General features: G+C 40.3%; 2 protein-coding genes across 2 annotated transcripts; both read right to left on the minus strand.

Annotated features, from left to right (window-relative positions):
* Positions 1-175,549: 175,549 nt before the first annotated feature.
* On the minus strand, positions 175,550-182,612 carry LOC131463817 (proline-rich protein 2-like). The gene is made up of 4 exons (XM_058635867.1): positions 182,546-182,612; positions 176,655-177,382; positions 176,154-176,282; positions 175,550-175,996 (listed from the first exon to the last, which is right to left on the minus strand). Exons 1-4 carry the CDS (start codon positions 182,610-182,612, stop codon positions 175,550-175,552), a joined length of 1,371 nt encoding a protein of 456 aa, XP_058491850.1.
* A 41,951-nt stretch (positions 182,613-224,563) lies between these two features.
* si:dkey-215k6.1 (transmembrane protein 132D) lies at positions 224,564-484,691 on the minus strand. The gene is made up of 16 exons (XM_058636093.1): positions 483,945-484,691; positions 402,220-402,638; positions 401,334-401,911; positions 355,792-355,932; positions 303,199-303,394; positions 270,269-270,412; positions 242,068-242,273; positions 237,196-237,259; positions 236,941-237,072; positions 235,307-235,384; positions 231,434-231,496; positions 230,982-231,110; positions 228,524-228,652; positions 228,004-228,300; positions 227,615-227,889; positions 224,564-226,772 (listed from the first exon to the last, which is right to left on the minus strand). Exons 1-16 carry the CDS (start codon positions 484,024-484,026, stop codon positions 226,163-226,165), a joined length of 3,543 nt encoding a protein of 1,180 aa, XP_058492076.1. The 5' UTR covers positions 484,027-484,691; the 3' UTR covers positions 224,564-226,162.
* Positions 484,692-516,822: the final 32,131 nt, after the last annotated feature.

Consider the following 516,822-nt stretch of genomic DNA (forward strand, 5'->3'; position numbering starts at 1 on the left):
TGTTGACACAAGAGTTTGATTTCAGTTTTGCCATGGTCCCACCACTGCCTAAGACATGCAAAATCACATTTTCTCTGTCTAAAAGCAGTCCAAAAATGAATAAGAGACTCCCTAAAACATTTATCAAATGTTAAAACTGGATTAAAATGCCAGTATGCACTTTTGGGTGCAATATTCTTAATGAGAACATGACATAAAACCAAAGAATGATCAGTTAAACCAACTGGTGCAATTTTACAAGCCTTAAAAACATTAAAATGATGCTTAAAACAATAAAAGCGGTCAAATTTGGCTAAGGAGACCCTATTCTCTCTCAGTTGGGACCATGTATTCTGTCTGGACTCTGTGTGCATCCTTCTCCACACATCCACAAGGCCATGAGAATAGACCAGCTGCTTCAGAGTGTGTTGGGAGGCTGGATGAGGCTCTGTGTGATTACGATCTAAAAACTCATACTCAATACAGTTAAAATCCCCACCCAGGAATAAAAAATCCTCCGAGCTACAGCAATTCAGTTTGTCTTTAATTGTTTCAAAGAAGCTGTTCCTCTCCGTGCCATTAGTTGGACCATAGATGTTGATTAAAAACTACCTTAAAATCCTCAAAGTGTGCTTTGGCTATAAGACACCTCCCCTCTATAACATGCTGGACCTCCAGGGATAATAGAATAAAAGTTTTGGAGAACAGGAAGGCCACTCAGTGTGGTGTTATGACATAAAACCCACTGGCCCTCCCACTCCTTATTCCATTCTGCCTCGATGTAAGCATTGAGGCAGACTGGGCTCACATCGAGGCATCGAGGTAGTTTGTCCATCAAACTGATGGACCTAGGCATTCCACACCCCACCTGTATTTGGATTAACAGCTTCCTCACTTGTCAGACTGGGCCATCACGCATCTATGGCCCTCAGCCTCAGCACCGGCTCCCCACAGGACTGCGTGTTGAGCCCTTTGCTGTACACTCTACACGCATGACTGCACCTCCACCCACCACAACAACAACATCATAGTGAAGTTACATGCGGACGACACTACGGCGGTGGGGCTCATCTCTGGAACAGATGAGTGTGCCTACAGAGATGAGGTTGAACATCTAGCAGTGTGGTGTAGGGAGAATAACCTTCTCCTCAATACAGCAAAGACCAAAGAGCTGGTGATTGATTACAGGAGGAAAAAGACTGACATCGCACCACTCACAATCAATGGGCATCGTGTGGAGCAGGTGTCGGACTTCCGCTTCACATCGAGGGTGTTCACATCGAGGAAGGCCTGACCTGGCGTGTAAACAGCATGAAGGTGCTTTAAAAGGCCCAACAGAGACTGCACTTCCTGTGGGTCCTCAGGAGGAATGACATCACACAGAGACTGCTGGTATCCTTCTACAGGTGCTCCATAGAATCCATCTTAACATACTGTCTATGTGTGTGGTTTAGCAGCTGCACAGTAGCCCAAAAAAGGCCTTGCAACGGGTCATCAACACAGCACAGAGGATAGTCGGTTGCCCCCTCCATTTACATTTAACGTCCCCACTTGAATAGAATCCATCTTGAGGGAGATGTTAAAAGTAAAACCAGTAAAATATATAAATGAAAATAAAACCAAATACTTCATCATTAACATTATTAATATTATTATTTTTTTTATTATTATTATTATTATTATTATTATTATTATTAATAATAATAATAATAATAATAAAAACTGAGTTGTGTTCTTACGTTCATCATCTTTTTTTTTAAATCTAAAAATGTCTTGGTCAGTAAGACCTGCCACAGCTCATGTCTCACTGAGTTGTAGTATTTCAACTTGTCGGGAAAATGCTGGTTTAAATCTATTCCCTTCATGCCTTTGGTCTGCTGTAGGAAAGTTTTGCTTTCCTGACTACCAGTTGGCTTTGTGTAACTGCTGTCAGACCCACAGCCTTCACTCTCACTGCTGTGAGCTACACTCCGCCGCCCAGCTGGCCTATCAGCTTTATGGCCTAGCACAACGCCGAGCATGCTCTTCCTTTTATTGCGGCGCTCCACAGAAGCAGGCGTCCACCCAGCCTTACAGGCTTCCATATCTGCAACCTCCACTGCACCTGCACCCTCACACAACTCACCTGACACAACTCACCTGACACAACAGCAGTCTCACACACCTCACCTGACACTTCACCTGTTTCACACAACTCATCTGACACAACAGCAGTCTCACACAACTCACCTGTTTCACCTAACTAACCTGACACAAAACACACAAAAGACAAACTAAAAACTAAAATAAAGCCAACAACTACAAACCCAAACAACTAATACAACTATACAACCAGTATGATAAAGAATAAAGGACAGAAAAAGGAAATAAAAGACAGAGAAAGCTCTCAGTCACGCTCAGCTCTTCCACTCTCACTCCTCTCAGAAGAAGAAGAAGAAGAGGGGAGATTATGGACCATTTAAACCACAGCCACCAGCTCTGGGCCATTGGCAGCTATTCAAAACTTAATTTAGCATTGGCACTGATCTAAAAAAGGCAGGTAAAACAGTCACCTGTTTCTGTGTGCGTCTATGCACCAGGGTAACCATAATAATTGTTTGGATCCAGCTCCTCGGTCTGTTTCATGTTTCATTTCCTCCTCAGTGATTTTCCTCCTTTACTTCCCGGTTTGTGCTGAATGAAATGTGCTGAATTCACTGAGCTCAAATATCTGCTCTGCTACACATTATTAGGATGTCTGTGGTTACATTGCATATGCATATATGTGCTTGTGAGGCTGTGCTTTTCATGTAGGATGCTGCAACATTGTGGTCATAAACAGGTTAATGTCCTCAGTAATGGTGCATATTTCAGCTGGTTAGTTTAAATGTATCATTTCTATCTTTGTTTGTGTGTGTGTGTGTGTGTGTGTGTGTCTTTACCACTAGTTAATCAAATCTAAAGGACACAGTTGCTGCCTCACTCCAGGTGTCGGAGATGAAGGGAGGAGGAATAATTTATCTTCTCATTTATTATCTCCACTTTATTCATTACTTCCTCTTTTCTCCCACTTTATCTTTCCTGTCTCACGTCCTGTCAACCTTCCTGCATTGTAATGGCAACCTAAAAGAAAATATCCTTTTCTACTTCCTGACTCTGGGATTTGGTTAGATTAACCTCAAATTAACATCGACACACACTTTTCCTCAAATGTCGCCTTTTTCCCTGACTTCAGATTTGATCACACTGAATGAAAGGACACTCCCTGCTGTGTCATTTTGGCAACTTGGCAGCAGCACTGGCAACGAGTGACAGCTACCTATAGAATTACAGCAAAGAAACTAAGAAAATAGGTGATTTAGGCCTGAGGACACAGAACCTGCACCCTCTGTGTCGGGCTTCCCGGACAGCTGATGTCGTGGACCCGGCGGTTCCTGCCACGGTTGGCCTGGTTAATGCTAGATCTCTAGCAAACAAAACTTTTATCTTAAAGGATTTCTTCACATCCCGAGGGACGGATTTTCTCTGTGTGACTGGGACGTGGCTGAGTGTTGGTGAGTCCAGTGCTTTCACTGAACTTTTACCTCTTGATTGCTGTTATTTATAACTCCCCCTGTGTATGTCGGGCCGAGGAGGAGGAATAGCAACTCTCTATAAGAACCACTATAAATGAGCTGGGTTGTTCTCACACTGTGTTGTGTTAATAGGGAATTTATAAATATCTTTTCTGACTTCCTGGGTGAAATGATGCCTAAATATAACCATGCCCTTATTATTGATGATTTTAAAGATCCCATAGCCCGGAAGTGCCAATTAACGCTGCATTTTTGTGTGTATCTGCGTCATTACCTCGTTTATGAAGCCCTAAAAGTCCATAGCAATCAGTTCAGCCACTGCTGAGAGCGCAGGGTTTGATTGTTTTCCTGAGCTCTACAAAGTGGAACGGCACTTCCGTTGACTAGTTACGTCACTGGTGAAGTTCACCACTCTTCTAAACAGCAGCGCCTCCTCGTCCGGTGACGTACTTTCAACTGTAGAAGAAGAAGAACTACTCTCGTTGTAGCTGCTGAGCTCTGTACAACCGATACGCTCAGCAGCTACAACAAGAGTAGTTCTTCTTCTTCTTCTACGGTTAAAAGTAGCAATATAAAGCAGGACACACCACCAAACTTCACCTAAAGAAAGGAGCAGTGCCAACAATACGTATATAACTGTCTTTGTGTCCTTGTTTTGTTGTTTAGCATTAGCGATAGCCGGCTACACACTAAGCTACACGCTACGCTCGTGTTTCATTTGCATGTGTGTTTATCATCTCAGTAACCACAACGTTATCCAAGCTACAGGCGTCCGGCAGCAGTCTTTCACTTGTCACAGTGTCTTCAGACTCCAGATCAAATGCTTAAGGGATTATGCCATTACTCAATGTTTTGATAATTGCTAGCAGTGCATCTGCCTTTCCAGAGGGGGAGCTGCGGGTCTGAGAGCTAACATGCCTATTACGTCACCAATCACAAGACAGTCCGTGTTCTGCGAGTGTGGTTTTGGTCTGAAACAGCACGGCTGACGAGAGCGTCAGTGATGAGACATTTACATCGGCTCGTTTGTAGCGACTAGGACGCTTGATGTTTGTAAGTACACCTCCATATCTCACATATAAGTGAGATAGGACCATGCTATGGCTGCTTTAATGTTCATGTGTGTTGTCCAGATAAGCCAATGGCAAATCAGGACCTGGTAAATCTCAGTGACTCTTTTCATTTGTTACAGTCTGTGGACACATACTTGATATTGTTTAATTTTACATCTCTTGCATGTTTTTTTTAACATAGAGGTTGGTGACGCAGTATTCTCTGATTATATGCCTGTTTTATTTGAGGTTGCTCTTGCCTGTCAGGCAGTTGAAACTCGCGCTGCTGTCGCATTATTAACCCGTCCACTGATGTTTAGTTCTCTGCTGTTTTTTAATCAGACCTGTGTGTGATGATACAGAGGAGCTTAGCTCATGGCATCACTCCACCTGCCAAACTGTTCTTGACACTGTGGCTCCATTAAAAACAAAGCAGCCTTAAACCAAGTCTGAGTCCTGGCTGAATGACACCACTCATGCTGTCAGACGCCAGTGCTGTAGAGCTGAGTGCAAATAGAATAAGGACACACTGCAGGTGTCCTTTCACATGTTAAAAGACTGCTGGGATCATAATCAGACAACTGTGAAAGATGCTAAAAGAAAACATTTCTCTGTTATTATTGTGTCAAACTGTCACAAGCCTTGTGTCTTATTTAAGACTACTGACACAGTTCTTAATGCCCTGCAGACAGTCTGTATCAAGCACTCCCCTGCTATTTGTGAAAACTTCTTTTTTATTAATGAGGTCACTTCCACTAGGGCCCTATAATCTCACCTCCTGCTCATGACTCTCAGTGTTAGCCTTGGTGACTCTGTATCCTCCTCTGCTTCTCTCTCGTGGGGTCCCAGGGCTCAGTTTTGGGCCCTCGTCTCTCTCTACCTGCTCTATACTTAATATGCACAGGATTTCATCCCACAGTAATGCAGATGATTGTTAGATTTATATGCCTATTAAAAGAAAAAAAATGCATCTTGCATTAAACCATTGCTTAGGTATCTTGACGACATAAAGGCCTTTATTAATGAGAAGAAGACAGAAGTGAAGGTTTTTGGTGGTACCACTGGGACCCACTGGGACCACCCTGTAGCATCCGATAACGTAATAACGGCAAATAATGTAATAGCGGCCAATAACGTAATAATTTAAATGTAATAAAACCAATAACGTAATAAATCGCCAATAATGTAATAAAGTTGTTGAGCCAATAACGTAATAACTTTTTGCCAATAACGTAATATTACATTATTGGCCGTTATTACGTTATCGGTTGCTACACAGCCACGTAGATCATAAACCTGGGAGTTAAAATGGACTCTGACCTGAAGTTCAACAGCCAGATTAGGGCGTCGTAAAATCAATTTATTTTCAATTTAGGCAGCTGAACAAAATAAGGCCAACTCTCTCACAGCAGCACTTTGAAACAGTAATCCACACCTTTGACACCTCTTGGTTGGATTACTGTAAAGCACTTTATGTGGGGGTTAGTGGGTCCTCTGTCACCTGTCTTCAGATGGTGAAAAACTCAGCCGCACATCTTTTAACTGGCACATGTAATATGAGCACATTTCTCACGTTTTAGCTTTACTTTAGCTTTACCCGCCCCACCTCTCTGAGCTGCTACTTCTTCACTCCAGAGTGTGCTAAAAAGTAAGTGCAAGCTCAACTTGTATTTGCTAGTGTGGCCCCTAAACAATGGAATGATCTGCCTGTGCACATTACTCCTCCCTGTCTGTTCTGTTCTCTTCTTAAAACTCATCGCTTTGGTCTTTGACACTATTTAAGTTGTTGACGTTATTTTATTTTTGTTTTTTTTGTACATTTGTATTTCACTGCCTTGTTTGATATTTTATGTCTTTTATTAATTTTGTCTTTTATTTATTATTCTGAACAAAACTTTGGTCCACTATGTTTTTTTTTTGTGCTTTAAAAATCAAGTTGGATTGGATTAGGTTGTGTCAGTGAGCAATGATGGCCTTTAAGAATAGGCCTCGACAGCTCGACAAAAGTCATTTGTCTATGACCTTGACTTATTTCATTGGACCCTGGTTAACACACGCTAACTCACAAATGATATGCTCTGTGATCCACCAGTAGGTCAGATGGTGGCGAGTTCTGTTGTCTAGTGTGTAACTAAGTGTGACTATTGTAACCCTTTACCTTAAAGTCAGCTTCATGAATTTATCAGTATTTACTCAAAAAGAAAATGGCAGAAGATTCTAAATTTTCTTTAAACACTTAATGGTCAACTACTTTTGTAGCAATCTTGATGACTAGAAATTTAAATTCCATGCTTTTTTCCTCCTTTTTTTAAATGTTATTCTTTTCGTCCCAGAACAATGACCTTCTCATCCATTGTCTCCATGGTAACCATTTCCCATGTCTCTTCAAAAGGCCCTTGACAAAAACTGACAGCATGTGCATGTAAGTGTTATCGTTTCACATTAAGACGGCAACTTAATGAGCACAATGAGAGGAGATGTTACATCTCAAGAGCCAAGCTGGCTGAACCAGTGTAGTCGGTAATTAAACCGGTGACCTTTTTAAGTGTAATCTTAAAGGAGTCCCTTTGGTGAAGCCTTGGACTACGGCCCCTGTCCCACTCTCACTCACGGTGATGTGACCGAAGAAAAAAATCCATACAGGGCTTGGGCAATGGGTCAGGTGAAAAAGGTTACTAGGAAGGACATCTGAAAAGCTATTAAGAACTACTGAGGGAAGTTCAGCATTAACGTGACAATGAATCAAACTAAACAAGGTTCACCATCTTCACTTTCCCTTTAGTGAAACCAAATTGAATTATTAAATTGAAACTTTAGGCTTATATTTGTCATTATCATGTTAAAAGTGATCTAATCTAAAGGTGATGGAAAAATTACACTCTCCATGTCTTGTATTGACTGCCTGTAAGTCTTGCTTTCACTGTGTTATTCTCTTCACCACCAGGATGCAGTTTTAGCAGAAAATGACAGCTCAATTGACAACATAAAAGTACTGTGTTGTTCCATATCCAAAAAAATGAAGAAAATAGTGCTCACCTGGAAACTATTGTGTTTTTCACATGGGGTGTTTATCATGACACAGCACCAGTTCTGAGTAAAAATACCTGTGTTCTTAACAATGTCTTGCTATGTTGCCTTAGACATATTGATATTTTACCACTTCCACTCAGGAAAAGACTTTCAGCAGGTCAAAAACCCACATCTGAGACTGACTGTATGGATTCTGTGCTTCTGTGGAGTGGTCACTCTCTCGACGAGATGAAATATTCCATTTTTATTCTCAACATTTCGAGTTTTATTAATCCAGTTATGGCAAAACATTATTTTCTTTATGTCTAGCTCTAATAGTCCATCATATGCAGCAATGCAATACAAAATATTTTCAAAGTGAAGAAAAGTAATGACTTCATCTGTGCATCACATTCAAAGGCAACCATGTTTCATTCATTCTGAACTTCTCAGCATTGCACTGGGAGCCAGGAGAAAAGCTGATGTGATTGTAAACAACAAGAAAACTGGTCACCTGTAACGGTGAACACATGAGATTTCCCAGCAAATGTGAATACAAATGGGACAGGAAGGAAAAAAGATTCTTCTTCATGTAAAATGTTTGCATAATATGAATAAATTACTTTCTCAATAGCTTATGAAAAACAAAATGGGAAAATATTGACTTGCTGAATGTGCAAATGACACAGTACAAACTAACACTAGACACTGTTTTTGATTCTTCCCAGAGACACTTTTGTGTATTTGTCTGTGTTTGTGTGTGTGTGTGTGTGAGTGTGTGTGTGCATGACAAACACAGCAAGGTTATATCTCACACACAGATTTCAGAGGTAAAACCTGCTGTGGTTGTTTATACTTCTGCCAACTGAAGAATGCCTTCATATTCAGATTCTAGATTTGTAGCTTTATGACTATGATTAATACATATGATAAATAATGTTTTATTTAAAGGTCGGTTTATTCCGTGTAAGGGTTGAGCAGAGAAACCTGGAATTACTTTCTGGGCAAAGAATATTGCTGTTATTTGACTTTATGTCATGAGCAAAATTCTACAGTACAGTCTGTCTCTGTTTTTTACTTGGACATGTGTCACTTTTGCTGAGAATATTTGTTTTAGACTGGAATAAAATAGTTTGATTCCGATATACAGTATTATTTTTAAAGTGGCCTGAACTGAGATTTATTTATTTATTTTTGTTAGAGCGAAAAGCTTTGAACTCTCCCTGATCCCTCAGAGCAACAACAGCTCTGGTTTAAAATAGATTGGTCATATTACTTCCTATACATGCATTTACAATTCTGAACATTTACACTTAATTTTCTTTACTGCCTCCTGATATCCTGTCACTCTCCTCTGAGTAATTCTCTCCATCTGTTCTGTCTCTGATAGTATGTTGTCTTCAGTCCTCTGTCCATCTGCCGTCGTTGGTCATTCATGAACATATCGATGTCATCTGGCGGAGGCTGCGTTCATGGTGCTGCTGCACAAACATGTTCAGTTGTAGCATTGGTGGCACATTTCAGCAGGCTTGCACCCTGGCAAGCTTTCATTATTTATCTTTGAGGTGCATTGATTGCTGATATCTCTCAGCATTAAATTACAACTGTTGAATCCCTCAAAGGAAGATCCATGCAGCCTCACCAGTGCAGCACTGTACGGGACGAGCCACACCCTGCAGCTGCCGTTCAGTGGTCTCACCAAAGACTTCATGGTGGCATGCACACCAGTAGCCCTACAGTACAAGGACTAGAAGGTGTCATCAGCCAGCATTGAGGTGAGGACAGGAAGGAAATGGAGGGCAGAGACAGCAGTGGAGGTGGAGAAGTCAAGCCTGAGACAAAAGGCACTGGTTGGCAGCTTGGTGACTGGCAGAGCAGGTTTAGGCTACTACCCAAAGACCCAGTTCGGCAAGGCCCAGGACAAGGAGGGACACCATTTACTCCAGGGAGAGGTCTAAGCAAGGGTGGAGGACGAGTGAGTGAGCAGGGAGGTAGCACTCCAGCAGCAGGGCGTGTGAACAAAGTGGGAGAGCACACCACAGCACAGAATCACTTGGTTGAACATCATGTAGGTAGACAAGCCCAGCAAACCTCCATGTCTGGGGGAAGAATGAGACACTTTCCTGTCCACTTTGCACTGGAAGAGGCTCATTAGAACATCTCCTCAGTAGCTTCTCTAAGGCTCTTAGCAGATGGTCGCTATCATTGCTGCCAACCAGCAAACAACACCACACCCCAGAGAAGGCAGTCACCTTCATCAAAGCTGGAGAGACACCCTGGCCACAGGCAGAAGTAACAACAGGCCTCCTCCAGCTGCAGACATCGCCTTACCTTTTTTTTACTTTTATGACCTGCCTGCCCCTATCTGCAGGTGTGCCGCAGAATATACATCTCTAATGGAAAACATTCTATTTGTGCATTCAAAAATGTGAATGAAATGTTTGAATGTGATGTTAACTTCATTTACTGACATATTATCGAAAAAAAAAACGAAAAAATATCAACATATAAACTAACGGACTACTGTCACACATATCTGTGGTTTGCAACAGTAGCATATGATTCAGGCAACTGGGTTGTGCCACAGCTTTATTCATGTTTCCAACTGCTTTGCTACCTTTTTTACACTCTTATTATAAATGTTAAATTGTTGTGGGACTTCAAACCTCCACACTGCATTTAGAAACCTCATTAAAAACACTCTCATGGTGTTTTTGGATCATGATACAAAACAAGTGCATTTTTTGTTATTAAGTGTACAGCAGTAATCAGGCTTAAATAAGCCCGCATACACGCAGTATATTCAGTCTATAAGTAGCCTCTGGAATGTGCTTAAAGAATCACAAAGAGATGGGGATTATCAGCTGGTTCTCACAGTGGAAATACAGTGCAAGTTTCACAGCATCTCCAGTGAACTCCAGCAACCACAGCTGAAATTTAAACATTGTGCGTTCAGGTTATAAGCGTTTTATTAAATGTGACACCACAAAAAATTTGATTTCATAGGAAGGTGACTGATGCATACATGGTGAACTAACTATTCTTTTATGCTTCTGACCATATCACTGCTCACTTGACGACCATGAGGAGGAGCACACAAAGGCATTGATCACAGACTGGGACATCATGTCTTCTCTGTGGACAACTTGGACATCACAACGGAATAGAACCATATGATGCTGATCTGATATAGGTGGAATAAACCATATGTACCAAAAGGCTTTAGAGGAATGCATCAACAAAAAACAAAGAAACAACAAAACAAAACAAAGACACAACAAAACGAGATGTGCAAAAGCACCTGAAGCAAGACAAAGACCTGGGGGGTAGGAAAAAAAATGCATAACTTATGCTGGTGAACAAGTCTGCCATGGACCGGACTAACTGTCGAGCTTTGTTTAGCTTTGTCTCAAAGAATGTCTGAATGGTGGAAACAGACTCCCAAAAGATCGTTCCATCAGATGAATACCCTGCTACTCAGTCACGTCATGTAATAAAAATAATAAAGCCTATTAAAATCACATCTCAGCACTTTCATTGTCTTAAAAATAGCCAGATCTATTTAAGAGGTACAGAGTGAGACCAAAAAACCTGCATGGAGAGTCAGACAGAGACAAAGACACACAGTCATTTATTTACATGTCTCTCACTATAGAATGATACTCAATGCAATCTGTAATATAACAGAACAGTGATGTTTGCAAGACATAGTTTGCTGAAACTATATCAACTAGATTTATATAAAATCCTCTCTTGATGTCTCTTCCATCCTACTGCAGTTTCTATATATAATACCACAGGGGAGCAGTTTTACACTTACAATGGAAACCCTTTTTCTCATGTGTTTAACAGTAATAAGACAATAAATGCTGTATAGGCCAAGTCTGTCTTTAGTCAGTGGTAAAACTAAGACTTTATTGGTCAGCACTACACTAAGCTCTTTCAGTTAATGAGGTAATTAATAATAAACTGAACCTTTTATTTTGTAAAACCCTAATATTTTAGTTTTGTCAGGAAGTAAAAGTGAATCAAAACATGTTAAGACAATGCCATTATTAATGTATATGTTGTAACCAAAAGAAAGAAGATTTTGCTTTGTAATATTATCTATAGAAAAAAATTCATTCAAAAGTTTCAGTCATTTAATGCACAATGGGTTCCTCTTTTCTGGGTTGACAGTGACTACAGGTACATTATAAAGTGAAATACACATTGTGACGGCCTCCTGCCTGTGGATGTGTGTATGCGTGTATGGTGGCCTCTGCTTTGTCAAGCTGCAGGTGATGAGCTGGTGGGCGTGGCCAATTCCCAAACCTGTGTTAAGCTGGTCCTTCCTCCTGCCTCAGGCTGTTCCTGACATCGCCTGGCTCCGGAGGGAGAGCGGTGTGCCGCTCCGCCGCAGCCCCTCGTTTTCTATGGTGTTCTTTTTGTTTGCTTTGCCGTCATTTTGGTCCCTTGTGTTAGGGAAATAAATTATCATTTTGTTACTTTTACCTGCGCAGTTCCTTTTATTTGTCCGACCATGAGCCGGGTCGTGACAAATGTGGGGGCTCGTCTCGTTGTCCGTGTGCGCTAGTAAGCCAGAGTTGTGAATGAACTCACGGGAGTTTGTGAATGGAACCGTTTTGGCGGCGTTACTATTGAGTAGCGTGGGAACCCGGAAGTCGCGAGGGCTTGTGTGTGTGGTTTGTACGCCACGGTTTAGCTGTGAACTGCGAAGGTAAATTTTGGGCCATGGTTGTGTTGTTTCTCTGGGTCACTTGGCTTTTGTTGCTGCTTAAAGATAATTGTTTTGTCCGGGCATCCTGATCAGTTAGCCGCCGGGTGAGCAGATCTCGCCACTTTATTATTTTATATATATATATACATCAAGATGGCGCCGCGGATGGTTGCCTCGGTGTGTTGGTGCGCGTTGTTTTGTCTTGTTTTGTGTTTTAACTCCGTTTTTTGCGATTATACCCGGAGCTCTTTCACCAGAGAAGAGCTCATGAACATCAGGGTAACAACACCAGCGGACTTATTTCCTACTTTTCTTCTCCCCACACTGGAAATTTTGGACATTATGGTCAAAGGTGTGCTCACCTTCGTTCACGCAGTGAAACGCCGGAGGAGAGGGAAACGGGCCGGTGCGCTCGTGCGTCTTCGCCAGCGCGGATTACGCACAGCACTACCGGGTATATTTCTCTCTAATGTGCGTTCACTGGCCAATAAACTGGATGAATTACAACTGCTGTTGGGGAAAAACAGGGACTTCTACTCATCGGCTGTTTTGTGCTTCACGGAGACGTGGCTGTGTGGAATAATACCGGACTCTGCGCTGCAGCTGGCAGGCTTCCAACTCTACAGAGCGGACAGAGACACGGAACTTTCCGGCAAAACCAAAGGTGGAGGAATCTGTTTTTACATCAACAGTGGCTGGTGCAACGACGTGACAGTGATCCAGCAGAACTGTTCTCCTGACCTGGAATCTCTCATCATAAACTGCAAGCCTTTTTATTCACCCCGTGAGTTTGCTTCATTCATTCTGGTCGGTGTTTACATCCCACCGCACGCCAGCGTGCAGGAGGCACAGCGCATGCTCGCCGATCAGATACTGTGTGTGGAGCGGATCAACCCGGACTCTTTAGTTATTGTCCTAGGTGACTTTAACAAAGGAAACCTCACTCGCGAACTCCCCAAGTACAGACAATTTATTAAATGCCCGACCAGAGAGGAGAACATTCTGGATCACTGTTACACCACAGTCAGGGATGCTTATCACGCCGTCCCCCGTGCTGCACTGGGACTCTCTGACCACGTCATGGTCCACCTGATTCCTGCTTACAGACTGAAACTAAAACTCTGCAAACCTGTAGTGAGGACATCAAAGAAGTGGACCAGTGAGGCTGTGGAGGATCTACAGGCGTGTTTGGACTCTACTGACTGGGATGTATTCAGGACTGCTACCAACAGTCTGGATGAGTACACAGAGGCTGTGACGTCATACATCAGCTTCTGTGAGGACTGCTGTGTTCCATCATGCACCAGGGTGAGTTACAACAACGACAAACCCTGGTTCACAGCCAAGCTCAGAAGGTTAAGGTTGGATAAGGAAGAGGCCTTCAGGAGTGGTGACAAAGACAGACTTAAAGAGGCAAAGTACAAGTTTAGCAAGGCGGTGAAAGAAGCTAAACGACTGTACTCTGAGAAGCTCCAACACCAATTCTCAGCCAACGACTCTGCGTCTGTCTGGAAAGGGCTTAGGCAGATCACCAACTACAAGCCTAAAGCCCCCCACTCCTTTAACGACCAACGCCTAGCCAACGACCTGAACGAGTTCTACTGCCGCTTTGAAAGACAGAGGGACAGTCCTGCAACCATCCCCCATAACACCTCCCAACACCCCCTTCTCCAGTGTTTCACCTCCACCTCCCCCACCTCAGCAGGGGCCTGGGCATCCCCACCAATGCCCACCTTAAAGGTCCCCCCCCCCCACCCCACCACCCACCTCAGTGTTGACTCTTTCCATCCACGAGAGGGACGTCAACAAACTCTTCAGGAAACAGAATCCCAGGAAAGCAGCTGGTCCGGATTCTGTCTCCCCATCCAGCTTGAAGCACTGCGCTGATCAGCTGTCTCCAGTGTTCACAGACATTTTCAACACCTCATTGGAGACATGTCACGTGCCAGCCTGCTTCAAGACCTCGACAATAATCCCTGTTCCCAAAAAGCCAAGGACCACAGGACTTAATGACTACAGACCCGTCGCCCTGACCTCTGTGGTTATGAAGTCCTTTGAGCGTCTTGTGCTTTCACACCTGAAAGCCATCACCAACCCCCTCCTGGACCCACTGCAGTTTGCCTACAGAGCCAACAGGTCTGTAGACGATGCAATTAATCTGGCCCTCCACCACATCCTCCAGCACCTGGACTCTGCAGGAACCTACGCCAGGATCCTGTTTGTGGATTTCAGCTCTGCCTTCAACACCATCATCCCGGCTCTGCTTCAGGAGAAGCTCTCCCAGCTGAGCGTGCCTGACTCCATCTGCAGGTGGATCACTGACTTCCTGTCTGACAGGAAGCAGCATGTGAAGCTGGGAACACATGTCTCCGACTCACAGGTCATCAGCACCGGATCCCCCCAGGGCTGCGTTCTTTCTCCTCTGCTCTTCTCCCTGTACACAAACAGCTGCACCTCCAGTCACCAGTCCGTCAAGCTCCTGAAGTTCGCGGACGACACCACTCTCATCGGACTCATCTCTGATGGTGACGAGTCCGCCTACAGGTGGGAGGTTGAACAGCTGGTCACTTGGTGCAACCGTAACAACCTAGAGCTCAACGCTCTAAAGACAGTGGAGATGGTTGTGGACTTCAGGAAGAACTCAGCCTCACCTGCACCCATCAACCTCTGTGACTCCACAATTGACACTGTGGATTCCTTTCGCTTCCTGGGAACTATCATCTCCCAGGACCTCAAGTGGGAGCTGAACATCAGCTCTCTCATCAAAAAAGCCCAGCAGAGGATGTACTTCCTGCGGCAGCTGAAGAAATTCAACCTGCCAAAGACAATGATGGTGCACTTCTACTCCTCCATCATTGAGTCCATCCTCACCTCCTCCATCACCATCTGGTACGCTGCTGCCACGGCCAAGGACAAGGGCAGACTGCAGCGTGTCATTCGGTCTGCAGAGAAGGTGATTGGCTGCAATCTTCCATCTCTCCAGGACCTGTTCGCCTCCAGAACTCTGAGGCGTGCAGGAAAGATTATGGCTGATCCCTCCCACCCCGGTCAGAAACTTTTTGAGTCACTCCCCTCTGGCAGGAGGCTGCGGTCCATCAGGACCAGAACCTCACGCCACAAGAACAGTTTTTTCCCGTCTGCTACTAGCCTTATCAACAAGGCCCGCAGCCCCCCCCTGACACTCTGACTCCTCACACTCCTCCTCTGCCTCTACATGTCACATTATCATTACATCTTTTTTATGCGTTACATTAACGTCATTACTGTGAACTTTTGCACCTGGTGAATATTTCACTGTTACTCACTTCTGCCCAGCTGTACTGCTCTTTCTGTAGTGCTCTTTTCATCTTTTTAAAAAAAACATTTATATACTGTGTATATTAAAATTTTGTATGCTTGTTATGCACCAATGACACCAGAACAAATTCCTTGTATGTGCAAATCGTACTTGGCAATAAAGCTCTTCTGATTCTGATTCTGATTCTGATTTTGCCTTTTTTGTTTTGGTCGGTAACCCTGAGGAGGGAGTGCGCTGGCTTTGGGTTGTTGCAGCTGGCCAGTCTCGGTCAGATGTAATTTCCTGCGGTTGGTGTCACTTCGAGCTCGGCAAGCCGACGAAGACTACATGAGGTTTTGTAAGTATTGTGGTAGGTAGTTAGGGGTTGGGGTGTCTCGGCTTGTGTTTTTTCGTAGCTCCTTGTTTGGGAGTTACCTGGTAAGTAGCAGCAAAAGTAAGTGTCCTGGAGTTTTGTATTACTGTGTGTAGAGTATGGCGGATGTGGCGTTTTCTGTTCAGGCTCCGTCGGAGGAGTTGCTGGATAACTGCACGCGGGAACAATTGTTTAAAATAGCGGAGCATTATCGTATCGATATCCCAGATAGAAGAGTGAAAGACGCGACAATTCAGAATGTTTTGTTTTCTGCATTATGCGAGTTGGGTTTATTGTCGGGTGCTGCGCGTCCTCCCCAGGCCAGGGTGGAGAGTTTGGCTCCACTGGCTGCGGGCGCGAGTGACCTCACGTTTGAGCAGCAGAAAGAGTTACTGTTGTTGCAGTTGGAGCATGCTAAGACGTTGAAGTCAGTTGAAATAGAGAAGCAGATTGCAGTGGAAAAACTCCGCTACCAGACGGAGCAAGCGAAGCTGTCGGTAGAGCAGTCTCGGCTGGAGTTGCTGAGGGCTGGATTTTCGGGTGGAGCCGCCTCGGGAGCGCAGGAGAGTTCCTCCGTTCGTCCCGGGGGCGGAGGTGAGTGTTTTGATGTGCTTGGCAATCTGCGGTTACTTCCGAAGTTTAATGAGCGGGATCCAGAGTCGTTTTTTTCTTTGTTTGAACGTGTGGCTGAGTCACGGAAGTGGCCTGAGTCAGCCCGCACGGTGATGCTCCAGTGCGCACTGACTGGCCGTGCGCAGGAGGCTTATTCTGCTCTGTCGGTGGCTGATGGCCAAGATTATGAGTGTGTAAAGTCTGCCGTATTGAAAGTGTACGAGCTCGTGCCGGAGGCTTATCGTCAGCGCTTTCGTTCATGGAAGAGAGTGGAGAAGCAGACGCACCTCGAGTTTGTTCGTGACCTGACGGGTCATTTTGCGCGTTGGTGTGCCGCGTTAAAGGTGGAGACGTTTGAGGATTTGTCCGAGTTAATTGTGTTGGAGCAGTTCAAAAATTCCATACCTGAAAACATTGCACAACACATTAACGATCTCAAGGTAAGACGTGTGTCTGAAGCTGCTTCAGTGGCAGATGACTACGTGTTGACGCATAAACGCTCTTTTGGTGAGTGGCGCGCGCATAGTGGCAGCCGTGGTGGACCGTTTGCAGAGCGTGCTGAGGCAGCTCTGGGGAGTTATGTTGGTCGTTCAGGTAAATCCGACGCCAGGGAACGTAACTTGAGGGGTTTTGAAAAAACCTGCAGTTATTGTCATAAAAGAGGTCATTTCAGAGCTGATTGTTACGCACTTAAACCCAGGGTTCCCCAGGGGGGTCCCATGGCGCAGCCAAAAGGTGCTTGCTGCGCTGTCTCGTTGCCTCGCGCACCAGCGGTGAGTGAGGTGGGTGTGCCAGCTCGGGGTGAATCCGTGTCTGTGGGGTTGGCGTCTTTTCTGCCGTTCATTTCTGGTGGCCATGTTTCTCTGGTGGGGGGCAGGTTGAAGGTGCCAGTTAATATACTGCGCGACACAGCGGCCTTTGATTCCTTCATTCAGGCTTCTGTGCTGCCTTTTTCCGCTGAGACTCACACAGGTTGTTGGGTGCCTGTTGTAGGTATGGAAATGAATGTTTTGCAAGTCCCTCTGCACAAAATCATATTACACTCTGATCTCTTCCAGGGCGAGATAGCTGTGGGTGTGAAGCCGGCGCTGCCTGTTGAGGGGGTCACTCTGATCCTAGGTAACGGTGCTGCAGGTGAGCGTGTGTGGGGTGATGTGGCCCCGTCTCCAGTGGTTTCCTCAGTTCCCCTGGTGAGGAAGCAGCCTGATGAGGATGAAATAAGTTCCCCGAAGTGTTCACAGCGTGTGCGGTGACGCGGTCTATGTCCCAACATTCTCCACCAGAGCCGCCTGAGTGTGGCGTGGGTGATGGTGAGGCAGTAGATGGGTTGTGTTTCTCCCTGTCTGATGTTTCCCTTTCAGTTACGCAGGAAGAGTTGGAGAGTGAGCAGCGAGCCGACGCGTCCCTGAAGGGACTGTTTGACATGGTGTTGCCTGCGTCGGAGGTAAAGAACGACTCTCACTGTTACTTTCTGTTGAAGGGGTTGCTCATGAGAAAATGGGTGCCTCACGGGGACGATTTTGTAGGGGATCCCGTCCTCCAGATTGTCCTGCCTTCGAAGCTCCGGGAGACGGTGCTTCGCCGGGCCCATGATGACTCGGGTCACTGGGGGGTGAGAAAAACATACAAAAAACGAGTGCTGAAACACTTTTTTTGGCCTAAATTAAAGAGGGATGTGTCTGAGTATGTGAAAACCTGTCATACCTGTCAACTTGCGGGGAAGCCAAATCAGGTGATTAAACCAGCTCCTCTGTTTCCGATTCCGGCTGTGGGTCAGCCATTTGAACACCTTATTATAGACTGTGTGGGTCCGTTGCCACGTTCCAAGTCGGGTGCTGTTTATTTGCTTACTGTCATGTGTCAAACCACCCGTTATCCGGCAGCGTATCCTTTACGCACGATCACAGCGCGTTCTGTGGTGCGCGCCCTGACACAGTTCATTGCTATATTCGGTATCCCGAAGGTGATTCAAACTGACTGCGGATCAAACTTCACCTCTCACCTGTTTTCACAAGTTTTGAAACAGTTGGGGGTTAAACACAATAAAGCATCGGCATATCACGCTCAGAGTCAGGGGGCCCTGGAGCGTTTTCACCAGTCTCTGAAGTCGTTGTTACGTACATATTGTGTGAAACTGGACGGAGACTGGGAGGAGGGGTTGCCCTGGTTACTGTTAGCGGCGAGGGAGGTGTCCCAAGAGAGCACAGGGTTCAGTCCCAACGATTTGGTGTTTGGGCACACTGTGCGCGGCCCTCTGGATCTTTTGTGCGAGCAATGGAAGGATGCTGCTCCACCAGAAAATGTACTTGATTATGTAAATGGGTTCCGTCATAGGTTGTATGCTGCAGGGGTATTGGCAAAGAAAAACTTGGGTACTGCACAGAGTAAGATGAAGACACTGTATGACCGGAGGGCTGAGAAGCGTGTGTTCAGTGAGGGGGACCGGGTCTTGGCGTTACTTCCCATCATTACTTCTCCATTTCAGGCGAAGTATGGAGGTCCCTATGAAATAAAGAAAAAAACGTCTGAACATAACTACATCATTGCTACGCCTGATCGTAGACGGAGTGTCCAGATGTGTCATGTCAACTTATTGAAACCTTACTATGAACGTGTCCCTCCAGGTGAAGCTGTCTCCGCCTCCTCTGTGCCTGCGCGGCCTGTGTGTTCTGTGAGTAGAGTGTCTGTGGTTTACCCTCCACAGTCGGTGCCTGCCGGGGTGGAGGATGGTCTGCCCGACGCTGATGCTGGGGTGCAGCAAGGTCGGTTAAAAAACTCTGAGTCCTTGAACAAATTACATCTTCTGTTGGGCCATCTGTCTGAGTCACAACAAGCCGACCTAGTTGAAGTGATAAGTTCCTTCCCATCTCTGTTTGGTGACACTCCTACTCAAACAAATGTAATTGAACATGATATAGATGTAGGTGATGCACTCCCAATTCGCCAAAGGTTTTACCGCGTTAGTCCTGAAAAACGTGTGTCCCTTGATGCGGAAGTGAAGTATATGTTGGATAATTGTATTGCTGTTCCCTCCTTTTCCAGTTGGGCATCTCCCTGCATTTTAGTGCCGAAGCCAGACAAAACATTCAGGTTCTGCACTGATTTTCGCAAGCTAAATGCTGTAACGAAACCAGATTCTTTCCCGCTGCCTCGTATGGAGGATTGCGTTGACCAAGTGGGCCACGCCGCATTTGTGAGTAAATTTGACCTGTTGAAAGGATATTGGCAGATTCCGTTGTCCGAGCGTGCACGTGACCTGTCTGCATTTATTACACCAAATGGTCTCTTCTCGTATAATGTTATGCCTTTTGGTTTAAGAAACGCTCCTGCCACGTTCCAGAGGCTCATGACCAGAGTCTTGGGGGACTTAGAGGGGTGCACTGTGTATTTGGACGATGTGGTGGTGGTTTCAGACTCGTGGCCGTCTCATGTGGAGCGTGTCCGTGCGTTGTTCCTGCGCTTGGCTGAGGCGCGCCTGACCATCAACCTCGCCATGTGCGAATTTGCACGGGCCACAGTGACGTACCTGGGCCGGGTTGTGGGTCAGGGTAAAGTCCGTCCCGTTGCAGAGAAAATAAGAGCTGTCCAGTTCTATCCTCCGCCCACTACTAAGAAGGAACTGATGAGGTTCCTGGGTTTGGTGGGGTATTACAGGGGGTTTTGCCGTAATTTCTCAGAAGTCGTTGCACCATTAACTGATCTACTTAAAATGCGTGTCCCATTTGTGTGGTCTCCTCTCTGTCAGCAGGCGTTTGAGAGGATAAAGTCTCTGCTGTGTGAAGCACCGGTCCTGGCCGCTCCGAGGTTTGACCGACCTTTTGCGCTTCAAGTCGATGCTAGTCACATCGGAGTAGGTGGCGTTTTGTTGCAAGCCGATGAGTTGGGTTTGGAAAAACCAGTCTGTTTCTTTTCTAAGAAATTTAACTCATATCAATTGAACTATTCAACGATTGAAAAGGAGGCACTGGCCTTAGTTTGGGCTCTGAGAAACTTTGAAGTGTACTTGGGCTCTGGAGCGGTACCCGTAGTGGTGTACACTGACCACAACCCACTTTTGTTTTTGAACTCGCTGCAATGTCCTAACCAGCGTCTGATACGTTGGTCGTTATTTCTACAGTCACATTGGCTTGATATTAGACACATAAAGGGTGCGGAAAACGTCGTAGCCGACGCACTGTCTCGCGTTCCTCAGGATTGAGGTTTGAGCTAAGACTTTATTGCTGTTATGATGTTGTCCTGTTGCTCTCCTGTTCCCTCTTCTGTCATCCTTCCCTCTTAAATTGCTTCCCACTGGTACCAGGTTGCTGAGGTGGGGGTGTGGAAGATGCGCGTAGTGAGCTGTGTGGTTCTCAACAGCAGCTGGTGTTCCTGTCCTCGGATGTGTGTGCCCTTGTGTGTGTGCCTTAAACATCGTAAACTCTATACGTGTAAAAAAAAAAAAAAAAAAAAAGTAAGTAGAATGTATATATTTGTGAAGAAAACAAACTTTATAGTAGGTAGAATGTGTGGCCTATATATTTGCAAAGTAAAAAAAAAAAAAAATAATAATTGGTTTTGGTTTAATAATGAGGGAGCCATTGTCGAGTTCGGGGTTGGGCCCCGTTTTTCAAGGAGGGGGGTGTGACGGCCTCCTGCCTGTGGATGTGTGTATGCGTGTATGGTGGCCTCTGCTTTGTCAAGCTGCAGGTGATGAGCTGGTGGGCGTGGCCAATTCCCAAACCTGTGTTAAGCTGGTCCTTCCTCCTGCCTCAGGCTGTTCCTGACATCGCCTGGCTCCGGAGGGAGAGCGGTGTGCCGCTCCGCCGCAGCCCCTCGTTTTCTATGGTGTTCTTTTTGTTTGCTTTGCCGTCATTTTGGTCCCTTGTGTTAGGGAAATAAATTATCATTTTGTTACTTTTACCTGCGCAGTTCCTTTTATTTGTCCGACCATGAGCCGGGTCGTGACAAATGCCACAACTTTAATGCCATTATTAATGTATATGTTGTAACCAAAAGAAAGAAGATTTTGCTTTGTAATATTATCTATAGAAAAAAATTCATTCAAAAGTTTCAGTCATTTAATGCACAATGGGTTCCTCTTTTCTGGGTTGACAGTGACTACAGGTACATTATAAAGTGAAATACACATGGAACATGAAACACACACAAAAAACACTTGCAAATGACACATTAAGTCTGTCTGGAATTTTCTCCCTAGCCTTGGTAATGGCTAGAAAAAATGGCCTGGAAAAGTGCTTTATAAATACAGACCATTTACAATTGCCTTTTTCATGATAATAGGTTTGTTTTCTTCATACAGCTCCATTAGAAGTGTTTGCTCCGCTGATGAAAAAAGGAGTGATCTTGTTTTCCTTTTTGCATTACTCATTTCATCAACTTTTTGTTCAACCACTCATCTGGGCTTCTCAAATATCCCGGGTGCACTCACTAAGTGAGAATATGCAAGTCTGTTTTGAATCAGCCTCTACTAGATAAAGCTGAGCTGCGATAGTGGAATGATTTGACGATTAATTGGGAAATGGTGCTAGTTTGAGTCTGACTGTTTCACATACGTCTGTTTTTCTTTAGTGATTTTGATGGAATACACCCCTGTCCTGTCAATACATGTATGTCTGTGGCAATCAACTATCACATGTTAATACAGCTACAGTATATAGTCAAGTCAATGTAGAGAAGACTAATGCATTGGAAGGGTAATGTATAGACTATACCAAGTTAAGCGAAGTCATATTTATTTATAAATCATCATAAGAGAACACTTAATGTGGTAAAGTCCATGAGACAAAGGGACTGACAACAGGAGCTGCTGTGAAAATGAATGACGTGACCTAAAAGCAGAGATTTATAGAGAAGTTGAGACCAGTAAGACTTTTGTCTGTTTGTTTTTGTCATATTACTGTACACAAAATGTTGCTAGTTTATGTTTAAGAAACTAATTATCTATATTGTAATTCACTCTTGATGATTTTAGTCAGGGTAAATGTGAAAGGTTTCATGTTGAATCATTTCACATCATTCCATATGTGGATATGAGTAAAATGTAAATTGTCAAATTGTCATTGCAGTATCTACACATAGACAATCACATATTTAAACAGGGTTCTCACAAAATTGTTATTGCTGTGGACTAAATAATCAGCTGACTAATCCTCTAAGCTCAAGCTGTTGCTTGCTTTACACTGCTCTGTTTACGGGAAGTAGAAATGTGTCGTGACTCCTCACTGCATGCCCTTTCCAAAAAGTATTTTTGGCCTTTGGGGGTCAAACCCTTCAGGAGTCTATTACACAGCTGTTGAATAAAGTCCTTTCTGCAGAACCCATGTCAGACATTATGGAATTAATGTTCCAAGATGGACAAAAACCACCATCACTGTACATGTGAGTCTCAGTTAAGCTATTGTACATTTCTCTGAACGCTGTCAGAGATGGGCAGTATTTCTGATACATGCATTTAAAATATGTATTTCAAATACAACATATTATTTTGTAATTTTTGTTGAGATGATGAAAATGCCTTCATGTTTTGTATCACAATGTCACAGGGGTTTGTACTGATAATATTGTATGATTTCCTGACCTGGTCTGTTCAGTAACAATAGAAATACAATTTATTTATATAATGTTACATCATACTGTAAATGACAGTGTAATCTACAATATCAGTTTGATGAGTTATCTCATTATAACAGTTGTTGCCTGAGTAACTTCAGCTGAATGATTATATGAAAACCAGGAGGGAGAAAAAATTATATGTATACACAGACCAAATTATGTTTCATACTTTTATGTTATACAGTGATTATACAACACTTAACTTTAAGCTATATTTTTGTTAGAAATGTCCCCTAATAAGGTTGTGCAATTGACTGTACTGACATGGAAAAAAAAAAAAAAACATTTTAAAATTTGAATTCATCTACTGAATCTGCCAGTTTTGGCACACAGGCCACCATTTGCGGACCACTACAGTAGACTATGTGCCTCAAATTCTTTCTTTGCTTGTTATATAGTATAATGAAAGAAATGTATTTTGATACACTTATTACCTGGGTATTTGGTATTTTATTATAAAATACATTTTGATGTATTTTCTTAATTAGCCCACACATTAAATTGCTGAGCATTTCTTTCTGACAGAGCAAGAAAATACAGGATGGGAACTGTGGTGAAACAAACATCAGATAAATCAGTCACCTCGCAGGTCCAGCAAGTTTTAATGAATTAACTTTTTTTAATTGGGCTGTGTTTTGACAAGCTTACATCCTGTCTGGGCTGATACAGTTTTTACCCTTGCTCGTATGGTTCTGACACATCTACACATTCACGTACTTCTGCAAAGCTACTTAATCAGCTCGCTCAATTAGATTCAGTTTTGTACAAAAGTTTTAATTAGGGCTGTTATTCTTAATCTGTGTGCCTTTTGACAAAGGCATGAAAGAGATGAGGCAAGATACAGACAGCGAGGGAGAAAAGCTGACAATTCGCCGCTGCCCTCCACTTCCTCTTCCTCCTTGTCTCACATGTGTTTTCAGTGAGTCATCATCATATGACTTGGCCAGATTCTAATCAGCCTCCTGCACCTGCTGCTGGTTTCCACACTGTAACACTGACAAACACCAAAGATAATCAAGGTTGAAAGGTAATCGCTGCAGTGCCAAAAAAATACAACAACAATGCGGCCCAGTCCCACAGTGCATCTCTGTCGATGACATGTAGTCCTAATTAATTGTCAGTTTATTTGATCGAGTGATAACAGCTCCCAACAGATCAGCTGTCTATTTATGTTTGCATCAGCTAACTCCATTAGTAACGTTGGTTATTTAGTTTTTTTCTTATAAACAAACTCCAAATAAATGAAGGTGGATCATGGACAGAATGCTTTGCTCGTCTATGTTGAAAATAAAGAATGTATGAAATGAACAAACAAACGATAAACAACATTAAAGCACATTTTCATGATTATTGGAATTACATCACCAAAGATAATCAAGCTTGAAAGGTAATCACTGTGGTGTCCAAAATAACAACACATAACAACAACAACAACAACAACAACAATGGGGCCTAGTCCCATGGTGGATCTCTGTTGATGGCATGTAGTTCTAATTAATTATTTGTTTATTTGACTGAATGATAACAGCTCCCTACAGATCAGCTGTCTTTACCTTTGCATCAGTGAACTTCACTATCTGAAGAAGGATAAAAAACTATTTTACCAAATGCTTTAACAAACAAAGGAGTTGTCACATCAGCATGGTCTGCCACAAAAACATGACTTTTTTCTACTTTTCTGGAAACCATTGATTCCAACAATAACACACACACCATTTAGTTATGGTGAATTTGACCTCTGCATTTAAACCACCCTTATTACTCACAAGCCAGGCACAGGAGCAGTGGGAAGCACTTATCTATGCAGGGGAGTGGATGCCTTGCTCAGGGGCACACCAGCACTTGTGCTGTCCCAGGGTTTGAACTGGCAACCCTCAGATTACAAGTCCAATTCCTTTCCTCTTGAGCATGGGCTGCCACCATTGTGGAACATGATTACTTACGTGAGCACCTTTGGGGCGATGGTAGCTCCTTTGCCGGCAGTGTGTGAATGGGTATGAAAAGTATGTGTGATATAGTAGATGCACTGTATGAAAGTGAGTGAATGTGTGTGAATGGGTGAATCATTTACTATTTACTTTGTGCAGGTATACGTTATAAATAACAGACGGTACAATGTCATTGTTGACCTTCATCCCACCGCTTCACCTAACCCTAATCCTAATCCTAAAGGGTGGATTGTCCTCTCTGCGTCGGGTGCGAGGTCCTTCCACAAGTGTTGCAGTTTAAGTGTCTCGGGTTCTCTTTCATGATAGGGGGGAGGATGAAGCGGGAGATCGGGGGATCAGAACTACCAGGGATCTGGCATCTGGTCAGGTGAAAATGGAGCTGCTGAAAGGCGAAACTCTTGATTTACCAGTTGACCTATGGTCATGAGCTTTGGGTAATGACTGTACAACAATATTGCATATAAAGGTGGCCCAAAATGAGTTTCCTCCACAGGGTAGCTGCATGGGCTCAGCCTTAGAGATAGGATGAGGCGCTTGGACATCCAGGAGGGGCTGAGAATAGAACCGCTGCTCCTCCACATTGAGAGGAGCCAGCTGACGTGGTTCGGGCATCTGGTTAGCGCTCCCTGGGGAGGTGCTTTTGGCATGTCCTTCCGGGAAGAGACCTCAGGGCGGACTCAGGACATGCTGGGGGCATTATATCGCTCTGCTGGCCTAGGAACACCTTGGGATCCCCCCAGAGAATCTGGCAGAAGTGGCTGTGGAGAAAGTGGTCTGGGCTTCCTTGCTAACACTGCTGCCCCTGCGATCCAGACCCAGATAAGTCCAACAATGTCATTGTTGACCATTACGATCAAGTGTTCAATCAAGTCATGTAATAAAATTATTTCATCACCTTCCACAGTTTGACATGTTGGGTGAATATTATAGCCCAAACTCCTCAAACAGTAATAAACAAGAACAATTAAAGTGACTGAGATGTGCACATTTTTTTTGGACGGTGATGTGCAGGTCTTATCACATGCTATAGGCTGCAAGTCCCTTTCAACATCCACCACAAAGCAAAACCTTCAGCAGACAAGGGACAACTTTCATTCGGACTGAGAGACGAGTGATAATTGGAAAGCTTAATTGGAGAGATGGCATCTCGTTAATTGAATTAGCAAAAGAAAAAAGAAACTGCCAATTCAGGACAATGTCATAGCATGACATTGCGAGATGGAGATGGAAATAAAGTGAAGAGAAAGAGGCACGGGGGAGGAAGAGAGGCTGATAGATAAACGGTAATACATGGACAAGTGAAGAGATGTGGACAGGCAGATATAAGCACCACCAGCATCTGAGGGGGAAAAAAAAGATGGACAAGAGGATTCTTCTGAGCGAGTGGATGACTTATTTCAGCAGCGATAAGTGCTGAAAGAGAAATACGAGACGTTGAGTGTAAAAAATTGAAAAAAAAAAATAATGGAATGGTGAAAAAAAGGATGGAATATACCTGTGAAAAAAGATCATGTCAGAATGATTTCAAGCTTGGCACACAAACAAACACACACACACACACACACACACACACACACACACACATTTGACATTCATGACTTGAGGGGACATTGCATTGACTGATTCATTTCCTGGAGACTTACTCGAACCTTAACCACAATTAGTACTGGCCTAATCCTAACGCTAAACCTAACCCTAACCTCAACCTAACCTTAAAACATATATTCACCTTAAAATGTAGTAATTTACGTTATGGGAACTTACTTTTTTGTCCCTACAAGGACGACAGGTCCCCATAATGTGACTGTGTAAACAGGTTTAGGTCCCCACAACATTAGTAATACCTAGACACATAAACACACACACAAACATTGTTGAACAGTATCTCATGGGGCAGAATCTCAAGTGACAAAGCTCATAACTGATTATTGTTACAGCTAAGTGAACTGTGTCCTACTTTTGAGACCTCACTGTCAGTGTGTGAGAAACACAATATAACTATTGTTTTCATCTTCAAATGAGCTCTCGCTCTTACTGGCTCTTGTCTCGATTGTGTGAGGACAAAACACTGAGAAAAAAAATCAGACAAAGAGAAAGATAAATGGAAAGAGTGCGAGAGGGCTCTGATGTTAAAATAATGGCTTTGTGTTTTAGATCTGGGTTGAAACTTTCCAGGAATGGACCTACAATTTCGGGTCAGTGCCTGTCATTTGTGCAAAAAACAAAAGCACTGGTGTGGAGCTGCCAATCGAGGAACAGCAGCTCTCTCATGTTGGTGCGGAGAAGCTGAAGTGTGACCCAGGGTTAAGGATGTACTGTAAGTTTCTAAGGAAGCAACAATTACAATCATGTGTCACTGATCCACAGAGTCAACACAGGTTAATCTCCATCATGATTGTCACAGCCAAAATAATCCAGGATATTAATACAATATTATAGCAATCAAATTCCTCACTTAACTTGGATTATTGTGTTTTGTTCATTTGTTTGTTAGTAAATGAATTCCAATCAACTGCAAAACACAAGAAAGTAGTCACGGCTTCATGGCAGAAAGAAATTAGTGGTGGACATTTACGATTACAGTCAAATCACTGCTGATTATGTCATCAGCTCCACACGACTGTCTGGGTTTCTCATTGTAGTAATATTTAGATATTGTGTCACGTGGTAATATCAGTGTTCTGCACACAGGGAGTTATGTGTTTTTTGTCAAAAGAAATAGAGACAAAACTAAAAAAGATCCCGTACCCTGCACTGTCCAACTTGCATCAACAAATATAATGCTGCTACGCTGCTGCAACTTACAACGTGATTACTTGTTCAAACAATAAACTCATGTTTCTATACTGACTATGTGTCAAAGTGCTTCAAAATACCTGAACAATCCCTGTAAATAATTGCATGCTTTTCTTCAGGTGACTGGACTACTGTAACTGTGTCTCTAAAACACTGGGATGTGGTTTATATGACTCCAGTGCACCAGCTTCCTCTTTGTTAGTGAACTGACATTAAATATATTCACAGTTGGCTTATTAAGCACTGAATGATTAGGGGCCAGAAGACATTTCTGCTCTGCCGCTTGATGACAAACGTTCACACCTCTCAGCACCTCTGGGGCATCAGCTTCTGCAGCTTCCATTTCTCCTATACATTCTGTTTGTTCATTTTATTTTTTTTATTTTTTTAATTGTCATCTTATTTTTTTCATTCAAACTAAATTTGTTTTCACATTACCTCGTGTTTCCCTTTTTCATGTGTCATGTACAGCACTTTGAACTGTCTCATTGAAAGAAGCCTTATTTGTTATTAACTCCCGTATTGGCTCTGACAAACATTACTTCTTGTATATTTTATCATTGATGCACTAAATGTGTGCATTCATTATGAAAGGTTCAACTACTTCCTGACATGTTTTATAATGGAACATTCAGAAACCTCCCCCTCATCTTTTTGCATGACTTGTGTTTAACTAGCAAGGCCAGTTATTTGCTGATAATGACGGAGCAAAGGATGAAAGAAAGGTTTAACAAGGCTTCTCCAAATATTGTAAAATACAAAACCATTTGATTTGATTTGTTCATGCTGATATACTGATTTGTGTAATTGTTTTAGACAATCGTAATAATTAAGATTCGGGTCTGCGGTTTGGTTTGTAAATAATGCATTTACTTCGGTCTATTAGAATATGTATTATCAAGGGCAATATACCTCTGGAATCTCGAGTTCACCTTAAAAGCCTCAACAGTTTAAAAGATACGGTTACAGTAATCCCTATGGGGACATTTGTCCTCGTCATTTTACTCATCCACTACTGCCATGGTTCTCAAACTGTGGTACACACTGTAGTGACACTAAAATGTGGTATGTGGATTAAAAAAAACATTTTAGGACCTCAGGAAAAGAATCGACATGCTAATCAGTGATGGGAAAAAATCACTGCACTTTTCTGTTTTCTTCTTTTGAACCAGTTTGACTTGATAATGTTTGTCTGTTTGACTGAGATGAAACAAAAAATCAGTCACTCTACCACTTTAATCTGGGTTAGGGTTAGATTTGGATACATTTGAGTTTTTTTTACTTACCTGAACCCAGTCAAGTGTCAAAGAGAGAGCGGCTGTTTTGTCACAAATTCACTAATTGGAGAGAAAATATGAATAACAAAATAAAACAGTTCAGGTCATAATTCGATGACATCAACCATTTTTCCTGGACACCTTAAATCATTTTCTGGCAGCAGGAGTATATTTAGTTGATTCTTGTGCAAAAAATCTCTTCAAGTGTTTTTTTCCCCAGAAATGTAGATTAAGGAATTCTATGTGACTCCATGATTGTCACAACGACAGATGAGTCACACAAAAATAAAAATGAAATCTCTGGAGTATTTGTCTTGTTTTTATTTGTCCCCTTGTTGTGTCCTCGCACTCTTCAATCCTGTGTCTTCTCCCCCTAACTCATCACTTCCTCTTTTCCTTGTATCTGCACGTAAAAGCACCTTCTACTGTTCTCCTACTTAAATGGTTATTCATCTCCGTGAGTCAGCCTCGCAATAGACTGGCGACCTGTCCCCTCTTTTCACAGATATAAGTCGGATGGGATTGGTTCCAGCCTCTCACGAACCTTATGTGGAGTATAAAGCAGTAGACATTGACTGAGAGTGAGACGGTTTCCTCCTCCCTCCTCCTGAACTCCCACTCCTTTCCTGTCCCTGCATCCCTCCAGCTTCCTTTTGTTCCTGTCTGTCAAGAGTGCTCCAATAACAGGATGCTGCTGCATAACAGAGGCCATTATGTAAATCTAATTTTTATTCCATGTATCAAAAAAGCTTTCTTTGTCAGGGTCAGAATAAATTGGGTGATATTTATAAAAAAAAGGGATGGCACATGAGAAAAGATGTAATAGTTTTTATTAATTCATTTACATAAGTGGGACATTTTCTGTAAAATTGTTTCTATAACAGCCTATGGCATGTTTAAGTTACAGTTGGAGGACTTTATTTTTTTCAGTATTCAATCTCTTCTATTTAAAATTTTATAATGTTTTATACATGTCTGATTACATGCTGCTGTAACAATTTCTATCCATCCAACCTTTTTTCCTGAGTAGACATTTTACATACATTTTGAAACCTATAGTTTCCAAGTTTTTCCCTTTACTATTGTTTCTCTCTCTTTGCCCATCCGGTTGTTTTCCACTGTGTTTACTTTTACTGGTTGACTAAAACCTGCAGCTCTGCACCACTGACTGTGCATTTGAAGTTGCTTGTGAAAATATTTTGGTAAAAGGTGATTATGATGAGGCTGCGTAGTTAGTACATTACGTATCGCATAACAATTACACCAATGACAAAATATGTCAATTGTGTCATTTGTTTGGTCAACTCAGGAGAATGATGCTGCCCCGGAGATCTAAGAGGCTGATGCTGAATTTATAATACCACCATATAACACCCCACCACCACACACTCATACACACAAAACTACCCCACACACCCACTTGTCAGCTCTATGCTGTGTAGTATCTAAACAAATCACTCACACACAGTGTGGTTTCTATGACTTCAGAGGACATTATATTGATTTACATTAATTTTCTAGAGATTTACTCTATTTACCCATGTCTACTGGCCTAAACCTAACCTTGTCCTGACCTAACCTGATAAAAATCCAATGTCAGTCATCATGTACCACCAGAGGGTCGCAGGGGGTGATGTGCCAATCTCAGCTACATCGGGTGATAGGCGGGGTACACCCTGGACAGTTCGCCAGTCCATCGCAGGGCCACACACACACACACACAAACAACCATTCACACTCACACCTATGTTCAATTTAGGGTGTCCAATTTACCTAATCCCCACATGCATGTTTTTGGACTGTGGGAGGAAGCCGGAGAACCCGGAGAAAACCCACGCACACACGGGGAGAACATGCAAACTCCCGGGTCTTCTCGCTGCAAGGCAAGAGTGCTAACCACTACATCACCGTGTTACCCTAAAAATCCAATGTCTTTACCTTAAAATGTAGTAATTCATGTTATTGGGGCTTGCTTGTTGTCCCCATAAGAAAGACAGCCCCCATAATGTGTCCGTGTAAGCAGATTTAGGTCCAAAGGGCTGGCAAATCTTTGTGTGCTGTGTCATGAAATATTTCACACCAACAGTCGATCCCCAGCTGCTTGACCACAAGTCTTAGAATTTGTGTAATGTGTAGGCTACTAGGCTTTAGCTCTAATGCCAATATTTGATTATTCTAAAAATGCCTCAATGGGTGCATATTGTAGCGACCCAGCTGGATGCTGTGACAGACTTGTCGTCCCCGGCCAATCAGCGGGGCGCATGTTGGAATGAATGAGCCGTGTTGTTGTTGACATTCGGACTGTGTTACTGTGGCTAACGGCTACACCGCACCATAACGCCAATAAAGGCTTAAACAAAGAGTACGCGACTCCAGCCTGTTTGTGTCGGTGTTACAATATTTAGTTTATGTCTTTATAGTCTGCATGCAAGTGTGTGTGTGTGTGTGTATGATTACCCAGTTGAACTACTGGCCAGAGCTGAGCAGGTCTATCAGGGCTTCGCTGATTCAGCTCTCAACAGCACAGAAAGAGAATTACCAACTGGACACACATGCACACACACACACATTCTTCTGCCAACGCACTCTTAAGCCTGCACACCTACATGGACATTATCTTCACATATGCTGAGGCATATACAAGATTAACACACACACACACGCAGTCTAGTTTCCATGACTTCAGGGAACATTACATTGACTTAACATACAACATGTCTTCACTTTTATGAGGACTTGATTTTTGTCCACATATTGTGACTGTGTAAACAACATGAGTAACACCTGGAAAACACACACACACACACACACGCACACACACACGCACACAAACCTAATAGGATTAGATGTAGCATCAGTTATTACAACAAAGTGGTTTGTATCTCTTAGCTCACACAGGTCACACTGTCCTCATTGACATGTTTGTGTGTGTGCGTATCCTGTATATAAACAGTATGTCACTCAGTAATTTAAAGTGTAGAAGTGTATTGATGTGGAAGTGCTTCTTTAGTATACAACTAGAGGTCGTTTTGTCCCTATTGTTGCAATGATATGGAAGTTAATGAACATATTCTTTACCAATTTGATTAGGATTCAATAAATTGTACATCAGCTGAAACTAACCCTGACATTTGTGCAAGATTAAATGAGATATTATTTTATCTCAGTCCTGTCCTTTGTTTTTGTTTTTGTTTTGTTGTTTTGTGTTTGTACAGCGTCTTTGAGTGTCAAGAAAAGCGCTATAAAAATATGATGTATTATTATTATTATTATTATATTTGATTGACAGAGCAGGTGTTGTTCACCACTTTTCTAAATTTGCCAACACGCCAATTAGAGTTAAACAACTCAGCACTTTATAGGAAGAAGACATATACTGTATTAAAAAACTAACATACGATGGAGTGTCAATATTACCATATACTGTAAGTGCACGCACACAAAAGGACCTGAGGCAACAAATGCAAGCACACACACCAACACACATTGATCAAACTGGTGTAACAGCATTGCAAACACCTCATTAGGGAGTGGTAACTTTGACGTGCGTGTTTGTGTGCGTGTGTGTGTGTGTGTGTGTGTGTGTATGTGTATGTGCTACCTCTTTAGCACCTTGTCAGGACCAGCAGTCCAAATGGAGACCAAAACCAAGGCAGAGTCGAGGACTGGTTAAGTTAACCAGTTAAGTTTTAACCATTAAGATTTGAATTGTGGTTAGGTTAAGGATAGGGCTAGGGGATAACTGGTTATGGTTAGTATTAGGGTTTGAGTTAGGGCACAACTAAACCATCACAGCATTTAGTTGTGATGGTTAAGGTAAGGATAAGTTAGGTTAGGGAATGCATTACGAGGGTCCTCATTACGAATGCTGTGAACACATGTGAGTGTGTGTGTGTGTGTGTGTGTGTGTGTGTGTGTGTGTGTGTGTGTGTGTGTGTGTCCCATTGAGATAATGTGACAAAAAACTGTGGTGTGATGTGAACATGATTCATTAGCCTAGCAACAGCCCTTAGCTTTTACACAATGTCTGTCCTATGGCCTGGGAGCTGATTAACACACACACACACACACACACACACACACACACACACACACACACACACATATGCAAAGAGAAAGTAATACACAATCACTGCATATACAGTATAATTCAAAGGAAACTTACACACATTTCACATTACATATTCCATACATTCACTCCCATCTTGTTGCTTCCTCTTGTATCTTTATGGAAATTGACTGCAGGCAGGGATTGGCTTTTCATGTGAGATTTATGTTGCGGCTGTGTGTGTTTGCGAGTATGTGTGTAAATTGAAACCAGACAGGGATTGCGTTTTTATGCCTGTTTTATTGGACAGCCTCTATTCCTGTCAGGACCGAGTAAAGAGAGGAGAGGAGGTATAGAAGCATGAGAGCTAAATCAAAGAGGAGTTAATTTAGAATGAAATAATTAAATTGTAAAGAAAGGAAATCACTGTGTGAGGAGAGGGAGGGGTAGAGAAGGTAAATGAGCCAGAGCGAATGAGTGGGAGAAGGAAAGAAGGAGAAGTGAAGGGATTATGAGAGTAGTGAAGGAATCATTGAGAGGGAGGAAACTCAAGTAAGTTAAAAATAAAAGAAAAATGAGGGAGAGAGGGAGATTAATATAAAAACAATGGGTAGACACGGGGATGAAAAAAGAAAGATGAGGCAAGGAGAAGAATTAAAAGAAAGATCAAATAGGTGTTTTTTTGTGATCAATTGTCACCTGTTGGCAGGAGGGGACCACATCAGATGACCTTATTAGCATTAAACATGTCATCACGGTTATTGTTGTCATCGTTGTCACTGTTGTTACTCATTGTTATATTATTATTCTATTAAAGAATGATAATAAACACAATACCTATGTTGATGATCAATGTCATATTCCATATTCCTCCTTTCCCGCGAGTATGTTAGTCCCACAAAAGAAATGACCGTCAAGCACCCACACTTATACCTCCCACACTTTCGTTAAATATGCTTCGTCTTTTTGTCTGTTATTAAGCATGTTTCTGTCTCCAGTTAAATGTGTATGTTGTATTCTTCAAAATAAAATAATAAAAAAAAAGTGTTAAACATGTCAGATGCCACACACCCTGATAGACACAGACCTGCTGCTCATCCTGCTGCATGGTGGCAGTCTCACTCCATCCCCTCCTCCTCCTACACAGAAAAACCTGAACTATGACACTTTTGATCATATGTCAGCAAATGAACCTAATCTGCAAGAAAATATGCTTCTTACAAAACTTAATTGGAGAATTAGGTTGCGTGGGAATGGGATTTTTATGAGACAGGTTTCTGCACACACGCACACACACAAACACCAATATAATGAGATAGCAAAAAAGGAGGAGGAGGTGGTGAAAATGAAAGGTGAGCGCAGGATGGAGGAGGATGCAGTGACGAGAGCTTTTGAACAGAAGGTGAAAAGGATGTAAAGTGTTGGGTGACTGATTGGCAACCTGCACATCTGTGTCAGCCACACCATCCTCTGCAGACAGAAAACAGCTTATTTTTCTTTGCGCTCATTTCCACTCTTTGTCCCTCTATTGTATCGTTGCGTCGTCTCTCTCTCTTTCTCTCTCCAGAGAAAGCTGCATTCATTTGCTTCAGCTGATTGCTTTGAAGTGTTTCATATAGCAAACATGCCCATGACTCTCCTATTCTACTGCTCTTCCCTTCTCCCTTGACTCTTCTTTCCTTCCTCTCCCTCTTTCTCTTTCACTCTTGGCATCTTTTCCTCTTTTAGCATAATTTCCAATTTCAGTCTCTCACCTGTAAAAAAGCAACAACAGTCACTGTTTACTCATATTTATCTCTCCTCACTCTTTTTTAATTAATGTTTGAATTATTCAGTGGCATGGAGTGAACATCTTCACAAACAGTTCCTTTACTCCAGGCTGTTAAAATAACACAATTCAATAAAGCATATACTTATATAGGATAAGCTGTAATGTTACATTCAATTACATTTTGTGTTCACAGTATTTACCTTATTACCATATGTGTGTGAAAGATGTTCATGTTGAAAGTAGCATCAACATTAAATATTAGATATACCCTCACCTGCCACTTTATTAGGTGTCTTACAGTATGTACCTAATAAAGTGGCAGGAGTTTCACCTGGTGTGGCCTCCTGTGGCTGGAGCCCATCGTTGGATTTCAGAGATGGTCTTCTGCATACTTTGGATGTAATGAGTGGTTATTTGAGGTATTGCTGCCTTTATATCATTTTTGGACCAGCCTCACTTCTGACCTCTGGCATCAATAAAGCAGTTTCACTGCTGAGAAACTGCTGCTCACTAGATCATTTCTCTTTGTTGTACCATTCTCTGTAAACATTCAAGATGGTTGTGTGTGAAAAGTAGATCAGCAGTTTTTTTTTTCTTTTTTGAAATACCAGCCCATCTCGCACCAACAACCATGCCACATTCAAAGCCACTTAAATCACCTTTACTTGGTTTGAAGGTCTGAAGGTGTGTGTGTGTGTGTGTGTTTGCAGCTGCTGTGAGGTCACACTACATGAGTGATGGGACACACACAGTATTTGATCTTTCACCAGGAGGAGCACTAAAGAGTGGTTACATCTTTTGGGACTGACATATGTCTTTTTAAACACAAGTGAAGCGTAACTGAGCTGTGCAAAATGAGATGGACTCATATCAACACTGTCAGGAAGTTTAAAGGGCAGCATGCAACACCCTTTATTTTGTATACTGGTGATTCAGATTAAGGAAAGGATTAAAGGAACAAACCCTTGTGACAGCATCTTGGAGGATTCGTCCCGGCATGAAAATTAATGTAAACACTCTGTGGTAAAGAAATTCAAACTATACTTTTCATCTGACCTCACAGACCTATACACGTTCTTACACACCTCCTCAAGTATTTATCTCCTCCACAAGTGAGCAACATTGGTGTAGTCCAGTCCACTTATCTAATCAGTGTGCACACTGTTGGGTACATCAGCCAGTATGCATCTCTGCGACATGCACACTCACCTTCACAGACAATTTACTGCACATGCCTTTCACATCCTCACAGCTCCCCACTCTGTGCAACCTCTCCTTTCCCCTCTGTAGTATCAAACACAATGCTGAGCCTTTAGTGCACCACAACCCTCATTTCACTTCACACTCCCACAAGTTCAGCTCAGGTTTAGGCAGAATCAGAATCTATTTATTATGCAGTTTATTTGAAGTCATTTGCCTTGCTCCCTCTCAAGCAGTTCCTTACATAGAGCTTCACACTACAATGCAAAAAGTTTAGAGATATCTAGTATAATAGGGTTCCTGTCGTAGTGAAAGTAGTAGTGGCAGAAGTACTTCTGCCACTACTACTCACTACGACAGGGACCCTATTATACTAGTATAATAGGGTCCCTGTAATTGTGTAGATAACACTTATAAATGTGTAAAGCCAACAAAGGTAGAAACTGTGTGACATAAAACTCACTGCTGTGGCACTGGGGCATGACTTTTATTTTCAACTACAGCAAGGAATCAGGTGGGAATTAGGGTTACTGATGTACACAATCAAAGAGAGAGGGATGAAAGCTTCTCACCTCTAGCACCTTAAAGTGGTAGTTTAACATCGAAAGTTTAAGTTTAGTAATGAGACAGGAGGAGTTTCTTAAACATTAGTGAACGTATTACAGGCAGATGACTGCACTCTGCATTGCATTTTAGCCTCTTATTAAAAGACTGGAAACTGAGGTTTGTCTCTCCATGTCAACATCTCACTCCCCCACGCTAGAGGACAGGTCACCAGTCCATCACATATAGACAAACAACCATCTGGAATTACCATTGATGGGTTTGATTCTGCCACACGTTGCACGTTACACCTGAGGCTTAGACCTCTAGCGTGTACTTGCTGGTATGGCTCTAAACATTTTGTAATTGCCACTGCTCTACTTATGCTATTTATATTTTCAAACAACACTTTTCAGGCATCAAACATTTTTTAAGAAGCAAAATAAATATCTATTTAATCATTCAAAAATATTGAATTTTATAATAATAATAATTGCAAATATCTAACGTTTGTCAGTTAATAAATGTTAGATTATTATTAGATTAGATTATTTTGACGGATGTCGACGGAGAACAAGTTCCAGACAGAGAGCGACGCCAAACCAAACAACGACTTCCGGTCTACTGAGCTGTCACTACAAAACTCAGTAGCGAATCAGGAGGCAGCTTCCTAAGGCCCGTCCGCAAACAAAAAACAAACCAGGGAGTGAGAAGAACAAGTGTAATTTCAAACAATAAAATACAATGTTTTTTTTGCTTCTTTTTTTCGTCCTAACAACATTCATGTTACGTATCGCAGACTGAAAAAAAAGCCACTAGGAATGCGGCGATGGCAGCTGAGACCAACTCAATATTGCTGTATTTGGCAAGAGTCTGCAGTAAAATGCTGCTGCAGGTGAAGGCTAATTTAGTTTTTGGTGCCACCCTCAGGTGAGATGTACAGACTAAAGGGCGAACTGCTTGTGACCCTGAGATACCTAGAGATGATACAGAAGGGTTACCGACATTGTGAGAAGCCTGCAAACAAGAAATGCCCACAAGAGGAACTGGAAACTCCATATCTGTGGCAGTTGCTACAGTTTCTCCTTGTAGTTAACTATCTGTGCAGTAAATGCACCTACAATGTCACATCATGGTGACAACACTTTACAGAAACAACAACGTCGTTAGTTAGTTTGGTCAGGGTTTTGTAACAGAGAGCTAATATTATGGTAATAATAGGTATGATTATAATCAAAGTGATATTAGATTAATACCACCCTTATTTCAAATGCAATTTCCATCTTGGTAATAACAATGGCAACACTGTGTTACGTTGAGATAATATCACAAGAATACCATTTTTACTTTCAAAGTAATATCCAGGTAATTGCTTGGAAACGAGCATCACCACAGGCATCAACAGTGAATCAAAGCTGATACAAAACAGTTTTATGAAGTTTAAATTCTGCATGTTTCATTGTTAGCACCAAGCTACTATTTATTGATTACATACCTCAAATAAAATACCTCCCTTTTATAAAATGATTAACTGATGATTTTACTTCTATATTGTCACTGTGGTGTTTATCACTGTTAGACACTACAGTGAGTTAGGACACTAACATTTCCAGGAGAATATGACACAACATGTATTAAATTGTAATATTTTAGGTGAGCATATACGTTTGCAGGTGAAAAAGAAAAAATGCAGACGAAGAGGCAAAAGACAAACAATGTGACCATTATCCAAGATTTATATCTTATTTTTTTTTCTCACCACAAGGAAAAAAAAGCAAACTGTCAGATACGTACCTGCAACACATCTGAGACATTATCTGGTTTCCTGCAGAGACTCTGTGAATGTGTTATATAAGAGAGAATTTTTATGTTATCTGGTGTGTATGTGAGAATGTGTGTGTGTGTGCGTGTGTGTGTCTTCAGCCTAATTTGATGTCTAAATAAGTGGTTCCTGCCCCCAGGGGTTTCCTGGCAATATATCACCGCGGCAACAATGGAGCTGTCGTTGTCATCATCCCCAGGGACCAGCCGCTTGCCCGCTCATGCATGGCCTTGTGGGAAAAGCGAACCTGGCGAATGATGCCCTGACACTAAAGAATGCGTGTGTGCTGTAATATGTGCGCACATAGAACCCGCTCATTTATATCCCTTTTCATTTCTTGATATGTTCATCCTCTTTCTTTCTTTCTTTCTTTCAGTTTTTTCCCCATCTCCATGCTCCTACTTCATCTTCCTTTACATCCTCCTCAGTCTTTCCTTTGCTTTACTTTCTCTCTTCCCAAGGTCAGTGCTTTGACACTTGCTTTAAGTAAATTGGTTTATAGTGAAGTGCCCAAAACAGCACAAAAGGGAACGATGAGAAGACCTTGGAGGGATCCACTTAGGGTGTAGAGACAGATCATCAGAAAAAAAGGCAAGAGGGGGAAGAAGACAAAAAAACTGACGATAAGATGATGACACAAACAAAACAAACAACTGACTACCTCACCAGTTAAACCAAGCTTAGTACTAAAATGAAAGACAGGAGAAAGACCAGCTAAGATCCACAGGAAAGAAAATGTTAACGCTAATGCCTTACTTACATCCATTATATGTGCATTTATGAGAGGACTATGTTTTTTTTGGCAGGAGTGTTTTTTTGGCAAAAATTCCTATGCAAGTGACCTGCATTCTTAATTACATAAAAAACATATTTTCTTGCACAAAATTACAGTGTTTACATATACATGTAATGTAGTGTTTAACAATTTGTGGAGCTTGACGGAAATGGCACAATTAAGGGATGATGAATGTGGTCCAGTTTAGCCACAAAAAGGCATCTGATTACGTCTCGCAAAATATTTTTTACCCTAGTGCCAATATGTGTCGTAGTGTCTAAAATTCATCACCAAACCTCAGTGATGGTTTTATCACCCGAGAGAACTGTCTTCAAGACATTTTTGGAAAGAAAATCTGCTCTCTGCTCAACAGCAACTAAAGTGTGAGGGAAAGTACTGTAATGACCACATGCTGGCTTTCAAGTGCAACTTCTCAGGTTTCAGATACAGTTGGAATTTTTCAAAATTCCAAAATTACCAAAATGCACATTGGACTTTCCCAAACGTGTTGCTGGTGATACACTCGGTGTTGAAGGGTTAAGGGATAAAACATTTTATATACCTGTATGGTTTTAAACTGGGGTCTTCTGGTCCCCACTTATTCCTCCACCTCCAGACAGGGCCAGAGTGGAGAAATGTTCTCAGACTGGCACATTATATTTACAGTATACCATACAAATCATCTTCTCACCCTTTGTTGTAGGTGGTGTGTCTTCGTCAGTCTCAGCTCTTTTACCACAGGCTTGGAAGTTTAAGGGTTCTGCGCAGTATCTTAGCTGCTCCGAGGACTGCACTCTTCCGGTCTGTGGGTCACAGACCCCAGTGCTCTGATTATCAGTGGCACCACAGCTGCTTTTACTCTCCACATCTTTTCTTGCTTTTCTAGCTTCTCATGTGTTTTGTTCTTGAGGTTAACGTTACTTGGGATTGATACATCTGTCCTCACTGCCTTCTTCTGTTGACGGTCAACCAGTATGATGTTCAGTTGGTTAGCCGTCACCAGTTTGTCGGTTTCATTCTCAGATGTCTTCAACTCGGCACCAATATTTCTGTACTTCTCTTCAGCCAACTGGTTATGGCATCCCATGTCCTGCAATAATTTAAAGAAACATCTGACACACATTTGACTCTTGGTCTTAACTGACTGAATGAATCAATTGTTTCCGTCTTTTTGTAGATGCTAAACAGTCACTTCAGTTTACCTTCCAAAACAAATCTCCCCCTGGCCTTGCAATCAATCAGCACACTGGGAAATCAATGAAGGCAATTGCTTAATAAGCTATTAATAGAAAGCTGTCAACAAATAGGGCACCATACATCACAACTGGAGCTAGTGTTTTTAATTAGTGCAACATTTAACATCTGTAATTATGAAGACATAATGAAAAGATATGACAACAAAGTAGCTCTGCTCACTGTTGAGCTCTTCAGCGTGTAGGCGTTAGTGTATACTGTACAAGTATGTGTGCGTGTGTGTGTATGTGTGTGTGTGTGTTACAGCCCAATGTTCACACTATACCAGCTGTAGAGAATGTAATCAAGCGTATAACAGGCGGTGAGGAGAAATGTTTAGATATAATGGTTTCTGGGTCTTAGTAGGGAAACATAACACATGCACTTTACTTTTGATTAAATTGTATGTTAATTATGTGAAAAAGTTGATTTTATGTCTTTATGTGTGATTAAAATTTACAGTAGTTAGTAGTAGTGTACTTTATTTTGAACATGTTAAATAACTTGTGGTGTTTTAAGGTGTTTAAAAAGCTTTTGTAAAATAGTACACTTTTTACATACAGCAGTTTCCCCAACCACTGGAACCAGATCCTTTGCAAGACGTAGGCTAAAAGAAACACATTTGTGCTGGTGGTTTTTAGCAGTAGTATTCACTGATGAAACATTTTGTTGGCACTTGTATTTTCAGTCGTAACCTGTTTGCAGATGTTTTACTTATGTAATGCGACATTGCCTCCAAATGTGCAGTGCAGGAATGTGCATAAAACATCAGATCTAAACAGTGCTATAGTGAGAAATATAGAGAGAGTCGTTTGAGAGTGATTTGACAATGCTTATAAAGTAACTTTGTTCACATTAAAAGGTAACATGCTACATATTTTTGCGGGTTAAACAAAGTGTAAAAGAGCCTCTTCCGGAACAGCCGCTCTTTTTTCCACTCTGGTGGAGTTCACCCAAACAAACTGTTTGGGTTCTCAGTGCTAGCTGCTCAGTGCTAGCGGCCAACAAACAGCATGCCATCCACTCCTCACCACGATGACTCCTGTTTACATTGTGTGCCACCTCGTCTTCCTCTGTGCTCTCTTGCTCCATTAACAGTCTGACTATCACCCCCGACAGGCCAACCCTGACACTGCACCCTGTTCCAAAGCCCTCATATGTTCAGGCCAACACTGAATCCATGTTCACCTCCCCCACTGCCTTCGGCTGCTCAGATGGGCCTATTTTAACAGCTGCTCACTTTACACCAATACCCCCTTATACATTCCAACCACAATTCTAATTCTAATTAGTAATAGGCACACTTTTTCACCCACTCTCTCTTTTACTCCCACCCTCACAACAATAATTACCCAAACCGAGTGAGGAGGTCTGTTGACCATTCTGTTTTAATCCCTGTCTTGTGGACTGGGGGAAACCTTTCCACATCACTCTTAAACTCTCCCTCTTCAACATCAGGTCTCTCACAAACAAAGCCCCATTCCTCTCTGACTTCATTGCAGACTCTAAACTAGACACAAACCTGGCAGCAGCCCAATGACTTTTTTCATTTAAATTAGTCCGCCCGGGTTTGTCTATGCTGCTAATCCACTTCTGGCTTTGCGCTGATTTTCTGCAGGAGTTTGAAAATAGTCCCTATTTCCGTAAACGACTGGCCACCATTCGAAGTTCTGGCTGTGCAGCTAAATGGACCTGTGTGACTGTCTAACACCCACCCAAGACCTCTGCCACCTTCATCATTGAACTCTCATCTGTTTTAGCTGACTTATGTGCCATCACTCCAAATATATTTTTAGCTGGGGATTTTAATATTCATGTTGACAATCCTAAGGACACTTTCTCCATAGATTTTGTTTCCACCCTGGAAAGCTTTGAACTCACTCAGTGGGTTACATTTCCAACCCACAACAACGGCCATATTTTAGACCTGGTCTGCTGTTCTGGTGTCGTCGCACTCAATCTTTGCGGTATCAGAATTCCGATGTGATCCACTCCCCACCACTCTGGTCAAGGCACCACTCTCTCCTCTCATTGCACACATTCTTTACTCCTCCCTGTTAACTGTTACTGTTAACTGTTACCCCCCCCCCCCCTGCTCAAAACTGCTTCTGTCCCAACCATACTAAAGAAACCTGGACAGGACCCAAACAACTTCACTAACTATCTCAAACCTACCATTCATCTCAAAAATCATTGAATGTACAGTAACCGGCCAACTCCAAGATCATCTATCACAAAATAACCTCTTTGAGCCTTTCCAGTCTGGTTTCTGTTCCAACCACAGCACTGAAACAGCTCTTACTCAAATAATGAATGATCTTCTTTTAGCAGCAGACTCTGGCCTTCTCACCATCCTCATACTCTTAGACCTCAGTGCCACCTTCGACACTATATTGCATATTACCCTCCTTGATCGTTTGGCCGGCACTGGGGTCTCTGGCATCCCTCTCCAGTGTTCCTCAAGGTTCTGTTCTTGTTCCCCTACTCTTTATCATCTATATCCTCCCACTTGGCAATATCTTCCGTCACTTTGGTATCCACTTTCACTGTTATGCCAACGACACCCAGATCTACATCACCACCAAACCAGAAACTGCATCAGCCCCCACTGTCCTTACAGACTGCCTGCAAGCCATCACAAGCTGGATGTCCAACACAAGCTCAAACTGAGTGGCAATAAAAGTGAAGTTCTTCTCATTGGATCCAAATCCCACCCCCTCAGTATTCTCATCGATGGCTGTCTGTCCCCACTTCAGGCCAAGGCAAAAGTCTTGGCGTCACCTTGGACTGGACAATACCCTCTCACTCACATCCCATATCAACAACATCTCACATACATACTTTTTCCATCTGTGCAACATCTCCAGACTTCGCCCCTCCCTCACCCAGCACCCCCTCTACCTATTGTATCCAGTCACATTGCATTTCTCTGTAATTGTATATGTAATTTTGTATTTATTCTGGTGCCGCTGTATTTTATTTTATGTCTACTATTGCTGTTGTTTTAATCTGTAAGGTGCCAACAAATAAAATGTATTATTAATATTATTATCAATATATTATTATATATATAATAATAATATATGTGATATATATGATATAGTGATATATAATATTAATATACATCACATACTGTATGTTGTAAAATCAGTCTCAGTATAGAGACATACAGTCATGCCATATATTACATTTCCACAAGGTTTGACTACTACTACAACAGTATTAGCCTATGTGCTAATAGTAGGGCTGAACAATTAATAGAAATGTAATCAAATACAGCTGACTGCAATTTTCAAATCACAGGGCAATATTTTTTAAAGCCAAAATGTGTGTAAAAATATAATTTTAGATTAATTATTGTTTTTATCTATACAGTACACACCTTATCAGCCTGAGTGTGACAGTGATACTTCTCTTGGTGAGAGATCAATTGTCAGAATTGCTAGTTGCATTTTTTCTCTCGCACAACACTAAGACATAATACCTCTGGCCAAAGTTGTTGCCGGTCAGACACACAATGATCAGTAAAAACACTTATAGCATTATGTCAGTGTTGTCAGGAGCAGCTGTACCATCTGCTACATATCTGCAACTGATGGACTGCACTTGTTTGTTTTAAGGGGTCGCCATGAAAAACAGATTGGTAAACATTGAAATGTTACTACAGGATATTTGTATGCAAAATGCTTGTAGCTCTACTTTGCACATTTACAAGCCAAAAAGTGAACAACTAAGCAGCTTTTAATTAATTAGGTTCATTTGTCAAGGTAAAAAAAAAATAAAAAGCACATTTATTTCAAACAGATTTCATCCCTGTGCAGCTGCAGTGCTATTATGTTGCAGCCAGTGAGTGATTGAGGGAACACAGTACAGAGTAGAGATGAAGCTAGAAAGAATGACAAAATAAAAGAGAGAAAAGACACTGAGATGGGGGGGTGATAGTGGCGTAAATATGTCAGGTGCTGACCTTGGATGTAGTTTAAGACCTGTCTTGTATCGAGCCAGCTTGCAGCTCTGAGAACCATTTGTCTGCACACTGTCACGACTTGTTCTCTCTACTTTCATTGTCTCTTTCTTTCAATTTGTCTTCTTTTTATCCATCTCACTACTTTCCCCTCTTTTATTACTCAACTCATACTTCAATTCAAAATTCACATGCAGGGATTTTCCTTCTTTGACAGGATTTGATGATTTTCTTCTCAGGTCACATGCAGGTTTAAAAGCATAGTTTGGTCATCTGATAAAATTCAGCTGCTCATTACACCAGTGGAGTTGCCTTGGTAACCAAGGTCATGAAACAGACCCTAGATAGTAGAGATAAGATAAAGGTGTAATGATAGCCTTAACAAAAAGACTGTGTTGCTGGGTCTCAATCAACAGCTTTATCATACAAAAAAGTCAAAATCAAAGTCAGTTTTATTGTCAATTTCTGCAATACATACACAGACATAATTGAAATGTCTTGACTCTCGGTCGCCCTGACAACACAGTGTAACAGATAAACAACACAGAGTAGCAGATTAAAGTATTTAAATAAAAATATAAAATATACTATTTCGTGCAAAGTGGCAAACAGTAAACTATAAATATAAAATAAAAGTACAAATATCAGAGACAGTGGAATACAGTGAGTGAGGTGTGCAAATTGAGCAGTATGTAAACAATTCAGACTGATTTAGGGGAGAAGTACAGTGTTCAGTGTCTGGTGGGGTGGGGTGAGGTGTGGTTTCGGGGGTCTGGGGAAATGGGGGGAGAGCAGGGGGGTCGGCTGGTCCTGGCCCGGAGACTCCACAGTCTCCTTCAGCAGGCTGAAGAGGCTGTGTGAAGGGTGGGTGGGATCTCCTGCGATGCGGGTGGCTTTACGGGTGAGGCGGGTGTTGTACAGCCTGTGATCTTCTCCGCTGTTCTCACGAGGCGCTGAAGGGTCCTGCAGCATGATGCAGTGCAGGTGCCATACCACACGTGATGCAGCTTGACAGGACGCTCTCAATTGTACCCCTGTAGAAGGTGCACATGATGGGGGCGGGGCTCCAGCTCTTCTTAGTTTGCGGAGGAAGTGGAGGCGTTGGTGAGCCTTCCTGGCCAGTGATGAGGTGTTGGTGGTCCAGGAGAGATCCTCTGAGATGTGCACACCCAGGAACTTGGTGCTGCTCACCCTCTCCACAGCAGTGCTGTGGATGGTCAGAGGGGGGTGTTTGGTGTGCGCTCTCCTGAAGTCCACAACAATCTCTTTTGTCTCCTCCACATGCAGAGAGAGGTTGTTGTGCAATGAGCCATCTGACCACAAGGTCAGATGGCTCACCTCATTCTTGTAATTTGTCTCATCATTGTTACTGATCAGACCTACCACAGTTGTGTCGTCCACAAACTTGATGAGGAGGTTGGAGTTGTGCAGTGGTGTGCAGTCGTGGGTCAGCAGGGTGAAGAGGAGGGGGCTCAGTACACATCCCTGGGGGGGCCCCGTGTTCAAGGTGATGGGGCTGAATGTGCTGCTGCCGACCCGCACTGCCTGTGGTCTCCATGTCAAGAAGTCTCTTAGGGAGAGCTCAACATCACACTGAGGATATCAAGCTCACAGTTCAGGGCCAGACAATAGATGACAATGCCAAAATTGCCTCCATTTTTAATTCTTTATTATTGACTCTGTTCAGGACCTAGGAAATAATTTTAAGACTAGGGAACAACGCACTTACCTGAATGTTGCGTGACAGGGTTTTGACCTAGTCACAGTCACTGAAGAGAAAATGAAGAAAGTGATTTGCTCCCTAAACAACTCAAGAAGCAAAGATGTCTCTCATCAGGACACAGTGTTTATCAAAAAACATTCAACCACACTAATTCCTCCAATTACTCACTTGGCAAACCTCTCTATTATTCAAAGTTTCTTTCCCCCACACACCATTGTGACTCCTATCTTTAAATCTGGTGATTGCAACATAGTCAGTAACTACAGACCCATAAGCATCTTACCAGTAATTTCCAAAAGAAAATCGTCATAAACCAACTTACAGACTACATAAATAATAAATAGCTGTAACCCTGGTCTTGACTCACAATTTGGATTGGATTAAGAAAACACCATTCCACAGAAACAGCCATTCTCCACCTAACAGAGCAAATCAGACTAGGTCTGGACAAAGGTGGAGTTGTTGGAGCTGTGTTCTTAGACTTAAGTAAAGCATTCGACACAGTTAATCATAATGTCCTTTTGTCTAAGCTCTGCAACTTCAACCTTTCGTCCAACACACTTGCATGGATATCGTCTTACCTATCCGATAGAAGGTAATGTGTAAAAATTAAAGATGCAGGCTCCAGCTACTTAAGGTGCACAATGGGTGTACCTCAAGGATCTGTGTTAGGCCCACTATTATTCAGTTTATACATTAATGACCTCCCACAGTACTGTCATGACATAGAGGTACAACTCGATGTTGATAACACTGTCTTATACACACATGCAAAATCAGCTCAGCAAGCTGCTACTAAACGAACCAACGCCCTGATTGGAGTTGCAAAGTGGCTCGACCAATCCTGTCTCACCCTGAATGTAAGTAAAACAGAAGGCATGTTCTTCTCCAACACCAAGCTGAACATCCCAGATGTAAACATCTACATCAGAGGTGAACAGATTGAGACTGTCAGTGAGTTAAAATATCTTGATCCAAATCTGAGTTTCAAGAAACATCAAAAAGATGACAAAAACTATCAAATACAATTTGGCTAACTTCAGGCAGATTAGATCCTCCCTATCCACAGAGGTTGCAAAAATATTTCTGCATGCTCTTATTTTATCACACATCTCCTATTGTATCACTTGTTGGGGGCAGGCTAGTCAAACAAAAATAATTTGGCCCTTATAATCCCTGTATAAACAGGCGCTGAAAATATTTGACAAAAAGACACTTAGGTACCATCACTGTGACATAGTACACAGGCACAATCTTCTATCTTTTGAAAATTTCAGATTTTTTAAAACGTATGTACAGTCTACAAAATCCTAAAAGGCTTGGCTCCCACCTGTCTGCAAATGTTTGTTTGTTACAGTGGCTCTGTAATGTCCACTAGAACAGCATCTGTACACAGCTGCACTGTACCCTTTTGCTACTCAACATTTGGACAGGCAGCCTTTTCTGTTAACGCTGTCACACAATGGTACACCATTCCAGACAATATAAATAACTGTGAAAACTTGGTGGGTTTAAAGCTAAAAAAACACCTAAAACTCTCACAACAATGCACCCACTAATTTGCCATTGGCTATTTGTGTGAGTGTATGTGTGTGCGTGTGTGTGCACCTGTGAGGGGCAATTCCTACACTGCTGTATGTTCTTACTTGTTGCGTAATGTTTTATCTGTGCTGTATTTATTTGTCCTTCTACATGACATTACTTGCTGAGTGATATTTGATGTTTTATCTGTGTTGTATTTATCTTTAGGTAGGGACTGCAGATGTACTCTGGTGTAATGCATCAAATGGTGACATTTATGTTTTTAATTGCACATGGTCCCTTTCAAAATAAATCTAATCAAAAAGTCCAGCAGCCAGTTGCACAGGGAGGTGTTCAGTCCTAATTGGTCAAGTTTGTTGATCAGCTGTTGTGGGATGATTGTGTTAAATGCTGAACTGAAGTCAATGAACAGCATGTGTGAGGGCTGGGTGGAGGGCGGTGGTGATAGCATCCTCGGTCGAGCGATTTGACTGGTATGCGAACTGGAAGGGGTCTAGGGAGGGGGGGAGCACAGACTTGATGTGCTCCATGACTAGCTGTTCAAAGCACTTCATAAGAACGGAGGTGAGTGCAACCGGACAGTAGTCATTGAAGCCGGAGGGTGAGGACTTTTTCGGTACCGGGATGATGGTGGTGGCTTTGAGGCATGTGGGGACAACCGCCTGACACAGCAAGGTGTTGAAGATGTCTGTGAAGACATCTGCGAGTTCCCCTGCGCAGTCCCTCAGTATGCGGCCAGGTATGTTGTCAGGACTAGAAGCTTTGCGGGCGTTGATCCTGCTGAGTGTTCTGACACTGTCCATAGACAGTGTAATCACCTGGTCGCCTGGAGGAGGGGGGGGACTTCTGTGCAGGTCTGTAGTCCTTGCCACAGGCTGCGTGAGTCTCTGCTGCCTCTTAGCCTCTCTGATGCCATGTAAGGCCCTTACTGTCCTCAGGCCGACCTGGTCTCCTGCTTTGAAGGCAGCGTTCCGAGCCTTCAAGAGCCTGTAGACCTCCCCTGTCATCCATGGCTTCTGGTTGGCCCGGACAGTGACGGTACATGTATGAATATGATGTACTCAACATTACATAATATACAACTAGCTTATAATAAAGCTAATAAAGCTCATCTATAAAACCAGCTTGAGACCTGCTTAAAAAATATATTTGCTGCTCACTCTCCCACATCCAAGTCCACATAAGTAATCATAGTTTTTAGCTCATGGCGACATGGGAGTTGCTGGTCTCCTGCTGCCTCATGTGGTAAGTTTGTACCACTTAGTTAAATCTGGTACATCATGGTACAGTTCAGTTTGGTACAGTACAGTACGGTTTAGTAAAGTCCTGGGTCAGGCTTGCGTTTTGACTGAGAACAGTACCTTTACTTGGTAGGTGGGGTGTGCTCTATGCCTGATGTCGTAGTGTGACGTCGTACCGGTGTGACTACAATCGATGACAACAAAAGATGACTTAGAGCATGACACAACAGAGAATAACACAATAGACAACAATGGAGGACATCCAGCAGCTCTTTATTTTCCGGCTCAGTTTGTGGCTGTTTGTCTCAACTAGACGTCAAGTTTTGTATGAGAATAGACTGCAGGCATTTGCCTCAACTCCTATGGGATATTTTCACTGATCGCAAGGGAGAAACGTTTTTCTATCGCCCTGGTGCGACATCATGCTATGTGACCATCTGGCACAGCCCACACACTGCCTGCCGTGGGTGGTCTAGCATTTTACTCTAGTACCTCAAGGGAAGGGTACCAAAGAATGGAATGGTTGGGGCTGGTTATTTTGGTACTATTCCTAATGGAAACCCCCCAAAAATCTGTACTGTACTGCAACAAACCAAACCGCTCCACTCTGTGGAAACACGGCTACAGTGACTCATATTTTTTGGACAGCATAGACTCAATGTGAAGTTTTTACCAGGTGAGCCATTTGTTAAGGGGCTAAAATCTGGTGCCCCTGCTGGTAGTCCTGTATGAGGTACTAACTGTGTGTTAGTACCTCATACACAAAAAAAAAAACTGAACTATCACTTTAAATATGCCATATATATTAACCAGTGTTAGCTCAAATTTAAAAATCTCCCAATGAGCAATACATGATTCTGCCTATGACAGATTTACAAACCTATGATAGAATACAGACGGTGACCTGTAGTTTTGTGTTGTTACATACTTCTGCTTGTTCACCTCTAACAGCTAAGAGTTTGGATAAATATCAAGAATTCTATCTGCTGATCTCAGGTAAGTGGAGTGCTCTGGGTCGGCTCACGTGTCAAGCTTTCATATTACTATTAGTGGTGCTCTGTTTAAAATGCTGCTGTTTCTTCCTGCATTCCCTCTAGGGGCAAATGGCATTGATCTCTCCCTGGTCTCGCTTTTTGCCATCTTTAAATTAGCCTTCACATGAGTGATATGAAACAGAGGCTTCATGCCAATACAAAATCTATATATTCCCATTATATTGTTGCTATTCAATTACTGACTGACTTTCATCTGTTATGTCCGTTGTTATGTCAGGCTGAGATGCAACAGTAGTGTCCCTCTCTCTCTCTCCCTCTCTCTCTCCATATATGTATATATATACAGTGTATATATATATATATATACATATATATGGAGAGAGAGAGAGAGATATGTGTGTGTGTGTTTGTATACAAGTTTGAGAGCAGAGGACAGCCTGTTTAAATGGACAATGATGGAAACGTGCTTATTTCTCACCTTGATAATGACTCTGAGAGCTCAGCTTCTAATTTATTTTATCCTCGTTTCTAAAATTTCTTAAATGTCTAATACATTTAATACTAGAAATATTCACACAATGTGTCCCACAAAGTCTGTGCTGATTGTGCATGATTTCAGTTTTAATGTGTAGTGTGTCGAGCAAGGCTAAATCATTTTTTTTGTTACGACAGACAATGAAGTTTTCTGATTTCTGAATTAAGTCATTGCTTAGAGACACGGTGAGAGATGGTGTGGCTTAGTAGAGCTCTTACAAGTTAGACCACTATGCAGCTTAATACAGGTGTTCATCCTCTCATTGTTCTGCCAGCAACTGTGATTCGACCTTTATTTCAGAAACCACACTGCACTCAAAAGAGGTGTGTCTTAGCAGCTTTTGGCTTCAGTACCTGTCACTTCAATAAAACAAGACTTGTTAAAGTAGTAATTGATGTTTTTTTTTATTTGATTTTATTTATTAATATACAGTGATTTGCAAAGTCTTAGGCCACCATTACATTTGACTTAAAAGTTGCTGTAAGTGAATTGGATAACCATTGGCTAATGTGCTGTTATCATTCTCCTCCCTTCTCCCTACACACATTTGCACCAACAAACCAACTGCCTTTTTGTATAGGGATACTGAAGAAGATTCTCCTTGATTCACTGCCAGATCCCTGAGACACAGACAGCAGCTTTTAGGTGTCAATTTTATGACAGTGCATCTAAAGGGGTCTTTAAATGGATAACATTGGCTCAAGGGAGAAACATTGGCTTAGAGATGGTGAAGCCTCTTGGATGAGAGGTGAAACACCTTCAGCTAAACTCAAGCAAGCCCAGTTGCCTATATCTACACTCTTGAAGATACAATGAAGTCAATGACTGGGGACACTGTATGCTGTGCTGCACTTCTTCAGGGCAGAATAGCCATCAGGGGCTGACTCACTGGATTTTATGTCTATGAGAAACGGCTATGTGTTCATGTGCTGACTTCTCACTTGATTTAACACGTCAGTAAACATTTTCCTGTGGAGTTTATCACTCAGTCACAGTTTCAATCACAATATACTTCTTTCTGTGATTGACAGCGAGTATCATCCAATAGGTGCATGGTTGATGCTGTAGGTGGATGTGCACTGGATCAGCTCTCAGTCAGGTTACACCCTTTTGTTTTCCATAATGGTTTCTTTACACTGTTAAACTTTTCACTATAAATTTACAGTAATTTATTGGCAGCAGCTTCGCCAGCAAGCTACTGAATTTTTTACAGTATCTCACTGTATTTTTTGAATTACAGTACTGTATATTACTGGAAATAAATCTACAGTTCATTGCTGTAAATTTACAAAATGATACTGATTATATGTTTTCAGTAAATTACTGAATATTTACAGTATTTGAACTGTATTTTAATCTACAGTATGTATCCTGTATTTAATGATAATTACAGAATTTTACTGTAATACTACTACTATTATTATTATTATTATTATTATTATTATTAATAATAATAATGACAACAATAATAATAATAATAATAATAATAATAATAATAATAATGATCATAACAAAATGACAGGACAATATTCATTATGCAGTTCCTTTTCAAATATTTTTGAAAATAAAAACAGTGCAACACAAGTACAACTAGGCATGAATAAACCTTAACTCCCTGTCCATTTTATTTTCTTTGTTTCGATCTTTCGAAAGATTAACATTTTGTAATCTAAATTACAGTGCATATGATATTTGGTAACTCAGTGTGACAATTTTGTTTTTGGTGAGAAAGGAACATCAAACTGTTTTAACAAACCTGCTGCAGAACAGCAGCAGTAAAGTGAAGCATAGTGAAGTGAACAGTAAACAATTATACAACAGTTTTTGGGTGAGATAGGGGGTTGTGTGTGTGTGTGTGTGTCCCACTTGATCTTCTTGATGAGTGTGCTGACATGCAGATTCACTGATGTTGGCTTCTTTTGGACCATCATGCCGCTCTTCTTGCTTTGTACCTTCTCACGACTTGCTTTGTGCCCCTCTCAGGATTGATGTCAATGCAGCTTCTAAAAAACAATATAGAAAGACAAAAATATTTTTCTTTCAGGTGATATCGTTCTATGAATATGACGTATAAAATTAGAGCATGTTCAGTCCAATGTAGTGATGCATACTGTTGAACCTTGTTAAAAATAAGTATTTTTTGGCTATAACAATATTAAAATAAAATGAAAACCAAAATGTAAGTGAGCTGATTTGTCCAAAAAAAAAAATAATTGTAGTTTTTATTCTGTATTCATTTATTTAATAATGAGGCCGATAAAACTGCAATGAAAACACATACAATTCAATGGCTAATCTCTGCAACAGTTTGGCACAAATAACAAAAGCAGTGAATTTAGAGCAAGGTTCTAGTCTTTTTTAATTAAATAAAATTAGTAGTTAAAATATCTACCAGCAAAATCAACAGTGTTGTTTTAATGTTAATGTAAACCAATATGCAATGGTGAGAATGCTAATTTTAGCTAGCTTCAGCTGTAAAGTTTACGGTTTTCTCCCAGATTGCATTGCAGTTTACAGTATGATACTGTATGACAGTAATGCAGTACAATTATGTTCAGATTTCACTGTAAATTTACATCATAGGTTTACAGTGTAGTTTAAAAAACAACAACAAAAAACAATATGGCTTTGGCCAAAATACTAATGTGAGGCTTCAAAATAGGAGCGACATCATTGTCACTTGATCCAACATTTACACTGCACACATGTGGTGCCTGCTGTGTCTGCCATTGTGGGTGCTTTCTGTCCACCAAAAATCTTCGGAAAATAGACAATTTTTTAACTTTTGTCAAGTGGTGCGAGCAAAGTGAAGCAATGGATGAATGATGCATATTGGTAATGTATGACGTTGCACAATTTAAAGCAATTGAACAGCATCTAAGTTGTGATGCCTCCATTGCATTATGTTTCAGTGCAGAATAACAAATTGGACTGGATGATAGAAAATGGTGCAAACCATTTATTTGACCTTGTGGTAACTGTACTCACCTAGTAGTAGCTACTCTTCAAAACGTATGTACATGTTGTATGGTCTATAAGACTGCAGCACATTTGTATTCATTGTCTTACTTCCCACTGCTCTAAAGTTTGTGTAAATGTCTTTCACAACTTTTATCTCAGAATCTGTGTAGCGGAGCTGTAACATGAATATGAACAATGCTTGAAGAAGAATTGAATTGCTTTCCAGCTCTGTCATCCACACTCACATTGTGTGCTTATCCATGCAGTTGTACCAGGCAAATGTGCATACAGTGTGTTTCTGTGTGGTTGTGATTATATATAGTCTGTGGGCTTGTATGTGCACATGATGAGCAGGATAAATGTATTGCTGTCACAGGGTTTCAGATGATGAAGTAGTCAAATCTCAGGAAGATGGAAAGAAGTAAAAGAATCAGAAGGAGAGAGAAAGTGAACAGATGAGTCAAAGTGTGAAATCAGGGAGAATAATATTTTGTTCTTTTCCCACATGAAAAATATGTTTCTGATCAGTCAGTCAGTCAGTCAGTCATCATCTACCGCTTTATCCTCTGCCAGAGGGTCGCGGGGGGTGCTGTGCCAATCTCAGCTACATCGGGCGATAGGCGGGGTACACCCTGGACAGTTCGCCAGTCCATCGCAGGGCCACACACAGATAGAGACAAACAACCAGTCACTCTCACACTCACTCCTATGGTCAATTTGGAGTGTCCAATTTACCTATCCCCACATTGCATGTTTTTGGACTGTGGGAGGAAGCCGGAGTACCCGGAGAGAACCCACGCACACACGGGGAGAACATGCAAACTCCATGCAGAAAGGCCCTTGTTCCAACCGGGGCTCGAACCCGGGTCTTCTCGCTGCAAGGCGAGAGTGCTAACCACTACACCACCGTGTGGCCCTGTTTCTGATCAGGGGAATTATAATTATGGAATATGCATATTAAACAACCACGAGCAGTTCAGACAGCTGGTCCTAACTGAAGTCTGCTCACAAAGTTAAATCTGCTCACACGAGTCCACCAGACTTTCTTTTTAAGAGTATATATACATTATCATTACATCAGCAACTGTTGAAACTGTAGCAGGAGAGATGGGACGTCCCAGGTACCACATGCTATGCTAGTGCTCCTTGATTTGACTGCTGCTTTTGAAACTGTGGATCATGGATCCCCTTGGCACGACTGGAGCAGTGGTTGGGCATTACCGGCTCTGCTCTCTCATGGTTCCAGTCCAACCTGATTGTTTGCAGTTTTTCTGTTTTTTGCGTGGATGACCGCAAATTTTTTGAACCTAAACGAAACCAAGACTGAAATCATAATGTTTTGATGTGGTCCAGCAGGCTTTCTAGGTCCCCTTACACCAAACATCCGGTCTTCAGTAAAAAATCTTGGTGTTATATTTGATGACAGGCTGAAATTTGATCGCCAGGTTATTCGTGAAAAACTGCTTTTTCCATTTAAGGATTTTGTTGAAAGTAAAACGGTACCTGCCATGTATAGATATGTAAATGTTGTTCTACTCTAGATCTACTGCTACTGCTGCCTCCATAAGTTCAAATGTGTTGTATTGTAACGTCAGTGTCCAGTCAGAAAAGGCAGAGGGTGAGAAAAGCAGTGAAGATATAATTAAAATATAATATAGATTTTATTCTGTTTATTTGTCTATCTATCTATCTATCTAGTTGTTAGAAATGCTGGAAAACTGACGTCTTCACTGAAGGGATGTATACGTGCAGCTGATTTGTAGAACAGCCAATAGGAGGTGCCCTCTCTCTCTCTGATCACCACTTGTGACTGCTCAATTTTTTGCAGAACAGATTTTCACAAGGTTGAAAACAGAGCCTAGAGGAGCAGAAGTGTGGTTCTATCTCAGATCATTTGATTAAAATAAGATTACTATTACAACAATAGATTCCCTACCCCATCTTTAATCCCTGTGGTTAAGCACAAAGCAAAATACTATGAGGAAAACTAATGACGTTAACACAACTATATTAAGTTCCCATTGTTCTGCTAATGACAGTGTAACTACTTAATGTAAGTAAATAAAAGGTGGTGAAGATCCGAGTCCTTAGTGTGTCTGAGGATTTGTCAGGATCCATCACAGCTGGATTATGAGACAGAGTGAGAGTATCTGTGCATGCCTATGTACGTGACTTACAATAGTGTACACTGTTTATGTGTTACCATGTGTGTAGAGAGTGTGGAGATTTCATAGTTACAGGAAGCGTGTCATTGGTACAGCTGGTGAACCTCTGGGTTGCCGGCGGAAACTCCAATCAGACCCACTGAAGCCATCCCACTTCCTGATGTGAGTCCAGATTAAAACCCCCCAGGAGTGACCTCAGCTGTCAATGACACACACCCGCCTGGCACACACACACACACACACACACATGCATGCACACACTCCAAGGTGTTAATTAAACATTGTGACAGGTGATGTCCCTTCCCAGTGCCAAATCTGACAGACTACCCATCCCACTGCCCACTGTGTTAACCAGCTGCTATGTCTCTCTCTCTCTTTCTTTGACTCTGTCTCTCTAACAAACACACACACACACACAAAAAAAGAGTTTGGTAAATTTCAGACCCTGCATTATTGCTGTGTTTTAAATCTTAAAATAAAATTAACAGAGGTTTAATAGCAATTTTAGTCATGCATTATCATGTATATAATTTAATGTCTGTTTTAATATATTGTATTGTTGGATTTTAACACATTTCCAGGAATTTCTTGTCCACAATAAGTGCAACAATAATTCCATTTTGTTGCTAAGTAAAAATCCTCAAAAAGTATGTGAAGCATCCATTTCCAATCTTCAGAATCCACAGCCCTAACGTCTGAAAATCTTCTGCCACTGCATCCAAACCTAAATCACAACTCTGATTAACTCAGAAGACTACTTGATCAGATATTTCCCTACACAGTGTTTATTTCATAAACAGGCAGAAATTAACACCAACTTTGAATCAGGTTATTGCAATGGGTAGGTACAAAAGAAAACTTAAATGATTCCTATTACTAAAAATTATTCAAATTAATTTTTCACATAAATGTGAAATTTGCAAAGCCAATTGGCTAAATGAATCAGCAATGATGGCATATATATAACATAAAATATATACATAAAAAGGTTTTTCATTTTTGATTGATTTATCCCGACCAAGGACCTGTGGTCCACCAGGTGGCCACAGCGTACAGCTGTGAAGGACATAAACAGAATTTAGATGAGTTAGATAAATGCAACAGACACAACATATAAACACAAATGCTAACAATGTGTTCTCAGCAAGACTGAGATAAAAAACAATCACTAGACTCAGTGGCAGCAGCACCCTGGATAGTTCCACTGCTGCTGATGACTACACGATCAGGACCACGGAGAGTGCACAGTGTGAGCAGCTTGACTTCCTGAAACAGCAGGAATCAAAAGTGAAAGCTGTTTATACCAACTTCATTTAAAATTATTTGATCATGACTGCACTTTCTCTTCAGACTCCCATGTTTATGTACATGCATGTATGATTAGTTTGTTTGTATTGTCTGTCTTTTGTTTGCTTTGGAGAGCCAACAACAAGTTAGCTTGGTGCATGTGTGTTTGTCTTTGCTTGCATGTGCTTCAAAGGGTTTCTTTTAAAACATCTTTTGATGGATATAAATGATGCACCTGGATACATGATTTCACACAATTAGACATGAGTGCCAGTTCCCACCTGTGAACACACACGCACACAAACACACACACGTAATGTACTCTCTTTCTATTGGGTGTGTTTACGGTGTGTACATGTCCAGGTGTGTGTGAAAGCATGGATTTAATTCTCTCTGTGTTAATAAAGCTTACAGAATCAGCCATCAATTTTCTGTGTTGATTCAGGCTCACAGCCAAATGCTGCAATATCCTCCACAACTTGTTTTCTCCATCTATCAACATTTCTCCATCTGTCTATCTCTTTCCTCCTCATCTGGTCACTTTATTAGGTATACAGGACACCTTATATTTATACCTTTATATTTTTATTTGGCTTTTTAGTGGCTTTTCTATAATTTATATACATATACATATATTATATATATTGTTATATCTGTCTTCTGATCATTGTCCTCTGTCCTCTACCATCAACAAGGATGGATATTTTCTCTTTTTCAGACCATTTACTTTAAACACTAGACTTTCTGCACTTCTGTCAACAAAAACAATGCCAGATTCAAAGTCATTTAAGTCTTTCTTTACCATTCTGATGTTTGAGTTGAACTGGTAATTACTTATTAATTATTAATAATCCCCAGTGTTAATATTTTACATGGTTTCCCATTAAGCTGTGGTTTTGCAGTCACCTTTTTCTTTCTCATTGTGATGCTCACTTTGAGCTTCAGCATGTCATCTTGACCATGTTTTCATGCCTAAATGCACTAAGTTGCTTCTGTGATTAGTTGGTTTGTGTTAAACGAATAGCTAAAAAGGGATACCTAATAAATGGCTTGTGAGTGTATGTACACCTGTCTGTCTGTCTGTCTGTCAGACAGGTGTGTGGGGATCCATGTCCCAGGTGAAATTAATGAGAAAATCCTTCATGGATGATGCAAATAATCCACCTGCAGCTGCTCTTGCACAGTTGACAGCCCTTAGAGAAACAGGTCCAATGTTTGTGTATTTAGCTGTGGTTTTGCAAGTGTTTAGAAAGTTGTCAAAGCATGAAAGCAGCAGAAAGAAAGGAGGAGGAAAACCTTCTTTCTTTCTGCTGCTTTAGAAATTGGCTGTCTCTCTTTTGGTGATGGTGCACTCTGTGCTTGTTGGTCAGTGGACAATGGTAGAAGCCATTTCTATTTTATTCCAGGTAAAAAAACAAACATTTATCTTAGATGTCTTGTCATCTACATTTGGACAGTTATTGACAGCAACAACTAGAAAAATACGCCAACAAGCAAAACAATAGGCTTAGAACTGACAGGTACCACAGTAACAGCTGTTTTCAGTCTTTTCTGCATGGACGGTGCTTCAAGTACATCTTAAGCACAATTCAGCTCTGAGGGACAGAAGATTGAAAGTGGGCACATGAGAGGAAAGATGGTGAGTGTTTCCAGCCAGTGCTTGCCCCTTGACATTGAAACTGAGCATGTCTAACAATGTGAAGAAGAAAATATTGTTAAACCTCAAAGCAACTTGAAAGATATTTGGTATAAATCAAGTGCTCTTTGAGCACAGTTATTAAACAGTGCAGGCCTGGCCAACCCGTGGCTCCCGAGCCTTATGCGGCTCTTTGCCTAGCTTCATGCGGCTCTTGCATGTATATGTGTATGCATGTTCGCCTTAGTTCAATATCAAACATGCACATGCGCGAGGGAAAACATTGTTGAGTAAACAATTTGTGTCAAGTTCACTCAGCAAAACGAAAATACGAAGATGACCAAAGCGGGAGACTTTATATTTTTTGATGAACGAAATGACAGGCCATTCTGTCATGTCGTTGGTGTGTGACATTTACAGTAAATCTGACACAGTAGAGGTCTGTGTCTGTGTGTGTGTGTGAGGGAGAGACAGAGAGACAGAGAGAGAGTGAGAGGAAGGGATGGGGAGATGTTCATGTGTGCCCGTGTGGCTCTTTGTCGTCTCTGAGTGTTTGGCCACCCCTGGAATAGTGAATATGGTTATAAGTACTGTATGTGATTGAACAATGATTAGAAGGTGATTAAATCTAATTGTTTTGTGATGTTTGTAGAAACCTGTTGTACGCCCCTGTCAAGTATTTTTCACCATTTATCATATTTTCTATGGATCATGGTGCTGGCATTGAAGTGGTAGAAACCGCACCCAGGATGATGTGATGGGGTATACGGTGGTTCATCCCTTCCTGTAAAAACCTCACTCTGTTGACCACAGCATTTTATTAAGACTCTCAGTCTCAGACTTTAAAACCTGCAACTGGCACCAGACAGCTTCAACATCTTATTAGCTTTCAGCTCTGTGTTCAGCGTTCCTTCTTTGTGACTGACAGGCTTTGTATACATCTGTCCCTCAGTTTCCTTTCACTTTTTCCACTTGTATTTTCCATCTGTTATATTTTTCTACCATTATCCTTTTTGAGTCTCCCCCTTTGTGATTCTTTTGACTCCACTTGTCTATGTTTTCCTCTCCTCTTGTCTCACCCTGCCCACATTGTTGTATAGTCTAGTCTCTGTGTGTCTGCAGATCTGTTTTCCAATTTCACTCCCTCCTTGTTCACTTGGTGTGTAAATCCCCTGTTATTCACCACCAGCAACAACTCACCATATCTGCCCTTCTTGTTCACTCACTGTGAACATTTGTTTTCGATTAACCTCTCATGCTGTCTCTCCCTCTCCTCTACCCTCTTACCTTTTCACTCATTTCATTTTTTCTTTGCATCCCCCCACTCGTCCTCCTCCTCTTTTTTATTTTTTTGCTATTGGTGTACCATCTTCACTCACCTTCCTGTGGAGAACACAGCTTAACTGGCATCCCTGCATTGAGTTCAATGAAATATAAATGCCTGCCTCTCTCTCTTGCTCGCTCTCTCCCTCCATCTCTCCTCTATTTTCACAGAAAAAGGGAAAGACGGACCCTGATGAGCCAGTGACCACAAGTCAATTCCCAGGGATGACACACATGTTTGAGTCACACTGATTGCCGTTTGCTTTTCATCTTAGGGATATATTGAGCTCTTGACCTCTACCCCTGACTCATCTTCTCTTTTTTTCCTCCAACATCTCTCCTTCTCTGTTTGGTCCCAAAGTCTACAGATGTATTTTAGAAAGAGAAAGAAAATTGTGTTTTTCTTTTCATTTCCTCATCTGTGACTTTCTAAGATTTTCTTAGTACATGTAGAGGCTGAACAGCGGGTTAACAGTTAAAATGTGTCCCTGTGTATAGAGTAATGAATTAATCAATAAATTCAACTATGTATCAATTTACCAAACAATCAATCACTTTACTCAACAACCAACCAATAATCTTGCTCACTCATCAAACGATCAACAAGCTCACCAACCAACTGATCAATCAATCAACCAATCAAGTCTCTCTTATCAACTAACTAATTCACCAACTAAGAAATAAAGAGAAAACATATAAGATGTGCTGCATTATGGAGAGCAGTATTCACAACAGGATGCCATCTTATATATGCATTTGGTGATATATCTTCATCCTTCCTCGAGCAAATGAAACAGTCAAAATGAAAAATGAAACAGCCCCTGCCAGTTTTACTCGCTGGGAGTCGCTACTTCATGTCTCCTCATGAAGATGGAGTTTAAAGCGGGATCACGGTGGAGATGCTATGTTAAGTGATGCCCCATCCAAGTTTTCATGGACGTTTTTTTTTATCAGACAGACAGATATCAGATATCGTGATGTATCACTACATGATTGTCTTGCAATGGATTGATTATCACAGAATCATATTGTGATATTAATGGCATCATGGATCATGTGTCGCGTACCCTGTGATTCCTACCCCTATCAGACTGTATTAGATATTAGTCACATTTTAACAAAACTGACAAAAAGAGGCACATTCTGGCCATGATGATGGAGTCTATTTGTGTGTGTGTGTGCTTGTTCCTTTGGTTTACATGTGTACTTGAGTACTGTGTGTGTGCATCTAGAAATGTCATTGTGTGTATTTGCTGCACTCTGTAATTAAAGCCGAGTGTGCCAACCCAGTGACAATGTAATACCTCTCTAATCATCCCCTCGTCTACCATCTGTGTGCCCAACATGACTCTCTCGCTCCCCCTCTCTCACACACATGGAAGACAGACAGAGAAAAAGGGTGGAGAGCAGCTCAATTAGAGAGATATGGACAGCCAATTAGAGGCAGACGTAGACCAACAGTATATACGCTGTGGGTCAGTGGTATAGAAGGTTTTCATCATACAGGTCTCTGTGCCTGGGCACGACATTAACAACCAACTGCTCTCTGTTTTGACTGTGCTGGCAATGTGTGAATGGGTAGAATAGATATGTGACGGACGTAGTATATGCAGTAGATACACTCTACGAAGGCTAGAAGTTAGCAAGTGAATCATGGAAAGTAGGCGGAGTAATTGAAGGATGATGTTTTACAGGATGAGAGGGTGGGGTGTGTTAATGTGTGTGTGTTAAAGCTGTTGCTGCCACTGTCTCCCTTCAAAAACATCTTGGAACATGTTTTTTTCCTTCATGTAATTTATATTTTATATGAAAATAAATAGTAGGGAGACATGAAACCAGAGAAGTCCATTTAAAAAAAAAAACAACCTCATTTCTCTTTCTCCACTCAGGTTCCTGGCCCTTCCGTCCCTTTGTACCTTCTGTCTGCTCCCTTTGCTTCTCCTTATTTGTACCACTTAGAAATTGGTCTCATTTCTAGCCACCCACTCATCTGCTGTGTCCAACAGGCTGAACACCATACTGTCAGCCTGTTGGACACAGCCTGTCAGTAGTATGTAACATTTATAAGTGGAAAAGCCTCATTTCTAGGCCCGTCGGGAAGTTCACTTGGTTTTTACCGCCAGTAAAGTTCAGAATAAATTCTAGTGTTCCAACAATTGTCTTTGACTGCAGTGACAGATGTCGGTGGTCCATGTACAGAACATGCCACAAACCAACTACCTGTTCAAAGGAAGCTACTGAATTCCACTCATTGTTCCTGATACTGGACACAACAGAAATTGCAAGATATCAAAACAACAACTGACTACTTAAAAACAGCACTGGCACCACTGATTTAATGAAGCCATTTCCTGACAACATGCTGCTCTAAATACACAAAGTCATATGATGTCTGGAACAATTCATCATGGTGGTGATAAAGTGAGCACAAGGCTTGATATGCATGTATTGCCTCAATCACCAAAGTTGAGCTCCAAAAATGTATTTGAATGCTAAAAAAGTCATGCGACTCAATGTCACAAAAATGGCAGTTACCATTGACATGTTGTTTAAATGTCTTGTATAATTTACTGTCCTCTATTATGTGCACCAAGAAAAGAGCAAGGTTGGGCAAACAGGGGGGGAGGGCGTGTCCTAAACAGGTTGTCTGACCTGGTAAGTTCTGAAAATATGATTGTCACTTGATTCAGTTCTCTTCTCTCTTAAGTTAGAAATGGGAAAAAAAACAAATGATCCATGAAATATTGCAACTTAAGATTGCATCATGTTCAGTGTGAATGCACCATTACACCTAAATGTGTAATGTCCTTCTTACCAGGGCCTTTTGCTTAATGCGTTTTCACCTTCATCCCACACTATTTTGGAGTATTCAAGCCTTAACTTGTGAAAATACTGCTTCATTTTAATTAAAACCCCTGTGGTTGTGGTTGAGTCATGACTTGACTACCGCGGTGAATACAAAGCATTGCTAATACGTAAGGGCTCGCCATACTTTCCACATTTCATATCTGCAGAGTTGGTCAGTCCATGAACAATGAAGTCATGAAAGAAACACTCTCTCACTGGATTTCCACATTTTATCTGCTGGAGCTAAAAGAGCAACTGTACCATCATGTTTGTTATTATTGCTAGCTTTGCATTATTTTTTAAATTGTGGTTAATTTCTACCTTTTCTCCAGTCCCTTCCATTCTTGATTCAGTCACCCATCTCTCTTCTCTCTTGTTCTAGTATCTCCTTTGTATCTAATCTTTTTATTAAACTCTCCTTTCCTCCTAATCAGCTCGGGAGAGTAGAGCTCATTTAAGACTCTAATTCACAATTACATAGACAAGGGTTTAGGTCATCCCTCTAGAGTCAGAATAACACACACACATGCACACACACGCACACACACATGCACACTCCAGCCTTGCTTCTACTCCCCTGTGTGATTTTTATTGTGAAAGGTTAATTTGAGTGTAAGGAGCCGAAGGCGATGACTGGAAACAAGGGGGTAGAAAGAAAGAAAGAAAGAAAGGAAGGAAGGAAGGAAGGAAGAATGAAAGTTTTTTCTCTCTTGCCCTCTTCCTGGAAGTACTCTACGCTTTGAGGGTAAGGGACAGTAGGAGACAGTGGGGAGAGAGACTTGAACATTCAGAAGTGATATTTAATTAGCCGTGGATGACTAGCTGACTTGCTCGGAAAAGGCCACTCTTCATGTACTTCTCTCTACTGTCAAGTACCCCGTTAGTCAAACCTCCTCTGAGACTGTTTTTTTAGGGGGTGAGGCAACAGATGGAGAGAGGAATAATAAGAAACAGTGAGAAAATGATGGGATCAGATCAAGAAATAAAGAAAACATGTGGAGGAAATTATTTACTGAAAACAGATTATAGCCCACAGTCTGCTGCTGCCAAAGTAAATCAGTTGTGTACACGTGTACAGCCGTTATCCACCATTGAATATATACCTTGAACACATTATTCACACAGAGTCAGAGACAGAGACGGGTGTCAGGAACATAGACTGTAATGGACATAGTCAAAGTGTAGAATCCTGTATTATCTTGAGTCTAAACTGACTGTAAAAAGAATTCTATGCAAAACATCTCACTTGATTTAAAACATCAGTAAACATTTTCCTGTTCAGTCTCAGGTCACAGTCATGAGTTTCAATAGAGCATGATTTCCATTTTGTAAATGATGGCCCCATTTAGAATCAATTATACTGCTTAAAATGAATGGATATTATACAATTGGGCAAAATTTGACATTGACAAAAGAATACTATAACATCCATCAATGAAATATGAAATCACCGACCATTTCAGGGCTGGATTAAAAATCAAACAGTAAATCAAACATTGTGATGGTTGATTGTTCCCTTTTTTGTAGCAGCTAGTACCATCTGATAGATGGAGGTGGACATTAAGTGGACAAACTCTTATATATGCCACACCAAACTTCCAAACATGTTCACTTCTCACGTCTGGTCTCAAAAACACTGGCATAGTGCTGAACGAAATACTAAACTCTACATGAGAGCAGATTAAAAACCAGTGGGTGACCTCATGGTGGGTAGCCAAAGGCTATCACAGGGATTGTTCCTATAATCTGTGACTCTCTGTGGGTGCAGTCAGATGTTTAGAAAACCTTTCATCCCACAGGTGCCCGTCCAAATATGTTTCCTTTCTCTGTTTCTTTTCTTGGGTGGTTGAATACAGACAAAGCTCTCTAATGTATTTTCTATTCCTGTCAGTCCTCAACTGCCATGTGAGCTAAGTGATCATTTCCTGCACAGTGGGACTCAATTCAAGAACAAACTCTAAAATCCCTCTTTCTCTGACAATGTTACAAACCTTCTATAGTTTAATTATACACCAGCAAAGATATTTAAATAATCGAACCAAAAACAATCTTAAATGTGACCCTATGTACTAATCCTGATTTTTGAGAATGTATTTCATCACATTTGTCTGTAGTGTGTGGGCACTGATGTCAGGACCTATTTTGGTCTCTGATTTAATCAATTAATCAACTGTGTTGCATGCAGTAAGATTTAATTTCAAAATCCTCCCCACTGCTAAGTGGTTGTCTCTTTCTCAGACAAGGACTAATTTAGCTGCAGTGCATAATCTTGGTGATCGTGTTGGTGATGTTATTATTCTGAAACTTCTATTCTTTGAGCAGTACAATTTACTTCTGAAACTTTTTGAGGGTGCATGTTTGTGCTTTCAGTCATATCTGTTTGCAGCTACCTCACTGTACTAGTGCTGTTGCCTCCATCTGTCTTGATATAAAAGGAGCCACTTCCTGTTCGCAGCATGGAAATGTCTCTGGGCGACACAAGAGCAAGAACACCGCTACACTGAGAAATGCAGAGAAAATTGTAGGAGCTAATGGTTTGAATGGAACAGACAATTGTTTATATTCAAAGTTGTGTAGGGAACTGAAAAGTATTAACTTAACAAATTTACTAAATCAGTTTTTTAAATATTTCATTAACTGTAGAAGAAACATCCATTCATTGTCCACCGCTTTATCCTCCACATCAGGGTCACGGGGGGTGTTTTGCCAATCTCAGTTTGCCAATCTCAGGGACAAACAACCATTCACTCACACACTCCCACACTCAATTTAGAGTCACCAATTTACCTAATCCCCATATTGCATGTTTTTGGACTGTGGGAGGAAGCTGGAGAACCCAGAGAAAACCCACGCACACACAGGGAGAACATACGGTCATTTTCTGACCGGCTCTTGAACCCAGGTCTTCTTGCTGCAAAGGCAAGAGTGTGGACCACTACACCAACCGCAGCATTATCCGAGTTATCCACTGATGACAATGATGACCTGCTCGGGTCAGAATGACCTACACAAGGCAGCAGGAGGGTTAAATACCAAGCATGTAATTTCTATGATAACAATGCTTTTCACATTTTTGATATAAATAGTGCAGTGCCCGTGCAAAATCTGTTTTAATTGTTGATTTGGTGTGTTTGAGTGCTCATTGTTACTATTACACAACAAACGTTCAGTGACATTTTTATTTGTGTATAGTAGAAGGCAAATACTGATACTGACATAATAGCATCCAATAAATATGGAAAATTTAACTGCATGGTTGCATAACATTTGGTTGGTTGTCACCAGGATACAGAGCTAGAGTTCAGTAGGGTGACAGCTGCAGGAAAGAAGCTTCCTCTGAACCTGCTGATTCGGGTGAGGAGAGACCTGTAACACCTCCCGGAGGGGAGTGGGGTGAACATTCTGTGGTTGGAGGCACTGCGTTCGTTTTCTGCCTCAGCTTCACTGCGCCTTGTCAGACGTGCAGCGTTACTTGCCAGTCGAGCACTGCGTTCGTCATCTGCCTCAGCTTCACTGCGTCTTTTCTCACTCACAGTGCTGTGTGAGTGAGAGGAGGAGTGGCTACAGTATAATGGCGAAAGCCAATGTGTGCTTCTTTTACCGATATCTTTTGCATTATTTATCCAAACCACATCAAACTTGGCACTGCGCTTACTCGTGCCCGTAGCAAGAGACCTGTGAAGTTTGAATCAGTCGGATCATCGTTTCGAGAGATATGCGAGTCACACTCAGACAGACAGACAGACGTTCCTGGAATTTATAGATAGATGGAAATGGAGCAACTGGAGATCATATCCCATCTCTGTGATTTGTGACAGTAATTACAGAGAGTGGTTATCTTTAATTTTCAATTAACATTGTCCTGTGTCAGCAGTTACTTACACATTGTTCTCAAATGTGTTTCCATCAAAACAGAGTGTTTACTTTTCTCTGGCTTCCTTTATATCTGCCCTCCAGCCACACCCTCTGTCTCCCCATCTCTCTACCTTGATAAATTGCAACGGGTTGAGGATGCACATCCACAGGGAAATGATAAATATCCATAGAGGGTGGATTCACAATCTTCAAACGGCTGTCTAAAAGACAGCTCTCACTCCTGAGGAAATGCTTTATTTAACTCTTTATCTCTCCCACTTCTTAGTTTGTTGTATCATGCCGTCTCTTTTTAAAGGCCTTTTGACAATTTTTTTTACCTCTTAATCTGTCAATACATGTTCTTTACATTCACTACAGACAAGGAAACTCTTGATTGTTTCTCTCTCTTGCTCTCAGTCCTAAAAGCCAATTTGGAGGTCCTGACATATCACAAATCTGGAAATAAACAAATACACACCCCCCCCCTGCCCTCTGTATGAAAAACCTTATTTCTGCAAATGTGATTTGGCAGAATGTGGTTAGAGTAGTGTTCTCTGTCTAGATATGTATTTCCAAAACCCACAAGAACCCTGAAAGCAAAATAATAAATGCTTGAATATAGATGAACCAATATTTCATACACAACCACTGAACCTGAGTAATATTAAAGAGGTCACTTTATGGAAAACCTGCACATAGAGATACAAAACGGTTGATAGTGTCTTCATTTGGCCTTGATTATGTGTTACATTTGCTCTGAAAGCTGCAGTAGGCCCATATCACAGTTTATTCGGGAGGTTGTTAAATTAATGCTCTGTCCAGTCCACTCTGTGATAATTTTTAACCTCCGTGTGACCCCACCACTGTTGTAAACCTGTGTCCTTCAAGTCAATCCTTTGTCATTCTTATTTGTTCTTATGTTTATTTGTACTGTGGCTATGTCACTTTTATCACCTGCACAGTTGTGTTTTGTTTTACTACTCATTGCTGTGCACTTTGCATCTACAGATTTGTTCATTTTTTTTAAAGAATATAAATCACTATTACATAATAATTACATATATACATTACATAAATAACAATAATAATAATAATAATAATTATAGCTGCGAAAAGCGCTGTGCGGGCCCTCGCAGCCACCGCCTCCGCCAGCAGGCCGGATAAGACCTGGGCTCTGTGCTCTGGCCGGGTCACTTATCACGCTTGTGAAGTTTAGTGCAGATTGGTCAACGTATGGCAATGTCACTTCCTGTCTGGGAAGACCTACTTCCTTTGTGCAGGTCATGGCTTGCAGACATGTTCAGGGCAAACCCATGGTCTCACATATCGAGTTTCGATCCAATTTGTCACGGTACAGGCAAGTGACAGGTCACTTCCTGTTTCAGGTGACCTACTTCCTGTGTGCAGGTCATAATTTGCAGACATGTTCAGGGCTGGCCCTTGGTCTCACATATCAAGTTTCAGGCCGATTGGTCAATGTTTGGCAAAGTTAAAGGGCACTTCATGTTTAGGGCGACATACTTCCTGTGTGCAGGTAATGTCTTGCAGATGTGTTCAGGGTGGGCCCATGAACTCACATATCAAGTTTTGAGCCAATCGGTCAAGATATGGGTGAGTTACAGGGCACTTCCTCTTTAGCGGCTAAACGCGTAATTCAAAATGACCGAAATCACGTTGGGGTGAAGTTCGCATTTGTAGATGTGTTCAGGGGCGGGGTCTTGTGTCATGTATGACGTTTCGTGCCGATAGGCCAATGTATGGCGATGTTATAACGCACTTCCTGTTTCGTGGCGAGACGTCGAAATTCGCCAAAATTACGATGGCTGCCATGGCCACGCCCTTTTGAATCTTCAAAAGTTTTCAATAATTTTTGATCTTGGATGGGTCTAGTACAATTTGACGCAATTTTCATGTTCTTACGATAAACGCCCTCAGACAAGTTTGTTCAGTTACAAAACTTGCAAAACGCCAATATGGACGCCAAATCCAAGATGGCTGACTTCATGTTGAGTCGAGGTCATGGTGACAAAAGGATTCTTTTGTTGATTGTTTGTTTCTGATGTCTTATATGTAACAAAGAGTTTTCAAGTGGGGAAAAGAGACATTCTCTCTCTCTTTCCCACACACGCACGCACGCACACACACACATGCACACACACACACAGTAAGGGCAACCAGGGCTGTTGAAGTGTTTTCAATCATCTAAGGTAAATAGTCACCTTGTTTGGACAAGAGTAAATCAGCATATGAGTCCTTTGCACATGTACCCCCCCCCCACACACACACACACGAACACACCCACCCACACACAAGAAGCCTCCATGCACATACGCATAAATGACTAACAATACATACTTTTGCATTTGGGAATATACTGTAAAAACATGTCAGTAATATAACAGTTCTGTAATAAGAAAAGAAATAAAACTTAAAATCAGTGGGTCTGTCAGGCAGAAAAGATCAGATGAAGGGGACACACAGCCAGACAAAAAGAAGTCTGCAGTCAAGTAATTATATTTGAGCAGCCAACTGATTTCTCTCTGTAATGTGTGTTCTTTTGTGAGAATATGTGTGTTCATCAGTGATTTTTATCTCATCTATAGATATGAATATTAATGATCTTATTAGCAGACACAGATGCCAGACAGAGCTTTCATTTGAGTAACATGGGGTTACATTGAAAGTAAGTGAACTCAAGTGAAATATTGTCTTATTTTAACTGTTCTCTTCTATCTGCAGGAGTCATAAATGAGGTTCCACCATTGAGGTGGAGCTTATTACACATTCCTATCAACTTATGATAATATGAATTAGAGTGTGTCAATCAGAGTGGTACAGCTTAATCAAAGATGAAGTTAAAAAAAGAGTGGCACCATTAGAAAGGCATTTATCAACATACTGAACTAGCTGTTGAAGTTGGGTGTTACTTCAGAAAGGGTAACAGACTATTAAAAACATAAATCAAGGTCAGGAAGACTTTCACTGGAAGTAAATCTTGCCTTCAGCTGGACACTTCCTGCCCTAACTAATGAGGTGAGGCCTGAGGCTGCAGCACATGCATGCGTTTTAAACAGTTGATGACTGTGCCTCTACATTAAAGGCATTTTAATAGCTTAATAGAGAATACCTCAGGGTTCTTCTTTAACTCGGTTTCTTTGTGTTTCCCAAAGAGCACATATTACTAATGTGAGTGCAGGAAGCACTTGTATCTAATGTGTTTTCTATTGCTGTGCTCAAGTAAAACAGCAACGTGCAAAGTAATCTACAGGACACATTGACCCCTGAGCTTTTACAAACATAAAGGGGAGATGTACAATGGTTTGTGAGCGTAGCTTAAACAGAGACTGTGCCAGGTCGCTGTGTCTCCTCAATTTATAATGGATTTACTAAGCCTGCAGCTAATCAGTATAATCAGTGCATATCACTGCCCTCTAACCATAATTTGTGGCCATTGATAAGAGCAATCCAAACCATGAACCTTCCAACTGAGCCTTGCAAAAGCCAAGATCACAGACAGCTGAGTACCTCTGACAGGCTGCTCCAGCTCCACTGTTGAAGGGACAGATACAGGAAATGTAAACAACACAAACAGTAACCATGGTGACATGCTTTCTGTAAGGACAAAGAAAACAAGCTCAGTGCAACACTGACTTCTATTAACTGCACTGGATTTGATTATTGTCGTCGTCTCCTTTGACCGTATCAACAGATGAGGTTCCTGTATAAAGACATATGAGTTTTAAAAATACTTCTCTCAGTACTCTCTCCAAATCACTACAACGTTCTCTTCTGTCACGTGACTTAGTTTCTTCTTCGTCAATGGAGTTGGAACCTCAAAGCGCAATGCCTGTATAGGTTGTTCACATCAGACTCCTGTAGAAACATGCCTGTCTTGATAGTGGAGGACTTGCGCAGTGGCCTGTGATAATATTATAATAAAGGGCTTATTCTAAGGCTAATGATGAAATCATTATTACACGTGGACTATACAACATTGGTACCATTTGTATGGATAGTAAATTTGATTTCTGCTAATATAACCACAGAGATACTACACACTGTAACTTTAAAGGAAAAACAAACCAGAATTTATGTGATTAGAAAGAATGAGTGAAACCTTTATTGCCCCCAAAATGGGAATTTGTGTTGCACTGAGATCATAAAAACCTTTTAAAAAAAAAACAAAACATAAAAGACAAGACATCATTTTCCGTACATGACTGCACAAAACAGACCATTAGACATACATCATAAAGCATGGTTGCATTATGGAGCGTCAGAGCCAAGTACAATAAAGTGCCAAGTTAATGGTGGAAGATCAGAGATTGTTAAGCAGCTGAATGCTCTGTGAGACAAATTATGTAATGTTGTTTTAGTCAATATATCCGGCATCATGTACCCGAGTTTAAAAGTACATACTGAGACCCACATTGGGTGCAGTGGTGCTGTTGTCCAAACCTGATCTAAAGTATCTGATCAGAGCTGATGTGTGAAATGTGGTTAGTGTTTGAAGATAATATGTAAATCTGATAAAGGACAAATTCCACTAAACCAAATGAATTGTTTTATTTTTGCCTTTTCAGTAAAAAAAGAAAGTCTTCATACCCTTTACACTGTAATAAGCAAAATATGTAACAATAATAAATGAAATGATTCACCATAATATATGTCACAGTAAAGTTGTACGGTATCTGCAGATAGTAAACTAGGTAAAAATGCTTATTGGGACATCTGTTGTTAGGATCTTGTGAGCTAATTTTAATGTTTACTGCTGTGTCATTGATTTACTGGTTATCCTGCTACCTAGTATAGTTTCACAACACTGAATATAAGAGGATATGATGCTCTCATTAAGCGTTTGCAAAATCATTTTAACATTGTACTGTTGACATTAATCATCGTAATTAGGGTGAAAATCCTCTCAGCTCATCTACTTGGTCTATAATCTCTCCACAGGTTTCCCACAAGCAACAATACACACACCTGGATTACACCTGCTTTTGAGAGGCAGACACATTTCACTGAAAACACTCTCCATTAATACAGCAAATTCTGTACATTATCAAAAAGTTTTTGTTCCTCTATTGTGTCAAACCTTCCCTATACCATCCCATGAAAGCCACGGTATCATTACACGTCTGCAAAATATTCAAACTCTGCAGATGTGTGCTTCTTGTGAATGTGGCAGGTATAAATGTTTACCATCATCTGGCCCAGACACAGGTGCCACGTCTGTGCCGTGTGACTCCAAAGAAAAACCCCTGGCGACGCATTTTGATGTTAAGAGCAAAACGGGGGTAAAATAAAAGTCATAATGTGAGCCAGCAGAGAAGGATTGGGGGAAGGACCAGGATAGGACTGAGGTTAAGGTTAGGACCAAGAAAAGGACTATGGTATGGAATGCATGTGTATGAAAGGAAAAAGTTCTATTATATTCAGAATCAACCCATTTGTTACTAACATATTGAATAGGTAGATCCATACATACCTTCATTGTGTGGATATATATTAAAGTCACAATAATCTTTCTGTGACAACATACACAGTGTATGCTGTTTCAGCTATGTGGTATAGAAACAAGAATAAAATGCGATATATGTGACTAGCAGTCACACAAGCACTTCAAGGTTATTTTCACAGATAAACAAATAAATCACACACCTCCACAGTAACCTTGGATATGTCGGGTTCTGGTTAGATAATTACATGTAATAAAAATTGTGGCTTGCTTGGTGTGATGCCTTTGTGTGCCTCTGCAGTTACTGGATAATCTGCGGAATTCTTTGTGTATCAGTAAAAAAGAAATGTAGGTTGCACCTTCTGAAAACATATTCATCTCCCACAATCAAACGTTGCACCTTCTTGGTTCCCTGCAGAGTAAACAAAGTATCCCTGTGGTGGGATACATTTTTGCCAATGCGATGACCGCATGATTTGCCCTAAAATGCACATCTATGACATGGCTTCATCTGAAAGGTTTGTACAGTACAGCATCCTCGGAGACAAGCAGGGCTCTAAACTCCCCAGACACCCAGCTGTCTTGACCCCCTCTGAGCAGACTGGTGGTTAACCTTCACTGACACTGCATGTGGCACTGCTTCACTTTTCTTGAACTCTTCTAAACTGCAGGCTAATCACAATCTGAAGAGCTCCACTACCCCACTGCAGCAACCCATACAGCAACTGAGCCAGGACGCATTGGCGTGAGCACCTGCCGAGTCAAAAGTCACGACCTTGTGTTGATCTCGGCTTCCAATCTCACCATTTTCCAGCCTTGTGCTCCAGTGAGGTCACAGACTGTGGTGACCTCTGCCTCCTTCAGCCTGGACTGCAAGCTGGCAAGTGGACTAAGCTGGCAGGAATGGGCTGTGAGAAACAACTGTGGCAGTGTGAGAATTTGCGACAGTTTGAAAAATCCTGAATACGTTTTCATCACTGTGAATTATGTGTAATCAATTTTCTATTTTACTTTACTACTTTACTGTATATTTCAAGATTATTGCACTGTAAATACAGTGTAAATAGTACAATGTAAATACCGGTACTTGGCTTCTGTCTGTGTGAACACATTTTGTTCTCAACATTATTCATCAGATGAGCATACTGATTAGCCTCAGCTAACACTTCAGATATTATGAGTGCAAAGTTTATATCTTTTAAATCTTCATATACTTCTCCTCCATCTCACCTGTCTGTGGTACTGACATATCTAATGATGCTTTCCTATATCCTAATCCTGTCCTGGTAGGAATGTGTGCCCTTTTTGGAGTATCTTTGGATGAGATAGTGAAACCTCTGATGTAACGCTAACGCTGCACTCTGTAGTGATGGTTTGTTGTTTGGGTAAATAAACTGAACTGAATCTGCGACTCGAGTGAGACAGTGGCCAACTAATGGAAGCTGAGCCTCGTGCACCATGGTGCCACTTCAGCAATGCATGAACATTAAGAGAGGAAACACGTTTTCGATGATTCAGACGTACGTCGATCGGTAAGATAATTAGCTAATGTTTTTTTGTGCAGTTAATTATCTGACTAGTTGACAGTAGACGATGACTAGTCGACTATTGAAATAGTCATTAGTTGTAGCCCTAATATATAACATTCCAAACCAGATCATAGGAGAAAGGACGTCAACTCAACTCAGAAGGGGAGTAATTTCCCCAAACAAAGAAGCCTCTCAAGGACTCACTGGTAAGACAACTGTCGTCCCTAGCTGTTCCAGGTGTTATTATTGCTTCCTCACCTTCTCTTGTCAACAGTCTGCAGTAACAAGATGCTTCCTTAGAGCTTGTGAAAAGCAAAGCATACTCAAACGCAAAAAAAATAATTATCCCAGTTTAAATAACCTTGAGTTTTCTATCATATCCGGAGAATCTTTGCACCAAGTGCATAATACACATTTATGCATGAATGGGGAGATAGTCTCTTCACTCAGAGATCCATAGTTACACAAGTAGCCTTCTATAAACATGCAGTATCTATCAGAAAAAAAAAAATTTATTTGATTATTTCATGGTCATTTTTGAGTTCTCTCCATGGAGTGAATGAATTCATAATTTTTCTGCCCAAAATGCAACCCAGTCGTCAAAAGAACAGCAAAGTGAAAATAAGGCTAATATAACACGAATGTAAGTGTGAATGGAGTTCCACACTGTGTAATCTGAGAGCGAGCGAGAGAGAGGGAGACGAGTGTGCTTTACAAGATTAAGAAAAAATAACATTACTCAACTGTTGTGCAAGCTCAGGCACATATGTATTTGTGTATGCATGTATTTGGGTTCAGAGTACAGCTCTCTTATGCTTTTAAGAATACTGAACTCCACCAAAATACATACAGTGAGACTGTCATTTGTCACTCAGTATAACTATCGTACATCTGTGTGCAATATTTGTCATTCATGTACGATACTGTCAGTACAATTCATTTTACGTTTACATTTACATTTACCATCATGTCATATCATTCAATGTATTCATGGTTAAGTAGAATTTACTGTAATTGTGTGTTTGCATATGCACTGCACCCAATTTGTGGTAATGTGTAATACTTAAATGTAGAGATTGCTAAAACAGAGTGAGGGAGTCATGTGGAGCTGATAGGCTTTATCCGCATTGTGTGAACTCATTTGGCAATGGTTTGAATGGAACAGACTTTGGTTTACATAAACTACAGCTTTAAAATCATAGTGACAAGTGCAGGCCAAAAAGTGTGTGTTGCATAATTCACGGCCCCATTTTGCAAGGATCTGTACACAATTCCTGAAAGTTGAAAACATCCCAGTTCCTGTATGGCCGGCGTACTCACCGGACATGTCACCCACTGAGCATGTTTGGGAGGCTCTGGATCAGCATATACGTCAGTGTGTTCTAGTTCTTGCCAATATCCAGCAACTTGGCACAGCCATTGAAGAGGAGTGGACCAACATTCCACACAATCAACAACCTGATAAACTCTATGTGAAGGAGATTGCACTGCGTGAGGCAAATGTTGGTCACACCAGATATCGACTTGTTTTCTGCCTATTCCCCCCCCCCCCCAAAAAAAAAAAAAAAAAGGTGGGACGGATTATCTCGGCAAAGTAGAAGTGCTCACTAACACAGATTTAGACTGATATTTGAGAGAAGTGGTGATTGTGTGTGTATAGAAAATGTTTTAGATCTTTGAGTTCAGCTCATTAAAAGTGGGAGCAAAAACAAAAGTGTTGCATTTTTGTCCAGTGAATGAAAGTAAAAGAAGGTAAACTAAAACAGACAAAACAAATCAATAACCTTAATCCTGGAACTGAAACATGCAAAATACCCTTATGCAAATGTTAAATTACACAAGAAAAATAAACACGAACTGTTAAAGAAAACCATGATTTGAATGTCAGTCTGTGTAGTAAACCATACACATCTCTTATCATCCTCACTCTGTGCTCAGCTAACCACTCACAGGTGGCTTCACTGAGCCTGACTGCTATAGGGAGTCCGGGCAGGTGAAATGGCAGGAGGGAACCTTTTCACAAGGTGACTGGTTTTGATGAGGAAAACAATATCTTATAGGTTCTGCTCACCTCCTCCTCTGGATAAAAGAAGACATTTATAAGAACTGCAAAAAAAGTGCACTGAGCTGGAGAGCCGTTAATTATGGGAAACAACATAATGGGTATAAATTTACTGGTTTGACAGTTTTGGGATAATATATATTCAAAGGTTCAGGATTAATTGTACATTTGCATTAATTACCTCGTCTGAACAAGTATGTCGTAGAAACCACAGGCCTGTGCAATACCCCCCCACCACCCCCACCCTCATCACTGATAGCTTTGTTGATGTTGTATTTTAAAGCCAGTGCGGTGGAAAAAATGAGGCATTTACAGCACTTTCATAACTTCTAATTACTAACAACACATAATCTTATTATGTTTTTGGAGGACTACAACTCAGATAAATGATGCAATAGTTATTAGTGAACACATGCAAACACATACATGATACAGGTCTTGTCTTTATCCAAGTGTGAGTATCTGTGTGTGGGTTCACAGAGACATTCAAGGTTTAAGTTCTCTCCATACTATCTGTTTTATGTGTCCACGCACAGTTGCACATGTGTTCTGGTCAGGCATATATATGCCCGTGGTTCCATTAATAAGTGAACGTGGATGCCTGTGGTGCCTAATCAGTTGGGGGTTGTCTAAAGTCGCTGAGAAGTGACGTACTTCATGTACAGGATGCAGAAGTATTTGGCCATATAGACCCTCATTATAAACTGTACATGCACAGTTTGCTCCTCGTCTCATTACAAGAGAGCCCAAAGGTCTAGTCACATGAGACACGGAGGGTGTCAGAGATTTGGAAGAACTTTTCTTTGAGAGAAGGAGAGGGAGATGAATTGCAAAGTATAGAACAAAGACATCAAATGAGCGGTAGACACCACATCTGCTGTTTTCAGCTTCTTAAATGTAAGTTTTTGCTGGTTTCATTGTCATAATCAGTCACTCCAAGAGAGTGGGTCGGGTCCCACCAATGAGTCACTAAATGCATATTCTCATCTCCCCCCCGGCCATTTATGTAAAATGTATTGACACATGCATGGCATTAAAATGTGATTAATTTATCAAAAAAACACAAATTGATATTTAATGCAGTAATTTTGATCAATATCTGAATGATACTATAACTGAATGTTGTATATTGTACTGTATATTACTAAATATTCATAGTTTTGGGAGATGCAAGCATACTGTTGTGTCATCCCTTCCCACAGCAGTTCACCAACAACAGAGAGGTGAGGATATTGAAGAATTTTGTGGAATAGTATTTGTAAATACCTGTGGTGCATTCAAGTCTCATCTGTAAAAGCAAGACCAACTAGAGCTCATAGGGCTGCTGGGCTTGTAGCGACTTGTTTTAATACAAAATTAAAATGGTGTCCAACACTAACTTCAGTCCAGCTAAAATAATCAAACATTTCTCACTTTGCCTCACGCTGCAGGATGATAGAAATGACTCTCTGACTTTGTTTGTCTTTTGTAATTGTAGCGAAGTTATCCGACTGTGATGGAGTCCAACAGGAAACCAGGAGCCCAGTGGTGCTTTGAGAGAAGCTGTAATTACCTGTGGGCTTCGCTCTCACTTGATTAAGGAGGGGAAAAAAAAGAATCCTGGAGAGCTGAGACTGAAACACACACCAGCTGAGATGCAAGTGAACACACAAACCCATGCTCGCACACACGCTGCCTCACTTGTCTCACAGAAGCATGCACGACCATAACCACACATCACATACATATGCACTAGCACAAAAGCCCAGAGGCCTCCAGTTTAATTGAACTTTCTCACCGATCTACTGACTGTTTTCCCCTCATGCGCTTCTCTCTTTTTTTCTCACTTTCTTAATCAGCCGAGAGTTGGAGGTGGCAAAGGGAGAGACAGAGAATCCAAAAATGATGCTCAGAAAGAAAAACAAGGTAGATGAAGAGGAGGGAAGAGACAAAAAGAATCTGAGGTAAAGATCCTGAGAGAAAAAGAGAGGGGTGTATGGAGGTGTTAGATGGATAATCTAATCCTGTGGAGGAAACAGACCAAGGGGAAATGAGCTTTTACAAAGGCAACTTTATCAAAGCATAAATTGGAAAAGTGGAAAAGGAATACTTCATACTTATCGAGTAAACACCCACAGCTGTGGAGAGGAATGTAAATGAAGAAACTCATTATAACACACCGACGTGGTTCTCATCAGCAAAGGTATTAAATTATCATCTTACCGAGAAATCTTTAACTGTAAAGTGTGAGGATGTGCAGTTTGTGGGGAACTGTCATAGTTGCTTAGTAACACAAAACTATAATACATTTTTTGTTGCTGTCATTGTCAGAAACTCATTTAAAAGTGTAGGGGGAGCAACGTAGTCATATTAATTAGTGGCTCTGGTTTTGTAGACGTTGTACAAGAATTAAAACACCATACATTTAAAGAGATGTTAAACAAGTACAACTGGTAGCAGGTGAGGTGCATTTCCAGGTGACACAAATAAAGTGCCTGACCAGCTGCATTCCTTTCATTTTAGCTCATTTAAACTCACTAACCTTACCCACACTTTTCATTGTATGTTTCCTTTATTTAGTTAGTGCTATTCATTTATTTTAAAGGCGACATAGACCGGAAGCTCCAATTAACGCTGCGTTTGTGTGTGTGTATCTGCGTCATTACCTCGTTTATGAAATCCTAAAGTTTCAGAACAAACAGTTCAGCCACTGCTGAGAAAGTAGTGTTGTATTGTTTTCCTGGGCTCTGCGAAGCGGATCGGCACTTACCTATGCTGATGATGTCATCAGAAATCCTCACCACTCCTCTCACCACCGTAGCGCCTCCTGGTGCGGGCACTAGTCCGGGCACATCCGGTTGCGTACATTCAACTGCAGAAGAAGAAGAACTACTCTTGTTGTAGCTGCTAAGATGCAGAGCATCCACCGTGCCAGAGGGGGAGCTGTGTGTCTGAGAGCTGGCCTAACAATTACATCACTTCCAGGTACCTGGCCAATCACAGGACAGTGGGAAAGCTCTCGTTGGCTAGCCAATCACAACACAGTCCACGTTCTGGGGGTGTGATTTTGGTCTGAAACAGCGCGGCTAACGAGAGCGTCAGTGAGGAGATATTTTGATCGGCTTGTTTGCAGCGACTGGGAGGTTTTTAACCATGAAAACAAGTTAATATATGTAAGTAGACCTCCATAAATAACATATATGTGCTATACCAGCATTTGATGTCACCTTTAAATAGTTCCTGTGCATTTGTCTGTTTTTATTAACACTGCAGTAATTGTAATTGTACATCAAAAACAATTTTCTTCATCCCACAGGCAGTTTGGGTTAGGGCATTCATGCAATTACAAACCCACAATAACACACGATAAATGTCAGTGGTTTTGAACGTTTATTTATTGCCACAGGAATTAATAAAAAGCGATTATTTTATCCGGCAGGGTAATGTAAGAGGAAATATTCTGATCTGAGACGTTTGTCTCTCTGGTTGTGTTGCATTTGCAGGATGTTTGTTCAGTTGGTGCAGTTATATTTACAGTGTGACTGGTTTTATATTGAATATCTGTAGCATGTATACAAATACAAACACAGTGAACACACCTTTTGAATTCCCACGGTGACAGATGGCGGAGTGACTAAAAGGTCATTTGAAAAATCTCATTATATTGATTTGTGTGTATAGTTTATCACCGACTATTGTGATGTAGACCACTTTAGCAATTTTGTTTACTTTATGACAGTGATAAAGACTGAAGCATCATTGAATGTGAGCGAGCAGGAGAGAAGGAGACAAAGTGGCTCACATATCTTGCTGACAGCTGATGCTTTCTGTCTTCTTTTTCTCTCTTTCTTTCTGTAATTGCAAACGCATTATCCTGGCTTTGTAGTTGGCTTATTCACAGCTGCGTCTAGATGGCAGGAGGCAGATTCAGACATTTGCTTCTTATTCACCAAATTGAGAAACACATTTATCAATGCAAATTGAAAGAGCACTGAGAGAGGTGGAGTAGAGGGAGAAGTGAGAATGGCATTAAAAAAGTTAGAGAGAGAAAATCCTCAGTGAAACCAGACAAGACTGCAGCATGGGAGAAAGACAGAGGAACACAAATCATAGAAAGTGGCCATTTTTGTCACTTCATTAAGTTAATTCTTGTTGTGTAGTGCACTTTTCAACACAGTGTGACAGGGAGAGTGCGAGGGTAATTCAGTTAGCTGAGAGACAGCCTCGCCTCGACTCTCCTCTGCTCATAGACTAGCTATTTTGTGTGGCCGCTCTGATTGGCTGAGTGCTGACTGGGCTAAAAGCTTTTGAAGTAGAGGTGAAGAGCAATTAGAGTCACTGTCACACAGACACACAAACCACATCACACTCTTCTCTCACACACCCTCTGCTGCTCAACACCCTCTACTCACGCTTTCACACTTTAATACTGCACATACACTATAAGGACTTACACACAGCAATTGTGAATTCTTAGAACCAGTAATTACAAAATAATTCTAATATGGCTTTAATTCCACCAGCCGCAGGTAGTTAAGCTAATGGCTTGCACTGTGAGCTGGTACCACAACCACAGTGGCGTGTGGTGGGGAGGCACTGACTGCTCTGTCGGGTGTACAACCCAAAACAGAAACTTATATTTCAATTTTGACCTTAATTGAAACATTTAGTTCTTTCAAAAGCTTTTAATTATGCATTAATCAATTCCATACTGTTCAACAATAGCAAGAAAAACAAAAGAACATTTATTAAATATTCGATTTTTTAAATCTATATGGGTTTTTTTGGCTGATGTTTTTTTTATTAAAATAGAAAACGGTGTATGGTCTTACCTTTATATGTATATATACTCTAAGTCCATGTGCCTAACTTCCAAGAATATCTCCGTCACTCAGTTGACAGATGCAAGTCGCTATTGTGCCATTGGGGCTCAGCACTGCCCCCTATCAGTGCGGCACGGTACTTTCAGCCTCACCCTGTGCATTTCACTGTGCAATTACGGCAGATTGGAAAGACTAAATAGGTCACACACATTTATTAAATACATTAGACAGACTGTGGAAAGCATTTGTAGTACATGTAAAATCAAACGTGTGTATTGGCGATATAAAGAGAGGCAGCAATGGGCATGCGTCAACTACCTGCATCAGTCAGTGTGTGGCACAGAGCTGAGGCACAGCTCATCGCTGCCTCACCTCACCATTCTCCCGTGTATTTGAACAGGAAATGTGTAAATTCAGCGATTTTGAAATGTTGAAATTAGTGATGGTGAGATGAAGCCTCATGAGGCATTGAACCACTTGAGCCAATTGGTTCGAGAAAGGGTTCATTTCTCGAAGCTTCATGTGCACACGAAACCACCTACTGGCCAAGTGTATAATCACAGGCAGCTGTATCTGAACCACATAATGTGTGATGAATTTAATTTTTGTGTCTGTTAGAAATGACTATGAATTACAAAAAATGTATGACCAAATAATTTCTGTACATATGTGTTTAATACATTTTTTTAATGTATTCTGTGTGTGTAAATCTTCCCAAAATGGTAATATCATAATATGGCAGGTTGTGCAATGTTTTTCTGAAAATGGCATGGACGTAATCAGGCAGAGGACAGTGAAAGTGCTTGTGGAACTAGGAAAAGGGCACAGATTATGCTTGTGTAACTTGGACAATGATGAGCTTCGCTGGCTCCATCCTATATCACCTATCCTACTCTCCTCCCTCTCCTAAATCTCTCTCTCTCTCCCTAAACTCTCCAAACTATATAAACGCTATCCAAACTCTCCAAACTATCCAAACTCTATCCAAACTCTCAAATGACCGCAACTCTCCTTCAAAAACCCACATTTTGAATGGAGCCTGAGGTTTCTATATAGCCGTAAAACCTCGTGCTAAATCTGAACCGATTCACGAAGCAATCACGTGGTACAGCCGGGCAGCGAGGCTTCGGACGTCATCATTTTTGGCTCCTCCCCTAAATGAAGCAAGCCTCGATACGCGCATCGCGGAAACGCCCCCTCCCCTACTCGGCACACGCTTCGAAGCCTCGAAACGGAACGTCACATTTCAACTTGAAATCATACAGAAAACTATTTTATAGAACAAGCATATGGACAAATTGATTTTCTTTTATCATTGTTAGTATTTTACTTGTATTTTACTGATGACAGTCTCTGCCTCACCTGACCACACTTCACTGCTTTACTACATTTATACCAACTAGGGTTGGTATAACACCACAAATAACTACACTACAATACAGTTGCATCCATGTTAACAATGGTATGATGATACAATCTGAGAAACATAGCCACATGGATAACACATGGAAGCCTTGTTTACATCATAAATATTTGATTGACACTTCAGCCAATGATTTGTTAGACCATAGAACTCAGGGTGTTGGAAGTTATGCTGCTCCAGTGCAACCTCAAACGTAGGACAACTGACCATCCGGCTTGAGGCTGTGCTGAACAGGGTATTTAAAATCTGGATATATGGCCACCAGGGTTCTGGGCAATTGTTACGTGATAAAGTAATAGGTTTTTGAACATTACGTTGCATGAGTTACTGACACATAGAACACATGACAACAATGATTGAGCAGTGTGCATCCGCTCCTGTCCCAGAGAACCAGCTCTCTGTCACAGAAAAACCTGGCTGTCAAAGGGGACATAGGCAAAACAGATGTTAGCCATTAGACACTTAACAAAAGGACTCATCTTAACTATGTCTGCTTAGTTTACACTACTTTTAACTTATCATTAGACAGTGTTTTCTGACTTGAAACTGAAGTCTGTAAACAGCTCAGAAAATCTGTATTTTAAGCTCACAGTGACACTGGAGCTCCTGATCTACCGCTGTCTTGTTTGGTAAGTTTGTGTCACATATATTACAGACATTCTTAATATCCTTTTTTTTTTTTTTAATAACAACTACTTATTCATTGTGTTGCCTTATGCACAGAAACATGCAATCAGTCATACATGGTGTGACACTGTGTATCAGTTACTGTGTATGTCAGGCTTTTATTCTGGAGCTTTACACAGTCTGTATCTGTACATGTTACCTGTCATGCTTTGTATTTTAGAACTGAATTCAGGATTGTATTGAGTGGTTTCATGTCTTCACCTGACCTCTGGACATGCCCCTGATCTTTGAACTGGCATAGCAGAGAATGTACCTTCAGGATCAGGGTAGGTGAACCTGATTTATGTCTGAGGGAAGTCAAGCCATTGCTGTTACATATGGGACAATGTGCCCGAGGAAATGTATTATTTGATAGTTTTCTTTTACATTATTCCTGTGATGTATTTTCATCATGTATGAGGCACTCTTTCATTAAAAATAAATAACGTTTCCCTTGTCAGAACAACACTAAGATTTAAACCTGCAACTACAGGCTCCTGCTCGCCATTACAGACACATGTACTATAAATACTGATGCGTTAACCGTGACAATTCCAATATATCAGCCAATTCAATATGTTTAGGTTGACACCACAGTCGATCCAAGGCTAATAAATATTGATTTTATGAATATTGATCCGTGTGATATAAGGAGTTCGATTGAAATTTAAAAAGGTGGGTCAGAGGTTTTGTGTGTGTGTGTGTGTTACACTATTACATCATCCCTTTAAAAGGTGAACTATACAGTTCAATGGTATTAAAGGGCATTACATAATGTTTGAGTATTAGATTTTATAATGAACAGATGTTTGGATGTTTGCTTCTTATTGCCAGTTGGTGTTTTAATTCAACACTTGATTACGATACAGTCAGTGAAATGCCATATGGATATCCCATGTTTGATATAGATATGACAGAAATATTTCAGTTGAATAAAGCCAGAGAAGAGCCCATCACAAATCTGGCATGGAAAAACAATGTTATTTTACTTTTCTGCAAATCAGGAGAACATTTGTACATTCTGGAGTTTTGGGAAATTGTCTTTTATATGTCATGCCAACATATTGAAACAAAATTCAAGATACAAGACATACACATGGCTATAGCAGACCAAACAAATTGCCCCAATGCCCCAATGATTTCAGGCTGATTAAGCAAGTCCTGGATATTTTCATTTTGCAAAATACACTATAGGGAAGAAAGACATAATCCAACAACGTCAGCTTGTTTATCCAATATCATCCTAGTTATTAAGAAGACACTATTGATGCTATAAAAAAATCCTAGCCTTAGGTCCATTATGGGCGTGAACTACATTCATAACCAGGAAAGGCTCATCATCATTCTCATTTCCTCATTTTGGCCACAAGTGGTCACGATACCTTGCATTGCACTGTATCTGTACCTGTTTGCAGAAATGCCCAGAGGCAGGATATGGTCCTGTGACTGGGTTGTTAAAAATACTTCTCTGAATGTTTCAGAACCACTTCTGGTGGACTTAAGGGGTCTGTGACGAATGTCTCAACCTTCACATTTTCTTGTTCCTTATCCATTTTTCAGTTTTGCTGATGATTGATGACATCTGGCGCTATAACCGGTCTCCTTCACTGCCGGTAGACAAAAAGCTGACAGCTAAGCAATTTCCTGAACATTACCATACATTGTTTTTGAGTGAACGCCAAAATTGACTCGTGTCTCATGATGAATGAGTCTGTGGTGCCGTGGCGACAAAGGAAAGCAGTGACTTAGTATCGGAAGTGATGACTGCTGGAGAGAAATTTGCCACCACTTGTTTCATATGAGTCATGGTTTTTTGACATGAGATGAATGCAAACTTGATTATATGAGTGATGACGCATGATTGTACAACACTACTTTTATTACACACTGAAGTCTTCAAACGATCAACTGACATTTATCATTACATTTTGCAATTTTTCTTGACATTTATCTTGACACAAATATTAAAAAAACAACAACAAAAGGTTACAAAACAAAGACACACTCTCTGTGTGTATGTGTGTCTTAAATCAATTTACACTGTTACACGTGCCCACATTACACACCAGCTGTCACAAACACCCTCTTCGCCCTGTCACAATAAACTCTCATACCTATTTTCTCTTCCATTTCTACGTTTCCCTTTTACACACACGCACTCTCACACCCGCACCTTTATTCCCTCTACAGTAGGGGACATTTATTCTGATTATGTTGGGACCTGGAGATCGAAGATTGTTGTAATCAGAAAACTGGCCAGACATCTATCACTGCAGCAACCAATCAAACAGCCTGCTACAGTGGCAAGAATGGGAAAAATTACACACAGAAATGATTCCCACTGGCTAGTGTGTGTGTGTGCACGTGTCGGAGGTATACACATTTCTGTACTTCTATGTTTTTGAGGACAGATTTTAGATTCAAAGTGAAATTATATTGAACTTTACTTCAACACACATGACTAATGTAATAACTATGGGCTCCAGTTAAAGTTCAGTGAATGAATATCACTGTATTTTGGGGTTTAACGGTGAGTTAGTCATCCAGTTTGTCCTGGAAAGAATGATTTGTGGTATGGTTTGTGTGTTTATGGATTGTTTTATTATATCTGAGGTAGTGCCTGCTGTACAGGGACCACAATGCTGGAATGGGTCAAAGACTGATTGTCAAACCTTGGTTTAAGGTTTAGGCTTAGAATTGTGTTGTTAGGGTTTGGATAAGGACCTTGAGAATGCATAATTTCAATGAGGGGACACCACAAATATAGTGGGTTGGGTAACTATTCCCTGGTGACCACCAGGGAGAAAAACTGACTCAGTGAACATTTTTAGAGAAGAAAAAAAGAAAACTTCAGCATTAAAAGAATCCAAATGATACAGCAAAAGCAGAGATATGGTGGCATGATTATTGTTCCTCTTTGGTCAAAACTTTTTGATCTATATTGACCCAAACTGAAATTCAGCTGCTGACCCATAAGGCCATTGCAGTTAGATTAGTCTTGTTTCTGTTTTTGTTCCATGCACCTTAATAACATTTTGAACTCCCCAGTCAATGTAGCTTTCATATCACTGATGGAATTTCTCTGAGTGATATTGCAACAATGATCCAGTTGAAAGAATATACTGTAGTCCATAGTACAGCATAGTACTGCGATAACATTGGAACCTTTCTCTTTCTATTTGGTTGTTGGAAATTCATTTCTCGATGTGATCATAGACCATAAAATATGTTGGAAACTGCAAATTAGTTAAGCAATTCTGAAACGCCATTCTGGGGGACACGAGATACATACTGAATCAAAAATCACTGCATATTCTACATTTTACAGTATCTGAACTACTGTTTGGGGCAACATTTACAAACACACTAACATCCATTACACATACAGCAGAAGAGAGCAATGTGCACAATAAACAATCCTTATCAACCCGTTTGGAAAATTCCAAACTGCAGGTGTAGATCAATTCAAACAGAGACACAAGGGTTGATAAGGGTTTTTTGTTTCAATGTTTAATTATTAATTATTCATTCATTCACTCCTATATTCAACAAAGACGTTTGACTATGTTGACTGAGACTATGTTTGAGATCTTATTTCAGGTCAAATTAAGATTAAAATAATAGAAAGACCTCTTTTTTTTGTTTGTTATGTAATTATTATATTTTTTACTATTATTATTTAGGAAACCAGGCACAGGGGTGCAAGGTGGGGTGGAGTGGAGTGGCTTAGTGGTTAAGACCAGTACCCTGTGTGCGAAAGACATCATGGTCGCAAGTTCGATTCCACCCCTGGCTGATTGTACTCAATTCCATTGTAAGTCGCTTTGGATAAAAGCGTCTGCTAAATGACATGTAATGTAATGTAATGTATAGGTGGGTGCCCCCTGCCCAGGGACAGTACCACAGATGGAGACCAAACTACCCCACATGCAGGAGGGGCCCAGATGTCCAGGACCAGGGCAACCGCCGCCCACCAGTGAGAACAGAGTACATCCAGACCACTTACTGAGGAGTAACACCAGAGCCCACCATCTACCTAGGATCCATCTCCTAGGGGAGGCCACCATGTAGCAGATGGTTTTTAAGTTTTAGTATTCAAATTTCTTACCTTGTGATAAATAGTGTTATGTAAAAATAGAGATTTGAAAAGAGCATTCTTTGAAAGACTTGAATCTATTCTGAAGGACAGACATCTAACAGACAGCCTTCTAAGTTGTACTTAATTCAAAGCATCTTTTATTTGAATTATTTGCACCCCAATACACACCTGAGCATCACACCATTCTGTCACAACAGGAAGTGTTTCATCTCTGTGTGGTGTTTACGTGATGCTGTTATCAGACACGATGAGAAACTGAGCTGGAATCAGTTCACATATGGAGAGGCCATGGAATTTATATCATCTCATAGAAGGTGCCTTTGTGAGCAGCACGGTGACAGCTGTATGCAGATAATAAACGCTCACAAACAAACAAGATGGTGGACATTGACAAGTTTCTGAGGCAGTGTGTGTGTGTGTGTGTGCTATTCTAAGTGTGTGTGACTGAATTTGGTTTTGGAGTGACAACGTGTGAGTGCACAAATGGTGTTGTGTGTGTATGCTTGTGTATATGTAATATCGCCCTCCATCTGTTCTTCCTTCCTGTTTCAGATACCAGTTATGTTTTCCTACTGTGATCCTGCTGTTGTTGGCTGTGTTTGTGTGTGTGTGCAACATACAGTGATAGAGCTCTAAAAGGGCCAATTTGGACAAGCCAATATTATTGTGATGGGACTCCTCCTTACCCCTCCCTATCTCTCTCACATACACACACATGCACACCTCCACATTATATGGCTGGCTCCCTGGTTAAAAAAGTCTCATCAGTGCCTCCATACTGTCTTTATGAGACGCATCCACACATGTGGTACAAGTCTGCAACATCGATTGTGTTTTCTTTGCGTGTGTCATAACGCTAATATAAACTAAACCTGGAGGCCTCCATCACAGCTGGATACATCCTCAGTACTATTTTCTTCTTCCTGGTAATGGACAACTGCAGGAAACTGGACCACTTACCAGCGTAATTGTCATCAACACAAAAATGGAGTTTCCGCTCCGCAAATGCCATTGTTGAGAAAAGAGAGGAAATAATAATAAAACTCACCATGGAGGAAATGAAGGCCACAGCGAGGTTAACCTCTCAAGGTCAATTAGATGTACATTATACACATGGTAAGAAAAACTGGGTTTGATACAAAAAATAACAAATAATCTTGATAAGCTTGTTAACAACATTCATCTGATAATCGTATAACAATCATTTGATCAGTACAAGCATTTTCCTTTATTTCTAGTTTTGTGATTTCATTCCAGTGTGACGTCCATCCCATAGAGTCAAATAGAGGGTAAAGCAGGGTATGCTTTATTTTGATGACTTACTGATTGCAGAAGCAGAAATGTCCCCAGGTTTTATTTCAGAAATCCAGTCACTCTATGATATTTGACATTTGATCGTCAACAATGAGCTGGTACACCTGCTGAAAACAAGAATCAAATCCAAGGAGAAGCTAATTTAAAATTGAAAATGTTAGGTCCTTGTATTCAGTACTTTTTTTCTTGTTCTCCAGTATGGTGGTGTTCCTCCAATAGTTCTGTTACCAGTTCTGATTGTGTCTATATGTCTTCTATTGTTGCCCCCCCTGAAACTTTACTTGGTTAATTTATCCCATAAACTTTCTCGTTCCTTCCAATACCGCCTTTCCGGGTTAGGATTAGGGCCAGGGCTTGTTTTCTTTCCACTGTCAATCTTTTAGTACTGTTCATAAAATTGGCCCAGATTGCTCCATGTATTTTTACCGGCTTGAGAGAGCAAGTGTATTGGCATTTGTGTATATTAGCTACCAGGCTACAGTATAAATCTGTATTGATGATATGGCAGCCCCTGTGGGACAAGGTGGATGAGAGCCAATACCGGAGCCTATTGACTGGTGTGGAATTGCTTTTGTAATATTGTTTGGGAAGACAGACGACTATGAGGGAAAGCAAAGGAAGAAAAAAAAACTTACAGCCTAGGTGTGTTTTTTTTCAGCTTCTTTTATTGTTGTAGGTTTCTGCTCACAGGACTGAGGAGATGAGAAATAACAGGAAGAGAGGAAAGTTACCAGAACACAATCAAGCAAACAGGGGAAAGGGGAAGCATGAAAAATGGAAACACAAGAAAGACGGTGAAGATAGTGAGTAAAAAGGAAAAGATTGTGTGAGAGAACAATATAAGAAGGGCAATGTAAATGAAATCCAGAGAAAGAGAAAGAAATTGTTGGAATTATGTTTGATGATGGGTTTAGTATGATTGCAGGAAGCGAGAATTGAGTTTGGAGCAGATAACTGACTGTTTATGTGAGCGTGTTGGTGTGTTTACAATTTGTCTGTCATTTTAGTGAGCAGTTGTTGTTATTGTCTCCTACACGAGGAGAAGGGAATGTGATAATATCAGTAGTTTCGATGTTATCTGCCAGTGGATGCCAGAGTGACAAGCAGGGAATGCAGATTTGCATCAGTTCACTGAAGTCTCAGTTTAATTCCATAATTGACAATAAAAAGAAAATCCTCCACAGCTGGCTGGTGACAGCCGATTATCTGTCAAGGTTTTCTATTGTTATGAGAATTACACATAAGAAACACCTTTAAGGAATTTCTTGAAATCAAGTACAAATGTTCAGTTAGACTCAATGATGAATTCATTACTATTTGCTGGTCAAATGTCAAAAGACAAGGTCAGTGTGACCGAAAATAAATGTTATTTGCCTTGTGAATGTGATATCTCACAGGGACCTTCAGGCAATCTTTTCAAACTTGGCACAAACAAAGACTCCAAGAGAAATTTGCTTTTGGTGCTCAAAATCAAATGTGAAGGTCGTGGTAACCTGTTAATATTAACAGTTGGAAATGTCATAAATCTGGAACAAATCCAAACATTCAGTTTGACTAAAGAACAGCTTCAAAGAAGACATCCACAATTCTCACGACTCAACAATTATCTGTTTAGAAAAATGTATAGTTTATATAGTAATGTACTGCCTTGTATAAAATACCTAAAAGGGACATTTGAATTATTCAGACTTCTTGCAGTAGAAGCATTCTATTCAGGCACAATAGCGAGAGAGAGAGAGAAAGAAGCTTGAGCTTGTTCAAAGCAAAAAAGAAAACTCAACTAAATTACATTTAAACTACCTCCCTCTCGTAGTGCTGTCAACTTCCCTGTGAGTTATATGGACAAACTGCACCTATCCTTCAATGGGCATGAAGGCAATTTGTTAGCTGAAATTGTAAAGGTGTCTGTTCATTTCCAGAAGTAGTTGGTTTTCAAAGTTGCGAGAAGTCCTGCGATGCTGAAGAGCCTTTCACAGGCCGCTAAGGCAGGTAGAGGAGTGCTCAGCTTCACAGAAAGCTTGCAAACCGCTGGGATGGAACAGGCCAAGTTCCATTTCCCTATCCATTTGTTTGGCACCATCTTGAGCTTGAAGTGATTGCAGGGAGGAGAAGAAGTCCTGACTACGTCACCAGCTCTTTTTCTTCTGATTTCATTTGCTAGTGATGTTGTGGAGTAAACATTGCTAGAAATATAAATAAAGTAAACATGTGAACATGTGAATTTTGTATTCAAGTACAGTATACATAGTATTTGTACTTAAGTAGTACAACACTAGTGTGGAGTGAGAATTCAGGTCACATTGATTGAGAGGTTGAGAACTGTTAATATTCTAGGTTAGGGTATTTAAACTGTGGTTCCTGACCTTTCCATTTGGACATCCATGATCCATGTTATGATATAAAGTTGATTGATGACCAATGTGACAGGAAAGATGGAAAATAAAAATAGTTTGGTGTCTTCTTGTCTCCAAAAAATACTGAACCAAAATAGTCTGAGGAGGGAATTTTACTCTTTGGTTGGACTTCACACAGCTCATATACAAACGGTGACATGAGGTCATATATAGGCACTGCTTCAGTTTCTGAGGTAATTATAGCTGATTTCCGACATGCACAGAAGTCTGGACATTCTTTGGGGTCTGGACTGTCCAAAGGAGTCCTGCAGGCTTGCACGTCAAATATCTAGATGATGTTCAAGTGAGCTTGTGTGAGACCACAGAGGGAGAAACTCCAAGTTTCAAGTTCAAGTTTCACTTTATTTATGCGTAGAAAAGGTCATTTAGTGTGCAGCAGGATGTCTAAGACACATACACAGAAAAGCACCACCAGATACCAACAACATTGTACACGTAACACAAGACACACAACAATAGAGACACTCCTTCCCCAAAAACCAATGACAAAATCCAATTGTACAGTACACAGGTAAATATGTCATAATGAACATGGACAGGAATACATAAATAAGTAATAACATACTGTATAAAAGTGACTAAATGGGAGTGGGTAATCTTAGGTCTGGTGCCACTCTATTGCTTGAATGCTCTGGAGATTATCATACTGCAGTGATTCCTAAAGTGTGGTCTACGGCCCCCTACCGTAGACCATAGTATAAAATCTCACACACATTATCTCCCAATTCTTTTGTCATATGTGAATAGCAAACTTCGGAGAATATCTTCTTGATAATCTGACAGTATTCAAATAGAAGAGTTTACCCATTGAAATCTGACTCCTAAATAATCAGGCATATTAGCGTTGTCTCTAATGACAAGTGAACATGAGTTGAGACAGTATAAACACTAATCAGACATGATGTAACTGCAGAATTATCATAACTGACAGTTCAAACACTTGAATTTAACCATTTTTAGAGTTTTTCATTAACATTAATCACAAAACAACAAATAATTTGACCACATTTACCACACATCAGCCATTTAGTACAAAACAATCAAATACCTATTTGAGGTTTAATAAGATGCTAATCAGAAATGCCAATCATCTCCCATCCCAGCACCTAATTTCCTTGTTTGTCCCCACATCCTCCGCTCAACATGTTCACCATCTGCCCCTTTTATCTTCTGCTCTCCCTCATCTCTCCATCAGCATAATAATTTCTCATTTTGGAGCAGATTTATTCTCCCACTTTAAATTTCACATGGACACTGGATTCACATGAACTGACAGAATGTGAAGGTCAGGAAGTAATATGATGGAGCAGTAGTGCTGAGCTCTCACAACATCCGATCAAAGATTTGGTTGGATTAGGCAGGATCACAAGAAACATTGCTACCTGCTGAGTCTCATCCTTAGGGTCGTTAACATATTGACATTTCTGGATGGAAGCTCTTTGTCCAGAGCCCACCCTCCCAGAAAAGCACAGGCAGATGTGGGTGCCTTATATTTGACAAATGACCCAACGCTAAGTCCCAATCTCTTAAAGGCTCCGCCCACATTGATTTTATTGTGTTTATTGTCTGACACTCTTCCAGACTCTTGTTTTGCAGTGTAGGGATAGCAACCATTCCACTGATGATACATGTATGTGCAGCTGCCCACTGGACCAAACCCAAACCAACAGGAGGTGCAGGAGTCTAGTTTTTTTATGAACATATCCATTTTTTGACCCACTCCTCCCTTCATCCCCTTATCCTTTTATATTCCTACTGCTTCCCTCTCTCCCATCATCCCTACTCACATCCCTTTTGTCAAACCAATCAGCTTGGGTTGACAATGCTGAGACGTGACCCCCACGCCAAGTCTCTGACATCCCAACTCACAGAGCGTCCTCCCACACCAACCACCAGATGAATCTACACAGTCGAATTGAATATTTCTGCTCTTGTTGTCGTGTGGTCCTTAATATTGACATGAATTATCCAATGATGGTTTGCAGAGTGGGTTCAGAGCCGATCAGGGCATTATTTAACTAAACATAGATTCAGGGTGATTACCTTACTTTCAGCAGGGAACAAGCTGTATGAAGTTCAATCAGGAATGTTGTTTATTTTACTGATGGTGACATTTTTTAAAAGGGAGTGTGGAGCTCTGTTATCAAAGCAAACACAAGTATTGGATTGGGACTTTTTAGTAAAAAGATCAGATCTGAATCGGGGCCAAAAAAGCTGATTGGAGCAACCCTAATTTGCATAGGTCCCTTAAAAACAAATAATCTTTGTCATGGCTGCTGTCAGGTTTAACGTGTAAGTAAAAAAAAATGTTAATGAGCTTGAATCAATCAATGATATAATTGTGTCTATATGAGAAGCGCATGTGTGTGATAAAAGTCTGAGGCTTAATGAGCTTAATGGACGGCCTAAACAAAGCATAATCCCTAACATTAACTATAAGTACTTAATACTTAACCACATTTCAAATCTTATTCCTAAACTTAACAAGTTCTGAGGTTCTGCCTCAGTCAGGACACTGGCGGGTAACAAAATCAAGTACATACACACATCGGCAGAGAGAGGGAGAGAGAGAGAGAGAGAGAGAGAGAGAGAATGGTCTCAGTTCTCATGAAAAGCTTGCTGACGTGTGTGTTTGTGTACGTATGGTAAAGCATTGTTGTTGCTAACAAGCTGTCTTTAAGGCTCCCAAGTGGATTTCTAAAATCCTTCAGAGATGTTTCTCGCCTTCTATTAGGCTTCAATACGCACATACTAAAACTTGCACGTACACACGTACACACGCACACACACACACACACACACACAGACAGACAGACACAGGCATGCATTTAGAGCTTGACAGATGAGACGTGACATCTGCTCTCCAACATGACAAACGAATACAACTTTTCATTCTCAATGTGTCTGATGTGCGACTAAAAACTCTTTCGAGGACATTTCACGTTTTACTCTTCATTTCTGGAATCTGCAGTGATGGAGGCTCTACGTGCACATACCAGTCAATCTCTATTTAGTATGGATGAGACAAAGCAGTTTTAAAAGGTTTGAGCTGAAATGATGGCAATCCTGTACTGACAACTGACCAGTCAGAACAGTTTAAATAAGTGGAGTCTACCACCCAACACGATTACCATTAAACTCCATTATAATGCTAAAATTAAACTTAACATCATTAGTTTGTATAATTCCACAGAGGTTCTCAGTAAAATGCACAAGTTTTTCCTACAGTAATAAGTTAGTGTGTGGCAGTAATGGAGGTTTGGCACTTGACCCTGTTGGTGAAGTGTACATACAACTAGGACTGGTCCTATGCATTTTGGTGCCCATCGGGAGATTGGTATGGTGCCCCCTCCCGTCTCCTCCCACTATCACCACAATGGTTTAAAACTATGTTTCTCAGAAGTCATCCAGTCAAGGAACATAGTGCTGGGCGGTATGACCAAAAATCTATATCACAGCATTTTTCAAAATTAAAATCACTGTAATTTCAACAATTTCACAGTATACAACTGTATTTTTAATGCATGAGCATGAGTGAGTACTCCAGTGAAAGAGAGGCACATATGAGTGTGTGTGTGTGTGTGTGTGTGTGCTCGTCTTGCACAAGCAAGAGAGATGGAGTGGCACAGCTGAGTTTGTGAGAGTTAACGTAAGTGTATACAGTCTTGGTTCTCTCAGACATGTTTTCTGCTAAGGAGGAGGAAATTGATTATTCTTGCAGTTACTGCTACAGTTACGTCTTCAGCTAAGCCTGAAGCATGTGTGTATGTTCTGTTTTTCATCTACCGGTCTCGCGGTAAAAGGAAAATTAATATTATAAAAAACACATTTAATATTAACTGGTATGCAGCCCAGCGATATAGGAATGTCAGACAGGCCTCCTGACGACACATTAACACATTAACACAGTCTAACACATTAATACATAAGTAATAAACACTAAATAGCATGGTTGTTAAAGTGAAATTTAGAAAATAAGTATGGACACAGCAAGCAAAATTTGCAAAAAGAAAACAAAACAACAATAATCTGCAAATGAATGAATAATAGTAATAAAATATATAACTATAAAACAAGAAATAAACAAAAAACTTACATTACAGTATAATTATCATTTAAAATTGACATGTCTGGACTTCCTTGCTGGCAAGTCATCAATTGTGTCTTTAAATGGTATCTTCTGAGAAACCTCACGATAAATGCTCATGGGTACAAGTCTGTTGAAACACTCTTGAGACATGGTACACCTCAGGTAGGTCTTTATCAGCTCCAATGTAGAGACGTTCCTTTCTGCACCGGCAACTGTCACTAGAATAGTAACAGTGAATGTGATGGCCATATATTTCTTTTTGGGTCACCTGGTCCCCGAGGCGCCTATATGGCCTACGTCTAGAGCCAGCTCAATGTGATGACGTGCACACACAAGCAAGCATGAGGTGCTGCAAATAGCACTCTACAAAGATCTACAAAACACTAATTTATGATATCTTATGTAATTATGGGAACAGTTAAAGAATAATTTACGTCATGATGTAACTGTGGTCGGGAGAATTAGACTATGGCAGCTCACCACAATCTGCTCATATATTCTAATATGTCGCTCAGGCAACAGGAAATCACACAGATGGAGAAAAGGGACACACCGCTAATACAGAACAGGACAAAAGTTATCTCTTTTGGCTCTGTCAAAGATGTGGAAGTGCAGAACTGCAACAAGGGAGAAGCTTTGAGCTGTTTTTTATTAATACAGCACAGTTTTCTTGTTGTAAAGTAAACTATTTCACATTATAATGTGATCTGTACGTTCTTATTGAACAGCATCTGCAGTTGATTCACTATTAATGTATCTACCCAAAGTACAGTGATACAATGAAGTATGACACTAAGGTTTTATCTCTCTGAGTTGTTACTACTATACATACTACTTTATTTCTATACACATTTTTGGTTCATAGGGTGTGTGTGTGTGTGTGTGTGTGAGAGAGAGAGACATCTGAATGATGTTGCACAGCTTGTGGAGGATTTCTGCTGTGGCTGCAAGTGTTAGTCAAGGGTTTGCTTAGAAAGCAGCCACTGCAACCATTTCTCCGGTGTGACACAAACTGTCTGCCAGCAGCAAACACGCAGCTATTTTTCTTAGGACTTCCATTTATTTGGGCAGCCTGAACAAAAGAGTATCCTTGAATGCCAAACCCTAACCTTGTTAACCTACCCACAATTCAAATCTTAACCCCGAACCAGGACCCGGTCAGTGTTTATGCCAGAACAGGTCCTCAAGAGGTAACAAATACTCACACAGTTAACAATAGTTTTGTGTGGTAAGCAGAAGTTGATAGTAGTGATGTCACACTCATAGTTCCTGTCTGATTATCATGTGTACTATCGCTTGCCCGCACAGCCCACACACATCAATCCCATTTCAAATCTACCCCCCCACCCCCTCGAAACACACGCACACACAAAAGAAATGTCTTAGTTCCTGCAGTTGCACCCCTCAAGGGACCGATGCAGTGTAGCACAATGTAAATTGTATTCTTTTCCATTGTCTCTGTTTGCCCATTTTTCTTCTGCCCCCTACAACACACGCACACGTACCAGTCTGAGTTCTGTTGCAAAAACAGCCAGAGCTATTGTTATTGTTGTTCGCGATGGTGACTGCACTGTCAGCGAAAAATGCTGCCGCTTTCTACCTTTCTATATGCTGTGTGCATAAGACACAGGCATGGAGGGAAAGAAAGGGGAACATTGTATTACGTGTGTGTCCCTGAGTGTGTCTGTGTGTATGTGTGCGCACACTCTTAAGCAGTGGCCTTGCTCTGTCTCAACCCTGTCATGGGGATTCATAACCCAATCCCATACAAGAACATAGAATCACTGAAGAATCACTCTCTGCTTGGCCACAGCCTCGTCAGAAAAAAAAATGTTTATGTGTTCAGAAAAGTTGTTTATAAGGAAACAAGGGTTGCTGCTCTGAAGTACACACCTCACTTACCTACTGTACAATACTGCAGAGTTATTTCTCTTTTATTTGGAAAGACTGCGTCAAGATATCTAATATTTATTAGTGTTTGTTTTTGTTGTTAGGCGTCAACCCACTGTGACACCACAGGAGGACATTTACTCATTTGCCAAGAATTATCCAGAGTTTCTCCCCCATTCCATGGTCACATGTGCTTACTCAGGCATGATAACAGCGTGGTGGCAGGAGAACTTCCAGAACATTTGTCTTATCACATACACAAAAGAGCAGCTGAAGGGGAGTTGCCCGCTGTTGACCATCTATTAGAACACATCTTTCAGGCATTACCACAACCCAGATATAAAAAAGACATCCATGTTTAATGTAGTTTATGATGAGGTACCAAGAAATTAGGGTGAGCAGAGTGCAGTAGTTAAAAAAAGGGATGTGAAAAATCAGGTAATGTACAGACACGGGAAGAAAGTGTCTCAGAAGTCAGAGATGAACAGAGAAGGCAGTTAAGAAAGAAAAGAAAATGTCTGAATGTGAAGGAAATGGAAAAAGCTATAAGGTTGTAATCTGCCATTAATTTGGCTTGCGCTAAATCACAAGGGAACGCTGAAAAATCAATAAAGACTGATTGCTACTTTTACAGAACTGTAGCAAACACAGAAACTAACTGGGCTTGTGTTCTGTTCTTATATCTGCAACAATTTCTCTGCCTGCCACTGAGACACTGTTGTGCACAACCCTGCTCCAGTAACGTGTTTGAGTTATGGAGGAATATAAGACAAACGCAGCTGAACACACAATGTGCAGAGCAATGTTCAAGTTGTCACCATTTCACTGATTGTAATCTGTGTGTGAGAAAGAGAGTGAGTGAGTGAGTGAGAGAGATTATTATTACGGCGTGTTTCCACCGGCTCGCCTCGACTCGCCTCAGCACGGCACAGTTAAGCAGGGCTGCCAACTTGTGAGTAAACCATGGAGAGAGACTTTGTGGCATGCAGGTCAAATGTATGGCTGGCTCAGTCGAGGGTAACCACCACACACCTAATATATTTATTTATAGTAATATTTTATGCATTCCAAGCTTATAATGCATTATAATCTACTTGTGACACTATAATTAGTTGTAAGCACTCATTAACGCTTTATACAATATGATTTATGTATTATTAATGCTTAATACTTGTAATGCGTTATACAATAATAAAATAATACCTTAAATAATGTAAACCTAGTGGATTCCATCCTGCGACCTTTTGGACACATGTCCACTTCCTTAACCACCTCTGATACTCATTTGTCGTCTTTGTCAGAAGAAGAAAAGAAAGAAAGAGGATACAAGACGCAAAAAAAGAAGTATACTGTAATAATGCCGGTTGGTGGAATGTGGTTGGAACATCCGCGTGGTGCGTGTGGTGTATTTAGCGACAGCACTGCTAATCGCGGTCAACGACACATAGTTGATAACTGGCAAAAAAAAAGTAATATAGGCCGTTTTGCCTCAATGACTTGCTATTTGTGAAGCAGGAAACAGACAGATGCAAATATGTTATTATGCTTGACTCACAGCTTCTGCAATGATTCACAGCAAATATTTAGAGGGGCATGTTTGCATTGGTTTGCCTCGAGCGAGGAACAGTGTGATGACCAATACTGAACTTTGACAGAAGTTTAGACGTACTAATTAGAAAAACAAGAAACTTGAAGTGATGCAGGAGACATATGCAGGATACACAAGCAGACCGACATTTAACTATTGATTCATGGGTTAAACAATCTGTTGCACCTGAGACCTAATAAAAGACCTGAATAAAACGCAGGTCTGTAATTTGTCTATTAAACACTTTTGGGCACTCAAATATGCCAGCAGTAGCAAGCCAACTAAGAGATCAGCTGACAAGGGAGTCATCTATAGCCTGGTAAAAAATGTATATTGTATTTAGTCTAACATTTTGAATTTACTATATATTATTATTTGTCTGGGGCCTGCAGCAGCTGTTCAGCCAGAGTGCAGTTAAAAAAGAAAAACAACAACAACAACAACAAAGAAACAAGCAAGGGAACTTCCTCAGCTTCATCTTTGGAGTTGCTGCAATAAAAAGCAGCAGGACGCAGTGCTGTGATGGAAGACGGATATCACAGAGAGGTTTTCACACTTTTCATCAGGATACGCCTCACATGGGGTTAGCTGAGGCAGCTGGAGAAATTAGACCGAAACACATCCATCATATTTACATATATTCATAGATAGTGTTTGGTGTGCATGTCTCATCCAGTCAACCACAACACTTCTTTCCATCTTGCCTTCCTTCTTTCCCTTTCCCATTCTTTCTCTGGCCTTCTTTCCTCTCTCTTTCACTCAAAGCATATACACACACACACACACACAGTATGACTCCCCGCCCCTATCATTAATGCAGGGCAGTATAGGTAGAGCTGGCTAGCAAGCTATAATATAAGCAGATGAGATTGAGAGAGGGCCAGCTTCCTCTAACAAAGAGTCAAAAGGACAAAGCTCGGCCATTGTGAGTCAGGGCCATAATGAAAGCATTAAGATAACTGTTCAATATTTATGAAAGTGTGCTGGTCTCCGGACACACACACACACACACATACACATACAGAAAGAGAGAGAGGGAGGGTGCAGCAGTCTGTTGGGTCATTCATTATATGAATTGATTTAGTTCAGTTTTCCCTTGTGGTCCCTCTGAGACACCAAGCTTCCTCATTCCATCCAGCCTCTGTGTGTGTGTGTGCGTGTGTGTGTGTGTGATAGACATGTTGATTCAAAACTATATATCATTGCATGATGTCTGCTTGTGTGTGTAGCAAAAAAAGGTTTTTTGTTTGTTAGCCCTTCATTTAGACATTAGAAAGAGGAGATAGCGAGGGACAAAGAATGAGGGAATGAAAATGTTTTCCTTACCTCTCTTGGACAATGCCTGGTTTAAGCCACAACCTCATTTCTGAGACACTGGTTCAGTTTAAGTTTGCATGTTCTCCCCATGTGTGTATGGGTTTTCTCCGGGTTCTCGAGTTTCCTCCCACAGCAGATTTGGGGATTAGGCAAAATGGACACCCTAGGTATGAGTGTGAGACTGAATGGTTGTTTGTCTCTATGTTGCCCTGTGATGGACTGGCAACCTGTCCAGGATGTGACCCGCCTTTCACCCTATGTCAGATGGGATTGGCACCAGCGCCCCACTGCGACCCTAATGTGGAGGATAAAGTAGTAGAAGATGAGTGAGTGGTACAGTTTAGTGATGAGGACCGGGTTTGTCCAAATAAATGGAAATCAATGCAGTGTCCCAACAAAGACAGCTGTGCAGGTATTACAAGTGTAGCAAGTGTGTGTGTGTGTGTGTTACAAACCAAAATGGAAAGAAGTTCCTGTATGTATAAAGCAAAATAATATGTTTATAGGGAAGAACAATTTCTTACACAATACAATGCCTGTAAGGACCGTGTATTGTGACCTATTGTGTACCTAGGTTTTTCCTAAATGGCACTTTATGGATTGCTAATTGTGCTGCAGCAAAGTGGATTTAATCATTTGATGACGACCATATGATTTGAAAATGATTGATCATTCAGCCTTACTTTATCACACCTCAGCTCTGAGTTTTTATTTTATGGTGGTTACCACAGTGGTAGCAAAGGCTTTACCAATTTGTATGGCAAGTTAAAAATCAATATCGTGTCACTTAGTCCCAGCGTGAACTAGGTTGGAACAGGTTGATGTTAGGTGCCTCAGTGAAGGACACGGCAATGATATCGAAGTACTACTCCACATTTATGTGCATGATTTAAATATCAAGGAACAATATAGTGTTAAATTTGCAGTAAATATTATCATTACATTTATTGACTCCATCATGAAAATCAAGATTCTCCTTCATATTTATTCAGTGACATGTTCACGTCCTTCCATATTTTCTTTTTTTTTCCTTTCCTGCTGTCATTTTGTTTTTTCTTGTTCCCTCTCTTTATGTCCTCCTTTATCCTTATCAATTTATCTGTCATGCTTTTTTCTCTGACCCCCTTTTCTCAACAGCAATTTCATTCACTTTCTAACAGTTGGTTGTCACAGGAAATTATTTTCTTGTCATTCAGAAAAACGAAACATAATCATCAAACACAGAGAGCGTCTCAATATCTAAAGAAAATTTCAATTTTATGTTAAGTCACTTTGCTGTCAAAAGTTTTGCAAAATCACTTGGTCAAAATAAATACATTTACTGTCAATAATGAATAGTTTACATGGTCTACAGTAGTAGATGTTTTTTATTGGTCTTTTTCTCCATGTGTCTTACTGGGTTACGCTTTTAAACAAGATGTTCCAGATAATTAATGAAGTGACTGAATTACAGTTAATCAATAACAACTTTTGAGGAATGATGAAGAACAATTTGCAGTTTTACAGATAATTACTCCAATTGGCTACTAAAAGTTCAAAGTAGACAACACCCTATAGAGTCAGCGAGAGCGGGGGCAGAAGATGACGCGTCACAGGAACAAAAAAGACAACGAGAAAGATGCTCAGCGCTGGGTGGAAAGTTTTTAACAACCAAGAACGATCTTGAGGCTCACCTCGGGGAAGCCCTTTCAGACAGCCAACAGTGGGTGTCCATCTGACATGCCACCAATACCTCCTCCCCAAGATCAACTAGACACCATCCCAAATGGAGTGAAGCACATCTCATTGTACAAAGGGCGAGGGCTGCTTCCTCCCCTGGGCCCAGTGGAGTCCCCTATAAACTTTACAAGAATGCACTAGATGTACGCTGATTGCTCCGGAGACTGATGAAGGTGGTGTGGCAGAAACAGTTAATACCAACATCCTGGAGGAGGTAGGGGGTGTCCTTATTCCCAAGGAGAAGAACTCTGCTGCTATAAACCAGTTTTGGCAGAAGATTTTCTTCAGCATGCTGGCCCACAGGCTGACTGCCTACCTCAAGAAGAACAACTATATTGACACTTTATATTGACACAGGGTTCTCTGGACGTTGCCAGTGCCTTTGGCTCAGTCCTACACAGCCTCCTCTGGTTAGCCTCCTGCTTCAATGTCTCTGAACCGATAACGGCCCTTGTCAAATCCTATTTCCTCAAAATACAGCTGTGCATAACAACCAATGAATTCACCACAGCATCGCTGCGTCTAGAAATGGTTATAATGGCAGGGTGTACCATCTCGCCATTAACTTTTACAATGCCCACGGAGGTCATCATTTGAGCCGCAATCAATCCTGTTCTTCGTCTCCTCCTCATCAGGGCATTTATGGATGATATGACCACACTCACTGTAACCAAGGACTGCACTAGGCGTCTGCTAAACTGCTTTAAGCTGCCGCAAAACATCGAGTGGGCCTGATTCGAACTCAAGCCAAGCAAATGCAGGAGTATTTCCATCACAAAAGGCAAGCTGTCAGAACCAGTTTCTACATTGGTGACAAGCCCATACAAATGGTGGTGGAGAAACCAATTGAAAGTCTTGGATGATGGTACGACACAACCCTCAAGAACAGAGACGAAGTGGACAAGATAAGTCAATACACCATCAGTGGCTTACAATCCATCCAGAAGTCCTTACTACCTGGTAGGCTAAAACTCTGGTGCTTCCAATTTGGTCTCCTTCCTCGACTTCTGTGGCCCTTGACCATCTATGAGATTCCAGTCTTTAGGGTTGAGAAGCTGGAGAGCTTAAGTAGCTCATTTGTGAAAAAATGGGTGGGTCTTCCCAGATGCATTTCCAACACTTGACTATGTGGGAGGGGGGTTCCAATTGCCAGGACCTCTCCTACTGTGGTAACCGGAAGGAAGTGGATCCCAGCTGTCAAAGCAGGGACAATTAATGTGGTGGGAGGGGGTTGAGAAGAGGAAATTGTCTTTGTTATACGCACCACCTACGATGTCCTTCCATCTCCAACCAACCTGCAGCAGTGGTATGGAAAAGACCACACCTGCCCTCTTTGCCCTGCTCCAGCCAATCTAAAACACATCATGGCACAACCAGGTGCTGATGTGCCTTGCAGCTTCCCTGGAGTCTTGACGAACCATCAACTCCCTCTTTTTGGCACATAGAAGGGAGTCATAATGTTTTGCTAAGAAATAAGAAAGAACAGCTGAATTCAGTGGTTCAGAGTTAAGTGGTTTTCTATTGATGGTTCCATATGTACTTTTGATTATTCATGTTTTTCCTGATTCTATTTCTCATTTACTTTAGTAAACATATTTGTAACAAGGTAAAAGTTTAGTGTGTACAATTTAGGTGAAATTCTTTTTTAAATAACTTTAATGACTTGATTGTCTTATTTGTATTCCAGGAGTCTGGTCAGCACTATGGAGGCTGCAATTTTTACAATAGCCAACAATGAACAAACAAAACATTTCTTGAGTTTTGATGCACAATTAAGTCTATCATGGTTTGAATTATGGTGGAGCGAAGAGGAGCTGCCCTGAAAGCCTACTTTGAGACATTAAGAGTGAGTGCTAGAATTGTCCTTTATTGTGTCACAGGTTACAGACTTTTCTGTACACTTTTCTGAATTAAATAGCCATATCAATATGTGTTTATTCACTCAACATTTATCATTGTGTCCAGATCCCCAACTAAATTAGACAGATTGGACAAGCACAAATGTTCTTCCACATTTAAGATCCATTGTAAGCATAGTTGGCACCCATTTGCTATTTTTTATGAAAATGTTGCTGTCAACTTTACAGCTGATTCACACATACAGTAGGGGTGGCAATCACAGGGTACCTCATGGTACGATATGATAGGCAATACATGGTCCACATGGTGACCAATAATGTCATGATTCTGTGATAATCAATATACTGCAAGACAATCATATAGCGATTCATCACAATATCTAACTGAAGAAGACAAACTGTCTGTTAAATGTTGAAAGAGCAGGATTTCTTTATTTATTCACAACACAGAGAACAAAATGCATCAAATCTATGTGTTGAATGTGGATTGAGCATCTCTTAATGTAGATTTTTCCACCATTACTCCCTCTTCTTCAACCAGATAACTTCCAACCATATTTCCCTCATTCATTTAAGCAGCACCGCCATGAGGAGACATTAAGTAGCAACGCCTGGCAAGTGAAACTGGCAGGGACTGTTTACTTGACAGAGCTTAATTTGTTAATTAAAATATTGAATGACAATGATATATCATCAAATCGATAGTTTGACCCACCCCAATACACGATGGAGGCATCCCCTGAAACACCCCTGACTCACGAGCATCATAATGTGCTGAACTGAATTATGGGTTTATTGCTTCACTTGTTGTCACACGTTGCCGACGATGTTCAACTTTCCGAGCAAGCGCATCGGCCAACCAAAACAGATAATGCAAACATGCTAACAAGTGCTAGCAAACATCACATTTATGTGTTGAGCTCAAACATTTCATGGCTTAAATGGAGCTCTCAAACAAGGCTGTTCTCCCGGTAGCTGTTCTATCTGACTCTTCCGTAGTCTTCCATGACAGACACTATACTCTGCTAGACTTCCATAGCTACCTACAGTGCCGATCGTCAGGCCTGCCCACCCTGAAAGCATTAAAAACAAAGTGTATGCACAGGTGAGTCCATCTTAAATGTCCCTCAGATGATGTCTGGGGAAAAAACAGAAATAAATAATGAGAAATAAACAAGTATACCTATGGATCAGCCAAATTATAGTTATATTTCCAAATGCTTAGTCTGTTATGGTCTTGGTGCAAAGGCTAATAATTCGGTTAATAAAGGATTTTAGTGTAACAGATTTTGTGAGATCCACTGGTCAAGTTGTTCTGCAAATCCCATACCCCATAGTTCATATTTGTGGTACAGGTGTGTAAGAGAACCTATGGTGTCTGATGTAGAAAAGCTATATCAAAGGCGACTTCTTATAAAAAAATAAATTATATAAACTTTCCCACACACCACATTAGGTATCATCAAATCAAAGCCGATATAGCAGCACAATACCACACAATTCACATGCAATTCAGAGAAAAGCTGTTTTACTAATGTAAAGGAATAACAAAACAGACTGCTGTGTAATCCAATCCAATATTAGTTTAAAGTCTGGCTTCTAGCAGAAACATGTACAATAAGAATGAGTGATGTAATACAACCTAAAGGCTATCAATCATCTAAGCATTATCTTACTTTATTATCCAGTTAATTATACAAAAAAATTGGAGTAACTTATAGGTTTAGAACCACTTTATAAAGGAACTTTAATTATTTTCTTCATTGACTCCTCCACTCTGTTCATCCATCCACAGATCCATATGTGCACTCATGTGTCCATGTATTCATTCATCACTCATCCTGAAGTGTTTCCAACCATAAGTGTCTCCATCCCATTCTTCCTCTCATTAACTCCACCTTCTCCCCATGAATCCATCCATCTCTGGCCCCCAACCTCCTCCTCTCTTTCCCTCTAAGTGCCAATCATTAAGCTGTCAGTCAACCAGAGTTAACATGTTGACAGAGCCTCTGGAGCCATATTGAAATTTATGGTTTGCATATGCAAACATGCAGGTTATCTCTCCACTAATTTATCTTCACCTCAGTCTGTTTCCCCCCTGCCAAAAGGTGGAAACTTTGGTCGAGACGAGAGGTGTCCACCAACAGACAGCAGACCACAGTTTGAGACCACTGACACACTTATAAAGCTTGTGTACGTACAAAAGAAGGCATACGCCACTTCCTATGCCAGGTTTGACATTTATAAAAACAAACTTAACAGGAAATGTGTGGTCCTTCATGGAAAATATGACCCATGTCTACGCACATAAACGAGAGAGAGGAGACATTACAACTCCGATGGTAGAAGGCTGAATAACCATAAACTATTTTAAATGATACCACAGAGTAAATCTAATTCTGTGAATACTGCTCACAATACGATTATTCATCTTTTGCACACATGGACTAATTAAATCTAATTGACAAAGACAAAAAAATGTGGTTTGTGTTTCTCTTTTCCCTTCTCCCTCTTCTTTTCTCTGACAAAGTAAAATTGTATTCCTGTTTGTTTTTCAGCCATTTCACCCTGTCCTGGTGTCTGATTGGCTGGGGTGGCAGACTGATTAAATTTTAAGTATCTTAGAAACAAGAGTCGGGTCTGTGATGCATCTGGAAGTTCACTGTGTCGATTAGGGGCAATTAGCTGCAACTCGCAAACCTTGTCAGTATCCAGATTATCAGGATGGAAATGTTACGTGAACTGGGCTTTAACCTAACCACATTCATTTCCAGGAAATGATTTTCATCAAACTGATTTCTGTCAAAAGTGCTGTTAATGTACTACTAGATTTATATGTTCATCTGTAAATGTGAGTAAAATAATTTTCATTCAAAAAATATGTTCCTCAGAACATATTGCAATTAGGAATGCAATTTAGTTGTATGGGAACATGATATGTTTGGGAGATTGTGGTGCCACATTTATTTATTTATTTTGATCCAATTTACACTTTAAAACTTACTCTTTACTGATACCATTTTCCCTGTCTTTTGTCTCTCCTCCAAACTTCATCTCTGTGTGTGTCAGGTCTGCTGCTGTGTCATTTATCTATGTGTTTTTATTATTTTTATTTATTTTTACAGCCGTATCTCTTAAAGTACCCTCTGACTCTATTGCTGCTTCACAAAGTCACAGCAATTTATATCCCTATTCATGTCAGGCCAGAAGAAGTGGATGGTGGGATGCAGCTGTGGGTTTGAGATGAGCCATCAATGATCAGATTTACAGGTCTCCCTCAGACACAAAGGGTTCAAGGTTCAATTCCATTTGGAGCCCATTTAGTGAGAGCGCATCCTCTAGCTTTTGAAAAGAGGGGAGAGAAAAAAAAGGCATTTTACACACAGAGGAATGGCTGTGTATGTTTAGGCAGCTGCCAGCAGTGAGGTGGAGAGATTTACGTGTTGGCGCTTGAAGGAGCGAGAGCTCTCGATCCCTGTAGCGTAATATTTTATTGTGTCAGGGATACAACGAGATAGGCTGCTCCATCCCCTTCAAGGGAAAAAGAAAAAGCCTGACACCAGAGTTTTGGACAGGGAAGAATGAAGAGAGAGAGGGAAAACGAGATTGGAAGGGGTAGAGGAAGATGAACAGAGCATGAGTGAGCATTGTACAGCTGTCAGAGAGCTCAGAATAGAAAGCCAGAGGGCACTATAGGCATAAATCAACCCACTGATCAATGAATTGATTTGTAAATCAGGCACCATACAGTAAGTCAAGGCTGAGGCTCCATTAGGGAAGAGCTATGTCATCATTACAGACCTGAATGCAGCAGCTTTGGGTGAAAACGTGCTATCTATTTTCACAAAGGCCAAGCACAAAGGGTCAATAACACGAGAAAAGGGGCAGTGAGTTTAACTTCAGTCTCCTTCTTGTGTTGACTCATCTGCATTATGCGATGGTGTTTGTTAAGAAAAAGCAGAAATATGTCATTAATTAAATATACTGTTTAATGCTCATTTTACCCTACATACAACCTACCCCAGTGATTACTTAACAATTTGATTTTAATATTCACAAAAAAATGTGCTTCTCCCCTTTTGTTTTGTTTTGTCTTTACTTGAATAGTTTAGACCTTTAGGAAGAATATTGCTAAAGTGTATTGTGTATTGCCAAAATTCATGGCAATACACAGAACATTTAATGTTAAATTAGATATCTGGAGATTTGTTTTCACTTTTCATCAATTCCGATTTCTCTGTTATTCCATTTTATGTATTAATGCTATGTCATCTACACCAAGTATTCTATTTTAAATATTGTATATTCATATTTGCAAATACATTTCCATTTAAATATAGTGTCTATAAATATACATTATAATTGTGTCTATTTAAAGTATTATAATACAAACAACTTGTATTTTCTATTTGCTCAATTTTATTTTTTTATTTAAAGCCAGTTCAGCACTTTGAACTTTCACTCAAATATTGGATAATTCTCATTAATTTAATTGTCACTATCAGCTTCTTAACAAAAATAGCAGCATTTATAAAAGTTAGGTATTCAAAAAGACCAGAACTTGAATCACTGAAGGCAGCATTTTATGTAAACTATCCTGTTTTGTTCATGACTGGGATTTGCAAGACATAACTTTCAATGAAACCTTCACACAAGCTTCTCATTATAAATAAAACATGGAAACATGTTCATAAATGTGCCTGTCAAATATATTTCTAGTTCATAGCAGCTATGGAATTAGATAAGTAGTTTTTCCAAGCATTCATGACTTAAGAATAGAAAGAGGAAAGATCAGAGTTTTGGATAAATGTTGCTAAGAATAAATCTTAACATGAAGCAAAAGCAGAAACAGTTTATCCGATTTTCATAATTGTTCAATATCATTTGAGACAGAATTTTAAATCCAATGTAATTTCTCCTGAAATAAATACACATACTCTCACACACAAGAGACAGCTGCAGCTTCTACAGTCAGGCTATGTTTCCTCAGGGAATGCTTAGCTTAACGGTGGCCCTGTGATAATCTGCCATTTTACTTTATGCATAAAAGCTGTGCTATATAATTTACAACATTAAAACTTGCTCTGTTCTGCACTGTCAGTGCAGCTTTTATGTCACCCTGATGTTCTCTAGAAATAACTACTCAGATAAATTAGATCAAGAAACAGCTCCTGTGTATTTAGCTGCAGTGGACATTCATCCCACACACGGTAGTCTCTATGTCCTGCATGCATCCTGCTGTACATTAACTCCTGTAGGTGCCACTGCGGTAAGTTGGAATATATTATTGGTATGCCTGGTTTGCTATTTAGAGCAAGCTTGAGCTACACTGTTGTCAAAGCTTCATCTCCAAAACACAGAAGGTCATGTAGGGAGATGAAAATTATAGCGGTACTTCTTCAGCCATTTTCCTTGACTTGCTATTTCACTAATTTCTGGCATCATCTCTGCTTTAAGGGTGTATTCCTCTCTGGTGTGTGTGTGTGTCTGTGTGTGTGTAAAGCAGTGGTGGCTCTAGCTTATATGGTGCCCTGGGCAGACCTGCTGCTCTCCACCTCTTCTTTGATGCCTCTTTCACACTGAAATTATCAGGTACAGCCAGGATTTTAAAACCAGGTGCAGCCACCAAAAAAGGTGATTACACCATTCGTATTGCTAGTGGTTGGTCTGTCCAGTGGTGTCTTTTTTCACCTGTGTGTAAATTGTGATGTCAAGTTGGGGAAAGAAAAAAAACCCACCAACAACACAACACCAAAGCTGGGGTTAAGCTGTTTTTTTTTTTTTTTTAACCTGTGGGAAGAGTAGGAGTAAAAGACAGCAGGCTGTAGCTCACCCCTTCACAAATCATTTAAGATTCATGGTGCCTACTCCAACCCACATGGTGACATGGCATCGTTGACATGATCATGCAAATTAGCAACAGAAAACCAATCGCACAAATATCCTTTTTTTGCTTCCCAACAAGATGTTGACCTGGATGGCTGCCCATGTGACCCAAATCTAAACCCATACTGGATACATAAATGGTCCAGCTCTATCGTTTGTTTATTAAGTTGCAGAAGTATAGCTGGCTTGACAAATGGATGAGAAAAAAAGGAGACAGCGAAAAAATAACCTGAGGAGGATCCTTTTTCAATTGATCCTGGATGTTCAAACAAGTCTTTAACCACAGCTAATGCTTTGACTTTAACAGCTATAGGGACAGTCTGCAGTAGCTACTAACTGCTACAGTAGCTCTTAGTGACATTTTTGGCAGAAACAATTTCATTAATCTTGATGAATGACAATGGAAGCTCTTGGGTCTCAAACCAAACAATTTGTAATGACCAATGAATTATTTGCAACGCAACAAAGATTTTTTGTCAAATGTCATGGTGTCAGTCCAAAGACAGTTTGGTTTTGACCAAAAAAAAAAAAAAACAGCAAGAAATTCAGACCACAAGCTGTTTTCCAGAGGACAGGCAATTTTTTTATTTTTTTCATTGACGCTTCTGCTGTTGTAAATGGTGCAGCATCAGTATGGGTGTCCTAACAGGAGTTAACCAGCTGGGGGCCAATGCCATCACCCATTGTTCAGACTTACAATCTTCTGACTCTACCTCAGAGTCTGAGGATTCCCTGAATATATGTGATTTAAATACATTTTCAAAATTAAATAACTAATCCATTCTCTCAGCAAGCCTGTGGTTGGTTAAAAACAACTTATATAAAATAAAGCCACACAATTGAACTGTTCCATCTGTTTTCTTTGAGGGAAAATCACCAAGTGATAGTCAACTGTCTAATCTGCCACAGTCAAGCCCAACAAGATCAAGAGTAATGGTGACCTGATGATGACTTAAAAAGACTTACATCTTTGTATTATGTACTTGTTACAGCAACAGCAGTGAAGCAGCTGATCATGGGGAATATACAGCCTCCCAGTTGTTGCTGCCTTCTTGGCCAAGTCATTCATGAACTTATTAAATCATTTTATTTTATATATCAATAACACTTTAACCTGGTTAAATAAAGGATATACTGTATATGTAAACATTTTCCCATTTGGACACTTGGGCAGTCTTGTTTCTCCTCTAATCTTGGGTACTCTACCAGAGGCCTGGGAGCCTGAGAGTGTTGTGCAGTATCTTAGCTCTTCCTATGACTGAGCTTTTCTGGACAGAGACTTCAGGTGTTGTTCCTGGAATCTGTTAAAGTCCCTTTGGGGGTTACAGTAATGCATGAAACCTGCGTTTGCTTTCTGAGCCAGGAAGATCTAATTAACATTTTGACCTACTGGTACACAAAATGGCTTAGTTTTGACAGGGGTCTCAAACTGGCGGCCCTGGGGCCACATGTGGCCCTACAAACAATATCAAGTTGTAACACGTCTTTTCTATATGTTTTTATTTTTAAATTAATAGATTAGTTTTTATTTATTTTTTTGTTGCATATTAAAACAAGCACTTATATTTTGAAATTATCCAATCCAATCCAACTTTATTTGTAAAGCACAAAACAAACACAGTGGACCAAAGTGCTGTACAGAATAATGTATAAAAGACAGAAAAGCTCACACGAGGCAAGAGTACATATAAAAAAAGGAATTAATACGGCATATTGATATGTCCTTTTGAGCTCATAACCACCACAACTGTTGCTTTTCCCAAAAAAGTTGGGCTTTTTTTTTTTTTACTTGACTGGCCCCCGACTGACCAGACGAGACAGTCAGTGGCCCACAGGTCAAGCATTTGTTATGAAGACATTTCCTCTTCCAACTACTCAATTTCACATATTTTTTGAAATTCACCGCTGTTGTTTATTCAGAGATTTGATCAGTGTGTGACGACAGAATCAACATTGACTGTCAAAAACAAATGTTGCCTTTTTTTCCCCAATGCGATTTACATGACATATCGTTCCGTAGATTCATCTCCCAGCTCTGCAGCTCTCTGACTGTCTCTCTCTCTCACACACACACACACACACACAGAAACAGCTGATTCTCTCCAAACACAGCCTATATCAAACGATACCGCGAAGAAAAACTTGCACTCTCTATTGCTTAACCCAGACATCGCACTATATGCCACATATAACCAGTGGTGGGCTGTCAGGGCCAGCAGGGCCTTCTCTGCTGGACCTGACAATATCAAAAAAGTATTTTTTTTATTATTATTATTATTTTTTAATAATCAAATTGATGTGTGACTGAACGTGTCTGAATTCAATTACTTTTTCAGTATGTTATGATTATATTTCCAGAAAGAATATGGTTATTTTTTGTGAAGCTGAGCTGGATTTTCCATACGTCATTAAACGCATCATAGCTCCGTGGACCTGCTTTAGTAGTATTGTTGGCCTTTCGTTGAAGCTGCCATTTCCTGTTTGGTTATAACTTTAACTGACGTGTGTCATCAGCCAATCAAAATGTGATGCATAGTGACAGAACGCCCCAGGCCCAGCGATGTGTCTGGTGCTAGCCCCCGCTGTTGTCATCAACGACGTTTAAACCTTTGGTGGGTTTAGAAGTAAGCTATGGCCACTGCATTAACACCACCGATCTATCATGTTTCTGATCTCCTTCGTGTGCACTTTTCACGGCGATTGTTTGGAGAAAAGAAGGAAATTATTTCAAGAGGAAGACCTTCACCGAAGAGGTACATCATTTATGGTAGGTTGAGTGTTAATGATACATTGATAAAAAATTTTAGAAGTGGTGAGGACAAAACTGTTCAGTAAATAGTGCCGGGGATGTGTTCCCCGCGTAGCTGACGCCTATGCTTATGTGGAAGCTTGTTTTTGTGTCATATAGTGGCTTGTGAAATTGCAGTTGCTGAGTGACATAACGGAAGATGTGGTGGTAATGATGCAGTAGCCTATAGATGCGCAGTGGTGTGCGTGTGCGCTATGGTTGTTGCAGATCCACTGTCTCCTGAATATAGTGCATAATAGTGCGTTTTGTATGTGGTTGTGTTTGTGTATTTGGACTATCACTTTATTCAAAAGTCAAGTGTGAACAAAATATGGACCCGTAATTCATTCACATACATTCAAACACCCCACGCCCATGTTACCCCTCCCTAATACACCACAAATATCACAGTTTCATTACTTTTTTACAGTTTTATTAATTGTTACCATATAAACTGGCTAATTGTGTCTAATGGACACTGAACAGGAGATCACTGACAACAGAAGAACATTACAGCCACAATCCAGATTCTATTTTAAACTTAAGTGTTGAAGTAAGTGTCTGCCCTTATTGTCTAATGTCAATTGCAGGGAGTTTTAAATTATGAGTACCAATAACTTTGGATTTGCCCTTTTTATATTAAAAAAATCCTATCCCCACTAGCTCTAGTGATATATGTGCTCCTATGTATGTGCTCTGCAATTAGAGGCCAGAGTCAGTGATTAAATGCACAACCATCCACTCTCAATTATCAAAGATAAGATAAAAGGAAGATCCACACAATGAAGCTCAAGCTCAGTGTGCGAATATAACACCTATGCTATCTAAATGTGATCTGCGCCCTGATAAAGCTGGGTCAAGGCTTCTATTTTCAGACTAACAGGGCAACACTCTATAATGTCACTGTGGCGATAGCGAAACCTACTCTATATGATAACATTGTGCCATTGCACATTCCTCCCAACCACAGATATCATTTATTGATTATTATTGTGGTTGAGTTTAAAGATCATGTTTTTTTTCCCTGTTGCATGACGACATTCTCTACACAATGTTCTCCAATGTTTGGTATTGACCTGTTGGGCTGATGTCTCATGGACGATAGCCTACAAAAAACTGCATACTGTAGTCTTAAGGACTTCAGCAGGTTGAAATATTGTCCTGAGGCAAGTGGAGACATCTTGGGTGTGTTTTGCACATCAGCGGTGTTGACTATGTGTTGGTAACTCATACAATCACAATTCTGACAAATTCTGAACTATCTCTTTAAAAACAGGTCTGAAAGGGGCTATTATTAGAACCCCTCCCCTTGGTCAAGTAACCTGACTATTGGTGATATGTCAAAAACAAATGTAATCTGGGAGAAAGTGTGTCTCTTAAAAAATATAAAAATAATGAAGAATGCAGTAGAGTTGTGTGCAAACATTTTTCTTTTGGAGAGAGAGTTACACAGCACTCATTCACAACACTTCAGAGACAACACTGCAAAAAGACAGGCAGGATGAGTGTTTTGTGTTCCTGCAATCTGCCACATTGATACTCTTGAGTGTCGTCCTTCAGTCTGCCTTATTCGCTACGGTGATTTGGCTGATGATTTACAAAGGAAATGTAGAGGACAATGAGGAGGAGACCAGAAGAAATGGAAACCAACATGATGGTAGATAAGGATAGGGAATGTCCATGCTCTGTGCTCTTTTCCCTCTTGTCAAGCAATCCCAGTTCTATCTGCCATCTTTTTTTCCATTCACTCCCTCTCCTTTGTATCCATCTCATGTTCCTACCCATCATTTTCTTCTGTCAGCTGTTGACAAAATGTACAACAACAAAACCAGAGGAATCTTTACATGTTAAAAAAGATGTTTAGTTTGAAAACAGTGTAATTTTGTTTACTTTCTTTGGCGTCTTTCTTCTTCCTCCCAGGCACTTTATTCCCTCTTTCCCACAGACACACACAAAATTGCATAATATACACTGAACACTGTGGTCTGATGTATTTCATGAGTTAGTGTGTTTTTGTAGCAAAAATGTTTCAGGCCATCTAGCGGCGCCGCCATTACTGCGGCGGCACGTCGTCTGTCACTCTCTACTGTCCTGCTCTGTTCTGCACAGTGGTCACGGTCACTTCTCCAAACCTGTGCCTGCTGCAGCGTATTGCAGCTGAGATGTCTGGATTTGAATTCTAATTGTAGGCCTACTCAGTAGCAAATTATGATGTTTAAAGTTACTAAGCAGATGACAATGTAATGTAAAATTACAGACACCAAAAGTGATCGTGCTGTTGCTGTTGGGAACAAAGTCCCCTCTGTTAATATTTTTGGGGAACATCGTGGTCCTCTCGTGGTCCTCTGCATGCCCAGGGAATCGATTCAGACCGTACGGCTGCAGACAGGGGCACTCTTCATGAGGTAAATGTTTGTGTAGTTCGCATTCTGTTTTTATCCAATTTTGAAGCTTCCCACTGCTGTTGGAGCAGCCGAGAATTGCGCAGGTTATTCCCGACATCTTAGACACTGTTGTCAAAATTAACGCTGCATAAAAAGTACAGGTAAAAGTAGAAATGTACACTTCCATTCCCATTTGATCGCGCGTATACTGGAGGGAGACGCCACCGCAGGAATAGCAGCTTGTTTACTTCCGGTACTTTGCCGGATTTGTCTATTGCACGCTTCGGGGGGTATACAAGCTGTTTTTATTGATTACTTTTGTGAATGTCTTTTATTTCCTTTCAGTTTATGACTCAGGAAAGTGACTCAACAAGGGACCACTGTGCATCAGTTACTGTGTGTGTCACTGCTCTATATGTATGTGTACATATGTACGATATACACATACATACATGTTGATGTGTGAGTGTACAATGTGTTTCTTTATATGTGTATGTAGTACACATGCATTCACTATGGATACACACACATATGGTCCATGTATGTGTGTGTGTAATAAACAACAAAAACAGTGTTTTAATATGTATGTCTAAGGACACAGCAATGGGAAACAAATCAAATGCTTATATGTGCACACATACTTAATAAAGCTTATTCTGATTCAATTCCGCTCCTTGCACTCTTTCCCGCTTCATGTTTTCCCAGATGCACTTTTCTTTTTCTGCATCTTATAGCCACTTCTTAATTTCTCTTGACACTTTTTTTTTTTGCTTTTTCATTTTGTTTCCCCAGTTCATTCTTTCTTTCCTTCTCCCCTCCGTCCTCCTGCAATCTCCATTCGGCTCATTTGGCGTGTGCTCTTATTCAAAGTGATTTGTGGAGAGCCATCCCCCCGCTGCATACAGAGAGAAAGAGGCAGCCGCACACCTGGCTCAGTGTGGAGCACACTCACACTCTACTGAGATATTTGTCAAACAACAGATTACATGCTTGCAGCTCTTCTATGGCACAGTGGTGGCTACCGTCTGAAGAGATGGAAACAAGATACAACCTCACCTCTACAGAGGAGAACACGCATTGAGACTAAACGGCTGAGTAAATATTAAAATAGCAATCTGTACTTTTCTCATTTGAACACATGCTCCTGTTAGAACTCTAAACATCTAATGTATGGAATTAGGTTTGTGTCAATATTGCATTAACATACAAAATATCGATTAAATTTAATTGTATTTTATTTGTTTGAAAATACACTTTTTGTTTGCAGGGATTGGAAATTTGTTTGCTCCGACGTTTTTGTCTTAGCGCTCCCTGATTTGTTCTTTGCACTGGTTTTTGTTTGCGATTCTGGCCATGGGCGGGTCTTAGGAAGCTCCCTGCTGATTGGCTACTCAGTTTTGGAGGGACAGCTCAATAGACTGGAAGTAGTCATGGGCTTGGAGTCACTGTCCATCTGGAAAGTAAGTTTAATTGTAAGTATCTTACAACATCTCAATAATTCCACTAACAAACGTTAGATAAAATTATTTTGCTGGATGTTGTCAAGGAAAACTTGGCGAATGCCCATGGTGTCATGCTCCGTTTGTCCATGTCATTTTATTGTGGAAATCCCCGACTTCTGTGCTTCTGTGCCGCTGTTGAACTCTGCTAATCTATTCCAGTCAAGTGAGTCTCGCGTCGATCCCGCGCCTGCGTTCATACTCTATTTGAGGATCTTCGTTCCTGTCTGCCAGCCTTGTTTTTTCGTGTTTAAATAAAGACTGTTACTTACCACTGTCCTGCATCTGAGTCCAGTCTTATTTGTTACACATGGTCAGAATCGCAAAGAACAAATCAGGGAGCGCAAAGAACAAGTGTGGGAGTGCAAATGCAAAAGAGTCTGAGCCATCGAAATTCCAATCATTGCGAACAAAACAAATACAATATACAATACACAATACAATATTTTTAATGAATAAATCGATTAAATGTTTGTGTTGCTTGCTTCAAGAAAAGTGTTATTTGAAGATATTGACACAAATCTAATTCCATTCTAACGTCACCCAATTTCAATGTGATACACACACACACACACATATATATATAGTTGTTTTTTTTTTACATGCGACCATCTGTCATTGGTAAATACTAAACAGAAACCAGGAAACAACAGAAAGGGGATATTTCTAATTGGTCCATAGAGGATAAGGACCTGTTCTAGGAAACATTTCTTTGGAGGAGCCGATAAAACAGCAGGTGCTGGCGTTGCATCATTGCAACATGGTACTAGCTCTTGCTCAGAGGTCCAAGGCCTCCCAGTGGGCATTGAGAGGGGGGTACCCAGAAAAATATGCCAAATGATGTTGTTTAATTTTGTCATATTTTTTCCCACCATAGTGACTGCACGGAGGGATGGGAGTGTTTCCAAAATAAATAATTTATACAGTTATCAGTCTCTTTCTATCATCTGTATTGCCTCTAAAAAGGCAAGTCTTTCGTATTCAGTTGTGCATACCTGTCCATCCATCACACTTGACAATGACTGAGAGCCAGCTTTCACCATGGACATTTCACCTGTCCATGCAGGGCCAAAAAACTGAGACAAACCACCATTCACACTCACATTCATACCTACAGTCATGAATTTTGAACTACGGAAACATTAATATACTGTACGTATATTCAAATAGTCATATGATCAAATAAAGTCAGAGATGTCATGTTCAAATCTGTGCAGTCAATGCATGAGTCTTTGTCTCTGAAGAGCACGACTTGTGAGGCAGTTAACAGTGTAGCATGAAATGATCTGGTAATGCATGACTCAATCCAGAAGAAGGCAGTAATGCAACACTATGTATGCCAACTGACATAAAACACCAAAAAAGAGAAAAAAGAAGAGAACACGTCCAAGTCTTGTACCCAGGTACGACAACACAGTGTTGAATCATATACAAATGGTCTGCACCTTATAAACCTGTGGCATTTGGATTAAATGTTGAGGTCTGCCTTTAGTCAACATTATTTGAAGTGTTGTGATGTGATGGACTGGTGAGCTATCGAGGGTGTACCCTGCCTTCGCCCTATGTCAGCTGGGATTAGCACCAGCGCCCCCTGCGACTCTTATGTGGAGGATAAAATGGTAGAAATGGATGGATGGATGGAATTTCAGGTTGCTTCTATGTAGTTCCCTAGATGAATGATAACATTTCTGTCTTTCCATTTATCTACATAGGTAAATGTGTGGTAGGGAGGCCTGCCTGCATGCCAGAGAAACGTGGCAAACATTTAACCAGATAATTCCCAGCAACTTATTCCCATAAACCAGAAGCTCCTGTTTGTCCTTAGAGCCAGAAGTACTAAATGGTTACATGGATTTCTCACTAGCTGCCCCTCCATTTCTTTCACTTTAAATAGATGTTTTCATGAATAAATCATCTCAAGAAGAACATAAATCACAAGAAAGAGAAATTGCCTTATAGGACACAGATTACAGTATATGTTTTTTTTCCTTTCAGCAAAGAGAAAAAAAACTTTACTAGAAAAGCTATCAAACTTTTTTGAATTTGAATACAGGTTTTTTGTGCTGTCATGTTTTTGTATAATTTGTGAGTAGGTAGCTTGTTAAAGGCAGCATAGTTAAGTGTAGTCAAGCCAACAGTGTCACTGTGACAATATGTTCCTAGTAAAATATGCATGCTACTCAAATAAACATCAGCCTCATCAAACAAAACACATAACAAGGTTTTTGTACGCAGGGCTCAATTATCCAAAATCAAACTGTGCTTGATGAGATGGTGACTGCTATGCTTCATCCACGCATCATTATAGTTTATTTGTGATTTACTCTGTGAAAGAAACATGATGCATCACAAAGAAGGACAAATTCTGCCTTGTAAGTCCTTTGTTTCTCACGCTCGACTGAACTTCAGATTTAAGATAAACAATTAAAAAAAGCATTCAGATACATCGTTCCGCTGATAACTGAATGGTGCATGGCTCTAAATTGCTTCTCGAGCTGATGGATGCCCATGGGGGTGAGAAAGGATTGTGTTGGAGTTTTTGTTTGTTTGAGACACAAACGACTGAAGCTTTCGATCTATACAAGCTTATTACCTCTGTGAATGCATATTACAGCAGAGGTCCACAGGGAGCAATGTGGAGCACGACTTTGATCCCACTGTCTGTGATGTGTGATTACAATGAGGGAATGAAGCAAAGATTGTAGAGAAAGCTCAAATGCCAGGAACCTGTTTTCACTTGAACTGCCAAAAGAGGGTGAGTCCGCTGGTTTGTATTTAGGGCCAGGGTCAGGGCTTTTTATTAAGACGCGCATGTTCACTGATTAGAGCAGTCCACTCTCCACATGAGAGTCTCAGCTCAGGTGCGCTTCAGGAGCTGCTTTTTGGAATACATCTTGTCTATTTTTTTCCCATTTCCCTTGCAAATATCACAAACAGAACAAGTCCTGTACAAGTAAAATCAGCCTTTTCAGTTCCCTGAATCTAATCTTTTCAACAAAGGGCCGACGGATTTAAAGTGAAGAGTAATTTAGTTGAGCACAGATAAGTATTTCGCATAATTAGGAGTATGAGTTTAGAAATAATGCAATGGCTATTTTCAAAGGAGAACTCAGCGTAAAACACAGCAACAGCTCTGCAGCAGGTATGCAGCAGACATGCTCTGTTATAAAAAAAACAGAATTGTGTGACCTGCAGCAGATCAGTGACACAGTTGTCACACACAGCACGCATATCCTGCATCACCCTGGCCTGAGTCTATATGAAATCACTCTCCACTTGATTTGTAATGCCAGTAAACCAACACAGTCAGATAGATGATATGATATGATATGATATGATATGATATGATATGATATGATATGTTATGATATGTTTTAGGGCATTTCTTGTGCTCTGAGAACGTTCCAACTCTTGATTTCATTGCCAGCTCCACCCTTTCATCCAAATAATATGGTATCTTACTGCAAAACATAATGCTTTAAAATGGCTACCACTTAGTAAAGTGCTGTTTCTGCATAGAAATTCACACTGTATCACATATTACTGTAGAACAGCCTCATCCATCACTGTGCTTAAAAATCTATTAACCTTGTATTCAAATCATCAGCTATAAAAATAGAAATGTCAGTTAAGTGATTAAAATTGCACTCTATTAAAGAGGCAAAGTTAATTCTCATGTCCCTAGCAATTCCTGTTTGGACACTGTTGGAAAGATACACTGGTACTGGTCCTGTTATAATGGATAGTAGGTAATTGTGTCATGGTGTCGCAGGAAACGGGACCCAAAAAATAGAAATCAGACAGCCAGGTAAGAGTTAAAAAAAAGGTATTTATTCCCACACCAGTGGTGCTAAGCAAATAACATAAAACAGACTTACAAAAAGAAAACAAAAGGCGCCAGGGAAAAAGTCTGGGCTGAGCAGGTCTGGACACTGCAAAAACAAACTACAACCAAAACTGCAAAACTAAATCCAAAATAACCACACGGGAGACTATAGAGAATTACTACATGAGGAAACAACAACGTGGGCTCTCGCTCTCTCTCTCTGTGAACCAACGATCTGACACTGACTGAGGTAACAGCTGCACTAAAATAGTTGCAGATCTAATTAAACAAAATGCAGGTGAATCAGAGCTGACACTCCCATACATACAGTCACAACAAAGAGCTGCACGATATTTAAAAAAAACTGACATTGCGATTTTTTTTGGCCATTTAGAAAGGGTTAAAAAAAAAATACAAGAATTCTCACCAGACATGGCTCATCTGTGAACCAACAAGATCACTGGTGGAAAAATGAGAGGAGAAAACAAAAGCTATTTTTACTTGAATAAACAAAACAGATCAGACACAGTCGTCTGCACTGTTGCCCTGAGTGTGTGACTCTCTGCCCGCAGTAAATACTGTTAGATGATCTCACTCGAGCAGCAGAATTGTGCTTTTCCTTCTCAGAAAGTATTTAGGTTTATCACAGAAAGTCGTTTTTGTCACTATTCGCTTTTTTGAAGAAAAAAAGTGGCCAGGGGGGTCTGTAAAGTCACTAAATATGTACACGGAAACGGCACAAAATGTATAAACGGACATTATTTCCATTTCTTTTCCCTGGCTCAGTTCATTCTGTCTCTGTTTCTGTTATTATATCTGTAATGTTTACAACGTTATTGGTGGAGTGTTACAGCACAACTTCCAGTCCTGGCATATGTACTACAGCTGACAGAGATATTTCCTGAAACGATGCCGTGTCTATGGGGAACTTTTCGAAAACGACTAAGAAAAAGATTGTTTACGCTTCGTGCCGTTTCCGTCTGGACGTGGCCAAAGTCTCTCCCTCTGTTTATCGCTCATCTTCGGCGTGGCGTGTGAGGGACAGCGTGTGCATAAAGGGGAGGGTTATCACGATACATTGTGCAGCCCTATGTTCTGTTAATTGTTTTGAAAAGTAAACAATGCAGTTAAATTAGGATTAAATAGAATCTTTATATTTATTTTTAATGGTAAATCACCATTACACTGTGTAATCAGTTTTACCATCATAATAACAACTTTAAGGCAAAAAAACATGTTAAAAGATCATATACAAGATCAGAAGATCAAAAACCAGAACACTGCAAACACTACTGCAAAGATGTAGTCGAAGCCTTTCACTGGCTCAGGTCAAATTGACAGATGCATCAAATGAAATCTCAAATGTCCTGGATAAATTACAAGTCTAACTCCAGAAAAATGTTCATTCTTTCTCCAATTTCTCACTCCATTGCCCTTTTCTTTCTCCACTTCTTTTTTTCTTCTCCCCTCTGTATCCTGCCAGCTCCCTCCCTCCACCAGCTCCATGCAATCTGTCAGTCATGTGGAGCCTCTGACAAGTTTTCAGCTAAGACCTGGGTAATCCTGCCATCGCTTAAGCTATTAACTGGCTAATTACAAAATATATTGCCATCACAGCCCTCTAATCCTCCTCTCCTATTCACTTTTGCCTATTAACAATCCCGTGGGATTACTGTAACAATCACACCTCTTTCTCTCTTTGATGATATATGGGGATTAGAATTAAAATATACAGCATGTGTCACAGCAACGATGGCAATGCTACCAACAGAGAGGAGAAAAATGACTGCTAGACCCAGGAAGTTGTATATTGTAAAAGAAAAGGTTGTCATATATGTATTAAAGGAAGCGTTACGTTTCGGTCATAAAGCAATGTACTGCCGATCCCCTAAAAAAGTTTTATACAAGGGTAATAACTGTAAAAGTGAAAGAGTATGGAATAATCCTACAGCCATCTATCTTGTTCTGCTAGGATTTCTTAGATCTTTCAAAGGCTGAGACAAGAAGATTTCTTGCTTTTTCTTATCACATAATATTGGGTACGTACCTTTCTCTAAACCAGCTCTTACTCTTACTTATTTACATATGAACAGACACGCATAGGTTAGGTAAAAATCAAAGTTTACTGAAACAATGCAAAGTTCAGGTGACCAGGTGGTCATGTTCACTAGATAACATGAGAGAATAGCTAAACTCACAGGTTGCTGACAAGATGATCTGAAGGACAGTTGAGTGGAGACGTAAGGTGGGTTTCTAGTTTTGAGGAAGGTGGAAAAGTTGATATAGCAATAAAAGGTAGATGCAAATGAGTGAATTCAGCTTGTAAAATAGGATGTTTAAAAATCAAAGTCACAAAAACACGACCACTCTCTCTCTTTCTCGCTCACACACACACACACACACTCAGCATCCTGGTTTTTTTCCCGCTCCACACAACTGACGTACTGTTCCTCTTTGACACTAAATTGTCCACAGTGTCAGGTTGATCTGAGCCTCAGGCCATCGTACAACAGGTCGTCTCATACCTCCTCTTTCAGCTGACTGCTCTGCTCTCACTTGCAAATCACGTGACATGTGCCTCTCTCACATTACTCCAGTTTTAAAGTCTTCACACAGGCTTCCAGTCAGTTATAGAATAGACTTTAAAGTACTGCCACTAGTCTACAAATCACTAAATGGTTTAGGCCCAGAATACATTAATGGCATACAGTATTAAAAGAATATACACCTCACAGGGCTGTGAAATCTACTGAGTCCGTCGAGCCCAGAGTTCAAATCAAATATGGTGAAGCATTTAGTTGTTATGCTGCACACAAGTGGAATAAACTACCAGTGGAACTGAAATGTACCTATTTGAATTTAAAGTTGAATCTTCTGTTGTCCTTACTACAGTATTTTGATCATTTTAGAGTCATTTTTTCATCATATTTATGCTCAATTTTAACTTTTTGTTTCCTTTCATTCTATTTATTACTCTGTTTTAGTTATGTTATAATTGGGTTTTCTTGAAATTGTACATGTTAATGTTTTTAAACGTTTTTATGTAAAGCACATTGAGTTGCCCACATGTGCTGCCTTGCTTTACAATCACTTTCAAGTCACACGAGTGTAATCGCGGACTGTTCGGGTTTGAAAATCCTTGTTTCATCACACTGCAATATTATGTTTAATAAGTATGTGTTCAATTGTTTATATCCATGTTTCATGGAAGTTGTTATCAATGGAAGTCATGTTCCCTGTTCAATAAGGATGGCTGTTATCAGCAACTGTTGGAGTCTTGTTTAAAGTGCAAACAATGTGGAGACAGGGACTGAACCTGCAAACTCTGGGGCAAATTAAATGTGCATGGAATGTTTCCAAGATATGCACATTGCACAACATCACTGTTATGTTGTAGCTGAAAACTAATTTCAGGTAACTGTGAAACGACTATAATTACAATCATGCCTGAAGAGTTTTTAGCTGAAGTAACTGTGAAACACACTGAGATGAAAAAAAATAAAATAAATTAAAGTCAGACTGAAGCAAATGTCAGGAACTAAACAGACTTGTGGACAAATACAACTATGGATTAGCCTTTACTTTGTGGGCCGTTTGTTGAAGTAACAGCTACAATAATAATATTGCTGTATCGACTTTGGGAGCAAAGTTTCTAGATTAGAAATTGTAAGAAAGGTACAGTTTAAAACCGATATATAATCACTTTCAACAACTGTTGTTGTTTTCAGGGATAAAATCTTATTTATACATTAAAAACTACCTGGAAAAAATACTCTACTTCTTTTTTTTCCCTCTGTGAACGTCTTTGTGAAAGTTGGATGTACTTTTCTTCCCCATGAGTTAATATTCATTGTGACAAAGTGGGACAAGGAGATAAAAGGTAAAAAAGGACAAAGATATCTCCTCACTAACTGATAGAAGCCACATTAAAGTAACACCCCTCTGCCTCCTGGCAACACTTCGTAAGAAGAAAGGAACAAAAGGGACAAAGAGGAGGAAAAAAGAGAGGGGAAATGATAAGATAGCAAATTGTATCAGTTCACAAGTGGAAAAGTCTTCACTTCCCCCTCAACTTTTCTCATTTTCCCTCTTTGAATATTGTCACTCTCCTTCTATCATTAGCTCTCTCTTATCCACACCAGCTCGCTTTCTTCACATCCTTTTTTTAATTCTTCCTCTCGCTGCTGCATTTGAACCTACCCCTCCCTCCCTCCCTCCCTCCACTGATGTCATCCTGGCTCCGCTGCCTGTAATCACACCCCGCGTTGCGTCGTGTCGAGTTTAACAAGTGGTTGTTGTTTGATTTGTGCAACGCTGGGAGGCTGATCACAGTCTCCCTGTAGCATCATGTGTTAACCTGATTTTGCAGAGGAACACTCCTCTCCGGTCTGTTTGCCATTTTCAGGCACAGTTGCAGACTCACACACACACACAAACAGATCCTTGCCACCAAACTGCCACACCAGCCTCTGTTTTCCCTGTGGCACATAATCAACAGCGGTCACATGAAGACATTGGCAGCAGAAAAGGAAACAGGGACTCAGATAATGACAAAAAGAAAAAATAGAATGGAAGGAGAGTGGGGGTCATATTATTATTATCATTATTATTATTATTATTATTATTATTATTATTATATTAGGATAGGAAAGGAAAGTTTGGGAGGGGAGAAAAAAGAAGAAAACAGAAGTACAGAGAGCAAAAGTATATGGGAGGGAAGTAGAGGATGGGTAAGATAAAGGAATTGGAGGAGAATAAAGAAGACGAGACGACCTTAGAGGTTAGGAGGGAGTGATGGTCTCTCAGCTCTTTATAGTGTGTAAAAGAAAGAAATGCTTGTCCTCCTAATTTCCCTAAACTGTGATGTGTGACAGTGACAGTATTTAAAGTCATTAGAGAAATTGGAGTCAGAGCAGATTTCCCACAGTGCACCAGACCTCACACACACTAAACAGGTGGATGAAACCAGAAAAGTAGTGAAATAACGGGAAGAAGTGAAAGTGTAAACAAAGTGCAGAAAGTGAGGACAAGATGAGGATGAAGGAGGAGGAGAAAGAAGGAAATAGGGAAAGAGGTTGAGAAGAGGCAGAGTATGGTGACTGCAGCCTCTCTGGTGTCCTCTATCTTTGATCTAAATGTACTTTGGCATTTCTCCTCTCCTCTCCTCAGATGCAATTAGATTCCTCGCTAGCCAAGCAGACGCAGATGAAATGGCTGCTTAATGACTTCCTCGGCAACCCGCCCCAGCAACGCAAACCTTCCATCTGGAGCCTCCTGTTTCGTTCCCTCTCTCTCTCACTCACTTGCTCTCTCCCTTCCTCCCTCCTTCTTCTTTCTCACCCATTTTCTTCATATTTTTCCCTTTGATTTTCTGCCAGTTTGCCTATGTATTCTTCTTTTATTTGCTTTCCAGTATTTGTCTTCTCATATTTACTGTCACATACACTCCTGTACTTTTTTTTGAAGGTGACATAGACCGGAAGCTCCAATTAACGCTGCGTTTGTGTGTGTATCTGCGTCATTACCTCGTTTATGAAACCCTAAAGTTTCAGAACAAACAGTTCAGCCACTGCTGAGAAAATAGTGTTGTATTGTTTTCCTGGGCTCTGCGAAGCGGATCGGCACTTCCTTAATTTGATGTCGTCATCAGAAATCCTCACCACCGTAGCGCCTCCCGGTGCGGGCACTAGTCCGGGCACATCCGGTTGCGTACATTCAACCGCAGAAGAAGAAGAACTACTCTCGTTGTAGCTGCTGAGATGCAGAGCATCCACCGTGCCAGAGGGGGAGCTGTGTATCTGAGAGCTGGCCTATCTATTACGTCACTTCCAGGTACCTGGCCAATCACAGGACAGTTGTAAAGCTCTCGTTGGCTGGCCAATCACAGCAACTGTTTGGTCTGAAACAGCGCGGCTGACGAGAGCGTCAGTGAGGAGATATTTTGATCGGCTCGTTTGCAGCGATTAGGAGGTTTTTAATCATGAAAACATGTTAATATATGTAAGTAGACCTCCATAACTAACATATATGTGTGATACAAGCATTCGATGTCACCTTTAAATTTCTTTTTTCTTGTTTCACTTTTCACTTGCCCTTGTTCTGAGCTCTTCCCCCATGTTGATCTTTAAATCATACTTAAAATCACCTTTTATAACTAACATTCTCAGTTGGCCATATAAGCTTACTCAACACACATTGTCATATAATATCTTCTCTGTTTTTGTAGTTTTATATTTGTACTTTTGTTATACATTTTTTTCTTTTAACTGTTTTTTTAGGGTATTCTTTTTTAATTATACAACCATTGTGTTTTTAAGTTGCTTTTCAAATACACAGACTTAATTTTGATATTGCAGTGCAATCACTGGAACGGCTTCCCTTCATTGAGGCATTTGGACAGTATTAATTATATTCTCTGCTAATTTTCACTTGTACACACACACACACAAAGCTTGTTGTTTTTTTTGTTAATCACAGGCCGAAGAATAAATTATATTTTTTTCTTTTTTGATGTCTTTATTTTAACAGTAATTCCTTTTTTTACTCTCATTTTGATTTATTTGTTTTATTTTATTTTATTTATAGATGTCATTTGTATTCTGCAGGATAAACAGTAGTAGCAAATTTCTCATAAGAGAGAGAAAGGGGATTTTTTTTCCCCCTTTGCTCTGCAATCGGATGTTTTACAAACGCCCACATCTCACCAGGTGCTTGTCGGACCAAATATAACTTTACAAAATCTGAATTAATTATGGTACTAAACGCAATTTGTTACACGTGATAAGATGGATAATTAGGAATTTAAAGTAGTACATTAAAACCATGTAATCTGTTTTACTGCAAACATTTTTTTAAAAGTTGTAAGACTGAAGAATTATGATTAGGGTTTCTTCTCTTTAATTACAGTACATGTGTCGCTGATGCAGTGTGTGTGTGTGTGTGTGTGTGTGTGGCAGCATAGGTTTGATTGAGCTTTAAAAACAGCATATTACTTTTTTTTTGGGAATTGTCATTGTCAAAAATTGTCATATAATACAAGTAATTCTTTGCTTTTCAATGTTACTGTTTCTAAAAGTTCAGGAATATCTGGATACAAATTTGCACAATTTCATGAAAATGCCATGGCTTCTGTGTAGGTAAAGCAACTTGCAAAATAAATGTGTACGATGATACGATGATACGATGATACAGTACGAACATGATCCATCTGGTTCCATGTCTGGTAGCTTAACATTCAGGGATATGCGTCTCCATCTCTTCATCATCCATCTTTGCTTTTCTCTGTCTGGTATTTTGGAAATGTGTGGGTCTCCCTTCATCTTTTCATCTCTCCACAGGAGGAAGAACACATTTTCTAATCAGGATGAGTAATGCAATTTTAATGAATTTGGCAGTTATGTCGCATGGTGTGTACACACACACACACACACACACACTGTTAATTATGAGCAGCCAACACATTGTACAGTGGTTCCTGTATTTCTGGGGTCTCCACGGATACTGGGAGCTACTACAATGTTCAATCTGCTGTTCTATTATGATTTTGTATATTCAGTGCTTGGTGCTGACTTTTTTCCCCTAGTAACATGTGTGCAAATTTAGGGGCACAATGAAATGGTATTAAATGATGTGTTTACATTAGGGCTGTCAATCGATAAAAAAAAAATAACAAATGAATCACACAATTTTCTGTAATTAATTGCGAAAATAAACTTGAAGCTGATAACATATATTTATTTATATAACATCATGTAGATGAATGTAGAATCAACACAACAATACAAAAAACTGTTTTAATGGCTTTCTTTAAACTTTAAACACTCCTGCTCCTCACTCTGTTCTTCTACTCTAATTTATTTCCACATCTTTTGGAATTTTAGATAAAGCATGTAAGCTTTTCTGTGTTTTTACATCCAGGTAAGACATTATTGCGGGACAAACACATCTCAACTAGATAGCAAAACAAAGGCAGTAGTGTACGGGAGACCACAGTTAAAGTCACTGAGAGTTTTGATATCGACACTGTTTGAGGAGGAGTTGAGCTAACTATGGCTCCTGTGCATCATGAGGCCATATTTTTAGACACGCCCACACATTTTTGAAAGACTTCTGGAGAGAAAATATTGTCACTTTTAACTCGATAATTCTTTACACATCATTTTTTTCACATGTTCTCAGCCACTATGTTCTAACATATACTAGAAGACCAACAATCCTGAATTTGCTTTATGGGATCTTTAAGGACACTCAGCTTCTGAAAACATTTAATAATGATTGATGTTAATGCAACAGACAGCTAATCACTATTTGTCCAGTGGCAAGGTGTTTCAGGATTATAGGCATGAGAATTAGTAAGTAAGTAATGATGAATTCACAAAAGGAGGGTTAAACAGAACAAATCCAGATTTATTGAAACAGCAATTACAAAGTGAGAGGACATGTACTGTTAAATGGTCTAATAGTAATTTATAATACAGTTTTGGGGTTGAGTTCACTTTGCCTCACATCTAGTAGTGAATGTGACGTCCTACTCTTGGTTGTGTGCCGCTGCAGATGAGAAGCATTTATGGCTATGATCACAGATAGAAGCAGAATGTGTTTCTGCGTGGCTGTCGTTCGTGTCCGTGTGAAACGATGTCAGCAATATTTTTCTCACATATCAAGTCCTTTTTTTTTTCACATAAACTATAAAAGTACCTATTCAGCGTCATGAAAGAGACTCTGTTTTAACCCACATCACCATGGTAACAGGCCTTGTTTAGACTTATCATTTAATATTTGTTTAAAAAGATCGACAGTTGTCACATTAATAAGGTCAAGGTCAAGGTCAAATTTATTTATAAAGCACATTTACAACAACCATCGCTGCCCAAAGTGCTGTACACTGGCAATACAAAATGTCAACAACGTTAAAATACATAGTTAAATTAAAAACAATAGCAATAACAATAACTAAATAAAATCCTGCTCAGCTTGTGCTGAAGGCCCTTGTAAACAAACGGGTCTTCAAAAGAAATTTAAAACATTCAAAGACTGAGCTGTTTTAATGCTCAAGGGAAGAGTGTTCCAAAGTGTGGGCGCCGCAACAGCAAAAGCACGGTCACCCCTCGTTTTCATTCGTGATCTCGGTACAACTAGCAACATTTCATTTGCCGACCTCGTTGTCCTCTTTGGGACATGAACAGACAGAAGCTCTGACAGGTAAGATGGAGCCATCCCATTCAAACATTTAAAAACCAACAATAGGACCATAAAATTAATCCTGTAGCTCACTGGGAGCCAGTGCAAGGAGGCCAGAACAGGAGTTATATGCTCATATTTCCATGAGCCAGTTAGCAAGCGAGCTGCAGCATTTTGGACCAGCTGCAGGCGATGGATGTAGGCCTGGTCTAATCCGTACTATAACGAGTTACAGTAGTCCAACCGACACAAGATGAGGGCATGGATTTAGATCTCTAGAGCTCTAGATCGGCGCGTGGTAGGTAAGGCTTGACTTTACTGAGAAGGCGTAATTGGTAAAAGCCTACTTTTACGACCGAACTAATCTGCTGATCCAATTTAAAGGAGCTGTCAATAATCACACCCAGATTTCTGACTGCATGGGGGCAGTGGTGACTCAGAGGGCCTAAAATCGAAAAATCTAAAGGATTTGTTACAACCTCTGTTTTAGATTTGTTAAACTTTAAAAAGTTTAGAGCCAACCACTGCTCTACTTCCTGGAGGCAATTTACCAGGGCGTGAGCACTATCTGTATTTGGTTTTAAAGGCAAATAGACTTGAACATCATCAGCAAAACAGTGAAACGAAATAGTATGTTTTTGAAAAATGGACCCTAGGGGCAGCAAATACAGAGAAAACAATAACGGGCCTAAAATAGAGCCTTGGGGCACTCCACAGCTAAGAGAGGGCCACCCTCGAGCTAATAGGGCCCAAGTGGATAGAGAAAGAGCGGCCCTCAAGATACGAAAAACCCGAGTCAACCGATAAAAGAAGATCATTAAAAACTCTTAAAAGTGCTGTTTCAGTGCTGTGACGCATTTTAAACAGACTGAAATTTTTCCAAAAGGCTATTAGCTTCCAGGTAGTTTTGGATTTGCACATAAGCCAATTTCTCCAATATTTTGGACAGAAAGGGGAGCTTTGAAATAGGCCTATAGTTAGATCTAGATCTAGGTTGTGTCTTTTTAACAAAGGCTGCACAAAGGATGCATTTAAGCATGCTAATGCTTAAATGCATTTGGGACACAACCTGACATCAATGAGGAATTGATAATGCTCATTATATAAGGCCCAACCACATCAAAGGCATCCTTCAATATTTTAGGAGGAAGACAATCAAGTGGGCAATAGGAGGGTGTTAACTGGTGCACAATATTTGACATACCATCTAGAGACACGGGTCAAAGTGCTCAAAAACTGCAGAACACACAGGGTTAATAGAGGGGTCTGCAACAGTGCAAGGCTGTGTTGAATCTCGGATCCCAGAACTCTTGTCAACAAAAAATGTAAGGAAGCGGTCACATAATAATTCAGATGGCCTATACTGCTAGATTCACTTTGGTTTACCAGGCGATATAACACAGTAAAAAGAACCTGGGGTTTGTGCACATTCAAAGATATCATATTTGACATATACTCAGCTTTATCCAAACTATCTCTTAAGATACATGAAGATTGTCCTTTTTCCAACGCCTCTCTGTGGACCTGCACTCTCGCCTAAGCACGGGTTGTGTCATTAAGCCAAGGCTCGGATTCTTCTTAGACCATTCTTGGTCTTCCGTAACTTTAAGGGCGCAATAGAGTCAAGAATTGAACAGCACACGGAATTGAACATACAAGATAGTTCATCAACGCTTGGGTTGTGCAGTAAGTCCAGAGGAGGAGCAGAAGAAATAAATCTAACACAGAACTCCTGCGCCGTTGAAGTGTTAATTACGCGCCGCCTACGCATAAAAGCGCACGGCTCATCCAAAGAGCAGGGCAACTTTAGAGAAAACAGGACAGGAAAATGCCTGTCCTGAAAATGGAAGTAGTCATGGGCTTGGACTCGCTGTTCATCTGGAACTCATTCCCCAAGTTTTCCCCATTGACATCTGACAAAATAATTGGAAGTATCTAATTTCTAGTTTATAATCTGACAAACAATAGATACTTACGATTATAAATTCCAGACAGACTGCCTGTGACTACTTCCGGTCCATTGAGGTGTCGCTCCAAAACTCAGCAACCAATCAGCAGGCAGCTTTGTAAAGCCCGCCCTCAGAATCACAGAGAACGGTGCAAAGAACAAATCAGGGAGCGCAAAGAGCAATTGAGGGAGCGCAAACAAAATTCCGATCAGGCAAACAAAAAGTGTATTTTCAAACAAGTAAAACACAATGTTTTAGAATGATTAAATCGATATTGTATTTGCAATTTTTGTGTTTTTTGTGTTTTGTGGTTCTGTGGAAGTGCTGTCTGCTTCTTAAAAAGTGTTGTTTGGAAACACTGACACAAATCTAAGTAATCTAACCCGTTCAGCTGACAGTGTCAGACGGAACTTGTGTTTTTAATGTCTAATGATTTAGTGCACCAAAAATAATTGTTTTGCTTGTCACTAGATTATGTTTTTGTGTAGCGTTTGAAACGACCTGTGCCGTGCTACGACTATACTGTATATTGGAAAAGTGCCATAACACATTTTTAATATATCCCTCTGTTCTTTCAGTTCTCTGCCAGTTCTAGGCCATTATTCATTTCAATGTGTCTTTGTTTTGAAACAAACAAATAAGACAGAACATTTATTTGTGATCTCCACAGGGATTTCTCTGAAGTTCGGGGAAATAAGCCAGACTAACATTTTCATCTTTGGTTCCAGTCTTATGCTAAGCTAAATGCTTGCTATGGCTCCATTATCAAGGGACAAAAAGTTATAATCGGTAATTTACAAAATGTGTTGACCACTGTTTTACCTGACTGTAGGCTCCATATTCTGGCGTCATATGTTAAATATTTTTTAGGAGCACCACCTGTTTCTTGACTAAAGGTTTTATTTTGCATTTGTGTGGCAGCAAAAACAAACAACAAAGTCAACTTGTGTGAATCCATATTATCTTTAAAAATGATCAAGCTCCACTCAGCTCCAGTGATGTAAAAATCAAAAGGTTCATCTACTCTGACATTTATTTGACCTGCTTTTACAACTCCCCTCTAAAACAACAGTTGATCTTTATTACTTTGCAAATGTGGCTTGCCTGAAAAGGTCAACTTTTTTTTTGGCTTGTGCCTGAGGCAGTCCACTGATAATTGTGAATAGTAATGCAATATTTCACGTGGAATGTCAAAGCAGTTGTGGTTAGAGCAGACTACCGTTGTCATTAAAATTTATAGCCCACACCATTTATTTTCAGAAAGCCATGATTTTGTCCCAGTTATTGTTCACTGCTTTGTTTTACATAAACTCAGGTAAATCTGAACCTAACTCCTGAAACAGAGAGAATGACTATGTTTGATTTGAGAAAAAAACATTTACGATAATTCCCAGCCATTGAGACAGTACACACATCCCCAGGACGTATAAGAGTAATCACCAAGATCGCACCAAGATAATTCAAATTAAATGACACTCATCTAACCCTTTTATATTACATTATATTATATTACAATTTTTTTTAGCTGTGTTACCTCATTTAGAGATGACCTTATTCATACAATCTGGCAGTAATATGCTTATTGGGTGAACAACTGTTTTTTTTTTGCCAAGCCAGTCTTTGTGTTTGTCTGTGTGTGTGTGTGTGTGTGTGTGTGTGGGTGTGCGTGTGTGTGTGTGTGTGTGTGTGTGTGTGTGTGTGTGTCCTAACATGCAGTGGGAAACACAGAGAAATGCACTACAAACACATGCTGAAATTAAATAAAACAAGTATTGGTCCAAATGAATAGCAGAGGAAAAACTGAGCCTGCCGATGTGAATGACCTTGTGAGATTTTTGTAGTAGGAATGCATGGCTCAGCACTTTCTATCATTGCTCACCTAATACCCAGTGACTATCCACTAGCATTTCTGCTTTAAATGCCTATCCCTACTCCAGACTTGACTAAGACGCAGAGTTAAAAGGTTTTGTAGACAGGTGTCTCAGACCACTACTGGTGAGGTCTGAGATTTCTGAACCCAAATGTCCTCAAAGAATTCTGTGTGTTCACACCTATACTCAGACCTGTCCACTTGTGGTTTGATCACCTGGGGCAGTGGTTAATGTCTGGCCTCCAAATCTCCATGTCACCTGCTGTGTGTGTTAACCAATGATAATGAAACACCTTCACTGCAACAGAGCAAGCTAGAGACTCACAGCATGAACCTTATGTCAGTTCCCACTGAATGTCTCTCTCTCTCTCTCACACACACACACTGAAGTCTGACATGAGTCAAACCTTGGAATACATAAGGTATCCTCACACTGACTTGCAAATAAATATGGTTTGTTAGTGGCACATTGGGGAATAAAATGAAAAACTGAGGAGAAAGCTCATTACAAAACTTTTCAATAATGTTTGAAAACCATTGCTAAGAAATAAATTGTGTTGAGGGACTTTGCCTTTCCAGTGAATATGTAAAAGAAAAAGAGGGATATTTCAGTTTTTTTTAGTCTCTTGCCTAGGGTTAGATGAGAAGATTGATGCCACAGTATTGACTGGAGAACGAAAACCATTGTTGCTTATTACAAATACACCAGCTAGCTAATGATAACTTTTTTTGGTGAATCCAGTGGTTCCCAAATGTTTTCAGCCCCACCAACCGCCTGAGTGTATGAATGTGAGGAAAAGGTGCTATACGAAATGCCTTTATCAAGAAAAAAAACTCTTGGTAATTGCACACTTCACCTAGAGAGCAAATACATGTGGAACAGTTGTTTTACAATGACTGATTTGCTTTGAGGAACAATTCTAAAATCCACTTGATCAGCCATGATAGGAAAAGCAATTTAGGAAGAACTTGCAAGATATGTTCATAGCAGCATTTACACCAGAGTGACAAGAAAACATGACATGATCATGTTACTCTTTCCGAAAACTTGAGGCTAAATTATTGAAAGTGAAGCTGTAGGAGATACTATCAATATTGTGGTCCACTGTCAAAAAAGATTTAGCAAAAGTATGTGTTGGCCTTAAAGGGTTGAAATTCCATTTATAATCAGATCACACTTAATATCTAAGTTTGAAGCAGCTGGGATTAATTAGTAGAATCATTTCCGGAATTAAAGAGCTTGATTAGGTCATTTAAATTGATCCCATTAATTACAGGTTTGATTAGCTGTGATACAGCTTCTCAAGAGTCATTTGTTTATCACCATGTCCATCTGTGCATTTCTCCCCCAATCACTGACGTCCGATGACGTCTACACACAGAGCATACTATCTGTTTATAGTGTGTATCCTCATGTTGTTACCTAGACTTTCTTATCACTTATCATGAGCAAACTGGCGGGTGAGTACAATAGCTCTGCTTGACCTTCACCTTCTCAGTAGGCACCCTTGAGTGTGGACTCATCCACCACTAATGCAATTACTGTACATCTTAAAGAGACAGAATGAGGTCTTAGCACATAATCAGCAATGCCTGTACTGTGCATGCCACCTGCGTCAAGAACCAGCCAAGCAGGCCTACTGTCACTCACAGAGGGTTAAATTAAATCAAGATCAAATCTAGATTAAGATATCTGTTTACCAGTTTTTTCTTGCCATTAGTGGCACAGTGTGCAGGCACAGCTGACACCAACACAACTGACATTACCCAAAACACTTTACCTACATGCCACAACATGGAAACACGCACCCATGCACCAGCTGGAAATGTTGGCAATGACGCGTTTTGCTTTCACTCTTTAAACTACGCAATCACAATTTACAAAACTCTCTGTTACTTACCACTGAGGTACCAGCTGATTCTGTGCCATAATCCATTGCATGCCACTGGTCTTTACATTCTACGCTGTCCTTTTTAGTCAGGCTTCCTTCTTCTTACGAATGATAGGAGATGAGTTGATGGCGTAGAAAGAAACCCCTCTGACACAGGACTCGTACCGAACAAAGGGATTTTATCTGGTTACGAGTCAGGCATCAGACCAAGCACTTGCAGAAGCTTGGGAGAATGTGTTCCTGCCGAAGAGCAGGTCCATACATTTAAAGGTTATCTGACATCATCATCCTATACTTCACATTTGCCCATTTTAGGTATTCTATCTTCAGTCTAGAAGCCACCTAGAGAAGACCAAAAATGGTCCAACTCTGTCTCCCATTGTCTAGGTGCCATGTCTCAGTATATAAGGACAGCTGCTCAAAGCATACGTCCACTCTTCAATGTAAACATATCGCACATGTGAACTCAAACTCCATCCCATCCTGAGGAACCTTCTGCTCCTCAAAGCAATGAAGTGTACATCTTAAACATATTTGAGACAGAATGTATCTGTGTTAATGTGTTAATCTAAGTCAGATACTTCAACACACCAACACAAACAAACACTGATAGCATACACTCACTTCCTGGTCGTGCACATTTTTCCTTCCCCCAAGGAACACGAGCCCCATAAAATTGCATACTTTATTGCCTGATTGGGGTGCGGGAAAGTGACTGGTTGGTGTGGGGGCCATATTATTTCCTCTATTTTTTAAAATGATGTATTTGCATTGTAATCACAATTTAATTTGGGCCATACAATGATATTCTGAAACTGATAATCAAATGTCTGTGATCACCATGATGTTAGTGTTGTTAATGATGCACATTATGGGCTGGAAAGATCCCATGTACTAGTGGTATGCACTCATTGACTTAATTAGTGTGTTGGCTTTATTTAAGGGGAGGGTTTTCTAGCTTCTGTGTGGGAGTCTGGAGTGCACTGTGGATGTAGTGCCAATGCATTTTTGCAACTTTTTTTTCCCTCTTGTGCATTGAACAACCCATGGGTTGATTTGAGACTTTTTGTTGGCTATTTGCCAGTTCACTGGTTTGTGCTCTGTAAATAAACTTGTACTACTATTTTTCACTGGAATCACTTTTGTAAACTGCTCACTCTCCCTTACCAAAGTCCAAAGTCAGTGTTTTAATGTTTCAGGCAGAGCCGGCCCTGGGCATAGGCAGTATAGGCAAATGCTAGGGGCGCCGTCATCCGCAGGGGGCGCCGAAAACTGAGGGAAAAAAAAAAAAACTTTTATTTTTTATTATAAATACTATTTTTTTTTTTTTTTTAACCAGTGCCATTATTACTATTATTTCGAAATATTATATAAGCCCACAGCAACAAAAAGTCATAGCAAAGACTATTAAATAAGGCAGAAGCCTTTTTTCTGGGTGCAACGAGCCGTTGCTCTGTACCTGCCCTCTGTGAGGGGGGCGGGGTCAAGAGGCCAGCTGCCTGAATCTGACCCAGAGACGAAGAAAAAGATTAATGACACTGTATCGGAATTATGTCCAAAAGACTGAAGCCATCCGCTGCCCAAGGAAGGAAAAGAAGGAAAGAAGAGGAAGAAAAACGTGAAAAAGATAGAGGAACAGTAACGTCAATGTGATGAAGTGCATGAAATTAATAGTTTAATGCATCGTAGTTACCGTTGTTGGAGCAGAATGTTAGCTTGCTAGCTTACTTCGGACGATAGCAACATTGTTTAATAATCAATAAATAGCTGAGTGGACGTGTGTTAATGTTACTCCACCTTAAATTCATCAGGGACGTTTGGAAACTTAACGTTAGGCCTGTTCAGGTGTTATTTTACAGGTGTCTTTCCTGCTTATATGTCAGTTAAAATGCTTTTAGTTGTCCGTCCCCTTTGTAATAGGGTGGTTGTTAGCCTTTGGTTTTATGTGTCACAGTTTATGTTTGTTAAAGTTTACATCAGTGTTAAAGTGCAGTTAAAGTGTATTACTGTTAATATTTCATACTTTAGCTTTCCCATATCATTCATAGGCTATATATACATATATATTCATTTCACTTCACTTTACTGGTTTTTGGTTAGACTGAATTGCATTGAAATGACAATAAAGTTGAATGAATCTCATCACATTTTCATTATTAGTCTATATTAGTCTCATGTATAGCACACCAAGCATCTGTTTTTTTATTAAAATGTAACATGCAGTCGTCACATATACTTCTCTTCTCTCTTCAGATGCACTTTTAAAATATTTCAGTACCACCCCCAGTGACACAGCATCAGGTGCTGCTGTCCTTTTTAATTTTATCACTTGTTTCTTTCTTTAGTTTTTATTTGGTGTGATATTTTTTACTCAAAGAAATAAAATCTTGAATACACACATGCAGTTTCTGTGTGATTGTATGAAAGTTACATTACATTACATTACACACAAGTTGATTGTGAAATTGACTGCTGCGATGCAAGGGGGCGCCAGCTAAAATCTTGCCTAGGGCACCGAATTACTCAGGGCCGGCACTGGTTTCAGGGACTGAAGAGGTCACAAAATTTGAACATTTGAACTTGCACATGGAGAAAGCAGTGGATCAACTGTGTGCTGTGACGTAAAAGAGATTACTTTCTTTATGGACTTTGGTGCTGGGATTGAGCCATTTGAAAATGAATGTATACTTTGTATTTAAAATTAGTTTATTAAACATTAAACAAGGACGTTTTGTTCAGAGGTGATGTTCTGACCTGATATCCACATTATAAGGAGGCCAATAAAGTCATGTGTCACATCCAGGTATATTATTTTTTTAAGTTCATACACGCAGTAGACTACAATTTTTTAATATGACTCTGGGTGTGAGTGCTGGCAGCCTGAGAGCCAGAGAGACACACACAGAGGAAGAACGAGGGGAAAGAAGAGGAGAAGAAATGAAGAGAAAGGAATTAGTGACATCCATGTGAGGAGGGATCGGATGACGAGAACTACATTTCACTTGAAAGAAGCAGCTTTCATATATGTGCTTTCATAGCTCTGTGTGTGTGGGGACACTTCTACATGCATGTGTGTGTGTGCTTATTGGGAACACCGTATTGCTGAAACAGGAATATGGGCCAATATGCAGACACTTGTGTTATATATACTGTGCATTATATAATATCTAATATATATTATATATATAATAATAATTATATAATATCTTTGTCAAAAGTATTTGTGTTTTCAAGGACAATATGGGGAAACCATGTTACATCAGGGAAGAAAGTTGTTAAAACTGCAAATATTTTCAATAAAATTCAAATTCTTCTTTTCCCCTATCATCCTACCAATTCCTCCCCTTGTCCCTATTCTCCCTTCCCTCCTGCTCCCCATCTCTTCCTCCTTTCTCCTCTCCTAATCCCATCTTTATTCCTTCCTACACTTTTGCTCCATGATTCTCTTCTTCCTTGCCTCCTCCTCCCTTTTGTTCCTGCTCTCTTTTTCTCTTCCTCCCACCGTCTCTACTTCTACTACTGCCCCCTATCTGTCTTCCCTCAAGTATTTATTTTTCCCTCTGTCTCTCTTTCTCCCCGTCTCTCTAAATCAGAGGTCTCAAACTCACAGCAAACTCACTTGCGGCCCCCCAATCAATTCCATGCATCCCTCCATTTAATATCAATTTATAATGAGTTATTTCTGTATCTTTCTTTATTTACGGATTCATTTTGCATCATAAATATTTTTTTGATGTATTATCTATCCATATCAAAACAAACACTCATTTTGAAATACTACTGCCACAAATATTGTTATTGTGATTCATTGTGATTACATTTTATGTGGCTCACCCCGACTGAACAATTGTTTTATTACCAAGAAGTTGTACTTTTTTTTTTGACTAGATTCTCAGTGGCCCCAAGGTCAGTTGAGATTCAGACCCCTGCTCTAAATCCTTTCCCACCTGCACTGTGTCTCTCATTCTCCCTCCCCCTGTCTCCCTGTCTCACTCTCTCTCTCTCCCTCCTGCTCCCCCTGTCTCACTATCTCTTCCTCATATGCTTACAGTCTGATTAGGGACTTTCTGGCCTCCCGGCAATTTGAACCAATCAAGAGCTAGTTGAACTGAGAGTGCTCACACCCCTCCTGACAGGAATGATAACAACCATGTCCAATCATCACTGCTTGGTCCCGTTGCCACGGTGATCAGCCTGTTTTGGAATGCCCACGGTAGTAAATGGGGAGAGGCAATGCATTCAGATGTCAAAGTGAACTCAGAATGAGTTTGAAAAGTGGAAGATTTTCTTTAATTTCAACAGAAAGCACACTAATGTACGTGCAGTCATAGAGAACATCTTTTTTTCATGCACCATTTTGAATCTCGCTTTGAAGAAAATCCTATACTTCAACCAACATGGTTGATACTCCAGCACAGCTTGGTTCACATCATCAACACCATTTTGAGTAAAAACCCAATCCAATACACTAATCTAAGCTGCATTGAGTTATTTAATATTTTTTCATCAGAAAGCATAAAATCACAGCACAACTAGAGGTGGGCGATATGACAATATTAGATTGTGAAAGATTAGAATGTGTTGGGGATCTGCCAAAGCAGAGAGACCGTGATATAGTAAAGACACATCCCTTTTTTCCCCCTCATCCAAATCACACCATTTGCTCGTCTAAATACATGCTAAATAGCCACAAAGCCACCACTGCTATGCAATGAAATCAATATATTGGTTATTATCACAGAGGATATAAACCTTTGAAGACCTGAATTATTTAGTGTGATTTTCCAAAACAGCATATAACGTGTGCAGGCAAGTAATACACAGTTTAATTCAATAGAGGGAGAGAGAACTGGACACATCACTGAAATATTTTAATAACCTATGGCCCATGTAGTTGTCTTGTGCATAATGTGTATATTGTTTATCCAGTGTTTGAATTTTGCAAATGCAAAATATGCCGATAAAACTACAGTGGAATAAACCAAAAAAGAGAGCAGGGATGAACAAGTAGAAGGACTGTCGACTAATTCACACAGTAGCCTTTCATCAGCTCTATGTGCATATAGGCAATAGTGGCGTGTGGTGGTTTCTATTTATCTGGTACCTCTGACTTACTCTTATTGATACAGTCACACCTTTATTTATTCATTATCATGCTCATATTTTATTCATCTCTTGTTTCATTTTATTTTTATTTGCTGTAGAGCTCTCAGTTGAAAGCATCATCAACTGAACGGACTGTTTGATCAAACAGTGACAGGAAAGTGGGTGTTTGTGTGTGTGTGTGTGTGCGCGCGCGTATGTGTGTGACAAGAGTAAAAAGTTTAAAAAGAGGCAACTCCTTAATACCTTTGATGAATCAAACCTCACACATTTCAGTTCTTACATATTCTAATTCTAAACACATTTATATTTATGAATGTGTGCTAATAATCATTTTCTTTACATCTGAAACTGAAGGATCTGGTCTTATCGGACACTTATTAAGTGTTGTTAAATGATTTGGAGGCACTTCAACTGGCAAATGCACTTCAGTTGATTTTATTGAGAAATAATTGTGTGATCTTAAACAGCGCTTTGTATATTTTAAGGGGATTTGTATGTATGTTATTATTTTTTACATTGTACAGAGTATTCTCTATGATTGAATTGGATGTATCCGTGCCAAAGAAGGTAATGTTTTTATAACCACCTATGTAAATATGTTGCTTGTTACCATATTTCTTGTCATCTTAAAAGGCAGGGTAGGTGAGTTACTGTATTTTCAAAATAGTTTGTTATATCTCTTTATATCTTGATAAATAAAACAAGCTGAGACATAAAAGAAAACAAATTAGGTCACCTGCAGGAGCTAATCCAAACATTTTATTGATTACATTTGAGCTGTTTTTCTTTCTTTCTTTCTTTGCTTGTGAGCTCATTACACATAATGTCTGCCCAAACCAACAATGCTGGAGCAACTGAATCTAATGATTGAAACCATAAACTCCTTAGAAGAATGTTTAATGATGTTGTCAAACTCAATTACAGAGGGGGCCAAAATAAATAAACAAACAAATAAAAACAGTGTCCAAGTTGAGGGCTAGATGAGGTCAAATAATGTAAAATTCAAAACAAACCAAGCTCATAGAGTAAATAATTAAACAAATCAGAGATCAAATTTGAACTTTAAGATGTGTCATGTTAAGATACTGTACATTAGTGAAATCAATGGATACTTTTTTCATAGAATAAGGTTCATTGACTTCAAATAAACAGTAAACATAAATAAAGTTAATCAGTTGGGGATACTCACAAAAAAACACATTTTAAAGAGCGGTAAATATTGTTAAAATGAAATGAAACCATCTCGGCAGACGAGATGATTTAATATTAGTGATAATATTAGTCCCATGCGAATCGACATGTCTGTGATATGAAGGAATTCTTTTTGGGTTTTGATTTTTTTTAAGGTTTTTGTTGCCTTTGTGCCTTTTCTCTGCCTCTTTAATGGTCCAAAAATAAGAATGGAGGCTGTCTTGGAAGGTTTTGAAAACCTTATGGATGCTTGTTTAACTTGGTATTTGTATACCAGCATAGATACTATGCTGAAGACAATCAAATGACCAAAACCATGAAAATTATGAGATGAGACTCAAATCAAGTTAACTCCAACTTCTGGTGCTTGTTCTTAACTTTGACACATTTCTTTAAACTTTCTTCAACCTTTCTTGATAAACACTGATTTTTATCTCAGATTTTTTATTTGCATTGCTATTTTAATGTTGAGATTGATCTGCACATGCACAAGGTGAAAGTCACCATTTAAATTGCAACGCGCCAGGCACAGGCAGACTTAGCTTATAACGGGAGTGACAAGCTCTGATTGGTTTAACTGATCTTATCTTGCCTTGAGTTTCACAATTGCTTTAGAGCTTAACGAATAAAATTGAACAGTTCTTATTTCGTTTAACAATGCCAGTTAAAACTGCACTAAAGTCTGTATGTTCACATCTGCAATGAAAGGTTCCAAAACTCATCATCTGTGTCAGTCAGGTGCGTTCATCAAACGATCAATGGCATGATAAGAGAAGTGAGAGATTTTATCAATGACTATACCAGTATGATAAACTGACTCTGAAGTAGAATGTGCTGAAAGTATTTATAGATACACCATAAATCACACATTTTTGTTAAAAGGAAATCCAAACCACATGAGAGCAAACTTGCCCTAAGGCTAAACAATATACATCTCATATTGACATATGTTTAGGACAAAGTTTATTTTTTTAACTTTTTTTAACAACCAAATTGATTGGTTAAAAGCATTATCACTAAAATTAATGGGCCCCGAAAAAGCCCAACATGCAAAAACTGAACTTACACAAAAGTATACATACACATGCGTATATTTTAAAACTGAAAATAAAAACATCAGCTGAAGAGAAAATCCAATTAAGCTCAAATCAAATGTAGCTCTCTCTCTCTCTGTTTTATTGCGTTGATCCAAAGTAATATATTCTAGTAAGTTTAGTAAATAATAATTCATAACAAGGTTAAGGTTAAGGTCTGTCCATCCATCCTAAATAAAGTTTTGTTGTACGTCCATGGGTAAAAGTGTAAACATGACATACTGCTTACTTAATACAATAAAAGAATGTTGAAACCCTTTGTGTAACTCACTATATAAATAATTTGTATGAATAGAAAACAGTTTAGAGCACTGGTTCCCAAATGGAATGATGTGGCTCACTGGTGTGCAGTGGGATTTTGTGTTAAGTAAAGACCAGTAAAAATGTGCTGCCGACGGCAGTTGCAGTTTAATCTCTTGTGCATTGGCAATCCACACAAAACCATGTACCGGACGAGGTGCTGTCACTCACAGCCGAAGGATACATTTCTTCCGAAATCTGCCTGTTTTAATGGTTCACTGGATTTATATGGACAGCCAAAGTATAAATCCAGTTGTGTGTGGTTACACACACTCACAGCCCTTTGTGTGTGTCTGTGTATATCAGAGTGTATCCCTCAGGCCTTTTTGCAGATCAAGGCCTTCATGGCCACAGTTCAATGAAGAGGTCGCGGCAGCCAATTACCTCACACTAAATTGATCCACGCATCTGTGTATGCATACATACATACATGCATGCACGCGTGTGTGTGTGTGTGTGTGTGTGTGTGTGTGTGTGCACATGTTCCCCAATCAATGCTTATGTTTTATTGGCAAAGACATTACTCATTTCATTGAGTGACTGGTGTGTACAAAAAGACTCAAAACAGGAAGATGTGTGATTTGAATTGAAGTAAAAATCTATCAGCTGCATGCGGCAGTTAAAGAGTTTTTACTTTTTTCTCATTAACTCTATGTAGCAGCAAATCTTTAGTATCCCATAATGTAAGCAAAAACAGAAATTATCTTCTTTTTTTTAAGTCAGGTTGGATGGATACATCCAACAACATTTTTGATTGAGTTCAAGACTTTGCTTTTGCTGGGTAACTTAAGGACAGCCACTGCTTTGTATGCAAGTCTATTAGAAAATGACCATCTTACCTGACCCTTAACATCAGTGAACACACAATGGTCTATAGAGCTCCGATAGCTGATGTCACACAAGCAAGCAAGGTAACACCATTTTGGGAGGGAACAATGCTGTCCATGAACATAGACATATATATAACTTCTCTGGCAGCATGTATACTTGGGAATATGACGGGCAACTTGTCTCTTCACCGGCTGTTTTTACGTCAGGATGATGAGACAGTTGGGGACAGGGGGTCACAAAAGATCCTGAGGAGGGTGGAGGTGGATCTCTGCTATACAACACACAGTGTGCAGAAGACTGAGTGATGAGACAAAGGATTCCGCGTATAGCGTGATCCTTTTATATCAGGTACCGTCGTTACTCACAACGCTGAATTGAGATTCGCAGCTTCTCAGTCGGCAGTTGTGTATGTGTGCGTGTATTGAAAGCCTTTCTGTATTTTAAGACACACTGACATTAATAAAACATTTATTTTATTTGACAGTTATGGACACAACCGTTGTAAGTTAAGTTTTTTCCTAAATTTCCCCTTAATTGCAGAGCAGGAAGCTGTGAATCACTATGACAACTTTAGCGTTCACCACAAATTCACTTAAATGTCTTGTTTATTTTACGTGCTTTTATTGTGATGTGCAAGTGTTCTCTGGAGTAGAATAAGGGAACATTTATCAGAAAGTTGAGGATGTAAAGCTGCAGGTCTAAAATAATGTTCCCTGTGGCTGTTTCCATACTCGTGAAAAGCACTCAGGGGTATTGTAAGGATCAGATGTATTCACTCTGTCAGGTTTTGTGATTTTTTTGCTTGATCTTCGTGGATTTAAAGTGCACATTGAACTCTTGAAGCTTGAAACCACCACTAGTGCCATTCATTTTTCAGGAGCTGCACCGTGCTATGAACACGCGGAGTTTCAGGTCTTATATAATAAAGCTTAAGTACTAATCAAGGTTGAAATTGTAATTACGTTATCTAACTTATGTTTTAGGGCCCAACCACACAGAAACAGGTTTAGGTGAATGTGCATACTTTTTTGTCAGTGACGCTTTTTTGTCCGTCCAGAGATATTTTAGGGGACCTGATAAGTTATTTCTTTGAAAACGCCTCCCAGAGTGTGGAAATCTCAAAACACTGGCCTCACATTTCAGTGTACAGCGAAAAATGCTACTTTAGGGAAAGCGATGACATCATATTCCCAACTCTCTCTTGGGCTGTCATTCATTGTCTTGTGTTTGGAGATTGTTTGCCAGTGTTACCAACTACTGTCAATGGAAAGTAACTAAAGTCAGTCTGAAAAGGCACTAGATATCACTGGACCACATCGTATCTTTAGAGAGTTCACACAGGGGGTGAAAAAAGTGTTTAATCGTAAAATAAAGAGAGGAGAAAACAAAACCTTTTTTTACTTGAATAAGCAAAACAGATCAGTGATAATTCTACACACACTGAACATCCACAGCTCGTCTGTGACTCCGTTTATGTGCGCTGTGTGCGCAGCGCCTCTCTGGGTGTGTGTGATATTTCCTGAAAACGATGCCGTCTTTACGGGGAACTTTTTGAAAATGGCGTTGTTTATGTTTCATGCTGTTTCCGTCTGGACGTGGTCTTAATTGCACTTTTTACATGTGAAACTGCAAAACATTCAATTATATTAGTGTGTGATCCAGCTCAACAAATTACTTTCAACTGTGCAGCCTTCATTTTTGTTTTTTTCTATGTTTCACCAGATTTAATGACTTAAACAGGTAAAGGTTGAATTAAATTAAATGAGTCTCCAGTATGAGCAATGCATGTGATTAATAAGTAGCTTCCACAGTTTGTAGATTGAGAGGGTCAAGTAATATAACGTAGCATGGCAGAAAATAGTCTGAGGGTAGAGTTTAGTTCTGATAGTGCCCAGGGCAACTTCCAGGCCTTGCAGTTTTTTCCCCCTACAGAAAGTGCAAGCTCATACATTAATCTGCCAAATTCAAGCCTGAATGCCAGATTAAATGAGTTTCTGTTGATATGGGAAATATACTTGTAGAACTCAAGATGCAGCTGTAAAGCTTGGGTTTAATCCAGAGGGACAGGAAGTAGACCTTTGGTGAGAGAGCAAAGTGTCACTGCGGCAAAGAAAACTTCAGAAAGTGGCCAGAGTTAATACAAGCACAGCTCTTCAAATGTGGTTAATTTATCAGTTTGGTGGTAAAAAAAAAATTACAATGATTAATTCCCCAAAATTCTTTAAAAGCAGCAACACACAATGTACACATACTTAAACCACTGGAAGTATTTAGGTCAGGCCTATGTAAGTACTTATTTATTAAAGCCAGATTTAAAAAGCTAAAGAAAATTGTAATTACTAAGTCTGATCTGTAAAAGCTAGAAAACCATAGTGTTAATTCTCTCTCTCTCGCTCTCTCTCTCTCTCTCTCACACACACACACACACACACACACAGAGACTTAAACAGTTAACCAGTTCCTTCAGGTCCAGTTCTTCATTTTGACCAGGATTTGGTCTCCACGAAGATTACTGGTCCTGACCATGTTGGGGTTTATGTCAGACAATGTCCTAAAGAGGTTACAAATACAAATGTACACACACACACACACACACACACACACACACACACACACACACACACATGAACCTGAGCACTGAGATCAAATGTAAGCTCTCAGGAATCTATAGTTTTTAGTCTATATATCTCTGTATTCTTCCCCTCAATGATGAAGCTTCAAGATGTATTTTACTAGAATACCTGTCTGAGGAAAACCTCACAGTATTCTGTACATGAATATTCAATGTGTCCTGCAGGGTTTAAAAAAAAAAAAATAAATAAATAAACATGAGTGAGAATTTAACCCTGGGGCTGTATTACTTTCTGAAGCTCCTCAACAAACACACACAGGTCAATAGATGTCAAATGTGTTCCTCAATTTCTCTAATAAAATATAACTAGGACAATCCTGTAGCTCTTCACTGAGCACTAACCTGAAATCCAATACCATTTTGTTCTTTTGTAATGCGCCTTTTGAATCTGTTGCTGTGGCAACACTCTTTTTTTATAAAACATGGGAGGTTTTCTACACTATATGGAGTCATTAAATAAGATGTTATGTTTGTTTTATTTAATGTAAATTCAAATTTAAAGTAGTTCATTTGATTGTGAGGTTTCCAAATTTGAAAAATATGCCTATTTAATCATGTTTTTATTTTAATCTTTTAATTAAGACTCTTATGACATGTGTGTTGTTGTTTAAGTAAATAAAACACATTGTTAATCCTCGCTAATACAATAGCAATAGTCACTTTACTCCCTCATCAGTCACTTGACCATAGACGTATAATTTCGGGGAGACATTCCTGAAATAAACAGGATGATACCATGTTCTCCTTGGGCCGGCACTTTAATTAGGAGGAGGCGAGTTGTTTATCTCTCTGACAGAAGCATATTATAGAAACACGAGAGACACAGTTTTGTAAATGACCTGATCTGGATGAGGTTTAAATGAGAATGTGGATCCGTGTTGTGGTTGTAAGCAGGGCACAGACATGTGTCATCACTTGACTTACATCACTTAACATCTATCCACCACTGTGACTGCACAAACTGGCAGAGCATTGCTAATGGGCTGCATCCTTGATGTACCTTACACAAGCTGTATCATCTTAATAATTACAATTTTCTGGCTCCTCTTCTGGTAAACTGATGTGTTGCCTGGCTCTCCAGCAGGACCCGTATCCTCACCCACTGTAAAACACAATGATGTGGATTGCTGACTGCTAAAAGCACACATAAGATCAAAGTCTAACCACTGTCATATCAAGTGCACCCACCCATTCATCCCCACATCCTCCTGTCGCTCCCTCTGCGTTTGTTTAATCTCCTGCTGTGCTCTGAGCAGGAGATGGAATGGTGAACATGAAAAAAAGGAAAGATAAAGAATTAAAAATAAAATGAAATTAAAAACACATTTTCTTACATTGTATCCACTATCTCTGCCACTTTACAAACCTCTCAGTGGTTTCTCATTCAAATCCAATTTCAGGTTTTCTGTCCCTCCACTGCACCACATACATCTCCACTTTTTGCCTCCCCCTGCATCTCCTTCTTTTCCTCCTCTTTCCACATCTCTTTTCCTCTCATTACGTTTTCCCCAATCTATTCTCCCTCTTTCTACCTCTCGCTTCTCGTCTGTCCTCCATCGTACTCCCCTCCTTTACGCCCCTCTATCTCTGCGTGGCAACATGAAAGCCTACCTGTGCGCAGATTGCCGGGGAAGAAGGAGGGCAGAGAGTTAATTAATTTCCTATCAGGGACCGACTGTTAATAGGAACTGGAACTGTTAATAAGAATAAAGTGCTGTGCTAGCGTGTAAGCAGAAATATATCTTTACAACAGGACGGTGAATGTGCGGATGGCACATACGTTCATGTTTTTAAATGCAGTATTGTTTGTACTAGACACATCTGTGTTTGCATGTGTACAAGCACATCCACATGAACGATGAGTGCACACGCACACGCACAGAGACAGCAAGGTGGCAGGTGTAATTTCACGCATTAGAAGGACTCGAGAAGAAAAGTCTCAGCTCTACCCAAACACGCTCCCCCACCCCCCCAGCTCGCTCCACTCTCGGCACCTGAATCCTTTGAAGATAACTTTTTCTTATTACCCTAACAATGGCGGCACGGAATGCAACTTTAATTCATGCTCGGAAAAAAAAACGAGACGGGGAGGAACAAGACACCGTGCCGCTTGCTCGCTCTCCTCTCACTTGTTCCTCCTGCAGGGTGGAAAAGCGAGCAAGGGCGAGGGAGGAGCAAGAGAGGCGAGAGAGAGGGAGAGATAGGCAAAGTGGGAGAGAAGTTCAAATGAAAATCGCAAGGTAAAGCTTTTTTTTTCCTAAAGGGAGAAAATGGTCCTCAGTACCTTTTCTTTCTTTTTCGTCTCCACACACTGTGGTGACTGGCAAAGTGCTGATGCGTGCTCTTCCAAACATGCACAAGCACACTCATACTTTAAACACACTTAACACTGCACTGACGCGATTCATCTGCTGAAGTGCCTCCCACTGCACCAGCACTGCCTCTTGCTTTTCGCTGAGGACCCTGCTCTCAACGTTTCCGCTTCTCTTTCTCCTCTGCTTCTTTTTGACATCCTCTCCTTATGTCTCCCACCTCCTCTCACTCTCTCCTTTTCCTGCTCTTTCTTTGCAGTATAGGCAGGCAGAGCTGACAGCTTCTCTTACAGACAAGGAGGAAATGGGTGTCTTTTGATGTGGAATTGGGGCCCGTGGAACTGTCTAGTGCAAGATTAGCGTGGAGCTCAGGGGAAGAGAGAGAAGATGCAGGTTAAATGCTGGTAATGGCAAGAGAAGATGACTGGTGGAGCGTAGAGGAGTGGATATAAAATTAAGAGGAAAATGCCTTACATGCAACAGGATTGTTGTTGTTTTAGAAAATACTTCACATTGTAGCCTCACATGTCAGAATCTCTCTGTGTGTCATTCCAACTCACTGAGACATAACATTACCATAGCGGCGCTCTAAATCATACCCAGACCCATCCTCTATCACCTGTTGACTATAGATTTATCAATTGCAAAACGGGTACAACTGTTTTCGAGAAAATTGAAACTGGTGATAGACCATAAGCTCCTCAAAATAAATGAGTCCACTTGTCTGTACAATACATTTATTTTCTGTATGATTTCAATAATTAGATTTCATTGTCAAAATCCCTAAATTTGCACCTTTCCTGTACAAATACAGGGGAACATGTTGAGGTGCGGCAGCAGTGAGTCGAGCCTCACAGTTAAAAGTCACAAGGTGAGGCAGACAGTACCTTGCTGCACTGAGGTGATTGTTGCTGCTGTTCTTGGAGGGAGCAGTTCAAATGCACTCTCTTCCATTATTTCTTAGTCAAATATTTACCTTACCTCTGAATGTAAAGAATGAGATCTGAAACATAACCAGTTGAATAGTGAATGAACTACTTTTTTGGATTCATATATTTGCAAATGTGACTGAATAAGTTAGTGTCTCACCAGCCATGAACTTCACCGCACATTCACCCCTCATGATGACATCAGATGCTGTGAGGCAGCAGTCCCAGTGTAGTCCTAATCGATCACTGTGGTTTTAACTTTTGCTTTAAACCCACTGTAAACACAGACACTTGGATAATTTAAGACTAATAATTTGAATTTGAACAACGATTGTGCTATTTTGGGCTACATACAACATCACTACTGGACAACATGTACACATACAGGTAGATACGCATTCATAAATAGAGTGGAATCAGCCAGTCAAAAAAGAGCAGCCTCACAAAGAGCAGCCCTCAGTGAACTCTACAGCCCTCCTGCTCAACTTCCATCCATGAGATATCCTGGACCGAAGTGGTGATCCATGGTTGTAATAGGGTCAAATAGGCCTGTCTCTGCTTCTTCCCCTCACCTGCCCATCTATACTGCTATGTGCTATGTGGGCCAGATGATTCATCCCCCCCACACACACACATGACCCTCTTCACGGTCTGTGACCTACACTGTGCATTGGAGTATCCTGAAGGTGGCTGCAATCCCGGGGTTCCTCATCCTGAGCCGAGGGGAAATAGCTCTCCCAGATCTAATGCTGGTGTCTCACCACTACCCTCATCTGTCCTGTTAGATGCAGTTCAGGCAAAGTATGGCACAGGGAACCTCCAGCCACAAGCCTAGACCTGTCTTCTTCTCCTTGTCCCCTTTTCATCCCAACAATTCTGATAATAGATTAATTAACCCACAATGTCCGTCTCTTAAACACCACCATTCACTGCTTCCCTGGAGCCAGAGTCCCCGGCATCTTGGACAAACTTCCTGAACTGCTTCGTATGCACCCGTCCACAATAAACCATGTACATGCTGGCTGAAAATGACCTCTTCAGTTCTTTTAAACAGAGAATCAAAAACTGACATTGTTCATCGTCCAACATCGGGACCACTGCCAGAAATTACAACCTCATGTTTGACAGTCGAGTGTCTAATGTTGTGTAAACCTGTTTGCATAACTTTGGCTTATTGCAATAGCTAAATTATTCCTCTCAACGGCTGACCTTGAAAAGTGATACATGTTTTTATTTCTACATACTTGGACTATTACAATGCACTTTATTCAGGACTTGGCCAGAAGACAATCTCTCATCTGCAGCTTGTATAAAATGCTGCTGCAAGGCTTTAAAACAAATATTAGCTTTAGAAGTGATTTTAAAAATAACTTTTAAGGCACTACAGGGTAAGGCTCCTTCTAACCCAAAGACAAACTAGTCTTTTATGAGCCAAAATGTAACCTGGGATATTAAGTAAACATGATGTCTAAACAAGATGTAAAGTGTTTAATAGTGCCACTGGCAGAAATTTAAAGATGTGTTTTTTTGGTCGAAAACAAAGTCATCTGTGTAAATGTTACATTTTGCATCTTGCTCTCGAATCCCCCCCCCCCCCCCCCATCTCTCACACACACATACACACAGTGAAACAGCTCAAAGTAAATGTGACTTTTGATACCCCCACACTAAAGAATGGAGTTGAGTGCTGTCTAAGAGGGAGGGGGGGAAGACGAAAGGAAGCACAAAGAGGGAAAATGAGAGGCCGATTGACTGACAATCTGTCTGCCTCGTGTTTCAGCAAGTGAGGAGAGGAGTCAATGGTCTTGCTTGGCCAATCATGGTGAAAATATATCCACTCTCTTCTCCCTTACTCTCACTCTTTCCAACTGTCTAGACAGATCTTCACATGCGCACTTTTTTAAAACATGCACACTTTTATACACCAACACCAACCCACATTCTCCCTTCATTGCTTTCTTGATAGATTAATGTAGACAGGAGGAAGCATGTGTTGTTTACATGGCAGTGTCTTATTCAGGCTGTCCAGAATAAATAACAAAAGTAAATGCAAAGTAAATTACACATTCACTATAAATAATAAGAACTTTTGTAAAAACAATAATTATAATATTAACAAGTTAAAATAAAGACTTGACTGCATATACAATTAAACTTTATAAGACATTTTTAATGTTTGCACAACTGAACAGGCTTTTGGGCGTGCCAAACTCCACGCAACTTGTTGGCCAGTAAATGGATGTGTTAAAATTCTCTTTGACCGATCATAGTTGGCTTTAAAGGGGACATCGAATGCTCGTATCGCACATATATGTTAGTTATGGAGGTCTACTTACATATATTAACTTATTTTCATGGTCAAAAACCTCCTAGTCGCTGCAAACGAGCCAATCTAAATATCTCCTCACTGACGCTCTCGTCAGCCGTGCTGTTTCAGACCAAAACCACACCCCCAGAACGCAGACTGTGTTGTGATTGGCCAGCCAACGAGAGCTTTCCCACTGTCCTGTGATTGGCCAGGTAACCGGAAGTGACGTAATAGATAGGCCAGCTCTCAGATACACAGCTCCCCCTCTGGCACGGTGGATGCTCTGCATCTCAGCAGCTACAACGAGACTAGTTATTCTTCTTCTGCTCTCTCCCTTTCACTGTCACTGCCGCTGTCACAAGAGTGCCAGCTGTTTTCCACACCTCTATTCAATGAAGGCCCACTCTACTCTGCCTGTGATTGGTTGACTAGTACTGGCCAATCGGAGACAGGCAGTATGTCCCTTTCACTGACTAGCACATAGAAACGGTAGAAACACTGTCAGAAAAGAGTCGCCTGACATGTTGGTACCGGCTCTGGGTCCAGACAGGACAAGGTCTGGGTCCGGACCCAGACCACGGTCCGCCTATTACTGACATATGATCTAAAGTATGAGCTGAATAATTATGTCAAAAAACAATGGATAATCATTGTTATTGTTACTTTCTGCCGCGTATCCGGGTCCAGGTCCCAAGGGCAGCAATCTAGGCAGCAAGGCCCAGGCACTCCTCTAAGGTCTGCCAGGGGAACTCCTTCCTTCCAGTTGGATATGCCCGAAACACCTGCCCAATAGAAGGAGAAGGCTGGACCGGTAATCTGGTATAACGGGCATTTTCCCGGTGGGCTGACGCACCTTGGGCCAGGAGACATTACAATACAGTCGTCAGAGTTTCTCATAGTTTTGAACAGATATAGGGAATGCACTTGTAAAAAGAAAAAAAAATCAATAAAAAAATGGATCAATTGTAAGCACAAGGGAGGTGCAAAGAAAAAATGGAAGCTATTACAGGTGGATGCCCAAAAGTGCTCCAAAATAACATGTATTTGTACCACAGGTACCAGCAGCACCTGACATTGTGCAACAACATCAGGAGGAAGGAGGAGGCTGACCATAGAAAGGAGCAAGAACATGACATAGAGGAAACCGAGGAAGAGGGACAGGGAGGGACAGTGTGGGGATAAAATGGAGGAGAGTTGACGACAGGATGGTTTGGAGTAATGTTGGCAAATTGACAGAGACACTCGGGGATGGAGGCAAGCTGTGTATGTGTGACTGTACCTGATATTCACCTGTCACATTATGGCGACTTGTCTTCCTTATGGGGACAAAAATCAAGTCCACATGGCGTATATTAGTATAGTAGTAGCCAGTAGTAATTATGGTTAAGCTTAGAGGTTAAAAGTTAAAATTGCATGAAATACTTTTTTTAGCTCTTTGTGATAACATTAGCTAATGTTACATTGTCAGCATCATTGCTTAGCCAAAGTCGTTTTCTAGATCGTCGCTGTAAGTCGAGAAAGGCTTTATTATCTGGCTGTTACATGATCCCTATGTGCATACACATCACTCTGCAGACAATATCAAATCCCCAAGCTGCAAGTACATATTTGCACACATTCACATACAAGGACGTTGGCGGCCACGCTCATGCGGACAGAGGTGCCGGGGGCCGGGGGCTGCTTGAGCAGCTGCGGTGCACATCTGGTAAAGAGGAGACGCACCGGATTATTCGGGATGCTGTTGACATTTAATGTGCTCAAGCAGGGGCTCAAGCTTGAGCACAAAATAAATGTTATTAAGCAGGAAATGGATGACTTTTTGCGCCATGGGTGTTTGATGGGTGGTCTGCAGTCTGACTGCTTCTGTCTGGCAGCGAAAGTGAGCCGTCCAGAAACAGAAACATTTATTTGGTTCCGGGCCTTTGGAACAAGGGCCTTTCTGCATGGCGTTTGCATGTTCTCTGCATGGCTTTTCTACGGGTTCTCCGGCTTCCTCCCACAGTCCAAAAACATGCAATATGGGGATTAGATAAATTGGTCACTCTAAATTGACCGTAGCTGTGAATGTGAGAGTGCATGGTTGTTTGTCTCTATGTGGCCCTGCGATGGACTGGTGAACTGTCCAGGGTGTACCCTTCCTATCTCCCTATGTCAGCTGAGATTGGCACGGAAAACCCCGCGACCCTCCGGTGAAGGATAAAGTGGTAGATAATGGATGGATAAATGGTGCTGGCCACGGCACGGAGCCCCGGACATGACATGGTAAAAAAATTAAATAAATTGTGCCCACGAAATAGCTATAACGTGCACCAAAAATACTACTTTGTGGCCATGAAGTAGGTATAATGTGCGCACAAAATACTAATTAATAATATTATCATTGTCTAGTCTATGTCTGTAGTCTTGACTATGTTGTGTGTTAGCACTGTGGCTCTCTGTGTACTGTTCGACTAATAGATTTTTAATTTTGTTGTCATTTTTGCCGACATTTAATCCTTTTTTTGTTTCTTTTTAATTCTATTGATTTACTTTAATTTTGCTCATGGACACTTAATGCTTGATTTTTTCCCCTTCAAACCTGAATAAAACTTATTGTCCATATTTTCACTCTGACTCTGATCTCTCTTGACCAAATCCACTCCCACTCCACAGCGTACCCTCGGCTACCCTCACAATATTAATATCTAACTATTACTGTCTCACCAATGACAGTGTGCTGCCTTGGCAAAAAATGCCAGGGCTGATTTGCCTCCCTGACGAAGGACCTCAACTGGTGTAACTGTCAATCTCCCAATTCATTCCTGTGGACCTGAAGGGGGCTGAGGTCATGGAACTTATCCGGCTGAGTTCCATGGCCTCAGATTAAGAGGTGCTGATTATCCCAGAGCAAACTGTTGGTCACTGTTTTTTGTAAGGATTAATCAAATAGTTGATGATTTATTTAAAGCTCAATTGTGAAAAGATTCAATAATCAACTGTCACAGTCCCTGAAATAATAAAATAAAAAGAGAGAGACACAGAGTGCAGAGGGTAGATGAGATTAAATAGTCAGAGCAAGAGAAGAAAAAAAAGAGAATCAAGCTAAAAAACAAAAAGAAAAACTTGTGTGACAGTGTGAGGTAGATAAAATGGCAGGGAATAAATATAGAAAAAGGGAAGTGTCCCCTCCACAGCCATCTAACCTCTGGCCCCTGTAATGAGCGACTGAGTGTCTAACCGTCATCCAGCTAACGAGTTATGGCCCCATTGACACTAAATGGCAGTCGATGGACAGATAAATGGCCCACAGGGAACGGATGAAGTCAATGGGCAGTGAGATTGTGAAGTACATATTGCTTTAATGGCAGCAATACAATATAGTAAATGGTATTTAGCAGACACTTTTATCCAAATTAACCTAAAGTACTGCAATGAGTGCTTTTATTTTTAGAAAGTGTGACCAAAACCTCCTGGGACGTAAGTAGTGACCATGACAGGCAAAGCTTGCAAAGTAGGCAACATAAGACTCACAGAATATCCCTGTAAAGTAAGAACACATGGTCTTCTGAGCATATTTTATGTGATGGCATTTAAATATAATAACAGTGCTGAATGTTCATTAAAGGGACAGGGTTGCCTGCATTGCATCCTTTTCTCCTCCATTTCATTCATCCCTTGAACCTCATCCATTCTTACGCTCTCTGTCCTCCTCCACTTGTTCATCCCAGCTGCCTGGCAACATCTTACCCTATAGCTCTGTTTGTTAGCCAGCCTTACAGCCAAGGGCGGATCTGCAGGAATCAAAGGTGTCAGGAGGTGACAGATCTGATTTGTGCCACAATACACAGAGGACGCTGTGTGGTCATGCCAAAATCAATCTGACTTCCATTCATCACCTAACCCTGTCTGTGTAGGGCTTTGCAGATATCTTGCCTGTCTCCATTGTCCGTATGACGGTCTCTTGTTTGTAGCAGTTTGTAAGATAATTCCCACTGCACTTCAAAGCTTAAAGGAATATTCCTGATAATCTAGAATACAGATTTCTACTGCTTATTTCATAGATTGCAGGTGTCCCCCACCAAGATACCGGCCTTCGTTGGTTTGTCTGCAGGGTAAATAAAAACAAACAAACAAAAACACTAAACTGATTTCCACAAGAGCGGGACATTGGCCAGGGAATCTCAAAAAGTGGGAATACAGGATTTTTTCCCCCTTCATTGTTGTCCAACACTTGCCAGTGAGGATATGTTTTTACTGTGTCTGTATTCTGGCATTTTGTTTGTTGATGGAAGGAACAAAAAACAACAAAGGATTATGTGAAAAAAAACTTTGCTAATGCAAGTTAAAAACAGACATGAACAGAGCTTTTGCAGTGAGTGACAAAGATGCCACTACGAAGAACACAAATCTCCTGCTTCAGAGGCTGTCAACTGTAATCTATGAGGGATTGGAGGAAACTTCTGTGGGTTATTCTTGAGGTTTTCAGCCATGGTGTGACGCGTGATGTCTGCCTTTTCAGAACTTTCTGAAAGGACTACTCAAGGTTAATATTACTACTGTTCACTGCCATCTGACTTTACTACAATAGCTGTTATTCTTCTGGCTTCTCTCCCTCAGTTGTGACCTAATATGTTTATGGCCCCAATTCCTTCCAGTAATTTTCCAGAGAGTCAGAGGTTCCTGCCTTGTTAATTATTGAATAAAATACAAAAGCCACACACCTTTACTGTAAACCATCCATCCATCCATTTTCTACTGCTTTATCCTCCACAGGAGGGTTGCGCAGGGTGCTGTGCCAATCTCAGCTGACATAGGGCAATAGGCGGGGTACACCAGTCCAACGCAGGGCCACATATAGAGACAACCATTCAACCATTCACACTCACACCTATGGTCAATTTAGAGTGCCCAGTTTACATAATCCCCAGATTGCATAGATTTGGACTGTCGAGAGAAGTCAGAGAACCCGGAGAAAACCCACACACACAGGGAGAACATTACCCTTGCTGCAAAGGCAAGAGTGCTATCCACTAAACCTACTGTAAACCAGTCAGTCAGTCAGTCAGTCAGTCATCATCTACCGCTTTATCCTCAGCCACACACAGATAGAGACAAACAACCATTCACTCTCACACTCACTCCTATGGTCAATTTGGAGTGTCCAATTTTACCTATCCCCACATTGCATGTTTTTGGACTGTGGGAGGAAGCCGGAGTACCCGGAGAGAACCCACGCACACACAGGGAGAACATGCAAACTCCATGCAGAAAGGCCCTTGTTCCAACCGGGGCTCGAACCCGGGTCTTCTCGCTGCAAGGCGAGAGTGCTAACCACTACACCACTGTGTGGCCCTTACTGTAAACCAAGCACATTAAAAAGTTGTAGTACACTGTGAGAGAAAATAAGGGAATGAAAATACTGAAACAAATATGTAAACAACTCTGATTGTTTACTGGTCTGAAAGATAAACTGTCCATGAGAACTGCTTACAACAGGGCAATGAGGAGGACTATACACTTAACTCACACTAACAACTTCATTTTAAATGAGAAAGACACAAAACAAAAAACTGAATTAGTAAGACACTAAGAGGTGTGATAAGAGCATCTCAGACTGCTACAAAGAGGAACGTGGAGGCTCTGAATGAGTCTTCCTCATGCTATCACTCTCCCTGTCAGCAGCTGCATTCCTCTGAAAGTTGACAAGCTGAGCTTGTGTAAAGTAATCTCAGCAGAAATATATATATGTAATATATATATATATATATATATATATATATATTAAAAATACTTCTTGAGATATCACATTCATAAAAATGGGAAAAATACAAACAGTACAGACAGACAACCTGAAAACATAATACCCCAAGCCATGACTGTCACCAATTTGGATGCATTAAAAAATGTCAATGATAGTTCCAATAAATACAACCTTCAAATCAAGAAAAGCAAATTGCATTGTTTTGTTTACCCTGTACATACCTATGAGGACATGTATTGACCAATGTAAAAATCTAAGCAATAATACAGCCAAAGTTCACTTTTCTACATTGTGTAGATTTTTTTTCCTACAAATTTGTCTCAATAAACACACTGACTCTGTGGATGCTCGTAGGGTGCACTCCGTCTATGGAGGTTTGCGCTGCAGTGCCTCATGAGAGTACAGGCAAGACTTTTGTGTATGTTGCTGAATTTCACATTGTAGACAGAGAGGGGGATATTCAGTATCAAACAAGCAGAGAGGAACACGACTGTGTGGAGCTCTGGCTTCTAATTGGATAAAGTGTTGTTGGATACTGGAAAAAGTTTCTCCTGGCTAATGCCAGAGAGCTGAGACTGAGAGACTCACATCACTCACATCGAGCAAACACTCTAGATCAGTGAGTGCTGTCAGAATGTATAAGCAGAGTTTACCGAAATGATTTCACTGTTACCAGCTTTACACAGTTTTCCTGCATCTGTTCTGGACACAGTGCCAAATAAAATGACAACTTCAACATAATATCTCACAAAACACACGGGACAATCCTGATGCAAGTTTAATCTGGACATAATAACAAAATGATCCCAACAGCTGTGGTCTTAAAATCACAGACAAACTACAAACAGTGTATTATAATGTTATGCTATACATATTTATATGTGTAAAAATGTGATTCATTTATTACATATTACATAAATACTTCTATGAGTCATAATTATCCAGGGAGCCACACACACTTTATGATTTACAGCAACCATGGAGAGTGTTATCATGACAAATTAAACTCTCTCTCTCTCTCTCTCTCTCTCACTCTTTCTCTCTCTCTCTCTCTCTCTCTCTCTGTGTATAGCTCAGGAATAAGTGAGGTAAGAATCAGGAAATATAATGATGGCATGTTTCATACAAGTGAAGAAAGAATTTGAAACAATGTGTTCAAGGCCACCTGCCTGCAGAGATAGTGGGGAGACAAGGAGACCGTCAGCTGCTACTGAAGAAATCACATTGTTACGTTTACCTCTGCCATTGGGAGGGAAGATTCAGCAGAACAGATAAAAGGTTTGAAAAGAATCAAACGCAGTGGGCAGGCAGGTAATGACACAATCACCTTGAAACTTGACAGACGCACATTGAACTCCATTATTATTCTCCCTGCATGGCAACTCTGTAAATCACAACATCATTATGTCTGTAATTGTAGTATAGACACAAACAAATTACAGGTTGTTATGAAGAAACAGTTTACAGTGTCCACTCTGGCCTAATTCTGTTCTTATCACATCCTTTTCCCACAAGGTTTAAACTCTGATATTACGCAGTTAAGTTTGTCAACTCATGTGGAAATAACCTTTAGAATAGAATTGTTGTTTCATTTAATTGTTTTCCATTTTATTTATGACATAACCCCATTAACTATGCAACCCAACTAGGATTATGTGACTTGCAAAGTTCAAAAATAAATAGTTTACAATGGACTTCTGTGTTTCTTTAGTGATGTATGATACTCTTTATGGATTGTTGCATCAAAAAGGTGATGACAATGCCCCGGACACAACTGCTGACAGAGGAAACACACATGCACGTGCGGACACACACAAAGGCCTGTGTGCACATTGTGCATTAAAATGTAGATGTAGAATTTGATAAATATGTTTAATTCTATTTGACTTTGTCTTATGTCTAATCTTTTGCACTCAGTTAATCCGTTGTTCTTTTACTCTAAGGTGTTTTGGCGAAAATAAAGCTTTTTTTTATGCTTTATTTGAAATTGACTTCAAACTTTTTACAAAGCAGAAATTTTCATTCCACTTTCATCCTACTGTGAGAACATGAGGAAAGCTAATGATTCTCAATCCCAGAAATGTTGAAATTGCTGGTTAACCTCAAAGCCTGAAGGCAGACACACACAAAGTCATAGATGAAATAATGGCTTCGATTTCTCATCTCTTTCTCTCAGAAAAAGATTACGCTACAGCTTCTTTCTGATGTCCGCCTGTGAGGTTGAGTCAAGGGTTTGGGAAAGTTTTTATGACATGCTCCTTGAAGGTTTGGATTCAAAGTCCTGCAGATGCAAAATACAAGCTCTATTTTACTGTGATGACTTTGCAAAGTGATTCACATCAAACCGCTGTCCCTCTCCTCAGAAGAATACTCCTTGCCCTCCCATCTAAATGGAAATGTAGCTCAATCACCATAGATCTTTTCCTTCCACTGTATTTCATCTTTTTTTTGTTTCATTTCCCTCTCTGCCATCGTCACATTGCTGCCACATATTTCTATCAAGAGACTACAGAGCATCCATGTGTAATTTCCTCAATAAATGCTCATTTTCAAGCTGAGCATGACAAGCTCACTGATAACTTCTATTCCATTACAAAGTTTCTGACATTATGTTGTTTGTGGAATGTAAAAGTCTTTAAAAAAAGTATTTATCTTAGTTTTAATCTTGCTCACTGTCTTACAACTTAGAGATGTGGAGGGGTAACAGTCACACACAAAAAAATACTCTTTTTCTGTTGTTATGCGAAAATGTAACGTATAAAATTGTGAAGCTGATGCACATGCTTAAACTAACAAATTGGCTAATCACTGATATTGACAACCATATATTAGTTGTATTAATTCTGTAGTTATTATCTAGCAGGGACACAAGGAATCTTCATAAATAACAAAAAAAAGCACGCTAAAACCAGAAGAAGCATATTTCTAATAAATAAAGACAATCATAGCATCCTGGGTACATCCCAGTGCATCCTGTTTCAATCAGGTATACTGTAATTCAGTGAATCTGACATCCAAAATGGATGTTCATGGCTTTCAATGGACAGAAAGAATGTATAAATATCATACAAAACATCATGCTCATCCAGGATATAACGATGAAATAAATAATCCCTTGAATTTACATCTCTGTACCTGACCCTCTGTCAGTAAAATCCTTTATTTACAATATTGTCCTCTTCTAATATCAATCAGCTGACATTGGGTGTCTTCCGTGACCAGATTTCACTATAATCTTAATTAGTCGTGTTGCTGCCAAAATCAAAATGTGTGTAAGGACGCTGAGTGGGCATGATTGGTTAGTGTTTTGCGTGTGTGGCCTTGTTTTACTTTGTCTGAATACAAATTGATAGTTTTCTTCTGGTGTCCAGTGAATACCTAATATCTTCAATCATCGCCTTTTCAACAATGTACTATTTTTTGTTTTATTACAGTCTCCTGAAAGAAATCACCAAGACGAGCATGTATGCATCAGTTTGTTGGCAATGACAGACAAGATTCAATTTCCTCAAGCTGTGTATTTGAGCTTTTATCAGTTCTCTGAAGGTTTTACATCCCCAAGTGTCCTGCGTGTAATGGGATCACAGAGGTGCAGGCCCGGGAGGACACTGCCGGCACGCTCTGTCCACTTAACCAAACACAACCACATACATCCTGTCTGCAAATATAACTGATCTACATGCATGCGCTCAGACAGTGTAGGAAAATATCATCTCCTCACTTATTGACATGCATACAGTCAGCAACATATTATACAATCAGTAACCCACTTCCAGAGCTGACAACTGCTCCGTATTTTCAGATTGTCATAGTCCTTATAATTTCCGGGTAAAAGCAGACTGAGAGTTGATTAAATAGACCAAAAACACGTTACTATAATGTCAGAGAGGCTAGAAGTTGACTACTACAACAATATTGCTTTGATTCTTTTTAAACAAAATAATACATTATTAATAAAGGATACTCACGGGCTGGGGTCGCAAATCTCTTGTATTTCTTAATTGGCTAAACAAATCTTTTATGAATAAATGCTGAGAAAATGCAGCAGTAAAAACTGTGAGCTGTTTATAAAGCAGTCCACAGAGAAGTGCCGTGTATACAGGAACAGGTTGGGGTGATAATGTTGTGGAATACTGTAAAAATTCAATTTTAACCACAGGCTCTTCAACTCATTGCCATTGTTATTTGGCAGTGATTAAAGAGAGCTCCTACTCTCACATTTAATAAAGCATTCTTGGCCAGGAAAACAAGCATATCAGTGACATCCTGCCATGGAAAAGGATCAGAATGTGTATCCAATACGCAAGCTCCAACAATCGGGCAATTGCGTCATATGTATTATAAAACAATGTGATTTATAAACCACTGCTGTATAAGGTCCAAGATGCAATACTTGAGTGCCACAACCCATGAGAGTTGAACACACATGCAACAACGACAAAAATCGACGTCATTAATCTATAACGCTTATTGTAAATAAACATGTAACATGTGATAATGTGTGTATCAAGTTACTCACAAGTCCAGGAAGACTTTAATTCATTCTGTAGCTCTTTCTCACCTCGTGGAGCTTTCAATCTTGGAAAAGCCAGACCAATATTAACCAGGGTCTCATTTCTTATTTCCTCGTCTAAAAGAAAGGCCTTCCATTTGAAATTAATCCAGCGAGTCACCTTCAGGCAGACACTTTCTGTCATCGTGCTGCTTTGACAACCATTATTCAACTGTGTGCCATACCTCAGTACTACTTGTTCTTATTGTTGTATTCAAGCAGAACTTGTAAACTGGTAATGATAAAACACACATTGTATGCAGAGCATCCTGAACTCACAGCTTTCAGAAAACTTACAATAGGTCATGATGTGACAATGAGTGTACAGATGTGCTTGTCTCATGAACAAAACAAACAGCCCCATTTGAAAGCAGCATCGTTTTTGTACAGGGTGCAGTGTTTCCAACTGGTCCTTAAATGCAACTGCCAGACCAGCTACCAAAACAGAAGCTTGATTGTAAGTGTGATGTCACTCTCTGATCAAGACTCTACAACTCTACTTACATAATTTTATCTAATCTAAGAAGCTAGAATGTTGACACCCAGTACAAGAAAGGCAAATGAACTGGAGATTCTAGAAAATCTATGTAATCAGGGAAATATTAGGATTATCTAACATTTGTTCCTACAAAGAGAAAACCATGTTGTTTAGTGAAGCTTTTTGTTGTGTTCCTTAATAGTTGCACATCTTCTGCAATTCTACCATATTGCAATTTTTATCTCATTTTTTCTCCGTCTCCTACCTCTCCTGTTCCAATAAAGCCCTACATGCATTCATGCTAGACAGACTTATCTTGTTGCAAATGCAGTGCCCAGGGTCAATTTCCCTCTAAATGAAAACATTATCTGCGACAAGGTGTTCCGCGATGTAAGCCAGTGCCCATGCTGGCTTCATTTGTTTCAGGCAGACAAACAGAGGGCTCAAAACTCTCCTCCTCCCTGTGCATTGTTGTTGCTGCCTGATTGCTCTGTCAGACTCTGTGTTTCTTCATTTGGTCTGAGGCATGAAAAGGAACCACCAACAGCCTGAGGAAAGATGCGTGTGGGAAACACTGGAGCATGGGAAGTGCAAGAGTGCAATCGCACAGGAAGGGATTGTTACCACATATAGTCACATATAGTCAGACACTGTGCATTCACATGGTGTTGGAACAATCAGGAATAAAATGTATCCTGAGCAGGAAAATTCACAATCAAAACAACTTGACACATTTAATTTGTGACACACTAGTTAAAAAAAATTATAGTACATTATAAGTACATTATAGTTATTTTATGTGTAGTGAAAAATCATAAAGCTTCAACCCGTTTTACACTTTTTAACTTTCAAGCACAAGTCACAACAACTCAGGATACGGGACAATTGGTGCAGCTGCAACCTCACAAGATTTATTAAATGTTTAACTTTTACTGAATTCTGGATTGTGTGTGAGTGATCTGAAATAAATCAGATGATGGGAATTCAAAGACCAGAAGATACTCAACTGGCAGAGAATGAGGAAGCACAAGGACAACAGTGCTTGTACAGATTGGACGGGCCGGTAACAGCAGGAACAGATACATATTAAAACAGGAAATTAAGCTATGCAGCAACATTTTCAAATGTATACAGAAATAACTATGTTGGAAAAGACTTTTATTCAAAGGTTCCCATCTGATTTTGGCCAATCAAGATATACTGTATAAAAGGACATGGATTGGAAGTGAAACTACAGATTTGTAAATTGTGATCCACTCGTGTTGGTTTCTCTTTACACCATGGAAAAGTCAGAAATATCTTGTGCTCAAAAGAAAGAAAAACAAAAACATGCTGCCACAGGATTCCAGCTTTAGCCAAGCACCAGGACCCAAGAGAAGACATGCTCTCTTGGGCTTTAACGGCACATGGTTGAGAACCAGGCGAGGATAACAAATGCTTAAATCAAATACAGAAGAAGCATGAATCACACCGACTTTCGTTGTGTCCGTCTGCTTTAGAACTGTTGATGGAGAAAAGTAAATGCAGCGACAGATGGCATGGAGTGACTTGCTGTTTGACTTAAGGATTATTGGTCTCAGCCTGAGCTTTAGCCTGCTGGGAGGCTTTGAAAAGCAGTTTGGCCATGTGAACATTATTGTTCCCTCTCATCACTCACACAGTCTGTTCACTCAACTTAAAATCTCTACATCTAAAAAAAACATCCCTTGGAGAAAGTAAACTTTTCACTTGTATCTACATAGAAACCAAGTTATTATAAGCTGAGAAAGGCAACATATTTTATTGTTATTGTTTAACTATTCCATAATAAACTTTCTTCATAATGTGAAGCCTTTCAGAGGACAGTTCAGAGAGAGGGAGCTCTTCTTTAACGGCAAAGGAAAGGTCACTAATCCAGCAACAACCGCCTACACTGCAAAGCAACCTAAATAATGGGTTAAGGCAGGGGTGGGCAATTATCTTCCACAAGGGGCCACATGTGAAATAGAAAATATTGCTGAGGGCCAGACCAATGGTCTGAACTAAATTCTGCTCAATATTAATTTTTTATTTCTTAAGTAAATTGTATCATTTTGGTGTAAATTGGGCAGCATACAAACACGCAAAACAAAATTAACGGCAGACTTTAGTCAACTATTACTAATTCTATTGACAATATGAAAATACTATACTATAATGAGCATTACTATACTATACTATAGTGTAGTGTGGTCTACTGTAGTGAGTATACTGTCAGTCACCACTATGACATGCACCACACGACCTGCACGTGTGACAAGTTGTATATAACAATTTATTTTGAGGTGAACATAATTTCAGTTGGACGTTATCAGTTATTATAGTATCTATTTTCAGAAGATGAAATTTAATTTATAGTAGTTGTGAATGTCTGTGTGGTTTAATGATTCGTCGATCTGTTGGTAATGCCTCTGGGCTCCAGTAGGGGGATCGCGCTCCTCTTCCTCATTCAATACAGACGAGTGAAGGAAAGAGCTGCGTGTGTGTTTTCCTCATCCTTCCCCGTTACTATTTCCCTTTTTAAGGTAATTACCGTTTGCAATGAACCCATGTTGATAGTATTTTTCTAAATATTAGTACTGGTTTAAAATGCATGGAAAAGACGTTTTTGGACTTATTTGTTGTTTAGTTTCTTGCCAACTCAGACGTGTAAGCTCGTAGCCTGATAACCCGTCGCCACGCTGAAGTCTGAATGTTGACATTGGTGTTTGAGCGTGTTACTGTTTCATTTATATATTAATATATTTGTGTCTAGTTCATGTCATAACGACGATAATTAATAAGTCAACATGTTAAAAAGACACTGATAGGATATTTGTGGTCCGAAAATTGAGTGTGCGTATGCAGAAATTTGTTTGTTGTTTGTATGCATTGTTTAAAATGGAATTCAATACAGACGAGTGAAGGAAAGAGCTGCGTGTGTGTTTCCCTCATCCTTCCCCGTTACTATTCCCCTTTTTAAGGGTACAACACACGCTGCCCACTTACACACACAAACACACACTCTAATGCTGTGGTCACACCGGACGCATCGATTCGCACTGATCGCACCGATCGCGCCGCGGGATAATAATTACCTCGGGAGCTGCAGACATTTCCACAAGAGATACAGTGCATATAGCAACTTGTGTCGGAGACTTCCAAATGCCCACGCACAAAAATGATATGTTCCCCCTCCATTATGAGCGGAGTCTGGTCGCTGGCAAGTACATAATGCCATCCAGAGAATCTCAATGCTGATTGGCCATCGTGCCATTGCAATTTTGTGAGTTTACATACAAGAGTTGCTGGTTAGATATTAAACAGGGAGGGAGATAATGTTAATACTGGGCCAATAGATCAGGGTTCAAGCTAATGCTATTTACTGAAATTACAAACCGAGACACTTGTAGGAGAAAAATACCATGAACAATGTTCTTAGCGTTATCATTTAATTTAGGCTGTACACACGGAGAGAAGGAGTTGACAAATCAGCTGATAGTCAATATATGTGTGTGTAAGAGAGAGAGAGAGAGAGAGCTGCGAGGCAGGGAGATGAATGAATGGAATGATACCATACATCAGTGTTGATTCTGTTGTCACACATTGATCAATGTAAGGGAAACTCTAGAAATGTTAGGTGGACAAGAGCGACCAAAGAACAATTCCAGGACTGGGTTAAGCAGTGTAAAAGTGGGAAAAGTGGGAAACTGGGATTTCCATTGAAAAAACCCTAGTATGGACTTTTTGTCCATGTGCGTAGTGATTGATTGTGCTAGCACTACTGCTTCAAAAGCTGAACATGTCTCAAGTTCTGCCGCAAGCAAAGTGAAGCAATGGACCAAAATGCACCTTGACAACGCATATTTTTTTTTTGCTACATTCAAAGTTAATTAGCAGTGTTTCAGATAAAGCCTCCACTGTGTATGTGTGAGTGAGGTATTAATCAGCTATGTGTCAGAAGATCCTGGTGACTACAGGGTTAATGCAAATGGTGATGCTTTATATGAATGTGGGAGGCAGATGGTAGATCTCACAGAGATACATTTTTGCATTTCTTTTTGTTTTCATTGTTGTTTTTTGTAAAACATGACTATACTATACTATATTATATTAGTTATCTATTCATCAGAGCACTGGCTATTGCTTCATTGAACCGAAAAAGTTAAAGCAAATAAAATAGCAGGAAGAGTGTGAGAAAGGGAACAGAGTCTTGTGAATACACTGGAATGGCTTAAGCTCAAAGCAACAGTCTATTTCTCTTCAGGATTAGTTGTATTGGTATTAGAATATAGATCTAATCACCTCAGTCAACTGAGTTAATTACATCAAACAGGTGTCGTGGTCCAGTGACCACAGTAAAGACAGAAGCACAGCAAATATTAACACAAGGCATGTGCACACAGACACGCACACCGTTGAGCTTACTGCCTATCACACACAAATGTGCAAATTGAAGCCCAGTCCCATTGAGACATGTAATGATTTCTTCATTTATAAATTCATACATACACACACACACAATAAAAACACCAGAAGGAAAATAAGGTATGTTGTTGCTGTCAATGTTTAGTTTCAGTATCAGTATCATGTTTTGATGCATACCAGGATTCTAGCCAGGATTTTATTTTAGCGTAACACACAGCTCTTCCACTCAATCTATTTTTGTCTTTTTGGCCCCAAATTGTCCCTTAAGCAGCATTGGTCATTGTCTGTGTGTGTGTACGCATGTGACCATTTTAGCTTATGAATGGTGTTGTGTGTTGTGTTTGTGGCAGATTTTGATGCCTTGAAAAAAAACAACAGGCAAATGTTTAGTTCGTACTCTTAACACTTCAAACTTACACTTTAATAAGCAGCTATTGTCATAAATTAAATGAATGAGGTGAAAAGTGATTACCTGACCATGCTCTTTCACTCGAAACCTGTGCACGCATTCACAGCATTCACAGCATTCATGCGTGTTCCGGCTCCTTCATGGAAGGTGCGGTAAGTTTTAAAATTTCTCAGCATGCGAAATGTCATGTGTGGCATGAAATGTGATGCAATACTACACATTTCTTGTTATTTCCACAGTTCGACTGGTGTTAAGAGGCTATTCTCTCATCTCTCGAAATTACGTAATGTTGTTGTGGTTGGTGGACTTCCGCTGTTCTTGTTCTACGCTAATAATAATATAATAAGTATGAGTGAGAAGTGGTGGCTATCTGAACCGGCTAACTCGTGTCTCGTCCTGTTTATAGATGTTTGGTCATTGATTTTATGAACAGTTCAGGCAACCTCCAGACACTTACACTTGCATAATCTGCCATTTGCCTTATAACCGCCGGGGCGCCGTGACACAGTACAGATATCAGTACTGACACATATCAGACAAAACATATATATATATATATATATATATTGTTATGTTCCGTTGTCCATTTCATTTTATTGTGAAATTCCCCTCTTATTTTGAAGTATTTTTCCTCCCTCGTCTGCGTGCTCCCTTCTGTGATTACCCAATCTGTTTCACGTGTGTCTTGTTCGTCTCAGCTGTTTGTGGTCTCCCTGATTCCTTAGTGTATTTAACCACTCCCATTTCCTGTGTCTTGTTGTGAGTTTGTCTTTGTCCGTTGAGCGCTCCCCTTTGTAAATCCCCATCTTTGTATATCGTTTTGTGGATTAATTGCACGTGTGTGCTCCTGTGAATCCGTTAACGTCTGCTCTCCTGTTCCAGTCACGTTGATCTCGCGCCGGCACATTATTTGTTGCCTATTTGAGGATCTCCGTGCCTCATCTGCTCTACATCTTGTTCCACGTTGATCTTGTGCCTAATTGAGGAACTTCGTGCCTGTTAACCTCCACTCTGTAGCCAGGGTGCAATCCATTAGCAGCCTGGACGCCAAGTGGTGAGAGTCTCCTCTCTGCTCTGACTGCAGGCTGGGACTGCTGCAGAGAGTACTGTGAGACTGACCGTCTGTGCTTTGGGAGGGGGAGGGGTGTTAAGTAACTGTAGAGTGATACGTGCTTTCACGTGAGAGTCTCCAAACACATCAAAAGTCTCCAATAAAGTCGCTAGATTTGTCGCTAGTCGCGTTTCACAAAAAAAGTCACTGGGAGGAGTTGAAAAGTCGCCAGATTTAGCGACAAAGTCGCCAAATTGGCAACACGGATAATGTAGGGTATTGCAACAACTACAGAGTGCAGGAAGAGACTGACAAACACAAATATGAGGAAAGGTATAGGAAGAGAAGATGTTAATTAGTTGGAGAAGAGGACATTAAGAAAATAAAAAAGCAGGCATAGAAGAAATACAAATACTGTTAAAGGAATATATAGGTTACATTGAAATGGTAGAATAATGAAAAAGACAACCTGCAAAAAGCAGGAGGAAAAAAAACTCTTAGGAGGCAGAAAAGTGTCACGAAAACAACAGAAAGAAGAGGGGAGGGAGAGAAATGTTGAGGATAAATGGAGACGGTGGAGGGATGGAAGGAGGGTGAAAAAAAAGTTATAAAAAGATGAGGCAGCAGAAAAAAGGGCCGATGAGCAGGGAGGGGTGTATGGATGGATTGGGTGTAAAACAGGTGAAGAAGCAGAGGAGAAAAAGGATTAGAGGACAGGAGTGATGGCAGCCGGAGGAGGGAATATATTAGATGGACAAAGTGACTTGGGGAAAAAGACAAAAATATTTTGGAAAATTAGATGAAAACAGCAAAGAGGAAAATAGAGTGGGGAAAATGAGCTTGAGAGAACGGTGAATGGGGGTTTGAGAAAGACTACAGGGAATCAGTCACCACAAATGGTATAGGTTTACCGAATGAGAGATGGGCAGCAAGTAAAAAGGAGTAAGACAAGTGTACTAGGGAGAGAAACGCAGGCTGATCGTGTCTGTGTGTGTGTGTGTGTGTGTGTGTGTGACAGAGAGAAGAGACTGAAAAAAAGAGAGGGAGAGTGTAAGGTATATTGCAGGACTAAGTGGCCAGAGCGCAGTCTGCCAAATATAAAATCAATAGGCTCTATCTCAGTCCGGCCCCCTACTGCTGAATCCATCAAAAAAATGTAATGATTCCTCAGTAAAAAAAAAAATGCAGCATGGCAGTACCTGGGAGCCTGACTGAGAGTGTCTGTAGATTTATACAGTGAAGCTGTGTGTGTGTGTGTAAATGCGTGTGTGTGCGTGTGCATTTTAAACAGACCAGAAAACATAACTGAAACCTTTGATCATAACCACATTTACATATAAATGTATCTTAAAATGTGGTCAGCCTTTCAATTTTATTACCAAGTTACAATTATGAACAAAAATAACCTGTTTTACTTGCGTCAATTGTATCTGAAGATGGATGACATGACAGCACCTGGAGGCAGTCCTAGATAATAAGTTCTGCCCCCTCCATGTGAGCAGATGGGAAATAAATACTAATTAACTAATTAAAGGACATGTCAAATTGTTGGTTTCTGTACTTATACTGTATGTCTAACTCTGTTATCACACTGATTTACATTTAAATGTACAAACTTGTATTGATTATATGAAGAAACTGTCACAGTGCTGCAATGGCCTCCATTGTCACAGTTGAGAAGTTTGGATTCCACATTGACCCGTTTGACTGAGGGCCTTCCTGGTGGAGTTTGCATGTTCCCATATGTACATGACCTCTCTGCAACTTCGGCTTTCTCCCACAGTACAAAGCCATGCAGATAGAGGATTAGGTTAATTGGACACTGACTATAGGTTTGAGTGTGAGAGCGAATGGTTTTTCATCTATTTTGTCATTGCAATGGACATGTCCAGGGTGTACAACCCTCAAGTAGAGGATGAAGTGGTAGAAAATGGATGGATCCAAAGAAATCTCATGATTGATATTGACTCATAACATGCTGATACTGACTCATGTCATGTCAGGTCAATACCTCTTGAGTTTTAACAAAACTCTAAGTTCTGTTAAGAAAGAACATGGAGGTACAGTTTTACTTGGTACAACTACCAAGTAAAACAGATACAATTTATTTGTCACTCCTTTTCTCTTACCAATGAAAATGTGTGTTGTGTGTTGTGTGTTCTGAAACAGGGAAGAAGTCTGTCTGTCTATTAATTAGACACAATGTCACATTACAGTCATGTGACATAGTACCTGTGTGTGTCTTGCACAATCTCAATGTTCATCTCACGCACAACATCTGTGTGAGAATAAGCCGGACATCAGGCATGAAGTCATTACGCCAGAAGTAATTTCCAGATACATAAGCTAAGATGTTGTCACTTTTTATGGACTCGCAATTGTGTTGATCTTGTCAAGGTCTCTTAAGTCTGCCTAACACGCACACAAACAGGCACACACACACACAGACAACGGGAGCTCACAAAATGATTCACTGCTTTGCTGTCACGCACTGCTGTCAAGCTGACTAACAGGCTGTGAGACCACTATGCTAATACAGGGCCTCTTAGCTCCTACACACTGTTACTGGGAGGTAATTTGAAGACGAGGAGCGAGATGGCATTGGATGACATGACAGAGAAAAAGACAGAAAGGCAACAGGAGGTAGACAAGTGTAAAGACGGAGAGATGGTAGGAGAACAAGGGAAAGAGGAGGTGAAAAAAGGTGAAAAGTTTGGTTTGCATGTAGTACTAGCACAGCTTCCCTTCACAACAATGTCAAAGCCACCTAAGACACACATGACAACTAAAAAGTTACAATTATTATTATTAGAGCAGAGTCAGATGTGTTGTTCTATAAATTCTGCCAGTACACAATCAACTGGACCCATAAAAACATAATGGACGACCACTTAGCTTCTAAAGCTCATATGAGACAGCGTGCTAACAGGAGCATTGGACTTAAGAGTAGCCTCTAACAAACTCACCAGTAAGTATATTGTGTTCAAGAACACCATACATGCTTGAAAACACTCACTCACTCACTCACTCATCTTCTTCGCTTTTGTCCTCCACAATAGGGTCAGGGGGGCGCTGGTGCCAATCCCAGTTGACATAGGGCAAAAGGGCAGAAGGTGGGGTACACCCTGGACAGGTTCTGACAGAGTTCACAAAGTTTAAAAGAATTTGGCTCTCCCCAGACCAAAGCCTGCACAAACCAAACCTACATGCATAATCAACACTGCTGCCAAGATAATAGGTCCTCCAACATCCAACCATACAGAACTGAACAATAAGGTCATAATTGGCATCACAACCACAGTAAGACAGGGCTTTGCACACTCACTCCACCACCATCTGAACTTTCTGCTCTGTGGGAGCAGATACAGATCTCTGAGGCTCACTTTAGAAGAAACATGAATCCGGTAGCCACAGTGACCTTAAACAGTAAGCTGTTAAGAATGGTGAATCGTGTCATAATGTTGTTTTGCTGTTGTGATGCTTTTCTTTTGGTGCTTACTCGTCTGTTGTTAGTTGAAGAAGAAAGTAAAAAAGTGTAAACATGTAGGTGATAGATTATGTGCATTAGGGCTACAAGATATGGACACAAAATCATATCTAGTACATTTTGGTATGTATGCCGTATGTACCCCGGTGTTTATCCTCCTCTTTCTCATACATGACATTGTGAGTCACTCCTGATAGAGAAGACTCTGCTCTTCTCTCCTCAAACCAGTATCGTGTAATTCTCTACCACAAGGTATCATTTAAAAAGACTATGCCATCCAGCCCTGATTAGCATATTATAGTTGGTGGAACTGGATAAAATTTCATATTTTCTAAATTGAATAATCTGAAATATGCTTTAAAAATCTGGATGGAAAACCAGTTTGTGGTCAGAGGAAACCAGATCTTGAAAGCCAAGCATTCCGAATGATAATTGGCATTTTCAACCTCTGTTTTGTTGTGTTAATTCAAATAATAATTTTGCAATTAAATCATTGGCGAGTAACTCCAATATCTCCTCCAGGAAAGTGTTGCCTCATGTCACAGTTTGGAAAGTGCATTTCTTGTAACCAAGCCTTGTCCATAATGGAACAGTGTTAGGTTGTAATGTGTCATCACCTGAGTATCAATGAGCTGCCAAAGCAAAACCACAAATATGCAAATACACAGGCAGTATCAAATCATGTTGCCAAAAAGGAAAACTACCCCTCGATGAAAGAAATATTGCTTTGCTGTTGCTGCTTGGAATTTGACATCAGCTCCATCAGTCCTTCACCTACTGATCACAACCACCACCACCACACCATGCCAGAGATACTGATCCATATTGTTAAAAAAAGCACAAACCATTTTGTTACTCTGTACATAGTTTACTGTCTTAAACCCTACTCTGACAGGATTAGTTTTACATGGGGAGGTGGAGTAATGTAATTATTATCTGTAATATTAATGGCCAAATCACCCGGGATAAGAAATCTCAGTAAAACTACGAATGGTTAAACTGGGGTAAATTGCCCAATCAGTCCCAGGAGCCTTTCACTGGAGCTCTGTTGCAGAGCTGCTGCCTGGCTGATGAGTTCCGGGTGCTCCCACGGCAGGTGACCCCTAGGCAAGGCACATCTTCTCTCACCCTACCCAGTAACCAGGGAGCCGACAAGAGCCGACAAGAGCCCTGACGCTGGAAGGCAACCTACTGCATCCCTAGCCAATGTGGCAAGTAGCACTCGATTTGACCACCACCGTCACCTTCTGTCATCATGTGCATTCTCGTCTGGTAACGATTACTGACACGGAACATTTGGACAAGACTAAAATCACTGAGAAGATCTGGTAAAATTACTTTTCCACACCTCCCCAAAAATGAATCCCATCCAAATAAATGTTCTCCTTGTAATGCTGCATATTATGATCTCATCGATAATGCTCCAATGTTTTCTAATACTGCTTACATATCTCATTAATGATTATTTGTCTGTATCAGTTAAATTAGGCCACATATTCAAATCTGTGAACCAGCAAACTACATTTGTATGAGCAGTTGTTGTGTCTGGTGATCAAGTGATTCTGACTGATGAGTTGTGAGAATTAGCAGTATCAAAACCACAACAATTTTCATTTAGCCATCATCACATCACAAGCACCATCAAACCCGGTTTCACATCCATTTTCATACCAACCAGCATCATTTGATTGTCAGTCAGTCCCACAGGAGTATAAATCATCCAATTAACACTGAACAAATGGGCGGGGTCTTAATTAGGGCTGTCAACATCGCCATTCTCTCCCTCTCTCTGTTATTTCAACAACTATTCATCTTTTATTCTCTTCTTTTTTCAGCACTCGTTTTTTGTTCTCCTGATTGCTATTCCACAGGGGCTTTTCTCCCCGGCTTCATAACACAGTCAGCCACACACACACACACACACACACACACACACACACACACACCATCAAAGTGATATTTTGTCAGTTTAGTGTTGAGGAGTGAGAGCCGAGGGAATACAAAATGTAATGGCTGAAGTTGTGAACAGTGGGACTCCATGTCACTGCATTACATTACATTCACTGCAGAGTATTTAAGTACAAATCAGTGGGGAAAACTTGAACATGCAATCATCTGCGGCTCTTTTATGTTAATCACAACCAATGTTTAATGTAAATGAAGGAACAATTTTAATAACAGATACATTATGTCATCGCTCTGAGCACCAATGGCACACCTGCACATACTGTATTTTCACATAACAAAGCAGGCTATTTAAATTTCCATTAATCCCATCGCTGCTGCTGCTGCTGCATTTAGTGGCCACTCTACACTAGTTGGAAATTATGATCAAACTGAACAAGTTGGTAGAATCCACGTCAGTTAAAGCACCTGTCAGCAATATCGTTTTCAATTGCTAACTTCCTGTCCATTGTTGATAGGGTCATGCACAATCGAATGGGTGCATGTCTGTTGTCATTAACAATAAGACAGCACATGTACATCTTTTTTCCTAAGTTTTAACATTGTATTTTAGCAGCACATTTGTTCAATGTTTTCAGTTTAATTAAATCCTCACACTTCTTTTGCTACTACTGCCCTACGTCTGAATAAAATTACACATCATGTTAAGTCAGAAGAAATGTTCAATATCTTTAACTCTCAATCCTTACATGGTGTCAATGGATCCGTTGTAATGTACATACATAACAAATAGATGATTGCCTTTTTAATGGCTTCTCAAAGATATGTACAAAACTTGTAATCCAGGTAAAGTTATTAAAAGCTGTGATTTATTTCCAATTAAGGAGAAATTTAATTTAATACTCTATTAATCCACATATTGAAATGTAACAGGCCTTCCTCTACTTTACACTGTAGATGCGCAGCTGTCAGCCCATCTGGTTGCAAAAAACAATATACGGAAGATTCTTCTGTATTCCGGCACGTCGGACAGTAAAACATTTGTCCAGATCTTCCACTACCAAGTATTTAAAGCTGTGAGGCTTTAGTGCCACCTGTCCAAGGTGATCCACATGAGCTGTCGATTTTGTCTTTGTGACTGATGGTTAGGAACATTAGCTCGACACAGTTTTGACACTTTTGACAGTATGAGGTTGACACTCACGTTTGCATATTTTAGCACAGCTGAATAGACATCAATTTTTTTAGGTGCACCTGGGTCACTTCAACACCCACACACACACACACACACATATTGGCACAGACAGTCTTTCACTGACCATTTTAGCAGATTATTGCAAATCCATGGCCTGTTTTCACCTGAATCCTTCTGGTGGTTGGTTTTCTTGTTAGCAGGATTATGTAAAGCTTTGGATTTTCATGAGACTTTGTGGAGGGATAGCGTATGGGCTAATGAAGAATCAATTAATATTCGTAGAGGGGGGTGAGTAGCTCACCTGGTAATGCAGGTAATGCTCTGGCTGCATGAGCCATCCTGCTTGCATCCATTTACAGTGTATCAGGTTTTATACCTGGTGTAACAAAGGGTTTGAACATTTGGTCAGCTTAGGTTTATCTTATCAGCACAAAATAGTAATCTTGCCTAGTATACCAACGTGGATCCGGCTGATCAGAGTCTCTCCCGCTAAAACATTGAGTCAGTGTAAACATTTCCACACATTTCCCTCCCAGCCACCGTTTGATAATAACACCAAGAAATACAGCACGCAAAATGTATACCAGCAGTCTGACACTACTGCATAGGCATGTCTTTGAGTGTGACTCTGTTTGAAAATCTGATCTGTTCATTACAATGTTGATAACTGGTGATAACTGCTCTTATGAACTCTCTCTCGCTCTCTTACACACACACACACACACACGCACACATACACAGTGGATACCAATCAGTGTGAGGTTTTGCCAGTAAAGCCAACTAATCTGCTTCAGCAGCATTTCATTACAGTGCTGACACACTGCTCTGTGTGTGATTGTGAATGTGTGTGTGTGTGTGTGTATGAGTGCATGCGCATTCTGGCCTCACTGTTAAAGGGGAAATGTACTACCAGCTTTCAAATTACTCACACATCACTGCAGGCATAATAATCACAAACACACTGGGATAAGTTGTGCACACACATTGGGATCACACATAGACACACACACACGGGGTACACTCAATGGTGAATAACAATGGAGACACACAAAGGCCTGGAAAATGTATAGAATTTAAAAGGTGAGAAAGAAAGAGAGGTTTGTGTAAGGGATAGAGAGGAGGGTGTATAACTAGGAAATGAAGAAACAAGTGTAGAAATTGTTGTGGTTAAATGCTTTTTTCAAAATGTCTGATTGAAATCTTCCAATTGCTTTGGGTCACTGTGTAAATGATTTATTGCAGCCTGGTGTTAAACACACTAAATTGCAACAGCAATGAAAATGTGCAAAATGATAAATGTGATTATTATTTGTCATCTCTTATTTTCCTAATATTGCAAGTAGAAAAGTTCTGTGTTAAAAAAAATAAAAAACAGACTCTGCTACCATTTTCTTTAAGCAGTGATTTGTAATTTCATATCAAGACTACGGTGGCTGGTGACTGTGTCTTCCCTGGTCGGTCTGTGGTGCTGCGGGCCGTGCATCTGGGGTGTTGGGGGTGTCTGGTGGTCTGTGTGGGTTGGTGGCCCTGGGTCTACCGTCCCTCGGTGGCTGTGGGTCTGCCCTACGGGGGTCGGGGTGGATTTGTGGGGAGGCTGCCACCTTGGCCTGGGGGGCCCGTAGAGGTTGGGGGGGTGGACCGTGGGCTCGGGCTGGGCTGGCGCCGCGCTGCGGGTGGGGGTAGGGGCTCTGGGTCTCTGTGCGCTGGGGCCTGCGGGGCGCTGGGGGGTGGAGTTGGCCCCTAGCGGGGGACGGGGGGGGCGGTGCATGCTGCTTTGCCCCTGCTGCGCTCTGGGGTGGACTTGTGCGTCCTCCGTCCCTTGGGGGGGGCATGGTGGGAGGCACACGGGGGGCCGCCTTGCTTTGGGGACCCTTGGGGTGGGAGATGGGGTGGGGCGTGGGCCTGGTCTGGACTGTTCCTGGGCTGTGGGCGGGGCCGGGATCTGGGGATTGCTGCCGTTGGTAATGCCGTGGTGGCCTGGGTGTGGGTCCGGCCTCGTCGGGGATGGTGTGCTCACCGGGGGCCTACCTTCTGGTCGGGTGTGGGGGTATCTGGTCCTCCGCCCCGGCGGCGCTCATGGGGTGCCATGGCGTGTCCCTGGCCTGGACGGGTTGCTCCCTTCTTGGCCAGGGGTGGGTGGGATTGGGGCATATGGCCCTGACAGTCAGGAAGCTGGCACCCTACTAGGGGGGGCACTCTTGCCCACCCCCTATGCCCCCCCCACCGCAGATGATACATCTAAACACTCACATCTAGGGCACCGGGGGGGTGTGGCTGAGCTGATGGGGGGTCGGGGGGTGGGACCATCACATGGTGGGGCCGCTCTCCATTCCCCCCGATGATCTGCCACTCTTCCCCTAATTTTATCGCATGTTAGACATTAGGGCCTGGTGGGCGAGAGACACGTCGACGGCTCCACTGTCTGCCAACAGTGGGACGCCCGTGCCACATTTCCCTCCGCCATTTTAACTTCACCTCAGATACCAACATACATCGTATCACACACGCACACACCTCCAAATCACTCACCGGTGGCCTGGGGTGGGGGGTGGTGGTCGTGGGTGCGCTCCTGAGCGCCCGGTTCCTGCTCACCCCCCGGCCGTGTTGGGACTGGCGGTCTGAGTGAGGGCAGCAGTGGTGGCCAGGAAGCGTCGCTGGACGTGGGGGATCGGGTCCCCTGCGCTCGGTCTGGGGGGTGTCAGGGAGGCATGGTTGTGGCCCATCATGACGCACCTCCCTGAAGGTGCTGTGGTGGGCGGCAGTCTGCTTACCCGGCGGGGGTCGTCGGCGGGCGCAGACGCTCCTGGATGTTGGGGGACCCCTCTCCGGGGCACCGCGGGGTTGGGTCCTTGGACCACTGGCCCCGCCTCTACCTTGGGGGTCTGGACCGGCTCGGGAGTCTGCCTCTCTTCCGTCTCTGGGGGCCCCCTTGGCTGGTGGCCCTACGTGGGCCTCCTCCTGTCCCTCCCTGGGCTGGGGGGCATGCAGTTGGCTTCTGGGGGGCGGTGGGGGTGGCTGTGGTGGGTAACTGACCGTGCCTCCCCGGTTGGCGGTCTGGGGGGGGCTAAGCTCCCCCCGGTGGTGGGCTGGCCCTGCCCTTGGGCGCTGGCGGGCTCTGGGTGCGGGGACCCTGGGCCTCTGCGGCCTGCCTGGGTGTGGGGTGGTTCGGCCTCTGTCCGTGGTCTTGTCGCCGTCGGCTCCCTCGGGTTGACCCTGGGTGGGGGGGGCTTCCCCCCCGCATTCCTCCGACTGGCCCCCTGCGGGATGGATGCGTTGCTATCCTGGGGGTGGTGGCTGTGGGCCTCTCCTGCCCTATACGGCTACTGGGCGCCCTAGGCGCCTGGATGATTTTCAACCCGTCGCTGGGGACTGGCCGGACATTGGCACGGTCCCCCACCCAGATTCCAATCACACCTAATGACAACCCCTGCACATATACACTGATATGCACGATCACACACGCACACACACACTAACACACTAAGATAAATTAAATTTAACTGACATAACTGTTGTAAGCCCGGACATACTCTCTTGATGTGGTCGTTAACAATTACTATATAAACTGTATCTGAAAGTATGTTCTGTATACGCTAAATAATTTAAACTGTTTAATGTTATTAACCTGTTACTAACACACTAATGTCATCCTAAAGTTGTCTATGTTCTGTCTTATCAGGTATGTTCTTTCTACTTTATATAATTTCAATTTAATGGTACTAACCCATGTGTTGTCCACCTTGCTCTCTCTCTCTCTCACTCTCTCTCCCTCTCGATCTCTTTCCTCTTCTTTTTTCTCCCTCTCTCTCTCTCTCTCTCTCTCTCTCACCCCCCCTCCCTTCCTCCTCCCCGCTCACTCCCCATCCCCTTGTCAGTCCACTCCCTGTCCCCCTGTACGGTCCGGCTGCCCGCAACACATAATCATAAAACAAATAAATAAAAATACTGCAGTTCCGTGTATCCCAGACTCGTCCTGCACATATCAAATCTGTCCGACACCAAAAGGCATGCTGTCAATCATATTACATGTCCGGGGTACTGGACAGGACAGGTTAAAAAAAAATACAAATAAATACAGTATTAGTATTTTTTGTAACTAATTAGCTGACACCTCGATACTTTACCTTTTTATGAGGGAAAACATATCTGCTAGACATTATACTCAATGGTTCTAACTAAACTACTCACATTTGACTGTGGGTGAGTTGCTCAGCGTAGCTGGTAGTCATGGGAACAATGTAGACAAATACTGTGACGTCTTCAAAGAGACAACAAGCAAGAGGTTTAACTTTAACACAGCGATACAACAGGCTGAAATAAAACTTAACTGTTTGGACACCAAACTGCAGCGTTAGCATATATATTCAGGGTCATCGTGACTAAAAGTTGAGTTGGTACTAGCATAGAAAGTTTTACATGTTTCTCTGGGATCAGATGGCTATATACAACGTGCCCCATGGATGTAAGATAGTGCACATAACATTACATTCTTACATTAAGTGTACGTACCATCCCTTTCTAAATATGGACCACCAGGACTCAATGTGCTGCTTATTAGTAGAGGAGCCATTACATGTGGCTGGACACTCCAGAATAGTAATCACTGTGATGGTGACGTAGGGTACACTGAATTGCAGCCATAGTGCCATTCTCCGTGCCACAGTCTGTGGCAACATTGACTTTACGCAAACATGACAGGTAGTAGTGAGCAATCACCAGTGGGTTGTTATTTGTTGGTCCACATTCAAGCCACAGTATTTTACGTGAAAATCCATCAATACATCCTGAAATTGCCAAACCAAATGGCTTAAGTTTATCATAACCATCAGCGTGCCACATACAATTCCATTGGAGTGGTAGGTTCTTCTGATAAATCTTCTCGTGAATTACAGTTTTTTACGATTGCTTAAGTACGGAATTTCAAAACACTACACACAATTAGCACAACTACACATAATATGCAGAACACCTCAGATCCTGTGCAAAATTAAACACTCTTGTACAAACTATATACACATTTATAAAAACCACATTATGTTACCATATGAAACACACATTTCATCAGGCTTAATTCTGTTTGAACCAGTTACACACTGCTGCATTTAACTTAAAACACTTTTACAAATTGTACCTCTCAATGATTAGATTACTGAAAGTGAAGTACACAGAGAAAGTGCAAATATACAACATGGTAAATTCAAACACGACACAAGATCAATGCTGCAGACTATTGAAAATAAGATTTATTTCTCGTCATATAACCAAAATCAGTCAACATAGACAATCACATCAAAAGAAGAAAACAAAAAGAAATCTGAATACAATACATTACTGTAAATACTACACATCTTTTTGCCTAGCTGGATCTAGCCAGAGAATTTCATCAACATCACAGGCAATATTCTCATTGGCAAGACATCGTGGGAAGAACCGTCTTGAATGACGGATCCATCCTTGCACAGCTGTGGTGTCGATTTGGTCACAAGCCTCCTCCATGGCCTGAATGAGGGGCACCTGAGCCTGGGGCCGGAGATCATAAACCTTCCACAGCCATGCCGAGAAAAACTCTTCGATGGGGTTTATAAATGGAGAATATGGTGGAAGGTACAGTACTGTAAACTGTGGATGATGTTGAAACCAGTTCTGCACAAGAGCAGAGCGGTGGAATGACACATTGTCCCAGATAACAATGTGTTGCATCTGGTGCAACAAATTTCATTTGACAAATTTGGTCCTCTTCTTCTTTGAGGATGTTCTCCTCCTGTTTCAGGTCTACCTCTACCTCCTGCTCGTCCTCCATGGATTCCCCCTCTCACCCTCTCTCTTCTTCCTCTGACTTATTCCATTTTGGTTGAAAGCAGGTGAACTCACATGCTGCATTTTGTAGCGCTCAAACCTGATTGGTGTGTCTGCAATAAAGCAATCATGTGTGTTTAATCAACTGGTTCATGTGTGTGGTGATTTGTCAGTCAGTGCTTTGGAATTGCAAGGAAGAGACATCATGATATTATTCTGTGTCTAATGCATACAAGTGTGTTTAGTGTTTCGCAAATCACTGTGTGTATTGTTCTGCAAAAAGTGTGAGGCTGACTTTGTGTTTATAGTGGTGAAAATCTGGTCCAGCGTTTTGCTACTTGAGTGTAAGGTGTTGATAATTGTGTAATTCTTTTGTTTTTAGTGTTCATGCAATCATAAAAAACTGTAAGCTCCCGAAGCAAATTCATAACATCATCTCGCTTTACTTGTAGACCGTACTTCTGTTTAAGTACCTGCCACATTGTGCGGTAACCGAACAGTTGTCCAGGTCCAAGAAGTTCCAGTGTGAATGCATTGATGACAGCGTTTGCAGATGAAAAATACTTTCTGCGGTTAAAAACGGCTTCATTGAGCTCACTTTTGAGAGTCCTCACGCTGGTATTGACGACATGTAAACATGACATCATCTCTCTAATGATGTCATATGCGTGGCCCTCCATGAAATAGGAAATGCAATGTTGCAGCATATCCGATCCTTCTACCTGGTCGACGTCTGCCATAAAAACCAAAGACCGTCCACATGAATAACAAAATGGCATTACACTGCAAATGTTTTTGCCACAAAAGGGACAAAACCTCACTCAGTCACAAGCATCCATTCTCACGACACACAGAAGTCACAAACTGACCGCTCACGGTATCATTTCCGGGTCACTCGCCGCAGTTGGGACATTCCCTATCCGTAAGGACTGTGGCTTTTGTACATTTGTTTCGGTATTTGTAGTGTTTTGCATTTTGTAAATTTGTTCTGGAAAATGTAAATTAGTTTGAACTTTTGTTAATTTGTTTCTGTATTTGTAAATTTGTTTCAAGTTTTGTAATACTGGTTTGCACTTCCAGGCCACCGTACAAGACAGAGGAAATGCACTGAAAGACAATTCCATCATGTACATTGTACATTGATTATTTTTAATTTGATAAGTTTATAAAAGGATGTAAACTGCACCTCAATAACACAATAAACAATGGGCTGAAAACAAGGGAGTAACAGTTCTAGTTTTTGTTAAATAATCTATCAACTTTCAACTACAGAAAAACCAGAAATACCACACCTGTCTCCTCATACTGAACAGGAGGCAATATCACACCACAATGCTCTTAACACTCATATTATTTAACTTAACAATCATTCCACTGTATGTGCCAAAATTAACATTTTATTCAGTGCATTATTGGACACAAACAACACATGCTATCATCCCACTACACATCTCTTTATGCCCCTCCAGTGAACGCAGTCTAAAACTGTGCCTGAAAAAATTGTAAGTAGGCTAATTAGCACTTTTCTAATCTTGATAACCACTCAAAGCTGCCTTACACCACAGTTTTGTTATTCTCCCATTCAGGATATTTTCTATCACACATCTTCCATTCATGCGCTGCCGGCACAGCCTTTAGGAGCAACGTGGGGTTAAGAGTCTTGCCGAAGGACACATGGCATGTAGGCTAGTGGAGCTGGGAATCAAACCCATAACCTTCCAGTTCTAGCTCTACCACTGAGGCACTGTCACATGTGTCAGTCCATTCGCAAATCTATGAAAAACAATTTTGCAAATATGCTGTAGTTAAGGTCCTTACATTGTGATTAGCATGAGCTCATTTTTTAAATGATGCACTTAAATCAATTGAACTTATTAGGTGAAATTCATCTGATTCAGAGACCATTTCCCCCTCTGTATCTCTGTGGTGTAATAGTTCAACAAGAAAACAGTTCTTTCTCCCTAAGGAACAATTCAGTTTTGTGTATCACTACAATAAATCCCTATTTCCCTCTATACATCTACATAAAATTATTAAATCACACTGTGTGTGTGTGTGTGCGTGCATGTGTGTGTGTGTGTGTGTGTGTGTGTGAGTGAGAGAGAGAGAGCTTCTATATGTGCTTCTATATAAGATTATACTGTAGTGGATTCTAAATCCCACACACACAGGGTGAAGTTCAGCATTACAAACATCAGTCTTGATCTTGCCACCTTGAAATAAGATAATCCCTGAGACAGAAGTAATGAAAGAGAAAGAAATATCCCTGAGTATACATAGAAAGATACACCTGCATTATTAAGAATGTTTTAAATTATTATGTATCTGTATAGATGTCATCTATATTGTTTGTATCTGTAATTTCTGTTCTATTTTATGTGGAGTCAAAGACAATTACCTTATTGTCCACAATGTATAATTAAGTTTAACCTAATCTTACTTAGAACTTTTATTTTATCCTTCTAAATTTGGTGAAAGGTGGACAACAGGATGAGCAACAGTGAAGGTTAATGTTGTGAAGCCTCTTGACACAATCAGAAAAGTGTTTCTCGACTCATTTTGTGTTTCTGGTCTTTAAACATCATACACCATCCCCCAGGCGGCCCAGCTGAGGCTGTTCTGACTGCAGCACCAGTCCAGATGGTCAAATGCTCCGTCTCCCTTGGTGTTGGTCTCTTGAGTCACAGCCATTTTGGGTTCTCTCTGCTACATCACTGCAGATGGCTGCTGAAGTTCTAAAACCTAATCTGAAGAGGTGTGTCCTGTTCATGGAGGGTAGAACTTTTTAGTAGTTTTGAGTGAGTAGGTGACATGGCATTGAAGCTATTTTCAATATAAATTAAATTGTTCAATATTTAAGTATAGTTGGATTTAAATAAATGTAACGTGATAAATAGTAAAATACTATTAAAAGAGGTGTTTATTGTTTTATTTATTAGGATCTCAATTATGCTCTAGAGGACCACTAGTCTTCCTGATGTTCAACATGCAGAACATGCAGAAATATTGATTTGATTAATATTGTGATCAATATCGAATGATGTAAAAAAATATAACATAAAAAAGTGATGTCTATTCAACACATAAATAATATTTGAACCATAATATAGAACACAGAAAAAGCACTGCAAAAATCATACAATGGTTATGATAATAAATAGAATGATGATGATGTGTGTCCTCTTTGTCTTGGGCAGCCCTAACTGGAGTCACTGTGTCACAAAAAATATATGGATTATAAATATTAATATTCATATAAAATAGAGAGGCACTAAAATCAAACATATTCATATATATGACACACTCAAATCAAATAGGAGTGTCCTGTTAATTTGGCACTGATTTGGAGTGTTTTTGATGTGATTATTTATATCATAAAAAAAAAACAATTAAGAAATAAGATTTAAGAGGATGAACATTGCCCTAATAAGCTTTGTATCATCATCTGCTCCAGCACCATGATATTGATAAAACATCAAATCATCAGCACAAACTACGACTAGCTATCTTTGTTTATTTCAGAATTCCAGCAGTCAGCTGTCACTTTCAGGTCGCCTCGCGGACCAACTTTATCATTGTATCCTTTATGATAAAGGTAAGAGATAAAGGTTTGTTAAAGCAATTCTTCCCATTCTGGCTGGTGTTTTATAAAAAATCTCTGAGTGGTTGATCACCTGTAGCATCTCCTACTGCCCTTAGGCAGCTGCCCGAGGTTTGCTCCGGGGCTCAGGCAGGTTAAACAGGCTGGAAAACAATATTTCACTGAGGTACAACTCACCTCACATTAATGTCCCGATATGAGGGAGCAGAGTGCTGCTTTGGTTCACCGCTTTCATGAGCCTGCTGATCTGCCTTGTGGTTTCTAATTTCCAACAGTCATCAGTCAGATTTCCGACCCCTTGAAACATACAGCTGTCTTCATAGAAACAAATGTTTATTTAAGACATATTCAGTCATCATCTGAAGAGGTTGCTGACCTTCCTCTACAGTATCTGTCAAACACTTCAACTCGACAAAGGTAACTGCAGCTTCAGATGGTGCATGCGATTAAAATGTGTGTTTAGTTACAGTTTGTCAGAATTCAATGATTGATTTACAAATCAGACAGTGAAAATGTGAATCCAAGCAAAGAACGGCAGAGAAAGACCTCTAAGCAGGAGGAAATTATGATAGAGAGAGAGCTAAAGTGAATTACTTTGGCAAGCAGAGAAGATCACAGACTTGAGACATCCTCAAGACATACACACAGCGATATACAGATGAGGAATGTTTGAAGAATTACTGAGGTAAAATGTGTGTGTAACAAAGACTTAAGTATTTAAAGAGGCAACAGACAACTTTCGTGTCCCTATGGTTCCATTTAAGTCACTGACGTAAAGAAGCAGCAATTCCAAAACATCAGCCTCGTAAACAACGCTGTGTGATACATTATAAGTAAACACTATTCATTTTATTGTTTTGGTTGGGTTATAACGTTCTTTCATACAAGTCAGGATTTTTCTATGAAAACTGCATTGGACTAAGAAAATGCATAGGACTATTCCATGGACTTAAGTTTTTAATTGGCACTTGTGTTAAACTTGTTTTGTTAGTGATTTCCTTGTTGTACCTTATCTAGTTTTACTTCCTCTGTTGTGTCCTGTCCTCTGTGTTCACTGATGCTCATAAAATCCGCTCACTCATTGCAGGATATTTTGATTCATTTTTTTAATTTATGAAGTTGAATAGCCCTGTACTAACGTATGGTCAGGTGAACACCAAAACAATTTTGCATCAGCAGTGCAGCAGCTGATTAAACTGAACATGTTTCCTCTTTGACACAACAAATTAATATAACTGTGACTGTGACTGACACACATGTGGCTAAATTTGAATTAGCATGCTAGCAACAGAAAGAGTTCTCCAATCAGCGAAAAACAACAGAAAGCAGAAGTACAGTGGTGTTTCAATCAAGCTCCTAATGTTTGCATTAATTTTAAAGCAGAGTTCATATGAGAGAATACAGGAAGGAACAAATGAAGAGATTCTGATAGAAATATTAACAGTGACAAGGTATTACACTGCATATTTTCAATTTCTATGAAAAACTCGCCCAGTCCATTTCCCCCTCCTCTATATCTGTGGTGTGACTGGTCAACCATGTCACACCGCGGTGAGATCTGCCCGGTCTTTGTATTGTGACTTCCTGTGTTTTATTTTGAAAGTAACACTCCTCATTTCAGGCCACTTGCCCTTCCTCAATGTGTCAGCAGTCCGATCATCTCCCTTGATTGTCCGATTGTTTCCAGTTGTGTATTTAGTTTCTGCATCTCCCTTTGTCTAGTGCAAGAGTGTCATCATTCATGTCACATCAAGCCCTTGTCCACGCCATTGCCTTTGTTCTGATTTCATGTTCTTCGCTTCAAGTGAGGGTTTTTGTTACTTAGAACCTGTTAGTTTATCTGTAGTTTAGCCTCCTTGGAGAGTCATTTTAGTTTATCGTAGCTTCATAGCTATGGAGGACCAAAAGGGCCAAAATTAAATAAATAAATACACCATTAAATCATTCATTAAATGTGTCATTAAATAATTAAATGTGTCATTAAATACATTTAATTAATTAAAGACACATTTAATTAATTAATGACACATTTAATTAATTAATGACACATTTAATAAATTAATGACACAATTATTTCATGGTCCGTGTTGCAGTGGATCATTAATGAATCAAGTCTGATTCATTGCTTTGGTCTGAAATGGCATGGCTGCCATGTATCACAGCATAGCAGCAGAGAAAAGAAATATAAACCTGAAATAAAAAAAATTCTGAGTCCTCGAGTGCAGTTTTAAGATCATTTGAGGCGAGAAATTAGTCATTTAGAATTCAAAAATGTGGTTTGTTTATTAAGATATGATGTATTATATATAGTTTGGCAGCTTCAGATGATGACTGAATATGTCTTAAATAAACATTTGTTTCTATGAAGACAGCTGTATGTTTCAAGGGGTCGGAAATCTGACTGATGACTGTTGGAAATTAGAAACCACAAGGCAGATCAGCAGGCTCATGAAAGAGGTGAACCAAAGCAGCACTCTGCTCCCTCATATTGGGACATTAATGTGAAAATGGAAACAGCTACAATGGAACATTATTTTGCAGTATTCCACTATCTTTCTGATAAACTTCCCTTTCCTCATCACACTCTGGAGAACACTTAGACAATGCAGTAAAAGCATATAAAATACACAATACATTAAAGTTAATCAGCATTGGTTACCATACCTATGTACTGTTTCCCATCAATCTTCTGTGCTCGCTTCAAGTGTGTTTTATGGCAGTGATCAACCCCTGCTGCCCCGGGATCTTTAGGGATCTGATAAAATGTTCTGCCCTTTGCATTTCCCAAAGTGTTTGGCATCCTGGGGCACAACAGCTATCCACTATCTTCAGCCAACACAGAGACGAGTTGCCTGACATATTGCCTAGTATGCTCTCTGGTTTATATGTCTATAGTGTGGCTCCCTTTATTTTGATTCTGATGTTGCATGACGGGATTGTATAATATCAGCTACAGTAGCTCTATAGCTGTTGCGTGGTGCGTGTGTAATGATGCATTCACACTAAAATTTGTCGTGCATCACAAGTACAAACAAAGAAGATGCATATCGCAACAAGGACCATACAAATCTGCCAAAATGAAAAATGTGCACCAAAGTTTGAATATTTGAAGAATTTTGCTTGATAACAATTCTTCCAACATCCATACTTTCCACACGTTAGGAGGGTTTATGCTATGTTTACACTGGATGCAATTTGTCATGTTGCTTCCATTACGTTTATCGCACTGTGGGATCATATTGTAAGTGTTTGTGGAAGCTGCCATATTTTGTCCTAAAGACAGAAGTAATAGGCATTCCCATCAACTATGGCAAAGCATTGTTGCACCTGCTATTGTGGAAAACCTCTGTAGACAAAAAACGGGCATCATGTCGTCATCTCAGAAGTGACTACTGTACGTCTGTTCGCTTCAAGGAGTCTAGTTATTCTCATGTCCTGCCACTCTCTTTTGGTCGCTAATTAATACATCCGTTTGTTGTACATAAGCTCTGGAGAAAGTTTGCGGCTACACATTGCGTTGTTTTTCTTTCGTAGCATATCTGTAGCATAGCAGAAAGTGAGATCAGCGTCTGCATGACCAGAAGCATCTGTCTGTCTGAAGTACAGCCACAATTTAGTTCTTCTGCAATGCATTTTTCCTTGTCCATCTTCATTCAATAGTGAAAACCTACGCGGCTTCTCGAAGTAGCAGTAACAGTAGCCTCTGCAGCTGCGGCTGCATATAAAATAGTGTTTCCATGTCCATATAAAGTAGTGTTTAAATGTGTTTCCTCTGTGATGTCAGAGCACTGGAATGCGGTATCACCACACCCCAACTAGGAATCTATTCACAGCGATCAAACTACCCAAATTCAAATACAAAGTTTATGGTTTTAAGACCCCAATGCTGTGATTTGAAGCATCGAGTGGCATCTTTGACAATTATTCTTGCATATTCTGTAAAAAAAAGAAAATCTTGATTTGTCTTTGTTTTCTAGACGTGTTCTGGGTCGACTTGTTGCTGGTTTCCTCGTGGCTGGTCACATATATGTTACCTGCCTACTTGTGCTTGAACCCTGTTATCAAGGTAATTAGAGTGTGCCATCAACAAGTGTGGGAAATGATGTGTATAATATCCTGGCATCTAAACTTAGCATGTATGGAAAGCTGCAAATAGCACAACTATCAACAACACAACACAACACAGGAAAGAAAATAAAGTTTTATTTCTAATATAGTAGAAATATTGTTTGGTTCATGAAGGAATTTTTCATTGTACAAATCCAAGACGGATGCTGTTGAAATATGTCATGACTTGAAAAGACACATATGTAAATATAGGTTTTCCTCAGGCTGTTTATGTCAACTGCAAAGAGGTGGTATGAGGTAAATAACTGTCATGGATGCTGGTGAGTTGTAATGTAAGATCCTTCTCATGTTTTATGGCCCTCCAGGGCACTGTAGTCTGAAGACGTCATGTTTATGCCCCATCAATATTCCATCAATGTGGAGAGACACAGAGAGAGAGAGAGAGAGAGAGAGAGAGAGAGAGAGAGAGAGAGAGAGAGAGAGGGAGAGAGAGGGAGACTCCCCACAGCTCACACAAAAAGTGTGCATCTCATTATACACAAGTCAGTTTAAATGTAAATTGTGAATTGCATTTCTCCCTCTTCCTTTGTTTTTCCACATTTGCTTTGTTTATTAGGGCGACTTGATAGTGAAATTGGGATGACATATACCACCTGGAGATACAAGAAGGTTGAAGGTCATATTCAAATAGGAGCAAAACTAATTTCATGTTTTAATTTATTTTTTATCAGGATAATTGAATCATTGTGTTCAATATGAGGATCACAATATGTCACTGGAAAAAAAAAGATTTAGATTTATTTTAGATTTTAGAAATTAGGAAGAAGTGAAATTAATAAAGGTCTAAAGCATTTCAACTCAGGGATGGTGAGAAATAATTGTGCTACGTCACTGAGTTCACTCTGCCTGTAAAAATATGAAACTATCACAACTTTTTCACTCTTTATTCATACTTCCATTTCTTTTTCCAAACTGCCACCATTACATTTCCAAAAGAATGCAGTTCACACATCTTAAATTTAAAAACAGACTTAAAATGTGCGCTCAATCAATTTTGGCATTTATATATAAAAATAAAATTCTCTTGACATTTTAATAATTTCACAAAAATTAGCGGGAGAATCTTGGTGTAAACTCGACTCTTAGTACAGCTGTATGAAACACATACTGTTACACACTCATCCGACGGCAAACACACACACACACACACAAACACAAACACACACACATCGCATTAAGAGAAAGGTCAGATGTTTCAAAACAAGCTGCTTCAAGGAAGACAGCAGAAAAGGTAATTATCACCTGGACTCTAAAATTCGAAATAAGCATGGTAATTCAGCCACTTTTGCAGATACAAGCTCACACTTCTGTTATTATATTAAAAGATCACTTAAAAAGCAAAACGTTATTGAATGCTTAAATGTTAATTCATGACAACAGATGAAATGCACTTACAGTTTGTTCTATTTTTTGGGTTACATCAGCAAATAGTTGCTACTGCACATAACGTGAGCAACTCCGTTTGAATGGAAACATCATAAACTCCTCAAATATTGTACTATAATAACATTTTTGATTTTGCAAGCTTGCGTTACTTTGTACATTTATCGACCTAGGTGGGTCTGTGTTTGTGTAGGTGAGCAGACCCTAACCCAGTTTAGCAGGGAACACGTTAGCACTCTTGCAGGTGTGAGAGAGGTCTTCATGTCCAACACTGGTGCTTCAAATGGGAAGTTATGCAGTAAGGTATTATAAGAGAAGTTCATTGTTCACAGTTAATTGTTGCCTTTGTATTTCTAGATGTGTCACACACTATATGTTTAAAGTTCATCAAAGAGTACTTTAAAGTATTTAAAGTATTTTATTTTGAATATTCAATACCATTTTGGATATATGACATGAACTTTGCAAAGACAGACATGGGGGGGGGGATGATGTTCACTGTCCCTGTAAACAATGTGTAAATGGAACATTTCATTTCTTAGAGTTTTGTGTTATTTTACAGCTATAGTTCTCTAAATACTGTATGTCCTTTTGTTTTATGCCGTGTTTACAGAAATGTTTGAACAGATGACGGTTTCCCTCACTTTTAAACCCAGATGACCAATCACAGTGTAAGGTATGTTATCAGTCAAACTATTATCTTTACAGTCACAGTCATAACTGACAGAAATAATTTGCACTTCATGTGAATCATGGCTCTGTTTTATGGAGCCCCTAAAGAAACATGAAAAAAAAAGAGATAAAAAAAAAAGATGGGATCCTCTCCCGTGGGAGAGGATCATAGAGTTTTATTTTGAACTATTGCCTAAACCACGTCTAGACAAACCATGTCCAGATCCCAAAGGTAACTGGGATCTGGATACATTTCCAGCTTTGCCAGTCTGTCATATTATTGTAAACCACTGACGTGAATTCAAATCCAATGTGGACACAGGACCGTTTTATACTAATAAAACTCAGGTTGATACTTCCAGTCTGATCAATTCCAGGCAATGTTAACTAGCATGTTTCCGAATGGAAATAGATGAAGCTGTTGTGCTATTGAGTGCCAGTATCAATAGCACTGCAGTCCTAAAGGTTATAGTCCGCTATAGACACTGACAAATCAGGTGTCCACAAAGAATCAGTATAGTTCTTCGATGCCTTTTCTAATTCATTGTCAGGTTAGCAGGTCAAGGCTCTGTCATCAGTGGCACATCTACTGTTTTTTTTTCCTATTTGAGTCCACACAATGCTGATTGAGCCTATCAACTTCTCATGACTCTCCCCGTGTTTGTCAGTGTTATGTTTTCATGTCTGTGGTGACATTCCCGCACTGCACACAGAGTGATGTGTTTTATGTCACCACTGAGGGACAGAAGGCAGAAGCATAACACCTAACAGCTACGGTAAAGTCGTACCTCCGAAATGTTTCTGCCAAACCTTTTTCATGTCTGTTTTTACTTCCAGCAGCTTGTTTTTCACTCATTTGATGCTATATGTCAATGTAAGCATTCAGTCTGAACAATACAAGTAAAAGTAATAATACTGAAAAAAAATACTGAGATCAAGCCTGTTTTTTTTTTTTTATGAAGTGCCTGGTCTGCCATGCCTTTCCTTTGTCAAACATATTTTATACAGTGTGTCTGCTTCAGGTTGTGTCATCTATACAGAGGCCATGCATACAGATTGGCAAATCAATAGCTTCCTCTTGGTTTGCAATTTCAAAGGCCTGTTTGAAATGTAATTTAACTGGTGACTTATGTTCACATCAATACGCATGTATAATAGGCCTCATCAATTTTTCAAAAGGTGTGCGTCTAAATTAACGTCCAATGTGTGTCTTCTCACATACATTGTTAGATCCTTGATAGTGGGAGTGTGTTTACTGATGCTTGTCTGTGTGTGTGTGTGTGTGTATGTGTGTGTGTGTGCATGACAGCTTTCATGCCTTACTTGCATTAATTACTCGATATTTATCTGGCCATGTTGTGCAGGTGCAGGTGTGTATGTGTGTGTGTGTGTGTGTGTGTGTGTGTTCTAAGGGTTTTCTGATCACTGACGTTCCAAGTGATTGTCACAATTAACTTACTTGAACCAGAAATTTGATTTAATATTTATAATTATGTTTACGTAAGTAATTGATCACATATAACTAAGCAACAGGAGTGGTGTTTCAACAACCATAAACAAACTAAACTGATGAGTCGAGCAAAGACCTTATAATATTTACCTAAGTGAAAATTCTTGGCTTATGAATTGCAAAGTTTGAAGTTTGTCCAGCACCCAGTGCCTACACAAACACACACAGACACACACACAGAAGCAGCAGGACCTTCAAAAGTCTTGTTATAACTTTCACCAAAACTGACAACAACAATAATAGTTGTTTCAGCAATATGAATGACAGTCTTTGCTTAAAAATTAGGTGGAAAGGTGTCAGTAGTGCTATTCGTGTATTTTAAATTGACCTGCTCTGTATTCCATGTAGTGCTACTACTAGAGCAGTGATTAAGCAGATTAAATCAAGTCCATTTTATTTATATAGCCCAACATCACAAACACAATTTTTCAAAATTCTGTCCTTAGACCCTCACAGTAAGTAAGGAAAAACACCAGAGGGATCCCTCTCCCGGGATGGACAGTAGGTGTCACATGTACAGTAACAATTTCAGAAGATTACAAACAATTAACAAAGAGATGATAGAGAAGAAGATATAACTCAGGAGCTTTTTAAAAATGTATGACAATTATCATCATCACCATCATTTTCAACATCTCGTTCCGGACGTGACATGCCACTTGCCCCAACGTCATCTGGGCAGTGGCAGCCCGTCCATAGAGGGCACTATGGCGCCGCCCCACCAGTCTCACATGAAGAAGACGATAGGAATCATCTAAAATAATTTATAAAAACATGTAAATTTAAATAAATGTGCTGCACTTTGTACAGTCTGTGACTATCTTGTGTAATCTGCATTCAAAATGTTAACATCGTTTACTTGTTTATAGCAAGTGCCGGTCAAGTGATGTATTTCCGGTTTTCAGGAGCACACGTCTTTCTCATAAACTTTTGCTCATAGTGATACACACACATAGACACACCCTCGCAGTGCAAAAGATAAGAAAACTCTGGGGCGCCCAAAAACCTCCCATGGCTGAGCGGACATGGCCTGATGCCTTCTTTATCAGCGCTTAATTGTTTCATCATGGAAAATGAAACACTGGTGGCATGTTTTGTTTTCCCTGCCTCTTCTTTCAGATGCTAGACACCTAACAAGCCTGGATTCAGACAGGTATTACAGACTTAAAGAGGCCATAGCCCGTTGACTAATTACATCACTGGAGAATCTCACCACTCCTGTAAACAGCAGCGCCTCCTAGTCCGGGCACTAGAGTCCGGGCACATCCGGTGACGTACTTTCAACTGTAGAAGTAGAAGAAGAACTACTCTTGTTGTAGCTGCTGAGCGTATCGGTTGAGAACATGTCGTAAAAAGGTTCAGCGAGTGTTTGCTCTGTTCTGGGTTGTGATAAACAATACCAGACGCTCCACAAGTTCCCCGCCGATGAGCAAAGTAAAGCTCAGTGGATATCTTTAAAATTTGATGGGAATATCCCTGCTACATTTCCTAAAATACCTCCATGTATGCGGTAACCACTTTGGGCAACGTAAAGCAGGACACAGCACCAAACCTCACCTAAAGGAAGGAGCAGTGCCAACAATACGTCAGTCAGTCATCATCTACCGCTTTATCCTCTGCTAGAGGGTCGCGGGGGGTGCTGTGCCAATCTCAGCTACATCGGGCGATAGGCGGGGTACACCCTGGACAGTTCGCCAGTCCATCGCAGGGCCACACACATATAGAGACAAACAACCATTCACTCTCACACTCACTCCTATGGTCAATTTAGAGTGTCCAATTCACCTAATCCCCACATTGCATGTTTTTGGACTGTGGGAGGAAGCCGGAGAACCCGCAGAGAACCCACGCACACACGGGGAGAACATGCAAACTCCATGCAGAAAGGCCCTTGTTCCAACCGGGGCTCGATCTTCCAACCGGTCTTCTCGCTGCAAGGCGAGAGTGCTAACCACTACACCACCGTGTGGCCCCCAACAATACGTATATTACAATATACGAGGGGTCGTGACGACGGCATTACTCAATGTTTTGATAATTGTGGCCAGTGTCATATTATGTGTAGTATTATGTGCAGTTGTGCTATGTCTTGTCTTCCTCTTGGTTTTGCTCATATTTATTTTTTTGCAATTACCACGACAGCCCTAATGGATGTATTCAGGTTTTTGATACATTTACGACACTCAATCACTCATTTTGCACTATTTTTCTTCTTCTAAAACATACCATCACAAGCTTGAATTTCAACTCAGTCATCCCAGTTCAATGCAACATGCCAGTTTGGCTTCAGCTCAGGCAGAAGGCAGCAATCCCACCGCAATTTCCTCAGAACAACTAAACTAAAATTCAATTCAATTAAAATTTCTATACTAAGCAATGTTGTTGCAGGTTTCTCTCACATTTTGGTACACGAGAGGCAGTTGTCACTTCAACACATGACTATAAAATATGTAATCACATGATGTTTAATAAAATAACCCTTAACGATGAGCTACATATTTGTACCTTCTCATTTACTGTTGCAGGCATGTTAACAATTTTCCAAAGCATTTTTGGAACAAGGCCTTATTATCCACTCACCCTGCAGTGCATGTGTGTGTGTGCTGAAACTCTCAAGGGTAACTAAAGCATTTATCAGTGCCATTATGATAATCTGTTATTTCATTAACCCCAGTTTCCCCTTTAGAGACAGCTTTAGCCAATCTTATTGCAATTTCAGTTTATTCTTATGTGTTCTCTTCTATTTTGATCCATTTATCAAAGATAGGTGTGTCCATCGCTGTTGTGATGAGGAGAATTGTTGTCATGGAGATGATGGTGGAGCTTAATGTTGAGAGGAATCATCTCTTACCCTGTTTTTCCTGGCAAAACAAAATATAAAAACTTATATTCATTTAAAAAAAAAGTCTTATTTTCAAGCAAAAAGTTACTGCATCTAGTTATTGCCTTAAATTGTTGTAAAAGATTGTGCTAACAAAGTTGAGTCACTTCCAGAGGATTGAGCTGAAATTAAGTTCAGTTCAATTAACAACAAAAAAACAACCAACAGCTACGACATTTGTGTATGTGAAAGTGTAATGATTGGCAAATAATCTAATGTATTTATTCAGAGAAAAAACAGCAAAAAAACAGCAAAAACAAAACTAAACTAAACAACAGCACCTTACATAGTGTTAGAGCCAGACTTCAGTGCAAATGTTGCAGAAGATGTTTTCTGTATTTTGTGCCATTTACAATTTAAATCACAAGGTATATCACATGTTGTGTCCATGTATTCAAGTGTCTCCCTATTTCTTTCAATAGCTATATTTTGAGGATTTTTTTCCTGCTCTCTCGTGCTCTCTCTCCCCCTCTGTTGTACTTGGCAGAACAATGTGATGCCTTTGTCGTCCATATGACACAAGCCTTTGTTAATTTGAGATTTTGATAATTGTCACTACACGTTCCCTTTGTGTCGAGCCTGGTGCAATTGGCAGTCATAAAGACTATTCCTCTAAGAGTCTCTGTGAAACAACAGGCATCACAGATATGAAATCTGTGACCACCTACCTTGTGTAACAGCTTTTGGAAAGCTCCACAGGGACAGAGGGATAAAGAATATCCTCCAAAGAAAGAACATTTTCCTGTTCCTGTGTAATTCTTTTAGGGAGTCATTTTCCGGTTATGGCAGGACTTGTGTTTGTTTGTATACTGATCCTGTTTTATGTGCATGGATTCTGTAATATTCCTAATCTTGTAGTGTGTATGCTTGTTTGTGTTGATGGCTCCTTGGGTGGTGCAATCATATTGCTGTCTAAGCTTCAGAGGAATCCAGTTAATAAATACATTTACTGCTAATGATTTGACAGTCCCTTGTATGAAATGAAAGCAGATTTAATCACATTGTCTGCCTCATATTTTGCGTCGTTTCACATTAGCAAAATGACTGCTTTACTGTCATCCTAGAAAAACACCCATTTCTGTCAATAGACTTTGAAAATGTGTCCACGAGAACTGTGGAAACCCATTCTTTTTTGTCTAGTGAGCCTTTAAGGCAAAGGCAGCTTAAGACCTCCCATCATAGGATACACACGACGATGATGCTTGAGCAAAGATCTGTACATTGGTCACAGAGAGATGGAGAGAGAGAGAGAAAGAGAGAGAGAGAGAGTTCTTGGTCAGTCACTGTCAGCAGGTCACTGAAATCTCACAGCTAAGTCTATCTTAGCACACTTGCTGCCCACTTCTGACATAACTCAACAAAAGAAACATTGTGTTTCAATCAATAAGGACAACCTGAAACAAGTGGTAACTGTCTATAAAAAGTCTCACAATGCCAGTGTCTTAACGCTCTCCATCCTGGAAGAAGGATTGGTTTCTTCCATTTTTCCAAGGGTTTTTTGTGGAGATTTTCCTCACTTGATGTGAGGGTCTAAGGATAGAGGCTGTCACTTGCTCTACAGTAAAGCCCATTGAGGCAAATTGTGTTTGTGATGTTGGGCTATAAAATTGACTTGACTGTGTCTGCTTGTATTTGTGGAAGATCACTCCTTTAACATTGTGGTGTTTCTTCTAAAACATTTAGATCTGTGTGGGGATGACAATGTGTTTCCCTCCTTGCACTGTTGATATTTCTGAAAACTACATTTATGGTTTCAGTTTCAAATTACTTGATTACTTTATTCTGGTGTCCAATTTAGGAACTGAGATTTGACTAGGTTTGGCCGACCAGAATAATCATTAGTCAGTGATATTTCATTGGTTGTTTAGTGGCTGCAAAAAAACAAACAAAAACCAGACACTCTATTGGAAGCTGTGTCTAGAGATGCGTGGTTGGCGGTTACACCCGGATAATCCACGGGGCGGGTGGATTGTGTAATTTTTTTTATATCTGGATGAATTGCGGGCGAGTCGCTGTTGAAATAAATAAACAAATACATAGTACGTAGGTTAACATATTGTCTAGATCTGAAATGTGAACATTCTAAAAAAAAAAAATTTCAGGCAGAAATTATGATAATAATTATAATTATTAAAATTTATTTTTATTATAATTAGTAATTATTTGTATAATTAGTCGACCTAGACGATCTGCACAGCTGCTGTGTTCCATATGTTTAGAAGACTGCGACTACAATGAATGATGATCGGTGGCGGGCAGATGCAGGTATCATGACATTACAGCTCATCTGCACATCTCTCGTCAGTCATCATCTACCGCTTTATCCTCCACCAGAGGGTCGCGGAGGGTGCTGTGCCAATCTCAGCTACATCGGGCGAGGTACACCCTGGACAGTTTGCCAGTCCATCGCAGGGCCACACACAGATAGAGACAAACAACCATTCACTCTCAAACTCACTCCTATGGTCAATTTAGAGTCTCCAATTTACCTAATCCCCACATTGCATGTTTTTGGACTGTGGGAGGAAGCCGGAGAACCCGGAGAGAACCCACGCACACACGGGGAGAACATGCAAACTCCATGCAGAAAGGCCCTTGTAAGAAGTCCAAAGTTTGGTAATGTTATTCTGTATCGTCATAAAGTCATAAAGCCCCCACACACACTTTCAGAATCAGAATGAGTTATTTCTTTAATTGCTTTGTCGTGTTAACAAGCTACGCCTGCACTGTTGTAAAACTTATCGTTAAGAAACAACTTATAATTTACTGTGGTGGTGTTACAGGCTGATTAATTCCTGTGTTGAAAATCAACAAAATATTAAGTCTATACTAGCTGGTTAATCTGACATTAGCTGCAGTGTGCATCACGGGTGTGCGCTACTACACTTGCATGTAAAAAAAGCTCATACTAAATTGTGTTATTGTTAAAAAGTTAGTATGATGCTCTAATGTATTTAAATTCAACAAAATGTTCAGATTCTCTTTGCTGATTGTTCCAATCCATTCACAGTCATTACTACAGTGCACAGGTTTAAATATGCCGCTCGCTCCGTGTATGGCGTTTCATCAGTTTGCTATTCATTTTTCAAGGGTTGATTTAAGTCACTTATAACTTATTTTCTCATAACTTATTTTCTAACCCTAACCCGACCTTTTCTTTTAAAATCTTCAACTTGCCGATAATTAGTCAATGAATGGCCTTAAATGACCACAATATTCATATTGTCATATCATGATAAGGTCTCTGTGATTAATTTTTCTGGCTTTAAAAGGCTGTTGCACTGACAATTATAATATATATTATAATGAATAAATCTGAAATTCACTAAATATTATATGGAAGGCAATAACTGTATTTTCATCATGTAATAAAGATCATAAACAGTAGATATTTCATTTTAGAGTGTATTATACAGTATATATATATATATATATACTATATACTGTATTTAAAGTGTATTGTCATTCTCCTTTGAGAAGCCCAAACATCTCACAAGAAAATGTTTCACATGCCCAAACAACCTGTATTTATATCCCGATATAGCTCATATCGGGATATAATCCTAAACATAGAGATTATGTATAACCCATATCATGCAGGCTTACTGAAAAATGTATTTATTTATACTGTATCATGACATATATCGGTATTGAATGATAAAATATAAAAAAATATATTATCTGATTTTTTTCCCCATATTGCACAGCACTAAATTTCTGAACCTAAAATGTTCTTCTGCTGAATTAATAATTTTCTCTCATTAATCTACTTTAATTCAAACGGTGGTCGTCTCCACAGTTCAGCTGAACCTCAGAATAAGTGCAAAGTTCCTCTCTGAATACCCCAGGGATTTATATTTAATCTGAAAAATGATAGGAGATTATTTATGTTGAGGATGGAAGGCTTGAGGGACAAACTATCTTATCACACGTATCAAAGCTTCTTATCTGCTTCCCAGCATTAAAGTGTGTGCAAAACCTGAAACCCAAATTCAATATTGGATTCTGAGAGAGCAGTCTGCGTATGGAAAAACAGCAGAGATGGTCTCAAAAAACATTTGCACTGTCAATTATAACATCACCGTAAAGCTGACTGAAATGACAGTAAAATGTGAGAAATATGAGATGGCAAAAAAAGAGAGGAGGTAAATGTGACTAATTTGATATATAAATACAAAGAAAACAGCGTCAACAAAAGGGTGATGAGGTCACTCCCGTCATTTATTTTAAAAAAGGATAAGAGTTGTTTCCAAATAATATAGGATAATATGTCGGCTATCGACTGACATTATCTTTCAGCTGGTCAACTGATTTTCTAGATTAAATTAAATAAAATGAACAACATTTGAATGTTGAGGTGTGATGCTGAGGCCAAAATGCTTCAATTAAAATTTCTGATTTTAACACACAAAAAAACCATTATGATTTATATACTAAACACACAAGGAGCAGAAAGAGACACACACACTTTGACTAAACTTGTACTTTCTTATCTTGTTGGTAAAATTATTAGCCTCCATGCTTTTGAAAGACTGGTTCATTAGGTGTATGCAATCACTCTCCTTTTATGTTCAATAAAAAGAGTCCATGTAATTTTCAGATTTGACACGTTTCATTCTCCAGCATTAATGACTTTGGTTATCTGGGCCTGCAGAGGCCTTCAACAGTCAGAGGCTACCAGTAAATAAACCCACACATGACAAGGCAAACATGAATAACAGTAACAATTCTAGTCACTGTGAGCTTTTCCTACACCAAGAGTAAATGAATGCAGGTCTGGCACGACGCACTCACACACTCGTGGACATGTGCACAACAGAAGCAAACACTGGGCTAAGTTCTTGATTTGAGCTGATAGGCACTTGTTTTCTGGTTTTGAAACCCTATATTTGTTTACTGATGTTGAAAAAAAGACACAAATGGTTGATATTGATGTTTTGTTAGTTTTATTTTATTTGTTTTTATCTTCAGTGAAAGGTACACATTGTCCCTTACAAACATTGTAAACAGTAACTGAACTGCTTTAGACTTTTAGCGTTTCAACCTTTGAATGATCACAAATCCAGATAAACATCACTTTACCATGGAACAGTCTTTACCAGGGAATGTCATCTGCAGGTCAGCTGATGACTAGCAGCAAGGTGAACAGTGCATATTAATAAACATCTCTGTAAATATCTTATTTCACCAAAAGGGTTCATCTATAATCCATGTCCTGACATTATAACAGGCTCCCTGCTGCCACTATCTTGGCCTATACAGCCAATTAGTACATCAATGGTACTGTACATTTCCAGTTAAATGATTTGTTTTTGCTTTTGTAACACATGCTTACGGATGTGTTTCCAATCTGTGCTGGAAAAACTCATCTGACGTTCCAGAATACCAATCTGGTAAAATTCATAGACATCCATGGCGCTCATGTTGTACTAAAAGCCAACAGGTGTTTTTCAAACAACCAAGCATCAAGACTAATCATGTGTAGAAAGACCACTCTCTCTCTCACACACACACACACACCTTATTGTACAGCATTCTCAGTGAGGCCACTCGTAGACATAGCCACAGTGTCCACACACAAACACAGGAAGACACTCCTGTTAGAATGTTAGTTACATTCGGTCAGGTTGGTCCCTTGTGGCGGCGCGCTCAGTCGCAGCGGCTCTGATCAACCCTCCATCTGACCTCGACATCTCGTTGTACAATACCAGTATAATGACAATAAAGTTGCTTTCCTTCCTTTCCTTCCTTCCCTAAGCACGACTGGGGGACGCAGCTAAAAAATGTCACTTCATTTTTCTTCCAGGAAGAAAATGTTTAACAGATTTAATCAATAAAGAAAGGAAAGTAGAATTGTTTGTGCATCATTAGCTCAGACACAATAGCTGTCATTAATCAAACTTTACCCCTGAAACGGGTGCAGATTCAGGTGGAGAAATCACACCAGGTCTCACCCAATAACAGCATAGGAATGATCAGGCTTTGATAAACGTGGCATCTTAAAACCATCATAATTTGAATACCCCACCCCTATATATTCATGGCTTAGGGACACCGCCCCATGATTTCATGACATGGAGATGCATAACACGGTGAACATGAGAAACCTTTCCAAGGCCGAGACAGACATCGTATGAAGTTGAAAGAAAGGTTTTTTTTTGTTTGGCAGCCTGAAGATTGGAATTAAAGGGAGTCAGAAGGCATCCGTGTGGAGATAAATTGCCACTGTGGACAACGGCGATAAGTTCAGCTATAAATGCATTTCTTTACATTAAGGTGAAGAAAAAATTGGTTGGTCTAAATGATCGCCACCACAAAGCGTGTTGCTGCACTGCCTTTAGGCTCTTACAGACCTTCTGTGTGTCTGCCTGAGACATTAACATTCCTTCTGTATACTTACAAATTACCATAAAGTGTTTCCCTGCTTATCTTCTCAAAGTATCTGTTCTTTCGTATTTGTTTTATTGGTCCATCTGTCTCCCACTTTCAACATTAGGCCTATAAACTGTAAAGGTGCAGTCAGCTCAATGAAAGAAGCTCAATTAAATACAGTGTCAAAGATGTAAAAAGCCTTAGACCAACCCTTAAACCACCCACCAAGGTCTTCAACAGTGCGTGTACAAGCATGTGTCACTTTTTCCTTACTGTAGAACAGTGACAAAATGAAAACAGAAGTAAATGTAATAAAAAGTGGTAGTAAAGATTTGCCTTTTCAATGTTGTATTTATAGCTATTACATACTTTCATGCAAACCAAAAAATCGGAATGAATTTCCCAGATTTAGCGTTGCTATTCCGAGATTTGTGTCTGTGTCTCCTGTCTCCCCCTCCACTTCCAGTTTGTTATGCTAGCAGGAACCCACATTGACTCAGTTTAATGATTCAAAACATGAGGTAATAGTAGTGATTAGTCAGTTTATAGTTGAGTTACCTGTTCATGAATTCTGACTATAAAAAATTCAACCAACTGTTAAATAAATATATTATCAGTTCATTGATGATTGATCAGCAAAAACCTCCTTCAAGTGTACACATCTATTCTCTCTTTTTGTCTAGAAAATCCCCTGCTCTACTGGGCTCTGTGTGTGTGTGTGTGTGTCTTAAGGTTAAGATGTAGGATGCTTCACAAGGTCAGGACACATGAGTGATTCTGAATGTGTGTTTGTGTGTGAGAAAAGTGAAGGGGGGGCTCCAATGTTAGCATGCCCTTGGTGCCCTCTCGACAATCAATCTGGGCAGAAAGCATCGGTTTAGCCACGCCTCACTGCCAGGACTAAACCAATTAATATTAATCAAGCATTGCCTCAACACTCCTCTGACATTGTTCACAACATCATCCACCTTTTCACACCTTCTACCTCTTCCTGCTTCCAGATTGCCCTCCATTGTTCTACGTTTCCAATTCTATGTATTGTAATTCCTTGTTTTCACTATCCATCCATCCTTCGGCATGTAATACAGTTTTCCTCCCCACTCTCCATACATTAACTCTTAAATCTATGCAGCTATCACCTGTCCATTGTCATTCTTCTTCACAATCTCTTGGGAGTAAAATAAAAATAAATTCCAAACCACCAAAAAGAGGATGAAAGTGAAAAAGAGTGAGAGAGGCTGATGAGGGCATAGTGAATGGGCGAGGGGAGAACAGGGAGATGGAAAACAGGGCATTGGCAGCTCAATAAAACACAATAGCCCATTGTTCTTATGTGACATTAGTTACCTGGGAAGAAATAAGAGAGAAAATGAAATGTGGGGTAAAAGAGAAAGAAGACAGAGAGAGACAGAAAGAGGAGACAGAGGCAGCAAAGGAAAGCAGAGAAAAATGGACATATAAAGGATAAACTGAACACCAATTGACTACTCACTACTTACAAAAGAAGCGATGACCATCTACTGCTTACTGAACAAATATAATCAAAGAATTATTCAAACTTAAGTTGTGATATATTGACAGAAAGACTATTGTTTCAATATTTTACTCCTGTACAGCCTTTAATCCATAAAACTCAATAGATAAATTAATCAATAACACCATCATTTTGGTTGAGATATACTTATGTATAAACTGTGCATTCACATATTTAACAGAGAAAAAAGAGAACAATCTTTACATAAATTAATTAGTGTATGTGTCTGTAGTGTGCTGATAAAAACAACCTAACTGACCACATTATGGTGGATTATATGAACATATTTTTAAAAAAATGGTTCTTGAATTTCATTATTTGGAGTCATATATTTCTTCTAAGCGTTAATACAATATGATCTGACTTAATGCTGAAGGACACATGGATGGAGGAAAGGAAATCATGCGTGTCACAACTCCCACTTTTCTGGGTCGTGATGTTAAATGCAGTGAGCGGCAAAATGTCGGGAAAATTACACTGTATGTGTCAGTATATGAATAGAAGGATTATTTTATTTGCATCCTTGTCAACAACGACCCCTGTGCTCTTTTTCTCCCTCCCACGCTAAACAGACTTTAAATGCATGTGTGTATGTACATACAGTACAGGCCTTATTGTCCAGCTGTGGAAGGATGATAATGGTCATATGAGGGTAGATTTGATGTTTTTATATATTTAATGGGAAATTAAATCATAGCGCAGACATGGTTTCTGTGGACATGGGTGCTATTCAAACAGCTAATTATGAACACAAAGGACTCAGGAGCTTCTTGCTAATTAAAAAAAACAGAAACCAAAAAAAAACCTGCTCAATAATCCTTTAAATGACGCAAATATTTATATATCAAATATTTAATTTTCATGTTGATGGATTTTCTAGTCCAGGTCCACATTTTTTTTTCACTGGAATGTATTAGATAAATAAAAGTATTCTTTACATAACGTTTATAAATAATAAAAACGGAGGAGTGGTCAGACCTTGACATACCAGACAAATTCTTGCACTACACACACTTGTACACTGAGGGAGGTGAGCAGGGGTCATGTAATTATTCTACAGACTTGAAAAAAATGTGGTGTGGAATAACAATTACATACAAACACATAACCACAACCAAAACCAGGTTTCTTGTTTGCACAACTTTGATGAAAGGAAATTGTTCACAGGGTAACTTAATCACCATTTCCATCTGCTCTTAGAAATACCATCTACAGAAAATCTTCCTCCATGCAAAAGCAAAATATTCACATAGTTTTACTGACAACAGTCTAATAACACATATATACCTGCTCACGCAAGTCAAAAATCATCTGTTGATTGAATGAGACATCATTACTGTGGGTGTAAAGTATAATAACCGCTCTCAAAATCATCGAATCAATAAGAGCTGATGTTAACAATACTGGATAACATCTGAAATTATTAAATCATTAGACATGTTCATCAAAAAATAGATAATTATGTAATTAATTGTAGTCCAAGCATAGGCCTCCTTCAAGTATATACATATCAGACATGATTGGGCTAAAACAGCAAGGAAAGCTCTGCTTTCTCTTAAATATAACATACATGGTTGAATGTGTACTATTTTATTACTAAAAGTATGATTAAAATGCAATCAACTGATTATTACAGATCGTCTGAAGCGATTTTACACATTAAAACCACTGGAAGCTCAGCTTGAACTGATGTCTCTGAGACAGCACAGAATAGCTTTTTTCCACTGTGGTGAGTGAGATGGTGATGGGATAAATGTGGCAAAATCATCACTTCCAGGGAAGCTTAGCTTCTCTGGAAGTCAATGGAGCAGTGAGCGAACGCGGACGCTGGGCTGATGCATGATTATGGGAGGAATTGTCGGAAATGTTTCACGCGGGAAGTGTGCGGTTTCCAGCAAAAATAGAAAGAATGAAGATCTGTTGATAATCATTAAGCCATCTACCAGCATGATTCGATTAAATTGTGACCTCTCACTGAATCTGAATACATGAACAACTATTTGGTAACTGATTTGGTGGTTTGGGGAGACCAATGAGACAGAGTAAAAGTAAAATGCAGCAGACATGCAGCCGGTGTGAGCACAGCTGCGATGCACACACCACGCTTTAGATGATGTCATCAAGGAGTCCTGCTGTGCACTACTGAACATAGAATTTAGCAGGAAGTGTTTCAATAATCGTTGCCAGTGGTATGACACATCAAACCAAAGTTTGAAAATCCCACCAACCTTGACGACAATTTTAAAAAGGTGCAAAAGTACAGAGATACAAGTCCAAGGCGAGTCACTGAGCAGTTCACCTACTGCAGATGATTAAAGGACCAGTGTGGAGGATTTTAATGACATCTAGTGGTGATTGTGTTTCTGGTAGAAGTGGACTGAGGATCGTGAGGATTTGTCCTGGATTTATTTATGCAGCAGCTCAAGTGAAACAGGATTAAATTGTCTCATTAGTGTTTTAGGGCCGAGACTGATGATTATTTCTATCATCGATTCATCTGTCGACTATTTTCTCGATTGTTTGTTTGGTCCGCAAAATGTCCGATCAGTGTTTGTCAAACCTGGAAATGATGATGTTCTCAAATGTCTTTGAGATGCACTGAACTCTGAGCTTTCAGGAGTTAACACGACATGACAAATGACAAGGGAATTTTAAAATAGGCTTAGTGACCATGGTCAAAATCCCTATTTTAACACATCACATTTATGCACAGGGGCCAGATGTTCCGATGGTAGAGGTAGAGGTGAACAGTGCTTGTGGACAATGGATATTCAGTGATGCAGCAAACGTGATAGGAGTAAAAGGTGCTGCAGGGCAAAATTAGCTCAGCTCAGCCACTGGAATGTGTTTGTGATTTAGTTCCATTGACACAGATCTTATAGGAACTAGTGAAATGTTAGAACCAGGATTTGCTACAACAGACTGGGATGTTTTTAAAGCTGCAGCCACTCTGGAGGACTCCTCTGTCAGTGTACAGGACTACGCTGAGTATGTGACTGGGTACATCAGCACGTGTGTTGACAACATCGTGCCCACCATACATGTCAGGAAGTTCCCCAACCAGAAGCCCTGGGTAAACACTCAGGTACGAAGCATGCTGCGTGCTCGCTCCACTGCATTTAAATCAGGCAGCGAAGCTGAGTACAAAACCGCCAAGTACAGACTGAGACACGCCATCACAGCGGCAAAGAGGCAGTACAGAGAGAAGCTGGACAGCTTCTATTCCACTGCTGACTCTGGGCGGATGTGGAGGGGCCTGCAGCACATCACAGACCACAAGACCACCACCAGCACCATCAGTTCCACAGACAACCTGCCAGACGACCTCAACACTTTCTACACCCGCTTTGAGGCTACAACAAACACAGGGACACACACACACACCTGGACCACTGGACCCCCCTCACCACCACCAACAGTCTCTTCAGGTCAGGTCCACAAAGTCCTGAAGAAAATCAACCCCCACAAGGCAGCAGGACCAGACAACATCCCTGGCCGTGCACTCAGAGCATGTGCTAACGAGCTGGCTGATGTCTTCACATCCATATTCAACCTCTCCCTAAACCAGAGCACCGTTCCCTCCTGCTTCAAAACAACAACCATCGTCCCCCTCCCCAAGAAGAGCCCACCCACTTGCCTGAATGACTACAGACCAGTAGCACTCACTCCTATCATAATGAAGTGTTTCGAGAGAGTGGTGCTGGCGCACATTCAGAGCAGCATCCCGGATTCACTGGACCCCCTGCAGTACGCCTACCGACCCAACAGGTCCACCACCGACGCCATCACAGCTGTCCTCCACCACTCCCTGTCCCACCTGGAAAACAAGGAGTCCTACATCAGGATACTCTTTGTAGACTACAGCTCCGCCTTCAACACGGTCATCCCCTACAAACTCACCCACAAGCTGTCCACCCTTGGCATTCACCCCACCCTCTGCGACTGGCTCCTTGACTTCCTGACTGGCAGACCCCAGACTGTCAGGATTGGCAATAAAACATCAGCCAGCATTATCACAAACATTGGCACTCCACAAGGATGTGTCCTCAGCCCCATCCTCTACACCCTGTTCACACATGACTGTGTCGCCTCCCATAAAGACAACATCATCCTGAAGTTTGCTGACGACACTGCAGTGATAGGATGCATCACTGCGGCGGACGAAGCGGCCTACAGGACGGAGGTGGACAGTCTGGTTTCTTGGTGCGAGGACAACAACCTCACCCTAAACACAGACAAGACGAAGGAGATGATAGTGGACATGAGGAAGGAGAGGAGACCTCACCAACCACTGTTTATCCGGGATCTTGAAGTGGAACGGGTGAGCAGCTTTAAGTACCTCGGGGTCCACATCACTGAGGACTTCACATGGACCACCAACACAACACAGCTGCTCAAGAAAGCACAGCAACGGTTGTATTTTCTGAGGAGGCTGAGGAAGTTTGGCATGTCGACAAAGATCCTCAGCAACTTCTACAGCTGTGTCGTGGAGAGCAGTCTGACCAACTGCATCAGCGCGTGGTACGGCAGCACTACAGCCATGGACCGCAAACGCCTGCAGAGAGTGGTAAAGACAGCTGAGAGGATCACCAGGTCCCCACTGCCCTCACTGCACAGCATCTACCACCGCAGAGTCCACAGGAGAGCTGCCACCATCATCAAAGACAGCACCCACCCACAACATGGACTGTTTACACTCCTGCCCTCAGGACGGAGGTACAGGAGTGCCAAATGCAGGACAACCCGTCTAAAGAACTCTTTTTACCCCACTGCCATCAGAATCCTCAACAGCTGAACGGGACTACAATAATCCTGTCACCTGGTTACACTGTCACTTTAATCTGTTACCGTCACTTTAAAACCTGAAACATTGTCACTTTAAATCTGTGTGTCACTTTAAATCTGTGTTCACTTTATGTACAGTTCATATTTTTACACTTATTTTATGCATATATGTTATTTTAGTCTCTTGTAATATTTATATTTTTCTTATGTATATTTATACTTTTTTTACAAAAGCATCTCTTTTTTACTTTTTTTACTTTTTACTTTATGCTGGTGTTTTTTGAGTGGACAGCAAAGTAAGAATTTCATTGTACAGGGAAACGTGTTTCTTTACTGTGCATATGACAATAAACACTTTGAATCTTGAATCTTGAATCTTGGAGCCCAGCCCCAGTGCAAAGAGATCACAGTCTAATACAAGTGTTCCTACAGTCTGAACAATTAAAAATCACATTTGTACATTTGTACAACAACACATTTCTAGTTACAACATCTGAGGTTAGGGAAGATATAAGGTTCTACCACATGAGCAAATTGTCACAATGTAATGCTTACAAAAACATTTCAAAGGAAATGTTTTTCCTTCTGTCATCCATTTGATGGTGTCAGCACTGTGGAGCCAAAGCACAGACACACCTTTCACTTGGGTGTAAATTATTTGGTCCAGAAATAATTTTTTGTTCACTGTTCCGTTCAAAAAAGTCCCCACTTTGATCGGCCAATTTAAGAAAGCATTTCTGAGATGGAAAAAAGATGTTTCTCTGCACAATCGAAAAACACCAGCAAGCCACAATCACTCAGGTGGAAAGAAAGGCAGAATAGGGGGAGACGGACAGAAAAGAGATACTTTTTCAAATCAGCCCACTTTCACCTTTTGCTGTTCATTTTTTCTTCATTTCCAAACGCTTTTCATCTCTTGAGTGTGTTTCCCCTCTGCTGCAGCAAAACAACAACAGGCGCTTTACAAGCATGGCTGCCTCCTAATATGGAACCTAACATCTCATCAGCCTCTCAAAAGGGGAGCCTCAAACAAAAGCACACATAGAACTCATATCCTAGCATACATTCACAAAAAAAGATAACTCCATCCACCCATTACTCTGAATTCCTTTATCCTCCAAATGCACAAAATGTGGAGATTTTTATTTTTTTCAAAAACTTGTTTTAAAACTTTTTTTTTTATCTGAATTACTTTATAGCTACAATTGATGTGGCCTATCCAAAACTTAATTAGTTAAAGCAAAGAGCAGGTCAGGTTTAATTGGGCTGTAAACTAACTTTACCACCTATTCAATAAGAAAACTACAGTCTCTACATCACATTTTAAAACAGACAGGAATAGAATAATTGAAGATAAACAGAAAACACTAAATACAAAATAAAAAAGCAAATGATTTAAGGGGAAACAAAGAAGGAATAGCGGTGAAAAGGTAAAAGTAGTAGGCAGAGAGTGGTGGCTGAAATAAATTTGGGGGTAAATCAGTTCCAGTGGTTGCTTCCTGAAAAGTAGTTTGGCCGCCTGGAGACGGATGGTGTCCCAGGACCAAACCCAGCACCACTGCAATTACTGGGCCATAATTTTACTGTCATTGATGTTTCTGGCTCTTACAGTTCAGAAAGACAGCAGGTGGACAGACACAGAAATGTCCCAGATAGATTAAGAAAAGACAGTAATGAAAGAAAAGTGTAAATCTGATGGACTTGGAGAAAACACATGCAGTATATTTACCAAGCCAAGAGAATATTGACTGAACCAAACCCAAAGCTGAAACCGTTGTCAAAAGATAGCACCCACCATGGATGGCTTCAATAGCCTATCGTCTGAATAGTAAACCCTGATTATGAACAGAAACACTAGGTCTATCACTTATCAGTTTCTTCTTATTAGGGGCTGCAACTAACTGCAGCCTAATTATTTTGGTAGTCCACTATCTGACAATTTGTTTTCAATTAGTCTATCATTCACAATTATTATTCATTCATTCATTCATTCATTTATTTAGAATAACACGTAGTAGTCAGCTACGTCTGTAATTCACTTTCATGCTTTTTGCTCAAAGACTATAGAAGAAGAGCAAAGATGAGTCATATAAACTGCTCCAGGGCTGAAGTGGTGTAAAAATTCCGGGTTAGCACATGAACCTGGCTTTTGGCATTTATTTGCAGACAAATCAGGTTAAATGGCTTCACATACAACAAACACCACTCTGATACCACTGTTGGTCTCATTTATGTCCACTAAGAATGTATGTGTGCTGATAAAGGCTCGATCGTGTGACTTAGCTTCAACGTTAGCGTTACAAAAAAGTCACCACAAGTAACTGAAGCTGTAACTTTACATCCTGAGTAGCAGTAACGGTGACCTTTTATTCTGCCTCCTTGCAGCTGTGCAATATAGCTCTAAAACCCACTTTGACAGATCCTGAGCTTACTGTATAGAGATTGAGTGCATGATGCTAACAGTGTTAGCATGTTTGCAGTGCAAAGCTCCACATAACCAAATGAGATTTACACTATAGTTTGTGTAATGTCCCTTTTACTCAGCGAACACAATAAAGAGAAGAAAAGGAATGGAGAGAGAGAAAGAAATACAACGAGGGTGAAATAAACTGCAAAAGAGAATAAGACAAACTGAGCTAAAACTTGAGGATGCCAAGATGGGCTAGCCTCACAAAGAGTTCCTTGTCTCTGTCAAGGCTGGATAATGGACAACTGCAGGACTCCCCAGGGGATTTAGCCTGGCTCTGAATGTAAATAAGGCCTATAGTATGGAGAGACTGGGAGGAGGTAGGAGGAAGAAAGAGGGAACAAAAAGGTGAAGAGAGAAAATATTCTATAACTAAGAAACAAAAAAGTTGTGTTTCAAGACTTCCTCTTCAACTGGAACAAACCACTACTCGCTGCAAATTTTGTTAAATGTGATTACAGCTAAAAGCGGTGGGCAGTTTCGTGGTTGGTTGCACTTTAAACCAAAGGGGAAAATAGTTCATTCATTCATCTTCTACCATTTAATCTTCCACATAAGGGTTATGAGGCACTAGTGCCAATCCCAGCCGATATATAGGGCGAAAAGCGGCTTACACCCTGGACATGATGCCAGTCCATCACAGGCACACAGAGACAAACAAACATCCACTTTCACACCTATGGTCAATTTAGAGCAGATAGGTAATTATGATTTAAGGAGGTCCAGATTGAGAAAATTCCTCATGTACAGGTCTGCAGCATCATCAAAGATTAAGATGAATTAAGAGAATTAAGATGGATTATAATTTAGTAGTACATTACAATTTATTTTTATTTACAGTGTGATGAATTTAAGCATTGTCATTGTAGCAATATCTGCACTGTGTGAAGTCAAGGAATCCAATGCCATTTAAACAATATTTATTTTTAGTGCAACTTTGGAGGACTATATATACAATAAAAAAATAAATAACAAAAGTAAAAGCAAAGTAAATTGGATATTCAACTGAGAACTATAAACAATAAGTACTTTCATAAAAACAATAATAATAACAAGTTAATATATATATACATAAACAAATTATGTGAGACTTTTTTTAATGTGTACACAGCTGAATAGGCTTTCGTGGCGTCCCAAAATCCACGCATCTCTGAGGGAACACTCGTTAGCGAGTTGTTGGCCAGTCATTTTTGGAGCCTAATGGCCAAATTTAGTGGGTAACGTTTATGAAATGTATTTTCATGCTTGGTTTCATAGTGGTGTTTCACATTCCCACTTTTAACCACGGTGAAACAGCGGTTTCGAGGTTCCTAAGAGAAGGATGAACATCAGCGCCTCGGTCCATTCTGGATTAAAAGCCTGGTTTTCGATGTCAACCTTACGCCGATTCGAACAAGCCATGGCACACTGACTCACACTTTAGCCGCTTTTCTCTCTCTCTTTTCTTCTCCATCCTTCGTATTTGTCACTGCGCTGTCACAAGAGTGCCAGCTGTTTCCCGCGTCTCTATTCTATTCACCCTACTCTGCCTGCGATTGGCTGACGAGTACTGGCCAAGAAAAGATTGTAATCTCTGCCGAAACTGATTAAAACTCTATGACATGGGCGGACCACAGTCTCTCTCCACTTTTTTATTTGGATCTGAAGAAGATATTGCCTCTTGCTTCTTTCACAACTAATTTCTGAACCTTTAGGCTAATTCTAATTTGGCCTTTTGGTTCTTATTGCTGGTTAGTGTTGTGGCCCGTACACTTTTGCTGTTGAAGTGTTATTTGAACAATGGATGTGATACCTTCACTACTGACCCGTGGATGATGGTGGTGGTAATGTCACTGATTTTTTTTTCTGCAACAACATTTCTGTCATCAGCTGCTGTTCTTTGTCCCGGACTGACCTGTGTGGTGCCTGTTGCTCAGTACACCAATAGTCACTTCCCTTTTCAGGACATTTCAAATTGTTGTTAGCCATGACCAATGTTTGTGCAATTGGTTTGATCGATTTTCACTCTTTTCCCCAGCTTCCAAATGGCTTGTTTTCCTCCCACAGACAGCTTTCTGGTCGTCGACAAATTTAGGTTTCGGTCTTCAAAACCAAAACCTGAGGTGGACATTCAGAGGTATTTGATGTTGAAGCAATCGATCATTCAGCTATGACCATAAATACCTTTCAAACACTTCACAAACTTTCCTCCTGGACTCACTGCATTCGCCATCTCAACTGTGCGCACAACTCTCTGAAGACCGGCAAAAAACAAAATCACTTTGCACTTCATTTTTCTGCAGGTCCAAGACATTAAAGTATGAGAGACATACTCTATAGATCTATCACTAAGTATTCTGTAAATGCTTTTTTCACACCAGCAAGAAATCATCATCCCCTCAGGATGTTTTCTCTTTTTAACTAATATATTGTAACATAGCAAACCTTCACCACATATAATGGGTCATTTTGTAACAGCTGTATGTTGTGCAAAATATTTTTTTCTGCAAAATAATACAATTAAATGATTAGATTTGATTGTGTGTGTGTGTGAGTTTGCATGTCTGCAATACCTTATGCATGAATGCAAATGTGGATGAGGTTGGTCAAAATCATTGGATTTGATATTGGAAACTAAATAACTTTCCATTTCCCTTTATAATTAAACAGTCTCCAGTTAAATTCATTCAATTAGGAATCAAACCTAGAACCGTTTTACTATGCTAGGCACTGAAACGTGTTATTGCCCTCCTTTAACCACCATAAACCACTTTTTTGGCTAACTGTCGTTTGCTGCTTACATCGTCAAACAGCATAACCTGATGAGCAGAGAGGATAACTGATTTAAGGTCTGGATTGTGACTGAACAATTCTCCTAGATTTACAGTCAGACAACTGCGGTGTACCATTGAGCAAACCCTTGCATTGATCTAAATGATCCAACTCATCTTGTGCTTTTCTTGTTCTATTTCTGGGGTTTTTTCCCTTTAAAACTTCACTCCTGCCCTTGGGCTTGTCGCCACCCTGATTACATGCTACACCCAAATGTGATTCACCTGTGTGTGTAATTTCTGTATCTCTATTGACAGTTCATCTCATCACTGTGTCTGTCATTCCAGCCTTTACTTCCTTGTGTCCCTCTTTGCTCGTTTTTTTTTGGACAGTTTTTAACACTGGCTGCTTGTGTCTTTGCCTACTGGGCTGATTCTTGTAAATATAACTTCTCTCTGCAGTTATGATGCTTGTAGCACAATGGATTCAGGTACTAGGACCCCCCCACAAACACACACACACGCAGACACACAAACCTTGAGTTCAAGTTTTAAACTACACCGGAATTAAACATTTTTATTTCTGAAGGTTTAGGTCAATTAGCAGCCCTCTGGCCACATTCGGCCCCTAAGTCCCCCTTTTGATCTGTGATACCTCCACTCTCTCCTACCAGCACACGACCAATGTGCTTAATATGCCAGGAGACAATAAAGATTTCCAATTTGAAACAACATTACAAGGGCAAGCAAGGAATTCTGAGGTCCCTGCGGTGTAGTTAGTTTGAGCAGTAGCAGTTACTTGTGTATTTCTTCTCCTATGTCTTCTCCCACCATCTTGGTTTCCCAGGTTAGAGTGTTGATACAAAATCGACAAAATCAGTGTGGGACACAGAGTGACATTTGAGAGTTAAATGTCTCATAACAAGTTTAAAATAAAACAGTATTACAACTTTTAGAAAGGTCATCTCACACAATTAGTGGCACATTTAAACACACCTGCTGTGTCGTGTTACATAGAGAAAGCTTTTCACACTCTAACATTTTAGCTTTCAGCAAATTTTAAACATTTATTGACGTTTTTAAAAAAAGTTTCACTCACAAAATCCTTTAAACAGGAACAAAAAATATTTTTTTTTGTTTTTATTTTTGCTGGATATCCAGTGAAATCCAATATGAAAGGAAACAAAACATACTCTCACTCTATTTCGCCTCTCTCTCCATCAAGTGGCGCTATACCTGCCTGCTACAGCTACACTCCTTAAAAGGAACCCTGGCTATGAAGACTTGTAGTTCTTAAAAGATAAATGTTAGCATCAGTTGTAATAAAGTGATATAAAAAAACCTTCTTGATGTCTTCGTTTTTATAAGCGCCATTGTTGTTGACGTTGCAATGCATTTGTTCAGCCATTTCAAATTGAACCCGAGGGAAACAGTAATGAGGAGGACAGCACTGACAGTGTTTCACAAATTTATAGATTTATATTTTAAATTATATAAATACCATCATATAAATATCATATAATTCTGACTATATAGGGGTGGCGTGCTCACTGCTTCTGAACATCTGATTTTACAAAGAATTTCTTTGTTTTCTAATTCATGCTATATAGCCTATTTTGATCAGAGGGTGGTGGGTGGTGTTCTATTCCCGCGGGTCAGAGGGAGAGAGAAGGCCCTGGGTCGGGAAGGAGCCGCCGCCCGTTTCTCTCTCTCCTCACTTCAATTGAAATTGAAAATTGAATTTGGGCCGAAAGTTTTATTTACAAGATTAAACTGAGTGACACGGTCTCTGTCTCTGTCACCTGTACACACACACACAAACAGCACTGTCCATGGTGCTGTGACACTGAACTGGCTATACAAGCACTGATGTGCATATCATGCCCACACAACAATGGGACACGCACAGAGCTGCAGAGCTTTTTTTTTTCTTTTTGATGGCTATCCCCCGGTGGGTGCTCAACTTTTTCAGTGGAGCACGGGATCGGCGCCTATGACTGTAAGCACGTCAACAAACACTAGCATCAATAGCTATTCTACCAAGTGCAACCACCATACGTCATCGCCATTGCATTGCATGCGGAAAACATGTGATAGATTTTTAAATCAATGGCAACATGGTATGTGTTTCTGACAACATATTTAGTACAAGAGAACAATTGTGGCTTATTAGGGCCTACATGTCTTCATAGCCAGGGTTCCTTTTAAAGATGACGTACACAAATATAATAGAAACCACATACTACTAATAGACACAACGCACATTTATGATGCGATGACTTTACATACTAAGTCAATGCACAGATGCAATATTTGCACTGGCCGGGTTGGGCAACGCGATAGACACAATTGGTGCGCGGTGACACCAAAAAATGCCGCCCATCGCATCTGTCGCTCCAGTTGTAATATTTCAAATTGACGCGATGGCCAATTTGTGATGAGATTCTCCGAATGATGTCACGTACTGACCAGCATCCAGACTGGAGACTATGGAGGACAGATTGAGTGCGGTTAACCAGAGTTGTATGATACAACTTTTTTCTCTTACAGAAACAAGAAAGACAAAGCGTGGCAAAGTGTCAGTGAAGAAGTTGGAATGTTTAAATGGTTCTTGTGCGTGTGTGTGTAGTGACATTCCATGTAAATTCAGACAAATCGCGCTCGGTGTGAACACGGCATAATGACTCTAATTAATATCTAAACACACAGATAAAGAATATGCTGGATATGTCAGACTCCAAGGTGAGTTTGGTTACCTGCATTAAGTGTATAAGTTGATAAGCATTTCAATCTGCAATTCCAGCATTTTGCAGAGAATCTTCACACTGTATGTGGACAGACAGACAGACAGACAGACAGACAGACAGACGACTGTATTAATCCTTTTGGGAGAAATGTGGGGAAATGTGGGAACAGAGGGAAGGATGTAGGTGTATTCAAATTCATGCAAGCGCTCGGCTGAGAGCTGCTGTTACTTGCATCTGTAATTGTCACTACTTTATCCTTTATTTTATACACCATTATTATATACACCAGTTATCATTAAATAAAGAAGCGATGAATGGAAGAGGTGCTATTTAAGGTCCCAGTCGGACTGAACATCATACATCACACGCCTACACACGTACACAGTTATGTACAATCTGCATGCATTTAGTCATGTATACATACTGTATTTACAGAGCTTATTAGTACAGGCCTATGTGCGCACACACACACACAGTTGGACAGTCATAAATCACAGCAGACTTTGTCAGACTACAGGAGGAGGCATGAATGGTGGGGTGGGCTGAACAGGTTCCTAAGCTAAGGTGCATGTGTGTGTGTGTGTCAGTATAGAAATAACAAGATTGTGCACATCACCTTGCAGTCTGACCTCTGTCCTGACTTTGTGTCCATACACCAATTTCTGAATCCAGCAGGTTGAGCCAGTGGATTTAATTGCAGAGAAATACTAGCATGTGCATGGGCATGTGCACACTGGGTTTTAGGGATTTTGTGAGTCAGTGCTTTACACAAAGACACATGGCCAGTGGGAAAAACTGCCAACCAGGAGGATTCAGGGGGACAGGTACTATATGGCAAAAAAATCAGTAAATCTATAAAATTCTGGATTATATAGTATTTGCGACTCATGTGGAGGATAAAGTCAGTTGTAATCAATGAATTAAATTGTAGTGTAATTTAGCTTTAATATACAAAGTGAAGTCTAGATTTACTGAAATGTATATTGACACTTTTAAACACAGTGTTTCCTTTTTCTTTTTCATCTTCTTCTTTGAGCATAAATTGGCTTTTTTCTGTATCATATTTAAAAAAATAAATAAATGAATAAATACTTGCAGCCATAAATACTATTTGCAATGCATATAGCACATTTGCTCTCTCATCCACACAAATGATACAGCTTAAACTTATGCTTGCTTAGTCTACAGTATTTCCTTATTTTTATTCATCCTTCTGTCTTTCTCTCTCTCTCTCTGTCTCTCTCACTCACACACACACACACACACACACACAGAGGTTGTTGGCATGCATAGCAGCAGTCATTTTTCTTGTTAATGTAGTGTGTCGTATTTGCAGGGTGGCGGTGTGCAAATGAAAGGTTGCATGTCTCACTCGCTTGGCAATATGTATTTGATAAGAGCTGTAAATCAACTAGTGTAGCAGAGCACAGCCCGCAGGGACGGACAAAACATGTGTTAATGGAAAGTGGCACTAAATTGGAGTGTGATACTCTACGTGCATGAGAGACAGAGGGAGAGAAAAGAGAGGGTTAACATCAGAGAAAAACAGTATGCACAAAAAAATAAAAAGACAAGGTGTCAGATTGTTTTATTTGTGTTTACCTGTGTGGACAGCTGAAAAAACTGTGTGTGCAAAGGAGGTGAAGAGTTGTCACGGGAACCCAGCGGTTGTATGCCCTCCACTGACTGATGCAGTCTCAGACGACACAATGTTATTCTAAACATATATAATATCCATCTGTCCATTTCCTACCACTTTATCCTGCACATGGGGGTCCTGGGGGGGTGCTGTGCCAATCTCAGCTGACATTGGGTGACATGTTGACATCAAATTAATTTAATGATCAAGAAGCCAGAAGAAGTGTTTTGTGAGGCCATCATGGCCTGATTTTTGACCACACAATTCTAAGTATATTTAAAAAGGTAGGTAAACATTGGGGCAGATCAATGCTCATCTTTAAAGCCAGGGAAGCTCATTTCAGAACCAGATTAAGATTAGGTGAACATTTGCACCAAATTTGAAGAAATTCTTTGAGATAGTTTTTGGCTTTAAGTGTCAGCAAAGGTCTCATTTCCATCAGTAGGTGAATCATCCCATGTGTCACTAATAGCCTCAGTCCAGGGGTTTGTAATAACTTCTCCTACAGACAAAGCTGCAGCACCGGCAGCTTGAAGTTCCAGGCAAACTACACCAACAAAGTAGTTTTTTTTTTAGATACTTTATTAATCCCCTTAGGGAAATTACTCTCAGTCTCAGACTGACTGATATTCTCTGCATTTGACCCATCCTAGAATTAGGAGCAGTGGGCTGCTGCAATGAGTAGCGCCCGGAGAGCATTGGGAGTTGGGTACCTTGCTCAGGGGTACCCCAGCCCTTTTTTGGCCGGGTGGGGATTTGAACCAGCGACCTTCCGGTTACAAGTCAAGTTCCCTTTCCACTTGGCCACGGGCTGCCGAACATCAACGTCTGTCCTATAAAAACGGAGCCACATAGGTTGTAAGGAGTTTACTATGACCCATCGTTAAGTTTTATTGTCAGGTGACCTTTAGTGGCTGTAGGGGTTAGGAAAGGAGAAGGAGATAGTGAGATGACATAGTGAAAAAAAGTTTGTGTTAACATAAGATCAACACAGACAGTTACACAGCAGACAATAGTAGCAGTATGTCGTCTCATCATAACAGACACATGTTTTGGGCACACAGCTGAGTAGTGCTCATATAGACCGATTTTGATATAATAAATAGTATTACACTGAAGCAGGTCCTCTTCCATGTTTGTTTGCAAAAGGTTGAAAAGAGAGACTTTACCCCTGATGCTGCTATGTCCTACACACTGGTCCTTTAAATCAGCTGACTACTTTCTTTGAGTTTCAAGTCACGTTGTCTTCACTTTTTTATAGCTTAATTTCATTGTAGCCATAACCTTTAACCAGATGAACTTATCAGTGAAAAGAGTCCTTCTCAGTGCCCCTTCTGACATCCCATGTTCACCCAAGAGCTTTGGAGAAATGTGAAACTACATAATTCAGTGTCTCACTCATTTTAATTACTTGCTCCATTTGTGTTGGAGAGGAGGAGACATGTGCTGATAATTGGACTCACAGTCAAAACCTCCACAACAACGAACACTGAGGGAATCAGAAACTAAAAACAAGTGGAGCAACATTAGCAGCAACTTGGCTGACAGTCAGCAGCTGTAGTTTAAGGCCTCCAGAATGTAACTGCAATAGTTAATTGCCATCATAATCTGAAATTACAAAAGGGAAGAAACAACCAAAACAATTTAACCATTTGTAATGAAGTGCTAAATTAACTATTAACTAAGTTACAATAGGTATTTTTTTGTAAAAGATGAAAACCAGTTCTATGTTTTGAGATTCTTAAAACCTCTTCTTGTTTCTTTGCTCCTGACAGTAACCCAAATAGCTTAAGACATTTAAGGGCGTCATGATTTTGAGGTTAAGGAAATAAACAAAATACAATGTTATGCTAATCAATTAATAAAGAAAATCAAAGACGGATAAGTATCTGGTGAAAATAATCATTATCAGCAGCAGCAGCGTTCACCCGACTACATATTTAAATTAACCAAGAATTTAATACTGAAAACACACTAAATTAATAATTTGGACGGCAGCTGGGTCCTCATAACGATACATAAAGCAAACACTGATTAGAATACACTCGAACAACACTTACATCGGCGTTTGATATACTGTATGTGATGGAGGGAAATGAAGTGATATTTGGAGAAATAGCCTGAGAGGCTCAGTGTGACCCTTACTACTCATAAAGAGTAACGCAGGTCCACATTTGTTTTCCCTCATGAGTCTGCATGGCTTCTGTCGATAGCTTCAATCTCAGTGGGGCGTAAAATACATTTCTGAACAGGATCCGCAGGTTTCTGCATGACTCTGACACCCCCCCCCCCCACTCTGTAACACTCACACAAGCACCTAAGCAAGCAGGCTCAAAATTTAACAAAATTATTATATGGAATTAGGTAAAATTATAAATCATGTGTTTTTTTTATCTATATTATTATATTATCTACATATATCTAATATAATATAATATAGAGTATCTATTGATCTATTACATTGTTACATCTCAATTGTAAAATATTACTGGCATGAGCAATACAAAGCATGACATTCAGATTATGATGCAGAATCTGATTATCTGATATCTTGTTTTAAAATTTAGATAATGAATCACATTCTCCATATCTTATTCAGACTACTACACTTTGTGTTGGCCGTGTTTATAACTGGATTGTATAAAAAAATTAGTTGAATGATTAAAATTAGTTTGGGTTTTAAGTCATAAAACAGGGAAACTTCCAAATCCAGGCCAGAGGACAGCAATGGTTTTCCTCTCTCTTCTAAAGAGAAGATGTCCAGAGAGGGAAGGTGTGTATTACCAATACAGATGCCTTTGAAAAATGCATGGCCAAAAATAGTGAAGGAGCCCAAAAGCATGTGAACGAATGACAGTGAAGCATTTGCTCACAACATTGTATATATATATATAAAAAAAAAAAAATTTAATTAAGAACATGTATACACATGCTGATTCATAAACTCTGTGTGCATTACCTGTATTCTGATATTAATCCTACAGGGTTGAGACAAAATATTGATACAGTAATATACTGTTGACCTGTTAGTTGAGTACACAGCAGTGTCGGTGCAGACAAAACCACACTTACAAACCTGAAACTACACCTAAACTTGTGATTTTTGACATGTTTCACATCATCTGAGCAGTAGACAATTATGTCAACATGCATCAAAAATGTAACATGATAATGTAACATCTTGTGGAATTATTACTTGACAAAGTGAGGCAGTGTTGACAGCAGAGGAAGGGGAAGGTCTCACCCAGTATTACTGTGGTATGGTGTTTCTAATGAAGTGCTCGCTGAGTGTAATTCGATAGCGCTGATGCCATCTCCAGACATATCTGACTGTCCGCTGTTCAGCTGACTGCACAAAGGCTCATCGTTCGTGCCTCGGAAGCAATAATACATCCAAACAGGGTGAAACTACATGATGTAGATGTATTGTGTGCTTTAATAATTAATATGCAAAAAAGAAAGAGGGAGCACATATCAGACGATAAGGTGCTCAGCGCTGTGTGCCTGTGTGGGAGTTTCTAATGTCATATAGAGCCTTTTCTTCCATTTCTAACCATTTTAATAAAATTGTTCTACTTTGAGACAAAAGCAGGTTGTTGACTTACCACTGGTAAAAAGACATGAAACCACAGTCTCTTCATACAGTCAGTGAATCAATGATCCCTTTTTTTTCTTGATATTAAGTTTCGATTGCATGGACAGACAGACAGGCAGACAGACAGACAGACAGACAGACAGATAGATAGATAGATAGATAGATAGATAGATAGATAGATAGATTTTCTGGTCTTCCCGATTATCTTGTTCTTATTCAATTTTTAATGGAACCATCAAAGCCTAGCTGAATTTACCCAGAAAACCATAGTCCTCGATTGCTTTAGTTTAAAGGCCAAGTCAAAGACATTAATCACAAAATAATAATGCATGACGCCACAAAGGAATGCTAGGACCCAATAACTTCCATTGTGGTGTAATGCAACAAAGCTGTGCATGGCTGTAGGACAAGCATTGGTGTGACTCAGTATTTTCACACATACACAGCTGCACAGAGATACAGTAGGTGACAGATCGAACACCCATCAACATACTGTAACCAAGGACCGGAAGGTCACGAAGCATGACAGCTGCTGTCAATCACACAGTAGTATTCAACACTAAATTTACAAAATGAACATCATACGTCTTTGAACACATGAAACTATGAATTGAGAACATAAAGTCCCTAATTGTCAATTGAAATACGAATCAAACGAGAAGAAAGGGGATTTTCTCATAGACGAGAGACTTCTGCATCGGCTTCACATTCTAGACCTCCAGTCCATATTCATTTTTAGGTTTACCTTCTTCATTATGTCATCATTTCTCCAAATTAAAGATGTCTATCATTACTAAATAGAATTTATTTTCCAGGGAAATCCCTTAAACTATTTCACACAAATAACCATAAACTGGTTGAGTAAGTGCACATGTTTTTTGGGGGATGTGGACAATCCACTGTGATTCATTTATGATCATAACCGATGAGAAATGTTTCTACATTTAAATAGCCCTGTCAACAAGTTTACATTGTAAAATCACCAACTTTTGTTCATATGATGTACAAAATCCACCATCATATTCCCAAGTGGAACAAGCCTTTCATATGCCTTTGGGTTAGGGTTTGTAAAGGATAGTCATGCAATATTAAATCATAACGTGTTATATCTATGCAGTCTTTGACATTAGAGTGTAGTCACTGTTTTAGATTGACATTTCACCACTCATTAAAATAAAACATAAATATACAGTATATACACATCTAAATTCTGCTTGATTCTAACGTATAGATGCTATTGTTTTATGTGTTTTATGATTAACATCAAAACCCCAAGCAATCTGAGCATGAACCTTTTGGTTGACTGTTTTAAAATAATTGTATCAGTGAGAGAGTTTTATAAGACAAAGGAGCAGACTGTCACCTTTTGGTTATGAGTCTTTATTGGCCTCCAAGAACTATGTTTAAACAATGACAAGAGCAAAAAAGAAAAACATTCAGGGATTGTGACCACCACCTATTCTACCTGTTGTTGCTCCACTTCACCAGCTGAACACCTTTGTAAGGATGTTAAGATTTTGGTTTGATGACTAATTATGGAAGAGCGCCTTCTGATAAGACCTCCATATTTTCTCTAAAAAAAACAAACAAGGCAGCACTATGTATATATATATATATATATATATATATGCCTTCCAAATACATATAACAAATCAGAGCATAATCCAGCTCTGCATATCAAACTGCTTTACAAAAGTAAAATAAGTTTTAATGATCCTTGGCAGCTCTATGTTGAATATAGAACCTGGCAATTAATAACAACAAAACGAGAGTTAAATGCATATCAATGTAATACATTCATACAAAACACTGAGATCTCACATGTATACATTATTTTTATGTTGTTATGTCTGTTTAACAAGTGTTTGATGTTTCCTGCATTTTAAGCCATATCCCCTAGCGCCTTCCTGAATATTAAAAGTTTCAAGTGAACGTACTGCATGACCAGATAAATATGAACCTGACTCTATAATGGTCAGATTGTCAGAGAGGTATTTGCATATCAATTTTTCCATATAGCTGCAAAGGAGCCTCTGAGCAGAATGTGGAAAATAAGGATTAAGATACAAACCTTGAGTGATCAGTGTGTCTCACAACTCTTTTATTCTTCAGTAGCAGAATAAACTATTCTGGCGTTTCTGTAATCCTTTGACAATTGCAAAGATGCCAACTGTTAGTAACTTTTAAATGAAGTAACAATGCAGGAAGTTGCAGCCCTTCCACAACAAAGATATACTGTATGATGCAAGTAAATTTGTCTTTCAATTAAGAGAACTAAAATCCAATCTGAACCCAGTCGAGTCTGCCAGCGATTTGATTTTGCTCTGCAGACACGTCTGGCAAGGAAGTTGTTTTGGCCAACTACAAACTCTCCTAAAAAGGGAACCAATCACAAATGCGTGCTCAAAGTGGGCTTAATGCAATGACGACAGAGAAGCAATATCTGGCAGCTTTTGTATACATCCACCAGGGCGGCCACCAAAGATCCGCTCTTTTGATTTTGGCTATTGCTTAGTCTGGGTGAGCTGAGGTCTGACATTAGCCAGGCTAGACAACAGTCATTAGACACCATTATTAGATCGCTCCTAGAAAACTACAACAAACTTCTTTCCAACTGCTTACAGAAGCATTTTCGTCATCGCCGAATGCATTGGAATGCAGTCTGACATTAGCCAGACTCAAAATTTAAAGAACCTCCGAAAGATTATCTACAACTGTCCATGTATTTATTTATTTATTTTTTAGAAACAACAGGTAGAATAGGTGTCACAGCCTGTAAATGATGATCAAACTCACAGTTCTAACATGTCAAAAAGGTCTGAGATCTGAGAACATTGCTACACTATTACCTCAAACTGCTTTTCACCTTGTACCTGGTTGACCCCCCCCCACTTTTACAGTCTTGCTGCTACCATATACAGCAATGTGCATGTATCCAAAAACACACAGTACAGTTGCCATCAGTAGTCAAAAAATATCTATTGCTTTGGTGGAGGCTGTGCAGCCCATTTTGTTTCCCCCATTTCGAGTCAGCTCAGATCTTTTGTCCATCAGTCCACGTAATTGTTCCTTTTAATCCTCTTCATTTTGTTTCAGACCCAATAATTTGGGTTGTGATTTCAGTGTGCATGATTACTATGCCTGTTGTTGAAGAAAATGCCTAAAAAACAGAGATGCTTAGTTTTGGGCAGTAATCCAGGTTCTCTGCCTTTGTTTTCCAGCCGACTCACCCACTCAAATAAATACTTTTGATTTGTTTTTCTCTCTGAAATTGATTCCTCAGACTTGCCATACTCAAGCACTTTTGAGTGTGATACCAGATGGATTGCCTCCATTTTTACATCTTAATTGGAGGTAAACTGATTCCTACCCTGTACAAAGACAAGAACTCAATCAATACTTGAAACAAAGACCGGTACATCTTTACAAAAGAAACCAATAAAAAACAATAATTATCACTTTCACGTTGTGGTGGTTGATAGTATTGTGTACCATTTGCACCGTAAAATGTACAAAATATTATGTTGTTGGCTAGTGACCTGCATCTTATTCACAAGCACTTTGAAGCATGTTTTCTTATTTACAACATACAGAGTACTCTGAAACAGCAACACAATTATAATTAAATATTGCAATCTTGACAATCTTACACTTCTCCATTATTATTTTTTTTATTATTTTTATGACTCGTCACCTGAGCTTAATGAAGGTGAGGCAACCTCTGCATGTTCCGTCTCCTCCTTCTCTCTCACTCACTCTCGTAAGGTGCGTTCACACCGAGCTTGTCACTGTTATCACACGATGAGATTAAGAACAAAGGCAATGCAAAGACACGAGTTGAAGCAAATTTCACATCAGTCGCACCAGGCGACATGAAACCTTGTGATGCAAAAACGCAATTTTTGCATCATTCCCTTCAGCTGCTGCAGGTGAAATATTTAAATTCATGACTTGATGGTACAAAAGCTAGACTGGGCAAAGACAAAGAGGGTGTGGCAGAAAATGAGCAAGAAAGTTGTACTACACAGTAAGTTCTAATATAAGTGAGTGGAGGGGTTCGGTACAGTACAGTACAGTACATTTTTTTTTGTGTTCCCATTTAAAAAGTACCAAACCATTATGTGGTACCCTTCCCTTGTGGTACCAGAGTAATGGTACAGTACGGCTGGACCTAGACCCACGACAGTCAGCTGATTGGGCGACAAAAAAGCTTCCCTCCCTTGCTGGTGTTCCTTCAGCGTCCGCAGTCAGTCTTGTTGAGACAAACAGCCACAAACCGAGCAGGAAAAATGAACTGCTGGATGTCCTCTGTTGTTGCACGTGTTATTATTATGTCTGTTGTGTTGCGTTCAATGTCGTCGTTCATTGTCTGCGCACCGGTACAACATGGACATCGATCACAGTGCACACCCCGCCCACCAAGTAAAAGTACTGTTCTCAGTCGAAAAGGCAAGCCTCTCCGTACCGTACTGTACCGAACCGAACTGTAGCATGATGGAAACACGGCTTATGTGTCTTTCACTCACTCTAAGCTGTTGGTCATGAACATACTTTGCTTTAGAATGAGCGTCACACCAGTTGTGTTAACTTGTGTTACTTGTGTGAGTAATGGAAATAAATACAAATGACATATCGACCACATAGGTGGTAGTAATGAGATGCAAAAAATTGCCTTCTTTACGGTGTGAATGCACCATGAAAGTATGTGCTATCATTCACCAGCAGCAATATTCCTTCTCATACTTGCCCTTCCTTTTCTTCCTCACCCTCTCAAATGTTCATTTAAATAAATATAGCTCTACAAAAGAAAGAAAGACATAAAGAAAGAAAAGAACCATATGTCCTTAAAATCATAACAATAATAATAATAAAATGAATAACACCTTTCCAAAGTAGGAAAGAAAACTGAGATAACATAATAAAAACATTCTATTTATCAAAAAGAATCAACAAAAGGGAAAACATTATATATATATATATATATGAAATAAGTTCAGAAATAACAAACACTTTTTCATGACCCCATATCTATCAGTTATTCATGAGAGTCTCTCCATTTTCATTTGTATTTTAATGTCATTGAGAGTATTCTGTTTGCTCCAGGTACAACACAGTCTGTTCCGGAGCCTACATGTTTGTATTTTAAATAATCCTCAGTATTCAGTGTCACATTAGAACTCCGAGCAACCTCCTCTTTTATTTGACAGGAGACACCTCAATCTGTTTCGTTTATAGACAGAGTTTCACTGTGTCCTTTCATCCACTTTGTCTCTGCTGATGTCCAGTCACATACACAGAGAAGGGCCGGGGGAGGGGGGGAGACGACAGGACCAGTTTCTGAACACAGTAAGAAAGCCTCAAATATGGCTAATGTCCTTTCCTGTTTGTAATTGTGCAAGATTAAATGCCTCTGTCGTGGATCCAAGGGAGAAACAGTCTTATGTGTGACTTTTCATTTTCCAACTCTTGGCACGTCCCATTTGAGGAAATTGCCTGAATAAAGTGCTGAATGGCAAAACTGCACTGGTGACTGTAAAATGTAAAAAGTACTGGGAATAAATAAATATGTTTTTTGTTTTTTTCACATTATAATTTACCTGTGAGCAATGTCAAAATGAAATGTGTCACACAATAGAAAAAGAACAGTCTTTATCTTTACTGTGCACCTGTTCTTTAGTCATTCATTATACTGGAAAATTAAACTAGATCTCTCAGTCAACAACCACAGTCTTGGCAATATACCATGTGAGTAATTTTGTATGTATTCACCACATATAGAGTGGCTTAATTATGTTAATCCAGCAATATATCCTGAATTTAATGTAGCACAATGGTTTTCTGGTACTGTGAAATAAACATCCATCACCAGTAATGGTATAATTATTGATTTTACACTAACATTCGCACAATAAATAATATAAAATGAAGTCATGGTTATTTATTGTTTGCTACTATTGATTTCAGAGTAACCTACTGAGGACTTAAAGCTTTTCATGGCCTTACGGGAGTCACATTTAAGCATCTATTTGATAATACTAAGCACACTTCCTGTCATTTGGCTCATATCCCTTCCATACTTCCTCCCTTCATCCACTGCAAAGGCATTACAGGTGAATTGTACTAACTGTCCATCTGCCTCCCCCATGCCTGCCTTTATTCTCTGCCCCTCCATTACCGTCACAGATTGTCTTGTATCCTCTCCATGTAGGATCTGATTTCAGACTGACCCAGGTCCATATCCTGGCACACCCACTTGATGTCATCCTCGCTCCCATTGGTCATCAGGACTGAGGAGTTGGTGTATGCTCCACACCCACCTGAATTATCATTGGGCAGGACAGTGGCAAAAGATGTGAACTTGACGCGTTTGCGTTTGGCAGCTGCAGCCGTGGATCTGGGGGAATTATTGAGATGCTCTGTGTGGCATGTGGCATCTTTGCCACCAGTAGTGATTAGGCACTGATGTGGTTCTGGGACAGATCTGGGTAAGGTTTGTCCATGGGCTATGCCACGGTGTCCACCTGTACTACTACTCCCACTAAGTGTGCCCATGCCTGTGCCCACACCCATCATCAGGGTGTTGCCAGCCCCGTTCAGCAGGTACTTGTTCTCCTCATATGCTCCTTCATTTCGGTCAATGATGGTGGTGCACTCATCTGGTATCCCACCCTGGCATTGATCGGTGTGGTCAGATAAGAGGTCAGCTTCATTGCCAAGCCACACCCAATCATGGGCATGGTTCATGTTGCCTCCTGTTTCCAGAACAGGTACTTGCTTGTGCCGATATCTGCAAATCAGGGAAAATAATTAATATTAAACAAACAATTTGAAACAAGTTCAGGCTATGCTTATTCAGGATTTATAACACAAACCTCAGTTACCTGTTGGAAAATGCGTTCTGACCACAGTATACAGTATATAGCACAGAACATATTCTTAAGATAGTGTTCTCTTAAGTGGAGGTATGTTTCCTTTAGCCAGATGGCACATGCAATATATATATTTGGGCAAAAAGTTAAAAAAAAAATCGAATCAAATAATCACCAAGGAAACAACGTTGCTTGGACAAGAAGTAGACTATTAATACAACGTCAAGGTGCTTGGTATAAAGGCCTTACAAGGTCACACAAGTGTAAAGTTTAAAACTGTTGTGCTTTCATTTTGATAAACATTCAAACAATTGTCAGATTATTTCACAAAATGCTGATTAATCAGCTCATAGGGTTGAGATCTTGTGTAGCCTAGTAACATTCTCACACTGCAAATGGGGTTAGAGTATGACTGAAAACACAAAGAAGTGCTCAAGACATGTTTCAGAAGTGAATTCTACTGCTCAAAAAACCCTTTGATTTAGCAGTGTTTGATGGCATGAACACTTCTTGCCCTGCGTGCCCCTGCACTACCACTTCATCCACACAAATGCTTTCTCACTCAGGTCTGATAGTATTGCTTGACAGAGCCTATATTCAGATGAAAGACATAACATTAAAACATGTTACATTACTTCTGGTCATGAAGACAAAACAGAGGCAAAATCATCAACAAAATATCAATAATATTTACACACTGCCCATTTAACTATGAGGTCATTCAATCATCTTAAATAATGGAAAACAACTATTGTTTTACCTGAAAGCAAAGCTGACACAGTTGATGAGGAAAACTAGTATTGCCAGACAGAACACTCCCAGAAGGGCATACATCCCAATCTCCAGGTCCGACAGGCCTCTGGTGGTGTGGGTTAACTCACTGCCCCCAGTCCCTGGCACTTCCACCTGTGCTGGGACACTGCCGTAGTCTCCTGCTTGGCTCGGACCACTGCCTCGGCTACTGCTGCTGCCTCCACTGGCAGCTTTACCACCTGCAGCACGATGGATTACTGTGCTCTTGGTTGTTGTGCTCACCTGGTGACAGGAAATTAACGTATACACGTATATGAGTACAGTGTTGGCCCAAGCTTTTGCCCATGATGCAACCCAAAACTATTCATTTCATATAATTCAGTGTTCCCCTCTCACCTTCCTCATGGCTCCTTCCTCTCGATCCACTGCTGCACTGTTAGACTTCCACTCTCTTCCATCCTTTGTCCGGTGCTCAATGGTGCTGTTGTCCATCTCTCCTCCTTCCTCCTGTCCTCTTTCCATTTCGCCCCTTTCCTTGCTCTTTGTTCCAAACTTCACCAGCACGTTGCCAACTCCAGACGCCAGGACGCTCTTCCTTTTGGACTTCTGACAAGTCTCGGAGATGACCATTTCTACACGAACAAGTGGCCCTTGTCCATTGCCCTCTGCGACCACAATTGGCCAGTGCTGTTCCTAATGAACAGGGATAACAAAGGATTAATGATACAATTTGAAGCATCTGATTCAGACAAAAAAACATATTTAGATTTAGATTTGGGTCAGCCTCAGTCAGTATTTTATTAACATGACAATGCCTGGGAAGTATAAACGCAGGACATATTAGTCCAGCTAAAGGAAGAAGGACATGACTACACCGAAGTATGTTACTGAGAGCTAAGTCGGAGGTTGCATGCACCTGATTGGTTATGGAGATGACGCCCTCGTCCAGTGAAACAGCAGAGAGGAGGAAGTCCTTAGGATCGTAGATGTCAAGTGGCGTTACTGAACCATCACTGTACTGGATCCATGCGCTGACTGCAGCTTCCTGAACAAAACCAAGACGAGAAAGAAAGGCAAAACAAAAACACGTCAAAACACTGGCCATTGAGTCAAAGTAGGTCGTGTTAACAGCTTGTGTCACTGACAACAATATGGAGAAAGGATATTCTCATCGGAAGCTTGACCAAGGTTTTGTCCAACAGTTGAATTGTTTCTCCAACACAATGGAAATAAACAGTATGTTGTTACTCTTGCAGCAAGAGAGACCTCTTTTTGACTCTATTGCCTCATTTTCCATTGTCTATATCTACCAGCACAATAAGTATGAACACAGAGAGGAAATATTAATTTTATTTTGTCTTTTCTAGCTGCAGCTCTTCTATAAATAATACAAGTTTGGCAGTGAATGCATTTTCTCTCGCTCTCTGCTTTTCTTTATGTGATCCTGTCTCACTATTTCCTTTTATAAAACCCTATTGCTTTCTTCCTGTTATGACTCAAGAAATACTTTGTCAGTATAACATAGTGAAAAAACAAAAATAGAACTCCCTACATTGGTAATTGAGCTCACAATTTCCCTTCCAGGCTACACTATTTTTTATACTATTTTTTTTATACTATTTGGTTGACCTCCTTAATTTCATTGTCCATAGTTGCATCGTTTCTCTACACATAATGTAAGAGATGTGGATAAAAGGAGGAGGAAGAAAAGAAAGTTGATGTTTCAATTTAAAAGCAATATAACATCATCCTTTTCATGGTGAGCTGTTTATTGGACAATTAGCCCTCAGTTATTTAAATTAGTGTAAAAACTTAAGAGGAAGTACAAGGTGGGGGAAGTGGAGAAATAGCTTCAAACATTGTGATAAAATAAGCCTTATCGTCATGTGAAGACTTAGAGCCTAATGACATTGAAATATTAAATATAATTCAAACCTAAAAACACATACACAGAAATGTAGGCAAGACATTTGTAAAAATGGGAGAAATATACAGATGTTAAAACATTAACACTTTTTAAAAAAAACACATTTGTATTTAATTGTCTTTATTATACTCAAAGTTATCTATGTTATTGGTATTTGTTCATTAAGTGAATAAAATATGCACAGAGATCAGTGACTAACAACAATGTAAAACAAAGTACAAATGAAAAGTACAAGATGCAAGTAATATTGCTCACAAATATGATAATTCTACAAAATTACAGTTTTGTTGAACATGTACAGGGTATTAAAATGTAGTTTAAAACCAAAACTTTTTCTGTTGGAGCAAATTACTGGCCTTGACTGTCATTAGCAAAAGACCTTAAGGTGGTCGTGGCTGTAGTTAAGAAGTGTGAAAGTTACACACTCCTAATTAGAAAGTGATCATGGAAGAGATAAGAGCAATATGATGTCCGCAGCACAAAATTACTGTTTAACATCTATAATTACAACCGAGGGGCTCTCAGGGAAGAGGTGGGAACAGATTAAGATGCTGTCCATCACTGTGTGTGTGTGTGTGTGTGTGTGTGTGCTCCCTCAAGAGACAGAGGTGTTTGTGTTCAGAATGTTTGTCATGTATCTGCTTGTGAAACCTACATTCTGAAAATTGGATAATTACAACGTCGAGACGACATGATATCTTATTTTGACTTTCTCTTCTGGCATAAACACTCATCACACTACACTACATTTCCATGCACAGTTTAATCGAGCTAAGGCCGTAGTCTGACTTAGATGGGCAACCAGACAACTTGCCAAGGTCGAGTATACATGCGGTAGAGGAAAAACTATTTATTCGTCGTGTATGTCTGACTCCGCCTCCGTAGATGGCGCTGTATCTCTTTATATGCTAGTGTATTGAATCAGTTTCCTGTTGACCTTTTCGTCGCAGGAAAACAAACAGCGAACAGCGAGATGGACATGTTAATCAGTCTTGTATAAATAAAGTACAGTACTTGTACTTTGTTATATTACAACCCTGATGTTAATTGTGATACAAATTAGATCAAGCATGGCTCTTGTGGTTGCTGTGTTGTCTAAAGAAAGATGCCGCCGCTGGCTAATATCAGCGGTGTCATTGTGTCGGCTGGGTAGCTAGAGATCTGATTACACAGTTCATGTGTCATGTATCTGGTAGGCAAACACTGATTGACCTAGTCCTTACATAAACCAAAACCTGGTCCTAATGAGGCAGAACTTTATTTCTGAGAAACTGGTTGAATTTAGGGCTATGATTTGAATTGTAGTTTGGTTCAGTGCAGGCATTAACTGGTTATTGGATAATGCATTGTTTAGGCTGTGCAAATGAATAGAAGTAAATGTAGTGTCCTTCAAGGATAGCTGAGAACCAGCGAGTCTGTGTAAAAGTACATCTGTATTATGTCTTACCTGTTTCGGTGTGTGTAGCAGGTCAATAGCTGTGGTTGTTAGCTGAATAGCCTGGTAGTTTCCAGGACTCGCTGTCATACTGAGGGACAGAGAAGAAACCAGCTGGACTCCCAGGTCTGTAATGGTCACCTACAGAAATATAATATTTTACTGTTATGTGATATAAACATTTACATTTTAGTGCAGTAAATATACAAATAATGCATGCAGTAATATAAGTAATATTTTTTAATGATGTTTCTTATGCTTTAATAACATGATAATGTGGCTCAGTGTGCACAGGGACTACCCATATCGGTTTACCTGCTCGGTGAGCCACATTGTGTATTTAGCAGAATATGTACGACCAGTGATGTGCAGGATGGATGTTCAGAGCAACCGTACTGCATGCCATTAAAATGGCCCTCAAATGGTAGCTCAAATAATTAAAGTAAATTGTCATGCAGTTTTACCTTGTCATCCAATACAGTCACGGTCTTCTCTGCCAGGATAGAGTCCGACAGCGGGGATAGAACCTGCAGCAACACATTTAAAAAGTAATAATAAAAAAAATAGCTGTGAAATTACATGAAGTTCATATTTAAAGTAAGTTTTAATTACCTGGAACTATTCTGGATTAGGGGGGTTTGCTGACGAGTCTACATGTATTTCCGCAAAAGTAATTTTATCCAAAAGTTTATACAAGTTTTTGACAACACTATGTCCAGAGAAAATAAGTAAAGAAAACGCTTTAGTTGTTTTTGAACATTAATCTCAGCAAAACATCTGGAGTTTCCCATCCCATTTCCCATATCAAGCACCATTCCCTGTCTGTCTACCCTTTAATATATTGAATTGTTCAAGCACCTGTCAAATTACACGATCAGACTGGATATTTTGATGGTGGACACAAATAAATGGTCGTTGGGGTACTGACTAGTGTAAAAATACCTTAAAAAATACATCCGGTCAGAGGATGTCAGCTGAAGAGGCAATCTCTAATCCACCTTGATGATGGATAGCGTAATTAATGTGGCCACATGCATCATCCGACCACCTCTGAATGTGATCAAATCTGAGGACAGATTCAGGATGGATCGTAATTATTTGGAGCTGTACTTAGTGCAATTTGCATGTGATTAGGTCACTCATGATGGGTGTTAATACCAGGTCTAAATGGGGTCACACACACATCCCTGCTGTCTTCTATTGTATTAGCATTCAACTAAGATAATTTAGTGTAAAAAGAGCACAAGACCAAAGCTGAAGAACTCGGAGTCAATGAGAGTGTGTCAGTGAGAAAGAGAGAAACAAGTGGAGTGGGTGTCAGAGGGAGAGAGACAGTGATTAATAAAAGCAGACACGAGTAAGGAAAGGCAGAAAGAACAAGATTGGGCCACAGATGGAGAGAGAGAGAGAGAGAGAGCGCAGTAGACAGACAGTGAGTGAGATTAGGAGACCTGTGTTGTAGTGTACTACTCCGTACTGTGGCAGCAGGACAGACAGTTCTGATTCGTGTACAAAGAACATCTCTCAGCCAGCAAATCGGGGCGTCAAACTCAATCCCACCCTTAGCGATGTAACAAAATGTGGTGATTGATGGCTCTGGGATTGCTCTTCCAGATGGAGAATAAGCGGGAGAGAGAAAGGTTCAAGAAGAGAGGAAGAGGCGAGACTAGAGATTGGGGGGTGGGGAGGAGGGGCAAAATTGAAATGTCAAACTATCAAATGACAGCTATATAATCTGGGAACGCTGGGTACATGTTCTCTTTTTGCTCCCAAACAGAGCACAGTTGTCCACATACACACTCAGCTATTGCCCGACTAACTTTCCATATTGTAGTTTGGAAGACAGAGGTGTAATCACACATATAGAAAAAGAAGGACCACTTACATAAATTTGAATAGAAAAGAATGTAACCCATTGTGGAGTATGACACATCTTGGCCCTTCTTTCCGGGATGCCAATCATCTGTTTTACAACAGCTGAACCAGGAAATGTATCTATCAATCATGATGCTGCACTGACACAAGCACACAGTTGAGGTTCACGACAGTTTCAACTCATTCATGGCCAAATAATGACCTTTGAAGAATCATGGAAGGGGAGGATTTTATGCTCATAGATTTGTGTTGATTTGTGTTGTAGTGGGAGGAGCCATAGCCCATTAGAAGAAGGGAGATGTCACGACTCTTAAGTCGTAAGAAATTGGTGTCATAAAAACTTTCATATCTTATTTTGGGGTAAAGTCACCAGTCTATTGAAACATTTTTCCATATATGTTGGAGACCCTGAGAATGTAAGTTATAGTTTCCACAGTGGTGGCTAATCAGGTACCAGGGAACCAGGTTCATTAACTAGCAAGCTTATCAAGTCCATTTTTCCATTATATGGTGTAGAGTCAATCTAACCAGGAAGTGGCAATTGAACATAAATCAATTTGAATAGTACTCTCTGGGCAAATGAGCCCACTTATCACTTGATTTATAACAGAGTTAATGGTTTTAATTGCTAATGTCAGGGCTTCTTCAGTAGAACATGATATACATTTGTATAAATCATGATCCCGTTTCGAGGAAAATAGATGAAAAAACACAGCACATGAGGGGACACAATGTGTTTGACAGCAGGTATCATCCAATCGGTCCCTGGTTACATGTGAACTATCAGAACCTCTGGTTTCAAAAAGTGATATGGTGCTGGTCAAATCAAAATGAATTACATCCACTTTTTATATAAACAGTGGAGCAATGTGCTCCAGACAGCAGTATAACAGTGCTGTAGTGTTGTGTGTATGACTTATTATGGACACAATAAGGGCAAAAGTGCTAAAAAAAAAACAATACAAAACATCTTTCATTAAATGTTGGTGCAGCCAACTTAAGTTCATATATAAGTCGGGGCATGAGGTGTTACAAGTTCTTATTGAAACTTCCTTCTCATAAGTGGGAAATTATGACCTCAGAGTACAACTGGAACACACCATTAAAGTTCTCTCCCCATTCATTTAGGAGCCTGGTCCTGTGAAACAGCTGCCTGGATGTGTTAGCACAGATGGCCCCTGAACAGCAAGACTTTTCTTGAAGGACATTGGTGTAATAATAGAAAATAACAAAAACGCTGTGACTTATGTAGTTGGTTTATCCATCTTAAGTATTTCCTTGTGTCCTATATTTTATTGCTCTGTGTGTTTTTATTTACTTTGTGTAAAGCACTTTGTTGGAACGTGCAATACAAATAGATTTATCATTATTATTATAATTATTAGTGACCCAAACAAACACAATAATAAACAAACCTGAATAACAGATGACACATTAAAAGATGTCTATTTAAGGATGGATAAGGTTAAAGCCCATTCATTAAATGAACTGACCACTAGTCTGATGGCTTCTGGGATAAACCCCAACTTCTTCCTGCTTGTCTTACATACAGGCAGTATAAAGTGCATTGCTGATGGTCGTAACACAAACTCTTCATAGTGAGTGGGATCATCAAAAATATTATATGCCTTTCTAAGCGTTTGCTCAGAATAAAGCTGCATGAGAGATCTTTGTGTTTGGCTCATAAGAACTTAGGTTCACCACGCCTTGTAGCTGACTCAGAGATTTAAACCAGCAGATACATAAGTAGATTTAAATACTTTCTATAAACAGACATTAAAACAGTGTTAGTATACTATTGTCTACCCTCAAAAATTGGTACTATTGGTGCTGTTACAGAAATGTTTTAGTGAGATGATCATTTCAGTTTGCTAAATTACAGTACACCACTAATGTAAGCCATATTATGTCATATTAAGCTTCAACGGACCGCCTTATTAGAATTCAGCAACTACATATCTGTGTTCATCACATGCCAGTGCACGTGTGTGTCTGTGTGCGATGGTTTGACATCACACTGAGATGTCAGGGCTAAATCCACAGTTAATTTTGACTAATTGTACAACAAGCTGTCAGTAGGGGCTTATAACTGCAATAGAGGAGGTAGAAGAGAGAGAGCAGAGAGGGAGAGAAGATGACGTTTACATCATCCACTCTCATATCTACAGTCAAATTAGAGTGTCCAATTTGCCTAATCCCCATATTGCATGTTTTAGGACTGTAGGAGGAAACACGGAAAGAACATGCACACTGCATGCAGAAAGGCCCTTGTTCCGACCAGGTCACAAAACCAGGTCTTCTTGCTGCTAACCAGTACACCAACCATGTGGCCCTCTGCACTTTAGTAATTCACAGCAAGGTGGCCAGTTTAAGTTAGAAGCTGAATCAAATCAGATCATGTTTCACTCTGAGGTTGAGAGATGAGGGTGATTACAACCCACTTCACTTTGAGGGTTGCATACCTGTATAGTGGTGATCCCCAAGTCCCGTCCCATCAGAATCCGTCCATCTATAAGTCTTGCAATTCGAGAATCTTCTACCTGTGGGGCACAGAGGCAATTTAAACTCACATTTAGATTTTTGTGTGTTTATACTGGATTAGCTTGACATATCTCTTTAATGTTCTTAAAGTTTTCATTTCCATCCTTTCATAAGAGTTTCATATGTTCAGTTTTTTGGTAATATTCAGTATTAGTAATGCTTCTGCAACTTAAAATCTTAAAGGATGATTATAAACCATACCATGCAATCTGATGGACATGGGTAAGACATCAAGTATGATACGTGCAGACTGTATGATGATGATGATGATAATCATCAGCTACAATACAAGTTGGCTATGTCAATAGCATGTACCAGTGGTTAACAGCAGAAGAAGATGAAGATGCAGTTCATCAAGAAGATGAATCACTCTCTGGCAATGGTTCTGTTTATGTGTGTGGAGAATTCAAAAGTAGAGGCAGCAGATCCCACATGTATCCCACATACATTGCATGTATGCTTTGCCCCCATTGTATGTGTGTGTCGCACTGATTAATAGATCTTTTCATGTTGCATTTTCATTGATCTGTCAACATCAATGAAAATGCAGCACACACTGTGGTATGGTCACTGCACATTTCTAAAGCCTTACCCAGCTATCTTTGGTTACAACAATGTGACAATTCTTGTCATGCAACCTCTCTCACAAGTACAGCTTTAGGAGCCACGATTACCCCCCTTATTACCTTCATGATAATGTGGCTGCCTGGATTTATTTCGATTTTATGGCTGTAGAATTGTCAAAAAATGTTCAATAAGTGAGTGCGACAAGTGGGGACTGCGAGCCACGCCAAAGATGGCTGCGGCTGCGGCTGGCTGCCTGCACTGGAACACCTCCACTCCCATTCCCCGTCCGCCGTTGCAGGTTGTCTCGAGTTCTCTATTGTAAAGTGTACTTATGTGTGTCTATCTTGCTGAGGTTTTTTCCCGTTCCCACACTGTACTCCCCCACAGGAGCATAGCTCTGTTTCTTCCCTTTTCCTCCCCCCTCTTATATCGCCCAGTCATCCTGTCATGTCTGTCTCATTGTGCTGTGTTATTGTATGTACAGACGGGTTGATTGTTGTAATTTCGCTGTACTTCTGTCTAAGTGACAATAAAGGCTCATTCATTCATTCATATGCTCATTCATAAAAGGATGAACTGCAAAACTTTAAATGTTTTAACTGGTAGTCAAGACTAGGTTCAGGGTTCAGGGTATCTTTATTATCCACAAGGGCCAATGTGGCTACAATAAAACAGCACAGAGACACATTTAAGAGCCTGATAGCAACAGGAATAAATTACATCTTAAACCTATTTGTTCTAAATCGGGGCAGATTATATCTGCACCCTGAAGTTGTCCCTCAGAGGTTGGCTCAGGTTGGCCAAGATACTTAATACAGGAACTACAAATCATTTATCATCAAGGTTCATCACCCAGAAAAATGTGTTTAACCGATTTTCTCACCTCAGTCTCAAAAGAGAGTAAACCATTGTTTCTTCAACAAAAAAACTGCTTTATTTGAGAATGAATGTGTGAGCATAGAGTACATGTACATGTGTGTATAACTACCTTTAACTGGTCCAAAACCAAATGGGTGATATCAGCTTGCCAGTCGGCACCGAGCATGTAAACCATCTCCCCTCCTGGATCAGAGGGTTCTGCAACAAAATGAGTGAGGACTCGCACCAAGGCGTACTGGTACTGAAAAGTGAAGAGAACAGCGTGATAGACAATAATGCTTCAACACACACAGATGCTGCACGCTAGGAAACTGAACATCAGATTAAACATTTATGCTTCAAAAAAGTGAAAATCACACAATACCTGAAGGGTGCAACCTTTGCCTTTCCGCTCATCATCATCATCATCTTCACTGTCTCGAGTTGGTCTGAGAGGAGAACAGGTAAATGAGAAAGTGAGGTTCTCTGGTTATTTAATCACCACTTAATCTAAATATAATCTCTGTTCCAGGTTAAACACTCGATCAGACACCTCAGTCTTTAAAAGTGCTTTTAACAATAGTTACTCTACGTAAGACAGCTTGGACATGGACCATTGTCATTTATTTTTATTCTTAATTCTACTTTCTCTCATACACTCCTGCTTGTGTTCTCTCCCTCCTCTGTCTCGGTCCCTTCACTCATTCTCTCTTCTTCTCTCCTCCTCTCATCTGTCCCCCATCTTTTCTTGTGCCATTTTGACCCTTTTGGTTTTATTTTGGAGGTTTAGTCTGTTCTTGGTTGCCTATGTTATTGTTGTATTGTTTTGTTCTTGTTGTTTGTGTTTTATCGTTGGTTTGTTTTGTGTTTTTTTGTTGGTTCATGTTCCCTTCTCTTTTGTTGGCTTCATTTTAACATACTTGTTTGACAGTGGGTTAGGGATGTCTCTCATATCTGTCTCTCATCTCTCCTTGTTACTCCTCTCTTTTTTCTCTCCCCTTTGTGTCCCCCACTGCAAATCTTTGAGTCTGGTTCTGTCAGAGATTTATTCCTGTTAAAAGTTAAAAGTTAAAAGTTATTTCTCTCCATTGTTGTGTAGTACTTGTTCATAATACTGTATGATCTGTTGGGTTTGTTTCTATCCTTGCCTTACAAGTTGCCTTGTCTGGTATATTTGATTGCGCTTGATTGGACGGTTAAGCACATTGTAACATGTTTTGTTGATTAGCTTGTTATTATCAATGTCATCAGAGATTAAGGAAATAATAGCCTCACTGTTTTTGGCAACCTCCTGCAATGTTTTGAATTGGGATTGTGGTGAACACTTTTAATGCTAAATGCTACTGTTGTGAATACAGTATATTACATATATCACCTTTAAGACACTGTAGTCTCTCAAGGTGTCTCTTTGGACCTCTGGTATGTATCATGATGGCTGACTTATTTTAAGTTACTTTTTTATAGACATTCCACTCCAACAAATATCATCCAGTATATCTAACAATAATAATAATAATACTACCTTTTATTATTGTGTGTGTGTGTGTGTGCGCGTGTGTGTGAGAGAGAGAGAGAGAGAGAGCGAGAGCGAGCGAGAGAGGTACAAACTGTTTGGTGGCTATCTGAGCGGAAATTGGTGAAATTGAAAATAGTCCTAGCAGAACAGGAGGGCAAGGTGACAAGATGAGGAATAGAAGCAGAACACACACACACACATATATATACCCACACATTTAAAACACACACACACACACACACACACACACACACTGATGCCTACATACCAATGCACAATCAAACACAGAGGCACAGACGCATACAGGGATACATGAACAGACAAAAGACAGCAACACAAGGCAAGACACAGCAATGACTTTTTGTGTGTGCATCGGGTGCATAGGTGTATGTGTTACAAGTTGGTTAAGAGACTAAATCTGAGCCTCAGAAACATCTGTGACAGATGTGGCTGTATAGTGCATGGGTCTAGAAAATTGAGAGAAAGAAGAATGAATGCAGAAATCTATACACCTGTATTTTTTTGAATGACCACCAGGGAACGTGTTTACATGTTGTAAATCTATATTAAATAAATGATTTTTTTGGTCTCTTTACTTTTTAATTAAATCCTGTATATTGACCATTTTGTAAATGATGGTCATATTTAGTGGTGGACATAAAGATGATTGCTCCTTGCTCCTGCATCAAGCTATGTTCTGTTTGGGATAATAAGATGAGACAATGGCAGGTTTGGTTTGGTATTATGGGAATGCTATCAACCAAAGCTAATTGACTAATACTAACTACCCAGTTAACTGTTTACAGAGCCTACAACTGTCACTGCAGAGAGTGGTAAAGACACCTGAGAGGATCACCAGGTCTCCACTGCCCACTCTGCCACCGCAGAGTCCACAGGAGAGCTGCCACTATCATAAAGGACAACACCCACCCACAACATGGACTGTTTACACTGGACACCAAAGTAAAAATTTCATTGTACAGGGAAACGTGTTTCTTTACTGTGCATATGACAATAAACACTTTGAATCTTGAATCTTGAATCTTGAATGTTATGATTGTTGACGTGTTGTGATCCCTCTTTAAAGTGGCAGCTCATAAACTACTGTGTGATGTCACTGTTGGTTGTCACTTGGTATAAGGCAGTACTTCTCAAATAGTGGGACGGGGGGCATGGTTAGGTGTCGGGCGGGGGGGCGGGGGGGGTATCAGGGCGGGACATGATGATGATGCACTAGAGTTAGAGACAGAAACACATGTTCTGTAAATGCTTTCTAGATGTACATGCCTTCTCTGTTGTTCTCCCTCTACACCACATTGTCATCAGAGAAACAAACATTCACAGTTTACACAATACAGCACATTCATAGTGAGAAGGTTATGTCATTGTTTGATTGTTGTGTTAACAGTTACGTTTTTAAAGAATTATATTAGTATTCCATTGACCTCAGATTCATTTGTTACATTTCCGTAGAGAAAATGACAAATTCACAAGAAAAATACAGCTCTTAAAATAAAGGCACAATAATAATAAATGACACATCATGACAGATTGAGATTATTCAGTGTGTTAGAGGGTCTGAAATCGGCTTGTTTTGGTGATATATCTGATGATCAATATCTCTTGCATTTCTTAGCCAAACACACTGGTGCCCTTAGTAAGTCATCTGCCATGTCTAATTACTGTATGTGATTAACAGACAGATGTTGCTTTTATTTATAGATAAATAGATGCACAGATAGCAGTGGTTGCATCTATGTGTAATCCATGTGGTTTATGTTGGATTTATAAACCTTTGTTTTCTGAATTTGTGAGGAAATTCCCCATGTGTGAAAGTGTCCCAGCTCGACTCTGCCAAGCACACTCAAAACACACCTCTCCATAGCCAGATCATCTCCTTTGGTCCCTGCAGCTTCACACCACCCTCTGACCCTCTAGTCTCGTCCCAGCTCATTCTCCAGGCTGCTGGCCAGTCATGCAGCCCAGCTCCACTGCCAGCCTCTGCTCGCTGCGCTGCTCAGTCTCTTGCCGACTGACCACTTCATCCAACTTTGCTCTCAGGTCAAACCTTCACTAGCTCCATCCACACAACTGACAGTTATTTCTTGCCTTCAGCTGCTTTCAAATTCCTTTTCTGAGTTTTGTTTTCCTCTGTTTTTCTAAATCAATGAGAGAATCTTTCTGGAATTACATTTTTTGGTTGTGTTTTTGAAATTAATGAGATACTTGAGAAGCTTCCATTCCCTTTTTAAGAGCTTTGTGGCAAACCTTTGCATCTAATGTACAGGCCAATCCAAACTTGTTGTGGCATGTAGATTCACATGACAAACTCAAATAAAGACCTTGGGATCACTACTTGTAGATTATGCATACAGCCATATCACCAATTGTAAAAAGCTGGCTATTGCATCACTGATGCAGATCCTGTGTGGTTTTAGTTTATTGTATGAATCTACATGCGACAAAGAGTTTGGGTGTGAAGCATGAAGCATGTCATCTGTCCGGCTGATCTTGGAGTAACATTGCAATGTCAAGCAGATCCTCATGTGCTTTCTGTTCTGCAGTGTCATTAAGCTATGTTTGTAAGTGGGTGTGCAATGAAAGAGTCGTCAAGCGAGAGAGGAAGCAGCTCCAGTTGTGTGTGAAGCATGAAAAGCCAGCAACGGGTCACAGTTAATGTTAGCAGAGACAAAGAAGGCACTAATGTGTAATGTTCAATCCCTGTCTGTGTTTCCACCGAGTGGAACAGTTCGTTTCGGGCCCAACCGTTCCATTTTTCGGTATCCTTTCCCTTGGGGTACACGAGTAATGGTACGGTAAGGAACAGGTGGCGCGAGACCCACAACAGTCAGCTGATTGGCCAACAGAAAAACGACACTCCCTTTCAACCGGTGTTTCTTCATTTCTTCAACGACCACAGTCGATTCTCACACAAAGCTCAGCGTCTTGTTGAGGCAAACAGCCACAAACCGAGCAGAAAACCCCCCCAGCTGCTCCGCTGCTGTCCGTTGTGTTGCGTTTGATGGCGATGTTCGTTGTAGGCACACTGACACTGCCATTGGGCACAGGTAGTGTTTACAACTGTACTGTACTAAACTGAGTTGTACCTGTACACGATGGAAACATGCCATGTGTTCATCATCTGCCAGTAAAAAATAATGATATTAGCTCAAAACAACGGCAGCTTTGGCCCTGGAGACAATTTCACCCCGCTACGTAAGATAAGCAGGAAAGCTAACTCTTTCAATGTTACCAACCCAAAGCAAAGTAAAGCTGAATTTCACAGAAAAACTGGACCATGTTTGCTTCCAATCGTTTTGAAGCTTTGAAGCTTGTGACAATTTTTTAAAACTCACATTTACAGAAATCAACTGAAATGTGTTAACTATTGGATGATACCAGCTGTCAATATGGTGATTGAGACCATGGACCTCAGGGAACTGTTCACTGACTTAATAAAGTGGGAAATAGGCTCATTTTCCCATAGACTTCTGAGTTATTTTTGCTATAGCAGCAGTGACAACCCCTGGTGGCTATTTAATAAACTACTTTTTGCTTAAACTCACACTGCAAACCATCTATACTTTTTATAAACAGCTTATGGGTTTGATGAGGTTGGTCATCCTGGACAAAACACATTTTTGTGTTTATTTGAATACTAATACTATAATAGGCCCTTCAGATTTTGATGCTCACATCCCTCACTCATTCATCCCCTGAAGGTGAAAAAAAGCTGATTACCTCTTGTTAGTGATGATCGGGACCCTCCATCCTTTGACCTGGCTCAGCTCTGTGTCAGACACATCTATCTGCAAAGGCAGCTTGGGAACCCAGACATTTAGCTGCAGCTGAGCAGACAGGTGCAGGTAGGTGAAATTCACTGCCAGTGACTGACGACCACGCATTTCTTTACCGTTCACCAGGACCTGGTCACAGTTTGGAGACACCTGAGGAAAAAAGCCAAAGAGGAGAAAATAAGTCGTATATCTGCTGATCTCTCGGGAAGCATAGGAAGCATTTTAACTAATGATATCCAGAATGAATTATGTTACCAAAAACAGCACAATACATGTGACTTCCACAATACTTGTAACTAAAAAAGTGTCAATTATTTAATTTGAAAAAAATATTTCTACTTCAATGACTGAATTTGTGGTGCATCTATTATGACAAGTGATGACATTTTAAAGGTTCCTTGAAAGCATCTTGAAGCTGCTCCTCTGAGCTCAACACACTGTGAACCCTGCATTACTTTTGTTAGCTCTCTGCGTTTCTGACAAATAATCCAAGGAATATCCAAATAACATTTTGCACACTCCTGGTATATAAGTATAATTTTGCTGAATAAATATGAGCTCACACATGTCTGTTGTCTGCAGAAATGGCAACATAGGAACCAGGTGACTGGGTGACAGCATGAAATTATTTGGATTCCATTTTTATGAGTATTTCATCCATTCATGTCATACTCTGTATATAACATATCTTTCAATTCTCTGTATGTCCTGCACTTATCCTCCCCCCTCCCTTTTTTATTTCTCACAGCCCCTTTCATCTCTCCACTCATCACTGAGCCTTAATACTTGAGTCTTTACCTTCACTTCCCCCTCCATATTAAATTCTCAGCTTTACATTTAACATGCTCTCCTTTTGTCTGCCTGTGTCTGTCATTATAGTCTCTCCCACTCTCACCGCTATGAGTGTTTTTCCACCTTCTTCTGTGAAACTATAAATTGCTCATTTCCACTCTGTCGAGTCAGTTTAAAATGTTTGTATGTATTTCTATTAGTGCTGGGCGGAATGACCAAAGATCACAGTATTGTCATGGTGGTTTCATAAGCATGAGTGAGTGCTCCCGCAAGAGAGAGGCACAGTTAAGTGTGTGCTCGTATTGCGTAAGTGGTATACATACGTTCTTGGTTTTCTCTTAAGGTGGTGGAGTAAATTGATAATTCCAGAAATTACTCCCACAGCTAAGTCCAAAGTGTGTGCGGTGCAGCAGTGAAAAGATCAGATCAGAATCTGTATTGTCATTGTGACAACGAGACATTTCACAATTAAATTAAAAGTGCAGGCTTTCCAGTGTAAACATTTAATATAGAAAAATGTAGAAAGTAAGAACAAAAAAGATAAATAGTCTATGTAGTATTTTTAAAAGACTACAAAATCCTAAACTAACTAATGAAACACAAGCAATACCAAACAGAATACAAAGCACTGGCAGGTTAAATACCTCTGGTAGAGTCCTCCATTGTATATATGATATATCTAAAATCCTAGTGTTGAAGCATTATTTACACCTGACAATCTCCAACGCTGAATTCACTTTTTTTGACGATTAAAGCCAGTGTTCTGTCCTAACATGCAGCAATGAACAAGCTTACTCTAGTATTTTTGATATTGTTTTACAATCGTTTATCATTTGAAATATCCAACCGCTATATCTTTTTTTCTTTTTTTTCCAGTTTAAGTTTCATATAATAAAATTACATGCATATCAGATATGAAAAGACATGAAAAGCTGTGAAGTGAAGACACATATTGTTCCTTTCCCTTGCTTGCGTTGATATATTTGAAGTTGAGCAAACACAAGATGTAAAATTCAGTTGGTTAAAATCGTCAAAGTCGCCACTGCACACACTGGTGTCGTTGGTAAGTCACCTGGCAAGTTTGAAGCCTGTCCAGCGGCCCATTGGACAGTTATGCAAACAAACAGTCACTGCTTGCATTTGTAGATATATTCAACAATGAATCTCTCTAATCCCTGCGCAAAGATTTTGCAAGATGCAAACGTTGTTCTCAGGTTTTGCGTTAGGCTTCTGGCCTCAGGTCGGTTCGAACTCCGAACAAATCTTTCTATTTATTTGGAAGACACAAATATCTACAAACAGGACCTTCACACATTTTGTGTGCTGGGATTTTTTTTTTTCTAGCATCCTTCCTTCTTTGATCTCAAAAGAGGTTAACATCGTGCACATCAGAGCTTTATCTCCTCTCACCTTTTAATTTCTTTCCATTTCACTCTTTTTTTCCCCCCTCACATAAAAGGAAAGGTGGCCGGTCCATCTCCTATGAAACCTATTTTCAATTTTCCATTTTCGTCTTTGCCTTTAACTTCCTTTACATCTCTCCTTTCCCTATGTTGACCCCACTTCTTTTCCTTTGTCTCCACCTTGCCTTCCCTTCCTCATATGCAGTCTCCCTCTTCATCTTCCTCTCTCTCTCAAACCTGATTTACCGCTTGTTAACATCAAAGGGATGTTCGACTGTTGGTGCCTCAAACTATTTCTCAAAATCATGTTTATATTCCAGGAGTGAATCAGTGTGAAAACTGCACTAGGTAAGTGTGGCGGGCTTGGTTTCCACTGAATGAACTACCACTGGAACCATTGTGAAAACCTCTTCTTTTTTTTTTGCAGCAGGTTCATTAAGTTACATATGTTCCATAACTGATTGACTCAAATTTTAGAATAAAACAAGATTTAGCTCATTTGGTCATCGGCTTGGCTTGATATACACAAACAATTTCACCCCTTCATAGTAACATCTGAACTGCCCCCTGCAGGCTGCCTCAAAACCTGCTTCCTCCATTTTGAGCCCTGTCCATACATTTATGGAGAGATTTGTCACATGTTTATGCCGGAAGTCCAGTTCAGTTCAGTGAGGGTTTACGTTGACATGTGTGCATTTTCCCCATATTCCCCACTATATTATACTACCTGGAGCATGGACGATCAAAGTACTAAAGTTTGCCTGTAGACAATTCATTTATCCTGTGTCCCTGCCACCTTTGAAAAAGAAAAGTCTTTTTCCACTAATATCAGTCTTAAATGTGTAGTCCACAAACCAGACTCCATGAAGCTGCATTTATAATGCTCAAAATAATTAATGGTCGTGTAGTTTCCCTAACTTTCTGACAGTTACTTTGGCCACATTATAAACAGCAAACTACTGACGCGTTGACCTGGGTGAGACAACTTTTCATACCTCCTCTTATGTTCTGCTTTTAGCAGAGAGGATGAGTTTAACACTTAATGTCACCCAAAGAAAACAGAGCAAAACGGAACAGACACTTTAACGTAAAACATTATTTTGTTCCCAGTAGAGTCTGGGACAACTTTTAGATTCAGTGTGGAGAGAAGATACAAATGTTACATGAAGGTTGTAAATTCAAAAACCTTCATAAAGCTTTTCTCCTCCATTCAATTTAAGTTTAAATACTTAAAACGGTTGAAAAAGTCGATTTGATTTTAGATTTTAGATTAGAAAAAAGTTTGCCATTACATACAGACAAACAAAGGGGACCACAGTCACACAAACCTGATACACATTCACGGTGCGAGCGTATGGGTGTTTTCGCAAGAGAACAGCTGAGTTGGAGGTTTTGGACACTGAGAAATGGATTTTAATCTGTGTTTCAAAGAAAGACAAAGATGGAGAGAAAGAGAGACAGAGAGACAGAGACAGAGAGAGAGAGAGAGCTGGATGCAGGGATGGGGAGATGAAAGCAAAGTAAAGCAGGAAAATCTGACGTCAAACTCAAACGCAGGGAGAAAAGTATGAGAAGTGTGGACCTCAGCAGTTACGAGACAAATGTGTTCATCAAATACAACAAAACAACATCTCAACAATTGTACAAGAATTCAAACCACCATCGAGACAATATTTGGAAACTTGAAAGTAATAGAGTTCAATGTTTTAAAGTAGTGAGGCAGAATCCAATTCTTATTTTTATGATTTATGAGAGGACAACAGAACAAAATCACACCAGGTTTTAAACGAAAAATCTTTTTAAGAATAAATTTTCTATTCAGGGTCACAGTTTTTAAAGGTATAGTAAATGTCATATCACACGGCTTCCCTGTATGTTAACAAGTAAGTCGTTCCTGCTGAGTGCTGAACCACTGGACCCTGTATATAAATAAACTATGTCTACTGTGTTCCATTTGATCACTAATCTGTCATATTTATGACCTGTTAAAGTTTACTAAACGCTCAGTGTTCAGGATGTCCTGTTGCCATGCGGTGATTACAGTTTCACACTTGATAATAACACAGCACTTGATAATGTGAGCTACATGCCACTTGATATTGTCAGAACATAGCTCAGCAAACAGCTGCTCTCCAACAGGACTTGTAGAGAACGTACGTGCTGGTTTGCCTGTCATTATGGCATCATAATCATCACCATGCTTGTTTGTTTAATCCAAACTTCCTGGTGTTGCGTATTTCACCTTTGAGCACTTTTGACAGATGATAGTTTGATTATGTGAAGTTTGGTTTTAGTGCCTGCTTCCCCTCATAATGATCTGTCTATTAGCACATTATTCATGCAGGATTGTATGACCCACAGACCTTAGGCTGTTCTCAGAGGAAATTACATATTCTCATAATGTAGCCTTAAAAATCTCACTTTTGACTGTGTACTTGTTAAACCAACTAAATAAATAATAAACACTAATACCAATAACTGTGTAATCCAGGTCAATTTTCTCCAGATATTATTGATCTCTCTTACAAACTGTTTTCTGGTCTATGCCACAATGTGAAATATTTGCTCAGACTGCAGGTTGAGCTTTTAGCTCTTTATGCTTCTTCTGGTTTTCGTGCAGTCTATTCAAGAGTCCTAAAACTCAACCACCCACTCATCCGCATTTACCGGCAATGTCCCCAGGCCAAGTCATTTATTTACATCCATATTCATCTCCCTTCAAGCTAAGTGATCCGTCTGAATTTACAGTTACTTCTTTCTGTCTTCCCTCTATCTCTTACTGTCTCACATTTTCTCGATTAGTCTCTCTTAGATGTTTATTTTCTCAGCAAGCATTCATCTCTCCAACTCTCAGGTTTCATCTTTTCAATCTATGTGCTGTGTGCTTCACATTCTCCTTTCTTCTCCCTCTGCCCATTGGAGTTGTTCTCTGCCTCAGGCAATCCAATCCATCTGACTTTAAGAATCAGATCATCCAATCAGAGCCCACTCAGTCGACAGGGGCCGGCCCTGAGGGGCAAAGTAACTGACTCTCTGATGGGATTAGACCTCCCACATGTCTGTCATTTAAGAAACCCCACACTGGCCCAAGTTGCCTCTGCACATAGTTTCATATGACTGTCATTTCGGTATCGCACACACACACACACACACACACATACGTTTGCGCAGCATTCATAGTGAGGGCCCTCACCCTAACCCTAACCTGAACTCAATTCTAAACCTTACCTTAAAACCAGGTCTTAACCCCCAAAATGTCCTTTAAAGACGTGAGGACGTCCTCATTTTTCAAAAATGTCCTCATTTCGTATCGTTTATATGATTTCTGGTCCTCAAAAAGCAACAAATACATACACACACGCACACAAACACACACACACACACACAGTGCACCCATTAGCAGGCTGTAGGCCCATGTATTATTCTGATTTGGCTTGGATATTAGACAGCTGATAGAGAAAGCTGTTAGTAAGTGCTCTCTCTCTCTCTCACACACACACACACACACACACACACACACACACACACACACACACACACACCAATAAGATAGCAGCATTTCACTGGGGCTGTCATTTTAAATTTGGAAGAGGAGGAGTAAAATGTTCTCTAATGGCCATTTGCACTCTGCTGTTCACTACAATCAAAACATCTAATCAAGAGAGACAGGCAGGGCGAGTGAAAGAGAGAGAGGGGGGGGGGGGGATTAACCAGGGAGCGATACACTAATATGTAGCTATAGTAATGAAAGTAAAGTGAGTAAGACATTTTCTGAAAAATCTAATAAATGGTGTTAATGTAACATAGAGAAAAAAGTCTCTGAATTATGTTGTCCATGTTTGTTTGATTCAACACTGATGTGTTTTATGATCCATGTATAAAAGAAAATGATTGTAGTTTCAATGTGTTTTACCTGTAGTTTAAAAGATATGCTCTGTTGTTCATGTCTGCATTTCTGCTGATACAGGTGCTGTTCTGGCATTTGGAGAATTTACATTTCATATCCCTGTGTCTACCAGTTAAAGTAACACAACGGCAGTCAAAGAGAACAAAGAAGCAACATTTCAATTGCAGTATGAGTAAAATGACTATAAATAAATGTATTGTCAGCCTCACAGTAAGGTGTAAACTCACGATGGGCATTCAAATCAAATGACAAAGCCATTAGGCTTATTCAGTTTTCCCTTCTATTGTTGTTATTATTATTATTATTATTATTGTTATTATTATTATTACAGTTTTCCTTCTCTCTTCTCTCTAACAAAACACTAAAAAGGGTTGGTGTTTATAAAATTAAATCTCCCTTTACATTAAAGACATTCTCTCTCTGGTCTCAAGGGCTTTACGAAAAGGCAGAAGGATTTTTTTTTTCTTTGCTCAGGTTTGTATTTGTATCTAGTGTTTCCTTTTTAAAAAAAAAAAGTTCCTCGGCCCTATGTGAATTAATATGCTTATTAGCATAGGGATATAAGTCAACACTGGCCCCAATATGTCTGTTTGTGCAGCCCTATTGTGGCCTAGGTGTGTGTGTGCATGCTTCCTTAGGTGACGGTATTTGCACTTCTACACCGTCTTTTTCTCTGCATGAAGGAGATATTATTGTAATAGAAAATAGGCCGTGTCTCTTTGAATGCAGTGACTAACAGGCCGATTGTGAGCCAACTGTTGCAGTGAGGCTAAACTTAATGATGACGCACATGTTGTCAGTTCTTCATCTACAAACAGTCTTGTGTAAAGTACTTGAAAGCGATACTTTACCAGAAAATGACTTTGGTAGAAGTTAATGTCACCTTTTAGAATATTACTTGAGTAAAAGTCTTAAAGTACCTGACATTCACTGTACCAAATCAATATCAAAAGTATTTTTTCTGATATAAAATGTACTTAAGTATTAGAATTAAAAGTAAAAGTATTTAAACAAAGTGAGCAATTACAATTTTGAATATGACATTTATTGTAGCTTCTTAACAACAAAAGCATAATAGGTATATAGAGGCGCTGCTTGCCAACAGGCAAGGCAGGCAAATGCTTGGGGCCCCAGGCCAAAAGGGGGCCCCTGAGTGCTGACCAATTTTGAATCAATACAGCATTGACAATCTGCGGTTTATCTGCGTGAGCTCGCCAACTCACCGGTTGGCCACCCAGCTGTCAGCTGTGAGCTGAAACAGCTGATAGCTGAAACCCGGCGTCCAGAGTGTACAGAAACCCGTAGACAGGAGACCAGAAACCCAGAGACCAGAGCCTGGATGTTGGACACGGTAAACGAGCCGCCCAGGTGTTTTAAGTCCTTGCCACCTCATGAAAAAGAACATACTCTGTTTTTGCGAAGTGTATACAGGCCTTAAGGCCACATCCACGTGGAAACTGAACGAAATGTAAACAATCTTACTCTTTGTTGTTTTGAAAAAAGTTTTTCATAAACACGGCAAACTTTCAGCAAATGTCTCCATTCACACAAACCCCCCCCCCCCGCAAATGACTCAAAACACGGTATTACATGTTAGACCTGTAAGTGGTGCTGTAATGCTACATCAAAAATAGAGATGAAATTATACACATTACAATGTATATAATCACAGAAATGGAGACAGAATCAGCCAAGCCAGGGGAAAGGAAGGGAAATAAAGAAAGAAGAAAACAAAAGTTATCATGAAGCAAACAACAGTGTATACTTTGCGACTTTACAGACCCTCTGCAACTTTTCTTCAAAAAAGTGACGAGCATCAAATCTAGTGACTTTCTGGCTCCATCTAGCTGTATGTACTGCGGGCAGAGAGCCGGTCTGACTGTGACCACAAGAATCAACTGTGGATGTTTAGTACAGCTGACCGTATGTGCAACATAACATAACATAATCTCACTGTTAATCTTGACACTTGGATGCGTTCTAGTGTCATGTAGTGTCTTCTCAGTCTGGCTTACTTTTTATTGAAAGTAGTAGGCAACACTGTCCAAACAATCTCCAAACACAGGAGTATGATGACGATAATGACAACAAAGATAGGGACAGTGAATGTCAGCACAAGAGAGAGGTGGGACTGTGACGTTTTCCAAAAGTAAGTCATTTGAAAACTACACAAAATAGCAAGCTGATAAAATACAGTATCTGTTGTCTACAATGCAATTTGCGTGTGGATGAAACTCCAATATGTTAAACAACCCAATGCTTATTCGCCGACATTCGTTTTCGTTTGGACAGGCCCTAAACATCTTGTCTAACCTCATGTCATCTGTAACAACTCAGTGCTCTCCAATGACTGTAGTTGACTCTCAGTGGAAGTTTCATCACATCTTGGAGGAGCCTAATGACTGTCATTAGGACACACTGGAGTTCCTGCCCACGTTTCACAGAGGTTCAATTTCTGGGTTTCACCACGATCTTTTAGAAGTGAAGAAGCCTCTCGCATGAGAGGTGAAACATCTTTGAGAAAACTACACGTCCACCTGCTACTGATTCAATGACGTTTGGATAACTATGGCCGGGAAGAATGAGAATCTACACAGACATACACAGTATCAGGGAAATGCCATTGCATATTAATTATAGCTCAAATATTGTGCATGAAGTATAATATGCCTGACAACATTTTCCAGAACATTCAAGTCGTCCTGGCTACACTCATTCACAAATAAGTCTGTGTTGATGTTGACTGCTATCTTTTCTTTGTCAAAGCAAACTTTACAGTTGTATGTTAAGGTTATTGGTCAGTCTGCATGCAAGCTGTACCAGGAATCTTCTTTATATGCAGATGTTGTAATACTTCTAGTAAAGTGAGGACAACTGAGGCTCATTGAGTTCATTCATTTTTAATAATAACAGAATACCATCCTTGTATATCACACGTCTGTGCAGAGGGGATTTTCCTCATTTACAGATTCTTGAAAAGTGTAAATACGGACACTCATATGCTGATACATTTATTGAATTTGAGATCAGATTATCGTACTGTGTCTCATGCTTGCTGTTTGTTTAACATGATGCCATCGCCTTCTTGTATACTGTGTCTGTTTTTGCCCTTTCAGTTGTACATGGGATGTGATAACATTTAGAGAGTCAGGCTTAAGTGGACACAAACATCAGTAATGGGGGACAGGCCAAATGCTCGACCTCTTTGGAAGTGGTTGAACAGCCTGGCCTTTTTGATGTTAATAGCCCTGCAGTTGAAGCTGACCGCTGGCTATTAACACTAGAGCAGTGCAACGTGAGATGCAGCAGTGCCACAGTTAATTTACACCATCTCACTCTCTCTTGCTTTCCATTTCTCTCCTCCTCTTTGTTCCCCTCTCAGCTTCTAAATAGACTAAATGTGAGAGGAGACCAGGTAAACATGACAAAGGCGGACAGAGAGACGAAATGGCTTGAGAGTGAGGCAGTGCAGAAAGTAGAAAGGGCATCAAAACTGTGAAGGCTTCTGATCAGGATGTATTCCAGACTGCCCCCTCCCTTAGTGCTTTCACACAGACATGGCTCTTGTTCTTGCTCTAGTACCGTTCTGGAGCCTGAGAACTTTGGTTCCTGGCCACACTAGTTTAAGAGGAACCAAAGTAGGAGGCAGAAGTAAACCCAACACCATCAAAATCTCCATGCTTCCTCTTTTTTCCTCTCTTCTTCACAACCCATTAGGACATGCCCACTGATGATGTCATGGTTTGCGAATAACCACTAGTTTTTGGGCACTGGAACCGGCATGGAGCCCTGCGTGCCGGCCAATTTGGGCTGCATCCGACTGTGAGGAGCACAAGCTGCAGAAAGCATTCAAATAAAGTGAGATGTTAAAATGTATTATTATTATTATTATCTATGTAATGTTATGTATTCATGTGAACAACTATCTTGTGTCTTTACAGTCAAAACTGTATATAAAAAAAACACTTTTGTTCTTGCTCTTTCACAGTTTTTCATAATCTTAAGCTTTTTCCTCTTCCTTACATACAATTCTTACCAGTCAGGTTTAGACCCACTTTGTACATTTGTTTTGTCACTTATTGTGTGTGTTGTTTTTTTTCTTGCAATTCTTTAAAAAGGCTCATGGTCAGATGTTGGATATTGCACTCTTAAATGAAACAGATAACACTGGAATTAAAATATAAATAACCATCATCTTAAGAGTGATACAGTGATAAATCATTTTCGAACACACAGCATTTCAATGAATTTGGAAAATGGCCTTATTTTAAGTCGATATCTGAGACTCACCTGTATTGTAATACCTTCAAGGCCGACCAGTGGATCATAGCCCACACTTTGAAAAGCAATGCAATCGGTGTTTGAGGGGATTCAAAGAATATTTTTCTTTCAGTATTTATTCACTTGGAAAATATTGCAAGTGAAGCCATGGGAAATCCTCAGTGCCACTAGTGCTTCCCTAGATGTTCACAGCAGCATGGCTCTAAAAGCAGTTAAACCCTGGGGCCTTCACCCAGTTTTACTTCAACTAAATTAACTGACAAAGTCTAAACATTACACACACACTGAAATATACAACATCCAGTTTTATAGAAAGGCTTTGAATAAGTCATGGCCATCCTCATTCCTCCATAACCAGTCATCTTATGTTGCTATGTGCTAAAATTTGATGAGAGATGTGATGTGAGTTATTTTTTCCAAATAATACACTAACAGAACAGGTCTGTGTGTGTATGATTGAAATTGTGTGTTCAGGTGCTGACCGCTTGGATTTTGATCTGTGACTACTTCGACACCCACAGAGTCATAATGAGACGACACCAAGCTAACTTTCTTTATAAACAACATTCCATCATCACAAACACAGGTCACACACACACACACACACACACACACACACAACATGGCTCTCTGAGGAAACACAAAATGGCGGCATGTCAAAAGCTGCAAAAATGTCAGGGTGGGAGAGCAGCAGTGGGGTTGCAGACTGATGAGAGGAGGGAGGATAAAGCTCCTCCACACTGGACGAAAACCCTCTGATATGTGGATTCAGTGTGAAAGGATACAACCAGCATGCAGTCCCAGGTCACATGATACTTTATCAGCTCCAGCTTTGTCAGCACTGATTTGACACTCAGCTGAGCTCACTAGTTTTCTTGCTATCAACAGCAGCCATCTTGTTGCCTTTGTCACTGCTGTGTCACTTGATCTATTAAAGCTTGGGTCAGTAAGTTTGGGAAAGCTAGCAAGAGCATGCTAATTATTGAATTGGATACATCACTCCCATTCCTATGGGGCCTTACTGCAAAACTCTACTCCCCAAAAAAACAGGAACTCATTGTCTGTAGAGGAACTGTGAATTGTTTGCTGCACTTTTACCCTTTTTCCAGCTTGTTATGAAGACAGTCCGTGCTGCAAACAGACTGTAGTGTGCATGTTGGCTAATGACAGACAGCTACTTCTTTGATGTTTATTTCCACTATAGAGACAGACAATGATACATTTACCACCAATACCTTCTCCTCAACATCAGCTAGACACCAACCCTCCCAAATGGAGTCAAGTGCATCTCATTGTACCACGGGCAAGGGCTGCTTTCTCCCCTGGGGCCAATGGAGTCCCCTGTAGACTCTACAAGAATCAACAAGATGTACTCTTCTGGAGACTGATGAAAGTTGTGTGGCACATGGAGCATGCAAGTATGATCTGGCACCAAATCCAAGCAGCCAAAAAGGATGGAGTGAGAGATCTTCATGTTGTATTCTTGGATCTTGCCAATGCTTTTGGTTCAGTCCCACACAGCCTCCTCTGGTAAGCCTTCTCCTATTTCAATGTCCCTGAACCAATAACGGCCCTTGTCTAATCCTATACAGCTGACATACAGCTGTGCATAACAACCAATGAATTTACCACAGCATGGCAGCATCTAGGAGTGGGTATAATGGCGGGGTGTACCATCTCGCCGTTAGCTTTTAAAATGGCAATGGAGGTCACCATTTGAGCCTCACAATGGGTGGTAGGAGGAGAACAGATCAAACCTGGTCTTCACTCCCCCCCATCAGGGCGTTTATGGACAATATGACCACACTCACTGCAACCAAGGCTTGCACTAGGCTTCCGCTAAACAAGCTGCAGCAAAACATTGAGTGGGCCGGATTGGAACTTAAGCCAAGCAAATGCAGGAGTATTTCCATCACAAAAGTCAAGCTGTCGGAACCACATTTTTACATTGGTGACAAACCCAACGGTGGTGGAGGAACCAATTAAAAGTCTTGGATAATGGTACAACACAACCCTCAAGAATAGAGACCAAGTGGACAGATAAGGCAATACACCATCAGTGCCTTATAATCAATCGAGAAGACCTTACTATCTGGTAGGCTAGAACTCTGGTGCTTCCAATTTGGTCTCTTCCTACTGTCCCTTGACCATCTATGAGATTCCAGTCTCTAGGGTTGAGAAGCGGGAGAGCCTATTTAGCTAATTTGTGAAAAAAATGGCTGGGCCTTCCCAGAGGCATTTCCAACACTAGATATGGGAGGCGGGTTCTGAAATTACCAATGTCCAGTCTTACAGAGGAGTTTAAGTGTTCCAAAGTAAGACGAGATGAAGCTGACTGAGTCCCACAACCCTTGCGTTTCCAGGAATGCTCCTATCCTGGTAACCGGAAGGAAGTAGATCCAACAACATCGAGACAAGCTTTGTATGAGAATAGACTGCAGACGTTGAAGAAACACCAGTCATAAGGGAGTTTTGTTTTTCTATCACCCAATCAGCTGTCTAGCTCCTCCCACACCATACCATACCATTTTACTCTGGTACCCCAAGGGAATGGTACCGAGAAGCGGTTGGGTACGGTTATTTTGGTACTATTCCTAATGGAAACACAAAGAAATACTTACTTTTCTGTAACAAATTAAACCGTACCACTAAGTGGAAACATGGCTGAAAGAAACACTTTAATTTGACACAAGACTTTAATTTGAACACTCATGTGGTATTCTACCCATCTCTAATTTTGTTTATTGATTTCATTATTAAGGACCACTTTCTGAATCTGTTTCACACATGATGATTGCCGTGTATGCGACAAAAAAACTGGAACACAATGTGACTTCAGGAAGAAGGCTGCAGATCAATCACTTAGTCAGGAAGTGAAATAAATAAATAAATGCAGCCGTAGCTCTGCTGAGAGATGGAGATAAATAACTCTGCTGCTTCTCTGTGACACAGAATCACTCTGCCTTTATGATTTTTACACTGTTTACATATGTTAACGCTGCAGCTTTTTCCCTATATCTGCCCGACACTAATAAATAGCTTGAAGGTAACTCAACTGCAAAGAGATTGAGTTACCTCAAGTTAATTGCTCTTCTTTTGACAATTCATTAAGGAGCTTTATTTCCATTCATTTAATTAAGTATCAAGGTGCAGCACACTGTGTTACATTATTAAGAGCTGTGTTACTTTCATAGAATATTAAATGTGATAAAATTGTGATTAACTGCAATTAAGTATTGGACTTCTGTGATTTATCACAATTAAGAGACATATATTCATTTGACAGCCCTAGTTAGTATAGTATAGCTGAGGACATGAAGATTTCAAGAAATTCAAAACGTTTTTTTACTCATCTTTCTCCACTCAAGCAATACAAAAGCCTTTACTTTTTGTATTTTACATTTTGACCTTGAAAAAAAAGATGAAGCCCTGAGTGATGGTCAGCCTATGAGAAAGTGTTTAAAGGGGTAACGTGACAGGACCCTACTTAAGTTATCAATAAGTGGATGTTTGTCTGTTTATGTGATTGCCACTGTGTATTTTAGCATGGTAATTAGCAGCTAATTAGTTATCGATCAAGGCCAGTATATTTTATGGAGGTGAGAGGACAAGTGTGACATGGGGCATGTCACAACACCCCTGCCATAATTTACCCACTGCTACACACACACACACACACACACACTTTCTCACCTTTTCTCTTTCACTTTCTTTTACAGTTAGTACCTTGTCTGTCGTGAGTTGTGCCCATAGTAATAAAATCTAAATACTGTTTTTTTTCTTAAATGTTACCGAAGTCTAATTTTTTTTTCAAGAAATCCGAGATTTTTTCCATTTTTTTTTTACAGAATATGCAAGTTGAAATGTAAGCCACTCAATGCTTCAAACCACAGTATTGGGGGTCTTAAAACCATAAACTTTGTATTTGAATTTGGGTTGTTTGATCGCTGTGAATCGATTGCTAGTTGGGGTGTGGTGATACCACATTCCAGGGCTTTTGTTGTTTTTTGGCCAATCAGCTGCATGTCACAGTGAAACACATGGCTACTTAATATGCAGCTGCAGAGGTTCATTACTGCTACTGCTACTTCGAGAAGCTCCGTTGAATGACAATGGACAAGAAAAAATGCATTGCAGAAGAACTAAATTGTGGCTGATACAAATCTTTGGCAGTAATTCTTAACGAAAACAGATGCCTCTGGTCATGCCGAAGCCCATCTCACTTACTGCTATGCTACGGAAATGCTATGGAAGACGAAGCCACAACTTGTAGCCGCAAACTTTCTCCAGAGTTTATGTACAACAAACGGATGGATTATTTAGCGGCCAAAAGAGAGTAGCAGGACAGGAGAAAAACTGGACACCTTGAGGCGAACAGACGTACAGTAGTTACTTCTGAGATGACGACATGAAGCCTGCGATGAAAAGAAAGCACCCCAAACCTCTTATTAACCTCCTATCTTCTTATGGGGTGAGTTTTCATTAACAGCGTGTACACTGTGTGTTTCAGAACATTATCATTCCTACAATTATATTTTTTTTTAATAAAAAAAAATATATGGTATATTTTGTTTAAAGTGATGCTAATATTTATTTAGAAAATCAAATTTTAAATGGTAAGCTCCCACCCACCATAAAACACAGCAATATATAAAAAGGATGAATTAATTAAAAATGATTTTATTCTAAAAGGCCAAAATGATGTGTCCCCATTCATGTTTGCTCAACTACAGTAACACTTATAAGTAATAAAAAAAATATTTTTAGTTTTTTTCATTATTGTTGTATAATCTTATTTCTCAATTTTATCGGTATTGTTATTTTTTTATATGAATTCATTTTTAAAGCCTTCAAAAAACTTCAAAATAATGTATGTCGCTGTGTTGACTGCCCCTCTGTTACTCTAATGGATACCCTTTAAATACACCCTCTGACTATTCCTCGAGTCACATGATCCTCAGGAAGTAGCAGAGATTTTTGGAGGGAAATCTTCTATAAGAAGCAGAGAAAGTATCACTCTTCAATCTACTCTTTTTTAGCCTTCTAGAATGGCTCACTGATTTAGCTAAGCTTAACTGTAACTCTATTTTATTGTTGACATTTATATTTTCTTGCAAATCTTAAAATCAAAATAAATTTGCTGTAAATCTTCATCAAGTGCTAGCATGTTGTTCATCCCATAAGTAGCTATAGCTAACTTTAGCCAAAAATGTCCCCCTGTTACTGTTTTTGCACAGTAACAGGGTGGACTCATTATAACAGAGCGGACTTAAGAAGGCTAATTGAATGATATGATATGAATATGAATGAAGTATTTCCAGCATTTATTTGTATTTTTTCTTTCTTTCTATAATTTTTTATACAATTGTTTTTTTACACACTTTCAAAATGTCTGATTAAAACAACATGCTCTATCCTTGTATTGTTGTGTACAGTATGTATGTATCCAATAGTCTTTGTAAATTGTAACAACATTCTTGTGTTTTAAGCAATATGTTGTTGGGCAGAGGAACACCAGACAGGGCAGAAGAGGCTACAGTATGGAATCGAACAATTGAAGACCTTATTGAAGAGAGAACAGAGAGAAAAATAAAAATACAAGAAGAGGTGCCAGTGCATGGCAGGGGAGAAGAAATCACCACGTTTTACAGTGAATGCATTGCTCTGCCATCAAACAGTGAACAACACCATAAGGAGAAGGTTGTTGTTGCAAGAATCAATTATTGAAGACATCAGAAATAAATACAAACACACCAAGAGGGAGCAGGACAGACAAATTATGGCAAAAAACAATTGGAAACTTATAAAGAAATACAGGATGCCGAAGGCAGCACATGCAACTTTAGACTTTTCTAAGAAGTGGAGTGAAAAAACAGATGCAGGGCTCATGACCTTTGAGAGAAAGAAGAGTTAGCGATTACCAGCTGATTGCAAACAAAAAGTAAAAGCTTTCTTTTTAAGAGATAATGTTAGTCATATGACAATGGGACGAAAGCAAATTGTAACTCAAAGGCAAAGTTAATGATGGAGATGAGTCTGGGAAAAGGTCAACAATCACTGTGATGACAACTGTGATGACAACTGAAGATGCACTTGCAAGTGAATCCCATGACAGGTTGTTCAGATTTAGGCAGCACATATATTATGCATATTATGGTGAGAGAGAAATACCCAGTAATCAATTGTCTTCAGGTGTTCAGCAAAGACTCAGCAACTCAGTACAGATAGAAGGACCACTTTTACCTTCTGTCCCAAGACTCTCTTAAGGAAGGCTTTAAAGAAATCAGCTGGAACTTGTTTGAGGCCAGCCAAGGAAGGGGAGCTCCAGATGGTGTTGGGCCTACCCTTAAAAGGTCAGCTGACAAAATTGTCAGGCATTTAGAGGATATCGCCAATGCAGAGGCCATGTTCAAACAGTTAAAGAACATGGGGACTTCAGTGGAACTTTGTTTTGTAAAAGAAGATGATGTTGAGAGGAATGTCCAAGAAATGAGAACTGTGCCCCTATTTGTGCCATTCAAAGGAAGTATGAAAATCCACCAAGTCATCAGTTTCTCTCCAGGGACAATTAAACGTCGAGCCTTTGCCAGGCAGACAGAGGTGTTCTTCACTGTGGGTGCTATGGAAAGCCCAAATTGTAATGATGAACCATCAAGGCCTGAGGTCATCAAGCAAGAAAATGTTGGGCAATGGTGCATAGTGAACTATGATGATGAACCTTCCCCAGGAATCCTGGATGTAGAAGAAGATATAAAGGAGGAATTTATGCACAAGAATGGTTCTACTGGCCAAGTCCAAGAGAGGACAGTAGCTGGTACAGGGATAACAAGGTTGTGTGCCTCAGGAGAGAGCCCCAACCTGTAAACAAAAGATCCGTCCAGTTGGATAAAAAGGTGTGGAATTTAATAGAACAACAAATGAGTTAAAGGTTCAAATATAAAACTGGAAAGTGTTCCCTATGTTTATGCTGTTTATGCATTATGTATGTATTAGTATGGTGGGATAACATAAACAAATTGCCTTGTTAAAATAAAATATATTGTTATACACTGTTGTAATGTCCACCCTGTTACATGTTGTCCATCCTGTTACTGCTGTGTCCAATCTGTTACCTGTTATAGTAATAAATTAAAATGGAACAATATGTTTGCTTGTTTTTATGGTAACTAATATGGTGAACTAATTGAAAAACTACATTTTTCTAAAAATTGGGCAACATTCAATTGAACTTCCTTTTTTATTGCAAAATAAATGAGTTGAAACTAAATTTTGCCTTAAAGCAATCCTTACATTTTTGACATGTCTCACCGTGCTTGGTAAACATTTGAACATGAACAACTCCGCCTCCCTCAAAGTCCCACCCTCTCCCACCTACCTGCGACGTCTGACACTCCCTCCTCCCCCGACACGTGCAGTTATAATGTGGGACACGCAATTGAAAGTCAATGGAGTGTGATTCAGAGGCACCGGTAAATGAAGTTTTCGCTGTGGGAGCGGCTGGAATTTATTCTTTTCTCTCATTTTCATTGTAATCTTTTGCTTGAAAATGATCAGTGCACGCTCTCTGGCTAGTTTGTTCATTCTGGCTGCTGGAAAAAAAATCAGTGCAAGATGGCAGACTCCACATGGCAAGTCTTTTGCCTAAAGTCTATATAAAAGACTTATTATATGGCTATAAGTAGTGTCTTTACTTTCTGCCAACTAGATATTTAAAGTTATCTACTTTCGACATAAACGTTTAACTGGAACCCCTGATGATTTTCATAATCACATGTAGCTTTTGCTAAAGTAGAAGAAGCACTGTCACAGTAGTAGAGTTTTCAAGGATACAGTGAAGACAATTTGCCTTTTAAATTAAAAAGTAGCTCAGCAGGAAGATCTGCATGTAAATGTCATGGTGTGCTGCTGAGGAACATGTGAGATGGTAATTGTTGATTTACAGCGGGAACAAATCTCTTCAGACATCATTGTAAGCGATTTGCAGCTGCCACAGACGGGCATATATGGCTATGAGAGTTTTTGGTTGAAGTTGATTTACTACATTAGTTACTTTGGAAAAGGGCAATTAAATACACCACTTAGTTGACACATAACTCACATTGTCTTGAATTCTTTGTTTCACCTTTATGCTGATGCACTCACAGAATCTCTAAGGTCCAGCTTGAAAATTAAATAAACAAATAACCCCAATGCAGGTGACAGTGATTATCATTTATTTGCGTCCTTTTATAAGATTAAAATGGTGGAAATGAGAGGATCCTCTTCATTTTATTCTGCTGCCAGAAGAGAATGCTGACTTATCGGCTTAGTGTGTACTTCAAAACAGAATGCACTGTATGTATACACCTGGCAGGGACTTTAAACATTCAAGACATGATTAATTTTTGAATTAAGTTTTATCTGTTTTAATCAGCAGCTCCAAACCTTTAAAGCTGTAGTGAAGCACTAAGAATCAATTTATTTGCCAAGAGCAATAAATGTGCAGGAAATTGTCCTTGTGACTTTGATGCATGTACACAGACTCCCAGGGCGACTTACAGTGAAGTACAGAATGAAAGCTATGATAGATTGACTTCAGATTCAGTGCAAGAGGACAGAACATTATACCGTGGTGTATATATATCACCCAACATATATTATGCACTTTTTTTATAGCCAATCCTGGCATCACAAACCTGCAGCAATGGAGGTAAAGAGGGGTAAAGAAACAAGGTATAGAGACAACATGTAAAGATACAGTATATTTGCTCTGAGTGAGATTATTAAGTGTTAGCTGCATTAACTCCTAAAGCTTTAAAACTGCAACAGGCGTGAAATAAGAACTAGATGACAGATGAGTCTGTAAAGACGTTGCTTGTTTGTTTTTATGCTTATTTTGTCAGATTTTCTTATATTACTCTCCCTTTTACACAGTTTCTTTGAAGCCTAAGCAGTTATTGTTACACGTCCCCTTTTCCGCTGACTGAAGCTGCATAGAACAGCCAATAGGAGTGCCCTCTCTTTCTCTGAACTGTCCTGTGATTGGTCAAAATCTGTCATGAGCCACATTTCACCAAGGCTGAAAAAAAAAAACTATTGAGTAAGTGTGGAAGTCTTGTTCTCTCCCAGATCACTTCATTTTCATTATGCTGAAAGGTTACCATTGAATTATAGATAAAAAAAAGAAAGTTGCCTACCCTTGTTTTAAATGAACAGCACTCAGCAGTGTCTGGAGATGAACTCAAAGGGAATGACAGTAACAGTGTTGCTGTTAAGACCAGAGGGAGTTGAGGGATCCAGTGTCACAAAAACCTGCTTAATCATTTCTTTTTATTGTTCTCTGACTAAATTTGATATGATACATGTGCTGACTGCAACACTAATGATAACCGTTAATGCATAGTGTTAAAAAAAAAAAATAAAGCCAGTAAATGAGGGGAAAAGGTGCACTGATCAGCACTGATGGAATCCTGACATCATTCCTTTAGTGGTTTTCTGTCATTTTACAGGAACATTACCTTTATCACAGCATGTGCAATTTTCTTTATTCCTGATGTCACACACAAATATAAGTTCTCTGGAAATGAAGTGTAAATAATCAGAAATGGTGACCATGATTTACTACTAGTATGTCTATGTTGTAAATGTAGAGTTATCTAGCTACTCCATTGACATTGAATGCTTAGTGACCATCAGAAAACTGCATCCATGTGACTTTTGTGCCTTTATCTTACTATGACACAGCGTTTTAACTGTGGTTCCACATATGCATGAAAAGTAAGACTTTAAGCCAATAGAAGCCACAGAAACTGCAAACCGCACTGTGGGAGTTCCGAGATTGGCAACAGTTAGTGAGTGTTCATCAATTTCACAATGAGGCACTGAAGCATTGTTAAGTCTAGCACTGAGGAAAACAAGCTGATTACGCTGTAAACGGATTGAAAGGGAGCGTTAAATGGAGAATAGAATACACCGTAAACATGAAATGCCTTCCACCTGTTTCACATGTGTCATTTGGAATGTGTCAAATTTTCTTTGAAGACACGGTTGTCTTCTCAAGGACAGATATATGTGTGTGGGTGTCTTTGTTAATGTGTGTGTGTGTGTGTGTGCATACATGTTGTGTGTCAGACTGCTTTTTAAACCTGATACAGATCAATTTTTAATCTGCTTTGTATCTGTCCAAACACATACAGAAGCACACCCAAAATGTCCCTCAAAGACAGACACGCATGCATGCCCACACACACACACACTGACACACACACTCTGTCCTCTATCACTGGTGAGCCTTTTTGTCTCTTCCTCCTTGTCAAATTCAATTATGGACGACATCACTAAAGGAATCTCCACACGAACCAATTACCACTCAAACCTCCTGGGTGTGTCTGTGTCTACACGATGATCTTTGCATGTGAACAGGAACGGGAAACATGATAGCAAGTATGTAGGAGACACTGTCAAGGACAACAGCAGACGTCTTTTTCTCCTCATGGTAGTTCATGGTAGTTCCTCACAGCAAGATGGTTGTTGGTTTGAATCCTGGTCTGACCAGGGACCTTTTTTTTGTTAATGTTCTCCCAGTGTGTGTGATGTGTATGTTGGACCTCACCCAATGTCACCTAGGACTGGACACACCTTTGATTTTCAATTTTAAGGTCACAATTTGATTTGATTCTTTTTTTCTTCTCTCTTTTAGCACAGATGTGTCTGCCATTTTTGGACTTAGTTTCTTAGATCATTGTTTTTATGTTATGATAACTCATTTTGATTGTCTACATGGTGTAGTGAGTGATAATATGATGTTTATGATTTGTTTGCAATGTACCAAATTTAAATAATTAATTAAGAATACGAATGTAACAATAACCAGTAAATGTTTTAAACCAAGGTTTTCCACCACCAAATATGATCACATGTCTGATGCTACAACACGCCTAGCGCTAGTTATCGATTTAGTGCAAGTTAAATTTTGAGTAAGTTTCGCTCCAAATGAGGACAGAAGAGTTTCCACACCGGTGATGTCAGAGGAAAACAGGAGGTTTGAGTTTGGTCCAAATGTGTTGCCCAAATCAGCAGTTGCCATGGTTACTATTAGTTGGCAGTAGCTTTGGGGTTAGCGGTAGGAGGTAACGTGTAGTCTTGCTCCAATGTGTTTTTTTCCCCTATGGCACGCCTGCAGGACATTACACTGGGGGCGTGGTTAAATCCTCAATTCCACCTTTGCTTTCCAAGGTCGAGATTGTGAAGTCATTTGATTTACAATCGAAATTGTGACACCCGGGTGTAAGGCAAAACACAGGGCTTGTGTGATGTCATACCTTAAACTGCCAGAGTCAAGCTCAACAAGTTCAAGAGTAATACTGAACTGTAGATGATTAAAACGACTGAGAAGTAATTAAATACAAACTTTCAATGTTGACCTTCAATTAATAAACTTTTAAAATACCAGAAGAGTTTGGTGTGTTTGCTACAGTGACAGGTGACAGTGCTTCCTGTTCCTAAAGCCTGGGATCATGAGGATTATAGTGTTCAGGTGTGTTTTGGAGTGGGACAATGCATCTCTTTAACCTACAGGTTAGACTACGAGTCCAACAGCATTAATACCCACATATGCAGTTGCTTTAAGCTAGAATGAGTTCAGTTTCTTAGGTCAAAATATTTGCCACTAATGTCTTTTCTGTCTCTCTCAACATTTCCTGTCTTCTTGTTCACTAATTTCCTCTCTCTGTTCGCTGCTTAACTTAATTCTAAAGTCCTTTACCTCTCCTTGTCCAAGACTGACTTGCGCGAGGTCAGGATGATGGTACTAATTTATGTGTATGCGTGCACATGTCCCCTGTCTGTCCCCTTGGAGTTTTGACATCAGTGACCTACACATATTGCTGAGTCATCAACAGTGACACATGCTCGCATCAGAAATGACAGCGTCTCTGGGGAACTTAACAAGATAGTTTACACGGACAGAGAATGAGAGGAGACAAGAGGGAGGGAGGGCAGAAGTTATTATCTGTGTTGTACATCACTGCTGCTTATGTTGTTGTCATGGGAAAATGGGCTAAACAGAACAACAAGACCTGCATCAGTGAAATCCAAAGCAGCCACTGACGGGTTCAGCCAGTCGTTTGCATCCATACTTGCATTAGGAGCATAGAGGAAAAGCGCTCTACAATCTATCCTGCAAACCTTTATCCACCATGAGTAATTGAGGCAAAGTTTTGGTTAATGGAATACAATGTGAAATCAAATTAGAACTTGCTTGTAACTTGCAACAGCTAAAACATTTTTAATGAGTTTATAGTTCACGCTTACATATTTAAAGAGACAACAGACAACTTTTCTTTTCTAAACAGTTAATGTTTTGTCATTGTAGTAAAGACACAGCAGTAGCAAGACACCAGTAAGGATGCAGGCACCTTTTGTTGGGGCTGTGATGTATTATAATCAACACTTTGACATGGAACACATATATGATATGATATAAAGTGACTGCCATTCTCTTTATTACTTCTATGAAAACCTTTTCATCTGAAAATTATTGCAAGCTTTTGATGTGATCAAACCACCTTCTGACCTGGAGTCAGACAGGCTACTGTTGTGTTGTGGATGGTGTTGTTTTGTGTAACCATTACACCAGGGCTCCCAAACTCAAATTACTTGCTCGCCAATGAGTATCTAGTGCGGCCAGTAGGGGGTTGGTCAAGTGAAAAAAATTGAAAAGTGAAAAAGCGACTGTTCAGGTGTTTTCACAAAATTTCAAAAATAAAAGTGTCTGTGTTGACATGGCCTAATATGTAGTTCACAATACAAATGCAAAATTAATAAGTCATTATAATATATTAATATATTAAATGCTGGGCCACATTAAATTGAGTTGGGGGCCAGAAGTTTGAGACCTCTGCATTGCAATGTGCAATCTGTTAGTATATACTTTCTGCATAACACAACCCCAACCCCCCATCTAAATACTGTGGAGCAGCATGGGTTTCACTTTGGTTCACTTCCTGAATAAATGTGTGAATTCGTGTGGTGTCCAAAAGTTGCTTTGTGTTTTATTTTTATTTTTTAAACTTTACACCTATGAAATGATTCAATTTTCTCCCTCACTTTTGTCTCACTTGCTAAGAAGAGCATGATTAAACAGCTTAGCTCCACTGAACAGCAGATCAGTGGTTGTATCTGTTGTGTGTGTCACAAACACAGTGCATTCTGATTTCAAAATAAAAGCACTTAATGTTTCTGCACTATTAAAAAACTATATACAGTATATCAAAAGTCTGCAACCCTATCCTTTGCCTGAAAGCAGACATTTTAAATACAACATATTTAACATTTCGACAACGTCAGGATGAAAATGGTAAAGAGGAACATTTCATGAAACTGTTTTTATTGTTATTGATCAATAATTCTACAGACTTTGGCCGAACACAGGGCAGTTCAGAAAGACACGTCCCTCTTTCTGAAAAGCCAGATTCTCTGAACAGCACAACCACACTTCTTTTCAGATAGAAGGTACACGTATGAGCAGCTGTTTAGATGAACAGCCAATAGATACAATAGACAGAACTCTGAACTCTTTCTAAAGTGCTCTGATTGGAGAAAGCCTTTTCAAATTCCCAAGACAGGAAACAGAGACTAATGGAGATGTACAAGTCTCTCTCATACCAGTTAAATTACATTATGCTGAAACGTTATCATGGAAAATTGATGTTACCACAAAAATGTGTTGCCTACCCCATCTTTAACTCTAATTTTAGTCTTTATTGTTAGTAAACATGCAGTTTTTTTTGTTTTGTTTTGTTTTTTGTTTGGTTTCAGCTTCTTGGCAGAGATTTTTACGCCAGATGCCCTTCCTGACGCAATGACCCAATCTATCCAGGCTTGGGACCCCGTGGCTGAGGTCAGTTTAGAGTGTCCAATTAACAATGAGCAATGGGGATTGGGTACCTTATTAAGCGCTAACCCAGCCCTTGACCTGGTGGGGACTCAAACTGGCAACCTTCCAGTTACAAACCTTTCCACTTGGTCATGGACTGCCTAAGTAAACATGCAGATGATACATTGATATGTTCTGTCCTAATAGTGAGACATATAATGTTTGAAGTCCATGAGAAAGTGATGCCTCAGAATCTTTTAACAAATTAAGACAAAGACGGCTTAAGTAACACACATGCTGGTGGCAGCAGAGTGAGTGGTAGTGTGTTTAAAAAAGAACGTTGGTCTTTAGTTTTGAGAAATATTTATGGCATTTATAGTATGCTGTTACTTTCATCTCATCTCTTGAGCCTTTTTTGCTCTGTGTCAATCATAGTATTTTGTCGAGTCTCATATTGTTCTATAGAAATCAGAATGGATTTAATTTAGGAAAGGTAAGGGGTGAGCCTAACTGAGGGATCATCACCCGCAACCAAAGAACTATTGGACAGCACAAGAAAAATCAATCTTACCCAAGGAAGAATTATGATGTCATGCAATGCTGTAAACAAAATTAAACAAACAACCCTCAGTGATAATGTTAGGGTGGTTACTTTTTTGTAGTGCTGTCAAACGATTAAAATATTTAATCGCGATTAATCGCATTAATGTCATAGTTTAATCGCAATTAATCGCACATTTTTATCTATTCTAAATGTCCCTTAATTTCTTTGTGTTTCTTTCATTTCTGTGGATCGGCTTGCTTTGTGTAAATGTTTTTCACTTGCATATTTTGAGTTATTCCTCTTATTGTGAGCACCGCACAATAATAAGAGAGTCTGTGTATCACCCTGCAGTGCTGTGAATAAAGTGCTGTTCTTCAACGCAGACAGAGTCCCGGGGTTTAATGTGTTGTTATCGTAATGAGCTAATCCGAGCTAAAGGAGCTAGCGGTCTTCGGTGGTCTCCTCGCTACGGTTCGAGGGTCAGCCAGCTTGGTTGATAACACTGCATACATCATTACTTGGATGTGGGGAGTGCGTCGAGAAATGATCCAGACTGCGTTGGATACAGAGAAGCACACAGCGCTCGCCATCCACTCAAAATGTAACGTAAGCCTTCTACTCTTTGGCCGGCTCGCGTGCCTGTTGTTTTGTTTTCCGGTCTAGCTAGATCTGGTGTGGTGTTGTAGTTTTTCTAACGTAGTTGTTGCAACAGCATGTGAAAAAAACCATAAAGTTTGCTAGGCCAAAAAGAACGCTTATCTCGTGATAAAAAATTGACATTGTTAAATTGGGTTTGCTGCCGTTGACTGACAGCACTAGTTTTTTGCATCTTACTTTGGTCTCTCTGTAAATCAATTGTTTAATTATAATTAGTGCTGTCCCAAGTTTTAAAAGGTAGATATCACTACAAACAGTGATGCTAATGGGCAGAAAAATTAAGCAGATGAAGAAGTAATTAACGGGTTCCACTGGTTCTCATGTTCCCACTGACACCGATCAGATCTGAAGCGTATAAAAACCTGCACATGTTACAGAGTCATTTGACCTGTGAGTTTAATGCCTATTAAACACATTCCCACTAGTGAAAAACCCATTTAAAGCTGGGATTAAATGGGTTTTTTGACCAGTGGGAATGGGAAGTTGTCTCCTGATGGCCAATTAAGTGAACACAGGTTTCAGACACTTTGGAATTCGTCTCTGGATGCATTTTTCCATAGAGCCTATGGTGTAAACTATGGACAATAAGGGATTCGAGCGTTAGGTGGTCAAAAATGTGGCGAAGGTGCTGAGCAGAATAAAGTAGAAAACACATTTCAATTTAACTGAGAATCGTTCCCCACTAAGATCGCAAAAGAAAATAAACGAGAAAGCATCCTTTTCCTATGTACAATGTTATCCATTTCTTTTTATACATGTACACGCACAAAGCACACACTTGCAACACATTCATCTGAATTAGTTCCTTCCATTTTCACCGTGTTGCTATTGATCGTATTTAAACAGCACCACTCCTGTTGGCTTGTAGCAGGAAATTGGCTTCATATTGAAGCTGTCACAGCGAGGGTGCATTTCATTTCAGGCCCTAAAGGCACAAGGATCGTAGCACAAGAGGAATCAATCTTCAGTTTCCTGCATTGGCTTGTTTATGTATAAGTATTTCTTTAAAGGTATTCTTGGTTTTAATGAGCTAAGTAGGTATGTTGTTATGTTAGAGTGGTTGAACACATGAGTGTGTCCTCTGATGAGTTCGAAATGCACCTCATGCTTCAGAGAGACATTTTAAATGAAAAGGGATACAACAATACTAATCTCATGCAACAGAAATCGTGATTTTGGGCAAACGGCACCTATACTCATATTATGAAAGCTCATTATTTTTGTTTGTGTCAATGAACAGTATCAGTTGTCTACACATTTAAAAGGAAAAATATGTTTTTGTATTATTGTGGGATGTTGTGATCTCCATATAGACCAAAATGAATGACTGAACTACTGCATGGATGCTAAACCAAACCACACAAAATGGTTCACTACAGAGAGACCACTGGCCAAAGAACCATAGAGAGACTTTTTTTGGACACAATCTACATAAAATCAAAGTGTGTTCCCTCTTCAAGAGCAGTTCCTGTCAGTCCACCCCCTTCAAACGGCAAAGAAAAGGCACTTTGACAAAAAAGGTTAATCTCCAAGCCGCTGTGCTCATTCCATCGAGCTACTAAGGAGCGAGTCAGACTCAAAAGAGAATAAATAACAAAGGCATTTCAGACAAATTCAGAAAAAACACAGTTTTGTGACTGCAGGGGAAAATGTTACTGCAGCACATGTCGCCTTTCTGCAGAGTGATAACAACGTTCTCAAAGGAACCTGACAATGGAAGAACGAGACACACAGGTGAAGTCACTACACTCTGACTTTGTGTTGTGAATATTCCTCAAATTGCTCAGACAGTGAAATATTTTTTATATAATACAATCTAATTGGGGGCCAAGTGGCACTTTTATTTTGGAAAGAAAAACTGTTAGTTAAATTATAGTAATATTGAAAGTATATTTTTTTGTATTTTATAGGTCAATATAAGACATATAAAAATAGATATGCAATATTGAAATAGCCTTGGGAGTTGAGGTCAAATAATCACACAATAAACAATGGGGTTCTTGACACAGATCAATAAGCTTCCATTCGTGGTATTTTAGAGAGTGTGATTATATTTAACAAAAATAAAGTTATGTTACTTCACCACATATTAGCAATTCGGAATAGTTTTCAAGTGACATTCAGCAAAACAAAATTGAAATAAAAAACAAAAACAAAAAAAACTGCCTACTGTGTTAAGTGTCCTATTTTTGCACACTCTGTCGCATTAAGAGTAAAGGGAACACAAACCCTGAGATTTTGAGTTACAATGATGACTCAAGATGTATTTCTCGCTGTGTAAAATATTCACAGTTTACCTCCCTGTGCTGATGTGACATCCTTTTCTCTATTAAATATATATATATATATATATATATATATATATATATATATATATACATATATATGTATATTTAAAAATTAAAACGTTTCTCAGGATCCTGAGAAATTATTTCTTAATCCATATTTCACAGACTTGGCAGACCGTGACTTAAGATGTTTTTCGTGAATTGCCAAAGGCCACTTTTTACCGAGGCACATGTTCAGTTAGAAAACTAAAAATGAGGTGCTGCGCAAACCAAAAACCGTGTAACTTTTCTGATTACCATAACTATATGCTAAGTGCCTGCTGAAAATAAAAATTTGGATTCTGAAATGTGGCACAAAACATGACTCATTCAATTAAAAATAAAAGAAAAAAAGGTGTGTGTTATTTTTAAAGCGCACCTTGAGGACGTCCACGTCTGTTGACCTGCAGGTGACCGAGTCGTCCACCTCCCTCACCTGTCCATCCATTTCCACGGTAACCAGTTTGACTGGAATGGCAATACGTCGCCCCGTCAGGATGGCTGTGTTCACCACGTCTGTGTCCTTAAGAGAAAAATAAAAGACAAAGAGAGAGAGAGAGAGATGATTATATACCTCACAATTATTATAATCAACGTGATTACATTTGATTAGCTCCTTCAAACAAAATAGCACAACAAACCCACTCTGTCTTTTATACACACACACACACACACACACACACACACACAAACTCTCAAGACTTTAAGGACATGTGACTGTTGACAAGTTGCGGGATGCCCCATCCTCTAACCACACACAGCAATGTGACCTTTACTTAATGAGATCTCTGTTGTGCTCTCTAACACACGCACACACACACACACACACTGGTTTCCATGAATGCAGAGGACATTGCATTGACTTACATTAATTTCCTGGAGACTTACTTTAACCTTAACCATATTTACGACTGACCTAATCCTGACCCTGGGTTTAAATTAACCCTGACCTCAGCCTAACTTTAAAACATGTCTTCATCTTTAAATGTAGTCATTTATATTATGAGGACTTGATTTTTGTCCCCATAATGTGACGGTGTAAACAGATATTGGTCCCCACAGTATGAGGAATACTAGGTGCACACACACACACACACTTTCCTAATCTGCATTTCTCTCAGTTTTCCCTCGATTGAACAAATCGCTCAGCCTGACCTGAAATCAGGAGAAGATACCAGAGATACACGTGATGTTTGCAAAATGACAGAAGACAGTTGCAGGTTGAAAGTGACAAACAGGTGAGGAAGAGGAGGAGGAAGGGTGGGGACAAACAGGATTAAAAGCATGGGAAAGATGAAAGAGGGAGTGTAGGAGAGGATGATGAAGGGCACAAAGAAGGCAAGCAGGCAAAAAAAATCCTCCTTTCACCTTGAGGGCTGGAGAGCTGATGGAGGGATAAAAGCTCAAAGAGGAAGAAGAGAAGGATGACAAGAGATAAAGACAACAAATGTAATTTCTATGTGTTCGTGTCAATGCGTAGTCTTTACAAGATGTATACTGTGAATTCTGGGGCAGTAATCTCTTCGAAATGCCACAGATAACATCATGTTTACATCTCTGCTGTCTTCAGGCAAAGAGAGATAAAGAACGAAAAACATCCTCCAAGTGAAGCACAGGAAGTGTCTTCATTTACATATGACATATATACGTTTTAATGTATCCATTCACATACGGTGGCTTTGAGTCCACTGGACATACACTCGTTTAGTTTTATTCATAACAACATTCACCCCCATGTTAGTGACATTCTCACTGTGTTACATGTTTATACATTCATTCTATCACTTTATCCTCCACATGAATTCCCACACACTTTGTGGAGGGGGAGGGGCCTGGGGGTATAGAACCCATTATACTTTGCTGCAAATCCAAATAGCGGTTCAGAGTCAAGATTGTTTGCCCCACTTTTAATTGCAAGTTAGATAAACTTATTTCTTATTTGTCTGGAGAATAATGTATGGATCTATACTGAAATAAATCTAATGGATTTTGGTGCAGATTCAGTTCTGTCAGATGAATGCACTGTGGATCTACCTGGAGCCACAAAAAAGAGTGTTGTAATAGATTCTTCACTTTTAGTAATAGTGGGAGATTGGCTTAACAATCTCACATGACCAGGTCAGGAATAGCGTATGTTCAAATAAAACTGCCTTTATTCTAAAGTCATATCCTATTGCTTGGTTAAAGCCCGTGTTGATACCAGCCAGAGTTCAAAAATCAGAAAAGAAAGATTGGCAAACGTAGAGAGTGGGAAACAACTGACACGGAGGAGCAAAATTCGACAGAAATGGGGAGTGAAAAAAGAAACAAAAAACTGATAAGGAACACAGCAGGAAGAGAAATATTACAGCGAGAGCAAAGGAGACAGAAAGAGAGACAGAGAGAGAAAAGGAAAGAATTTCATGGCTGTCCAAGGGAATTATTAAGTGGCTTGTCAACATCGGTCTCCCCACTGCCTTCAAAAGCTGCTCCACACTGCACAGAGATAAGCCTAGGGACTGTGTGTGTGTGTGTGTGTGCGTGTGTGTGCGGGTATTACTCATGTTGTGGGGACCTAAAACTGTTTACACAGTTACATTATGGGGACAAAAATCAAGTCCTCACAACGTAAATGACTACATATTAAGGTGAAGATTTTTTTAAGGTTAGGGTCAGGGTTAGGATTAGGCCAGTATTGTGGTTAAGGTTAGAGTATGTCTCCAGGAAATGAATGTAAGTCAATGCAATGTCCAACGTGTGTGTTTGTATGTGTGTGTTTTGGGGAGCTAATGCTCATCTTATGGGGACAAAACACATGTCCTCATAATCCAAGTCAATATGTTTTAAGGTTGAAGACGTGTATTCAGGTTGAAGTGACAGATGGGGGTGATGCTAAACTAAATTTCCAGGAAATGAATCACAGGCACTCTTATGTCCCGGAGTTATGGAGACAAGACTGTGTGTGTGTGTGTGTGTGTGTGTGTGTCTCTGTGTCCCTTAAGGTGTTAGCAAAGAAACTAGAGCAAGACCACCATCACAGGAAGGCACAGGTATTCACACATGCACACATGTGTGCTGACCCAGTGTTGTGAAAGTGCTGACAGTGAAAAACTGAGCGTTCTGCTCTTCTGTACAATTCAATCCTTCTGTTACAATATAAGCAGTTTGCCTCTCCCCCCCCCACACAAACACAAACACACACACACACACACACACACACACACGGAGTCTCAGCTTCTCATTTGCGGGTAATTGTCTGGAACATATTTGACTCTGATTCTCTCTTTTCTCTGACTGTGACCTTTTCACCTCAACAGACTGACAAAGCATCTCAACTAATAAAATCAATAAACGCTGAGATTTGAGAAGAACTGATGGGAAAGCAAACCAGATTATTATCCTTTTTATAATGAGGATGTAGAGTTTGTATTCATCAGAAATCTAATTATTTCATTTTTATTCATCATTTTCATCTTTCGGAGTTAAGCGACTGTCTGCGCTCAACTGTCATCGTCTTGCTGTCACATGAGGTTGAGCATTTCAGTGGTATTTTCATTTTTGAAGCATATGGTGGCAAGTGTAATTGGACGTTAGCTGCCTTCACATTAACATTTGTTTAATCTCTTGTTGTCGTCTCTTATTCTGCATTTGGCTATGATACATTTGTTTCTGTTAATTTTATCTGTTTTAAATGGGAAATAAAGTTTTGTGTTGATGTTATAATGATGTTGATCCAAAAGAGCCCCGTGATCTTTGATTTTGCTGTAAAGGGTGATAGAATAAACAGTTCCATCCACATTTATATTGATTTATTGTTGTTCTTTTTGCCACTGGGACACAGTTTTCTCAGGAAATAATAGCAACTTCATTTGCAGCACAAATTAACTACATTATGATGTATCCAAAACTATGAAAACAATAGAGTGCATCAGGTGTTTTTCACACCACCAGCTCTGGAAATGTACCTGCTCTCCTTAATGGCTTATTGGCACCAGTGTGTCTTTACTATGGGTGTCCAAACAAGAAGAACCTTCGTCTGTGTCCTTGTTACACTGGTGTTTAAAATGATCATGGGATTTTGCTTTGTTTTATGTGCTTTATTTGCTACTTTCTTGGTCAAGGCGACCATGCAAAAGAGATATTTAATCTCAATGATTGTTTTGGACCCTGATCTCTTTACCTCTGTCGAAAAAGTCCACACTTCAGGAGTGGAACAGAATAAAAGCCTTCCAAGCCAGTGTTGCTGACTAAATTGAGCCTTTTTGATTTTTAAATTAGCATCACACACACCGCCAGTGGTTGCTCTTCCCTGTGTTGTTTTCTTTTCTCCCCTGCATCAACTATGCACACCATAAATGGAACTGAAACAAAATGAGTCAGAGAAAAGAAAGAAACAGCAACACCATGGAGCTCACTGACAATTTTACAGACATTGCAGATTCTTCAATTGACCCCATTGCTGAATAAAATGACTGAGCTCTATTCCAAGAAAAATACAAGTTTTCTACAAACACCAAATGTCACTGCCATAAATAAGGCAACCACAAATGAAGGTGTTCACCTTGCGTTCCCACTGACTGAAGACAAAGTCGATAAAAATCCACATTCTGCTTCCCTTGGTACTTCATAAAAATGTACTCATATTCATTTATATTCAATATTTGTCAAAGTATCTGAGGAAACTGGACACGCAACTGTATTCACTCATGTTAGCACACACAATGTAGAATGTACATGTATGTGTTAAATTAAATAAATCTATTTCAAAATCCATTAGCCTCAATCGCCTTTGGCATTATTCCATTTCTGACACACACACACACACACAATCATTATACATTAAAAGCCCCCTCACCTCATCTATCGATGCACCCATCAATTAGCTAATTGGGAAACTGTTAATAGAGAAATAAGCAAATACCCTGCAGGAACAGATGAGAGTTTGGAGCTTTCTTCCTGTGTAATTACTGCATTCCTCTGTGGCACTATCACCTTTCTGACGCAAGTGGTATACTGTATGTGCAAAAGGTGGCAAATGGCACAGTTAAAGGTTATGAGCTAAAGAAACTAAATCTAATTCATTATAAAAAAAGTGTACTGTGTAATGGGACAATGTTTGTTTGGGGTCAAAGCTGTAAAATGAAGAAAGTCTTTACAACTGCCTTCAGACATGACCTAAAGTGAACTGGAATGAGACAAACCTTTGTCATTCTTTAATGTGATATGTTAATCTTTAATGTAATAGGAATATAGGAATACAATCTTTAATGTAATAGGAATATAGGAATACAATCTTTAATGTAATAGGAATATAGGAATACAATCTACAGTGGAACGTGCAGCCTCACATCTGTGCTGAGAGACAGCAGACACACATGCATTCATACACGTTGTTTATTGCATTATATACGGCATCAATTAGGCAATAAAGTCAGTGAAGATGTGCATGTTTGCAAATCAGATGTTCAGCGTGTTACTGCTCTAATTCAACTTTTACAGCCGGGCTAACACATTAATGGAGGAAGTCTAAAGCCTGGTTATGTTGCTGCACTGTGATAAACTTAGTTTATGTGCTTTATAAAGGAGTAAGTCCATCCAATCAGACCCACATTTGCAGACTGCATATACAGTGTGAGCAAATGTACTCTGGTCACAGTGAAACACTGTAACTAATAGAGACATCAAATTACAAATTCAGTCGCGTTGCAAAAAAAGCTGTAGGTACATTTAGACAGACATACGGAAAGGCAGATAGATAAATATATAGTGTGTTCTTGTTTGTCTCCTCTTTTAAATGAACTTGTCGGGACCAGTCCTCATGGAGACCAAAACCTGGTCCTAATGAGGCATAACTTTGTTTAGGCTGTCCAAATAAATGGAAGTCAGAGCAGTGTCTTAAGAGGAATAGCTGTGCAAACTATGTTACCTCCTTTAAAGAAAAAAAAAATGTTTACTTCATTTACTTCAGGCCTATTGAACTCACTTTCTGCACATTACTGTGTTACCTCTTTAAGTGTGTGTGTGTGTGTGTGTGTGTGTGTGTGACTTTATGTGTTGCATTAAAATGTAACTACCTTTAATGTACTCTCAATGTCAACTGCAACAACGCCATATAGGACATTAACAGTTGACATGAAGTAAAAGCTTGAAAATGAAATAAAAACTAAAACCAGAAATAAGGTGGAATAAAAATGCTCTGGACACATTCCACACATATTACATATATTACAGTTCATTCAGTCTCTAAACAAAATACAAAAAGGAAAATGAATTTTTCTCATAAGAAGAACAGTAACATAGTGCATATGGCTGCAGGAAACAAAGTGCCACAAGCAGACTTGACTATTGCAAAGTAAACCACTGACAGACTGTTTGTTAACCAGAACCAGGAAGAGAGCATGAGAGTGCATGTATTATAAGAACTGGATAGAGTACCGCCCCTTTGGCTCTGTTCATTCCTACGGAGTTGCTCACTCAGTGCATATGCCAAAAAAGTTTCTGACTTCCAGGTTCATTTCATAGAGCATGCGCAGTAGTGTTACTCCCATAACGTGAACAAGCCTTCCGTTCACATCCGTTCTCGACTTGCTCAGCTCGTCCATGAACAGCGAAAAGCATCAGTACGCTACTGACGTGCGCTAGTGGAGTTCATGAATACCGATGGTATGTTTGCTTCGGGCTTTAAACCATGGATTTATAAATAAATTGTTGATACTGAATACAGTAAGCTGACAAGTATAATGACATAATTAAAGGTTAAAATTCTCAACATAATGGTTTATTTAATTGACCGAGGTTATTGGTTCATATGTGTTGTTACAGGAAACATTTTGTTTTGTTGGATGCTTTTTCCCCTCATATAAATCAAATCAAATGTTGATTTTCCATTCACTGATATACTGTATGCTAATAATCAAAAATGTTGTAAAATACAACATTTTGCTGTCACAGAACTCAGGGATTTTATATATTATTGTCCAAGAAAATAATGACAATTTAAAGTACTTTTATGATGATTAAAAAGTTCAAATTAGTAACTGTTTTGGATGGGTGGTTTCCAAATAAAGCTAACTTATCATTATAATTACAATTTATGGTTATTATAATAATCATAAAATATTAAAATAATGCCCGGGCCAGAAAACCTGCAGACTCATGATCAAATTATTAGGAACAATAACGACGTGTTAAGTAAAGTAGTGTTATTACTCCAGATTCTTTCACTCTAATTCATGTGTTCATCACATTTATCAGTAACTTTATGAACAGATAGTGACGATAAGACAAGCAGCCTCTTTAAGCTTTAAGCTCCTCCTTCTTGTATGCAAAGCACTTCATGGGCAAGGACCAAGCTACATGGCCAAATCTCTTGTTAGCTATGTACAGCAAAGAACACTGCTGGTCTATTGGAGGTTCCCCACAACTGTCGAAAGAAAGTTGAGGATGCCGCCTTTGCCTGCCTGCTCCGGCTTTAATGGAGAGAAGAGGAAGTACATAAAAAGCACAACATCTGGAAAAATGTAGTCAGTTTAAAGAATTCTTTAAAACAAAAATGAGCTGTTTACATTAGTCGAGCAAGTCATATATGATGTGTAGACCTATTATACACCCAAACAATTATTTGTGTGGTTAAATGAGTAAAAGTGAATCTACACAGAGCAGGAGAATGAGAGGAAAACAGTTCAACTGTGAACTATTGAGCGAGTTATTTGTGTAGTTGGCTATTGTATGTGGTATAACTCATAGCCTATATGCTTTTATTTTACATTTCGGTTATTTTGTTTCGTTATATGCCTCCATCTCTTTACATGTATGTGTAGAATTCTTCAAAGTTGCTTGCTTGTGTTTTTTTTTTGTTTTAAGTAAATTAACCTTGACTTCAACTGATATTGTGATTCACCAGAGCAGCTCTCTGTGCCACAAAAGTCAATACTGTTTACTAAAATAATTAAAGACTGCCTTTCTAATGTGCAAACTATATTGATATCACATCAATCCCCAGTGTCTGTGACAGGGTCTGCATGTGTGTATTTGTACTGTGTGCTTCAAATGTTTAGATGAAGAAAAATGAAACCGTGTGTATGTTTAAGTGTGAGAAACTGTGCTGTGTGCGTGATACAGTCATTTGTATCAACGACATTCCAAAAACAACACAACAAATCCAGTGAGTATGATTGGTTGCCTGGCATTAGAGGCATCAAGGTACTACATGAGGTAAAATAAATGATGCAAGTACATTTAGGACATGGCCACAATCACTTTTGCTTGTGTAAGACCCTTTAAACTGGAGATAAAAAACAAAACAAAACATGGTACTAGTTTTATAATGCATTGTTAGTTTTCAACATTTACTGCATTGTCCCTGAAGTGGGTTACTGTGCTACTACATTGACTGTCAGTGACACGTTTATGTTTAATTCACTATCATACCAGCTCAGAGTTGCCAGTAATTATATTTTAACTTAGCCATAGCTTAGTGTATTACCTTCACTTGATCATGTGCAGCTTGATAGTGAAAATGTTGCAATACATTTCAGGTGTTGGACCCTTTAGCAGAAACTTGTTTTCCCCTCTTACCAATGACTTTAAACGTGTTTTTGGGGGGTGGAAATGACACTTGAGTGCACAGGCCCTTGGCCAGTGTTTAGCCAATGTAGCCATATCGCTGTCATGTAATTACTGGGTGGTGACAAACATTAATGGTGTAGTTGCAGTGTTAGCCACCTACCATGCTGGAGTGACATCCATATTTCCATATAACTGATCTTATTGCCTCACGGCACTTTACGCTGTGCAAAAGACTTATGTTTCACCTGCATTCTGCCAGTTGTGCCTGCAGTAACTCGTAATTTGTCATATTTTCCTCACTCTGCTACTTTTGTTGATAGAAAATACATAACTAAAATGTCTGTTTTGAGAGTGTGACCAGAAACGGGTACATGAGGTTTTTAACCAATTAGAGAAATTGGTTAATAGTTATAAAAGCATATAATAGCATCTATATATGTATGTGTACTTGCTCAAGGCATTTATCTGAGTAAAAAAGCCACCCGTTACAACTGCGGTATGAAGAAGACCATGAAGCAGATGGGCAACAGCAATGGCCACACACATAAGCTGTGTAGTGATGTGTTGTTTGTGAACAAGCCGGCACCAAGAGCCGATTCTTCGTAGCATACAAGATGAGCCGACTCCCGTCGGAGACAGCTGAATCTGCTGAGAATAAATGCAGGCAGAGGCGGGACTTTATTTTGATGTACACTACTCATGGCCGAGCAGTAGTTCCATATCAGATCCTTTAGGCCTCAATTGTTGTTGTTCAGGGGGTGACAGTGTTTGATGCGGCTGTTCAAGCCCAGGGCAGAGTAGAAGAGTCTGGGACAATTTTTGCAGGCAGGGTGCATGGTGAGCGAGGAACATTGGTTCTAGCACAAATAGCCTTCGTGTGAGTTTGTTTACGGTTGCGAGCCTGAGACACACACACTTTGGGCACCTGCCTTCTCCAGCGGGACCATTGGGAATGGAGACGTGCTGGTTCTGGCTGGGGTGCTTGCAGCGAGCTGCCGGAAGACTTGATTACAGTCAAGGTCTGCCTTAAACCACACCAGCCCGCCTGGCTCTGCTCTCATCAACCAGTTGCAAGACAACTGGCGTTGGAGACTTGAAGGTTCCAAACCCTTGTAACCCAGGGGCCGCTCAGTTTGGTGGCGCCGACCTCACTGGCCAGTCACAGAGGGAGTAGTAACGGTCACCTGTGTGCTTTTTATAGGTTTCAGGTTGGGGTGCACTGATCCCACACATGACCTCCCCACTCCGCCTGGATGCAGTTTGGAGTCATACCCAGGACTCCAGTGTAGTGTTACAGGCCAGGTACAGACAGAGCAACAGAGATGGGGACCCAGATTTAAATGCAAGCTTGTCGGGAATAATTTAAGAAATTAGCGAAAACTGAAAAAGAAGCAGCATCTGGCTGCATTTAAAAGATATTGGAGACTGCAAAGCTCAGTGCAGGGTTAGGTTAGTTGGAGGTTATGTGTTCAGTTGTTCGTTTGGAGGTTTGATTACATTGTAAAAAAATAGTAACTGTGTATGTTTTTATAATAAAAACTTACCAACATTCAAACCATTCATAATTGCTACATTAGGCTAAAATAGAAGGCTGTGAGTGAGACTAACCCCCAAAATACACTGGTTGCAGAAAGGATGCACTGCACTCTGATCTGCACAGCTCCGACATGGCTGGACAGCTGGTATCAAAAGACTTTTAATTTTAAGGTTTTTTCGCGGTACTTCTTGCACAGAAATACACTGTAAATGTTGTAAACACACCAATCGGAGCAGTATTTCTACAGATATGAAGCAATAGGAGCACGGTGGACTTGCAGGGATTCTTTCTATGATGTAGTTAAGTGAAATACGATGTGGTGTCAACACGGGAAAGTAAAGTGAAAAGTAAACCGTATGTTTTATTTTCTTACTTCCTTTCCCACTCGTGTTGAATTTATGTGTCTCTGCTGCAGCATCCGCCAGAAATAGAAGTGCTGCGTTACCACCTTCCACAACGGTGCGAACCCGACAGGCAGCCATTACCCGGACGTTCACAACCAGCGGACTTTGACTAGAATGGATGCGTATCAGCTTCGACGCTGGATCGGAAAAGCAAGGCAACCGTTCCGCAACCAGTGTATTTTGGGCGAACTGAAGAGCCCTTTGGGAGCTGTTAGAGCTCTTCTGAAGGAGACAAGCCAAAAGAGCCAAATCTTTGTAAAGAATCGGATTCCCATCACTTGACCAATGTACCCAATAAAGTGGCCAATGAGTGCATTTAGAAGAACTCCTCTACTTATTATAATAATAATAATAATAATAACAACAATAATAATAACAATTGTATATGTTTTGTATTTCCAGATTGTCTACATTATTATTTTTTTATTTTATTGTACATTTTATTTCATTTAATTGTATTGCCTATTTTACTGTTTTATTTATATCTGCATCTTAAGCTATTGTTTCCACTCATGCTGTACTTCTATCCCACTTTGCACGGAGCATCTGGAACAAAAACAATTGCCCCCCGGGGATTAATAAAGTATTCTGATTCTGATTCTGATAATAGGAGAGGCGAGAGAGAGTACAACAGAGCACCTAAGAATGACAGTCACGGGGTAAAACAATAAAAACAAGTGAAAGTAAGGAAGAACCAAGTACCACCAGGAAAAAGTCCTTCTCTGACTGACAACAAAAACCTGATCTTCTGCTGCGGTTTGAACACAGACAGAAACAGGCTGAGGGAAGAAAGAGAGAGAAACCTACAATCTGAGTATTGAAAAGCAAGTTGGGAAAACACAGAAGTGAAAGAGAACCAACACTTATGGGGACCAGAGGAAATCAGAGGGGGAGTAAGGGAGAAGGGAATGACAGAGAAAAGGGGAGATCATGAGGTCTGCACACTGAGGAGAAGGAAGAAGAAAGAAAAGAGGAGGTGAGAGGGAGCGAGAGAGAAAGACCGATGAGGGAGATGACAGCTGGGCGAGCTGCCGAGACAAGATAGAGGTTTTGGACTGTGTGTGTGTCAGGGATAAATGGTTATTATCACTATGGCAATGTTAATTACAGCCAGACTATTAGGCCCAAGGAGTGCCGGCTCATTTATTTGGCTGTAACAGTTGTGTGTGGGGTGTGCATGGATTTTTTTCTTTATATTTGTGAGTATAAGTATGCGTGTGTGTATGTTTGCATGTGTGTAATCGTATCAAATGTGTTTTCCTTAGACAGAGTAATTACTTCAGGCTCTGGCCAAATGCTGAAATGTTTCTTATGATCTATAAGACTCCAGACTAATCATTACTGACTGAGCGGGAGCCAAATTTACACTCTTTCATTGGGAGTTGTTTTAAGACTTTAATGACACATGCTTTCCCTCTATGGAATCACAATATTATAAATATAAGATCCATACATTTCTGCTCACAACACAATTGATTGAGCTTTCGTTGAAGTTTACTAAAATACTAAAAAAAAAGCTATTTATGCATTTAGTAAATTTCATCCTCAAGAGAAAGAAACTGATGTATTGTGTTACTGAAAACACCACGTAGATCATAGTCTGTATTCTCATGATGTGTTGGATGTGTAATTAATTATCTTTTTTCTTTTACTTTTTAGTCACTAATTTAATATTATTGGTCTTGCGTTTAAAGTCATTTTCCACTCCCACACTATTCACTGCAGCTGCCGACTCACTGTCACTCTTTTTTTTTATCAGGCATAATTGTGTGAACCAGGTGTAACATAATATGTGTAGGAGTACATTGTTGGTCTGATGAGAGCTGAGGGCAGGCGTGGAAGGAAAGGGGTTGTTTTTGACGTTACTGTTGATCCTAGTGTGACTAATTCAACCACACATGTGAGATGACACGTGTCAGATTGATAACATCAAGGTATTTAACACCCAGCTGGTGGGTGGACAACATTGTGTGATTGTACCAGGTGCAGGAGCGGGATCTGGCTCAAAAAAAGATTGTTAATGCTCATTTAATGTTTGACTCTTTAAAAAGAGCTTTAAATAGTGTTGATACAATGACTGACGTTTTTTTCAACAATATCTTTTGTGCCATCGTTAGTTTTGGCTCAGAAAAGGCAACATAAAATGGAACTGTAGTGTGAAATGTTACACTGGCTGGACATCAGCTGACCTTCACCTCTGTCACCTATAGCTTCATTTCCACCAAGTGGTTCAGTGCAGTTCAACTCACCATGGAGCAGTTTGCATTTCCATCACAGTATTCCATCATCAGACCAATGTGCTTGGTGCCCAACAGGAACGTTGCCAAAATGAGGATGATATGGTTATTTTAGTACCCTTGTCAAAATCTGACAGAAGAAACACAAATAACTGTGTAACATACCGGGATGTACTGAACTGTAGGGATGTCCCGATACAACTTTTTCAATTCCGATACGATACCGATATTGCAGCCTTGAGTATTGGCTGATAACGATCCGATATCAGCACGTATCACACATACTTTAATTACTTATTTTGTTGTGTGGACTGTTAGAATAGGCTTGATCAAGTGATGTTACTTAAACAGAGAACAATAGTCAGCAATAGTAGGTAAGAGGAAAAACTGACCCATTTATTATTAACCAATGGTTACATCAATTTTAACCTTCAACATAAGAATATTCAATTTTTTTGCCATGTTAATTTCATACAGTCTATGGTTAATTTCATCAGGAGGAAAGTACCAAGTGCTAATGGGGGTGTTTTCAGAGCACCCATGTTTCACAGATAACAGCATGTCTTCAGAGGACACCCCCATTGTTTTCACTATTTTGGATTAGCCCAACCAACACAGGGTGAGTGACTCCTCCCTCAGGTAAACCCGGAGCCCGGGGACCAACGCCGCAGACATACTTAGCTCCGTGTGTGGAGCTTCAGGACACATTTAAAACTCAGAAAGCTCTTGGCATGGCTTGTTTTTGGTATAATTAACAAACGGAGGGCGTTGAAAGTCAACAGGTGGCGCTGGTTTATGAAATAATGTTGTTTTAGCAGCTCGCCTCAGGATGAGCTAGCGTGGTGCTAACGGCTACCCCGCTGTGCGGCTTCGTAGCCTCTGATATCAGAGGTTAAAGAAAAAACGTTTAACAAACATTTAGAAGGGTACCACAATAAGTGACCTGTACCATCCAACTATACCACCTAGCACAGTGGTATATTGTCTGTCTGCTGTATTGTAGAACCAAGTCACATCTGTCAGTCAAGTTGAGAGCCGCTCACTATATCCTGTTTTCAAATACTTGCTCTCTTTTTCTTTCTGGAACCTCTAATGTTTACTAAACCTTTTCACTTTTACTGCCAATGTCGCACTGTCCCTCACTGCTCCACCTGCCTGTCTGTCACCACACTAATTGCTGCCGCTAACGAGATGCTAACAAGCCTGTGGAGGGATCTGGAAGTCAATCACCCTGTTGCTGGGGCAATTATCACACGCCTAACCTACTTCCTTCCTGTCCCACTGCCAGTATGGTAATCAAAGGTTGAATCAATGGACAAACACTTGCCAACATACACACACGAAAAAAAAGTCCATGCGCACAAATACCCAGTTGGGTACATGTGGTCATGGGGCCAAAAGGATAAGTGTTTTTGGGGACAGTGGTAATTATACACACTGCTAATTAGAGCAAATAATTAGCCAAGAAGACTGGCATTAATTTGAGCCTTAAACACCACGTGCAAGGAAAATATTTGTGGAATAAAATATATTATGGAGACAATTTACATTACTTTAAAATAAATGTCTATACGCCAAAGGTGGAGTATCATCACACGTGTCCTGACACTTGCTGAATCCAATCGTCTGCTTGATACAGCCAAACAAACAAAAAACAGTGTATCCTGTTCTACTTTGAATTTTTCTTTTTTTGTGTTCCTGTCTTGGACCTTTTCAGCACTTGGGTCAACTCTGGATGATTTAATAATACTTTGACAATGATGTAAAATGTTGGACAAGTGCATCACCTACATGGATGAAAATTAAAAGGTAAAAAAAGCAGCTGACATTTTGCTCTTCTCTTCACAAATGAATGGAATAAAAATAAAATAGAGAGAAAGAGAGAGGGAGGTGGAGGGTAATGGAAAGAGGGCTAGAAATGGATGAGTGGAGACAGAGAGACAAGTGGGGGAGGTATGGGGGAGGAAGCATATAATTAAACGGAGGGAGGGAGGGCACAGTAAAAGAGAGGGAGAGCATTATTGAAGAATCAAAGTGAGGAGGAAATAAAGAGACAGAACATGAAGGAGGAGGGATGAAGACATTTTGTAGACATGAAAGCCAACAGCCCATCCAACCGTACACACACACACACACACACACACGCACACACACACACACACACACTTGATAAGATCCCAGGGAGAATTGTACTTTCAATTTCAGGACCCCTAATTATATTAGAACTGCCCTGCTGCTGCCTTCTTTCCCTCTGTCTATTCCTATGTCTCTCTCTTTTCTGTCTCTTCCTCTATGCTGCCCAGGACACCCCCCCCCCCCTGCCCCCACTTGTACCATTTACAATTTTAGCTTGTCTAATTTCCTGTTTCTTGTACCCTCTCTTATTTCTCCATCCTTATCTCCATTTGACCCCCCACTGATCGTTCTATCAATTAGTCAAATCCCTCCTTCCTTTTTCTGTCTCCCCTCTTTCCTGTCTAAGTCTATCAATTAAACACTCTTCCTTTCCTTTCTTCCCAGCCTCTCCTCCATCCCCTCATCCTGCATATTTTAAACCAGTCAGATGATTTCTCTCTCTCCGTTTCCAGTTTCTCTTCTCTCACTTGGAACCACAGATTCTCAGCTAACTGAGTTTGACTCGTATTTCCTGTTCACTAACTCCACCCATCCACATCCCTCTTTTGTGTTTTTCTTTTTCTTTCTTTTCAAGGATCTCACCTTTGGATTTCTTTCATTTTTCATAATTTTATTAATTTACGGAACGGCAGATAACTGAAATACTGTTGTCGACATGTTTGTGATACTTTCATACTGATACCTTGACTAGAAACATTCAAGGTGTGACTTTTTTAATTAAAGTAATGATCAGAACTCTTGCTCATATGCTCAATGTAGAGAATATGAGATCTTGTGCAGTGCATGAAGTGGGAAAAAATACTGGCACACAGTGACACAAAAGTGTCACTACTCCCTTTATCCATATGAGGCATGTACTGTTTGAGGCAGGGCTGCTTGAAACTGACTGGCATTTGAATTGTACCTAGTAGAAAATATAATTTTAAAATGTGCATGCATCTAGTTAAAAAATATAAGCATCCACTCTTGTAGCATTGGTCAATTTCTAACTTACTTCTAAACTTATTTGTGTTTCCTCTCTTTTCTCCCACACTCTCTCTCCTCATATCCCCATTCCTGTTGACTGATTGGAGCGTGCCAGAGCCGCTTGGTATGGAAATGAACCTGAAGCCCAGAACAAGTGACCCAAATATATACAATACACACACACACACACACACACACACACACTGTACAATATACATATATACAGTATATATACATATATATACAAAACCCACAGTGAACATGTCACACACGTTGATTAATTAGCTATTTGAAGGCTGGTAACAAGCAAAAAGTACAACAGAGAAGTGTGTGTGTGCCTGGTATTTCCACATGTTGTGGGGACCTAAATCTGTTCAAACAGTCACATTATGGGGACTAGTCTTCCTTATAGGGACAAAAATCAAGTCCCAATAATATAAATTACTCCATTTTAAGGTGAAGGCATTTCTTAAAGTTAGGCTGAGGTTAAGGTTAGGTTAAGGTTAGAGTCAGGATTAGGATTAAGCCAGTAGTAATTATGGGTTAGAGTAGTGACCTGACATGTTTTAACACCATTGTAAGGACATCCAGGGATTCCTTTCCTAACCTAACCACATACATAAGCAGGAAATGGTTATCATCACCCTAACTCCACAATATCAGTCTAAATCAAAGCAAGCTTTCAAAACCCTGCCATGTTTACATGTCTGTCTGTTTCTGTCTAATTTATGCACTTCACACATGTGTCTAAAGTGCAACTAATGAGCCTGGTGACTGGGTTGTGAAAAGAAACATGGAAACTTGATAGTTTTACTGCGCAAACATGTACTACACAATATTGAGTAAAAGCAACAGAGAAACAGGGTTGAAGTGAAATATAACAAACATGATGATTAAAGAAAATATAATGTAGCGCAATAAAAGCAGTGACGGTATGGAGCAACTGTACTGAAAACATGTAATTCAATTCACATATTACTAAATAAGGCCTTTAATAAATGTTACTTTGCTTTGATAAAGGAAATCCAATGATACTGGTGATGGTTATAGTAAAATAATGAGGAATTATATACAGCTATGTGTGTATGTGTTCTGCTGAGCACAGTCTGTGGTAAAACTAACAGAGAAAACCTGGGGAGAGTGTAAGATTGATTCCACAGTGCCCTGTTTAATATCAGTTAATTGGCAAATTCAGGCATTTAGACCAAACACACACACACACACAGAAAATAGAAGCAAAAAGGGTGTTTTTAATAAACATCCAGACCATGAAAATTGTAAATCTATAATTGTGTGTGCGTGTGTGTGTGAGTTTGTGTGTCCTTGACAAATTATTAATGATTCAGTTTCCTTTCCCAACACTACTACTGATTTGTTTTTACAGAGCAGCCATTAGAAGAGGTAAAAACAGGTGCGCGCATGCACACACACAGGCACGCACGCACCCACACACACACACACACACACACACACAAGATAAACAAGTGTTCCAATTAAGAATCCATTACATAGCAAAGCCTCAGAAAGGAAAAAACTCTCAACAAAGATCATGGAGGTGCGGACAAAGGGAGAGGGGGAGACAGGGAGAAGAAAGAAGTGAAGAAGAAGAAAGAGAAGGCTGGAAGTAAAGAGGGAGAGAAGAGGAGGAAGTGAAGAAATGGCAAGAAAGTGGAAAACAAAAGTTTGATGCAGCGTAAAAAACCATGTGGGCAGACGTGCAGCAGACATGGAAGAGAAAGAATTTACAATTAACTAACAGAAACATGTCAGTGCCATACAACAAAGTAACATGCGCTACATTTAAAAAAATCCACATAATGCTGATTTAATAGAAAGTTTGGCTGTGTGTAATGGCACTTAGAGGGAATTTAAAAGAACATCATTACTGATCCAATTTATCCACACCTGAAATATCTGTAAAAGCAAGAAAAGTGCAGCAGGTCTATTTCTGACCTCCCTTTCATCCTGTTTTAGCCCGTCTACAAAATGAGGGTTGCTCTGGCCCTCTTTTTCTTTCCATTTATCTCCATTATTTTCTCCCATGTTTTCTCGCAGTGACAGGCTCCCTGCAAAAAGATTCATGCACACAACTATCCACAGGGCAGGTCTTTTCATTTTCAATAATGAACACATTAACACAAACACAACAGCTCCACTGTGACAATGTCCTGCGTGTTGAAGCTTGGCCCCTTCCACAACCCCGCCACCAAACCTTTCTTTAAAAAAAAACATATTCCCATACAACTGCATTGCTGTCATGATTCACATTTTGTAAGGGACACACGTTCTTTCAGGCTAGGTTTTTGACAATAGTGTTTTGAATTTCTTACCCAGAGATAAATGTTCTGAAGGTGTCAAAGTGAGTGAAACACAAGAGACAGAGACACGGTGCTGCTGTGATAATACAGCTGTGAGGACACTGATGTGTTTTAGCCCTTATTGCTGCAGCGTCATGCTGCGTTCTTCTTTCGTGTGTGAATGTTCTCATTCATCCAGGTCACAGTAATCTTCAAGGGTTAGCACTGGGTGACTTGTTGGAGTTAAGTTGAAGACTTTTCACCCCTCATTCAAGAGGCTTCTTCATAGCTGATCAAACAGTTGGAAAAATACAGGTATTTGGTCCATGAAGGCAGGATAACCATCTAAAGAATTGTTCGATTAAACAATGCAGGTCATTCACCCCCTGACTTAGTTTGAGGTTGTTCATTTCACTTGAGTCAAGGTGTGAAAGAGGGTTCATCACAGAGTCTGCTATTGTGTGAGTGTTGGAGGTCACCTGTGTTCTGTGTTTGAGTATTGATCCCTTTTGTAAGAAAGCTCCTGACAACATTGTAGGTGATAGTTGGTGTTGTAGGCCACCTCCTCTGTTGAGTGACGGTTTCTCCTGTTTAATGTAGATGGCTTCTTGCACTCTTCCCTGGCCAGAATGCAAACATTTTCATCATCAAAAAAGTGTTCTTTGTCCTTAGATGCAGGTGGACAGCTGAGTCCTGTCCAGATGAGCTGTTTTATTTTGTAATGTGCAATGCCAAATGTTAACCCTTTAACACAAAGTGTATCACTTGTATATATATATACAGTATATATATATATTATATTCTAAATATGAGTTATACTGTTCAAATTTCAAATTTAACATGCAAACTCTGGTGTTCTAAAGAGAACTTTTTGTTTATCTTCATTTTAAATTTTTAATACACTATTTTAACATGCAGTGAACTGTAAATAACTGCCAGATATCTAAAGTTATTCTGGAAAAATGAGCAAAAGCATGAGGTGTTATAGGACAAGCATCATTACATTGCACTGAATTAAAGCCATCATTTGGAAGTCTGGCCAGTTTCACGATGACTCTGAAGCAGTTTCATTTACAAAAAAATCCTGCATAGCTTTGCTTTAACCACATTGCTTTGTTTTACCTTGGGGTTTTGTCCTTTGGGTTAAGGACCCACTCCCTCTTGAGGTGCTGCTGGGTTTTAAAGTGTACAGGGATGCAATGTTTGTTAAAAACAAACAAGTCAAGTTTGTAAGAGACTCCAGCAATATCCGAAATAACAATGTTGTTCGATGGCTGTTTTCTTTATTGTCTGATGTGCGTCTTCTGGAGGTTTGGATGAAGGCCCAGCGGGAGCTACAGTACAGGTTTTAAGTACTTCCCAGATGTGTTTCTCTTCCTTCCCCTTTCCCCTCTTTGTTGTTGGGTATGTTGGTGGCCTGGTGGTACAAGGTTCAGATGTTGCAGAGTTTGTGCTCCAGCTGGTGGTGAGAGTCAAACAGCAGATATTGACCTATGTGTGTTGGTTTCCTGTGGATTTCTCTAAAGTGCACTGCACAATCCAGGAGGTCCAGACTGTTACCTTTAACATCCTCAGGGGTGAATTTAATTTTGTTGCCTATACTGTTGATGTGTTCTGTAAAAGATTCCAGCTCCTGCGGTCAGGGCTCAGCTTTCCACTTCTTTCATGTAGAGGTCAAGCAAGGAGCAAATCTGGTCTTCAGTGAGGTTGGTCCTCTCAGGAGGGTAGGGTCTTCCATAAGCCATTTTCCTGTCATCTTTACTGCTTCTGTGATGGGGATGCATGTGAAGAGAGATACCTCATACAACACAATGGTTTCCTTCACCTACAGTTTGATCTCCTTAGCTTTGTTTGCAAAGTCCTGGGAGTTTGTTATATGGTGTGGTGTGTTGCCACCCAGGGGTGCTGAAATTGTGACTCAATGTTTTGCGATAGTGTATGTCACAGAGTTGATGCTCCAACTTGTGAGTAGGCCTTGTAAACTTTTCTCCATAGATGTGAGGAATGGAATCCCCAGGGTACAGCTGGCAGTTAAAGCTGGTGATCAATGGCTTGGAGTCCCTCCAACTGTTGTAGGCATTTAATAACTTCTGTCTTGTATCTGCTGGTGGGGTCCGAAGTCAGTGTCTCACATATCACTGAGAAGATCAGTCACCTTGACGTACTAGTCAGCAGTGTTAAGCACCAATTTACAGCTCCACGTGTCAACCGATAAGATGGTGATATCCCAGCCTTTCTGAGGCGATGTCAGCGCCTCCCTCTCTTGTACAGTGCGATGCAAGGGAGGTGCTTTGGCACTGGACAGAATTGCTAATCCTTGACTGAGGGAAACGTCATTGTAATTCCTCAAAGCATAAACATCACCTCTTTACATTTGGTTTCAACCTGTGTTCTGCGTGTAATCTATCTCACTTTACAAATGATATGACACAACAAAAATGGTAATGCAACACTGGTATGGTTTGCTGTTTTAATGCAATGATGCAGCATCAATGACTGAAGATAGCCAGTCCTCAGCATTCTATGTACAGTACCGATCCAAACAAAACTGCTGCTAACTGTGTGTTTTTGTGTTTTAGTTCACTTTATTTTTTGATACTTTTTTTTTTTTTTTTTAAAGGAGAAACAACAATACATTCCATTGTACTTAGTATATTGACAATAACGATGTTTCTGATTATGATTAAAGTGTGGAAAAAAAAGGATTTCAATTAGGCCTAAGAGAAAGCCCCAAGGCTGGATGAACTTTCCTTTTCTGAGTTGGCAGTGTTTTTTTTTTGTTGTTTTTTTTAACTCTATCACCACTACACAACCTCAAACCCATTTATTGATTGTAACCATGACAACAAAAGGTGCTCAAATATCAAGAAAGTACTTATTTTAATCCAAAACCTTAATAAGTAGTTTTTTTTTCGTTAGCCTTAACTGAGCTGTTTTTTGTTTTTTTTTACTCTTTAACTTTACTTTTTTGTGACAACTTTTAAGTCCCTTCAATCAACTTTTTATTTACAATTTAATTGAAATACTTAATACTTATTTATACTCAAAGTGACCAAATATATCCATTTAAACAAAAAAAAAAAGATTTGGTTTTAAAATGATTCCGTAATTGAGCCAGATGGTGTTCTGCCTAGAGGACTCATTGGTCCATAATGCACAGCAAGTGTCATAATTGAAGGAGTTAAGTGTAACAGTCTCCTTGATTCAGGTTCACAGTTTCAAAGTCAATCCACCAGTCTTTCCCATTCAAGACCTTTTAGACATCGTAGAAGGTCTGGTGGTCAGGACCATACCTGGGTTATATCCAAATCAGCATGAAAAGTAGAAAAGCAAGAGGAGGGTTATCGTGTATGCAAGCAGGGGTCTTTCCCACTGTGAGTGAAGATATCAGCACACAAGCTTGAAATTTCCTTCTCTCAAGTGGGCTGTCACAGAGAAATTCTCAAACTACCGTTATGGAGCCAAATTTACACTTGTGGCAGATAATAATCCATTGATTTACGTAGTGATATCTGCCAAACTCGATGCAGCAAGCCATTGTTGGTTGTCTGTTCTGTCCAGCTTTGATTTGACATCCAGTATCAAGCTGGTAAAAAGAACCAGGATGCAGATGCTGCAGGATCAGAGAACCTGAGCCTGATTTTACAGCCAGGCAGTGTGTCAAAGGCACTAGTACACCCCAACATCAAGTACAGAGCCAGATTCAATCCAGTGCTGACAGTAAAGGATCAGTTGCTCCGAGTCAATAAGGTTCTGTATTGGAAACACATCAGTCAAGGGGAACCCTCCTATCAACTTGTTCTTACAAAGAAATGGCACTTGAGAGCATCCATGATTCTGTCAGACATAGTCTGTGTTGAAAAGGCCCTGGACTTTGTCCGCTCCTGTTTCTATTGGCCCTGTATGGCCATGGATATGAATAAAAAGATCATGACTTGCGAGAGGTGCATCAGGAGTAAGGCTTGAGTTGAGGCAGTGGCAAAAGCTCTATGGAGCAATTACCTGTCCACTATGGATTTCCTGAGCTTTTGCATCGTGATTTTGAGTCTGCCCTGATCAAAGATCTGTGGTCAATGCTTGGCATAAAGAAAACAAGGACCAAGCCTTATCGCCCACACGGCAATCCCATGGATCGAATCAACTGAACCCTTTTTAAAATGCTTGGAACCCATGAAGATGGAGACAAAGTCAGTTAGAGAGAGATTGTGCAACCACTTGTCCACTCATATAACTGCACCAAAACTACACCACTGGTTTTTCCCCATACTAGCTGATGTTCGTCGACAGCTAAAGTTTCCAATTCTGAGTCCTCGTTAGAAATGCTGGCATCACTGAACCCAGACCATATCACTGTTTCTAAAAAGAGCCAAGACTCTTTACGTCATGGTTCCAGAAAACACAGAGGGACCTGAAGAAGTTTCTGCCATTGACTGTTGAAGAGATACGCCCTCCAAAGTAAAATTCCAGGCAGAAATCACAAAAGCCTTATGAGGACATACTGGTTGTAGTCAATCACAGACAAAGGAGCCACATTTCACCAGAGGAATACAGATCAGAGAAAAAGTATCATCTTGGATCAAACGAAAGCAACATTTGACATGACATGAGGTTTGATTCATTAACACTTAACCCTGAAGCTCCAGTGTTTCAACCCACAGGAGTACAGGACGATAGAAACAATGAGGAACGTGGCTGTTTCTATCAGAAAGTTTTGGGAACCTCTTAACAAGATGTTTACTAAAACAAACAAAAAAATCAGAGTAGAACCCGAGTTTGATGGAGTGAGTATATAGAAGCTAATGTCATTGAATGTGCACTTTCAGTGATAAAGAGTTATATTGGTTACAGAAAAAGTTATTATTAAACTGAAAATGGATAGACAAATTATTATCCTGCAGAGGACTCAGAGCTAACTACAGACACTACCTGGGTCGATGGACATCAGAGCTCTGAATAGTACATGTTATTGTCTCTGTAATGCTGAAAGGACATTTTAAAACGGAAAATAAAACAAAGTGTTGTTTTGTTGCCATATTTGTTGAATAAATTACGGTAAATGATTCTGATTTCATCAAAGGAGGTGTCATTTAAATGCTTTGCACCCTCTACTCCTCCTTGAAAAGTGCCTGGATACATTATCTAAGTGGGTAGGTAAGCATTATTAATTCCCAGTGTTTCAATTTTGTTTGTTGATTCAATCTTCCTGCAATCTATTGTACATGGTCACATAGATAGGAGGAGTGGCACAGAGCTGAAAGCGGTTGTGCCATGTTACTGTTCTCTTGTTATTTTGAATATCCAACTCTGCCGCAGCATTTTTATAATCATCTGTGCAGCTCTGCAATTAATACCATAATTTTTTTGATTCATGCAACTGAGCCACTGACTAACTGGTTTATGTGACATCCCATCCTTTGACATGCTGATCAAAATCTGGGGCTCTTTCAGACGGAATGTCTGAAATCTACAGCCACTGGGAATACAACCTAAAATTAAAATTCACAGTCTGTTGATTAGTAATATGGTTGAGCAAAATTTTCCAAAATTGTAATCAAACACACCACTTAAAGAATGCCAAATAGATGATTGTGTAACATCAAGTGAGGTAGTCGGTTGACACATGTCCTGCCCACCAATAACTCAACAGCTGGAAAGTGTTTCCTTTTTGTTTTAGACACACACTCTATGTAGAAAATATGGACATAGTCTCTGATATGGACGTTGTGCTTCTGAAATGATTACTGGAGGAACTGTCTGAATTAGATTGACCAATTTTTGATTAACACCATTGCAGAAACATACACAACAGCGGAGCCTTTTCCTTCTCAGTCCTATGTGGGTTTTGTGAGGGAAGTCTGTAGACAAATAGCTGGTGGTTGTATGTTGTTTGCACTGCAATATAGACCATTTCCGTTTCCTGTAAGTAAAAAAGCACTATTATAGCATTTCATCATCATCATCATCATCATCATCATCCTCCGCTTATCCGGGGCCGGGTCGCGGGGGCAGCAGTTTCAGCAAGGGACCCCAAACTTCCTTTTCCTGAGCCCAGTGACCAGCTCCGACTGAGGGATCCCGAGGCGTTCCCAGGCCAGAGTGGAGATGTAATCTCTCCACCTTGTCCTAGGTCTACCCCGAGGCCTCCTCCCAGCTGGACGTGCCTGATATACCTCCCTTGGGAGGCGCCCAGGAGGCATCCTCACCAGATGCCCGAACCACCTCAACTGGCTCCTTTCAACGTGAAGGAGCAGTGGTTCTACTCCGAGCTCCCCCCGAATGACCGAGCTTCTCACCCTATCTCTAAGGGAAAAGCCAGCCACTCTCCTGAGGAATCCCATTTCGGCCGCTTGTACCCGCGATCTCGTTCTTTCGGTCATGACCCAACCTTCATGACCATAGGTGAGGATAGGAACGAAGACTGACCGGTAGATCGAGAGCTTTGCCTTCCGGCTCAGCTCCCTTTTCGTCACAACTGTGCGGTAAAGCGAATGCAGTACCGCACCAGCCGCTCCGATTCTCCGGCCCATCTCCGGCTCCCTCGTCCCCTCACTCGTGAACAAGACCCCGAGATACTTGAACTCCTTCACCTGGGGCAAGGAGTCATTCCCTACCCGGAGAAGGCAATCCACCGGTTTCCTGCTAAGAGCCATGGCCTCAGACTTAGAGGTGCTGATCCTCATCCCGACCGCTTCACACTCGGCCACGAACCGATCCAGTGAGCGCTGAAGGTCGCAGGCCGACGAAGCCATGAGGACCACATCATCTGCAAAAAGCAGCGACGTGATCTCAAGCCCGCCAAACCACAACCCCTCTCCCCCACGACTACGCCTCGATATCCTGTCCATGAAAATCACAAACAGGATTGGTGATAAAGCGCAGCCCTGGCGAAGGCCAACACCCACAGGAAACAGGCCTGATTTTGTGCCGAGAACCCTGACACAGCTCATACTTTGGGCGTATAGGGATTGGATAGCCCTAAGTAGTGCCCCCCTCACCCCATACTCCCGCAGCACCTCCCACAGTATCTCCCTGGGAACCCGATCATACGCCTTCTCCAGGTCCACAAAACACATGTAGACGGGCGTACTCCCAGGCCCCCTCCAGGATCCCTGCAAGAGTAAAGAGCTGGTCCGTTGTTCCACGACCAGGACGGAATCCGCATTGTTCCTCTTGAATCTGAGGTTCGACAACCGGTCGAACCCTCCTTTCCAGTACCTTGGAGTAAACCTTACCAGGGAGGCTGAGAAGTGTGATGCCCCGGTAATTGGCACACACTCTCAGGTCCCCCTTTTTGAAAAGGGGGGCCACCACCCCAGTTTGCCACTCCTTTGGCACTGACCCCGACCTCCACGCAATGTTGAAGAGACGTGTCATCCAAGACAGCCCCTCCACACCCAGAGCCTTCAGCATTTCTGGGCGGATCTCATCAACCCCTGGGGCCTTGCCACTGCGGAGTTGTTTAACCACCTCAGTGACCTCCCTCAGGGAGATTGACGATGATCCCCCATCAGCCTCCCTCTCTGCCTCCACCACAGAGGGTGCAGATGTCGGATTCAGGAGTTCCTCAAAGTGTTCCTTCCACCGTCCGGTTACCTCCTCAGTCGAGGTCAACAGTGTCCCATCCTTACTGTACACAGCTTGGATGGTCCCCCGCTTTCCCCTCCTGAGGCCCCGAATGGTTTTCCAGAAACGCCTTGGTGCCGACCGATAGTCCTTCTCCATGTCCTCTCCGAACTTCTCCCATACCCGCTGCTTTGCGTCTGCCACAGCAGAGGCTGCCGCCCTTCGGGCCCGTCGATACCTTGCAACTGCCTCAGGAGTCCTCCGGGATAACATATCCCGGAAACACTCCTTCTTCAGTCGGACAGCTTCCCTGACCACCGGTGTCCACCACGATGTTCGAGGGTTACCGCCCCTTGAGGCACCTAAAGCCCTGGAGCCACAGCTCTCCACTACAGCTTTCACAATAGAGTCTTCGAACACTGCCCATTCAGGTTCAATGTCCCCAGCCTCCACAGGGATACAGGAAAAGCTCCGCCGGAGGTGAGAGTTGAAGGCCTCTCGGACAGGGGCACCCCAGACGTTCCCAGTTCATCCGCACTACACGTTTGGGTTTACCAGGTCTATCCAGAGTCCTCCCCCATCCTCTGACCCAACTCACCACCAGATGGTGATCAGTTGACAGCTCTGCCCCTCTCTTCACCCGAGTGTCCAGAACATGCGGCCTTAGATCAGATGAAACGATCACAAAATCGATCATCGACCTTCGGCCAAGGACACTCTGGTACCAAGTACACTTATGAGCGTCCTTATGCTCGAACATGGTGTTTGTTATGGATAGTCCATGACTTGCACAGAAATCCAATAACAAACGACAACTCTGATTTAGATCAGGTAGGCCGTTCTTCCCAATCACGCCTCTCCAGGTTTCCCCATCGCTGCCCACGTGCGCGTTGAAATCTCCCAGCAGAACTATGGAGTCCCCCGACGGAGCCCCTTGCAGGACTCCATCTAGGGCCTCCAAGAAGGCCGGGTACTCCGAGCTGCTGTTCGGTGCATAAGCACAAACAGCAGTCAGGGCTTTCCCCCCCGCAACCCTAAGGCGCAGGGAGGCGACCCTCTCGTCCACCGGGGTAAACTCCAACACAGCGGCGCTCAGCCGGGGGCTTGTGAGTATCCCCACACCCGCCCGGCGCCTTACACCCTGGGCAACTCCAGAGAAGAATAACTTCCAACCCCTATCCAGGAGTGTGGTTCCAGAGCCAAGGCTGTGCGTGGAGGTAAGCCCCACCAGATCTAATTGGTAGCGCTCCATCTCCCGCACAAGCTCCGGCTCTTTCCCCCACAGCGAGGTGACGTTCCATGTCCCCAGAACCAGCTTCTGCCGCCCAGGTCCAGTACGTCGAGATCCCCGACCTTCACCGCCACCCATGTGGCAGCGCACCCGACCCCAGTCGATCTCCCTGCAGGTGGTGGGTCCACAGGAGGACGATGAAGAGGCCACGGGACTTGTTCGGGCTGTGCCCGGCCGGGCCCCGTGGTAGACCCGGCCACCAGGCGTTCGCTCACAGGCCCTCCGTTTGGGCCTGGCTCCAGGCGGGGGCCCCGGGCTTCCTCCGGGCAGGGTCACTCTCTTCCTCTGTTGTTTTTTCATGAGCAATCTTTGAACCATTCTTCGTCAGGCCCCTCCGCTGAGACCAATTTGCCTTGGGAGACCCTACCAGGAGCACTAGGCTCCAGACAACACAGCTCTCAGAATCACAGGGGCACTCAAACCTCTCCACCACGGTAAGGTGATGGTTCCCGGAGAGGTATAGCATTTCAGTTTTACATAATTATCGCTTTTATCGCGAACATTTCCTTGTTCTAGTTGTTCGTTTATATATATATATATATATATATACATATATATATATATATAGTATTTATGTAAGAATGTATGTATTAATAACTGGGCTTGAAATGAGCTTCCCCTTTTTTTAAAGACCAGCTACTGTCTATGTAATAGACAGTAGCCAAACAACATGTTATTGTATATGTATTTATTGTAATATGTAACAATTATAAAGATATGGCTGATGTCATGTTGAGTTAAACCATAACCCCTAAACCACTTATTTTAGGTGAAAAGCATTGTATATGGACATCTCTTTGTCTCTATGGTCAAAAGCTACTCCATTGAAGGTTTGCCACTGGCTTTTTTTAGTCCACTCCTTTGTCACAGGTCCATTACTTAGTCACTCTCTTGTCTAATCAGTTCAAGACTTGTTGTCCCAGACTCCTCCCTCCTTTTTAAAACTCCGGAGCTGTTGCTCTGTCGCATTTCTCTCACCACCGCATGAAGCACGGTGTGCATCTCATTAGACAGATTTCACTACCGAGGCCCCTGCGCTGCTCCATCATTCTCCCTCCCTGCTCCTCTCCCTCACTCAGTGTTCAGCCCACTTCTTGGCATTTCTTGGCAAAATCAGGCATTGGGTGGGGTTAGCCCATCTATCTATGATTCATTCTATGTTTATTTCTTCAAACAAATGAGAACGTTCAGTTGTTTGTGGCTGACCTTTACAAGCTATTTTCTTTCTGATAAAATTGTTATTTTATAACTGCATACACATTTCCCGTGTTTCCTGGATGAGTTCCAATAAAATGATTGAGAAACAATTATGGTCATTATAGCTTTGCTAAAACAACAAATCTAATGGTGACCCACACCTTTTGCACAGTACTGTATATATTCTGTATTATCCATCATTCTTCACCCTCAAAATTATGAACCGCCATCACCACCAGAGGAAATTAACCATTAGTTGCTCCTCTGCCCAGATTCCTTTAGTCTCAAAAATGCACTTGTCTTTCAGGCTTCATTTAGTTTTAACAGCTTGGAACCTTGAACACCATGGAATCTGCTCTCAGCAGCAGGCTCTGTGAATTAGTTTATAGATTGTTGGAGGAGGAAGCAAGAAAAGCAACTCAGCAAAGACAATTTTGCACAATGCAATAACATATCTATCTAAATATTTGTGGCTGATTGTGTGAAACAATAGCAGATTATTGGTGTTGTTTAGTTTCCTCAAGGGTGTGAATCAACTACTACATAATGCACATGGACACAAACAGCAGACAGTATGAATATAATGTTTTCTGTTTGTGAAATTAGCCTCTTTTATCTCACCAATCCGCCCAAACTTCCTCTCCTCTCCTCTCCTCTCCTCTCCTCTCCTCTCCTCTCCTCTCCTCTCTCCTCTCCGCTCCTCTCCTCTCTTCTTCTTTCCTCTCCTCAAAAAGATTAAACCAATATTTCAGCTGCTGCAAGAGACAAATTACACTTAATAATCCCTCGTTTCCTAAAGAGGGCCTCTTACTTTCCCTTTCAGACAAGAGACCAGAACCTTAATGGATATGCTGAATTAGAAGGGAAATGTCAGATAGGTAATGACAGGGGTGTTCAGGGTTTATTTTTACCTTGTAAAGAGAAAACTTGCCGCTGCACTATATAGCACATCAGTGCTGTTGATAAGCTGACTTTTGATTTGGGAGATGGTAGATAATGGGTTGAGATGGAGCTGAATTTCCCAAACTGATCGGGAAAATAATGGTTTAAAGCCAGGACTGAGTGCTACTGGTGCAATTTTGGGCGATGTTTAGTTTTTACACTGTTTAAATATGAAAAGGCTGCAAAGGTCCCACATTTTTCTTCCATGGCTATGCTTATGATGTGACAGTTTTGTGTCCCTCCTCAGTTTTGGAACTGCTTAAGAGGGTGGATGCAGGACTTCAAGAAAGCTTTCACATCCTGCTCTCTTTGAAGATGCTGGCTTTTAATTTAGTTGCTTCTCTGTTATTCTCAGAGAAAAAGGGAGCTTTCATCTCACTGACTTATCACAGGGACCTCTCTCAGTGACTGGTAACAACACCTGGTCAGTAGTTCTGGTAAACAAATCAGCTTTCAGCAAATAGCTCATAATAACAGCCATTTTTGACGCTTTTACCAAAAGAAGAGAGTCATAAAAGGTTGCAGGGCAACAAAGTGTGTTGGTGTGTGTAGACATGTATTTGTTCACGTGTGTAAGTGAATAAAGTCTGCATGCGCATAGTTTTCACAAGTTTTTAAAAAAAAAACAATATTTTATGCAACCTTATACATACATGCTTTAAATGTAAGAAGTAATTTCACTTATTTTCCCAACATGATTCATATGTGGCACCAAACCATGATTAGTATTACTGTACACATAACGTGTAGATAATGCAATGACAGCATGACACATACTATTTTCACTGTTATTTTTTATCCTGATATTTCCCCTGTAGAGTAAAGCTGTAATAGGCAACACATATTTGGCTTTCCTGATCATCCATCCATCCATTATCTACCACTTATTATCCTCCACCGTGCCAATCTCAGCTGACATAGGGCAATAGGGAGTTTTTACACTGTTTAAATATGAACAAGCTGGACAGTTCACCAGTCCATCGCAGGGCCACACATAGAGACAAACAACAATTCACACCTATGGTCAATTTAGAGTGACCAATTTACCTTATATCCATGTTGCATGTTTTTGGACTGTGGGAGGAAGCCGGAGAACCCACACACACACACGGGGAGAACATGCAAACTCCATACAGAAAGGCCCTTGTTCCAACCGGGGCTCGAACCCGGGTCTTCTTGCTGCAAAGGCAAGAGTGCTAACCACTACACCAACCGTGTGGCCCTTTCCTGATCAATAATTCCATAATAACCTTTCAGCATAATGTAAATGAAGTGATCTGACAGACGACTAGATGAATGGAGCAAGGCAGTTCAGGGAGGGAGGGAGCCTCCTATTGGCTGTTCTGCTGAGCAGCTGCATGTCCCGACAGCAGTAAGGTTACTGCACCAGCATTAATAACAGCTTACACAGTTATTAATAACTGCTTACACAGCAAGGTATCTGAAAAAAAGGAAATGCTCTGAGACGCAGAGATGGATGTAGGTATTTGTCTGTCTGTCTGTATTTGTCTGGTGAAATGAGGTCAGTATAGAGCGCCTCCATCTCAAAACCTAACTAATTAATAAAGAGCAGATGAAACTCAATCAACAATCAACTGTTTCACTAGCATTCCAATCTCCTACAAATGTAATGTTGTTTTGACATTATGTCATCAGAAATTAGAACTCCCACATGCAACATGTCCTGATTTGTGCAGTTTTTTACAAGCTACCATGGAACTTTTGCATTTATCATCGATCATTCCTGTGGTAGTACTAATGATAGCTGTGATGATGATGATGATGAGATGGTTTAGTGGTACAGGTGTGATACATACATCCAGTGACACTAAGTGCAAAACATTTCTTTTGAGAATGAGTAGATTAGATTGATTGCAGACTCGGGTAATCGACTTGTTTCAGTGGCAAACAGATCAGATACAACATGAATATATAGGATAAGCAGTAAAGATGAGATATAATGCTAATATATTTTATGCTATGTACATTTCTTAACATTTTATAACTGTCGGATGATGAAGTCGAATCTAATTGTGGTCCACGTGCATTTCCACAGTGACAGTTATTTTATACAGAGAATCGGACATGTATGGCTTCATATAGCTGATTAAATTAATACATATTCATATTTGCTTGATATTGAGTTGGTATTGTTTCACACTCATTGGACACTATCTGCCTTAAATAACAGATAATTGAAAAAAAAAAAATCCTTCAATTATAAAGAGCACAGGGACATGTAGTGCAGCAGGCGTCATGTTAGAGCTGCATCCATGCTGCGCCTTTGAAAAAAGAAAAGAGCAAAAATCTCAACAGCACTGCTCTTTTAAATGATGGTTTCAAGCCTTCTTTTTTTCCAGCATGTGAAAGAGACAGGGGTTGGAGATGCCCTGAACAAAATTGGGTTTTCTCACCAGGGCTTTGGTGTTTGAAAGAGGGCTATCAGGCCAGATTAGCTCTACCCCAGTGGTAATGGAACAGGGAGCATTTTGAAAACTTGCATCCTCCTCCTCCTCACTTTTAGCCTGCAGGTTCTTGGTTGCAGTCATGCCTATTTAGCAATGTGTCAGTTTTATTCTGTGACTGTAAAAATTAATGGATATATTTTTTTTCTATGGCCTTTATGAATGTAGTTTGCTTGTGAGCTACTAAGTGTCTTGAATCTTGAATGATCTAGTTTGGATTTAGAAATTTACAAAGACCCAATCCTTGCTTCTTATGTAAATAAATACAAAAATCTGCACACATACAAATAGCTGTTTTATTCTAGAATACTGCAGTTTTTTTATATATATAGTAATGTTCCCGTTTCTGATTTCAGATTTGCAGCCGATGGATGAACTTTGAACACGCGTCGAAGAAGAGAACATTAAGGACACTAAGCTGAGAGACAGGATTATATAAACTGATTTGTTCAAGTGCTCTGGTGGGAGGGGTCATAGCGATCAACAGAATAGAGGCCAGAGGTGAAGGTGTCATGTCTGTGGATTGAGCCATGAAGAGATTGGTGTCACAAAAACTTGTGCATTTTTCTTTCATCATATTTGACTTGGTGGTTCCATATACAGTATGTAGTAGTTGTTTTTTTTTAAGTTCAGGCAACCATTTACAACATTTCATTTACATAGGAGCCCGGTGTGGATTGTTGCTATAACATTATCAAGACAGCTACTTTGTATTGTTTTATATGCGAGACAAACACACAAACTAGGGACGAGAAAAGCAGTTGTTTTCTTTTCGGTGTACTGAATCATTAGAATCAGTTCATTAAAAAGATTAGTTCAGTACTTCCTGCCTGACGAGAGCGCAGACTCTCGACAGAAGGGGTTGTGATGCAGATCGCAATCTTCACTGTCACTAAATACACCAGACTCCTCTAGTAAATACTGAGATTTTAGAAATGTCCTTGCTAAATGTTGGAGATTAACACATGTCTTCAGGATTTTTAATCTTCAGGATTTTTTAAGTCTTTTTAACTGATCTACAGTTTAACTGTTGGATTCCTGTGTCAGACGTCGCGCTCGTGACTCTTGAGAGTGACGACTCTCTACCACTCAGTGGCTGGCAGTGTGTTTACACCATATTTAGTATCGGCTCAGCTCACTAATAAAAAAGTACCAGGTACAATCGCTAATGGAAAAGCAAAAAAAATAAAAAAACGTAGAGTAGAGTGGAGCCGTGCTAAGCAGTGCTTCAACTGTATAGTGGAAAAACGCCATAAGTGATCAAGACTTTCTTTGAGGGACTTTGCTAAACTCAATTCCTAAGTAGAAGGAACTTGGTTTGGATAGTTTGGATCTACATATGAATAAGCAGCATTTCCAAACAAGATGTGGTTGAGTCTCAGTAGGATGACACCAGCATGCCAGCGTGATGCACAGAGGGTGTATTCACTGCATCAGTGAACTTCAGTGTCTATGCATTTGAGGAAAAGTTGACCGTATAGTGTCCATGTCCACATGTTCTGTATCTGTGTGCTTTTGTGACGCTGCTTGTTATTTCTGCGAGTGTGAAACCTGCTGAGTCTGTGTGACCATGAGGCTCGTAGCAACAGGTGGGGGGTAAACAAGCTGACCTTTCCAGCTTTGATCACCCTGAAGGAAGTGGGTGGGCTGTATACTCATACCCAGCAGTGCACATTTCATTATGTCAGATCTCTGTATCTGTGCTCATCTATCAAGTCCAATCTTACCTCAGCCAGGGGCACGATGCCCTGTATGTCAGCATTGCTGATGTAGAGATGTGAGACTTTCTCTGGTTGCCTGGAAGTCATCTGTGTATCAGCCGCATACTCGATGTTCCAGTGTAGAGTCTGAGTCGGCACCAGGTTGATCACGTTGTCCACCTCAAAGTCGAGCTGCATCACTTCGTATGAAGGAATCTCCAGTCTAAAAAAATAAAAGGGACATAGAGAGATTAATTGTGATTTTGATTCTGATCATTTTCTAATTATGAATGATCAGGTTTAGGGATAAAAGGCTAGTACAAGATCAAGGGTTTTTCCTCATGTTACTGAGTCAAAAACACCAGGATAATGGCAGATACACTACAGTGGGCACAATCTTTATTAATGTCACAGTGTCCTACAATGTGCAAGTGACTATATTCAGTGGTATTATTTCTTGTGCATTTTGTTAAGTTACATTTTCTGCATTTTCCTTCAGAATAGTCATTTTATTTATTTATTTTTTTCATAAAAATAGACTTTCACATCCTGGACAAGCAGAACCAACACTGTGGGTGACACAAAATATATTGACGTTCTGACCAGTGATTAACACGCTAAGCAGCATCATGCTAACCAGCATCACTACTTTATGGCTCCTCATGTTGGTGTTAATCATAGGAATGAGAGTAAATTTAATTGAGCTAAGTTGACAACTGGGACAATAGCAGACAGAGGTGAAAAAATGTTACTGCTCACTTGGGACAAGTGAATACACCCAATAGTCTGCTGTGTTGGTCTATATCTGATGTTATTGTGATACATTGTTTTATTTTTCAAATGGATCACTTCATGTACAAAAACACAAATCTAAAATGCACGACACATTGCAGATGTTTGGAGGGTCTATCCTCCAGTGATAAAAGTGGCACAAGAAGCAGATGCAAGGTTAAAATCAAACAACAGCATCTCTAGATCTTTTAGATTCAGTTAGAAAAAAAAATGTTTTCCTCTCTACTCAATTTCCGATTCCTACACACAGATCATCATTTTGACAATTGGGATTCCTGCTGCACATTTTGCCCTAACAACTCCGCAGACAGTCGTTACCACCTGCTTTGCCTGTCTGTCTGACTGTCAGTCATCCTGATTCTGCTGCTTCTGTGAGTCACATCCCATCATTTAGCACCACAGACAACCTTTGCATCTTCTTGAGAAGGTTGTGTCACTGTTCAAGCTGCTGAAGTGATGGGAACTCCAGCACTTTAGAGCCACATCATTTGACTGAACTCAACATTTTTAATACATATTCTACATATTCTTGAATACATGTTCTTTAAATAATAATTGTATTCATATTTTGGGAACTTACTTTCTGTCCTCGAAAATGTAAAAGGTCCAAACAACATTAGTAAAACAAACACACACGTCTGAGAAAGAAGGAAGGTAAGCAGTCGTAAATTGAATTTTGAAATCACATTTTACAGTTCAGGTTTACAGATGCACGTCACACACACACACACACACACACACACACACACACAGGTTTATAGGGGTTAAAGGTCATGACAAAGCCAATTGCTGAGAGTCTGTGATACGTGCATGTGGCAGGTATGTGTCAAGGCAGAAATAGGCTTAAGGACAGAGAACTGATGGATGTCAGCTCCCCTTGACCTCTTCCACATCCCTCTATCATGCTCACTTTTCTTTCTTGTGTCTGTTCTCAATCGTCTGTTTTTTTTGTAAATACTAATACTACAGCATCTCACAGGACCAGTACATTGACTTATATTCTTAAAATCAGTGCCAAGCTCTTTTAAAAGAGGCTAATGAACCAATAGATTTCTCCCCAGCTGTACTTGACAGCTCAAAATTCAGAGCAATCATCGAAGGCCATTATGCTCCTGAAATGCCCCCATCCTCTCTGTAACTCTGCCTTAGCACGTTTTTGCTTTATTTAATCCATTACTCTCCATTAGTGAGCAGTGGCAAGCTGCTCTTTTCTGTTGGCACAGAGTGACAGAGGGGGGAGGAAGAAAAGTACATCCAATTCTTAAATTACATTTTGAAATGACCAACTGAAGTCAACTAAAACCTGAAATTATACACAGCAAAGTGACTAACACTGGATCTGAGCCCACTGAGAATTTACTCACAGGAAGCAGGACTTCATCAGGCTGTAGGTGTTCAGCCCAATGAGAACAAGTCATACATCCTGGATATGAATACAGCTGCAACTAACAATTACATATGTTCTATTCTATTCTATTCTATTCTATTCTATTCTATTCTATTCTATTCTATTCTATTCTATTCTATTCTATTCTATTCTATTCTAGTGTGTTGATTATTTTGTTGATTCACTGTTTTAACCATAAAATGCATAAAAAAGTGGAAAATGTTGATTGGTGTTGCTGTACTCAACCGAACTACAAAAGAGGGATTGCATTAAGACGCATTTATTTTAAATAACTGATATATACATGTATATATAATAACAGTCAGTATTATCAGCAGCTGAGTTGCACAGATAAACGTCAGGGGTAGAGAGGGTCATCTTCAAACTGGAAGGTCAGGCTTTCGATCCCTGGCCCCTCTAGTCTACATGGGGATGTGTCGCTGGGTAAGACACTTAACCCCAAGTTGCTCCTGACTGTGTGAATGGGTGTGACAGATGTGTGATAGAAAAAGCGTCGAGTGTAGATATATTGCATGAAAGTGTGAGTAAATGTAACTGCAGTGTAAAGCAACCTTGAGTGGTCAACATGACTAGAGAGATGTTATATAAATATAGAGCCTTTAACCTCTACTGTATGTAAATATAGAGCATATTTAAGTGCAGCTGAGCATTTTTTTGCTCATGTCTTTTCAGGTATATTTTTTATTCATCTGAAACTGAAAAGAATATAAATATATTTGTGTGTGTGTGTGTGTGTATATATATATATATATATATATATAGATTCCTTTCTGTCTCTTTTGTGATGCAAGTGTGTAGATTAGGGTTCACCATGAGGATAAGCATCACTATTTGTGTGCCTTTGTCTATGTTGCTCCGTCCATCAGAACAATGTGCTGTGCGCCGCTGTATCAGTAGCATACTTTTTTTTCTTCCAGGGAGAATCTAAAATACAGCAGAGACACGCAGAGACACAATGCCCTGTCAGTCTCACACTCTGTTCCTGTCTCTCTCACACCACATGTGCACACAGGCAACGCACCAGCAACACACTCCTCTCTGTGTTTCACACATACACGCACACACACACACGCTCACAGAACCACCCTGAAAATGTTGCGTGTGTGTTTGGGTGCAGTGTAATCACTGGAGCTGAAAAAGCAATGTGTCTGCAGTGACAGGTTCACTCAGGTGTTAGCTTCGTCCCAACCACAAGGCACCAAAACAATATTACACTGTCCTCTGGTGCATACACACACACATACCGACACACACACAGGAATATTGTTCTCCGACCTGCCAAACAAAACTGATGCACAAGTTCACACTTTTCTTGAATCTCCTTTTTAGACCTCAACGCAGTGCTGATCTGCGGCTTTTAACCCTGTTGATGGAGTTTGTGTGGGTTAAAAATCTGACCTTTCCAACCCTCTTTCTGACCAGGATTTAATGTAAATTAACATGAAATACAACAGATTCACCAGGAAGACTCTGTGCAACTGGAGGGTCACAGGTTCAAATCCCGGTGACTGGGGTCCCCATGAGCAAGGCACACAATTGTAAATCGCTCCCTGGGTTACCCACTGCTCCTGCACCCGGAGAGTGTGTTTATTACTGATGAGTAAAAAGAATGGGATTAATGCAGAGGTCAAATTCACGATCACTATTTGCTGTGTGTGTGTGTGTGTGTGCAAAAATAAAGGCGAAAAAGCGAACTTCCACTTTAAGTCACATAAACATATATGCAGTGGGTTGTAGGTGAATGGAAAAAGAAAAGAAAAAAGACATCGACCCAGTGGAAGCACAAGGACACACACACACACACACACACACATGCTCCCTCTCACTCTCACCCTCATTCTCATTCTCAGTATACTATTAAGTTCACTGCAGATAAGCCACACACACTAACACATCAGATTATATCGCAAAATAATCAGTGACCTGTCTAACTTCCTCCCACTGGAGTTGGAATCTGAATCTCCATCAGATTGGTATAAATAATATTTCAAATGAATCTAAATCTGAAGTTAGTTTACCAATCAATTTGTCTCCAAAACTTTTGTTTTCAGGCATGTTCAGTAACAAGAGGAAGAATCTCTTCCTTGAGGTCATCCTCACATTTACAAGAAAAAAAAAATAGATAAAAAATCAAACACACAAACACACAAAAATAGCAAGTGTAGTAAGGACACGTTGTCTTATCAAAGAGCACTGTAGAAAAGTGTCAGTCTCAGGGGAAATTCAAAGGACAAGAGAGAACAAACACACAGACAGCCACAAAAGACATGCACTGTTGGCAAGACAGGAGGTAACTTCCCCTGGGAGAAAACAAGGCAGCAAAAGAAAGGATGGAAAAGGGACGAGAATGAGAGGGAACAATTTTTCTCTTTTTGCTCGGAGGAAGTTGTCACTTACAGCATTTCCTGTCAGCAAGCACACAGCCACTGGCTGACAGCAGGTGTGTGTGTGTGTGTGTGTGTGTGTGTGGTTGGGGGATGGGGGTGGATGGGGGTTACCAGAAAAAACACCAGAGATGGATAGTAGAGGTATTTCTCTGTGAGATGAATAAAGTATCTATCATTAACGACACGGAAAATGGTATTACACCAACGTCTCGCCTTTTTCTTCTTCTTCACACACATACACACACTTCTACCTACTCTGTCTTTTTAACCTGGTTTAGCCCGTGAGTGGCTGTCAGATCTGGGTTTCCATCGGTTACCAGAGCCTACATAGAGCCTACTTAACCCAATATTAAAAATAAAAGAGAGCGGCAGAGAAGGAGAGAAAGGGAGAGAGAAGTTTGCCGTTTGTTACAAACTGTTAGGTGTTCCTTCCACTTGCTTTTGATACCAATACATCTGTGTGAAATTGGGTCAAATGTCATATTTGAATATTTCATGAACAAAAATCAATAAAGAAGATAGCAATGGTAAGAAAGCAGGATTACACTACACATTTGAAAAGGCAGTAGCACACTTCCAAAGTGTTTCTTGTATTTGTTACCTCTTTAGGACCTTTTATGGCATATACATTGACCTTGTCAGGACCAGTAGTCCTCATGGAGACTAAGACCTGATCCTAATGAGGCAGAACCTCATTCTTGGTAAAGTTTGAGGGGTTATGGTTAGGCATATATTAGTTATGGTTAAGGTTAACTCTTACTTTAGGCTGATCTAAGAAGAATAGCTGCTCAAACCTCTGTGTGTGTGCAGGTGCACACGTGTTGTGTGTGTGCAACAAGCTGTCAAGAATACAGTCAGGTTGTCACTGAAAGGACATGCGGGACTCTGGGGGAATAGGTTAGCACAAACAAAGGACACACAGACTGACACATTATAAGCACATTCATACACAGCACTACTCATGCAAACGTGCATGTGACAAAGCATCTCACACGCTCAAGGTGAGACGATGGAACGGATCAATAGCTCTGAGATCAACACACTGACACTGACATGGTGGTCCTGGCTGTTACCCCACACACTCTTCTGAGGGAGGTGGAAATGCTGACTCAGCATATCCAACAACAGTGTTCCTGTTTTTATGATTATTATGCAACTTACTTACAAAAATCATACTCAGTTGGCGGTGTTTGTGTAAAATATCTGTATTATAGTATATATTAAACATAAAATAGAATTTCCATGAGGTAACATAACGTAGGCTTTCTGAAAAGTATTGCATAGTGGTGCATTTGGCTACATAGCAGAGGGGAGATCACCAATAAATGCTCAGACTTGTAAAAGTAAAAATGTTTACATTATGGTGTCATCACCAGGATGTTAAATAGAAATGTTTCCGGTTGGCGAGCCGCTACCACCACATGAGGAAAATCAGAGTACAAGCACTAGATCTTTAAAAGACAATTATGTGCATTTTTTGGCATTTTAGTTTTCGAACTCTCTTTTTCCTAACGTTAGGTTTTTGCAGCATTGACAGTTGTTCCAATAAAGGAACATGTGCACACAGTTTATAGAGACCCCACTATAAATATACAGTATGTGTATATATATATATATATATATATATATATACACACATATTTATATGTTCATTCATTGCATTCATGCATTGTGCATACACAGTACTGCATGTGAGTATACTGACTGAAGTATCTGACATGAGTCACTGTACAGTATGTGTCTTGCTCCTATTTTCTCTCCCTCCCCCCATCTTTTGTTGTTGGATGTTGTGCAGTGTGCCGGCACACAATGTTCCTCTCTGTCTCCCTCTTGCTCTCTCTCGCACACACACACACACACACACACACACACTCACTCACACAGAGAGAGAGAAAGCGGGAGAGCGAGAGAGTGGCAGCTATGGCATGGTGGTAAGTAATGGGCAGTTTATTTGGCATAGTGTTTGTCTGATTGCATAGAGGCTCCACTCCGACACGCACAGTCCCCCCCCATCAAGCACTTACACACACACACACACACACACACACACACACGCGTGCGAACGTACACACACTTGCATTGACCTACATCTCTTATTCTTGTTCGTTCTTTCTTTCTCGTTTATACCTACCCCCTACCTCCACAACAAAATAGTTGTTTCTCTCCGTCTAACCCACACTCATGCACACAGAGACGTGTACACATTCTATTACACACACTGTCTCCTTTTATTATTTCGACAGTGGCACACACACTCCTTCTCTCCATCAGAGAAACAAGGGGGCAACCTCATACCCCCCACCTGGATCTACATGGATATGCAACATGCGTATGCTTTTAAGAGAGGCTCACAACTGTGAGTCTCCACCTGTGTGTGTGTGTGTGTGTGTGTGTGTGCGTGTATCCATGTTTAAACAGTCTCCCAGCTGTCATGTTTTAAGTTTTTCTCTTATTTAATGCAGCAGAAAGATTTAGGGATGATGGGACAGAGGATCATTTAGCTAAGCCAGAGGAACCTCAAGATGGTAGACTGTTATCTGTAATTACTCACACCTCGAGCAATTTGGGCTGATGTGATAATGACTCCATTCCATTAAATCACATTATTAGGTTTCAAATAAACCTTGTATGTCTAGTTTGTTTTTCAGTGTGGTTGCATGAGGTACTGACAGTATGGCGATGGTGGAGATGGCGACGCACGTAGTTGCAGCAGCTTGGTGCTTTCTATGGCTGTTTGTGGATGAACAACAGTCTGCAGCGGGATGAGTGTTACCAGTGCTTCCTACCATTTTCCTCAATGTCGAGTCCCTCTCCAATAAAATGGATGAACTGAGGCTTTAGGTTGCAACAAACAACATTGGCAAGGACAGCTGCATACTGGTAATCACAGAAACCTAGCTTCATTCATTAATGCCAGGCGTGGTTATCCACCTGGACAGCAACAACAGCAGGGAGGTGTGGCAGGGAGTCCAACACTTCACCAGCTACAGGACCAGCCTCAGAGCTGCTGAAAGTGATGCCTCACTGGCAGAGGAGCTGAACCTCTTCTTTGCCCATTTGGAGGTGAAGTCACCAAAGGCAGCCATGCAAGACTCAGTGCCCCACAACAACTCCATCCTCACGGTGGAAGAGCATGAGGTGAGGGGCACAATGCAGGCTGTCAACTCAAGAAAGGCAGCTGGACTGTATGGACTGAGGGACTGTGTGGACCAGGTGGGTGGGGTCTTTACAGACTGGTGTAGTAACTGTACAGACTTCCACACTCCACCTGCCAGAGGGTCACAATGGGACCCCATATCCAAGGCCCTCAGCCTCTGCACTGGCTCCCCACAGAGCTGCATGCTGAGCCCCTGCTCGATACCCTTCACTCATATGACTGTAACCCAACTCACCAAAGCAACATTATTGTCAAATTTGCTGATGACACCATCTCTGGAGGAGATGGATCTGCCTACAAGAACAAGGTGGAGCAGCTGGCTCATAAACACAGCAAAAACAGGAGCTAATTGTGGACTTCAGGAAAAAGGCAAATTATATCCAGCCACAACTCATCATTGGGGACTGTGTGGAGAGGATCACAGACTTCTGCTTCCTGGGAGTCCACATCATGGAGGGCCTTACCTGGGGCTTGAACGCAGCTGAGCTGGTGAAGAAGGCCCAGCAGAGACTTTACTATCTGTGAATTTTCAGGAAGAAATATATCCCCCAAAAACTGCTGGTGTCCTTCTATCACTGTTCGATTGAGAGCATCCTGGCTCACTGTCTCTGTGTGTGGTTTTCTAGCTGCACAGTGGCACAGAGGAAAGCGCTCCAGGGGATTATCAAGGTCGCCCAGAAAATTGTCGGGTGCCCGTTCCCCTCTCTGAAAGAACTTCACAGTTTCCGCTGCCTCAGAAAAGCCCAAAACATTTTGCATGACTCATCACACCCCGGTGATAATCTGTTTAAACTCCTGTCATCAGGCAGACGATACAGATCTTTGAAAACACAGACGGACTAAAGAACATTTTTTACCCCACGGCCATTAATATATTAAATCATAATTCACACAAACAGTTGTGATACCTGTCTGGAGGGATTGTGCAATATTGCAGTAATATTGAATGTAGATGTCTGTCTTTGTATGTGTTTTATTTCTACCTTTTTCATTTAGAGCCTATTTTTTAGATGTTATATTTATATCTGTGATCAGCCATGAGAAAACCAGCAACAAGTCGGTACAATACAAGTTGAAATTTCGAAGAAGCCACTGCATGCTTCAAATCACAGTATTGGGGGTCCATAAACTAAAATGCAAATGATATGCACATCAGATGATCAGACCACACTACACCACAGAGCCACTTATGTATTTTTTATTTTATTTGATATTAGATATATGTGTCTATCTTTGATTCTTCTAATTCTCAAGTATATTACTTTCTTGTTTTACATTTTTATGAATCAATCTATCTATCTATCTATCTATCTATCTATCTATCTATCTATCTATCTATCTATCTATCTATCTATCTATCTGTCTGTCTGTCTGTCTGTCTACCATACCTCACAGTTGATCCACTGCTGTTTCTAAGTTCAATTGTGCCATTCTGTGACTTCAGTGTTTGACAGACTCAGTTTGAATTTACGTAAGTGACACAAACATAAGGGCAGCTAAAGGCAGGAGTAGACCAGCAGCTCCTGTGTCCTTGAGCTAAAATAGTTTTTTGTTTTTTTTGTCAATGGACTCTGTTCAGGGGAAGTGAGCAATTTAAAATGTGACACTATCATTTCCTGTCAGAAAAGACTGTCTAAAAGTGGCAAACATATTCTTGATAGCGTACACTTAATTTGACATAGAGACAAATGAGACAAAACAGAGATGAAGACATTGTATGGAGAGAGGTAAAAATCCACAAAGAGTTACAGAAAGAGACAAAAGGAAAGACACAAAATATGAGAAGTGAAGTATAAGCAGAGGAATATTTTACTCCTCAGCCTGGTTCCCAGCATTAGAGTACATTAGGACAGTTCTATTTTGTCTAATTGCTGCAAAATAACGTAATATGAATTTACATCTTGATGAGATTCAGATGATGTGCCATTAACAAGTGAATTTCCTGTGTTCGTTTGCAAATATCTCTGAAGATCTCATTAACTTTGACACATGTCCTCCCACTCAATTACCTCATAAGCTCTTTTTCTATAAGCAACGTTACACAAAAATGCTCTATAAAATGGTGGAAAAAAAGCAAACAGCATTTTACAACAAAGTCATGACTCCAGAGGGGTGAACGGTCACCATAGTTTTACTGAAATATTCAGGAACAAAGAAGAACAACATATAAAATTATCTTTTGGGAGAATCACAATCTTAAAAAAAGAAACTTGAACGTTTTATCTGACTTGACGACTTATACTACTCCAAAATTAAATATTGGACATGTGTTATGGACACCACCAGAGTCCTGCACAGGGTCAGGTACACACAAAAAGGCTAGGTGTAATAGGTGAAACAATATACATAATAAATCCACGGGTTTAAGCATGGGTGGAAATTAATTAAATGCAGCGGGGCAGTGGGTGGTAACAAATATATTTGTTTTTCATAACAACAACATCAAGCCAAAATTACTTTTATTTTGAAAGTCAGATGCTGCCGGCATCAACGAAGTGGACAAAAAATACAGCTTGTACACTCACTTCACGGTTCCATTGCTTTAATATGTGCAATGAATGAGGCACAGTAATGGAGAAGGTTCTTTTAACTTTTTCGTTTTCACTGTATGTCTTTTGATCGCTTAGAGGCTTTGTTTTGTGAGCGCACATGGTGTGTATCATTATGTCTCTATTGTTTTGTCAGTATGAGAACCTGTGTGTTTTTAATCACAGTTTAATCACAGTACAGACAAACCTAAATTGCTATTTCTTGACAAACATTATTCTAGACCAATAACAGCAACTTTGCTTTCCTGTCCCTAAACCTCACTGTACTAATGCTGCTTCCATCTATAGAGTAATAATGTTTTCCCTTTGAGCTGATAATTCCATTGCTCTCCTGTCATTATGTCTAATCACGAGTTGGCCATGTGGCAAAAAGTGAGCAAGAAGAGCTTTCTAAACAAAGAGAAAGCATTTCTTTGTGTTAGGAAACACAACAACTGTTGCTGGTGAGGAAATGAAATCTCTGAGAGGTTTCAAGGGAGGATTTAAGATTTTCAAGGGAAGTTTCATGGGGGTACATACATAGTCAGTGTGATACATCAGGTGACTGTCCCTTTGTAAACCACTACTTTACATCACAGAACGCAGTTGCCTTCATTAGTATATTTAGTTTTCATATTCTCAGTATATACTAAATATATTCATACTCAACACGTGTGTACTCTCAGCTAAAATGTCTTGAAATAGTTTGTCATTAGATTGTGGTACAGAGGGAGCAGTTTTCAAAATTATGCACGTTTAATTGTCCTTTTAGAATAGACTGGAAGGGCAAACCAGTGAACATATCTCGGACTAGCTTACACCAGCAATAAATGGATATTTGAGGATTTTTGAAGTGTGTTTGTATAAGGTAATGACACTTTAGCCATCAAGGACTGCACTGAGCAAATCCTTTTTTTCTATAGAACCCACATAAAACAAGCAAACTCACTCTGAAACTCTGAAAACGTGAATGCCAGTGGGGACAAAAGGAAAAACACATTTTAGCCACTTCACCGAGTAAAATCCATGCCAGCTTAAATCTATGACACACTCCTTCATAGTGTTTTTGCTGCTTTACAAAAGAAACACAAACCTCCATTTCCTGTTGGAAAAGGCTGTCTTATTGCAAGACAAAGATTTTAAAATGCACACATGAAACTTTTAAAAGTGACTAAAATCTATTTTTGTTCCCATGTTTACACTGACAGTGAGTGAGCTCTGACTAATAGTGCCTCATTCAAACACAGTTCAAAAACCCAAACTATTCATTACAGCTGGCATAAATGAACCTTTTAGGGTTTTGGCCGATAGAGAGCATTTTCTCAGCATGCTGCCATGTTTTGCCAGGCATGTGACCTGGATATCTGTTCGGCAAAGTGAGTGCACCAAGCATAGTCACCTGTTTGGAACACACTGACTTATGTGATTATACAGCACCTCTTCAAAAGAAGCAACTAAAGTTATTTCAACAGCTATGTCAAAAAAAACAACCATGCTGTAAACCATGTACAGCTTGAATCCCCTTCTCAGTCAGCCTGTTTGACTCAGTGAGGGGCTGAGTGAAAAATCTGGAGCAAAAGCAGAATGACAGCTACAACACGACTAGCAACTCTTACATATTTTAAAGTAAAGAAAAACCCCACACATAACACTCTCGCCAAACTCCATCCTGACACGATAACCTCTTTCATTCTTTGTTGCTCTCTCACACACACAGACCAACACACACTCTAACCTTTCCTCAGTGTCAGTAATCAGATATTGATTTAATGCAGCACTAGCTATCACATCCATCTCTGCTTTTCTCCACCTTCTCTGATATTTCGGTGCTTTTATGATATTTGTCTGGGGAGGCAAAGACACGCCTTTTGAGATATGGGCTACGTGGCCCTGTCGGGACAAAAATGAGATTTTTCTCTTTAATTTATTTGAGCTAAAACCATTTCTCTTGCAAGAAAAAAAATGCTATGGACTATCTGTGGCAAGGTGAACAAGGCTATAGACCATTGTACCTCCAGAATATTGTTATGGTATTTCTTATTGAGAATATTATGTTTTGATTTGATACCAAAAACATTTCCCACATATATTCTTAATATTCATGTTCATAACAAAAACTTGACCTTGATCTTTGACCTTAGGCCACCTATATCTATTAAATCACTTTTTTTTTATTCCGAGTGAACATTTAATTACCACAATTTTGCAAAATTATGTTGGTCACAGTGGCCTTGATCTTTAAAGGCGACATAGACCGGAAGCTCCAATTAACACTGCGTTTGTGTGTGTATCTGCGTCATTGCCTCGTTTATGAAACCCTAAAGTTTCAGAACAAACAGTTCAGCCACTGCTGAGAAAATAGGGTTTTATTGTTTTCCTGGGCTCTGCAAAGCGGATCGGCACTTCCCTATGCTGATGATGTCATCAGTATACCTCACCACTCCTCTCACCACCATAGTGCCTCCTGCTGCGGGCACTAGTCCGGGCACTTCTGGTTGCGTACATTCAACCACAGAAGAAGAAGAACTACTCTCGTAGCTGCTGAGATGCAGAGCATCCACCGTGCCAGAGGGGGAGCTGTGTATCTGAGAGCTGGACTACCAATTACGTCACTTCCAGGTACCTGGCCAATCACCGGACAGTGGGAAAGCTCTCGTTGGCTGGCCAATCACAACACAGTCCACGTTCTGGGGGTGTGATTTTGGTCTGAAACAGCGCGGCTGACGAGAGGGTCAGAGAGGAGATATTTTGATCGGCTCGTTTGCAGCGACTGGGAGGTTTTTAACCGTGAAAATAAGTTAATATATGTAAGTAGACCTCCATAACTAACATATATGTGCTATACCAGCATTTGATGTCACCCTTAAAGGTAAAGTGTATGCAGCATTTTCCTAAAAAAAATGCGTCTATTAATTCAAAGTAATCCCTGGTCTTCTCTTTGTTTAGCTCTGGGTCAGGACATTTCTGGGCAGCAATACTGGTTGACAATCAAATTACAGCTGGGCAGTTCAAAAAAACCACAGGGAATCAGAATCAAACCTTCATGTTGGGGTTGGTCGAGCACTGAGGGAGAGGATGGGGTTGAACAGTGACTGGAGGTGGCCTTCTTTTCTCTTTTCTTTTAGGTGCTAGCGGTTAGCCTAAGTAGCTTGAAGCTAAAGTATTGGCATTCCACTGCAGCTAATGCAAGCTGTGTTTAGGTCTAAGGCAGTGTGATAAACCTAATCTGTTTACATGCAGCCAGTGTGGCCCAGGTGTTAGTAAGTTTATTATCAGAGACTCTGCCACTGATGTGTTTACAAGCACCAGCCCACAATTCCTTCATACTTAGCCATTAACTCATCTGGTGGTCAAAGGTTTGCATCCTGATTGCTATATTCCCTCATCAATTTAAGAGTCCAAGTAAATGTTTGTACCAAACTCAAAGGAATCCCTTCAGGTGTTTGTGAGATATCATTGACAGAAAAGTAACGTTGACCATTGACCCATGACCACCAAATTCAGTCAGTTCACCCATGAGTCCAACATCATAAAAAAAATAAATAAATAAATAACACATTCCTCCAAAGTGAGGTATCCTGGAAATATCCTGAATGGAGCTGAGGAACAATCTGTTTTAATAATGTCTCCAGCCACTAGGTGTCAAACAAATCTATGGTCATCATTATAGTAAACTCTTACTGAAGGACTCCTGCCGACTTTTCACTGACAAGAAAAGGAGGAAATTTCAACATGTTCGCACAGTCGCTGCGTTTTATAAAGAAAGCAATTATCCACGGTATGTTGTGATTTACAGAGAGGTAGAAGAGCCAAGAGGGTTTTAACTAATCTGCATCTTGTGGCTTTTTCACTTAAATAGGACTCATCTCCCACAGTGAACATTAACGAAAACAGCCTGCATAAAGTCTGTTTCTTCAATTTTGTTAGTAATGGCATCAAATGAAACACAAGCATGACTATAACCTTCCCTACTGTTTAATGGCCACTTATGTTTACTTATTATAGTTCCCTGCACTCTGGAAAAAAAATCTATACTAATCTCTGTGTGGAAATAAGGAATCTAATTTGTTTTACATGTAGGGGGGAGATGTACAGACATCAATTAGTCTGGCTGATGTTACAGTGGGGAACGTGGTAAATGAAAAAGAAAGGAAATAAATTGGAAAGACAGCAAGAGGTAAGTATGCCTTAGAAAAAATGGCTGATACAGTAAGTAAAAAATTAAATGGGATGAGGAAAGGAATATGTTTGCCTTGCTGGGATTAAGTAGACATGTGCTGTTTTATAATTATATTTCTGACTTTATTTAAAAATAAGGAGTAAGTGGCTGAGGCAGGATTTTCTTGGCTTGTGAAACTGCAGTTTTCATAGTTTTTTTTATAGTTTGTCCAGTGCCATCGCCAAACTCTTTGATCTCAACACATCAGCTACGTCCTAAAGAAAACTCTGCTTTATTTGACTGTGAATGGGAGATTTATTTATCAGATGGTTGATGGTTCATCGAGTATCAATTATCAATGGAAGGAGGAAGAAGTACAAAATAATATTTCTGACAGGTGATTAAACATAGGAGTTAAATAAAAGAAAGGATGCAAAAGTGAGAAATTATAAATCTAAATAAATGTCACTTCATGGAGGTGTAGTGTTGTTCCCATTTAAAACTTAACACTTCCTGCTTCAGCTGTGACAGCAGGAGAAGTGGGGTTATAAAACAGTCTAAGTGAGCAGCACAACAACAAAAAAATAGAGAATTGTGGGAGCCAATAAAAATTGGGCAGCATATGTTTAGACTTTATTTACTCCTAAATTACTTTCATTGCCCTACATGCCAGCATAACCAGAGGCAGTAGCTTTGTCCCAATAGTCAAGGCTGCAGACGAAAGTCAGACGCTGTGAGAAATGAGACTGTCTAGCACACACAACTCACCAATTCCTCTTCTTCTTCTCCTAATAAATTACGGCAGGCCGTACACAGAGATGTTAAATGCTGCCCTCCACAGTTTAAAGTCCTGAATCACAGTTCATCCTGCCCCTCGAAGCTGACTGCTGGTTTAACCCTTAACCCTATCTCAAACACTATCGTGATTTTCACCCGACGTTAGTGATAGAGGGTGGATTTTACCTGATGTTAGGCTGTGCCTTCACATGTCCCAGAAATGGGTAAACCAAGCTCCATTTTTTTTTGGCAGGGGTATTTTTCGTTAATGATGACCAAGCTCGCCTAATTTTTCACTCATTTTAGAGGCTTTGTATATATAAAGCCTCTAAAATAAGGCTATAAAAGAAGAGTACTTTTTAGTTTAATATATTCTAGTGAGAATTTTTTTTTTCCAGGTATATTACATCGAGTAAAATACACCCGCCATTAGTGATGGTGTTACAAAAATGAACGTTAGTGTTCTAGGGTTAATCAGCCAAAACATCCGAAAAAACGGATATATTTAAACATATCTGATATCAAATAAAAATATCTAAATTATATTACATTTTCATAACTGTAGAAGTATTTTTTTTTGTCATTTTAGTTGATTTTCTTTAGTAAATTCTAGTAATATTTAATGTAATGAGGAAAAGGAGATGTATCAATGCATTGTTTCCCCTAAATCTCGTCATTCCATAAGCAAACGTTCCTAACCTGGAATATGATTCACATAATTATTATTAATTATTCACAACAGATAATTGTTGTGATGAAGTGCAAATTCTTGTGTAGATTATTCCGAATTAAGCCCTGTTTAAATAATATGATTTGAAATTACTTAGAAAGTCCCTGTCAATATTACATGATAAAAAGTCTTCTTTTTGTATTGTTATCATTTTAGAGTTTAGTTTATTTCTTCATTCAGTTATGTTTTATCTCCAGGCTCCACCAAGCCAAAAAAAAACACATTTGTGTTGTGTTGTTGGGAAAAAAAAAAAAAAAAAAGGTTCTTGTGCTTCTTTAGGTTTAGAAAAATAATAATGTTCAGTTTTAAATCCTGCAAGTGTCATGGAGACTTTCAAGGTTAAAAAAAAGCTGTCTAAACTTTTCATGCTTTACTTCTATTTCACTTTAAATGTGTTGTGTTCTTTTTTTGGCCACTATTACCCAGGGTGACACAAAGTAACATCAGAGGGAGATAACACACATTCACCACTTCCTGTTTCATGGTAAGGTTGAGGTCAGACATAGATAACAACTACAGGAAGGTGCAACATCTCTCATCCAATTGCACAAATAGAGAAGACTAAAGGTCATAGGCAAGGTGAGTCAATGTTTGTCCAATAGAGCGGCTTTATATAATCTAAAGGTTTTGGGCCCTCTGGCTTTAAACATTTACGATGCATGTTTTTTGGAAGGACAGTACAGCTTTGGGGAAATAAGTGAACTAAGGCTCATGTGCCTGGTCTCCCTGATGCATTCAACATTCTGTTCTAATGAAGTATTCGGGATCACTAAAACATTTGGCTATGTTTAGATAACCAGCCACATAGTTCAAACCTAAATCCTTGATGGCTCACACATGGCTGCCCATTCAAACGGCATGCATGTGCACAAATACCTAATTGCATGTCTCATCAACTAAAACAGAAAACTTCATATTTGTGTAACTAAAGACTACTTTACACACTTATCTCTTGTGTCAACTTCAAAATAAATTCGGTCCAAATGCCATGATTCTCCTTTTATGTCAGTTTGCGTCTGCATTCATTGAAGAAGGCTTCTTTGGGCTGTTTTTATTCGGCTTTGGAGCGATAATCCGTGTTTGGCAGGCATGCCGGACACGGGAATTATGGTGGCGATCTTCCCCAGCTTTGCTCAGGGGTAGATTTCCCCAAAATCCCTCATGACTGTTTCACAAGCAGTTTGGAAATTCAACCCTCCATACTCACGCAGAGCTGTCATCAGTGACACCGCATCTCGCTGTGCATGCGAGCTGCAAAACCATCGGTCTACATCGGTCACATGACCACATGATGACACAGAAAACTTGATAAAAAATACATTTTAAATAAATTATTTTATAGCTAGGTTCGCTTGGTAGCATATCTCATAAGTATCTGAATATTAAAGAGGCCATAGCATGGTCCTATCTCACTTATATGTGAGATATGGAGGTGTACTTACTATGGTAAAAAACCACCTAGTCGCTGCAAACCAATGTAAATGTCTCATCACTGACGCTCTCGTCAGCTGTGCTGTTTCAGACCAAAACCACACCCACAGAACACGGACTGTCTTGTGATTGGCCAGTTACCTGGAAGTGACGTAATTGGCACGTCAGATCTCAGACCCTCAGCTCCCCCTCTGGAAAGGCGGATGCACTGCTATCAAAACATTGAGTAATGCTGTAATCCCTTACGCATTTGATCCGGAGTGACAAGTGACACGCCTGTAGCTAGTCACCAGCTATATTGACTGTTGTTGAGCATTTACATTCTGACCATCTCTCAGACTCGCGTAGGCAGTTGTGACCAATGATTGAATAAGTACCTTTCCATTGAGAGGACTGAAGTTAACTATTTAACCCAAAATTGCTCCTGGCTCCTGATAGTGAAAGTGTTGCATGTGCAGTAGACGAGGTGTGTGAATGGGTGTAAATAAGTGAATGGCAAAAATACAGTGTAAAAGGTTTGAGTGGTGTTTAAGATTGGAAAAGTATTAAAAACTGTCTCATAAGCCTTTACCACAGAGAGAAACACATACAATAATATACTCCCATCAGACACACCCATATCAAGAAAAAAACAAGATGTATGGTTGTGTAATTCTTTTTGTATTAACCTTTTTGAATAGTTTGTTTATTTTTTTTTTAACATTTAACAATCTCCACACTGTTGCCAGACTACACTGGACAACAGACAGCGAGATTTGAGGGAACAAAAAAATGCCTGCAAATGCTTCCTTTTGTGTCTCATTGTCTTGTGAATTCATTTAATTTCATTGTTTTCATAGTAATGTTTTATTGTTTTAGCCTCAGGCACAATAATGACTCAATTGATGCCTTTATGGTTTATGGTATTTTAACCATTTTTATCTCTCTCTCCCTCTCTCTCTCTCACACACACACACACACAAACACAAACAGATTCTAAAGGAAAAAAGAGAAAGAATAAATTATTAATCACACCATCTAAATATGGTGTGTGGGCCAGAGAGAGATATGATCCTGGGGAAATCACTTCTAACAGTCATTTATCACAACAAATAGAGTGAAAAACACTGGTAAGAGTGGGAGAGGAAACTAGAGAGCGAGAGAGAAGGGGGGCAGGGCAGGGAAAGCGATGAGATGAAAGGCCAAACCCTCTGCTACACGCTTCACTATTAAAATATGGTAAGGAGATGCGAGGATAAGGAGTTGAGGAGAAAGGGTAAAAGGAGACAAGAAATTAAGAGAAGCTCAAGGGAAACAACAGCCTCATTAGAGCTCCTCAATGCCCTACTGAAAGTGGGTTTACAGGGCAACACAAGGTCCCTAAAAATGTGTGGAAAAACCTAAGCAAACATAAGTGACTGTTAGAGCATTATTTTCAAGAAATGATTTGGTTTATTAAATTATTATTATTATTACAATGCATCTCCTGACATTTAAGCAAGTCAACTTAGACAGAGCAGCCTCACAGTCATTGTTGATTATTGAAAAACCTTAAAACAGAGACAAAATAATTACAATATACAGTATCATTTATCATATACAGTATACTGGTGAATCTCTTAGATGTGGAGATGGTAGCTTTTAGAGATATATGACAAAGTCTGACAGCGCACACACACACACACACACACACACACACACACACACACACACACACACACACAATCCCTCCTCTGTCCAGTACAGTGCTACTGCTGGGATTGTGTCTTATGTATATTTAGCAACTAATAATGTACACAAGGGCATAAGAGCTGTGCCATGATGTGCTATGCTGCGCTGAGGTGAGTGACTGAATCAGGCCAGGTATCAAATCCAGCCTGTCAGCCACGCAGACCACAGGCCCACTCAGGCCTTTAGGTAAAAAAAACTCCCAGAAGGCCGAGCTCTTCGCCTTTTCCGCCTCCTCTCCCTGACAGCTGCGAGAGGTGGGGTGATCATGCACGTGAGGGTGAGTATGGGAGGACAGTTTTCAGTGAGTTCGAGGTAAAGCCAGAGTGATGGAGTGACAGAAAGGTTGAACAGGAGTAGCAGAGCAGTAGGAGCCTGGGAGACAGATGGTAGAAAGAGAGAAAGAGAAAGTTAAAGTGTTACTGTACATCCAACTGCCTTCAAGGGTACGATGTTCACTGAAGGTCTGTCAGTATAAGACGGCAGCTGCGAGAGCATTTCCACGGTCACTTATAACATGCAAGTGTGGGTTCTTATTGTTCAAACACATACGGTACGTATACGTTTGTGTGTATCTTTTAAAGGTGTTTTGGAGGCCACATGCAGAGGCTCCCACAGTGCCTGGAGCCTACAATGTTAGATAGTGGTCTGAACACAGAGTGAGGCAGGCCCCCAGGTTCAATTGCCCTGCGCACACCACTGACCCTGTCAATCAAACTACTGAAAAGGAATGAAACTAAGAAAAGGAGTGAGCGCAGTGAAAGGAGTTACAAAGAAAAATGTGGAAGAAACTTGTGAAGCATGTTTGCATGTGAAGTGGCAGCTCTTACCAATGTTATTTGCCCTTCGTAGGTCAGAGGTTCTGAAATGTCTCTGAACACACACACGTATACGCTGACATACACACTGCCACCATGTTCTAGGAGTCGGTTTGCACGTTAATGTGAGGACACTTTGTGTGTGTTGACACCTCTGGCATTAGAGCACTTACTGTCAATTAGAGTGGCGGGTGGGCGGGCAGGTCACTTTGGAGGAGATGGTGAGAGGCAGAGATAAAGAGGCAGGAGGAGGGTTAGGACCTGGAATTCTTGGATTAGACGTGTTGCAGAAAAAAAAAAAAAAAAAAAAGCTGAGTTGACACTATGTTTTTCAGCCAAATTTTGCAGTGGCAAGCATTTCAATTCCTTTCAGAATCCCCTAATCTGTGCTTGATGATCTGCGGTTGCCAGTCGTTACGTGTCAACTAAGTTGAGACTCAATGAAGCATTGCACACTCAGCGTACAGAAGCATGGCAACCCCCACCAATCAGAGACCAGCGCTGGACAATTTCATAATATGGACACAACACGAACCGGAAGTTTAAATGACACATTTATCTTTTAAAATACATGATTTATTGTGGTTAAAAGCCGCATGGTTTCCTCTTCATCAGAGAGAAGAGGAAAAAGGAAAATGGACATTATAAAACAAAGCCATGTCAGAGATTGTGGACAACGCTAAAGGAAAAGTCCAGCACTCAACTTGGAGTAAAGAAACCAAAAAAGACACACTAGTCGGGGGCTCCTCCTGCAGGATCATGTAGTGTAAGCATATATTCCCAATCGCAAAACAGCATGTCGTGAAGTGTGAACTGCACAGCAATTCCACATTCCAGAGAGTCCCATAGCGTGAACGCAGCCTTAAACAAATAACCTCTGATTACTGAAACCCCTCAGTTCCACCACAGACACAGACTGAATTTAAATACAAACAGCCAGATCATCTTCTCCCAATGTGAATCCCTGAGTCCCTGAACACTCACAAGTTTGACACATTTATCCTCAAGTAGTTGGATACCAAAAATTAAATATTGCCATATCTTCTCCCACAAGGGAGGAGCAGCTTTCACTTGTTCCAGCGTGGATCTTAAATGTTCCTGAACAGCCTGAGAGCAAAGAAAACCACTTTGAGGAAATTCACTCACAACAGCTTCATTACTACTGTCATGGAATAGAGTAGTGAAATATAAATGGTGAAAATATAACACTTCTCTTACATCCATGCTTTGCTTTCAGTAGTTATGATGCAAATCTCCACAATTATGTTCAGTTAATTTGAACAAATTGCACGTCTCTACTCTCATCATTCATATACATGTAATATTCCACGTCTCTCCTGGAGAACAATACAAATGAGGTCCTCTTAACCTGTGTGTGTGTGTGTGTGTGTGTGTTTATTTATTCATTTGTGATCACAAAGACAAGACAAATGAAGGTTATTGAACTACTTACATACACTTAATACACACACAACATTTGTGTCACATTACTCACGCAACCTAATCTTGGGGGAGATGGGGGGGACAAATGTCCCTTGGGACATAAAACAATTATTGATTATTAAAAATAACCTCAAATTGCCTTAAGAATTGAAGAATTGATTCAAACAGTTGTTGAGTGCTTGTGAAACAGCTCACGTGTGTTTTCGTCTAAGTGTGTAAATATTATGCAGGCTGGTTTTCAGAAAAGCATGTGTGAGCAAGTTTCCCTTGATAGTGGTTAAAGGTTAAACCCCGGCAGGATGATGCTTACAGATTATCTTCTCATATAATATGAGGAGTCACATCCCATATAATACATGGAAATGTTATAAATCATCAACGGATAAAACTGTGTGAGCATCTGTAGACTTTCCCGGTCATACAAGTGTTGTCCTGTAGAATGTGTCAGCATAAATTAAAATCTACACAGACCCGAACGGGACAAGATAGCTGTGTGTTATACGAGTATTGCCAATAAGGTAAAGGGAGAAAGAGAAGGTAGTGGGTGATGAGATGAACAAATGAGATGGTGAGAAAAGATGAGGAAGGGAGAAAGAAAGAGAGCGACAGAAAGGTAGAGATGCAGACAGTGATTGAATGTTGTGGTTGCAGAGGGAGAGGGAGAAAGCAGTGAGGCATTTCCCTTATCACATTGAAGAAGATATATGTTTTTGTTGTGTGTGTTCCAGGTATTACTCATGTTGTGGGGACCTAAAACTGTTTACGCAGTCACATCATGGGGTCTTGTCTTCCTTATGGGGACACAACGCCTTTCCAAGATTCAAGATTGAAGGTTCCCATAGCTAGGATGGGGTTAGGGTTAGGTCTACGGTATGTAAGTCACTATAATGTCCTCTGACGTCATGGACAGCAGACTGTGTGTGTGTTGGAAAAAAGAAAGGGAGACAGAGGGGAGGTCTTCCTCACAAGGATACAATCTTATTGATCCAGCCCCTGTGTGGGAATTTAAAATAGTGACCTCCCCCCCCTCCCCCCCCAAGCTGCCCATCAGTGCCACCACGCAGGTAGGCGGGGCCAAGCCCCACCACCAGACCACCAGCTCCTCCACAGTCCAGCCTCCGCCTGTGACCCTACCGATCCCATCAATCCCCATGTGTGGAAAGATGCATGTTGAAACAAGGCCAAAAGATTTCATCATCATCACCGGCACTGACCTTTTGACCATGTCCACTGAAGTGTTCTGTGTCATATGGTTGTGATAGCATTGTTGTCTTTCTCAATGTGTACTTCGTACCTCTGAAACACACGACACAGTAGCCGTGTGGTTGTCTTCACACATGTCACTCGTCAAAGACGAACCACAATAAAAAGCAGCTTAATAATTGCCGTCGGTGTATCTCATGTTGTCATGGAGTTTTGAAGAAGGGGCATATTTAATTCCGTGGAGCACTCCATTACCAGACGGGTAGAAATCAGAGAGTGAAAGACATACAGAGGCAAAGAGAAAACAAAAAGTCAATGTGAGAGAGAGAGAGAGAAAGCGAGAGTGAGAGTGAGAGTGAGAGAGGAAAATGAATGGACTTGCTCCATAAAAGTAGTTGTGCCTCTCAAGGTGGGAGCTACACAGCTAAAAGTCAACAGCTGGAGAATGGATAGGACTGATTGAATTTATTGGAGCTGCTTCTTTAGATCAATGCCACACACACACACACACACGCACGCACGCACACACACACACACAGTGAGAAAAGTGCATGTTGGAGGCAGATTTGTCTTCCATCAATAAATTTACTTCCTCCCAGATGAATTAGTAAGAGCTGTGAAAAGCAGCAGCAGCAGCAGCAGCAGCAGTCTTTCTTTTTTAAACTTTGTTTATTCAGGCTATTTTTTATTACTTTTTACATTAACATGCCCCTCATACAAACCCCATGATAAATTAGACACATACTTGGCTCCATGAAGGATATGCTACATTTTATCTGCCCTAAACAACATCCTTGACGTAGGGTATATGAGTCAGTAGGCTAATTTTAGTTAACACAGTATATAAACATGCAAACACCTGCAAGGTTCCGCTACTGCTTACCAAGTTATTTTAACAGCTCTTTGCTTCCCAATGTGTCGAGTTCAGTGTCAAACCTGAGTTTGTCAGTGTCAATTTAAACTGCATCACTGCTCCACATGTGTGCATTATAATCAGCATCAACCTACACTGTCTCTCTTTCTGGCCACCATTACACCTGGCATCTGTGATCGGATAGCGCTTCCCACATGAATTTACACCTGGTATTAACCTGCATGTCTGTTGTACAAATCGAGATCTGATTGTTATCTGACCCTTACGTCACCTCCCCCTCTTCTTCTGCAAATATTTCCAGCAGCAGACTACAGCGTCACCTCCTCCACAAGCGCAAAAAAACAACGAAAGGAGAGGACACGGCCATTTTCACGTTAGCTGTGCTGATATTTCCACTCACGTAGTTGTTTTGGGTCCAGTGGAGTGGAGACACATCGGACAACAATGTGTCCTCATTGAGTCTCAAGATCTGATTGCAATCCGATGCAAGAAAACACATTTCAGTGCCAGGTGTAAAGGGGGCCTCTGTCTATTTGTCTCTCTCACTCTCTGGTTTTCTCTCTCAAAACACCAGTAATAGCATTTCAAATAAATGCTTTACGCTCGTCAAAAGAAAAACTTCTAAGTGTGATTATGTGTCAGCAACGAGGGAGATCATAGCAGTGAGATACTGACGAGAAATTAATATAAGCATGATGACTTATAATGTCTCGTGAACACAGAATTATAGCCCAGAACAAAAAAAAAAACCTGCTCTGGAGAGCAGGAAATGATGGAGCAGTGAACTGTCAGATCAAGCTGTTAACTTACACACACCACCAAAGCAACTCTCTACTGACCCTTTTTTCTAACATACAAATCAATGCACATGAGTCAAAGCAGTGGACAAAGTAGTGTCCGGCGTACCATTGTGGATATGCTCATTATTTGTGTAACAGTCCAGTCGATGTGATTGTGGAATAATTTTTTATTGGCTTGGCCACATAACTGGTTCAATTAGAAATGAAACATATGTTCACCTGTTGTAGCTTCTGTTTGTAGAACTGTTGTATAAAAGCAGTATCGCACGAGGTGAAGTGCTGTTGTACTGAATATCAGCACGCCTGTGATACCTGCGACCTTGTGCCAATGACCGCATCACGGCGTCAGTACAACAGCCGTCCCCTCTCGTGTGACACTGCTTAAATGTTTTTCACGCAGAGCAGACTGAATAAGCGTTTTCTTGAAGTGGTTGGTGTTTGACACAGAGTAAGTAACAAGAATAAATATCATCATAAAACTGATGCTAGGCATAGTCTATATAAAAAGGCAAAGAAATGCAATGATGACTGAATCTCTTTGTGAGTAATAATAATAACATTAACAATAACAAAGAAGGGGATTTTTTTCAGATTTCCCTCAGGTTGCAGTCTGAAAAAAAAGTGTAAACACTTTCAGAGTGGCATTTTAATTTACTTGACAGTACAAAGCGTTATATATTCAAGAATCAAATGCATACAAAGTCACACAATGAGACACACACACACACACACACACACACACACACACTTCTGCTGAGCCTAAGTGGTGAGTCCAGCACTATTAGTCACTGATGAAAAATGAGGGCAGGCAGGAAGACGGCAACAAAGAAGTGAGAATGAGGAGAGCGGGGGCAGAGTGAAGACCAGGGAAGAAGACAAAATTAGGAGAAGGCACAGAGAACATTTGCAAATGTGCCTGTGTGTGTGTGTGTGTGTGTGTGTGTGTAGAAAGTTGCAAAGAAAAGGGAGGGAGGGAGGGAGGGAGTAATGGGATGGGAGAGAGTCAATGAGATACAGGAACTTGGTTGTTTTGAGACAAAAACAGAGAGAGAGAGGGGGGAGTCAAATCAAGGCTGAGATATAGAGAATGTGAAGAAGACACAGAAAGAGAAAGAAAGATGAAACAGAAGAAGAAAATGAATGGATGTCAAACACAAATCAGCTCTGATCCATATCAAATATCTACATCATACAGTCTACACATCTATTTGTGCTGCAGAAACCTCTGGAAGGAACCCGTGGTAAGAACTCAGCAACTGTACAGTTCATCAGGAGGAGCCACTTTGTTCTCTCCATGTCTTAGTTTCGGAGGGATAATGGAAATGGTCATAATGTGGTTGTCAGCGTGATGTAGGACGTTGATGTAAACTTATTTTAATGATTTTAAAAGGAATGAAACCGTCTGCATTGGAGGGGTTAAAAGTTCATCCATAGCAGCCTGTTTCACCCTCCTGTTTACCTTCTAAACTCTCTCACTTCTTATCTTCTTAATCAGGGAAGTGTCAGCCATTAACCACAGACTGAGGCTTCATTCTCTTCAAATGTATGCAAAGTAATGTTGAATTAAAACCTTAAGTGGTTTAGACTTGTTGCAAACATGAAAAATAACAGACTGTCCTTTACAGGGGACAAATACTCACTTGACTAATGAATCCCAGTGGCTTATCCTGAAAGTATACACACTATCTGTATGCTCAAGGGGGAAATGTTTAAAATACTTCAGATGCAAACAAAACCGGCATCACAGCCTTTGTCCCACACAGCATTTAACTGCTCAAGTCATTTACATTTATAAAAACCTACAAAATATATACATTTTTTGCACTTATACAAATTGTTTGTCTAATCTCAGGATGTGGGAATCCCAGTGCACACATTTACTGGATGTGCATATGTTTTCCGGCGTTATGCACGTGTGTGTGTTTAGAGACGTAACTACGTGATGGGGAAAGAGCGGCAGTTGAAAGGAATCACTGGTGTGTGTGACAGAAAAAAAGTAGAGGAATTAATCTTCCATGAAGTACAGGTTTTAAATGTTTAACATCTATATTAAATATTCATTCCAGCGCACACACACTTGTATATGTACGATGAAAGTGAGCGAGTGAGTCAGAGACTGAGCGTCACGTGATTAATCCAAGGTGTGTTGCCTTGCTTGAGGGCATGGCAACAAAATAAACCGGCATGATGGATTGTAAGTATCAAAGTTAATTCCCCTTTTTCACCACAAAGGCCTTGAACTATGTCCACATAGTGTTGTTTCTCCCTCCTTGATCTCTTGTAAGCAAATGTGTACAAATGACCTGAGGATTGTGAATACATTTAATTCAGTGGGCAGACAATATGCCGGCTTTGTGTTTAAAGGTCCAGTCAGTATGATTTGAGAAATAGATATAGACTTTGCATGTGTGTGTGAGTGTGTGTGAGTGTGTGTAAATGGTCTGCATTTGTTTAGCTGCTTTACACAACAGTGTTGCCACTCACCCATTCACTCACACATGAATATGGTTCATCTACACGCAGCACTTTTTTTCTATAAGACTTCTTTCATATCCATTCATACGCTGCTGGCACAGCTGCTGGGAGCAAATTCAGTTGAAGTGCCTTACCCAGGGACACACAAGCAGGACTAGCAGGGCCTGGAATCCAACCCACTGTAACTGTCTCTTTTCTTTTCTTTTGCACATTCAAACTTTATTACACACCACACACATCTAACAATTTACATGATAGCAATAGAATAAATGTCTGATTGATAACGGGAGTCCACAGTATGTGACTTCCCTTCGCTGATGAGTATGCCATAAATATCTTATCTCCAGGAAGTGATTGTCTCTCTGGTCTGAACAAATCTTTGTACAAAGGCAAATCTGCTTCAGAGGTGCGCGACGTAGCAGCACAACAACTTTTGTAGCCCTCGTGCCAAACATGCAGGTGGAGAAGATGTCATTTCTGGCACATATAGCCTTGCATGGGATGAACCAAGCTTTAACTAACATAGGTGTGAATGTGTGTGTTGTTTTGTATGTTGCAACCCCCCCCGCCCCCACAACTCTCAATAGGATAAGTGGCAGATAATGAATGAATTAAATCCTAATCATGTTTTTTATGGGCTTTAATAATGTGCTATGTTTACATGGAAACATTTCTTTTACAAAAACATCAGTTCCAGTTCCGTTGATTATATGGACACTAAACTAAATGATCCACTTGTGGTGGTGCGTACACATGCAAGTGTTCTGTCGGGATGGACTATTTTGACACGGGCAGTGTAAACAAACGCTGCACGTGTCTGCTCGTCCCCTCATCTGCGTCTGTGACCTTCGTGTCTGTTCATTATTCTTTTTTGGAATGGAAATACCGTAACAAAATGGACATTTACATGGATCAGACACGTGATAGCACCAAACCAGAAAGTCACGACTGGATTGACTGCTTATATGAAAAGTGATCTGAATGATGATCAGCATATACCAGCCCTCTCATTCGGAATGAAATTTGTCCCGAACGGGCTGTATGGAGCTGATGAAGATGTGGAACACATCAACAGAAATGTGTCGCGAGTCAGGTTTTAAATTCATCTGAATTCACATGTTAATAGAGGAAAGCAAAAAAAACAAATACCAAAATGCCAACATGCATCTTATCCCTGCATCTTATATTGCTAATAGACTACTAAGGCTTCTCCTGCATGCTTAAGAGAGGAAGTTGTGGAATTTAGTTTATTGCAGGAGGAAACTTAGATGCCACTAACTCCTACACACCAAACCTTTAGTTTCTCCCCTCAGTTCCTGTCTGACACACCAGCGTTACATGCCCCTCCCATCTCATTCTCTCTAAAAGCACAATATCCGTCAGGTACCTACATTTAGCATAGCATCGATTAACGATGAACCAGCATAAACTGTCACTAAAAGCTTACCTTGCTAATGTGACTGGGACATGCTAAGGTGCTAATTAGAGCAGAAGGAAGTTTAGCCTTTGGCCCTAATGCCAAACTAAACACACACAAACACAGATCACTCACAGGGATGCTACGCTGACTGTTAAAAACATAAGCTTTTAGTTAGAATCCAGATGAATGGCAGCCAAAAAAATAAAAAAATAAAGTGTGAAAGAAAGAAAGAAAGAAAGAAATTCTAACCAAATTCCAAAGAAATCTGCCCATTTTAATAAAGTAATGGAACTATTTGGTTCTGTTCTTTCACAATTTCTGTTAGAATTTCAGTTAATACGCCCCATGGAATCATCTATTCAATCATGTAAGATATGCAGCAATTACAACTAGAAGAGTGTGTGTGTAACAACGTGCAAATAGCAGTAAACTGTCTTATGAGGCATGCTTATCCATCATCAATGCATGTGAAGACACATTGCCATGGCTGCCTACACATCTGTTTCATCTGTACGGCATGTGAGCTGAAGATGTATTCATGTGTGTTACAACACAGATGTAGCCAGGCATTAAAAAAATGGCTCAGGGTCAAGTTTGACATAATTGACAACATATGCGTGAGCACACATGCACACCTGGAGAACACAGTATGGTTTTAAATCAGCATTACAGCTAATAAGAACAATGAGAAGCAGTTAATAAATGGGTTAAAAAGCTATGACCTATTGCAGTGAGCAATAACAACATTATCACAATCAAATGAAAGATGTTGGTGAAAGTTCTCAGTCATCCAGGTCATATTTCTTCAGTAGTTGGCTGTAGGTGACTGGACTTGCTGGTAATTTACTGGCATCTGTTCTGGGGAAAATGTGAAGTTTAGTCCTTTGGCCAAAACGCCCTTCTCAGGTCAGGTGAATCAAGTCCAGTCACAAGCAAGTCCAGTCGCCTACAGCCAACTACTGAAGCAGTCGAGTCAAAGAAACTTGTTGATCGTGGTTTCAAGGTTCTTTATAAGCAAAAAAACAACAAACACGAGACACTTGTTAGATGAAAATCAATGAGAAAATATGAGTTAAAAACAATTAAAATTCATGATGTTATGTCTCATTTTGCTATTGCTATTGTTATTGTTGTTATATATAGTCACTAAATCATTGTCTAGCCTTAACTTCAAGCCCCTTTCTTCAGGCTTCCCTCCAAAGCTACGCCTCCAGATAGATAGATAGATAGATAAGCTTTATTTTCAGACTCAAGGTCCATACAAAAAGTAAAAAAACAAGACACACAGTACAAAAGGAATAAACATTATAATAAAAAAAACATAATAATCTAATGACTCATTTTTAAAAGACAATTATACCAATGCCCCAAAACTGAGATGTGCAGCGCGTGTCACTATACATAATGTTCCCCATTGCCACAATCCAGAGTGCAGGGACGCACAATGCTTGTTCACAAAGAGTGTTGGTTTCACACCGATTCACAAGCACTGAGCAACATCGGTAACGTTTGGTACTTTTTTTTGGATACTTGACCACGCGAAAAACAACGGGCCACACGGTTGGTGTAGTGGTGAGCACTCTTGCCTTTGCAGCAGGGAGACCCGGGTTGGAACAAGGGCCTTTCTGCATTCTTTCTGCATTCTCCCCATGTGTGATAAACATGCAATATGGGGATGACCGTAAGAGTGAATGTGGCCCCACAACGGACTGGCAAACTACACTTTGCAGCCCTAGGCTTTCAGTTGTCACCACCTTTCAAAGGTAGCCCAGATATCCTGGATCGCTCTGCATCAGCTTTTTTTTGGCAGTAGCTTTCCAAAAAAACGTCTTTTGTTGACCAACACAACTGTTATTGGCACTTTTTCTGCCATAAAGTTGCTAAAATTGCCTGAGCACGCACGATCCAAATAATTTGTTCGGGCCATTCAATATATTGGATGGTGGTTTTAAAGGCCTGTCTGTTCCACAGGTGACTGACATTTTTCATTTTTGTGACAACACATTATTTAATTGCTTACAATCAGGGTTTGAAGAGGATTTTAAGCAGCACAGTAAAAAATGCTCCAGAAAATGATCTCCCACCCTTCCTTTAAGGACACAATGAATATGAAGAGAATCGAATCATTAGCAAAAAAGTCTTGATTGTTGAGTTTCATTATCAGGTGGTTAAACATTTTGGGATGGAGGCTCCCTGTCCAGAGCCCCTCCCACCAGATGAGCACAGACAGGTGCATGCACTTCAAATTTGATAGACTGCGTGAGGCAGTTTCTCTGTATTGTTTGTGAACAGAATGTCGGTCATACACATAAAAGACAAACACAGGGAAATGGTTGGAAATGGTCTCGCCGTTAAACTGCTACGGCAATTTGGCAGGAGTAGAATCTGAACAGGGTTTAAATACAACTGAGGAGGTCGAGAAATCACTGGGGGCAAGTGATTATCTGCGATAAGAGAAAGTGATGAGTGTTTCAAAAGTAAAAGAGAAAACAGTCAGTATAGGAAAAACAAAAACATGACGTCAGCCGGAAATTACACACTTTCCATCTGTTTAGGCTCCTCCAATAAAAAGCCTCCAGGGTGTGGGTTTACATTAAGTAATTCCTTTTTTCTTTTTTCTTTTAGGTCTCTTTAAATCGGAGGGTCGTAGTTCCCGCACATTCTGTTCACCCCTTCTTCACTGAGACTACAAATACTGCTCAGCGCATTTTCTCTGAGTAAAACCTGCAGTAATTGCCTGACACACAGCCACACCTTTGTTTCTGTCTCGGTTTTATAGCAGTGTAGAGCAGTTTTTTCCCCCCACCTCATCTCTGGCACTAATTCATTGGATCTGACACCAAACACAACCTGTAAAAAGCCCTTGCCTCAGCAATGTCAGGTGGAGAGGGAGGGGAAACATGAACAGAGAGTTAAGGGAGAGTGAGAGATAAAGACTAGAGAATAAAAAAGGCAGACAGATGGCAAATTAGAGAAAAGGCAAAAGAGGGAAAAGAATCACTTGTTATCACCTCACTGGCCTAAATAAATATGAGATGACACACCTGACTGATAATTAGTCTCAAGGGCTTTAGTGCCTCTACGTGTAAAGAAATAAAAAAAAAACAGTGCATTGGGAAACGTGTCGCTGTGGGTCTGTATGTGGGTTATGGTGAAAAACTAACTCTAACATTGTGTGTGTGTGTGTGTGTGTAATGGAAAAGAGGGCAGAGGCCTTTTCCTGTGTCCAAGCTAATGGGTATCCTGGCACACATAATCACTGCTGTTAATCACAGAGAGAGGCAAAGCAAGAGAGAGAAAAAGAGGGATCCACCGATGCTGAATGAGGAGGCAAGGAGCAAGAGAAAGAGGTGGAAAAAGTCAATAGTTGTTGAAAGGGAGGGTGAAATGGGACAGAGCTGTCATTTCATTTAACGGCTGACCTATTTCACATGTGAGCTGTTGAGTTTTCTTTGGCAATAATAAGCACTTGTGCGCTCCGCCTCGTGCTGAAACAAATAACAAACAAACAAACAAAAGACACCACTGAATTTAATTACACGGAGGAAAGAGAAAAGATGGAGAGACAGAGGGATGGACATGGATTTTATTTGTAGTGAACTAATTTGCGTCACCACCAGGCTTAAGTCAAATCCTTGAGGGGATATCCAATCTAGAAACAATTCTCTTAAGTATTATCTTTTGTTCCAGTCAAAACCAATACTTGTTAACATGGGGAAATGTGCCAGTTAGATGCCACAGTGGATAAGAGAGATTTTTAACACTCTCCCCGTCTCTCTCTCCCTTTCCCTTAATTTCCATCTCGTTAAATGTAAAACATCAGTGTTATCATGAGAACATTATCACTTTCTCTGCTTCAGGGTTTTGTTATTTAATTGTCCTTATAGTCTATTTATGGATTATGTCTCTTCCATTTCGTGTTTTCGTGCAGGGTAATATATATATATATATATATATATATAACAACAGCTGGGGGTTTTATGTGTCACCTGCTCATATTGTAAATCCTTTTTTTTTCTTTCTCTGTTTACAGGTTTTGCCAATTGTTTGTGTGAATGTGTTAACAAAGCAAGAGGTGGAGTTAAACTGTGTCTTTTTGAGGGTAAATCACCAAATCATAACACATTATATAGGACTATTACGTTATATAGTCTAAAAATGTGTTTCCTAAGAGCCTTTCTGTGTGTAATTAGCATGCTCTCCCATGGACTTTCTCCCAATTCTATGGTTTGGAAAGAAAAAAAAATATACACACACATACACACATATAGTTTCTTTTTTTTGTCTAAAGCCACAATAAAAACAAACAAAATACAATAAAAAGACATGTCGTTTTCTGGACTTTGTCTCATTATACGCATGCAATTAAATTAACATCTGACTAGAGTTTTTATAGCGGGGGATGTGAAATAGACTAGAAATAAAAATCTATAAACAACTTGTGACTACCATGATCTTAAAAATATTATTATCAGAATAAGGTCAATAACACAAGCACATTTTGAATACAATGTAAAACAAAAAAAAATCTTTCTCTTTGTGAATGTGGGAAAGAGAAAGGTGTGTATCTGTGTGTGTGTGTGTGTGTGTTCATGGCAAGGTAGCCAACAGTAATCAACAGCTGTTTCATCCAGGAAGCCGCTTGTTAAGGAAGTGAAACTGAAATGGAAATAGGAGACACACATCGAGCCTCACATTAAGTGACATAAATAAAGAGTGAGAAAGAAAGACTGTGAGAACGGAAGTATGTGCGGTGGCAAGAGAGAAAATAGGGAAAGAGAGGCATCAGATGTGGAAACAGGTGCTGTTGTCAGCTTTGAAGCACATGTGAACCTTTCATGAGCAAGAGGAACCAATTGCTAACAGCTTGAAGCATGGGACGTTTTTTACTGTCACACAGGGAATCACAAACAAACCCTTGTGGCAAAGCTTTTCTTCAGAGGTTTATGGAAAACAGACTGATCGATCAGTTTGTAGACAGGATGATGAGTCAAATCGTGTGTAGATAAAAAGAGGACAGCGGGAGAGTGACGGCAACTGCTGTCGGCTGTCCAGAGGTCACTGCTTTGACTCTAGAAAGTTTATAGAAAAGTATTCCTCTCTTTTTTAATAACCACACAATCATCTTGAATGACTTTTTGCAGTGTCCTCTATCTATAGGCAGTGGCAAGTCATCCCTGTCTCATTTGCATCTGCTGCAGAATGCACCTTTCGGAAGAGATACACCATCTCTCCTGCATTTATTTCAATGCATTAGCTCAGGTATTGAATTTAAGGATTCAATTACCTGCCCCGGCTAATACGTATCCCAGCTTTATTGCCTCAGATCCAGTCAAAATCGCTTAGATCCTCTGACCAGCTTCCACATCTGCATATGCAGAGAGGCCACCCGCCCACTTCTGCATTGGACTCTTCCAGTCGGTGGCTTACTCGTGTTTTGGTCAAAAGACACAATATAGAAAACTATAGCAACTCGCCTGAGGTTACACTGGTCTGCTGGTGCTTAAAAACAATACAAGGACATACAAATGAGGCCAATTTCCGGGGAAAATTCCTGTTGGTGTGGAACAGAAAATTACACTGCCTTTAATGACTGTAGCAGAATCTAAAATAATCATGGTACAATACCAACAGTCGACTCATCTGCCGCCTTTGTATTTTTGCTGTTGCACTATATTGTTCCCAAAGCACAGAGTCACAACATGTAGGTGTAAATGGCTTTTCAACAGGGAAAAATACTTGCTCACATGAAGTGGTGGGTGTTTGTGGAGTAGCAAGAAAAGTTTGGAATAAATGAAAGAGAAACTGGGTCATTAGCACTTGAACAAGTGCAATCTTATCAACAGAAAACCCAGGAGACATGATGCCATAGTCCTCTGGTGACGTTTGATTGGCAAGTGTTCTCCTGGAAGCATTAAATATATATCGTTTAAGACACAGCTTTGAAGCTGATGCTGCCACATCCATCTCTTGTTCTACAACTTTAAACCAAAACACATCAACTTTTGACCTCTGTCACTACTTACCTATATTCCGCTCTTCCTCTCTCCTTTTTTCTGACTCAGGTGCAGGCACTAAGGGGCAGGCACTAAGGGGGCTTTTAAAAACTTATCATATATCATCGTGTGTGTGTGATTATTGTCAAATAATGGACAACAAATACAACTAAGGCTCTTGGTTGGTTAATACTGTTGGTTGAATGTTACGTTCTACTCTGGGACACGTGCGCTAACATAATCGTGCCCATTTTAGATGTTATTTTCATTGCAACATGCGCCAGAAAACAGGGCATTAAAAAAAAGATGGAACATGGTTGAAATCACAGACTACCTGCATCAGAAGCAAACATGTGCATTCATGGGAGGGGAGGAGAGAAAGGGAGTTGTGTGCAAAAAAAAAAAAGGGGGCGATGCATAAAGATGAACTGATTTTGTATTTCCTTGTATGGAAACTGCAAATGAAAAATGTGAAAATGTCCTGCCTCTTGAAAGCAGGTATAGTTCAGGTAGCGGGTTTGATTACAGGGGAAAGAAAGAGTTGCAGCAGTCATCTGAGCAAGACGAACACACGGGCCACGATTTTTGCCACAAAGATTGCTTTTTCAATTGACTGAGCAAGAAATCATCAAGCATTACAGATGGATGGATAAGGGAAGGCCCCCTCGATAGCACTTTACCAGTGCCTGCAAATTACCATGGGTGGCATCATGCACTTTGGTATGTCTAAGGCAGAATTTCTGTAAACTGGCAAAATTGCTGTTTAAACTCGCAAACCTGCATGGTAACACCGCTGAACAGCAAGGTCAGTTTCGTTGTGATACTACGGAACTGATATTTTGTTAATACAACATGTTACAGAGCTTTTGATTATCAGGTGAGACAACCAATGATGGAGACACTGGAGTCAGTAAGTTGAAAATCTTTATCGAAGACAGCTCAGTCTCAACCGAGGAGATTTAAGACAATGTCGAACATGAATAACGAGATGTTAACGGTCCGGCCTCCTCTGTCATTCTGCCAGTGAAACCTAGAGTTAAGGTATAACACTCCCAAGCGTAGAGGAAATGCTACAGGTCAATATGTCCAGCGACTTCCTCTGCTGATAAGTAGAGCCAAGCTTGGGGAGGACTGCACTCCACTGTGTTATCGGCCCTTTCCCTCAGCAGATGTGGGAGCAACAATGATACAAGAAAGAGCGCTCTATAGAGAATTTATGGGAGCCAAGGTTGCACAAAGGCCTTATTGTAAGAATATGTGATTTGTGAGTTACAGCTGGTCTATAGTGACTTTTTAGTTTAGTATCTAGGAATGTGTAAGTTAAGATAAGATAATAAAATGTTCCCTTACACAAAGTGCCAGTTATAATCTGTTAAATGACACATTCACTAACAGTAGTATAATGTATTACTGACTTACAGCATGTTACTGTTAATCAACAATCCAAAGCGGGATCATATCTGTGTAAATTCCCAGTAGCCTCACGTATGTAAAGTATAAAACTCTCTTCTCTGCTCCGATCCCCATCATGTCCTTCTTTTCCTCAGAGTAGAAGCACAGTCAGGCAAAGCATTTGGTGCTTACTCCCTCTGGCTCTCTCACCACTCCTCCTGCTCGTTGCTTAAAACAAGCATTTACCATATCCACGAAGGAAAGGGATGTAAAATTGTTTTTCTCTCCTTCAGTTCCTCCATACCAAACCTTACCACCACCCTCATCCTTTTCACTTATATTTATATTGGCTAAGGAAGTAAAAAAAAAAAAAACATTAATTCAAAGCAAACATTCCAATCCTTTCCTGTTTGTGCCGTCTCTTTCCCCTCCCCCGGCTCAGGTTCAAACATGATCAGATACCTTTTTTTTAACATCTTCCTTCTTTAAAGTGTTTTTTATCTGGCTTTCTCCATATTCTCAGATGGGCTGAGTGAAAGAAAATTGAACTCTTTAAGCCTCAAGTAAATGTAGTAGTTACAATGGTAAACGCGGCAAAATGTGTCCCAGCTGTAGAAGTGTGGACATGTTATGGCATCAGAGGAAGAACCTGAAGGCCCAGGGTGTGATTACATTGTTGAACATCACTTAGATATCACTGTTTGTTGTGGTTGTCACTGCGACAATCACCTTTGTTTTATAGATGGGCCGAAGTTCATCATTTAAACATCAAAGTGTTTTACATCAGTGATATTTGGACAAACAGATTTAACTTGTTTTAACCACAACAATAACTTGATTAGTGTTACAGGTGTGGGCGGATTGTGGTTTGGATTAAACGTCTAGTCAAATAGAAAGAACAAATAATCTGTAGTTTTGTTAAACCCCATCCTCAGGCTTCAGTGCTCTTTGATCCGCTGTCATTTCATATTGTTTTCAATACTCAGCTACAAATATGATCACATCTGATGATTGATTAATCAGTTTAATGATGTTTAAATGATGCTGATGTTTTTTTTTTGTTTTTTTTTTAATCAAGGTCAATGATGTTAAATGCCTAAATGTAAATATATTATTGTTTATTTGTTCCCTAATGACAGTAAACTGAATAGCTTTGGTTTGTGAACAAAACAATACATTTTGGAGTTTGGAAACAGAGATCATCATTTAAAAAAAATATTTTCTGACATTTTATGGCTGAAACAACTAAATGATTAATTGTGAATATAATTAATAGTTGCAGCCCTTCCGCTGACGGATAAAAAGTGAAAATGTCTATGACCATTAATCTTTGTAACTTAATATAAGCAGTCAGACTGATGTTGATTTCTTCTTCTTTTCTCCCTTTTCTTCTCATTAATCAGTCTTCCACAAACCACGAATACAGTACCTCTTCTATCCTTTCATAAGTTCCCTGCTCTCCCTTTCTGTTCAAAAACAATATTCTCTCCCATATTCGAACAATGTTTAAAAGAACTTTATCTCTCATTTACGTCTTTTAGCAGATTCCTCATATTTTCCCATGGGAGACAAAAGCAGCCAGTCCCCTTGGATTATTTGTATCATTTACTTGCTCATTCATGCTTGAGAGCACTCAAGTCAAGGACACAAGCACGGTTTTTGATTTACACTATCAAAAGAATTAATTAAAAACTGCAATGGGACCCTAGGGTGCCCATCATCTTAGGAGGGGAGGGGGTTGAAGGCAGGAGGGCAGAATAAAGAAGGGAGCTATGGAATAGTGAGGGAAGGGGAAGCCAAGAGGGAAGAGAAGGAGTAGGTGAGACAAAGTGGAACAGAGGACAAGTTGTTTGGTGTGAAAAAGGAAAGGGACGACTTGTAGGACTTGCAAGGAAGGGGATGGGAATAAGAGAGCAAACAGAGAGAAAAAAGAGGTAAAAGGGACATGGATATTTCCACTGCTTGACACCTCTTCACCTACACACAAACACACAAGGGACAGGAAGTTAGTGTTAGCGTCGGCACGCCTGCTCGCTCTATGACACGATACATCTCGGAGGAGAGGGACTCGAACACACGGGGTCTGCGTAGGTCGTCTTAATTAGCCACACATCCCGCTACACAGAGCCCCCGGGGAGTTGAACAGGGGCACAGAGGGTGAGGAGAAGGGAGGGAGAGAAGAGGGAGTGAAGAAAGAATGGGTATTAGAGTGCGGGGAATAAACCAACGGGATTGAAAGGTTATTTAAAGCATGGCCTATAAAACATTCAGAGAAGTACAGGGTGTCTTTTTGCATATATGTTTATATGTGTGATTTGATGCATGAACTGTGGCCAACAACATGCACTTATGTTTATTGTACAGTCAGGTGACATCCTTTGATGCTACACACTCAGTGTGTCCTTGCCTGTGCATACGAGTCGGGGGCGGGTGATTGAGTGTGCTCAGGTGAGTGACAGAATGATGCTAGGTGAGGCTCTACACATAAAGCTCATCCATATTTGCAGAACCTAATTAGCCATCCCAGTCATTGCTCACATCTATGACAGAGTGCTGGAGCACCAGCGCTCTCGTCTAACCGCACGTAATGAACACGATTGCTGTGTTATCCCTCTGAATCTCAACTTCCTTGATGTCTTTTTCCCCGTAATTGACAGCTAATGCTTTTCCTTCAGGTGTATGAGATGTCCTATAAACTGGAGACTTTCTTTTTTTTTTTTTTACTGTGCACTGTGTCTGAAGTGAAACTGCGGTCTTAGAACCACTGTAAATTCCATTTTAGTTTGCCTGTCACATAGGTCAACACACTTAATTGGGTGATAGTTGGAATTTGAGAGACGGTAAATCATGGCGAAGCTCGGAGACAAGCGGATGGATCCCACCTGAAGTTATACAAGGACTTAAATAAAATTCATACTGATGACCCCTGCTCTCAACAGTCTTACCTTGCAGGATGACAGTTTTATTTCAAGTTTTATTCACTTGCAGGTAGCTGACTTAGCTGCAGTGTCAGTGTGAACAATGGTGCCAAGCAGGTACATTTATCCTCACAGTGGTTGAGACCAAAGTAAACTTAAGGAAATTATGTTTGAGTAATATCCTGAATTGGAACAGTGGAACATAGACATGTGCTTATATCACTTCTTCCAGGTGGGGAGTAAACCACACCTTAGTTCTTTTAGTACCCCACCATATACACGTCTCAAGTATTGTCAGGTTTTTCCTCCAGTCTTCTGGATTCTATAACAAGAAACATTACCAAATTTGGATGAGAAGTTGGAGCTGGGGAAGAAAGTGTTATATCTTCCCTCCCTTAATCTATCTTTTACTCCTCTGACTTCTTTCATTTGCTCACCCATATGATCCTCTCACAGTTCCCTCTTCCCTCTCACCTTTCTCGTCAAAGCTCGGCTGATGCTTATCGGCTTTACCACACGTCTTCAACCACTAACCCAGTTTCAACTACGAGGAAAAATGAAGGAAAAAGTAGAACAACTGAGGGAAAACAAAATGTTTGTTGGTGATCAAATGGAGGTCATCTTCTTGACCCTGAAACATTAAATGTTTCAAGGTCAAGAAGTTTGAGATGGAGGTTAAATGACCTTATCTGATAAAAACAGTAAAGACAGTATAGGTTTGCCAAACTTTCTGCGATGAAAACATGCTTGAGCAGAATAGAGAAAGAAATTGTAAAGCACTAGTTGAAGAATTTTTTTATTCTTTTGTATGTTTTCTTTTAAATCAATTTCTCTGTCCTTAGCTGGATTGTAAACATTGTTTGTACTACCTATTTTGAAATGTAAATAACCTGTATTTGTTTCTACACTGTACTGTATGAATAAAGTTTGCAAAGAAAGAAAGAAACAATAATGGAAGAAGAGGAAAACTAACACTGTGCTTGTCATGCCACTTGCTCTTTGTAAAAATAAGTCCTCTGTGAATCACTAAAATATTGTATATTTAATTTCCAATGTTGTGGTATTTTACAATTTAAGCAATAAGTAATGTAATATAATGTTTGGATTTGTATTGACTAGCATGTTTTTACAGTCTAAAGCTGTTTTAGTAGTAAGTAGTCAACTTCCTGTATGATATAAATGGGACCACACACACACACACACACACACACACACACACAAACACATCCAAGGGGAATCCTTCCTCCCTTTCTCTCCAGGGACAAACACTAACAGTGGCAATGTCACGCTCTCAGTGCCATAACATTTCTCATTTTTTCTGCTTTTATTTCTCTGATTCTCCCTCACTCACTTTAACTCTTTTACATTTTCCCACCCTCTATCTTTATCCCTTCCTTCCTCTCTCCTCATTTGCTCTCTATAGCTTGTTGGCAGAGATCCCTCTCTCATCCCATCCTTCCACCCGGTTCTTGTGTTTTTAATCCCCATGTGTGCCAACCAAGACTGCAGACATCTTGGCCTCATGTCTTTGCTCTCTATGTGTATAGAGTGTACAGTGTGTGTTTGTGTGTATCCCAAGGAGCCTGCCAGCACTTGTACAAAAGCTCTCTTTTTAAGTTTGTTTGTCTTTACTAATCAATAAAACCATACAACACTTAACCCTGTGCCCCCACATCTTCCCTTCTTTCTTTCTCTTGAGGAATTTAACAAGTCCAAACACAAGAAATGTAACAAGGTTTGGGTGTGGGTCTTTATGTGGCAATGCATTTGTGTTTTAAGTTTCAGAAGTAGCCTGTTAACCAAGCCTGATCAGTATCTCTGCCCTGAAGACTCTGCAAATGACACTATACGCGTTTTACTACGTTTACTATTTTCATGTCCATGTTAGACTTGTTCCCCTTTAGTTTTGCAGCATAGGTCATAGTTAAAGGTGACATCGAATGCTGGTATCACACATATATGTTAGTTATGGAGGTCTACTTACATATATTAACATGTTTTCATGGTTAAAAACCTCCCAGTCGCTGCAAACAAGCCGATCAAAATATCTCCTCACTGACGCTCTCGTCAGCCGCGCTGTTTCAGACCAAAACCACACCCCCAGAATGTGGACTGTGTTGTGATTGGCCACTCAACGAGAGCTTTCCTACTGTCCTGTGATTGGCCAGGTACCTGGAAGTGACGTAATAGATAGGCCAGCTCTCAGATACACAGCTCCCCCTCTGGCACGGTGGATGCTCTGTATCTCAGCAGCTACAACGAGAGTAGTTCTTCTTCTTCTGCGGTTGAATGTACGCAACCGGATGTGCACCAGGAGGCGCTACAGTGGTGAGAGGAGTGGTGAGGTGTACTGATGACAACATCCACATACGGAAGTGCCGATCCGCTTCGCAGAGCCCAGGAAAACAATAAAACCCTGTTTTCTCACCAGTGGCTGAACTGTTTGTTCTGAAACTTTAGGGTTTCATAAACGAGGTAATGACGCAGATACACACACAAACACAGCGTTAATTGGAGCTTCCGGTCTATGTCGCCTTTAACAATTTTGAAACAGTAACTTTTCCACTGAGGGACATGTACGAGCAGCTGCTTAGTAGAACAACGACTGGGAGCAGGACCTCAGTGATTGTCAAAGTCTTTCATCATGGGCCACATTTCTAACCCTAACCCCATTTTCACATGGGCCCAACGATGATGATGAAATGTTATCAATAACAATAAAACGAATATCCTGCCTCTCTACACTACGCTCGTGTTACCTTGTTGATAACTCTCAACTGTTACCATGGCTACTGCTCATTTCCCGTTTGCAGACATGTGCATGCATATGACTGTCAATATGCACATATAGTCAATTAAATAAATAAATACACTCCTACTCAGGTTAGTCCATACAGGATGACAAAACTGCAGCTTTGTTTCAAGTTTAGGAAGTATAACCCTTTATCAGACGTCATAGGCTACAAGCATTTTTATAGAAATGACCAGAATACGTAGCCACACAGTTGGTGCAGTTGTTAGCACTCTTGCCCCGGTTGAGACCACGGTCTTTCTGCATGGAGTTTGCGTGTTCTCCCTGTGTGTGTGTGTTTTCTTTGGGTTCTCAGGCTTCCTCCCACTGTCCAAAACATGCAATATGGGGATAAGGTAAATGAACACTCTAAATTGAGAGCGTGGGAATGAATGGTTGAATGGTTGTTTGTCTCTATATGTGGCCTTGAGCAAAACCTTATCCCTAACCTAAACCATAACCATATAATACCAAACCCAACCTTCACCTAAGCACAATTCAAATCTTAAATCCCTAAATTTTACCAGTCTCATTAGGATCAGTGTGTGTTTGTGCCAGAAAATCTAAATCTAAAATACATAATACTGTTTGTCTTTGAACAACAAACTGACACAGTAATACAATGTTAATTAAATATATGGCCATGTGATCACACATGCAACGATACATCAACATGTACCTCATTTTGTGTGTGTGCATAAGGACGTATGTGTGCTTTTAGGTGAATGGTTTTAACATGGTGGTTCACGTGTGAATCCTATTTGTATGTAAATGACTGCATGTGACTGTGGAAAGCTACAGTATGTTAATCGTATATGAGCTGAACAGGAAAGCTTGTTGGGGAATTCATGCTTCACTTCATGCCTATCAAACATGTCACTATTTTCTATTTACTATTTTTTTTAATGTATATATAATATTTATATCACACACTCCTCCAAGCTTGGGTCCTCCACCAGAGGCCTGGCAGCCTGAGGGTTCTGCACAGTATCTTAGCTGTCCCCAGCACTATTTATGATCCACAATTTTGTCCCAACCAATTTTATCAATTTATCATTAATAAATGAAAACAATTGGTGGCATGTAGGCTACAAAATATCCACTCATAATCAACCGAAACCGCCGAAACAATGTGCTGTCCAACTTGCTGGAACCCGCCCCCCTCGGGTTGTTCTCTCGGCAGCAGAGAACACCCCGCTGCCTGTCTGTGTTTTGGGGCTGTGCGTGTGCGACAGGACCACAGCAGGAGGTGAGACGAGGGTAAAGTTTCCATACGATAAAAGTCACTAAAAGTGTTATGAGGTTGTGGCGTAATGGGGCCGGGGCGGTCCGTGGCGGGATGCTGTTGAGTGTGCTGTAATGCAGTGCATATTGTAATGAAACGTCAAACTGATGAATACTTGTACCCAGCACTTTTCAAACCACACTCAAGCTTATGGTTATTGTCCCCGGCATAACAAACTGACGCCCTTGATGCCAGTGCTCCTATCACCACTGAGACCACAGTTGCCTTTACTCCCCACATATTCTCTAGCTTCTCTCCTCCCTTGGTATTTCTCCAGGTTTTCGTGTTCCTTCTTCTTGATGTTGATGTCTTCTTTCCTGTTTTCCTCTCAGATTAATGTGCAAACACCAGTTTGTTTGTCTGGATCTGGAAGTCCCACAGGATCTTAGCCCTGTTGTTCTCAACCACCTTTGCAGACGTCTTCCATCTTGATCCTGGGACCACCAGTCAGTACTTGGTGCAGATTTTCTTGTACACTATCCCAACTAATTGGTTGTGGCAACCCCAGTGAGAAGGGATATATACAGAGGAGGTTGAGACCTATGGATGCTCCAAAACCCAACATCCAGATTGATAAGGAAACATCTGCTGGCTCAGTGTTCTAACTTTACAGTTGGAGATTGTTGAGGTACAATGTGCCTCATTGCAGGTACATAAATACTATGGCATGGTTAGGGGGAAGATCTCATCATCATCATCATCCCCACACTCTGAGATTGGGCACCAAGCCCCAGTAACAACAGTGCCCATCAAAAGGGCAGCTGACCTATAGATACGACCATGACCAAATTGAAATCCTAGAGGAACGCAAACTCCTCCTGCCTGCCAAGGCTAAGTGACAAAGTACCATCAGAATCTCTACTAGAGGAAACTAACTCGGCACTGCTAACTGTCTGAACTAATGGCATCACTGAGAACAATGAGTAATAATGTTGTGAAGTCAAAGGGGTATGGAAATGGATAAATCATTCAAAATGTACGATAACACATTAGATGGAAAGGGCAGCAAAAGTTATTATAATGTCTTTACTCAGGATATAAAGTGCACCTGTTAAGATGACAATAAATGTGTCATCAGTGTTCGACAACTGTCCCTTTATGTTTTAAAATACAAGATTAAAATCATGCGTCAACTTCAAACTGTGTTGGTGTTTCCACTGCTTTGTGTCAGTTTCAACACTGGCATCATGGAAACAGAGCTTTTTTTTTTAAAGTTGACCTTGAGATTTGATGAGCTAACTGTAAAGAATTATAAAATCAAATATCTGAAATATGTTTCATAATTGCCAAAGTGCTTTGTTTATATCGAATAATAAAACTTAACAGTGCAGAATCAAAGATTATTCAGTTGATGCAGAAAATACTGCGAAATCATTAATCCATTTTTTTCTGAGCTGCAAAAGGCTCAGGATGATAAAATAAAACATTATTTAACACATTCTCGCTCGCAAACACACACACACGCATGCACACTCACACGCATGCACACACACAACACAACAGATAAATAGCATGTCACAACGTGAAGTTAGGATAGTGCATTACCCCAGTTCTGGTATTGAACGGAGCCCATTAGCAGTGTTAATCTATAGATCTAATCATGATCATGAAATAGAGGACTGCTCCCATTCTAGCAGCACCAGCCACACTCATAAACTATGCGGCACATTTTCCTCATATAACCCGACACACAAAACTAGGATCAGTTTGAATTTGTTCCAGTTCTTGTGAGGTTTAATTTGTTAAACGAGCATAGTAATAAAATGCACTGTAAATAGAGTTGGAGGGGAAGAGCAACTGATTTTACAAGTGAGACAAAATCCCAGAGAGACTATGAAAATGACTAATAACATCTGTAGCAACACTTAAAACTCTACAAGGTCAAAGCAACTATATTAGCAACATGGTACAAATGGAAAATGAAAGAACTCTACAAATCTACCGAAATATATAATAAACATAGTAATGATAAGAGTTTAATTAAAGAGTGTTAATTGCCTGAAACTGTGCATGTGAGTGTGAATGGTTGTGTATCTCTGTGTGTTGGCCCATGAACAGTCCAGGTCATATCCTGCTTTTCAATTACTGTGTGGCTTGGGAAGCCATTTTGTGTCCAAAACTAACCCAAGTAGGAAAGAGTATTTGAAACCTGAAGCCAATAGATGAAAGTTCCAACGAGATTGTGTTACCCTGTCTGTCATAAGCAACTATTACCATGGATACTGTGTTTGTGACCCCATTTTATAGACACACGGACATGGAAGAGCTGCCTATAAAAGCTGACCTTGGCCAAGAGTCAGGGTTCATCTTCACCAGCCTATACACAACAGAGACAAACAATAACAATAATAATAACTCATTAATTTACAATAAAGTCCTCAAACTGAGTGTGAGCTCTGATCCTTATTCACACTGTCAGTCACAACTATAACCAATTTATAGTCTCAAATTTACTTAAACCCAATCTGTAACCCTTAAGACTGTGGGATAAGGTTGAAGTTTTTTGTAGAAAACCAGAATTTGTCCAAACTTGGCCCCACCTATCAAGCTCTGAGTTCGATTCCATGCTTTACACCCAATGCAATCGCCACTTATTATCCTAATGTTAAAAACACTGGTAGCAGCAGGTGGGCAGGGAAGCAGAGGGTGATGATGATGATGATGATGATGGCACATTATATCACATACACAAATAATAAATAATGACTCCATAATCAAAATGAATAAATAGTGTTTTGATCCAAAAAGTTCCAATATTGTGCTTTAATGGATACATAAGAGAGATCAGTGGGGAAACATTGTGGGACATAAATTACAGTCATCATGATCAATAGATGGTTTCCTTTTTGGTCTGAAATCAACCTACATGTAGTATCTGGATATTGTATAAAACAGCATGAATACACGCACACACCATAACACATGCACCAACACAAAATGGAAGAATTCACTTTGGTACCTAATTATTGCATCGACTTACAATGCAATTTCTATTACACACACACACTGAACCCCAAATCGTATTATATCATGGAAGTATAACAGGTAACACAAATCAGTTCCCAGGATTAATTGTCAGATGTATTCATTATTTCCGCCCTCTCATTCATGAAAAGGAACAGACTCACTGTATCATGTCTCAACCAGAAATATCTCATTAGAGATTAATACAGATCAGCTCTTTTAATTAGCCAGTCCGCCCACGTGAGGACTGATAAAAGCCTGCCGTGTTGCACGCAGAATACACTAAACTGTACTGTATGTGTGCCTGTGTCTGAAATGAAAAATGTGAGCTTCTCTCCCACCTACTGTCTTCACAGTTTGGTATCTTTAGTGAGATAACACAGCGAGACTGCATAGGTGTGCATGTCTTATGAGCTGTAAGAGCACATTTTGGTTTAAAAACAGTCATATTATTGCTTATAATGGAAATGTCTTAAAAGAAAGTCCATATTCAGTGTTACAAACAAGAATGAAGAGTGATGAAATGAGTGAGTTTTATCAAGTTTTGATGATTTTTGTTGATATTGCAATTATTGTGCTTGTGTTTAGTCTTTGTGAACAGAAATAATGTATCGTTAGTTGTTTGCTGCATCTTTCATCTGAAGATGAGCTCTGTCAAGCAAGCAATCCTATCAGACCTGAGGGAGTATTTGAGTGTACAGCCGCAGTGCAAGGGAGGACAGGGACAAACTGTCCCAGGACTGGGTTTTCGGAGCAGTAGAATTCACTTCTGAAAATAATTCAATGATTTGCGTTTTTAGTCATACTCCAACCTCCAATGTTGTCGTTGCCTCTGTCTGTCGTCTGCCATAAAACAAATCTCTTCCTGTGTGCAGCTCAGAAATGTTGAGGCGGTAGGAGATACGAACACTGATTTACTGAGAAACAAAGAGAAAGTAATACGGAGTTGATAGGCTAACATTTAAAAGTTACTCACTACAACCAATCAGAGCAAGGATGTTGTATGCAGAGCGACGGAAAATGCATCGAACGTGTCTGTTGTAGTTTTCTAGGAGTGAGGGTTATCTAGTAATGGCGTCTAATGACTTTGCCCGTTGGAGCTCAGTGGAGCAAGTCACTTAGGATGCAAGTACCATCTGAATCTAAAGACAGCTGCTCTTCAGTGGCCACCATTTAGGATGTTTACATATGCTGCTAGATGTCACTTCTCTGTCGTCATCGTGTTAAGCCCGCCTCTAGCATGCCAGGGGGTTGTAATTGGTTCCCTTTTCTTAGGACATTCTTAAATTGGCTGAAATGGCTTCCTTGCCAGATTGCTCTGCAGTCCCTTGAGCAAAATCGCTCAATGAGAAGGATAAATAAAGTTTAATAAAAATGAACTACAAATTGTAAAAACATGAAACTATAAAACAAATATACGACAAGCACGCACTGGTGAGTGTGTGCATGTATACATGCGTGCACTGTACCCTTCAATACATACATATTTTTATTCCTATAATCTCAGCTTCGAGGCAGCTCTTTTGTTTACATTATCACTTTGAAGATGGCAAGAGAGTCATGTGTGTAAGTGGAAGCGAATAAGTGTGCCGTGGGATTCTCGGTGCATGTCTTTGTGAGAGCAATAGCATGATCGTGTTTCTAAAGCATTACTTTCTGTGTTTACAATGGTGCCACTTTGATGAGTTTTTTTCTTCAGGGCAAAAAAAGGGAGCAGAATAATCTCACCATACATGGTTACATGCCAGTGCTTGGGGAAAACAGCAGCTGTTTATAATCACCTTCATTTCAACACCTCAAACAAGAAAATACAGATGAATGGCAATGGGTAAAGAAAATGACGTATTCTCTTCAAGGCCATGAAGGCTGCCACCTCTCAGAATTCATCACATATATATCAGTATTTCACAAACCAAGATGAAGTCCATCACCAGAGTGTGATGCAATGAACAAACACAGGTAGGGTTGGTAGGTATGGAAAAGCTAGCAATAGGATAAAATAGTGTTTCAGAAACAATTGACCAACCTTGGCTCTGAGTCAAAGGGTATTCCTAAAATATAAAAGTATATTCTTAATGCACCACACTTTCTGTACAAACCAGACCGACTCTGATGCAGTTAATCAATGTAACATAGTCATATATCACTGTTTTGTTGCTATCTGGATTGATATGTAAAACAACTGTCAATGTTCCTGCAGGTAGCTTTAAAGTTCCTTGACAACAAGTTTTATTTCATGTCTCTCCTTAGCTCGGCTAACTTAACTGAATATGTACCTCCTACACCATAACAAATATAGAAAGCAAAATGTATTCAGGCTTTAGCCCAACACAGGCACAAGATCCAATCATTTCACTGATCTTCACACTAAATTAACAAAAAAAGCACATTGTCAAGTAAGGTAATCCGGCCAACATGACCAAAACTGTTACTCATCAGGACCTGATGAGCTAAGGTTACGGTTCCCACTCTCGACACATCCCTTTTTAAAGCATTGGTTCAGTCACAGCTCAGCATAACAGGTTACAGCAGGCCTGTCAAAGCTTAACATGTCAAAGCCGCGAGTCTGGTTCTGCAGTAAGAGCTGCAGTTAAAGCCCTGATTGGTATTTAAAGACTTTAGAGGATTGTGTTATTATGTTAATTTCATCCTCAAAACCAAAAACCTAAGAGTGAAAGTATAAAGAACAGATTACCTCTAGATTTTTACGCTCCCTAAAATAAAATGCACTTATTATCATGTCAAGTCAACCTGTAGCTAAATGCCCCTTTACACTAGATTGACATTTTAAATAGCCTTGTGCCCAAACTCACTGTGTCTCACTATCAGTCTTAAGAAACATTAACACCTTCTCAGATGTAAAATGGGAAAATATTCAATTTGAAAATGAACACAACTATGTAACTTACTAAGATGAAATTAGATGCAAATTTCATGTATACATATATATTTTTACTTTGGTACCTGACATAAAACTACAGTAAAAAGCCATACATGGTGCATTAAGAGGTTTAAAAGCATTGAAGGCAAACTTGTAATTGCCTATTGCTCTTAATTTGAAAGTTTAAAGCTGTTGTGCCATCTCTTTTATTTCCCTCTATGGCACATTTGGATCATTCATTGCTGCTGATGCCGTCCATCAGTCAGGGCTAGACGTGGCTAACGGCTAGCTAAGTGGTGCTAATTGAGCTGAGACCCTGCAATAATAGTTTCCGTCCATCGCAAGTCATTTGTCAGTATTACTGTTGTCAACAAGACATTATGGGTGAGGAGAAAGAGAAAAAGGAGCATGTCTATGTAGATTCTCAGTGTCTTGAAACATCTTCAATAAATCCAGTCTAGTCTAGTCGCTATCATCCTCCTCTACCTTACATATAAATTTAGTTCAGGCAATGTTATAGCAAAATTAGACTCAGATGGAGCGAGATATTAGGTGAGTGTAATTATTCTTATTATTGCATTTATCTTTTTTTTTATTATTTGTTAATTGTCCATAGTTTCACTCTGTTCACATACTCTGGTATATACACTAGAAAAGTATTTCTGTTTTTCCACCAGAGGAAGCTCGGGTACCACTGGTGGTACGCGTATCTCAGTTTGAGAACCATGGGACTAGTCGAGTTTGTTTAACTTCGAAAATGTAATATACTGTATCTTAATTTCACAAAGGGAGTGAAATATTGCAGTCATTAATTAAGTCATAAGTGGACAGACTGTTTAATTTATTTATCTTTTTGGGGTACATTTTTGACATATTCACACCAGCCCTTCAGAAAGTTTGGGAAGGTGTGAACGCACAACCGATCTCCTATCCGCCTAAGACAAAGGTTCTCGGTCCCAAATGCAGGAAGCGGACTACAATGCAGGACATTGTGGGTAAACACAACCAAAACATACATGCCTGTAGAACGATAGCCTGCAGGTCTGTGCAGTTAAATTTGGTGGCCTCTTGTCTTGGGATGATTGTTCATTTAATTTGGCTTTTCATGTTGATTCTGTCTGTGAACTGAGGGGATTATACTAACTATTGCAATTATGGTTCAGACTGGATTGGGAATGTGATGAGATTGTGTGTAGAGTTGTTCATTTGAGTTGGGAAAATATTCTGGGATCTAGTGTTTGCTTGAATTTGGAGTGGTTGACATAACTATATATACTCATGAATAATTATTATATTTGATTTAAATCTGATTTGATTAATTATCTTTGTTTATAAATATGGAAGTAAAATCAAAGGTAAATTAATTTAATGCACTAAATATATTTAAATGTAATTGAATTCCTATAAATAAATAGATCCTAAAGATATTTAGAATATTTGATAAATCGATTGCTTAACAATAGTTTATCATAATGGAAATATAATAATTGCAACAAATAATGAACTGTATACTTTTAAATGGCATCACTTTATTTTCACTCTTTAGATTTATGACTTAACTTAAGCAACGATCATAGAAGATTTTGGTCATTTACATGATTAGCTAACTTAATTTTGTACGTTCGTACATACTTTATTCAATGATGTCAATAAACAGATTCATTTGTACGGAGTTGGTCAGCACAGATGACTAAACACGGAGTTTGGTGACCTTGACAGTGTCGCACTAAATATTTATAATTTTTTTTCGGTTTACAAACTCTGACTGCTATTTCCTTTAAGCTGTAGACACATGTGGAATCAACAAGTGATACTGTATTTCCTCCATCAAGGTTATTTTAAATTAATTAGATTTGTTTTAACTGCTAGTCCATGGGTTATGCAGTTTTTGTACCTTCACATTTTCAAAAGAAAAAAAATCTCTGGCACCCATTTTGTTTCAGTCTTTCTTTGCAATCTTGTATTTTCTTTTGTTACGCAACACATAATGTGAGTGGGTGATGAGTTGCATGCTTGATTGAATGACATTGCCTCCCATTGACTCCTGGGAGCTGATTGGTGCTGCAAAGGAGGTTCAAATTTTGTGTCATCATGGTGCCAACCCAAAAGCCAAAGTTCCACTATAACCAATATGATCTTGGACACATTAATTTGAGGTGCAATTCTACATTATGTTGCTTTAATGTGTTGCTGGTGGTTTATTGGGAGTTGGGAAGATTTTATGTTCATATTTTCCCCTAGGCCTGGTCATATCACTCATACACACTCTTTACTTATTCTGTCTATTTCATATCATTGGCATGGAAAACAATTATGACAAGCAGATATGTGGGCCACATAATGAGGGGTTGTCGGGATTGGGAGATCTCTTGTTCATTAGAGCTGGCACTATGTCACTATCAACATCTCAGTTTAAGCTTTGGGTTTTAAAACAAAAAAAAAGCATGCAATACATTTACTGGCTGAAATACTACTGCTTAGCTGCTGTTTCAGAACCATGGACAGCAACGTTTAAGGCGCTGCCCTCTGGAGACAGACAGTCACATACACTTTGTTTCCACCAAGCGGTGCAGTGTAGTTTGGAATGGTACACCTTGATGTGGCTTGTGTTTCCACTGCAGGGTGTGTGGGCCACATGGCGATAGCAGCACGACACAGTGTAGCCCGCCAATTAATTTCATGAGGAAGAACGCAGCAGTGAACAGGGAAACAGTGGTAGACATCCAGTATTATGTATTCTTTCTACTTGGTATGTGGCTGTTTATAAGAAGAAGGAGACACACTTTTGTTTGACTTTTGAGTTTTGTTTGAAGTAGGAATTCTGTGTTGACCAATCACTGGACTGCAGTGTGACTTGGTCCATCCTTGGACCACTGCACTTGGTACTTCAACAGAAGGGTGCCAAAATTGAAATGCAAATAATAATAATCCATAATTAGTGATCTGAACTGAACTGTAACACTTTAGATTAAATAATAACAGCTAGATTGTCAAAAGATTAACTTCTGTCTAAAGAATGTATACATAAACAGCAATTGTATGGGCTATTGGTTTCACTTTAGTAGAAAGTAGGAGCTTTATTTTAATTTATTTATTTATTTTATTTTATTTTACCTTTATTTAACCAACCAAAATTCTTATTTACAACTGCTATGTGGGTGATGTGTAGCGCTCCAAAGACGGCACATTCCAGATGCGTAACTGATGTTTTTTTTTTTCCCCTGAAGTTTTATAATTTGCTCGTAAAAAAAAGGAAAGTGAGTGACTGCGTTGAACTATTTTATTTACTTGTTTTATGTTGTGTAAATTATTGTAATATTGTTTGATATACTATGTAAATTGATTAATTGGGATAAAGGGGCAGAGTAAATTAGATTGTTCTTCTTTCTGCTCCTTCTCATTCAAGACGTGGACAATTATGTGTTTATATTATTATTTTTATTTTTATTTTTTTAAATTTGCAAATGAAATTAAATAAATAAACCAAACTAAATGCTGTCAGGCGTTTCTGGTCGCCATGCAACAATGCTGTCAATCCAAAGTCAGTGCTGTATGCTCCACACTGCAACAAAGACACTAGTCTAGATAAACAGGAAGTTGTCAATCACTGCCTAAGTATCAGTTTAGGTTGAAATACAAAGAGTAAATCAGGTTGTTGGTTTGTTTTTTTCAAACACCTTCTCTCACTGACACCTGAGTTTGGTTCACACCTCAGGCATCTCATAAGCTACATCAAAGCAGGAAAAGAAATGTCTGAAATACGAGGGCAAATTATATCTGACTTCTTCCTTGTTTTGCGGAGTTAATTATTTAAGCACCAAAACAACTTTTGGAGCCCAACACGCAAGCGGTGATGACGTCATTACCAACACATGCAGCCTCACGCTGAATGCACGATATAAACCAGGCTTCAGACTGTCAGGACAAATACGGTTTTCTCAACAAATTCTGTGATTGAATTAAAGAAATGCTCATATTTATATTATATTTTCCTTTGCCTTTTTCCTTTGTTTTTTTCTCTTTTCGTTTACTTCATAGTATAATTATTTTTTATTTGAACTGACAGCTTTTACTGCCTGGAAACTCCTGCACAGGAAAAGACTTACTATAGAGTTTGGGGAATCAACAGTTTTATGCTCTTGAAGTCAAAGAATCAAAGACCTTTTCAGTCATTTTAAGCTGCGCCCACAAATACTGTACAACAGAAACGAGATAACTAGCTGCCGGATGAAAGAGGAAGCCGCTGAAGAAAAAAGGCTAGAGATATGTGGCTTTCAGACATACCTCTCTGCTGTGGAGGAGGCCTTTCTCTGACACATCACTGCCAACGAACTACTTCCCGGCGCCATTTCCTGTTTGATCTCCCACGCAACAAGATTGCTGGGTTTCACAGCCAGGAAGTTGATGCCTGACTGAAACCACACCCTGTAGAGACAGATGAAGACACAGAGAAGAAAAAGAGAGATTAAGGTTAAGCAAACAACCATGTAAGCACATGATAAACAAAAGAGAAAAAGAGTGATGGTGGGAATATGCTGAAATTGAATTTGCTTTGCTTGTAATATCCTTGCCCTGTTTTCCGTGCTGATTTTCCTTAATCTCTGATACGTGCCACACTCTCTTTGTATACAATGTCTTTTTAAATTGATTCATGCCGCATGTTGCCACCTCCAACAGTATGACGCATGGAAGTGACAGAAGAAACTCTTATTAAGGTGAACATTATTAGCATTGCTGGGAGGATAAATTGGAAGTTGGCTGAACCAGAGATGATATCAAATGCCCACATAAAATGTGATTTTGCTGAATTTTTAAGAAACATAATATGTATTTTGTTTTTGTTATTTCATTCCCTTTTTCATATTTAATTCATTTGCTAAATGTTTTACTTTTGTATACAAATAAATCACTCATCTTTTGCTTTAACCTCACCCTCTCTTTTCTTCTTCCACCGTTTTGCCTTCCTTCAAACTTCTTGCTTCATTATCTAGTCTTCTTTGTTTTTTCTATTTCTTTCATAACCCTCTCCTTTTTCATTTAAGTCTTAATTTTTTCTTCCAAATCTCTCTTGGCTGCAGCTCCTCCTACTACTTTTACACTCTTCCAAGATGCAATCCTTCTTGTTGCTAATCTTCATTCCTCATCATTCCCTGAAGAACCTTTCTCCTTCCATCCATCCGTGCTTCTGTCCGCCCCGCATCCCTCATCCAAGAAACTCGGTGGTTAATCTATTTATTTGCTTTCTTTCTCACTCGTCTTAATCCATCTCTGTGTGTGTTTTTTTTGCTTTTACTACCCTGACAAGACCCTCCCTCAGTTTATAACACACTTTATAGACACACATGCTTGTTCACTGATTTTTTTTCTTATTACCATATGTACAATGGTCTCTGGCAAACAACAAATACCAACACAGATGTATTTGCCAATAATAGTTTCCCTCCTAACAGATGGGGGAAAGCACAATCGTCTTTGTCTCCTTCCTCATTATTAGTGCCTTTGTTTTATGTCTTGCCAAGTGCCGGCTGCATATACACTACATTACATCCATCCATTGTCATGCTCTATGTGCATCTGTTTGTTAGTGTTTAGGTACAGTATATATGCACATGTGTGTATAGTTAAATAATGTAAATACAATGTTTGGCAGAAAGAAGTCATCCTCTTTGAAAAATTTGAAAATCCACTTTTTCTTTTGTATTACTTAACAAAGAAAACATATTCCTTATTTAACCCTTGTTATGTCACCTTTTGTCGAAATGTTTGGCTAATTTTTGCTGATGTAAGAATTCCCATACCTTCTCCCGATGGCAGAGCTATAACTAGATCTGCCCCAAACACAACCAAAATAATGCAATTGTAGTATTTGTCAAGACTGTGTTAAGTAAAGAGTGAAAACTCTATTGAGAGTAAATGAGCTGTACACTCTTATGACTGGTGTGCATGAGCGTGCAGAAACACAGTCCATCCAAAAAATGTTTTATAAATAAACAGTTCAACATTAGATAAAGTGAAAATAAAATCCACATGTTCTGTTTACTCTGCTTCTTTCTCCCCATCTGTCTTTTTCTTTCTATCCCAACCTCACCCTCTTCTTCTCACGCTCACATTCTCATTTTCACTCACGTCTTCATCCTAAACCAATGCAGAATTTAAGATACTCCACTTCAAACGAAATTTACTGCAACCAGGCTGTGGCAACAAAACTATGCAGAGCAAAGTTACTGGAGAAAAGAAAAACAAAGCAGTAAAACTGGAGATATGATGTCAATGACAGATTAGGGGAACACAAATCCTGAACCTGGTCTGAGAAAAATTAAGGTAGTTGTGGAAAAAATAAATCATTGAACTTTCTGAGAACATACATAAATAAATTAAGTTTCTCCAGAATGCAAAAAAATACTTATTTTCTTTTTGTAAAATAAAAAATACACTATGCAGATGCATCCGAGCAACCAATTTTGAAGATTTGCGTGCCATGATCAGATCTTCCACTGAACCACAATTCAAGCCACTAACTAATTGGACACTCTCTAAATGAACCGTATGTGTGATTGTGAGAGAGGGTGGTTGTTCAGTGCCGGCCCTGAGTAATTTGGTGCCCTAGGCAAGATTTTAGCTGGAGCCCCCTTGCATCGCAGCAGTCAATTTCACAATCAACTTTCATACAATCACACAGAAACTGCATGTGTGTATTCAAGATTTTATTTCTTTGAGTAAAAAATATCACACCAAATAAAAACTAAAGAAAGGACAGCAGCACCTGATGCTGTGTCACTGGGGGTGGTACTGAAATATTTTAAAAGTGCATCTGAAGAGAGAAGAGAAGTATATGTGACGACTGCATGTTACATTTTAATAAAAAAAACAGATGCTTGGTGTGCTATACATGAGACTAATATAGACTAATAATGAAAATGTGATGAAATTCATTCAACTTTATTGTCATTGAAATGCAATTCAGTCTAACCAGAGTGCAAAAACCAGTAAAGTGCAGTGAAATGAATATATATGTATATATAGCCTATGAATGATATGGGAAAGCTAAGGTATGAAATATAACAGTAATACAATTTAACTGCACTTTAACACTGATGTAAACTTTAACAAACATAAACTGTGACACATAAAACCAAAGGCTTACAACCACCCTATTACAAATTATTATTTTTTTTTCCTCCGTTTTCGGCGCCCCCTGCGGATGACGGCGCCCCTAGCATTTGCCTATACTGCCTATGCCCAGGGCCGGCTCTGTGGTTGTTATATGGCCCTGCAATGGACTGGGGAACTGTCCAGGTTGTACCCCGCCTATCGCCCTATGTCAGCTTGGTACAAGTGGAGGATAAAGCGATAGAATATGGATGGATGAAGTTATTGCTTATTTATTTTTTTGGCAAGGAAGCGGAGGCTGGAGATTCTTTACCCCGTAACACAAATAACCACAAAAATACACAGCTCGTCACATGTAGTAAAGCAAGTGTCAATAGTGTCCCAGGGTGCAACTGTCGGGACTTTGGTGTGTGCGCACATGTGCTTGTGTGTATAAGTGTGTCTGTAAAACAGCAAGATGATGGACAAGGCTGCATCCCCGAGCTGCCTCTGTCAGATATGCATTCAGCAAAACAGCCTGACAAGAGTCAGTGTGTCATTCTTTTTTAAGTAACCCAGACAACCAAAACTTCTCCCACTATGCAGCACATCTCACCAAATTTATCAACCATCATTTTATTCTTCGTGTCACCAGAAATGAATATGGGGTGATGAGTAAAACACATTCTGCCTGATAGACCTGACTGTATCATTTCTTTCACTCTGTAATTGTCTTAAATAATAATAATAAAAAACAACTAAACAATATTCCATATTGTATTATTATATTAATAAACTTGAAAGTAAGGGGAATAATTCCAGTGTAATTATAGAGTGTATATGAATAATGAAAGTCATCAGATCTGAGAACTGAAGCCAGAGTCTGAAAATGTTGTTCTCTTAAATGGCCATTAGGGGGCAAAAAAATGTAAGTCTGATAGAGAATGATAGCTCTTCTCACTCAATTTCATACATGGACATTTTCCTGAAGAGCTCCCGATCTGAAACTCATTTCACTCCTTCAATACTGTATGATGACCATGTAAATGGTGGTCTCCTGTGGCTTTAGTGCGATTGACAGTGCACACATTTCACGCACTGTAATTTCTTCACAAGAACAAGATGGTGCTGGTCAAATTGCAAAATATGAGGCTTCAATAGTTCACAAACCACTGGGTGATGTAAGGGTGGGATGCCAGTGAGCACAAAACACTTTAATTGTTATTTACACACAAAAAAACATTAACCGAGCACCATTTCTTTCCTCTTGTCTCATACATTACACACATCCACAGCTACGGTCTGCTCCTGTTGGCCATTGTGAAGCACACTAAGCATTACAATCGATTTCCTTTCCCTTTTCTTCTGGAGCAGCACCTTGTTTATGGGCACCTCAACACTAGTTTTCCGTTTGAAAAAATAAAGAGTAAGTGTAGAGGAAAAGCAATTGGGCAAAATGCCAAAAGCTACACTGTGAATAAAGATTCCCTTGTCTCTTTTTTTAAGTCATAATTGTAAGTTTAAAATGCACAGTGCGTTTCTGTCAATGTGATGATATCAATTTTCACTTTTCCTATTAATAAGCCCCAGAGGTGGGTGTGCTAAATGTAGCTCATTTTCAAAGAGATATTTTAAAAGTTTCGGTTTTGCTCCATTTTAGGATTATGTTGAGAGCCAATACATAATTATGGTAATCACTTTTAGCTTGTGGAATAAGTCTCAAGACATGGGTTTTATGGGGAAATAGTTATACATTTTATTTATATAGCACTTATAAGCTATATAATGGAGGCCTTTGTAGGTCAGGAGAAGGATTTTAAACTGAAGACGCTGATTATATTCTGGAAGTGATGAAGGCATGGGTGAGGGTTTCAGCAGCAGGAAAGGAGAGTGATGGGTGGAGAGGAGCTATATTTATGAAATGGAAGGAGACAGATTTGGTGATGTGGTTGAAATGTTCAAAAGAGAGGTTGCTGTAGAAGGTGATGCCAAGGTTGCCAAATGGGGGGTGAGGTTGAGGGTGGATTTAAGGCAGGAGAGAAAAGTGCAGCGGCTGACGGGGTCGAAAGCAGCGGTGAGGTCGAGGACGATGAGGATATTGAGGTTTCCAGCATCTGAGGAGAGCAGGAGATTGTTGGTGACTTTTCAGAGGAGCCGTTTCTGTGATGGACTGAAATAGTTCAATATTTCAGTATTTTTTAACAGAAAAGGGACGTTGGAGATGGGCCTGAAGTTTGAGGGTGTGATGGTAGCCAGTTTGACTGTGTGGGGAACAGAACCAGAGCTGAAGGAGGAGTTGGTTATGTCAGTGATAAAATGGAGCAAGGACTGGGAGACAGCTGTTGACAATGTTGGATGGGGTCCAGGATGCAGTTGGGACTTCTCATTCCTTAAGGGACAGTGGACAGCTCCATTGGGGACACTGGGGCAAAGTGAGAGAGAGGCTGGAAGCCTACAGGTTGCAGGGCAGGTTGGTGCAAATATTGTTAGTTTTCAAAATGAGAGGGAGGAGTTAAATGTGTTAGTTGTGAAGGAGTGAGAGGTGTTGCCAATGGGTTTGAGGAGCTTATTTGTTGTGGAGAAGATAGCTATGGGGTTGGAGGAGCTAGAGTGTATGAGCTGTGAGTTGTAAGTGGACTGGGCAATGAGAGTCTGTGTACTATTAGACCAGTTTTCTTGGAATCTTTCAAGTTGTTATTATAGGCTTTTCATTTGACACAGTTCAGAAGTAAAACATGGGGCAGAGTGTATAAATGAGACCGTTTTTGTTTTGATGGGAGCCAGCTGGTTGAGACAGGAGGAGAGTGTGTCGTTGTGATCACCAGATCAGATGGGTTGTCAGGCTGTGGTGGAGAGAAGGCAGACAATGTGTTGGCAATGGTGATGTGAGACTGAGGGTGAGATTGATTGAAGTTTCTGTTTGATGGTACGCATTGATTTTTGTGGGGAGGGACAGGCATGTCAATGTTCATGGTGATTGTGAGATGATCGGAGATGTTGAGGTTCAGGCTGGGGAGGTGATTGATGTTGAGACCAGTGGTGCAGACCAGGTCCAGAATGTGGCCACGGCTGTGTGTGGAGAAATTGATGTGCTGAGTGAATGTGGGAATTGTGCGGCAGGACCAGATGGAAGGGACGCTGTCGGGTGATGTGAATTTGTAAATGAACTTAGAGATAGAGCCTCTGAAGGGAGATTTCATGATGTTTTTCTCGCATCTTTGAGAAAGTACGGGTGTTGATGGTTGTTGAGGTGGTGGAGATCTCCAAACACAAAAACAAAAAGACGACAATGACAAAGATAATGACAGCGAAGGCAAGCACAAGAAAGAGGTGAGATTATGACATTCTCGTTTTGCCAAAGTAGCATATTGGTTGTCGGTGCAAAAACACATGGATGACCTTTTGAGATTTACCCATTTTCAAAAAATGAAAGTGAAGGATATAAAAGTGTAGCCATTGAAACAGTGTCACTGGTCTCCATGATACTTGCTTATATTGTGTACGTGGCCTTGTTTCCCCCAGCACTACAAAACCGCTGAAGGGCAAGTAAATGATAAAAGAAGGATCCATACTGGTGCCTACAGTAAGTGTAATTCAGTTTCTCGTGGCCTCATTAAATATTTTATTTTGTGAAAGTCTTTGTCTTTACACCAAGGTAACCTCTGCAAAATCCTGGTGTGTGGTATACTTTTACAGACTCTAGAGAACCTCTCGTCATAGTATAAACCCTTATTCCTTCAGAAGTATATGTGTTTAGAGCCTGTGGGGTTTAAAGGCCAAAAAACTGACAGATCTCTTCAGTGAGGAGGGAACCTAACTCAGAGGGCTTAGAATGTCTACCACAGCTTTACATTTATTTTGATGTGCTACTCTAACAACTTGGAGTTGGTAAACAATGGTTTAGAATGGAAAAGAAGATCGTAAGCCCTTTAGCTCCATGTGCCGCTCCTGTGTTTATTATTTTGATCTTTTCAGTCGCTTTTTCAATGGTTTCAAGGTCATCATTATGAAAAGGACAAAACATTTTAAAACTTGAAACAGTTTTGTATCATTACAAGCTCTGTGTGCTCTAATCATAGAAGGGCATTCATTATCTAATTATCAATTATTAGATATTATTTCTTTCTTTCCTTTGCTGTTCTCAAACGGAAATCTCAGCAGGAGAATGTCTGGGTCAGATTCAATTACAACAACAGAAAGATGTCTGAGAATATTCAGGGAAAGGATGGTGCCGAATCACTGGAAATTATCCAGAGAGTTATTGCTTTACACTTCCATCCTCACATATGGTTCTTTCAGACAATTTCAGCTCTATGTCTTTTGTTGGAAGATATTGCCATGTTTCTTAGTGATGGCAGTTCATAGTTTGCAACTCATTCACCATGTGACACATCATGTCACCTCATGGGAAGAACTGTGCTCTAACACCATAACTACAGTCCTGCATTCACAATACAGGTAAAGTTACTAAGGCTCTAAAATGACTAAATGGAAAAGAAAACTTTTCCTAACGCAAAACTACCAATTGATTCTTGCAGTATTCATAGGTTGTCAAGCGGCTTTAAGGCTTTTATTAACCCATGTATTGTTATCATTCCATCTTCAAATACTCTCCCAGTTAGTGCATTTATACAGGACACCATCACAAGTGTGTCTTTTTCTTTTAAAGTCTATCCTAAATGTATAATTACAGGCTTCACAGAGAGCTTTGCATTCAATAATGGCACTAAAGCTTGAAATGTAATCTGAGTGACAGCATTTGCTAATTGCATAATATGTAAATACAAAGCAAAAAGGCATTCTTCTCAAAACAATGGAGCAGACCTGGAGCCATATGCTGTGTGTCAGAAAACGCTGCTGCGTGTTCAGCAGCAGATGTGTCTCGGAGACAAAAAAGTAAGAGAAAACATATTGCTGGTCTGAAGTTTGTGTTGGAGCAGATGCTATGAGATATGGCGCATTGAAAAGATGTTGTAAAAGGCACTACAGAACTCCAGCTTAACATCTTTATTCTGCATCCAAATTTAATTACTGTATATATCAGTCCTGAATAATGAATAACACAGCGTACAGTCATGACAGAGTACCTTGTACCTGATGACTGCCCATAGAGAATCCATCCATTCATCCATCCATCATCAGTTTCTTCTACTTACCATGTGACAGCTGACTATAGGCTCAGTATAGAGACCCTTCTCCCTAGCGTTTATTTCAGATTACTTTGTTTTCTCAATCAAAGTTGTGCTCAATCTACCACAGAGTCTTCTCATACCAAATGTGGGTGTTCCTTTTGATTTAAGTGTTCAAGATGGTCTGGTGTGACAACATCTAAATGGAGAGCCAAAGAGTGTTCAAGGGATGTAAAGTCATGTTTGTTGGACTCTCGCATTGACTTGTATTCATAATCTCCTCATCTGAAAAGGAGGCAACACCACCACAATTTATTTTTTATTTTTTAATGAAGTTTAATTGAATTTTACCTTTGTTGAGAGTTATTTAAGAAACTTTCAAACACAACACTAGCTGATAACAGTATGTGAAATGGCAACACTCTTCTCAAAGACAGAAGCGCACCACCTGCTTAACCTTCAACACATGGTGAAGCTGCTGTCATAAACAATATGTTGTTATGATCGTAACGTTTAAGAGATTCAGGGTTATAGTTTAACAACTGACAAGCTGTTGACAAATTGAAAAATGAGAGCTTTTTTTTCATAAAAACTGAAAATGTTTTGTTAAAAGTTGGTGTTAGAAGTTGCCCACCTGTGTTGGCTCTTAAAGTGACCGTTGGATTTGCTCTTTCTTCTGCTCAAATGCAGTTGAACAGATAAAACCAATTTGACTTATATGGAATGACAACATGTTCATATTGATTACCTTGTAGGTGCAGGTTAACATTTTATGGACATTCAGGAGTGATATTTTTGCTCCAGCAGAACCTGAAATGTACTGTTTTTTCTTGTTGTGACTGACAGACTAAAGATGAGGGTTTCTAATGTTTAGAGAGAACAGGTGGGCTTGTTTTTTTTAAGGACAGGACAGATGGGGAGCTGTGAGTTTAGAAGTTTATAACAAACAGTTGTTAAAGATTTAAAATCCAGACATAAAAGAGTTATGTTGGTCATGGGTCAAACGCATCTCTCTGTGAGAACATCTGTTCCATCCTGCTACACGGAATCATCCTATCATCATAATCAAACCATTTATTGCAAAAAAATGAAAATAGAGTTAGACTTGGCGCTGATGCTCCGCTCTTACGATGCTCCCTAGATTGGCAGAGCAGCATGCAGGAAACCCGTCTATACAACAGTGAGCCCAAGCAAGACATAAATACAGAATGTTTACTTTTAACCTCCTAACTGCTCAGTTTATTAAAACATGACACAATGATACAATGAGTACCACCACAAAGGTTATATGAGCAATATGGTGTAATATTAATGGATCAACACGACTAAAACACAATTCCTATCAACAGTCAATGACATTTTCTTTTGACCATAATAGTGACCTTTCCCTGTCACACACCACTGAACCTACTGAACCACAATTGCCCCTAACACTGCACTGACATACTCAGTGGAGGCTGAAACTGAACCGCTCTTCATTTACTTCAAATGGGGCTGCATCACATGTTTACCAACTGCATGGTGGATCTGTCGTTTTTTTGCTTTGCTCAGTCTGTGTGTGGTAGAAGTAAAGAAATGTTCAAAGTAAAGCACGATCCACATCGCCGTCCATCTCACCATTCACTGTTTGCTTTTATGTGATGTAAAGGTCTACAGGAAACTGATTCAATACGCACTATCTTAGAGGGAGATACAGCGCCACCAACGGAGGCGAAGTCGGAAATACACGGCCAATAAATCAATTTCTCCTCCACATGTAAACTTTAACCCAGCAACTCTGCAAGTTGTCTGATTGCCTGACTTAGGTGGACTTAGCTCGATTAAACTGTTCAGCTACATGTACCGAGTGTGAATATATTTCAGCACAGATGCAAGCCAATCAAATTACATTCAAGTGTAGCTCAAACAGCACTTGCAAACACAGCTCTCAGGAAACACAGTGTTTGCCATTGCTTTAGCAACAATTGCAACTCTTGCTAGGAAGTAATCAGGCACACTCACACCCACAAGTGGTGAAGCAACACATATATGTCATTGCACTGTAATGCCTCTGGATACTGTCACAGACATGGAGATATAACAAATTATTGACCGCACATTTATAATGATACCGACATCCTCCACAAATGAAAAGAAAAAATGTGAATCAGACACTTAAAAAGCCAAATGAAGTGGAAAGAGGGTTATATAACATGAGATTTGATGCATGAATTACAATCCTCACTGATTTACTTTAGTTTGGCCTGAGGCACTGTCTTCAAAATGGAAAATCAGCAGGAAATGAATTACAAATCATTGACATAAAGCTGTGAATGGTTGCATAATTATAGTATAGTTGTATTTCTTAAATTATTATCATTGATGTAACCTTAATAAAAGTCTGAGTCACCACACTTAGTCAGTGCTACAGAACAGTTATTTTTTCCTACAGTGTGATGCAGCTGGCCCTCAAAGTGTTGTCAACCCAACTTTGTGTTCAGCACACACCCTGCAACACATGGGACTTTTACAACTGCTATCTCTGAAGACAATTAACAGGATCCTACAATAATGTAATCTTCACAGCTTGATATTTGAATACAGGATCCTTTCAAATAAACAAACCCTCACACATGGAATGAAGCCACCCACTCCACATCCCACCACACATGGGATTAGAATGACACATTTCTTTGTAAACAAAGACAGACAACAGTGGTGGGTTGTTGGCTACTGTAGTAGCTTTGAGCTTCTCCTTTGGGCTGAGGTCCCAGATTAACAGCATAGCAACCAGCTACTTCCCCTCCTACTTTTAACAGGACCAGACTGGAATGCTGAAGGACCTTCAATGTTGCTCACATCAGAGAAGCGGACGGAAGACAATTGTCCTGACATTCAGGTCACCCGTCCTCTCCAACTAAACAAGCATCCACACTTCCATTCACACCTACAGTAAGCTGCATGTTTTTGGACCGTGGGAGGAGGATATAGTACCTAGAGAAAACCCACACAGCCACAGGTGCAACATGCAAACTTGACAAAGTATAACGTAAGTTTGAATCTATATTTCATAACACAAAAGTATGTAGCTAATGTTGAAGCTGACACAGACACTGACAGAAAAGTTTTTTTGACTTAAACTTGTCATCATGGTGTTAATATTGATTGTGCGACAACACTCACATTTCAGAATCAGAATCACCTTTATTGTCATTATACAGTGTACAATGAGATTAAAGGACAGCTCTAGTAGTGCAAGTGAAGAGATACAAGAAGAAAAAAAGAAGAAACAACAAAACAGTGCACCAATACGACAATACTTCGATAAAAATTAGAAGGATATGTAAAAAAAAAAAGTATTTCAAAGTACATTGAATACTGAACCTTATATTGGTTCAGTGTGAGGCTTGTTTTGACTATTTTTTTCTCCGACACACCAGGACGTTTTATTTTCCAAGAAAAGACACATCTGCAAAGAACTGCATTAACCCCACATCTAAACACAGATGAGGTAAGTGTGACTCAACACCAGCTGTGAATTAAAAGCATGCGTATTCTTGCCAGTGTCTTGCTACAGCTTTGTCTTTGTTAACGAAAAATAAACTACTACTTGAGAGAAAAAAAAAATTGTGTTGCCTATTTACCCCCTCACCGTTCCCTTAAATAATTTCAATAAGTCTTACGGCTACGCCTACTACTTCCTCTTTATCCTGATCAGCACCAATATTAATGGGTTCTTTTTTTGGGTCCATAAATCGATACCACCCTCCAAGTTTCCTGAAGGTCACTTAAGAAGTTTTTCAGTAAAGTTCTTACAGAAAAACAAGCCAGCCAAACCATGACTTTCTTGGAAGAGGTAACATGTGTAGAAACATGCCTGTAACAATGGTCTCTCTGGTAACATGCCCAACACAAATTACAGATCAGTGACTATATTTGCTTATTTAGTTAGTTAGTTCCCATTCCCACATGAGAGCAAGTGTGTGATATAGAGTCCATTGTGTGTTGAGCTAAGAGGTGCATTCAGTGACCTTAAGAAATCACAATACTTCTGCAAACACTCATGTAGTTCACTAAACAAATACTACTGCGCATTGTGGGAATCAATGCACTCCTAATTAGTCTTTTGGTGACCGGAAATGCATGGAAATGCACTTATCAATGGAATCACAGATGAAAACCTGTTCAATGTTGTGTTATTTTAATATTCTCATTAATAATATCACACATTTAATTGGAATACCAAAATAATTGTTTTTTTTGTTTTAGCCTTTTCATGATTAAAACATAATCATATCAGCCATTACAAATTCACTGTCAGTTGACAATATTTATTGTTTGACAGTGTCTCTTGCTGTGGACACATCATAATTAAAACAAATATATTTTCAAACATCTGAATACTTTGTTTGATCAAGTGGATACACAATGTTTTACTGCCCATGCTGTTCAATTTAAAAGGAACTCTATGGAATAAACAAGATATATATATTTTGGGAACAGTGTTAAAATCAGGAAGAATGTTTGTACATATTTAGTCCATTATAGTCCACATGTGGCTTAAAACTGCTTACTCAACAGAGCATTAATGCCCCAAACATTTCACTGGGTTGAAAAAATAAAAAGGTATGTCAAGACTTCAGCCTCTTGTTTATTATAAATGGAAGAGTTCTAAAATTACCTCATCTCCCTTTGTGTCTTCTCTCTCCTTCCACTCACTGTGCAAGCATCTCCACTGCTGCTCAACTACACCCTTATTATTACTAGAACCATAATTGCTATCATTAATTGGTGATGTTATCATTGTTGGAGTTATTATTGATAACCACATAACATCTTTGGGTATTGCTATTATTACTGTCATTAAAATAGCCAGTCTGGTAGAGATTACATACACAGATGTTCCTATACTCCCTCCCACCCCAATTTTTCTCCTTGAACACAATTACATGAGTCACCTCAGGAGACATTATTAAATGTTAAGTTCTTAAAGAGTCGTGCTCAGGCCACACTAGATGTGGATGCACATTTGTTCTTCCCCTCTTTGCCACGGATAGAATGCCTCCTTCTGTTTTTATGTTGCTGGTGCATGCTGCTCTTGCTATAAATGATAAACATCTGTGAACATAGTTATTTGTAGTAGATGTGATGTGGATGATTGTGGTGGAACGAGGAATTTTTTATTTACATATATGTACGTACATTTTATGACTGTTTTTATGTACTTGACTGTGTTTTCTGGTCAGATTCAGTAGTAGCATGCACCAAAAATAGATCACACTCCAAAACTGACTGAGGGGGATTGCGAGTCAGTGCTCTGCGAGTTGCAGTGTGGCGCTCAGGATAGGCAGCACAGCCAATTAACATGGGCACTCAATGGAAGCAGACAGCACTTCAGTGCACACTGAAGTGTCCCTATGTAAGCTAGGATTGGCTCCAGCACCCTGCGACCCTGGAGGGTAAAGCACCAGGCAATGAATGAATGAATGTATGTCAAACAAATATCTCTTGAAAATGGCTAGTTTATTTATTCAAATTTAGGTATTACAGAAATGACAGCAACATCTTATTAGAATCATAATAATGCCCCGATCGTGATTTATCTAATGAAATGGGTCACAATGGTTTGTTCTTAAAAATGGTCCCCATATTAAAGTATGTTAAAAACTGCTCTAAAGTCATGGAGACAATTTAATTGTCATTCAGTGTTTTTTAACCGACTAAAGTACATCTTGTTGTAGGTAAAGTGTACCCACAAAAAAAGCACACACACAAGACATGCACGCGCGCACACACACACAAGACATTCCCTCAGCCCAGTGAGAATTAAATACCCAGTGGGCTATGACAATGGTTACCAAGGAGCAAGTTGGCAGACAGAGCAAACAAATACATATGTCGGGGAAAACAGCAAACAGCAGGTTAGATCAACAAACACAACTGGGAGCAGAGACTCAGTGATAAGAGGGCAGCCACTGGAGTCGGTGCAGTGTTTCTGGCATCGAGTGGGACAACAATATCAGTCTGGTGTGCTGAGAGGTACAGCTCACACAAGAACACACAGAGATGAGTATAAACAGGTGAGGTTAATAGGAACTTAAGGTATAACGCTGTGTAACATCATATTGGTCCCAGTTTGTTTACAGACATCCACACACAGACCTTTACTGAGTCATGTTTTATTGTTTTTATGAACCAACTCTATGCTTCGCAGAGTAAACAGCTGTTGCCAGTGATGGAACAGCATTTCCAGTGAAAGGATATGAATGTGTAACTGATTATAAGAGCCAATAGAGGGGGTGAGTCTAGAGGAGGTGCAGACGATCACTTAAAACTGGCTAATGGCACTTTTCCACTACACAGTTCGGCTTCCAGATAGTACCTAGTACCTGGTACTTTTTTAGTACCTGCTCTGGTGAGGTTCCAAACTAGCTGAGCCGATACTATGTGTGACGTAGACAGACTGCCAGCCGCAGAGTGTTGTCACTAGAAGAGTCATGACCGTGGTGCTGTTAAGGAGGTACTAGTAATGGAAAACCATACCAAACTGTGTAGAGCCGAGCCCAGCCGTGCTGGAACTTTGTAGTGGAAAAGCACCAAAAGATATTAAACGTTAGATTGTCCTTGCCGAACAAAAGAGTTTTGCAGTCACTAATCTCAGTGATTCAATCAGTATATTAAAGATACAGAAAAGACACAGCTAGAACTCAAATGCAACAAAAGCTCAATGAATAGAATAGAGACTGTGGCAGTGGGGTATGGTTAGAGCGGCGACTGCTGGAGGAGAGGGAGGAGTGGCTCAGCCGGTGATCAGACAGCTGTGTGTAAGATTTTTGGGACAATAAAGCCTTATTTTCCACCACCAGCTGACTCTCTCTTCCTCCTCTGAACACGCTGTGGGTGCTGAAGCCCACATCTGGCACCTGAACAGGGACATGGAAGGACAGACGCCGCTGTCGCTGCCTCTTCAGCGCCTCGCTGCGATGCAGGAGAGCACCACCACGCTTCAGCAGCAGCAGTCCCGAGTCCTCGTGGACATCCCGGGGGCCCAGCGAGACGATCGTGCTCTCCTGCGGAAGCTGCTGCAGCGCCCTGGCGCCCAGGGCAGCGATCCAGAGCCAAGTCAGGGCCGGTCTCCGCTTGTCGCCCTACAACGGATGACCGCGGAGGATGATCCAGAGGCGTTTCTGGACATCTTCGAGGGCACGGCGGAGGCGTGTGGGTGGCCCGAGGAGGAGAGGGTGGCCCGGCTCCTCCGCTTGCTCACCGGGGTGGCGCAGCGTGCCGCGCACAGTCTGCCAGCAGCCGCACGTCACAACTTCGCCCAGCTGAAGAGAGCCATTTTGGACCGGTTGGGCAGGACTCCGGAGAGACACCGGCCACCCCAAAAGCGCCATTGCGCCCGTTACCATTAATTGAGGTCCCTTTTGATAGAATTGCCATGGACCTCATCGGGCCAGTAGAACGGAGCGCACTGGGATATCGCTTTGTGTCCTAGTGGACTATGCAACGCACTATCCTGAGGCAGTGCCCCTGCGCAATATCTCTGCGAAGAGTGTTGCGCAGGCGCTGTTTCAAGTTATCTCCCGAATTGGGATCCCGAAAGAGATCCTGACTGATCAGGGCACATCATTTATGTCACGTACACTACACAAGCTATACGAATTACTCGGCGTCCGCTCAATCCAGACTAGCGTCTACCATCCCCAGACCAACGGCCTGGTGGAGCGGTTTAACAAGACACTAAAGAACATGATTCGTAAGTTTGTGCATGAGGATAGCCGTAATTGGGATAAATGGTTGGACTCTCTGTTGTTTGCAGTGCGAGAGGTTCCCCAGGCATCCACAGGATTTTCTCCCTTTGAACTCTTGTTTGGCAGAAAACCTCGGGGTGCCTTGGACATGGTTAAGGAAAACTGGGAGGCGGGTCCAAGCACCAGCAAAAACGAGGTACAGTATGTCCTGGACCTGCGAGCAAAACTCCATTCACTGGATCAGTTATCACAGGAGAATTTGCTCCAGGCCCAGGAGCGTCAACAGCAGTTGTACAATAGAGCGGCAAAACTTAGACAGTTTTCACCGGGAGATAAAGTACTTGTATTGCTGCCATCATCTAGCTCTAAATTGCTCGCCAAGTGGCAAGGGCCCTTTGTGGTCATACGGCGAGTGGGGGATGTTGACTATGAGGTTGTGCGTTCTGACAGGGGCGGAGCAACACATATTTACCACCTCAACCTCCTCAAAGCCTGGAGGGAGATGGCGGCTGTTTCTCTGGCTACCACAGTGATCTAGAGAGATGAGTTGGGACCAGAGGTGACTAATTCGAACCAGTCAGCGCCAGTCCCAGTTGATGACCATCCCTCAGCGGGCCAGAGAGCAGACGTGGCCTTGTTGCAGTGGTGGTTTGCTGATGTGTTCTCTCCCCTGCCAGGGCACACAAGTCTCATACACCACCACATAGAAACACCTCTGGGCGTGACAGTGCGCTCACGACCCTAACGGCTGCCAGAACACAAAAGGAAAATTGTTCAGGCAGAACTTCAGGCCATGCTGGAGATGGGGGTAATAGAAGAGTCCAACAGTGACCAGTGTTGCCCCATCGTGCTGGTTCACAAGTCCGATGGGTCAATACAGTTCTGTGTGGACTATCGTAGGGTCAACGAAAGTGTCCTAATTCGATGCCTATCCAATGCCCCGGGTCGACGAACTCCTGGATTGGCTGGGCACGGCTCGCTTTTTCACGAAGCAGTACTTGAGTCCCTGAGGAAGGCAGGGCTCACGGCCAATCCGGGGAAGTGTGCGGTTGGATGGAGGGAGGTACGGTATTTGGGGTACCACTTGGGGGAGCGGGCAGGTGCGACCACAGATACAAAAGACTGCAGCGGTTGCAGCCTGCCCAATTCCCAAGACGGGATCCCGGCCTAAGTCGGGCGGTGGGGGTATGTGGCAGTGGGGTATGGTTAGAGCGGTGACTGCTGGATAGGAGGGAGGGAGGAGTGGCTCAGCCGGTGATCAGACAGCTGGACAGAATCAGGTAATCAGTCAGCTATATAAGCACACTTGTAACCTGGTTCTGGTGTCTTGCAGTAGGCTGGGTCCACAGAGAGAAGCGAGGCAGAGACGAGCGGAGAAACACGGAAGGACACACGCACACGCAGTGTGTGTGTAAGATTTTTGGGACAATAAAGCCTTATTTTCCACCACCAGCTGACTCTTCCTTTCTTTACATTACATTACATGTCATTTAGCAGACGCTTTTATCCAAAGCGACTTACAATGGAATCAAGTACAATTAGCCAGGGGTGGAATCGAACTTGCGACCATGATGTCTTTGGTACACAAGGTAGGGTCTTAACCACTGAGCCACTCCACCCCTCTGAACCCCCCCTTTCTCCTCTGAACACGCTGTGGGTGCTGAAGCCCACAGAGACATAGGAAAAGTGTTTGGACAGTGATTTTGGAGAGTGGTGTTGGCAAAAAAAAGAAAATTGTTAAAATAGTCTGGAATAGACAAAACTATTTCAAACCTTGGTGAAAGCAATGACTGAAAACTTTGAGCATTTCTAAAAACTGTGAGCCAAGAAAAAAAGTCAGCGTTTCCAGATGTTAAATTGCTACTGCTAAAAGGCTAAAACAGACACATGCTGGGTGAGAGATGCAACACCTTGGGGTTCCATTACAATCCTCACAAATAACAACCTTGACACTAGGAGCACAGAAAAAGCTTTAAATCCGCCCTTTCTCCTCTTTCTTCCGAGCTTCAGTAACACTTGTAAGACGTAGAGTCACGCTTATCCACACTGTGGCAGTGCATAGCAGGTGGCAGCCATTGTGCTATTTTTTGCATACATGCATTTGCCTGTGTGTGATTCAGGCATTCAAAGGAAAAGATGGGGAAAAAATGATGAGATTTAAAAAGAGGGAGGCAGAGACAAAAACAGTGAGGACTGTGAGGTAAAGATTGCCGCAAGGGAGGACAATGAGGTGCAAAGCATCAATGGAAATTATGTTAAACACAAAGAAGCAAAAAAAAGCTATTATCTACTGTGTGTGTGTGTGTGTGTGCTTCAGTATAAGCGCATGATTCTGGTTTAACAGTTTTAATTATATAAACAATCTGATGAGTATGTAGTTTAATACACAGAGTGTGACTTTTGATCTCTGAATAACACTATCGTAAAACTACCAACCATTTAATTTAATCTGTTGCTGCATTATACGATTAAGATTTAATGACGGTGTTTATTTCGCAGACAATTAATTATCATGTAGGTAAAAATAAAAGTCGTTTTAAAGAGGATAAGCTGCTAAATGTCAGGAGCAGAATTCACCATGGCTGAATGTCACAGACAGTGAGTAAGTATGAACTGTATGAACAGCACAAAGTGAAATATGCTCGAAAGACAAAAGGTCTCAGTGTCTACTTTTTCTGGTAATACTGTATGTATTATCCATCCATCCAATCCTTTTAAGGGAGCAGGAGAGGATTTCCAGCTGATGTTGGGTGAGCGACAGGGTGAGAGTCCTAAGTTTATCTAACCCCAATCTTTCAACTATGGGAAGTAGCACATGCTCTTGAACTTGTGTAGCACTTTCAGACTCCGCAGAGAAAGACCCTGCATGGTCAAATCAGATTTCAAACCTATAAGTGTGTGAAGCAACAGTACAGTATCTTTATTAGTAAGATAAGTAGCATGTAAATAAGGGGCACGTTGGCTTGACTGACCAATGTCCTGAAATGAGTCCCACAGTGGGAAAATCCCAAAATGTCCTCCTTGCATTTTCATGTAGACAAACAATGTGCTACTTTGGGAAAACGATGATGCCATAGCCCCACCCCTGTCTTGCGCTGGCATTCACTGTTGCTATGATCATCCTCTTGTCTGAGGAGATATTTTTGTCGATCCCTTTGTGATACCTTTAATTTTATTTACTTTATTTTCTTCCTTTTCCTAGCTTGGTTCATTCTGTCTCCGCTTCTGTGATTGTATACATTGCAATGTATACTCGTTAGAATAAAAAAAAAGTTTGCATCAGCGTACATGCTGTTTTCGGTGTAGCAGCGTTATAGAGCCACATACAGGCCTGGTCTGGCATGTACTGCAGTGTTTTGTGTATTTCCTGAAACGGTGCCATGTTAAGGGAGAACTTTTTCAATACGACAGACTTCATTACATTTTTGTGTGGATAGGGCCTCAGAGTGTTACATATTTACATGAGGGTTACGGTCTCAGCTCGAATATGTAGTAGTGTAATGTAAGCCTCTATATCAGCGGTCTCAAACCTACGGCACACAAACGAACTGGCCCACCAGAGGGTGGGCCAGCTGTATTTGTGCATTTACAGGATAGCTGATGCACAAATGTGCATATGTGTGTCACGTTTTTAGATCAGAATCTTATCATAATACTATGTTTTACCTGTGACTAAATGTTGTTATAGAGCCACTGTGATCTGTAAGTTCTAATGCACATGTGTTAAACTTGTTAGGTTGTTCATAATATGTTTTTTGAATGCCTTAATGCCTTAAATGCAAAACAAAAGGGAAACAAATGGAGTTCTTTAGTTGTTTATAGGTTATTATGCTATTATTTTACTGGTCCAGCCCACTTGCGATCAAATTGCACTGTATGTGGCCCCTGAACTGAAATGTTCACCAATCAATAGTATCTGATCCCCCCCAAAAAACCTCAACCTTTACAGTTTTGCAGGTGCAATCTTTTTTGTAGTTTTCAAACCAAAGACCACATTTAGGATAGTATGAAATGGACCTGCTGAGACCCTCTCTATTATGTGTCCAGCTTGTAGTATTCACTACTTCAATTTGTATACAGAGCTACTATATTACCAGAACAAAACATTTGCATACAAAACTTTTCTTTGACTTAAGGAACAAAGACAGATGATACTAAATTTAAACCGATAAACAGTATTTTGACAACGACAGACTCAAGAACAATATCATGCCCTGGAAAAGCCTGTGAAAATGAATTATAAAGTCAGTCATTGTAGATCATAAAGAACAATGTCAAGAGACAAGTATCATGCCATATGACAAAAGAGAAAGATATAACACCTGTACAATAGACGAAGAGAGATGAATTAATGGAGAAAGGAAAAACGACAGGACAGCCACAATGACCTTTAGGAGTTGAAGAGAAATGGATAAACAAATACAGTTCACAAGGTGTTTGTCTGTATATTATATTTCTTGAGTGAGGTTTTGTGTGTCTCTGTGTGTGTGTTTGATAGATGTCTCTGTCCCGTTCTGTCTTCGGTCCAGGTGCTGCAGTGTGATAACAGCTCGCCTTCCTCCCTCCCAGCCTGGCTAAGTCTACTAATTCAACACGTCACAGGCAAAAACCTCGTTTCCGCTTTGAGAGTAAGCTCTTTGGAACTCATTCAGCAAAAATATCCAGTGAAGATTTTTTAAGAGCTCATTCAAGGATTTTTTTTTTGAATATACACATTTGCCACAGCTGACTCATTTGCACGGCAATATGAACTTTGCTTCAAAATGACAAATGGAGGCGGTGGAGGCATAATGGTAAGAGAGCTGCTGGCTGCAGGAGCCACACGCTCTTGATGCCTCCTCAGGAGGGAAGTCTGGACAGAGGGAAAATGAGTGAAACAAGTCTTTTCTCTTCTTTAACAGCATCTGTTGTCGATGCTGAGGCGCAAGGTCTGCCAGCTGCAGAGCAGCAGAGGACTAATGCTGCACTGAGCAGCTCCCCAGTGGCGATGTTTGCAAGTAAATAAGTGAGAAAGAAAAGAGTTGCTGATGCTGAGCTCAGCATTTTGTTTTTAAGCATACAAAGTTGAGGAATCTTTTATTTGATGTAAAGAAACACTGTCAGCATTTGATATGGCAAGAGCACAACAACGCAAGACTTTTAGAATATGGTGACATTACAAACTGTATGCCCCGAATAAAAGTGTTCAGATGACAAAGTAAAACTGGTTACAATTTGTAGCAAGATTGAGAGAGTTTTTCTTTGACTTTGTATATCCTTAAAACTGCTGTTAGTTATGTCCTCTTGTGGTTTATTTTTTGCTACTGTTAGCATTCCCCTCCCTCCTTCCTATGTCGAATCATGCACACATTTGGTGAATGGGACATTGCTTCAGATTTGCAAAATGTGTCTGTTTTATGTCCTTGAGGAAGTTTAAAACCATTTTTTTGTGCCATTTTATCACAATAATCATAACTATTAATGGATTTAAAATCCATTCATCATAACATTTTCTGTCCATATCGCTGAGCCCTATGTGGGAAACTGGAAAAGCTTTCACTAGACTAACTGAGAGACCAAATGTCTCCAAGTGTGGGTTTTTTGGGGGGATTTAGGGTTCTTCTATGTCTGAAGGATGACCTTTACTCCTTTAAGGATGCAGTCACATACCATACATGGACCTTCTCTTCCTATTCACTTAAAATAATTATTTTCTGCCTGTGTTGAACCAAAACGTCTCGTGAACTTTAACTTAAAGTTAACTTTGATGGGCAACGAAACAGCCTCAACTAATATCTATAACTTTTATGTGGTTGACCATTGTCTGTATAAAATAATGAGTGGGAGGCTGTCATAGTGAGGCATGTATACAACAACAACAGATTACCCAATTCATTCAGGTGAGGGATTATTTCCCGGGTGCAGATTAAGGTTAATTGCATTGACGATGGTGTTATAGTGATGAAGTGAAGGAATTACATGTCATCATTAGGGAATAGAATATATGCACATGTTCCTGTATGACTCACAGAAATAGGACTTCCAGAAAGCTGCAGCACAGCTGAACCTTTGAACATCTCTTGAGGGCTTTAACTGATCGTTCACAAACTGCTTGTCGGGCGGACAAACCCTGTCTCCTATCTTATGCTGCCTTCTTCAGTCACTGGTCTCCAGTCTGAGATGTAAACTCACCATCTCTCCCTGTCCACCTATTTTTTTTTTTTCGTGATGGATCAAGCTCGGTCTTATCTGCCTCCTCTTCTCCTCCCCCCTTTTCCTCAGCAGAAATTCCTATTGAAGTGATCGGGGAGGAGAAGTGAGAGAAGCAAATATGACAAGCAGAAATAGAGTGGAGTGAAAACATCGAAGAGAAAAGAGGCAGATGAAAGTGGTAGCAGAAAAGAGTAAGCTAAAGCAGGATCACCTACATAACTGTACTTTATTGTCCTTTATTTGCAGTTGTTTATCCGTTGCTATAGAGACATATTAATATATGTATTAGTTTGGATGTGTTTTTTTAAACTGACTTTAAGCTCTACACTTATACACTTCCTTTAGGCTTTGTTTCCAGCCTTGGGGAAATCTGGCCCATGATGGGACTGAGAGAGAGAGAGAGAGTGGGAGAGACACTTGATTGGCTGCCTAAAACACTACTCTGCATACAGACCACTTCAGTCAAAAGATTGCTATTCCAACAATTGTAGTTTAACAACAAAATAACTTCTTGTCTGCCATATTCAAACCATTGTCAATTAGAGCCTATCAGCTCTATGTACACAAGTAATCAGAATAAAAGTCAGCGCTTGATGCATGTGTATGCACATCACAATCGTATAATTGAATTTTGCCTCATGCATTCCAATCGGAACGATCCTTTCAGAAAGAAATATTTTTTTGCACGTGTAAACATAGCTTGTGTTACTCAATATAGCACTGTTTAGATCTCATGTTGCCCCGGCGACATACCCTCACTTTACACAAGAAGGGGTTCATTTCCTGTCACCCATGCTGTATACACACCCATGCTCCCTCGAACAGGTCTGATAGTATTGCTTAACAGAGCCTGTTTTCAGATGAAGGGCACAGCACACAAATATTGTTACCTCATTTCTGTTAACAAAGACAAAGCCAGAATAATAACATCATTAACAACAAAACTCAAGTTATGCCCTGAAGCTTTAAGTAATAAATTAAAATAAATACTTACAAAATATTAAGTAATTAGTTACTGACAAACACACATCTTTTCCCACCCTTGCTTTCCTTTATACTTCTCTATTCCACCCATTATCTTGACTTCTCGCTCACCTGTTTCAACTTCTTACATTTAATTCCTATCAAAACAACACCTACTCTTTCCTCTCATCCTCCTCGCACTTCCTTCCCCCGTGTTTCTATCAAACTCCCTCGCTTCTTCTTCCCTCTGTAGCTCCTACCTCTTCCCTCGACGATCTAAGTGAAGCTCTTGCGTAACTCCTCACCGAAGCTCTATAGGTGTCTACCATTCTCATCCTCGCCATGGCTCTGTCACAAAATCTCTGTAATCCTTCATGCCTCCTGTGTCAGGTGGTTATCTCAGCACAGCTATAGAACTACTTGTTAAAATGGCTTCCTGCATCTCTGGCTGTGCATCACACTGGTTGAATGAATGGTTTTGAGAGATAACTGTGTGGTTGAGGGGGAACGATGGATGGGTAGATTGTTTGACTGGGTGACTGAATAGCTGACAAACTGACGGACAGCTTAGCAGTGAACCAGGTGATTGGATAGCTGCATATCTGTCTGGCTCGCTGTATTTGTGCATTTACAGGATAGCTGATGCACAAATGTGCATGTGTGTGTCACATTTTATTACCGATTTAACTCAACTGAGAACCGTTGCAAAAATCTGCTCTGGAACCATGGTCACTATAGATGCTCAGCCCTGATTATGTTGCAGTGTGAAGGGTCATTTTTAAACCCCACAAATCCCCACCCTGATAATGACAGAACGTGGTTGATATTTAGGATTTAAAATTAGAATTACATCAATGCTTTCTGAGCAATGACAGAGAATGGTCTTGACAGAAGTGTGTTGGCGACAGCTGAGTTGAAGGAAAGGCTCACTGGCACGTGATATATCAAATATTTTACTGACAAATAGAATCTCACCTCCAGTTCCCATCATGTTAAATATCTGTCTCCAACCCCTTTCTTTCCATCGACCATAAACTATTTAAAAACAAAAAAGAAAGCCTCTTAATCCAGGAAGTGATTGATTTGATAGTCTTTAGTTGCATCACTTTTAGCTTGATGGGGATGCCAGTTTGGAAGTGTGTGCATTATATGAGAAATTTGAACATACTTCTCTGTCTGTAAACATTTCCCTGAGCAGTTTCTCAGTCATTAGTTCCATGTCCTCTTCAACAGCATAAGCATTTTATAAATTGTGGTCGTATAGACCCTTTCGAGAGCTACGTCACAGAAATGTGCGTGTTCAGTTTGGGTTCAGAAAACACACTCGTACCATTGACAACAATCCAACACATAAGATGCTACATGTAGCGTAGTTGGCTGTGAAAATAGAACCATCAATGGTGTCAAGTTCTTCAGAATCCCTACAGGATCTCATCCCTTTCAAAAAAAAGACATCGTCTGTGGCTCCAAGCATTAAAAAGAGAAGACTGGGCTGATGCTACTGCAGTCAAAGAGGCTCGCGTCTGTTGTGCTCACTTCATGTAAATTATCATTTATCAGCTCTTTCTGTTAGATTACGATGAAAAGCTTGTATTTCACAGAAATGTGTGTCAATGCACATATGTTTATGAAACCTATGCTGCCTAAAGTTTTGTTGTGGTCTTGGACGTAGCTAGCTTGTAGATAGCTGCCGGCTAGCAAAGTAAACATGGTGTGCTAAAAACGTTCCTTGTATGACTTGTATGCGCATAAACTTTCTCGCGTGTATGGGCTAGGTTTATATATATGGTAAGAGTGAATACCTGGCCACTGGATATCTGACCACTTGCTAATACCCAATTTTTATGGAAGCTGGGTCAGGCAGACTAATGCCGTCGGCTGGTACTAATTTATTTAGGTATTGTTCGCGGTCCTTAATTGGCAATGGATGAACATATTCAGAATTATTCGGTGGAGGACCGTGGACATACATGCTATTTGCTTACCTGACCCCACACTGCGTGTGCATTGATGGGAATATCCCTGCTACATTTCCCAAATACCTCCATGTATGCGGCAACTACTTCACGGAGGATTGTTACACAAACCTCGGGCAATATAAAGCAGGACACAGCACCAAACTTCACCTAAAGGAAGGAGCAGTGCCAACAATACGTTTATTACAATATTTACAAACCGTAAAACTGTCTTTGTGTGCTTGTTCTGTCGTTTAGCATTTGCGATAGTTGGCTACAGGCTAAGCTACACGCGTTCACTCGTGTTTAATTTGCATGTGTGTTTATCATCTGGGTAACCACAACGTTATCCAAGCTACAGGCGTCTTGCAGCAGTCTTTGCGATGATGGTGGTTCACTTGTCACAGTGTCTTCTGACTCTGGGTCAGACTCCGGATCAAATTCTAAGGGATTACGGCGAGGGGTCGTGACGACGGCGTTACTCAATGTTTTGATAATTGCTAGCAGTGCATCCGCCTTTCCAGAGGGGGAGCTGTGGGTCTGAGAGCTAACGTGCCAATTACGTCACTGCCAGTAACTGGCCAATCACAAGACAGTCCGTGTTCTGCGGGTGTGGTTTTGAAACAGCACGGCTGACGAGAGCGTCAGTGATGAGATATTTACATCGGCTCATTTGCAGCGACTAGGAGGTTTTTGACCATAAAAACGACTTCATGTTTGTAAGTACACCTCCATATCTCACATATAAGTGAGATAGGACCATGCTATGTCCTCTTTAAGTACTGGTTTCAAGTAGGGATGGCTCGATACAGCTTTTTCATGTCCGATACCGATTACGATATTACAACTTAGAGTATCTGCCTATACCGATATCAATCCGATACCTTCTTTTCTCCTCTGTTAAGTTGTTAATAAAACATAGAATTTGTATAGATGTACTTTGCTTAATATGGACATCTAAAAACACTATGTTCAAACTGTGCAACAAATATTCTGCTCCCCTAAATGAAGAAATAAAATAGCCCATGATTTGCCTAAAGCCATAAGTTTGGCATAATTTAACTTAAAATAACTTTATTTAAACTTCAAATCAGTGCAAACTACACAACTTCACATGTAACCTCTGGGGTTGAACTGTAAAACATTCATATCAAACTAGATATAGAATGGACTCAATTCCAATGTTGCATTAAAGGCTATAGGACATGTAGCTGCTTTAAATAACTGCTAACTTTAAATAACTGTCACAAACACTTGCTTTTACATTCCTTTCTGACATTCATTTGGTCACTTCAACATGAGGGGCATATTCTTCTTCAGAAATATTAACATTTCAGCCTTTTCAGCTGTCAGTCTGCTCCTTCTTTCATCAATAATAATGGAGGCTGTGCTGAAGAGCCTCTCGCAGCGTAAAACTCGAGTCTACCCACTGTGCTGTCAGGCTTAGTAGGGACATCGGACACACGTTTGAGCTCCAGATGTCAGTTGTTAAACTAACTGTGTCAGTGTTTTCCAAACATTTCGAAATTAACTTGTGCACTCGCCCACTTAAGTGGGACAGCCGTATCAGAAATGAAATTGGCAACTGATAACGAGACTCTAAATGTTCAACCAAACGTCGAAAACCCACATTTTCGACCACGGAAAGTGGCTGGTCATCTAACAAAATAAATTTGATGACCTTCTCCGTTATCACCTTTGCTTTGTTGCTGTCTGGGGGAGTTTCTGGCGCTTCAGTATTGTTTCCTGCAGTGACTGCTGTCGCGGCTCACTTTTCTTCTTCACACTTGTTGCCTGCAGAATGTCTTTGTACTCCTTTCCGTAATGCTTTTGCAAATGCTTAATCAAGTTGGTGGTGTTGTAATGTCCAGTGCTGCTGCCAGCCCTTGAGACACTGGCGTTGCACAAGTTGCATTCGGCTGTATTACTTTGTCCTTCCTTGCACGCAAAGTAATTCCACACAGCTGACATGCTAAAATTGCTAGGCTGTCACTCACGAAGCTCTGTTTACACATGCTGCAGCGGCTGCGTCTCTGTTTACGGCATGTCGCGCTACAGCGTCTGCTGTTGCTGAGGCTGTTGTGAGCACCCACCCACAACATGGACTGTTTACACTCCTGCCCTCAGGACGGAGGTACAGGAGTGCCAAATGCAGGACCACACGTCTAAGGAACTCTTTTTACCCCACTGCCATCAGAATCCTTAACAGCTGAACAGGACTACAATAATCTTGTCACCTGGTTACACTGTCACTTAATCTGTTACCGTCACTTTAAACCTGACACATGTCACTTTAAATCTGTTAAATCTGTTTGCACAGCATCAAATTGCACAACCAGTGTTCACTTTATGTACAGTTCTTCTTCTTGTATATATGCATACGTTTACACTTATTTCATGCATATATATATTTAGTTTTTTTTGGTAATATTTATATTTATATTTTCCTTATGTATATTTATACTATTTTACAAAAGCATTTCTTTTCTACTTTATGCTGGTGTTTTTGAGTGGACAGCAAAGTAAGAATTTCATTGTACAGGGAAACGTGTTTCTTTACTGTGCATATGACAATAAACACTTTGAATCTTGAATCTTGAATCTTGATAGTGTCTTACGGCATGTCACGGAAAGTCAAAGTTAAGTTTTTTTGTGCTTAGGTATCGGATCGGACGGGCTATATTTATTTTTTTCGATGGTCGATCCTGAGATTTTGACCAATATCGGACCGATAGTGATCCTGAGTATCGTATCGAGCCACCCCTAGTTTCAAGACAACAAATGCTAAACTTGGGGCTTAAAAATGTCCAATAAAAAAGACAACGGGTAAGATCACGGTGAGTTCATTGTTGTCAAACTTTTTCTCACGGTATCACTTTAAGGAGATGATGTGCTGTGATAATCTTAAAAATAACCCTTGTGTGATGTACTGCTATTTCCAAATCTTGTATTGTGCATGTTTGAGATAGAGAAGAAAAATGCCTCATGCAACTTGATTTCAGTTTAAATCGTACGTGTGCATACATATATGCATGCAACATATTATTTTTCTCATCCTTTCCTCTTCACTGGTCTCCTCTCATGCCACCCACTTATGATCCCAGCACAAAGCAAGTTATAGCACCACACACTGTCGTTTGATTCTTTAAGCATCGCTGGAATCCTGGCAGCTCAGCCAGTGTTATCTGTTAAAAGTGACTGTTTTTTTGAGTGAAAAAGAGAGCACATGGCTGTGTGTGTGAGAGAGAGTTTGTGTTGATGAATGTTCACTGTCAGTCACACTTCAGTCACACACACACACACACACACACTGCACTGACAGTTGTCCTAGAAGGTGGTCTTGTTTACACTCTGAAACAACCCCAGAGGTTGAAGCAGCTACTCAGCACAAGTACAAAATGGCAGACATTATGAGAAATCAGACATTTTCCACCAGTATTATTATTGCAGGGGATTATTGTTTTCTCACAAAGACAAAGTTTCCTCCTGAGCCAGACCATGAAATTTAAAAACGCGCCATAGAGAAGCTGTAAATCTTTAAATGTCGGGTAAGCAAGATATGTTTGGTGTTAATTAACAATAACAACATCCCAACATTATTTAAATTAAGTGATCTGAAGTGAACATTTTCGCCTCATCTAAGCTCTGTTTCCAGCTGGGTAAATCCAGCTCATGACAGCTGAACTTGACCAATCACAGGGCAGTTCAGTTTTTACTAAGTTGCTGCATGTTCTGGTCACTTTGATGAAAAGGGAAAGTGTGGGGGGAGGGAGTTTAAAAAAAGAGTCAGTCACAAGGCAATCAAGCACATGTCGTTACAGGTGGAGCTTTTCAGAAATGGAGTAATTGTCTTGTGCGTATGCCGGTGTTCATCTGGTGGGGCTTAGGACATATCACAAACATTACCATAACTGATACGCAACAATCAAATATTTTTTTTAATAACACCAACACCAAGTTGGTCAAACAAACCTATTTTTTAAGGATTTGTGGGTGTTTTTAAAACATTTATGTCAAATTCTTAAGTAATGTATTTATTTACGATTATGTGGAAATCCTAATTCTATTGATGTACAGTTTCCTTAATGAAAACCTTAACTCTGTCTTCAGCAGTGGTATCTATATAGTATATAGATATCTAGGAACCAGATGTTTTCTTTTTGTTTGTATGTCTGCTTATTTTAAGTATAAACTGTCCTTAACAGGCTATTCAGACCTTATAAGAGTTCAACATTGTGTCTCAGGAAGCAAATTTTTACTTTCTACAGTAGCTTTAAAGAGACTGAAATGTGTTCCCTTTTGTACCACCCTCCATGTCTTCTACCTTACCAGTTGCCCCCTGGAAAACTCATTATACAGTCTATTCGCCACCGCTTTCTCTGTTCTCCTCTGGAATAGTCTCAATTTTTGCTTCCTCCTTTTTTGTCTCTCCATTACTCCCACATGTGACCTCCATGCTGGAGGACTCATTATGCCAACCAACTCTCCCTCCATCTCTCTTATCATTCTCCGCTGGAGTACTCATTACTGTGTCTCTGTCCCTAACTTCTCTGTTTCTCTACTCCTTTTTTGTTTGGAAAAAAGAAAAGAAAAAAGGTCCTGTATTTAAGTCTTTTGTCTGGCTCAAGTTAACATTTGGCACATGCTGATTTTCATATATGGCAACAGGATACTGTACATTGTATTGGTTTATAAGGGGAGTGTCACATATTCTGACATTGTCATTGTTTCAGCTGTGTTTTTTATTTCATTTATTGTTCAAGACTATCAGGACATGAATAGGATTTCAACAAAAACAATAAAAGGTGCCAACCCTGGCTACATCTACCATGCCTTTAGCATTTGACATGGGAGGTATGGTGCTTTCTCAAGGAGTTGGCGTTTAACACCCCAAAAAATCAGACAGGACACCAAAGAGGCAGCTCAAAGGTCCAAAACACCATCAGGAGAGGCTGCACTCACACCTGACATTATCCTGTTGTCCAAAACAGGGAATTGATCCTGTTTGAATTGATGGCTTCAGAAACGAAACAGAGCAAAGAACACAAGTGTCATCAGTAATTGCCGGATGCCAAGGATGTTAAGTGCATTATGTGCCCATTGAACTTGGCTGCAGGGGGTTCTGAAGAAAACCACTAAATATGTAAAACTGAAGTGCTACGATAGTGTTTTTATTTACAGTGTATATATGTACATATTTAAATGGTCTATATAACAAACAATGACCAGCTATTTGGCTCCAGACTTCCCTGGCAAAATCCACACAGGACTAAGACAGAAAAGGCTCCACTGTCGTGTATGTTTCTGCAACGCTATCAATCAAAAACTGGTTCTGCCTTTTACACATAGTGACACATTCTGATCGTGTTCTAGCTCACGTTTAATATTGGAATATAAATACTACACGGTACTTAATGAAGACTTTTTAGAGGAAGTTGAGCTTCCCTTGGTGTCTCAGAGCAATCGCCACTGGAAGAAAGAGAGGCGAAACCCGTGGACGATGTAGGCCTCCTTCACTTAAGATTACCTCTAGCTGGGTTGGCAAGGGATTGGTATGTAATACAGTGTGACTGCAAACAATGACACATATACATTTAATATTTTCAATACCAATAGGAATTTAGGTCTGAAAGGTTTTCTATTCAGCTTAGTTCTTATGTCGATAGGTAATAAAGCATTTCAAATGAGTTTTTATGAATTTATTCTTCATTCAAACCATGATTTAATTTATGATTTAGCCCCACTGATGCACCATCACATTGACATGTATATGAATGAAAAGGAATAGCGGCCTATACATTTTAAAAAAGACGTGAATCACTGAAATTAACTTTCAACTTGTAATTTAAGTGTAACTGCTATTTCCGTAACTTCTTGAATTCTCTTTTCACATGTTATTTTCCTTCATATTTCTACATTAATTTCTGCACACACTTCAGCACCTGCTGGCCTGCATCTTTGATTTCACAGACACACGCAATTCAGGCTTGCACTGTGCTGTGTCCTCTCTGACCTGAATCAATGTACTTCCATTACATCAGGCCTTTACTTAATGCAGGTTTACAGATGAAGCACAGAGCCAAACTACAAATTAATTGGTGTCAAGGAGCCTGTAGTTGTCATTTCTGGCTGAACTGAACTGGAAGTAAAAAAACACCTTTGTATTACATTACTAATGGTTCAGAATAAATTCAAAAGAGACCCAGAACATTATGCTCTGCTTCATTCATTATTATGCAATGACACAGTTCTTCAACATTTATCTTGCATCCACTGTGGATGCATTCCATACTGTGTATTGTTCCGTCTTGAATTGAACAGAATTGAATCTGCTTTATAAGGTAAATATGTATGTCACCTTTTTCCAATTGTGCAAACAATTGTTAAACCCTGCTTTAGGAATAGAGGAAAAACAAGAGAATAAATAGTCTTGACTAATTTGGGTGGGAATATTGAGCTTAACATTATATCACATGATGAATTTACTAGCTGTCATGTACTGGCAGCATAGTTTTTCCATTATTAATCAATAATTCAAGAATATAATTTCAGTAAATTGTAAAGAGATCAAAGATCACAACAAACTATTTCCAGCCTTGGGAATCTTGTCTGGACAGGAGAATTGGACCAATCACAGGATATTTTGTGAGAGCTCTTATTGCTGCAGCTTTGACAACTGCATACAGGCTGAGAAGAAATCTAAAAAAAAGGGTCAAGAAAAGACAGCCAAAGTCAAATCATAATTGTTTCTTTTTAGAGATGCACCGAAAATTCGGCCACCGAAACATATGGGCCGCAATGGCAAGAGTGCTAACCAACCGTGTGGCCACACGGTGGAACAGCACCTCTTAAATGCTGGAAAGTCTTTTTTGCGCAAAAGCGAAACTTGGCTGCAAACAGCACAGATTATGAAGTCCCTGCGACATTCACTCGGATCCCTTGCACTTCATTGTGACTGTACTCGATCCTCGTCATAAAGGTCATTACTTGGATGTGGGGATAAAACAGCGCATCAAATGATCCAGGATGCGCTGAGCGCACTTGGAGACGGAGAAGTGTGTCTGTCTGCACCATATGTTCGATGAGATTGACAATTTATTCCTTGAAGCATGAATATTAATCTATATATATATTTATATATATATATATATATATATATATATATATATATATATATATACATATATATACATATATATTAGTAATGCCTTCTTTAGTGAGGTAAGTACACACAGTCCCAGTTGTTAAAAAAAACAGTGGTATAGTATTGGCATAATAATTTAATTTTGTGTTTCGTTTTTGGTTTTCTGCCAAGTGTTTCCTAATTTTCGGTTTTTGGGCCAACAATTTTAACGTTGGTGCATCCCTATTTCTTTTGTTCCTCCCGAGTACAACTTTGAGGACTTCTCATTCAAGCTAACATTTAGTTAGTTCCTTTTCCAGATCTTTCCCTGTTCTGAAGCTTTTGATGATACCATGACAGCCAGAGCATTAACAGTCAAGGAGATGGCCTTGTGCGCGCGTGTAACGTATCTTTTAGGATCACGTTCCATGGGCAGATAAAGACGAGTCCCTCTGTAGAGATGTTCAGCAACTCATCACACGATGGCTACTTCAATTAATTAGCTGACTGCCGAGCACACTGGCTACATGCTAATTAGGAGTAATAGAAGGGACATAAGAGAGAGACAAAGTGAGACAATAAACAAAGGAAAGAAGAGTGTAATACAGACAATAAGAGAGAGAAGAAGGTAAAAAATCCCTATCCGTAACAGATGAGTTAGACACAGGAATTAAATGCATGCATACTGTATTTCACTTCCAAAATTCCCTTTTCTGTCCCTTTCATACTTTCATCTCCTTCCCCTTGTTCTTCATTCGTTTACACTTAAGAATTTCATCTTTTTTCTCTCCAAGGGATTCAGAAACTCACAGACAAAAAGCTGTTCAAACATGTTTATGTAAAGAATCCACCACCAGTTTGTCTATAAATGTTCTGAATATATACATGTATGTATTCATATTTGAATATGAATACATACATGGCTCTGTGCCATTTCCTTTGGACACACACTCAGCTGTTTTCATCCATAATGTAAAACAATACCTTTAGAGAACAAAAAGAGGGATTCAAACTGCGTACCACATGCTACTTTGAAAGATATAGTGCGTGAGAGGGAGGTTGTGTGTGTGTGTGTGTGTGTGTGTGTGTGTGTGTGTGTGTGTGTGTGTGTGTTTGCACATGCGTAAGCTAGAACAATTATTGTGTAGACCTGCTAAGATTAGCAAAGCGGAGACGAGCAGGGTTTGAGGAAAGAAGAAAAAAATGTACAACATGAAAGGCATCGCCGTTGCTTTTCCAAGAGGCTGCAGAACCAATAACTGTGGTTTAACGCTCAATCAAAAATAAGTCCTGTTCATGGACCAAACTGATACCAAAGATACTTCTTAATATATCAAAACAATTCTTTGTATGTGTGTTTCAGTGCATAATTCCTTTCTAATTACCTGGACCTATAAAACAAAACACGAATAAAGCACAGTCTGTAAGGGACAATTTGGTTCCCCTACATCTCCGCATCCCCCACCCGCAGTGCCACGACACAAAGCTGAGTTGAAGTAAAGACTGTGCTTTAAATAATAGCCCATTCATCAGTGCTAATTGGCTAGGCTAATGTTAATGTCACCAAGCTTAATGGGGAGATTTGCCGGGCAAATTAGCACTGATAAATGAGCAAACATGAAGCATAGTGGTCAATCACGGAGCCAAGCATGTTTTCATACTGTACCCCAGCAATAAGAAGCATCTGTTCCTAATGAGTGTTTCATTCATGCTCAACAAGGAAACTGCCCCTCACGGCCAATAAAACAGTGATAACAAACTGAGGTAGAACCAGGGCATGCATGTAATTAATGTTATGATAATAATAGTCATAAAAAAGCCGAAGAAAAACGTGAAGTAGATTGGTTTAGGGAAAGTGAGTCACAGTGGAAAAGATTGAAAAGCTAATTAGAAAATCTGATCCTGATCACATTTCAGTGAACATGTGTAACATCCTTAAAAGAACTAACTGAAAGCATACTAGATAGCCTGGTATCCAGTAAGACACGGCCGAGGCATCAATAACCACTTACACATAGTGAAATGTGAAAGGCTTCCAGGCGTTCTTCAATTCCTCCATTAATAATTCATTTAATCATTAAAGTTTCAGGCTCTTAGGTGATGCTCTTATCCAGCCTGACTCAAGAACAAGCCCAGAGGTGGAGTAACCGATCACAGCATAACAAGAGACCAATAGATTTCACGGGTCAGAGCAACCGCAACTGTGACCTGCGACGCGACACCTTTCTAAGGTCAAGTAGCAAAGCTAGAAACACTGCCCAGAGGTTGCTTGGCTCCAGTGACAGTTTCAATAGTCCCATAGCAAATGTGCATGTTAAATTAAAAAAGGAGTTCCAAAATATGTTTCCTGAGGCTATATTGACCTTTGATTTTGGCCATCAAAATCTAAGAAGTTAATCTGCGTGGGTGCCAAATACTAAAGTATTTTTTTTAAGAGGCTCTTATAATTGATGACCTTTAGTCTTGAACTTGTCGTCATGATGCTAAAATTGATTGCACAGTGTAATAGTGACAGAACAATGATATCTCCAATGCCTTGACTTCACTATGTTTATTGTCTTGCTCACATGCGACAGCGATTTCACAGACAAATTATGAGTCGATTCAAAATACAAAGGAAGTGTTGTTCTGTTCGATGATAACATTGTTCCATTATCTGTGTCACCAAGATGAATATTACCATGATAAGTGATTTAATGAATGTATTTATTTATTTTTATTTAAACCAGGTGAAAGACCCATTGATAAATGATAAAGAAACAGATTACAAACAATAAATGAAAGTAAAATGGCTTAAAAGTGCAAACAAGTTGACAGTTAAAGAGCAGGGAGTGGTGAGAAAAGAATACCAGTGTTTGTCAGTGTTGTAAGACTCATATCTGTGAAGGATTTATGATTTTAAGTTTAAACTTCCACCAAACTGTATCTAATCTATGGTGTGGTAGTGTCTGGAATAAAAAGTAACAGCCTTATTTCCAGCTGGAGATTACACAGCTTAGAAACATACTCAAACACATCAGTGAGCAGGTATGAGAGGGACATTCTGGGTGCAGATTAGTAGAACATAAATGGTTCTTGGCTCTTCCGTTGAGACACTTGCGAAACATAAGGCTCTACAACCAAGACATAGAAAAGAAGTTTCTACAGGCGGATTTTTGTTGACTGTGCTGGACCTGAACTTTTTGCAACAACAAACAAAAAAAATGCTGTTCACCAGCTGAGTGGGGAAACACGACAGCCATTCAATAGCTGAACCGCGACTGAAAGGGAAGGAGACAGTCACACTTGATCAAGCAAAAAGAAAATTCAGTGAGGAGAAAATAGTCAAGATTCGCTTCTATCCCAGTAAGTGGTGTGGAGTTCAGACAGATGTGATGACTTCTATATATTCTATTGGTCTATATCACACAGCATATATAACATCTGCCTAGAATTTAACTGCAATTTGAAATGATTGACGACACATACTAGTTTCTGTTTTCTGCCTCTGCTGATCTTGCCAGTGGGGCCCAGGTGGAGCCACTGTATTACCTCGGGGGAGGCCACCTGAGCTCAGGTGACATGTATTAAAATATTGCGTTAGCCACCAAAGCATCTCTCTTCTCCAAGCAGTTTCCCTTTATACGTCTGTGATAAGATGAAAAGTTTGCAGACTCTGCAGTCACTGAAAGGGCGGAAATTGTTGCTTTAAAAAGTCATGTGAGCGGCACCACCTCGGAAGCTCAAGCTGCGTTGCATGCTGAGAGATACTGATCACAATGGAACGATTAGTATTATATATAGTATAACACGTATTGAAGTGACGTTCAAAAAGTGAGATGAAAAACAACACAAAATGTGTACTACATTCTTAAACACTTTTGATGAAGCTGAAGTTCAGCTAGGGCACATAAGAAAAGGGATTTTTACAAAAGGAGCATCTTCAACTTATTTCAAGTGGGTCCCAGAATAATAAAGCCGACATGTGTTTTCATGAGCCTGCGTTGGGTCTCAGGCCAAAACAAAACGTTATTTAAGTCCGAGGGTGGAACGATGTAGGAGGGGATTTTTCTCTGTTAGTTAAAATATCAACTTTCCTTCCTTTAGCTTGTTAAAATGAAAACAAACTTATCCGCAAACTCCCTTTTCAGGACCCCTGTGGTAACTTAGGCATAAATGCTCACAGAAAAGAAGACATACAGCACTTGGTTTAAAATGTGCTTGTCCTAGCAAGTGGTGCATCCCTTGTGCAGAAGAAGGCAAGAGCAGTATGAGGAGCTAAATGGGTCTCTTCGATCCAGCAAGTAGGAGTGCCAAGAGGCCCAAACTAAACACAATATACAGACAAACATTTTCCTATTCTTAAAAGTAGCGTCTGCAGAACCAGACTCAAGAAAGAGACGGAGGCGTGTGAAAAAACAGAAAAACAGAAGAGCAACAACAGAGTGTCAGCAGTTAAAAGAACAAATGGGACATTTATTTGGAGACACTGCTTGTGTGTGCACCCAACTGTGCATGTCCAAACGATCATTTTTATATCAATAACTGAGTTAAAAAAAGCCGAAAGAAAATACACACATCTCCCACTCCTTCCCCCTGAATCTGTTCCTCTCACTCTCTCTTAATTTCCCCCTCTTCCTCTGCTTCTACTTCTATTTTTCTCACCCTCACACGCATGCAGACACCAGAAACACAAACAACGGCGCTATCCTGAGCTTGATGGCTGTCACCTTTGTGTACTCAGCCTCTTTCGGGAGCCAGCAATGCAAATAACACCCTCATGAATATTCATGACTGATTTGAGATGGAGAGAGCAAGACAGAGAGAAAACAGGAGAAGAAGGGAGAATGGGAGGCAGTGACGGGGAAATTGAAGGGTCCTGAGGATAGAAAGTCAAAGAAGAGAGCTGCAGACAGCATGATACTACACACTGGATTACGGGAATAAACAGTACTGACTGACTGACTGTATGTGCACAGCATGGATTTGTTCAGCACTAAAGTTTGTCACACTTTGCCTGTGATTGGTTTCACGGCCTTACTGAGTGAAAGCGAAAGAACAAGCAGGGCGGTCTATGTTGCATTGATGACAATGCCTTGAAAAAAAAATATTTATTGACCATCCAAGGTCATAATAGATTTGGATGTTTCATTAGTTTTAGTTTTTATTTAGTTTTGTCTATTTGTTGGTAAAAAATGAGTTAGTTTTGATTTGTATTATTTGTATTTAGAGCAGGTTTACTATAGTTGTAAATGCTTAGTTTTAGTGTTAGTTTGAGTTTTTTTGTAATATGGAGTATTTGCCTAAGTGGCAAATGCCATTTTAAAATGTATTAGGACAGGTGAACATCCAGCCCTAAAACAAATAACAGCAACATTTTGGATGCCGTTAGTCTAAAGGTAACACAATATAGCCAATAGACTAAAGACAAACATAAACATAACAACATAAATAATAATAAATAACCCTCAACAGATACATCACATTGCTTGTGAGCCAGGAGTTGATTCACTGATATGAACCAACTCAAGCCAATTAACTACATCACAAATGGTATGTTTAACTTGCATATCCATATGTCCAACATAAATGAATGTAAATTAAAACAAATAATAATGAAAACATTGTATTATGAATGAATGAAAATGCTGTCTCAAATTAAACCTTTCAAAATTGCCGGCAGACAAAATATAAATACAGTCATATGAACCAGAAAGGATTATGTATTACATTAATTTACAAAGACAAAAGCTAAGCACATTTAGTTCGTTTTAATTAGTTTTATAAACACACAATTTAGTTTCAGTTAGTTATTGTTTTTGTTTGTTTTTTAACTCTAGTTGTTTTTTGAGTTTCAGTTAATGAAAATGTTTTTTTATATTTCAGTTTTCATTATTTTGTTAGTTTTTGTTAACCATAATAACTGTGTGACCATCTCTCCATCATGAAACAATAAGCTCCTTTTAGGTCTTAATAAAGTATTTAAAAAATAAATAAATAATAACAATAATTGTACATAGATTTGCAGGTCCAGCTTCAAGCTCTAATCTTTGTAATACATAATCAGAATGAATGAGAATCAGAATGGCTCCTACGTTTAAAATTACAAAGGAAAACGATGTCACTGACTCAACTCGGTTCACGTCTGAGAGTGATGTTTACTTGCACCTATATTGTAGCCAGACTGTCTCAAGTACTGTGATTTGCTTTGTCTTTTTGAGGAAATCATACACCACAGAATGTTACGCCCTCCTAGCAGACTCCCATCATGAGGCAAAATGTGCATATAGAGTAGAAAACAACAACATAGAAAACCTTCATTGCTATTTTCAAGAGTTAGCTGTAGGCAACTGGACGTTTGAAGATGTTTCACGTCTTTCCTTTTTCAATTCTGACTAACTGGTGGAAACATCCAGGTATTTATGGCCTCTGAAGGCTGGAAATCTGACAGTTGTTAAGTTGAACAATGCAAATCATTCACCCCTTTTCAGGGTCACCTGAGCGATTGAGAGAGTGTGCTACTGTATGAGCACTGGAGTTTTTTGTAAAGGCCCTGGTATACTTCTGCACACAGCACGCACGGACCCAAAGTGCATCATGTGCATGACGTGATTCTGCGCCATTAATGCGTATTGTGCACATGACATGATTTGCGTCTCACCAGTAGGTGGGGTATTAAGCCCCACTCTCCAATCAGAAAAAAACCTTTCCACAACAGAAGAATTAGTCGCGTGGGATTGCCATCCGAGTCGCGACCTGGCGACCCACGAACCGGCCCGGCCCCCATGACTCCCCTGCCTGACGGACCTTTCAGCTGATGAGCCACTCAAACCAGACGTGTCTGTAGCAGCTGTAGCATTGTTCTCTTCTTCTGTGGTAGGATTGCGTCCTATTCCCTGCGTCCAGACTTGTACTGCCACCTACTGCCACCTGATGGTGATGTAGGACCCTGATGCGTAAGTATACCAGGGTCTGTGATATGCGACGTGCAATGTGACACACACTTCGGCGGCGGGAGTATACCAGGGGCCTTAAGTGGCTGATAGTTGGTGTCTTAGTCCACCATCGGGTTGCAACACCATCTCTGTTGGTTTACATAGATGACTTCCTTCACTCCTCTTTCAAACCACCTGTCTTCCCTGGCCAGAAGGCGAACATTGTCATTATCCCAAGAGTGTCCCTTGTCCTCAAATGCAGGTGGACAGCAGAGCTGGTTGTTCTGGGCTGTGCCATGCATTTATTGTATGCAGTGGTTGTTTGGTCAGGACCCTCGTCTTTACATTGCACTGCATAAACCACATTGCTCTGTTTGTGTCTCTGGAAACTCAAGCAATATAAGGAATAACATTGGTGTTCTATCTGTTGCTGTTTTCATCCTTGTCAGATGTTCTCCTTTTGGAGGTTTTGATGAAGGCCCAGGGGTAGCCACAGGTTTTAAGTGCTCCCTTGATGTTCCTCTTCCTTCTCCTTTCTCTCCTTTGTTGTGGGTATGTCGGTGGCCCAGTGGTGCAAAGTTCTGATGATGCCAATTTTGTGCTCCAGTGGGTGGTGAGAGGTGAGCGGCAGATATTGGTCTGTGTGGGTAGGTTTCCTGTGTAGTTTAATATTGAGGCTTCTGTCTTGCAGACTGTGCAGTGAACACAGTCCCAGCAGGCTGGTGCCTTTGAGATCCTCACAGATGAATTTGATGTTCTGTCAAAGATTCCAGCTCCTGCTCTTGACCCCTGTGTCGTCCAAGTATCTGAACCAGTGGCTAAGTGCAGTCCCCAGTATATCCCATAGTAGCCATAGTGTTTGCCTGAATAAGTCTTCATTATATTGAAAGTAGGTGGTGGTCAGTCAGAGGTCAAGCAGAGCGCAAATCTAGTCTGCAGGGAGGTTGGTTCTGTAAGAGCAGGTGGTCTTCCATGAGCCATTTCATCATTCTTCAAACTTAAGTCAAGCAAGTCCAGTCACCTACAGCTAAAAACTGAAGATGACAATTGCCGCTTTTCCACTACATGGTCCCGCCACACCTCACCTCGGCTCGACACGGCACGTGTTTATGATAAAAAAAAGTCTATACCAATCAAGGAAATAACAATGAAGATGGCACACTGCCATTCAGAGCTGTAGATATTTTCCACCAGAAAAACTCTATCCTTCCATCTCATGACAAAACGTTTCTCATCCTTTCTCATTCAGCCCTTTGAAAGTACCTTCAATTTGTTGGCCTAATGAGTGGTTTTTACACTGCTGATAGTAGACAAAAAAAAATCACACCAATTAACCAGATCAAGGTCTAATGTTGTAGTTTTCTTTTGGTCTTTATGCAAACTGGAAATGTTTTCTTTTACGGTGAGCTTCAGTGACTAAAAGCCATATAACACCACACAGTTGTCGAGGCAGTTTATTGCCAGAGTTTCATTCCACTCTCAGAGCCATTTGCCTCAATGTTAACATAGTAAATATTACTTAATACAGCTCTCAGGTGTACAAGGCCACTTTCAGCACTAAGTTACGTGAGAAAGTTTTTATATCAGGTGGCTGACAAAGAAAAGTGTTTTTATATCCTATGTATATGTATATTGACATAACACAGCCTCCCACTTAGTTCATATTCAGTACACTTCTCATTATGCCACAGTTCCTTTATTCTAACCAGATTATATAATTGCATGGAGAATTTGGATACCAGTCCCTTCTGTACCACATATTCTTTGATCCATTTCAAATACCCCAACCATATATAACTTCCTCATCACAGTATGGATGAATGTGAGGCAAGTGGAACCTTTATGAGAATAATGGAGCTGTGAAGGAGACACCGTGCCAGACAGATGTATGCAAGCACAAGTGTGAGTCCAGTGCTTTTTCATAATCAGGGACAGAGAATAGACAAAGAAAGTGATCCAAAGAACAAGAAAGCTTTTCTTTCGAAAATATGATAACCAGAAGCAGGGACTACCAGGCATGAGGGAAAACAATAGCAAAAGACACTGATCAGAGAGAAAAAAAAAAGAAGGAAGACTTGGATGCATATGTTAAACAGAATATACTTATTTCTGCAGAAATTGGTCTTTCAATTAAGTGATAAAAAAAATTAAGTGAAAAAAAACACAGACATAAATCACCCATGTTTCCTCTGATCTTTCTCTGACTGAACACATATTCATGTGGTGCATTCACACCAGCCCTTCTAAATTGAATCCTAGTTCATATGACTTCGTATGACTAGTGTGAACGCACAACCGAACTCTGATCCACACCAAAAAAGTATGTAGGTCTGAGCCCATTGTTGCAGCATATATGTAGTGTGTTCACATAAAACAAAATAAAAAAACAAGACCAATAGGATTTGATGCAGCTGGATGTTTTGCTCTTATGTGGAGGAAACAGAAGTTGTCCTGCATTAACTAACAGTTGAGCGACTTTTCTTGTTCATTGTTGTCTTGTCTTTGCCTTCAGTAATTCTTGATGCAGCACCACCTCAGGCGAGGAGGGAAATACATTATTGAAAAGGTTTGGTTTGTTTCACTGAAGTGCAGTGTGAAAGCAAACCGAGTCCCCAATCATATCAAGTCTAGCAGACTATTAGGTGAGAACCAAACACAGGTCATAAAACAGTGAGTTTATGATGTCTGATAAACCTATAAGATCTGGTAAACCATATCTTAGCACCAAGATTCATCAATTTGTTGACTTCGACTGACTACTTCCCATTGTGAGCAAAAGAGATAGTTTTTCTCCCAGGTGTAATATAACTAACGTGAATTTTAATGCGGAGAAAGAAAATATATAAACATTTTCTGTTTCATATTAAAGAAAACAAAAAACAAGCATGACAAAAAGGCATATGACAGTATAATAATTAAAGAAAACCAAAAACAACCCAACCAGCACGCTCTGGTTGAGTTAGTCACGTGTGGCTTTTTCTTTGACACGCCAAAGGGATTGGATTCAATTCATCCAGAAGAAATTAATTTAAGTTTCATTTTTATCTTTTGTGCTTTTTTGGAGGCTGCATGAAATGTGTTTGTGAGTCAGAGAGAGGCCCTGACACACAAAGTGAAGTGAACCATCGAGGCAAACAAGGACGATAACAATACCATCATCCGAGGAGAGGGATATATGATGAAGTTCAAGGCATATACAGACACATAGATTATCAATGCTAACACACATACAAAGATCATTTGCCATGTGTTTACTTAGGGACACAGATACTCTCCTGTAGTCACACAGAGTCACTAAAACAATCAATTCTGACTCCTTGCTGGCAAAAGGGCATATAAGGTGAAATCGATGGTGGAGCTTTGTGACATAAAGGCATCCTGGGTATTCTCTCTCTCTTTACACACACACACACACAGAGGAGAGAGAGAGTGGTGTGTGTGTGTGTGTGTGTGTGTGTGTGTGTGTGTGTGTGTGTTGTGGGGGTTTGTTCGGATTCCACTAAAAAGAACTCGCTGGTCCTTAGAAGTACATTTCCCCTTTGATCCTAAGAAAAATCCACTAATCCCAACACACACACAGGATGAATAAATACATTTCATCACCACACAAATTCACAAACCAAATACAAATGACTATAATAACACAAGTAACATAAAAGAGACAAAGTGAGATAAAATAAGATGAAGAGAGAGAGAGAGAGAGAGAGAGAGAGAACACAAACAGAGAGAAAAAAAAACTTGTTTGTCTTTTGATAATTGCTGTCTGTTTCGCTTTATCTACATCCCCCCACACACAAACACGCACGCACACCCCGCATTTATCCCCTCATCAGTAATCGTCACACTAATTAACTATCCCAACAACGATAACACACAGTTCAAGATGGCAGCCTTTTAATGAGGGAGATACTAATCACTTTGACCCTCCGTCTGTCAACATTCCCACTGCTGAACAAGCACATAAATGAAAGCATTAAACTTATACACAGGGCACGCTTGCAACATCTGGAATTTCCCATTTATGTACACTTGTCTGTTTGCCCTTAAGTCATTGTCATCTAGAGCATCACTATATAAAGAATATGAAAAAAAAATGCTCATAACTATTCTAATCAAAACTGTTCAAACTTCCCCTCAAACCAAACACAAGTCATAAAAGCAATTTGATTGTATTCATTTTTCTCTTTGGCAGACACTGTTGCTGTATTCTTATCTGGCAGACTGGATGAGTATGCAATTAGTTACAGGTTGAACCCAATGGTAGCACTTTACCTGAACAGAGGGAACAAAAATACATTTAAAACAAAATTCAATTAAGAAGAATGGATGTGCAGTCTTGTTTGGCAGCTCACTCTGTAAACATAACGGCACAAGTCTAATGTTTGGGAAAAAAAGGTATTTGGTTCTGATCTGATCCTTGTTCCCAGATGCTGGGAACAAGATGCTGGGAACCGGAAAACTGTTCCCTATACATTTGATTTAAAAAAAGGATATTCCCCACCATCTCACATCGAGAAGAGCTGAGTTACATTTTGTGGCCTAAAAAACTTAAGAACAAAAGAATGCCCACTATTCCCTGATGTTTTTTAAATGAATAAAAACTGTGCATTTGAACCGTTATCTCCAGGACTTAAGAAACCAGTGTCAAAAGCCAATGACTGGCACATACAGCACATCTCACATCGGTTGTGTTAGGGCCATTATATTCAACTGTCTATCCATACGTTGTGACATTGTCCGTGTCCCTCCATCACCTCAACAGTTTATCATAATCACATCACCTCACTGTGATGGAGCACACTTATGTCTTATTACATGTCAAACACACACACACACGTATCCAATCACGTACATGAATGGGATCCTTTTAAGCCTTATTACATGTCTCAGTGGGCTTCTTACACAGGAGATTATCCGTGGGAGTGTTTGCTTGGACAGGGGGCAAAAACTGCAGGTGCACAGGACACACACACAGAAAATGTTAATGGGACATTTTTGTTAATGGACATGCGGAACCGTGCATAAAAATAAATCAGGATAGAGAAAGACAAAGTTTGGTGGTTCATACACACACAAACACACACACACACACACAGCAGGGTTGTTGTACAGTGAAGACAGAGACAAAGTGTCTGCAGGCAAACGCAAAGAGGCCACCTCAACACCTCTGTGTGTGCGTACGCTTGTCAGAAGGTAGTGGGACAGAGTGCAGTGTAGTCGAACCACTTTCTGAGTTGTCCTCACACAACCTCAAGCCAGATTGTGCCCTGTTGATATTTTTCTTTGAACAAAATATGAAAGATACAGTCAAAAATAAATAATTACACAATTCAAACCCTTTCTGTTGCGTTTAGTGCATTTTTTTTAAATGTCAATTCACTGCCTCTGCTCCTGCCTGTTTCCTTGTATTTCAAATATCCTGTCAGCAGAGAATCAAATCAGATGGCAGTGAATTGCTGCCACACAGAGGTCCACGCATTTCATATGAAAAAATGTAATATATGCTACGTTCCATGCCATGACACTATTGCTATGCAGTGTTCTGCAATCAAATTGTCACTATTCATTCATTCTCAGTTGGCCTTTGCCATATTATTTACTCTCCTATGATTTTACAACCGGAAACACCCTAAGTGTATGGCTTGACTGTAACCCCATGTGTTACTTGCACCCTGATTTGACTTAAAGCTCACATGCATAACGTTTCAATATAAACATATGTCCACTATACTTTCAAACCATTGTCAAATGAGTTCAAACAATGCGGATTAAACTTCTCTCATAGCAGTGTTCTGTGTTTGGATCTGTGGAGACATTCTCGCACTGCACACAGCGATGCATTTTAAGTGGAAGCACAACAGCTACATGTCCCTGGATTTTTGAATCACAAAAAAAAGAAAGAAAAAAGTGACGAAAATGGCAAAAACTAGTGTTAATGTTGTTCAAGTCTAAAGGTGGACCACTCTGCTTTTATTTTACCAGTGTTCTCTATGATGTGTCAGGTTTATTGATGCTGTATTTCTGTTTTTTCTTCTTCTTCTGCTTATAACTGAACTAGGTTGTACCAAATACTGCTTTCACGCTGGCTCTACATATTTAGAATGCACAGACAAAGGTCAAATCATCTTTATTACTATTACTATGACTATGAAGAATCTGAAGATAAGGTTCAAGATTTTTTGTTTACATTTCATAAACCATAGCAAAAGTGGTGGGACACTTCGAACACAATAAGCTAGTAACTGTGATCTGCAGAGAAGTCCAAAAACATGTGGTCATTTTGTAGAGATGTGGGGATGCACCCTACTGCCACATGTGAGCAATATACAGTATATACTTAGAACTGTCCAAATACAGTAAGAGACATGCTAATGTCAGGCAGGAGCAGCCTCAATTCTTACGCCTCTCCTTTCATTTACCTGTCTCTCCAAACTCTCTAAGTCACCCCTTCCTTCTCCTGATTCTAATTCTCTGTGTTTTCTTCTCTCCGTAGATGAGTCATAAATATTCATGAGGTTGCTATTTGCACTGCTGGCGCCTGAATGAAGCTCAGTATACAAAGGTGACAGCCATCAACCCCCAGAGGCAGCGGTGTTGAGAGATCAGAGAGCAAGGACGTGGAGGAAAGGGACAAGTGGATATGACTGATAGAAGAATCAAAAATAAATCAAAGAAAAACAGAAAGGACACAAAAAGAGAACATAAAACTGAATTCTGAAAGTTCTTACCTCAGTGTAAACTGCTGTGTGGATGATTCTGTCCTCATGTAGATACCAAACGCCACGGTCTTGCCAAGCCGAACTGGGCTGGGTGGAACCAGAACCTCCACATTTTCATCCAGTCTCAGTCTTTCTCCTTTGGCAGAAACCATGCCCATGCTCATCACCACGGAACCAGCCTTGAGCATGTCCTGAAGACCCCCATCCTGCGGGGGGCTCCACTGACCCCCAGGGCCCATACCTAGCCCTCCAAGAGGCCCGATGTTTGCACTTTGACCCCTCCATGGTTCGTTCACAATGTAAGGACACTCTTGACCAGCCCCTTCTACTGGTATGATTGAGTAATACACATCCACTGATGGAAGAGTCACTTCAGGAGGCCGTTTTCTCACTTGCAGTGGTATAAACCAAGCTGGGGGAATCTCCAGACGAACAACGCAGATGCCAGATGGTCCCACGAGCCGGCAGCCAGCCGAGGGTGCTGCTTCATTGGTGTCCCGGATGGCCACGGCTCTGACACACGGCAGAAGGGATGGAGGAGGCGGGTCAGGCTCATCCCAGCGTCGACCTACTAAATAAAAAAGTACCTGAGAACAAAACAAACAGGTATAATATCATAGATTTTTAGATGTAGTCCACAGCTAGATCTACGTTGAAGTACAATACTCTGCACATAGTCCATGCTGACTGCTCTGCACTGAGACACAGAGGCTCAATCACACTAAAGAAAATGTTGCCAGCACGGACACAAGAAAAAGAGATTCCTGTCACAATCAACATGCTAAATGAATTGATGCAATCCATTCTCATAATGAACTCAACATGTTAAGTATAAAATTAGTTTAAGTGCATTTAAATAATGTGAAAAAGTTGATCCAACTAAAAAATGATATACCTGTATCCAGGGTCGTGATGACCCAACTTTGGGCACCACTACTTGAGCTTTGACCTTCCAGTTCAGAGTCACCTGGTTGGCAGTCCGTAGCACATGTGGTGGTGGCCCCTGAAGCAGCTCCACTGGGACAGGCTGCTCAATGCTTAGGTTTCCGTAACTGCAATTGACGCTGGGCAAGTTTTGCATGGCAGGAACACCCAGTTCCAGCTGGTGGAGGAAGAAGGGCTCGGTCCTTGTGGACAGGCTGCTGTTTCGCATAACCTCCTGATTGGCTTCCCGCAGGAAGAAGGCAGAGTCTGCACCACTCAGCTGGCACTGGACAGGGAGGTAGGTGGGCAGCGATGATGAGAAACGGGGCTGTGAAGAGTCTGGCCCTCCTCCTGGTCCCCCACCTGCTGCTCCTGCTCGACGGTCCGTTACTGAGGAGAGATGGAGGAAAGCAGGACAGAAGAAGGAAAGAATAGGGAGGAAACAAAGTTTAGCTGTGTTACAATTACTAAATTGTTCCTTTAATGAAGATGATAACAAATACAACATTTAACTGAAGCCTCATTCAACTTATCATCAAGTCAAGACAACAGTGTGTTAGTGTCAGACTCATTCAACTGGGAAATGTCTTCAATCATAATATTCTAGACACACACGAGTATAAACACATGCACACATCTATCTGCTTTTGTAATAAATTCACACATATATCACAACCTGGTGACACAGCACATGCCACACCACGGTGGTGTTTCCTAACACTTCCCCCACACAGAGAAATGAGCATAAACACATTAGCCCTGAGTTGTGTATACAAGACCGATAGACTCAGCATCACAAGGAGCTCTACATTAATGTGTCAGTTTTTTTCAACGCCTATTCAAAAGGCATTACAAGTGTATACATCAAAAATGATAACCTGCCCTAAGGTAGTTTATTTCCATATATTTACTTGTTTTATTATTTTCTTTGTATGTACAAGCCTGGGATCACCAGGGTTTTTGTTTCATTTTCACAGGGGACACTGAGGTTACACCATAGTAGTTGTGGTAGGTAGTTATTTAACAACTAGTAGTTGAAAGGAAAGCTGAGTTACTGTACAAGCTGCCCATAGTTAAATTGTTTAAAGTTGAGGCCTTAAAAAGGTCATTTTCTCCGCCAGCTACTTAAACATAAACTTCAAGTCTTTGCCTTCATCCAAAAACATGTAACATGGGAATTAGGTAAAGTGGACACTCTAAATTGACCATAGGTGTGATTGTAAGAGTGGGTGGTTTGTCTATGTATGTGGCCCTGTGATGGAGATCACCCTATGTCAGCTGAGATTGGCACAGCCCCCCCCCCCCCCCCCCCCCCCCCCCCCCCCGCCCCACAGCAAGAGGTTTCTTGGTTTGAATCCCAATTTCCTGATTAACTAGGGCCCATGTGTATAGTTTGCATGTGCTTAGAGGAACACAGAGTACTCAGGGTTCCTCTTCCAGTCCACAGGAATGCAGACCAGTGACCGGTTCAATGAAGACTCTAAAGCTGCTTTCAGAGACACACTGAACCCTGGAGAATCCCCGGAGGTAGTTCAGTGGGGCTGTGTGAGCACAAAGGACCACAGCAGGTCCTGTCATCCTCTGAAGGTTGTCCTGCCAGCTTCCTTGTCAAATCTCCAGATAATGCCCAAGTGTGCTCATGTGAGACGGCAGTTAGAGAAACTAAGGGTAATTCACATGGGCAAGTGTCCTGCATTCTGCATGTCCAAGCTAAGTGTTAGTCCCTCATCTCTTGAGATTCTCCTGTTGTTTTTGAACATGTCTGAGTCAGACAATAACCCACTGCACTTGTGTCATATATGAACGGTAAATTCTCAGACCCAAAGTGTTCATGACTGAAAATGGCTAATATTTAGTGTAGGAGTGATTGTGAGTGCAAATGCTTGTTGCATGACTTTTATAGATCAATTTTCCCAAACTTTCTGTACGGGGACCCAGTTTTTAAAGATGACAAACTATTGCGACCTAATTCACAATGTAAATTGTGACACGTGCAAACGTGTGCATAATACGATGTTTCTGGTTATTTTTACTACCATTTCTGTAACACCCTGATATTATTTTGAACAGGTAAAGCATTTCCATGAGATTTGTGTGATTCATGAATCAAGACTTTCATTATGAGTGTGTTCACTTGTTAAGTGTGTTTCTTTTTTGTTGTTGCAGGTTTTCTTGGAAAAGAGACTTAAAACAAAAGATTACATAAAACAAAAATCTAAAAGTGTAAGGCTGGAAAAGTTATTTGACAACCTCCCCAAAATTGAATGATTAATATGGATGGATTAATTTGTTCTGCTTTGAACAAAAATAGTACTGAAAACCAACTCAGTCAACCAATTAATGAATGCTATGATTAAAATGAGTTTGTCACACACAGTAGTTACGTTTTTACAAACCATATGTTCACAGGTATTTGTGTTTATCAATTTTTTATGGTAAATGTGGCCACCGACAACATCAAAAAGCAGATGGTTGATCATGAAAACTTTTTTACAGAACATGGATACTACGAAAAAAGGAAACATGCCCCAGATTGATTAAAAAGTGTCATTTGTCGCCAGAAAATACAGGATTGTCAATGTGCCTGTGCTGGGACAAAGAACGCGCACATGCATCTGTGATTCTGTGTGGGAATATGTGTGTGCGTTTGTGTACCTTTGTGTTGTAGGGTAGCAGAGTGTGAAAATATAATGAGAGTGGGACAGCATAGCGCTGTCTGGGGCAAGTCATACTGAGGCGACATCACAAAAAAAATAATAGCAGAGAAATAAAGTGATACCTTAGTGCAACATGAATAAGCACACTGGTATGGTGATATGGTGTGTGAGGACACAGGGAAGAGATTAGAGCGAGAGACACAGGCAAGGGAAAAGTGGAACGAAAGAGAGGAAAGAAGAGTGAGGCAGAGAAGAGTGAAAACAAAAAAGTGAGCAATGGGAACACAGTGTTTTCTTTATTACACAGAACTACTACATATACTTCACTGATGGTTATCCCAGATTAATCCAAGTGAATATTTCCAATGGTGGACAAGGCTGGTGTCTGCAGCCTTTGTAATATTGTAATAAACCCGATCAATAATTTCATTCAGACCGAAATGATTGATAGTTAAAATGATTGGCTGACATACCTGTCTGTCACTAACTGACCTGTCTGTGCTCTCACACTGCACGTCTGGACAGATAATACCTCAAAGTCAGCGAGAAAAAAATCCAGAAAAAGAGCAGTGAAAGTCGCCAATCGATCTACACACAATGTCTTCCACAGTTTTAGGGGTGAAGCTTACACAGCGCCAACAAAACAGTGTTTTCACTAGAGTTCTATTGTTAGCTTTACTGCACTTACAGCCACTACTTTTACGCTATATAGTGTGGGAAGTAATGAAAAGAAGAAAAATATGAAAACTATCATTCTCTATGTTAAATGTCCTATTGTCACAAGGTATATGGCACAAAATAACCCTGTTAAAAGTTAGGATCATGAGATAACTCCCAAAACAAGAAAAGTTACATTTAACCAAACGTTTATATATGGGTGTTAGATTAAATCATCCTATAAGAGGTAATATATACCAAAAATAACCATAAAACATTTATGGTTATTTAGTTTTGAGCAAATAACACAAACTCCATGTCATATGACCAGAACACATCAATTCATTCACCTTAGTAAGTGTGTGCATGTGTGTGTGTGTGTGTGTGTGTGTGTGTGTGTGTCCACAGGAGTCTTTTGAAGCATATGTCCCAAATCTGGACGGGAACCTTGAACAGCTGACACACACATGCAGGCACTCACACACACACACAGTTAAATGGCTTTCAAAGATGTGTGTTGAATATTTAGGTTTATTTTATTTATTCACTTATTTTTCTATGTTTTATATTGTTTGTACCGTGTATGCTCTGAAATACAAGCTTCTCTTCCACTGTAAATCAATCTGGACAGAACAATTATGGCTAAGGAGTCCATATCTATTAAAAAACACGTCATTTTATACATGCGAGGCTCACCAACCTCAACGCAAGAGGCTTTGTGATCACATGAGTCAGTCTTCACCCTTCAAAATCTGGCAGTCTAATACTGCTGTGCCGTGACAGACAAAAAAAAAAAGAAAGAAAAGAAAACGGGTACAGTCCAGATTCTCTGGCATGATTCATTTGGCATCTACCAACCATGACAGGAGTCCACACTCTCTGTGTCCTGCTCCACAATGTGTGTGTGTGTGGGTCTGAGACAGAGACAGAGACAGAGAGAGAGAGAGAGAGCAAAATGTTCTCAAGTACGTGTGTGTTAGTGTTCTAGTGAGTCCATATATGTATACGGAGAATGCAGCTTGTGTAAATTTCACCATGAGTACTATGGACTGTACATACATCTCTGTCTTTAATGTGTGTGTCGTTATCTGGACAGGAACAACACCAGATGGACAGAGATTTGATAATGTCCATGTGTGATCCTTCTCTCCCCCAAAACTAATGCTCATTCTGCGCTTTCTCCAAGTGTGTGTACACACACACACACACACACACACGCACACACACACACAATAACCAGAACAGAGTGGAGCATGTAGGTACGGAGCCCCAGACATGACATGGGGAAACAACTTTAATAGGTATAACGTGCGCACGAAATACTAATTAATAATATTAATATAATTCCCATGAATTACCTTGAGAGCTGCGTAAGCAAAAAGAGGCACAAGAGGGCTGAGGCTGCACAATGGACAGATAGCGTGATTGAGTTTTATTTTAGGTTGAGAATGAGTTACAAAGATATTCTCAGAAGCCAGGCATCGCAAGGAATCATTTTTTTATCTAAGTTAAGTAAAGTTAGAAAGGTAATTCACAGATTCAAACTTCCACAATCAATACCATTTAAACAAAACATTGTTGTGAGACACATTTTGAATCATAGTGATGAAGACAACAATTTAGAACCTCATTTTCATCAGGAAGAGCCATCTTCCGTTTTGTAAATGTCACAGTGTGACTGTACATGATAATACACCGAGTATTATCCACGACTGCATGCAGAGATCAGGGAAGTTTATCCAGCTCTTTATGATGAAAATGAGGTTTGTAGCTTGTTGTCTACTAATACTATTTCAGTTTTGAGGTTCCCCTCCTCATGTCATGTCTGGGGCTCCGTATGTAGGACAAGAGAAAAGTTGAGGAGAAACAGTGACAAGCAAAGCCAGGTGGGTACGAGAGACAGAGAGAGACAGAGAGAGAGAGAGACAGAGAGAGACAGAGAGAGACAGAGAGAGAGAGGGGCACCACAATGTGATAACAGTAACAGTGCTGCTTGATATTGTGTTGGTTAAACATTGACTTTGAGTTTTATATTTAATTACACATACACACACACACTGTCAGCAGGTGTGTGTATTTAGACAAACCTGAACAGAAAATCATTACACAAAACACACAGGAGTACAAGCACATCTACACACATAGTCACTATATAGTTTCAACTCCTGGGTTCTACTCTTTTTCATTTTCCTGGACAGAATACACAAAATAGCTTTTTACATAGGCCAATTGTTGACCAAAGGAGCAAATTGCACTCCTCAAGAAGAAGAAGAAGAAGAAGAAGAAGAAGAAGAAAAACGAAGAAGAAAAATCACCGACACAGTACAGCAAGAAAAATCCATCACAGGCGAATTTCCTGGAAAGAATGAATTCCATTGATCACACAGATGGCACACTATCGCCAGAAAGGCCAGGAGAGAGGGACAGAGAGAGAGATATGTGAGGAGATACAGATGGATCCAGACAGATATGTAGACAGAGATGTGTAAGATGTGGAAAGAAAGAATGGGGGACTGTGCGGAGTGACAAGAGGGTGAAAGTGGATAAAAAGAGGGATGAGGTTTCTATTTCTGTGGAGAGAACTCATCAGAAGCATGGAGTTTACTTTGGTTCTCTCTCTCTCTACCTTGCACCATACATATTTGCTCGTGTTAATGTTCTTAAAATGTTATATTGGACAATTGTCCGTTCCTAGCTGGACCAGTTGAGCAGGCTCTGGTTGCTCACAGATAAACAAGTCCATTAGAAGAACAGAAGAGGTGGAAACATTACAAATAATATTGGCTAACACATTCTTATTTCATTTTAATAGAGATGAGTCCAAAAACGTGGTAGTTGTGATCTGATCATAGATTTTGTCTCTCAACCCAACAGCATTCTTACATCTCACACTAATAATCAGACTCTAAATCGTTTATGGGGGACACCAGGTGGAGTCATGTCTGAAACAGAAGTCCGAAGATACTAACCATTGCCTCCAGAGACAAACTTGTTCTTGTGATATGCTGACGACCTGTCACTACACCAACCATGTGGCCCCACTTAACTTATATTAATCTTAGTTAGCAATAGGCAATTGAACTTGCTTGAGTTGAAGTTGAAATCTACAAAGTAAGTCCCACAGTCTATAGCAAAAAGACCCGTTTCGCAACCGGGTCGGAACAAGGACGTTTCTGCATGGAGTTTGCATGTTCTCCCCGTTGGTGCATAGGTTTTCTCTGGGTTCTCTGGTCTCTCAGATTTGGCAAATTGGACACTGTGAATGGACTGTAGGTGGGAGTGTGAGAGTGAAAGGATACAACCTGTCCTCCAACTGAAACGTACATATAGGTCGTTTTTTCAACCCCTGAAAACGTACATATAGGTCGTTTTTTCAACCCCTGAAAACGTACATATAGGTCGTTTTTTCAACCCCTGAAAACGTACATATAGGTCGTTTTCTGAAAACGTGACTGTGGGTCGTTTTTTTCAAACCCCTGAATGCTACGTAAAGGTAGTATTTTCCAGCTCGAATATGCACAGATGTTACTGAGGGTAGGGTTAGGGCAGAAAGACAGCGTTAGGTAGTAAAAATAAAAAAAATATTAAAAAGGTGGTATAGTTAGGGACCGAACCATTGTCGACCGTGCTCCGGCGCAGCGCTCTCGCTACTGAGCCGACTGCCGGTGCCGACACCGGCGAAGCAACTAGATACGGCGTCTAAGGCGGAAGTGGTTGCTGTTATATACAACCGCTAGGGGCGCATGTTTTGAAAACGTAAACATAGGTCGTAATTCCTGCATACAACCTATATGTACGTTTTCAGTCTCAAGGATATGTGTCTCTATGTGGTCCTGTGACGAACCGTTTACGGCTGCCAGAGCCTGCAAACGGTGTCCCCCACCCTTTCGCCCTATGTCAGCTGGGATCGGCACCAGTGGAGGATGAAATGGTAGAAGATGACGAGATGACTTGCTGTGGTGTAACAAATATCTGTAGTAGATTTATGCCAATTACTGAAACAGTGGCTAGAGAAAGCCCCTCATCAACTGACAATATAATGAAACCAATTGCAATAGCTCTGCAATAAGTGGGCTCCAAGAAGTCGTGTAATGGATCTATTTGTCAACTTTAATATTCGTATTGACAACATTAATAATGCACTCACAAGAGACTTTAACTGCAGTCTGAATAGCTTTGGACTGCAGCAACATACCAATTTCCCCAACACACTCTAAAGGCCATTCTGGATCTGATCTGCTGTTCTGGTGTCACTCCTCTTAACTGTGGTGCAGACGATTTCTGAATACAAACTAAAAACTGTCGACCTAAGTCAATCCAAAACAAAATTCAGCATGTTATTTCATTTTGCAATATTAAGTAACATTGATCCAGATTGAATCTCCATTAACATAGACAGCCTTCCCAGAATACAATGTTTATCCACCCCCAAAGAACTGGTCTCTCACTGCAATGATGGTCTTCATAGTCTTTTAAATAAACCCAGACCCAGTTTATTTCACCCATTCGGCTCCATGGATGGTTAACTCCTGAACTACAGCCTGGGACATCTCTACAAGAGAACTGGACTTGTTCACAAAGACATGGACAATAACCATAGTCTTCATTACAAGAACAGTCTCCCCACAGCTAAATCTGGTTACTACACAGGTCTAATCCGCTCCGGTGAAGGGAACACAAGCACCCAGTTCTCATTGGTCAACAACATGTCACATCCACCTACCTCTCTCCCTCATCTGCTTATTGTAGCTCTAATGTCATTTTTAGAGACATAGAGACACTTAGAGCACATATTTTTCGTTCCCAATGTTTTTTTCTTGGGTCTTTATTTTATGTATACAATGTAAATATGTTTATGTATATCCATGTGTTTAATTAAAGATTTAAAAAAAAAAACAGTATATCTTTCCAGTTCAACTGGATAAGGTGAAAAAACGCAGGAAAATGTCAAGATAAAAAAACACTTTTATTTTGAATATGTGCTTCCGGTATGCTAGCTTTTATTTTGAAAGGCTTCAAATCAACGTCCGGTCCTGACAGTGCAGGAGACCTCACAGTGCAGGTCTGCAACGAAGGGCCCTGACAGTGCAGGTCTGCAGCCAGACTGTCTTGCATTTTTACTACCTAGGATGGCAAGATTGATCAGCAACTGAGCTCTTACACCGCCTGTCTTTTCAGTCCTCTCAGCCCCTCTTTTTCATTCATTTTATCATTTCAAACTTCCTCCTGTTATCAAAATATCTGACCTTATCCTAAAATCAAAACCATCTAACTGTCAGTTAGACCCTCTTCCCAACACACTGGTAAACGCCTGCTTGCCCTCTCTGTCCACCCTCATAACTGTAATCATCCCTTCCTTTCTCACCTCCGATATTGTTCCGTCATCTTTCAAATCTGCTGCAATAACTCTGATGCCTGGTGCAGGTCCTAACAACGTCAATAAATGTTATCCCATTTCTAACCTAAAGTATTTCTCTGTAAAATTCTTGAAAAAACAGTTGCTTCTCAATAACCTACATGAACAATTCCAATGTGGTCTCCACCCCCTCCATAGCACAGAAACAGTCTTGATATAAATCACTAACGACCTACCCCTTGCCGCTGACTCTGCATAATTAACAATTCTCATCCTCCTTGATCTGAGTGTGGCATTTGACAACATATCTCACAGCATCCTTCTAGACAGATTAGCCACCATTGGTATCGCTAACACCCTTAAACTGGTTTAAAAATATCTCTCTGGCCTCAAAAACATTCAAATCCCAACAGGTGTCCCTCAGGTTTCTGTCCTAAGTCCACTACTCTTTATCATCGATCACTTTTATTTGTTTTATCTATATATAATGATTTTAGGAATATTTTTATTAATATTTGTCTACTGTTATACTTTTGTATTCCTTAAAACTCTGCCTGTAAGGTGGCATTGAGTGCTTTGAAAGGCACCTAAAATGTATTATTATCATTATTAATATGATATATATACACATCCAGAAAGTCTTCTGAATACAGTGGATGAAAATGTAAACATTTTTGGTGCTATGTAAATAGCAGGTGACAATGTGTCTGTGCTCTATGAGTGCTCTTAATTCTAATTGTTATTATTATGTTAATAAAATTACACTTTCTTAATAGACCCCACTACAAACACATGTACCACTTGTTATTTGATGTCTTTATCACTGCATGGGTCCCTTTCCCTATCTGTTGGCCTCTTTTTCTCAATTTCTTTCTCCATATTAGCTCTCCTCCACCATGTTTGCCTTTAGCCTCTCTGTTCCTCCTACTCTGTTTTCCTCTAGTTTTGTCATTTCACTTTTCCATGGATGCAATTTTTTCTGGTAGCGGGGAGACATGTTATAAGGGGCATGGAGGATAGGGTGGCATCTGCGACATTAGAAAATACTGCTTTGTCAGTTTATTAAACAGAAGCTATCACAGCTACCAAGATTTATTTTTTTTTTTTACAGCAAAGCACTGACATTCACATTTAAACAAGTATAAAACAATTAGCTGAGCAATTTGTGTCTGCCTCGCCTGTGACTTTTTCCGACAAATGCTGATCTGATGTCACATTAAAAGCATTATTATCTATTGTCAACTGACTGTGATGTCAGCCCTTGGTTTGTGAATTGAATGTGTTCACACCTCAAAGTATAGTATTTTGGCGAGCACCATCTTAAAAATCAGAGGTAACCATATTTGGAAGTGAAGGGGTGGAGAGGCTCATGTAACCATGCACATATTGGAAGGTACTAGCTGTCAATCACATGGTGTCCACACCTCCGTGTGCCCTACTTTATCATTTATTTCACTCTGAATGGGACAATAATTTATGAAATGGACATCATGCTACATTGAAGAAGATGTGAAACTCTTGATTGAAACCAAAATCTCATCAAGAAAATGTTTACCGACATTATAAATCAAATGAGAATGGCATTTTCTAATATACTTGCAAGCAAATTGAACTGCTCCTGAATGCCATTTAAGAAAATACAGGTTGTAGGCAATAATTTTGCATTTTTCTATTATCAATACATTTATTTATCCAACGTCTCCCATCTCCCGCCCTCACTTTGTCCAGTCATTGCATTTGCAGTGAGAGAAAGGAGGTCAGATGGAAAGACTGTAAGAGCCAATGTTGGGAGGATATGATGGTTGGAAGAGGACATTGGAAATTGTGGATGTGGATTTTTTTTGACAGTGATTCATGTCAGAATGAGCGTGCACATGGATCAGGTTCTCTGAGTGTGCAGCCGAATCAGGGAAGTATGAAGAGAAATTTCAAATGGTCATCGTACCACTGAGAGAAACAGAGGCGAGGCCTCAGAAAAGAAGTCGTGCAGCACAGATGGAAATGGAGGAGCAACGTGCAGGAAATGCTAACACAATGATAGTGTGTTTTGGAATGAAAGTTCACCACAAGTGTTACCATTTAAATTTTAACTCATGGAAAAACGTTCTGACATTAACTCTTCATAAGAATTTAATAAACAAATGGGGCCAAAAGTTTCAAATTATGATACATTTTCACCAAGATTTGGACTTAAATGGGATTTAATCATGATAAAAAAGACAATTCCAGACTAAAGCTTTCGAGGTCAGCTGCATTTTCAGCTGTGGTAACTCCCACTGGTGCTGCTCTGCTGACCCCCTCACATTCATAATTGTAATTATATTATTATGTATTTTGATGTTGCAAGTTGTGCAAGTTTTCCAACAGGAGAGTTTGTGTTACTGTGTAACGCAAACCACACATCATTCTCTTCCAGAAAGAGGGCCTATTTCATTCCATGAGTTCTTTTGCAATTGCAATGCTGACTCACATTTTTGCAACACTGAGTTGGGTCACTTTTGTGCTCGAGTTCAAAAATGTTCACTTCATCATACAATTCACAGCATGCTGTTTGCATAATTCATGTCCCTGATCTTCACATTGACTTTTTATGTAATCTCAGTGCATGACAAATGTGCTTCACATTTCATGTAAATGCATCGTAAGACAGTTAAATGACAAAGAGGAAAAAGGCAAAATCAGACAACAGCCTTCATAATGTATTGTGCAAACATAATATTCATCAGACCATACAACTTATTTTAAGGGCCACAGGGGGAACTGGAGTCAATCCCAGATAGCATTGGGCATGAGGCAGATTACACCCTGGGCAAATGATCATAACAAAGCCAGCTTTACCATGTTCAGTGCTCCCTGCCAACCCAAAAAGAAATAATACAGAAAACCAGAGGAGTTATTTTAAGTAAAACAAGGCTGTGAAGGATCTGCTGGCTATGAATAAGAAGGAAGAGATAAATCCATTTAGCCTTGGTAGCTTTCAGTTCTACCGTTCAGTGGTTTACAGCCAAGCAGTCAAAAGCTGCTCAGGAAGGGGCTAAATAACCTGTAACATCAACTGACTTAATGGAGCAGTAGAAACTAAGATGGAGGAGGAGACGAGGAAATGAGGGTGGGCTACGATGTGGTCGGACAGTCATCGACAAGTCAGAGAGGAAAGCAGTGGGAAAATAAAGGGTATGAAAAGTGAAGAACCAAAAGAGGACAGACAAGAGATGAGCAGTGGGAGGAGGTGGGGGTGAGGAAAACAGTAAGGGAAGATTAATGGGGAGAGCAAACAAAAGAAGAAAAGACAAGAGCTAAAATGCTAAGAAGAGGAGAGACAAAAAATAGTGAAAGAGGACAAAGTCAGAAAAGACAATTAGAGAGGACAGAGGAAAAAACAACTGTAAATTAGAGGCAGGTTGTGAATAGGTGTCATTCATAGTAAAAGAGAAAGCAAGACAGTAAGTACACAACATGTAAACTCTTGAATAAATGATTACAAAGTCTCTCCAATGCAGAGTTTGCAACATCAACAGGCATTTATATCAAACAAAAGACCAGGACTGTTGTAGCGTTAACTTTCCTTAAGAATTTTTTCCAGTGATTTTGACGAGCATCACACCGATACAAATACCAAGTATTGAATAGGCTTTTCACTCTGATTGCACTCTGATTTGAACCTTCTATAAATAAAATCAATAACCAAACCAACTTGACTTGGTGAGCTGTCCAGGGTGTACCCCGCCTTTTGCCCTATGTCCCCTGGGATTGGCACCAGCACCCCCCACAACCCTCATGTGGAGGATAAAGTGGTAGACAATGAATGCACTTGACTTAACCCAACCAAACACCTCTCGACAAGTGAGTCTTTGTCATCTCAGTCTTATGTTCATGAACAACACGGGCAATTGTGTAGAATGAATGTAGTGTATCTTTAAAAGAACCATGTGGAGCTTTTTGGGTTCTTACCTATGCTGACATTTGAGGGCTGCAGTATACATGAAAAAGCGGAAAATTATAGGCAATTATAATAATTTATTGAGCTTATATGAACACATTGCACACTTGAAATACATGTGTTGTGTTCAAAGTACAGTAAATACATCAATAATGTTACCTCCTGTTACAGTAAAGTGCATTCAGAATCGACCATTTAATTGCAGGCCATTGATTTCCACTCAGACGAAATGCCACAACTCTTAAAGCTGTTATTATAAGAATTTTATTAAAGGTTGTGGAACACTTAATGGTGGGGTACACAACGTTGGTGAATGACTCAACAGCAAATTCCACCAATAATGCCTCTCCCTTCAGTGCTCCATTAGATGACCCCACACACACACACCAGACTTTGACAAAACATGCAATTTATTTTCCTTTATCGTTCCAGTCATAGCTAAACTCATATAAATAAGCTAAATTTATATGAGGACATACATAGTAACACACAGACAATATTTTGATTTCATTTGAATGAAATTAAATTCTTTATTCTATATATAATCATTTGCATCTATATCTCTGGGGCAAACTGCCATGTTGCCATTCAGCCAGATAAACCTATTCACCTTTATACATCACATTTACATCATACAATAACACTACCATCAGAAGGGTGGTGGTGATTTCTACCTGTAAATGCCCGTTCAATTATACTGACAACACAACATGACAGTAGTGTAACAGAATAGAGAGTAAAAAATAAATAAATAAATAAAAAAACACCATGGTAATAGGTTACTAATGTATTTTCAACTCTAATCTGGTTAGGACAATCTGATTAATGTTCAACAGTTAACGTGATATAAGTAATCTGATTGATGCACTAATGAGAGAGGATTATCAGCCAAATTGACAGGCACCAATTTCTCTGTCCGCCCTTTCCTCACCTCCATTCAGCCTCTATCTCCGTCACATTTTATCTCATTCATTCTCTGTTTTTGTCTTTCACTCGGTTTGTCTGTCCCCTGCTCACTATCTGCACTCGTCCCTCTCCGTCTAACTTCCCTCTGCTGTCATCAGTCTCTCACTTCCTGTTTATCACTCATGCGCTCCGTCTTATTGCCATCGATTGTTGCAGATGCCACATGAACACAAATCTAATTAAGTCTGACAAGCATGGTATTTTTATCGCCGTGTCTGGAACACGCCCAGTCACGCACATACAAATTAAGCAAAAACATAAACAACAGTCAACACAATCAAAATCATTGTATAACGCTATTATTATTTTTTAAAAGACAAAAATACTCATAATTAATGCTAATTATTCCCTTGTTCGACTTGGTATTTTGTAAGTATGTGCACTACAGGAGGGTGTCAGTGAATGTCAGGTCATATCAAGCCCACATAGAGCACACACACTATCGTCAACATCAACAACCTTTGACTAGAATTAACCTTAACCCTGAAGTAAAGAGCCACACTGTTCCACTGATCTCTCTTCTTCTACCTCATGAGATCACGCGTGCACACATATCACCGCACATGCACACGTTGCTCTTCATCATCACTTCCCCTAAGGTCATCTATCACACACAGCTGCGTCAGTGTGTGACTTCTTTATGCAGAGGTGTGAACCAACATTTCATTAGCTCGTCTCATGGCTACCATCTGTCTCTCTTTGTGTTTACTATTGTGCATATAGACAATGTCTTTTTGTGTTTTTATAGGGCAGTCAATAGATTAAATAGAAATAGAAAAAGAAAAAATAATAATAATTAATCTCACATTTGGAAATGTGTTAATCTAAATGTTTGCTTTTCTTCTATTGACTAAATTAATGAGTAATCAGACAGTGTGCATTTCAGACAGTATTCAACTGTATCTTTCTTTTCAAACACATAACTACACATAGAACTAATTGAGTTCAAAGAGACTCTGGCCTATAAACTTAGGCCGATCAAGTGCCAACCAGGTAATCTTAAAATAAAGGCCAACATGGATGACTGCCATCCTGTATGGCAAGAACATGTGTTAACATGTCTAGAGTGGTTCGTTTGTCACTTATTTTCCATTCGTAGGCGATGTCATTTAAGTATCCTCAAAATGTATCTTTCAATAATCTCCACCTTCCCGCTTATCAACCAGCCTTCCTACTTGCCTCCATTTCTCCTCACATCCCTATCATCTCCCTCTCTCCCTCTACTCATCTGAACCCCAATATTCCTCATAACAATCCCATGAAGCAGAAACGCCATAAAATGACCATCAGATTTAAATTCTAAGGTCACCAATCTCAATATGAGACTGCAGCATGTGCACAGTAGTGGAGGGAGAGCTATTAGAGAGGGGCAGTTCAGGCTAAGGTCACGAGTTATCACTGGCTCAGCTATAAAAGATGATGGAAGGAATATAAATGACTGGACCTGTGACTGGCATGTTATGGCATATTTACTATAGAATATTAGCACCAATATTTTATAGGTTAGAGCTTTCAAGATAATAAAATGCTGTATTTTCTTTCACAGGAAGCAGCTAGCTGCAAATGTCTCTATTTGTTTTTGTCTTTATTTTTTTTTTAATTGAAATAAAAAAAAATGCTTGAGTCTATATTTATAATGTAGTTCATTAAATCAGCAGGAAGCCTACTGACCCTTTTCACAATATTGTAACTTCCTGAGTTGCACTTGTATTTTTACTGAATAACTCATTACTCTCTCAGCACAAGAGGGTTTAGCTTAATGAGAACAAAAGGGAAAAAAAAGATTCCGAGAGTGCTGTTGTATAAAGAATTACTGGAGGGGAGATTTAAAACAAGCACACACGCCACACTTTTAATTATTATACAAGTTCTGGAGGCCACAGTGACATGTTTGTAAGGGTTAATCAGCCATTTCAGGTGAGTCTGTTTACCACCACACTGATAAGCAACCCTGGACCAGCCAGGTGAAACCAGAGAACCTGAAGAAAAAGGTGCTCAAGGTGTGTGCAGAGCAGTTGAGGCACTTATTTGACTGAAAAGGTTGACCACGATCTGGACAACATTGTGCTTTGTCTCTGTGTCCAAGAAAGGACATCCCAGTTCTCTCAGTGACTTCACACCTGTTGCTTGGACTTCTCTTACTTTATCAGGCTGACATTGGTGTTAATAATGCGTCATAGTGCATACACACATGGAGAAGCCACAGTGCACAGTGTGGATCATGTGCTTCTATCTCTCCAGTGAAACTGACACCATTCAGCCACTCAGGCTGGCTGAGAAGCTGTCTGTGATGCAGGTGAAACCTTGGATCACTGACTGCCTCACGAACAGGCCACAGTATGTTAGGCTGCAAGGCTGCATGTTAGATGTGGTGGTCAGCAACACCAGCAACTCCCAAGGAACTGTCCTGTCACCATTTCTGTTTACCCTCTACACCTCGGACATCTGCTTAAACTTGGCCTCATGAACCACCTGCAGAGGTTCTATGATGGGTCCTCCATCGAGCTTCATAAGATGGTGTGACAGGAACCACCTGCAGCTCAACATCAGGAAAACGTAGGAGCTAGAGGTGCAGAAGGACAACCCCCATTGACTGTAATGGCAAGGGGGATAGAGATAGAGATAGTGGACAGGTATGAGTAGGGATGCACACTGGGGCGGAAAGGACAGAGAAGACAATTATTTCTGAAGATACTCAGGTCATTTAACATGTGCACTAGACTACCATGGCCAGTGTCATTTTCTTTGCTGTGGTGTGCTGAGGAGTTGGCGTAGGGGGCGGTGGCAGCAACAAACTCAACAAGCCGGTGAGGAAGATGAGCTCTGTGGTGGGGCGGAGCTGAAGAGTGTGAAGGCAGTAGCATAGAGGCGGAAGAGAGTGAAGCTAAAAGCCATAACGGACAATCCCTCTCGTCCCCTTTGTGCTGAACTGCGGCAGCGACAGGCTCATCCAACCACGGGCCTCAAAACTATTGGAGGGCTCTTTAGTGCCGTCAACCATCAGACTGCACAACACGACAGCAGCCACAGTTTAATGTCAACCAGCTTCTGCACTAACTGCACAAAACTGCAAAAAAAATTGAAAGATTCACACACTGTCAACTTTAAACAGATGTGTACACTGTATATTGTTATTGTATTCAATATTTCTATAATTATTTTTATCATTGTCCTATAATTTGCTGTTATTTTGTTCCTGTTTATCTTTTATTGCATTCTGCTACTTCCCTTGGTGCTGCTGTGTCAATTTAAATTATGGGGATCAATAAAAGTACATCTAATCTTGTCTTATCTCATCTCATCTTGGATGAGACTAAGTGTGGCTTAGAAGTGGCTGATTAAAGACTGGGTCTCACTACTGCAGTTCACTGTTGGACAAGATGTAAGTGAGAGTCTAACAGAGTTCAGGAGACAAAGAAAGGATAGCTGTTCAAGTAAAAAATAAAGTGATATTCATCAAGTTTCACTTTTGAAATATTGCTGGAGCATCCACCACAGATAGGGGAGTCTGTTGACACTGAGGGAAAATGAGTAGCCTTGGTGAAAGTGTGCGCTCTCTGAGTGCTTTATCCTCTTACTATACATTAAACACAAGCTGCCTCCAACCAGTACAGGAGACAACAGAGACAGAAGAGCAGGTTTCAGGTTTTTGTCGGCTTTTTTTAAACAGCTGTTCATCTACATCTCTTATCTCATAAACAAACCAAACAAGGATTATGTGCACACAAATCTTTGCAAACATCACTGTATTTCCATTTTTTAAAAGTACTTCATGCTAAACATGGGAACGCAGACCAACGAATGGGTCCAATAATCATCATAATCATTAAAACAACAGTGTTTAATATCAGTTCAGGACACATTGTCCCTGTTCCTCAGTCTCCGAGTCTCAGGCATGAAATAGCCCCACTGATCTTTCATATTTTGCATATATTGTAATCGTTGTGGAAGCTTAAAGGGAAAATATTAATTTGTGTCTGATTTTCTCTCTGTTCTGAGGTTGTCCCATTTGACAGAAATTAATGAACAGTCTCCCAATCGACTAATTCATCCGTCAGCATCGTTGCCACTTGTCATCACTTCTCAGGGATTTTGACTGTTTGACACACATGGGTGCACACACACACACATAAAAAAAAAAATCCTACCTATGCATTAATTCAGAACATCATGGGCTGCTATACAAATTGTGACCTTTGCTGTCTGCCACCAACTGCCACTTACAAATTAGATGCAGCTTTTCTCATCCTTTTATTATTTCCAATGTATTTTCAGTGTCTCTTGTGGAGCTTGTCACCAAGTGTTCTGAACTCAGCTCAACTTATCTTAACTAGAGAACTGGCACAATTCAACTTGTTTATTTGTAAATCTTTGCATCTATTTGTCTCTGTGTAGTTCATAATCTCAATCCATCTTTTGCCGCTTTATCCTCCACATGGCGGGGGGAGCTGTGCCAATCTCAGCTGACATAGGGCGATAGGCGAGGTACAGCCTGGACAGTTCGACAGTCCACCGCAGGGCCACATACACAGATAAACAACCACCCACTCTCCCACTCACGGTCAATTTAGAGTGTGTGAGTGATAGTCACTTAATGAACCGTGTGGCCCTGCTCTGATTTTTTTCTCTTACCTTATTTTGGAAAATCAAGCTGTAATGGTGTGTTCACATCAAACACACAGCATCAAATGCTGGCTTTTCACTTGAATTCTACTGGGCAACTAAAATACAGATGTGAAATTCGCATCAGTTTCATTGGCATTGCATCATTCACATTCCATGTAGGAAGAGACGCTAAATGCTCATGTTTGTCTTTATCTCATCTTCGTCTTTGATGTTATTGTGTAACAAAATTGCACCATAATTGTGCATCCACACCATACATGAAAACAAATATGTGTCTTTGAAATGACTTTGTGTGTAATTTGACTTGCGTTGTGAATGCACCATAATTTAGATTAACTTCCAAAACAAACATTTTTTTTTTTTTGTTATTGTTACTGAGACAACTGAGCATGAACCTTTGTTTTCCCCCTCTTCTCCCATGGCACAGAACAGAAGCACATAAATAGCAGGTTCCCTGTTGTGGAGCTCACCTTTCACTAATTGAGCTTTCTAATATTGTTGTTGGTGCACTTTGGTTTGTGAACTGCTGATTGTGCAGTGTCAAGCCAGGTGGGGGACTGTTCAGCCCATTGCTTAGATTGATGACAACATTAGAAATTATTGAATTAGATGTAACAAAGTAATTATGAACCTGTCCACAAAATTGGAGGTAACTGAGATGCATTCAAAGATGCTACTGCAGAGGTAAATGTAATGTTTCATGGACATTTTGGTGGCTGTTCCTTAAGTTGATATTATCGACTGTACCTCTACCGCCGTTTGTATTTTACTAATGCCGGAGGAGATAGATAGTTACATCAGACACTGTAGTTTGCAAACTTTATTATTTCCTGTACTCAACCATCTCCGAGTCTTAGGCAAGTAATTCTGCTGTACCTTTTGCCAAACATCCTCCTCCTTCTCTATGTTGGCCCAGCATTACGGTCATTAAACTTCATTATAGGGACAGTTGGTGCTTACACAGAGGACTGTGCACGTGTGTGTGTGTGTGTGTGTGTGTGTGCTGGGGGGTCAGTGTGAAGGATGGGGTGCCACTTGCACTTTACTGTAGTCAGCACACAGACATTCACATTAATGCATATACAGGGCCATACACTAACTGAACAACAAAACAAGCTCATGCACACACACACACACACACACACACACACATATATGGCCTGCTGCATTGGTGCAATAATGTTAAAACAGGAAGGCAGAGTGTGTTAACTGAGCTACAGCTGCACTTTAAAAAAAAAAGAAAAAGAAAAAAGGATTTAAATCTCCAAGCCATTTTCAATCGGTTCAAACTACATTTTCCATCATTTTGTGTGTAAGCGGTCACTTCTTTACACATAACTTTATCAAAGAGCCTTCTCATGGTTATATTACCATGACCAATGTCTGTCTGTCTGTCTGTGAGCAGGATAACTCAAAAAGTTAAGGATTTAACACATTTGGATACAATTTCCAGGGGATGTAGAAAAGATTATTTGATTTTGGTGGTGATCCAGAAACTACAGAACAGGATTAGGGCCACAGAGGAAGAAAATATTTAAGTTCTGACTTTAATCTCAGAAGCATTCTTTTGACCATAAATAGTCAAATACATTAAGGAGAAAGATATATTATGACATCATATCACATACACACATGTGTTTGCGTGTTTAGGTATGAGTTGGGGGGGGCATTGAACAGGCAGTGGCAGTGTGTTGAATGTATAAGTGATGGTTGATTAGCATATAGAAAACCAGCCGTCTCCACTTTTATTGCTTCACTGTGCATTAATTTCACTCAGTGGCAGATGCCAATTCACAGCCAAATATAAGCAAACATTAATAACCCAAAGGTCTTTTTTTTCCTCCACCTCATTTTAATAATGCCATTTTCTGTCTTTCATTCCAATATCATCAAATTTGTGTGGAGTTAACATTAAGAAAGGGCAACATAAGTCAAATAAATAAACTCCAACTGCACATAACCTGCTGTCAGTGTATCACCAAAAGTTAATGCTTATTATTAAAATATGTAATAGTGGCCAGTGCACCTCTGGTCATGTGCTATATCTATCTCATATTTCCTCCATTCATTTAGCATTTTTTGGACACTCTAAATTGACTGTGAGTATTAGAGTGGATGGTTGTTTGTCTCTATGTGGCCCTGCCATGGACTGGCAAACTGTCCAGGGTGTACCCCGCCTATCGCCCTATGTCAGCTGAGATTGGCACAGCACCCCCTGTGACCCTCATATGGAGGATAAAGTGGTAGAAGATGAATGGATATGATGTTCAATTGAAGAAGACTTAACTCTTCAGGAAAATATTTGCAGATATGACATTTTCATGTGGCGAGCTGCAACTTCCATCCTATTTCAGGCTTCACTTTTCAAAATGTCCATTGCTTATTTTCAATAGAAAGGAAACCCACTGGTACAATCATCCATCATGAGTGAGTGAAGCTCCCTCTTCTGTTGTACATTCACCTGTGACCCTGTGAGTCCAATTCCAGGCCTAAACCAATGTTTTCGTTTTTCCCTGAAATGATGAATGACCTCACATGTAACAACAAAGTGACATCATTCAATATCAAGTCTGGTAATATTATATATATATATATATATATATATATATACATATATATACTGTATATATATATATAAATGTCAAACCTGTGTAGTCATTTCTAACTATTTACCAAGAGAGGACAGGAGAAGAGAGGAAAGAAGAGAAGAGAAGAGAAGAGAAGAGGCCATATCAATTTTATTTTATTACATTTCAAGTGGTCGATGTCATATATCATTTTGTTATCCATATTTCTCTCCAGAGCAGAGTTTCTATTCGTTTAGTATTTTGATACAATGAGGTTAACCTTTAGCGGCATCCAAACAGACAACTGTCAACACAACTTGGATATTGACCTCTCTTCTTTTTCTGTTTCTTTTTTCGATTTGTTTTTATATTGCAGCTATTCCAGACAATGAAGGTCAAAAGTGTGTCATCAAAGGAAGAGTCACCACAAGCTAAGAGACAGTGAAATAATTAAAAGGTATCATATCACTGCATTTTATGAAAAAAAAAACATGCTTTAATAGTGATGTCAAGGAGAAGTAAAATACAATTCTGAATGATAGGAATTGACTTTTGGAACTAGAGCTGTTCTGAAATCGGGCACTCGCGGTAATGCTCTTTATTCACAGCCCAGAAGGGTCTTCTTAAAAGCAATAGACCACATTAGACTCACTTGTACACTATGACCATGTGTAGCCACTGTTGTGTGTGTCCCAAGGGCTGATGTACAACCACCTCTTCTCACCTTGTTTTGTCTCCGCAGAACAGAGCAGGTTGTCTTGCACTACATCACTTTGGTGTCACTCTTCTTAATTAAAGCTGGGTTCAAAACCGACTTATAGTACTTTAGTAAACACCAATAATGTAATTCACAGCCACAGCTCAGCAGTGGCTACACAGGGTTCACACAAAAAAGAAAACTACAAACTCCCTCTCTATATCAGCTGGTTGGGGAAATATGAGTGGCACTTCATTAGCCTTTATCTGTCTGACCATCACTACAGAAGTTGCTTTTCATGTCCCAAATTAGCAAACCTGATGCTTCCCCTGAGGATCATCCTGTCTTTCTGCATTCCCTTTCTCATCTTCCCTAATCTCCACAGTTTCTGATTTCTGGACAACTTCTCTTTCAACTTGACTTACTCCCACTCACTGTGGCATCTCCATCTCTTTGCTTCACAGTTTCAGCTCCTGTCACAGCTCCTGCACAGCTCCTGCACTCACTCTTCTCCTTTCCCTGTAATCTTACCCTATCTCACCACAGCAGGCTGGTAAACCTAAACCAATGCACACACACACATGTATCAGACATCAATAAATAATGATGCAGAGCACATTCTGTCACAACACGCTCACACCCATGACCATGATGGCAAAATAAGACCTCCTCGCATAAATAGATGTTTGTGTTGTCCAGTGATCAGCAACACAATTTGTATTCAAATCATAATGGACTACTAAATTAACCATCAAGTATCTTCATAATCAATTCATCAATTTGAGTGTTTTTGTTTGTTTTTTAGTGACTTGATTTTAGCTCATCTATGACAAAACAAGAGATTTGAGGACATTGTCATTTTGAGGTTTGGGGAAAACAAATTTTTACAATTTTCTGAAATTTAACAGACCAAACATGATCAAACTGGCCAATTCATCAAAAGTATAACCAGTGATTAATATAATCATTAGTGGAAGCATTTAAAGCCTACACTTGTGTAGGACTGTGTGTATGGAAGAATTTTACTGCACAGTATTCTTAGTGTTTCACCTTTATAATAATTAAAACTACTCAAGTTACGTTTGTCCAAACTGTTCTGTTTGTGCGTCTGTAAACTTAAAATCAGCATGCTTTAGAGAACACCAACTTTAAGTGAGGAAAAGCTCAGCCAGTGGACTCAAGATACGGTAAATATTAAATCTTAAAAAAGAAGGAATATTAAAGTTATTTCAATTTAGAAACACATGAATTACACGCAGTACTGCATTCTAATCTATTTGCTTTCTTGCTGAGAAAAACCTCCTTGAGTATCTACCAATAACAATATCAGTCAGATACAGTCTTAACATATTTCCACTGATCCATTTACCACCTAACCATAACCAGGCATTTCCAAAACTGTGTAATTGCGTATGGGAATTGCAGAAAACCTCATTATACAATATGCGATACATGAGTACAATAATATGACTTTACTGCAATTATGTGTAACCAATACACAGCACAATCTTATAATCGTACACCACACATCTGTGTGAAGTGAAGAATACAATGATAAAAACTGTGTGAAAACATTTACATGAACTTGTTTATTCTTAGTTTATCAAAACAAATTATCTCAGGGAGGTGACAGTAATTCTAAATCTACGAACATCTGAAATAATCAGCATCAATAATTCACGCCGTTGTACTTCCACTAACTTTAAACACAACAGACACTGTGCATTTTATCAAGTGAACATCCCCTTTATAAATGGATCAGTGACAGCAGGCAAGCTCTCAGGGAGATGGATACACACAGAGACGCAGCTAGACATGCACACAAACACACACAGATAATGTTTAATTATTAACAGTAAGGATCTGAGAGAGAGAGAAAGAGAGAGAAAGAAAAAAGAAAGATAAGCCATTGTTTCTGCTAAATGATTCAAAAGCAATTTATTTCTCTTTTGGGGAGAGCGAGACAGACAGGAAGAATCCTCTCTTTGCTTCTTAGAGGCTTTCATGTGAACTAAAACTTGCTGATTGTGTTAGAAGGATTGAGCTTTGACTCCTTCTGTCGATTAAAGCAGGGCGTTCACCGAAACAACTAATAATAGCTGAACGATTTTTTTTTTGTGCGGTTACATTTTGCTAAATGTTTGTAAGATGTCCTGGCTTCCCTTCCTTCTATCTCTGGATCAGGGGCCTCCTGGAGCGTTGACAATTGTGGAGTGAACAAAGATTCAGGTCTGTGTTTAAAAACTGTTTTTAGGGACGGAACACACAAGCCTAGCAAAGAAAACCAGGTTCATGCCGAACCCAGGATAATAGAAAAAGAAAGTAAAAATGACTTCAAGAGAAAGGGGGGATTGATTACTTTGTTGGAGGGTTTAATAAAGACAGAGGCTGCAGCTCAACTAAAGGGAGAAGAAGGATTTCTGCTGGTGTGCTGTGTCATTTTGACAGTATAACTTATAAGGCTATTTGCATATGTTAATGTCACAGCAGTGCTTTCTCTGGTAGTGAAGAAGAGAAAAACGGATTAATGGATAGATAGATAGAAGAATGTTTACATATCCAAATAAAAGCAAACATGTCTGTATCGTGGGGCTATAGTGCTTATCACTGTGTTGCATCAGCAACTGTAAATCTGATGATGAAAAGTGTAAAAGTTTATCCATCAGCTGTTTATTACAGTGGATCAGCTCAGTCATATGTGCGCTTACTGTAAATAACTAATGTAGCATTCAGCTTAGCACAGTGTATTGCAGTATAAGCAGCTTTCAGTCAGTCAGCACACAACAAACAAGAAGCTTAATCCCATGGTTTACGACTCGACAGAAATCCCATTATAATCTATCTATCCATATCAATCTCCCCCTCTCTCTCACCCACTTTCTCTCTCTCTTTCTCTCCATCATTGCCATGGTTTTTAACTAGGCAAAAAAAATAACTCCATTATTATCTATCTGTCTATGTATCTGTCCATTTCCATGTCCGTCTCGTTCCATATTCTTTCTTTCTCTTCCTTCATATTCCCATGACTTGGATCAAGACTGAAATCCCATTTACTTGGCCATCTATCTCTTTTCCCCCTTCACTATTTCACCCTCGCTCCCCAACCTCACATTTCTGTCTCCCTCACCCGCCGCCTGAAAACCAAGTTATCTATTTATCTTCGCACCCATCCATCATTCTATCCATCCCTTACTCCTCCCTCGGAGTGCTATGAAAAGCATGTATGTCAGGGTGTACTGGGACTCAGGTGATTGAGTACACGTCGCAAGTCTGATATTAATAAAGGTTTGAGTAATTCTGCATCTTTGCAATGTGTGTCTGAAAATAGTTTCCGTGCAACACATTCACAATTAGAGGGAGTGCTCAAAACCAGATCGGTTAGGTTTTCGGTTAGGTTTTTGATGCAAATTCTAATCCAGATTCTAAAAAGACCTTGTGCTCATACTCCCTAAAATAAGCAACAGACATTTTCCTTGTTCAGTTCCTGAACAGTAAGGAGTCGGTAAGGACACAGGTATGTTTCCTTGTACTCTGGTGTTGCATCATATTTAACACTCTCACTGTGTGTGCAGATCTCAGGTGAACACTATTCCCTGCAGTTTTGGATATGGAGTAACGCAGTTCCTTTGTGATGCAGACTTTCTGTGAAAACCTCATCCCAGTTGCCAAGAGAAAAAAGATGATGTGAAAACAACATTTACAGGAGTTCAGTGTTAAAGAAGATGGTCTTGTGTTTCCAGCGTTACACTGTGCAAACTGTTTAAATAACGACAGTGAGAACCATCTCCATTTCTGTCTGTCAGTTTTCAAACTAAAATGGAGCCAGCTGTTTTTTTTTTTTTAAAGTCCTCCATTTTAATTGTTCCAAAGTCTGGCATAATGTGGATGGAGCAGCTGTGCTGCATTAAAAAAAAGAAAAAAGAAACAACATTAAACGATTGAGTTTTAAACTCTTTCCTCAGGTCAAAGATTTGGCGCACATCAGGTTCAAGATATTTTGTTTCTCGTGCAATAGATCAACTAAATTTCAATATGAATTGTTAGATGAATCTATCAATCTATAACAATAACCTTTATTCCTTTGATTGTTTTTACCACATCTGCATGTGCAGTTTTTCAGTTTCCTCTAAACCTACAGTTTAGAATAAAGCCAACACCATTCATTCACTTTACCAACTTCACCACTGCACCCTCTTTCCAGTCCATTCCATTTACTACCTTAACATTAAAACGGCAGGAAGGACTTTTAAATATATTTACAAGTGTCACTCTCAGTGTTGATTTGTTTATTTTTGAGTCCTATAAAACCCAAAAGAAGGAAATTAAGACTTTCAGCTGGTTCTGAAAATGTACCACTGGCTGGGTAACAATTGAGACCATTATTGCTTATGTACTGGAGCCAGGTGCATAAAATTTGATTAAGACTGTTTACACACACACAAAAACAGAAATGTTCCCCGGGTTTTGCCTTATGAACCTAAATCACGGTGTAACTGGGCGCCCATGCACCACAGCCCTATTAACCTTAAATGGAAACATTACATTTGCTTCTTCAGCATTACACCAACGGGAACATGGAAAGTTCATCAACAGTACCAGTTAGACGCAGCTTACACACAGGGCAACTCAATGCGCTTTACATAAAAACAAAATAACGTTTAAAATTTGGAAACATAAAAACCCAATTATAATATAAACAAAACAGAGTCAAAAGAGAGGATGGAAACTAAAAGTTAGACCAAAATGGAGCATAAAATATGAAAGTGAAGCATAAAACAATCATTTACTCTGAAAGTATGAAAAGAATGCAAAGTACAGAAGATTAAAATTTAGTGTGATTTAAAAGAGCTCAATCAAATGGGTATGGGAAAACAAATGCTTTTAGCAAAGAACAGAAACTAGTGATTGATAGACTATAAATTCCTCAGGACAATGATGTCATAGATCAAGGAAGAATTATAATTTTAATTGAAACTGAAATACAAGCCAGTGGAGTCGCTCCCTGACGGTCAATTACATTTTTTTTAAATACAGGTTTCAGGCTCACCCTTGGCTCCACATTCTGGACTTTCAGTAACATGTCCATTATGCTATCCACTGTAAGTCAAAACTGCTGAATGTCAGTGTTCAGTTCAACTGCCACTGACTTGGATTAAATAAGAGTGCAGTGTGTGCTGATGTTTTACTCAGATTCAGTGGTTTACATTTGGACCAGTAAACTGAATCAGTGCTGTGAGGTTAGCTTCTACATGATGGAAAAATAAAACTATGGTTTCATGTCTCTATAACCCTTAACGCTCACTCAGTACGGATCTGTGCCGCAGGTGCACCCATGGTAATTTGCTGTGGGAATAATACACAACTCCTTGTGATTATGGATATCCTGAAAGAAATGTTTCGTCAGATTGCCATGGTTGTGCATGTGTTTGTGTACGTGATGCACTATACATGTCAATTATGAGTTAGATGAGTCATGTTTCTACACATGTGAATTTGCCTGATCGCCCATCCAACACTGTTACTATTACAAGTGTTGAAGTGTTGTATGTGTGTGTGCAAACACTTGTGTTACGGTGTCATCTCACAAGTGCCTCTGGGCCAGAAGCTGCGTACATTACATCCACTCTCTCTATTTAACATGTTCATGTGCGTGTGCAGTATGTGGATTTATCTACTTGCACATGTGTGTGTGCATTGATGTGTGCATGTGTGTACCTTTATGTGTGTTGTGTGTGTGTGTGTTCGTGAATGTGTGTCTGAGCCTGGCATTATTATATTACACATCCCTTAATTATGTCCATGGAGGAAATGTGACAGCTTGTGACCTAAGCCTTAATACAAGCATTACATTTTCACAATTCAACGGGCGGTGTGTGTGTGTGCATGTGTCAGTGTGTGTAATTTGACTACACTAATTAAAGGAAATTTGACAACGCTGCAACAAACACACTCCTCAGTTCGGGAAATGTGATGACTTGAAGACACAATGATGTGGCCTTTCATCGTGTGTGTGCGTGTGTGTATTGTAGGGAATGTTCTTCAAAAGTGTATACGTGCAAGAATGTGTGTTCCTTTAATTGTGCTGAGTGACAGATCTATTACTGTGGAAGGATATGTTATTATCAGCATTAAGCAGCCTCGTGGAAGAACACACACCATCCTGTCGTGTGACTAAGCTGACTTAATGTGTGTGTGTGTGTGTGTGTTCTTGTATTTGTTACCTCTTTAGGACATTTCTGGCATAAACACTGACCCTGTCAGGACCACTAGTCCTCATGATCAAAACCTGGTCATAATGAGGCAGAACCTCATTGCTGAGGAACTGGTTCTGTTTTTAAGATTTGAATTCTGGTTAGGTTAAGCTTGGGCATTAACTGGTAATGGTTAAGGTTAGAGTTAACACTTTGGTTAGACGGTGCAAATGAATGGATGTCAATGAGAGTCCTTAAAAGGGTAACTGTGCAAACCTCTGTGTGTGCGCACACGTCTGTTGGTGTGGTTTGAAGGGGTATAAAAGCTGCCACTTGGCTTTCAAGGCACTTAATAATATGGCTCTTAAAGGCTTCTCATCTCACCCTCTGTGACACACACACACAGGTCCACTGACACACATGCCTCCACTCTCTTCAGTCATGGCCACATTAACATCATCACATTGCTCAGCTTGATCTATTTTTAACGCCTCCAAACGTGCACACACACACACAATGCAGGTTTACTCCCTCTAACCTAAGAAATTAAGCATCGGCCAGGATCCAGGTTGTTAAAAAAAAAAACTTCCTTTATCCTGTGGCACTTTCTAAAACTACAATATCATCAACTGCATTAGAAAAGTAATTAGAATCAGAAGAATCGCCTTTATTGTCATTATACAGTGTACAACGAAATTAGAGGACAGTTCTAGTAGTGCAAGTGAAAAGATAGAGTGGAGAAGAAGAACGAAACAGTGCACCAACACCTTCTAAAATTAGAAGGATATGTAAAAAAAGTATTCAAGTATTTACAGTACATTGTACAGCAGAGTGAGTGTATGTGGGGTGTGTATATTGCACGGGTACGAAGTGTAAGAATATTGCACAGTTTGGAAGAGTTACTTAGTGTTAAACACTCTTATTGCACTTGGGTAAAAGGTGTTCGCAAACCTAGAGGTACGGGCTTGGATGGACCTGTACCTCTTTCCTGAGGGCAACAGAGAGAACAGGCTGTGGCCAGGGTGTGAGCTGTCACAGGTGATGCTGGTGGCTCTGCGCAGACACCTGGTGTCGTAGATGTCTGACAGAGAGGACAGCTGCACTCCTATGGTGCCCTGTGCTGACTTTCTGACTCTTTCCAGAGCCTTCTTGTCAGCCTGAGAGCTGCTCCTGAACCACACCAAGATGTTGTGGGTGAGGATGCTCTCCACAGAGCACCTGTAGAAGGACAGCAGCAGGTCCCGGGACACGTTGACCCTTCTCAGTGACCTCAAAAAGTACAGGCGCTGCTGTGCCTTTTTCACAAGGGCATTGGTGTTAGTCCCCCATGTGAGGTCCTGAGAAATGTATGTTCCCAGAAACCTGAAGTCACTGACCCTCTCCACCAGGTCTCCCCCAATGAGAAGAGGAGCAAGAACCTCATTCCCTCTCCTGAAGTCCAGCACCAACTCCTTTGTTTTTGAGGAGTTGAGTGCCAGGTTATTGAGGGAGCACCAGGCAGCGAGGTTCCGGACCTCCTCCCTGTAGGCTGTCTCGTCACCGTTTTCAATCAGCCCCACCACAGTGGTGTCATCTGCAAATTTCACAAGGACGTTGCTGCTGTGGATTGGTGCGCAGTCATGGGTGTACAGGGTGTACAGCATTGGACTAAGCACACAGCCCTGGGGAGCCCCGGTGCTCACAGACAGGATTGAGGACTGGTGGTCCCCCAGCCTGACTGACTGCAGGCGATCAGTGAGAAAGTCTCTGATCCATCTGCAGGTGTGCTCGCCGATTCCCAGACCGCGCAGCTTGGACAGCAGTCTGCTCGGAACAAGTGTGTTGAAAGCAGAACTGAAGTCCACAAACAACATCCTCGCGTAACTGCCAGAGTGTTCAAGGTGTTTACACACTGTGTGGAGGGCTGTGTTAATGGCGTCCCCTGTGGACCTGTTGGCTCTTAGCGAATTGGTGCTGATCAAGGCCGGGAGGCAACAGGGATTTTATGTGCCTCAGAACCAGTCTCTCAAAGCACTTCATCACAGTTGAAGTGAGAGCCACAGGTCTGTAGTCATTCAGGGCACTGACCGACGGCCCCTTGGGGATGGGTACAATGGTGGCGGTTTTCAGGCAGCTGGGGACTGTGCAGGCAGCCAGCGAGAGGTTAAAAATGGTGGTAAAAACCCCCGCTAGCTGGTCTGCACATCCCCTCAGTACCCTCCCCTGGACGCCATCAGGACCAGCAGCCTTAGATGGGTTCACACTCTGGAGCACCTTCCTTACCTCCTCCGTTGTTACTGTGAGGGCCAGGCTGTCAGCGGGCAGCAGCGTGGGGGCATCCTCCTCCTCTCTGACCTCGAACCTTGCGAAAAACTGATTCAGCTCCTCTGCAAGGTCAGTGCTGGTGCTAGTGGTGGGAGCACTGGAGCTGTTCATGTTTACAAGGTCCCGGATGCCCTGCCAAACACGTCGGGGGTTCCCCTCTGCGAAGTGCCCCTCGATTTTCCTGGCGTACGCTGCTTTCGCCCGCTTAATACCCATTCTCAGGTTGGATCTACATGAACTGTACAGCTCCTTGTTACCAGACCTGAACGCAGAGTCCCTGTCCCTCAGCAGCTGTTTCACCTCACAGTTCATCCACTGTTTTTTATTTGGATAATGTCTGATGAGCTTTTCCTCTGTGATATTATCCGTGCACGTTTTAATGTAAAACAGAACAGTGGATGAGAAGTCTGTGAGGTTGTCCTGGGCAAAAATGTCCCAGTTGGTGGTGTTGAAGCAGTCCTGGAGCTGTGGGATGGTATTTCCGGACCAAACCCGTATGGATCTCACCTCAGGCATTGTTCTTTGGATTAGAGGTCTGTATGATGGGGTGAGAAACAGGGACAAATGATCCGATTTTCCAAGATGTGGGTGGGGGGAGACTTTGAATGCGGCCTTGATGTTGCTATAAACCTTATCCAGCACGTTACGACCTCTCGTTGCACATGTAACATGCTGGTTAAACTTAGGGAGCACAGTTCTTAAGTCCACATGGTTAAAGTCTCCAGCTACAATGAAGATACCATCCGGGTGGGCAGACTGTTGTCTGTTGAGCGCAGCTAGCAGGGTCTTGCTAGCTGCGTTAGCATTAGCACTCGGTGGTGTGTATACGGCCGTAACCATAACAACCGTGTGCTCTCGGGCCAGGTAGAAGGGACGACATCTGAGTGTTAAGTACTCCAAATCAGGGGAACAGTGTGTTTCTGTCACTGTAGCGTTGGTACACCACCTGTTGTTGGAGTAGATGATCAGTCCTCCTCCTCTGCTTTTCTCTGAGTCGCTCCTCCGGTCGGCTCGATGTGCTGTGCGTCCCGCTAGCATGATAGCCTCGTTAGCTACCCCCGAGTGAAGCCAGGTCTCCGTCATGGCGATGATGCAGCTGTCCCGTACAGTTTTCTGCGCCTCGATAGTGGCCGATAGCTCGTCGAACTTGTTGTTCAGTGACCTGGCGTTCGTGAGGAAAATGCTGGGTAGCGCTGGTCTGTGCGGGTCTCTTCCTAGCCGAGCTTGGATGCTGGCTCGGCAGCCCCGCTTCCTGTGCCACCTGGTCCTTTGTTTAGCCTCAGGCTTGGTTAGCCACGGGCTGTTTACCGGTCGTGCGATCTCCGGTGGAATATTATGGTCAAGTCTCCGCTTGGGATTTGACTTTCCATAGCGCATTCCAGTCCGGAGTAATTCCTCTCTACTGTACTTCTTACTGCTTACCAAAGTAACACCAGAGGGTGCGGAAAGAGAAGAAAAAGAGTCACAGCACATGGAGAGCTGTCCGGCTGCTGCACTCATGCGCGCCGCCATAAGATCCTTGACTTTCATGTACAGTATTTGCTTCACATCTATATAATATTACAGATGTGGTGCAGTGATGTACCAGTTCCCTCTTTTGGTCTCCTGCTTTACATCTACTTCTATCCCCTTCTCTGTCTCTGTTTTTCATCCGTTTGCTTTGTTCATTTTTTTCACCAGCTGCCACTTCTGTCATTGTTTAGAGGATTAGTAGAAAGGAAAGAATACAAAAAATGAACTGGAAAAGCCAAATAGAGAGATCATAGAACTTGAATTTGAGATAGAAGAGTAGAGTATGTGAGACATACCAAGACATCAAGACATCGCGTGTCTTGGTGTGTTCCTGGACAAAGGCCTGCTGTCTCATTTTGAAAAATAGCAATGAGAGGTTTCATTCATTACAACATTTACTGTGTTTGAAACAAAGAGTAACAGTGAAACTACAAGTTGCATCTGAGTTCAGGGGTTGGATGTGGTACAGGCCAGTATCAAAAAGCATGTGAAAAATGGAAATTATGATTGTGAGAGTCTTACAATGTTCCAACCAAACAGCCAAACCCTGCTTTGTTGGCATTTTACTCTGCACCATCTCAGGTCCAATAATTGGCAGTGACTGGATCAACAGCCTGTAGTCGCCAACACTAGATTATTTTTCACACTTGCCTTAAGTGTAGACTGAGTCCTATGAGTCAGAAGTAATACAAGTTATGAACACCAATGTGACAAATGTGTCAGCTGCTCTGGCCAGGGCTTAAATAAGAGTCAAACCATAAACAAATAATTGTGATGTACAGTTTTTTGTTTGTAAATAACTTATCATGATATGACAGCTACAATACAACACTGGATATTTAGTTAGATTTTTAAGTTCTTATTTTGGGTTTGTTTTGAAAAAGTGTAGTTTACCCCAGTTTTAATTGCACCTTAGATACCAACACACACACACACACATCACAACACATATGTAGGTGTTACTAGCTGTGACAGTGTTCTGGTCCTGCCTTGCTCTAGGGTATGACTGTGACTAATCATAGTGTACCCTCATGGGGATTAGGGGTGGGAATTGATAGGTTTTTATCAATATCAATGCCATTATCGATTTTGCCGATCAATCCAATTCCTTATCAATTCTTTTATCGATTCCTGAGTAGTAAATCGAATAGAAAAAAGGACTTCTACACAGTCTTCTGCACCAAAAGCAACCATTTGATTTTGTTTCCCAAAATGATGTATGCACACGACGGTGAACAAACTGAACAACACCATGACAAGATTTGGTGTAGAAAGAAAATATAGTCTAAATAATTTAGACTAATACAATAAATACAAAACAGGAATAGAAATGTAATACTTGCTAAATTCTTAAAAGGGATATTGTAAATGAAGTAACAGTGGACATACAAGTCCTCATTAGAAAAATAGTCATGTATGCCACAATAACATTACTCATGTAACTTACTAAAAGCTTAAACCAGATTTCACTAACATTATTGCTTAACACTCCTTTTCTAAAAAGGGATATACAATGTAAATGAATTCACTGTGAACATAACTACATCCACTTTAGATAAATAGGCATGTATGCCTGCATATTTTTATTTTTTTTTAAATGAAAATAACACTACTGTAAGCTTGTCACAGTACACTTAATTAGGGATGTCCCGATCCGATATTGATATCGGTCTGATATCAGCCAAAAAACGCATATCGGATTATATCGGAGGGCCTCTAAACAACAGTCCATTCTGCTCCAGCACTTGTATCCAGCAGCGCCCATTGTGATCACGTGAGCTCTGCGTGTTGGATGCATGTAGAGCCCACGTGATTACAACAACAGCGTGTGTGTGCTACTGCTATTTCAGAGGCTATGAAGCCGCACAGAAAGCGTCAGCCATTTAGTTATCCATTAGCACCATACTAGCTCATCCTGAGGCGAGCTGCTAAAACAACATTATTTCATAAACCGGTGCCACCTGTCAACATTCAACAGCCTCCGTTTGTTAATTATACCCCAAAAACCAGCCATGCCAAGAGCTTTGTGTGTTTTAAATGTGTCCTGAAGCTCCACACACGGAGCTAAGTATGTCTGCGAGGCCGCCCCCCGGGCTCCGGGTTAACCTGCGGGACGAGTCACTCACCCTGTGTGGGTTGAGCTAATCCAAATGAGTGAAAACAAGGGGGGTGTTCTCTGAAGACACGCTGTTACCTGTGAAACACGGGTGCTCTGAAAACACCCCCATGAGCACTTGGTACTTTCCTCCTGATTAAATTAACCATAGACTGTATGAAATTAACATGGCAAAAAAATCCAATATTCTTATGTTGAAGGTTAAAATTGATGTAACCCATTGGTTTTTCTCATACCTACTGTTGCTGACTATTGTTCTCTGTTTAAGTAACATCACTTGATCAAGCCTATTCTAACATTCCACACTACAAAATAAGTAATTAAAGTATGTATGATTCGTGCTGATATCGTATAGGATCAATATCGGTATTGGCCAGTACTCAAGGCTGCAATATCGGTATCGTATCGGAAGTGAAAAAGTTGTATCGGGACATCCCTACCAGAATCCCAACCAGAAACGTTAGCACTCGTACGCAGGTGGTCAAACACATGACATTCTTGGTACTTAATGTCATGCTGGGTTGACAAATGTTTCAACATGTTGCTAGTATTTACACCCTTACACAATTGTATGACAGACTATAGGGATCTCAGGTGGCAGCAATCACTTCAGGGTGTCCGGTCAGGACACTGTTGTACTGTTCTGATGTGTGCATTAATAAGAGTCCTTTAATATATTTCAATTTCAAGCTGTTTATCGAAGTTTTTGTGAGGGTGTGTGGTTGCTGCAATACAAGCATAACACAATACTGACTGATTAGAAAATAAAGCACAACTTAGACATAGAAATACAGCTACATATAAACAACAGGGATTAGCAATGCAGATTAGCAATACAGCAACATAAACTTATCTGATTATTGCTAGTTCGCAGCTAGCTCCACGTCACTCATTAGTGACTAATTACTCATCACACCACATAACTGATGATTAAAAAAAAAACACTGCTAGGTCATCAAACAGACGCATGGACAAACCCAAACACCAACAAAGTGCAACACACAAGCAAAACATTGCAACTCACGGCTTCATGGACGCGCAAACCACGGACTCGGAACCGGTTCGCGATTCCCATCCCCATTGGGGATACTGCAATGGTCTGTGGTCTTTTCCCTCAGTGCTGGCCGGCACTGACAGACCCGGCACTGACAGACCCACACTGTGATTCAGTTGCTGTAGGTAAGGTTGTTTTTTATTTATAGTTGTTATATTTACTGTTGTCATAAACTGTTTTACCGTTGATTATTACTTGTTTGTCCTCTCTCTCTCTCTCTCTTTATCCCTTAGTCTCTCCCCTACATACCTTCCTCTTGTCTGGCTACACTTTCCCCCTCACCTCCTACCCCAACCCTGAACCCCTTCCCCCTGACCAGTCTGGTGGCCTCACAACACACAGCCAAAAATGTATATTAAAATGAAATCACAAGAGGAGCACGATAGGCCCCTCCTGTGCAGAGCAAAGCTGTCTGACACCAATATGCATCTCGTCAATCACACTGCATGCCTAGGTTGCTGGACAGGACAGGTTAAAAAAAGCATACTGTATTTATTGGCAGTAAATTATAAACCCTGGCTCAGACGTGCTACATAGGGTATATGCTAAATTGTCTTTGAGATTTGCTTATTACTTTGTTTTAAATTGCTATTTCAGTTGTTCAGCCCTAATTTACACTTTACACTTTACATATTTATTTATTACATATTTTGAACCAATAAATGAATTACCAGTAACAGTGAAATTATGTTATTTTCCAGAACACCATCAGTCACACAATGTGATATTTGGTTACGCATCAGAAAAAAATCGTCTTGTGCTCCTGTTCCTCTTTGTTTAACTCGGCAACCTCGTCAAATTCATGCCTTATCAAAACAATCAAAAGTAGCACAGGTATAAATGCAACAACCTGATCGTAGCATATTTATCAATTGGGATTATACCATCTGAGTAAAAGAGCCGGCTGTAGAATACTATGTGGTTTTCAAGAACACAATTTAAAACTTTCCACAAAGGATAAATTGAAAAATGAGTGCCATTTATCAAATGTGTTGAGTGATGGAGCATAAATTGCACTCTTGCATAAATGTTTTGTATTGTTTTCATAAAAAAACAACAAATAAAAACGTCAATAATTGTTAAGGCATCATTTTAATTGGCCAAACAAACCACACAACCTAGTCAAAGAAACTGGTTTACTTATTCATTACTTACTTTGTGTATTGCTTAACTTACTTCAAGAATTCAACACTGCTACCTCATACCTGAAGAAAGATGTGACTACACCAAATTTTTTTTTACCAGCTCTATTATATTTTGTTGTTTGCCTGCTATGGTACAGTAGCTGAGGCTTAAAAGAAAAGTCCGTGTCTCACCTGCATCATCCTACATGGACCCGTTTAATGGCCAGCTGGAAACCAAGCGTGAACATCTATCTGCGGGCCTCAGTGCTCCATTTCTCCCTCGGTTCAGCTGCCTTATTACTTGTTAAAAAATCCAGTTATCCAATAATGTCTGAGGCAATGCTTGAATGATCCCCTCGTCCATACCTTCCACACATTACATGGCTGTCCTTTTTTCCCCCCTCTACTTTGCCTGTTCCGTGATTTTGCTACCCTTATTCTTATCAGATCACTGTAAGTGTTCTTTCTCCCACCATGTTCTTGAGTCAGCTTCTTGTATTTCTTCGACAGACTCCCTCTCACGCTGTCTTTCTTTCTCCCTCTCTCTCAGAAGACTTTAATCATTTTCTCTGTTCATTCTCTTTTTTCATGATTGAATTTTTTTCTTTCTGCAAGAGTAGATTAAATACCCCTTGCATCACCTCCATTCCACCTTCATTCTGTCTTCCAGTTCTCTTTTTGTCATTTTTTCCATCCAAGAAAAAAAAATAAGAGCTAAATTTCAAACAGGTGGCATAAAAACGTGTGAATATGAGCTGTGTTTCCATGAACTACTTGTATGCACAAACAAATGTAATGTGTGAATTTGTAACAGACTTGCATAATCAAATCACACCAGTTACACATCCATGATCTTGGTAGATCACTGCTGCTTCCTATCTGTTAGCCTATTTACATTACTGTCATATTAGTTCCTTATGCATCATTCTGTCTATGTCACCACATAGTTTCTAGTAAATGTGCTGCTTCTAAAATGATGTAAAAAAAAAAAAAAAGAGACAAAAGAAGAAGTGTCTTTGGAGGAGCTGTTAAAAATGTTTAGAGCATTGAAATTGTACATAGTAGAATGTCATTACTTTCATAAGTGCAACCGAATTTTAATTTTCACAAAAGAAACTGTAGCAGCTGACGGTAAGAATATTATATTTATATCCCATAGACCGGATTTAGATTTGCTTTACTAAAGAATGGCAAAGCAACAACATAGTTGCTCTATGAATTAATTAGCAGTATTTTCATTTTAGGAAGAAAAGAAGGTATGTGACTGTCATTCCTCTCAGTCTTACTTCAGTATTACTTTCTTGTTACTATTTCACATTTCTCCTTATTTTAAGCTCCCTTTGTTTCTCCTTTCATCTGTCGGTAACGTACAAGAGGATTTAACCTCCATCTGACCTCATAATTGTGTGGTGCAATTTTGGTTGTATAATGACAACCAAATGTTATGAAATCTGGCCTGAAAACACCTTGGGATTCTACAAGAAGAGCTGGAAAGTGAGGCAGACGGATCGACAGAGAAGAGGGACAGCTGGAAAACCCTGCTTGCCTCTTGCTTGCCCATTTGTAAAGTTGAACATGACTTGATCCAAAGAAAGGGAGAGAGAATCACCATTTTGACATGTTTACTTGCCTTAACAAAACTCATATACCGATTAATCTCGGTTTAAAAATGTTATTTTTTTATCCGCTTAAATCTGCACAACACATAATCACAAGAAAAATGTTGTTTTATCTGCAGGTTGTTAAAATACCAATGTTTTGGTGTGGAGGTTATGTCTTGAACCTCTCCCACAAGATGAGAACATGCGTTCATTCATGTGAGAGAGTCATGTCACACAACTCACCATCTCTGACACAGCAGATGTTGGCACAAGTTTAATTGTTTCTTGGCCGACTCTTTTTTTGGACACTTTCCTTTCCATCATCTCTTCCAGCTTTGGTTCTATACTCACCATTCCCCTCTCACCACTTCCACTTCTAGTGCCCAAATCTCATTCTTTCAAATGTACCACTTTCCCTTTTCTCGTGTAGTGTATTAACTTGGATGAACACATTAACTCAGCTAAGTTTTGTCTTGAATGTCTTAAAGATGTACATTTCATTGTATTGATAAGCAAACGGAAGATCTCTCAGGAGAGAGTTATTTTGGGGTTTAGATGCATCACCTATGACAGTTTACAACAGGTTCACAACAGAGGTCTATAGGTCAGGCCTGGACACCTTGTTTGGGCTCCGGTCAGCCCAGAGAATGTATATATATATATATTTAGCAACTATGCTTGTTTTTCAGGGACGAGACACCTGGACAATGGGAGACAGAGGGGGACCATTTTGGTCTTCTCTGTCTATCACTAGGTGGCTTCTACATTAAGTTGGAATACCTAAAATGGTCAAATGTGAGGTATAGGATGATGTCACAGAACCTTTAAAAGCATGGCCCTGCTCTTATGCGGGCAGAATTGTTCAGAGATTCGGCAGGAACATTCTCCCGAACTGCTGCAGAAGCTTGGTCTGATGCCTGACTTGTAACCAACTTCTCTGAGTGAAAAGCATCCATTCAGCATTTCCCAGTCTATCTGACTCAGGTCCTTGAATCAAAAAAAACCACAGTCATACTTAATTTGAGCAGTTCCCACCTCTTTCTCCCTCTGGCTCCTTATTGCATGTGGAATTCATCTAATCAATATAAAAGAAAACATTATCCCCCCCCTTCCATTTCCACAAGGAAACCCCAAGTGAATCTGCAGTGGTCACCTCCCACTGTACTGTCTACTTTACAAATAGAGGCCTAACACTCCCTTTGTCTTCAGATGTGTGCAGATGTTATTCATGTGTCTTCAATGTGAGTAAGAATTATCCTTGAACCTGACATTTGATGGTAATTTGATTCAGTCACTTCTTAAGTATAATTTAATAATTGTATCATATATGGTCATTTAATTTGGAAATATTACGCATGACATAAGATGATAAACATGTTTTTCCCTCTTTTAGAACCTCAGCAATCATGACATCATGGTGGTTTGTGGCTTCAGTCAGAACTAAAATACCTATGTTGTGTTTTCTCCATATATTCAAAATTCACATTCTGTTTCCTGTTTCTCTGCCATTTCATCTCCGTCCCCTTTTCTCTAATCTTTCATGATCAGAGCGCACCTCTGCATTTATCTGTGGAGTCTTTAAACCCTGGCTCTTGTGTTACTGAGTCAGATGTGAGTGTGGTAAGATGTCAGATGTGATTTGTGCACAATTTTGTCAGAAATGTACAATAATAGGGCTTTTCTGTTGGATCCGTCTCCTCCATCTCCTCCCATCACATCTCATTATCTCTGTTCATTCTCTGCAGGTCTTGTGTAAAATATGACAAGGCCACAATCTTCTGTTTTTTTGTTGATGTTGTGAGATGTTTATTGCGTACAGATAATAAGTGACTGGCTGGTAGTGTAAACATGATGTCTGAGCATTTTCAGTTGTAAGAAATCTCACTGAAATGGTTTGGTTTCTGCTGTCTTTTGTTGGAGCATTCCTTCATCTCAGCTCTGAAGCTCAGAGGGGAATGGCCCTTTACAGCTGCAGCTCCAAAACTATGGAACTAGTTACCATTAGGCAGGCTTGTTCACTGCTTGTTTTTATTTTATTTTATTTTTTATTATTATTTGAACACAGTGTGACATATTGCTTTTATTGTTGTCTAATTGCCTTTTTATATTTATTTTAACTTGTTTTTTACCATCTTATGGGTTTAACACCTTCTTTTATAGTCTTTTATGGATTTGAATGTTAAGTTGTTTTCACAAGTGCTTTATGAACAAAACTGTTCTGGCTCCATTGCCCTCCACCTGGATGGATGGATGATGTTTCAGAAGAAAAAGTGACATATTGTTATTTGCATGTGCATTTATATTTGCATATATATCATGTGTTGGAAAAGATTTAAGATTTACCTCATAACATCAACAACCTCTTCATAAACATATGGTGGTTTTGCAGGTTTAAGGATTAAAATGCATCCGATGCCCTGAAAGCAACGTTAAAATACATTGCAACAGATGCATCCATTTGTTCCAAACCTGAACTCAAACTTTGGTCTACTGGTTCACACCAGTCTCACCATCACCTTCACCATCACCATCACCATCACCTCAAGCTAAGAATGTTGCCCAATTGTGTGACGAAATATTTTTATGAACAACTGATGAGAAATTTACCAAACATTTTATTTCATTCCTTTAGGGTATAATTTAAATAATTCTGCCTATTGTAAATAAAGGTCAACGACTAGATGATGAGTAGCAACACAGAGATAAGTGAGTGAGAAATGGCAGCTTCCAAAACGGAGAGAGGGAGGATGAAGAAAGGATCAGAGCTAATGTGACATTATCAGAGAACAAAAAGTAGGAGGGCAAAACACTTGGTGAGGATGAGAGCCACATGAGAGCCGGAGAGGAAAGGGAAGGATGAGAGCTTGAATGGTGCAGCGACAGAGAAAAGCATGGTGAGAGGTGCACAGAAGGTTGCGAGGGTTGTTGTTTGTGAAATGTATCCTCTTACTGTCAGCTTTGATGTAAGAGCTTGGCCACTTATTCTGCCAGGAATGGAGAAGAGAGGACGCAAGCTAAGTAGTTATAATTTCAGGACATAATGTCTGTGTCGCTCTGCTAACTGTGCAGCCATAACCTTTGCAGAATTGGCACTAATGCATCCAACCTGCACCATAATCTAGCCTTTATAAAACAGAGTTACATAAAGTTGCACTGAAATAAGTGCCTATCCCTGGTTATTAGAGCTCAGAAAAAACACACACACTAAAAAGTGAAAAAAAAAATCAAGATGTGGTCAGGTAGTAGCAGCTGTTCAACCAGCACACTTTATAAAATGGGACTTCTGTGTCTAAAGATAGAAACTGAAGTCCCACACGTCTTTATCCCCAATGGACTAGAATCACACCCTAAAGCTTTTCTCCTGGGTCAGACGCTGCTCCGTCTCTGGCATTTCTTACCAAACTGCAAAAGTAGTCAAATACGTAAGCTTGACTATGATAAATAAAGTTTGCAGTTCAAAAGGATGTATTACTATTGTAATTACTATTAGCTTATCGTACGCTTTCACTCAATTGCATATTTTGTTCCACTAAACAGGTATGATCCGTGTTGAACCGATGCAGCCTTCATTCAGCACCAAGATGTTTGTTAGTTTGATCATTGTGGGCTATTGTGAAAACATGGGAGTTCAAAATAGTGGCCGCTGTATCACATAAAACATGAACATTTAAATAAAGAGCTATACATTATACAGTCTGTGAGTTTAATCTGCATTCAATGTAGTTTAAAAATTTTCTCACTCGCTGTGAACGGTAAAGTGACGTATTTCCTGCAAAAATCTTTATCAGAGACTCTCATTGTATAATGGTGTGTGCGTAGTAGACCCCCCTCGCGTAGTAGACCCCCCCCTTCAACACAAAAGATAATAAAACGGTTGGGCTAAACATTGCACCCAATGACCACCCACAGCCAAGCAAACTGCTCCTGATAACAGGAAATGGAAATTCACTATAAACATCTTGCTCCGGTAACTACCCGGGACATGCTCTTGTGCACGTAACTTCTCCACAGCAGGTGACGCAGGTGATGACTGAGTTGATCATATCTTCACAGAGCATGTAGACGGACTTCTTTACAGGACATTTACGTAGGTCAAACTGGTGTGAAATAACACGATATTTGCCACACTCCGACTCTCTCTCTCATAGCTCTGAACAACAACGACGATCATCACGTCTGCGCTTCAATCGATCGCCCAACCGTCACTTCGATCCGCGTCAGCTGTTTTTTTCTTCTTTTCTTTTGATACAATCAGGTGATGCACTTAAGTATAATAATTTTAGCTTCAAATTCTGCCACATGAAAATAATTCCACGTACATTTTACACAGTGAACCTTAAACACCAACATCCTGCTGTGAACCAAGACATGCACTGGTTTCTGGTCCCACTAAGTGACTACGTTGCCATGACAATATTCACAAAAGTACCATTCATTTATGTTGACGTTCAGTGAGATAAGAATCAGGGCAGGAGCACCTCGTCTTTCAGCAGTCCTCTGAGGGCTTGTCTGTTACATGTGCAACACTGTCTATGGTGAACACCAACCCTGAGTGAAACCGACAGCCTGATATGTGTGAATGACTACTGTCCTTATTAAAGATGGCAGCCTGAGAGCAGAACGTGGCTGGTCATAGACTTTTCCAAAGCAGAACGAAAACAAATGGCCGTGTCTGGTTAGAATATGTCTGCAGTGGCACTGAATGTCGAGAGTGTCACTTCTGTTCTGCTGATGCACCGCAAGATAAATAAAGGTTTACATGCACATGATTAAATTCAGACACAAACACAAACATGCCTCTGACCCAAAAATATGACATATTCTATTGAAATAGAATAGAATAGAAAAGGGGCTCAGCAAATGGCATATTGCAAAGGGAAACTAGCTTGACTGGAGAGTTGCCGGTTTGAACTCCAACAGATCAAAACTCCTCTGAGCAAGTTACTCAATCCCCATTGCTCCCATTGTTGGGTTCATTAAAGGTGACATAGAATGCTTGTATCACACATATATGTTAGTTATGGAGGTCTACTTACATATATTAACTTGTTTTCACGGTTAAAAACCTCCTAATCGCTGCAAACGAGCCAATCAAAATATGTCCTCACTGACCAAAACCACACCCCCAGAACGTGGACTGTGTTGTGATTGGACAGCCAACGAGAGCTTTCCCACTGTCCTGTGATTGGTCAGGTACCTGTAAGTGACGTAATAGATAGGCCAGCTCTCAGATACACAGCTCCCCCTCTGGCACAGTGGATGCTCTGCATCTCAGCAGCTACAACGAGAGTAGTTCTTCTTCTTCTGCGGTTGAATGTACGCAACCGGATGTGCCCGGACTAGTGCCCGCACCAGGAGGCGCTACGGTGGTGAGAGGAGTGGTGAGGATTTCTGATGACGACATCAAACTACGGAAGTGCCGATCCGCTTCCCAGAGCCCAGGAAAACAATAAAACCCTATTTTCTCAGCAGTGGCTGAACTGTTTGTTCTGAAACTTTAGGGTTTCATAAACGAGGTAATGACGCAGATACACACACGAACGCAGCGTTAATTGGAGCTTCCGGTCTATGTGGGCTTTAAACACTCTCAACTGATCACAGTCATGGGGGGCCTAAAAGATCAGATCACATGATTATATGATTTACTGAATGCCGAAAGGTTATTATAGAATTATTGATCAATAAGGCCAACAATATGTTGCCTATCCCAGTTTAAAGACAGAAGCAGGATTTTAAAATTGAAATTTGTGGAACTGCTGCACCCATTCTGCACATTTTCCAAACGAATAAGGCAGCTTTGGTCATCACCTGTTCATTTTTTACAAACCGTAATAAACAATTAAAAAAATAAATAAAAAATGAGAGACACCCTGCACAAAACAAGTGAAAACCTCTTCTTAGAAAGTTTTCCACCACAAGCAAGAAGCAGACAGAGAGGTTCTTGATGTCACAGTCTTGACTCATCTCTGTGTGAAAAGGCTGAACCTGCAGCTAAGAAAAACTCAAAGCAGTTTTCTTTGTGTATGTGTGCATGTGCACACGCATGTGAGGATGCATTGATTAAGTGTTGTTAAGTCAAAGCTGAGCTTTTGGATGGGAATCGATCAAAAAGCTGATTTTTTTTCCACTCCATTTTTTCTCACATTCAAAAGGAAACAATAAAGCAGGGGGATTTTTCCAGACTAAAATAGAGAAAGGTAGAACACACACACTTACACACACACAGGATAAAAAAAAAAAAAATGCAGTCACATGCGAAATGGAAAATGCCCAAACACAAACACAAACACAAACACACAATAAACACAAAGACAGATACAAAGCAGAACCCACTGAATTCACACATGCAAGCTGATATATTCACCCATGTGCGTACACACTGAAGTACATAGATGCACAGGTAAAGAAAACATGGACATGGATACTTTTGTCGAGGTGCTCACACACTCACACACACACACACACACACACACACACAGAGATCAGATTTTGACAGCATGGCGCCCACACAGCCAAAACACAGACATTCAGATAGGCAAGCTGCAAAGAGAGAGAGAGATGAAGGTAGGGGATTGAGGAGGAGAAGAAAGACCGACAGAAAGAGTGAGTGAGAAAGAAAAAAGGACAGAGAAAGAGGAAGCAAGAGGAAAATAGAGGGGATGGTGGCAGGGAATGAGGGGAGAAAACAAAAATAGTGACAGACAATAAAAGCACAGAGGGATGAGCTCGATGAGTGACGAAGAGATGAAAGGGAGTTCCTCTGAAACATCACGCCACCGAGAATCAAACGCTCCATCCAATTAAAGCACATCATCTGCAACACAACCCAGCTCGAGTGCATAAAGACACACACACACACACACACTGTATCAATACACAGGAAATAACTGAATACAAAAAATATGCATTAACCACAGCTGTTTCCATTCCACTACAGGCTAATGCTTAGTTAGAGCTGCATGACGTCATTAACAACCAGATGTGCATTCAGACGAACTTGTGATTATAATGGGAGACTTTTTTTGCCCAAACTGTACATGAACGTTTAATTCCCAACCAGGGATAAGAATATTCTTGATCTGGTTTACGCCAGTATTCCAGAAGCGGCTCCATCTCCACATCTTGGCCTGACTGATCTCACTGGAAAAGATCCCATCCCACAGACCTCTAATCTGCAGAACACGACTAGCTAGAAGACCTGTCCAAGTCTGGAATGAAGAGGCCATTTTACAGCTGCAGGACTGTTTTGAAAGCACAAACTGGGGATCGTTAACTCTGATGTGGCGGAATACAGGTAATCTGTTTTGACTTACATAACCTGTTGCACTGACACTGTATTAACCTCCAAGACAATCAAGCTGTTCCCAATGGTTTCACAGGAATGTACAGTCTCTGCTCAGAGGACGTGACAAACCCCTTCAGGTCAGGAGACGAGGAGCTGGCCTACAGTAATGCCTGGAGGGAACTTAGGGATCATCATAAGGATGCTTCAAAAACAACAATGTAGTACTGTATGTGCAGAGGTATAAAATCCAAACCAGACTACAAAAACGGCACCTCACTGAGGAGCCGTGATGCCACACTTCCTGACAGCCTGTACCAGTTTCTCACCCGCTTTAATAGCCACACATCCAGGAGGGAGCCTGTCCTACAGCACCTCCAGGCGAGATCCAAACTGAAGAAGATTGACATCAACAAAGCAACGCGCCCAGACAGGGATCCAGGCCACACACACTGAGCTGTGTGTGCCCAGAAAGCAAGCAGTCACATGTGTAAATGACTGTCCCCCAGTTGCATTGACATCAATAATTATCATCAGGACCAACATCCCTGCTGATCTAGACAGAGACAACAGATCGACAGACGATGCAATCTCACACACAGAGAGTCCTGTCCTGTCTGGAACATCAGGATGTTATTTGTTGACTTCTGCTTTAAATAAAGTATGAATTGGTAAACAAGCTCAACAACCTGGATATAACCACTACACTGGGGCTTGTGGATTCTGGACATGATCAGCCCTTATTCACTTTATTCAACACACAATTAAACATTCATCCATACTGGCTTCTATTTCTGGACCCAGAGACAGAGGCATGGTTGTGATATCTTAAAGCCATTTCATATTGACAACCAGAGCACTACATGGACTCATACACAGATTGTGTATGTCTCCCTCTCTCATATGCTGGTAACGCTGTCTCATTCCTTGCTGCAAACATCTCTCGCATTTAAATCAGACCCACTTCCACCCCAGAAACACCCATAGGCTAAGTGTATCCTCCAGTTCCTGATGGGGTCAGACAGAGATGCCAAAGATTAAGTGCTGTGCCATGTATTCATATTAATGAACAATTCATGGGAGTTGTTGGACTCAAGTGATAACACAAGCACATTAGAGGTGCCCATACTTTGGTTCTGGGGGTTGTGTGGGGCAAATTCAGTCCGCTATCAGCAAGTACTTTGAATAAAGCTTTTATTTTTTGAATTAAATTCAAGTGACACTGACCCACAATGGCAAAGTTCAGAGAGAGTTGAGTAAAAGGTCTGGGATTGTGTCTGCAGAAAAGGTGCGTAAAGTCTGACGCTCCTGATCCCACACTCTCCCACACACGCATGCACCGTCAACATACTACTATCACACGTGATGCATCTATAGCACTATATAGTTTCATTTTCCACCTATCTCCAGGTATACGTACATATTATTACTGTGACATATTAGAGCTCTTTAATTCCTTTAAGAAATCGAATCAAAAGACAAAAACCAAAACAAAAAGTCACTGATGCCTTTAGTGTGACATCCTGTGCAGCATTTCTCTCCCTCTGTCAAAAGGAGCTCAGGCCTGTCTGACTCATCTGTGATACTGCTCTGCTATGCCAGCTGAGACATCCATCCAAACACACTGACAAACATGAACACACACATAAACACTCACACGCAGACACACACAAACCAGTAACAAAAAAAAAAAAAACAGAACAACAAAAGCTGCAAGCAAACCTTTGGATAAACACATACGAGTAGACTGTCATCACATGGTGTGCACGAACACACACACACACACACACACACTCACAAACATGTTTAAATGAAGCATGCATGCAATCATAAATTCATTTGAAACACAAAAATTACTAAATATTTTGCAGATTTAGCAGACCCCTCCATGGTTTCATTTTAACGTGTGTCTAAACCGGGACTTTGAAATCTGATTCCAGAATGAGGTGTGAATTGTTTTAAATAAAACTATATGTTGACTTTATAAACTGCTACAATTATATAAAGTAATAAAATGAAAACAATAACATACTCTAGACACCAAGTCAGCATGTGCTGCCTAGGTTTTCATGTCAGCTCTATTTACATGTTTACACCTTTTAACAAAATGAAACCTCACAATGAAGCAAAGAAATACTAAATTGAGCATGTAAATGGATCAAGGATGTGGTAGGAGACTGATAGCTGAGGAAGAAAGGAAAAGGTAGATGGGTGGATGCTTACTGGCGTTCTGCATTGATTCATTTTGTGTTGCAGGACTGAAAGAATATAACAAGCTATACATTTGCCAGACTCTAGTCTGTAGGTGGTTTACTGGCTAGCTATTCCAGAGAAGGCGATGGATGAAGTACTATGCATTGTATTAAAGCCTCTCAAAGTCAATCTGTTGAAGAAAAAAAAAAAGAAAAAATTCACAAACTATATAAACACACCTGAGCAATTGCTATTTTATATCACTACTAAAATATCAAATGAATCGCACATAAGAAAAGAAAAAAAAAACACATTTAGTAAAGCCTGAATGATGTGACCTATAAACACACAACCCCAGGATGTCCATATAAGGAGTTGTGTATTACTCCCACGGCAATTTAGCACGGGTGCACCTGCAGCACAGATCCGTGCCGCGTGAGCACTAAGGGTTAAATTGTTAATCACCACATCCACAATATTCCTTAAGGCCAACGTGAATAAACAGCACAGAAGTGTACACTTCAGTTGAATTGTGATGCGCTATCACTATTCACATCAAGCACAGCGTGTCGAAACAAATAATTAAAAAGGAGCAGGAAAAATATCATCATGAAACAGGTGGAGACGGCATCTAGTGATGAGCTGGTGCTCAGTCATTATATTTAATGAAAAGAAAGAGAAAATAAATACATAGAGTCCAGAGCGAAGACAGTTAAATGCACTACAGACTTTAGTGTGAATATTTGAGGAAAATCCTGTTTATTTGTGAACAACAACAAGCATCCGGATTGGTAACATGCTTACCTGTTGCTATCAATATTTTACTTAATTAATATTCTTTTAATTCCTTTACTGAAAGCTCACATTGATGGATATTTTTTTTTTTTTTTTAAGTCTGTTGTGCAAAGGCCTTGGGTCGTCGTCATTGTTATTGACTTAAAGCCTCTGCAATCTGTGCCAGAGTTCTAAAGGAGCAGAAGCAGCAGATGTCATATTGTTTGTTTAAGTAGTTCCATATTTGTTTACTCCTCCCAGTCACAGACATTAACATCTTTTTGACATTTTTCAAAAACATTTTGATTTTCATACAAAAAGTTTACCACCCTGAGGGGCTACTGTAACTTCAGAGAGCTTCATCGTGAGGGTCACAACAGTGTTCCATGGAAACACTACATCGCACTGGGAAAAGAGTGTATTCAGCAAATGTGCTTGTGTGTGGTATGGTGTGTAAGTGTGTGTGTGTGTGTGTGTGTGTATATCACTCAGGGACACTTTGCTTTTTGCACTAACACCCATCACCTCTTCCCATCTCTCCCTCTCTCTTTCTCTCTCTCTCTCAGTGTTTCCTGTGGGATGCTGCTAACAGCTAAAACTGAGAGAAGCTGAGGAGAAGGAAGGACAAGAAGGGGGCAGGTAAGAGAGGGAAAGGGAAGAAAAGGGAGGAAAAATGTAAGGAGAGAGACCTGAGGAGGTGAGAGGTGATGGAGAATGCAGAAATGAGCTGTAAGGGGCAGAGAGGAAAGGAATGACCTGTTTTTGATCATACGTTTGCAACTACAGGGAATATGCATGATCATGATGTGACGTAGAAGGCAGCTTCATGAATCCTTTTGGTGATGTTTTATGTCAACATTTATCTTTTAACACTTAACTACTGTTAAAGTGCTTTAACAAATCAGTCTTTGTTGCTGGTGGCAAAAAAGAAAAGAGTGCAATGTTTGCTTGATGGTGGAGAAGCTAGTTGTATTGTCATCTCGCTGCAGGAAAATGCTGGGCTCAGCCTTCATGTGTGTAGTATGCGAGTTCTCTCTGAGCTGGTGTGAGTTTCAAGCAGCTAAGCTTAATGAGTTAGTCTTAACTGCCTGGAGTGAATGGGAGCTGGGATGTATAGCATGGGATAAAAGTGGCCCATATTAGCTGGGCTCTGCTCCGTTCCTTAATGCCTATTTATAATGGATGGATGAACACTTTGGTCTGCATGGAGTTTGCATGGTCTCCCCGTGTGTGCAAGGGTTTTGCCACTTATCTTCTACCACACGTAAATGAGAGCACAAATCCCCTGTCCTAGTCTCCCTCACACGGTTTAGAATCCATTTTAAGGTTGTATGATTTGTTTTTTTTCATATTTTAATAAATTAACACCTGCATCACAACACCATATAGCATGCATATGTCCCTTTAGGATAATTGAGATCAGCTTCTCCAAGAACACGTATGAAAACCAGGTTAGACTGAGCTTTCTCAGGTTTCACAAATGGTGGAACGAGGTTGTCTTCCCATGTCAAGACAGCACCCACCTTTTTAAAACTCAGCTTATTTAGGATACACTAATATCAGTATCAGATAGTGGGTCTGATGCCGCTTCAAGTATTCATATGTGTATTCTTTAAACTACTCTGTTGCTCCTGCACCCTGTACCACTTGACGTATCTTCAAGTGAGCGGAGCAGGTGTGCGGCAACAACCGGATGTGTCGCAATGTCAGCAGTTTGGAAATACTTTAAGATAAGAAATAATGACAACAGTAGAGCAGACTGTAACCTGTGCTCTGCTGGACTGTCAAGAGGAGGAGGAGGAGGAGGAAAGTAGCTCCTTCAACACAAGTCCTTTCATAAAACATCCAAAGAACCAACACAATACACATCAAAGGATTTGCCACTAAATATAAGTATTATTCATCGAATCTCATTCAAGTCTTTCCGTTCTTGTACTTTTGCTCACCTAAAAATTTTGATATTCCATTACAAACAAGGCTCATCTTCTAAGTTATTTAATACAGTATATCTCGTTTTATATACCTGGAAATAAAAGCTGAAATAGTGATGTCTTGTCTTAAATTTATCTGTTGATGAAGTTTACAGCGATGCAATACAGTGGCAATATTATCTAGTTTTGTGTTTCAGTCAAAATGAGGCATATAAAAATTGTTAATTTTCTTTTTTGCTGAAATGGTATTATTAAGTACTCAGTACCAGCAAGTACTCATATTTAAGTAGTTACTTGTGCACCACTAAAAGTGGTGCGTCCCCAATTTAAAGACAGGGAGTAAATGTGAATTACTCCTTGGCTTTTACTTTGAAAGGAGAGTAGTTTGTGGTTCACTGACTCTGTTGTTATCTTTTTATCTCTTTTTTAGCTTTTGTTTTTAAATATTTGATCATATTCCATTATTTGTATTTGATATATTGTGCACAGTACTTTGCTAAACTGTGATTTGCTACAATGCTACATAAAGAAAGCTGGATCGGAACAAACTACCAGGAACAACGGTGAAGGTGAACTTGCTGCTCTCATGTACAGTTTCCTCAGAAAGAGAGGAAGATAAAATGCAATAATGTGTGACACAAACACAGAAGAAAGGACAGAAAAATGAAAATAAATGCTCAGTGGCCACTTGGGGTCAAAGCAGTCGAGATCCAGATTTTGGACAAACCATACGCTAACCTATATGTGACCTGCCACGGCAAAAGTAGCAACAAGTCGGCCAAGAGCAAATCGAGTAAACAAAGAAAAAAGCCACTACATGCTTCAAATTATTATTATTATTTGATTGCCGTGAAATACTTTTGTGAATCACCAAAAAAAATAAATAAATAAAAAATTCCCCAAAATCCATTCACAACAGACAAACACAAACAGTGTAATCACTGGAAGACATGCATGACCACACATACACTTGTCTTCACATACAAACACACACTTACTCAGAAGTGTTTTGTGTGTGTGAGTGTGCGTTGTGTATGTGAAGTGTATGTGTGGTCATGCATGTCTTCCAGTGATTACACTTTTTGTGCGACTGAGTGATGTGTGATTATATCATTCTTACTGTGTTCTGTATATGTAGGCTACACAATGGTGGTGTGTGATTCATGCATGTGTGTGTGTGTGTGTCTGTGACAGATGAGCGTTTAAGTATGTGTGTGTGTTCTGGCCTCCTCCCTAGGGCGAGGGGTACCAGATGCACTGCGCTTCATCATCACGGCTAAAAATATACATGTGTACACACACACACACACACACACATACACACCAACACACATTATAACACAGACACCTCTGGTAACACAGGACACATTAACAACATGCTTCTGTGATTATCTCTCTCTCTCTCACACATCTCATGTCCTCTTCATTTTATCTCGCCTATTGCTGCCCTCATCCGCATCTTCCTCCCTTCACCTATCTGACTCCGCCTCACCGTTTCTTTACAACATCTCACTGAATTTCCTATTTTCTTTCAGTAAATCATAAGAAATAGAAAGATAGAGTTCTAACAATAAAGAAAACACAAAGACTATATATGGAAACACTTCCTTATGTTAACCTACAGTGTTTCCAACAGACACAATAATTAAAATGAGGAGAAGTGGCATCAACAACAAGCCAATATGTGGAGATGTAAACAGACAGTGCCTACACACTTCTTTTTGCTCAAGAGGAAAAAAAGAAAGTGTTACTAAAAAAGGAGGGAAAGGGGAAAAAAGGAGTGACATGAAGGAAAAGCAGAGGACAGAAGGTAACAAGAAAAGAGGAAATTAGACCAAATAAAAAGTGGTACTGAAGGGAAGGATGGATGAAAGGAAATGAGAAAAAAGATGGAACAATAGAGGGAATGAGAAGAGTGGAAGAAAGAATGAGGAGGAGGAGAGAAGAAGGGCAGCAACAGGCCAAGTAGGTAGAAACCACCCCAATGTTGTCTTATTGACCTTCTATTTCACTCAACCCCAATGATGTTGAAATATAAACTAAGAGATAAGAGCATAAAATAAAAAGAACAGGAGAACAAAAGTAGAAGCAGATGAATAAAGAATAAAAGCAAAGACGGCAAAGTTGCTGCCAGATGTGAAATCACCTCACGGCTATACGCAAGATATATCAATTTGTTTGATAGCTGTAGATAATGTATTTTACCAGTTATTACTCAATGGAAAGGTATTGTTGTCCACCGTTGTTTAAAACTGCCTATGCTGCAAAAAGTCGGACAGGAAACGTGCGTCAACGTGGGCAGATCCTTTCAGAGATGAAGAATTGCCGGGAGTCATCTGTCGCCTAACAAGCATGTGCATTCATCTATGTTCATCTGGTTGGAGAGGTTCAGAAGAAAAATTCATCTCCTCAAAATGACAATCGACTGTTTTTACACAGAACCTGAAGACTTATGTAAAATGCAACTATTTCAGTTATCGTTTTTAGTGGAGCTTGTTCATATTCATACTCACTGTCACAGCCCTGAGACTGCGCAGCATGTCATGGACCGTTCAGATCAGTGATAGTTGTCAGAACATAAAGCTATTTAACACAGATTATTTGTGCCATGTTCCTTGAACATCCCCCATAGTAAAACCAAGGCTATAACTGCAGTGAGTTCACTTATTCCACTCCTTGCTTGGCTGAGGTTTGATAGTGCTTTTTTGCAGATAGTGCAAAACAAAAACATATTTCAAGGAATTGCAGGAGCAGAACAACAACACTCAAACTGATTGAAAAGCAAAATATGTATTAAAAACACAATTTGCCTTTGTATGGCATATTACATACACGGCAATTTGCTGATGTGTTTCTCTTGAATAAATTGGTGAGCAAGGAGGAAGTCAGCACTTCACTTAGTAACAGTCTGTGGAGTTACAGAGAAGCAGTGGCAACCAAACAAGTCCCATGTTATTTGTGAAGTGAATGTGTTTCAAAGCTTATTTGATGATAGATTGTCATCCTTTCTTGTGCAATACAATAATCGATACACCAGGGGTTGCTCAAGTGAATGAGGGAAAGTTATCTGGCCGAAGAAGAAGGAGTTTACAGCGGGATAATGGCAGAGAAACCTATGTTAAGAGATGCCCCAACCACATTTAATACATAGACTATATGCACTTTGTTCTCTATGTTGTGAATAAATAGAGAAATCCTGCACTTTTTGCTTTTCACGGATGTTTTGTGTTCTTCAGTTACAGATACGTTGTATCGTGAACCATGTATCAAGTATCGTATCGTGAGGTACCTGTGATTACCACTCCTATTATTGAAAGTATAGTCACCTTTTCCAAAAATCTAATTTCAATGAATATAGTGTGACGAATCCTTCAAAGATATTCAGTTTTTTTCACACAGCCAGCCACTCTAAAAAACATGATGACAATATTTGTTATTACTCTTAAGGTACGTGTCCACAATTTGAGTGATTTCCACACTTCCCATTCATTGTCTAAATAAACCACGTTGCTGTGCATTCCAGTTGTGAAGCATTTTGAGGTGCAGGGCGTTGTGTTGACTGCTGCTAATTTGCATGAAGTTGAAATCAGGCTATTTTATGCAAATCAGAGGCATCCAGTGTGACTTGCTGCCAAGTGAAACGATGGACTTTTGAACTACTGATTATCGGAATAAAACAAAGACAGCTAGTGCATGGCTTATTTTTCATCAAAAATCTATTCAGAAACACAGTTTATTCAGAAACCATTTTTCTGAGGCCAAACTGTGCTCACAGTGCCCTCTGCTGGACCACACCATAATTACTTCAGATGGTCTGATGCACTTCATGGCTGTATATTGCATGCAACATTACATCCAAAGTCAATGCAAAGTTGAATATTTGACCTTGAGCTAAACATGTGAGTGACGCAATGTTGCAAAAGTCATTGAGGTTCTCTGCATGTCACTGTGTCACTGTGTCCGGAGGATCAGGAGCAGAAGGAAGAAGTATTGTGTCATACTGTGTCGTGTCATATTGTGTCTCCCTGGATTTCCCATCCATACATCCTGGATACATACGTATGATAATATTATTATTTGTGTTCTTTATGAGGCTGTAAATGTTGTAGTAACATGTTCCTTGCTTATGTCTATTTCTGCGGGTGCATGGTTACCAAGCAGAAGACTGTTAGACACCGTGTATGTGTGTATGTGTGTGATTATAAAAATGTGTTAAATGGAAATGTGGAAAGAGCATGTGTCATGATATGCAAATATTGTCTTTTTCAGCACATGCATTGGTGCGTGTGTGGGTGTGAGTGTGCACACACACGCGTGTGTTTGTCTGCAGGACCTTGTCTAGCACACAGGACCAGTAGTCCTAATAGAGACCAAAACCTGGTTCTAAGGAACTACTATTAATTGTTTTTTTAGGTTCACCAAATAAATGCAAGTCAATGCAGTGTCCTAAGAATAGCTGCACAAATGTGTGTGTGTGTGTGTGTAAATCTGTCTTTTGGACTTCCCTGTACAGCCTGTGGAGAGGATGAAAAAGATTTAATACCTCTGCCAAGGTGATGCCCTACAGTAGCTGCCATACACACACACACACACACCTAAACACACACACAGGGGATTAGTTAACCTCCTTTGGTGGCAAAGTACAACAGTCTACTGGCATGTCCAGCAGCTCTCCTGGACTCTAACTGCAGACACACACACACACACACACACACACACACACTATAAGTGACATCTTCAGCCGATGCTACACACACATACCTCGTCTCCCAGTCTTCTTACTGTCTTGACAACCTCAGGGCATTCAAGCCGTAGCTGACATTACCTGATTTTTCTCTCCCTTTCTCATCTGTCTCTCACTTCTCTCTGTCTCCATCTCTCTCTCTCTCTCTCTCTACCCACCGTTCTCCTCTGTTCAGTTGCTCTTGTCTTCATATTCTCTCCCTCCAGTTTTGTTTTGTTTTTTTTTCCCAGGTCCCTCTATTCTCTCCTCAGTGACAGAGACATTTAGAGAAAAGGGTTGCCAGTTATGCCAGTGAAATCCCTCGTCAGCTTTGAGAATCATGTGCACATTGAGAATATTCCCTTCCTTTTAGCTCCAGCATCTTACAGCTGCTATGGAGACACTCACTGTCAACACACTTCACAACTGTTTTGCTAACGACCCTCAAGATTTGAACTTCAACTACGTCACATTGTGTTTTACAACTAGTTTACAAATAGAATTTTTCTTTAAAAAAAAAAACATGTTTTTTAAATAAATGTATAGGCTGTAAATTTGAATTAACCAACATTCACCATATGGATTAGCATATGTCTATCCCCAAATAAGATGACATTGCACAATGCAGACACTAGGTGTACTGAAATATGATTGAACTTGAGAATTTATGAGTTTATCTTTTGTTTTTTTGCAAGACATTCATGATGAATTTGAGTCCGGTCATTTTGATTGTGCTCAGTGTGGACAGCACCATTGCTTAACAGAGGCCCTGAATGGAAAGCAGCACCTTTTGTTTATGTAGCATGTCTGCTTCTAGTGTGGCCTGGCTATAACTCCTGCCATATCACTCACACATTACTATTCACATCTATGATAAATAAAACACCGACTGTCGTGTCTGAATCATTAAAAAGACGTATCATATATTACAGCATACATAGCTGGAAATATGATGTACAGTCAAAAGTGAATTTAGATTCACTTTCATCACGCAACAATGATGCAACCAGATTAAAAAAAGTAAGGAAAAGCACACCTACGACTCTGCAGCTCCATGTAACAGACAGCGGGGCAGACTGTGCACTGATGCCACCTCAAGACATATTTGCCTGTCCTGCTGAAAAAGTGTAATGCTAACTGTGATGAGGACAGTCAGCTCATTTTACTAGTGAGCTGTCGCCAGCAGGTAACCACACTGAGCTGTGGATCTCTCCACTGTGTGGACTTCAAAGTCACTCTTCTATAAACCTCTCTGTCTCTCTGCAACACTCCATGCCAGGGGATGTGCAACAGATCTACGGGCAGAAAATCCTTTTTAATCTTGACCCGTGGTGGAGTGATGACCCACAGACACAAACTGCTGTCTCTGTACTTCCGAGCTTAAAGCTGGGGTAGGCAATGTATTTTAGCCTTATTGATCAATAGATCCGTAAAAACTTTACAGCATGATATCAATCAATCTATGAGAGACCGAGACGTCTGCACCTTCTCTCTAAGCTCATTTTATAGATTTGGGGAAATGTGCTCCATGACATGAGACCTTGACCAATCACAGGACAGTTAAGGGAGAGAGAGCACTCATATTCTGTTAAGCAGCGGCACGTATACATCAGTTAAGGGGAAAATATCCTATTCCACTGTTGGCAACAACTGTATATGCTGCAAAGCCTAAAAGATAATTTAAAATACAATTTTAAAAACACACAATACAACAGGTGTCTTGAGTGTTGATGTGGGGTTGAACACTAGCCAACTGTTCACTAGGAGGAGCTTTTCACTAGTATGTTGAGTATCGTTGGTTTGGTTGTATGTATGAGGTTACATGGAAAATTAAATAAAAAATAAAAGATTTTCTCTAGGTCGCCCACGTCTCTGCTTTTCTGTTTCTGGTGTTCTGTTGGTGCTAATTATTTGTCTTCTCCAATGTTTTATTCCTATCTTGGTCTCTTGGTTTTTCCAACTAGATTTTCCAGCAGGTTGAAAAGACTGTGAGACATTTCTGTCATCGCGTCTTTGAAGAATTCAGACATAGCTTCTACAGACGGAACATCAATCAGGGGCTTTTTGTCTGGGGGTTGACAAACTTGTCTACGAGTGTAAAATTCTGTAGTGCGACTTAGACTTCGGATACTGAAATACATGTCAGTGACGACACAGTCGTCACTGATATTCAATACACACAGATAAGAAAAACCTACATGAATCAGACAAAAACGAACACAAACACAGATGAGCAAACACAAGCAGACATGCTTGTGACATCTCGAAAAGTGGTTGTCCTGTCTGTCTTTAAGAAGCCCTTGAACACCCAGCTCTTTCAAGAGCGTCTTCTGTCCTAGCACTTACCTTTACCCTCCTTCTGCACTTGGATCCACTTCTGCACTCTCAACCTCAGTCCACTGTTCCTATCTAGTGGATTTCTACTTCTATGTAGCTCATTCCTCTTTTGTAAGTCGCTTTGGATAAAAACATGTGCTAAATGCTTAAATGTAAATGTAAAAGGGTCAGGAGGACAAAACAGTCAAGAAGAGGGTTACTGCGTTTCAGTAGTTTGCTGCCAGTAAAACTGAACACTTTCCTTCTCTTTTAGTTCCATGTAATTTTTTTTTTACCCGACCTTGTTCTCCGATTCCAGCATTCCTCCTGTTGTCACCCATTCACATTTTTTTAATGCTCTATCAACACCCACTTCCTCACCTTTTCCTTCTCCATCCTCCTAAATGTTTTTACCTGCTACCCACCAGCCGCTCTCCGTTCATTTCCATTGTCCCATTTTCTCCTTCCACTCCGACTTCTATATTTTTTGTCTTGTCTCTTTTCTTCTAAAATGTTTCTGTCATAACTAATTTACACAAACACATGATGTTTTTCTTTATAACACAGTCACTTCAGATATGTGATAACAGCTGCAAAAAAAAGCATAACCTACTTTGGTGTGTGTTTGTGTGTGTGTGTGTGTGTGTGCGCGTGTGGCGTGCGCGTGTGCTACGAGAATGACAAATTAGGCTGACTCTGGCCTGCCATCTTTTAACCACAATTAGAAAGCTTCTCTGACAGACTGTCATACTCAAGGCTAACACACACACACACACACACACACGTCTGGAGGCACCCAGCAGCTCAGAAACAGGAATGGAAGTATGACGTATGAGCAGACACTGTTTCTAAACTATCACACACAAACACACACAAACACAGTGATGCATGGCCATCATTACCCGTACCCTTCCCTTGACAGCTGCTCCCTCAGCAGAGTGTCATGCCATGGTACTTTGCTGTACTCACACACACACACACACACACACACACACACACAGTACAGACCCAACATGTTAATCAATGGATAGGTCACATAGACATGCACATACACACAAGTCTGCAGATGCTTGTGGGAAAACACAAGTTAGTCCTACATCTGTTTGAGTGAAGTGTGTTTTTTTTGTTTTTTTTTAAAAAGCTGATATTTTTTCCCAATGGGATCAATTCTGTCCATCATTCCATTGGGTAAGCATTTGTTGCACCACATAAACCACTCAGTTTATATTCAAAATACATTTACTGTCTGTTACTCTGTCGCTCCTTCCATCTGATAGACAGTTGGAAGGAAACTCAGCACTCAGATTCATATTTATTACACTTATTATGTAATACTTGCTGGCACTAGTACAATCCTGGTGTTACTCTCTTTAAAAAAAAAAAGTATTTTCTTGTCTGGTCATAAATTTCAGCACATAAGTGCTCTTTTATTTTTTCCACATTAGCTTGGAGAGGGAGTAGAAAAGTGAGGTTGGGTACAAAGTGATTCTGCCAAACTGGAACAATCAGAGTAGCCGCACTGCCAAGTAAACGACAGAAGGCTAGAAAGAAAAAGCACTTGTCCTCACTTTCACCCTGGCTAATATCACTCGCAGGATTCTCGAGAGCATCTCTGGAATTTACTTTTTCCCTCTAACTTAATCTCATCCTTCTTTTCGTGCCACGCAGACCGTCTTGCCTTTGCTCTTACACTCTATCTTACTATCATCTTCTTCATCTGCTCCGCGGCTCAGTTGCTGCCTCCTGCAGCGTCAGGCACATTAGGCAAATATTGCACAAATCACTTAGGTTGCACAAAAGACCTGCATTTATGGTTATGCAGAAATATTAACATTTTCATTGGGCACCTCCACAGTAGTCAGCAATCAACTTTACACGATATGGGGAAACAAATATGAGCAATGTAGAGCAGTGTTTCCCAAATATTTTCCAAGGACTCACCCTTTAAAGATACTAATATATTGCAACCCAATTCAAAATTTTCAGATTTGTGCCTTTTTGAACATAGTTATTCATAACCTGTTTACTCACTTTAATGCAGCAATAGACACATATTCAGGCTTTAAAAAAATTGTTAAATCTTCTTATGTGTTGTTGAGTCAAAGTTATGATTTTATATCACATTTTAGTAGTGACAGTGTTGCCAACTCCTCAGTAAGGAGAGTAGCTACTGGAAGTCCTAAAAGTCACTAGAAGTGGCTAAATTACGCCTAATTTGCATATTTTCCTGATATAACCACATATGCGCATATGACACGGTACAGATATCCGTACTGACACATATCAGACATAACATATATATATATATATATATATATATATATATATATGGTAACACTTTAGATTAGGGAACACATATTTACCATTAATTAGCTGTGTATTAGCATGCAAATTAGTAACATATTGGCTCTTAATTAGTCATTATTAAGTACTTATTAATGCCTTATTCTACATGGCCTTATTATACAACCAGTAAGCCATTAACTAAGAGTTTTCCCTCAATAACCTCACAATTATTGCTTATTAAGTAAGGAAGTTGTTGTACTGTATATGAATTACAATCTCAATGTGCTTTGCTTAGTATGGACTTTATAAGGTGGTCATATCTCCAATGACACCAGAAAAAGTCGTTGGAGGAGTTGGACAGTCACCAAATTTAGCGACAAAGTCACCAAGTTGGCAACACTGAGTAGTGATATAAAGTAGCAATAATGTGCATAAGTCACAAAATAGAAATTTTTTGTTTTCCTTTTCTTCATAACAACGAGCCAAGTGAACCCTCTGTATATACTTTATGCTTTGACTTAGTGATGGAAAAAAGCAGCCAAACTGCTCTATGTTCTCGGGGTTAAAGCAAGTTAAACAGTGAGATTTTTTTTTTTTAAAGCAAATGGTGCAGAGGTAGAGCATGCAGAGGAAGTCACAATATGATTAACACAACTAGAAAACTGAGTTCAAAGCCTGTTGATTCTGAGAATCCAGAAATAAAGCTTCTGTTGTTCTGTGTATGTTGTTTAAAGTAACACAACTTATCTAAACACTGTTATGTCATACAATGTCTCTCATTTAATATGATATGACATTGCATGAATACACTGTGATACATTGCAAGTACATCTTTCCTCACACTCTGCCCTGTGTGTCATTAGCGCTGTCCAAGGTGCTGAACCTCTGCAGAGCACGCACACCACTGTTCACACTACCTTCATTGTTTCCTTCTGTTCCTGTAGCCTGGAGACTTAACACCACTTTAATCATTTATATCACATCTGTCAAGTCAAGTCTGCCTCGCCTCCTTTTAGAGAGAGTTAACCGTCCGTGTCTGTGATTGTAAAGCTTAGCGGCTCATCACTTTAAGTTAGTGTACATTCACCCTGTTGGCAGTGATGTTAGTCATTTCAAATTTGCTGTAGAATGCAATCTCTTTAAGTCTACAGGAGAGAGTGGAAGTTTAGCAATCTCGTCTTGTCTTGTGAGAACTCTGCATCACTGAAGATAATAATGCTGAATCTCATCAATAGGCTGTTAAAGAGTAAAGATTTGGCTTTTTTGAGGTTGGAGAAGTTTAGTTCTCTCAGAATAATTAAATTTATTACAACAACAACAAAAAGAGGCTCTGAGGTTTTGACCAACTGCAGAGGTGCTATTGCATTCCAGTGAGCAAAAGCAACTGCAACTACAATACAAGTAAAGATGACATTATATGCACACACACTATATATAGTATATACATACACACCAGGTGATAGTGTTCTGTTAAAGCTTAAAAATACATCACTAAGGACTTTTATTTATACTTATACTCTCTCATCATCTATATTTCTTTATGTTCTCTTGTATTTTGATATAATTCCCTCTTCTCCCTCCAGTTTTCTTTACGTCTTCTTTTTCAATGTCCATCCCTTTCCCCAATTTCTTAACAACCCAACTCACAATGCCACTCTCATATTGTGCGATTATCTGCAGAACTAGTAGCTTTATCTATTTCCCCGTAGCAACAAAATGTGTTTAAATTCCTCAGTCATTGTCAAAATTTGCAGTAACCTCTAACCGATAAACAGCGATCCTTTCTATCCAGTTCTCCTTGTCTCGCATATCCACTCTACATTTCCCATTTTCATGCAGAAACTGTTTTTTTTTGTTTCACTTAACAGTATTTTTTCCTCTTCTTCCTTTGTTTTGACCTCTGCCTCACTGCTGCCTCACTGCACCGTCTCCTCTTACCTCGCTCTATATAATTTGTTACTAATTTTAAACTGCATCCAACATGGGGCTTGTCAAATAGCAGCAGGTGTTTTCCACTACTTTGCGCATCATTAAAGGTGTAAAATAGTTCAGACATTGACAAAACTCTACAAGGCAGAAACAATTCCTTTGTTTTCTTTGCTTTTGTTTTGCCCAAAAAAGGTTGTATTTTCTGGTTTCTTTGTTTGAAGACATCATCATTTTGAGGTTTGGGGAAAATCATTTGCCATTTTTTGCCATTTTCATACATTCATATTAACTAATCATCTGATCACTACAATAATCAACATAATCAATGATGGAAATAATAATATAAGCATTCCTCCTCCAAAAGCATCACTGACATTGGTATGCATGATCAAAGCTCATTTAATCATCTTAAATTAGAGTAGATGTTGTGATTAAATTAACAATTAGAGATTGGAGTAAAAAGAAGCCAGTGCCAGTTACACATCCCTTCATAACATTCTGCCAGTCTCTCGTCTGCATAATGTCTTTTGTTTGTGTAACTGTTGTGAGACTGAAAATAAACGAGGCGCTCTGTTCTGCACTGTGGATGAAACGGAATGGCACATTAATATCTTGGCAAAACAAATCTTGGACTGTGCTCAACACCACAGTGGACTTTTGGTTACATCAAATAACATGACATTGGTGATATGTCCCATCCTTGTTTTTTTTAATGAAAATGTATTCACTTAAAAAGCAACAGCCTTGGCTTGTGATAAAAGAAAAAAAAAACAAGAGAACAAGATTTGGTTAAATGCTCCATCTGGGGATCCACCAACACTTTTAAGCGTATGAGCAGTTTCTAACATAGACTATATCTACTGCCTTTGGTTCTACTTTGAACAATGTCATATGGAGGAAGTAGTGCAGTTTTGTAAATAACTAAAAAGTTAATTAAGCACCCAAATACATCCAGATTTTATGTTTCCATTTTCCATTATACAAAAACGGAGGTCATATCTTTAAACAGTAAAGGTGACCAATGAGAAAACGTTGAATAAATGCCAGTGACAACTCCGTCAGCAGAGCAATTAACCTCCAATTGCACAAGCTGCTTGTTAACTTGTGTTTAACTTGTGTCAACATGTGGTAAATAATGTAGAAGTAAATGAATTTAAATTGTGACTTCAACCTTCACACACCGTGAGTGTCCCTGCGTTGCTTCCTCACTCGTGCTTGTTTAAATGAAAACATAAAACAGACACAACAAAATAACAACAATGGTCTCACTCCATCTTCTTCTGACTCACAGTTCTCTTTCTGTCACACACAAAAACACACATACAGAGAGAAAACCAGTGCTGTGGAGTGATGGATGGGGAGAAAAGCTGTGTGGGTGTGGTTGAAATGGAAGTGAAAGCAGGTGAGTAAACAAGAAAACAAGTGGTGGAAAAGAAAGAAAGCAATTGAGATGAAAGACAGAGAAATAAAGACAAGGAAGAGAGATGAATGGCAAGAGAACAGGTGACAGTAATAAATAAGAAATGAATGTAGCATCTGTAGTTTGAAAACCATGAAGCCAATTTTAATAAACACAACAGTTACGGGAGTCTTGTATTTTAGGGCAGAGTTTCCCAAACATTTTCATCGAGACACATTTTTTTAAGAACGACAGATCACCACCCAATGCACGGTAACCGAGGGCAAATTTGTGCAGAATATAAGATTTATATTTATACTGCCATTTCTGCTAAATTAATTTTGAATAGCTTAATGTTTGATAACTTAATTGTATCCATGTTATTTAACACATTTTAAGTGAAAGATTTTTTCTTTGGTAACCCAAAAATAAATGTCTTGTGACCTATCTGTAACACATTTAGAATTTAAATTTGGCCATTACTGATCCCAATGATATCTTTTGTTTGTTTTATTCATTCATATTTTAATTATAAAATAAATGTTTTAAAGCCTTTCACACCTACACACTATCTTCAAATAACCACAAATCTAATCAAACTAATTCAAAAAATAAATAAATAAATAAAAAATCAGGTTATTATTATATTAAAAGTGAAGAAAATTGAAGTAAGTGGACATACTGTATACAAATATGAAGCTGCTTGTAGCCCAGTGCGATTATTGCCAGTGAAATATATAAATGGAAAACTGCCGTCTTCAAGACCTAAAAAACACTTGAGTTTGTTGATGTCATGTTATCCCAGCACTACATCAAGATGAAGCAAGTCAAACTAGATACAGCCGGTTGGTGGATCGCCAGGTCGAGGCTTGGATGACTTTCCTTGGCGACTACATGTTTTTTTCTGCTTGGTGAGTGTGTCTTATACTCCACCTATTGGTGGGGTGGAACTTCAGTTTGAGCATGTGCACCATAGTAAAGAAAGGCAAGTACGATGTTTACAGGGCAAGAGACAGGGGACAGATGAGGAGTGGGACATCAGGCTCAGCTAGGTCTAGAGTTTCAGGCTGAATTAACCCCAATTTGACTTATCTCTGAATCAGCAGGAGAAATCTGATCTGGAATCTTGGTGAGGAGTTAAGTTTAGGCCAAATGATCTGGTAGTGTGTTTCTCTCCAGCTCATGCAGCAAATAGTAAACACTTAAAGAAGACTTAAAGCAGAACTATGCAGTATTTAACCATAATTTAACAGCTTCAGAGTCCTTGTGGTGGTTAAATAGCTTGTTGCAGGGAGATTATTAGGGACTTTTAGCAGAAAACCAGCCTTGCAAGATCAGGGCCGTCGACCCTGATTCCTCACAATCAGGGTGTTTCGCAAAGTCTTGCGAGAAATACTGATTGCTTTATGGCACTACACACACACACACACACACACACACACACACACACACACACACACACCCTATTCCAGGTACGGACTATAAGATCCAGGCAGTGATGGCATTATTTTACATGTTCATCATGGCAGAGCGAGGGGCCACACATATCAAACATCCGATGGGCTTTTTTCGAAAGGCGAGAATTACAACCACAGAAGCATGCGAACAGGATGTCGACCTGGCAATCTTGCTGTTCCACTCCTAAGCATCTTTGAGATTAACTCTCAAATTGACTTTAGCTGTCAAGTCATTTAATGACTTGGATTACAGGGATTACTTACATTGACAAATAAACTTTCCAGTCAAAGATAATGTTGGCAATTTGCAGACAAAGTTAACTGATCATTGTGTGATCAGCAGTCGTTATTTTTTAAATCTTCAAAATGATGATGGAAGAGGCTTGCTTGCTTGCCTCCCTGACACCAAACATAAAAAAGCATCACTGAGATACACACAGCCCCACAATAATAAAAGTCCAGCTGTTGACCTGTCAACATGGAAATGAGCTAAATTAAGCCTGATTTAGCCTATCATTCCCTGTGTCATTTCTCACATTTGTGATTTTTATGAACATGCATTTTTGTGGTGAGACGTAATAGTCCAGGCTCCTCCTTGTAAACACCATTCATACACTCTGTAGCCACTTAGTTAGTTGTATAGTGTGAACTCGACTTAAGCCACAGCACAACAATGAGATCATGATTTTATAACCCACATATTCTGTTTACACTTCTTCCAACCTTGACTCAAACCCTTTGAAGTAAATGGAGACAAAAGATGAGACTGTGGAAGGAGAGAGATCAGACCATAGAGCCACAGGCTCTGCCTTGTTTCCTGCTGTGTACCACTTACAGGCTAAATCCCTCACTGGGCTGCCTACATATGTATGTCAGGTCCACACTTATTAACAAGATGGAAGGGCAAGTAAGATGACCTTCTTTAAAGTGGAGGGTCATGGTTCACGCCCACCAGTCTGGCTGAGAATCCTTATCAGCTGTTACAGTGGTTGATCTTGACCTCTAAGGAAATGAAGAGAGAAACGTCCTCAGAGATCAGCGAAGTGTGACAATAAATGAAATTAGAGCCATTTCATGTCTTATTAGAGCAGATGGTGAAGCCCGTTGTCATGGCAGACGATTTTCTTGAGGACGGTCAACACAAAACAATGTATTGGGGTAACAGTGATGTCCTGAACAGAAGTGGATTTTAAAGATGTCCGCAAACACCTGCATCATGCTGGGGAATCTGATTCCAATCACACCGTAGCCCCGCCCTAAAGCATAGCCTGGTTTATCATTCATTTGACACTAATTGGCACCGTCATGCTGTATTGTGAACACTTGATCATCATGATCACAAACATGTCTCACTGTCTCAAGTTCACTTGAATGTAGAATTAAATTTTATTAATCCCCTCAGGGAAAGTATTCCTCTGCATTTGACCCATCCTAGAATTAGGAGCAGTGGGTTGCCACACTGAGTAGCGCCTGGGGAGCATTGCGGGTTGGGTACCCCAACTTTTTGTGGCCGGGTGGGGATTTGAACCGGTGACCCGCCGGTTACAAGGCAAGTTCCCTTTCCACTGGGCCATGGGCTACCCATAGCATAGACGAGCTCTTCAGCGGTCGCAAAAAGTAGTTAAAAGTGTCAAGCTGAAGCGGCTCCAGTTTGATTTTTTTTTTAGAAAACAAATCTGTTCTGGGCAACAAGCACACACACATAATCACAATCTAATAGCTTGTTTTCATGGCACCTAACATAGGAGCACAGAGGTAATTTAGCAATGGTGCTAATTCACACAAAAGCTTTCCATTTATTTGTCAATTAATGTGCGTTGTCCTAATTCAATAAACTAAACTGAGTTGTCAACGTGTCCGACACGGGAGTGTCCAAAGGGTAGAAGAGGCTAAATTTAAGAAGGGTAACTGGAGCAACACAAAGAGAGAAGATGGTGTCGGTACAAGTAGAGAGGGAGAATAATGGAGCGATAGAGAGGTAGAGGTGGGAGGCCTTATCAGAAAAAAACAGCCGCCTTCATCTCCCTACCCTCCAGACACACAAACACGTGTGTGAAAGGACCACTGACTGCTAACACAAACACACACACACACATAAACTGATGCACATCCACACCTACATATTCAAACATGAGCACACACACCAGACTCTCTCAGACAAAACATCAACACAAATAGAGCGGACTCCATCCAACACTGCCCATGTGTCACTGTAACCACCCCCAACCTCCGACAACGCACACACGCACACGCTTACAGGTGAGTGACAGGTGCCATTTACACAGACACCCAAGTCCGCCTCCCTTCAAGCTCCCATGCCAATGAATACCATTAGCATCTGATAAAATGTCAGGGGGCATGAACAATTATATCATCACACGACATACACACATTAGTGTACATAAGCAAGTATACACACACACACACACACACACACAGTTAGAAATGTCAGAGGCCTTTGCCCACTTATGTATGTGATGGACAGAGAAGGCAAATGTCAACTGTTCCTCAAAATGGCAGTCATGTGGGCTGAAAGGCGGTGACTGTGGACCGATACTGCCTGACACATGGACCACCACTGTGCATGTGAGCTTGTGTATGCGCGGCATCACATTCTGACATCAGTAAATCATCCTATACATGAGTAACAGAATGAGGCTTCAGTCTGCCTTTCAGCGTCATCGAAGTAAAGCTTGAACAAAAATGATTTCCATTGGCAGTATAATTTCATCATTAAAGCCAGAGAAACATCCGCACTGCAGTACAAACAAAACAGGATTAACGGTGAGAGCACATGTTGTCTTAGTTAAGCACTCCTTGACATTCCTCGGCATCTAAGGTCATTTTGAAAGGAGCACTCGCAGCCCCTCAACCTTTAAGCTCTTTTCCACCAACATGGTGCCAACTTTAAAACAACCAATTAGAGATGTTCCCTCCCGATATCGATTCCGATACTCATGCTGTTGGTATCGGCCGATACCGAGTACAGATACCGATACCAGTGTGTTAAAAAAAAAATTCATACAATTTCTGTGTGTGATACTGTGATATGATTATCATTGTAGTAAGGCCTTGCTCAGGTTAAACCCTTTGTAAAACAGGAATGAATACAGCAAATGGAAGCCATTTATTTTTATATTTATTTTTAAATAGAACAGTATAAAAAACAGTAGTGCAATAGCAACTTAAATACATAGAGGAATAATTATAAAAAACAAATGAAAGTGCAGCCATTATGTACTAAATAGTGTAGTATTGTGGTATCGGATCGGTGCCTGGACTCTAGTACTCGCCGATACCGATACCAGCATTTTCGGCAGTATCGGAGGCTTTACCGATACTGGTATCGGAATCGGAACAACTCTACAACCAATTCCAGGTAATTCTTCGTCATTTCTCAGACAACACGAGTGACGGCAGCAGCAATGAAGTGGGTTTTGGAAAAACCTTCAAATGCAAGAATAAATAAATACATTATATCGACTTCCACTACCTGAACCAAGCCCATCAGGACTAAATATTCAAATGTTTTGAAATGATAGTTAGGTTTGCAGCACTCATCAATGTCACCTGAGCTGCTAATAAATAAAATTAAAAAACATAGCAGACACACACTTCCACTCCAGTCAAGTGTTTAGGTGAAAAGTTCTTCAATTACCAAATATAAATAACATGACATTCAAATAAGCCAGGTCTTCCTGCAATCAGTACTGATACTAATTATGTTTCAAGCTGCAATGCAGTTATGGAAGTCAAAAATAGATTTATAACTTGAGGTCAACTAATTCATGCAGTAACACAAAACCATAGCATGTGAGCTTTCTGGTGCATTCAGTGAACCTTGTAAATTCTAATATTTTTGCAAACACAAATGGAGGTCACTGAGCCTGCACAACTTTTTCTAATTTGAAAAGAATATTCTTATTACAAAGTTTCTTGCAATATCATGAAAGTTTTGGTTATTTTTTTTGTTTTTCACAAAATGAGTAGGTGCTGTCGGTCTATTAGTCAGCTAATGGCTTTTCCATATTTTGTTAGTTTCAATATATTAGTTGACCTCTATAACTACTTTTCAAATTGTTTTAACAGGTGAGATTTCTAACTTGATAATACTAGACATACAGTAAGTTGCAAGGGATACCTGCTCAACCAGTGGTCACTCAGTGGTCATCAAGGAACAGCTCCCAAAAAGATATTTACCTCACCCTTTCTGTTTTTCAGTATGTCAAAAAACCCTTGGCTTTTTATGGTCTTCCACCCTCGCCATACTATATTTGTTATTCATTTGTTATTTACACGCTGCATAGCTCCACAGTGCCTCCATGCTTTCCGCCTCTGGCTTACCCGAGGCCATTTTGAAGAGGCAACACCTGTTGCGATTCATCTCTGTGTGATCAGCCCCTCCGGGTTTCTCTTTCTTTGATATCACCTGTTTGTATGTAACTTCTTTATTTGATTCAGCTAAAAGACAGAATTACACTGCTGACATAATAATTTTAAATTTGCAATAACATGATACAAGTATTAGAATATCTCCTGTGACACCCAGCAAGCAGAAGCAGAGAGGCTTATTCTTCTTATTCTTGAGGACAGGCCTAAAACACAGCAGTGAAAGTCTGATGATTGCTGCGTCAATTATTAGTCAAACTTAATTTTAAAAAACTGCATTCATGCACAATTTGAAAATAAATGTTGATAATGGCGCTGGAATCGAAAGAGGAGCTTGATTATAAATTAACTCAGAAAAACTCTGCAGCCATCTGTCAACAGAGAGGGAGTAAACTTTTCTCTCATTCATCAGCCAAACAGACGGATGGATAGAGAACGAAAGTTGTGTGATCCTTAGCCAAGCCTTTCTCCATCCGCCCTCCAACCCCCTGCATAGAATTCTCAGCAGCAGCCACTGGCAACTCTCGCCCAAGGTCACCGGGACAAAGTCAGGGGTAGAGGAGAAAGAGAGACAGAGAGTAAGACTGTGTGTGCAGTTGAAAGTGTGTAATGTGTGTGTTAAGACATTTGGGGTTCAAGATAAGGTATAATGGTGTGTGTGTTCACATGAGTGCATTTGTACAAATCACAGGAGGAAATAGGTGGTTTCAAATTGTGTGTGTGTGTGTATATTTGTGCTGACAAATCCGCAACTTAGTATTCATGACGATAAATAATCACCGCACTTATGAGCCATAACACACACACTCATCTCACCAACCATGGTCCTCAGAAGTGTTTATTCTTTGACCTACCAACTCAACTCATCACACGTAGCATAGCCAATTAGTATCAGATAACACACACACACACACACACATAAAATTTCGCTGCACACCAGCAGAAGGCACCGCACACACAACACTGCATACAATATGTATATCCAGAGCAGACCACTGGGTGTGTGTTGGCTGTAGAGAGTGATCCATCAGGAGCCCTGCTGCCATGCAGAGGTCAAACCCATCAACCCCGGAGACCATTGCCAGGGCGATACACACACTTCAGCCAAGAACCAATCACAACAGGTCTCACGCTTCACAGTGCACCAAATGTGATCCCGGCAAAGTCAAAGGCACAGTTTGGACTCGTTGCGTTACTTCAGTTCTTAAAAAGTTTCAAGCGGCCTGTCACAAAGCCTTACCATTGTAGTGTCATTTTTAAAGGTGTTATGTGCAACAGTTGGTGTGTTTACATGCAACGGTTACTGTCATAAACACTAAACTTTCATAAACAATAAAGCTGGTTAATGTTATCAGTGTTTTTTTCATCTGCTGGGAGAAAATATCCACACTTTGATGTCTGTATTTTAATCCATCTTCACTGTAGACTCTCATTTTACTTCTCCTCTGGTCGAGATATTTTTGAGAGGAGAAGTGAGGCTTTTTAGATCTAGAATCATTCAGTAAATTCTACACTTAGCAGCTGGCTCTCCTCTGCTGGCTCTAAGTGCATGTTATAGTGACTTAAAGGTGACATTTTCATTAGGCTTTAAATCCTCGCCATCTCAGGCTATTTTATCCAGTTATACTGTCATTTATCATCTATTTCTCTTATTTACTGATCTACAAGAAGCAATAACTGGACTCTGAGTATGCGCACAACAGTCATTTCTAGCATTTGACGGATTTTTGATTGATTTTATCACAACATATTGGCTCAGAATGCGTGTTAGAGCAATTGTGGTTATTTTTGTTATATAATATAAATGATCGAGGTTTTTCTCTAAAAATAAAATTCCTTTAAATAAAATATTGGCAGTAATTTTAGCTGCCTAAAATGTGGGATCTTAGGCCAAAGTTGGCACACAAAGGTCTAATTTGGCCAGTTATATGTGGTACAATTTTACATAATAATACAATAATAAAGGGTATTTAAATTTTGGACTGTGGCCCATTATTTATTATAGGCCCTTAAGAAAAAAGGTTGGGGCACCCTTGTACTATAAGGAAATAAATCATTTCAGAATGTTCACATCAACGCAGAATGTTCAGTTAACAGCAAAAATAAATGGCTAAATAACAGAATATTCCAACATGCTGTTTTGTGTTTATACTTAAATACAACATATACAATAAAATATACCATAAATATACTGCATGCTTGCAAGTACTTTGATGAAAATGCAAAGAACTGGAAGAAAACATTAAGATTCCTCTTCCCAGCTCCCATTCATCCCTTCACATTTCACCCCCCTCACCCACTCCTGCTTTAAACACATCCTTCATTGTGCATCACATACTTATTCAACTCTTTGTTGCACGGTCCCCATTACTTTCTCCTTCCCCTCTCCTCTCCCTCCTCTTTTCCTCCTTGCTGCCTTTGGGTAACCATTTGTCAATGTAGTGCAAGTGTCTCAGGTAAAGATATGCAGATTAACTCCAACTCGTTTGCATAACGAGCTCTTATTTGCCAGTCTAATTATCGCAGCATGCCGAGGCCGTCCCAGCACTGCCCTCAGGGTTCATTAGTAGGGTTCGTTAAAAGGTTAGCTAATCGCTTCCTCCCTCTTTACAAACAGTGGAGCCTGGAGATTGAGAAAAGACTCCTGGTAAGTACACAGTCATTTTGGTGAGCAAGCACACAGTGTCCTCCTCAGCACATCACTCACACACATAAAATGATCTGAAAGAAAAGGGACGAAACTGCTTTTTTTGTTCCCTTTTCCATTTCCTACATGTTTGTCTAAGGAAAAATGTGTGGCCTCACTGAGATGCAGATAAAACTGAAAGCCACCGAGACCTTGATTGAGAACGCAGTAGTTCGGTGATGGACTGTACCACCCAGCCCTGGCTAAGTCATGCAGTTTCAGTCAACACCACATTTTTTCAGAGGAAGTTCATGTTCGAGAAGTAAAAGAGACCGTGACATGTGGCCACCTAAACAAACACTTTTGACAAACTTAAAGATCCCATCAAGCAAATTCAGCATTTCTCGTCTTCACACAATATACTGTATATGATAGAAAATAGTGTCTGAGAACAAGTGAAAAAATGACATGTGTAGAGTAAAGAAATGTAATAGTCTTTTCAAACATCCTCTTCAAACACGGTGTCGATAAAAACATTTATTAAATAACTTCTAATATTTAGAAGTTATTTACTATCTATCTTTTCCTTGTTGGGTGACTACAGTATGTATCTTATCTCAATCTTAATTGCTCATATTAGTAGAAATAGAACTGGGCCATGTATCCTTCCTCTACTTGTGGTTAATGAAGACAGTGTGGATGCTCTAACTCAGAGGTCCCAAACTTCTCCACATGCAGCCCTAAGATTATTTGTGTATGTTTTTCCATCATAAATAGGTTTATATTGGGAACTATAAATTGTTCCATGTCAAAACAACCTATATATTTATTTTGAAATTCTGTGATCATAAATATTATTATTTCAGTATCTTTTCCTCAAAAAGTCTTTTTTGTTACTTGGCCGGCCCCCAACTGACCAAACTGAGACCCCCTGCTTTAACAGCATCAAAAGTAAGGCAATTATGTGTGGCACCGGCCTAACTTTGATTGCAGTGATAGCTGCTGGTCTTTTAATTGAAGTTATTTATACACAAATTCTTTTATATAACAAATTCTGCTGATCGCGTTCTACAGCACTTTTAGTAGTGAAATGTTAATACAACAGTACATATTTGAGCATTTATTTTGACCAATCAGTTCATTAGACACTGCATAAATGTTCTGAAATGTGAACATATTACAACATTCTTTTATTGTTTGTGTTGCAGAGGCATGAAAAATGTGACAGATAAATGTATTTTATTGATTCCAAAACTGGGAAATGATTGTGTTGCAGTCGTTTGTTTTAATTCAATTAATCAGCTAAGAAAGAGCAGTCAGGTTCTAATTTTCAACAGTTGCAGTCTGTATTTTCATCAATAAGCAGACTGTGCTTTTTCAAAAGCCTGATGTCTAAAAAAAAATCCTGTTCTTAAGTGAGCAACAAAGTCAACCAACTGTCTGTTTTTGTGAGCAGCATTGTAATTAAATTACTGTGTGCTGACTGTTGCCACTTGAGCATCTGAGCCTCCCCCTCCACGGCCTCGTGCATGGACTTGAGGATCGATGCCCAAAATCCTAACACCCGTCTTCTTTTGACAGACAGAGCGCGGCCAAGCTGAGCATGTTAAACATTATGTAGATGGAGTCCTCCAGTGAGTGGGAGCTTTGTAAATAGTGGAAATCTCCAATTTATTGCAGCCCTACAGGCGAAGGCCAACACAGGATAAAATGTTACATCTCTCTCTGTCTCTAACCCTCATGCTCCAGATTTTTATTCCTTCTAATATTCATCCCTTCTTTTGTTTATCTACAACAGTTTATTTTTCTTCTTTCTCAGGGCCTGTCATCTGCTCATCACTGCTCCCTCTCTCCTTTCTCCCCCTCTCTGTTTTACACTTGAGCTCATCTTTCCCTCTTCCTTCTGCGGCCCAAACTCTCATTTCACACTGCTACTTTTTCATCCCCTTTTTTATCTCACTCTCTCATCTCTTGATCCCACTTTTTACGACACACAGATCATGGCCTCGTCTGGCCTTTTAATGTATCTCTCTCTCTCTCTCTCTCTCTCTCTCTCTCAGACTGAGGCTAATGTCATCACGCGTTTGCAGCAGCACTGAGCTGATCATTCAGAGCTCAAGCTCCCCAATCTATATAAATATATAAAAGTGTAAAATGGAACCAAATACAAACACCTGTAATTTAACAAAGGCTCACACGAAGACCATGAAAGCAGAGGTGATCACTCTCAGACAACATGGGAAGCTTTTAAATATATACGTATAAATGGTCAAATATGCACTGTTGTATTTCAATTTAAAATGTCATTACGTAAAGTGTGCTGAAACACAATCAGTTATATAACTAGCTTGTTCAGAATCAGCTGTTTATCTCTCCCCTAGCAGCATGGTGCAGCTTCGGTCTCCCTCGAGACGGTGACTGGGTAAATGCAGCAAAATCATCATTTGCAGGGAGGAAGTGTCTGAAAGGCAGAACCACTTTTTGATTGACATCATTATAGAAATAAAGAATACCACGTTCTGTGTCAGTTCCATGTGGATTTCGTAATTGAAACTCAGAAATAAAATAGCAGCCTGTTGTGTGTTATTTGCTCGGCGATATAGCTAATTTCCATTTGTACATAGGCTACCGTAGACTGTAAATGTAAGCACTATCATAGCATTTACTTAGTTTTACATAATTATCGTGTTTCCTTGCTCCGGTTATTCATTTTGCCATTTTTATTTCTGTAGAAATAACTGGGCCTGAAATTAGCTTCACGAAAGACACTACATGTCAAGTGTATGCCGCTAACACAGCTACACAATCACAGAGGTAAAGTAAAGTTACACACTCAAACACATTAGGGCTGTCCTTTTTCCACAAATCAAATTCAAGCAAATATTTGGACATTTCCTCTATGACTATAGGTCACGCCACGCTGAACACTGGTGTTTCTCGTCTGTGATACCTCCACTGCCTCACATGGGTGCAGCTAAGAGCTAAGCTAACAATGTGGGTCAGCATGTGTTTGCTGCTTTACTATATATAGTTATATATATATATAGTTTAGAACCTGAAATACTTCCACACACCATTTTTCATGTGTCACGATTGTCCACACAGTTTAAGTTTGTTTGTGTCAAAACGTCAATGTCTTATTTCTCTGATGGATTCAAAGTGGATCTGATTCCAAGACGCACTCAGAGCGCCCCCTGCTGGAACACAAAGTCATTATTTCAGACCATCTGATGTCTTTGTCGGCTCAGGTTCTCAATGTTGGTGTTTCAACTTCTCCACTCACATTCCAACTGATATCCAAATTGCAAATAAAGAGTGATCGCCCTGAAACATGCACAAGAATTTTAAACTTCTGCAGTTCCCATTGTGTCCTTTTACATCCCCTGAGTTCTCCTTTATCTGTTTCTACAAAACTAACTTTTTTCTTTTTTTGAATCTAAACTCAAGACATTATCATAATAATTTCCTCTGTTCACACAATTAATGAGTTTGTTTCTGAATGTCAAAAAGTATGGATGCTTTTCGTTTTCTTGTTTTCATACTTGCACTGGTAGTCCATTCATTTTATTTCAATCACATGTTTAATGGCATTTATCTCCCTGCTAATTTATTGTTAATCCCTTGCACGTACAGAAACACAGCATCCAAGCTGTACACTGTATCTCTGTGCATTTGACAAATACATACATCACCACTCCCTATGGTCATCTAAATAAGGAGTTCACTTGATCATAGTTTGTGTACACATGTCAATCATATACATATACATCCTGTTGTCTCGTAGTATACAGTTGATTTTGCTCCCGCTGTCTCCCAAGGACAGGAATGAAACAACAGAGAGACTAATTGATTTCCGCGTGTGTCTAAAGTGAATGTCGCACCTCACTAACAATGCTTTCTTGCTTTTTCCCTTTTCTTTTTTTCTTTTTTCTCTTGCCCTCGTGCGGTTTCAGGTTTGAAATCAATTTGGCTGAGATGAGAGTTTTCAATTTCATTAGCTTGATCAAATGGAGTGCTGTTAACAGGCGGCGGTAATAGAAAATCATTTAGGCTGAGCAGCTCACACACTCTCGAAGGACTGGTTAAGAGCCGCTCTGAGAGAGGGAGAGGTGGTGATGGAGAGAGGGAGGGCAGGGGGAAGAAACTAAAGGAGAAGAAGATGACAGGTGGAAAACTATTGACAAAGCACAGTGATGGAGGAAAAAAGGTGATACCGTATGTGAAGAAAATGTGGGGAAGAAAAACGGGAGAGGGAGAAGGAGATACCATGGTAGGATAATAAGCATAATAAGAAAGATATGCATACTAGAGGAGAAAAAAACACTTTGGAGACAAACTAAAAAAGTGGAAAAGGACAGAAAGAAACAAAGATTGGTGTGGGAAGGATTCAATCAGCAACAATGTCACAATAAAAGCCTGAGAAGGAGCAGAATGGAAACAAGAGTGAAGAAGAATAACAAAGTCATCTCTTTATCTCGTCTGTCTGCTAAGTACTGGCCCATTAAACCTCTATTATCCCTCCTCAGATGATTGTCGGAGAAAAAAACGTTATGATGAAAGAATTAAATAATCTATTAGCCATCAAAGAAAAACCCTCAGCAGACTGACATCTTAATATTACCACTTTGATGAGGAGAAATAGCAATTCAGTCATACATTAATGTGAGAAAGGAACACAGCAGCCCAAAGGAATTTAGTGTATAGATCTGATCCACAACTTGCTCTAAGACATTTAACAATGTATATAATTTTATTTTCAAATATGAGAAATACCTTTTCAGTATCAGCGTGCGTTTGGAAATTCTGAACTGCTGCAGCTTTGTTTGAATGTTGTTTATTTGCCTATTGAGTTGACATTTTGATTTTATATTTAATAGTGTTTGTAGAAATTGCTTACACTTTTTTGGTTACTTACACTTTAACATTTTTGCAACATTGTGCAGTTAACAGTCATAATTGGTATCGCTTATAGTCTACGCAATAGCAAATACCATCAATGTACAATTCATTAATGTACAATTAAATATGAACATCTCATGCTAATGAGTCACGGTGTCATGGTGGAGATGACTGGTCATTCAGTTTCTCACTGTGTGGCCAGTCATTGGACTGAAGTTAATGTGAACTGAACCTTAAACCCTTAGACATGGCTTTTAGACTGACAGGAGCACACACACACACACACACACAATTAGTGTGGCTATTCATGCTAATCTGATGGAAAATAGCTTGCTTATTAGAAAGACCCTTCAGCCCCTCAACAGGCCTTTGATTTTGATCTCCAACTGTTTCATGGTCATAAAGTATACACACACACACACACACACAGGATTTGCAGAAGCAGTAAGGGTATTCACAATCACTAAGACTAATCAGTTGACGTTTAGAAACTGACTGTGGATTATATTACAGGATGAACATGAAAACAGCAGGATATGAGATTTAAAGAGAAAAAAATCAAATGTTTAGTTAATAAGATGGAAGTCTAAAGAAATGAATTACTCAAAAACCCACCCTGTCAGTAAGATCCTCCACTAATAAGTTCTTAGAGGTCTTTTAGTTGAAGTCTGAATATAACTGTCCTTAGTGCCATATGGTTCTCTCTGTCTCTTAATTCAGGGTCTGGAGCCTTCTCTTGATGCAGCATATGTGGACAAAGTCACAACTTTGTTAAACCAGCGTCCTTCAGGGAATTTCATCATCAGATGCAACAGAGAGCTGCAAGGAGCAACTAAAGAGCACAACTACACATGATGACGTGAGTATAACCTAACTTTAGGTAAAAGTGACCATTATTTCATGCCTTTTACTTTACATTATCGTTTCTGGTGCTCAGTACATTTTGCAACTGTAGCCTTCAAACCAGAGCAAAGAAGGTCACGTTTGTTTGGGAGTAGTAATTGAAACAAGCCATGTTGCTCCGCTGTGACGCATTTTGATATGACCAGATCCTGAGTCAAAGACAAAGTCAGTAAATCTAGTGGAATCTAGTTTTCCAAAATCCTATAACACTCTATACAATCAGAAGTCAGAATCCGTTACCTTACCTGCATCACTAACCTCAACCCTCATGTAAAGCAAAAAGCAAAAAAACAGAGAGCGTGACAGAGTTCAAGCAACTGGACAGTCACTTCCTAAGGAGGCATCAACGTATATTCATAACTATTAAGTTGAGAAGCAGGCAATAGGAGTAACCTCCTGATGGTCATTCAACTGCAAGCATTTCAACAATGTCAGAGCCAAGAAACTACATCTATTTTTATAAACAGATTATATTCAACCTTACACTCAGACTCTTGACTTTTAATTTGGAGGATCTGAAGGTTTACAACTCTCATTCTCACAAAAGATGAACACACACACACACACAAACATAACTCGAGATTTTCAAGGTCCAAATGCATAATGATTCGTAGATGAAGTAATGCTACTAGTGATGAGATAACTTTTAACTTTGCACTGGTGGCTATAGAGCACTGGCGGTGACCCCACACACACACATGGCCTTGCTGTTGTCATGACAAAACACAACGGGCACAAAAGTCAACACTGAAAAGAGCTAAAAATTTCATGAGTGGGGAAAAGTGACGCAGGGAGTGAAAAGTGTTTCATGTCCACCCACTTGTATTTTTCAGTGTCTCTGTGACCTTCTCTCTCCCTCTCACTCTCTCCCTCTCACTCTCTCGCTCAGGCCAATCACTGTCGACCATGTGACTGTGCTTATGTGTGGCACAACCAGGAGGAAAGCGCTTCACACTGGAGGGGTGGGATTTTTGTTGTGTTCCATCAACAGTCCCTCTTATAGTCAGAAATAAATGTCAAAAATGCAGCGTTTCCACCAGTAAGTGGTGTAACTGTGTTACCTGTTTTAGGAAACAAGCAGAGGAGGTGTGTGTGTGTGTGTGTGTGTGTGTGTGTGTGTGTGTGTGTGTGTGCATTTTTGTCAGTGATTTTACGTCAGTAATTATTAATGCTCTGTGTTGCATGAATAATGATGCATAGTGTTGACATTCTGCTACAGGTTAGCAGTGGCGTGCAGGATGCATTCAAGCATGCGAGCGGGGAAATGCAGACACACACACACACACACACACAGAGAGACACACAACCTCGGCTCCTTTTTCAGAGGTGCATTGCTAGAATAGCCAAGTGGCAGTTTGTTGGCATCGACCTTCTTGATTTGTGCAGTGACATGCTGTATATGTATATGCTGTATAAGAAAAACATTACATTTCTATTTCTAAATAATACATGAAGAGGGCAAATCCTCTGGTCATGTGAGAAAAAAACACAGTAACTGTACGCTGGCGGACAGCAGCGCACACATAAGTGAAAATGACCCATGTGACAAGTTAAACACACACACAGACACATTTACACTATAAGGACGATATGAATCCTGAGATAAAGTAAGACAAACAAGTGAAAGAGAGACACAGAGCAACATTGGTGTTAAACAGCTGTAGAAGACCATTAGAGAGAGAGACAGGTGGGGACAGCGGGTGTGTTGTGTTCAAAGCTGAAAGTCAAAAATCTGAACTGTGCATCTCCAAAGTTGGAGTGAGAAGAGCCTCGCCTACATATCAAGACAAGAGGCAATTGCTCGTTTGTCATTTCTTTCTTCAGAACTTGCATTTTCTTGTTAAATTCTAGAATACACCTTTGGTATTCAGGTGAACAAATTAGTTTTGTTGCCTAAACTGTGCAAAGGTGAGACAGAAACCTGAAATAAAAATACAGATTCTGATATTCTGACAGTGTTTGCTCAGACATGGGTCTCTTGGTCACCACGGTCAGTAAATGTAGGGACAATCTTTTCAGTATCCCAACACAGCAATTGATCCAGTCAGGAGCGAGAGCTCCGTGCTCTCTGCTTGTTAGGTTAGACTGTGAGTAAATAAATACACACCACACTGTTCATGAGCTGACGTATGAAGGTGGAGGGGGCCGCTAACAGCAGCTTTAACACAATCAGGCAATAAATAAAGAACCTGATCTTTATGCTATCTCAACTTCTCCCGCCATCCCTGGCTACTATTGGATGATACCAGCTGTCAGTCACACTGGTGTCCACTCAGACACACCATCATTTATCATCTATTTTTTATTCTAAATGGGAACATCTATACAAAACTGGCATTATGTTCTATTAAACCGGAAAGTACATATATATATATATATATATATATATATATATATATATATATATATACATATATATATATACATACAGTATATATATTTAATGTATATTCTATGGGTGAGTCCCTGCTCCAAATTCAGAGGTAAATGGATAGCAGTGTGACAAAATGCAAGAGAGAAAAAGAAAGATGCTACAGGCCATAACAACTTCAAAGAGCTGACAAAAGGTAAACACAGTCCCTGGAAGAGAAGAGAAGAGAAGAGAAGAGAAGAGAAGAGAAGAGAAGAGAAGAGAAGGTTTCCATTTTTTTGGTTACTCTGTTGTTTTACCAAGCACAGCTGTTTTCCGGTGTGTCGCCCCTCCTGCTCTTTCCTCTTTGGTCTCCTGCTGCTGTGCCATGCGCCATGCCTACCGCCACTCTCCATCGTGCACAGTGCAGCGTCTAACTGCTCAGTGTGCCGTGAGTGATCGCAGCTGATTAAAAACCCACAAGCATGCACACAAACACGGACCGCACTCAGGAGAGCATGATACTAATGCTTTAGGACTGTCATATGTGTGGTAAATGGAGGCATACAAACTGCACTCGGCTTCAAAACCCAAAAGTATCTGTCAGCTTTCTTCAACTGATGCTGCTTTTGCCTTTTTCCTCCCGGGAGGCAGTGGGTGGTGGCATTACATGACCTGAATTCAGCTTTGAATAGCCATGCTGCAAAGCCATACACTCTGAATAAAAGCATAAACTTCAGTTGAGCTTGTAAGACTGATTAGATTATGTTGTACAAGTTTTATAAGCCACGTACCACAATTCAGGTCCATAAAACCAGCAATGAAGTCGGTGCTTCTCGGACAGAAAAGATCTTGACCTTTAGTCTCCCTTTATGTTTCTCTCAATAATGCATGAGTGAATAATCTTTAATTCAACTTTTAAACGTTGACTAGTGAGGTTATCACTTAGGCGTCATTTGGCCTCGGTGTCCAAGGATACAAACTCAAATGTTTTACGAGTCGGCGCAGATATATTTATATGTCATTCTTGACAGAAACCATGTCACTTAAGCAGCAGTGTTCAAATATGATCTTACCATTGTTTTGGATTTGAATAAAATGAATAAATTCTCAATTTCTTTTTGTTTTTTTGTGGTCAAAAGATGCAAAAGTAAGGCCTCCGGAGAATCAAAATATACAGTTGGTTTCATTTTTCTATCACCATTACACACAGTGCGATCAATTTTAATATCATAATGACGATAAAGATTTGGGGGGATTCAGCTTTTATTTAATTATTTATTTCCCGCAAAGTCAAAGATGAATTGAATTGTGGCGCTGACTGTTGTGACCAAGACCATGCGCCGCCCAAACGTTGGCACGCTATTCTTTTAACACTCAAACAGCTTAATTAAAAAGTCTCAGTAAGGCACATACATGTATTGTAATTGTAAATGTAAGCATTTGGAAGTTTGCTTCTTTAAAAGTCCAAATCCAAAAATTAAAAACCACATATCTACCAAACAAATGAACGGCCGCACACTCAGGTGCAGCCGTGTATTCACAACAAGCTCGGGTTCGTGGAGGTTGGGACTCTTCAGTAACAAGTCATCGCTTTACGTACGTTCACAGCTACTTTATGTCTTCAACATAGTATTTTCTCCATGGAACAGCAGTGAGGGATGTAGGAGATGTCAATGAATACTAAGGAGAGACTTTGAAGGGGACGAGGTGAGATGATGATGGATGTAATCAGGGCACAAAATCCACCGATTACACTGCACTAAGTGATAAATAGCAAAACAATGCTGATTGATGTTCATCTGCTGCTGCACTGAATATTGGCTGATGTGTTGTGCAAACTGTCAGTTTATATAGAATAATGAGAATTGATGAGTATCTCTTCTGAATGGGATTGTGCATTCATTGTTTGGTTTTGTGATGTGTTTGGATAAGCAGCCAAGTTTGTGTTTGCATGTTTAGGACCTGATCAAGACTTATGTCACAGGATTAATGTGTCAGCATGAAATTATGGACTACATCAGTTTGCCACAATGACACAGATGTGCAGTGAAGGTCTAATGCAAAATATGAAACAATTGATTAAGAACTATTTAGCCCACACTGTATGTACCTGACCAAAATGATTGTCCTATGTCTTCTTTCCATTTCGTTTTACTATGAAAATATGTAGTGTGTTGTACTATGAAATATTAAGAGCAGACAAACAGAATTCCCTGCCCTTAAAGGGGATGACAATTTTAATCTTTTAGATTATTGTAAGAGGAAGCTCGTCTCTAAACTCCAGGTGCACCCGGGGCGCACGGGTGGGTTCTCACCCTCTGTCCAACCCGACTGATCGAGTCTCAGATGGCACCGGTTAACGCGCATCTGTCACCTGAGCTCCAGCTCAGGCATTTACTTAATATTCCGCGCGCACCTATGCACGCACGCACGGATACAAGAGGTGTCAAGGTGAATATGAGCCAATCGATAGTCACTGCATTGCTTAATTTAAATTTCCTGCAGTTTGGAAACGTTGGTACAGTCCGCGCTAACCATAAAGTCACAACCTGCTGTGTAGACACACAATGCTGCCACGTTGCTTCAAACTGTGTGGCGACATTCAACAAACTTGACTCATGTCATCTGTTGAGTCTGGTATTTATTGGCACTAGATCCAAATAAGTATGTAATAATAATAATAATAATATGAATAATAATAATAATAATCATAAATGAGTAATTAAAAAAGTGCAACCTAAAGATTCCATATTATCAGAGGACATAACGCAAACAATATTCAACATGAATATATATATTAAAATCGACATATTCAGTCAGTTTGCTTGTTTGACGTCTAAAACATGATAACAAGTTAGTAATTCTTACCTTCCCACAGGAAAAGCAGGAGCAGTGTCTTCCAGAGGCAACATCGCTCCAGAGCGCGTCCTCTTCTCCACATCGCCTCCATCCCTCCTGTTTTTATAAACCACCGGGATTGTTCACACAAATGAAAAAGTGTTGATGATCTGTTTTTTATTGTTATTCTTATTTATTTTATTTGTTCTTCCCACTGGCAGATCACTGCCGCGTCGGTGCCATCAATAATCTCATTTTGAGCAAATTGCGCTCCCACGGTGGCTGACCTAAGACACGGCGCAAACTAAAAATCCTCCATGAGTCCGTAATAAAGGGCAAACATTGTGGGAGGGGGAATCCAAGGCAGGTAAACTTTTTTTTTTTTTTTTTTACAAAACCCGTTCAGAAAATAAATAAAAGTATGAGCTTCAAGCTCGAACCGAGGAATAAACCCGCTCTCCACCGGTGCGCTCTCCTGCTTTTATTTATCCAAACGGGACGGGTGAAGCGGAGCAAAACTCACTGTCTCTCCTTTTATCACATTTGTCCTTCTTCCAAAGTTCTAAGTACTCATTCAATGATGTTTGAAAAGTCCACTTCGGGAGCGGTTTGGAAACAAAAACCCAGGAAAACTGTCTCTTATGGCGCAGGAATTCAATAAAATCCAAATTAGCTCCGTCCGCTCCTCCTTTTGGACCTTCCTCCCTCTGTCTATCCTCCTCTCTTCTGCCAGTTCTGCGTGTGCGGATCTGGATTCAACTTAAGAGGACGTATGAAGACTACTCGTCCGTGGGATGGAGAGAGGAGAGGACAGAGGAGGTGGAAGAGTCGGATGTGGAGGGCGGGGTTTGAGGATTTGAGTGTCAGTTGAGCAACCAATGAAGAGTCTTGGTATTCATTCAGTCATTCTCTCTCTCTCTCTCTCTCTCTCTCTCTGTTCTTTCATAATTTCAGGTTAATTTTTATTATTAAATTTTCCCACGATCATACCAACTGTAAAACAAATTGTATTGTTTTTTTCCCCCGAGACTATATCATTTTTATTAAATAAATACCCAAACTTACCGTGCGCGTGTGTGTGCGCGCGCGTGTCCACTCAGGTGTTGTTCATCCTTTCAGAGTCTGCATTATTCATAGCGAGACACACGCTACACCTGTTCTCTGTAATCAATAGACTCCAACTTCCCACGAGGTCGCGTGCACGCGCTCGCACACACTGCAAGTTTTCATTACAAAGTGCAACACATCACACGTTGCACTTCACTTGTGTGCGTGCGCGCGTGTCTTTCCTCAGCCAAATGTGTAGACGCTAAAGAGATGACACTGTGACTTATTGAATTGCAAATGAGTGGGTCGGTGGAGGAATATGAGTGTTTCCGGAGACGTGAGCCCCGTCGCCTCTCCGCCTGTCTGACTTAACAGCCTCCCACCGGAGGCCAGGAAGGAGCGACAGCACCCCCTAGTGTTACAAAGAAGACAATCTATAGTGGCGTTCACATAAGAAGACCTCCCTGTACACCCGTCCCTCATCTGTCCTTAATTTACATGAGAAAGACTTGTGATTTATATTCATCTCCAACATCATCCCCCATCACTTCTCTTCTTCCTCTGCTGTTCTTCCTCCACGTGGACTCTCTGAAAATGCCATTTTCCCACTTGTCCTCTTCTGTTGCTCACTCACATCCCCCCACACACATGTCCTGACCTCCCAGTCACTTCTATTAAGTGCAGGCAGCCATTACCCATCCTCCGACATTACAGAGCAAGAATTCATATCAGTGGATTGAACATATCATTCTCAGCCAGTTGCATCCATCCCTGCATGTGAATTTAAACTTGAAACAGTTTTTACTGAACACTTTCTCTTGCGGCCTCAGTGAGACATCTGTTCAGTGAGCATGCAGTAAAAACAAACAGGGCTGCAAATAACAATTTATTTTAATTATGGATTAATCTGTTAATTTTATTCTCACTGGGTTTGTTTGGTCCATAAAATGTCGTCAAATAATAATACTAATAAAAAGAAATCGATGTTTTCCAAATGTCAAAACTGTGTCCTTAAATGTCTAATTTTGTCCACAAACCAAATGTGTTTAGATTACTGTCAGAGAGACAATGAAACCAGAAACATTCACATTTGAGAGGCTGAAATCAGACAATTTGCTTGGAATGTTGTAATGCTGAAACTGATTAACCTCATTCATTCATTCTTTCATTCATTCATCTTCTACTGCTTTGTCCTCCACATGAGAGTCACTGGTCAATCCCAGCTGACATAGGGCGGAACGGGGTACACCCAACAACATTAAATACTTTTCAATTTGTTTTTGTCTACAATGTGGGATATAAGGCTGTGCAAGTTAAACATAACATCCATTATGTAAATTGGGTTCAGTTGGTTCATCTAAGTGTCCAATTTATCTCCCCATATCTGCATGTTTTTGGACTGTGGGAGACAAAAAAAACACGCAGAAATGGGAAGAACCTGCAGAAAAGCCCTTGATTCGACCGAGTCACAAACTCTGGTCTTCTTGAATGCTAACTTTGTGGTCCTGAAACTGATTAATCATTTATCAAAATAGTTTTGGGATTAATCTGAAATTTATCTAGTCCTGGTACAAATGCAGTGTTTGTAATGAGGCATCTGATAATCATCCATGTATCTATGGAGGGGAAAAATGAAGTCTGAGCATAAATTGTCCAAAGACTCCTGTGGATCCATGGCAAACTACTAGGAGGTCTGTGAAAAGTTTCCACATTCATCCACCAGAATGCAAAACTGAGCACCAGCATGTTAACAGCAAAAACAACCATGGAAACAGACGTGTAACATTAGGAGTACAAAAAGGTTTGTAAAGTTTTGTTACATTGACATATTTCGACCACTTCCTGTGGTCTTCCTCAGAAGTGTCACGTGATGTTTGTGATGTTTGTCAGAGAGCAAGGGATGATTACAGCCACTGCTGTCTGACGTCCTGTTGAGGACAGCATCCCGGGTGTGTGATAGGATGTAAGATCTCTCAATGTTGTGTGGACGACTTTGGCATTTTCCCAGTCCATGATGTGATGTTCCCATTTGCAGTGGTCAGATATGCCTGATTTCAAGTTTAATTGTGGATCGTGTGACACAAAAAAACATACTTTCCTGTCAGACTGACCAAAACTTACGCTCAAAGATGTAACATGATGCATCAAGTCACCTTCAGCTGGATGCTTTGATCTACTTTCTGCCTCTTTGGTGACTCACAGACAATATATCAAATCAAAGACAAAGAGTGCTAACCACTAAACTAACCATGTGGCCCTGCTCTAGATTACAATGAATAATACATGAATTATCATTTATACTTGCTCTTTAATTGAACATGTTATCATCATAATACATCAGGGGCCACCTGAATATGTTTTATCTTGTTGGGGCGGGTGAGGAAAAAAATTAAGAACCTCTGTTTTAGATGTTCTGATGTTTAGAAAATGAGACGCCAACACATAACCCTTTTATTCAAGACACAAATGAACAGTGCAATTTGACATTTACAAAAGTGTTTTTCCTTTCCTCTGGAAGGAAGGAAATGTTCATTATATCTCAAAACTGAAGGCATTTAACACAAAGATTGGATTGTCACTTTGAAGTGCTACTTCAAAATACAACCTGCGACACACGGGGGAACTTGCTCCATAAACTGGCCCGACCACAGACACTGACCTGATCTACTTCAGTCAGGATGAGGCTCACACAGCTCAGTTCCTCAGTTTCTTTATACGAGTCCCACTTTTTATGTTTTTGCTTGCTGCACTTTATCTCCATTAAAAAATGCTGCTCTCATCGAAACAGTCTGTTAAACAGCTGATTGGCAGAAAAGTGTGGGAGTTTGAACGAAACAAAGAACTGAGATGAAAATGAAGAATGTCTTCAGAATATAAGAAGTGATGACTGGTCATGGCACTGATGCAGACAAGAGCTTCTAACTCACTTGCTTCTGCTTTTGCATTAAATTAACACAAAAAGTATTGTGAGAATTACAGAGAAAATCATGTGTTCCAATACTACTTATAGTAGATTACTATATAATACTACTTAATACTCCAATACTTGGACATCAATAAGTCAAATGCAGTCTTTGTTAAGCTTTGACTGTAAACATTTCAGTTCACAGGACACACAGGAACACTGTTGAGGTGTTTCTGCCCATGAGTCCTTACTTTGGATTTATTGAGAGATATTAATTTAAAGTTGATGTCACTGCCTTAAAAATGTTTAGTGGTTCAGATTCATCTCAAAAGCCCCATGGCTGCAAGATGACAAGAGTTTATGAAGCAAAGTAGGTCTGAATATGTGCAAGAAGATGTGCAGGTGTGTGAAGAGTGGAACATTTAAAACAAGTAACCAAAGCTCACACTTTCTGCAGAAGGCAGGTGAGCAGGCAGTACAGCTATGCACTCAAGGTCAAACTGGGTAAGAGGAAACTAAATATACAAGACTGAACACACAGGCATAACTAAACACATTGGGGCAGGAGAGTGGTAAAGTGAGATAAAACACAGGAACGGAAGGTTATTAGGTAAACACTAACAAAACCTAGAAAACATCTCAAAGTGGAGTGATCTTGTAAATCAATCAAACTGCTATCTGCCCCTCTTCACATGCTCAGAAGACAACGCCAGAGCTTATGCTAGATTGCTAAAACATTCAACGAGACGGTTGCAGCAACGTTATGGCAGAAAAGGTGTTGGTTGCAGACGAAAGGCTGATACAGAGCGATCCGAGACCAGAGGGATCATCGGGGCTGCATTTGGGCGGTGGCGACAACTGAAAGCCCAGAAAGGGCTGCAAAGTGATGCCATGGTGGCACTGTTTCTATTGGACAGGTAGGTTAACTTTATTGTGATTAACTTTGTGATAATATTTGTTGTTTTTCCGCACCATGTTGTCATTTGAAGGATCCAAAAAAGTTAGCGTCACCGAAAGTTACCACTGCTCGTGAATACGTGTGAAACCATTGCGAACAAGCATCGCGCATTCCTGTGCTCCCGAGGTGTAGCGTGGGGGCGAAGTCTGAAGAAAGGGGCAAGGACTTATGAATTCAAAAGGTAGCACTCAAACAATCAAACAGTTTTTTCCAGGATCTCCAACCCTACCTTTAACATTTTGTAATGTCTATTTTTTAACAAGTGTATATTCTTCAGAGTGTGGTTTTCATATAAGCCATTTGTATGGATTTCTGTCGCACTCTTTTTTAAACTTGATTTTCATGTTTCAAAAGAAAGAAAGAAAGACTTTACCCTGGTAAAGGATCTTGGCACTTGCATATTTTTTCATCATCCCCCACTGAGCATAATGCTCCCCCGTCAATAGCAGAAAACCACCACATTGTCCAACATTTTATAAAAAGGCTTTCTCCAGCCTGTGCTGAACCTGCTCAGTCACCACTCAGCCCACCATCCAGGCCCAGATCTAACTGCTCAGCCAGATGGCTAATTGGACATCAGCTAATATCAAGTTTATTAGTGTGTGTGTACTACACCTGCCTTGATATTTGTGACCATGAACAAACAAAAAAAAATACAACAACTCCCTGAAGGCCAAAAAACCCCTTTTACAATCTCACACACAAACACAGAAGCTGGACAAAGAGACGTCCATCACCGTGATCAGGATCTAAGGGTTTTGCATTGGTTTCATCCTCCTCCAGAGGTCAGCTGTCCATTTATAAACATGTAGACTTTAACAGGTACTGTGGAGGAGTCTTGGCTGAGATGAGGTACCAACGCTGACCACCTGTTGTACAAATGACCAAGAGGATGAGCATGACCATCGATTTCAAAACTTTTTACTCGCCTTTAAATGTGCGTCGTTCAAGTCAGAGCCAAGCGCATAAACGCATCACAAGAACTTTTAAATCTTTTCTATCACCATCATTCTGCTGCTGTGCTGCGTCGTGTCCACAAAGATGATGGTGGCCCATCACTGTCTCCATCCCAGCTTCTATACCCTTTTACTGCAGACACTCAGAAGCATCTTCTGACACAGGCTGAAAACTTAACTCCAACTGAATCACATCCCTCTATCGACATGAACTGCTATTTATATTTCTTCTCAGTGCTTGTGTAAAAAATAGCCCTAAACGATGATCGATTGTCTCATCACCTTGACACATAACTATATAACAATAGTAAATGATTACTGCTTCTGAATGTATCTTCCTGTTCTACTTCTTTTCCTGAACCTGAGGAAATGTGGCTTTTTTTCAGCACAAACAGTAAGAGTGTATGAACGTCAATGAATAATGTCAGTGACTTTAACATGTGTATGTAATGCTCAAGCATGTCGTGAATAAACTGGCATAATAGACCTTTTTCACAGCAGATGTTTCTTGACTTGAAATCATAGGACAAACAGGTTTTTCCAATAACCTTGAGAGGTTGTTACAGTGCTTGAGAAATAATTATACTGTATGCTAATTATAGCAATGTTAAAACAACAAATCTACTGGTAGTCTAAGACTTTTGCACAGCACTGGGGTGTTAGTAGGTTTGCCTTTGTGGCAAGAAGACCTGGGTTTGAAACCTTGTGAGAACAAGGCCCTGGGGCATGGAGTTTGCATGTTATTCCCATGTGTGAGTGGGTTTTCAATGGGTTCTCCGGTTTCCTCCCACAGTCCAAGAACATGCAGATCTGGGGATTAGGTAAACTGGACAATGTAAATTGACCGTAGGTGTGAGTGTGAGAGTCTCCATGTGGCCCTGTGATGGACTGGCGACATGTCCAGGGTGTACGCCGCCTTTCATCAACAACCCTCAAGTGGAGGATAAAGCAATAGAAGATGGGAGGATGGAAAACATGCACACACGACACAGAGAAATGAACAGGGATTGTGTGAAAATCCTCTTGCAGTGAGGTACCAATGAGGTACCAAACCCATCCCCTGTTTACTAAACATCACCTTTATTACTAAGTGGAGCATGTTCCTTTAGATGCAGAAAAAAACTGAGAGTGGATGCTCATCTTTTGATCTATAGTCCAAACAGTGTGTTTGAGAGCATGGGGTTTGATTGCTGCAGTAGAAACGTCCATCCTTGTACACAGACAGTACTCCTCTCTGCCTGCATGAGGTCAAACAACTCTCGTAGAAATTCTGCCGACAGCTTGTTCAGACTTTACACTCCACTCAGAGGTTGCGGGAAGATAAGCACCACTGACAAAACCTCCCCTATTTACTTGTAATTCCCTCCCCCTTCTTCTCTGTCTGTCTCTCTTGCCTCTCTTTCTATACCAACTCTACCCACCACACCACAGTGGTAAAACCACAGACATTTCTTTGCTCAGCGGAGCAAACTGAATACATTAGAATCCAATTAAGGCGGGCAGAGAGAGCTGCTCAGGCTATAAGTGTGCAGTTGTGCGTGTGTGCGTTGATCATGTCTGATAGCTACTGCCCAGTCAGACTGTAAGACGGTGTATGTGTGTGTGTGTGTGTGTGTGTGTGTGTGTGGATATTTTTGAAAGGCATCAGGAGACTTTGTGGAACCAATATAGCCAACAACCTGTGTGTGTGTGTGTGTGTGTGTGCGTGTGTGTGTGTGTTGTACTACGTACTGCATATTTGAAAATTAAATTCCAGACAAAGAGCTGCTGCATGTGTGTGTGATCTTGGCCCTAAACAGATGATTTTGATTTATGTCTGAACCTAACCACATTTATAACAAGAAAATATGATCAAGATTCCATCACTGAAAGCCCCACAGTTGATTAAAACACTATCACATTGATTTGCATGTCTGTATGTAACCGATGTAGTGTTGCAGTCTGTGTTTGCCATGCGATGAATATCTTTTGGAAGTAGTCTCCGTTTATTTCTGACACAAGGCAAATAAAAGAAACTCCCATCAGCATGTGAAACACAGGGAAATGTGCCCTTTATAAAATAAACATATGCAGAGTGTGTAAAATTTTGTATGAATATGTGCATAATGACAATGCTAAACAATACGGAAATAACGCACACATCACATACCTCTCCCACAGTATGCAGCAGAAGGGGAGAAGTAAGGGCCAGACACACCCATAAATACCAGATGGACACCCCAAAAGTGAACGTGGGGGACAGTAAATCACAAAGGTTCCACATGACAACTTAAATTCCCCTGTCAGTGTAAAATATTAAAATGAAAAACTTTACATACATTTTGTGTAATTATAATATGTAAAGGAAAAATAAAATAAATATCAGGTGAGTGATAAATTGCAGTGTGTTGCAATTATGCTGCAGTAACTTACCCTGTCTCCAAGTCCGCAATGCACACGTAGACGTGTGGTTGGGTGAACTCCCATGCACCCTCCAGGACCCTGCCGAGAATGTAGAGCTGGTCAACCAAGACAAAAACCACACTGTTCCTCCTGAATCTGAGGGTCGACTGTCCGACAGACCCTCCTTTCCAGGACCCCTTTCTTAAAGAGAGGGACCACCACCCATGTCTGCCAATCCAGAGGCACTGTCCTCAATGTCCATGCGATGTTGCAGAGACGCGTCAAACAAGACAGACCTACAACATCCAGAGACTGAAGGATCTCATCCAACCTTGAGGGCCTGCCACCAAGGAGCTTTTTAACCACCTTGGTAACCTCAGCCCCAGAGACAGGAGAGCCCACCCCTGAGTCCCCAGACCCTGCTTCCTCATTGAAAGGTGTGTCAGTGGGACTGAGGAGGTCTTCAAAATATTCCTGCCACTGACCCACAACGTCCCGAGTCGAGGTCAGCAGCAACCCATCCCCACTGTACACAGTGTTAATGGTGCACTCCTTCCCCCTCCTGAGTCGCCGGATCGTTGACCAGAACCTCCTCGAATGTCGTATGGAAATTGTTCTCCATGGTCACACCAAAGACCTCCCACGTCCAAGTTTTTGCCTTAGCGACCGCCAAAGCTGCATTTTGCTTGGCCTGCCAGTACCCAGCAGCTGCTCTGGAGTCCCACAAGCCATAAAGGCCTGATAGGACTCCTTCTTCAGCTTGAAGGCATCCCTTTCCACTGGAGTCAACAAACGGATTTGGGGGTTATCCTGACCCAAACGGGTCGTTCCCACCAATCTCACCCCTCCAGGTCTCGCTGTCATTGCCCACATGAGCATTGAAATCCCCCAGCAGAACAAGGGAATCCCCAGCAGAAGCACCTTGTAGCACCCCCTACAGGGACTCCAAAAAGGGTGGGTACTCTGAACAGCTGTTTGGTGCATAGGCACAAACAACAGTCAGTACCCGTCCCCCCACCCGAAGGCGGAGGGAGGCCACCCACCCTCTTGTCTACCAGGGTGAACCCCAATGTACAGGCCCCGAGCCAGTGTCAATGAATATGCCCACACCCGCTCAGTGCCTCTCTCCAGGGGCAACTCCAGAGAGGAAAAGAGTCCAACCCCTCTCCAAGCTGTGTCGAGGCGAGCCCGACTATATCTAGTCAGAACCTCTCAATATTGTGTACCTGCTCAGGCTCCTTACCCACCAGAGAGGTGACGTTCCATGTCCCTAGAGCCAGCTTCTATTTTCTAACATGTATCATGAGTAAAGAGAAGAAACACAATATTTTCTTTACAGGGAAACAAGCTTGGATGTATTTAGAGATCGTATCATTCTCAAAACTGCATCCAGCAGCAAAAGGTTACATGTAAACGTTGTAGACATGATGACAACGTGGTCACTCTGTCCTTCCTACATCTACGGCTCCTGTCACCACACACACACACACACACATACACCAGCAGCAGCAGCAGCAGTGGACTGAGATCAATTACATAGAAACCCCCCTTCAGCTCCTCCCCACTTCTCCAGCTACAGATGCAATTTACTTGCCCACCGTAAATCAATGGAGACAAGTGGGGCTAATTTAGACCATTTGATGTCAATTTGGCCTTGACCCCTCCCCATCACACACACACACACTTGCACCCAACTTAATGACTAGCTACACTACAGTTTATTACGCAGAACCAGTCTTCAGTCCTACTGGCAGGTGCACACACTCACACTCACACACACACACACGCTCACTGACTTGCTCACAACCCTGAACAAGTATGCACACACACACAGACACACACACACAAGAAGTGAACCGTAACTCATAGCCCCACTGTTAGAGATTTCCATATTGGTTCTGTCAGACACAATTTTGTTTACAGGGCCCTTTGGATGAAATAACAGCACCGGGTGCCATCAATTACAATGAGAGAGGAGGGCGAGAGAAGGAGGGATAAAAAGAGGAGGATATGGAGGGAAATGGAGGGTAGAAAGTGAGGTGTTGAAGATTAAGAAATAACAGAGAGGAGGCGAGGAGGAGAAAAGGAAGATGGAGAGGTGGGACAGAGACGAGATGGGAGGAGATGTGAGGTGGGAGAAAGAAGAACAGAGCCAGAGTGAGAGATGGATTTACTTTCTATAAATGGAGCCCATGTTATTTCTGCCCTGACCATGGTCTGTGAACCAAGGACTGAAAAACTGTTCACACTGAAGTCGCCAAAACAATCATCCATCTCTCTCTTCACAGACTCAGTGGTCATTACATGTTCATTTATTTAAACAAATAACTGTTATATTGAAGCCTCACTTTGTGCACTTTCTTTGTCATCTTGGTTTGGTTTTCAAATCAGAAGAGACCATATTGGGTGGATCTTATGGAGGAAACATCCACATGACTTTGTTTTCATTTAAAAATGCATAGGTTATCCCACATTCCCTTCCCTTCCCAACTGGTTCTAATTAGGTCACAGCTTGATATCAGCTGTGAACAAAAAGCTTCATCAACACTTATTTTCACAGTTTGACCTCTCTGACAGCCTCGTGAGTGACATCTTTGACCTTAGTTTTCACTGTTGTTTCTCATTAGCAGTACTTTATGAAGCTAAGCAAACAATTGCAGAAAAACCTTGTGTGTTAGTATGGATGCAGATTATTTCTATACTAATACAGATGTGAAATGCCTGTCTACACACTGATCATTTTTAATTTGTAAACAATGTATTCAGATGAAACCATATCTGTCTATAAATTCCAGGAACGTCTGTTGTCTGTCTGTGACTCGCATATCTCTCAAACCGATGATCCGACTGATTTCAAACTCGACAACTGGACACCTCGAGTAAGTGGTTTGGATAAGTAATGCAAAAGATACCGGTAAAAGAAGCACGCACTGGCTTTCGCTGCTCTCACCACTCTGCAGCCACTTCCACTCTCACTCACACAGCACTGTGAGGCGCCGTGAAGCTGAGGTGGACAGCGAACGCAGTGCCCCCAACCACAGACTGCTCACCCCGCTCCCCTCCGGGAGGTGTTACAAGTCTCTCCGCACCTGAACTAGCAGGTTCAGTGGAAGCTTCTTTCCTGCAGCTGTCACCCTACTGAACTCTAGCTCTGTATCCTGGTGACAACCAACCAACTGTTATGCAACCATGTAGTTCAATTGTCCATATTTATTGGATGCCATTATGTCAGTATCGGTATTTGCTTTCTAAAACACTAATAAAAATGTCACTGAAGCTTTGTAATAGTAACAATGACCAGTCAAACACACCAAACCAACAATTACTAAAAACACACACAAAATCAGATTTTGCACAGGCACTGTGATTTTTCTATGATGGGTTTTGAGACAAAGGGAGTCAGTTTTGAGACGGATTTTCTTAAAACACTCAGCCTTAAAGTCTATTTCTTACTTATGATAGCGACAACCAACAATCCAATTTGCTGTGCACATTACCCATGAGGCCTCAGTGTTTGCCATCCGATGGGGAGGGATGTGACTCATTAGGAAAATGCTAATATCTCTTTGTGAGACGTGCGCGCACACACACACACACACACACAGCCAGTAAATATTAATTTGTGTCGGAAGCCCAGTGCAACTGGCTACTTAATTATACTCATTTTGCTGTTATTGTCTCCCACAGGAGCACCCACAAACACACACACACACACTCGGCCAAACAATTTCTCCTGTTTCTGTGTGTGTGTGTGTGTGTGTGTGTGTGTGTGTGTGCGTGTGTGTGTGTGTGCAATTACCAGTTGGAGAAGCACAGTGTAACTTTAAGAGCATTTCACCCTTTATTTGCAATTTCTCATTTTACACATTTAGTAGCGCATTTTGAAATACTACAAATATCGTTCAGATTCAGATGAGTTCAAACGACTCTCCTTCTGTTTGGATCTTGTGTCGCTGGCAACATTCCTGTGCTGCACACAGGAAGTGATTCATTTTATGTCAAGCCCGAAGGAGCCAGACGACTGCCAAACGGCTGCAGTTTGACAGAAAGAACACAGAGAAGTGTCCATGAAATGTTTCACGAGTGCATTCTTATGCTCAGTCATTCAACAATTTGACTGAATCATTGCTTCTTATTTTTGCACCTTTACTGCTGTATTCAGGTGTGATTGCACTTCATGGCCTCAGTTTTTAAAACATATGCATCACTTACACGCATGTGATATATATGGAGGAGGATTAGGGCCACATGTAAGACATTTTGAAAGAAATTACAAAAAATAATAAAACAGCATGAATTCTGAGAAAATTCATGCTTTTTATTATTTTTGTATTATTATTATTACATGGGGCCCTAATCCATCCGTCCATTATCTACCGCTTTATGGGCGATAGGCGGGGTACACCCTGGACAGTTCGCCAGTCCATCGCAGGGCCACACATAGAGACAAACAACCATTCACTCTCACATTCACACCTATGGTCAATTTAGAGTGACCAATTTACATAATCCCCATACTGCATGTTTGGGGAACAATTAATAAATACACATATACATATACACAAATTCAACAATCAAGGGCAGAAATGAGGCAGTCTTGCATGTAGTTTATATACCATAGGATATGATGGTCAGTTATTACAAGGCCTCCTCTTGACTTGAACTTCCCGAAGTTCCCATGCAGGCAAGAGTTGTACCTCTGGGAAGCATTGTCAGTACATATACTGTAAATATCCCCCAGAATAGTATAAGTGAAGCAATGTCATTTGCTTGTGCATATGTTTTATTGTCCTTTTTGATTGTTGACATTAATCTGATTGCGTTGCATCACTCGACAGACCCTGACTAAGTTTAAAAATAACATTGTTGTTCATGAAGACCGAATGACAACAAGACCGAATGACAACATCAACAACAACAACAAAAAAATAGCAGAGGTTACCCACTGCAGCTCACACTGAGTTTTGTTTTTACTAATGTACCATAAATTGACTCACTGTTGTGAATACAATGACTTTGGAATGCTTCAAATTGCTGCACCAGTCAAAGAATTATAATTGAAAAGTGGGAGGCTTGTTAAGCAAACTTCAAGAGGCTGTTTTCTAATTTACAGTCATTAGATTATTATCACAGGGGAGATTAGTGAACTCAAAGCAAGTTCAAGCTATAATCGTTTAATTTTCTGTTCAAATTATATTTCATATCATTTAAATGAATATTCCACAACTAAAGGAAGATAGCCTGAATAAATCTGATAGCTGGGTGTAAAGGTTCTTAAAAATAATCTGTGAAAATCTGTTTTTCACTTTAATACATTAGTCCACTGTGGTATTAGAATTGCCAGTGCTATATTACTTTTTGTTTGTTTGTAGAGCTTTGTGAATCATCTAATGACAGGAACTGATCTCGTGTTTAGCCTCCATGTTTTTTTTTTTTAAATAAAAAAGATTTTTTTTTAAATAAAAACTGAAAGATGAAGAATTGGATAACGACAAGACAGACAGCTGGGGTTAGAAATGGTGCAAATAATGAAAAGGTAGAAAGACTATGATGGAGGTAGGTAGATAGAGGTAGAGGCAGATGGGCAGATGGAGAGAACAGTGAGTAAATAAGAGGGAGTTAGTGATGGATGGATGCTGTGTTAGCAGTGAAAGTGAGTAGGACAGGAGTTGTTTTGAGCGGGTTGTTTGGACAGATGGCTGCCTGTGTGCTAATTACAGACTGAGTGCTTGACACTGTGAACACAAAGAGGAAACTAGCTTTGTTTGTTCAGCTTCATCCACACATCGGTGCACATGCACACAAAAAAAAGACACTTATCACACTCTAAACACCAATGTGCCACAAAGAGTCACATACAAACACAGACACACATTTATACACATAACGAGGCATAATCAGAGATCTGCTCAGAGGTGACTCTCGGTGTATGCTCACGGTTATCAAAAACCCACAAAGCTAATGAAGCACTTGGCTCAAATGCTTGGCGAACAGCACCGGCAGATTACACGGACTGTCTTTTATGTAACTACATTTTAATGCATTTTTAAAAGAGAAAATGACTTTTCCCATATTTACCACATTTGCCTTTATTATAAGGCCCAACCCTCTTCATTCTGTTCTACCTGAACATAATTGTCACATTTAATGAAGCTAAAACCTGCCAGTGAAATGCTGCACATCAAGCTGGCGAAATAGCGTCTTTGTCACCAGAGTGTTGGAAAATGATTACATTTTTTTGGAGTGTTTTTGGACTTTGGTGTATTTAGCAGCAGCCCAGCTGATTGCAACCGGCGAGCGGCATCACAAACTCTGCTGCTGTATTTCATTCCAGTGACTGTGTCAGACGTAGTCTGTGCTCCGGTTATGGAGGAAGTACATTTTCTGGCCCTTTTATGGTTAAAATAAGCCAAAAAAAAAATGTCAGACGGACATTTTGAGGCTAAGGTGTTAAAGGGATACTGACCACATAGCTCAAGAACTTCCTTATACACCAAGACCAAAAATATCATACTAACCAGAGAATTAACAAAGCATTTACAATGGCTATTGCTAAAAACACAATTAAAAATAAAAATACATAAATCAAGGTCTTACATTTCATCAAAAGAAATGCCGGATAGAGGTTTGTACACAAACATGTGGACTAAGCAAGTCTCTGCTGTGGGTATAGGGCCCCTTAAAGATTGCCTCAAAACTGCCTCCTTATACTGAACTAAAGGAAACACAGTTTTGCCTCTTTAACATTTTGATGTATAGCAAAAAAAAAAAAAGGAATAATTCATTTAGGTATGCCGGTAAGCCATGTCAGCAAGTTATTTCCATGCCATCTGTTTCACATGGTGCAGTATTTAAGTTAATTTCAGGTAAAACTCCAAAAATAATCACAGAAACAACAAAACAGCACTTTATACCCAAAAGCTGCAGCCTAGGCCAAACGTCATCACTGACAGTAACAGAAGTGTATTCCCCTTTGGCCTGTTACATAAACTGGAGTGTGTTCAAAACACCACAGGTAAGCAACACAAAACCATATTTCCAATGAAATTACCGCAAAAGGTGAAGTTGAATAACTTGGTTATTCAATATAAAATTTAAATATAACAAACTCTGTCCACGACTAACGTATGGAGAACAAGTTCAGGCTTGGACCACGAACCACAGCATCCACAATATTATGCAATCAATTGTGTGTGCAACAACCATCAGGAGAGAAAGGCTTCACCAGGACAAAAGGTAACACCCACATCTTGTGCAGCTTTCTGTCAGACATAATGGAGACTCCACCACAGACAAAGATGAAGAGCCATCACTGTTTGAGTGAGGATGCAGTGAAACTGATTGACAAGCTCTCATGGTCAGGAGAAAAATGAATGTTTGATCTGGGAACTGTCTCTTCTGGCTGAAACTTGGGTTCATGGAAGCTTTTGAAAGCTGTCAATAACCTGTCCACCCCTGAGGCTGTCACATACTGTAGTTTACACTCAGTTTAAATTCAGTATTTTTTTAATAGTCCCTATTTCCCTGTTTATATTCATTGTAATGTCCTAATGTAGTAAATACCCCGTTTATTATTATCATCATTATTATTGTTATTATTATTATTATTATTATTATTATTATTATTATTATTATTAATATTCCATTTCTTATTTTAGTACTATTTTTATTGTTTCTTTCCAATATGTCTATGGATAAATGAATGTATGCATCTTAAGCGAAAGCTCTCTTCTTGCACCATGTCCATTTGTACAATGACAATAAAGAATCTAATCTAAATCTAATCTAATCTAATTAAACCTGCATTAACATTTGACAAGGAGGCCGGGGCTCAAACTGCATCAACAATACTGTAGAATAGTTGATAGAATGTATTATTATATTCCATAAGTAAATGTTACTAACCTGGAATATGATTTTCAAGCAGATCAAATTTGTACAGAAATAAAACATTAATTCTACAACAATAATTACTTTATCATGTAAGGCAACTATTCAAACAATGCATTCAACTCCATAATTTTTATTAATTATTCACAGCAGATCATTTTGAGGCCCCGCTGTGGATTGTTGATTCCTGTGGAAGCTTATGTGCTTTCCATGTCTAATAACAGGAATAACAGCGTCATGGTCTGATCTTTTTGTCTTACACCTTGAAGGTCAAAGTCCTGAGACCTTTTTTAGTTTTATTCAGGGTTCAAAGGGACAAAGACCACACCTGAATGCAGGTTGCATCATAACAAACACTGTAGGGGCCTCACGGCAGCCCTGAGTCCTACATTGTTTTTCCAGGCTAGACCTGACAATTCATTATAGCTAATATAATAAACCTCTCCTGCATACGTTACCATGCAGGAGAGGAAAATACGTTACATTTTGCCATGTCCGCTCACATGGCTTCTCATATCACTGCTATGCTGATGATACCTAGCTGTATCTGTCATTCCCACCTGACGACCACACAGTCTCAGATTGTCTCTCTGACATATCTACATGGATAAATAAACCTCTCCAAAAGGGAACTACAGGTCTTTCTATATACTATACATCATAACATCTGCATTAATATTGACTCCCTATCTGTGGCTCCCTCCAAGATAGCAAGAAACTTGGGTGTCATGATTGATGAGCAGTTGACCTTTACAGATCATGTTGCCTCTGATCATGTCGCTTTGCACGATTCAATTTAAGACCGTACCTAACTCATCAGGCTACCCAGCTCCTAGTACAGGCTTTCGCCATCTCCCGCCTTGACTACTGCAACGCCCAGCTAACAGGCCTCTCGACCTGTGCTGTGAAACTGCTACAGCTGGTCCAGAACCTGGTGGCGCGCTTGGTCTTCAATCAGCCTAAAAGGCCCTCTTTTTTACTTCATTGAGCTCAACTGGCTACCCTTAGCCGCCCACATCAAATTCAAATCACTGATGCTAGCCTTCATGGGTCTGCTCCCACCCACTTAAATGCTCTCTTAAAGGCTTATGTTACCCCTCGACTACTCCGTTCATCAAAGGATTGTCGTCTGGCCGTGCCAACACCCCTCACAAGACAATCCACACTCTTTTCATGTGTCAGTCCACGCTGGTGAAATGACCTACCGAGTGCTACCAGAACAGGGGTGTCCCTATCTATCTTCATGATCCACCTTAACTCTCACCCTCTATCAGTCCACTGTTCCTATCTAGTGGAGTTCTTTCCAAGACTACTTCTAGGTAGTTTATTCCTCTTTTGTAAGTAAAGCGACTGCAAAATACTTAAATGTAAATGTGCCATGTGGATTACACATTTTGTGATGAGATTGGACTGCGGCCGTTGTGTCCCTGGGTAAGACACTTATGATAGAAAAGTGCTGCACGTAGCTGTATTGTATCATTATGTGAATGGATGAATGGCAAAAAAAATCTGGAATGTAAAGCTGCTTTGAGTGGTCATCAAGATTAGAATAACGCCATACATACAATTTACAGACCTCTCTCGTCATCCTTGCCTATTGTCATCTATTGTCCCCCTTATGTCTCCCTAATGTCTCTCTCATGTCTCCCTCATGTCTCCCTCAGACACCCCTTTCCCTTTCCCGACCCTCTCTCTCCCTCCAGTTCCTGGTGTGGAAGCCTGTCACATTTGGAAACCACATGACACGATCCCACATCCCTCCATGGCTCAGTCACCTCTAAGCAGCCTCATTAACAGAAAACATAATGAGCGAGGCTTTAATGAGCTTAACGAGGGCCTAACGAGGTGTTGGTCTCTGTCGTTACCATGGTGTCTCGTCACGCCCCGCCAGGCAGCCATATAAAGGTGCCAGGCACCAGATGTTCTGTTAGTTTTATGTTTAATTTGTCACCTGTAATTTTAAGTTCATACATATCTATATATATATATATATATATATATATATATATATAGATATATATATATATAGATATATATATATACACACATTTCTAAAAATAAATGTATGTACTGTTTTAAAAAGCAGTAATAGAGAGTTGAATATCAAAGCCCCAAGACATTGTTTGTGTTGAAGTCAGTCATGTTGCAGAGGTTTCCACTTCCAAAGTCATCAAAAACACACAAATTAAAAATAGAGGTCGAAGAGAGCTGACAAACATATTTGGTGCATGAAAATGTTGTCCCGTCCCCAGCTTTCACTTCCCTCATCTGCCATTATCTGCTTGTTTTGCCCTTAGTGACACAACAGGTTCACATTACATTTATTCCACAGTGCATCTGTGCCCGTTTCTCTGGGTTCTTCTGGATTTAGGATGAACCACTGAAATTCCTCAGCTATCAACATTAGGAGGAACTGACATTATGGCGAGCACTATTCATGGTGTCCTTGTCCCTGCAGCTCTGACTGTGTACATAATTATTGTGTGGGGATTATGTATCCTATGAACCATTGAGAATAATCACTTTCCACTGACTCCCAGCAAACCTGAAGCTCCTGCTTAGAATCGAAAGCCCATGCCACAGATGGTTAGAGTAATATGGCTAATTATTAAAATCTCTATTAAGATTACCTCAGGAACAATGCTCTTATGTTTTACTGCTTGAGGCTGTGATTCACATATGTGTTACCGCACCTGCATAAGCCACGGACTGTTATTTGGTCAGACATATTTCCCATGGGACGTCGTACCTGCTCACCAAAGTTACCTTGTGCAAAAACCAGAGTGTTTGGAACCTGAGTCACCATTATGTGTGGTAGATCAGTGGTAGAGCGGGTTGTCTTTCAACTTGAAGGTCGTGGGTTTGATTCCCAGCTACATGCCGATGTGTCCTTGGGCAAGACCATTATAATGTTTACAAAAGTGTTTTAAACCCTCATTTACAGACCAAGCACCAAGCACATTAACCTCAAGTTGCTTTATTGTACAGTATGTGCGTTCATACATTCATTCATTCATTCATTCAGTCATTGTTTTATCCTCCAATTGAGGGTCAAGTGGAGCTGGAGTCAAGCTGACATAGGGTGAAAGGCGGCGTACACCTTGGTCGCCAGGTCGCCAGTCCATTGCAGAGCCAAAACACGAACTAACAACCCTTCACTCTCACATTCACACCTACGGTCAGTTTGGAGCGTCAAAATAACCTCTGCATGTGGAGTGGAGAACCTGCAAACTCTGTGCAGAAAGACCTTGGTGGCAAACCCGGGTTGTTTTGCTGCAAGGCAACAGTCAAGTCAACTTTATTCTTAAAGACTCCATAGAAGTGTCCAGGTTGACTATTTTTATCCTGAGGTGAAGGCCAAGGAGAAGAGGTGGGTCTTTAAAAGAGATTTAAAATGTTTAATGGTGGGGGCAGATTTAATTACCACGGGTAACGCGTACCAAAGTTTAGGGGCAGATACAGATAAGGTCTGATCGCCCTGGGTTTTAAGTCTGGACTTTGGCACATCTAAAGCAGACCTCACAACTCAGGATGGAGCGTGAAGAAGAAGAAGTTCAGAGAAGTAAGATGGTGCCAAACCATTAAGAGCACCAACAGGAAGCCAGTGGATAGAGCGCAACACAGGTGTGATGTGGTCTCTCTTCTTTTTTTCCTGTTAAAAAAAGTTAGGTGAGTGGTGGCGCTCTAGACCAGCTGGAGACACTGGACAGACGACAGGTCTAAGCAACAACATACAGGGGATTACAATATAACAGCCAAGATGTTAGAAAAGCATGGACTAGAGACTCCAAGGTCAAGATTTGTATATTTATCAAATTGGAAGCCGAGGCTTTTAACAGAAGTGTGGATTCTTGAGACTAGAGGACCCAGTTTCTTATTCCTTTGGATGTCCTATAATAATCAATACAGTGTTTTGGTAATTACTCCTTTTGTCTTTTTCGGACTAAAAGTTTTTAAGAGTTGTTTCTGGTTAAAAAAAACAACAACAACAACTTTTTGGTTAGTGCACAGAGGAGCTTATTTGTTTTGGTTTTTCAGTGAATGTTTACTGGAGTAAGACAGGCTGTTCTGTCATCTGCCGGCGCCGCGACGTGTTTGCTGCTGACAAGGCCGCTCGCCTGGCTCTGCCTGAGACGGTAATCCTCCGGTAAGAGCCGTTAAACCGCCACAGCTGTGGCAGGCGAGCTGCCACCTGAAGCCAACTGGACTGTCTCACGCCACACATGGAGAAACACACACACACACACACACACACACACACACACACTCAAACACACATAGTTAGACATCATGTAAAACTAAAAACATACTGAGCTTTCCGTCTCAATCTGCCTTGTCTGTCTCTAAGTGTGCGTTTATGTCCGTCTCCTTGCAGCACTGTGTGAGTGTGTGTGTCCCTGTAATAGTTAACTCAGGACCAGTATAGTTTTCATGGAGACCAAAACCGGGTCCTAATGAGGCAAAACTTTATTTCTGAGGAGCTGTTTGAGTTTAGGTCCAATATTTGAATTGTGGTTAGGTTAAGGTTAAGGTTAAGGGTTAGGCATTCCCTGGTTGTGGTTAAACACTTGAATGAATGGATGGCAATGCAGTGTTCTAAGAAGAATAGTAGTACAAACCTAAAGAGGTAACAAATGCAAGTACACACAAACATACACACACAAACTCACACAGAGCTGGACCTAGACCAGGAGGGCAACAGCTTGCCATGAATATTCAGTGAATGATATTTTGTGTGTGAGAGAGAGCGAGGGGAGAGAGAGAGAGAGAGAGAGAAAGAAAGAGAGAGAGAAGGGGTTCCATATGGAGGCATGGTTACCACTTTGTGTAATCCCACTCAACAGGAAACACACTCCTGGGACAGGACATTTTCTCTGGTGTGTGTGTGTGTGTGCATGTGTGTGTGTCTGCGCTCCTTCCCAGTGAAGTACCTCGGGGGCACAGAGGATGCTTGTGTATGTGTGAATAAATGGTTAGGTTAGACAACACAAACACAAGTGCACAACATCACAAATTGGCTTTCTCTTTTTTCTTTTCTTTTGTTTGACATGGAAGCTGCAACATGTTTAGAGTGTGTGTGTGTGTGTGTGTGTGTGTGTGTGTGCGTGTGTGTGTGTGCATGTGTGTGTCTTATTATGGTAATAATGACATGTGTTGTGTGACATTTGCTACAGGCCATTTTTCCACATGGCAATAATGAGTTGTTGTGAACCGGGAGTACAAACAGGACGAAAACTTCCAATCAAATTATAACGACTCTTCTCAGCTCCAGAAATCAGAATCAAAAATAACTCGATTGTCATTGAACTCGCGTGTTATGAAATGGCTCCTGAATAAATGAGAGGGTGCAGCCGGGGAAAAGAGTGATGGGTGGTCATTTCTGAAAGTGTGAGGACCAGCAGGTCACTGTGCATGACATTTGTTGTCAATCATTCCACAGCCATACCCTAAAGCCATGGTTCTCAAACTGTGGTATGTGGACCACCATGATACGTGAGCTTCCCCTGGTGGTAGGAATAGAGCTGACTGGCATGTGAAGAAAATCACACAAATAAGAAATAATAATAATAATACAATTAGAGTCATCTTATCTCTCGCTCCATCTTGATCTAATATCACTATACCAGTGTGTTACATATTATGTGAGGAAGAGGATGCTGATGAGAGGGAAAATGATCGTATTGTGAATAAATCTGCCTGCTGTGAAATGTCTGTTACTGACTTTGCTCGGTCACTGTACTTTAATGGAGGGAAATAGTGTTTCTTGGAGAGTTCAATATTTATATATTCTAATTTAGTTTCTATTTGACTGTAAATGGGGCTATAATTTACTACATGGACATCATGTAGTATTGTAGAAGAGCTGAAACTGTAATAATAATAATAATAATGACTGTTGTTTTTGACACTTCCACATTAACTTCACCTTCCAGACTACATCTACTACTAATATACCGTCTATACATAAGTCTGTAGCTTGTCATTTCCACATTTTATTGCCTATCATTTGTACATAAATTACATCTGTTATGTGTTTGGTTTTCAGTTTATTAATAAGAGAACTTTCTGCCCTTTATTTTAACAATATACTTATATAAGTCTACCTGATTTTAACAACAGAGAAACACAGACACACAAAGCGAGTGTGTGCATACAAGCATCGCATTATGAAACACGGTGTTCATCAGTCTTTGTTAAGAGACTTCAGATAGCATTTGTGTTTGTGATTAGAAATATGTAGCTTTGGAGCTAACTAACAAATTAGCAGAATAATGAGCTGATGAGATGTGATTGGATAAATTGACAGCAGGATAATGTATGATTATTTCATCATCCCAGTTGTTAATCAGCTGCTCTGCTGCTCAGTCACTCCACGATCCATTTAACAGCCCTTTGATTAGTCAGCCAACCACCTTCATTTAGTTGTTTCCCCACAAATGTTTAGAAATCAGATTTTGAAGTTGTGACTTTAAATCATTAGACCATGAACTTCATTTTTGCTGAAGAGTGATGATTGAATTTGTGACCTTGATACAGTATTAGAGACAAACCCAGCTGACTGATATTAGAAAAACACATACATCCCTAATACCTATAAATATAGATTAAGGTCCCAGAAAAACCATTTCTTTTTTTATACGTTTGCATTTCTCCTATACTTCCTGTCCTCCTATATCCAGCCTAGTCTCCTTGGCTATTTCTGGGCCAATTAAATCCATCCATGTGCATGATTTTCAAATGGCCAAGTGGAAAGTTTGGACTTGACTATAATCCTACAGAAAGCAGCATGAAGATACATTCTATAGCAGGTCATATAGTGGTGAAAAATAAATCTAGAGAGAGAGAGAAAATTGACAAATAAAAGGCTGATGATGATGTATGTTTTATGTTTCTAGATCCAGGCTTTTCTCATGATAGAAAAAATATATCAAACCCTATCTGGACATTTGCAGGTTACAGAAAGGAACACAGCCAAAAATGGATCAGTGTGCCAAAAACCAACCATCTTTCTGGCCACCAAACCAATTTGACTAATTCCATATTTTACCAATGTCTTCTTTATGTGGAAAAGGAGCAGGTTTCCAATCAGCACTGATGAGAGCATGACATCCTGGTGAACCTCGCCAATTTCTTTTGATTCCATTGTAGTTCACTCTTTTGAAGTGTGACATTCACCATTCAAGCGGCGAGCTTTAATCATTAAGTGGCTGTTGAGTGTGAATTGTGTATAAAGGTATAACTCTATGATGTACATGACTCTAAAGTCCAAACCAGAGTTTGTTTTGGAACACATGTGAGAACAGAGTGACCTTCAAAAATATTTCAAATTTTTTATTTCATTTAAAAAAAAAAAAAAAAAAAATGAATAGCAAATATTATTCTACCTCACTTTATTGGTCATAATGGTGTAATCTTACTGCCAGAGCATTTGCTATAGTCAACCTTTTTGCTCAGCCGTAATACATTTCTGTCAGCAGCACTCTTATTAGCATCAACCAAGATATTATTGTAGTCCATAAAAATAATGTGGCTCTCAGGAGAGACGGGGATAACACTCCCAGGTGGTGGTGCTTTAGCCCTCGTTAATATCTTAGATGGAAACACAATCGATCCATAATCCCATTCAGAATGTTGAGGTGAGGAGTTTCCCACAGTGAATCTGCATCACGTTACTTAAAATAGATTAATATTGCTTCCATGTTAAGACTCCCAGTAGTGATTTCTTTTCTCCGCCTAATTTAAGCGAGTGTGTGTGTGTTTCTGCCAGGTTAATGCAAAAAGGCGTGTATGAGAACACAGAAAAGTGTCTGAAACATGAAACTATGTGTGCACTTTACATGCAATGCATGTGATTTGATTCCCTGTCAAACATGCTGTGTATACTGTGCAATAAGTAACAAGATTATGGAAAACCCAGTGAGAAATGGAGAGATAAGTTCAAGCATATTACTCTTTGTAAAGACGCACAAATCACAAGCCAATATAAATTTTACACCTCAGTGGATGTAATGTCATTTTTTGTACTGTCGGCATTTTTCATGCTGATTTAAGCAAAGGCAATTGTGTGGGGGGGAAAAAAACTCTCATTGGTTTTGTTCCCTCCCTTCAATTTCATGCAAATATGCACAAACTCTTATTTGGAAACATAAAGCTGAATACACTCACACATGATGACTACATATTTTTGGCAGGAACTATCAGGTCTTTCGCTGTTGGAAGATGCAAAATTACAAATGTTGCATTTACTTGCTGCTCTCAGAACGTCACATCTATAAACCTCCAGGTCACCGTGTGTGTCATCCCCTGTCAATCAGACATTAGCTCCGCCCCGTAGCATACTTTACTTTCTCATCTATGTGACTCATGTGGTCATTTCTCAATACCCAGGTATGCAAGGATGTACTCGCATACGTGGGAAGTGGGACTGGAGTACAGTACTTGGACTGAGGCTGATGACGTTTCACAAGTACTGGAGTACGCAGTTCCAGAGAAGTATGCATGTTGAGAAACGGCCTATGAAGACTAGTTTTCTTAGTTACTTGACAATAGCTTTATCAGTGGCGCCTCCTTCTGATGGCCTTTCATTGTTTGGACCCAGAGACGATGTCAGTTTTGTATATTTTCGCATAAATACCAAAATGAGAGCTGGAAATGCTGATGTTGTGGCTTTGACATTCTTTAACTATAAATAGAAGCTCACAGTTAGTTTGAGAACCTATATATACTGTGCATACGAGTGCATGCAAGTGTTTACATTACAGAAACACACATAATCTCTGTGTAATCCACCGACCCTGACAGGCAAAAGGAATGCTTTGAACAGGATCGTGTTAATGATAAATAATTTTTCTCTGGGTTTATTTTTTCCTCTGTTCTTCCTCCTAATGAATTTGCCAGAATTGGTCAAGGACACAGGTCGATGCAGATGTGAAATAATGAACTGAACCGTGGGAAACATCCTGTTTCTCGCCATCTCTCTAAAAAATAGCCAATTCACAGCTGCCTGTTCCCTCTTTAGAAACACAACAGGACATTTGCCGAGGGTCATCTGGACTCTATAAACTAATGATTCATCTATGTTTTATTAATTCATTTGTGGGTAAAACATTCATATTTTTGGATATTGCAGCACACCAGTCTTTCTGTTTTAAATAATTATTTATCAGAAAAGTCACCTTACACTAGTGCAACATTTACAAATATGTATATATATATATATATATATATATAAAGCAGTCTATATAGTAAACTGGATCAATATAGCTGCTGCTGCTGTTGTTTCATATTGAACTACTTCACTACTTCATATTCGGTTGGGTCATTTATTTTACATCAGTGTATCATATTCTATTGTATAAGATCATCATAAACAGTTTTGCTGTGATTAAAGTACTGGAACAAGAACTTCAAATCATCCAAAAAGTGCTGGGGAAAACAATTTAACTTAATAAATACATTTTTAATAATACATTTTTTAACAGCATTAGGTTATGAAAGTTTATAATCTGAAAAGAAACAAAGTGACAAAGACAGAGAGAGTTCGGCTCTCATTTGGTGAAGACATAAAGCTACATACAATCCAAGTACTCCAAAAGTGACTTATAATAATCTATGCGTAAAATGTAAGACAGTAATTACGTTCAAATATGAAAGTACAAATACTTGAGCACACATACAGTAATAATGGCGCACTCTGACTCTCAAACACAGAGACATAGATTTAAATACAACACAGGTGCCACAAAAATGATCCCGACACACTGAAACTAATCAATCTCACACTCAGACGTTGTCACTTATCAGAGCCAGGATTGTGCCACACAAAGTGCAGTGAGATCATCGACTAGGATATGGAATAGGAGACACATCAAAAACATGCAGCCCGTGTGTGGTGAATATCTGCAACTTCAAATAGAATTCATCTCTTCCCTCCCACTTCTTTTACCTCCTCACTCACCTTCTCAACTGCGCCGTCTCCAACTGATTATAAGGCACACACTTTCTCTCTTGTACTGCTTCCTTCCACGTTTCCCACCGCTGACGCTTGTGTCTCTGCAGCAGATTGATGTAAGACACAGGGAGACATGAGGAGGGCTGTGTTGCATGTGCTCTTTTGTTTATAGCAGCATGAGGACGACCGTGGCAGCCTATCTCAACCAAAATATTCCCTCAAAGCACAATGACAGAATAAGTGCATGGTGATGGCTACATTTGCCAAAGGTCTCAATATACACTCACTGGACGCCTCTTAACATACAGCAGTATCACAGAATGTCAACAGTGCTGGCGTGAAGCTATAGCAGAAAATGAATCTGTCAACAGGTCACAACATGATTTATTGAAGTTGATGTTGATGTAGTGGTATGTAATGATTTTCGGGGTGCCCTTAAAGCTCCTTTCTCTAGTGAAGTGGACAACTTAAAACAACTCGGTGGAGAAAGATTCCTGCACCTACACTGAAAATACTTTCCCAGCCAGTTACTCATGATCACATTCAACAGTGTACCAAAAAGAATGTATACTGTTTTGAAGGCAAAAAGGTGATCACACCAAATATTAATATTTAATTACTGCGACAAACCCTCTGTAGTGTGAAAGGAAATATTCCGTAGTATAGTTAGCCAGTGTGTTCCCTTTTTGTTTTTCCATGTATTGTGTGTATTTGTCATTAACGGATCAGGTGTTCCCATGCCCATCTCAAACTAGGTCTTTTGTTTTGTTTCGATTGAGAGACTCTTAGTGGCAGAAATGACTGATACTGTGCATTTAAATTACTAGTGCAGTTTTGTGTGTGTGTGTTTTTAGTAATTGTTTGTTTGAGTGCTCATTGTTACTATTACACAGCAAAAGTTCAGTGACAACTTTGTTGTCGCAGCTTGGCGGCGCTTTGTCTCACACAGTGAGGGGTGTGGCTACAGTAGAGTGGCAAAAGCCAATGTGTGCTTCTTTTACCGATAAATGTAACGATATCTTTTGCATTACTTATCCAAACCACGTCAAACTTGCCCATCGGCTCGAGAGATATGCAAATAACAGACAGACGGAATTTATAGATAGATTTATCTTCATTAGTAAACGTGTTGTGCAGACTGAGCTCTGTCATTTTTTGTTACTGCTCTAACTACAACCTGCAAATACTCAACTGTGTTTTCTCCTGTAGGGCTAAGTTTGTCCATGATAAAATTAACTTGTAACTAACAGCTTGCATCAAGTAACACATTTTCACAACTAACTGGGTTGATCCAAGTTCTTTGATTACTTTCCTTTCTCCCAAGTCCTCTCCATCTTTGCTTACTTGAGGCGTGCACATGCAGCAGTAATTAACTTTGTCCTTAATTCTTATTAATTTTTATTTTTTTTAACCTGTCCTGCCCAGTACCCAGGACATGTAATATGGTTGACCGCATGCCTTGTGGTGTCGGACAGATTTGCTGTGCGCAGGGAGAGTCTGTGATACTCAGAACTGCCGTATTTGTATTTATTTGTTTTATGATTATGTGGTGTGGGCAGCCAATATCGATGGTAGTGTATGGGTTAGTAACATTGAACAATTGAAATTATATAAAATAGACAGAACAAAACATAAACATTAGACTGACATTAGTGTGTTAGTAACAGGTAAATAACATTAAACAGTTTAAATTAAATAGCACACACAGAACATACTCTATTGTCCTTAATTCTTGATTGTAGCAGGTTTGTGAGTTCCCCATGACACACACACACACACACACTCAGACAGGATGGCCACTCACAGCGAAGTGACTTTATTTTCACTGCTGCGCAAGAAATGATTAACATACGGTGTGTGGTGCTGGTGTCCTGGACTCTCTGCAGCTACCAGTCATCGGAGGAACGGGAGAGCATAATTAGAAACCAGCACCAGCTGTGTCAATCAGCTCACCTGAGACTGCTTTCATAAGCACATCACCGCACCTCCACTTCCTCTTGCAACTCACTGCATAATTGAAGTAAAATAGTACAATTTCAAAGTCTGCCATTAGACTAAATAACAGGGGGGCACTGATGCCAATCCCAGCTGACAAAGGTGGGGTGCACCCTGGACAGGTCAGCTGCTGCACCCATGTTTCCAAATACTTCACTTACAGGGCTATAAAGAAATGATGTGGGATGAATAGGTTCTCATTCAGAAGAACGCAGGTAAAAACTGGTTTAACGTCAGTGACACGTAGGCAGTCAGGGCAGTTAAAGAGAATGAGGCAAGCAGCAGAAACATCCAAAACACTGTTTAAAAGGCCACAACAGGGCAGAAAATATGAGTCACAGAAAGCAGGCACGTTGAATACTAAGGGTCTGATTAGAGAACTGAGAGCAGGTGCTCTCCCAACAAGGTGCCCAGTTGAGTGTGGAGGTCAGGTGATGGTGAGAGGCAAAAAAACCCCGAGAACAACTGCAGGGCATGAAGCCAACAGCAGGAGCAGGAGCTGATGGCAGACAAATGAGAGAACTCAAAGGGTGGAGGTGTGGAGTTTGATTTGCATACCACACAATAGACTTCAGTTAGCTTTCATCACTTTACAAAAACTGCAGAATGCAAGTGATTCTGTGTAAAATGCATTTGTTTAAAACAATTCTTAGTGGAGCTCTAAATAATATGTGTTGGTAAAAACCTGTGTTTGTCCTGCTGTAAAAAAGTTCTATTACGACCAGGTTTATTGAAAACATGACTGAACATCACATGCCAACAAGACCGTGTTACTAACACAGAATCTGACAGACATGAAAACAACAGAGACTTTTAGTACATAGTACTGTAGCAACATACCAACTGTTCATCAGCACCTCTGCGAAAGGGGGAAAAAAAAGGTGTATGTGAAGGTTATACTGAGTGTACTGTATGTCCATCATGACATTGTTACATCCACATTGAGAACAAATGGACAGCGCGGTGAAAACAAAGAGGGTTAACACACACTGCACAGAGGGTGACTGACACTTTCAGTATAGATTCCTATTTCAACCACTTGACACTACAAACTCTGTTACACACGCTCACATCTTGGAGCTTTCTAGTTCAATATAAATCTTGTGTATAGGTGACTCTTTGAACAGTTTGAGGTCGACACCTTATCAAAGTCAAAACATGAACTGAAACAAAGCAGCTGCAGAGCGGCATGAAGCCCATCGCTGGAAGAGGCTGAAACTGCGAACGTGCGATTCCAGTCTTCAGATATAAATATAAATATGCTGTTCTCAAAAGTGCAATAAGAACGTTTCAGAGTTGGAGCGCTCCATCACAGAACAAACTAATCTACACAAAAAATACTGAAAAATAGGGATGGGATGATACCACTTTTTTGTGATACTGGAGTATCTACTGATACCAATATTAGTCATATACAGTCATTTTAGAATAGAGGGCTCAAACTCACATATGCGGCCCTGCAGCCCATTTCATGTGGCCGACTATTATAGGTTTATTATTTATTTTTAGAAATAAATTAATTTTGCATCTTTTTTTTTTAATTCATCATTCAATCATGATGAATTTCAATCATTTAAAGCTCATATGAGTAGTTTTTTTCACTTGACCGGCCCCCCGCTAGCCAGACTAGATGCTCGGTGGCCCCAAGGTCATTTGAGTTTGAGAGCCCTGTTTAAGACCATTTATGAACTATGAAGCTGTCAACAACACATTTGTACTGAGTCATTTCAAAGACATAATTGTCCAACTGCATTCAAAAAGAAGAAAAATAAACAGCACAAACATTTGTATTTACATTTTTATTTACAGCATGTGGCATACAGGAGTTTTGGATTGTTTTGGATTTTAAATTGTTTACATTTTTACATTTCCGATATTCGATCCATTGAGTTTGACTAATATCGGACCTATACCGATTCCTATCCTTACTGTAATAAAGTAAAATTTCAACTTAAAATATTGTTATTGCACTGGCAGACTGAATAACTTTCTATCAAACATACTTTTAATTAAAAAAAAGTAAAATTTTGCCGTATGTCTGTATGTTTATGGTTTGTGCCGTTTTCATGTGAATATTTAGCTACTTCACAGACTCTTTTTTATAAATGTTACATGCATAGTCATTTAAAAATGATATACAGTATAATATCTGCCAAATATTCCACATTCTAATAAAGCACACATTCATTTTTTCATAAAGCTGCTCCATCCGTTTCCACCAGAGACGTGCATGCTGTTTCCCTCTGTGGTGAGTGAGGAGTCGAAAATGTACAGCAGCTATTTGCTCATTTTGCTCAACTCAATTTGTGCCACTCTGCGCCAGCAGCCGTCTCAGTAGAGATTCTTTTCCATTTAGCTGCTTCTCTTGTCATACTCAACTGAATGACCACATAAAACAAATTGAAATCCATTTGCTTGAGGGGGATTTGTGAGAATTACTACATGACAAAGACAGGAGTGGCAGAGGGGGGAGGTAGTTATCTCAAACAAATTGTTGACAGTGAATATGAAATAAAAGCCGCTGTCAGTGTGTTCTGGCGAGAATGGAATTGGAAAGGAAACACAGCAGACCGGTCGTTAACGGCACTTTGTTTTGATCACAGAATATCTACTAAACACATGCATCTCTCTGGCTGTAATTACTCTCTCTGTTTTTTTTGCTTTGTATCAATTATGGATGTTGAAGCACACAGTCAGTTATATAATCAGCAAACATGTCCAAATTATACACACTATATAATGTGTGAGTGTACATGCATTATTCAAATGAATGTAAAGTCAAATTGATCAGGATGTTAATTTTATTCCTTTTTATAAACATGTTGGTTTTCACCATGTCCAACATCTCTGGCAACATTTGGTACTAAATGACCATTTGTTTAGCATTTGGCAATACACTTAACTTAAAGGTCCAGTGTGTAAAATTTAGGAGGAATTATTTTAATTTAGCTGAAATTGAAGATACTTTTTTTTACACTTCATTGTATGAATTGCTGTTTTTCATTACCCCAGATTGAGCCTTTTATTTTTATATCAGCAGCTCTACAGAGGCTGTCAGTTTGGACGACCACACTTTTTACAATAGCCCACAACGGACAAAACTAAACGTACTTTGAGTTTTGATGCAAACTGAACATTACATACAGTAGGTTCTCCAACACACTTGGAAGAGAAGAATGAGGCAAGGGATATTCAGCTGCAGCATGTAACTTCATCAATAAATGTCACTAGATAGCACACAGGACACTGGTGACACGACCGTTGAATGATCACAGCCTCCTGCCTCCTGAGGAAATACAGCCTGCTTTGTCCCTTTCTGTAGAGGTGGTCTGTGTTAATGCACCACTCACTCCAACGTATCCTTCAGCCCCAGGGCGAGGTACATGTAGTTACCTATAGCCTCAACTGCATCCCTCCAATCTGGAATGGTCAGGAATGTGATGTAGTAGTTTGATCAGCTCCTTGGTTTTTGAGGTGCAGGTGGTCTGTGTGGCACCAGATGATAAAGTACTTCTGTCCCCCCTCCTGGTTCACCCAAAGATTCCCCCATGATGGCCGTGTCATGAGCAAACTTCTAAATGTGACACAACCAAGGTGTAGCATTAAGAAAAGATGGTGCTCGTGTGCTGCTGACCACAGTGTTAGATGTGATGATATTAAAATTTGTCTGTCCGCTCACATCCGATGTGGTTTGTCCTCAAGAAGTCCAAAAATAGAATCCTGACTACTACCCTGCTACCCTTATCAAGAGGGTAGATGTAAACTGAGGTTGAAGACGTGCTGTAGAGGCTCTGCCAGATGAGCAGAAGGTCTTCAGCGGCCAGGGTCACACCTGGCCCAGGCCAACTGCTTTCTTGGGCCAAAGGTTCTTCAGTTCACACCTGACCCGGTGCCCGGTGATGCTTGGTGGAGGGTCAGATGGGGGAGGGGTTAGGTCTCATGTTGGGGGAATGATGTATACGGGGATGGGGAGATAGGTCTGCACTGAAGGTGGGTAGTGAAAGGTGAAATCACAGGGCAACGGAAAAGAGGAAGTAGCCATGGTGAGAAAGGGGGTAGGGGGAAGGGGAGGGGACTGGTCGAACTGGTTGCCTTCTCCACTGATTTTAATTTTTTTTAAAAATTACAATTCAGTTGCAGTAAGATATTGTTTTTATTTTTATTGTTTTATTTATTTGTGGGCGTTGAGTCTGCAGCATTGCTGTGATTGAACACGTCTTCTCACAGGCAGTGGCTGCATCAGCTCTCGGAGGGATGTAAACACAGATGGCGATCACATGACTGAACTCCCTAGTTAGATATTATGGCCGGTGGCTAATGGCTAGAAGTTCTACATCCCAGCAATATAAGATGCCTTTCACAGAAACATGTCCTTGGTTATACCACTGGTTGGTAATACAGTATACATGATGAGTCCCCCATCTCTACTTTCCCCGCAAGCTTTAGGGACCACGTAGGCGTCCGGTGTACAACTGGTTAGCCGTTTCTCTGTGAACAAAAACAAGCTGTTCTCTAAATAAATCAGCTGGTTAATGAGTGCAGACAGCTCATCCATCTTATTTGCCAACATTCCCCACCATTATGGACGGGACCAATGGTTTAAAATGCCAACCACGGCACGTCCTCCTTAGCTCTGCCAGAATGTGGTGTCTTACGCCAGTTTGCACCAACATCTTCAGAGCCAGCAGTTCCTCTCTGAGATGAACAAGAGAACTGAGCCAAAAAATCATACACATCCACGGTATATAGATAAAAACACACATTACCTAGAGGTGCAGGAATTATAAAATAATAAAAAAGAAACATGGTGCTATAGAGACAAA

This window comes from Solea solea, chromosome 8 (assembly GCF_958295425.1).
Source record: "Solea solea chromosome 8, fSolSol10.1, whole genome shotgun sequence".
Taxonomy (NCBI): domain Eukaryota; kingdom Metazoa; phylum Chordata; class Actinopteri; order Pleuronectiformes; family Soleidae; genus Solea; species Solea solea.

Coding starts and splice junctions, on each gene's coding strand:
- LOC131463817 (XM_058635867.1), bottom strand. CDS start 182,612: ATGGCTGTGACTCAAGAGACCAACACCAAGGGAGACGGAGCATTTGAC. Junction 176,283..176,654: donor CCCCCCACCCCAGGCCACCG/GTGAGTGATTTG, acceptor CCTGACTGTCAG/GGCCATATGCCCCAATCCCA. Junction 175,997..176,153: donor CCCCCACACCCGACCAGAAG/GTAGGCCCCCGG, acceptor TCCCACCCCAAG/GGTCCCCAAAGCAAGGCGGC.
- si:dkey-215k6.1 (XM_058636093.1), bottom strand. CDS start 484,026: ATGGAGGCGATGTGGAGAAGAGGACGCGCTCTGGAGCGATGTTGCCTC. Junction 231,111..231,433: donor TGACTGTATTGGATGACAAG/GTAAAACTGCAT, acceptor ATATTTCTGTAG/GTGACCATTACAGACCTGGG. Junction 227,890..228,003: donor AGGAAGGAGCCATGAGGAAG/GTGAGAGGGGAA, acceptor TCCTGTCACCAG/GTGAGCACAACAACCAAGAG.